This window comes from Corvus kubaryi, unplaced genomic scaffold (assembly GCF_017639235.1).
Source record: "Corvus kubaryi isolate FWS band 111438036 unplaced genomic scaffold, C.kubaryi_AGA036_p1.0 split1-37296, whole genome shotgun sequence".
In the NCBI taxonomy this organism is placed as follows: domain Eukaryota; kingdom Metazoa; phylum Chordata; class Aves; order Passeriformes; family Corvidae; genus Corvus; species Corvus kubaryi.
The window spans coordinates 13,162,102-13,738,817 of NW_024582075.1; the positions used below are offsets into that span (position 1 = coordinate 13,162,102).

General features: G+C 38.7%; 2 protein-coding genes, 2 long non-coding RNA genes and 2 other non-coding genes across 38 annotated transcripts in view; 4 read left to right on the plus strand and 2 right to left on the minus strand.

The window, feature by feature from the left end:
- The first annotated feature begins 16,050 nt into the window (after positions 1–16,050).
- Positions 16,051–280,304, plus strand: NFIB (nuclear factor I B). 13 transcript variants are annotated; one of them, XM_042013069.1, is made up of 12 exons: positions 16,051–16,161; positions 117,552–118,083; positions 208,291–208,344; positions 219,258–219,326; positions 221,420–221,540; positions 223,378–223,496; positions 237,489–237,620; positions 239,955–240,139; positions 250,599–250,764; positions 254,243–254,325; positions 262,975–263,063; positions 273,761–280,304. In XM_042013069.1, exons 1-12 carry the CDS (start codon positions 16,066–16,068, stop codon positions 273,888–273,890), a joined length of 1,776 nt encoding a protein of 591 aa, XP_041869003.1. In that variant the 5' UTR covers positions 16,051–16,065; the 3' UTR covers positions 273,891–280,304. The 13 variants fall into 13 exon arrangements, with proteins under 13 accessions (XP_041869003.1, XP_041869004.1, XP_041869012.1 ...); XM_042013070.1 differs by having other exon boundaries at positions 250,599–250,737; XM_042013071.1 differs by lacking the exon at positions 16,051–16,161 and adding an exon at positions 111,047–111,400.
- TRNAH-GUG lies at positions 59,400–59,471 on the plus strand. The gene has a single exon. It is a non-coding gene; the product is annotated as a tRNA-His (tRNA).
- Positions 65,484–65,555, minus strand: TRNAH-GUG. Its single transcript has one exon. It is a non-coding gene; the product is annotated as a tRNA-His (tRNA).
- A 165,661-nt stretch (positions 280,305–445,965) lies between the features above and the next one.
- On the minus strand, positions 445,966–451,424 carry LOC121657442. The gene is made up of 3 exons (XR_006013634.1): positions 451,214–451,424; positions 448,000–448,050; positions 445,966–446,401 (listed from the first exon to the last, which is right to left on the minus strand). It is a non-coding gene; the product is annotated as an uncharacterized LOC121657442 (long non-coding RNA).
- On the plus strand, positions 448,839–452,958 carry LOC121657441. The gene is made up of 2 exons (XR_006013633.1): positions 448,839–449,031; positions 451,318–452,958. It is a non-coding gene; the product is annotated as an uncharacterized LOC121657441 (long non-coding RNA).
- An 88,812-nt stretch (positions 452,959–541,770) lies between these two features.
- The window catches only part of MPDZ (multiple PDZ domain crumbs cell polarity complex component), a 101,959-nt gene continuing 67,013 nt past the window's right edge, over positions 541,771–576,716 (plus strand). For 10 of the 21 annotated variants that reach the window (XM_042013212.1, XM_042013216.1, XM_042013217.1 and 7 more), the window contains exons 1-13: positions 542,197–542,288; positions 550,252–550,322; positions 550,909–551,075; positions 557,532–557,753; positions 558,689–558,828; positions 560,791–561,004; positions 563,255–563,383; positions 564,601–564,804; positions 567,503–567,617; positions 569,913–570,001; positions 572,406–572,601; positions 573,901–573,999; positions 575,932–576,011. In XM_042013212.1, coding sequence (XP_041869146.1) covers positions 550,307–550,322; positions 550,909–551,075; positions 557,532–557,753; positions 558,689–558,828; positions 560,791–561,004; positions 563,255–563,383; positions 564,601–564,804; positions 567,503–567,617; positions 569,913–570,001; positions 572,406–572,601; positions 573,901–573,999; positions 575,932–576,011 — 1,671 coding nt within the window. In that variant the 5' untranslated portion in view covers positions 542,197–542,288; positions 550,252–550,306. Of the gene's footprint in view, positions 542,106–542,194; positions 542,289–542,891; positions 542,980–550,251; positions 550,323–550,892; positions 551,076–557,531; positions 557,754–558,688; positions 558,829–560,790; positions 561,005–563,254; positions 563,384–564,600; positions 564,805–567,502; positions 567,618–569,912; positions 570,002–572,405; positions 572,602–573,900; positions 574,000–575,931; positions 576,012–576,716 lie in introns of those variants that run through there. The other 11 variants (XM_042013204.1, XM_042013207.1, XM_042013211.1 and 8 more) reach the window with 7 other exon arrangements.

Below are 576,716 nucleotides of genomic sequence, written 5' to 3' on the forward strand. Positions count from 1 at the left end.
CTTTTTTTTAAATCTTTTTTGCTGCATACTGGAGAGTCAGGAACCTTGTTTGATGAATAAAGCATGGATTTTTAACCTAGTGTTGTTTTCAGATAGAGGAAGTAACAGCACTGCAGCCACAGCACACCACGCAGAGATGGGGCTCCAGAGAAATCTGTGGGTAGCTCTGTGACTCTTTTTTCTTCTTGCTTGTTTTTGCATATGAACAGAGAGATCTAACTATTCTCCATGTCTCAGAGCAGCATCTCCCTGTGTGTGGGAGAGGAGGGCCTTATAAAGTCAAGGAAATAAAATTTTTGTTTCCAACACAGAGGAAGCAGTTCAGAATTACTTTCACTTTAGGAAGCTTGGGCACTGGTCTGCTTCCCCAGGTGAGGTATTGTATTGGATTGGCACGGCCTGGTTTTAGGTAGCAGGGGGCCACAGAGATAGCTCTGGTGAGGAAGCTGCTGGAAGCTTCCCACCATGTCCAGCAGAGCCAATGGTTGATGGCTCTGAAGATGGACATGCTGCTGGCCAGAACTGAGCCAATGAGAGAGGTTGGTAGCACCTCTGTGATGACACATTTAAGAAGAAAATCAAAGTGACAAGGTTTTGGTTTTAGTCAGAGAAGAGGAGGAGATGAGAACATGTGAGGGAAAACAGCATGGAGACACCAAGGCCAGTGGAGAAGGAGGGGTGGAGGTGCTCCAGGCACCAGAGCTGAGATGCCTCTGCAGGCCGTGGTGCAGACCATGGTGAAGCAGCTGTGCCCCTGCAGCCCATGGGGATCCATGGGGGATGCAGAGATCCACCCGCAGCCCGTGGGGGAGGTGCCTGTGCCAGAGCAGGTGGATGCCTGGAGGAGGCTGTGTCCAGTGGGAGACCCGGTGGAGAGAGAGGGCCCCTGCTTCCAGGCTGGAGCAGCCTGTCCTTGGGGGACTGCACCCAAGGAAAGAGAGAGCCATGGTGCAGCAGTTTTGGGAGGGCTGTGTGCCCGTGGGAGGGGCTCACGCTGCAGCAGGGGTGGTGGGGCTGCTGCTTGTGAGGGTGGACCCATGCCGGAGAAGTTCACAGAGAACTGTCTCCCGTGGGAAGGACCCACGGCCTCACAGGGGAAGGACTCCTCTCCTGGAGCAGCAGAAGGAAATCTCAGTGATGGACTGACCAAACCCCCATGCCCTGTCTCCCTGCGCTGTCAGAAGGAGGGAGGGGCTGGGGGGCGAAGGTGTTCTAAGGGCTTATTTTACTTCTCATTATCCTCCTTTGATTCTGTTAATAGTAAGTTCACTTTGCAACTTCGGTTGAGCCTGTTTTGCCCTTGAAGTGTTTCTCCTGGTTCTTACCTCATTCATGAAGCATTTGTTAATTTTTTTTTTCCCTTTTCCCTCCTCTGCTCAGCTGTACCAGGGGAGGGTGAGCAAGCCAGCTCTCATGGGTGCTTGGCGTTGGACCAGTGTCAAACCGCAGCAGATATCTGAACAGGAGTTTCTCTTCTCTCTGACAGATTCTGTAAGCTTCTTTCAGGTCAAAGAACTCAAGTATTGTCACTCGAAACAAATGCTTGATGTCAGGTGGAACTCAAGTACACCACTTTTTGTCATCTTCCAGTTAGATTGTGGCTTGGCCCATACCAAAAGACAAACAAACTGAAGGGTTGTACAATCTCTTCTAAAAGAGCTGCTTTGTGGACAGATTTGCTTAAAATCTAAACTAAAAAAATCCTAATGCATATTTGCTGATGTTCTACTGAGCACCTAGATGGAGAATTCCTACAGAGTGAACTCAACAAGATTTATAGCTTCCTAAAAAAAGATAAGGGAAAAGGATTGTGATCATGTGAGCATCTTGCACCTTTTCAGTGAGAACTTAAAACTAATTAGGCATCTCAGCAACATAGTGTCTAGGTACCTGCTCCATAAACACAGCTTTCTTTGCAGCCTTCCAGAGTAAAGGTATGCCTGGACCTCAGTAAGTGAATACAATGAGATGCACACACTGAATTAAATAAATATTTTTTCAAGACCTTATTTATGACTATTCAATGAAATCAGAATGCTTTTAAACATCTAATTTTGTCCTGATTGGCTAAAATTTTGAAGTACATACAATAGATTTTTTCAATAGAAAATGACAGCTTAAATTGGACCTTTCTTGCAACAAAATATTTGGGTCAGAATATTTCAACAGAATGTTTTTCACGTTTTCAAATCAATGCCATTTCTCTCTTTAAGTGACTCTCTGCTCATTATTTTTTGAAATCTCTCTTTAGGCACACAAGCTCTGCTGTTGGCAAAGTGGTGCTAAAAAGACGTTTTTGCAGCTTGTAGACCTCAAATTTCCAAAAGCAGTTATTTTCAAAAGGTGTGCAACCATGCTTGTGTTATTTCAGTAAACCTTTATCTTCAGTATTGCTAATACTCCGTGTCTGTTTATTAGTCTGTTCCTGGTGGTATGGCATGGGGCATGAAGGTCAATTCTTAGTGCTGCAGGGTAGGTTTGTCATGCTAACAGCAGGCCACAATTAAAGACATTGAAATGGTTTATATGTAAAACCTATTTATAGGTCAAAGCAGTGGTGTTTTTATCACTAGGTTTATACTAATTTTCAACTAATAGCAGTTTTAGTGAAAAAAAGTCTTATTTGGTCTCTTTATCCTTTCTGCTGCCATGAGTTCAGCTGCTTTTTTTCTGTTAAGCACAACTCTGGAGCTTTCCTGTGGAATAGCCGAGTTCTGAATGGCTGCATCTGGATGGGACATGCAGTGCACCCTTCCTGAGTCTTCCTGCAAATTCCCTAGAAATCTCACTTTCCAAAAGCTAGACATTTCAACTGTGTCAAAACTGCAGATACTTAGAAGATGTAGCACTGATGGAACTGTTGAACTTCAGCCGCAGTCATGTCCAGGTGATCAGATTTCTCACCTGCATGCCTTTTTCAAAGCAGCAAAATTATTCATTTTCTGAATATACTAGCCAGCCAAATTGATATCCATGTACCTCAGAGAATCTTCTCATTAAAATGTAGGTGCTGCTTTCTGAAAAATTAGTTCAAAGGCAATTGAAAAAGCCAGAGGTTACACCTAAGATGTGTCAGTCTCTACATATCCTATTTTATCTGCTTCGGGAAAAAAAAAGAAAACTCTCGCAGTTGAAATCAGTGTGCTCGTATGGATTCATATAACAATTTTGCAGCTTTGGAGAAGTCTGAATGAAACCATTATTCTTGCAAATAGATCTTGAGTTAATCTGAAAGGCAGATGATAGGGAATAACATTTAGTTGAAACAATTATCTCAATTACATCTCTTTTGCTTGAGAAAGTCAACAATGGCAAATTTTCTGATAGTGATTTGCAGCTGATTCTGATAAAAGATTAAACTGTTTTTTTAGCACATTGTTTCTGTTTATCAAATTTTGGGAAAAAAGATATATGAATGGGTGAAGGAGCAGTTTGTTTTCTCATAAAAGATAGGCAGTAAACAACATTTATGTGTTGCTTAAAAGGGGTTGGAGAAAAAAGTATTATGTCTCCACCTAGGAGAATACTGACGAGACCATTACTAGGTCTAATAAAGGTTTGGGCAAATGTACCTTGAATGCACTTTCAGTTATAATTCCTAAAGTCTTTGAATGTGAAGGTCTGTATTGTATTACAGTGGTAGTTGTGTACAAAACCAATGCTATGGATGGTGAGCTGTATTTATTTATCATGTAAAATGGATGTGGAATACACACTGTGTAATTAGTTTGTGAGGAGGACAGCAACTGTGGGTTTAGTGAGCTCTTTGTAGGATGTGCTCTCTCAATCTATACATTTTGTGCAGTTATTTCACAAAGGCCAAAGGCCATTTGAAGGTAGAAATCTGTATCATTAACTAAATATGTTTTGATTATTATCACCCAGAGAAGCTGGCCAGCTAAAACCCCAACACCAGCTGGTTAGAATGTTGCATTCAATTTGTCTAGTATGTCCTTACAGTTTTAAGTTGCTTAGATGAATTGAGCTACATTATTATATGAAGTCCTTTCAGGAACAAGCTTTAAAAAAATAGACACTTGTGAGACCCTGGGGCAGTTTTCACACAGGTAGTACTTTTCCCAGATGTGAACTGAGTTAAATGTTACTCTTCTTTCTATTTATACACAGTTTGTCCTTCTGTTGCAGCTTGCTGTTCTGTGCTTCCTTGGGGTATGGAAAGATGATGAACTGAAAGAAGTGGGGCTAGCTTCTTTTAGTGCTGCACCTCTGAGCTCCCTGTGGACTTCTAATTCCCCATATTTACTCTTTCCTGCAGCTTTTTGGTATCTAATTTGGCAGCAGAGGATTGGATTTGTCAGTTTATTGAGTTACTTCATGCTCTGCCCACAGTGTGCTAACCTTTATCTGGTAAAACTGGACACAACGAAGATGCGGAAACACATGAATATGAAAACCCTAAACAGCAAGGCGGGCCAAAACTTGTATCAAGTCAGAATAGTAGCAGGCATTGATAATTATCAGTGTGTTTGGATAGGTAGCTAAATCACATGCCTGTAGTCACAGGGATACTGATAACTTCTCAGTCCAGGTGGGAAAACTCAATCCTCCCTTCTGGCATCAGACAGATACCTGTGTGAGGTCCAAGGGTCTGGTACCAAAACTCAAGGCAAAATACATCTGCATTGAACCTTGATGCATCTGGCTTGCCTACCACAGGCTATAACCTGAGGAATAACCTGAAGTGCTGTTTGCTAGAACAGCACCAACCTTCCAGAACTGAGCAGGACAGAATGTTGAGGAGAAGATCATGGCAGATGCAGGCCTTTTAACAACAGGACAAACACTCCAGTAAAAAAAGACTTCCTAAGAAATTGCAGGTCTTACATTAACATCTACAGAGATTGCTTCTATACCCCCTCTGTGGGACACACCGTGATGATCTATTGGAGGACCAAAGAGAAATGGACCTTATGCCAAGGGAGGCATATGCTCAATTGTGGGATAGCATAACCTCTGTGACTGACTGCAGCAGTAAGGACTCTCACAGTGCTGAGCATGCAGCTGAACACTGTTTAAAAACCTCCTGTGCTTCCTGCCTTCCTGCAGATAGGAACTCATACAGATAGTGCATTAGCATTCGTCACAGAATGGTGCTGGGTCTGACCCAGCCTGGTGCTGGGCGAAGTCAGAATTCTTGCCTAGCATCTGGAGGGAATTATGATAACTGTCAACATGAAATAAGGAAGTCTCCTTTTGCTGGCAGATGCTATCAAAAACATAGATTAGTCCAGGGGAGTTAAAAGGAAATAGAGTTCCTAGATATTTCAAGTAGGAACTTTTCTTTTAGTCCTGGCCTATTCTGCCCTTTTTCTCACTTCAGTTGTATAATATAATCAGGTGGAATCAATTGCAGGTATGCCACAATGCCTACATAACTCTGCATAAAGCTTAACTGTAGCTCTGTAGTTTTCTCTTTACAAGCAAAATGGGCTTTCAGACTGTGAACTGTGAGAGGGTGTGAAAGGGCACGAAACTGCTCATCATGGGGAAATTATTAACCATTGCTACCTGGGCAGCCAGGTGGGATGAAGATAACCATAAGCCTTACTCAGAGATAAGCCAGTAGCTACCCTGATACCATAGGATTATTCTTAGCAGATACACAGACACATGATGACCGCAAACCAAGGAGACTTCACTATCTGTGCCTCATGTCTAATAAGAAACCCCTTTTACATCATTCCAGCAAAACCGTTGAAATGAAACACAGAAACTAAATATAAATATTCTTGGAAGAAATGGGCTGGAACAGGGTTTTCCCTTTTCTTTGCTCTTCACTTTCTCAGGAGTTTTGTTTCATCGATGAAAACTGGTGGAGACCATATTTTCTGCCCCAGCTGTGCCAGCTCTGGTTTGGCCAGCACTCAGACCAAGGCACCTGCCATGCCCAGTCCTTCTGCCCTGGGAGAGCAGCTCTTTTGCAGAATCTGATCCACCAATTTTTAGGCATTGTTCAAATAACACACAAGCAAAATTGAGAGAAAATCCCTGTTTTAATTAGAAATCCTGAGACAGGACAAACTGAAGGTCCTTTTTGACTAATAATTTGGGGCAAAGGGTATGCTTGTGTTTCCACAGGTGCAGGACCTAAGTGGGTCCCCACAAGGAACATGAAACCATATTGCACACGAGAGCACTCTGACAACTCTACGAGCAAAGAAGCAGGTACGCAGACGAGAGCCAAACAGAGAGACTGCGAGTCACGCCTGATGTCCCTTGCTCACCTGTGGAATTTGCAAACCTTGATTTCATGACAATATAAATGAGTGAACTGTTGGTTTCATAGAGCTCTTTTGGCAAAAGTGTGGTATCCATTGCGTTCAGTAAAAGTGTGTCCCCCCCATTGGTTATGCAAAGGTGAAATTTCCCCTTTCACCATTACCGTTTGGTTCACCAGCAACTTCAGGAATGAACAAAACCAGAATTTGTGGGTTGAAATATATGGGAAAGTCTTTTGCCAAAAAGTAGCTCTCGAAAAAGAATGGACCAAAATCACATGTTTTATTGGAGCTTGCTAGCTTTGCTTGCTTCTTGCAATGCACATTTCCCTGTGGTACAACCAAAACCAAATGTTCGGGTCACCTTAGCCAAGGCAGCAGGCTCAGATGCCATATGCCTGTCCAATTCGAACCCAGAAATGCCTTTTGCAACCTGTCTAGTTGGTGTGCCAGCAAAAGATTGGCCGATACCCATATATCATGATCCCTTGACCAAAAAAACAACTTAATAGCAAACCAGGAGAAGTTGCTCATGCGAGGAATCCTGTAAGGGATTGAGACCTTTGGACCAAAAAACTCCCCACAGCAACTGCTGAACCCCAAGAACTGGAAATTCTGGGCTCTTTGACAATGGATTTCTGCCTTACCTTTTCAGATAGCAATCAGCAAAAGACAGATCCTCCCAGATAAAATGTCACTCCTAATCACCCTCTCTACAAAAACTCAAGTTTTTGGTGTAATTACTCAAGCAGTTGGGGTGGACGCTCTGGAGTTGACCAATATCCATGACAATTACCAAGAGGATATTGGTTCATTTGTGGAGATAGGGCTTGGCAAGGCATTCCATCACACCTTGAAGGTGGTCCATGCAGCACTGGACAACTTACTGTGCTAGCACCCAGTGCTAAAACAGTCGTCAGGAAAAAACATAGAGGGAAAATATCTGCTCATCCTTATGATGGGAATTGTAACAGTGAGTTTAGACCCTGGAAAACTGTGGGAAGGGTTTCAGCAGATTTGTTAGTACCCCAGCTTGCGTCAGCAATGGCATTGAAACAATTGGATTGGATAGGATGTTGGCTGAGTAAACAAACCAATGCCACATCCACTGCTATCAGTAATATGCTGGCTGACGTCATCGGTCTTAGACATGCTACCCTTCAAAATAGAGCAGCAATTGATTTCCTTTTACTGGCACATGGACATGGTTGTGAAGAATTCGAAGGATTGTGTTGTATGAATTTGATCACTCTGAATCCATGCACAAAAGAATACAAAAGCTGAAAGATCGAACGTCTCAAATCCAAAGAGACAGTGGATCATGGCTAGATGGTTTGTTTGAGGGATGGAGCTCTGCACCTTGGCTGAAGGAGCTTTGCAATGCAGGTTTATATATGTTGATGATTGTGGTGGTCATATTGGTAGTTGTGCCTTGTATACTTCAGTGCGTGCGACGAATGATAGACAAGACTGTTAAGGAAGTTTTTGTTATACAAGAGAATAATGTAGGAAAAAACACAGAAAGTTCTCAGAATCTTACCCAGGCAGCTATGGATGAAGACTTTGAATTAAGGCCTTCGAACAGATGAGACTTATTCGAACGATACAAAACAACTAATGCTAGATTTGACCTATGTTCCTGAAATAGACCCAACCTTTCACAGCATTAAAATTGCTGTGGTGTAAAATAGCACTGCTTAGAGTAAACAGAAGAAGTGCCTTTACATAGAGGAGCTATGAAATGCAAGGTAGTTGATAAGTGACAAAGTTAAGAGAGTTTTTTTATGGCTGTACCAAGAGGGGGAATTGTGGAAAACATAAAAAGATGGAAAAGCTCTTAGGTGTGAGAAAAAAGCAGGTTTTAGAAATAAAAGAATTTAGGAATTAGCTCTAGCTGCGAAAACTTGAAGATAGAAGAGGATACAATTATATAGCAAGCAAGGACATTAAAACAATGGTTAGAGTTTTTAGGTTTGGCTGAGATAGGTTTTGAAGTTGTAGAAAATATGCTTAGCAAGATAGATAAGTTTAAGCTTAATAATAGAATATTGTGCATTATTATATAAGGCATAATAAGCAAGTATTGTGTGCAACAGATGTACGTGCACTATTGAAGATTGGTTAAAACAGTTGTCTGTAAATTTTAGAAGCATGCTATTAGCTAAAAAGCTTTTAAGAATGCTTTGTAACGAAATCTTGGGATGCCTGTGATGGCGTGAGTTTTGTACCATGTTGGGGTTTTAAGAGCTCTCCTGGTTTTTTTGGGGTTTTTTTCTGTTAAAGGAATTCCCCCCCCCCCCCCCATACATGTTGCTAGGGGAACAAATGGCTGGATGCTTAAGAAAAACAAAAGATCTGGCTGCTCCTTTTGTTTCACCTGGGTGTGTGGGCAGTCGGTCTTGGTGTTCGGACAGAGAGGGAAGCTGGTTTTTTTTCTTCAGCTGCTTTTCTCTCTGCTGGAGAAGCCCCGGGATCCCAAGCCCGCCTTCCCTGCCCCGCTTGGAGCCGGGCCGTGACTGCCCTGCCCTGCCGTTGCTCCGAGCCTTCGCTACGTCGTAGCTCTGCTCACCCTGCCTGCCCAGACCTCCGGGTGGCTCTCTGTTTGGATACAACTCATCTGCCATCCGGGATTTGTGCTAATCCATGCCGTTCCAGCCTGCTGTTCCCGAGGGTCCGGCTGGACACCGGGATCGGCTGCCCAGGGGTTTGTGAAGCTCCTTTGTCCCATCCCTTCCCGGGATCCCAGGGCACCGGTGCCGCGTGCTCCCCGAGCTCGCTCCGGAGCGCCCCCTGCAGCCGCGGGGGAACCATCGCACCTGCCCTGCTCACCGGGAGCCGCCAGCGCCCCTGCCGGCTGCGAGCGGAACTGCACCCGAGGGGAAAGGGCCCGACAGCCGAGAAGGCTGGGACTGGGTTTGTGATTGTTTGCTGTTACTGCCAGAGTTGTTGTTGTTTGACTGGTTATACACATATAGATATATAATAGTAAAGAACTGTTATTCCTATTTCCCACATCTTTGTCTAAAAGCCCCCTTGATTTCAAAATTATGATAACTCAGAGGGAAGGAGGGTTGCATCTGCCATTCCAAGGGAGGCTTCTGCCTTCCTTAGCAGACACCTTCACCTTTCAAACCAAGACATACCATCTTTGTATCAACTCTGTATGTGAGACTGATAATGGAATAAAATAATAAAAAGGCTCCTGGAATGCCTGTCCAGGCTCCCCATCCCGTTTGCTCTCCAAAAACGCTGACACTTCCCCAGTGTGGGATCCCCCCGACAAGAGATAGTCCTCCATGAACTTCTTCACTCTCAGTCTTTCCTTTGGGCTGCAGTTCTTCATAAACTGTGCCAGCATGGGTCCCTTTCCACAGGGTGCAGCCCTTCAGGAACAGGCTGCTCCAGCGTGGGTCCTGGTCACAAGTCCTGTCAGCAAACCTGCTCTAGAATGGGCTTCTCTCTCCACAGGGCCACAGATCCTGCACAGAGTGGGCTTTCCATGGGATCACAGCTATCTTTTGGGCATCTGCCTGCTCCTGCCTTCTCCATGGGCTGAAGGTGGATCTCTGCTCCGACATGGTCCTCCATGGGCTGCAGGGGCACAGCTGCTTCACAGCTGCAGGGGAATCTCAGCTCTAGTACCTGGAGCACCTCCTTCCCCTCCTTCTGCACTTACCTTGGTGTCTGCAGGGCTGTTTCTGTCTTCTCTGGCTGCAATTTCTTCTGTGCAATAACTATTTTTTCCTTCTTTATTTATATATTTATATATTCCTATATATTATCACAGAGGTGTTACTGCCCTTGCGGCTCAGCCTTGCTCAGCGGTTGGCCCATCTTGGAGCTAGCTGACATTGGCTCTGCTGGACATGGGGGGAGCTTCCAGCAGCTTCTCACAGAATCCACCCCTGTAGTCCCCCACTACCAGAACCTTGCCCCACAAACGCAGTACAAGCCAACATACAGAACTGCAAAATCAGTAGCAAAGATTTTAAGTCTATCAAATTAGGACAAAATGTTGCCACTTCTGATGGGTTACAAGCAAAGGAAACACCTGACTTAAAAGAGAAAACAAGGCAGCAAAGGTCTTGGAGCTAGCCTTCCCTCACATCAAATTAACATTAATGCTAAACATAGAAAGATATATTGGGAACACAAACCTTTACTGCTTTACTGTTCTAGGAAAGGGGAGCAATCAGCTTTCGGGGTTTTTTTTATACTTCACCCACATCCCTTCAGATTTGCAGTGCAGTCTGGCGTAAGGGCACTGCTTTCCCTAGAGCCCTCTGCTTTTACTCTTGTCCACGCCAGCACACAGTGAGCATGATGTAAGTGTTTTGGTCTTGGCCGATAGAGCTGTTTTGGCAGCCACTGAACTGGAGATGGGCTATAAGCAAAGTGCTTGCTCCACATCCAGTTACAAAAGTGCACTGTATTTGATAAAGCCTATCAGTATGCCCCTCTCTTCAAAGAGAAGGCTAAAAGAATCCATCCTTTCTAAGGAGATTGTGAACAGGCAGCATAATGACCTCCATTTATTACTGGGCTTCTCAACACTGAATCTCAGGGGATACAATTCAGATTTGTATGATTCTCACATTGCTTGTAGGGATGAAATCCAATCCACAAATCAGATGGATGGAGTATTATCCTGCACTGAACATTAAAGGCTATCCTCATGAAACAGGGAACTTACTGAATAAAGAACATTTGTGTGAGACACACAATTCTTAAGTATCAAACTTTTTTTTTTAATGGCAAGTGTAACTTCACCTTCACCTTTGAATAATGTGTTTCCTTCAGGGAAAGTCTTTTTAGACATGAAAAGAGTTACATACTGCATTTTATAAACTTAAAAAAAAAAAGTTAAAGAATTATAGAACTTTAGCATTTGATTTATTGTGCATTGGATTCATTATTGCACATGAATTATTTTGATGGAAATAATGCAAATGAATGATTTTCTTGGGCTGGTTTAGAATGTACAATTGAACCCTCGGGTTCTGGGCATGTCTCCATCATTGGCAATCTGACTGTCTCCTGCCCAATTTGCAAGATATCATAGCCCACAAGCATATATACATATGTACACGAGCTGCAGCTGTTCTTTGACATAATGAAATTATATCATTACTCATTTTTCAAGTTAAACCATCATATTTGCCTCTCAGTTTGACTGATGTGTACTTTTGAATAAAACAGCAGTTTTCACTTGACTTCTTTGCTTTGCTTGTCAGCACTTAGCATCTATTACTTCAAAAAGCTATTTGAAACAAACACTTTAGCATCACTTTTGTTCCTGAATGTCATCAGACTGGGAACTGAGTCTCTAGCCTTTTGGAAGCCAGCTTGTCCAGCCCATGGCAACTGCCACCCTCTGTTTTCTGCCTGTCACAAAAAAGTGCTGTGGTAGTCCTGGAAGACTAGCAGGCACTTGGGACAGGAGACAAAGTAAGAGTGTTGGAAGGACACTCCCTACTTGTCAGCCTGTATGTCAGCCCTCTTTTTCACTTTCAGTGAAACTCCTGGGCCTTCTGCTGCATCCTCTGCCAGGACTCAGGACTAGCTATGGAGCTCTTCACATTCCTGGAAGTATCCTGCCATGGATATCCTGTCTTGGACACCCTAGAGCTCCACAAGACAGGAAGTATTTCTACCTGCAAGAAAAAGAGTGCTTAGGTGGAAGTGTCTGCTTGTAAGATGCCCAGTAAAGGGCTTCATAGGAATGACAGCTTTCATCACTCTGGCAGTCAGCAAAGAAGTTTCTTGGGCAAATACTGACATGGTTTTATAATTTTTAATTTTTTAAAACCTTTATTTGTCTTTTCAGTAATGTCAAATGAGGAAAAATAGAAAGGCTAAGCAAAGTTAATTTAAGTTATTCCCCACCCCCATAACTGCCACATTATAAAGGAATAACTCAATGTATATTTTCCAGGGGAAGTAACTCAGTTAAAGGCAGCCGATCAAAGTCAGGCTTCTGTAGCCATGTACTGCTCTGTTAATAGAAATGGAAAGGCCTGGTGACATTGAGGATGTTTATGTGTGAGTTTATTTCAACAGGTTTTGCAGCTGCCAATGATGATAAATTAAAATATTTACCAGAAAACAGCAGGAGAAACAGGAAATGTACATGCTGAGGAGCAATGTGAGGAAGTCTCCCGAGAACCGCTAGCTTCTGGAGATAAGCAGTCCTTCTGGATTCCCATGAAAGGCTGAGGCAGGGCTGTATGTGCACCTGGGAAAGAAGGGAACACCAAAGGGGCTTTCCAAACACCTACCTAAAACCTGTAAAATCTGTCACTGTAAATTGCTGGGACTGGTCTCCCAGCTTCAGCCCAGCACCAACAAATGTGTGCAAGTGTGGGTAGGTGTGTTCTCTACAGTTACTTAAATCTACAATACTAGTTTGGGTCTCTCTGTTCCGGCACTGCCTATCCTCCAGAGGAGCATACTGTGAATTCCTTCTTTGAGCCTATTAGTAGGTGTTGGGACCTTGTAGAAATAAATTAAAGCATTCCTGAAGGCTACTTCTGGATACGAAATGGAACTGTTCCCTTGAGTAGAATCAAAACCTGAGTCAGCCTAAAGAAAACAAACCTTACAAAAATCTAAACCTGTGGGGAAAGGCCAGATTGGCAATTATTTCTTAATGTGTTAGGAAGACAGGTATTAAAAGTGGGTGAACTTGCTTGCATTTTATTTATTTTAAATATCAAATAGAATTTAGTTCTGCCAAGTTTTATATTTTCATACATGTCTTTTGTTCCTTTGAAAGTGTTTTAAAAATTGTTTGGCCAAAAGAAATTTGGGTCAAATTCGCTTGAAAAATTAATTTGAATGACCCAGTTCATTTGAAAATTCAAATAATTCCATTTAAAAAACCCCAAGCTTCTATGAATATGGAAGCCAGAATAAACTTGAAATTCACTGCTATTATGTAACAAGCATATTGCACCATATGCTTTCTTCATAAATCTGTCTTTTTGTGAAAGGAAAAAGAGGTCATCTGAAAAATTTTGTCCAATAACATATATATGTCTGTGTTGGGTATGACTGTTTCTTCAAGCCGCATAGGAAATCTGGTATCTCCACATATTACAGCATTAAAAAAAGTCCTGTCTGCAAAACAGACATAGCTGGGAGAAAGACAGACCTCCCAGCAGGCAGGAGAAGGCATGGGAGCAGCATGTGTACGGGAAACACACACTGACCAGTGCTGCAGGCTTTGTTTCCCTGGGTGCCAGAAATCCCCATGCTGCCCTCAGCTAATGCCAGAAGGCAACATGCAGCAACAGAAGGGAGGCTCATCGTTAACTCTGTCTTTCCTGGATGCTGGATGTACAAAAGCAAATATCCATGTGGTGCTTGTGGCAGATGTGTAGTCTTCCTGAAACTTCGGGAGCTCTGGGGTGGAGCAGCTCCGCTGTTCACTGAAGACTTAGTAGAAGAGGTTTCTGCAAGATTGGATCTGCTGTAGGCTGGGCATCTGACAGCAGCTTGAGGCCTCTCAGCTAGCTACAGTGTGATAAAACTTTTATCCTCTTTTAAGCACAGTGAACTGGCTCATGATTACCTAAAGTGTGGGCTCACACTCCCAGCCATCACAGTGCTGCTGGGGATTTGTGCATTGCCCTAGTAAGGCAGATTAGTGGCTGAAGCAACTGGTCTCTTCACCTGTGATCAGACTTCAGTGGGAGGGAAGCTACAGAGAACCCCCCTCTTTACATCAGTCTCATTTTCTCTTGTGCTGGCAAATATGCTTGTTGGCATATATGAAGTTAGGGGTTATGTGTGAAAGCACATGTCCAGGGTTTATCTCACACCCACAGTTGACTGCTACCTGCAGTCCCACCATGATGAGCCTGTTAGTGAAGGCCACATGAAAGATTCAGCCTGAGGACATCTGCCTGTGCACTGCTTGCCAAAAACTGGATATAACTCTGCTGCTGGTGCTCTCCATACCTTATAATGTTTATCACAAAACCAGGTTGTTTGAGCAGGATGTAGGGTATGAAGCCAGAGTTAATCCCTCTTGTGCACTCTAAATGTGCTGAGCCATCCCACAGCACCTGATCACAGGCAGATTTTCCAGTATTCAAAAATTTTCTCGTGTCCTTATTGATTACTGTGACCTCAATGAAATTTAAAAGGAAACATCCTCATCTATTGTACAGAAACTCTTCTAGAAAAAGAGTTATGTAAATTTAGGGGACTGGGATGTCCAAAGTCCCCACTAATTTTTTGTCTGACTTTTTTGATGCTGGCCTCATCAGTGTATTTAAAACAATGGAGAAACTGAGGCAGCAAGCCAATCTCAATAGTGCACATGGGGAAGGGAAAATGGCTCTAATCTTTTGAAGTACCGGCTATTGCTACAGAGCTGGTCTGTTGCCAGCATTTTGGACTGGCTCAGGGAGTCATTTCATTAGGTGCTGTCAGTGTTTCAGGACTTAAATAAATGGGCCCTTAACTCAGGAGCTGACCTTTGTGGAAGGGGAAAACAAAAACAAGAAAAAAAAGAGAAAGTAATAAATAAAAATAATATAATTTTAAAAGTTGTTGCTGTTGCTGCTTTGTTGTTATTACTGTTATTATTATTGTTATTATTTTAACATGTTAATTTTCAAGATAAAATTTTGGAAATGTGGAGAGGGGGATTGTTTTGTTTTGGATTTTGCTAAAGAGGGACTTATCGTTAAGGCAAATACAGAATCTGCAATACATAAATAAAACTGATGTTTATCGCTTCAGCAGGACTAGCAAATCCTTGTCTTTCTTTATATCCTTTTTAAATGTAAGCCAGGGTTTATTGATTTCCTCTGTGTGCTTATATATATATACTTTTTCTTTTCTGCACCTTAAAACAAAGTCAGAATTATTTGTCCTTCTAAGCTAGACCTTCCTTCAGGGAATTATAAATTTCCATTAGGGGAAAAGCCCTGCAAGGAAAACTTCGCAGGAAGAATGCCTTCTCACGCTGGTGGCAGTATGTAGACGAGGCAAATGACCTGAAGCTGTGGGGCCGAGGGGAGCCGTGATTAAAATAGTTCCCTGCCTACTCACCTCCCCCTTCCCAGTTAGATCATCCAGAGCAGAGGAGATCAAGAGCATCCATGGGAAGGGAGGAGGAAAAGTCTGTGTCACTGAAATCCTAACTGCACCCCCTCCCGTCTCCTCCTGAGGACTTACAGCCTTCCTATTTATTGTTAAAGGCTGATTGCAAAGAGTTAAACTGTTTCCCTATGTCCAGTTCCAGAGTCTGTAGCCTTTGGCAGCCCCTGCTGCATCCAGCTGCAGCTGCTACCTGTGTGTTCCCCGGGGCTCCCGTGCACGCGTGTGCGGCGCCCAGATCCGCGTGTGCGCACACGTGTGCTCTGACCTCTGGGCCAGGCCCCCACCATGGTGCCGAACCCATCTGTCCTTCCTGGGGAAGATACTAATTCAGAATAGTTTCTTCCCCCTCCTTTCCAACACTCAGAGCTGACCATGGACCATGTCAAACAATATACAACTGAGAAGAATGCAAATAAACGTAAGTCTGTGTAGCCCAGTAATGCAGCTAGCCGCCCACTTGTGAGATACTGAACTGGTGTACACATGATACACAAAGAATGCTGGCTGGTTTCACCAATCCCTTCAGACAAAAAGAAAAAAAAAAGAAGAAAAGACCTGATCCTTGTCTTTATATCAGTGAGGTTGGAGTTCTTGCTAATAAAGGAGCTTTTCCCATGATGCAGTGTGATAAGGATTGGCCTACATGTAGCCCAGCAAGCCACTGCTGATGTTTTCTTGATTAGGTGTCTTATCTTCCATTGAGCTGCATCTGATGAAGGTTGCTGACAGCGTAATGGCAGGGAAAGCATCGGACAGCTCCATAAAATGGCAGCTTTGCTATGACATGTCAGCCAGGACCTGGTGGATGGTAAGTTGGTGTGATAACTTTTTTTTCCTCTCCCTGGACGTTTTTTTTCTTTTCTGAACTCCTCCTTCACTGTTGCAATGCACGTGCTGCAAAGTTCAGAGCGCGCAGTTTCCAGCTCCAGCTCAGTAACTCTTCAGAGCTCTAACACCAGTGACATAGGGTTTCTCTGCTGCTGTAGGTGCATGGGCCTTCTCATTAAAACAGCAGCATGTAGAGCACAGGATTTTTCTTTTTCTTTCTCCATTTTATTTCTTCTCCTCAGCTCTCTCTCCTCTGGTTTTTTTTCTTTTTGTTTTTTTTTTAATTCTCCCCCCCCCCCCCCAACCCCCAATGAAATGCAAATTTTTCAGTGTTTGCCAAGCTAGTTGGTATGAGAATGTGGAGGTGGAAGCAGTCACGGAAAAAAAGAAAGCAGCCTTGTCATCATGCTCTTGGCTAATTGTTCTTGAGTTGGTCTTAAAAATAGAGCAATCTGCCTCTTTATTCTGTTTCCTCTGAATAATTATTTAGAAAGTGTATTGTATCATGTTATGAGCAGCCTCCTAATCACTATGCAATTGTCCCCCACGCTTCTCTTTAATTTGGAGTCCTCCTCCCTACCAATGAATGCAGTAACTGGAGCAACTACTGATTAATATGCTGCTTGTCATAATTAAATTTAGTTAATGAGGATATGCATATTCAGTCCATTTTTTCTTTGTTTGGATGAGCATGGCTTTTTTGTTCATATTTATACAGCTGCAAATGAAAGCAGAGAGCTGGAAAAAAAGCAAACCTTACAGAGCTCAGGGAAGGGTGGACCCTGAGAGACAACTTTTTTTAATGTTACCAGGCAAAGGAGCCCAAAACTTTACTTAATGAAAACAGTGGGACCAGGAGAAAGTATTTTGGGAATGAAAAGCTTTTCTCCTCAGCAGAACTACATGAAATTTTCTCCATATACTGATTTTCTCACGTGTGGACAATGGTCTCTTGTATGCAATAGCCATGCTATGAAAGGGACATTCGGCTGGCTTGCATTCCATTATGAATATTAATTTCATTCTTGGGTTGCTTTGTCTGGTGGAGTATTTTTATCCTTTTCATTCCTTCATTAATTGCCTTTGCTTGTTTGCCTGGATAATTATTATGCTTACTGCATGCGCTGCGTTTTAACAATTAGTACAGTGCTGAGACAATAGGCACTTTATTCTTGGGCAGTGGGTCTGGGGAGCACCAGTGGAGAGCACATCCCAGTGCCTGGACAGAAGGCACGTTTTTGATTATAACTGCCTTCCTACACTGCTTTGCAAGGACTTCGTTATCTTTCCAAAGGTGGATGTTGATACGTGCCTTCAGTGAGGGCATCAAACCTGAAGGGAGTATTTAATTTAAATTACATTTATTACTTGTGATTGCTTCTGTACTTTCTGAATACAGGGAAGAAGAGTTTTTCTGTCTTTGCTACTTGTTGAATGCTGGGGTAACTTTAAAAAGAGCAGTAGAATGTAGATTATAAAAAGCTGTTTTGTTAACCTACTATTTTGGTGGGGGTTATACTGTTTAGTATCATGTTTAGATTCATGTTTAGATCTTTAATCAGACTTTCTTCTTGTAAGTTTGTACAATATTGAGAAGAGCTGTTAAAGTGGCTGACAGAAGTTTAGACACACTATGAAATGTTTGCATAGTGTATTTCCTTAATATTGCATGTACAAAGGCTTGCTTTCATTAAGGGGCACATTTTAAGTTTAATATAGTGTTCACTAAGGATAGCTTTCAGTGAGATGGCATTGCTTCCGAAGGGAAAAGAAAATCAATACTTTCACTGCAGCATTTTATCCTGAATGGTAATCTGTAAAATACATGTAATATAAATGTTCATTTTCATGAGTGTGTATTTCATGTACACTTTGGAAAGGGAGTTTAAGAATGCTCGACTGTTAAGTATGGGTAAAAATCCAATGATATTTTAGCTCTGCATTCTATTTTGCATCATATTTCTAACTTACAAATTCGCAGCTGTAAAATCTTAGGCAAATCCATGTACGTATCGTACATTTTTTCACTCAGGAAAGAAAAACCTTATGCTTCAATTCCATGGTGTGCAAAATATTATCACAAAGTTTATTTTATAGCTATTTACAGTAAATTCCTATCCAAAATATGCAGTGTAAGTAAAACATTAAGACTTTTGAGTGAAAAAATAAAAGGAAGACAGCATTCTCCATCTTTCTGCTTCTGCTTTTCTTGAATGATTGTAAACGCAGAATTGTAAATACCTTGTGGGGAACAGGAAATATTTCATAAGATGGTTCCTCATAATTATAGAAAGTTAATTAACAAATGCTATTATGACAGGCATCATTATAAACTTGGTGGGTTTTTATTATACATAAGCTGTCTATTAACTGTTTAGCAGCATGTAAATATTAGTATCAAATTTCATTTGAATAAACCTAAAATATTGCCTTTTGATATTTTTAAAGCAATTACATTGGACTATTCTAATCAAAAAAGACAACATTCTGTCTTTCTCTTTAAATTAAGTGGAATGACTGTTAAGCTTTAGACTGCTTATTGTTTCCTATCTTACTGTTTATTTCCTTCATATTATTTTATTTGGCTACAATAACATGTGGTTTGTCAGGGAAAAACCAAACAAATATAAATTACACACTCTCCGTCTGTGTTCTCCTGAACACAGGCATATTTACTAAAACACAGTTGGGCAAAAGCTTTACTGAGATGCAATAAACAACCAAATACAAGCAAAAGTAAACTTTTAATATGTTAAATAATTGAATATATAGAAAACTGTTAACTGATTCTCTCTTTCTTCTTCTTGGTGTAAATATGACCATCTTAGTTGTGCATCATGTTATTTTTGTATTAAGTTTTCTGTTGAGGGAAAGAACAGGAAGTCAAGAGACAGAACCTATTTATCAAGTACTGTTCAGTACAGCTGGGAAATAATCTAGAAAATTTTTTGGTGTAAAATCTCCATTTACAAAGTGAGAAGTAATGCTGATGAGGGTGACTGAGAGAATGATACCCATAGAAACACTAGATATTTTTCATTGTTTCTTCATTAATGACAAATGGCTATTTTGGGATTACAGTCATAATTATGTATGTGATTAACTTCACAAATTTAGTAATTCATCACTTTACAGATCTCAAAATTAAAATCTAAGTAGCTATTTACACAACTTTCTGGTATTGCTAATAGGCTGTTGGATTTTTCTTGTGAGAAAAGATTCCAAATATTTCCATCTAAGACACCTATTGAAAACTATTTTGTTAAGCCTGTGCCTAAGTCTGAATCGATGTCTCTGGTTTGCAGATCATTTTAATGCATTTCTATAGAGGGAAAATACATATTCTAAAGAAAATCTCTTCTTCCTAATCTCAAAATCCTATCTTTGTACACAAATTTACATGCATCTGCAGCAGAGATAGTGAAAAAGTGTCTATTCAAACTCTTGGGAAAAAAGTATTGAAATCACAGGTTTTACTAAGAACAATCCAGAGACAGTGAAAAACTTCTGATCTTTTTTAAGTACTGGACATTTTGTTATTCTTAATGGCTTGATCTGATGATCAAAAACATCATAACGAAATCTTGGAATAAAAAGTCTGTCATTACAAAGTTTATCACATCGTATTAAGGCTGTATTAATAGGGCATATAATCCAAAGTGGAGGTTAGAATAATAACAATTTAGATGCTATATTTCAGCATTAGAAAGAATTATTCCAAGCCTAAATTTGTTAGTAAATCCAGGTTTTAATGTACTTTTTGGTTTAACACAAATGTTAATCACATTCCAGGGGAGTTGCAGTATGTCAATATTTTGCAGCAGCACATCTGTGCAGTTTTCTAATTTGGATTAAAATGATATTCATAACACAACAACTCCATCAGTTGTTCAGATGTATAGCTTGTAAATGAATCCTTTGTTCTCAATAATGACTTTTAATTAAATGATTTAGAAACAAATGTCAGTATAACTGTGGACATATTGAACATGCTGTTCTTATTCATGGACCTAGAACACCATATCTTAATTCTATAAATTTCAGGGGGATGAGTGGGTAAAAGGATATAAGGTTATATCCATAAGCTGCTGTTCAGTTTTCCTTACACGAACGTGCCAACAGCGTACGTAACGTACTGCAAGATCCTTTACTGACTATGTAATGCTTATTCTGAATGATGAGCCACAAGACATCTTTTTGAAGATATGTTTGTAAGCTTATGAGACACTTACAAGTATGTAATTTTTAGTTCTGGTTCAGAACCATTGCATTTCTGTCTATAAAAAATATTTGGCTCAGGTACTCCGTATAACTGGACAACTCAGAATAAGTCTGTTTAAAATCAGAAAGGTCTGTATGGAGAACTGTAAATACAGAAAGCATGTTCATTTCTAATGTTTTTTATTATGGAATGGGGCAATAATCTTCCTTCGTCAAGCGAAAACGCATTAGCAGTGCACATACTAACATTATGCACATACTCACAGTATGCACTGGTGTAGAATTAAGGTGTTGTTGATCACTTTTAATACTCCTTCATTGCTGATTAAAAAAAATGTGTCCTTTTAACAAGAAAAACACATTTGTACTTATTGACAAGCACATATTTCTTTAACTCCTCTCTGTCTTTAGACACAAGTGATCTATGTCTTTCCAGTTAGATTTGCTCCTGTGCGGCTCTTAGGAGTTGCAGCACCTTCTCAGCAAAGTAACTTTTTCTGCTTGTGCTTCATACTTGTATCCAGAAGGCACTCTACTCTTGGAGTCTGATAGTGCCTCTGGTTTGTCTGCTCACTCTGGCAATGTTAATAGTTTTCTTATGGTGAAAACTGTACACCAGCAGTACTATGAATGTTAGTTTGTGTGAAGGTGTGCTTGTGACTGTGTATCTAAATGTCTGTGCATTGTGTTGGCGTAAGGCATGATCCAAAGTTCACTGAAATCAGGAGAAAGCAACTATGTAATTCTAAAACATCTCTCTACAGCATGAAAAGTGCAATTGTAGTTTTGATAATGTAATTGTGATTTACACAACTGTAGTATTCAAGATGTAATTAACATTGGTGTTTTGTGTACCTGTTCAATTATAGTTTTCCTTTGTAACTGCTCTGAACACATATTATGACTGAGGAAATGTATGTTCCAAATAGGCTATGGCACCTTGCTGTACCTGAATCTTCTGTAGGACCTACAGAAATTCTGTGCAGCTCATAATAAAGTTGCTTTTTCTGTTCTGAAGTTATCACTTGATTCTTTCACTTTCTTTCTCCCCCTTCCCCCATATTTGATTTCTTTGCTCCTTTTTTAAAAAAACTTATTATGTGAAAAAAATTCTAGCTGGAATTTATGGTCTCCAATGTTACTTGATGATGACTGAATCAAAATCATGAAGAAATAAAGCTGATTTTTTTACACTCTGATACTAATAGACTGAAAATTCTGTCAAAACAGGAAACACATTTACTCTTTAAGATATATTTTCAGGGTCCTAGTGTAAGACAATAGAATTACAATCTTGAATGAAGCAAAATCAGGACAGAAATGGAAGAGCTAAGTTAAAGAAAGACAGGTGAAACTTTCTGCAATTTCTTTTTGCAATTTAATTTAGAAAAATAACTTGCTCATAGAAAAAAAGTGAGTAGGTCATTCCTTCAGTAATTGAAGAAAAGAGTGGCTAGGTGTTAGCTACAACTGGCACTCAGATTGTAGCATCAAGGCAAAGATAGTTTGAAGAAGAAAGAGCTTCACTGAGAAAAATTAAATCAGTTCTTTCAAATCTGTAAGCCCAATAGGGTTAGAAAGTAGCTTTGATTTTCTTTATGAACTGCTACTAGCAACTTTAACACTTCGTGCTATTATGCAGTGATGCAATTAACTGTCTTAAAAATTTTACTACTGCTGTTCAGAATTCAAAACAAACCCACACAATCAATACTTTAACAGATCCCATGCCTTATAATGTCATCTAAATGTTCCTCTGAATGTTCAATGTAATCTAAAAGTTTTTCTGTCCTTGCAGTAGTATGCAGTGATAGGTCAATGTTGTTAAACAAAGGTTCAGTGTCAAATATCACATCTCAGATTGTCATGGTGGAATGTCAGTTTCTCAAAGGTATTCAGCACTGATGGGGAGATTTTCTATTTAGCATCATTTCAAATGGTGACTCACTTCTTAGGGAATATTGAATAATACTACCTTCCAGTGGAAGTGAACTTAATTCTTTGTAAGTCAAGGAAAGATTGTGCTTAGGTAGGTTAGACTAGATGTAAATTTTCCCTGTGCTCAAGAAAATGAGACAGTAGGGCTTTCATTTCTTCCATATAATGAAGACTTTTTATTTATTCCATGTAATAAATTTGAACCAATAAAGTTATGGGGTCTTTCCTTTAGGGCAAGCAGTCTGTAAAATAAAGCTGTTACCAAAACCTATTATCTTGAGAATCATGGTTAAAATATAGGAGCTAAATTTCACTTAAAAACAAATAGAGGATCAAACTGAATTCTTTAATACAGTGTCTTTAAATTAAACTAGTTAAATACTTAAAATTCTTCATCTTCCTATTGTGGCACTGCCAAGTTGTCCCATTTAACCAGTCATATTCCATTTGCTCTGGCACACTCATGTTTGTTTGCTCTAACTACCTTTCTCATGTTTTGAGAAACTCTCTTTTTATAACGCCTTTTAAAATTACCTTCTAAAGGATATTAAACAAGACTCTGTCATCAGAAAAAACTGACTGTGCTCATTCCATGCATTAAGGTGTCATTATGCTACCTGACAGTAAAAGTTCATATAGTTTCAGAAACCATTGAGATTTGCTGTGCCACCCTGGAAGTCTGATGGGGATTTTATCTCTCAGAACATGTCTGCAGACACACTGACATTTTTTAAGCAGAGTTTACTGCCTCAGCATCCCAGCCACAGCACTGTTCCTTCATGAGTGTAAATGAAGGCTTTCTCAGTGAAATCCTTGAGAATGTTGGGGGGAAATGGTGGTTGGTTGCCTGCTGGCCACAGTATTGCTGTGGTGTGTTCTTATATCAGCCATTGGTTTCCCAGAACAGTCATCTCCCTGGATAGAGCAGCAATGTAGAGCCTGTCATGCTAAGAAAGGAGAATACAGTCCACATAAGTCTGTATAAATATTTTGTCAGGTTTTTTAGCCTCCCAGTCAAATTTATTTTTGAGTGCTCTTTCACAAGCCCAGCATTAGGAGAAGGTATTAAACAGATCTGACCCAAAGGCTGCCATTTATTCACTCAAAAACTATGGCAGAGGCACCAGCAGCAGCACTGGCTTTCACTTTATATGTGGGCTTGAATCTCAGTTCTACAAGGGTATAATGCAGTCCTAAAGCCCAAGAGTTTCCTATCCTTGGTGCTGATAATTATCAAGTTGGACAGACAGGTTAGGACTCTTGGGGCAGGATCTGAACTCAGCCATTTTCTTGATTTGAATTATTGTTTAAGTCTTCAGTAGTGATTTCAGCTCATTCCCACCAATATGCTTTCCAATTTAATCCTATTAATGATGTGTCTTGCTCCAACTTCATGCTGTGACTTGTCATAAAAATCTATCCTTTTCACTGAAATTAGTTATGAACCTGGGAATTATTCCAGAGGGGAAAACATGATGAGTTTCTTTTGAGCCTGAGACTACCTTAGATGAGGAGTATTTGCCAGTGAGAGAAGGGAGAAGTTCTTTTATTCTTTCTCAGGTAAAATTACATTATGTAATGTTAATGCTGCTGCCCAAATAATTGGTGTAAAATCTCACTTTAGTGCAATGTGAATGTGTTAATACCAATGACAGGTAAGTTCTGAATAACTAAAAAGTCTTACCCAAAGTTAATATAGTACAGTGATCTTCAGACCACTTCATCCAGATCTGTTTTTCCATAGTGCTACTAGAATTATCTCAAGTTATCTCACTGAAAAGTGATAGAGGAGAATATAACTAATTGTTATTGTTCTTTCACAAATCAATAAGCAAACCAATGTAGCATTAGCTGACAGAATGTCTACACTGAGTAGCATATTAATTATTCAGGTGTTCAGTCCATCTGATTGCCTTATCAATGCCTTTTACCACAGAAGAAATTGTAGAGGCCTTTAACTCTGAAAGATGTTTTTAGTTCTTGGAGTGAATGATTTTTTTTACATGCTATACTCCCTGGTATTTTTGATACAGTGTCTCTACATCCCAAATGATGCTGATGTGTAATTAGAAGTTTGCTGGTATCTGATGTGAAGGTTGTCTCCTCCTTGACTAATTTTAGTGAAAATTTTAATTTTATGTATACATTGTCAACAGCAAAATAATATCCATACAGAAGTACAATATGTGACAAGGATGGAGGGGAAAACACTCAAATTGTCTCTTAGGCAATTTTTCAAGTGAAAGGCCTGATTTCATCTTGCTCCAATTTAAACTGCTGAATCTAATAAGACCCAGTAAAGACAGAATTGCAGCTCACCTGTTTCAGACTAGGTATCCTAAAAAAAAAATTTTCCGAAGTGTTTTGGAAGTTGCTTAGATTTTTCCGTAAGTTCTCCAATGAGTTTTATAACACTATACTCTTAATAACATTTGTTGTAGAGTTTATATGCAGATGTTTTTAGATTTTTTTCCTTTTGACAACATATAACACCAGATTTAGAGTGGTATTATTCTGCAGTAGTTTGCAATAAAAAACTTGAAGAAGTACAGAATAAAATCTGAAATGTGCATTTTTTACTACAAATAGAAAAGATAATTGTCAGTTTAATTTACTTTTTTACTTCACATGTTGTTGCTACACTTAATTAAAACTGCCTAAATTGACCATTTGAAAGAATTGAAAAGAAGGTTGTGTTCTGGAGGATATTCATGTGAGGTTTCTTTGTAAATTCCACAACAGTGGCCGTGCCCTTTGGTACACATTTTTATACATCTGATGCTCTGTATATAGGCCAAGAGTGAGCTGTAATATTAAAATAGGTTTTGACACGAGGAAAGAAATTGTGCAGAATTATTTTGCTGCTACTTTCTGTCATCCAAGATGTGGATGGTGATTTACCCACCCTTTACTGCTCTGCATTCTACAGATTGATCCACCATTAACTTGTTACTTGTATCTTGTAATCAGGTGGTCTTGATACACAATGATGAACGTATCAGAGCCTTTTATTTCCTATCAGTGTCCTACATTTTTGCCAAAAATAATGAGCTGTCACAGTGTGAGTTCTGGAGACCAGATTAGTGCATGGAAGAATGAGTAAACCTGTACACTAGGAGCATAATTGAATCAAGTGGAGCATAACAACGAGCATGTTACAGGAGTTTGACATGGAACAGGGACAAACTTGAACAGGCTGCTAAATTGTGTATGTACACCGATCTGTGCTTTGTTGTTATGCTATGAAGATTAGCAGTCTTGGTGTACCATGTTCGTTATCACCCAACTTTCCTGGCTCAGTTTCCCTTTGTGCACTGTTAGCTCAGACTGAGGTGTGAGCTCGATGCTCTGTTTTCCACACATGATGCTTTTTGGCGGCACATTGTTTATATATCAGAGCAGCAGGGATTGCAGTAGCATGGTTTGAGAAACAGGCTTGAAGTGTAACAGCAAGCAGGTATGAGTATAAAGTACATAATCTGCTTCTATAGGAAGAGAGGAGAAACTGGGTGACTGATGGCTTTCTAAAAAAAAAAGCTGCTCAGGTTTCTCCTGCATTCCAGGCTGGAGTGGAAGAGAGAAGTCAAGGTTAGCACTGAGCCCCAGAGTGCTGATGGCTTTGTAATGGAAAAAATTCAATTATGTGAAATATTAGACTTGTCTCTCTGTCTTAGCTCTCCTCAATCTATTTAGTCAGGAAAAAAAATGAAACTTCTCAACAGATGCCTGGCTGCCTGGGTACAGAGAGGAAAATCATAATTTGTCTGTAATCCCTAATGCAAACAGTTGTTCATTAAGAAACAAAACTAATGTAATCTTGATGATTTGCTTGGATTTCTACTCTATCATGATGTTTTGTACAGCTGGCAGGCTAATGTAATTTTACTTAGGAACGCAAAGCAATCTGGTACTCAGACAACACCATGTAGATTTAGGGAAATTTGGGGCTCAGATTAGCATAATACTAACTAATCATGAATATCATTTGCATTAATTAGAGTATTGGGGAAAGATGTTTTTTAAATGGAAGAAAATTGAAAGAAAGATTAGGGGCAAGGGCTTACAAACCTAGTTTTGCTTTATGCAAGAATATAACAGATGATTTCTCCTATAATGCCTAATATTTTAATGTGTAAGTATTAATTAGAGTATCAGCAAAAGATTGTTTCTAATTAGAAGAAAACTGAAAGAGAGATTAAGGGCAGAGTTTATGAATCTGCTTTTGCTTGATGCCAGTATGCAGCAGATGATTTCTCCTATAATGCCAAAGACCTTAATCTGTAAAAGATAGGGTGAATAATACACTACACAGTAGAGATACTTCAAGGATTTTTTTTTAATTAGGCTCATTTCAAGCTAAAAGAGAACTCGATGGTGTGTGCTTGCATCCATAATATTGCTAACAAACACAAACTAGGTAGGTAGGAAAAAAATATTTGAAGGCATATGCTGTAAGTTAAAATGTAATTGACCCTCAGCGTTTTAGCATTTGGTATAGCTGTTTTCTTCATAATTAAAGTATGCCTAGGTTATACAAGTGCTTTCTTTGAAATGAAAAAAAAGGGTTCAATGTTTTAGACTATGTTAAAAATATACTCTAAGATGCTTTCTATTTTAAGGCTATGATCTAGATATGCAACACCTCTCTTCCCTACATCAGGGTGGTCACTCAAAGCTTTGAGAGAAGATTTTATGGCTATTTAAATACAAGATTAGGAAAACTATTACTAGGTATGCCTTTGCCTACAGTTTTTTTTTTCAAGAATTTTCTGTATGCTTATAATTATGATTATTTATTGTTGCAATACAGTACAGAATTGCTATAGTATACAATTTCTTCAGTAGCACCGAAGAGTTCTTGGTTAGACAGTGCAATTTCAAAGTAATGCCTATTTAGTCACCAAAATTAAAGCACAATAGATATTACAGTGTCTAGTAGCAGATCTAATTTGGAAGAGCACAGGGGTATTACACAATGGGGCAGTGTTTTGTGTATACCTCACATACATTGCCTGTTCTTACAGAACCTATAGTTATGACGTCTGTTTGTTTGGAGACCTAATCCTAATAAAATTTAAATCAGTTTTGCCTCTGGCAAACTTCTGAACATTTTTTCAGAATGTAGCCTGAGCCCTTTCTAGCAACATGAAGCCTGTTCAGGCTACATTCTCAAAACATTCTCATTTTGTCAAGGGTGCTGCTTCTCAAGCTAAAATAGCATGCAGTGCTGTAGGTTAATTTTGCCTTCCAAGCAATGTCTTGTGAGAAGTTCAACCACACACCAGCCTACTTAATAATTTGTAGATGTGTTTATGAGCACTGCAGAGTGCTCAGACAATTAGTAGCTGGATGTATTTTCATTCTGTTTTCACACAAAGCCTATCTTGATAGTGCTAGCATTTAACTTTAAATGAATCTTCTTTTGCATGATGATCCACCAAACTAGAGAAACTGGATGATGTCTGCTAGAATTCAATATATAAATATTTCCCAAAAGCATAACTGAGCAAAGAAAGGAAACCTGTGTTTAATAATGTCGTACAGCAGTAGTGGTTGTATTTGACAATCTCCCTTTTCCTGCAGACAGCCCAAACTGGTTTTCAAAATACTATAGTGATGAGGACAAATGTTCAAGGAAAGACCCTTTTCAACAGAAAGAAGGGTAAGAGACTTTTATTTAAGGGAAGGTACGATTGAGTGCATCTCCTTAGGTCTCTGACTAAAAAGAGAAAATATAATTCTGTCATCAGAGCAAGCAGAACAGTTTTAAGTACACCTTCAGAATATTGGCCTAAGTAGTCATTATAGGGATATCCACAATATGCATTGCAACATAATGTAAAAGGCTTTAAACATAATCAAACTCTCTCTGAAAAAGAAGCATGTTAATTCATCATGTTGATGACTAAGCTTTTTATATATTTTCATGTATTTGTAGCTTTGTAGATTTCTAATACACAGCTGTAGCTCGCAATACTTTTCCTACCCCTTCTCCCCTACATTTTAGAACAATAAGATAACCTTCTAACACATATTATGCTACATTTTTGAAATATTATTTAGTCTTGCCTCTTTAGCCAAGAACGTCTTATTTCCTTTTACCATATATCCTAGAAATAATAAATATGGGGCTAGAAACTTGGGGAGGACTCCAAATGGGGAAGAACCAAAAGGGGGAATTACTTAACTAACTGCTCTTCTAATTGGACACTATTGTTAAATATATTAATTTTTAAAAACTTACAAAATTGTAGAAGTCCTTTATCCCATGTGCATTTTGCCATATTTGCACTTGGAGGCCTCCAGTTAAAGGCCTGACTTTGTATTACCTCCTATATTAATATTGTCTTGGAAATGTGTTGTTTTGTTTCTATTTTTGAAGGCATCAGTGTGATGACCTCTGTCTCTCATACTAATATTTCTTAAACTAACTTATGTGGAGCGTATCCCTGTGACCAGTGTTGCAGTGTGTGGTACAGATGAACTCTGTGGCTGAAGCACAAGAGCATGCCCTTTAGCCAAGAAATCTGGGCACTATTGCTGAATCTAAGTTCATTAGCAGTTCTGCTTTGTGCTGAATCCTCCTGCCAGGCAGGAAAAGTGTCATAAAACATCTTTCCTTAATTGTTAATAAATGCATACAGAACAGCGATTATGAAAGTCTCTCTTCCTAATGAAATTATATATATATTTATGTATATAGAAATATATATAAATAAAGCAGCTAAGGAAGGAGAGGCATAGGAACTCCAAGTTCCTGAATTATCCCAAAAAGTACAGGATAGAAATTTTGATTTAAATAAAATGTAATGTCAATGTTCTGTGGATGAATCTGCAAGAAAGAAGTGCCAGACCCCTTACGCCAAGCCTTACACTGAATAGAAAGGTCATTTTTTCTGAAAAAGGGAAAGCTCCAAAGGCATTCCAATATGGTGATTTTATCATATCTATAACACTACCTTTGGTTTTATCTGAGATGAGTAGGTAGGAGACACAGGAAAATACAGTGGCTAAAAATTATGAAATGCTTACTTTACAAAAAGTAGTATTATGTAGATTTTGCAAGTATTTTTACAAATGTTGTGGATTGTAATTTGGTTTTCCTCTCTAAATTTCCCAAGCTTCAAGTACTTTCTACTTCAGATCAGTGAAAAATATTTCTGGTTTTATTTATTTACTCCTTTGGACTGAAAAGGTGGGCAGTGGGAAGATGGGAGGCAGAGAGACAGAGAAGATGGCTCACAGATGGGCAGACAGTAACTTAAGTTATGCAACAGCATGTTACACTCACATCCAGGAAAATAGAAGACAAGATTGAATTCCCTGCTCTGACACATAGTCAGTGAATGCAGTGTTATTCTTTTATTGCAAACATACAAAGTAGAATCAGAGACTCACTCCAAGATATTTAACAACTGGAACAAGAAGTGAAATTTAGGGGATATATCTTTCATCTAAAGGAGAATAAAGGTGGTAAAATTGAGTTTCCCACACTGATGATATACCCTAGACTGAGCTGTTGCTTTTCTTGCTCACTCTTTCCCCCTTTTTCTTATTTAACAACAAAAAAAAATATATTTGGCCTCTATTTCTGGTTAAGGTTTTATTTAAACCTTTGATTTTCTATTGAAAGTTTTGATTGGGATTATTTGGCCTTTTTGAGAAAAATGCAGTTTCAACAAGAATACCCAGACAGCTCAAATCCATGCTTGGATGAAAAGTATGTGAAGTCTTTAATCACTGATTTAATGTTTAAAATAAAAGTATTTATGGTATTAGGTTGCACAGCATTCTTACCTTTAAAAGTGTCTCAGCAGGTCATAGTCAGATCTAAAAATTTATTTGAAGACATAGAACATCTTTCAAGAAGTTGAATTCTTCCTATTCTACGAATAATGGGTACACAGCACTAGGAAATGTGGTCAGACAACCACAAGCAACTTTTAAAAAGCATTTTAGGAAATTACAGCTCCTTACCTGGAAGCAGAATCCTCACTTTTGGGGCAGTACTGGTTTTGATATATGTGCTTTTTGGCAGTACAGTACATTTTGTTGCTTTGCTCCAAGCTACTGTTGGAATTAAACAATAATATATAACATTTTGAACTTGGACTTTGTTCACTGCACTTAACACACTGGTCTTCTTTGGAATGGTAATGGACCTGGCTGTCTCAAAGCGTAAGTTTAATACAACCACAGCTTGAAACAGAGATACTAAATCTTGCTTGAAACAGCTGAGGTGAAGGAATGTTTTGGCAAAGGGATAGTATTTATGACTTTACTTTCCAGCAGCTCTCAGGTTTGCTCATTTTATTCTTGAGATAGAATTGAGAATAATCCATGTCCATAAATCAACATGCCATGGTGAATCCCAAGGTGATAGCCTAATAACAGCAATCACCACAGCTCCTACAACTTCACCTGATGATTTTTCTTGGAGAAAGACCAGACGCAAAGTTGCACAAAAACATTGCTCTGGCTCATTCACAGCAGTGCACAGGGAGGGATTCATCTGGTGGAGACAGTTTGCTATGGTGTAGACATCTACATCGGAACAAGTGTCCACAGCCTCCCTGTACAGTTAAAAGCTACTCAAACAGTGGAGTTTTGGGAAGGATTTCTGTCTCTAGCAGACATCTGAATTAGGATATCTAAATAGGCACCTTATCTCATATGTAGGTTAACTGATTAGAGGGTTGTCCTTTTGTTCTGTTGAGTTACCATCATTTTAGGTGTTAATTCATAGAATTTTTGTTGCTATCTACAAAGAAATTGCATGGTAACTTCAGTGACATTACCTCAGAAATCTCTGAATCTCTTTAGATTAATATCACTTTCCTCTGATTATGAATATATTCTTGAGAAACTGACTTACTGATCTCTCTGCTGTAATTTATATGGGCACTGCACTGAGGAACATTTCTATATGAACTAAATGATTTTGACTTCAGAATGTTTTGGTAAGGGAACAAGGGAGGTTTTGTCTGCCTTTCTTTTATTAAAGGTTCATGAATATTCCACACATTTCTATATATCTACATATATTTCTACATATCTTTGAATGATGCTCTTCAGTTACTTCAGTTACTGCAATGTTTGACTGCAGCTGTTTCACTGCCTGGCTGTGTTGTACATGGTCCCATGTTAAGCTGAGGTATATGTGAGAAAGAGTACTTTGAAACCATAGTGTATGACACAACAGACTTCAGGAATTCAGTTTTGCAAGAAACTTGAGACCTGAATGTAATACAAGATTTTGAACTGCCTACAAGCCTGTTCACCCTCACCAAAAAGGGACTGAAAGAATTCCTGTAGGGAAGACTGTTTTTCAGAAGAACTCCAGGAACTTATTTCTCTAATTAATCTGATACTTGAACTAACAACCAGGTGAGTAGCAGCGTATGTTTCAAAGGCACAGTCAGTTTGCTGACCATTTCCACCAAGTTACTAATCATAATGGCCAAGTTTATCCCTGCTTTAAAAACTTGGTAATGAAGACTATGTACTAATCTGTGCTTAGAAAAAGATTAGAAGCTCTCCTTCTTTCAACTACTTATGAGTGAGGATGGGCAGTTGAACACATGCAATCACATGCCCTGTTCCAGAGAAGTGATTGTTTTCTGAAAGACACTGTTGTGTTCCAAGTTGGCAACTTTTTGTGTGTCCTCTTAATTTGTTTTGGAGTGAAAACTGGTTCTCTGGTGTTCTGTGCACCCAGAGTCCCTATCAGTCCTGTTGTATTATCTGTTTTTATTTTTAGCATGCACTCACAGCCAGAACTGCTCATAATCACCTCATGACTGGCACTAAGAAGGATTCTTCCCCCCACCCCCTCTTTTTATTTTTTTCTCCCAGCCTTCTAAGTCTGTTGGGAGAAAATCAAGAGCTGCCCTGGTCAGAAAAGCACTGGCTGCTTCTCTCCCTCTGATCCCATGGCACAAATTACACAGCCACAGGAGACTATGCCCATTTAGAGAAGAGATTAAATGGAGTAGGATTACTTAGGCTGGCAGGCAGGTGAGTGAGAGGATATGTAACAGAAATATAAATGTTCCGAGTTGTAAGGAAGGCGACTGACTGATGCCCCTGGCAGATGGATTAGATGATCAGGTGTTAGGTCCCTTCCAGCTGAACTTTTCTACTCTATTATATTATACATAACTAAAGTGGCACGCAGTGAGATGGGATACATTCATCGAGAGACACACAAATAATGTTTGCTATGCCAAGTGATTAACTAATAGAACTCATTGTTAAAGGATATTATTTGACAAACATTCACTACTTACTAATCTTGCTGGGCTTAGTAGCGAAATTAGCAGTAGGATCAAGAATGAGCAGACTGTCTTCAGTTCAGAGAAGTTTGTTATTTTATTATCACACATATATGTTTAGTGACATAATAATGCTGTGAAACTATGTTTATAAGCAGAGAAAGGTTCACCTTGCAAATGGGTGTTTTTACTTCTATTTGTCTGATCTGCTCCTACAATTATTTTCTAAATTTTGCTTTGTAGTTAACAAGTGACCATGTCCCACTTTTTTTACTGCCTCTATTGTTAGCTAGATTTATACTCACTTTTTTTTCATCTTCCAAGCGATTAATGAAACAAACCTTTCTCTGAAGTCTAAATACATAAAGCAAAAAGCAAACAAAAATAATTAAAAACTTGAAAAATAGAATAATCTTTAAGGTCTTACATTAAAGGCTATAAAAACCTGAGGTGGCTAATTAAATCTAAACTATATCCGAAGTCAAAACTGGTGACATGCTGATGTTTTAGTGACATAATTCAGAAGTAAATTCTGATTGAAGTGGAACAGTTATATTGGAGCCAATGTCTTAAAGACAATTCAGCCTTTTGCCTACTATGATATGAAGCATTCTGCACCAATTTGTACATCAAAAATGCAGAGTTTCCAGATGCTGTGTCCTCAAGATAAATGGTCCTGTAACTCTGAGGAAGCAGGATGGAACTCAGAAGCCCAAAGCGTCGAGTTCTTTTTTGCTGCAAACCTTCTCTGCAACAACATTTTAGGTTGTCCATGTCTTTTTTCCTACAAGTATGAAATTTGTTTTTTTGGAGGTGTGGATGCTGTGGCTGGGCAAAGCAGAGGCTAGAAGAGCGGAAGAAGTAAACTACTGAAACTATGAAAAACAGGGTCCTCATTATGCTATATTCATGTGATATGAACAAACTCACAGTCTTCTAATGTATGTTTTTATCTGCAAGCCTAGTACAATGTATATAAATGAAATTACTTCTGGACCTTTCTGCCATTCTCAAACATGCTGATGACACCGTTCCTTTGGCAAGGAGAGAAGAGCAGGCCAAGCACTCTGTCAGTGGCACCACACAGTTTCTTCTCATTTCATGAAGAGCAGAGGCTTGGACTCTGTTTCTTTGCTCTGTGTACAGCCTGTGGGACTTCAGATGGAATGATAGCTATTCCCAGCAAAGTTTGCTACAGGTGAGGTGTTTTAGTCTTAGTACCGCAAGAGGTGTATGCGAGTTGCTATTTCAGATCACTGCCCTGAGGCTGGCACCAAAATTAGGCTGGGCTGTGTTACCAGCTGCTTAGTGTATGCTGCCCAGCACCAGATATACTCTGACCATTTAGCAGCAGGACTGGTCACATTTGCTGTCAGAGTACTTCTGCATTTCATTTGTATTACCCTTATTTGTCTAGAGTTCTCCTGTCTGAGAAATTTCTCCCTCCTTAATAAAAAGTTCATGAAGAAATTTACTAAAACTGAGTTTTGGGATGGGTTGTGAAATTTCACAGTCCCAGCTCCTTATGCATGGAAAGAGAAGTGAATTTTGCCTTAAATCTTGCTTATTATTTCTCCTGCTTTATACGTGCACGGTGTAACTTTTTGTCTAATATTTTAGGCAGATAATTAATAAGGGCCCTATTATTCTGATTGCCTGTGAAAAGGGGGAGTATAATTACTCTCATCTTTAAGGAGAGGCTTGATATTCACAGAGAAATTCCAGTTTTGCGACTTCTGCTCTGTCCTCAAAAGTGAAAATTATAAAGGAATTCCTTTATTAAATACAAAGAAAGAGATCTCAGAGAATTCAACTACTACTGCCATTGCTACCCCTCTGTAGAAAAGGCTTCTATTCATATGGATAGCAAAATGAAAGTTAAAAGCAACAAAGACAGTATTGACTCAGTTGTATCAAGTGTCCTCAGTTCAGGTCTCTGATGGCTGGTTCCGGGACCCTTCTGATTTTATCACACGTTACTGGGTTTTTTTTCCCTTGACTAATGTATTTTTATCAGCATGCTAGACAGGATGTAATTATCTTGTCCTTTTAATCTCCACAACAGCACAAGCAGATTGCTATTGTATACATACATGTGAATGAACTGCATATTGTTTTCTTAAATACTTGTATTGGCTCCACATGAGTCTTTTTGCTTAGGAAATAGTAAAGGGACAACTTAAGGCATTCACAGATAAGAAAAACTCTTGCTTTTTTTTCAGATGTTCCTTTCATTTAAAAATGTAGAGCTCGTAGCAGAGTTTTAGGAACACAACAGACTGTGACAGGAAAGAAGCTCTTAAATACTACTGGTACAACTCCTTTGATTAAGGAAAAATGTATTTTTGTGCATTGCTGATATCACATGCAGATTTTTCATCTGTAGAAGAGATAGAAGATATGCTAGATAACTGTAAAAGGAGCTTGAATATAGCTGTTTGTCTAAACTTTCTCAACTCTGATTTCCCAGAACATCTGCTAAATCAGAAAGCATAATTGTACTGGTTCAGCTGTCCTTTACAGTAGAGCTGCCAAACAATTTCTGATATAAAAATGTTATGCTAAGACTCATAGTGATGCTGCAGAGTCTACTCGAAACAAGCAACAGCCATAGGTGATGGCAGCTTACAATTGCTTCCCACTCACTCATTTTGAACATCTTCGTGCATCTGGGCACTGAGGTGTTTGGTCTCAACTTCGCTGTGACTCTGAAAGCCATCATAACTTAGAGCATCAAGAGTCAGAAAAGGTGTGTAAAAGTCAGTTGCCTCTGCTGCACATCTAGAAAACTCCCAGGACTACAGAGAGAGAAAGTCCTGGCAAAGTCTCCAAGGCAAAGACAAATAAAAACCTGCTCCAATGCCTATGGTGATACAAGAGGAACATGTATAGCTTGAGGATGAAAGAGGATCCATAGCAGGAAAAGGTCAGTAGAAGGTCAAGTTCAATAACCCAGGAAATTTCTTTCAGCCATGCTTTCCTAATAATTTTCCTGCATTTGTCCACCTTTATAACCCAATTGCCCAGAGTTTCAGGGAAACAGCCTTTTTTTCCTCACTCATCTTCTTGTTTGCTTCTCTGCTGATTAGATTATAGCCAGTAATCTACCTGGGTCCAAGGAGGGGATAAATGTACCCTGTTTAACACCAAGCTTGTTTGTTTGTTCCAAGTGAAATGCAGTGAAGTCCTCATCTAGTAGTAAGAACTAAGTGATATAAAGCCACTAGCTCAAAAGTGGGGCTGAGACTATACATAACAAGCACAAAACTTTATGTTTAGAGGTATAAAGCTGAAATGCAGAAGGAATATTTAGCATCTTTTTGCAGTCACAGAATCACATAAACACAGAATCACCAGGTTGGAAGAGACCTTCAAGATCACCAAGTCCAGCCTATGCCCTAACACCATCTCAACTGAACCACGTCCAGGGATGGTGATTCCACCACCTCCCCGGGCAGGTGACTCCAGTACTTTATCGCTCTTTCAGTTAAAAACTTTTTCCTAACATGCAACCTAAATTTCCCTTGCCACAGCTTAAGTCTGTGTCCTCTTGTTCTGTCAGTTGTTGCCTGAAAAAAGAGATCAACCCCCACCTGACTGCAACTGCATTTCAGGAAGTTGTAGAGAGTGATAAGGTTCACCTCTGAGTCTCCTTTTCTCCAGGCTAAACAACCCCAGCTCCCTCAGTCTTTCCTCATAGGGCTTGTGTTCCAAGCCCTTCACCAGCCTTGTTGCCCTCCTCCCATTCAAGCATCTCAACATAATTCCTGAACTGAGGGGCCCAGAAATGGACACAGTACTCAAGGTATGGCCTCACCAGTGCTGAGTACAGGAAAAGAATGACTTCCCTTGTCCTGCTGGCCACACTATTCCCGGCATCCTCCAGGATGCCATTGGTGTTCTTGGCCACCAGGGCACACTGCTGGCTCACGTTCTGTTGGCTGTGGACCAGTACCCCCAGGTCCATTTCTGCCTGGGCACTGTCTAGCCACACTGTCCTCAGCCTATAACATTGCAGGGGGTTATTGTGGCCAAAATGCAGGACTTGGCACTTGGACTTATTAAACTTCATGTTACTGGACTCTGCCCATCCATCCAACCATTCCAGGTCTCTCTGCAGAGCTCTCCCACCTTCCAACAGATGGACACGTGCTCCCAGCTTAGTGTCATCTGCATATTTACTAATGGTAGGCTCAATATCTTCATCCATGTTGTCAATAAAAATATTAAGCAGGACTTGCCCCAGCACGGACCTCCAGGAGAGTGCTGTGGGAGACAGTGTCAATGGCCTTGCTGAAGTCCAAAAAGACAACATCCACAGGGTTTCCCACATCCACCAGGCAGGTCACCTGATCATAAAAGGAGATCAGGTTGGTCAAACATGACCTACCCCTCCTAAACCCGTGCTGGCTGGGTCTGATCCCCCGGCCATCCTGTAGGTGCTGCATGATGGCACTCAAAATAAACTGCTCAATTACCAGGTCAAACTAATTGGCCTATAATTTCCAGGGTCCTCCTTCTGCCCTTCCTTGTGAATGGGTGTCACATTGGCCAGCTTCCAGTCATCTGAACCTCACCAGTGAGCCAGGACTGTTGGTAAATGATGGAGAGCGGCTTCGCAAGCTCATCTGCCAGTTCCCTCATCACCCTGGGATGGATCCCATCTGGTCCCACAGATTTATGAACATCCAAGCAGCTAAGCAGTTCTCTGACTGCCTCCTCCTGGATAACAGGGGGACCATTCTGCTCCCTAACACCATCTGCCAACCCAGGAGGACAGTTGTCCTGAGGACAAGCCGTCTTTCCGCTAAAGACTGAGGCAAAGAAGACATTAAAGACCTCCGCCTTCTCCACATCTGCAGTCACTAAATTCCCTCCCTCACCCAGTAGAGAACCGAGGTTGTTCTTACCCTTCCTTTTGCCTTTAATATATTTGTAAAAACCTTTTTTTATTATAATTCACAGAAGTTGCCAAATTAAGTTCTAACTGAGCTTTTGCCTTTCTAGTTTTTTTTTACATACCCGAGCAACCGCCTTAAACATTTCCTGAGATATATGATCCTCCTTCTCAAGATGATACATCCTCTTTTTTATTCCTTAGCTCCTTCAAAAGCTCCTTGCCCATACAGGCTGGACACTTGCTTCGTTGACTCATCCTTTGGTACACAGGGACAGTCTGTTCCTGTGCCCTCAAGATCTCCGTTTTGAAGCAAGTCCACCTTTCCTGGACTCCCTTGTTTTTAACAAGGAACTCTCCGAATAAGTCTCCTGAGTAGGCCAAAATCTGCCCTCTGGAAGTCCAGTGTGAAAGTTTCATTGATGTTCCTCCTCATTTCACCAAATATTGAGAACTCTATAATTTCATCATCACTATGCCCCAGACGGCCTCCAACCACCACATCTCCCACCAGCCCATCTCTGTTTGCAAACAGCAGGTCCAGCGTAGTCCCTCCGCTGGTGGGCTCACTCACCAGCTGTGACAAGAAGTTGTCCTCCACACACTCTAAGAACCTGCTGGACTGCCTCTTCTCGCTGTGTTGAGTTCCCAGCAGATGTCTGGTAGGTTAAAGTCACCTACAAGAACAAGGGCTGGTGATCCTGAAACATCCTCCAGCTGCTTGTAGAATAAGTTATTCTCCTCTTCTTCCTGGTTGGGTGGTCGACAACAGACTCCCAACAGGACCAGCCTTGCTGGCCTTCCTGTTAATTCTTACCCATAGGCATTCAACTTCATCATCATTGGTTTTAAATTGGTTTTATCAAAAAATTGGCTTTATCAAAAGCCTCCCTAATATAAAGGGCCACCCCTCCACCTCTTCTCCCTTTCCTGTCTCTTCTGAAGAGCTTGTAGCCATCCAGTGCAGTGCTCCAGCTGTGTGAGTCGTCCCACCACATTTCTGGGATGGTGACTACGTCATAGCTTTGCTGCTGTACCATGGCTTCCAGCTCTTCTTGCTTGCCACCCATGCACACAGCATGGGTATATGCACTTCAGCTGGACTGCTGATTTCACCCCTGACTCTGGCTTACCACCCTTGGGCTTGCTTCTGGAGAGCCCAGCTGCATCCCCTTCCCCCTTCAAACCTAGTTTAAAGCCTTCTCAATGAGTTCTGCCAGTTCATGGGTTAACCCTTAACAGACAGATAGGGCCTGTCTGACTCCAGCAGCTGAGGTGCCATGAAAATTGTCCCATGACAATTTTCAAAGATCAAAGAACCCAAAATTCTGCTGATGACACCAACCCTTGAGCCACTTGTTGATAATGTGGGCTCTCCTGTTCCTTTCATCATTTGTCTCTGCCACCAAAGGGACTGAGAAAAATACTGTCTGTGCTCCTGCCCTATCAACCACTCGACTCAGTGCCCTAAAGTCCCTTTTAATTGTCCTGGTGCTCTTCTTTTCAGTTCCATCACTGCCAGCCTGGAGTGTCGACAATGGGTAATAAACAGAGGACTGCATCAGCCCAGGGAGTTTCTCGGTAATATCCCGTACCCGGGCCCCAGGGAGGCAGCAGGTCTCCCTGTGGGATGGGTCCAGTTGACACACAGGCCCTCTATTCCCCTCAGAAGGGAGTCACCTACCATGACTACTCTTCTTTTCTTTATAATGCTGGAGGTAGTGATCTGTCTGACAGACAAAGTAGAATTGGGAGGCTCACTGGGCAGATTACTTTCTTCTATGTCATCTGGCTGACCCTCCTCATCCAGGGCCTCATACCTATTCTGAAGTGGCAACTGGGTAGGTGATGAGGGTCAGGAGGAATTTTTATTACCTCCCCAAGCAGGAACCTGTTTCCGCTCCCCTTCATCCACCAGGTGTCCTCCTATTGCCTGATGGTAGGAGGCATGGGAGTCCTCTGACTCCTGGTGGGCTTCTCCCAAGGATGGAAGGGTGAAACTCCACCAGTCTATTTCCCTTTCACTTTCTCTAATGCTCCTTAATCTTTCTACTTCCTCCTTAAGCTCAGCCACCAGAGAGAGGAGATCATTCACCTGTTCACACCTCAGGCAGGCGTCTTTTAAAGCGTCCGCTGGTACTTCTGACAGGCCCAAACACTCCTCACAGAAAGCGGTCTGGACAGATGCGTCCTTCTTGGAGGTTTCTTCTTGGCTAGGTACATTTTACTAGCTATAGCTTTTGATCGCATGAAGACCATTGCTGAAAAAAACCCAACCAACCAAATCTCAACACAAAACAAACTAAAAACCCCACTAGCAGGAGGATACTTGAAACCCTGCCTGCTTGCCCTGCCTGTGCACACTGCCCTGCAAACTGCCATGCCATGCCCTCAGAGATGTGCCACACCCCTGTTTGCCCGCTCTGGGTCGCCATGCTCCCAAGAGCCCTTTTTTAGTCACACCACCACTGGCCAGAGGAAACCCTGCCCTACACCTACTCCCAAGTGGCTAGCGAGAGCAAGGAACCCACCTGCCAGTCAAAATAAAAGTGTTTTTCACATATGTGTATTTGTGTGTGTGTGTGTGTGTGTATTAAACAGTGAGGTATCGGCATAGTTTTCTTGGTGGGCTCCTTTGGACTGATTCAAGACAGGGTTAAGGCATTAAGGAATGCTCAGTGTCCAAAAGCCTTTAGAAAAGCTGGGAAGAATTTTGGTCAGGAAGTTAGAGGAAACATTAGTGAAGGGTGAATTAAATAAGCTTGAGAGAGAAGGAGAATAGGACAAATAGGTCTCAGCTATTTTACTGTGAAAGCTCATTGAGGTTACAAACATACTTTTGGTTTTTGCTCATAGCCTTTGTTCAATAGATGTGGTAGCTGAATTGCTAAATTATTTTTCCACTGAGAGGGAATCAGAAGTAAAAGTTTCATTTTTCCATATGTAAGAACAAATGTTTTTTGTTTTGGCTGACACAGAGAGCAAGATACTAAACTAAGCTCCTGCCAACTTAATCAGACATGGAAAGAACATTGTTTGCCTGCTGTAAAACAAAAGACATTAAATAACACTATAGATTCTGAACGGAGATGTCCTCTTGCTAAAGCCCTCTGCTGTTTGCTTTGGTTTCCCATTATCCTGTTTCTCAGAGAAATGCTTTGCTGCAATGGTGGTATGCAGCCTTCCTGTGCTAGTTATAGAATGGTCCCCATTTCCAACCACAATTACCAGGCATTTATAATAGAGCTTCAAAAACTCTGTTATGGTTGGACTGCAGGAAAGTAGGTAACTGAGGAAACCAAAAGTATTTCCATTTTAAACACAAAAGCCTCTTCTTGTGGTTTAGTCAGTTCTGGCTAGATGTTAAAAATATTCTCTTCCCCAAAAGTGAAAGGATTTTTAAAAAATATATCTCACATGACTTCTCTTCAAGTCACCATTTTAGGCCATTTTAGTAGCTCTGTGTGTATAAAGTCTTCCATAACATTCAAAGATGGCTGCAAAATATGGGCTGTAAATTGCATTTAACTCCCAATTTGTAAATTATCTAATTTGTGAATTGTGTTTATGTGAATAGTTATACTTTTGTGTCTCATCTGAAAGGCCAGAGGATTAGCAACAGTAGAATGCTATGGGATTGGTCTGAGTAAAAACCCTCAACATGACTTTGTCATCAGTAGGCTGCATCCTTCATAGTGCATTTGAACAAAATCACCATTGAAAAATACAGACAAGCAGGTTTTTACAAGTAGTGGGTTTAGTAGTTTAGTTTTAAACTAGTAGTTTAGTATTGTCTATATATATATATATTGTCTATATATATATTGTCTATATATATAAACTAGTAGTTTAGTATTGTATAAAACTAAACAAGTAGTTTAGTTTTAAACTAGTGGTTTAGTATTGTCATGGTTGTCTTCTTCTTAAAAATTTACTCCTATAAACTGATCTGAATGTAGGAATGCAAAGAAATAATGCTATTCAAAAGATGGCTCTGTGTGTTTTTTATCAAAAAAACCCCAAACAACCCGATTCCCCAACTAGTAAGTAAATCAGTAAGCACTAACAGATGAAAAGAATCCCTGTGAATAGTAAGTGAATGAGGTACTGAGTCATCTTGATACAGTTCTTTGAAGTAAATGGCATATCTGTGATGTAAGATGATGGCATCTCTAAAAACTAAAACGACTTGATGTTTATGATAGTACAGTATTTATGTTTTATCAAACCTTTTTTTCCTAGTAGTAATAAAGCCTTTCACAGAAGGTATTTTTTACCTCCCTAAAAATATGCAATTCTGAAGGTTCAGGCATTTGAACACAACTGTGTGCTGAGCTGGTAACAAGTAATGCTTTGAACCTCATCTGTTTGTTATTTTTTGCCCTCTCTCCAGTGGCCAGTCATTTTTGCCTGGAAATCTCTTTGCTATTCCAGGTTCCTAGGAACTGTTCTGGACCTTTCTGAAATCACTCTGCCGGCAATTCTTTTTGATTGGCTCGTTGGTATAATCTCGGCATGTCAGCAGATTATGCTAACAATCCCTGTCTTTCTTACAACCAATGTGACAAACTAGATGAAAATACTGCCATGGCTCAGACATTTCTGTGTTTGTGGCTGCAACAGATTGTTGTTCCCAGAGCTGGTGCACAGCCGAGGCCTCTGCAGGCATTGGGCAGGCTGTCAGGAGGAGAAGAGGCGCACACCCCACCCTCTTCTTCATTCCACAACACGATGCTCAACTGGACATTGATCTCTGCAGGCTGTGGGCTCACCCATCCTTCTAAATGCAGCAAAGACTGTTCTGGGCTGTCTGAAGGCACATGTGTGCATACAAACACACGGCAGTGAGCACACACATATGAGCAGGGCAAAAACCATATGATCTGGCTAAAAACCAGGACTATGGAAAAACAAATTAAAAAGAGAATGATGTAAAATATGCCTGCGCGTAGCTGTCTATAAAATAATATATACAGCTACAGGTTCTTCTCCATCCTTTTGGGGTAGGAGTGCTGAGCATAATTAACATCTCTGTACAGCAAGATATTTGCTAGTGTTAAGACTTAGCGCAGGTTTCAGTCTGCCTGTTTTATTTATAATGAAATGCTAACAAAATTCAAAGGGAACTGTTGCTTCTCTTATGAGGTTTTATAGCACCTTAATGTCTTAGACTGTATTAAAATATGCATCAGTCAGCCTGGAAGAGAAGGATGCAGAATGGATTTAAGAAAATTCAGTTAAATGGTAATCCAACTAATTGGTGGTTATTCCTGTAATTTCTTATGTCGCAGGCTTAAGACTGCTCTACTCAATATCAGTTTTTCTTGTCCTGCTTGATGGGGTAGTGGCATAAGATAGACTCAACTATACCCTCTTTGTGCATATAGTGAATGCGCACGTGCAGTGAAATGAGGGGGAGAAAGGGATGTTAGCAGTTAATGTCTCATCTGTATCACATGGTAATACCTTTAGAATGAGACTATCTGCAGGAAATCAATATTCTCTAAGTAATTAAATGCATACCTTGTCAACACATTGAGTTAGAAAGTGCACAGCAATTGTACTACTGTCTTAACTCTGTAGTGGAGGATTCAGCAAAATCTCACTGTGATTCAGGGCAGGTGTGCTGATATCTATACCATGATTTTATCCTGATCCCCAGCCATTATGAGTTTTCTGAATCATCTAAGAGCTGTCTTTAAGGAGATATCTTATATACATCTGCCTGGAAAGACTAGTATGTGTGTATATGTGTATAAAAATACATATATGTACATAAATATGTAAACACATGTATGTATAGATACGTGTTTATGTCTGTGTCTATGTATGTGTGTCTACTTGTGAGACAGAGGAAGGTTTTCTAAAGTGACATATTTATTATTAAATGTACAATGCCCGTGCTGATCCGTGAAGTTCTCTTCATAAAGATGTACCATCACCCATAATGAAGAAACAGAGTTTGCCTTTGTGCATTATGCTTTGTTTGGAGAAACATTTCTCTGTCCATTGGTTTTTATTCTCAACTGCTCAGACTCTCCATATGCCATAAAATGGAGACTTCTGATTTTTGCCACACAACTTGTGAAAGTTTTGTTTACTAAATTAGTTATTTCAGAGGAGGATAATTAAATATTCTTGCAAGTTTGCTGCCTAGTTTAATTACCGTGCTTTGCTTAAATGAGTCCAGCTGATTTGTTTCTTGCCATCCAGATCTCATTAAGAAAGGACAACTACTTGGAACCTCCTGTTTTTTTCATTCAGTTCTTGTTTTCAGAACCTGTGTAAAGGGATGAGGGGGAGGGAAGTAACCTAGGGTTGAGAGACATTCAAGTACAACACCTGTGTTTTCTAGCAATAAGTCACAATGACAAACTGGGGGATGAAGGGTCCCTCCAGGCAGGCTCAGCCATGGGCTCAGACTAGGCTGCCCAGGGCTTCTCCCAGACAGGATGTGAACCCCTTTATTGACAGCTTGTGCCTCTCACCCTTCCGCCATGCACCACTGTGAAGAGCCCGGCTGCATCTTCTCCCTACACTCGTCCCAAAGCTAGGAATGCTGCTGGGTGCCTCCTGTCCCAGCTGAACCAGCCCTGGGCCTGCACCCTCTCCTTCCAGGTCGAAGGTTCCAGCCCCACTGTGTCAGTGGTCTCCCTATACCTTCAGCCAATTTGTGGGGTCCTTCCTGTACTGGTGCAGCCAAAACTAGACTCAGACCAGTACTGAAACCATGACCTTGCCTTCACTCCATTTTGTTCCTCCTACATGTTTTAAACAGAAGATTTGGCATGTGAAAGTGTATTTTGTTGTTTCCCTTTCTCTGTTATCTATGTGTATAAGTTAATGTTTCTTCCAATCTTGTCTATCTATAAATATCAAAGAATTCATGTGGAGCAATCAGTTAGGCAGAAGCCTTTCAGGACTTACTGCACAAACTTTGGTTCTGTAGTTTCATAAATCTGGAAACTTTAGGCAGATTCAGAGGTCTATGAAGAAATACATTTCTTTTTTCCCTCTTTCAAGTCTGACTGCTGTTTCCTAAATAGTTTCCTCCTTTATCTTTTTGTTTAAATAATGTTTCTTTAAACTCTTTTTCCCAAGTACTCATTCTCTCTGTGTTTGTGCTGGGAGCAATTTTCCTGTACTGTAAGTCTCATGCTCTAAGCAAGGTCTTATGATCAAAGTGTAGTCTTGAGGGCAAAGGCTGAACTGAAAAAAGAAAGAAATATGAATCAGCCACTAACCAAAGGCAAACAGAGGGTTTTTTCATAATGTCTTTGCATACATGTGTGCACAAATATTATGTGTTCATTTTTTGGGGAAAAAAAATGCCATACCCTCAAAACAATGATAGGTAGTTCAGATTCTAGTATGACCAAGACGTGTTTGATCATATAATTATAGTTACAACTGAATGATGTTTTATGCCAGAGGAGCGGGAAACAAGAAGTCATGCATTAGCATTCTGCAAGTAGAAGGAACAGAACAGATTGTGTTTTAGGAATAATGTTAAATATTCCTAAAATGTTAATAATCGCAATACAAATAGAAAACGGGTTTTATACTGATCTTTCAAGAGAAAAAGCAAAAAAGTCTTTCCTACTCTGGATAAAATTGTCATCTTTTTGACACAGCTCCCTCATATTGTACTTCCGATGTCTGGCAGTTGAGTTAATGGGAACTGTAAAGATGCTTATCCGGTAACCTATGTGGGAGCTGAGAAGGGTGAAAGGAAACCAAACCAAACCCCCTCTGTGAAGTGGCTTTGACACCCCATGTTTTTATGGTCTTCATTTAGAGTTCTATGTAACTGTGGCATCAGTGAAAATTTATGGGAACAGGTAAACTGATGGAGGCAAACGGTAAGAAATGTTAGGAGGCATCTTCTAGGAATAATGTCCTTCAGAACTTTCCGATAGGTAAAATGAAGTAATTTAAAGAGGCATTGCAAAATTCAGTAATCCTAAAGTTAAAGATTTGCAAGGACAAACAAAACTAGCATTTTGCAGTTGCTAAGCGTAAAGTTTTTGGCAGAAGAAACCAAGATTTTTAAACTAAACTCTACGTGAACATTAATAGAATTCTCTGAATCACATAGTTTTCAAGCAAGGAGAAAGCATTTGGTCCTGTGGATATTAAAGTTATTTCCCTGAATGTTGGTCATTGCTTGAGATTGCTATAAATATAATCTCTATTAATGAGGCAGGCTACAAAGAGTATTTCTTAAGGTGAAAGACTTTGTGGAAAAACCACTTAAAATAGAAGCAAATGTTTGCTTTATAAACATCATAATGTCAATGTAAACACAATATCTTTAATTTATTTGAATGCACAATATTACTCCGTGGATACAATCCATAGGAACCTCAGAGAAACACTTGACCTAGCATGAAGGGAGTTGTCTATCTGGAAAGAAAATAAAAATGGAAATCATGATGTTTCCTGTCTTACAGAGGAGATAATGAAGTGAAATGAGATTCCTCAAGGAGTGAATGTGGGACCAAGTTTTTGTTCTTACCACAGAACAAAGGAATGGCCCAATCCTGTGAAAGGGTGACTGTGAGGCCCTCAGCATTCCTTATCGAGCCACAAAATAATCAGTAAAAGAAATAACACTAGCAAGGGCAAGTTCCTAAATAGTCTGATGACAGGGTTAAAATGGTGCTAATGACAGTTACAGGGTAAGAACATTCACATGGACGGTGCAAACATTGCCAAATCTTTGCTGGCTGAACAAGGAAAAGCAGATGGGACAAAACAAGTAAATAATTAAAAACTAATGTCACAAACACATCTGATTTTGCTTCTCCTGTACTTTAACATTCTGTTACAACTACAGGTCTGCCACTACTTGAAGAAGTGTGTGCCCACAGAGCAACTGCAGTGCTGTATTTATAATGTTCATTAGATAACTGCCCTAGGTAAACACCCCAAGAGAATACATGACAAATATTTTCTTACTGTCAAATTTTAGCTTTTTTTTTATGAATCTCCTCATTAAAATACCTGTCACGTATGCACATGCATGTATTCATTAGGGAGATGGCACTTCCTTTTCCCAGCGGATGAATACCAGCTTTGTTTAAACAGATCTGCCCTGACAGATAATTTTCAGCAATTACTAATTTCTAGTATAATTTTCTGGTCTTAATGGCACTATCTTCTCCATTTTAGTACCTGAAAGCATAAAAGAGCACTCACCACAGCATGATACACTAACCTGTTGGCAGGTCCTGGCTACACTTCACTGGTTTTCCAAACACCTCTCTGCATTTGGGTTTACAGACAATAGGTATGACACATATGTTCTACAAATCTTTTTTCATTATGAGAAGGAAGTTTAGATTTCCTGGGATTGGGAAATACACCAATCATTCCATCTTTTTGGTCCTTGTTTTTACAGACAACATTCAGTGCTACTAATACAGAAGTGTTTAATATTATGTAGCATACACGTGTCAGCTGAGCACAGTCTCCATGTGCATGGTGCTGTATTTGAGCAGCAGTTTCTGCATTCCAAAGACTGTAAGCAATGTAGGCAACAGACTGTGGACAACAGAAACGGCAGGAACTGTACGCTGTGTGTTTTTCTGGATTTTTTACTCATTTATCTATGAGAAAGCAAAGGGTTCCGGTCTCTGTGCCTGCGTTAGCTCTCTGCTAGCATGCTATAAAGTGAGGGAACAACTTAGTAGAAAAAAATTTAAACCTCCCAGTTTTTATGAAGTGTCATGAGGGCCTTTCTATTCATGATTGTGGAGAAGGATTGTGAGACTTGCAAGTCCTTCTGTTTTTTTCATAACTTATGTGTATATATATATATATATAAAATCATACTTCAGTTAGATAATTATGATAATTATGTGTGATTGTTCTTTTCAATTTTTTTCCAGTTGGCTTGGCTTATTATTCAATTTAATTCCAGTTTCAAGTCCTTTGGCTGTATTTTACTATCCAACCAAATGATTTCAACTTAAAAGTGTTTTTACTTTAGTCAGTATTTGGAAGAAACTTTGCATTTGTCTTCATGAGAAAACAGTATGTTCTTTTCCTGAAGTCAGTTAATCTAGCTTAAATGCTAGAAAAAGTAAGACACCTTTTTTGTTTGTTTTTTTGTTTGTAGTCCAAACTAGCAAGTCAGATTAAAAGTCACAAATATCTGTCAGCCAGCTGATTAAGGGCAAAAACTATGTATTGGCTTTTCTTGCTCATACCTGACTTCCATTTAGAAAATTCATATTAAGAACCTGCCTTTTTAAAGAAAAATCAGTTGTTTGAACTTGAAATCAAAGACCATTTCCTTGCCATATATTTCACTATAGTAGCAATTCCTCAATTATTCTGAACTGTGAAGAAGAGTTACTTCATCAGTATGGCATTGTGCCTGGCTGACATGGCTACTCTGCTTCTGGAACAATAGATATTGTTTCCACATGATCTTGACTTGTTATTACACATCTATTGTCTATAATTGTACTCTGAAAAAGGGTTCATCTGCTTACAGCTTGCCTGTGTCAAAATTTCTTAGTTTGATTTGCAGGGATACCATGTAGGAAAATCTTAACTTTTACAAAGCTGTGTCTGAACCTTCAGCAAGCAGTAGGGTTTAAGCACCTCCAAGTATAGTCATATTTGATTTTAAAACAGCACAAAAGCTCTGGGTAAAATTTTCCCCTGTCACTGGTGATGCAGGCATTTCCTGTTCATATTGTCCTTTGTTCATGTCAGTTCTGTGCTTAGAACAAATGAAATCTATGCTTTCATTTGCTAGAGGCATATTGGGCATATATTAATTTAGCAGAATGAAAGTTTCCTCTGCCTAAACAAAGAAGAAAAATGGTGGGGTTTATTGCTGTTAATATTTTTATTAAAAAAAAGAAAAATTCCATTTTGTGAATTTTTGCTCTGTAAGTTACCATCTACTTACATCACCTCTCAATATAAACAGATAAATTTAATTTGCTGCAGTAAAATCTTCTGCATGTGTTATCAACATTAGTGACGGCAAGTGCAGAGATATTTTCCCAGAAGTTTTCATTTTAACATAAGCAATAGGTTTAACGTGGGTATAAATCTGGTTTGCAAACGTAAGTCCCTCATGTGGTGGCTAATGAGAATGGCAGCAAAATATGAAACATTGTTTTGCAGTTTGGAAAGGAGTACAGGCTTTTGCAAGGAGCAAAATGTTTTATATGTGAGGACTGGCCAGAAAACCAGATAGTTTAGAATCCTAGCTGTTAGCTATGGAAATGATTGTGTACTTATTTTAAATACTGTCATAGTTAGACTTTTACTGTGTGAAGTTATTCATTCTTTCTTCAGAGGAATGGATAACTTTATTCTGGCCTCAGAAGTAAGGGTCTGCTTTTATTTTATTACTAGTAGCACATTATGATCTAATCTTTTAAGTGGGTGTACCTTTGTTTGTCTTCACAATTAACGTGTGTTTCAGAATAAATTGAAAAGTGGACACATGCTTTAACACATGTTAAAAGTAACAAACTGTGCATTTTCACATGAAGTTTAAATTTACAGCAGTTAATTTTATCAGACTTTATGCCATTTCTCTCAGCAAATCACCAACAAAGAATGTTTTTTAAAATTAATCTGCACACAGAAAAGATGTCCTGTTCTAGGTTTACCGTTGCCGGGTATCTCTTAAGGTTTGTACAACGTATTATATTCCTACATAAAAGCAGGTGGATCTTGGCAGGAAACTAGTCCAAGAGGTGGTACATTTTTGTTAGGTTGTGCTTTCAATTTGTCAGTGTTGGCTTAGTACCACCATGTGCCATTACCTTCCTCAGAGCTGAAAGCTGCTGCCCTGTCTGTGAGCTCCTGAGCAAGTCAAGCTCTGTGTAAGTGAACAAAAGACTTCCTGGTGATGCTGAAACGATGCCTTTCTGTCTGTCACATGCCTTTCTACACCAGAGAAGGTTTCAGATTAAGTTCAGGGTATTTAAGGACTTGTGCAATTACCGTCTGGTAGATTTCTTCACCACAGCTGCTATTCATCCCCTCAAGTCTGTTCTTTTCCTCCTCTTTATTTTAGCATTAATGTCTGCCATGACCCCTCAAATAATTAGTACAAAAAATTAGACTGTGAAGAAATACTAGTTGCTCTTCAAAGAGAATCGGAAACACGGATTTCTCCTGTATCCTTACAAATGCCTTTCCTTCGCATGTTATGTAAGCTTCTGTGAATGAATCCAGTTGGATCAATATTGATACAATGATGTTGTTCGTATTGCTTTTATTCACTAAAAATTTTGTTTCTGGTCCTTGGAAGAAAAGCTTCCAAATCTGACTGATACAGTTTTTGCCACTTGGGAAGAAATTACTCACGATGTGAGTGTCTCCGTGGTCCACTTTAAAATTTCAGGCATGCTAGGCACAGTACTCCTCAGTGTTCTAATCTACCTGTACAAGAGATCAAAACAGAAAAAAGGAGCTCTTCAGGCTGAAGATGCTCAAAATTCCCCAAGTTCTTTGTCGGGATTAGCTTCAGGAATAAAAGCTCCCCAGTTTCTCGCTGTTTGCAATGTGGCTTGCCTCTCTCCTGACTAAAGAATTGGCACTGCGAAATTGGCACATGCCAAAGGCCGCATTTCTCTCTGGGGTGTGTGTCTGTGTGTTACTTGCACTGACTACAAACTGAGAACACGACCTGGCTTTATGGTCTGACTTGTAGCCTAATTGCAGCCAGGCCCCTGCTGAGATCTCAGTGAGACTTAGCTGATGGCTCATGATCCACCTTAAATATAAGCTTTGGAAATGATAAAAAGTAAGCTGAAGCAAACCAGCCAAAACAAAACCAGAACTGTGTGTTGACACGGAGAAATGCAATGAGAGTTCTTCAGGTGGGTTTTACTAATCTGTACTGTACTACAGTGCAGATGGTTCTTGAAGTCCCTTTCATAATGGTTGCATTTAGACAATGGCAATAACCTTTCTGCTTTCTAAAGTTTTTAATAGGAAAGTCTGCTTTGCAGAGCTTTTTGGAAATTAATGTTAATTTTAAACTGCTTTTTCTGTTTCTGAGATAGTTAATAACATAGATCCCAAAATCAGAAATGAAGCTCTCAAGCTATTAGCAAACCTGTATACTTTAATGTAATATTTAACAAATGTAAAGAAAATTTTAAGCAATTTTTTCCATGTCAACAAGCTTTTATAGGAAGGTCTCTATATTAAAAAAGATAGGAGATCTCTTAAATTTGCAAAGCTGAAAATCTTCGGATAAAACCAATCTGATGCATGACCCTAGTTCTTTTGTACAGTCTCTTGGCAGAAAGGAAAACTATGTCCAACCTTTCACATTATAGAAGTGGCTGATGTTCCTGTTAGAGCTGCACTGCATCTTTTTACTTCTGCAGTCATATTTGCCAGGTGTTTATTGTGTTGACACAGAGGAGGCAGTTCTGCCTTTTGGATGGTATTTGCCTTTAAAGGGGGGAAGCATGTGGACTGTAGTGACAGCCTATGTGTCAGTTTTGCTGAGCCAAGAGTAGGAATAATTGCATTGCTATTATTGCATATGCAATAATAGCAATGCAGAGAGATGACTACTGTCTGCTGGGGCCCTTGGTAACATATGGTTTAAATAGACAATGCAACTTTATTGTCTAACCATATCTTCCTTACAAATGTAGACAGAAACTCTTGATCATGTTATAACAAAACTTTAACTTTTTTCTCAGCCACAAAATGGTATTTAAACACAACATCTTGGCAGCAATTTTCTTATATGGTCATGAACATTTAAAAGCTCCTGGGTTCTACATAAAAGGCCTATCCCAGAAAAATACACTTTCAGTTTCAGCTTGTATTGCTTTGTTTGTTTGTTTGCTCTTTTTGTTCCATAAACAAAAAATGTGGAGGGGTGTCCATTTTTTTCCTACTGATGCTACAGGAGATTATCCTGGCATATTTTTCCCAGCACCATGTTGAGACTAGAGAGAGTAGAATAGCTTGAGAACAAAAGGAAGCCTCTGTTTTTAACTTTGTATTTGATGGAGGGTGTTATTTATTGCCATAAATTTTGTCATGAACAACTTCTTAAAGAAATATTAGTCAGATAATAAGACTTGAACAATTCAGGGCAAGAAAACGTCTAGAGTTCCTAGTAAATGTTAGAGGACTTGACATTACTGCTGTTAACTTAAAATTTTTATCACTGGGCTAGAATTGTTTCAAGGCATATTCTTTTTTGTTTCTTTCAGTTTCAGAAGGAGATTTTACAAGAGAGCATAGTGCCATAAAGTATGGATGGGGGAGATTTAATCAATGTACACGGGAATGTACTGTACCACCAGACTGCAATTATTAGACCATTTCCACTTTCTTAAGAAGATCTTACTCTCAATTATTTGTTAGCAAATAAATGAGTAAACTAATAATAATGCTGGGGTCTTAGTCTTGCTTTCGTAATAGATGGCTCAGAAGAGATCCTTTGTAATTCAGTCTCAATACCATATGTCTCTGTTGACATTAAAGTGCTTAGTTCCAAGTGAGTTGGCTTCATTCAAGCATCTTAATTCAAGAGTGGATGATTAGATCTTAAGCTAAAAACCTATTAGGATGTAAGCACTTATGTTGCTGAAAGGTATTAAAGGAACAGCATAGTGTGGTTGCAGATAAATCCTCTATATCTACTACTGATGGGTTAAACCTTGTTTGATCTTCAAACAACATTAAAAAGTAGCTGAAATGTGCAAAGCTGAATGTTGCATAACTAAACCTTGAGGGTATGTTATGGGAAAATAAATTTTGATGGCTTTTTGGGAGATGGAGAAGTTCAGATATGGGAATCTGGCAGTCTGAGAAGAAATAACATAAGATGTTTTAAAAAGCACACAGACACTTTATCTTTCAGAACTGAAAATTGTGGGTTTTGCTTTAGTGAGTAAAGCATGGCAAATGACAAGAAATTTCAACAAATTTTATTGACTCATTCTTTGGCATGGTAACTAACACTTTTGATAATCCTGCAAGTTATGTACTATATTTTACTTTATTTTTCATCTGCAGAGCAGTGAGAAAAAAAACCCAAACAAAAAAATCTATCTTTGTGTTAAGTGAAAATAACTATGATCTGATTCCTTACTGAATAAAACTAAAATTCTGAAAGTAAAAGTTGCTATTTCAGGGAACAGATTTGTGACATAATTTAATTCTCTATGTGACCCTGTCCACTGCAAATCTATTTTCCAATTGATATATTTTTTTCTTCAGGCCTACAAAGGATATAAGAAAATAAAATAAATATATATGGGTAACTTTGAAATCTTACTTAAATGTTATTTTAAAACATATTTAACAAAATTATCGCAAACTGAATTTCAGAGCCAGTCGCATGACTTGTGGGATATAATTTGATGGCTTTTTTGATTGCCTGGCTTTGATGTTTCCAAAAAGGCCTGCAGGGCAAGATTTTCAAAAAGTAGCTCTTCTATAATGGTCTGAGTATCATGTGAATGCTCCTACTTTGCTAGTAGTCATATTCCCTACATTAATGCAGAATAAGTTTTAAAAACTGATGAATGTAAGTTGCAGCCATATAAAAAGAAATTAAGCTCCTTATGATGACCTTTGTGGACATACAGGATTTTTTAGGTTAGTATAACTTAGGGTGGACTATATATATAAAATAGGTATGAAAAATCTGATTAAAAGTGCAGTGACTTTCTTTGTCTTGGTTGTGCTCAATTACTGATGGTTCTTTAGTAGTTTCCATGATGCTGTCCTGTCCTCATTCCTTGCTGCAAAAATGGCATTCAGAATGCAGAAGATGATGAATTCACTGCTATTATACACACCACTATCATAGGGAAGGGAAAACAGGAAATAGTATATGCCCATTGTGAAATGATACTTCTGCTTAGAAAAGACTTTTAGAAATCAGCTCTGTCAGAGAGGTACAGTCTTTCTGGTGAATGAACAGTGCTTTCTTCTCTTTGAAGTTCTCATTTGTTAAGAAGAAATCAGTAAGGGATTTTGGCTATAGTTGAAAACCACACATTTCATATATAAGTAAGTCAAAGGAAGGAAGGAATTTGGAAGGAAGGAAGGAAGGAAGGAAGGAAGGAAGGAAGGAAGGAAGGAAGGAAGGAGATCTGTCTCTTCTATTTTCAGCACCCTTTTCTTCATGTATTTGCTAGGGCCTGGTACAGGACTGCAGGTAGCATTATGCTCCTCAGCTGTGTCACAACAAATCCCTGCATAAATCCTACATCCATCTGTCCCATTTGGATACATATACACAAGTAAATGAAATCCTAAAAAAATCTGCTGCAATGAGGTAAAATGATACAGTAATGTGAACATATTTCAGTACAGACTCCCTTGTTTTGAGTAATCCTCTGAATAGGTACTGGTTTACAGGATGAAATAAGTACATGAAATAATTAGACTAATGGGGAAAGAGAGAGTAATAGGAAGAGGGAAGACTATAAAGTGAGTAGTAGTGCATGAATTCCTCAAGACCTGGAAAAGACAGGAACCTGTCTAGGGTCAACTATTCCATATTTCTTGACAGCAAGAGGAGCTGATTTACATCAACAAAACTGATTCTTAGGAATCAGCTTGTTTCATAACTTCAGAAAATGTGTATTTTCTGTAGGTTTAAGATGATTGCACTTTCAGAAATGATAGAGAAGTTGCAATCTAAAGGATAGATATTATCTAACCAAACGAAAGGATCTGAAAACTGGGGATATCTTCTCCCTGTTTCAGCTAAAAAAGCATCCCGCTACATTCCAGCTTCTTGGCTGGAAATTCTGCTTGACTTAGGCTTTCATTTCTAACAACTTATTTACTTGAATTCAGTCTTGAGGACTCTACTGTTTCTCTTTAGCCAGCCCTTAGGTTTGATGCTTTCTCTCTTTTGCTGTAACATTATCACTTTCACAGTGACTAAGAGCAGAACCATAAGCTACGATTTTTTGATGATGCGACTGGAGCTCCCAACTCTGCTTCACCTTGCAGGCAGTACCTGTTCTCACACAGTCAATGTTACTTTTAGTCCAGGGTATCTAGGTTGTGAGGCACTGCAAGCTACAATCCAACTGATCCTGTAAATTTAGGCTGGAAATACTCCCTCACAAGATAATTTACTTTAGTGCTTTCCTGTGCTCCTCTGCATCCTACCCCTACATAGAAGGTGCAAACAAATTTCCCCATGACTCATGGTGAAAGAAATATAAAGCAGTTCTGCTTATAATAAGAAAAAGATTAATGAGATGGATATATACCCTCAAGTCTTGGAGGAGCCATGTGCTCCTCATCAGCACTGACAGTGCCCTGAAAATCTGACCAGCTAAGGTTTTCAACTGCTTATAGCTGAAGAAGCTGTGGCTCTGCCCCTTGCAGTTGTGGAAACATGGGGCAATTTGCTCTGCCAGGATGGTGTATGGAAGATAATGCTCACCTTCATTTTATGAGGAGGCTGGAGATAAGAGCCATTAATGATCAACATATCTCAGAGCTTGTGTAGCTTGTCCCTGGAATACCTCCTGGGATATGAAAGCCAAAGGCATTATGTTCCAAACTGACAGGAGGGTATGGGCTGTGTCAGTTCTGATCTCACAAAAGGGCTAATGTTTTATCTCCTTCATACTTTTTTGAGTGCTTCTAGAAAGAGCTCACAATAAACACAGAGTGATCAAATACCTGCTTTTTTTCTGAATGTTTAGTTGAATACTCTTATCAAGACATATTCAGTCTAAGAACCATTGTCATATATAGATCATATAACTTATGAGGTCTTAGCTCAGTTTTGTTGGTTTGACTGCCTTGCTTATTACTATCTCCTTGTAAGAAATTTCACTTGTCCTTCGATGTTTGCAAGTGTCTGAGCTGAATGCAGACGTGATTTATGTCCTAACTTTTCTCTGGGAGCTTTCTCCAGACTTACCTATCATGCAAGAGTATGTGTGCAGAACGTGCTCCTATGTAGAAAGCTGAAACCACTGAAAAGTTAAAATGCAGCATTGTGAAAAGGACTGGAAAATCCTGGCTTAACAAGGCATATCCTCTTTTTCTTCATCAGAAGAGAGAGCATGGTGCTGAACAAACTATAAACCTGCCTAACAGTCATCCTCCCTCTTGTGTGGTTTGCAACTGTTGGGATACACATGAGAGTCTCCTGGCTATAAATGAAAGTGCTTTGTTGTGTTACAAAAAAAAAAAAATTAAAATTTTGGGAACAGTATATATACAAAAACTTTCCCTTGGATATACCTCAACTAATTTGCTAACAACAGATGTTCGATGGGAAGTTGTGTTTACGTTCTGCTAGAGTTTAAAAGAACATGACAATAACAGAACATCCTGAGACCTTTCCTATTCTCAGTCCCTGTTTGGAGGTACAGGGAAATTTTGCTCCACCTCAGGCAAGCCACTGTGCACATTCTGATAATCCAATTTTATTTACATGTTTTCCTTGAATAGTATGAAAAAATTTTAAAGAGCAAGAATCACTTAGGAAAAAAATTCCCACCCATAAGGATCTTCAATTGTAGGAATACAATCTGCATGAATATACAGTAAGATGGAGGATTTTGCAAGAGGATAAAAGCTACAAAATGAAGGAACAACAGATGACACATTCACTTGTACCAGAAACAGGCAGAACGAAATACCAGTGCAGGCTTGGACTGCATACCAGGAGCATTGGGCAACAGGGTAGGAAATTTCACTTGCTATATAGACTTCGGAAGTTTGCTGTTCATGAACAGGAGTGCACTTAGTTTTTAGAATGCTGATCTGAGCACTCTGCTGGCTGTAGCTTGTTCAAAGTGGGGTGATTGGCAGCTGACAATTTTCTCATCATTGACACAGGAGTTGTGCTGTAAGGCTTATTACACAACTGTGGTTGGAACTAAGTAATGCTGATGGTATGGAATTTTGTGGCTTTGAAGACTTAAGCCATGTCTGTCACTTGCTCCCTTTGTGCCATAAATGTCTATATTTAAATATACATAGTTGTAGAAGTAGACAGACTGGCTTTGAGAATATTCTGTTTCTGTAAGCAGATAGAGTTCTGGTGGAAGAATGCTTGAATAATTTTATTCACTCTAGGCCTCTGGCTACCAAAAAGAAAACTGAAAGCTGCAGGAACAGAAAAGAACAACAGAAAAGAAAAACAAAATCATTAGAAGGGGGACCAATTAGTTAAAAAAAGTTACATGATGGTGGCTAAGGGAAAATAATAGACACTTCCATAGTGTTTTTTGACTTTTTTGACTGATTATGGGAGTGCACAGAGCAAAAGAAAAGCATCGTACTAGGAATGTATTGGAATTCTAAGAAAAATATGAATCCCAAGGTAACTCTTCTGTATTAGGACTCTTAGTGTAAGAGATCACACAGAAAAAAAGAGTGGTTGCCCTACTAATAGAAATAATATTAGTAGAAGAAAAGAAAATACTACCTGCTCCTGGCAGAGCTGTCTAATGAATTGCCAAAGAGTCTTTTCAGCCCAGGCTTTACTTCTAATGGGCATTAATGGTATTTTCCATCTATACACAAACTAAAGTGAAGTTCTGTGCAGAATCTGCCTAAGAAAGGTACTGTAGCCAAATGGCAAACACATACACAACATAGGAAACTCTTCTATATTTCTGTATAATCCTGTTACAGTAAATCTAAGCTGCCTGCATGTACTCAGTCTCTCTGTCCTAGGCTCAGCAAAATGACAGCCCTTGAAGCAGAAAGAGCAGTAGGTTCATCCTGTCCTGGAGATATGGATGGCATTCTCTCACCCTCCTGGTACACCCTTTGATGGCTTTATTGCCCATGCTTTATTCTCAGGTGAAAGCTGCCTCTGCAAGGCAGGAAATGCAGCATTGTTGTGGGGGGTTTTGTAGTTGTTGTTTCTCTGATCCGGATTTTTAAAATCACATGACATTTTTTGAGGGGAACCTAGCAAAGCTGTTTTGCTGCTGCAAAAATAAAAGCACCCCTATGACTGAGATGGGAGGTGACACTATAGTGGAACAATGCATGTTCCAGAGTTTGCAAGAAGCTTGTCTCATCACAGCCACAAGTATTTAAATCACGTTTAAAATCTCCATCATCTCCTGATTATCATGCTATAAAGCACCTCCTGGTATTCTGCAGTAATTTTTACTTAATGCCCTTGTTTTGAAGGGGGATGCCATGGACAAAAACCTATACCTATAATGTTTACTTGACTTCTGTCTTTAGGAGAAATCTGTATGTTCTGAGAAGCTGACCCAAAACCTAAGTTGTTCATTACTTTGAGACAGGTAACCAGTAATAACAAGATCTGAAATTAGAAAATCTAAAGTTATTTAAAGCCATACATATTGAAATGCAGTAAATATTCTGAGAGCTCTACTTTCCGGTCTATAACAACAAGAAACTTCAGAGAAGATGCTACTGAACAATTTTTTTTCTAGGTTGTTTACCTCCATGATGTTGAGCAATGCCATTTTCCTGTCCTGTGGAAGGGTATGCTGACGCCTGAGTTAAAAATGCTATTCTAGTCACACTAAGATATCGGGGAAGGCTGTAGGGTGAAGTACAGCAGTCCAACCTACCATTAAAGCACCCTTTTGCTCCAAGTGCCCCCACCAACCACCAGAATTTCTCCTTCTCTCCTGCAGCTCCACTGGCAGGGTGGGCCTCCATGTGAGTGCTAGAGGTACCAGTGTTTGACGAGGCAGTGGGAGCCTCTGCTCCTCAGGCAGAGCAGAGCAGACCAGAGAGGAGCAGAGTCTGTTTGTTTAGTAAGTTTGCATTTTAAAGTCCCAGACTGATGTTTCTTTTGCACAGTCTACTCATGAATTATCCCACCCTGCAGACCTTCATCCAGAGTAAATCCACATCTCAACATGCTGAAGACATGCTGAAGACATGTCAGTGGTCTCGTATATTACAGTCTAGTTAAGTTTTTTTGTATGTCTTTCTCCTTCTTCAGAGATTCAGTGGGACATGTACCACTGCAGTGGTGGTGCTGCTGTGCTCTCCAAGGCTGTTAAGCAGACAATATTTTGTATTAAAATAATGAATATAACTGGAGAGGGTGAGCACAAAAAACCAGCCTGCATTTTCTGAACAGGACTTGAGTGCCCTGGAGTTTGCCCATTATTCTTTTTCCTCATTTTAATCTTTCTTTATGTTATATAACTTGGTTTCTGCTGCAGCTTTCATTTGAAAGAGCTAGTAATTTTTTTTGCTGTTCTGCCTGCTTGAATGTTGTTTGCAGTCTTCTTTTCTCTGAATATCTGTAAAAGGGCAAGTGCTACTCAGAACTTCAGCTTCAGTGTTACACTAGGTGATGGTCTTCATTCATAGAAGCAAAAGACTTACTCCCCTCAGACTTCATCTGTAGTGTTTGAGCATATTCTTTCACAGAGGTAACATAAATTCTGGAAAAGATATGTTTTATGTTCTGTGCTTATGGCAGAAGTAAGGAAGATGATGTCCATCAATAAAAACATTTACACCAGAATCAATCATACCTGGTTCAGCTAATCAAATGTAATTTTCAGTTCAATAGATTTTGATCATTTGCTTAAATCTGTATCTACTCTGTGGGACTTTTCTCTTGTCATGACTTTGCCTTCCCCACTACTGACAAAATATGAAAAAAACCATCTCTGAAAAGACTTTTAAGGGAAGGAGAAAGTATATTATAACAATCCTGAGCCTTTGTTTAGGTAATTCTGATAAGCATGGATTATTACGAATAAGGAAAAATAAGTCTGGAAGCAATTTCGAGATGACAGCAGTTAATTTTAAGGTTTAGAACAAGCTGCTGCTAACACTCAGTGTAAACTGCAGGTGGCACCATTTATATAACATTTAAAAGAGCACCAGGGGAAAAAATTCTCGCTTTTAATTTGAGTTTTCTGATGGCTTGCCGTGATCGTATAGTGGTTAGTACTCTGCGTTGTGGCCGCAGCAACCTCGGTTCAAATCCGAGTCATGGCAGGGGGTGGTTTATCTTTTGAAGAGATGTAATTACAGATTGCATACCAAAAGTAATCTATTAGTGATGTCTAAGACTAAGATGAGAAAGCAATTAGAAGCTCTGTAACTTTTATAAGAATGTTTTTCTAAAAGAGTATGTAGCATAAGTATTAATTCAGAAACCCTGTTGCCAAGTGGGATTTTTTAAATTTAATCTTTATGGATATTTTGATAAATGCAGCCTCATAGTGACCATGGAACTTTTACTCATTACAGCTACTTAATGTCTGGACCGAGCTATGAAGCCTCTGTGGTTCTGATCTTTCCTAGTTTCCCATTCTAATAAAGCAATCAACCTGAACTGCTTGGAAATATGACAGTTGTAGATGTGGAAATCCTGCTTACCTAGGCCTGAACTGCTGCTAGCAGAGGGTCTTTGCTGGTGACAGAGAAGAGGAACCATCACTTTTCTATTGATTCTCTTTGTTTTTGTAGTAGGAACAGTGTGTAATTTTACTGTCCTGTTTCACTGAGCAGTATGACCTCAGATTCTCAGCATGAAGATTTCTAAAATTACCATTTTGATTTAGTGAATTGGTTATGGTAACTAAAAGCCGTTTGTGCAATAACCAAACAAAAAAATTACATAACTGGTAGTAACTACATCTATAAAACATCATTATTATGAGTTAATCAAATAATTTGAAAGCTACTGAATAGAGTTTCTGGTAGTTGGTCCTTTTATTTGATATGGAGCCAATTCAAGAGCAAGCACCGCTTTTCTCTCACTGCTGCATCTGATGGGACATCAGCACCTTTATAATGGATAACATCTCCAAGAAGCCCAGACGGATTCAAGCTTCACACAACACGCCAGCTGCTTCAGAGTGTGAATGACAGGTGCCTTTCTCTCTCTCCAAGGGAGCAGGAAAATTCTTTACCATCCTAAAGGTATGAGTGAGGAAGCGAAACAAATCTTTTTTAGCACCACTGTCAGGAAAAACGAAAGCCCTGCATGCCTGGGAGGGCACTTCACCTCTGGAGGCTGTGGGCTTAGGTGTCCCAGTTTTAGTGTAGTAGACTAGTGATCACTGGCATGTTATGACCTTCCTCAGGTTCACATGAGCTCTTTGTGTTGTGTTTTTAAAGTATCTATGATTATTCCTCTGATTGGCCTTCAATTTCCTGTCTAAATATCATTCAGCCTTTTAGGAGCATGTCAGAGCAATTAGCTTGTGAATTCTTGGTCTAATTGATGAGACAGATGTGACTGATTTCCCAAAAGAAAGCAATTTAGAAATATCCACTAGCATGAAAGAGACCAGGATGATCTTTCATACTCTATCCCTGCTGTAGTCTTTCAGAAATGTCATCTGCTGAGTTAGATTTTATGAAATCCAGAAATACCAAATTAACTCATCACAGGTGCACATACTCTTTAAACAGTCCTAGTGAATTAAGTCCTAAAAAAGAAATTCAAATTTTGCTCTACTCATGCATCATCCTGAGGCTGCTAAAGCACTCAAAGTTCACCCCTGCTTGACGTCAACCTCCCTGGAACTGACTTCTCTCTATCCAGTGTTCATCTGTAGCTAAATATTACCTTATTTCTAATTATAGTAATATTGATGATTTTGAAGCATTTCAATAGGACAGTAGAAAAATTCCAAGATCACTTTTCAAAAAATTTAGTCTTGTTTTATGATGACTTACTGGGAAACAGTAGTTATTCTCTTTGATTTATTTTATTTCGGATACCAATATTTGTTTTGCTAGCTCAATGGTCATGCTATAAACTGAGATCAAGAATGGTGTAGGCAGGTATCAGACCTTTCTTACAACTTCCCCCTGCAGTTATTTATTCTTCTCACAAGAAAGTGACAATTAAAAACCAGCTTCATTTTGGAATATAAGCATGCAAGTGCAGATGGCTCCCAACATTCCACTTCCTGAGAAAATATTTATCAATTTTCCCTTCTCATTAGAAAAAAGAAAACAAAAACTTCAGTGCAAAAGAGTTTCCAAGGATAACAGGATTGCAGACTAGGAAACACAAAGAGGTTATCCTGGAACTGATTTTGAACCTTGAATTACACAAAGAATTGCCTGCATGTTTCTGGAATATGCAGGTCATCATGTCTAGCACACACATACACAAAACACTTATCCAGATGGAAGCAGTGGTCTAAATAATAATAATACATTAAAAATATTAACAGGTTTACATAATTTGTTTCTGAAGTTCTAATTTTTTAATGTCTAAGGACGATTTGGAGGCCAGAGAGAAAGGTTCACTTCAGCAGCCTTCTCTACCTTTAGGCAGCAAGCTGAAAGCAAGCGTGAAATTAATAGTTATTTAAAAACAAGGCAGGAGAAGAGAGTACATGTCTTTCTTTGCAGCTCTCCCATGTCATTTTGTGCTTGCTATTGTTCTCATGCATGGCTCATTCTGCATAAGATCTAAAATCTTTAGGACATGGAGATGTCTATCTCCACATCTCCAGCACAAGTACTTTGCTTCTTGGCACTGAAACTAAAAACTGTGATGTACTCACCAAGTTCTTGGGGAGAGATTTGTTTCTTGTTATTGTATTTTAACATTAGCTGTTGATTAGGGCTAAAACTGCTAGACTTTTTAAGTTACAGAGAAAGACACCTAATTTTTAAAAAGGCAGCACTGAAGGGAAAGTCTTGAAAAACTTCTGAAACATTAATAGAAGCTATTGTAGGTTACTGTTATTCTTCCTTTGTTTTTCAGGAGTGCAGCGAAGTTGTATCCTGTCTGATGTCCACATTGGGGGTTGAGCAGGATAGAAGGCAGTGACTGTTTTGAATCTACAGTCATCAAATCAAATTAATTCTGTTTTTTCATTCTCTTAACAGGAGTGCAGCTCATATTAAAAATTTATAGGTCCCCTCTGAAATCCTTTCAAAAGGCTGTGTTCAAGTAGACTCTTTGAAAGGAAATATGTGGTAAAAAGAACTTCTGAAACCTTAAATACCTGGTTGTGCTTTAACAAAGAATGCCAGGAATTCACTTCACAGGTGGGATGATTTTACCTCTGGAAATTCAGCTCTGAGTTTACAGGCTATTATTGCAGAATGGGTAGTAATTGGGAAAAATTTGGCAGACAGAGAGATTCCTGAGCCTGATGTGTAAACAGAACTACATGAACAATGTCTGATGTTGCAGTTCTGTTCTCATAATCTGTCTTTGGTGTTTCTTGAGAAAGCATGTCCTCATCCCTAAATGAGACTGCTTCTTATTCATAATGCTTCAGCAGCTGCAGCACTGGAGAGAGCTGGACCAGAACACGTAAAGACCATTGTTCAATTTTTTAAGCTTTTGACTTGTACTGCTTTGGGTTAAGCTTTGACTCATATTTGAATCTTACAACCTTTTGCACTACAATTCAAGCTACTGAGTAGGGCCTCATTTTACTTTTTCATCAAAAATCTCAGCACAAATACAAACACACCAAATGTCTCCAAACCTAACTAATGGTTTATGTTTCACTTTGTTGTTGTTGTTGTTTTTATTTCTCTATGTGTTTTCATCTTAAAATTCCAAGTTCTCATTTCACAGAAACATAATCAGCTCTTTCATTCAGATTCAAAACAATTGAAAGATAAATATCACTTTCACAAAGCTTCATGAAATTAATTCTTGTGCTTAATGTTTTACAACTTTTTCCTCCACTGTTTTATGCAGAAATGCTGTGTGTGGTTTCTCTGCACCAAATACAACTCAGGATACAACGCTGTGATACTGCTTCCAAAAGAATTCCTTCTGTACCACAAAAAAGCCTCCATCCAAAAGGATCTCAAAACACAGTGCTTTAAAAATCTTTAAGAAGAGAGTATAGTTTTGATGTTTTGTGCTAATTAGCAAAAATCATCTTTCATAACACAGTCTGTAATGTTAACATAATCAGTGTCTCTGTGCTGCAAAACCAGCACCTATGTGCCTTTTGCACCTGAAAACTGTGCATGGAGCCAGCAACAGACTTCCCTCAATTTTTCTGGTAACTTCTTTCTTGTGGATTCCTGAATTCCAAGTTTAGATCTCGTGCTTCCAGTCTCCTCAAATAATGATTTTTTTTTCTGTTGTTGTTCCCTAATATGAGTAGCAAACCTCTTATTTTACCCTCCATACTTGTGTCTAAACTCTAGGAAAATCTGGCATACTAGGATGTGCTTGTTCTTGGACCTGCACTTTTTTTTTATTTACCATGCAGCTGAAGGTGAGGAGGTGTACCGACCTTTGTATTGGCACAGAGAAGTAAAATTCCTTATGATACAGCCATGAAGATATCTGTATTCAAACCACATGGGATAAATTGGTATTTTACTGTTACACTTGAGAAAGCAAAGTCTGAATAATTTTGGTAAAGCAACAGTAAGAAAGCTAGCATATAATAGAAAATTCTCTTAGGAAATATGTTTTGAAGGCTGTGTTGTTGGGGTTCTTTGCATAAGAACTGAGCTTGACTTAAAAATAAATTGCAAAAGAACTCTAGAAGGCCTGATACAAGAAACATGAAGTCTTCCAGAAAGACAAAAATGTAATTTCTAGAGAGAGATTTGTGGTTGATTCACCAGCTTTGTTTTACCATAAGGTCATTCTTATTTTTGTTTGCTGATAGATGGGTTTAATGGAATTAAATATTCCCTGCTGGTCTTCATGGTTATGTGAACCCTGCTTTAAAACCCTTTTCATCTTAATAGTTTCAAGACAGTCTCGCTTCCTTACTTAGCTCTGGACAGACAGCTGGAGGAAGTTTGCCAAGAGTTGTGAAGACTCTCTCTTGTTGCCTAAATAGTGTTTGACCTCAGAAGGACATACACTATCTTCAGTAAGAAAAGCTTTTGAGAATCTGGCCTCAGCTGTTAGAAACTGTGAAATAAATCAATTTGCCATAAATTAATACTTGTTCTTCCTCCTTTTTCAGCCTGTTTCTTCTTTTTACCTGTAGTCAGGCCATGTGCTTCAGTATGAAGAAATAATTTGGTCAAAATGAGCAGTTTTTACTTCAGTCATCAACATGTGTAGCTATTTACAGATAAAATTACAATTGGTTACATAATCTAAGTTTGTTGATAAATTTTTGAGCATATTCTATTAATAACAAATTAGAACTGTGTTACCACATGGTTCAGACAGTATACAAAGTGCCAACAATAGGCCCTTGTCAGTGTTTCTTCAAAATTTCTTCCCTTGTGCCTTTCAGCCAGCTTCCTTACCTTGCCATTTTCACACTGGAAAATCACTGGTCCCTAGCACCCCTGCCTTAATAGACAGAAATGACCACCAGGCAGTATAGGCAGGAGGAATGAATGTTGCTTTGAAAAACTGAGAATCTTATTAGACCATTTTTCTGCCTTGTGGCAGAATCCTCTCAGTTGCATCATCCTTCCCCCCCAAAAGGACACTGCACTTCCAGCAGTGTCTTGCTTCTCTTTTATCAAATTTATACCTATACACGATGTCTTCCATTTGCTACTATTGGTTACTCGTCTCATAAGTGCATAATTATTGGAGTAAAGATACTATATGGCCTCACAGTAAAGAAATAATTTGCATGTAATTTCATGCCTCTTTTGCTGCTCTTTCTGGAAAAATTCTTCTGGAATTTTCCTTTGTGGTGGGTAATCCCTGGGCACAGATCATAGAAAGAAATCAATGTTTGCTGGGAGAGGGCAGGGACATTTGTTAAAAAACTGACAGTGTGAAATCAGAGAAAATGTTGTCCCAGACAACATTAGTACAGCAACATCTGTGTGATCCACACAGGAGGAGACAAAAAACTCATGGTGCAAAGAGTGCCAACCGCCTTATCGGGTAGCAATGAGCTGTATGAACCTTTCTTTTGTGCGCCTACTGCTTTCTCTCGCCTGTTTTTCTGTGCATCAGACACTGAAGTCGTTTCTGCAGTTACTGCCGAGGGAGGGTTTGCGTGGGTGCCACCTCCCCGGTGCTGTCTCCAGCACCAGGGCCCAAACGTGAGGACTAAAACAACTCCGTTTCCACCGTGCCGTGACTCGGATTTGAACCGAGGTTGCTGCGGCCACAACGCAGAGTACTAACCACTATACGATCACGGCAGGCTGCGAAGGGCACGTCCGATGCAGTGTTTCCTGTCCCCCTTTGTAGAGCCGCGCAAGCATTGCCACCTAGTGTGGGCCGGCTATAACATGCCACCTGCGGCCACCCTCCCCGGCGTGGCCACTGCTATCGCGGCACCCCCGGGCATCCCTCAGCTGAAAACGGCGCTGCCTTCAGAATACATGCCAGAGACAGGCACAAATGTTATGGTGGCAGAAAAATATTCCTGCTCCTTTTGGCAACTGCAGTCTGTTGATGAAATCTTCCATTGCCTTCTGTTTGGCCAACATCTGTCTTCAAACGTGCAGTAATTTTGGGCTGTGATTTTTCTTTCTGTTTCCAGAAAGCAATGGGGGAAAACCTGGTGAAAGTACATTCGAAGTTACATAATTATTTTAAAAGCTGTTGAAAAGGAAGCACGAAAACACATGTTCCCCTCCTGCTGTAAGCCAGATTTGAACCAAAGTTGCCACAGACATAACGCATAGAACCAGCCACTGGACTGTCACAGCAAGCTGGCAGATTGTGACAGGTTTTGAACAGACATGGCAGAAAAATATCAAATCTAGTAAAATAACAAATGTTGACAGAAGTGTGTCATTAAAGAAGGATTTCTGTTCAGGTTTGAGAGTTAATGTTTCAAAACACAAGTGTTCTTAGTAGAGTTATTCTAATAATTGTCTTATTAAAGATGTAATATCTGCCATTTTGTCTCACTTTTTAATTCTGTGTCTGACAGTGATAGCAAGCAAAGATTGGTAATACCAAGTATCTTCACAATTTTGTTAATTAGTTAAAAAAGTGGAAGGAATTGGTGGATACACCAGATGGTTGTCTGCCATCACAAGGGACTTCATCAGGATGGAGAAATGGCTGACAGAGACTCCATGAAACTCAACAAGTGAGAGTTCCAAACCCGGCACCCAGAGATGAACAACCCCATGCACCTGCACATGCTGGGGGCTAACCAACAGGAGAGCAGCTTGACAGGAAATGGCCTAGGAATCCTGATGGACACCAAGCTGACTATGAGCCTGCAGTGTGCCCTAGTAGCAAAGAGACTGAAAGCCAGCCTGGTTGTATCAGGCAGAACATAACAACAGGTCAAGAGAGGTGACCCTCTCTCTGTCCTCAGCACCAGTGGGACACATCTGGGTGGTGTGGCCAGTGCTGGGCTCTTGGGTGCAATAGAATCGTGAACATGATGGGGTGAGTTCACAGAAGAACCACTAAGATGATGAAGGGCTTGCAGCTTCAACAGAGAATCTGGGACTTTTTACACCCAAGAAGAGCAGGCTTAGGGGGGGGAATTTATCAATGTGCATAAATATCTGATGGGAGGGTAAAGATGTTGGAGCCAGGCTCCTATATTTTGTATGCAGTGATAGGACAGCAGGTCATGGGCAGAAATTGAAATAAAGGAAATTCCTTTTAAATATAAGAAAAACTTATTTACTGTGAGAGTAGTTAAACAGCAATTGCCCAGAGAGGTTGTGGAGTTTCCCTCCTTGAGGTATGCAAACCTGACTCAATATGGTCTTGAGCAACTCGCTGTGGCTGGCCCTGCTCAAGTCATTGTGGTACTTGAGATTTCCAGGGGGACCAGGCAGCCTCAATGATTTGGATCCTCAGGAAAGGGAAAAAACCCCAACAATAAGAGCAACCCAAACCTGTTAACCAAAAATAAAATGTCAGTGCTTGAAAATATTTTTTTAACATTTCTGAAATGTATATATGTGCTTAACAGCACAGGCAGTTGAGCAGAGGGAGTCCATGAGTGCCAAGAAATGGGATACTGAAAACTTGACAATCTTCCCTGTCAAAACCCACAAAGTCTGTGTGAACCAGAGAAGTAAGCAATAGCTAGAGATTGAGCATCTTAGTTGGTACAAAGACTTCTTCTATGTTTTCAGAATTGAAAAAGGCTTTATAACATGCATCTTGCCCAGCACACGTGTGTGCCGTATTTTTCCTGGGAGTTAAAAGTACCCAGTCACGGATATGAATGTTTAAATGGGATTAGCAAGATTTCCTGGAATTTTCCAGCTTCTCATTTTGCCAAGGTGAATGAATATAGATTACATTGTTTCAGGCAAATTCCAAGTGATTATGAAAAAAGGAATTGGCTATCTAGCAGCCAGAAATAAATTTAAATATGTCAGTTTACCACTGTATTCAAACCACAATATTTTTCTTTTTTTTCTTTCTTTTATTTTTATTTTTTTTTTAAATATCTTCGTCCAATGTACCTGGTTGTATGTGTTGGAATAATAATGGGAATATTCACAATTGTGTTGCAAATTAATTCCATTTATTGGATTTTATTCTCTCCCAGTATTTGCAGTTCTGGATTTGATCCAAAGGTCTAAATAATTTTATCAGTGCACAGGGCCACATTTCTGCACCTAAACATGTGTGCATAGCTTTAATTGCAATTCTCTGTAAAACTTTGTGTTAAATGAAAGACTTTTATATCTGTAATACTTGTGCATAGTCTAATGCAGATAAAATCCCTATCCACTTCATATTTAAGGCCTACTTGCAGCCCAGTAATCTGTCTCTCTTGCTTCCATCCTCCATTAGTCTCTTTTGTTGAAAATAAACCATATTCTTGTCAGAAAACCCAGTGCAAAGCTACTAATTGCATGGTACTGTGTGTCATTCAAGAAAAGGAGTGATTTTTATAATGTTTTAAACTGAAAAGCATGTTTGCAACATTACTAGGTAAGAATCAAAGCTTCTGTCTTTGACTCATTTTGTGCATTTGTAACTGTAAAACATGACTAGTTGCTGTTGGCATCAAGGGAAAACCTGTCACATTAGACTTGTCAGCATGTCTGAATACAAAGCATATGCCTCCGGGAATTATTTGGTTTGATAGCATGTTAGTTTCTTTAATTGCCTGCACTTGCTGAAATTTAGGTAAGACCTTGATCCATTTGGAAATTCAGAATCTTGACCTAATGGTACTGAACACCAGCAGGTCTCTTTGAAATAATCTTGACACACTGTTTTTCCAGTGCTTCAATTCAAAAATGATCCAGTGGTTGGGCCTAACTTGGCAGCAGAAGCAGAAGAAACTTAGCTGTGCTCATAGGGTTGTAAGGCTGCTTTACATTAGAACAAGCAATGGCAACATCAAAGAAAGGAGGGCTCCAGAATAAGGTAAAACTCAGAGGCAAGTAGATTTGAGCAAAAGTCATCTTTTCTGTGTTCGGTGTGTGGCTATTAGGGCACAGCAAGACCCACATTTGGGTATATGGGTCTTCTAACTCACAATGGTGGAGCAGACCTCTGCCCCAAGGCATCTGTGGAGTCATCTGTGGTACAGTTCTCAACATTGCAGGAAATGTTACTGCTACAGCTCAGATTCTGCTGTTGTTGCTAGTAAAATCCCCTCACTGTGTCACCCACCTTATGTTACTGCCTTTCTTTCCTTGTGTATCATGACTTAAATTTTCACTGAACTTCTGTTCCCGTGTAATTATAGCAATGTAAAGGAGAGCATGGATACATGCTATGGGTTATTGCACACTTAAATAGTAACACAACTTCCATCAAAACAGCCCCAGAGTAAGAGACTTATTCCCGGGCTATGCTATGGATGCAGAAGAGCTAACTCAGCTGCTAAGGCCTGCGCACTTTTCTGAGAAAAGTAAGTGGACCTCCCTAAGGGGTGTGCATTCCAAAGCAAACTCTTTGATAAACCAAGTTTCATTGCAATCATCCTAAAGACAAGGAATCACTAAATTAGCCTGAAAAGTTCTTGTGGTTAAACTAAATGCTTGCAACACAGTATTATCTCTGCAACTATTCAAAATGTAGAAATTGAGCCTCTAATTATACTTATTTTTTAGTTGTCTGAGTTGTTATGTGTGGTAGATTTTATGAGAATCTTATTAGACTGCAGAATGCTTAGGGTATGTATGCAATGTAGCATTAGACAGAAAAAAGATTCGGTTTTGAAGTGTGTTAGTGTCTTTTCCAATAAAGTTTTTTTAAAAATCCTTTATCAAAACCTGAGTTTGATGATGAATATCTCACAATTTAAAATCACTTTTAAAATTAATTTCTCATCTCATGTCAGTACTGGCTTAATGTAAAAGCTAGTGAATGTTTTTTTACTTAGATATGAATTTTATAGTGTCTAAACAATACACTGGATAATAAACCTACCTTTAAGTAAACCTGTCTGGCAAATTAGACATATGTGATCCTGAGGAAATCCATAAAATGTCCTATTACTCTGTTGAGTTGGAGTTCTGGTGCAGAAACATGACTCACATAATGTTGAAAAGAAACCAGAGGAGAAAAAGAGCAGATACTGAAAGCCAGCACCAATCACATCCAGCTGTTTCAGTCTGTCTGGCACACATATGACAAAATCTGTCTTAATTCATGACTGGTATTAATTTTATTTTTTTTTATTTTTGAAGGTTGTTCTAGCTCTAAAGCAGTTTAGAGGTGATATGTCCCTCTGTCATGAGCATGTCAGACCGGAACAGACTGTTAGGAGACTTCTGGTTTGAAATCCTATCTTTTGTACTCATAGTTGATGTAGATACAGAGATAGGTACAGTCAAGGCCACCATTTTAAACAAACAAAAAAGACCCACTTGCAAAATTCTGACTTTTGGGTGTTAGAGTGCAGAGCAGCCAAACAAATGTAGATGGCTTGGCTGTTCAGACAGTACTGTACTGCATCTGTTCAGAAGAAACTTTTCCACCAGAGCACCTCTCCTATGAGGAAAGGCTGGGAGAATTGGGTTTGTTCAGCCAGGAAAGAGAAAGCTTCATTGTGACCTAATTGTGGCCATCCAGTGCCTGAAGGGAGCCTACAAAAGAGGTGGAGAGAGGCTATTTACAAAAGCATGTAGGTGTGGTGAGGCTCCAGAACAGGTTGCCCAGAGAAGTTGTGGATGCCCCATTCAAATGCTCAAGGCCAGGTTGATAGGATTTGGGGCAACCTGGTCTAGTGGAAGGTGGCCCTGCCCATAGCAGGGGCGCTGGATCTAGATGATCTCTAAGGTCCTTTCCGACCCAGACTATTCTTTGATTCTATGATAACTATGGCAGTAGTGAGAGAAATTTTCCAGAAGCCACATTTAACTTGATTTACAGCTTGTTCTTGGAAAGAATAAGCATGAGGCAAAAAGACAAAAGAAATGTTTACACACCTCTCTTATACAGAGGACTGGCAAAAATTTCAGACCAGCTGTTACAAGGGAATACTTATCTGATAATTTCAATCCTATAACCAGATTGAATCTGATCATGGATGGTACCTGATCATCTTTCAAAATAGGAAAAGGATTACAAAGCCATTTTTTTTAATTAAGAGATTGCTTATAAAAAGAAAAATTGTTTGAAAATGCATTAGACTCTTGGAAGCTTAGCTTTTGTAAAACAAGGTGCATATGAAACCTCAACATTTTTTAATAAGGTTGACGTTTTCTTCTTGGAAATAAACAGGTTTTTCTCAAATATTCCAATATAAAGATTTCCATCGAGAGACTTATGTAACAAAGCATGAAATGACCTTTTTGTTGCAATTCTACAGCCAAACACCTTGTAATTTCACCTGGGTCTAGGCAGCATTGTCCTGCTTAGCATCAACCAGCAAATATGAACGCCTTGGTTTTTCATTCTGTGCATCTCAAGTCCTGTGCTTCTTCACTTCAAAACACTTTGTTGGCTTCCTGAAATCTTTATCATAATGGCTAGTCGCTTAATTCCTCTAATACACGAATAGTCATTAGCAGCATAGTATATATGCTTCTAGCAATATATTGCCATTCCTAGGAAACATCAGAAGTGTGTGGATCAGAAGAAATATTAATCTCTTCCAGGGGGTCTTGCCTTGAGGTCCTGAAGGTATAGATATATGATGACAGCCACATTTGCCTACTGTTGTCAGCTCATAGCACCTGTGGCTGAAGCAACTTTACAAATTTTGCTGCTATATCTAAGCATTTACCTTCAGCTATCAGACTGCACCCATTGCAGTTGCAGGAAACAAAAAACATCTACCAGTTCCTAAAGGAACTCACACAGATTCCTTTTGTCTTTCAGGTGCTCCTGTAGGTCATGATTTCCAGTGTAAAATCATGTCACAACACAAGTAATAAGAAATTAATAAAAGACAAGATAGTCCATAAGCAGATCCATAAGCAGATATGAACTGTTGTGCAAATTGGTCAAATCTTAGTACAATTTTGCTTGAAACGGTGCTTCACCTTCTGTACAGATGCTTTCAGGTTTCTTCTCTGATATCTAATATCCTTTTTAGGGATATTGCCCCTCCTGTTACAAATGTTTTTTTTCAAGGAAAGGTAACCTTGGTATCACCAGAACATTGCTCAGAACATCCCATGTTCAAGTCCTTGTACATAATCTATGTAGGACTATTCTTGCTGTTGTTCGGCTATCAAAAATCTTTCCTCATCTGTTTTCCTCGTAAGTTTTCTTCAGACTTAAAGATTTTTTAAACAACCTCACAGGCATAGTGGATGGTATAAGTATATCACAAGTTCATTCTGTATAATGCTGACAACACAATCTAAAGCACCAGGCTGGTAAAATACTACTAGTCAATGAGATAACAGCAGTGTACCAGGGTGCCCATGAGAACTCAAATTCATTTCCCTGTTGACATCATCCCATTGGCAACTGTCAAATGTCGACCACAAACATGCTAGCACTTTTCCTGCTTCTGTGAGACTTCTTGGATTGCAATGAAAATATACTGTAATTTTTGTTTTCTTTTATTTATTGTACGCCTTTATCTTTCCAGGGAAAGCTTTTGTTAATTCAGTTGTGACCCTTATATTGCGTGCGGTGAAATCTACCTAAAGGACCAGCTCAACAACCTGCACTATAAATCCTGCATAAATTCATTTTCTATTCCTGGTAACAAACCAGAAAACTTTAAAAAATATTACGTTGGTTAGCATTAAAACAAGGGTCTTCATATTATTATAATCAGATTTTGTTGTGCTAATTACTTCTTGAATATGCTATTTGGAATAAGAAAAATGCTGCTCAGAGGATGAAAAAATGAGAGCCACTTCTAATAGAGGCCTTTGAAACTCTGGAGGTGGCAGAACTTTGTAGTGTTTTCAGTCCTAAATTTACAAAGACATTACACTCCGTGATATGGTCTTTTATTGTATCTGCTGAATGCAAACAAGTGAATAAACCAAAAAAATTCTACCAAACCCCACACATACATTGTTAAAAAAATCCCCAATTGCCTTTTTTAAGGCTCTACATTCAGCTAAAATTTGTTAAGATCTCATATTCATGATGTTTTGTTATGTTCCAAAGCTGCAGAATATAAAAATTATTTGGCTTATATTTGTCTGGTAATTATGTTTTAGCTAGCAGGAGCTCATAAGAAACAGGCATAATAATGTCAAACTTCTGACTTCCTTCAGAAATTTAATTCATGATGCTTTTCTCTGCATTTGAATGGTCTGAGAGAGCTGTTTGAACATTTTTAGAGAATACCTACTTTTATAAAAGCTCAAACAATTGGTCAAATTATATCTGTGAAATAACAAAATGTTATTACCAGGTTGAAAATCAGTCTAGGAATTGGATAATATTATAAACTGAATCTCAGAACTGAACTTAAAACTATTAAAATCTGTTCAGTGGCTATTAAATTGATCCTCTAAACAGAGGATTGTTATTTCATAGTGATTTAACCAGTTATGTCTACATTTTGAATATTTGAAGAATTCAGATTTTCATTAATATTATCTGATTTGTTTCATTGAAAATCTCCCTTTAATAGATAGTGGGTTTGGGAAAAAAGTAGTTGTATGTGTTGCCAAAAGGAAAGTGACACCAGGTTTTCTCTGTAAGCAGTAGTGTTGTTTGCCACATAATTCTCACCATGTTCCTATCTTTCTCTTTTTGATGTACATCAGAATCATCTTAAACATGTGATGAGGAAAGAGCTTTCATAAGGTTTGGGGCTGCAAAGTGATTGCAGCTTCACATCCTGTTCTGTTTGTAATTGAACTGGGTTTACTGCTGCCTCCCTCCTCTGTTAATCACCGCTACCTTCACCAGAGATTATAACCAGTTCACAACCACTGGCATAACCAGCCTTGTGCTCATCCTCTCCTTGGGCCCTCAGGATGACACGTGCTCTCTAAACATCTTTCATGGTGGGAAAGACTAGTTATGAGTGAGACATAAACACTTCTGATTTTGGAGAATGTTGACAGGGAACAGCAATACTAACCTAGCTCCTCTGTGCTAGGATGGTTGATACCTCACCTGTCAGCAATATGAAAAGAAGGTTGGCCATAGGCTTGCATCAGCTGACTGCAGCAGGCATATCATTCAATCTGCAGATTGTTTTTTCACCTTGTCATGGTTTAGGACTGGTACTTCCCAATTCAGTGCCCCTACTGAGACTCTTCTAAATCAGATGCTTCTGGTTCACTCCCCATTTCCCTTCCCCTAGCCACTTCGGCAGGATGGAGTTGAGATTTGGAGGTACAAAAGGTGAAGATAATGGGTTGAGATAAGAACAGTTTACTGTAAACAACGAGATAAAACAAATGGTAACAGCAACAATATTAACAACAAAAGTATGGAAAAGAGGGTGATCCAAATGCAAAAATGCTGACCATGGACCTAGAGACCATGAACAGTGGCAGGTAATGCCACTGGTTTTTCACCCTTCTTCTTGGAAGACCGTGACTACCTTGCCCCCTCCACTGGCAATGGTGTAAAGTGGTATGGAATAAACCTCTGGGTCCTGGCCAAAACTAGAACACACCTGTAAATTGACCCTCAAAGGCACTGTGAGGATGTATTTTCTTAATGTTAGCAAATCTCTGTTTCTCAGAAGAGATAGTATATTGCCTATGATATTGAGATATTAATAATATAAATGATATGTCAGTGTCATTTCAAAATCAGATATACTCCTAAGCATAATTAAAGAACTCTGTTTAGGATGCATTAGTAGCAATTACAGTTATACAATCCTAATACTTATGCAATCAAGTAATTACCAAAAAATAATTATGTGAGCTGTCTTAAATGGATATAACCTGAAAAGGTTAATATAAGTCAGAGGCAATTAATCACTTCTTCTGTAATAGCCAACACTAAGAAATGTTTATCAAACATGACCTTATCTTCCCCATTTTGCAGCATGCTATCAGTGTCCTCAGTCTGCAGTGCATTCATTACTGTGGTATTTTGTGGAGAGAGCAAACCAAATAGAGACCAGGTATTTGAATTCTCTTCTCTGTTCTCACCCAGTCCTCAGCAAGATGTCTAACTACAAATCCTTTTTTTTTCATATCTGTAAAATCCAGACAACATTATTTTTGATATCTGTAAGATCAAGACAATAAAGTAAATTATCATGGCTAATGGAAAGATGCTTTTCAAATCTTAGATGGAAAAAATGTAAGAAGGTCAACCACAATAGGTGTATAATTTTAACAGCAGCAAGTATAGTGATCTCCTAAATGTGTCTCAAACCCAAACACCTAACCACAGTCTGAACAACGATAATAGGTTGGAAGTATTTAAAGCCTTCCTCTGTATTAACCAATACAGTTCCATAGTTTTACTTAGATGCTATTGCCCTATACTAAGAATAAGTTTAAGCAGAAAGAGGTAACTGCCATGCCTGTCATGACATACATTTTTATGGTGACTGAAATGACAGAATTGATCCTGATTTTAGACTTCATTTTGACTGAAAATGTAGCACAATGAAAATATTATTGCAGTCAAACACAGATCATGGGGTTTGCTGGTTGGTTATTTGTTTTGTTTTGGTTTGGTTTGGGGTTTTTTGTGTTGTGTTACTAGATTACACAATTGTGCATGAAAATCATTCCAAATGATTTGTCTGTTAAGACTTAATAACTTGTTTCATATAATTTTGACTTTTTTCATGTGGTTAGGCAATGTGTTCTTTCCCCAAAATTTAAACAACTTGTTATTTCAATTGAGCACTTTTTTCTGGATGCTCCCTCTGCTGGATCTGCAGAAAAGAATATGAATCTGCCTAGGTCCCGTGGATGAGGGCTGGACAGTGATTGGGGCTCTGCCATTCATTTCAGGAAAGTAGATTTTCTTATTCATCTAGCTTGTTAAAAGCACCACTTAAAGGAAAAGATGTGAAAGTATTATCTGCAAGGAGTGTTGGAGCACTGATGAATACTACTGGGTTCAAACGGACAAAGATGCCTTTCTCAAGACCAGTGTTTTTCACTAGTCATTAGAAAGTCAGTCCTTACTGTGAAAAGAAACTAAGATTTTTAATAGTAAAGGAAATTTGGTTATGTCTCTTTCAGCACTGAAGAGTTTAATTTGCTGCTTGGTATACCTCACATCTCTTTTCCGTCACAGCAGAAAAATTGCTCAGTCCTGTCTTTCAAAATCCTGAGACCTGTTCAGACATTGTGAGATTTTATGTGAAACCATTAAGACAGCAAGAGAGCACATTTTTTGAAGGGCTGCTCAAAAGGGGAGAAAAAACCATGCAACTACATTTTGGGATGCTCTTTTCTTAACGAAAGATGAGATTATTGTTTTACTGACTTTATACTAAAATAGAGTAGGGTTAGATATGGTATCAGGAAGAAATTCTTTACTGCGAGGGTAGTGAGAGACTGGAACAGTTTGTCTAGAGTAGTTGTGGAGGTGCCATTCCTGGAGCTGTTCAAAGACCATGTTGGATGGGGCTTGGAGCAACTTGGTCTAGTGGAAGATGTCCCTGACCATGGCCACAGTGTTGGAACTAGGTGATCTTTAATGTCCCTTCCCACCCAGACCATTCTATGATTCTATGATCATATCATCATAGTTTTACTGTATAATATTTATTAATTATAATTATATGGTTATAAATATTACTAGATGGTTATAACTATGTGGTTATAATTATTATATAATCCTCAGTCTCCAGCAGTTGCTTAAGGAAAAAAACCAAATGACATGAAAATCAGAATAATTACATTCGATGACACTGCAATTCACACAATCTAAAAAAAAGCCCTCATTTTTCAAAGTTTGGTACAAAACAAAAGCCAGTTATGACAAAATGTGCCCAGTTTAAATAATGTTTCTCCTTTGGATCATTGCTGTCCCTGGACTCAGCATATGCTAACTGATGTGTACAAACTGAGAAGCTTCTAATAAGTGTGACATGTTTCTGCTCCAAATCGCAAAGTTGCATAGATGATTGTGACATTCTGTCCTTACCAGGAACTGTGACCAATAATGCCTAGAAAGCTTTCTTGGAAAGATTAGCTTTTCTCCAAAACAGACGAACAGCATGTTCACTATTAAATTGTATTATGTTGCACATCTAAAGTTATACCCTCTGGGAGCTGGTTTTCATAAATCCCACTGCATCTAACTCCTATGATTTTTGTAGCAATCTAATAACTGATTGTTACATAACTAGACCCTTTTGGGTTTTATTCAAGTGATTTAAATTTTGACCCATAATATGCATACAATGAAGAAACAACAAAAATGAAAGTGAGGAAGGACCAAAACTGTCTTTAAGGTAACTGCAGGAACCCTTTGCTTGGTTACATGGTTAGAGGAGGATAGTGTGTTTAAGCATAGCTACATGTTTCCATTTGCATATTGCCTTCCACTTCTTCCTATCTAACCATAACGCTGCTAACTACTGGAAAAGTAGAAAAGTGCTGTTGTTAAACAAGATGGGATTAGTAGATTATGCCACCATTTCCTATGGGGAAAACCTGCTCGGAATCACAGAACAGTGGAGCTTGGAAGGGATCTTTGAAGGTCACCTGGTTCAACCCCATGCTCAAGCAGAAACACCTAGAAGTGGTTGTCCAGGACAGCGTCTAGTTGGCTTTTGACTATCTCCACGAATGGAGACTCCATCACCACTCTGGGCAACCTGTCAGTCTCATAGTGGGAAGGTGTTTTCTGACATTCAAATGGAACCTCCTGTGTTTCCATTTGTGTGCATTGCTTCTTCTCTTGTCACTGGATGCCACAGGAAAGAGCCTGACTGAATCTTCTTCACATACTCCTCTCGGGTATTCATATACACTGGTAAGAGTCCCACCGAGCCTTCTCCTGCACAGAGAAGACTGTTTTGGCCACAGCTTCATTCTTCATGCCATACCTCTGCTCTGACCATGGACAAAATATCACCATGAGTGTTTGCTCATGGAGATAAAAACCACAACTCATCTATGAACAGGACATTTAATGCCATTTAATGCCTTTTAATGCCTCCTTGCCACAGAAGAGCAACATTATGAATATGCTGAAGCCAGATACCTCCACTGTGGGTTTTTATGAAATGTTTTCACTGATAGCATTAGATGGGGGAATTCCTAGTAAAAACATTGCCATATCTTCTACTTGATTTTTTTTTTTTGTTGTGTCCACCAGACAACCTATCACCAGAATTAGGAAAATTAGAGCTAGGTTTTTTTTAACTCTAAAGCAATTTTTACTGTCACCACTGAAAAGGCACTAGAGCTAATGCAGGACACCTTCCAGAAGAGTTTCGGATTGGGAAAGCCACAGTAAAGGATGGTAAAATGATAATCTATTGGCAATAGGCATTTCTTCTCATGTGTAGTAAGATGCTTCCTTTATTGCATCTAGCAATAGCTTGATATGACCAGTCTTCTCTCAACAGACTGACAACTATAGACTGACAATTCTAGCCCAAGAACCAGTATCAAACAAAGGAAAAACAATTTAGGAAGTCCAAGAAAGTAGAAAATCACAGCATATGCTTGGATTCAGTTTCTTAAAGAGTCTGAAAGCCAGAAAATTTTGCTTTTTATTCAATCAAAAGATTCATAATTACAAAATACACAAGCAAAATATTGCTTTAAACACTTCCTAGTCCCTGACTGATTCCTGAACAATATCACAAGTACCCAACAGCAGATTTCATAATGCTGATCATTACTTTATGAGCCTGGCCATCCAGAAACTTTTCCACCTGCTGTATAGTTTTTCTGTAGTATCTGTATCTCACCAATGCATCTGTAAACAGGAGATTGCTCTGAAGGCCTCATTGAGCTGAGGAAAACACTATCCACATTTCTCCTCTTGTCTAAATGGGTTGTTACAGAAGGCAATACAGCTGGCCAGGTGTTATTTGTCCTTCCTAAGGATATTGTCTATGCACTTTATTCTCCTTCAGTCATCTAGACATGGCTGCCCAGAGGATCCGCTTCATAATCTTACCATGGACCTAAGGTCAGGCTGCCCAGCCTGATATCCCTAAACCCACCTCCTCAACCCTTTTGAACATGGCTCTACATTATTTACCTTTCTTAAGCCATCAGGAGCCTCTCTCTGAAACACCATGACAATCTGAAGATTGTACAGAGTGTGTCACAGGGGCATCAGCCAGCTCCCACAACATCCTGAGGGGCATTCCATCTGGTCTCATGGAGTTGTTTGGAACACAAACTGCTTAAGTAGCCTTTAACTCCACCCTCCCCTACCCTGGGCAATGTTTCATTCCCCAAGGCCTTGATAGTAGGCTTAGGGACCCAGGAGACCTGAAGACAAGCACAACCAGTAAAAAATCAAGGCAAAGATGCCACTGGGAGTCTTAGACTTTTCCACAGAATCCTTTATTGCTGCTCTTCATGTCCCCTGATCATATCAACTCCAGCTAAGTATGGGCTTTCCTAACTCCATCCATTTTGTGTCTCAAAAAGTTCTTGGTGCTTTGGCCTGTTTTGCATAACCTCTTAATGAAGAGACCTGTATGCTATTTCTGAAACTACTTTTGGCTAACGCACAATGGTGAAACAAGCTATCCAGCACAGAGTTCCAGGATCCAGGGCTACTGTTCTATGTTTCTCAATCTATCCTAGACTGCACCTCACAGAACTGCACTTGTCTGCTGGATCAGAACTTTTATCACAAAAGTTCACTTTCCTGTACCTCGAATAAGTGTATTTTGAAACAATAACCATGACTAATATTTCTTCCATTTTATGTCTGTGTTATACAGCTGATCAAGAGCCATTCTACATCAGTGCTCCATCAGCAGCAACACCAAGCCTCCGCAGCCTTACTGAAACATCACTTACAATTCACAGCTTCAGGTGCAGGTGGCACTGCATGACACTAGCCATGGGTTTTGCTCTTTCTGTGTTTACATTCCTTCCATTCTAGACATTATGGAATGCCTCCAGCTTTTTCACAACCTTCACCTGTGACAGGCAGCTGAGACTGTTTCTCTGAGAATGTAGTAAAAGAACACAGGAGCAGAGGATTTCTCAATGTTATGGGAAGTTCTGTTTGAAACATGTTAGGCTTTGTTAGGGAAATAGATTTTACTCTTTCATCAAAATCTGATGTAGAAAATTCAGTGGGTTCTTTTCAGTGAGCAAATATGGGACATGAGAAAAAAAGTTCAGTATGCCAGTTAAGGTACACACAGCAGGAATTCAGAAATCCTATAATTGTTTGAAATCCACCTCCTGCTCCAGCATCACATAGAGGAGAAAAGCACATTGCCTTCACTTCTGGTGCTTCAGAGATAATTTCCTCTTTGAGACTTTCAACCAATTTTTAATTCAGTTTCTGCTGTACATAAAGTAAAAGACAAAAAGTAGTTTTGCTCTTGTCAGCTCAGAACAGAAGCACTCTGTAACAGATAGTAACTCTGTAACAGATTTATGTCCTCAGTTAAGATACTCTTGCCTGATCTTGATGTATCCCTTATGGATTTTTCATTAAAGGGTGCACGCATGTATGTGTGTCTGTGCTTTTAACTTTTAATAGGAGAAGTAAAATATTTAGCAATCTGCTATGCAAGGCACTATCACTTTCCTGGGTCCAAAAAAAAAAAAAAAAAAAAAAAAAAAAAGCATAGACAAAGAACACTTAGAACAAGCTTTTTGATTCAGCCTATATTCTCTCAACATACTGAATACCATAAATGCTGGTTCTGGAAACTATTACAACATTTTTAGAAGCTGAAAAGTAATCATAATGAGATCTTGCAAACAATGAACTCTATTCTCCTTCTGACATACAGAAGGATTTATGAACTCATTATTGCCTGTGCATTCAAAGAAAAGTCCCTTGTGCATCAGCAAAATAGGACACAAATAACCACAAAGTTCTTCCACAATTACAGTGCTAGTTTCACCCATTTATGTTTTATTTAGTATTATCATTATTATTATACTAACAGTAGATGGCAACATTTAGTTGAAACTTGGAAAACCTTTGTGGGCTTTACAGAGTCATTTGAGTTCTGGTTTTACTCACAAGACTTAGACATACAGGAAAAATAACATATAGCATATAATTAGAAATTATAAATTAACTAAATTGTTTAATTATCTATATAAATTAATACTGCAATTATCTTATTACCTTCAAAACTCCAGCTTGCCCAGGAGACTTTATGACCGAAAGCCAACTGTGCTCTGACTGTTTGTTTGGAGATTTGGTAAAATGTCAATGTCCTTAGGGTTAAGCTTTCCTTACACAAAACCATAACCAGAGAAAAGCAGCAGGTTAATTTCTTAAGGGGTTATCAATAAAGCATTTCCTGAACTGCTAGCATCTCAGTATGTTTGGATCAAGGTTTTCAGAATAGGTATTTAAAACTCTCCAATTTTTACCATATCTTTTTCCCCTGACAGATGGTCATTGAATATTCCCAACTAATGCTGAAATTAATGAGAATTCTGCTGTTGACTTGATGGGAACAGGAACATCCCCTGTAATGTTAAAGGATAGAACTCAGCTACTCTGCTACTAAGATCACTGTAAAACTGAAATCTCTTAACCCTTTAGAACTTGTCTTGTAATAGATGTCTGCATACCTCAGGTGCAGGCTCAGTCATAAGATGAAGCACAATGTCTCTACTTACCCAAGCTGGGCAAGTATCAACATCCTGGGCTGTATTCTAGTCTTTGGATATACACTGAAGATACTCGTGTAATGTCAGGCCAAATCTTTCAGAAAGCAGAGGTGAGCTGCTTGGAGCTCCCTAGATATACTAGTCAAAGTAAGGTTATTTGTGTGTTTGATTAGACTAGGCAGAACTGCCTGAACTAAAGACTTGCCTCATAGATCTGTTCAAGCAAAAAATTTTCTTCTGGTTTTGTTTTAAATATTAAATACAGACCTTTTTGTGACATATATGTCTCTGTGTTTGATTCCTTTTCTGGATCTGACTCGAAATCTTGGGCTACAGCTTCACAACAACAAAGAAGACCATATAGTCATGGAACACTCACCACATTTTTCTGTTTAAGTTACAGTGAAAGTAAAAGACAGATCAGCAGGTATCTTAATGGCACATAGCTTTGTGAACCTCTCTGACCATGGCACAGTATTCTTCATGGATTGTGCATCAATCACTGCAAAAGACTAAGGCATTATTTCTGGCTTTCAGAAGCACAGCCTGGGCCTTGTGCTGTTTGTGCAGACAAGTACAGAAAGAATGTCATTTGAGAGGGAGAGTGGGAGCTGAGTGAAGAGAGGGGGCCCTTGTATGGGGAAGAGAGAAGGAAAGAGAAAGGAAGAAGGCTCAGACTCTGGAAAGCAAGATGACTTTTAAGCTGCCAAGGGTTTAACAAAAGCAATCCTGACGCTATCCAAGAGGAAGTGAGTTTCTTATCATAAATAAACAGATGATTTCATGGGCATGCTCTGGATCTCACCACACTTCTATGTGTATCCTATTAAGCTGTGTTTGTCTCTGACTTTTTCTTGTAGAAGGATCTCTTCTGCAGAACTTCACTGAAGGCTGCACATTCCACAGGGCATTTTTGTGGATGTGGAAGAGTTCTGCAAATGTCCCGTATATTTATAGCAGCAGCATTTTTTTTTCCTGATAATGGAATGAAAGATAGATAGATAGATAGAGTATTAAGAAGTGGAATACTCTGTAATTGTAAAATTTAGTACATTTACAGCAGCCTCTGTATTCTTCAGATACACTGAGATTAAGTTATCTCTAAAGAGGTGTTTTACCAGACGAAAGCAGAAGCATCCAGAGATAGAGGTAAATAGACTAGGATTAAGTAACTGAGGCTGCATTCTGTACTTTGATTGTGACTGCAGAATTCTTTTGAATATATCTTTCTACAAAAAATTCAGTGCAGCTACTTGAGAAACCTCTGGCCATGGCGTGAGTGAGAATAGGAAGCTGTTGAAACTTTGGCTGGCTGCTAGTACTGGTTTTGAATGAAGTGCAGGAGAATGTCCTACCACAAAAGACAGAAAGGTTCAAAAGCTGAAAAGCAAAACAAATCAGGAGATTCGGGGTCTCTCATGTTAAGAAACAAAGTGCATTACACTTACAAGATGCGATGCCAAAGTACATTTCTGTTTGCAAAATTAAGAAGTCTGAAAGCAACTGAATGATCCTGGAAAGAATTAGTCAGGAAAGAAAGGCACACATTATCAGTATTCTCTCCTAAAACAACAATGCATTTGGCCAGCAATTGCCTACTAGCATTGTGTACCATTTTATGAAGCTGGAGGACACAAACATAGCCAGCCAAAATGGTTAAATGGAGAGGCTGGAGCATAACGTTTTATACACTTCAGCTTGAAAATAACATGGGTAAAAGAGGGCCTCTGATTTGATGCTGCCTTTTCTGGAATGTACAGTGCAACTGGATCTAAATTTTGGGAGAGTGCCCAGTTTCAGATGTCTAAAGCCTCTGTTGAAAGCAGTGGAGACTATACACTGCCAAAGTTTTATGTATGCAACTGCAGATTGATTGCCTAATGGCAGTGGTGGGCTTTGATCATAAATGTCTGGAGAGAGAAGTCTCATTAGGCACTCTTCTCCCCATTTTTCCCTTTACCCGTCTAACTCCTAACTCTACTCTTTTTCTGTGTTTCTCCCCTGCATTTACTACAATCCTTTCACTGATATCTGAGATATAAAAGTTCTTCTCCCCACATATTTCTTTTCTTTAACAGCTTGCTAGTTGGGGATTGTGCAAGAGGAGTTAACCAGAGAAGGTGCAAGGGTATGCAATTGCTCTAACACGTTGTCTATTTTGGGCTTTCTGGGTGAGAGAAACAGATGAAGATAATTTCCTCTCATTTTCTGTTTCTTATTAGTAAATTGTGAGGAATTCTTAGGTACAGAACATCCAAGTGGGATCATCATCTCTATGCAAAGCAAAACTATTTCCTTACAGTTTGGTCGATATGTGAGTCAGAGTCACATAAAAGATGTAATAAGCTGCTTCTGCTTGCAATTAGAGGTTTTGTTCTGATGGCAAATTAAAATTTAAGTTCAGTAGAATTAGGAGTGAAATCTTGCAGATTCCCAGCTACCTGTATATTGTGATTCCATTTGGAAGCTAATAGGACTCAAAAAATTACTTGTGTTGGCCTATACTTTCCATTTTACATACACTTCCGGAATTGTGCAAAATGACAGCAAACTGCCATGAATATATCTTTATATTCACTTCTCACATCCCTCCCTTAATGAAAAGAAGGGAGACACATCAATTTTTATTCATTTTCACTGCAAGAAAAGAGAGTAGCAGCCTTAATACTTACATGCCTAACAGATGGAATGAAATTACAAAGAAATGACTGAGACTATCGGTTCTGTTTTCTAGTGAAAAATCTGCAGAGTCAAAGAATTCAAACTTTTTTCTTTTTTTTTTGTTTTTAAATCATGCTTTCCCTAAAATCAGACTGTTCATTCTTCTTTATATCTGCAGTTTGGGGAATAATCTCAGAAGCTTCCAACTCTGCCACAAAGACAGATGTTTGAACATATCCCTCCTGCTCAGTATCAGCTGTTCCACAGAGCTTGCCTCGGAAAAAAAGTACCAGTTACCTCTAATTCTGGCTGCCTTTTCAGGAATGATACAGGGAATTTTTTAATAAGAAAGCTACCTTCTTTGTTCTGAGGATTAACTAGAAAACCTCTGGCAAACACAGATTCAGCTCATCAACAGTAGAACTTGCTTGGGATCCTTGCTCTTAAACTTCACTTGCAGACCAACTAGTATCATTTTTATGAAGCTGTGGTGGGGGTCATCACACTAAGTCCCCCATGAATTCTGCCTCTCTCCCTTTCAGGCATGATGGATTCATTTATTTGGTGAATGAAAGCAGTGGCAGATCAGGTCACCCGACAAAGAATATAGGTAGCCTTATGGTGTGGTCTGCTGTGGCTGCCAAGTGAGGTAGTGAATCTGATGTTCCAGTCAAAGATAAACAGTCTTGAAGGTCTAGTTGAAGGTATTCCTTCTCATTGCAGGGGGGTGGACTAGAGAACTTTTAAAAGGTCCCTTCCAGTTCAAACTATTCTGTGATTCTGTGAAGGCTACACCACCACATTGTCTTACTCTTAAGTTAGTATCCTTAGGTGTGGATGTGAAGAGGATCTAAAGAAATGAAATGAAAAATACTCAAACCAAGTGAGGATATAGTGTCAGTATGCTTTTCAGAGTTGCCATGTGATTTGCTCTAAATAAGCATCACAAAGAGTGGCCTAAATGTAAAAAAAGCTACACTTCTGTTTTCCTTTCCTTTGCTCCCTGCTGCAGTATTATAGGAGAGATTCTTTTCCCTCAAAATCCAAAAGCCTTCTGAGAAGTGAATCACAAAACAAAGAAATGAAAATGAAAGTGACTTTGCATGCTAGGGTCTTGACCAGGGCAGGGAGCAGAATAAAATGCCCCAGAAATTAACTCCTGTGAAAAAAACCCATAAAACCCCATAAAAAATTAAGTATAGAAAATAATGGCAATCCAAAAATACAGTAACAAAACATGGCAAATAATTTTTGGAGGGAACCCAGTTCATATTTATGAATTAGGATGACCTCTGCCTACTTTACAAAGTTCTTATTTTACCACTCCTGAGCTCATAAAAGAGGGTATATTTCATCCCAGGGGTAATGTTAAGATACTGTGAGTTAAGCCCAGAAATATGTGCTGAACATCCCCCATTACCAGACAGGGTGGAGCCTTGTGCATAGGACTAAGACTTGAGTAACCCTTTCAAAACCTTCCTTCTCTCATGTCCCTCTCTGCTGCTATGCTCTGGTCTGAGGAAACTTTTATGTGGAGGGACATGACAGCCTGTGTGGTGACTGGACTTGCTGGAGTCTCTCTGAGAGGTCTTCATTGACACTTGATATTGGCTTTCAGGTATTCAGTAATTATTGGTGGACTAGAAACACCATTATTCATTTCTTTCCCTTTGTGGGCCACAAAGGGAAGGAAATTAGCATAAAAAAGTATGGCATACTGTTACTATAAGTATCACTAGGATGACTACTGCAACATGGGGTGGCCTCCAGCTCTGATAAATTACACCAAAATCTAATCTGGCTTCTAGAACAGCAGGCATAGTAAGAGCCATCTTTGCCCCACCTGTCATCTCTAAATAGGCCATATGTGCTTCAGTTCCCAAAGGTGCAGGACAAATTTCCAGATAGCTACTCTGTCTGGAAATGTTCATATTCAACATATTCAAATAGCAAGGAAAAAATATCATCTTCTTCTCTTGTCCCCATTGCCATTAAAGCTGTGATAGGCCATCACCATAGCTTTCCTCAGCCTTCAAGATGGAAGAAATCTGGGTGCTTCATCCTTTCTTTTTAGGTCCAATTTCCTCTTATTCTTGAAGATGCCTCTTTACTTTGGTCACATATATGTTAATCAAAGAATTTGTTTAGATTTTAGTCTAAATTTCTGCTAGTAAAATTCTGTAGTAAGGGGAGAAGTGGAATTCATTTCATAGCTATGGTAAGAGATTATGATCTCCATTTTGGTGGGTTGCGCTACTCTGCCAAGCTTTTCTGCCTAAAGCAAAATAGAGACCAGGTGTGGCACACTGCCCCTCGTGGAGGCAACGCCATACCGGTGAAACACCTCAGTTTCATGAAATGGGACAAGACGGGCCACCTGGCTGACCTTGAAGATCTGATTGCATGACTAAGTTAGCAATGACTTACAAGCAGCCAACTGATGCTAGATTTGATCTGATTAAGAAGTCGGGGAAGGGGGGGTGTAGGTCCTCAGCAAACGATATCTCTCCATGATGAGATGGCATCCTGGAGCACATGGCGCAAAGCTTAGACTGCAGGAAACTGACAGCTCTGTGGAAAAGCTCTGCATAAGCATCTCTGCAGGCATCAAACTCTCTGGGAAAACCTGCCAGAATTATTCCATAGGACGTTATTTTTCAGTTTAATGAAGAAGCAGCATGCAGTGATACCAGTAAACAGTTTTAAGCACTCACCATGCCTCAGTTAATTAAAAACTAAGGTGTATTCTGGAGCCTTAATACAAACTTGTGTCCGTAGTCATTATTGTGCAGTACTCAGGAGACCACAGTAGAACAACATTTTAATTATTTCAAGCAGAGCCTATAAACTTAGTAATTTTTCCATTGCTTCCCTTCTACAAAGTGAGGCTTATGGTCTGGTGTCCGGCGAGCCAGCGTTTGAGGGACGGCACAGGGAGACCCCACGGCGCTGCCTTGGGGAGCTGCTGTGGCCCGGGGGAGACGCGTGCGGACTCTGGGCCCCAGGCCCGTGCTGCAAGGGAGGTGGGCAGAGCGGCACGGCAGCCCCACGGCGGCGGGCGCGGACCCTCCCAGCCCGGAGCCGAGAGCCGCGGGCGGACGGCGCAAGGGGGCGCGCGGGGGCCGCGCCCGGGGCTTGCGGGGGCGACTTTGCCCCGCGTGGCAGCTCGGGGGTGTCGCCGGCGGCCGCGGGGCACCGAGGGCCGCTGGCCAGGTCGGGGGCTGTTTTCCCGAGGGGAGTGGAAATCTGGGGCATCCTTAAAATAGTGCCGGCCGAGGCCGCGCCGGCGGTCACAGCGCTGCGGGGGAAGGCGGCAGGTGGTTTTTGGGGTGGGGGCGAGGCGGGGTGCAGCGCAGACCCCGGGGGCGGCCGGCGCTCCCGCCCCGGCGGAGGGACCGTCTGCCGCTGGCCCCCGCCGGGAAACTGCTACCGCTCGCCCGCCGGCTTCGGCAGCGGGGTCTGCGTCCGTCTGCGTGCAAGAATAAATGCGGGAAAGCCTCGAGACGGTCCGTGGATGAAAAAGAGGGCTGCGCTGCTGCCCCGCGACAGCCCGGTGCCCGCCGTGCCCGGGGGCGGACGTACCCGCTGGCGGGTCGGCCGCGGCGACCGCAGGAATCCCGCCGGCCTGAATCAGCGGGAAGTGGTCTGTGAGGTCTGGGGAGGATTCCCCCATGCTCCGGGAGGCAGAGGTAGTGCGTGCGCGAAAAGGTGTTCGCAGAGGCATGCGGGCGGCGAGGGCGAAGAGGTGCGCGGGGTCCGTCGCCCTGGCCAAACCCGGGCGCCTGCACCTGGGTCATCGGCAGCGAATACGACGCGGAGCTGAAATCAAGCTTCCTCAGGACTCCCGTTGCAAGCTCGGGATGCACGTCCTCCCGCTACCCATCATCCCCAAACTATGTTTGTGGGCTCCTTGCTTTGTATTTAGCCTCTTTATGGGGGCTTTATGTTCGTGTGAGGAGCGCTGTGCTGCCGGGTGCCTACACTGGCGCTGCCCTCGCTGGCAAGCGCCGGTTCCGGCTGCAGCCCGCGGTCTGTGCCGGAGCTGCCGCTACTGCTCGGGCGGTGCCGCGGTGGGACCCCCGCTGCCCCTGAGCTTTCAGTGCCCTCCGTGGCTCCCTGGGCGTGTGCCCGTCCTCTTGTTTTAAATACACCGGCCCCGCGGAATGTTGTAACAGCGAGGTAGATAGAGATACAAATGAAAAGCGCCTAACTTAAAAGAACAAGGTCAGTGTTGCGCTGTAAAAATAGAATTGATTACTGTTCTTCAAAAGACCACCAAAAAGCAACTGAGATGAATTAAAAATAGAGAGGAATTAGAGTCTCTTATATTTGTGGGCTCTACAGAATCACACGAAATGTTACTGCACAGCAAATAACAGGTATCGAATTTATCCATGTGCACAAGCAGGAAAAAATAGCCTTCCTTTTACTTCTCTGTGCAATTTCGGGGCGTTAGTGCTGAAATTAGAGTAAGTGGGAAACAACGTGCATAATTACAAGAAAAAACCCACAACGGTTGAAAAGGACGGGCGGTTAGCAGCACACAAAACATCACGAAGGCAGTAGGCTTGTTAGGCACAGGGAATGTTTATCTGGATGGCTGCTCACCTAATTTCTTCATAACAAACACTACTTTTATAACAAAGACGTTATTGGTCCTTGTCATAACAATAATCACTATATGAACAGGATTTTGCCCCTTTCGCTTGTAATGATGGTGTTTTGTTGCCGAGAATGTAATGATTTGGAGCTGCTAAACTCGGATTTTCATCTCTTCTAGGTGCTCCCTGTACGCGCATTTCACCCTCTTTTTGCAAAGACTACCTTGCACTTATCTTATTCACTTGACTTCGTTCAGCCACTGGCCCCTGGCCAAGGAGGGCATCTACCCGATCGCACTGTTCAGGCACTTGATTCAATGCAGTGATTTTGCTAATGCATGCGGGTTTCCAGACGCAACTGATATAAGAACTTCCAAAATCTACAGCCATGAAGTTCAAAACTCCTGTTATAACTTCTACACCTCAGGCTGTACTTATGCGTGCATACAAATGCGTACAGCAGTATGACTTCAAGGATACTAGCTTTTTAAGTCCGGTTTAATGTAATTCTCTCTTTAGGAAGCATCACTTGACAGAAGCGCATTTCTCCCTTTCCCTTCCCCTCCCTTTCCTTTCCTTTCCTTCTGCTTTGTTATGTCCCTTTATAACACTATTTGCGTTTATGTTGGACGGTTTGTGGCTAAATAGGGAGACATGTTTTTAAAATGAACACAGAAGTAATGTCGTCTGGAACTCCTCGGAGGGCGCGGGAGGGAGGGGGCAGGGGTGAAGAACATTTAAACGCATTTTAAAATACTCTGTTACCGAAACAGTGGCTGCAGAACTGCAACTGGGAAGGAAGGGGGGTGGGGGGGAGGGGGTATAGGGGGGAGGAGAGGAGGGAGCAGGACTATTTAAATGGTATTTGAATCGGACTCGCATTTTTAGTGCTGTTTATGAAATGCATATGGAACTCCCCAAAACTGTTCAGCAAGTACCGACAAAATATACCTGTCAAGGAGAAGAAGACATAGGAATGTTTTATTCATTTCTTGATTATTTTGATGGCTGGGCACACCATTAAATACATCGTAAGGGTAGCACCTACAGTAGATCTACCATTTTTAATGGGTTTTAATATTTAAATTTTCAATATTTCCATTATTTCCTTGCAGTACTATAAACGTTTCTTTAGTTAGGAAAATGCTGCTGTCTACTTAGTTCAGAGAGATTTGCCAAGCTAAGAAAGCCATTTCCTATTACAGGTACTTTGACAAGGATAACTGACAGTCTTATATATCAAAGAGTGGTCAAACCGCAATGAGATTCAAAGCAAAGAATGTTGGAACATTTTGTTCCAGCGAACGAGCTAAAAATAAAAGCCCCTCCCCGTGTTGGAAGGGGGTTGATTCTCCCATTTGGAAGGGCAAATAGAAATCAGATTATTAATGTAATCGAACAGAAAAATCTGCCCGGAGAGGTGAAGGGTGAAAGTTCTGAAGTGTCAATGCTTTAAAAAAAACAGAGTCCAGAGCCGGGGCTCTGAACAGCATTTGATGGGTTGTTGGGAGATTCAATAATTTTATACCTTCCTCATGGCACATCAGAATATGGCGTTTGAACAAGGTCATAGTAATGCCAAACTGCACAGCCAAGTATAATACTGCTCGAGCCTTCCTGCCACTCCAAGCCAAACCTGAAAGACTCATTTTCAGCCCAAAAGCAAGCTCCTTTCACAGCCTCACGTTTTACTTACCTGCAGGACAGGCTCTCTAAATAGGTCAGAAACTGAGAAACTGCTTTGACATACATTTCGGAGATTAGAGGCTGAATGTGGTGCACATTCAATAAGGTCAATAAGGAAATGCTTAACAACGTGAAAATTACACCATCCACGTTACCGAGATATTTGGTTAGAGACTTTAATCATCCATCCTGTGGGAAAAGTGCAATACTGCACTGCTTTACTTGCAGACCGTAGGAGAAAATTAAAGCAAAACAACACTATCAAAACCCCAAACACCCACGTTTTTAATCCCCCAATCACTTTTTCTGCAGGCAAGAAAAGCTTTCCTCTTTTCCAATAAGCGTGTTTCCAGATAGCTGTTACTTTCCTATTCTTGTGAGCGGCTTGGGGTTTGTTTTTGGATTTGAATATTTAAAGCACTATAGAGACGTCGTTTGAAAAGAGCCGGCGGCAGCCCAGCGGAGCGGCGTTGTTCCCCAGCAGCTCCGCACAGCGCCCGTCGCCGCCAAGCGCTGCGCTGCCCCGGGGCGCTCTGCTGGGATGCCCCGCGGCTCCCGCCGCAGCCCTCGAGCATCCCGGCTCAGCTACGCCGTCCCGCCAGCCCGGGCACCCCCGGCAGCAGCCGGCCTCCAGGGCGGGTCGAAGCTCCGGCTTTCCAGTCTCCCCGGCAGTGGACGGCAGCCTCGCTGCCCTCGTACCCACTTTATTTTCATCTGGTCCTGCGACACAAACTTTGTGTCATGTGTGCCACGCTCTCCCCCTCCCTCCGCCCCCCGCCTCCGGACACAAACACAAGCTCTTCTTGATTCGGCTCCTCTGAGGTCCTCTCATTGGGATGGGACGGCAGTCCCAGCCTCCCCCTTTCCCGGGGGCAAGAGGCTTTCCTTTCCCCACCCAGGGAGCCGGGGCTGGACTTTCACCGTTACCTCTCTCTCATCCACCAAGAGCAAGGGGAGTCCCGCACCTCCGGCCGCCTTCCCCAGCCTCCCTTCGCGTCCTGCCTGCGGCACTTTCAGCTTTTCCCCCTTGTGTCCTCCCATTTGTCTGCCTGCCTGACTGCCTGCCTCTTATATTTCCCCCGCCAGTGACTTAAGCCCAAGCCAAAGAAGGCACAAGGAAAAATACAGCCGTGAGCTCCAGGTCTATAAATACAGCTCGGAGCGAGCGTCCAAAAGTTTGGAAGGAAAGGCAGAAAGCGTATGGAGACAAAAGCCAAGCACCGCTCCGCTGCTGCCGATGCTCTGGCTGCGCTCGGGCTTCGCGGCGGCGGAGCGAGCCCGTTCGATGTTTGTTTGGGTGGGATTTTTTCGGGAGCAGGGCAGTGACGGTAGAAGGATCGGCTCATTCATTTTTTCAGCTTTAAATACGTGAATTTTTAGCCCCAAATACAAGTCGATCCATCAACCAACTTTGCAGCTGCTGTTGTGAGTGGAAACTTTCCTAACGCGGCTGAAGCCGCTAGTGGAGGGTGGGTTTTTGGTTTGGGTTTTTCTGGTTTGTTTTTGTTTTTTGGTGTGGCTGTTTTTTTTTTTTTTTTTCCATCTAGTGAAGCCTAAGAGTCTGAACATTTCCTTGTTCCCTCCTTGTCTTGTGTATCCATTGGCGAGAGAGAGAAAAAGAAGCAGTCGGGTCTTTAAAAGAGGGGTAGGGGCGCCCCTACCTGCTCTGTGTCGTTACCTTAGACGATACTCCCTTAGAAAGAGTACCCTGTCTTTGGAACACGCCTAAGTGGTGCTGCCGTCCGCCGTAGAAGTAACACTGGGATGTCAGAGAGGAAATGACCAACGTATGTCTGCTGTATCCTAAGTATTTATTTACGTTAACTGCTGTCTTCTTTATTCTACATTAGAAATTGGTATTGGACTGAAAATACTGTTCTTTCTCGGGACGGAGCAATACCCGGTCAGAATAACAACTACAAAAAAGAGTCAAGGAAATGTGCATATAGAGGGGGAAACAAGGAGAAACCGACCCATTTTTGGAGTTCGTCTATTTGGGAGATTGAGGTTGTGAGGAGGCAGCAGGTCCGAAGTTAAGGAATGAAACTAGCAAGTGGAGAAAATGACTTTCGTTGGCGCAGGCAGCCTTTGAAAGCTCAAGGAAGGACATGCCAAGCTGCCCTGCAGCGAGAGTGTGAAGCGGAAGCAGCGAGAGGCCGCAAAAGAGTGCGGAAAGATGCTGCCCGGAGCGGCCGCCCGGCTCCCCCTCAAGCCCCCCAGCACGGGCGGCCCCAGCCCCAGCGCCCCCCGGAGGGCAGGGATCGAGGGGAGGCGGAGGGAGCCTCTCCCCTCGGAAGAGAGAAGTCATCGGCGGCTGCTGTGAGACAGAAATACAGGGTGGTGACGAAATAAGGGCTGCGAGGCAGGAGAAAATTCAAAGGAGCAAAGAGACGCTTCAGCCTTCAGCACTGCAGCTTTGCAGGGGTTCGTGGTTTATTTGCACGACAAGTGCCAGGCAAAGGGTAATATTCCCAACACCGAAGAACTCTGCAGGCTTCAGAGGAGCTCTTTTCCGGGCCCTCCTACGTCTTCGACAGTGGCAGTGCACTGCTACAAAACGGAGCTCATCGCCCTGCCCCCACGGCACTGTCATCCAAGGGGGAGAGTTGACCGGGTTTGCCAGGCTTTGAGGTTTTTGTTTAAATAGCTGTGGTGAGGCTTGTTCGCAGGCATTACTTTTGGTTCACGGAAAGGATGATGAAATAGAAATCGTGTTATCTGCTTTATCTTGAAAAATTCACCAGTGGTCAATGTCTATTGAAACAGCAATACTGCGCAGCTTTTGTGGCAGCAGGGTTGTGAAGCCATCCAATACCTCCTCTCTGGGCTAGCTCTCACCACATTTGGCATTTCACACGCGTAACACTTGGAACGGAGGCTTCCCCACCATGCACATGTGCTGCCACCAGACCACTACAGCTTTACTGATGACAGATTTCTAGTAACTGTAGAGTTATTTCCAGGGGATGGATTGCACTGCCAGCCTTTGCAGCCCACCAGTCTGCCCTGGGGTGAGCAGGGAGCTGGGGGTGGTGAAGGTGCTGAACATAGATGGGGGTAAAACACCCCACAGGCAGAGGGACACAGAGGTGCAGGTCATCCTGCACCCTCAGTTGGTGTCTCTGCTCACTGGGGTGAGACTGCCAGCTCTCCAGGAGCAGCTTGTAGCCAGAGCTCAGTCTATTTAAAGCCTCTGCTCTTGCTGCAGACTCCAAGCAATGTGTGCCAATCCCCTTGGCTTGGCAGCATTATTTTTGGCTGCAGCTCCCTTCCACATTGTAGGAAATACAATAAAATTAAAACAAACATTAAAAAAAAAAAGAAAATAAATAAAGAAAAAAGAGATGCTGAGTGAGTGCTCCTGGCAGGGGAAGGAAAGGAGCCCACAAATGTTATGTCTTCCCTGTCACACTGTTCTGTAATTGCCTCCCCTCCAGCTGTGGCACCTCTGCCTGCCTGTTGTGGGGTGGAGAGAGGAGGCAGCATAGCAGTGTAGCCCCACACTGGCTGCCACGGGGCCTTTCCCACTGCAGTTGCTTGCCCTGCTTCCCCTGGGCTAAAGGAGAGTGGGCACCATGTAGCCTGCCCATGCCGTACGGGCACTGTCCATACCATAGGGAAAATAGCCTGCCCTAGGCCCTGGGGCAGCTGCTGAGCATGGGGTTGGGATCACCCTGGTGTGAACTGCAATTTAGGTAGGACAGACCTCTCTGTGTGGGCACTGCTGGATTAAGGATGGTGCTGGGTCTTGTTGGTGTGGTCTGGGTTTAATCTTCATCCTGCCTTCAAGGAGAGGTGTTAGGACACGCTGCAGCTTTTCTGGTGCTGGAGAAGCCTTATTTCTAATATTTTCATTCCACTATCACAGCTCAGTCTTGAAAAGAGAGTAGCAATGAAAAAAGACATTTAAACAAATCCTATTCCTGAATTGAGGCCACGAGAGTTATAGGCACAATGCACTCCAGAAACAAAGGAGCCCATGTTTTTGCAGAGACATTTGTCAAAATTTCACAGAAAACAAGAGAGGATGTGATTCAGTGAGGGAAAGTAAAACCATAATGAGAAAAGAAACTCCTCTCATTGGTGCAGAAGAAAGCACTACATAACATTATCATGGAAAAGCACTGCTTGCTTTTTTTCCTCTAATATACATCTATACAGAAAGCATGAATATATGCAAAATACATTCTTTAGCACAAAATGGATCGTATTTCTACTTATGGACTGTAAGTTAATTTTGCCTCTTTGGAGAGGCGCAAGTATTACTTTCCTTCACATACTTTGAAGTCTGATAGACCTTTCTTCATGCCCTCTACACACCTTTCTGCTGCTTCAGCTCCTCCTACTTCCAAACATATTTTCCTTTCTCCAGCTTAGCAAAAAGCAGAAGGAAGACAGGGAGGGGTTATGATAAAAATGGTGATGTTGGGGGCTAGAAGGATAATGAAAGAGATAAAACTTGCCTTGATTTGGTTTTGCCTTATCAATCAGCACCACTCTTGTGACAAGACTTGCTTTTCCTCATCCTAGTCAAATCGAGCTGCTCTTGGCCTAGACAGACCTCCAGCTGCTGGCAGTCACACCTTCTTCTGACTTTCTCTATTTCCTCTACTCAAGAGCTCAGTTGTGTCCTACTTTGCCACTTGCTTGCATTAATATATATTGTGCTGCAAAATATATTACTTCATTAATCAGTTAAGCCAATTAACAGAAAGATTAATAGTCTTACCTTATTGAGTGCATGCATCTCTGTATTCAGAGTATTCACAGAACTACTGGGTACAATTAAGCTACAGAGAAGTTCCGTTATAACCTTGTTTTCCATATGTTCAAAGTGTACCGAAAATGTCACCTTTGGAATTCAAATTTCCTGTGTCTAATAAAAAATATTAGCATGCCAGGAATTCTTCCTCTGAACACAAAACCAAGTCTTTCAGAAAAGTCACTGTATGTTTAAAGTATGAAGCAGGGTTTATATTTTAGCTTAAATACTTCTAAATAATTTTGTTTTCACTCTGAACTTGCATGTATTTGAGAGACAGGATTGCTTGTCCAGCTGTTGGTTACAGAAAGGATATGGGCTTCATTTTAAAGCTGGGTCTGAGAGGCTCACTATAGTGAGTGGCTCCTAGCAAAGTTCGAAACTGTTATGCCACACTTTGGTAGCTCTTCAGGGCTGCACTGCTGTTCCCTGGGCCTGTATTGTTCCACTCCCTTACTGTGGCTAACCTCTATGCAACACAAATTACCTGTGGTCACTTGTGGCTTATGCACATGTAATCTCCTGTCATGTAGCTCATTCTATTTTTACATGCTTGTCTCACCTTGGACATGCTGCTGAGGTTAACCAGATCTTGACAACACCACGCTCATCAGGGGGTTTGGTTACTCCCTGATGTGATCATGGTTTATAGTTTCATTTTGGTACCTACATGGAAAATCAACACTGTTAGTGGGGCATGTTCAGGGATGAAGACAAGAAAGCTTTGTATGATTTCAGGGTGTGTCATTATAAATCTAGTACAGCAAAACACAGCAAAAACACACTTTGCTGTGCACCTGCACAGCTGTGACTATGGTGATCTTGAATAGCCCATGTGACTGCCTAAAATACCTGATTTTGAACTAAATATCTTATTTTTTAAAGAAAACAATGAGTTTTCATTTAGCCACTCCAGCTTCTTTTTTCTCCAGAGAGCACTCTCTGTCTACAACAGTACAGAGTTATGCTGAGACACTGTCTCCAAACCCAGATTATAGATCATCAGTGATTGTTTGTAGTAAAAATCTCCACCCCAGGCTTCCTTGAGGTTGTCCATTCATAACCTTTCATCCTAGGAGAGGAGAGAATAAATTTGACAGTCTGGGCTAATCTTCACCTTAGTCTTGTGTCAATGCCTGCTTAAATAGTCCAGGATGCCAGTATTTGCCTTTAGCATTTAAAGATTAATATATCAACATTACATAGGCTTCTTGGCCAGAATAAACTTCCTGTAGCTCACCAGCCCTGTCTCTACCATGGTATGCTCTTCACTAATTGACTCATGTGGTGTCAGGCGGAGATTTTTACACATGAGAAACTTGTCTTCTTACCAGTAATCTCTCCTTACAAACATTCCGGAATGACTGTCTAGTCCATTTTCCCTGACTTGTCTTTCCAGTCAATTAAGAAACTAACCTGAAGTCCCCCCCATAATGCACTAATGAACTGGGAACCTGGTTGCTAGCAGACGATATATGGGCCAAAATGCAGGCATAAAGGAGGAGGTCTGTGGTCTTGCCGGGTCATAGAATGTAAAGGAGATAGTCTTCTTTTCTTTGAATTGAGGACAAGAGATATGCTCATAATTTTTTCTGAAGAAATCTTCCTCCTCTTGGAGTGCGTCAATAAGCAAAGCAGAATCAACAGAGTATAGAAGGAGCTCATATGGGCATGAAGTATGCATCAACTCTGGACATTAGGTGGATGAACACTTAAGCCATGAAGTGAGGAAGAGCAATGCCTAACAAAAGAAAAAAGAAGCTAAGGGAAAGGAAGAGGGTAAAGTGACCCCTCTGACCAGAACTAGAAGAGCCCACAGCAAGACAGAAGAGAAAAAGTAGCAGTGACTCGTCCCATGGTTTCCAAGGCAAGGGTTCCCACTCCTGGAACATAATCAGCCCAAATATTTCACTGGTGCCTGCTCCTGTACACTGTCTTCTCACACAACTAGTGCTGTCACCACAGAGTACAAGATTTTCAGTTTTTCCAGGACTGGAAGTAGGTACTGCTCACCATTCACTCGGTTCCCACAGAGTGCATTGGTGTGTGGTCAAAGGGAAATAGTATCCTTCAGAAATCATTCTCAACCAACAGCGTGACTGTACTGCCAGTACTTACTGGCACTGCAAATCTGCATCTTTAAAAATCATTATTATAAGCAGCTGAAATGCCTGTGATGATTCTAAAAGTGCTTATATAACAGATTATTTGTAATATATTTTTGAATGTTTTAAAAATTATTTAATATATACATTAGATAATCTTCATAGGTATTCCCAGTCTTGTGAATGTGCCGCAGGGAAGAATGGATTAGGAAGACTCTAACATATTCAGTTGCCTGATAGTCAAAAAAACCATGGAAAACATATCCATGGGTGCTGGAGGAGAGTGCCATGTCCCATTTTGTTGCCATAGCATGAAATTTTGTCTTGCATATTACGAAACACCAAAGAGAATGCTTTCATTTTGTTCTTTTGCTGCTTACTGGACCCTTCCCCACTGATGGGAAGCACACTAGCTAGCCACCTGTCTCAGGTCTGCAGTGCCTTGAAAACTGTTGGAGAGCCTTGGAGGGCCTCTTCCTTAGAGATATTGTGCAGGACACTGTAGAAGGCAGGAGTAGAAATGGCACTGGCCATGCTTTTATTCAGAAATTAATCAGTAAGAAGGACATACTGATTTTCTTTAGCCTGCTGAGTTCACACTTTACCACTCTCAACCAGCTGAGAATCTTCTGCTGGATACATGAAGAGAGCAAGAGGTATTTCTTAAAATGACATACACATTTTTTCAGTATATATATTCTCATGAGGGAGTAAGATCCCTGCTATTCAAAATGGTGAATGTAATCTCTGGGACAGCAGCATTCTGGTCATCTTTCTGCTCCGTGGATGACAGAAACCTGTGTTGTCTTTCAGGCTGAGATGGTTGGGTGTTCTATGGGATTGGTAAAGTGCCGTATGTCCACAGTATTAACCCTGTCTGCAGAGAAGTTTGTGAAGTCCGTTCTTTTAGACCTTAGCTATTAACTTAAGCACACCAGCAAGAGAAACAAAATCATCAATCGTGTAAAAATCTTCTCTACCCCAGGATCTTCAGCTGCCTTGATGACACCAAAATGACACAGACCTGTGGAAGTCAGGATGAAAAAGCCACCAGCTGTCAAAATCATTCAGCTTGGACAAAAACATCTGCCCTGCTGGGTGGTCCTGGAGATGGGGGCAGGAAAAGTTTATGATTGATCCTCATGCATATTTCTTTTCCATGCGGAAGTGTTGAATATCCCGACTATATGCTGAAAGAATAGATTTCTTTTGCACAAATTGTCATGCTGGTGTGCCAACAGGACAACCCACAATGACTGTGGCATGCACTAAGTGTCAGTGTCTGCTGGACGTCACATGAGGATCCATCAGTAGAAATAAGCTCTCCTTCCATCGTCCTGGAGATGCCAGCGTAAAAGTGCAAAGTCAGGTTTGCATGAAAATAACCTTTACTACCTTCCCTAATCTCTCCTGCTATGATAACAGTAAAGCCATATTTGGGAGTTGTTGATCCACGTTCAGTCTGATGTAACAGAAAAGGAGAGAAATGGAAGTGAGAAGCTGGGTTAGCAGGCTAAAAGAACTTTTTTACAGGAGTTCTTCCTCTGACTCTTTTGAATCATGCTCTCAAGCTGATAAGTGCTAAAAGACTTGGAAGACATGGTCAGAAATCCTAGAATTATATAATGGTTTAAGTTGGAAGGGACCTTAAAGATCATGTCATTCCAATCCCCCTGCCATGGGCAGGGAACTTCCCACTTGACCAGGCTGCTCAGAGCCCCATTCAGCCTGCTCTAGGAATGGGGAGCCCACAGCCTCTCTGGGCAACATATGCTCGTGCCTCACCACCTTTACAGTAAAGAATGTCTTCCTATTATCTAACCTAAACCTACTCTCCTTCAGCTTAAGGCCATTCACTCCTGTCTTATCACTACACGCCCTCGTGAAAAGTCTCTCTCCAGCTTTCTTGTGGCACTGTTTATGTACTGGAAGGTGCTCTTAAGTCTCCCTGAAACTCTCTCTTCACCAGGCTGAACAGCTCCAACTCTCAGCCTGTCCTCACAGGACAGATGCTCCAGTCCAGTGATCAACTTAGTGACTCTGTACTCATTCCAACAGGTCCATGTCCTTGCTATGTTGATCCCAGAGCCGAATGCAGCACTCTGGGTGGGGTCTGACATGAACAGTAGAGAGGCAGATTCACCTCCCTTGACCTGTTGGCCACACTGCTTTGGATGCAGCTGAGGATGTGGTTGGCTCTCTGGACTGCAAGCGCACATTGCTGGGTCATGTTGACCTTCTTGTCCATGAACACCCCCGAGTCTTTCTCCCCAGGGCTGCTTTCAATCCATTGTCTGCCCAGACTGTATTTGCACTTGGGATTGCTCCAACTCCAGATGCAGGACCTTGTACTTGGCCTTGCTGAGCTTCATGATGTTTGCACATACCGGCCTCTCAAGCTTGTCAAGGTCCCTCTGGATGGCATCCCTGCCTTTCAGCGTGTCGACCTTACCACACAGCTTGCTGTTGTCAGCAAATTTGCTGAGAGATCCCAGTGCCAAACCTATTCTAGGGCCAAATCTGATCACCTATGCAACTGCAACGTACAGCCTGTTACAGGAGTATGTAACAGACAACTTACAAATGTACCTGTGTTTGGCCATCTCAGATAAGCATGCTTGTGCCCAGGGCAAGAAATATTGTGCCAAGTCACTTTTGATGCTATGGAACACATCTCAGAATGTGAAGGGCATGTGAAGTTTAGTCCAAAGAAACCCCTCAACTGGATAAGGAAGGAGAATTGGATCTGGTAGATTGGCTTGCAAAAAATAGGAAGCCAAAATAATTATCCTTCAAGGGCCTGCCCTGGCTCCATTTCACAATGTTCTGAAATTTTTAAACTTAAAAAAAAACCCCAAACCCAAACAAAACAAACCTGCTACAAAAGTACAGCTGCTACAAAATTAGTTAATATGTTGCTGGTCTGTTCACATAGCTTGGCTGAAAATGCTGCAAGGCAAAAGTAACAACAAAGATGTGCACCCCTTCTCTTCCTGTTCACCTTAATGAGGTGTGAACTCAAAGGGCTCTGCATGCCATTTAAATGCTACCATTAAGCCTCAGCTTTTCTTTTTTTTTCCCTATTAAAAACCTACAATGTTACAGTTCCTTAGCAATCCCGTGGATTGAGAGAAACAAGGGTGTGGGGAAAGAAATTACACTTTCCTCTATTATTAAGTAAAGTTGAAGAGCTGAAGGCTCTTTTATGGAACATACACAAGATTTTCTACCTTTCACTGTTTCACTTATTTCCTAATCTTTTAATTTGTTTTGATGATGACATGATGATACGGTTGAGTGGTGATGTTGTGATAACGTTTCTGCCATATTTTAATAGAAGAAGAGGTCTAAAAAAATGCAAATACACAGTATGAGACTATTAACTGGGCAAGAAGAGATGTTGTGTATCAGGATTCTACAGTTGCTTTCCTGGACAAGGAAAGGGAGACCTGCTGCTGACTAAAACTGTATATGCCATAGTTCCTTTCCTGTCTTGATTTATTATCCAAAATGAAAAATCTGGTTTACTGTAACAACTTTGATACTGCTTGCTGAAGTCACAGAATTTTGGAAATAATTTGATGAAATCTGCTTGAATTCTCCCCTACCTAATATGCCAGAGCAGGGCTGGAAACAACTGGAAATTGACCCTGCTGCAGCGGGTGGGAACTCCAGGCTTTGCTTGGCAACACAGAGAATTACTGACATCAGCCTCTGCAAGCCTTCTGACCAGTACTCCCCATCTTTCTGCCCAGTGCATTTCACCCTGGACTGCAGAGTGCTTGCCTGGGGGAAGCAGCAGAAGGAATGATTTCGCCAGTGTCAAAGTGAGAGTTGTAATTCTCCTAGTTGCTAAGAGACTGTGCGGGAGGCTCGGCGGGGCTGGGGTCCTGTAAAGAGCAGCATGGCAAAAGTATGAACTTCCAGAAGTAATGAGCAAGTGTTGCGCACATGTGCAAATCGTGGAGTTTTCATAGTGTCCTGCTCAGACAAACCTGAATGGAATAGGCTTCAGGAATAGGAAGCAGCAACTTTTTACTACAGTGGCCTTTCTGCAAAAAGTGGGAAGCTCCTACTTGAAAGCTGGTGGGGTAAGAGTATTTTTTCACACGCGCAAAATGATGTATTTATCCAAAGCTATGTGGTTTTCTCAGTTGCCCTGTTATGAATAGGAATGGCTGTGCCCCTCATGCACACAGTCAAACTGTACTGAGACCCTGCCAACCGCATTGTTGCTTAATGTGATCCTTGTCTGCTCGGTCTATCCCATGACTGCATTACTTCACAGACTTGACTCTTGAACCACTGATGTATGAGGTCCCCTTTCACTTATTTAATTTTCCTGTCCTGTCAGTTAGTAAGCAAACCTTGGAAATACAGAGATTTTAATAAAGTAAATTTACATCAGCATCTTCAAAAATAACATGTCTTGAAACATTTGATATTTCTCACAAATTCTGTTATAAATATGTCAAATAATTCTTTGTTATTTGTTTTAGTGGAAATTCTGCAAGTGAGTCTATCTTTCTTCAGATTGCTATCCACTCATACATGGATGAGTAACTGACTTGGTAACAATTATCCATGGAAGAAAACTATTTACAGTCTTCCGGTTTTATCCATTCTGAATGTTAAAAAGTATCAAGCATATTGATATTACAACCTCAGAAAAAAAATCCAGAATCAACAGGAATTAAGGTCAGCCTATTACAAAATATATGAGCCTTTGATTACATTTATGGAAAAGAAAGCCAAAATCAACACATGTTAGTGCTATAGAACTCAGAAATCGAAAGCTATGGAAATGACACATAACACAGTTTTTGGACTTAAAAATATGTTCACGAAATTTGCTTATGACCATCTAGGTTTAAACTAAACCTAGATTAAGTATGACAGCTTTGTGCAACACAATTTTTCTTTCTAAAGGACTGAAATACTTATTTCTTTCCTGACACCATTATTGCTGTCATTTGATATAATATAAATCAATTTAGCAATTGTTTGCTAAAGCACATGCAAAGTTAGGCTTAGTAAATATACAGACTCAATAAAAACAGCCAACCAACCAACAAAACAGAGAAAGCTGCAGTGAGTAGTGGGACTGTCTACCAGAAATTGAATCTTTGTCAGCAATCACAACAGCAAGACCAAAGTCAAAACTAAGGAGCAAAAAAAAGGCCTCAAAATCTAAATGAAATATTGCCAAAGTTCTTGCAAAAATTCTGTTGAGAATTGTTGACTAGCGCAAATTGTTAATAGTGTGCAACTTTCAAAAATAAAACTTTCATTCTATAGAAAAGGGGAAAACATTTAAAATTAAAAAATCAACACCTGCAGGTTCCTTTTGGCACAGAGAAGGGTCTGCTCTCCACTTGATTGGCTGGCTGGTGTAAAGTTTTCAAAATCTGCCACACATAGCACGAACAATCATTTCCCGTTCTCAGTGAATAGTCAAATTCATAATTCAATTTTTTTAGGTTTTACTTCTTTATAAAAGGATCATAAAAGTAAAGAAAACTCTAAAAAATAAAGCAAAACTCTAGAGTGATTTGTCTGAAGTCTGAAACTTATATTTCATTTTTTTTTCCTATTTCATGGCAATTTCTGCTTCATTATAAGAGTAGACTGCATTTTTAGAAGCTTAAGCTGTTTTTCTCAAATCAGACAAAAGAAAATTAACTTCCTGAGAATCTCCCATACTCCTAGCAATGGTCTCCAAGTAATTATGAAGATTCTTTACAGTTTGTACTTGCCAATTTTTAACAGGAAGGAATGTATTTGTTATCTGATTGATTAAAACTCTTCACACACTTTTACCTCATGCAGTTTTATTTATTTCATTGTAAGTGCCTTAATTGTGTAGGAAGTTTTAGATGCGAAATCCTTCCTCTGCGAGGTTGCCTTACGGCCTTCGGGTTTGGACCGGCTAACAATTCCTCTGGAGCGGAGTTAATCCTGCAGGCAGCGAGCAGTATGATGCGACAGCTTATAAAAGGTGGCATCTGAAACCATGAAATTACATAACCTGTGTGCAAAAGCCTTTCAGAAAAAACAAGTGCGAAGAACCATACTCGCCTAGCGTGGCCTGAGAGGGCTAAACTGAGGAATTGCTCGTCCTTAATGCGCAGAAGCCCGCGGCGGCCCCGCTGCGTGCGGCAGCCGCCAGGCGGAAGCGGAGAGCCGCGCTTCCCGCGGGCCGGCGGCGGAGCAGCGGGAGAGATGGAGGGAGAGATGGAGGAGGAGGAGCAGCCCGTGGCCGAGCAGCCCGTGGCCGAAGCTGGAAGGAGGCTGGGGCGGCCCGGCGCCCGCAGGCGGAGGCAGAGGAGGAAGGCGGGCAGGGACGTCCCTGCCGTAAACATACACATCTATACGTGTGTGGATATATAAGAGTTTAAAATTTGCGGGGCGGGGGGAGGGGGTGGAAAAGGAATTCTTGGCCCAAGTTCAAGTCAGACGCCACTGAAACGTGTTCTCCAGCCTGGCAGCTCAAAAGAGGAAAGGAGACTGGGAAAGAGAGGAAGAGGAGGAGGAGGAGCGCTCTGCCCACAGGCTGTGACTTCAACGCCTTTTCCCTCGCCCACTCCAAGAATTTTCATCCCGTTCGGTGTCAGGCAAAAAGCTGGCAACAAAATAAATTCAAATTTACCTGAGTAAATAATAATAATAATAATAAAAATAGCAACAGCAACTATAATAATAACACCCCCCCCTGCTCCCCCCAAAAAAGTCGCCCCAAACCAGCCCAAACCAGCAACAGCAAACAAAACAAAAGCCCCCCAGACATCCCAAACCAATATAAAAGGTAGAAGGCCATTTCAGGAGATTAAAAATATACTCAAAAAACCAAGAACAACAAAAAGACCCCAACACACTGAGCCCTTGAGAAAATTGATATGCATCCTGGGAAATGTGAAGCGAAAGGCCCAGTGGTGTGTTGCAGATTTCAAGATCTCGTTCATTTAATGAAGTACACCATAATGGTACATGGTGCTTAAGTGATTTATATTTTTACATATATATTTTTTTTTAAACTCAATTGACTCTTGTTTTGTAATTCCTCCAGGCTGAGATTGTGTCTCTGTGGTTTCAAAGTGAATGTTATACCCTGTTGTTAAATGCTGATACTACTTCTTCTTTACAGGATAAGATTTAAGTGGTGGATTGTTTGTATTTGGCTTTTTTTTTTTTTTTTTGGCAGATTTTGTATATGGATCATACTTTTATGCCAGAAATCAGTTGATGGGAGTTTGCATCCAAAAGTGCTGAACTTGGCACATCTCCTGCTTCAAGTGTTCCCCTCTCCCCCTTTTTCTCTGGCAGACAACTATCAGTTAAATGCTGGAAAGGATTAATGCAAATGCTACTTTATTGATACCTAACAGACAGAACTTTCCCCCTCTTTCTTGTTGCTGTAGAAATTGCTTCCTTACTCACATTTTAATATAATATTTTCTCTCTGGCTGTTTTAGTGGTTTTTGTAGTTAATGGACTGCAATTTGAATGTATCGTGTGGAGGAAATGGCATTGGTGCTGTGTATCGTCTGCTCCATAAATTGTCTGGAGACTTGTGCTGGTCTCTTTCATGCTATATAGCAGGATGCAGTGTTAGGGTGGCATTTCTGGCTTGTTTTTTAAAGTTACTCTAGACGGTTTCTTTTTGTTTCTTCCCCCCCCCCGCTTTTTCACTGCTGTTTTATTGTAGGACCTGTGTGTGTATTTTAATTCATTCCTTTCTTTTGCGTGTCTGTTTGTATGTGTGTGTGCGTGTGTGTCTGTCTGCTTTCCCTCTTGTCCTCTCTTCCCCTGTGTGTCTGGGCCACATTTTAATGCGCAATATCCCATCCATTAAGTTGTGGTTGAATGCGGAGTGTGTGAGGACTTGGCAGCTCTCAGGTTGAAGGGGGCGGGGAAGCCAGTTTCGACTCTGACACAAGATGCCGATGTGGCGTGATCTGAATTATTATTAGTTCTGCGAACATAGCCATCTTCTCCTCCCGCTGCTGGAAAGTGCTGCCATTGAACTTGTGATGGGACAGACAAGATTTCCAGCTTTTTTTTTTTTTTTTTCTCTAAAGTACAGTAGCTGGCAGGGAAAAGGCGCCAAAACACACAGGATTAACTCATAACATTCTCTGAAGCGGTTTTGAGCTGCAATGCTTACAATTTTAATGTTGAATCACAAGAAAAAGATCAAGCACTTTTATAATTCTAATTTAGGCAGACATTTAAATCCAGCTTCTAGACGCTGCCCCCACCCCCACCTCTATCCCAATATTCTCAAAATCTGGCAAGTGATATAAACTGCCAGAAAAGAAATGTGTTGGAATTTTATTTGTGGTGTTGTCATTGCTGGTAATGTCCAGGGCATTTGAAATTAGCATGTGTGAATTTTTAAGGAATTTACCGTATTGGTGAAAAAGGGTTTCGTGCCTCTGTAAGGCTGAGGATGTGACGGATGCAGTGAGGACAAAAACGGCACAGTTGTGTAACCCAAAATGCTGTGGTTTACAGCTTTTCACTTGAAGTTTGATGTTTTTATTTGCTGGTCTGGGAGCTGTGGAAAGCTCAAGTATTATAGTCCACATCAAACCATACGTGGACAGGGGTCAAGCGCACACACCCGTCATATGTATGTGTGTCTCTGTTTAGAGTAAGTAGTGTGTTTCTTTTCTTTTGATTGTACATGTGCACACTTTCTATTGATCATACATGTAAACAGTTTCTATACAGTGTGTGCTTCTTCCTATCACCCAAAACCCAGCAAAAAGTGCTAGTAATTATTATGACGTGATTTTATTGTTCTACTGACTTAGAAGTTGTACTGATTGCTGTTTACATTTTAAGTCATAAATAACTTAAAATTCAATCTCATGTGAAACATATCAAGGCCCCAGAAACCAATATATTATCAGTTTGCTTATTTAACTAGTTGTTTTTTTCCTGAATGTCTGTGCATATACATGTGTTTATATATACATATATGTCTCCATGCACAGACAGTATTCTTGCACATAAGAAAACTGTCCAAGGCTCTGGTTATGCCAAAGACGCAAAGCTTTGCTTTGTAGGCTAATATGCTTGTACAAGAAGTCTTGCACGGCACCGTGACGACTCCTACAGATAGAATCACCATTAGGTAACAGTATAATATAATATATATAATATAAAATAATATAATATAATATAATATATAATATGGTGTAGACTAATTGTTGCTCATAAGTGACATAAACCATACTCTATTTGTGCTACTCAATATTTATATATGTACTTAAGTAATTGTTTATCGAATGGACATGTGTGTTAATTTTCTAACAAAGTGTAAAAAAAGGAGCTAATGGTAGTACTAAACTAGATGTAAAACTTCCATGTTGGATCACAGAGAACCCTCTTATATGTAAGAACCCTCTTACATAAGAGTTTTGGTGCTAGTTCTCAACTATTTTGTACTTTAGATGAAATGCCATATGCCAGAATCTGTTTTCTGACTTTTATAAAGAGAAAACTGGAATATTCATGAAAACTTGATTTCTTACAAGTTCAGTTTGTGTATGTTTAGACATTTGACCAAACTGCTCACTTGTATTCTGAGATAATCTTAGGCTTCACACTTCAACATTAGTAATTCCTTTCCTTTTGCTCCATTAATAATAGTCTTGTTCTCCAAAACTTGAAAAAGTTGAGCAGTTGTCCAGCCAAAGGGCACCAGAAATTCTGCTCTAGGTGGGATATATGGTCTAAATGGCCTTTCCACTTTTAAATGTTGTTATCTCTGAAACCTGAGGGCAGTGCCACTTTGCAGCATCTGGTGAAATTTGTGGGCATGGTTTGTGAGGGAGAGGGGGAAAATACATGCTTTCTGTGCAAGTCTGGCATATGAGGGTCTGCACTGCTGGCAGAAAACTGCCCTGGGGAGCTAGGATGGGTGGAGGAGAGTGAGCCCAACTGCCGATGGTGTCTAAAAGCCTTTGTGGTTCTTTCCTGTGACATGAGCATCTCAGATCATGCAGTAGATGTCCTCCCATCCTGACCACCCTGCCAGAGTTAAATGGGAGGCAGGAGGAGCATGGGAGCAGCTCCCCAGTCTGGAGAGTGCAGGCTCAGGATGAGGATCACTCACACGCAGCTTTGGTATCTGCCACTTACTGATGTGAAAACTGCCTTTTCTTTCTAAATGTACATTTTTGTCACATGGAGGTTTCTAGCACCCGTGTGCCTTTGCCCAGCTGTGTGTGTGGCCAAGCGGTGTTATCAGCGCTCATACTGAATCCCACCTGAGAGCAGGATCCCTCAGGGCCAGCCTGGCTCTGTGAAGTCAATGGGTTAGGATTTAGTGTTAGAGAACAGCTCTCAGTGCGTCTCACGGGGAAGGTCAGACAGTGACTTTTATTTTCTTAATAGCCCACATTGAAATGCTAGTTGAACTTCCACATACAGCATGCGGTTGGCATAGCTCTGGCAGTGAGGACAAAAAACAATTGTCCTCCAGCCTGGAGCTTCAAGGGTAGAGAACTTGCAGCATTAACAGGGTTTTTAGTATGTGAGGAAGGAGAGAAGGGTCTTTGGGGCCATGAGGAATTAATGCAAGCAAAAACTGGAAAGCAGTCGAACCACTGTCTCTCAAGGTCTCCCTGCATGCGAAGGCCCAGCCACTGTGGCTGCTGTCCTTGTTGCATTAATGCTGTATTTCTCCAGGCTAACCCAGTTACTAAATACCCTTTTTAAAACACCTCTGCAGCAAGTGTAAGTGATAGACTTGCATTTTGTTATGGTTTTAATGTAGGTTTTTACCCATTTTGGAAAGAATCTTTAGCTCGCTTTTCTGTGAAAGGAGCCGAGGGGTTGGAGTGGGATGGAGGAAGATGGGGGCATAGGCATGCACGCACACGTGTTTCTGAGGAGAGTTTTCCCAGGACAAAGCCCTCGTCCTTTATGGGTTCCCGTTGGGATTAACTAGGAGCAACAGAGCTGAAATATGTGTTTGGGTGCCCAGTTCAGCCTGCTTTCTGTCACGTACTGGGGGCCTTTGGGTCAAACCCATGGGTAAACCCATGGCAACCTGTACCATTCCTGCCATTCTTGATCATTCAGAAGACAAAATGCTGCTTGAGCCATGCTGGCTGGGCAGTTCCATTTTCCCGAAGATGCTTCCATATGAGAGGCCTGTTCAATCCTGGCCAGCAGACTGGCTCTGGGGTGGGGGTATCTGGCTTTGCCTGGTCCGCAGCAGTGCTATTCTGGGGGATACTGGCGCATGCTGCAGGGCTGTCTGTGCTTGTCTCCCACCTTCTGCACTCTGGCTAGGGATGCAAACCCACCCTCAGCCAGCTCTTGTGGGAATGCAAACACAATCTCATACTGACTCCACATCCCTCGCAGCAGCAAAGGCTACAGAAAGTGACTGGTTTCTCTCTGTCCTTACCTCGCTCCATTTGTTTTTTCGTGCTTGCCAGACTTTGCCAGGCAGTTCTTGCTTTTAGTGCACAGGACTCTAGTGCAAAGCAATCCTTTGGCCAGATCATGGGAGGGAGTGGGGCCTTCTGCAAGTCCTGCCTGGGAAATGGGAGACTTCTCACATCTATGCAGCTCCCAGGGGCAGCCTTGCTGATGTGGTGTTAGGGGTTTGGTTAGATTGTCCTGCTCGTTATGGAGGGATGAGAGTGATAAAGGGGATAGAGGATAGTTCCTGTCGTTTTAAATCAGGTCCACAATAATGGCTTGCTGTGTAAGAGTTCAAGCACTCAAAGAGGTGTGTTCAAGGACATCAGTGCATTTGTGCCGAGAGGAATGTCTTTTATGGTAAATTAACTCCAGTTAAATAGAATACTTATTTGAAGGGATACTCCACAATTTAAATCTGGCATTATCAGCTTTTTGTACTGTCTGGGTAGGGGAAAAACCGCTAGGATTTGGGGGTATTTTACACCAGATATAAAAATAATTGTTGCTAATTACGGTTAACCCCGAGTTTGCGTAATCCCTTCTAGCCTAAATGTATATCTTTAACTTGTCACTTATCAGGATAGTCTGTAGAAGAGAGGATGAATGTCTGTTGTTTGAACCCTGTAAATCTGAGGGAAAGGGGCAAGAGTAGCCAGAAACTGAGCTGTGGGGATGTGGCGTGGACTCTGCAAGGGTTACTGCATTGGGCTGTTGCTGTTTCCTTTGACATTACCTGTCTTGTATGGGGTCTTTCCCCCCCCCGCACCGATCACTCTGCTTCTTTTGGTTTGTAAATTTATGGGAATTGCAGCTGGTAGCCTTGGCAAGCTCCCCTCATTAAGAACTTTCTTTGAAAATGGGCTGTGTTTGAGCATTTCCCTAATGAGGACAGGACGGGGTTAAAAAGTGACCATTTCATGGTTGACTTGAACCTGCTTACTTTCCTTGATGTGTCGTTGTGAAATGCCTGACGTGAATAAACTCTCACTTTGGGCACGGAGGAAGTCAGCGGTCCCTCCGGGACGCCGCCGGGGGCTGCGCAAGGGCAGCGGGAGGGAGCGCCGGTGGCGCTCGGCCGCCCCTGCCCGCAGCGGCGGTGCTGGGGCTGGGGGCCGCACACACCGGACGCCTCCGTGAGCTGGGCACGGAGTCGCAGCGCGCCTCACAGCAGCAGAAATAAGTTTCGCTGTTTCCCCCCAAACCCCGCCCTTTCCCGGCTCCCCTGGTTAAAGCTGCCCCGGGAGAATTAAACCAGACCCCGCGCCCTGTTACCTCCCGGGAGCCGGGACCCCTTCGCCGCCCCCGGCCGCAGCCTGCGAGGGCGGGGATATCAGTCACCGGCGGTGCGGGACAGGCTTCCTCCGTTTGGGAGGGCGGCGGAGCGGGGTGCCCTCCCCCGTGTCCCCCGCGGAGGGAGGGGGAAAGCGGGGGCGCCTGAGCCCCGCCGCAGCTGGCAAAGTCGTACCCCGAAAGAAGAAAAAGAAGCCTCTCGCAGATGGCAGTCTCACCCCCCCCCCCGCCCCCCCCCCCTTCGCCCCCGCAACTTTCTCCCACCAGAAGAACGGGAAAATGAGGGAGGGTTGTTTGCGAAACGTGCTCGTTCCTTCTGCAGCGTTCGGTGGTAATGAATGCAGAGGGAGGGCAGAGGAAAGGGATCTGGTGGAGAAGGAATGTGTTTGCTGGAGGAGGAGGAGTGTAAGCGGTGATGGTGTAATTAAATAATTAAAAAAAAAATACTTAAATCTCATTTGGGGAGAGAGCTGGAATAGGGTCCACAGGGTGTAACCGGTGAATTTTTCAACTTCCAAGTTTTGCAGAGTCAGGGGAGGGGTGGGGGGGGGGGAGGGGACGCTCACGGACACGTTGAGAGCAAATCGGGTGGGAGCGCCAGGGAGAGATTTATCGTTTGAATTTTCAGGAGATCATTTTTATTACGGTGGCCGTTTGGAAAGCAGTCTCTCACCATTGCCCGCAGAGCGAGGGAGGGCGGGCGAGCAAAAGCTGCCAGAGGAGCCCGCAGGCCGCGCCGCCCGCTCTGCCCGCCGGAGCGCGCCCCCGTCTCGGCGCGCCCCCGCGGCACGGTCCCGACCGCCCGGCGAAGTTTCGCCTGCCATCGCTGCCCGGGAGCCTCTTGCTCCGCTCCGGGCTGTAACCTTGAACTTTCGAAAGCGTGGTGACAGTGTCGTGTTATCACGGCAGCACCACCAACTTCTGAAAAAAGAAAAAACAAATCCCCCCCCCCCCCCGAAGAAAAAGAAAAGAAAAAGAAAGAAAAAAGAAAGAAGGATAAAAAAAAAAGCCCAAAAAAAAAAATCCTCCCGCCCACCCCCCACCCCCCCGAGTCCTTCCCCCCTCATCTGCAAAACAACCAGCAGCAGCAGCAGCAGCAAAAGCAAGACTCCTGCGCCGCCGACTACAAGAGGGTTAAAAGTGTAGATTGGATTTCACCCCGGGAAATCTAGCACACGGAGTGAACTTGAATCTTTGGCTATTTAAGGAGGACTGGGGTTTGTTGTGAAGTTGTGGTGATCCAGAGCAGAGCCCCGTCCTGATTGATTTCATCTTCCTTGAGTCTCAGATGACTGTAAAATGAATAGATGAAATTATTCCTTTTTGAGGCTTTTCTTAGGGGCTCTCCGGGCAGCGTGTTCTCAAAGCGAAGTCATGATGTATTCTCCAATCTGTCTCACTCAGGTATAGACGTTTTTTATTTAATTTATTTGTTAATTTATTTATTTTCACGTGTTGGAATTTTTTTTTTTTTTAAATATTTATATGTATGTGAGTTGTTAATGAGTCATTGCTGGTAGTTGTAACGGGTTAAAGCACAGTTGTAACTGCTTGTCAGATCCAAACTCCTCTCTCAGGAGGCAATATTAGAGAATAAACTGTACCAGGCCATTGTTTTGGGGAGATCCATTCAAAGTGTCACCCGTAGACAAATACTGTTAATTGTTGGTGCATAAGAAGTCAAAGGTTAACAAACTGGAAATGAGCATAATTAAGCTAAAAAAACAGGTTTGAGAAGTATTGATTTGATTGGAATCAAACGACTTGCACTCTTTTCAGCTCGCCTGTTTACATACAGCCTAATGAAAGGGTTTGAAAGGAAAAGTGCTTTTTTTGACAAAACACGACCGCTCGCCGGTGCGAAGTAATCCCGTCTTATGCTTAATTAATAATATGCAGGCTGCCAACAATGAGGGAGATGTGAGCGGGGATGACCAAGCTGTGCAGTGTTTTCTCGTTCTGTTATACTAGGGCACGGCGTTTTCCCCCTCCCCACTAAATTGTGGTGCTGGCGGAGGAGCATGCACTCTCCCCAGCACGGGGAAAGACCGAGCCTTTTTTTACAACCGCACTCGCGGCCGCTTTTCGATCCCGAGCGGCGGCTGTCACCGGGACGGCGGGAGGGGAGCGGCGGTCGGCGCGGAGCGATGCGGGGCCGCGGAGCGGGGAGCGGAGGGCGGGGGACGAGGACGGCGTGGCGCAGAGCGCGGGGGCAGTCCGAGCGGGGGTTCCCGCTGCGGCAAAACGCACATTTTGAACCCTGAAGGGTTTCGGGAGCAGCTTTGGGAAGTTCTCCGGGTGCCCCTGAAGCGTCCTCGCCCGGCGTACGGTATCGGCGAGCGAGCGTCGGGGCACCGGAGCTTGTTTCGGACGGTAAACCCGGTCTGCAAAGCCCGGGGACAGTTTTCAGCTTTCGTGAAAGTCTGTTTTAGGAGGATGTGATGTAAACTGATTAAGCGATAACTGCATGCTTCCACATTGGTGCAACAAATAGCTAAAGAAGCAGAAAATGTGCGAAAGTAACGTCTGCTGCAAGGCTGCTATAGAGAGGCCAGCGATGCACTTACAGTTGCACCGTGAATAAATAAATATGATTTAAGTTATTCCCCAGTTACAAACCATTGTAATTCAAAAGGAGTAAAGTATTCATAAATTGTGATTGAAGATGGAAACAATGATAAGGCTTATTCAGTGATTGGACGCAGTCCTGTAGTTTTTTGGCTGACACATTTTTTATTGTTTATATTTTGTTTGGCATCTAAGTGTGATTGACTTAGATATGGATATTTTCAGTAAGTAAACGTGAGCTGCAGTGGAAGAAAGCTGGAAAAAAGTGTTATTGAGATATTTCTTCTGCAAAAGAGAAACATACGAGGTGTTTTGCGTAACAGATACACACATGCTTGCAGGTACACACATAGAAATAATTACTTACTGTGGAATCTGTGGTTAGAAAAATTAATTCTGTGTAGGCTGTCCAGTGTGTGAAATTATTGACAGGCAATAAGACCTCTGCATCAGAATATAAATGTGAGAGTACAACTTAAGAAAGCAGTTTTTGCATTTGAGACAAAGATTTTCACAACCACCTCTTTTAGAGTGGTAATTTATTATCTTGTTTCCTGCTCAAATGATTTTCTTTCATATATTTGCTGTTTGGACTCACTGATGTAATAGATTTCCTCATTCTTTAAAATACTGCACTCAGGTGTATACGAACCCACTACAATGTACTTCTCCTGCCATTAATTCAAGAAAGCAGTTCCTGGCTTTTGTGCATTGATACCTTCTCCATAATATTTTACAATCATGCTCTACCATGTGCTGTGCAGAGACGGTTCCCATTTAGTGATAAATGCATGGAACGTAGTTGCAGCGGATTGATTTTAGTTTGACATCTTTTACTACCTACCTACTTGGAATGATACGAATGGTTTATAAATAATTTTTTCTCTACATAAATTAAAAATTAAAATTACACCAGCAATGAGATCCTATACCTTGCATTCTTTATTTGTTTAAGGCAAAAGATTGATTCATCTCACTTAGAGTAGCAATTGCATTAAAGTATTACTGACAAAATTGTTCTCTCTATTGTGTTCTCTGTCTCTGGGACTCTTGCAATGCACATTGACTGTGGTAATATATATTCAGAAGAAAATATTTTGGTAAAAGTAAACACAGAACACCTGTTTGGATGGAGCTACTTAAGAAAGTGGTAGTTCAGTTTGTGCCGAGAGAGCGCTGAAGCACGTTTTAGAAACAAGTCTAAAATCCAAAGTACAGCTTTAAGACAATCCTTAGCAATTTGAGTATTACCCATCACACTTACAATAAAAGTTTTGTGGGTGAAAATTAATCCAAGGACAAAGAAAGCTTACCAAATGCAATTTAATTTTGGGGGCTCCCTTTCTATCTTTCCCATATACATCTTTCTCTGTGTTTTGGAATGAGTGGAGACTGCATTTATCTGTCTTGCTGAGGCATGAATAGGATGTAGTTACTGCATGCCTTTTAGTGCCTCCTCTCTTGTGATATTTTTTCCATCGTTTATTTTTATGTTACAGTAGTCCAAAAACCCACAATATGTTGTATTTTCTTTTGCTCTTATATGTTGTTTCACTAGGCATGAGAAAATTTATGCAGGGAAATTGAGTAGATGAAGTTTTCTGTATAAAATTTCTATACTTCTGCCTGGTGTATTTCTTATACAGTCCCCAGTTTGAACTTTCATGGGCTGATACAAAGTTTAAAAGTGGAAGATAGAAGAAGGGCACTGCATATTCTCTTTATCTTTTCCATATAGAAAACCTGGCCTATCTATCGTCATTAGATGACTGTTATTTTTCCTTTATTTACAAGCTACATAGATGTTATTTAGTAACTTCCATTTTATTTAAATTTCCTGTACACAAGGTTCACCTGACCTATTTGATATGACATTTGAAAATCTTACCTTCATAAATCACTTCATTGCAAGAGCAACTGTGACACATGGATAAGTGCCACATAAAACCAAAAAATAATGCACTATTGTCTATGTGAATATTAAGGGGGAAAAGTAAAATTCTGTAGACACCTTTCTAGGAGATTTGGTGGAGAATGTGTGTGATTAATTGCAAATGTCCATTTAGGATCATTTTTATGGGCACTTCTCCATGTCCAGTAGTATTTTCATTTGAAAATACTCCAGGTGCACAATGAATAGCTCAAAAAATCTGATAAAATTGCTTTCAAACAGGATGTTCTTTGCTGTGTTTATCCTTCACACTTTTCAGCTGTATTTATATCTTTAGGACTTAATAATGCTGTGAAAGAAAAACCTTAATACAGTTTTTTAAAGGTTGGAGTTTTTGGTGTGTATGTTTCTGGGTTTTTTTTCCCCTCTTTTTGAAAAGGAAACATTCAACTGCTACAGAATGGAATTTAAACAGTGAAATTCTCTATAAAATTTTCATAGATATAAAATACTATAGGTTATTATTGCTAATACTATATGCATTACCTCGAGACATAGTCATTCTGAAATAGTTTATGATGCTCTTCTTCAAAATTAAAACTAGATGTGCAGTATTCTTCTAGTGTAAAATATGTCCATGTTTATTTTAATGCCATTTTAAGTTATAAATGCCAAAGTCTGTTTAGATGTAGGGAAAATCATTGTATTGAGGCAAAAATTAATTTCTCCTAAAGCTCTTCAGCCACCTGCCATCACCCCACCTTTAGCCCCAGATGTTAGAATTTTCAGAATCTGTAGTAAATGTTTTATTCAACCTAAAATGAATTGTGAGGATTTAACCGTGTACAGCCTTTATCCTCCCATTAATTAAAAAAAAATATATTTATTTGAATACTTCAATTAAAATGATTTCTGTAGGAGAAAGAATAAACTTTCTTTAGTAGTTATAATTGAGAGGGAAAAAAGCATGGCATCAGAAAGCGTATGAAGATAGGGAAGTCTTATCATGGGCTGTGGTTGCTCAGAGCAGTACTGCCTTCCCACACAAAGAACAGATTGTGGTTTAACTCTTTCCACGGCCTAGTTTTATGTGCCAGTATAGTATCAGAATTGTTCAAATCTGTGCTGGAAACTACTGATCAGTTTAATTGTTGCCTTTGTAGGTCTTTTTTCAGCATCATACTGTAGCGAAATCGTTTATGTCCTCAAGTATCTTCCTATATTGCCACTCTGCTTTTTTTTCCCTTTTTTCCCCCCTTTGCTTATTTTTTTTTTCCTGTGAAGACAATGTGATAGGCAAACTCTTTGTAACTTTTCTGTTGCTTTCAGTTTGATTTAAGGATGGTTAGGGAAGAGAGGTAACTAGATCTAGTGGGATTTTTAACATTCAGGAAATGTTGAAGTTTGTTTGAAATTCAAAGATTTAAACATGGAATTCTTTGCCTGAAGCTTCTGCAATGGCAGTCTGCACTCTATAATTGAGACCATTAGTTCTACTTTCATCATTTTTACCTAATGGAGTTAATCAGCCTATTGATTAAACATAATTCATTCCTTGTCTAGCAGTGTAACTAAAATAGTAGTTTGTTAATTGTATTCTTGAATATAATTGCATAATAAAGGTTCAGTTTTAGTTTGGCACTGTGCCACTAAGTATGATGAGCAATCTGGTATTTAAAATGAAATATGCCTGCACACAGGAGGAAAGATACCTCACCTAAGGTCTCCCTTTCAACCCAAAATATAGTAATGCTTGATAAGCAGATTGCAGTGTTTTAAACAGCAGATTTTTTCACTGAAAATAAGTTTTTGGGGAAGGTCTATTTAGATATTAACAGTTATGTGTAGGATGGTACTTTAAGCAGACAAATGAAATTAATTTAATTGCTATAGGATGTGCTTGTAGACAACAACTAAGCATTACCCCCTCAATGCAATCCATATGGCTGCTAGGCAGAAGATAAGAACTTGCAGGTGAAGCCAAATGACAGAAAGGGATATTTTGAAACTGTAAATAAATTGCATGGATTTCACAAAAGCAGCATTGGACCAGTGGTGGACTCATAATGTCTCTTTGCCACAGCATGCAGAAACACAAAGAATGCAAAGTTTGTGCCAAGTTGCCATTTTTCATTGTACACCTCAGATTGATTTTTAAGGGGTTTAGAATAATTGCCACACTCATGTGATCAGTTAACAAATTAACTGACTCTGTGGGGCTTCAAAACCCTCAGTGGAGCTGCTGGAAGGACATAAATGAAATTTTTGTTCTCACCTTCATAAACTCTTAATTTTACAGAGTTTGGGGGGTGGTGGGAGGGAAGCCAGAAGAGCTGAAAGTACAGAAGCTTCTGTTCAGGATTTGTATATGACATGTCGTGTCTTTCGCCTGCTTTTCCGTACTGTATACTGGTTTCTCTAGTTACCACCACTGGAATGGTGCTGTTTCAGTGCTGGAATGTTGGACGTTTGATAAGAAAATGGATCAAGTTTAATGGCGCATGCTCTTTGTGCCACCAGCAGTCTCTTGCTGAGAGCATGCTCCAAAAGCGGGAACTGTGTGGCATTACACTGAGCATGTATATGCTTTGTGTTTCTGTGCCACAGAGAAGAGAAATGAACTGTGGCATTTGCCTCAGCCTTCCGAACATTTCTGCTCAGATTTTTTAAAACCGTATAGTGTCCTCTTTGTGCAATGGTACTTTTCTTGATGTTATCTGTTCACTCAAATATTTAAATGTTAGGAAGAAAACATCTTGGTAGCAGCTCTTAAATTATGTTTTCTCTGCAGCGTTGTGGGATGAAGTGAGGGGAGGAGTACAAAATAAAATCTTCACACAGTTCTTTCAAAGAATGAAACACGGGAAAAATGTGATTCTCTATGCACTTTTTGTCTACTGCCTGACAACAGTAATAATTTCATAAAAGGTGTTATGCAGAAATTTGCGTAAATTTAAAGTGTTTATTCTCTTCGTCTTGTATTTCACTTAAAGATTTTCAGAAACGTTTCTTGATACTGCTTTGGTTATGAGAACTTGCTGACTTTGAGTATTCTTGTTCTCTTCTTCTTTTTTTTTCCTTCACTTCTTTCCACAGGATGAATTTCACCCATTCATTGAGGCACTTCTTCCACATGTCCGTGCAATTGCCTATACTTGGTTCAATCTTCAGGCTCGAAAACGCAAGTACTTTAAAAAACATGAGAAACGAATGTCAAAGGATGAGGAAAGAGCAGTCAAGGATGAGCTACTTAGTGAAAAGCCTGAAATTAAACAGAAGTGGGCATCCAGGCTCCTGGCCAAGCTGCGCAAAGATATTCGCCAAGAGTTCCGGGAGGATTTTGTGCTCACGGTTACTGGGAAGAAGCACCCATGCTGTGTGTTGTCCAATCCTGACCAGAAGGGCAAGATTAGGAGAATCGATTGCCTGCGACAGGCTGACAAAGTCTGGCGTCTGGATCTAGTCATGGTGATCCTGTTCAAAGGCATCCCCTTGGAAAGTACGGATGGAGAACGTCTCATGAAATCCCCACATTGCACAAATCCAGCACTTTGCGTCCAGCCACATCACATAACAGTATCAGTCAAGGAGCTTGATTTGTTTTTGGCATACTACGTGCAGGAGCAAGGTAGGAAGCAGATTGTCATGTTTCTATGTTAGTGTGTCAAACTCTGATTCCAAATAGCCCTGTTTCCCCTGTTGGCTGGCTTCCACTGAAACACTGTTCTGTGGTCTATAGATGTAATGTGGCTACATACCCATTTGTAAATCAGCATGTATACCTATATACTTAAATACACACATATTCCTGCAGACCTGTGTAAATGACACGCATATTTGACATACGTGCCTCTTTCAAGAGAGAGAGACACATACCACGGCAGTACTTTTGTTCCACTGAAGTTGCCTTCCATTTTTTATGAAAAAGTGGCAATACTTAGTTGTGACTTCAGAAAACATTCTTGTTTTCAAGTTGTGTTTTTAAAAAAAATAAAACAACCCCCCACCCCAGTACTATTAATAACAGATGGAGGTATGTGCAATTGCACAGTCACAATAAATACAACAAATATTTATTATTGCCTTTGTAGTCACAAATAATCAAGAAGTCATCCTTAAATTGATGAATCTGCTATTACACTGAAGAGCAATTGTAGACTTTCTCATACCTATAAAGTAGAAGCTTCGAAATACATGGCTATGTTTCTTGTAAAGCCAAATAGAATCAGAATTGCATTATCTAATGTTTTATTCATATTTTACATCAATAGCTCATCTTACCTGAGCTTTAAAGCAAAGATCCAGCTCAAAATATTTTGAGAAATTTTTATGAAGAGCATATTTTCATAATCATACTCATATACTTTTATTTGGCAGGTAATTGAAATGTGGAAAATTGTAGGAGCTCTATGGAAAAAGAGCTAAACTTCCTAAACTTAGTTTTACAGAATGCAAATAAAAACAGGGCTTCTGATAATCATGTATCAGGGAAAAAACCTACTAGCCCTGTTGCATATATTGCATATTCAATAACAATACCCATTGGCAGGTTCCCTAAAATTGTAAATGGCTGTAAGTAGAAAAAAGAGGTGTTTTGTTTTGTTTTTTTTTTTCTCCAATACTAGGTCTTCTGAAATACTTTTTCTCTGTTAGAGTAATTTTGGTTCTTTCTGGTAATGATACCATCTTCTAAATGTCTTTGTAATGCTGACTGATCAGCAGTAATAATACATTTCATTTTAGCCGCACATCTCAACTAGGGAAAGTTTGACCATCTGCAGATGGTGGGCCATTTCACAACTTGGCCTGGTGGTAGGTAGAAATGGCCTGCAGAAGGGCAGATGGCAGGCAGTTATCTGATGCTTGATAAATAACTATGGGATTTAACAAGAGAACAAATTGAATTGATTTTGTTAATAACAAAAAAGTAAAATTGCATGTCTTCATTTGGTGTATACTCATTCTTTAAGAGAAGACATACACAATGCAATATTTTTGTTTTAAGTGAATTTCCCTTTTAGCATTTGCTCATGCAAGTGAAGAACTGTTTTTATGAATGTATATATCAGGTTCTTCTTTGTTGATTATTTGTCATGAAAAAAAAAAAGTGTTTTTTTTCCCCCCCCCCACTAGTATTTTTTGTGTTTTTTGTCTCTCCACAGCATTAGACACATTTGGATATTTTACAGCGACTTTAAGTAGCTGCAGAGTCTGGTAAATCTGATCCCAAATAATATAGGAAGAAAGATTTCTTTGACAACATTAAACAAAATAGCTTAACTACAAATAATTCTCACCTTTAAACTCCTTTTGTGGAAAAAAATTCAAATTATATTTTGAATTCATGTAGCGTAAGTCATAGCTTACTGATTAATTCTGTGGATTTACCTGTCTCTAGAAGTCAAAACTACAAAGGGAGGCAAAACAGTTTAAGTAGCACTTGAGCCAAAGAAACTGGGGTCAGAGTACTGTTAACACACTGTTGACTTATAAGTTGTTGAAAGCCAGTAACTTGAAGTGGGAGAAGGAATTGCAGGGCATAGCTGATTTTGTTGATTTAAATGTATTGAGAATATAAGTTTATTTAAAACACTATTGTCTAACTGGAAATTAGTAAGTTAAGCATGCTGTAATATTATAACTTTCAAAGTTACACAATGCTACTTTGAGAATATACTGAATATGAAGCTGGATAATTTCTGTATACCAAGTAACTCATAGAAGACCCTTTTGTTTATTGCAAACTGCACGTATTTTGTATCTGTCTTGCTGCTTTACAGTAAGTCTTCCATTAACATCTGTTGTCTCTCTTCTCAAAGAAGTCATATTAAGTTGTCTATGTATTTTTTTTCCATTTTATCAAACTTTGATTCTCCATACTCATTGAAAGCAGGTTGATTGTGGCACTTTGTAGTGCACTTGATTAAGAGTGCCAGGCTTTGTGAAAGATACGCACGAAGTCAACCAAAATGCTGCATTATACATATGGTGTTTTGCTTTTTATTTATCTTTCCAAACATATAAACACGCCTAATAGCATCGTGTAAAAACTAACTGGAAGCATAGAGACAATTCAATCCCTGGACTAAATATGAGCAAGGAATTAGCACATAAAATGAATACGGGGGCCAAGTAGTTTGCTTTTTTTGTTGCTTTAAAATAGAAGATTAGGGGGAAAAAAGAGGAGGAAGGATAGTTTGAGTGCCAGTGATGGTTGCCAGTGGCACCAGGATTGGCATCAGACCTTCTTTGTTTAGCCTAGGATGTCTGTGATTTGTTGGTTGGCATCCGCATTGCAGTGCAGAGTAATCTTACAATATATTGACAATTTCCAGATCTAGAAGTGTCAATAATCTTTTCAGTTCTTAACAAAAAGAGCTTCTACTTCCATGTCTGCCTTGAAAGAAGAAATAAGGACTGATCTATGAAGTTCTATCATTGATGAACTTCCTCAGATTCTACTTTTTGCTCATCTCAAAATTCAGCATCCTTTTCCCCCTCTATTCTCTTCCTGCTATCCTCTTAAATAAAAGAAAAAAAAGAAAAGAGGATTGACATAGGTTGCAATGCTGCTCCTTTGACTGAAATGGAAGAAGAAACTGTGAAGTATACACTGTGATCAATGTTTAACTTCAAAATAATTCTTAATCATAACAGGCTTCCAAGGGGCTCTGCTTGTTGTGGGTATCAGGGGCGTGTGTGTGTCCCACACAGATCTTTTATAAAACCCAAACTTGAAAATGGTATGAACATTGTTTCTATTGACAGAATTGCCCCCTTTTTTTTTTCCTGTCAGCATCAGAGAGCATCAATCTTTTGGTATGAAATGCATTTCAGTCCATAAAATCATTTGATGGTATTTGATTCAGCGCAGCACTTATGCTGTGTTCCCGTTGCTACAAGAACCGCCATTTTGTTTGTCGAGTGCCAGGAGAGGGGAAAAAAAAGGCAGACAATGTGCTTGATGCCAATAATGGTTGCCAGTGGCACCGAGGTTGGCATCAGACCCTCTTTGTCTAGTTGCTGAATGCCTTTGATTCGTTGGTTGGCATCCGCATTGCAGTGGGCACATTGGAAAGTTTTTGACAATCAGTGAATGAAAGCTGCAGTACTTGTTTGCTGCAACAGAACCAAGATAATATAAATCCTTCCTTCAGATAGATGTTTTACTTACTCTTACAGTGACTAATTAAAAAAAAAAAGCTAAAAATTGCCTTATTTTTTTTTCTAAAACACAAAATATCTATAGCAATGTGCCTTGTCTGCAGAATTCGTAATTCCCTCATCATCTCTGCTACTTTTTTTTGCAGCATAAATAAAATGCAAACTTGATGTTAGGTAATTCAGCATATACTGAATGAATGAAGCATAGTAGACCTTGAGAAATGCTTTGAGAGTTTAAAGAACTGAAGCAGTAGTACATGTAAATGTTAACATTTTTAAGTGTTTTTAGTCCATGTGCCTCTCAGAGTGCATTTCTCTGATCAGTCATGTTACTGTTTACACTCTCCTTTGTCCTTATGTAGGGGTGATATAATTGGGGGAGCCCACGTTCCCAGCTGTTAATAAACTCTGGAGTCAAAGGAGGAGAGGATCTTTTAAACTATCTAGGGAGCAGGGCAGAAAATAGATGCAGATGCCCTTAGTCCTATAGTGTTCAGGCACTCTTCGTTTCTTAACTTCTTATACCATCAAGATGCTACCACGGCTCCAGCTGTGTGACTTTATTACCAGGAAATTGGCAAAAAGAATAAATCATTTCTGTTGGAAGTTTCCTAGATAGTTAACATTAATACTGCTTTCTGGTTAACTGCTATTATCTCGTTAATTAATAAGAAGGATTAGCAGCTCTACCCAAAGGGCTGCACAGAAGGAAGCCTGGCCTGTGTGAGTCCCTGAGTTGCTAGACTGTGTCCTGTCTCTTGAGCATTGAAGGGGGGATGCTGAGCCAGGAAAAAAAAGAAAAAAGCAAGAGAAAGATGAGAGAAGAGCGAGGGCACTGGCCGGCCAAGGGCAGAATTTTTTGTGCAGGACTCTCTTGCCTAGGTGCCCCTGTGCTGGGGAGGTTGGCAGTGCCCTGCCCTGGCCCGGGTGGCATGCCCCGCTGGGGGGTGTGGGAGGGGGCATGGGCACACCCTGGTGTGGTGCCCACACTCCTAAATAGCGCGCTTGCAGATAACCTCAGCTGGGGTGCAAGGTGCTGCCGCCGCATCAGGCAGAAACTCCTTTGCCCTTAGCTTAATGCCAGCAAAGTGGCAATCTCTAGCCACGTGGGGATATCACTTTCCCAGTTCAGACAGTCCTGGCAACGTGTGTGTCTTGTCTTTCTTGAAAAATGTGCACTCTTCCAGAAGGAATTATAATTCTTTTTTAATGTGACGTTTCTGAATTGCATGAGTGGGTGGGCTTATCAATGGCTTGATCTTTTTTAAAGCTTTTTGAATTTTTTGAATTTATGTCTATAGGGAGCTCAGATTTTGAAAGAGGTTTGCATACTAATTTTCATGTTACATTTTAGTTTTCATTCCGTAAGTAGAGAAAATTTATTGTGTAGTCGTTCTTTTCATATTTTAAAATGATAATAAAATTATTTTGGTTAGTTTGCTGTGACTACATGAAATTCCACTTAAAATCACACTCAAAATAATATTTTGAGCAGTTCCTGGTTAAGTAATATTACGGTCATATGCCTAAATGTCACACCACCCAGATAGATTTTGGATGAGGGTTTGCATTTTTTGTGTGGGCTGATGTTCTCACATACAATTAATAAAAAAGCAATGGGCTTAGAACAATCAACCATTTGCTGATTGTTCCTACTTCTTTTAACCTTAAAGGTTTGCCTCCTTTTGAGTACTTTACCTAGGAGCACACACTAGAACATTTTGCCTGTTTTGCAGAAGGATATGTCAAAGTGCAAAGTGATTTGTTGGGAGTTTACACAGCAAATTATGAGTTACAGCAGGAACAACAGGAAATAGAGCTTATTACTGCCTGTACCTACAGGCTTCTATGTGCTCTAGGACCTTGTTTCTTGCATAGTGAAATGGCATGCAGATCCCTTGCTCTAAATTTTCATTTTGAATCAGGAAGCCAGTATAGAACAAGAAGTATGAGTTTATATTTTATCTGCTCCAGTATGAAAAGAGCTTTTGGTAGTTTAAAAATCTCATAGGGAATAATAAAGCCTCTTAAAACTGAATTACTCGGGACAATTCCAGTCTGTTGAGGCGTTCAGAAAATGCAATTTAAAAAAATTTTTTTGTGTCAATGGAAAAAGACACTGTATTATTTTCCAGTTTTCTAATGTAAAATTTTGGACGACTATTTTGTTGATTGTTGTACTGAAAATTGCAGGCAAGAAGGACATTTGCCAGTAGGAAATGGAAGCTAATTCAGTGTATATATGGATGTAATAGTGGTTTTCAATTGATTATTATAGTTACTTTGTTTATGAAGATGTAGGATACTGAAACATTTTGAAAGGTCACTTGGCAATTTTAATTTTTTCAGAACATTTTTTGTGTGAACTTCAGATAGCAGATCTGAAGAATTCAAAATGTTTATTTTTTTTCTTTTTAATTTAAAAAAGTTTCCCTCAGAGCAGGGTTGTGGGTCGTATGACAGGTTCATGGGAAAGAACTTAATATTACTTAATATTACTGTTTTTAACAGGAATTAAATTCATGTGCATTTTAGGAAGGAGCAACTACCTCATTCTGATTTTTCTTACCTGATACACTAAGAGGAGTAATTTTCACAGGGTTAAATAACATCAATTGTTTTTAAGACAAAAGAAGCTTAAGTTTAAATAAACTCTGTGCAACCACTTGAATATGTAGAGGTCAGTGTTATTTATGAATGACATTTAGTTCAACAGCAAGAAGCCACAAAGGAAAGAAAAGAATGGAAAAGGAATCAGAAAATTCTTGCTTCATTGTAGTTTCAGACAGAAATAATACTGTGAATAAAAATAATGCTTCTAAACTATGTATAAGATCACTAATTCATAAGGGAAATACGTCAACTTAAAGCAGAGTTTTATGTTTTAGTTTCTTAAATTGTCATGCATATTGGATTCACAGTAACTGTGAAAACTTCATTAAAACAATTAAATGCTAAATGCTACCGCAGGTTGGATTTTAAAGTTAATTGCATGAGGTTGTTGTCAAGCCTGCTTCTTTTTCTAGCTTTCCTTATTTTTTTCTGCTTTTCCTCCTTCTCCTCTTCCCTGCTGCTAGTGTAGTAACATAATCATGTCAAGGACAGGTGGCCCTCTGAAATGGTGGTCTACAATACCAAACACTAATTCAAGAGGTTTCCTGAAGTGCTACTTTCCAGTTTCAACAGCAAGGTGAAATGTTTCTTTGATGTAATTGCTTGGATTAGGATGATCTTAAGATCAAGTTAAATGGCTATCTTAACTGAATAGGGTTGCTCCTTCCATTGTGGGGCGAAGAAGAAGGCTTGTTATGTGGAGCTACTTCTCAGATGCTAAGTGAATGTGAAAAGGGAAGAAAGTCTCTGTTACTACTCAGTTTGTTTGACAGATGTCAAACAAGATGTCATTAATTATAGGGAGGTTTCATGATTTTACTCTGTATCTCTTTTTAATTTTTTGAATTTTAAACTGTTGGAATTTTTAGAAGTTTTTGCTGAAAACCAGGCTCAGGGCAGTGAAGCCTGGATTAGAAGAGGTTTGAAAGTCTCATAAGCTAGTAAAGGGGAAGTAAATCTTAGATTATTAGCTTTGTCTAAGAGAAAGCAGAGTTAATTTTGGTGAGTCTATCGTACTGTCTGGTACCAGTGAGTTGTGTGTGAAGCTGGAAGGATTCTTCTAGCACAGCTGTTTATCTTTTCCCCCACCATGTTTTTATTTACAAAAAGATTACTTACACTCTCCCCCCCAGTTTTCCTCGGGGGGGGGGGGTGGTTCTTTCATTTTCAGAAGTATATTGTGCTTTTTTAATTTAAAATACATTTCTTTAGCTGTTTCTTAGGAATATCAACATTGGCATGTGACTTTTGTCCTAGTTTCCCCCCTCCCCCCAAAGAGAGTGGGGGGAGATGGGCACTTCAGACTTGGTGTTTGCAGGGAATTTTGAGGAAGGGCTGATAGTCTAAAGTGTGTTTATCAATAGTAGTATTTTGAAAGTTGTTAGCTAGCCTGAGGACAAGAGCTTTTGCCTTCATGACCTATGGCTCCTGCGTGTTACATCCCACTTTATCCCAGATTCCTCTTCAAGTCAGAAAAGTGACTTAAAATTATAGGGGCCTTGGTGTAATTTTAACCTTAATTTTCTCCTAACTGCCTGTGGGGTTTGGAATTTTTAAACTACATATATATTTGTTTGTTTTTATTCCAAGCAACAGAATTGAAACAAGAAGTTATTGTGATGTAGCGTGGTGTGAAAGCTTAGCTGAAGCCCCATCAGTCATTGTGTTCATTTCTCTCAGTGAAACCTTGCACTTTTTACATAAGTAACTGCTTATCTTCAGAGCAGAAGGGACATGTTAAGTTTTCCAGTGTCCTTCTGTAAAGGCACATTCACTAAAGGCATCTCTCTGGCTTTAAGTGGGCCTTTTCTTATTTTCCCCCTGAAAAAAATGCATATGGAAATTGATCAAAACAGTTCCCATTTTCTTCCTTAGAAAGTGAACAGGAAAGCCAAATGCAAAAACGAACAGTTAGTGAACTCTGAGAAACTTGGTGTGGCTGTTGAGGAATTAGGAAAAAAAAATCTGTGATTGTTTGTTGGAGGCAAATGCTGTGCACAGGTAAGTATATTCCATGTTATTTGGAATTATTTGACAATTGATAATTTTAAGTATGTATGTTTTGAACATATTGTTTATGTATTTGACTTTCTGGTCTCCAAGATATATTAACCTGAGCTACCATACATCGTTCATAAAGGATCAATTTAAACAACTGAAGGATAATTATCTATTTATCTTAAACCTAGCATGGTATTTTAATTTCCAGTCAATTACCTTGCCATATCCTTCATAAGCTGTGTTCTGAGATATCATAAGATTTATACATTTTTCTTTAAAATAGAAACAAAACATTGTGCATGCTTTAGAGAACAGTAATTACAAACTCCATGCCTTTAGAAATTAAATGAAATTAAAATATTCACAGAGTACATATTTTTTGCTTGTGAATTGCATTGGGCTAAAACGCCAAACCATTTTCAGCCTTTTTTATGAAGTGGTTAACAGGGAAATGCTTGGAAGATTATTACGGATGTGCATTGTCTGAGAGATAACAAATATACTTACTGCAGCATCAGCTTTCCATTGCCTGAGTAACGCCATTGAGAATGATGCCAGATTTTTTGAAGGGATGACTCCAGTGTCCTTGATTTTAAAGTGCGAAAAATTCTCCTAATCAAAAGACAACTTACTCTGACATCTGCAGTTTCTAGACAGATTGCTTTAAGTTTGTTATGCCACGTTAAAAGATGTGTTTTATGAAGCTGGCCTCAGCTCCTGGCCTTAGTGTCAAGATCCCTGCTATGTGATGCAACGCATCTTGTTAGGTTTAATTGACCAAAGCTGATTTGTTAAAACAATTCATTTGTGCTGTAACTCATGCCCAGGCCAAGTTGCTACCTGAATCTCTTGACCTTGGTTTGTCTGGGTCATGAAATGGCTGTGAACTGCTTGACCTCTCCATTGTTCAATGGCCATGCCACATCCTCCACTTCTTTGTGGTAGTTGCTGACAAGAAGACCTCGGCCCCGAATTTACACCCCAGTGTGCCTCCAGAGCATCTGTATCCTCCTTTGGAAGTGCTCCTGATGTCACCACCTATTGTCTGCTGACAGTGAGGGGGACAAATTGACAGCCCTTCACAGTAGAAGAGCTGGTGCAGGAATCTGGGAGCTGGAGGAAAACTCTATCCTCTCTCAGGCTGCTGTGCATTTCTGTTATATTGGTGTGCACGGGGTCACTACTTTTTTCAAGGGCAAACACCATCAGTCTTAGTCAATCTCATTTCACTGTGAGCTTTGTCTGAGTGGGATGTGCTGGGAAGAAGGTTCTGCTTTGAAAATATTTTGTGATGAAAATCTAATGAATATGCAAACCACTTCAATTTTTAGGCCGCAGGAGTGATTGAAATAATTTCTTGGCGTGAAATGGGGGAGTGTTTCCTGTCAGTGTCATAAGTGGCTCTTGATTTCTTTAGTACCAAAACATAGATTTCTAAAGACCTAGATTGTATTCAAGAGTAGTCATGGTTTCTAAGCAAAGGGCTTTAAACACTATGCTTGATGCAGTATCTAAACTTAGTGAAAGGGAGAAAGAGCAATGTTTATATTACTTCTTTCAAAAAAACAGGTGAAATGCATTATTTCTAGGGAAAGCCACTTGTCCTTAGGAATTATTCTTGGTGGGGGGTAGTCACTGGCCCCTTACCCTGACAGACTTCCTGCTGTCAGTATCTCAGATGCTAATGTCAGCTTCTTGATGTGGACTTTGTGCTTCCCATAACTACCAAAAATTGACTGTTGGCACAGTTTATTTTATTGAAATGGGTATTACATCTAATCATATGCTGCATTGTTACATGGTTTTAGGACATAGAGCCTTTCAAAATCAGTGACTGGTCTGTCAAAAAACTTTGGCTAGGTTATGATGGCTTATAGGCTGGTACTGGCAACATTACAAAACAAGTAAATTTGTATTCCCGTGATCATCAGATAATTGGTATGCTCTTAAGTCCTTAGCCATAGACTTTGCTCACATGAATGGATTTATTCAATTGAACTGACATAGTTTAAACCCCATATTCTTTCACAGCACTATGCACTGACTTTTGCAGCATCTGAGCAGGTTTGTATTTCTGCAATACACCTTATTTCTTCGTAAACTTATTCTTTTTTGTTTCTTGAAACAGAAAAAATAAGTCAGATGGTATGTTTACATACAGCATTCCTGTGGACTTGTATATGATGAAATCTTTTCCTTCTGTGTGAAACTCTGCAAGCTAGGTGTGATTTCTAATTGCAGTTACCTAGTTCCTCTGAAGGAAGAGGGTGGGAATGCTGGTGCAAGGAACTTGAATGCTATCATTGTGATGACAATATAAAGTATGACTCAATGTTTAGTTGTAAGGACTTCAAAATCCTTGTCCCTGGTCCCCAGCCCTGCCATGTGTGACTGCAGGCAAGTTAATTAATATCTCTGTGTCTCTGGTCCCAGGGAGAGACAACACCACTTGCTTCAGTGCTGGCCCAGCAAGGGTTGTGATAAATACTGAGATAATGTACTAGCTGAAAAGTTCCTGTATTCCGCTACAGCAAGCAAAACCCATGCGCTTGTGCCCAGCCCCCAAGAGAGCTCTGTATCATAAAGAAGTGTTGTACACAGTTTTCTCATGCCCAGACACAAGAAACTTGCCCAAGCAGGGAGGGCCAGCACAAAGCATTCCTTGCCTGTAAGCCCTGAGGTGGTACTGCTCCGTGGGAGATGGTGTCAGAGCGAAACCGCGCAGCAGGGCTGGCCCGGCACAGGGGACCGGGGCTGTGCACAGACCGCTCCTCATTTCACCCCTGCTTCATGCAGCAGGAGCTCTGGGTACTGCTGGCCCTTGGGGATGGGACATGGCACTGGGAGGTCTCTGAGTTTCCCTGCCCTGTGACAGTGAGGCGAAAATACACTCCAGACGGAAAGACGAAAGAAACACCCATTATGGGGCAATTGTATGGATGTTCATCAACATTCAACCACAAAGGAGGCATCTGCAATGCCTGCTGGGGTGGCCTGTGAGCTCAGTCTGGTTCCCCATCCTTCTCTCAGCTATTATCACAGGTTTTTGGTCAAGTGGGTCAGTAGCTCAGAACACACTTAAGTTCCTTCACTGTTGTCCCATGCACAGGATGGATTGTCAGGAATTTGGTGAGATGAAACCCAAGCTAATGTAACAGTGTACCCGTGCCTGGAATATGCTGGCCATCCTGTTTCATCTCCCAGACTTGGACAAATTTGGTTTGTGAGGCAGCTGATGGGGAGATCATTGGTTTGTAGGGGCTTAGTCCAGGACTGTGTCTTAGAGGGCCTAGCTTTGCCTGAAGCCCCAACTGATTGCGGTGAAATGCTCCTAAATATTTAGTAACCTGTGCCTTTTGGACCCAGTATGCCATATAGCTCTACTCCTTTAGTCATGGCTTTCCTCATTCCTTCCTCTACGATGATATTTCAGGGCTGGTAATGAACTAGCCATACCAACAGCTACAAAATTACTATGTCTGCTTCTCAGAGAGGGAAGGTCAAAATAATTTACAAAAATGAAATCTGTCCATGCATTTTTTTCCAGCTGGTACTGACACAGTGCAGTTTACAGCAAAACAAGGGTTAACATCAAAACTTATTCTATTGTTTAACTTCCAGTTAAAGAATAACTGGCTTGTGCAGAAAAGAGAATTGAAGAATTCATTGGACTTTTGGATTCAGACATATAATTTAAATTATATCAGGTTTTGATTTTACCATATATGCATTCATAGGTGAGTTTACTCTCAGCAGTTCAGTCATTTGTAGAGGCTTATGTTGTAGGAGTCACAGACTTAGTTGGTTTTGTTAAACCCAAGGGAATTTGTTTTAAATCTATGTGTAATTACTTTAACTGGCTCAATTGCTGCCCTTTATTTTTCTTTTTAGTGAAGAAAACATATCAAATTGTTACTTAGAGCATAAGAATTGTTTTTTGCACTTTATAGTGAGGAGTTATGGTATATTTTAAAATGTGTGCTGATCTTGCATTGTCATACACAAATGCAGTGTGTCTATGTAGTCTTTCTTGGCCTATCATGTATTCTTTCACTATACTGTGGATATAACTTGAATATTCTGGGGCAAGAATTATAGTTGTCCTGTAATGATTTCTGTTCTATTTACAACCTCCAAATAAAGGAAAAGCTGCTTACAGTAAAATGAGGATCACTGGTCTTTCAGTAATTAAATTGACTAGTTATACTGCATTAATCCTTTTTGGAACATTTGGAATGGCTTCTTAGCACTCACAAACACAGCATTAGGGCCAGAAATTAATCTGTTGTTTGTCCTTCAATATTTGTGTGATGTAAAGAGTGTGTGTTCAAAGATGTAATTCACATTCAGGACTAGGATCATCATAGAGTCAAACAGTTATATTGATCATTCAGTAGCATGAACCAAGTCCTAGAATGAAGTTGCAACAGTTGTTGGAAGGAGTCACACACTACTAATTGCATCCAACTGACAGAACTAATAGTGGCTTTCAATGCTGGCTAGTTTTGGTTGCTCTGTGTACATGAGGAAAAAAGTGTGAATTATTTGGAGATAGCCAGAAACTTTCTAACTTTCTGATTAGCCTTCTTCATAGGTAGGTCAAGAAGTAAAGACTCAACATTTCATCAGTTAAGAATATGTGCATGGAAAAAAATCAATATCTTTCTAATGATGAGGACAGTGTTATTTTTATCAAGGACAGATTTACGGAACATTTACCAAGATGTCACACCTAAGCTTTATCAAGTTGTCTAGCAGAGAAGTGTTTCAGGTGATCACTTGATATTCCTTCTAATTTCGGAGTTCAGTGGCGCTAATGCAGTAGTCAAATTTCTTCCTTTTTTGAGCTTTGACTTCACAAACAATGAGCAACTAAAATCAGACAAAATTTTTCTCAGATTTTTGCAGTTTCTTAATTGCTTTTCTGGACATAGTCTGCTTAGTCTTTGATCAGAAGGCCACACTAATTCACTTGGTGCTGTATTAGAGTCCTGTGCTGTTCTTCTGCATTGTTCAGCTGTAATTAACGTGAAGCATGGCACAGAGCATAAGCTTCTGAGCCTAGGTTAAATCAGCAGAAGAGTCTTATGTTCCTGCAGTATATAGTCTTAGAACACATTATCCTATTGCAGTAAGATAAAAGTGTTTTAAATATAGTCCAGCCACTCTGACCTTGTCAGAATTCAAGTCATATTACTGGTAACTTGGGCTTGCTGACGTGTTTCACAGTAGGATGAGCATTAACACAGAACTCCCTATTCCATCTGGTGAGGAACCTACAGAGAGAGCTAAACATATACTTCTCCTTAAATTCCATGTTGTGGTATAATGAGATTCTGCCTTCTCTGTGCTCATGACACTTCTCTTGCCATTGATAGGCACCTGTGTCAGAGACCAAAAAGTGCATTTGAGACACTATAAAGCAGCAATATTAGATCATGTAGATGTGACTGCTGAATAGTAATAATTATGGGTTGTATTTTTGGAAAAAGTGATTAGTGACAGCTTTAGAAAATGTTTTATGAAGTCTTTGGCTTTCATGGTAAATGGCCTGGATACAGGTGTCAAAATGAACAGAAGAAAATTTAGTGATTAATCTACACATGACAAAAAAGTTTCAAAAAGGCTCTACAATTTTTAAATTTGATTCTGCCAAAATTTGCCTACGTGTTATAACAACACGGTGAAAACCAGAGACATCATGGTGAGGTCTGAGGAAGCTCATGTGGGTCCTGAAAGCAGCAAAATCACATTCATATGGCATCTTCATGTGCTTTCATGTACACTGCTCCTTTGGGCTCCCCACAGGATGATGTCAATCTACTCTGGAAAAATATGCCCATTGGAGTAACCATAACAGATTAATTTGAACTTGTGTCTGTTATATGTGTGTTTTATTTTCCAGTAATAATATATGCATATGGGTCTGACTGTGTCTGTCATGAGGTGTTTGATATGTATCTTTCAGTCTGAGTGCATGGTGTTTGGTACTCATCCTAGGTATTACATATCTTATTGAAAAGTTGCCTTTGGTTTTTGTTGCTGCTTTCTCTATCACTGGTAATGCATGACCTCTTTGAAAGCCGCACATCGAATCCTAGTCACTTAAGTTGGAAAAGAACTCTAAAATCATCAAATCCAACCAGTAACCTAGCACCGCCAAGTTCACCACTAATCCCTGAGCACCACATCTACACCTCTTTTAAATGCCTCCAGGGATAGCAGCTCAACCGCTTCTCTGGGCAGCCTGTTCCAATGCTTGACACCTCTCTTGATAATCAATTTATTTCCAAACAACCAATATAAGCCTCCCCAGGTGCAACTTGAGGCCATTTCCTCTTGCCTTGTGTCCTGTTACTTGGGAGAGGAGGCTGACAACCACCTGGCAACCATCTGCTTTCAGATAGTTACAGTGAGCACGAAGATCTCCTCTCAGCCTTCTTCTTACCTCCAGGCTAAAGAATGTCAACTTTCACAATTGCTCCTCCTAGAGAAGCTTTTCTCTAGACCTTTCAACGTCTCTTGTGCCCTTTCCCTGGACGTACTTCAGCGCCTCAAAGTATTTGCTGTAGTAGCTCAAAACTGAGCACAGGATTCAAAGTGAGGCCCCCCCAGTGCCACACTGACATATTTCTTGTTGTCTGAGGGACAGACAGCTGAGTGGCAGAGTAACTGCTTCTTTGGACATTGCCAGTGATGAATAAATATGCCGGCATTTCTTACCTTCACAGACTGTTTTCACAGAGACAGTTCAAACTCATCAGCTTTTTTGGATTCTGCCACAATTTGAGTGCTAGGTGGCTCTGGGCTGTTTGTGCCTCCTTGCCAATGACAACTGCAGCAGTAACCCAGCTCCTGCCACAACTTGTGCAGGTGTGGGGAATGGGTGAGGTGAGGAAAGAGAGAGGATATGGGGCTGGGGAGGAATGGGCAGGGGCTGTGTGAGGAGAACCCAAGAGTGGGTGTGAGTAGGGGGTGGTGGAGGATGCCATCTCTATTGCCAATAGCACCAGTTGTGAAGCTCCTTCACTAGACAGGTCTGTTGTTTTCTGAATAGTAATCTCACTTCTTCTGTCTCCATAGTAACCCAAAGTTACTTTATACAGAATGTTTGTAGCTCTGAGTTTTGGTGCTGGAAGAAGAAAATATGCATGTAGAATGTTGTGTTCCATTTAGGAACAATGAGAAAGACAAAGGAGAAAAGAATCTCTAACTTATTTTCCTCCCCTTCCGCAGGTTTGTAAATGTGAGGGACATTCTTCTTGTATTTTGTACGTTAATATGGATCTCATCTGATCTCTTTGAATCTCATTTGGCTCAGGAGGGGTGGTTTTACAGTAATTCAAAGTCCTAAAGCTGAATTCATGTTGCAAGGACTGTGTTTAGATTCATATTGCTTCTGTAAAGGATGTTCTGTAAAGGCCTGTTCAGAAGCTATTCTGGTGTATTGAGTTCCCAGGCAACAAAACTAGAACACGTATGACTGAAGTACTGCAGACTCCCTAGACTGTAAACCTAATCCTGCAAATCCCTATTTACATAAATCCCACTGATTTCAAAGGGCCTGCACATGAGAAAGCAGGTTTTACAGGATCAGGCCATTCTTCCTAGGGACCAACATCTGTTGCACCAACTGTGATAATCTCATGACTGTTAAAGAAAACTCTGAGGAAACATTTTATCTGGGCTAAAAGAAAACAGCAAAATAGTAAACTGTTATCTGTTGCTATAAGGTGCATTATTACCAAAAGCAACTCTCTTTATATGCTGCATCCCTCTTCCCTTCCTGCATATTTTTATTTACTCTAGGGAAAATGCTTTATGTAGCTATGTATGGTCACTGCTGCTCTACACCCGTGTTGTGCAAAGTTCAAGAACTGCCGATGTTGAGATACGCTTAGCTACTGAAATAAGCTTTTGGCCTATAGGTTAAAGACTATCATTGTCTTTTGGAGCTTTTGGAAGTAGAGAAAGAAATGTCTTCAGTAAAATTTTAGGGTGTTTTGAGTCCTGCAGTTCAAGTCTATGCTGCTTTGGCTGAATTAACTGAAGTTCTACAGTCAGAGTCCACTTGGCATTCACTGTGGAAGCATGGATAGTCAATTGGTAATACTGCAAGCAACTAAAAAGGAGCAGCAAAAGCAGGTGGTGGTTATGTTGGGAAGAGTAAAGTTCAGTTCCTTTACTTTCCTTTAGGAACAGAGAACACTTGCACAGCCATGGTAGCACTTGCTGCAGCTGGAGCTTAGCAGCTTTTGTGACGTGTACATAGAGATTTGGAAAGGGACAATAGACTGCTGCATTACCTTGGTTGACTACCAGTTTCTGTAGGCCTGGTTTCATAACACACAGGTGTGGATTCATAGTGGTGGGGTCATTTGGTGTGTAGTCCTGTATGTTTGTTGCATTCCTTGGGCTGTGCGACTGAAGATAGAGATGAAGTGTCAATTCATTGTGCCTTGTAGCACAGAAGTTATAGTAAAACAGGTGTAGAAAAGAAAAGCAAAAGAGCCAGGCAGCTCAGCTAGGCCGCAAATGTGTTGGGGGTAAAGATCTCTAAAGTCCAAAAGCAAAGGGAGTCTGTATCAATAATGAAGTGCATGCACAGTAGTTCTAGCACTTCATCCATGCTTTGGATTTCCAGCACTTAAAATTTACAGTCAGTCTGCGCATGACAAGGACAATGGCCTGGGATTTCCATGAGCCATGTGATGGACAATAAGTTACTGTACTCATGTCATCAGATCAGTGGGAAAAAAGGAGTAAGAATTCAAATATGCCTACAGTGGTAGCTTGCTGTCAGCAACTGCGGGATTGGTGGACCAGAGGCATGTTATTCCTCAAGATGGTTGTATATTCTTGTAAAATTTCCTGCTAATTTTGAATAATTCTAATGATTACCCTTTCACATCTGTGAAATGAATAAAATAATCTTCAAAGGCATAGGCTTGAGGGACTTGTATTTAACAGATATGCAAAATCTAGAATATAAATAAAGCTTCTGTGCAGTTACTTGAGAAAGTAATATGTTCAAAGGCAGTGCTTTTATTCACAAGCTGTAACTTTACAGTATCGTTTTGTCTCCCTATCTTTTCTGATTATTATGAGTCAAGTTTCTGTAAATGTACAAGAATCATGATTAAGCATACAGTTCATTAGGGAAAAAAATGTTTGCTATAGGTTTTTCTACTATGTAGCCTGTATCTCTGCTCTGAGATTACCACAATTCCTCCTTCCCTGTCATAGGCCCACATTTTCCCTCATGTTTTTAGGAAATAATTAGGAATTATACTCTTAATGATTTTTTAATGAGAGTTTAAATGTACCAGTTTACTTAGAAGTAATTGCTTTTGAGAAGCAAACAATATGCTTTAGGGAATATTTTCTAGATTTTATATTGAGCTCTGTGCAAGATCACACCTATGCTAAATATGCAAAAAAAAATCTATTATACTATGCTTAAAAAAAGCAGAATGGAGATGAACATCAGCTGAAATTACAAAAGGTACACTGCCAGGGAACAGGTCTTGAGACTGAGAGCAAAATAATTTACACATTTGTTTTCATATATGCTAATATGAAAGGTTTTAGAAAAAAAAGTCATGCAAAATCTCAAGAAAGTTTATAATAAGAAAATACCAAGTGAGCACTTGTACTAATTTTCTATATTGAGATATTTTCATCTTCATTTGCTAGCAGTAATTAGTGCAGTCAGCATATTTTTTTTTTTTTTTTAAATTTTTTCTTTTTTGGAACTGCACAGAATTAGTATTTTCAAAATAGGAAGTGTATACGATCAAGCTTGCTGAAATTGTGCACACTATTTCATTTGCCTCCCCTGTCTCAAATCCCAAGAAATATTGTAAGTTCTTTAAGGTCTGAATTTGTCTTTTGTTTATGTTAGGTTAAATCCAAATAATGTAACAAACATCTGTGGTCCTTTTAAATTTTACTGGACATTGTTCTGGTTTGAGATTTTTCCTGATATTTTAAATCAATCCTTGTCAGAATTTGGAAATACATTACAGAATTGTGACAGCATGGGAAGAAAGTAGAACTGATTCTGAACAAGAAGGAAACCAATCGGTTAGTTTTGAAAAATAATTCATTGTTTGTTTCCAGAAGACTTCTTGTAACAAGGGATTCCTTGTGTCATTCTCCACAGTTTTCTATATTGCTCTCTTGTATCTCAGGAGAAGTAACATTCTTCTTCATCAGACCCAATGTACCTTGTTAAATCATCAAGACAACAGGATCTCCTGTCGTTCTGCTATGTTATGGGGCTCTTGCAGAAGGTGAACACCTTTGGAATGCAAAAGGAGTTTTGCATTATTTCCACTTTTGAAATGCCATCTCCTGACTACCTAAGTGAAATGACAATTGTTCATGTAAACACGCTATATTTTCTTGCTGCTTCTATAAATGCTTTACACAGATTTGCAGCTGAGTGTCTGAATGGAGAAGGAATGCAGGTGTTTGAGATCCACATCCTTCTGTGCCTCAGTTCAGCACCAAGCACAGCATGGCCTTCAGTCCTGTTGAGATTGTGGTGCACTGTGGTATTTGAAATCCTTAGTGTGGAATCTCATGCTAAAGCAGTACTCAGCATGGTATAGCTGCATTCCAACCCAGGCTGTGCTTCTTAGCACTTTCTTATTGCTAGATAAAGCAAATCATTAAACTGATTTGGTTTGTTCATTTCTGATACTGTTCATTGCAATACAGTATTCTGAAATGAAATTCTCTGAATATGAAAATAGTTTTTCACAAGCATAAAGAGATAAGTATGTTCTACATCAGGTTCTTTACAACAACTGTTGTGTTTGCATATCTTATCTCTGACAATAAAACTAAAGTTGGTGGAGAAATAGTGCTCTCATTCTTATAAATGCTTAGATTTTTAACTTTTTATTTCCTATGATAGTTGTTGAAATGCTTGTCAGTGGAAGAAACTCTTGAAAGAAGCTAAAATTTTATTTTAGAAAAACAGATTTCAATTAATCAAAGTGAAAACATATTTTCTAATCTTTATAGCTGTTACAAAAGCTCAGTATACCAAACCTAATAGAACACATTGTAGATAAACACAGTTACGCTTTAAACTTTTCTAAGAAATAAATGAAATAGCTTTTGATGCAATTTTACTACTTCAAAAGAAAATAAACAAACTAAAACATACATATAAACTTAAAGAATGAGTTCATCTTACTGGATTATTCTGGGGTTGCATTGTACTCTTTGAGAGTTCTGTAGCTGATGCTTCTTGTGATGCTGTCACCGTTATTGATGCAAATAGGACAATTTATAAAAGTCTCTAACCCTAAGAAAGATTAGGACCATGACATATGCTGCTATGACTTCTCTTTGGATCAAGCATTCATTTTAATTTTATGCATAAATCCATAGTGTTTTTAAAAATGACAACATTTCTTTCTCCATTTTTGATTTTCAGAACTCTTCATACGCAGCTAAGAGTTTTTGGTTTTTGACAGTCAGCATTCATAAATGCATAGGCTTCAGAAGGAGTGTGTTTCAATCTGTAGTGTACAGATTACTCATTTAAGTAATCTGCTCCCTGTCCACAGAATCATACTGAAAAATAACCTTTTAAATTAAATGTTTAATGTCAAAAGTTTATGGTAGTTTGTAAGAAATAGTGAAGATTATAAGTGTAGTCTTCACTGATAAAAAGGGTTTGGGTAGCATGGGCAGTTCTTTTGCAGACAGATCAAACTCTCTGTAGAAGAAGTCAAAAGAAATTACACAATACAATAGCATATTTCTATCAGAATATTTAAAATGGTCATCTTGGAAACCACAAAATTGTGACTCTGGCATAGCATTTATCCAGAAAACAGTATCAAAATAATAAGTGCCTTATGGACTTTATGAGTTGAAGAAATTTTTTTCCTACACAAAGTAAATATTTGAAAGTGTGTGGCAGGTGTGTTCTCACACATTTGTTGAAAAGTGAGAAATCTGAGGCATCTAAGCAAGTCCAGATTATTGAGAAGCCTCTACTTTAAAATATGAATGCATTTGTTCATGTGAATGGAATGAACCTTTGGCCTGCAGCAACTTAGTCTGCGGCATAAGTGACCTTGACATGCTTTCTGCCATGGTCTTTATTATTGCTGTCATTGGCTTTCCTTCTGGTGTTTCTCAGGTTTTTTTATCCTTTACCTATATTGTCAAAACATGATTATTTGTAGTGTGTATGTTCAGTAACAGCAGTTTTTCTCTCCATGGTTTACAGAGAGAGTTAGAAGCCAACAACTGTAATTACTTCCATGTTCATAGCTTAGCAGTAAACTAGGAAAGTGAAGTTAAGGTATGCCATTGATGCAGTACGTCAAGAAAGAGTTACAGGGTAAAATCATTGCCATACATTCTTTTGGTTTAATGATGACTGTTACTTAAATTTGGTTTTGGGGGAGTTTACCACTGTATGTTGTGTTTATGTGACCACATAAAGAGAGTTTAAGTTACATGTTTTGTGAATATCTTCTTGTTGTAATTATGTGCCACTTCTTCCTTTTGAGTCAGCAGAACTGTAAATTCTGGATAATGACTTTCTACTGTAACCTGGCATTGTGCTGTGTGGAACCCATGCAGTTTTTACCCTTAGTGCTGGAAATATATAAGCAAGGTTAGAACACGTACATCATACACAACTGTGAAGTGTCATAGCCACTATTCTCTACTGGCTTGCTCATGTTTGTTAAACATATTTAAATGAGGCGGCTGCCTCTAAGGTTGAAACGAGTGCAATTGAGACTAATATGCAACAGGTATTCTGTAATAATGGAAGTCTTAGCATCTAAGGATACAACTCATTTGCACAGATGTATTTACATGTATAATTATTTTTGATACTTGGCAGTTAAACTTGAATACTCTGTATGTAGAATACAGTTTATTTGTTGTGGTTCATGTTTTTATTTTTTCTTCCTACCATAATCATGCATATAATTAAATATTATTTTCTTACTGAGGCAAACTTGAATTCATCACAAGAAATATTTAATTTCCTGAACATCACCAGCATCACAATGTGAAAAGATGCAAATCTTTCATAATCTATATGATGCAAAATGTTTAGCAAAATATGGAACACAAGAGATAGACATAAGTGACCTGAAGTTACTGAAGGGTCTAACTGAATATGACAGGTAGCAGGAGGTCTGTAGTTAATATAAAGTTTTTTCATTTTGTGCATTAAGCAACTTTGGATAGGCCAAACAAAAAGTACATGCTAAATTGAAGAGGAAATTCTAATCTCCAGTGTCTGGTTCCTGCATCCATTGAAATGGTCCATGCTACCTGGTTCTCAACTGTTGAAAATTAGGGCTGGTTTCCTACCCACATTTATCAGTGTTTCCTCTTGGTGCCCTGAGACTCCACTAAACTTCCTCTTGCATTAGTCTTGTGTGGTACTGTCATATTGGCATCCAGTTTTATAAGGGAGAGTGCATTATATTCTTAAGTATATTGGTGGGCACTGCTGTGAAGCATGTGATAGCAGGACGTTTTTGTCACAACCTAACTTTTGCACAGAGAAGTCTGAGCTCACCATCTAGGGAAGTGCTTTGTGCTAAAGTCGTTTAGCCAGTAGTTAAGAAAACTGAAGCAAGATTAGGACATACTTATACGGCATTTTGTGAGCAGACCTAACAAACTTTCTCTACACTGTTGAGCCAGCCAGTCACATTGCAGCAGCTACATGGCACTCAGTTCTGGCCAGCTGGCTCATGGCACAGTCAAGGCTTGCATACCACTACCTACAAATATACTCCTATACTTGTAATAGCAATGTGAACAGGGGAGTGGTCACACTGACCTCACAAACAGCTCCCTTGTAGCTCAAGTGACAGGCATGAGGGAGGCCATGTGTCCGCAGAGGGGGATGGTGAGGCCAGTTGCTTTTCAGATGCAGGTACTGTCTTCTAGAGGTTCCCTTTGAAGTACCCAGCTGCCACTTAGCAATGTAGCCCACCCTTGTAACATGACCTAGCACAGCAGCAGCAGCAGGAGTGGCTCTAGCTAAATGTCTTCCCTCTTTGGAAGGCCAGGTTGCCTATTTGCAGTTTGCACAGAAGGACGGAGGGATAGGCTTGCTGTAGGCCTTGTTCTCTCTGATTCCTAGTCGAAGAGCTTCCTCACTTATTTCAATCTCCAGTCCCCCTGGGTTTTTTTGGAGTTTGTAGAAAAGCAAAATAAATCTTAAGTTCACATTAGTGAACACTATTTTTACTGAGTTATGAACACTTTGGATTTAAAAGGTCCTTGTTTCTGCTGGCAATGACCGCAACGTTACTTTTTGGTTTTGTTTCAAAACAGTCCTTGAAAACTTAGATTTGGAGACCCAGAGGAGAAATTACTAGGATTTAACCTTCCCTTTCCTTCTGTTCCTACCTCTGTGCTCTCCACTTAGTTTTCATTTGATGGAAGATTGCCTAAAAATGCTTATTATCATAATAAAATAAGAACAGTCTGAAATAGTTGAATTCCCCAGGAAATAACAATGATTTTTTCTAAATTTATATTTGTCATAGGATTTAGCGTGGTCATTCTTTTTTAGGGACTGAAAGGAGATGCACAGATTTAACATGTGTACCTTGTTAGCAATGTTTTGACAAAGAGCAGCAGCTGTATAAACTAATCTTCCTGTAGCTTTCACACATGAGACTCAATTAACAATGAGCCACTTTCAGTATCTAATCCTTTCTATCATTTAAAAAAAAGTTTCCTGGTTTCTGTACATTTTTCCATGTCTAACTCTTACCTATAAACTGAGGCAAGTGGCTGACTGTAAACGGACTGACCTTGCACGACATTTTATATGTGATTTATAGAAGACAATGGCACTTGTGTTTATATTCCTGGTAAACTCAGATTAAAGTGAAGATTAAAGTCTGTTATTTGCAGAACGTTGTAATGATTGCAGGATCTAGAAGAAAGCTTTGTTTGAAATTCCGGTGTTTCAAGCTCTGAAGAGTAGAGAATCAAGAAGTATTGCCCCAGGTATGTCATTCAACCTCATTGTGGTAAGTGCTCTGGAGGAAGGAGGAAGGAAGAGCTCTGTAGTTATTAAGCCTGTGAACCCATGGTATGTATTGTAACAAAGTCTGTATTTACCTATGGCACGGTCAGGTCACAAGACTGGATAATTGGGCCTTTAACTAATTTCCAGGTGGATCTGTGGTCAGGAATTGAAGTATTAGGTACTTCCACAGAGACACTTCTGGAAATTTTGAGCAGTTTTAGAATAACAGCAAATTAATACAAGCTTCATTTTAATTGTACTTAATATTTCAGCCTTTAATTTGAAATTCCTGCACTAGAATGATCTAAAGAGGATATTCTGGAATTGCAGAGGCTTCTTGTCTTTTGCAAGTGAGCAGGAAGATGGCAAAGGGATATATAAAAGCAGAGCCTAAACAATATATCATTAATTTTTTTATTTCACCTAGTAAAACTTCAGTAAAGCTTGAATTGCTAAATTCAGAGTAGGCTATTGTCACTACTTGCCAAATAGTACATGCTTGTGCATCTGTCTAATCCATATATGAAAGCCACAAACAGAAGCACATAATTTGGCACAGCACCAGAAGCATGCCTCGGCACACTTCTGGAGATTCTTCCAAATGACTTACTGATTCAAAAATTCTATAATATTTGCCTGTGTGCACGCACTGAGTGTCTGAACTTCACCAGAAAGCTAAGTGTTATGTTTGAATTTGGGATATGAAGATTATGTATCCCTACTAATGTACCAGATGGCACTAGATAGCTTTTTTTGGTTGTTGTTGGTTTTTTTTTTGTTTGTTAGTTTGTTTGTCTGTTGTCTGTGCGTGTGGAATGGTGGATAAAATTCACAGAGGCAATGTACATAAAATGGACACGTATTAAAGAGTATTTCTTAGTCAGAATTGCTTTTTTTTCCTCGTTACTATGTTGTCTGCTACTTCTTCCTTCTCTTTCTGTAGAATATTTTAAAATACAGTATGACTACTGCTTAGAGACTTCAAAACTAGAGTAGAAACCTGTTGGAACCCTGGGTTCCAACAGAAAAAATTAACAGAAACCCCGTCCATAAAATAAGTCAGGAAATCAGTCTTTCTTCCTATAGTAACCATTGTTCCTTATATGAATCCCTTTAAGCTTTTCTTAGGCACATCTTTTACTTTGTGGTAAAGTGTTTTAAGTATGCAGATAAATTTAAGGGTACAACTCCATGGAACAGCTGTGATGACTTTATGGATAACTTCTGCAAAAAAGACACTATTGCCCTCTGACCATCTCCATACAGCTTCCCACAGAAGGCTTCTGTTGCCCTGAAATGCTGGTTGTTCATCTCATCTCTTTGCTGATTTCTATTTCATGCTGGCAGGAAGTCTTTAGGTGATCACAGGATGAACTTAGTCTGGAAAGTCATCTGTTTAAAATACTATATTTACAAAAAGCAGATGTAATGATTTGATGCTTTGAAATATAATGCAATGAAACAGCATAAGAGTAAGCAGCCATTCCATTTTTTGAAGGGGTATGAGTTTTCCCCTTATCTTTAAAGCAGTAATCTCATTTCTGTCATGCTTTTTTGCCACTCTAGATGTAAAACCACAACATTTTAAGTAATGTATTCTGTCGGAGCTATTCCACTATAAATTACTGTTTTAGCAGCAGGTGTTTAGAAATGAAAAAAGATGCTTTAGAAGAGGAAAAGATACTTTAATTCCAAGGCAAGTTTTCCAAAGTGGTATTGTATTATACCAGAATATCTGTGCTTGTAAATCTGCTGTTTTGGACAAATCTTTTGTGGCCAAATTTTTTTTTGATTGCACAGTGTATGTGCAAAAAGTGAGGTAGATCCATCTGTATTCTGGTTCATACTTACGTCCATCTTTCAGCAGAACAATGACTGACATTGTATAAAAACAAGAGAAATCTGAATTTTCTTAGGTTTTAAAAACTTAGATACCATTGGTTTTAAAGTTTAAAGTTTAAGTTTAAAAACTTAAAAATACCTTTTTTTTTTTTTTTTTAATGAGGAATATAGAGTATCCTGAAAGGTAAGAGTGGTGAAAGACAACTTATATCATAAACTGAGATTCTTTTAGTCTGGACACTACTTCTAGGAGAGAGAGGCAAGCACAGCATATTCTGTCTCAACAAGAAAAAGACAAAGCCTGTTTTGTCTTTTTTTTTACTGTGGTAGGTTGACCTTGGCTGGCTGCCAGATGCCCACCCAGCTGCTGTCTCACTCTGCCTGCTCAGCAGAACAGGGGAGAAAATGAGGACAGAAAGCTGGTGGGTTGAGATAAAGACAGGCAGGTCACTTACAGATTCCCCTCACTGGTAAACATATTCAATTTGGGGAAAATTGATCTAATCTATTGTCAACTAAAATAGTTAGATGGTGAGAAACATAGAAAAAACTAAGCCACCTTCCTCCCACCTCCTGCCTTTTTACAGGCTCAACTTCACACCTTCATTCCTGCCTCTTCTACCACTCTGTCCTGGGCCTTAGTGGTGCAAGAGGATGAGGAGCTGGGGTACTGGTCAGTTCAGAACAGCTCCTTTCTTTATGTCCTTCCTCCTTTTTCTTTGTTCTATCATGCATCTTCTCCATGGAGAATAGTCCTTTAGGAAGTATTAACCTACTCCAATGTGGAGTCCTCCACCAGCTGCAGTGTGGACATCTGAATATGAATAGAAACTTTACTGTGCGGGTGAACAGGTTTCCCAAAAATGTTGTGGAGTCTTCATCACCCAGAGATATCCAAAAGCTGACTGGACACAGGCCTGAGTTACATACTCTAGGGGACCCTACTTGAGCAGGGAGGTTGGGCCACATTACCTCCAGTGGTCCCTTCCAAACTTACCCATTCTGTGATTCTGTCATGGTCCTGTCCACAGGCTGCAGGGAAATACCTGCTCCACCATGGTGCTGGAGCCTCTCCTCCATATCCTTCTGTGAGCTCAATGCTTGTAGGGCTGTTTATGACACTTTTTCTCCCTCAGCCCTCATTGTTTTGCCCTTTCTTACATACATTTTCCTAGAGGCACCTCCATCTTTGCTGAGGGTCCCAGCTCTGCCCTGTGATGGCTCTGTTGGAGCTGGCTGGGGCCAGGGCAGGTTCTGCCTCTTCCACAGAGGCCACCCCTGCAGCCCCCCAGTGCCAACACCTGGATACCTATACCCAGTACACTCAGCATTAAAGGATGTTTCCTCCTGGAAGAAGACTCCATTCATTGCCTATGCCATGGGGCTTTAAGCCTCTCCTTAATAGGCAACAAAGAAGGAATTGAGAGTCCTGCTCTTCCTTCATACTTCAAACTTACTGCATTAAGCTAGGCAGGTACCAGATATGCAAAGCATCAGAGAAGTATTCTGCATTACATTTTTCAAGGACTCGGTATGGAACAAAAAGACTCTAACAATTGTACTCACTGCTTTGAAGGCAGTTTTCAAACACATCTTTACTTGTAAGAAGGATGAGACCTGTCAGCAGTTGTTTTGGCTGAGGTTTTGGGTGAGTTTAAATCAGGAGGTGTGAGGAAAATTTGAGTTAGTGTAGGTAAACAGTTTTTTGGCTTCTATGAAGGAAGCTGTGGTTTAGTATTACAGGACCAATTTATTAATTTCAAAACTTTTGACAAAAAACTTTGCATTTATCTACTTTCTTATTGTGGTTGGAGGTTCCAACCTAAATGCCACTATTATTCATTCTTCTCTTCCACTCCTTTGCCTCCTCCAAGCAATAGAGAAATTTTAGGACAGTAATGTGGTATATTAAATATTCTTCAAATGGGTTTAGGGTTTTCTCTCAGTATGGAAAGCCATTTTAAAGTAAGCTAAATAAGCACAGCTGCAAACTCAGCTACTCTCTTCTGCACTCCAGTGAAAGCTTTGTACCAGCTCTTGCTGTGAACATTCTCAGCCTGTGGTAAGCGCCTTTGTGCAGGAAAATTTATTGCATTGGCAGAGTTCAGAAATAAGATGGCATTGCTAACTCTGGACAATGCTGCAGTGATTGCCCAGTGTAGACAGACTGTTAAATGAAATACAACTTGGAAGCTACCCTATTTTCCTGTGCAACTGGTGTGGATGGGCTGCTGAAGAGAGAATTCATCATATAAAGTTCATATTTAGAACTTTTTAGAAGAATCATGAAAACTGATTTACTTGCGCTAAAAGCCCATTGATAACGCCAAGAATAACATTTAGCAATTTCTTTTTCTTGTAACTTTTAATAGAAAAAAAAGTTCCTGTAATTACTTTTGTGAGGCTAACAATTAGTCATCAGTAGAATTGAGATTAAAAGTTTGGGAGAAAAAGTGCATGAAAAATAACATGAACATCACAAGTAATGTGAACTATTATGAAGTTGTAGGACCACAAAAATGCAACTAGTATAATGATTACCATTTCTATATGTATCCCTAGCATTTAACCAGGGAAATTAATTCCCTGTAAAGTTTCTATTAAAATGATAGAGAAGATTACATCTTGGTTTAACTAAAGTTTTCCAGTTCACAGTCATGTGTTTGGACCTGCTTATAAACTTGTCAAAAATTTCAAAGATCCATTTTCATTTGTATGCACCCATTCAGATTGTAAACTGTCTTAGCCCCTGTCAGTCAATGGCCAGGAACGTAGATTCTCTGGGAATTTAGATCAAGTTCTTCAGTTTCATTAGTGAGCTTCTCATAGATTCCTGCCTGAATGGAGCTCAAAGGCAAAACTCCTCTGCACATTTCTAGGTGCATCAGCTTCTCAACTCTTAGGCTGAAACTCTTAACATGTTTTCTTATCTCCCAGTCATGGTAAGTCTTAATCATATTTGTAAGACACTTCGAAGCACTCAGATAAAAAGCAGTGCAGTGGTTATCAGTATAAAATCAGCAATTCTCCATGGTTATTGCATTGTGCTGTTTTGGAGACTGCTGTGTTACCTTGTTTCTAAAATAGGAAATGACTGCGGTATTTCAGAGGTTGTGGTTTTGGAACTGTCGATAAATTCTGATAAGGAGCATATATAAGAATCCAAAATCTCTGGACCAGGTTTTTGAGTGTTCTGTGTTCTATTTTGGCTGGGTGACTGGGGGCAAGCTTTTAAAATTTTAGCCTTACAATATAAATTTTATGCTGACAGAAAAAAATACATTTTTCCTGGTGTCTATAAAATTAAAATGAGAACTTGGGCACCCTGGTAGATCCACAAATGCGACGAAGTTGTGTTCTCATATAAAATAATAAAATCTTTATTTTTAGGAGCTTTATTGTCAAGATATAAGTCTTGTTTTATAATTGTAGTTTTGTGTCCTCAATTATGTCTAAAATCTTGTTAGTATATTGTCAGCTGGGGGAAATTAGGGGGAAAAAAGGCTTCTCTTGTGTCCAAAAATGAGTTTTCATTTCTGAGTAAAGCACTGATGTGTTACTCCAGGAGAACAGAGTCCAGCAACTTTATTTCACAGATAGAGAGGAAAAATGATCCCACAATGGGTGGTATAGTCTAACAGTAGACAACTGTTGGCAGTAGTGCCACATCTGGCACTGATGAGAGTTTTGGTTTGGCTTAATCACAGTGAGCTACACTGCTTTTTAAAATAATTTTGGCAGCCAGTACCAGAAACATACACCCTGTTGGTATAATCTGTAATGCAGTGTGATTTAGAACAGAAACACAAAGTGTAGAGCAAGGCAGGACAACACATTTGGGCACTCCTTATCTAGCAGTGGTGGAATGGGGTTACAGTGTCTCCTCGTCTTTGGTAGTGAAGGATGCTGTATCAAAGGAAAAAGATATGAAAACATGAACAGAACCCTCCCAATAAACAAAAGTTCCAACAATCAAACACCCCAAACCTATTTTTTTCCCCACTTTTTAGTCTGTGCTGGTACTGGATGTCCTCTTGTCTGCTGTTCTGCAGTTAGAGGCCTGTGTTAGGGTTGTCTGCTGCAGTGTCCTTTCCAAGCACTGCTGTTGTTGGAGCACACACTAACTGATGATGTCCAACATGGACAAATTTCAGTCTGAAAATGGTAAAAACTGCTCAAGAGACTTGGAGCTGCTACTGTGATTAACCAGTAAAAGCTGGGAATAAAAGTGTCAGAAGTACCTGCTGAAGAATGTGGTCTTACTTGCATAAAAGACTGAGGATTTAGTCTGGTTTCTGGTGAAATGGTGTCTGCTTTATAGAAAAGCATCATTGAAATGGTTGGTGATCTCAGCAGAGAAACCCGAGAATGAAGAGGCATGGTTTACTGAGCAATTGTTGCTCTCTTTGATGTGGCTGCTCTAGAAAATCATTAAGGCACACTGATAGATCAGTGAGAGGAAACTGCTGTCCCTGTTCATATGTGGTTTGCTCTGTAGTGGGGGGATTTAAGCCATTAGCAGGCCAGTTTTATGTGCTACTTCTACTTGTGCTTTACACCCCTCCTCCCCCTCCAAACCTGAACAAGTGAAGCACATAGTGCATTTTGTCCTTGCTTACAAAATCAAAACTGTTGTAGGAGCCTTAAAGTGTTGGAATGTCTGTGTACAAGTTCCATGATTATTAGCTTCAAAGAACTAAAAGCTTGCAGTACCATCTCTGGTTCTTCACTTTCAACGTTACTTACAGTACAGGAGTGGAAGATGGATGGAAAAACAAAATAAAATCATTTGGTATTATTCACACAAGTAGTGTCAATTATAAAAGGTTGGAGAATTAATCCTTTCTGGCTAAAAGGTTTTGCATACCCAAAGTGGCACACTCAGAAAAAATATATCCACATGAAGGAGGAGGAGAGCATTTATAAAATTAGGAGAAATAATTCAGAACAACTTTATAAAGAAAAATTTGATGAGGAAGAAATAATCTGAGGACTCTTCTCTTAGTTGTGTGGTTTTTTTTCCTTCCCCTGGTTGCATGTTAATAACTGCTGCTGCTAACAATATCTGCAGCTACATACACCTGGTTTTGATCAGATTTGTGCTGCTGTGATTAGTTTTCTAATTTTCTTTTTTTTCCCGCTTTTTTTTGTTTTGATTTTTGTTGTTTTTGTTTTGTTTTTGTATCTTGCTTGTTGCACAAAATGTCACTCCTTGTCCATATAAGTACTTTCTTGATCAGACATCTTTGTGCCTTCAGATATGATCTGGAATTCATTGTCTTATCTCGTTAATGCCATTGGAGGTGAAAAAAAGGCTGTTTCCCTCTTACTAATTATGGTGAAGTGACACATTATGTTGTATTGTAGTTAACAACTTCAGGGGCGCCGAGAACCTTTAGTTTTGCCCCTGGGGAGTGTGACTTTTCCTCTTTCACTCAGTTCCAGGAAACTTGAACATTTGTATTTTCAAGACCACGTACCATTGGGAAGGAAGCAGGGGTGGAGATGTGTGCAGAGATTAAGTGGATATGACAAGCAGTGTGCTTTGTAAAGGTCTAGGAACTGCAGAATTTAGAGAAATATGCACTCTAACTGCCATGTCCTTTGGCACTTTTAAGAGTTCAATGACAATGTTGTTAAATCTAGCAACCTGTCAGAAAATTCTGTGTAGAACTGTTTTTCATATGTGGTTATCACAGGTCACACTTTTTTGCATAATGTTCCCTTCATGCACTTTAGCATACATAACGCGTATGCAGTACATGTGTCTGTGTGTGGGTACACAAGCTTTCGTGCTCTAGCTGCATTTTTCTGGAATACATATTTATCATTCATCATGGTAAAGGAATTCCGTAACTGTGGGAACTAGTTATGAAAAAATAACTTTAATAAAAAAATAACTCAAAATATTTAGACCAGTTTAGCATAAACTCTTTCCACTTGGATATTGCATTTGCAAACAGTGGTCTGGATTTAAATTTAGACTCATGAAATCTATGTCTCTACTTACTTTAATTTCTGATGACATGATATTTTGGGAAGAATATATAGAGCCTTCAGATGAAATTTGGATTTCCTAGGTATTTTGTAAATTGATGGTACCACTCAAACTTTGGTCATGTGCATTTTTGTAAATTCAGTTAACAGTGTACCAGCTGAGAAAAAAATTTCCTTTTCTTTCCTGTTAGAACTCCCTAAACATATTAGCTCAAGGCCAGATTCAGTGTGGTTTATAGCTACGCTTAAGTGCTTCTGCAGGGCAACATGTCCTAGAGCAATATACGATTTGTGTGTTCTTACGGTAAGAACAGAAGCAGTACATTCCTGCAAATTGAATTACCCATGCTTTTATCAGTGAATAAAAACTGTATATCCTTTTTATCAAATAATCCATTAAAATTAAGTCAGTGAGAATCCTGAATGCGCTGTGTTCTTCCTTGCTTTATTTCTTCACTGTTTTCCTGGTTTTTTTTTGGTGATGTGAAGGAGTAATATGTGCCTATGGATCAGACAAGGCTGGATCAGGTTGCAGGGAGGGCTCTGCAAACAGTTCTGTGGCAGGGAGTATGAGTGTAGCAGGGAGCAGCATAGCAATTTTTCTGCCTACAGACCTAATCATACTGTGGAGGAAGCCATAGGCTTCAATAGCAACGTATCAAGTCCCCTTTGAAGAGAATTTCTCCAAAGTGGAGCTTTTGAGAAAACAGAATGTGAAGCTCATCCTAGCAGGCACAAAAATCTGTGCAGAACAGCCTGTCTATGTGATTAATATGTTTCCTGTTTCTTCTTTATTCTGGTTCTACAGCACTGACACATTCAAGTGATAGTAATTTATTTTCTAGGATACGTAGCAGTCTTATTTGGCCAAAGCAAAGCTGGGACTTCCTTTTTAGTATTTACATTCTTTTATGCCTCTCAACTTTGGGCTAAATGAAATAGTTGAATAAATCAACCAAAATTTTCCTTCAAGTAGGAAAAATAATTGAAGTAAAACCAAATAAAAATGAGTAGTTAAAATGAGGTTTTGACATGGTTTCCCCAGCAATTTGCATACATCTTACTTGAGAAATATGAAGAGGCCAGACAACCAGTATCATCTTGTCTGAAAGCTAATTCTACAACATTTTTTCACCAGAAGTAATGCTAGAGGTCTTTACTTGCAAAGGGTGGAATTTGCTACTAACACAGTGAAAAATATGCTGTAATGGGAGAAATGGTGTAGATGAAGATGATCTGTACCAAGTAATTTCCTATCTACTCTTCAGGTTGTGTTTTGTGACTGACTCAGAAAATCTTTTTTATTTCTGTAACTGATTAAAAGATCCTGCCTGTGATACAGACGTTTCTTGAAGGCGAGTTCTTTGTAATAGAGAAGTTACTCAGCAACCTTGTGTCCTGCTCTGGAGGAAACACTGTTGACAATGATTCAATTGGGACTGATGGAAGACAAAACACTTTTCCAACATTTATGTATTTAGTGCCCAACATATTTTTATTCACTGAACTTAAACACAATATATATGCATGTATTAATGGTTTGTTTTACCTATCACATGATTTTGGTAACAGTTATTTAAAATGAATTAGCCATCAGTTGCACTTTGCATTTAAGAACCACTTTTGAGAGTGAAGTACAGGGTGATGTGCAGGACTGTATCTTTTACAGTGAAAAATTGTTATGATTTCCAGAAAAGTGTTGCAAAGTACAGGAAATGCATACCTTTTCTATGAATGCCAGAGACATTTACAAGTATAACAAGTGAATTTAACAATTTTAGAGATAAGAATTACCAGGTTACTATGAAATCTTATGGAAACAAGATTTCTCACAAAACATGCAGATTTACAATCCTTCGGTGAAGATCAATCTGTTAATATGTTTTTCTTTTTTTCTTGATAAAGCCCACGCAGAGTGGTAGAGCGTTCTGGAGGAAAGTTCTAGACACTCCTATCCTCTCTCCTTTAGTTACTGCCTTTTTAGTTACTGCCTTTGGGCAGTTAGTAAGGCACATTTTTAATAACTGAATTGTGGAAGGTTAAATTTTTTCCTCCTGGACTATTTCCACACCCCACACCCTCCCCCCCCCGCCCCCCCCCCCCCAATATTTCCCTCCTCTAGTGCGGAGTGTTTTTATTTCTACGTGTGACAAGTCTGCAGTTATGTGTTCTTTCTGAGTTATAATGACTCAGATGTCATAATTAATTTGATGAGCAGGTGGGGGTTATTAGCCTTGTGCTTCACTTGCTAATAGCTGCACAGCTTTTCTAAAGTACTCTTTCAACTAAGGAGGCATTTCTTCACATAGAATAAACAGTGCAGCACAAAAGCCTCAGTTAGATAACTATCCATGGGTTTGAAAAGCTGCCAAGCAGATGTTGTTATTGGAGCGGGCCCAGACAAGATTGGGCAAGGCAGATGCGAGATGAGGGAGGAGGTTACACACAACCCAGGCACTTTCGCTGCGGTGGCTGCAGAATGGGAGGCTGGGAGGTGTCTTCCCATAAACCAAATCCATTCTTCACTAGCCTCATGCTCATTGCTCAAGACCCACCCTTTAACTGTAAATAAATGAGGAGGAAGCCCCCTCCCCCTGCTTTGTCTTAATATCCATGTGGGAATGAAACCGAATGTTCATCCAGAAGTCAGCGACTTCTGGTTTGCATTAAATCGGCTGTGTGCAATTTTTGAAGGGCCTACAGAGACTTTGCTTCATACCTATCAACATATGTAATGAACATGACTGCACTGACATTTACCAGAACTCATAGGTTCTCCTTTATTACTATAAATTAGGTTGTGCAAATTTAAGACAAAATGCTGTTTTGTTTCCTGTCACCTCTTGGTTATTTTTTTCCAAGTGAGTTTTTTTTCTTCTTTATTAAAAAATAACAAATATCAAATATCAGTCCATTTTTATTCTTTTAAAAGAAAAAAAAAATCGCTTAGAAAATCCAGAGGATTTGCATGTGAGAGACAAGTAGGTTGGGTTGAAAACAGAGCTGATCTGTCTTTTACCCTCTCTGGATTTTTTTCCTCCCTCTGTGATTTTAGGCTTTTTAGAACATATTTCTCTGTCCCTCTCTCTCAATAAAATTGTATAATCCCATTTTTCATTTACTTGATCTCAAGCCAGTGGTCTGGGCTTTTATTGCCAAGGGATAATTTTTGATAATGGGCTATTAAAACACTTGGACCTTCCATCCTATCTTTCAAATCTGTATAAGCATAGATTGTATTTCTGTGGAGAAAGAAAATCCCTTTGTTGGAAGAAATCAATAGATTTTATGTTTGTGTAGTATAAATGACTTAAAAGAAATAGATGCTTGTTAAACTAAATACAACATGAAAATATCACAAGATCCAGGTGACTATGCTTTATGAAAGATGATGTTCTGAGCCATTTGCCTCTATGTTTTATTTGTTATCTGCAATGATAGTTTGCTGGCTCTTTTGCAGACTGATATGGTACGTACAGGGAAGTTGTCCTACAGTCTCTTTGACCAAGGAAATTTACTGGTACATGACAAGATGTACAAGACATTTGATCTTTCATTGCCATTTAAACTGTGGTTAATACTGCTTTTAAAAGGATAGAGAGCTTAAAGCAGATCCATATATTCTATACAAATATGTACAATTAAGTAGTTGGTACGTTTGACTTGTAAACTTTGTTAGTCTTTTTCAGTAAGTATTGTAAGAGTCATAAAAGCTCAAACTAAGATTTTATTTACCACAATGTTCTTTTTACTAGCTCAGTTTCGATTTTTCCAGTCTGAACACAGTATATTAACTTGCTTCACAAGACATCAAAATGGTAATGACTTCCCGAATTCAAAGATTCATTTTTTCTCTAATGAATGAATGAAACTCCTTGATACATTGGTCTAAGATTTTATTTTCCTTAATCTTACCAGTGTTATTTTTCATGGTAGTCCTTCAGCAAGTCCATGGACTCTTGCTGACCTGCTGACCTTATCCTTTTAGGATTTCTAAAGCTAGAGTCTGGTATAATAGAATTAAAAAAGAAGAGAACATAATGCAGCAACATTTCAAAACCCAAGCAATTAAATTGTCTTAGGGAGAACAGCAAAGCACAGGTTCTATACATCTTCATATGGTGGACAGACTGACGTGAAAACCTTCGTTTTTCTACTTTTTCATGTTGCACCAGGAAGCTGATATTGTAGGACTCTCCATATATTATTCCTTACCTTCAGGCATTAGTTCCATTTTGTCCCTAGTTTTTCTCACTTGATTGACCAGTATTAGATTGATTGACCAGACCAGTAAATATTACTATGTTGGTCCTTAACTCTTCTCCAAAATGGCATTATTTTAATACCTTATTCGGATGCATGGATAGCATTAAGATTTGTCTTCTTAAACAAAAGCAGAAAACACAAACCACCCTCAAAATCATATATCTAGCATTAGGAGAAAAAAAAGGAAAAAAAAATTCCTGGATCTGCTAGGACATAAAGTACATCAGCATGCTAAGGACATATACTAAAAACCTTGCTGCTAAGAGTCTCATACAATTTCATTCTGACCTTTTATCCATATTACCTGTTTTGAAGCTGGTGATAATTTTGTCTGAAGAGAAACCAAGTGATAATTAAAATAATAAAATACATATTTGCTTATTTTGGTTTAATCTTTCTAAAACACTGAATGTAAGCAGAACGGCTTATTGTTTTCCTGATGGTCTTTCATTTTCTCAACTTCACCATATATCATATTCATGGAAAACAAAAAAATTAAAAGAGGTTTAAATACATCAAAATAAGTTTAACAGTCTCTAGGGCACCAATCTAATGTCTCAGCATGCTTGTAAGGAAAAATAAACCTGAGACGTTAAAGTGAATGTGAAATAAAAAGTCCCTTCACATGTAAAAGAACTTCTTTTCATTAAATTTTATTATAATTATTCAAGATGGCTGTGGTCATCCCAGTAAGAGACATGAACAATGAAAATAATAGCATATGGAGTTGGTAATCAATGAAGACACTTCTCTGATGTTATTATCTTTTTTTCTATGGTAAGAGTTTCTGACATATTTCACACAAGGCCTAAAAGTTTCTTCAGTGACAAAAATTGCAGATACAATGGGAAAGATGAAATGCCATAGCAAAAAATCACTGTCATTGCAGTCACTACCATTTAGTTCAGGACTGTCCAAAAATAAAGTTCCATGGAGCAAAGAATAATAATCATAAAAACATGAGAAACAGTCACCTTGAAGAGTAACTGATAATATATAATAGAAAATAAGTTAAATGTGGCAACAAGTGTAGATCACTTATATGTAAACAGGAAAATCCTAAGCAACTGACTGGCATAATTTTTGTCAGAAGTAGTTACTGATACTAGGCGTTGCTCTAACATACGAGCTTCAAGAAGAACAGTTTTTAATGAATGTTTTCATTAATAATGCTTGAAGTACTGTTTGGCAGCTAGTTAAAGCCAACCTTGAATCAGATGTATTTTCAAGGCAGCAAAATAGTTAACTAGATTTTCACTAACTTTTTTCTGGAATTATTCTCCAGTTCATCTGGGATCAGAAATGCTGAAATACCGCAAGTCCTTCAATTTTTACACTATTTCTGCTCCAGCTGGAGAAAGACATTATTGGCTTGATCTCATAAGACTCTTAGTTCAACATTTTGTGAAATATCTTCTTATGAGGCAAGGGCCAGATATAAAACCAAAGCTTCTACCACTTGAACAATGCTGGCTAGAGGCTGTGAGATTTTTCAGTAAAACTGTAGCCTGTGCTCAATTCAGCTGCAGTAACGTTTGTGTTGGAGTCGTCAGTTGTTCTGTGGCATTTCCCTAGGTTAGTAAGGCAGTAAGTTCAGAGAATCAAGTACTTTGTTCCATGATTTTATTTTATTTAGCAAAGAAAAGTTGATATGCAATCAACTGAATTAGTTGTTGCAAAAGAATACAGAATATAATGACCGAAACACTGGCAATTTGTGATAGCCACAAAATTTTGTATCATAGGAATCATGTATCAGTTTTATTTCAAATGAGCAAAGAGTTAACTTGTGTGTATGTGTGTATTATTGGTTTCTGTAATTTAGCAAGTTTTTACTGTACATTGTTCCTTACACCTATTTTATATCATGTTAATACTATGTAGTTTTCTCCTTACCAGCGTTTTCAAAAGCATATTTACTGAGGCAAATCACCTAAGGAAGAGTCAGGTGTGCTCCCTGTTTCTGAAGACTTGATGGGCAATATGAGAACAAAATTTCTGTGTGGTCTTCATACTTGGAGTGACACTGGGTAGAGTTTATTGGAGGAAGGTGATTTCCTAATCACAACAGTGGAAGGAGTCAAAAAGGAACCTGCCTTCTAAAAGGGCAGAGGGCATTATGCGTTTCTCTACTGCAGGGCTTTTTATAGTGTATCTAAGCTGGGAAGCAAAGCCTCCATTCATCATGGAAATCTTAAAAATCTGACCTAGTCCTTTCCATATTGCTGTGGAGAGGGTAGACAGAGAGACAGATGCAACCATATGTCAGCTGAGCACTGTTCTGAACCCCAAATGTTCCTTAAAACCAGTGAATATGCAGTGTCTTGTGGGCTAAGACGGGTGGCTTAGACTTCTGCTTAAAGCAGCTGGATAGAAAATGAGACTGGTCAACACCTTTTGGGCACAGAATTTTGTCATCCAGAATATTTTCAAAGACAAATCCCTGATGAGGCTAAATGCTGTCACTGTACCCCATGAAGACCCATATTTTATGTCAAGCTCATTGCCTGTTTGGCAGCAATCTGGAAAGATATTTTCAGCTCTTGTCCCAGACAGAGGCTTTTCCTATATTCATGTATTACAATTCTAGAATGTCTGCATTAGAGGTGCAATTTTTTTATTTTTCTTTTTTTCTTAAAATGTTCATTATTTCTTTTTATTCTAAATGGGACTGGCAACACTGTTGAGAGTTGAGGTAGCCAGGATCTTCCCATTACAGGTGTGCTTCCCTTTGCTTAAAAATCAGTCAAGCTTCACTTCTTTAAACTTTGACATGTAGGATGTCACCTGGAGCTGAACTTTATTATAAAGTTTCAGCAAAATTGGGATAGACATTTTTTAAAATGACATTAACAAAAAATATATTTGATTATAATAAATGTGTCTTGCAGCTGTTTTGTTGACAAACTTTGAATTCTCCATGCTGTTGAGCAAAGCCTTGAAATTTGGCATAGTGGTCATTGTGGTGTGAGGGTATTCCTCTTGCTGTTCTTCTGGAAAGAAGACCTGGATGTGGCCAAGTTACAAGCCTTTGCAAAGATTCAGTTTGCATGTTATCTTACAGTCACATCAGAATATGGCAGACAAATTCATCTGAGGGTGCTGAGTGCTTTGAGCATTTCCAGTCTGGGAATAGTGCTGGACTTCCTGCAGCTTTTGCTACCAGCTCTTGAGGTCCTCTCTGGAGTTAAGTAGAGGAATGCATTCCCTATTCTTGTCTCAGTTGTTCATCAAACAGGCAAATGAGGAGAAAAGCTGTTGGTTTTTAATATAGTGGGAACAAACAAGGAGTTTCTTCAGAGAAGAATGGTAAAAATCTAGGATAAAGAAGAACACATTACTTGTAAATATTATACTGTTAAAAAATATAATGTAATGATATTTGATTTATTAATGGAAATGATACAGCTTTAGAAAATGTTCTTTTTAGGATCATTTCAAGTAAGGAACAAGAATTAATTTTTGGCTTGCTGAAGTGGCAGTAGTGAATGGAGGGAATGAACACACCTCAGCTATTTCTCCTTGCGTCTTTGGCATTATTTATTTCTTCTTGGAAATACAAATGGTTTTGAAACCATGAAGCCACAGAGCTATGAAGCATTTTTCAGATCCGATACTGGTGTGGTCAGCAACTATTAGTCATTAGACAGTCAGAAGTTGGTGGTTCTTTTCTGTGGCAAGGGCCTTTCAATGGCAAAGAAATGAAGAAAAATAAGCTACCTAGTAGCAAAAAATCAGGCCCTAATTTCTTCAAAGTGTTTTGATCACATCATAGAAGTTGAGTTAGTTTCGGTTTCCTTAGAGGCTTGCTGTGAATGGTGGTATTAATTGGTGTACAGAGGTTGGTACGACAGTGTGCTGGAACGCTAAGCATTAGTTAGTCTTAGAAAGGAGAGTTCTCTGTTTGTGTCTGAGCAACACAGTGTAAACTATCTTTGTCTGTTTTCTACCCTATCAACTTGCAAACTTGCGCAGAGTTTGTTATAGCTGCATGGGGCTTGCTCCTTCTCACGTGAAAAATATTCTACAGGCCAAACTATATCCTCAATTGCACTTTTCCCTTGAGTCAATCTGTACAGATGTGCAACTTTAATAAACAAATATAGCTCTAATAGAAGGCTAGAATTTATTTCTCATTCTCTCTTAACTGTATAAGCTCTTCAAAGTCAATCAAAGCAAAAGTCTTTAGTTTGCAAAACAAGTAGGTTGGCCCTGGATAAACACGATGCTGGTGTTTTAATAATGAAACTACCCTTTGTTTTTACAGATTTTCATATTAGTCTTTTCCAACTTTTTTTTTAATAACTTACTTTTTGTGCCCTTTTGAAGGTGAAGTCCCCACTCCAGTGTCCATCACTCTCCAATTAATTTAATAAAACCTTTTTTAACAGACAAAGAAAATATTTGTTTATATTACTAAATATGTATTTTCATAATTTTTTGAAGTTATTAATATTTCTTCAGATTATCATGCAGAATTTTATATTTGGATTACACAAGAAAACCCTTCTGGTCAATTCTTGCATCTATAGAAGAAAGTGCTTTTATCAACACTTTACATGAAGAAGAATGACAGATTTGAGCCTTTGCCCTTCTTGCAGTTAATCATTATGTAGCATGGATAAACCTACAATAATTTATCCCCACAGATCCAGTACATCCTCAAAAGTTATTTTACGTAGCTCACTGAGATCTTAATTATTGGTTGAACTACAGTCTGATTGACTAATTGAGTATTGTTAGTCAGTATGCAATTAGCATCTAAAGAAGATACTTAACAAAAATAAATAAGATTTTTCTCCTACATTTTCTTCTTCTAACACTAAAAAAAATCATTTTCAAATAAGCTTGCCAGAGGTTTAAATAATATAGCCAAATTCCTATGTACAGTAGTCCTGAAGGAACATGTCAAAAAACTTCACTTTAATCCCTACTGTGTTACAGTTTGAGATTCTTTTCCTAGAGACATCTTTAATGGATATTTTGTCTGAGATTTCCGCGTTGACATTGTAGTATCTTCAAAATGACTATGAGCAAAATTTTTTTGAAAATGTTGGACAGCTGTCTTAGGAAGTTTTTCTTTTATACTTTCCTACACAGTGACCAGTTAAAGGCTGTAAGGGTGAAATTACAGCTTCAGACATGCTTTTAACTATGCTTGAGGAAATTCAGTGCTGCCTGTTTGCACATAATATGTGAGGGGCTTGCCTTTGCTAACTCTCAGTTGTAGATAGCTGTCTTGGTTTTTCTTGCATGGCAGCATGAGCCTGTTTGCACAGGTTCTGCAGCAGAGTACACAGAGAGTGTGTGCTTGCACCAAACAGGCATTTACCCTTTGAGTGTTTGAGGTCATTTTACACTGTGCTATTCTGAGCCCTGATCTTCCCCCAGCCCTGTCCTGGCCCCTGTCCTCCACTCTCTCCTTACCATCTTTGATTCTGGCAACAAAAGTTCATTCCATAGCTCAGGTCAGACAGAAATGATGCATTGCATCACAGCTGCTTTTTTGAAAGTGTTTATTTCATATCTGAAATGTTTTTATATACATTTGCTCTGCTATGACTTGCAGGAGGAGAAAGAAAGCAGTTTTACTGGAGGCAAAACAGCCACCTGTGAAAACTAATTGCGTAGGTTGTGTTGTGCTGATATCTCTGGGAATGATCCATCAGGAAGAAAGTAAATATCCTTAATCTGTTAGGAGATCACCTATATGCCAAAATGATCTCCTTTATCAAAGTGGTGATTGAAATATCCCTTCAGATTTGCAGTGGTATGTGTTAGGGGGGGAAGGAAGGGAAGGAAGCATAACTCCTGTAGAGGCAGGTGCCTCATCCCAGAAAAGCGTATAGACAAATGAAAAATTATGAACTTGAGAGGCTCAGACTAAATTGTCTCATTAAAGACTGTAATTCAATATGCTTGGAATCCAGTTACTTTCAAAGAAGAATTTCAAGAGACCAGGCTGCTCTTTAGCTTTGTCTTTTTTTTCCCCCTCAGTAAGATGAGAATTGCAGTGTCTAATTATGCCCCTCTCCTCACTCCTGCCCCAAAGTTCTGCTCTCCATCAGCTTTCCAGAAAACTCACAGTAGACTTAAAAGAAAAATGGGTTAAAAAATGCAGAGCTCTAAGGCAGTTCAGCTGCCTGCCACCTCTGGGCATGTTGTTCATGCAATCGTGTGAAAGCCTGCCATGGAAAACTTAAAAAAATTATTGGGGCATTTCTTCAAGGCATGGGCAGGAACAACTGCTTTGTTTCTACTACGTGCTGTGCTCCTCAGTGGCAGCTGAGAACTTGCTGGGAACTTCTGGGTCTACCCCTCTCCTGACTGCAGTGGCTTAGGAACTGTGCCCAAGTGCTTCGTGCTTGGTTCTGTGTCCCAGTGTCACAGGACAAGGCAGTGACGGACTTGTGTCAGCCTTGTGAGGGTGTGAAGACTTGGACCCAGGATGCTGCTCGACTTACTGAAACACCAAAGGCCAGGGTGTTCACTGGATAAGGTTATTTCAGTCCAGTCTGGCTGTCTGTCTCTTCATTATATGATAAGATGACATTTCCCCTTATTTTTAAACTTTCAGTTTCACTGTACCTTTGAGACAGACCAGTTCAAGAAATGACTTCTCTGTAAAAGCACAAAAACTGGCTACTAACACCATTCCTGTGATTTGCGACCTGTGGGTAGAACTTTCAGACAGCTTTTTCATCTCTAGTTTTGGATTTTTGGTTTGTGGGGCCTCCATGGTGAAAATGATTATTAACTGCTTTTTTGGCCTGCTTGTATGAAAGAGGTATTTGACTGATACTTCACTACAGCTTAATACTTGTCATATGTACTCAGTGACAGTAAAATACATTACAGCAAGTTGTAAGGGTAAAATAATTTTGTAGCTGTGTTTTAAACAAAATTTGAAATCATGTTTCTCCCACCATTTCCTTAATCTTAAGTTCAATTTAGCAAAGTTGAGGTTGGAATATGGGAGAAAAAATTCACCAGCCAATAAAGAAAAAAATGGAATCAAGGGACTGGGCTTGTCATGTGGCATGTCTCTGGCACTTAAGGGTTGAGAATAACAGAGTATTTAGTAACAGAAGTCAGTCTGTGTATGAAATGCAAATCTTGAATACAATGCTGTTAGGAATGAGTAACTAGAGGAACCAAAACTAGAGTGACCTTGAAATCTGAAATTGACTCTTAGTACTATACCTCTAATTAAATAAATTTTACCTTTGGGATTGACAGAAGTGGATATAAGTAGTAAGAGGGGCACACCAAAATTACAGGTTGTATAATATATTGAGAGATTTTTTTACTTATGGGACCAAATGAAGTCATAGAACTAGCTGTTAGTGGCAGTGAAGATCAGGTTTCATTAAAAATGTACACTTTTCGGAGATTAATTTGACTGCTTTGTATATTTACCAGGCTCAAAGGAGGTAAACTAAGGCACAACACTTGGCTTAAATAGATTTTGAGAGAATGCTGAAATACTAATGCCATCTCCTTGCTTTGCATCCTGGATATTTAGATTTCCAGAAGATTTGCCTGAAGTGCTCGGATTTAATTTGTGAGCCATGAGTCATGGTTTTGCTTAGTTTGCATATAGTCTAGCTATTGTACTGTGCTTTTCCCAAGAATAAGTGACATTACTCTGAAAAACATACACAGTAATTTGATCTCTGATACTGTGTTATAGGCATATCTTTATTCTAGGATTTAGAATAATATACACTACCTGCCTAATTGCCACCAGGTGGAAGGGTACCAAACCTGAATGACAAAAAAGATGCCTCTCCTCCAAATCAAACAAACCATGTGTTACTTTTGTTATTCTGTCTTGAAAATTAAATGAGTGGCAGTTTTAACCTCTCTTGGTTGTTATTGGATCACTGCTTTTCTAAATTCTGTAATTCGACAGATTATTTTTCATTTTATGGTCATAGCTGCTTCTTCAAGTTAACAGAAATGGCTGTCATAGTTGCGACCTTATATCCTTCCTGGTTAGAGTAGGGACAAGACAGAAGGGCCACTTGTCAAAGTCTCAGATGCTGGAGGGGAGCAGGATGTTGCTGATGCCAAAGAAATCTGAGAAACACACACCTGTTGTTATTTCAGAGTGCCATGCTTCTGCTGATAATTGGCTGAGGTTTAAAGTTATGTGTGGTTTAACTCTAATTCACAATTCCACAAGAGATAGATGCTGGGGTGAACAAGGACATGTCAAAAGCTGAGATGTTATTGGCTGTTGGATTGACTTTGGAAATTGGCAGTGGTCCTCCAAATTAAAAGGAGTCCCTGCATTTTTTCAGGCAGATACTGGCACACATCTACAGAGACAGGCATTTGAGCCAAAGAGGTTTGGGACTGCATTTCAACCCCATCTGCTTTTGTCACCAGGCCATCCTGACATGCTTACTTTGTCAGCCAGAGATTTTTTTTGTTCCCAAGTCTGTGTCTGTGTTGTGAGAATTCCTGGCTTCCTCAAGTATTCTGGGCAGCTGTGTTGGGCCTGAGGCTCTAGCTCAGTGTTTAAAGCCAATTTTTCTACAATACTCATGTTAGTTTGTATCTTGCATCATTGTTTCTTTTGGTTTAGATACAAAGATGCTACTTAAAAGTGATCAAAATCAGTAGAATTTGGTTTTGTGAAAATTATTGTTAACTCCATCACTTTTTTTTTCTCTTGTAAGCATGCCAGAGATACCCTTCAGCATCTCCTCCTTTCCTCATAGTTTGCATTCTTCTCACTTTTAATTCTCCATGAAGTCCAGAGGACTTTTCTAAAAATAGAATCATAGAATGGTTTGGTTTGAAGGGGATCCTGAAGATCATTTCATTCCAAGTCCCCTGCCATGACCAGGGATATCTTCAACTAGACCAGGTTGCTCAGAGTGCTATCCAACCAGCCTTGAACACATCCAGGGATGGGGCATCCACAGACTCCTTGGGCAATCAGTGTCTCACCATCCTCAGAGCAAAACAATTTGTTTCTAATACCTAAGTTAAACATAATATCTTTCAACTTGAACCCATTACCCCTTGTCCTGTCACTACATTCTCTTGTAAATAGTCTTTCCCCATCTTTCCTGTAAGTTCACTTCAGGTACTATGTGGCCACCACTAGGTCACCCCAAAATCTTCTCTTCTCCAGACTGAACAATCAAAATTCTCTCAGCCTTTCCCCATACAAGAGGTGCTCCATTCCTCTGATCAAGTTGGTGGCCTCCTCTGGACTCTCTCCAACAGGTCCATGTCCCTCCTGTGCTGGAGACCCTGGAGCTGGATGCAGCACTGCAGGTGGGGTCTCACCAGAGCAGAGCAGAGGGGCAGAATCCCCTCCCTGGCCCTGCTGCCCACCCTGCTTTGGATGCAGCCCAGGACACGTTTGGCTTTCTGGGCTGCAAATGCAAATTGCTGGGTCACATCCAGCCCCTCATCCATCAGCATCCGCAAGTCCTTCTCCCCAGGACTGCTCTCCATCTGTTCATCCCCCAGTCTGTGTTGACCCAGGTGCAGCACCACTTAACACCTTTGGGATATTTGTCTGGGCTTCATACACTGATACAGGGAACAGAACCTGCAAAAGAAACCCCAAAACCCCAAAAAAACTTGGTGGGAAAGAGCTGCCTGTTTTTTCTTCACTTACCCAGACCCAGAGTTCAGAACCCTAACTGCACCAGTGCAGCTCCCTTGTGAGCTTGACAAACCTGCAAACTTTTGAAGTGGAAAAGAAATTTTGTTCTTTTTTTTTCTACCACCACTGCATTTCACTTTACAAATGATTTGCACATTTACAGTATTATATATGCTGTTGAGTATATCAGATGAAAGTGGACAAGTCTGTGTATTGGGTTGGGTGAAATTTGCAGGGAGAGAAATCTTTTATGAGAAACATAGTGCTTAGAAATCAGCTTCATTTCTTCTTCCGTTTTAAATTTCCTTAGATATTAAATGAATACACATTTTCTTCTAAGACATTTTAGGAGTTTCATTTCCATTCCATACATTTAGCTGTAAATACCTAGCTGGTTTCTATGCAGCTCTACCGACCCAACTCTCTGTTATCCCTTTAAAAAAAAAATATTTAGAAACATAGTTTCCAGAGGAGGATTTGGTCAGTGCAATTACTGTAGCAGTTTTTTTATATAGTTACTACAGGAGGCCTGAACGGACAACACTCTGTGGCCCTCTGGATCTCAGAAACACTCTGCAGAGGTAAGGATCCGATCTGTGCCTGTAACCCCGGGAACTTAATGCAGTCGAAAGCCTTACTGAGCTGATGACATTTGTTTGCATACCATCTGCAGCAACCTGAATGACTGGTTATTCTGGTCTGGAGAAAACAGCACTGACATCATGTGATTCTGGCAAAGTGAGCCACACTGGATCCTGGCCTTTGAATACCCAAGGGGCTGGCAGCAGTCTCAGGGGTTGGCCGGCAGCCCCATTGAGCTCCCTAGTAATCAGTTGACTGCTGGGCTGGACAAGCTGCCCTACTTTCTCTGACAGGCTCTGTCTAAGAGAATGACGGGCAGCCTGCCACTACTGCTATTTAGTGGAGTTACTGAAGATTAACTGTTTAGCAGCCCAGTGCTGACAGTGCTTCCCTTTGAAGAATGGGTGCCAGAGAGGACTTTATTGAGGAGGGATGCCACTTCTTTTTCTCACTTGTTATATATTTTAGTCTTAAGGAGCAGGAGTTTCCTTTTCTTGTTTGTTTTTTTTTTTTTCTTCCCCACTGCCTTTCTTGCCAATTTTCAGAGAAATGCTGTTGGATTTGTTTTTCTTTGAAGTTTCTAAGGTTTGTTTTATTTTTAGTGAAATGTGACATTCTAGTAGATATTCAGCACTTCTAAGTTCCTACACTGCTGAAATCCCTGGAGGAAAGATAGACAAAAGAAAAGTCAACCCTTTGAAAGGCCAAGAACATTTAGTATTTATTGTGACAGGCATACCCATATATATTTCTTTCAATAAAAATTTTGATGTATCCAAGTGGGATATTGAGCATAGAGGGAGAGTTATATTTGTGAATAGTTTTGAAAATCTGATTGTCATAAACAGAAGACTGTTTGCTGTCAGAATTGTAATGAATAAGTCATAATTATAAGCAAGAAAGATTTTATTAACAAGCTGACTGTTATCAGGTGAGTTGGTGGAAATACAGTTACAGTACTGTCCCACATAAAAGAAAGTGCTAAAACTACTTCTGTAGAATAGATATTTTTTCAGTGTGTATTTTGTGTAGTATTTTGCTTGATAGTCATATTTTTTTCCAAGACACATTTGTCTTGGAGTCAATAATAATAAAAAATAAGCCACTGACAATTTTTAGATAAATTTCTAAAATAGGGAGTTTTCTGTGTTACTATCATGATTCAGAGGAACTAATCCAAATTCTTCTGAAGTTAGTGGAAATTTTTATGACACTTCCCTCTCTGACAATTATGAGAAACATAAAAGCTTATTATTTTGTGTCTTTCTATTTCATCTGTTACACGTGTAGACACAGTGTCAAATCTGTATGTAGTGTAAGATGGCATATCTTTGCATTCCTTATGATGCAAGTTAGCTGGTTCTTTAGACTGGTTGCATTTGAAAATTATTTTCCTATCTCTTAAGAAAATGGCAGGCAGAGAAATTCAAAGATAAAATGACATTCTGAGGACATCTTTGGAAGGTTTCCATTAAAGTATTTTGGAAGATCCCATCTTTTTGCATGTTGCGCTTTCCTGTCCTTTGCTATGACCATAAAATTTGGACTCCACTGACTTATAAGACATTTCTCTGAACAGTCCAGTCAGTGAGGGGCAATTTGGGAAGAGACTCCCTACTTTAAGACCACTTAAAATGAGTGTATTTTGGTATTTCTTTTGGAAGTCTTTCTCCTCTTATTCTCTAAAACTTTTAGTAACCTTATTGTTAAGCATCTTTGGCTTAGGTCATAATTAGTTCAAATGTCTGCCAGACAGACAATGGCTGATCAGTGGACTGACCAGTCATTGTGAATAACTTCTATCAACTGTCTGCTAAGAGATAACATGTTCTGAAACCCAGTCATAAATGGGACCCATTGCTGTTAGGAGATGCCTTAACTCTTGGCAATATATATTTTTATTTCACACAGCATACAAATGAGACACAGTTTCCTTGTTCATGAGTGAAAATACACCAAGAACACAAACAGCAATCTCCTCTAAAGATGCCTATATTTGTTTCTCTGGCTCTTGTGATCTTTAATTGCTTTTCTATCATGACCACCTCTTCACTTTGAAGGGTCCGGGCATGGCAAAAAATTTTTAGTGACAGCATTTTTAATTAAAAGGAAGAGTACAATGCTGTTTAAATCCCATAAATATAGTAGTCAGTGTTTGTGAGTGTCATTCACTATGAATGAAAAAGCAGACTGTTCATACAGAGGTAAGATGTACATGTGCACTAAAGCTTTTAATTTGCTTGAATCTTAATCATATTACAGGTTGCCAAGATACTTTTGATGGATATTAATAGCCAGATTTGAAAAGAGGATTTCTTGCATACTCAGATAAACTTTCCCGTGTGGTGTATCTTTGTGGGGAGTGATAGTAATCTGGAAACTCATGAAGACTTATCATCCTCTAATTGATATGGTCCTATAGTGTATTTCTGTGTAATTCAAAAAGGTGAAATTGATTCCATATTGCAGCATAAGTGCTGATTTACGAAACCTATTTTAGTTACACATTTCTGATTCTCAAGACATGAATTTACTCAATTAAAGAAAGTGCCTACAAATTAATTTCTCTGCCAGTATAATTTTGAGGAATTGTCACTTGAATTCTCTCAGAACAATTTTTTGTGATTATGATGAAGGTGCCTGTATATCATGGCAGAAGCACGCTGTTTATGTCTGCATTATTCAAAATCTGGTCTTAGACAAACTACAATAGATCACTGCAGGAAGGTTTCTTCAGCCATTTAGATTATTATATCCTTTTCTCTCTTTTCTTTTAGATTATTAAACCAGAAAAATACAGTGTTTCAGTGCATTGTTACTCAGTGAATGTTCATGGGGGGATGGGGAAGAAAAGTGGAAGAAAATGAAGAAAATATAATGTGGAAATTATATTTAATTTTGTTTATGAAAGAATAATTTTTATCAAATATATATGTTCATAGTCATGATAATGCTAAGACTTGCTACCATGGATTTAAGCTGTGCAGATACTCTACATTTTGCAGGGAGGGAAGAGTCTGTTGGACTTGTCTGAGTAGAAATCACCTGCATTAGCTAATTTTATTAAAAAATCCCTAGTTTCAGATATTTGTAGATATTAGAGGTATTCCTCAGTGATTTACCAAGCCTCAGTGCACTTCTAAACATGACGGTTTATAAACCTTTCAATTGCTCCATTTCAGCACTTCAGCAGGAAAGAGTGTTTCAGATATAATTTAAACATTTTCTTGAAAGTTTTTTTCCTCCATTTTTATTGAACAATGAAATGTATAAAATAAATTTCCATCGAGTAAAAGTATGTTGTAAGGTCTTTGACTGATAGAGAATAATTGCTTTGTTGATTGTATATCCATGCATGATAAGATATGCATAAGAAGAAATCTGGTACAGAAGTATAAATAATACTTATCTTTAAGCCAGCATCTGTCATCTGCTTCAGCAGACAGTGTTTTCTTTCATTCCTGCATAAAAAGAGCGGAGAGATTTATGGAGCAGCTTTGTTTGTGCTCTGTGATGCTTAATCAATTTTTATTAAATTCTAAATTAAAACTTGGCTTTCTTCATAGTCTTTTTTTATTTTTTCTACAAGTAGACATATCTGATGTATAGAACAGGAGAAAGGCTCATGACAGCCACAGAATTTATGTGAAGGTGGGAGGACTTGAGTCCTGAACTCCTGAACACTTTGTTTTCAGAGGGGCTACTCTCAGTCATTTTTCAGAAGTTATGTTGATATTTCTGTGACATTCATGAATATGACAGAACAACCTATAAGCTATTAATATCTGGACTCCCTTGTTGGTATAATTATTATTGATCTTTGCAAGAAATCTGTGAAGGAATTTTATTTTTATTAATTTGCAGATGGTATGTATGGCTCTGTTAATCAAACTATGTTTAAAGTTGGCTTTCATCTTTATGGCAGTTTAAAACGTTAGCTAATTCATATTATGCACTGTGATATGTAAATAAGTAGTGTTATCTCCATTTTTCAGATGAAGAAATTAAGGTAAAAGTGCAAAGTTACTTAGTCAGGGTCACATCTCTTGAAAGAGGCAGAATATAGGCTGCAGGGGTGCTTTGGTCTTTGGCTAAAATCATATCACAAATTACTTTAATAAAGAGTAGACACATCATATATGCAAATTTTATTTTCAAAGTTCAGATACATGAAATAAATGAGTCATCTGAGACAAAAAACTTGTCTTAAAATTTGATAGTTTGGTAGTTTGTTCCAATGCATTTTGTTCTTGCTGATGCTAAATTGATGTTGTTTACCTTCACTGTATAGTTCTTGCTGTGCCATTCATGTAAAATTGGCGACCTCTTTATGACCTGTTATTTTCTCTCTATGAAGGTACTTACACGTGCTACTTAAAACACCTTTTTCCTTCTTTTTGAAGAAGTCTAGGACTTATTCTCTATCTTCCAAGTAAGGTTTATGTCTCAATCCTTCTAAAATAAGAAGACAAAATGGTGTTTCTTCTGCTTTCCTCTTTATCATAGAGCTACATCATAATTTGTCCTAGATCATAGCTGGGAGCTTGTATTTCAGTTTCATGATTGAAGCCTTTCAGTCACAGGTTTTAGGAATATAGTCCTCCATTCTTGTTTTTCCCATCTAAAAAACTTGTGGGAAAGAACTGTAGAGGAACTGTCTGCTCAGTGTATTCAAAGGATTCTTAATTGATAATAAAAAAATTGCCTCTTTGGTGTGTTCAAGGGAACTTGGAAAATAGAAATGTAAAAAGAAATATTTTTGTTTACCTTAACACCTCTGCTTTCAGAAAGGTTGGCTTGTGTCTTCTACATAGTCTCTAGTATGCACCAGTCTGTCTTTGAGATTGTTTGTTCTCCTCACTCTTCTGAGCAGTGACACATTAATGACAAAGTGTGCTGAAAAGCAAATCTCTCAATCCCCAAAGCTGCTTTAAAAGACCTCTTTCAGTTTATTCGTGTTCATTTCAAGAAATACAGCAGGTGGTAATGTGAATTCCGTGTGGCTGAATGCATTAATTTCCTTTGGTGAGCTTTTTAGAGAATCTGAGAAGATAATTTTGGTGAAAACTCCTAGGAAAGCAGAATACAGCCTTCAGGGTTTTTGTAGCTCAGCTCATAATCAAAGAGATGTCAATTCATTTTTTGGTGTCCTTTTTCCTTTTTATCCACTCGAAACACTGCTCGTTATCTGTTCTGAACACATTGGTTCTGTGTCCAGTGCAGCAGCAGCAGCATGGAAAAAAAAAACGTGGAGCTGAGAAACTGGAAGAACTTAGAAAGGAAGAAAAATAAAGAGAAGTCTCACCGAAAATTTAAAATGGAAACAGGATGTGAACATGATGCAGAAGAGGGCTTTCATGATACAATGCAACTGTCTTTGTAGCTGCCCAGCTATATTCTGTATTGCTGTTTGCCAGTGTTCGTGGTTTTTTATTTTGCATGAACATAACACAGATCTAGTAAGTTTGTGTCTATTTCACGTGGAGTAAATTTAGACTAGATGAAAAGAGTTTTTGGAGCCACTGCCAAATGAGGTGGTGATGATGGCTAGAGAGGTTTGGAGTTTGGGAATGCTTCTGACTGGAGCACAGCAAATACTGCATCATGCCTTTGACCATGATGCTTTAGACATGCTGCCAAGTGTTTCTAACAAGATAGTGCTGTTACTGCATTTTAATTTTCCTGTTGCATACAGTACGTTTCCTTTTTTGTTTTATAAACTGTGCTCTCCATGGTTTTTGTACCTTTGTAAACAGTTCTGACTATTTGATATATTGGCAAAGTATGAGGGAATTTGTTGCATATTACTCCTTGTTATATGACGTTATACACTCCATACAGTTTTGATAGTGTGGTCAGCTTGAGTCCCTAAAACATGCTGAAGACATAAATAGAATTTGATTGTTAGGTGTTGGCCAAAAAATAAAACAAAACAAAGGGGGCATTATTTATATCTTTTTAATGATCAAGAAGACAATCATCAATATGAGAGTCATAGGATATGTAATGATGTACCTTAACAGCAGTTGGATCAAGATTTTCTAAGAAAAACAAGAGTTTAGTCTTCTGCTTTGGATAGGGAGAACTGGAGTCTTCTTTTTCATAAAATGCAAAACCTCTAAAATTTAGTGAATGTCATTGAAATCTCTAAAAGTATACTATATCAGTCTACAAACTATTTATCCATTTATAGGCTGAAATTTTATCTGTTCAAAAGAAGAACAGTTACATCATTTTTACATTTGGAAATGGTCATACAAAACATCATTGAGCCTATGCTATAAGTTCTCAGGTTATAAAATCTACAATAATACATTTCAGTAATGTTAAAAAGGGTATACTGCGTTTTAGCCCAACTAAAATGCATTGTTTTCTTCCTTTAGTTTTTTCCTTTTTCAGTTTTTAATGCTGCTCTTATAACTGAGGTCTCCATTTGAAGAATAAAGTTCTCTCTGCCTGAATGAGGTCTCTGTCCTGTATCTGATGGTGGTACCTAATGATTGTGCAGGATCTGGCAGTCACCATAGGTACCTTCGAGAAGATAAGATTATATTAACTGTGAATGTTTGTAACTGCAGAGGTTTGTCATACTCGGCTTGAGGCATTTCTGGGATACTGAGCTTCTGAAATACTGAATATTTTGATTTTTGGGGCCAGGCTTTTGTCACTGTTCACCTTAGAGGCAGCCGCATAACATAATTTCTAGTGACATAAAACAACAGCAAACTTTTCAATACTTTTTTCTGTAGGACTTTTTTAAATGCTGTGATGTGCACCCAGTATCAGACCATGTCAGCATGCAGCCACAGCTCTTGTAATGTTAATCTGGTCATCCACATCATAAATAGTTTTGTAGGCTAGTAGGAATAGCAGGGTCAATGCTGTGTGATGTGGTTTTGGCAACACTTCCATTGTTTCTTCATGCTTATGCATTGTGTAAAAGGTATCTGTTACCCCTGAAAAAAATATGCTAACTGGTACGTGAAAATTTACTTCTTGTGGCTTGGCTACCTTAGTTACTATTGTGAATAACCTTCCTATGTTTGTATTTGCAAGAGTGGTTTTCCACTCAGAAGGGTTACTGAGTCACCATCTCAACCTGTACACCTTCTGTCTTTCTCCTCGACAACATGGCTTTGACAGGTCAGTTCAGTGCTGGGCCATCATAGCAGTAGAAAAACTGCTCACCACAAGTGATTTCCTGCTGGTGGGTAAATGTTATTACAGAGCTGGAGATTAGGAATTGAAAAGAAAAGTTAAGGACCAGGAGCTCTCTCTTGAGTAAAGCATTTATCTGAACGCCCTTGCTGTTTCTGTTTCTCTGCTGCTTTTCTGGGGGAGCTTTTTTCTGTTGGGTTTTTTTTTTGTTTTGTTTTTTGTTTTTTTCCGTCTTCTGGTAAAAGAGTGAAGAATAGGTACAGAGTTCCAAAGCACTGACTCATGGGACCACAATGAAGAATTAGGATACAGCCATTTCCTACCTTTGTTTGAAATCAACCGAATGACTCTGGCGGATGCGGCCCTCGGCTGCAGGGCTTGGTGGAAGGAAATGCTTTTCATCTTTATGGAGTATGGAAAGTTGCTCAGTGATTACTTTGTGCATCACATATGGCAAGCATGTAAAAGGCTTTGCTGTGTGTTGCTATATACCTCATGGCCACCTGTGGCTCCAAGGTTATTGACTTCAGGTAAAATACTTGCCAAGTAGTTAGAAAAGGGTGGCAAGGGAGGTGAGATAATGAATTCTAAGACCACTGTCCACTTGCACTCTTTCTGAGGCTGTTTTACAGGTGTAAGTAAAACGACACCAATTCTTCTTTGAATCTGAGAAGCACTGTAACAACAAGATGAAACTAAGCACAGAAAAATGTATTTTCTTGCCTGAAGTGATGCTAGGGGTTCAATGGTTGCTCTGAAAATAGTCTGTACGACTTTGTGCTCCTATTTTTCTGCTCTGAGCACTTAACTCCACTTAAACGGGTATGTCTTAATCTCAGAAAAGAAAGCACATTTGCATGTAGTAAGAGTACGTGCCTTAAAACCTTCCAGCTTTCAGAGTAGGTAACTCAAAGAAGGACTAAAAGGAACAATGGAAGTACTAAAAAAAAAACTATGACAGTTGAAAACTTACGTGGTTGTGTATTTATCTTTAGCCTTGAAATTCATTGAGACTCTTTCCATTATATTTTTTCTGGTGTCTTTTATAAATGACTCTTGTGACCTTTCATTTAACGACATGACACAATTTTTCAAATTTTTTTTTTTTGTTTTTAAACTGTGTATAATTTTTGGTTTAGTGATTTCAATTATATCTCAGAGGCACAGTGTTTATTGGTGACCTATCATTCTTTTCTTAACTAGCGCCTTATTGGCATGTGCAGTCGGTGTTAGTGAACACATTTAAAGGAAAAGAAAAAAGTATAATCTTGGAAATTCTCCAAAGAAGGGTTAGGAAACGACGTACGGACAAATGCTCCTGCTTGGAACAAAATAGAAAAGGGTCCCTGGTTCATGTATTTGTCTGTATGTGTTTCTAGTTTTTGTTAAGCCAAAATTAAACACAGTAGAGTTCACTGTTTGCTAATCACCATGTGTTTACTTTCTCTTCCAAAACCAAAGTTGCCAACCAATACATTTCCTACCCAGTGCTATGAATCTGTCCAAATAAACATGGGAAGCAGTAAAACAATGACACTGTATGAAAATACATCCTCATTCACTAAACAGAGTCCAAAAATTTTTGTGAGGTTTAGCAGGAACAGAGAAATGTGCATCATATGGGCTTTCTAGCACATGAAAAAATAATAACGTAACATGAATTATGTTCTCAAGAAAAACATCCTGTGATTTACAGAGATGAACATTGATTATTTTATATCATGCTCCCTCTGTAATTCCTCTGGGCCTGTGCATTTTGTGTTTCTTGTGCTTTTATGTTAATGAGGAGGGTAAATGTCTTGCAGAGAGCAAATGATCAATTCTATCTACTGCCTCAATCACTAAAGGTTACCAGCGTGTCCTTCAAAATGAATTTTAAAAGGACTTCCATCACAGATCACAGATCACAGAGGCAACAGCAGAATCATTAGGTGCAAAATCAGAACCATAGAATCATCATGGAATATCCTGAGTTGGCAGCGACCCACAGCAATCTTTGAGTTCTGTCTGTACACAGGAAAACTCCAAGAGTCACACCATGTGCCTGACAGTATTGTCCAAACATTTCTTGAACTCTGTCAGGATGATGCTGTGACCACTTCCCTGGGAGCCTGTTCCAGTGCCCAACCACTCTTTGGTTGAGGAGCTTTTTCTAATATTCAACCTGAACCACTCTTCACACACCTTCATTTTTTCCTTCAGTCCTGTCACCATTCACAAGAGAGAAGAGATCAGTGCCTGCCCCTCCTCTTCCCCTCACAAGGAAGCTATCAACTGCAATGAGGTCTCCTCTCAGTCTCCTGTTCTCCAGGCTGACAAACCAAGTGACGTCACATGGCTTACGCTCCTGACTCTTCACCATCTTTGTGGCCCTTCTTTGGATGCTCTCTAATAGTTTAATGTCTTTCTTTTATTGTGGCACCCAAAACTCCTCCCAGCTCTCAAGGTGAGGCCGCCCCAGTGCCAAGTACAGGGCAACAATCACAGCCCTGGTCCTGCTGGCCATAGTATTGCTGATCCAGGCCAGGATGCCATTGGCCTTCTTGGCCACCTGGGCACAGCTGGCTCATGTTCAGCTGCTGTCAATCACTACCCCCAGGTGTAGTGATTTCCACAGTGCTGTTTTCTAGCCTCTCCTTTCCCAGTCTATATACACAATCAGAGTTGCCCCGTCCCAGGTGCAGAATCTGATACTTACCTTCTTTAAGCTTCATACAGTTGGTGATTGCACAGCCCTCTAATCTGTCAAGGTCTCTCTGCAGGCCCTTCTACCCTTGAGGGAGTCAATAGTTCCTCCATTGGCAAACTAACTTAGTACACCTTTGAGTCCTTAGGCAATGTTTTTTGCTTGTATAACCAGCTAACATTGAGTAAAACAGTCTTCTATGAGTGGCAGAAAAGAATCTGTACCATACAGCTGTCCATCTTTTTCCACCAGTCAAATTCAATTAATTCACAACATATTTGGTCTGTGGTAAAATTTATGATGATGTCAGCAGGTAGTTCACAAATGAACCAAAAGTAGCTTTTAACCACCAATATTGTCTGTCACTGAGCTGGAGAATGGGAGATGACTTTTTTCAATACCTCATGCTGTATTACACATATTGGGTGGAAAATAAAAAACTATGCAAAATGCAAGGAAGCAGACCATGATGTGAAGTTTAACGAATCCAATTCCTCAGGAGCATACTGATACATTTTAGATCTCATCCAAAGGAAGAGACTTTCAGGAGTTCATCCCAGTGTGTGCAAAACTTAATGGGGACCTATACTTTGAAGGCCCTCTGTTCTTTATATGCAGTCCTGAAATGGCATTCTGCCCTGGGGATACTCCTTGGTTGTCCTTGGCAGCAAGTCAAGCAACTGCCTCTTTCCACCAGCAAACCACCTACTTGTTCTCTGTAGATCCAATTTTTGAACCCCATCCAATGTGTGATACATTTAAAAGTTCATGCTTAAATCTTGTGACTTGCCAAGCAAGGTGACAACCTGGAAATGTCTGATGTTGCACTGTAACAACCACATAATTCCCCTACTTCATCTGTGGATTTTCTTTTGAAGTGCCATGGCAGCTGCAATTACTAGTTCTGTTGATATTTCCTTTGTTTTGAAAAAAAATTTTGTTGGTGTTTATGAACTTGAATGCTAAGAAAAAGTGTTTCTGTCACAGTTGGAAACATCCTTTACAGTGAGGCCCAACTGTTGTGTTAGTCTGCAGCCATGCAACCTGGAATAAAAACAACAAGAGATACGAACTTCTTATAGTACTCTGTGAGTGGGAGACTCAGGCTTTAAAGCTGAGCAATTATCCCTGGCATGCCTAGGAGTCAGCCAGTTCACTGTTAGTCACAAAGGGCAGCAAAAATGCTTGCCCAAGCCACGCTTAGGGCTTCTATTCCTTCCTCTAGCTGATACATTCCTCAGAAAGTGGTTTATGGGGGACTGAGATTGAATAATTCAATGTATACACAAAATCAAGCTTGCTGAATATTATTTTGATTACATGGATAATTTAGAAAATAATGTAAATGTAGTACTGTCATCTGGAAAGCACTAGACTTTTTCACATGGTCAAGGATAATTCACTACTTGTAAGACAATTTTAAGTTATTTTAAATATTTTTTGTTATTGTTTGTTTTTCCCACATAAAGGAACACTTACATTAGTGGAAAATTTAGGAATGTGCTATTTTCATCTCTGCTGAAGAACCTGTATGAATAGAAAATAGAAAATGCTTTTGCTGCCCTCAATGCACCTGTGATTCTTCTTGAATATTTAATAAGGATTTCAAAATATTTTTATTCTTACTTTAAATCACAGTTTTCTATTACATGATGTGAAATTCTGGGGCCAAGAAATATGTGAACAAAATCTTGATGACATTTGATAAAAACAATGCTCAAAGCTCCTCCTTAGCTACTCTACTTCCTCTATATTTGAAAAATCTCTAGAAATGACAGCTGGGACCAAAATTTAATCACACTGGGCACTGTGCAAAGCCAACACAGACATAATATCTGCCCTAAGGAGTTTATGGACTATTTCAGGGCTTGATGCCAGGAGAGGGTGTAGCAAGTAGTGAGAACAAGGAAGAGGTAGTAGTTCTAGGAACTTGTGACTATCCTGTCTTGCAAGATAAACACTCTGCTCAGTGTCAGCCTCATTCAGTGAGGTTAAGATGCAAACAAAAACACTGGTGCATTTGCTAATCATGGCTAGTCATCTGTCTTGTGACAGGCCTGGTGAATTTATGAGCTAGAGCTACTGTCAGCTCTATTTCTCAGATTTTATTATACTCACTTTTGGGCAGGAGGCTCTGGGCCTCAGCTTATTAACCCCTTGTTTATAGTCTGGTTTTTGATATATCTACTCCTACAGAGGAGCAGTGCTGACATACATTTTTAGAACTTTTATTTCCAAAAGAAGAATATTTTTGTAAACGTAACAGTTGGGGGTTTTCTTTTTCCCTTGCATTTCTGATAAGATGAGAAATACTTTCCCCATGTGAACATTTCAGTCAGTGGGAGTCAACTAATAAGCAAGCATACAGTGTATCTAAAACAGATAAACCAATTTTCTGGGTACAGGATGCTGTGTTCTTTAGCTGCTTTCACTCCCCCTTTCTTTGGCTCATTTGGGGAAGGAGGCAGACTGCTGACAGATCATGAACCACTTCAGGAAGGCATTCTCTTTATAGGGCATCCTGAAGTATGTTCTCAGAGCTCATAGAAACTCAATGCCTGCTTTATTGCCCTGGGCAGGTAGGAATGGCTTGTTATCAGAGGATCCCTTAAAGAGAGGTCACAAATTCTGTGTGCAAGTGTATAAGATGCTACAGTAGAGCTGTGCTATGACCACAGGGATTTTTCCATATCAGATAGGATTCAGTGGTCCAGGTCCACGTACTCAGCTCTTGGTGCAGCACTCCATGTTTGATAGCAGCTGGTGGAATGTGCGAGAAACACATTAATTGACAGTTAGAGAATAACCTGCCCATAGGGGAAGTTGCTTTCGCAGCTCGGGCAATTAGTGGTTTTCTTTTGCCTTTTAGCAGGAGTTGGCATACTTTGTCTTTAGTGAGCAAGCAGTTTAGTTTGCTGAATAAGAGCTTTCACATGGCTGTGCGAAACTTTGTAACTGTGTTGTGCTCCTACTTTCAGAGCTGCCCTGTGCCACTCATAGGTGCAGTTGAAATGGAAAAGCGTAAGTTGAGAAAGGTCAAAGCAGAAAGGCAAGATGCATTTTAGTGAGACATAAACAGTAAAATCTATATGATTTACCCTTTTTTTTGGACTGCGTTTTAAGCATTTAGGCCTTTATTGATGTAGTGTTCTAATCTAGTTCTAATCCTTGGGACTGTGATACTAATCAGTAAATGAGACCAACATCTTCCATACCTAACTCTCTTCTCATCGGATGTCTCACTGAAACATGCATTTCAAATGCTCCTACTTCCACAAACCCAGTATAGATTGGCAAAGGGGGTGTTATGTCACTTCTTTGGGAAAACATAAAAGGGCTAAATATCTCATGAATATGAGAATTTTCCTGAAACTTAGACTAAATATTCAATTTTTAATTTTTTTTTAGACTCCCAGCTTGTTTACACTATATTTTATGATGTACCTTGTACTTTCACTATTTGAATGCTTCAAAACTCATTTGACAATCATCAACTGACCTTTGAATTCCACAGCTGCAGTCTAATGACTGGACCTAAAATTTTCAGATTGATTGTAATTTACATTAAAATTTATAGCTACCTCACTATTATTGCAAGGTCATGTGGAAAATACATTTTCACGGTATCCATGTAATTAAAGAGGTAATATTTGTTGAGTAGTTTTGGGGGACAGTGGCAAATGCAGAGTTAAACAAATGACCAGTTTATGTTGAACTGAACATTCAGTGTTGATGGATCCTTAATCTCTAAACAGATGGTTTACCACAGTCCCATTGTAGTTCAGAAGTACCTCTTGCATGAGAAAATGCAGTCATGCAGAAACAGTACAAACACCATTTGCTGCTGCTCCTTTTCTCTCTCTTCCTCCTCCTCTTTTTTTTTAAACAGAATGGAATGTTAGTTTAACTTTCATGCCCATAATGCCTTTTGGCCTTTTTACCTAGGACTTCTGTTTTGCTTCTAAATTAAGTTAATATGATGGATATGATGGACCCAAAGACCTTCAGTATGAACCGATTATGAACTCATTTTCAAGTTTGACTGTTTTGTTATTATCAGAAGACACTTCTTTTGCTTCACGTAACTTCTCAAATCATGGCATTTCAAATTTCTTAAGTCCTGCAATACTATAATTTATGAATAAGAGAGAGAAGAAAATAGAGATATTTTAGCTCCTGCTTTTGTTAACCCATTTTTGTTCTATGCATAAAGAGAAACAGGTCTCATTACTCAAAGTTGAAGATCTGCCAACTTGTAAGGTATTCCTTTTCATATGAGGAAGATTAAGTTCACATTTTATGCAAGTTCCCTAGTATGCACCTTTGTCTCTTGTCATACGGCACATAATTACTGCATTTCACTGCCAGCAATCATTCTTAAGTTAAAACCATCTATAAACCTCTCATTAGTAAAAATAAGATAATGAAAGTAGGATGTACACCTTCAAAAAGAGAACCTACTGTTAAGGGAGTTAATCTCCTCATTGCACAATAAATAAAGAATAAATAATTTTCACTTAGGGCTTTTCTTTCACATGCAATCAAAATAGTTTATGATAACAGATCTGCTGCCAAAGGCTTCATGAACACAGAGTTTTTTGCAGATGGTGTTGATCTTCCTTCTATACTGCGTTCAAATAAGGTAGTTTTTTTTAAGTCACAACAGTTGACCAGATTTTGGTGCTGCTTGTATTGCAGAGGGTGGAGAGCTCCTCCATACAGACAGTGTATTACAGAGGGCTCCCCGCCACCTATTTACAACCTCAGCCAGGATATAGACTGTTTTCTGGACAAGGAGAAGCCTGTGGTCAGACCAAATTATCTCTAAAAAGTTTTGTCCTGAACTGTAACTAAAGCATGGAGGCTGACATTGGCCCTGAGAATGGTTGTTGGCAAGTGTGACATTATTCTGTGCCAGGCAGAGACTTGGTGTGTATTCTGGTATTACCTCCCATATAAAAACCATATTCTCTTCCAATCCAGCTCCATCAAGCCAAAAGACAAAGAACTGGGAAACTAGATGTTTTTTCTTGTTGTCAAAGCTTTTCACAGTTAAGAGGGAAGCCTGAAAAAGTTTCAGTGTTCCATGTTCCAGTGGGAATTTCATTCAAAATGAAAATACAGCTAAGATATCCTCCATGTCATATCAACCTTTTAAATGGCCTTTTCCTGTAGAAGGCCTACTGTGGGATCACTGGCACCTATGTTTGGTACTAGCATGTAGTGGGCTGCTATACCCCTTGATGAATTTGCACTTTTAAAAGGGACAGCAGAGAAGAAGGCAAAAAAGGGATAGAGGAAGGGAGGGAGGCTGGGAGGGAGGAAAGACGTTGCAGATCCAATACAATAAGGAATGATATGAGGACTGAACTGTGTTCAAAAGTAGTGCACCATTGCGTATTGTGAAGTCTATGACATCCGTATTGTGCTTATAGGATCACTGCACAAGATAAATCTCCAGGAAGTATTTTATCTTGGCTTTGGAATTCACTTGATATTTGTGTTTAGTGTATGCAAAGTGAAGGAAGGTCAGCTAAGTGTCTTGGTGTCCTGTCACAGTAGTGTCACCAGGAGAAAAAAGTGAAGAATAGAGTAGAAATAAGTTCAGGTGAGACTTTCAAAATTGACTATTGATTTTAACAGTAGAACTATGGGAATGCAGCCAGGTCATGAGAATGCTTTTACAGCCCTGCTCTTGTACCAGAAGACGGGTAGGCTAAATATACCTGAAAATTCAGGAAATAGGTTTTCTGAGTGAGGCGACCCAACATTGTGCGGCTGCTTTGCAGGACTTTCGTACGGGATTTACAACGGAAGCACACAACCAAACAATTTTCAGGTAATTTTTCAAAACTTTTTAGCACCAGGGATAGCTTTTTATGTATAAAAGCTCTGCGTTTCAAAATCAAAATTAGCAGACAAATAACATACTGAAGCAGCATACTGAAAGTTAGCCATGCCAAATTCCTCCCCTGCCTCCCCCAAAAACAGTTAAAAAATCTATTGAACAAAATTTTTTCCACATAGTGTCAAATAGGATGGAACTACAGCAAAAAAAATTTCTAAGAAACCTGAAATTGTAAAATATTAATTATAGTAATGATGAAAGATTCTAAATAAATTAGTTCTTCCAGAAGCCATCCATGAGAAATTATAGTGGGAGCCAAACCACAAGCAATTTTTTGCCTCTTTGAAAGATTTAGATGGAATGCTTTCCAAAACAGGGATGTGCTTGAGGGAAAAAGAAGAAAAGTAATCTTGTTAACCAAAATAAGTAGAATTCAAAATTACTTTTGGAGCTTTCCCTTTCCCATTGAGAGAAAACAATAGGAGGGGAAATGTTCCTAAACTAAAATTTGGTTCATATGTAAAGTACACTTGCCATTGCAGGGTCGTCTTGCAGTTACAGAGTGGGAATATTCTCTAAGCTCCCTAATTTAATTCTTCCAAGTAACGTGACTTGCTAATTCTATCAGAACTCTTTGTGGATAAGAGAGCACATGAAGTTGGTTCTTTCAGGTGTGTGTGGTATGTATCCTAGAGTTATGAAGCGCTTTACAGTGAGAAATATCAAATAAAACCAGCTACATTGCACTAATGACTTTTCTCCAGGCTCTTTGAGTTTAATTACTGTAACCAGTAGCAAGTGCAAATATCACTTCACTGTAATAGGTCACCTCAGGTCCAATTAGCCTACAACATGTGCAGAAATCTCATAGTCAAATTGCTTGGTCACTGGTTAAGAGGCTCTCTGCATTTCCAGGAAGTTTAAATCCCCACCTGTTACATAAGCCAGCATCAACTTGCCTGCTAAATGTGGGCACTTATATTTGGGATTCATCAAAATCTGGGAACCAGTTATTTCTTACACCATATTTATGAATAATGACAAGACGCTGCCAGCTGGTGTGTGTAAAGTTGTCTAGACCAATCTAAGAGCAGTATGTTTTTGCATCTTTTCTTATGGCAGCTTTGAAGGCCAAGGAGGCAGACTGGATAATTTTCCAGTGACTGCTAAACGACCTCAAATTCTAGTAGAAATAATGCCTGCGAACACTACAGCTTTGGCGGCTGTGACAAAAATACAAAAAAAAAAAAAGAAATTGGTAGGGTCCTAAAGCACTTACTCTTTAGGACAAATGTTGTCTTAGAGAAAAAGGAAGTTTTCTACCTAGGTCTAATATTTCATACTTTTGTAATGTGGAAATTTTGAGTTATCATCACAATTACACAGTGCCGATCACTCTTTGAAATATGATCATGAGCTAAGATTTGGAGGTGTGACCTAGTGGGGTAGGCAGTTGTATCTGCAGTGCATTCTACAGGGTTCCCTAGTGAAAGACTGCACGATGGAATTTCTTAAGTTTGTTTTCCTTTTTAAACCACATTTACTGACATCTTTTCAAATGCATTTCTATCTTGTGTACATGTTGAATTCTAGATAGCTGTACAGTTGTGTGATATAACTTGGGTTTTTTTTTCTCCCTGTACTTTTTTTTTTTTACTAGAAGGGAGCAGTCCTAAAATCAACATCCAAAATTCAAGCTGTCTGTAGTACGGGTGAAAATCCTAAACAAAAATACTGGATTCTGAGAGGGACAATGCGTGGGGATTTAGAAAAGAAAGGAAAAAGATGATGTGAGGAAGATATGGGATGAAGCAGACTTTTATGAAAGAGAAAATTTTTTGTAAGAGAAAGGAAGTAGAGAAAGGCAGAAGAACTGTAAAGGAAAGTTATATTATGAGGGACCTAATTTATTCCATGAGGCATCAATGCTTTGACATAGACTTCAATTCCATCTCTAGATCAGAGGACACCAGCTGATACCATGATTACCACAAATTGAATTCTTTAGTTCTTCCTAATAAAAATTACCTATAGATTTATTGGGAATATCCTTGTCTTTATGCATAATAAATATTCAAGTCATGCTGAAAAATAACTTAGAGCGTAGCTTTGTAGGCAGAAATATTTGATAATGATTATAAATGCCTCTCATAAATCTCTAAATAACATACAGCCAGTTCCCCTGGGTGATCCCTTGAGCAGGCATATATACTACTATTTTTAAAAAGATTATGTGGGTAAAACCACTAAAAGTAGCACGGACACAGTTCATGCTAATATTTTGTCACTTTGAGGACTTACTTCTCTTTTAATTTTTTATTTTACTGTGTGCTCATATCTAACAAGTGCGCATTTAAAGAAAATTGAGTTTAGCCACGTGTAGTAAAAAGATATAATTCTACTGATCTGCTGAAAAAGAGAGGTAAATTTGTAATTCCACAGATCTCTCGAAAGAGAAGTCAATTTCAAAACATGTTAAAGTTTCCACCTCTTGCCCCACTGTGCCACCATATTGTAGAAAAGGAAGATCAGTGAGTGAGTTTATTTATTATTTTGTTTTACACCTGGATACGAGTGTCTGTGGGGAGGATCATGACTCTCAGAGGCATCTAGGCAAACTGTGACTCATTAGACATTCCTGAAGTGTGGTGAAATGGAAAAGTCAACGGAGCGCTGTAATATCTGGGTATAAGTTACTCAAGGACAGTTAAGAGTATAGTGTTGAAGGATTAGCATTATGTGGTACATTTTCCATTTAATTAACTAGATGATGCCACTCCAACTACAGTGGTATCTGTAGAGAAATAAATCTCCTATCAATATGCATGTTTAGAGCTCCCAAGCCAAAAGCACAGCTTACTCAGCAAAGAGAAATTGCATTTCTCTTTGGAAATGAATGGACCTATCTGTGGCACTGCATAAATAACCTTGTATTTTTTGCAGTGAAAACTTGCTCACATCTCCAGAAGATGCACTCATCCATGTTTAGGGAAAGTATGTTAAGATTCTGCATTTCTTGTTGAACCATAAGTAGGCATCAGGATAATTCTATCACTGAATAGACAGAGGGAGCAGATTCTCTTCTGTGCTGGCTGCTGTCTGTTCTTGTATCCCTGCCATGCCTCCTTAGCCTTGCAAAATCTCTGGTTTTTCATTGGGAACCTCAGTTTCATGACATTTTCCCCCTTATGGAGATTCCAGCTTTGTTGTCTGAGCACCAGAGTGAATGGGTCTCACTGCATCTTCTTCCTGTGCTAATCAACAAAATGTCATTTGCATTTTTTGCACTCTCTTCTCCCAGAAACAAAAGAGAGAACACCAAGTAGCTCCAAAATGAGAGAGGGATGGGATGAAAATAACTTCCATCAGTTTCTGCTCTCCTTTTCCTTCACCACCCACTGGAGCTGATAACAGGCATAAAAGAATAGGAGGCCCAGAAAAAAGGTTGATTAATTCAGCTGATAAGCGAAGGATTGGTTTGCACAGGTGTTCACCTACATATTTCAGTTTATTGTGGTTTTTACTGGTGATGGTGCGAACTTGAGTTTGCAGGGCTGGCAGTTAAGGATAAGTACAACCATGTCCCATTTTGCTCCTCTGATGAGCTGCAGTCTAATGGCAGTCACGTAATAGCTCTGCACATTGCTCTATCCTGTGCTTTTAAAGAGCATCCTTAGATAAGCTGCTCTTGTGGAAGGCCTCTTCCATTGTTGGTAAATGGTACTTGAGGCTGTCAGCCAGTGCTGAAGACTCTGGTTGCCCTCCTGACTGACATCAGATATGTTTTGGGCATTCAGTGTTATCAGGTACATGCCAGGAATGGCTAACAAAACTGGCAGGGACTAAGAAGATCAAGTTTCTGTGGTTTGTGCCCAGGATGCACCTCAAGAAGTCTCATTCGTAAAAGACATTATATTCATTATATTTAACCAGCGAGGATTGTTGTCAAGTCATCTGAGGATTTCTTTCCACGCAGCTCATCTAAGAGTGATAAACCAAGAGCTGACATAATCTTTTCACAATACAAACATCATGATAGAAAAAAATATGCATTTTTTTCCTTTGTTAAGGAAACAAGTCTATACTGTTTAACACCGGATCTTTTCCTACTACTATTTTGCATAGACTGGTTGTTATCAATGTTATGACAAGAGTACCTGACCTACGAATCATTCTCTTTTGCAACCATTCCAGCATTCCAGACTTCTGACAGCAATCATTAAATGTACAGTAATAATTTTAAAGAACCCCAAGTAAACAAACAAACAAACAAACAAACAAAAAAAAAATTGAGAAGGATCTCCTCCTTTATTTTCAGCACAGATCAAGTGCCTTCACTCTTTTTTGCCTCACACTGAAAAAGAAATCCAGGCAAATAAAAATCGAATAGCAAAACCCCCACTGGACTGATCTACATCCTTAGAGTGGTGTGAATGATCACTTGGAACTCTGTCATTCTGGGAGACATGACTGCTCATATGTGTCCCTTATATTATTGTGAAGGTGAGAGTACTCAGGATGTACAACTTCTATGTTCCATTTTGGAAAACAAATTGCTTATTTAGAGTATGAAAAACTACCCAGGATAATTAATTTTTTTGAGATTTCTATCCTCTCTTACAGGTTTCTATGCCTGCACATTGTGGGGCTGGGTATGCTAAAGGAATATGATATGTTTGGGAAGATGAACATGTCCTGTGGTTGCACATAAGCTTTTCCAGAAGCTAATTGGAGGGAATTTTTAAAAACACCTTTCACAGACAATCTTCTGCTCCCCTTCAAGGTGGATGCTGGTAGAAAAAATAAAGAAATTCGACTGTTTTTTCCTAAGAGCCCAAAGACTGGAAGCACTTCAATCATGCCCAGCCTAAATTCTGATTCGGTTTCTCTAATAGATGGTGTCTTTTTTTACAGTGGCAAGGTTGACAGATATGTTGATACAATTTGCAGATTGTTTTCTGTTTGAAAGTTAATTTTTTGAAAGGCACAGGTGGAATATCTTACTTCCTGCTTAAATTATTCCATTGAACTCCAATATGACTACTCGCAGGTTAGATAAGTATGCAACAATACAGATTTATTACTTAGGCTTATAAACTGTGGCGTCTGTGAGTTGTGTGCAGCTCAAAAGGCATATCTCAGAGATGGCTGACATTCAGTTGTGTGTGAAATGCAGTTTGTGGGCCAAACTTTGCGCTTGTCTGCATAAATCTGCTTCAGTTCAAATGAAGTCTGTAGAACTATTCCTGGTTTACCCTGGAGTCATTGAGGGATGCCATTCATTTCAAAGGCAAAGTACATTAACAAATATTAAGTTCTAAAAATCTTTGGAGCCACAGAATTTATTAGCCATTTTAACATCACTGTGTCGTGTCTTATTTTCCATCCCCAGCCAGTGGAAAATCTTTAGATAACCAGGTTGCTGGATGTAGTTTGTGTCTAAAAGGTGTGATTCTGAGCAAATATATTTCATACTGTTAAAATGGCTTAGGTATATCTCCAGGTGGCAAAATGGGATTTTGAAAACTACCTTATATATTGAAATTAAGTGTTAGGCTGTCTTTGATGCAGAATCATCATTGCTGCTTATGGATGAAATGGTTGGTGCCCAGTGGAAGCTAAATCAAAAAGAATTTCACATAGTTGTGTCACAGTTATTTTGTAAGCTTTTGTAACTTTTTGTAGTGAGGTCTGTTGGGTTTCCCCCTTGGCCTCAAGGACCCATCTATTTCACTACTTGGCGTCCTCTGAAGATACTGCTAATTTTCACATATTTTGTGGTTTTGTAGTGCGGCAAAGTCCCACTAGGTGCTAGACAAACAACTTCTGTATTTGTGATTTAAACCGCATTTGCACTGGGCTGTCAGAGGTACAGGATTAGTATATCATTCCAGCTGATTGGTTGTCCCTCCCAAATCCTTCAGGGAGATTTGTACACTGGAAGTTTCAGGCAACTTTCAAGTTTTTAATTTGAAATAATCATCAAAATACCCAAAACTATTATTACAACATCAGTGAACAGTCTGTGGCACTTTAGTTGTTTTTCTAAGGAGTGCACAGTCTTTTGTTCCACAAGTTGTTTTCCGTTTGCTGTTCCTTACAAAAACCTCTTCAATATGCTGTTTTTTCAGAATATGTTTTTAATCAAAAAGTACATGTTGATGTTTTACGATAAGGCAGGAGGAAAGACTGGCCACACCCTAAGGAAAATGCTCTAATCCTACAGCCTACTTGTTCCCTTGCTTGGAAAATCTTGTTGGCTCTCTGAATATTCAACACCATTCAAATTTGCCTTTTGCTCTAAAAAGGATGCAAAACACTAAATCCCTTCTCCAAAACCGAATGCTTGTAATGTTATGAAAAGGGAGAACAGATGGTAGCATAAAGCTTAAGGGGAAAGTATAGCACTTTAATTCAAATTGTTTGACAGAGCTAAAGACAGCCACTTAGTTACCAATTGCTTAAGTTATTTATGCCCCTTTGTGTAAAAGAAGAAAACAAGGAAATTAAAATGTTTTGTACATTCAGAGAGAAAAGGGTAAGATAAGGCAAAACAGTAGTTTATTTGATTATGCTGCTTGCTAATAGTAATGCCCAAAATGTGATGGATCTTACTAAGCAGCCTTACAGAATCATTAGAATAATTGAAAACTAATTGTATAATAAGTTATCGTATAATTTTGGTTTCACAGTGGACAAGTTTACCCTGTTACAATGTGATAGCCTACTAGGAAAATATTCAGAGCTTCATAACTTGGAACCTTTTGGAATTTTCCTTCCACTTTTAACTAAATTAGTTTTGCAGTTCCTCAGGATTTAGATTGTGATTCAGTGCATTAACTTGTCCCCATGCTGCTTTGATTGAACAGCAAAGCATCCATTACCAATGCCATATCCAAAGTGACGTTTCCATACAGACTGCCTGCTGTTTCATTCATAACCACAAGGCAGCCCAAAATGACTTTACCTCTTTTTACAACTTGCAAGGAGTTAATGGACTGTGCTGGCCCCCTGCCAAAACCTTTAAGAAACTTTATTAATGTGTTATGAGGCTGGGACACCATAGTGCGGGATTTTATTGGTTGCTCATTTTAATGAATAAAAATATGTATGCACAATTAAAACCAGGTTTTCAAGCTATTGCCTTCTAGTAAATGTTAAGTCTTTGACAATGATATTCCTAATGTTTTCTAATGACAGTTCTGTATATTTCTTTCCATAATGCAAAACTTTGCTCTGCAAGGATAAATTTATGTTGTGAATGTTCCTTTCCATGCTAGCACCACCTTTGGCCCTGAGAGTCCTCCTTTCTGATGGAGAAAAAGAAGTATTGAAAGCTTCTGGTTGGACTTTACCATAAAAGACTGTGAAGGCTGCATGACTGTGGAGACATAGTCAGTCTGTACACACTATATTAAGAGCTAACACAATGTAAATAGCTTCAAAATGAATGCCAGAAGTCAGTTACTGGTAGACTGGTTGTCTGATGTGATTTAAGAGTTATTTTGCAAACATTTCTCAACAGGCGATGGTTCCTCTTACCCATCTTTAAAATTTAGAATTCACTCAAACAGTGAAGTAAGTAAGACTAGGTGATACACTCAACAAGTTCTAATGCCTGGGAACAAGAATAAAGAAGGTTCATTGCAGAAATATATGTGAACACTTTATTAAAAGCAGGCTGTTTCATCATTCTTCCTTCCATCATTAAAAAATAAAAGTGATCACTTAAGAGTCCTTGTTCACTAAAAAGTATCCCAATTTCCAGTCCCTGGATACTTTTCTCTGAAACCTATGAATACTATCAGGGAAAAAAGTAATCATAGATTTAATGGGGATAACAATAGGAAATATAGAAAGAAATGTGGAAGTGAAATTCAGTAGTGGATGGAATGAAGAGTTGGTAGCAAAGCAGAAAGTTTAAATAAAAATGCCTCAGTCTGTTTAAATAGTTTATTATATTAGCACATGTTGACAACTGTTGATTTCTCATAAAAGTTTCCATTCTGCTTTCAGGCCTCTCATTTGGACTTGAAAATTTCAAATCTTGATCTCTTAGAAAACAGTCATGCTTTGCATATAATTTGAGCAAAGAAGATGACAATGGTTTGCATGTATAAGGAGACTCAAAAAGGACAGTCCTTGGTATCAAAACAGCATGATCTTTTGACTTTTGTTTACACTATTTGCCTGTGAAAAATACCTTGAGATAGAAAAACTGTATGCTGGGGACCCTGAAGAGCGTTGCACTGATTATTTTATGTTTGAGGGACGTGCACAGCATTTTTGCAGGAATAGTGCTTCGGAATCCCAGGTGTAGCTCAGCCTAGATTCCTCCTCCCCTTTAACCTCTAATACAGCAGCTGTCTATTGTGGACATGTCTGACACAGCTGAAGTTGGCCATGGGCATATGTACTTCGTGAACAAAGCTCTCAAGGAGATGCTTCATGTGGTAGGTCATCTTCAGCTGAAGATTGGAACTCAGGAATATGTTTTCCATGTAAAATGGAGGCACCCTTCTGCTAATAGAGATTCTATTAGAAAAATTAAAATTTTTGGTTTAATTTTACATGTACATATGTGCACAGGTGCTGCATGAGTATCAGTACAGAATGAATTTGACTTCTTTCTAAGTTTATATAAAGCCTTAAATGCATGAATATTTAAGACATTACATTCACTTGATGCACAACTTTAAAAATGGATTACAAAAACTACAGTGCATTTGGCTCAGAGAGCTAAGAAATAAAAGGTATTGCCAACACCGATTGTGACACCTTGACTTTCAAGCATCTATCTCTGCAACTTTGTTTTTTGCATACAGCTTTTTTATACTTCAGGCAAGATAGATTAGAAATCTCTGCATGTGTAGAGTAAAAAAATAATAAATTGATGTAAAACCCAGAATTATCTTGTGATAACTTTTATCTCCTTTTTTAGAGTAAAGTACACAATTCAGCATTCTCTTCCAACAGATTTTTATGGAATTCAGCCATAAATTCCAGCCACCAGCTAAGGAATTCAAGGAAAGTGAAGGTCTTATTCATAACACTTATGTAAAACTGAAACATCTTTAGTAATGCTCCTGATAGAAGAAATATTTTAAGTTTTCCTGCCTTGGAAATTTTCAACAAAAGGAAGACAATGTAGGAGTAAGTGTAAATAAAAATAAAATACATCTTTATCCTTCTTTCCTTTGAACACTTCAGCAACCCATGTACCAGTGAAAATGTGAACCAATTGGTAGAGCTTTTCTAAATACACCGGTGGAACTGCTAAAATACTGCTAAGATACAAGGATGTTTCCTACAGCATTAAAATTAGAACATGAGTATAATGGAATATTTTTTAATACTGTAAATGGAATTTCACCATCATTTGAAAGCTGGAATAGGTAAAATTTGTCCACTTTGGATTTAGTAAACCTGTTTGTGGTAGCATGCAGAACCCAGGGACTGGGGATGCGAACTCATTTTCTTACTGCTTATAGCATGAATGTGCTGAGTTACATGCAAGTATATAGTAGTCTTTTATCCCTAGTCACTGGCCTGGTATCAGGATGGCCAGAAAAAGTGAGCTGGACAAAGCTGTTCTTGTATATCTGGTTTTGGTGTCTCATAAATGAACAGAATTGTATTCTTGAGCACTTTCAATATTTCTTTCAGTCCAGGGGAAGTTTTGGGATTCCCAGTAAACTAAGTACTTGGTGCTTCCATGGAGGAAAACGGCCCGTGTTTGTTCAGTGTTTAAAAGACTCAGTGAGGGTGAGAAATGGGGAACAGATAGACATTTATTTTTAAAATACGTATGTGCATTTGAAAGGAAGAAGAGTGGCACAATAATTACAGAATGAAACTTCATCTGTAGAGACTGTAAGCAGCAGATAAGATAGAGAAAATGACATGATTTTTTGAAGATGTCCCTTTGCATACTTGCCTGGTAAACCTAGTCCCTTTCTAGTTTTGTCCCCTTTTTTTTTTGGTAGAGAGCAGTTTAGAGGTACACTTATTAAATATTAATAGAAGAGATGCTCTTTGGAACCTTAACCCCAGCTCACTGGAACCTTACAAGGACATCAGTATTACACAGCTGTGTGACTTTGACCCTGATTACTAATTAAACAGAGGTGAAAGTCACTTAATTCAGAAGCATGTTGAGCGGAGAAAACTATCACAGTGCATGTCGTCTCTATTTAATGGGACAAAAATTTGCTCAATAGAGTCGAAAGGATTAGAAATGAAATACAGTTATATAAATAATTGACTGGGGTTGATATGAAGTCTTCTGATACAATGTAGCCATGGACAATAAGCAGTTCATGGATCAGTTGACTAGCATTTTCACAAAAAGCTCGTATTCAAATGTTATTATATAATGATAGTTGATAGGGAGGCTTAAGAGCGTAAAATAGATAGGGGCAGCACCCACAAGACAAGCTTTGTATTCACTTAGTGTCTGTAAGGTTGTAATTCTTCTACTAATGGAATATTTTTTTCTGGTGAGGACACTTTCTATTTTCTTTTTTGTTCCAAGTGATGCTAAAATGCCTGTAGAGTTTCATTTTATAAAGGAAATTCAATGAAAATGTCATGATGCACTTTTCAGCTGTCACTACCCAAGCCACCAGAATCTTGTGAAACTGCCCAGCAAGCGATAGGAAAGCAGTGAAATGCCTTTGCTCGGGTTGTGTACAGTTATGGTTGAAGCAGAGTACAAGGTCTAAGGAATCTCTCAATTTGTTTGTTTTGACGTTGGACACAAGGAAAGAAGAGTCTTCCGTCTATTATACAAACAGAACAGGTAAGGTTTTCTAATTCTGGCCAAGGGTGGCATACCTTGGTGAGGAGGTCCACCTCAGATAAAATAGGGACTGTCATCACAGCAAAGGCTTGAGATGTTTGGAAGGGTTTTGTACATTTTGCAGGTTGCTTGGAAAAGAGAGTGATTTTCTTTTAAAGTCAGCAAATGCAATCAGTGGGAAGGAGGAATTAAGTGTCTGAGGCTTTGCTGGTGCCTTGTGCCTGAGCACAGAGTAGGTGTGCTTTGCAAAGGTCCCAACGTGTGTGCTCCTGGCACAGGGGAAGCATATGACAATTTCTGCATAACTTAAAACGATAAAGTAAGCTTCTCTTCAGGAAATTCCTCCTCCCCCCTTTTTTCCCCGGTGATGGGATATGTGGAGCAGTCAGCATGTCGTCTAACTCACTGCCATGTACAGTGTACTGGTGAGCCTGCTGTGACCGACCTGCAGTGCCAGCTCCCACTCTTGTCTGGAAAACCAGCTCCTTGCCTCAGTTAAAAGAGTCTGATGGTTTTAGAACCAGTTTTGGCTTTTGCCCTTCACACAGGAAGACACTAGATCGACGACATTTCAGGATAACTGTTTGGCAGCCATTTTAGATACTGCCTGTGCTGAGAGCTCTCTGGCTGCCAAAAATTGCAGACACTCTGTGCCAAAACACTCTTGGCAGTAGAGATAAACTTTGCAGAGATACACAGTCCAGAAATATCTTATAATTACAAAGCACAGGGGGCAGAATGTTTTTACAATACAGCTGTGCTAATGTAAACATTTAATTTGGCAGCCATCTCCACCCACTTTTCAATTAACCGGGTTTATGCAGATACTTTAGGTCTGCAATAAACTTTATTGCTGCTTCTCCTAGAGTACAGTTTATGAAACACAGATTTGAAGTATTTTGGGGGGTTTCTATCCATTTAGCTAGGCACATTGAAAATGTTAGGCTGTTGTAAAGGGAAGTGTCAATTCCTGTTTTAAAATGCCTTAGCTCTGGCTTCACTAAAAGCCTTTGCTTTAAAAGTATATATTAATTGGGGCCTGTCTCCTTTGCTTTTTCCCAAAGCAAGTAACAGGATATTAATAGAAAGAAATGAAATCACTTAAAGGGCTACAAAAGGACATTTGTGCTGGTGGTGATCATTAAAAAAGACAAATGTTCCTGGTGATGCAAAGTGGTGCTAGAGAGAATAGCTCTGAACAGCAGTCCTTACAAGTATAATTGCAATAATTGTGTGATAGCTGCAGTAATTGTTCTTGTAGAGTAAAAGAAAAATAATTTCCAATCACAAGGATTATTCAGTCTTAGATGGTAAAAGCAGCCAAAGAGCCTTTCCTGAAAACTCCAGAATACTGGAGGTTACAGTATTTTAAAATGAGATGAGTTAATTGGCTTTGTGAAACTGGTTAATGTTTTATAATATAAGAAGACCTATTAGATAAAACCTTTTCACTGACTATCAAATAAAATAACTATCTCTAATAACTTCTGCATTTTGTGGGAATGAAAATCTTCAGTGTGACTTTGAAAGGCCAAAAGGTGGAGTCCTTCCTCACAGTCTCCCCCCAATCCTGTGAGGGATCAGACCATGTCAGAGGGGCTGTCCCCGGTCTGGACAGCTCTGTATTTAGGAGCTAGGCAGCACAGAGTAAGCACAGGCACAGAATAAGATTAGCATGTCCTCTAGGGATGCCAGACTTCAGGATTCAAAGGATCACTTCAGTTTGGACAAGCTGAGGAGTAGGACAGATGGTTGGTTGGTTTTTTTTGAAAGTACGTTGAGACTTTAGTTATGAAACTTGGATGGGCAACCAAGAAGAAGCTATTTTTTCTACTTTAATTCTGACATTTGTGTTTCCAGGCCAAGCCACTCATTGTTGATAATTATGCAGTAGCAGCAGCAGAATGAAGGCTTTTGATTGTCCCACAGCAGTCTGGATGATGGTCTCTGCCCCACAGAGCATTCAGCTTTGGTTTGCATGTGTGTGGGGCCAAGATGTGGTGGCGTGAGGCAGGGGATGACTAGTTAAGGACATTGAAGTGCCTTTACGGCTGACATGCAGAAACTTGTTGGGGACTGGTTGAAGTATTTTTGCTTTAAACTTCAAATGAGAGAAGAATAGGTATGGAAGTAGATACAAAAGTGATAAGACTGAGGGCATAGTTTACCAGAAAGTTTCTGAATGGGTGTGTTATCGCCCAAAAGCAATTCAGTGGAAATAACTACCTCATTTTTTTAATGGATTCCAGAAAGCTTGTTTGAAATTGTGAAATTGTGAGTGAACAAGGGCTTCTTTCTATTGATTTGCCCTTTCCCAATTTTCATTGAAGTGAGTTAATCTTAAATACATTTTTTAAAAAAGTGAATTTACTTTTTTATTGTAGATACCATATAAATGTGATTAAATTAGTAAGTACTAAAGCATAACAACATATATATCTTAAAAAACTAATTGAAGGAGGTCAGCAAAAACAGGTGTTAAACACTAATGACGTAAGCATCCTAGATGTAAGGATAATTCTGTCTCTGAAATCTTTTGAGCTATAAACTTTAGCTGTGAGGAAGGGCATATAGTTTACGCATGGGATCCCACACGGTTGTTTACTGCAGGAATCCAGAATGACTTCTTGTCCTGCATGATCACAAGACATTTTCTTACATTCCTGTTGAAGGAAGTGTTCATTACTTTAAATTTATAGTCTTCTTACTTTTAATCAATCAATCAATCAATCAATCAGTTTTTCTCATAAATTGGAGTTACCTGTTTTTCTTACCTGCTGTCTCCTTTATAAGGAATACAGCATTGTTGCTGTGATTAGAGTGTAAGTACAGTACAGAAAACAGTGCTTTTCAGAGTAGTATGAAACTTTTTAACAGGCTTTGGCCTTTTCATGGACTAAAAAAATTCAGTTTGGTGGAGAAGGACCATGATGAGTAGGATCCTTATTATCGCCTTTATTAGGTCATGGGAGTCTGTGAGAATGATGGTCATGGCCCAAAGGCAGAGTCAGCATTTTAAAAACTTATGCTTTGTAATTCACTGGTGTTAAAATAACATGTGTTGTCAAGATAGTAAAAGCCTGGCCACAGGAATGAAAGATCTGAAAGGCAGTGAGAAATGCATTCCATACCTGAAAAAAGATTGTTTATCAGTCATCTTTGACAACAGTACTTTAATGGATTATTGGTAAATAAAGAACTGTATAAAATGCAATCCCCCCCTATCGCCTCTCTTCCCAAGGCTTTACTGAACCATGGATGTTATCTGGGGACAAAATAGCCCTTGTATTTTTTCTCTATGAATAAGTCTCCTAAACAGCTGGGGTTGGCCCGAGGTGATTTTGCTCCGCTCTGGGAGAGCAGAGTCTCTGTACAGCTGCTGAGGGCCTCCTATGTGAAAGACAATCTCCAGGTCTAGCAGGGAGCCAGACCTTCCTGGGTAGCAGAGAAATATGTGCCATACTCTGCCATGTCCCCTTTGAAATTTGTGGTACACTGTAAGGGCAGGAGACCTTGACTAACTAATGGAGGAAACATCTATAGTGTTCCTCCCTCTGCACATGTTGGCAATGTACCCACCTCTTCCTTTGTGGCACTGAGCACCACTGCTGTGCTGCCCTAGGTAGCAGTAGCCTGCAGCAATCTGCAGAGCACAGGGCTGGAAGTGACCTACCCAATTCTGCACCCAGGGTGGGAGCTGTAGACACAGAAAAGCCTAAAATAACCTCCCTTTGTTCCGCTATCTGGGAGGATGCAAAACCAAAGCCAATTTCTCATCCTAGGTTTGAAGCTGAATGTTTGCATAATGTTTGGGCAAATGCTGGAAGTGAAGCAGTACTGCTCAGCCAATGTGGCAAGAATTAAAAAACTGTTTTCAAAGTGGTAAATGCAGTTTGTCACAATGCATCCTGGGGGTGCTTGAAATCTTGGATCCTCAGGAGTGGGAGTTGGGGGCAAAAAATGAATGTGTGTGGAGGGAATTCCATGCTCTAGCAATGTCTTAATGGATTCTTTAGAAAGATGCTGAAAGCTCATGCTCATACAGTGGCAGCAAGATTTTAACCTGCCATAGATGACAGTAAAAATGCTGTGTCAGTTCCTTAGAAAACACACAAACAAGGGTAAACGAAGTATTCCCCTGTAGAGCAGAAGACAGTTTAAATAGATTAGGCTCTGGCATAGCACTTAAGTTTATCAAGCATTTAGTGTTTGGGATGTACAGCCGTATGTGACTTGCCAACTATCTGGGCTTCCCCCACTGTTTCTGGTTTGGCAACAACATGGTTTTTCACCCTGTTGCAATGCTGACTGCCAAGGAGACATGGCCAGCTTTCTGCTTCCTGTCTTCCTCTTTGTTCTGGCTTGGCCTGCGTTCTGCCTGCCAAGTCACAGATGCCAAAAGCTTATACAGAAAGGTCAAACAACTAAGGCTTGAAATCACCTATGCCAACATTTGTATTTCCCTTCTATTCTTCTGTATTCGGCTAACTGGAAAGTACACACACATAGCTGAGACAGGCATACAGAGAAATTTTTGCAAAAGAGTGTATAGATAATAGCTCTACAAACTGCTCATGGAGGCAGGGAGCAGTGAACATTTCTTAAAATTCCCCTTATGGAATTCCAAATGCTAAAGATATATAATAACCTTTTGGTTTTCTGAATTTATTTCTCTCTCCTCCCTCACCCAGCTTGGTTTTGCTTACTCTAGCTATTTTACTATATTTAGGAATCAAGTTACTTTGGAATTTAGTACTACAGATCTTTGCACTTGGATCTGCAGCTACATTGACATCTGTGACCCTGTTGTAACCACTAAGAAAATTAAGCTTTCTTTAATATTTATAATTGGAAAATTCTAATAATAAGTATATAGCTGTCTAGAACCTAAACTTCACCAACATAAATCTGTAAACTCCTGAACTATATGGTTTTATATATTTTCTTCAGAAAAAAGTTTATTTTCCTGATTGTGGTTCAGCATCTTCTTACCTGGTGAAACTGAAGCAGAAAAACATATCTACCGCTGCTATTTCTATAATGATTCTTATCATGATAATAATTTTCGTTTATTGCTTTAATCTCCAAGTTTTAAACTAAACACTAAGACTGATAATAATGACCTTAAATGCTGAATGACTGTTGGCCATGAGTTTTAAAATTGCAGAGTTGTAGGGTAAGGCTTCTGTTCAGATGATTCATCAAAGCTCAGGTTGCAAAGCACAGCTTACTATTTCAGCCAGTCTTCAAAAGAAACTACTCACTTTACTCCTCATGCTCTCAGCCTCTCCCCTACCCTACACACCCTTAAAGAGAAACTTTACTTTCTTTAAAGTAATGGTGAGAAGCAAAATAAAACAAAACACAGGGGTGCCTTCAGCAACAGGCCTTTCATAATAAGCAGCATTTGATTGTCTCTTACTTAGATGAACAAGAAAACTGTACAGCTCTTAGTGCTTTTACTTTGTTTAACTAAAAATGTTTTCCTGGACACTGCAAAAAATTGCAGGGTTGAAGAATATTCCTAGGCATAGAGTGGTGGCACAAGGAAGGTAGAGAGAGAATGAAAAGAGAAGATAAGGAAAAGAATGTGTTGTTGGTAGTTTTGTTCATTCATACAGGTGGTTGCAAGTTATCTTAGAGTAAATCTTTAACAATTTAACAATACAGTAAATCTTTAACAATACAGTATGCCTAAAGTTAATTGTAGACCTAGATCTTGGGTGAAGGGGGCTGCCAACATCTTTAGTGGGATAAGTGTGCCCTTTTCAGAGTCAAATATTGGTTGTGGACAGCCACACATGTAGAAAGATATGTCTATATTCTGTCGCTCCCCCCAGCTAAATGCATGGAAAGACATGGTCCAGAGAATTCACCTTGTTCTGCCCTATAATCAGGGGCATAATTTTTTTTCATGCTTTATAACTTAATAACTGTTATTATTTGACATGTGAATATTTTCATATGTGTTTAGTCTTTTTTTTTTTAACGCTGAAACATACTGATTACATTTTTTTCCATCTGCTGCTTATTAAAATAGACTTATGCTAATACATTTGGGAAGGCAGCTATCATTTTGGTGTTGACATATGCCTTTGCTGAGAGATCCTCATGCAATTGCCTGTATTCTACATGAACTTAATGCTAGGTTGTGGTGTGTTGTTTGAAATAGTATAGGTGGGAAACATGCGAAGATACCCGCACTTGCTGTGACTGAGCCAAGTGGTATATGAAAAACACTGTAGGTTTGCAAGCTTAACAGTCTTCCTAGATTGATGTTTTCTGGGCTGTCTCTTATATACAGTCACATACTGTCTAACAAACTGTGGTAACCTCTAGACTAAACTTGGTTTAAAACTTTAGTTTTATTCTCATTGTCATGGCAATCTGTCTTCATGTGCTGTTTCCATCTCCTGAACACTTACATCATGCTGTTATCAATTGCTATGCGTATGGAAGTGATTTCATTGTTCATTTGATTAAAATAGAAGAAAGGGTCCATACAATATGGCTAGTGTTTCCTGGGGGGACGGAGGGCTTTAGACTTAGAGCAGACAAACTGACTTGATATGGAACGTGTTTTAATGTTGTTACACAGATTTAATTTTAGCAGTTGTGTATGTAGAAAGACTAATGCCAGAATCACTTTAGAAAAATTGGCCAAACAATGTGCTGCTGGTCTATGCTTAGTTTCTGGAGGTTGTTTTGCTGCTGGTGGAGTGCTTCTCTTATCAGCCCTGATGCTGCCTTGCTCTACTGCAGGCAGGTCACACACCATTGTTCTCCTTCCACATGTGGAAGTGAATGTGGGCCATTGAACAAAAGAGCATCAAATGAAAAGTGTTTACTTCTATGTGGCAAGTTCAGACCTTTGAGAGGGGGGACCAGTTTGGGAGGACTCCTAACCAGCAGACTTAACTGTGCTGAGTCCTGGGATCAGTGCTGTTTTGTTTTGTTTTGTTTTGTTTTGTTTTTCTTTGGTTTTTTTTCACAAGTCTGTGTGACTTAGTTGTGGGCCCTCTTCAATGCTTGCCTGTCAGTCACACCCACTGGGCAGAGAAACACAGCTCTAGGCCAAGGTGAATTTTATGAGAGAATTGCATTTTCTCATGTTCTTGCCGTTACTGATATCATACCACTGTTCTGAAAAGGCTCCATTGTTGTTCAGGTTTCACTTTTAAGTTGGCATTAAAGGGATACAGTTGTTATTCAGAGGTACAACACCTCCTGGAAAACTGCTTGAAAGCATTTTGGGGCTTTGGAGATTTGCTTGATATAACTGTTCATAAGTATAAAAGTTAATGTCAAACTAGCCAACTGGTCTCATCTGCATAGCAATGCAAATTCTAGCAACTGCATGGAAACTTGAACTGCTCAAAATTAGGCTGATGTGAATGAAGTCTAGTGTTGGCATTGCACACTTTTCTGAAGTCACTTTAAGTTGCTGAAGCAGCACAGATAGATTGACTTTATACTGCTCTGGAGTGTTTGCAACAACCACATAGAAAGAAGGCTGGGCCAAAAGGGAGCTGTAATAAGGTTTTCTTTTCAGAATCACACAAGATGTGTTGTGTATTTGTGTAGAGCAGAAGGGAGGAAGGTAAAGCAAAGTTTGAATTTGCAGGTTTGCATTAGAGTATTGTCACATGCTTGAAATCAGTCATAAAAATGTCTGCCATAATTTCAGTGCATACAACTCAACTATTACGCAGTTCACTGTGCCTCATCTAACTCCTTCCGGTCATGTGTTTTTAACGCATTTGTTCAGAAAAACAGGCTTGTCAAGGGCCTTGAATACACATAAGGCATTAAACTGAATCTTGAACCTGTTATGTGGATGCACAATAGGGGAAATGATTAGTATTGTTCACAGAAGAAGGGCAGTGCAAGTATGAAGTTGCTATTTTTTGCTCTGTAGTTTTTTGAAAAATCTGAAATATTTCTGTAATGAATACTATTTTAAGGTGCTGTTGCTCGCATTTATTCTTGTTCTTTCAATAATGCACAAGAGAGTTAACCCGTCAGACTTTCCCCTTCTCAAAGCCCAAAACATTGGCTATAAGATAACCCTGAAGCTATATGAATTTATAATTTCTGCACACATGCACACATATGCATAGATACATGGATATAAAGGGTTATTAAAATGAAAGGAGCTGTTTGGATTGAATTTTACCATATATATTTAGCTAGCAGAAAGTTATTTTTTAGGTATTAAGGGGCCTTTAATAAAAATCTAAATCTGCAGTTACAGTAGGCATACTGAATATCTAAGGTTACACTGGCTTCATGTCTTGGAGCTGTTGGGTGGTACAACTCCTTTTGCTTTATACACAGACTGAAACTTGAGTTTCTGATACATTTTTAGTGAACTTGTACAAGGTTTTTTAACTCCAAAGACTTTTTTTTTATAGCTGCAGAACAAATCAGTCTTGATAGCTTTCTCAAGGTCCTGCTGTGATGTAGTAATGGTAAGAAAATAAGCCTTAGAAACAGTGGATGGTTAAATAGTATTCAAGGCACTGGAAAATTACCAGGTGCAGTAAGAATTTTGAGTCAGGGTTTTTGTTCTCCCTCATTCTGCCTTGCCTCCCCCTCCTTAATTAGCACTCAATTTTTACTCATTAAAAAAAAAAAAAAAAAAGTAGTAAGCAATAAAAATGAAAGCCTTGGAATTTGAACCCATACATCTGTTTTTTTAGATAAAAAGTAGTATCCTTTTTTCAAGTATATAATACCCTTATGTACTGCAAGAACATGTGCCAACTTTTGTAAATAAAACAAACTGGAAAGAGCAAAAGCAGCCTTTGCTGTACACTGAATGAGCAAGCATATTTTAAAATGTTGCAGACCTGCAGCTGGTATTGTACCTATCAGGTACAATAGTCCCTGTCAGAGAACTTCACCTACATAGATGATTAGAAAGTTAGGGAAATTAGAAATTGGGAACTTAAAGAAGTGAGGGATATGCTAATGTGAAATATACAGTGAAAATTACAGAACTTCAAAACAGATGCTGCCATGTGATATTAACCACAAAATGACAGAGTTATGTTGGGAAGGCACAAATGAATATGATCATATAGGATTTAATACTTTTTTAGTAGCTTTTGACCAATATGACTGCAACAGCAGTACTATTGCTAGTAGGGAGATGAGGAGCCTGTGGGAAAAGTGTTCTTTAAAATTCCTTTGTTTTAAACTTGAAAGTCACAGTTTAAACCAAGATAACTTTTTTTTTCTTTTTAAATTTTATGCTTTAAAAATAATTCCTTGCATTTATTTGCAGAACATCCCAACTCAAAACTGAGTTGGTCATATATTTGTATGTGTTAGTCAGTTCTACATTCTTCTGGGGCACATCATATGACTAGGTACTTCTAATTTTTATCTACTGTAAAAAGTCAAATTAGACAGAAAGTTAATTCATAGATCATAATTTTTTTATCACTTTTGCTTCAGTACTTTCTCATTATTTGTTAGGAACTTGTGTATAAACATGGTGCCTGTGAGCACACATGCAATTACTATCAAGTTATGAGCCACTGGCATGAAAAGGTAGGGTGATTTTTCTCAGCCAGTTCTTGTATATTACCTACTTAGTGCCCATTGATAGATTTAATCTTTCTTTTGTCATGGCTAGTTTTTTTTAATTGTGTGTGTGTTTGTGAATATGGGTAGGAAAAGTGGTGCATATTTTGTCTATTAACTTTTAGATTACAGCAGATGAAATTAAATCCACCTTATAAAGAACACATGTATATACTTCCATTTGAGACATTGTTTTCGAAAAGATCTCTGATAAAAAAATGTGTTACTTGAGGATCCACAGAACCATGGCATTCCTTATGCCCCATGTCTCTTAGAAGTAAGTTAAGTAGCATACGATTGTAAATTTCTGAACTGCTCAGGAATCTGTCTTTTATTACTCTATGATTTAGTGGAGAGTGCAATGCATGTGGAAGAAAAAAATGCAGATCTCTCCTACAGTATTTGTTGAACTATGCTATTTTTTTGTACTTTTAAACTATAATTTACCATAAAGTGCCTCATCCAAAACTCACTGGAGCAACTTTCCATTGATTTTAACAACCTTTGTCATGTTAAAAAACCTGATTTTTTTCTTCATCCTGTCATTATCCCTGGCGTAAGAATGTTGTCTTATGTAGTGGAAATGTGAATTTTATCTCCCTGAACTCTTTTTGCTTTACTGCTCTACAGTTCAACAGAAAATGAAATCCTGATTGCATGGGACTCAGTGGTAAAATCTGCACTGACTTCTCTGAAACCAGAATCAGTGCAGCAGGTCCAGGTTGGATGTTGGGAAGAATTTCTTCACAGAAAGGGTGATTAGAAATTGGAATGGGCTGCTCAGGGAAGTGATGGAGTCACTGTCCCCGGAGATGTTTAAGAAAAAACTGGATCTGTATCTTACTGCCATGGTCTGATTGACAGGGTGCTGTTCTGTCATAGGCTGGACTCAATGACCTCAGAGGTCTTTTCCAACCTAATTGATTCTGTGATTCTGTGAAGATCTCAGCAATATACATTGTATAAATATCAGGGTCAACTCTGTCTTACAGAACAGAATAAAATGGACAGTTTATTATTTAGCTGAAGGTATATTCAAGGAAATTCCTATTATTTGCTTGCAAATATGAACTTTTAATTAATATAGTCATCATATAATTTCTTCCTTCTCTAAACATCACAATAAGTCTTCCACTGTGTTCTGCATTTTGCTTTTGATTTTCTGAAGTATCAGTAATAAAAGCCCTTTATGAAACATACCTTAACAAAAAAGGTCTTCTTGGTTTCCAAAAACTACTTCTGAATATTTCTGACTATAGCTAGTATCCTCCAGATGGAGAAAATTAAATATTCGTATCTCATCTTTTCCTACTGAATCCAACAAGTTTTGGAAAGAAATGTCATTCTTTCACATTCATCCACATGTGGCTTGATACCTATGTAAATCTCTTCTTAATGTACATGTCAAAAAAGAGCTCAACTAATATTATGAGGTATGGGAAATATTTGTTTCAGGCCATGAAAAAATGTAACTCTTTTCTTAACTTAAAAATACGTGTGTGTGTGTGCGTGTGTGTGCGGGCATACATAAATATGTACATATTCCATGCACAACTTATAACACAACTGGGGAAATTTTTTCCGTGTTCAGTATGAGCAACATATGGTCTTTATAAATTGTATAAGGAATATTTTGAATAAATAAGTGTTGTGACTTATTTCACATAAACAAATAAAGGAATTTAGATTAAAAAGATAAATCTATGCATGGGATATAAAGCTGAAAATCTTACTATGGTTATTGCTATTTTTGTTTGCTAAGTGCTCCTAGGTCCTTGAATTTCTTTCAACTATATAAAAACTGGATTTACTCCCAGAGCTCCACTTCTTAACTAGGGCAGTTTAAAAACTAAACAAGGACTGAGTCAGTTAATTAATTTAAATGAGATTACAAATCAGAAACACATTACGTAATGTTGATTTAATTACCATTTTTTATTTACCTAATTAAAATACTCTGAAGGAAAGTTAACAGTCTTGACAATGCCCGGTTGGGTGACTTGGCAGAGGCAGATCTGCTGATAAAAGGGGAGGTGAAGCAGGGAGCCTGCCATGACCTGTTGTGCTCTGACGCCCCAGCCCGTCACATGGCACCTTGCTGTCAGCCCACGTGGCACTGGCATTGCCCCGACAAGCCCAGGCATGGGGATGCTCCTCCAGTGGCCAAGACATGGGGTTTCAGCCAGCCCTGCTGGCCACAGGCGACCTTGTCTGTGGTGGGAGGGCATGGGGGCATGTGGGGAGATGGGTCAGCTGATGGCTTCGTAGCTCTTGCTGTGTCCCCACTCCAAAGCAGTTTTAAACTGAAATGAAAACAGACCCCAGCTTCTGCTGACTGGCCTCACCAGCTCCCAGCGGAAAGCACCTCCATGGCCTGAGCCCTGAAATCTTTGTGAAGTGACATGCCTGCTTGGGCTAAAGCCTAGGTGCCACCTTAGCTTTTTGGGCAAGCAGTCAGCTCTGTTCTTTGCTGCCTTTTTCAGTTAGGTGATGGTTAGATGGCAGCAAACTTTTGAGGTAAAGATTCTTAGTCACTGTTACAGCTCCTGGTGCAGTACATGGGTGCTGATAAAGCCTGCCTGAGTGGGTTCACCACATCCAGCCTTCAGGGAAGCTTCTGCTGTTGCACTGGTCTCCTGAGAGGTCCCTACCATGTCTCCTGGGTCACTTCTTTATGCTGTTTGTTTACCACCAGTTGTATGAACAAGAAGTACAGTAAAAACGTATAGGACTAGCCCTTCATGTAGTTACCCAGTGCAATAGCAGAGCTGTCTTGTGAACCCAGAAGTTCTTGCAGAATAAGGGTAGCAGAACAGCGTTATTAAAAGAAGTCACTGATTCAGTGCTGTGGATGTTTTTGGTCTGGGTGTCATGAGCACATATTGCTAACAAGTATATAATGTTGGGAAAAGATACAAGGGGAAACATGTCTTTCTCACAGTGAAACCCTATTTGTTTTTTAAGGTGCTGCTTCCTCCTTGTGTGAACTGTGCTTCATACCATATATATCTTCAGGGATATATAATCATGGAATCCTTGAGGTTGAAAAAGACCTTTAAAATCATGAAGTCCAGCTGTAAACATAACATTGCCAAGTCCACCACTAAACTATGTTCCTAACTGTCACATCTATAGGTCTGTGAAATACCTCCACGGAAGGTGGCTTCCTGACTTCCCTGGGCAGCCCATTCCAATGGCTAGCCACCCTTTTGGAGAAGAATGTTTTTCCTAATGTCAAGTCTAAACCTCCCTTGATGCAACTTGAGGCTGTTTCCTCTTGTTTTATCACTTGGTACTTGGGAGAAGAGACTGACCCCACCTGCCCAAAACATCCTGTCAGGTAGTTGTAGAGGGCAGTAGTGTCCAGCCTTCTTTTCTCCAGGCTAAACAATGCCAGCTCCCTTGGAACTCCTCACAGGACTTGTGCTCTACCAAACAAATTGGTGGTGGTGAACATTTTATCAGAGGAAATTGGACAGCCAAAATTTTATGGAGAAGTATTTGAATTAAATGTAGTGATCTATGAAAATGTGAAAAATAAATCCCCCCTCAAGTTGACATACTTATGAAAACAAGATTGACACTAACATTTCTATGTTTATAGCAGATTTTCAGCAGATACTTAATGCAATAAACCACTTTTAGCTTGTTTATACCATAAATTAGCTGTCCTATCGCAAGAGTTGGTGTGAATAATGGTCATAAAATTGTACAATAATTCTCAATTATCAGAGAAATACTACACAAAGAAAGACACTGCTTTTGCAAAATGAAATTGTTACAAGTGTTTGTGAAGTTTGTCAAACCAATCAGTTGCTTTGTCAAGGTAAAATAGTGTTGGCAGTAGAAGGTATTTACGTAGTAAAAGTAGGGTAATAATAAGTAAGGTAATGATTTAAAGTACAGTGATGAAATCATTTATTTGTTTGTTTTATGGATTTTTGCTGCTCAGGTTATTTGCTTTGGAGGAGAGGAAGATGTCTTACTTTTCTTTGCTATGGATGTTCTGAGAGTCTTTGAGAGATCAAGAACTGATTAGGCAGGAGAGATCAAGAACTGATTAGGCAGGAGACATCCCCAGGTCTCTACCACACTATGGTAACCTGTGAGCCTGTGATTTTCAGGGGTACAACCATATGCCTCAAGCTTTTGATGTCAGACGGCAAAGTAATCCTGACAGTCTAGAAGGTAGTTGTGATTCTTGTTCGTGATAGTGACTCTATCAGCTGTCAGGTCAAGTTCTGTATATGAATGTGAAAGTTTGAACAACATCAGACTGACACATGATATGGTGATGGGTACATCTCTATGATCCCTTATCCCCCATACCAAAATCACAGACTATCAAAGAGCAAGGATGTATTTACCTGTTGGTGAATGATTAAATCAGTGTCTGTCACCTGAAATCAACTGAGACTGATCAAAGGCTGTCTCCTAGCCTGTGGCAAATAGAAATGTGTTCACCAAAACCACTGAGAAAGTTTATTTCATTAGTGTGATGCCTACTTATTTCTACTTATTTCCCTAAAACATAGCTCTAGAAAGTATTTTCAGATTTGAACAGATTCTTCTGCTACTTGTTTTCAATGCCTTTGATATTATGCTCTTACAGAAAGCCTTAAAAACAAAATTTTTTGTACAGGATGGGGCATAAGGAAGGTACAGCATAGCTTACTTTTTAAAGAGAGTATCTTATCAGCTGAAAAGTGAAAGATTAGATTACTAAAGTGAGCAATACTAAAAATCCTTCAGGAAGCTGGGGAACGACAATGTGACTTGTTTGGCTTTGCTGGCGTGGGCATCTTTCCTGCTTGTCAAAGACAACGTGGTTCAAAGGGAGAGAGCATCTCGTCCTTGGCTGTATGGAAAACCACCAGATTTTTTTTTTTCTGTGCCTTATGAAGCCAAGACATTTCTTACTGTACCACAGGGAAAATGGAAACTTATTTTCTCACTTGAAGCAGGCCTCAGCAGTCAGTTTGTCTCAGCTCTGGCTGCATTGAGAGTTACCTGCACTCACAGATGCTCATTGCGATCGACCCCTAGAAATGAAAACATAGGAAAACAATTAATTACAAAATACATCAGCTTCTTGACTCAATCTTTCATACAATTTCCTAGAAACAAGAGTAATTTGAGATAGAGTTTGGATGTCTTGGTGATAGCCATGCTAAATCATGGTAAGTTATACATAAAGTGTATCAGGGTTATATGACCTGTTAAAAGTAAAGGCTGGCTTGAACCTGTTTTGTATAAACTGTTCATCCATGAGGCAATAACTTACCAAGGGTAAATTGGATAAGTCAGCACCAAGAAGAGCAGAGCAGAAGATATGCTACTGTAGCTGTGAGCTGTATATGAAAACCATTTTGTGGAAATGGTACGTGTAGGTGACCTTTTGCTCCATATCAACAACAACAACAACAGCAACCAACAAGCAACAACCAAGTTCCTAAGGGAACTTATAGCTGGGTGCTACCTAAATGAAAATTATGAAAATTTCAGTTTCATTGCATAAATATGATGGAATTTTATTTGTTTTTTGTTGTTTATCTTTTCATCCAGCTTCTAGTTTAGGAAGTTGCTTGGCATTTGGGTTTCCTTTTCATGGTTTGGTTTCTTTTGCTTTTGGTTGTTGGATGGTTTTTGGATTTTTTTTTTTTTTTTAATATGCAAAAGTTATTTGCTGGGACAATTGAATGCAAATCAGCTAGACAATGAGTTTGGTTTATGTCTTTCTCAATCACTCTGGAAGAAAGGGCTCATGTTGTTAATTAGTGATCTTGTACAGATGAGGACAAAGAAAGATTTAAACTGTCTTAACATGTCTTTTTTCTTCCTTAGCTTCTGTGGCTTCCAAAAAAATGCTTCTTACTCCCTCTTTTTAGCATTGCTCCAATGTATCTGTTTATTCAGTGTTCTCCTTATATGAAGTTATTCCGATAATTTAATCCTGTAATGAACATGTTTCTTTTGTACTTTGTAAAGCTATTTGCATCCAATCGAAACAGAAGTGTGCTTTATAATTACTGACACTGGTAAGAGAATTGGATCATCACAGGCGGTCTCAAGTCTTTCATCTTGAGGATCAGATGCTTCTCTGTCTTTTAAGTGCAGAGTTCCATAGGTGGATGCTCTCATACAGAATAAAATTCTTTGCTTTTTCAACTGCATTTAGTAAAGGGTTAGATAAGTTGCTTTTCATATTCATCTTTGGTAATTCTTTCATTTCTCAAAATCTCATTGAGGTCTCTGAAAACACAGACTGAGAATCAATATGTAAAAACCATGATTTTTCAGTAGTTAACAAAACCCAAAGCTAAGTCTGACTGGAAAATTATAATAAATGGCCAACTGCTTATCCCTATAATTAGAAAATTCTTTGCTAGGTTTCTAATTATAACAACAGGTGTTTAAACTGCCATTGATCTTTAAATCCTGAATCCAGAAACTAGGAGTAAAAGCAAATTGCTGCGCAAGGTCTAAAAAATTGCTTCACTTCGTGCTTCTTTTTAGTGAACTTTAACAGGAGAAAACTTCAAAGGTTATTTTCTGGTAGGCCTCATTAATTCAGTTTCAAATCTCTGTGATCCTGAAGCTATGTTGTTCAAGCTTTATTGGGTTTATCTACTACCAAATTGACACTTCATTTAGCCACACATCTACAGTAGTTTTACACTTGGACCATTGCTGTGTAAAATTAATCCCCTCTGATAATCTGAATTTAAATATCTGTATGTACGGTTTGCAAAATCAAAAATGTCTGTCAGAAGAACATTAAATTCACCCCCTGCAGGGGGTTGAATTTCAACACACAGAAAAAAGGACGATTCTCCACAGATTGGTCCATATGTGGAGAAATGTTATATTTCTAACATTTCTTGTAGCTGATTAAGTTTTCAACTTAACTTGATTGAATTCTTTTAAGGGAAGTGCTGTATCATATCATGCAAAGAACCAGACATACTGAATGTTAACACACTATGCTGCACAATGGGATTCCTAAGAGTACCCGACTGCCAAAACCATGGTAAGGGCAGAATCCAACCTGTGTGCTTGCCCTTCATGTTTCCTGCCCAAGGCTGAAGAAGATAGATGAAATTTCATGGGAAATTCCCTATTCAATGTGTATTTTATTGTGTACAAGAGTGATTTAATTCAGTATTGGAAAATTTAGTTGTGTTTCTTAATACCACTGGAACTGGGTTTCACATGCGCCTTGGAATTCCAGTACTCAGGTAGCTACTCAGATGTATATGTTTTGTGACAACTGCCATTCAGATCAACTTAGTAGAACTTGAGCTGTGAAAAGGATTTCCATCTCAGTTAATATCTTCTGTAGAGTCAAGCTTGTGTTAACTTAAAGTGCTTGAGAGACATGTGAGTTTATGTTTATGAAGCTGCATAGGTGGCAACGGACTGAAGTTCTTGTAGCAGGTAGAGGGAATCTCTCATTCTAGGCTGAGGTCTACCTCAGCTATAAGAAGAAGTAATGATAATTGAAGGACAAATATTTGTTGATATATATTTTTTTTCTATCTTTTTTTATTCTTTAATTTGGGCACTCTAAGAAGCAATGCATTCAACAACTCTACATCCATCTACCATTTGGTGGTAGCAGTTTCTGGGGTGCTATGATGCAATCTTTTGGTGGTCTTATGCTATTAATAATGCCACTGCATTTAAGAAAATCGGTATTTTTTATTCAGACTCTACAACAGCTCAATTTTAGATGCCTGTATATGGGACAAATAACTGTGCTTCATTTATTTTCTTCCTCTCTGCATTTTTTGTTTCTTACATCTTTGATAATTTTTTGCAGTAGAGCAAGTTTTTGTTATATTATTGATATGGGAATACAGTGAAAAGTAGATGGTTTTAAAGACAACTGATTTTATGAATAAGGTTATAATTTATTATTTAGTGTATTAATATGAAATTACGTTCTCTTCTTGATTCGTTAGGTGCATGTATTATGAAAAGAACGCAACTTGAAGTCTACAGTTTTTGCGTTTTGTTAGTTTTTATGTTACATAATCTTAATTTCACAACAGCAGCTCTCACAGGCTAGGAACACAAAGACCATATTGTATTTAAACAGACTGTCATATCCTCGTTGCAATCATGAGTCTGTGGAAGCAAGTGGGCCTTTGTGCTTTAAGGAAAGGCTAAAGCAACAGGACTTATCACTGCAAGCACCACTAGTTGCCTGATCCAGTGTGTCTTTCTGGTCATTGCCTGAGAAGAAGTTACTTCTGCTTTTCTATTATGCAATATTATATTTGGGGGATGGAGGGAAAGGGAATGAAAAGGTACCCTTGTAAATGTGTTTACAACTTGAGTATTTGCCTGAATGACTCTCTTGTCCTTATTCAGTGATCTACAAGTTCCTCTTATTAGGATCATTGCATCTTTCACAATGTTTCTACATCTGCATAAAATAGGTTACATATAGTGTGTTTGTTCAATAATGCTTCACATAGAAAGTCAGGGAAGTGACCTTTAAAGAATAAAGTAAAGTATTAGTTTAATAGTTAATAGAGGGTATTTAAAGGTTGTGAGATACTTGCAAAACAAATTATTAAAATATTTCTTTCGTTTCTTTATAGATTCTGGACAACCAGGAAGTCCAAGCCACAATGATCCTGCCAAGAATCCACCAGGTAAATATAAGTTCCAGAACATGTGCATCTAACATTGTTCGAGAACAAAGATACTACTGTTAATAGCTAAAGAAAGTGTAATTGGGCAGCAACCTATCTTGCACTGGTAAGTATATATAATCAGGACAAGTGGTGATATTTTAGTTCCTTTAAACTGGCAGTGCCTCAATTGCAGTTTCATCAGTATTCATTTAATCTAAGGAGCTTTTCTTTTGTTTCATGGTTTTTAGAATTTTCTAAGTGGGGCTGGTTAGAGGAGTAACAAAGCAAGATCCCAGATTATTTTTATAAAAGTCTTCAAATGCTACCAGTTTTCTTTCATCCCAGACAAAAGACAATTGACCTATGTCTAAACTCTGTGACTGAGCTAACAGATTTTTTACTTTTTATAAGTGCTTTATAAAATACAAATGTGTTAATATAAAATTATTTTTTTGGTATCAGCTCAGAGCAGTTTTCTAACATGTTAATGGGTCATGGCTAGTGACGCTTGAAATTTCTTTGAGAGATGTTAGTGTAAGTGGTCCTTCAAAGGACTTTTTAAAAATGAAAATAAAAGAGAAAGTCAAACCCAGACTTTGCCATTCCAGTCTGTTTGGACAAAAGGTTCCTTGTATTTTCATGAGGTTATCCTTCTAATCAATTGGGCTGTGCTAGTAAATCTTGTAAACCTTTGCCATGTTATGAATTTTATCAGAGTAAGACAAACAATTGTCACAGACACACTATCACTTCTTAATGAGCAAGAGTGACTCCAGCCACCACCAGCATGTTGTATCTTCTCATTTTTGCTCTCAGAAGATGTGTGTATCTAAAATAAGCTGCAACTAACTCAGTTTGACCTTCTAAATCCAAAATGAACCATATTCTTACCAGGAAGTAATTTTTTGTCGCTGAGCTCTTAACATATACATGGATATTTTCTGGACCTGTTGAAACATTAGGAAAAACAGCCTGCTTTGTGATTGTACAATTTTGTAGTATGCATATGATCAAAGTATTCTCTATTTGTGAAATATGTCATGTGTGTTGTGTGTGAATACCCCAAAGGGGGAGAACCATCAAAGATCATTATACAAAAAGCCATATTGCTGTAATATAAACCCCAGATACATATACTTGAAGATAGCAGATGTATTTTAAAGGTAAGAGGGCAGAGCAAGTCAATAAGACCATTCTAAGCTCTAATGCAAGTGATTTTTTTTTCTTCAAGGGCTGATGCAGGCTTGTTACCAGTTTCAGTTGGAGACTTTGATCCTGTTTCTTTCCAAACTGTGTGGGATGTTAAGAGTGAAATTTTATTTTTCTATCTAATACATGCCATACATTATATTATGTAGAATAGTGGTTTAAAAACCCAAACCAACAAATTTACACATAAAATAAATATGAAAAGTTTCCTTACAGATAATTACAGTTTTTGAAACTTGGAGCATTTAGCTGTAGAATATTTATTTTGATTTTAGAAAATCTCTGTGAGTGCAAGAACAGACAAATGCATTACCTTACCCCTTGTCATTTTGAAGGATCCTTGGTATCTGCTGGGTTTGGGAAGCTGATGGCAGGGTCAGCTCACCTTCAACAGGTCTTAAAATTCTGATTTTGAAGTACCATTTAGTATTTGGAATAGAAAGGTAGAAGTACATATTTTACTAGTGAGGCTCACACCCTATAGTGAGTCCAGTCTCTCTAGCCCCCAGTCTTAACTCCAGTAAGGAGTACTCTTGCTGTCAGTAAGAGAGCCTTGGGGAGGCAGCAGACAAGCTGTATAGGCTTTCTTGTGGCAGACTTGTGGGTCAAGATGTAATGTTTGACAAACTCAGCTGTCTCCAGAAAGGTGGAGGGACATAGAAAGCAGATAAATCTGTTGCTGATTTCATCATGAAACTTCCTGCTTAAAATAAGAGCATAACACTTTCTCATGATTTGGAGTCACTGCAGCCAGTATTATTCCTTTATATGCTGCCAAGTAGGGACAGAAAATAGAAGTTGTGTCTTACTTCCCTTGAAACCCTTCATTTAAGCAGAGGCAGAAAGATAATTGAATGTCATCTACTGGAAGATACAAGAGCTTCTAGCTTTGTTCAGCTTCCCTGTGTAATACTGTTTTAGACTTAAACTGGCAAGGTGCAAGTGCTGTGGTTTGTGGGACAGCAGAATACAGGACTTCTAGGGTTGTGCAGGAGAATGAGAGGGAATTGCATGGCATTCAGCTTGTCCGGGAAGAGGACTGCTGTCCTATTCTTTCTTACTAAACTTCACACAATTCTTCTTCTTATTATTAGAGCCAGACAGTAACTTCTGTCAGAACGCCAGAGGATATCCACTCTGAGATTTCTTTTGAGTCCCAGGCCAGGAGCATGTGGACTGGTAGTGCCAGGAGGGTTGTTCTATCATGTTTTGTTCTAATGCCTGTATGTCAAGGAGCCAGGATGCTGGCAAGGGATTTGGATGCCACCACCTTCACAAAGATACTGCCAGGGAAGAGAATGCTGGAAACTGAGTGGTAGTTGGCAAAGCTTTTGGTGTTAAGAGTGGGTTTTTCCTAGGTTTGGCGAGACTGTTGCATTCTTTAGGGTGTCTGGTAATTTGCTGTCCTCACAACAAACTGGAGAGAGGGTAGCGTCACTTGCCAAACAAAAGAACACTAAGAGCACTTGTTGGAATTCTTTACAATATGTTCCTAAAAATATACGGAATATTTTGATGGCCCAATGCAGTATTAAGATGGTGTAGCTTGTGGTGAAAGTGGTATGTACCTTTTGTAGCTAAATCCAGGGGTATCCTCCTCTAAGTTTTATTTTTCAATAACTTTGAATTATACTTTTATAATACGTATTTGAAAATATATATTTATATTAACATATATTTTTATATTTTTCAAGATTGAATCTTGCTTTGCAGAGAGCTGGGTTGTAAATGTCTCTTCTCTGCAGGGACTATTAAGTAAGTTCCAGACAGATAAATGTGCTGAATTGAACTGAGAGAAGAGAAAAATCAGAACACTACTATTGTCTGCATCAGCCATTAAGTTTCTGGTTATCTAAAAGTTTGTGCTGTGCTAGCACAGTCCTAACTAGTAAGTTTACATGCTTTAAAAGAGACAATGGACATGATAATGGCTCCAGTGAGGGTGTCTGAACAGATAGAGGCACACCTGATTAATAAGTTTGAAAATACTCGTATTTTTGCACACTAAAAACAAACACCAGTAAGCCACAAAAACCAAATGCAACCCAAGTACTTTAGGCCTTTCTTGTTTCTTACTTTGTGCTCAGAATGCTCTGAGCTACTACTGAAGCAATCTGTTAAAGATAATGTAGTGCAGCAGTTCCAGTGTAATGCTGCATTATTATTTGCTCCCTGCAAGTCCCATGGGTCTTTTATATAGCTTAAAAAAATCTGAAAAATGAGCCTTCACAAGTGTATCTTGAAATAGCTGCAGTGCTGTGGCAGGATAGGTACTGAAGACAGAAGATGTCGTCTTTCAATAAGTTCATCTGTTAGGCATAAGAAAATTATGAGGGCGAGTAAAAAAGAGAAAAGTGTCTAGAACTGTAAGTAAGCTAATGACATTGACACCAACCATAACAATATGATCTTCAGAGATACAGTTCTTACTAGCCACTTCTTCTAGGTAAGGATTTTCTGGGTTTTGCTTTGCTTTGTTATTCTTTCCCTTTCTGCCTGCTGGCCACAACTGCTTGATGTTATTAAGGCTACCTCCTATTTGCCATTGGTCTGAGGTTGCTGCTTGGCAGATTTGATTTACTTACAAGCTGGCATTAACACATGTGTGTCCAGTTTTGCTGTGTTGCTCAAATCTTTGAACACAGCCTTTTTAAGCTACTAAAATAGGGGTAAGAAACAGCAATATTGATGGAGTTAAACACTGTCTGGATGGGACAGTAAGCAGACTCAATTTGCCGTAAAGCTTGCAACCAGTCTCTTTTTGTATGGGTGCCTTCTAGATTTGGAGCCATTTTTGTCCAGCACTGGGCAATACAAAAGACAGCTTTTCAGAAAGTGCAAAGGAAACCTAGCTGTCCTGACACAGACAGGTACAAGCCTTTTTGGTGAGGGAAGACGACTGTGTTCAGATTTTTCCTTTTGTCCAAGCAGTTGGGTTCAGAGGTTACTAGAGCTATTTCCTAGCAAACAGCAAGATTTTTTTTTTTTTGGCAAGGTGCTAGATTTTTTGATTGATTGGGGGTTTGTTTTGTTTTGTTTTGTGATAGAATTTATTCCATTTTAGCTGGTTAAAGAAATAGTTTCATATAAATTTTTCTAACTCTATAAATCAGTCAGAATGCAGAGATCTCAAGTTTGAGCCTGTGTGCTGATGAATATTAAATTTTTTATATGGGGTAACAGTTTTAGATGAAGAGATGGACAAACTGTCCCTTCCTCTTTGCCTTTCATTACTCCCCATTGGTTCCTTTCTTTCCTCCATGATACGCCATGATATGTTTTCAGGGAATTTCCCTAGAGATAAAATCCTTAATCTGAATGAGACATAGGTAGTTGAATCCCCAGCCTCACTGCTCTGGAATGGTTTTTCTTCTATTTTCCCCAGAAATTTTATCCTAGGAACCACTTCCAAAGCAGACCTGAGTGAAATCACCAACTCTGAAGTTCATATTGTTTTGGTTTTTTTTAATTAAAGAAGGTGTTGCCAAAAAGCTTGCAATGAGCCTTACCTATCTCTCAATATGCAAATATATCTTGCAGCTGTAGAGCTCCAAAGGCTTTCCTTGCACTTTCATATGGGCTAGCAGCCATAGAGAGAACATTTTTTGGGATCAAGCCCTAAGAAATGTCAAATAAATTTGCCTATATATGTCTTTTTCAGATAGGAGTATTTTCAGTTTTAATTTTTAGTGTGTGTAGTTTCAGAAATAACTTCTGAAGAGGAACATGGTATCAACCTTTGCACACTTTTGGAAATGCAATAAACAAATGCCTTTAGGTTTTGAATGTCTCAGACTACAGATGGTTTCATTATTTTACTCTATTGCAATCTACCCTCTTGTGGATGGAGAATTAGCCCCAAAATTAATAGGAATAGAAGAGATATTCCCAGGCCTCGTCACTGTCAGCAGCTTTCCTTGTGGGAGCAATGGTGCCATGGTAGCCGTTTAGGGAATTCAAACAGAATTGTATTTAAATAAACACATATTCCCCTCTTTTTCAGCATGGAAGTGGATATCCTGAGATGCTTGTTTTTTCTCATATGCTTGCAGCCGTGCCATCTCAGATAGTGATCTTCAAACAAAACAGGGTTGGGTTTGGTCAGGGCTTGATTTTCTGTGAAATTCTCCATTTCCCAAATGCTCTATGAATTGGTAATGTCAGTGATTGAGAGATGATACTTTTCTTTATCAGCTTCCCAGCACTGAGCTGGAGGGGGGTGAGGCATTCTGGGGTCAGTGCCCAGCTGTACTGTCTCGGCAGTCATAGATCTGCACAGGTCGTACAGTCCCTTTTTCCAAAAGTAAGAGTTTTTGGCCTTTCAGGATGGTTTGGAATTTGGTGTGGGTAGTTAATACCGTCTACTGGTTTAGGATTACTTTTACATTCTTGTTTGCATTGGCTGTCCTTCTTTACGAATCTGCTGTGTGAATAAATGATGCTGTGATCAATTCTCATGCTGATTCAGATGCCATTGTCCAATGGTGGATGCGATGGTTTTTACTTCAAAGCATGCACAGAGAAAAAATTTACTAAAAATTCTTATGTTATGTTAGAACTCCAGAAACCTTCTTTGGCATCAGAAAATTCCCTTTTGGCACCTGCTAGTCCTATAGCTGTTAGAAAGTGGTTCCCCCGACTTTTTCTTGAATCTCAGCTGTAGTTTTGGTATAACCTGAGACCCTCTGGAACAGAAAGCAACAGGCATTTGTGTTACTTACCCTTTCTGTTTCTTTCTAGGTTTCAGGGCAACTTACTTGAATTCTAGTAATGGATTTCAGAGTCCATTAAAGCTGGTTTTTACTTCAAATTACTGCTACACAGAAGACTGTTGTGGTTCTGGCTATAATTTTGAGAGTATCAAAAATCTCATTTGTTTTTGAAAGTGTCACATTTGGCTTTCTAGTTCCTCATCATGCTAAAAGGTTCTATGAAGTCAGGAGATCTTTTTACAAGTTTGTTTCCTGTCCCAGTTACAACATTATTGCAACTTTCAGGATAAAAGAACCCCAAAAAAGCTGTGGGTATGCCACATGACTGGGGAATGTTGTGTGATAACCAAAATAGCCTCAATCTCTGAACAGTCCTTAGTTCAACTGTTTCAAATGATATAAACACTGAAATTTTCCACTTCTTGGCAAATATTATCCACCCATAACTGCCATTAAGATATTCTATTTTGGTAGTAACCTGCTTCTGGTACTATTTTTTGGATACTGGTTTCAAAACGCATGCAGTAAGACAACAAACTGCATGTCTGCTGACTGTATTTTGACTTATGAACAGTGTGAGACTAATTTTTCTCTACCACTTCTGACTGTAAATAGTAGCTGTACAAAGCTGTAGCCAGCAGCATCCCGAACATTACTCTGCATAACTTAAATTTTATGTAGAACTGTCTGCTATACACCAGGCTAAAGTCTTCAGCCTTTCTTCTCACAGTAGCTTCTTTTACAAGTTGCTCAAAACCAAGGCAGTATCAATGAGAAAACGATATTTATAATAGTACCAGGAAAAAGTTTTATGGTTAGGCTCTAGTCAATATCCAGCAGAACATAAACAGGCATTCTATTCATAAAAGTACAATTAAATCAGAAGACATAAAAAGACTGGTTAAAAATTTGCAAAGCTAAACGTCACTAGTAAGATTTTAAGTAATGTGAGAACAAGCTTGTTAGAGTAATTGTTTGTGCAAACTGATATTGTTTTTCAGTCAGTTGAAACTACTTTATTTTCTCTCCCCTTCCCCCCTTTTAAGTTTTTTGCATGGTTGAAACAATTAAAAGCTACACTTGTAACTCATCTCTTCAAGGCATAATACAAGGCATAGTGAGAAATAGACTGGAATATATATAATGACTAGAGCAGTGACTTCTGTAGCAGTTGGAGGCATTGCTGAAGGTTTCTCCCTTTACTGACTGTACACGGGAGCTTGATTAGAACTGCTGCTTCGCTTAACCTGTTTATCTTTCATCCTTGATACCACTGCCCTGGCCATTGTGGAATTGTATGGAAACTGTATTGTTCATGGGTGAGTTTTCTTTAAAAAAGGCAAGAAGAGAAAGATTTTATACTCACTATGTAAAAAAGCTACAACAAAATAAAAAAGACCCACTTTTTATATGGGTTTTGGAAGTTACTGACTCTTTATACAACATTGCGCTACAGTGTTTTTTTCAGAAATGCTCCTTTTGTAGAAATCAGATTTTTAAGAATAATAAAATGCATTTCAGAGAGTGCTGTCTCTCGGGCAGGATGAGTTTTATTACATAATACTCAATGCTTTTGTTAGGCTTGAATGATAGAGACAGCAAAGTGCTATCATGACCATCAAGAGATAAAGTAAATTGTCTGTGAGGAATACAAGAGACTTATCAACTGCATAAATGTCTGTACTGAACAGATCAGAAACACACACCAGGAGTGCTAATTTAAGGCTCTTTAACATATTAATGTAAACAGTGCATTAGGGAATGGCAATCAACAAAACTAGTAAGACCTATACTGTATGAAGTATCACCACATATTCTTGTCTTGCATGAAGTGTAGTAATGTGAATATGAATGTTAACTCTTACTCAGTAGTGTGATCAGCTTCACCAGGTAAAAGGCAGTATCTCACACCATACACAGAGAATGTACTATACTGCTTACCTTTTGCATACAGTCTTGCTGTTTAACCTTTATCTTACATAGAATGCATGTTTCCACAACAAATTACAGCAATTTATTGGCACTGAATATTTTCCTCTTGCACAGCTGGGAGCCAAGAACAGTTCTGTAGCATACCCACCATAGATTATCTTCATAACTAGGTGAAACTGTTGAAGTTCACTGGTGTTGGACCTTAACATATACCCAGAGGCACCATTGGAGTCCACCTGCCCTGTTCGAATGTAAAGCTCAGGATGAAGTTGCTCAGTGCTATGAAATAGATTGTTTATTGTTGCATTAATTGTTTGATAACAATTTGTCACATTACATAGAGGAAAAAGTCAAGTTGTTTTTCAGGTTGATTGAGATTGACAAGAGCTGCAGCTTCCCTTTCTTTCCCTATGCCAGCCAAAGCATTTGCATGTATCTGTGGGTGTCATTATTTTTGACCCGTTCCAAGGCAGGATGCAACCTGGGTGAAAGACATGACCCATCAGTCAACAATGCATCCTTTTGTGAGGGGATGATAGATGGTGGTTCCACTTGGTGGCAAAATACTTTCCCTGCTCCCATTTCATTATCACAAGGAGAGAAACACTGTATTGCTCTTTATATTATTTTACATATAAAATCAAACATGGGCTTTTTCTTCTTTTAATATGAGCCTTGGGCCTCGTTCTCACTGTAACGATAGCTTGATTAATCTACTCTTGGCTAAAGCTCCTCTCAAGTTAGTCTGGCTTGAATTAGAGACGTTGTGCTTCAAAGTAGTCATGCTTGGATAAACAGCAGAGAAGTTCAGTCATGTCTCATTACCAGCTTCAGAGCTGGCTGCATGGTTGTACACTGGCTTTTAGCCACACTTTGCTTATGAGCCAACTAAAATCAAGAAACCATTTTCTCTGGAAATCTCCCTTCTGTGTAGTACTTTAGATTGTTCCTGCTGGAGGAAATAAGCAGAGAAGGGAAATATTGTGATTGCTTGAGGAATTATTAGCATCCATCCAGCTTGCCTGTTCTTAGATTAAAAAACAGTAACTGAGGAGGAAAGTAAAAGTGAAAATTTACTGTTTGCCTTTTTTTATTTTATGGGTATACCAAGTTCTGTCAAATAAAGAAGTAAGTATTTCAGAAGCCATGTCATGTTTACATCCACACAAAAACCACAGAGAAATGGTACAAGAGAATGCAGAAAATAAAAGAGAAAGGCTCTTATTTCTTAGACACTGCAGAAGGGCTGGCAATATCCAGGTGAAGGACGGTAAGAGAGGAATAAGTAATGGATATGGAGAAAATCTGTTGAAAATGAGAGAGAAATATGAAAGGAAGTGAATTAAAAAGGGAGGGAGACCCGAAGAGCTACTGGTGGAAATAAAGATGTGCAGGAGTAGTGTATGAAGTGACATTGACTGGAAGATGGGAAGATGAGAGCATCGGCAGAACACTGTTCAGGATGATCCCACAGGCCTACAGTGCTCTGTATACCCATGGCACTTGGTCATGGGATTGTTCTCAGCTGGGAAAGGCTGCAACTCTCCTATAGGTCTGACAGAGTAACAGAGATGTTGGGAAACGTGCTTGGTTGGATGTGTTCCCAACAGTTTATACCTGCACTGGTAAATAATATCAGAGGTGCTAGGTGAGGCAGATCTGTGGGACTAGTAAGCAGGAAAAACCACTCTTTTTGCTTATGCCCTCCGTCTGACCCTGGAAAGTAAGCAGAGGCTTCTCCAGATATACCAAGGACAGACCTCTCAGATGAAGTATAGTGCTTTTACAGTCATTTTTCTGATTATAGTGGCCATGTTTTTGCTAAATTTGCTACTTGAAGATAAAAGCAGTAATTTCCAAAAGAAATCCAAAGAGAAGAGTACCAAACCACCTTTTTCTAAATCAGTAGATATTCCAGTAGGTGTACTTTTTGTTTGTTTGTTTTGTTAGTTAAGACATCTAGAATACTTTTACTCTTTCAAACATTTTGAACAAAAAAGTGACAGTTTATTTCCAAAAGAAAAAAAAAACTGTGTTAATTCAGAAAAGAGACCAGAAAAACCACAGTAAGAAATTCTTAGTGCACTGTCTCACATGAAAGAAACCAAAAAAGTAACACTGTTGGAGCATCAATGTACACCAAGTGTAGTTACTATATTACTACCTATAGTACTATGTTCTAGTTACTTATATTATTACCTATAAAAGGCTGTAATGCCGTGTAATCTCAAATGCAGTAGTACAGCTTTTGCAGTGATTACTGATGTGAGGCTTCCACAGAAACATGGGTTTCTTAGCTCTCTTTGCATAAGGTTACTAGTTACACTACTGAGATAAGTCTTGATTATCAGCTGCTGTTTCATAGCAGTACTCCAACTTATGCCTAAAACTCACAGCAGGGAGGGTATATCATATACATTTATCTTAGAATAAGTAAATATAAGCCAAACCAATAATATGTGTTTTCTTAAACAGGTTTCTAGATATAGAATTCAGCATGTATATAAAACACCCCACTGAACAGCTCAGCTGCTTTGTTCAGTTCCTGTTTTTCCTGGAAATAATAGCAAACCCCTCATCTGCCTCAGAAATGTTGATTTGGTAGTGGAGGTCATACTGTAAAGTGACAATTAACAAGGTGAGAGTTAAGTAAAAATCTCTTTAGCAGAAACATACACAAGGAGAGGACTGCTCTGTGATGAAATTGCTTATCCGGCTGATATGGGTCATAGTTCAATACTATGAAGATACTTTGAAGATACTAATAAAAGAAACAAGTTTTCAGACTTTTTTTTGATGGTTAGCTAGGCACTCAGTATTGCTTGATAGTTTTTATATACTTTTAAAAAATTGCTTTATCACAGATCGTTAAGACTTATTTTGCACCTTTGCCTGAATTTCAGTTCACATTAGATCCTGTGATCAGCTTTCAGTGTACTTTGATCTGTGTATTATAGTTCTGGGACTCTGTTAGTACCATTGTTAACTGTGTATAAACCTACTTATTAATTCTATTTATAAAAATCCTATTTATTAATCTTCTCATTATACTGACTATGGTTCTGTGGTCCTTTTCAGTGTACCTTGAGGACAGTTTTGTGAAATCCGGAGTATTCAACGTGTCAGAACTTGTGAGGGTGTCAAGAAGTAAGTTAACATTTGTGTCTAGCCATTTCCAAAGCCTGCTATAAACAAGTGAAGGTTTTTCCCTTGAAGCTTTTTCTCCACAAGATGTAAGATGCATAGGAAATGCCTATAACCATGCACAATTTTGATATATTTGACTACAGTATTACAGGCCATCTTGCACATGTTTGCAATAAAACAAATAGATCTTCTTCTGTCTCTTTGATATTTAAAGATGGAATCAGTTTGTTATATCTCCTTCAGTGCACCTTAGTGGAGTGACACATCAACAAAATTACCATATGGAGCAAAACCTTCTATTGTTAGACTTATCATTGTTTAAGGGTGCCCTACATATCCTTGGATATTGCTACAAGGGCTGGTTATTCTTTTTGTTTGTTTTTTAATTTGTAACTCTTAAAATAAAAATCACAGTATGGATGTAAAGTATGATAAACAATTTATTAAATCTTTGTGTTTGTTTTAGTCATAGCACTGGCTGTAACTGAATTTCTAATTACATTGTCTTGGCATCAGAAATATTACACACATGAATATGTAAAAACTCTCATAAAATATAAATATAAAATTATAGGTAAAGCTTGAACTGCAGAAAGAAAAACCAAGAGGAATATAAGATCTCTTTTGTTGAAATCTAACAATTAGTTATGATAGTATAACATAAAACCTGTCCACATTTTCATTTTACATTTCTTCCTGACCCTTTCTTTTCTCCGTTTACTATCAACATTATTAAGGTATTTTTCTTAAGACTTCTTTAGGAAATGAAAAAGAATAGTTGAAAGTTATAGTTAAAAGTGTCCACAGTGATGATACCACCATTCAGTAAAAACTGAATGGTGCAGAAAAATCACTTTTCTGGTGAGTGAGGACAGAGCCAAAGAGGTACAAGTTTCCAAAATGTCTGTCCATATTCCGCACAGGTGTTAATTCAAGCAGGGTCAGGATGCTTGAGGAATCTAATTAACTTACTGAGGCTTCAGATGCATGGGTTATTTAATTTACTGTGATCAGAAATTAATATTCAACAACTAAAACTATGTTAAATCCTTCAGCAAAACAGTGAGCATTGCCATCTTGCAGAGTTAAGGCATATCCTTTTTTGTGCTTGCTTAAGATATGGTTTTGCTGTTTTAGGAGGCTGAGGATGTGTGAATTATAGCTTTCTTTTAGTTGTCAGGTGGTCAAGTACATTTTAAAGTATCAGGACATTCAGGTTAAAAAAGAAACAATATTGTAATTATGCTATGAAACTGTGCATTATGCAGCTGTTATACATGATATACTTCTAATAATAAGCATTAAAGCATGTGGTTTCTGTGGGATTTCTTACCATGCATTTGTTTAACCTCAAGCCGCAACAGAGTGTACTTAAACTGTCAAGAAAAATACAAACCTTCAAATACATTACACAACATGCAATTATTCTTTTAAATGCCAAAGGTAGTTAAAATGCATGATGCACAGACAACGAACAAAGGTAAATACACCACAGTACATAACACATCTTTTATTCTTGAATTGCCAGAGTCCGTATGGTACACAGACCCTATAAGGAGGTGAAGGTAACACTCAGTGTATGTACTTGTGTGTAGGTGTGCATATGCAGAGCAGAACCTGTGGCACTGGGCGAAAGAAAAAGGAAGAAAACCAGCCTGTCAACATAGAAGGCTTTTATTAATACAAAAGAGTTAACATTAAGGGAAAGGGAATTTGTGTGTCTCTGAGTTTCATATTTCCTTTATTTCTGTTCTTTAATAAATAATGTTAGCTCTCTTCATAAGCCTAGGCTCATTCATTATAGTGCTTGAGGTTTGTATTATCTTTTTCATATTGGTGATTCCATTTTATCTCTTATAAAACAAATGTATTATATCTGCATAAGTGCTAAAGGTTTTGTAAGCGCTAGGGAAGATAATTCACTTTTTAGATACATAATCATTGATACAACTTGTCTGTACTTGGTTTCCAAAAGAAGCAGAAAATAAGATACATGTATTCACATCTTGATATTTTTCCAAGTGTTAGAAATAAAAAGATGGCTAAAAAGATAGAAGATTATCTGGGAGTTCTTATGGTGATGTGTTTTTCAGCACCCATAACCCAGGGAACTGGAGTGAACTTCCCAATTGGAGAGCTTCCGAGCCAGCCATATTACCATGATATGAATTCGGGTGTAAACCTACAGAGGTCCTTGTCCTCTCCACCAAGCAGGTAAAAACTTGAAATAAGTGCTAATGTGAACCATGTTTAATAGTGTAGGACAAGCAATTCACAAATCGGGTCAGCAGCCAACTGTTTTTTTAATTTCCTCTGATTTTGTGAGGCTAGCTTCTTATGTATTTTACCGTTATCTCTGTACGGGTTTGTAAGTTATAAATCTTGTCATTTGAAATGGTGTCATTATTGCCTGTCACCCTGCACGATATTGAAGATGGTTATAAGTTTTTTCAGGGTTTGAAGTGCCCACTAAATCATCTGCCAAGAGAATAGCTACACATCCCAAAACTGTTGCTGAGCTGCAGGAAGGTCTAGTGGTTGGGAACACGCTGGCAGGGCTCAGAGTGGTTGCAGGCACAAAGGCTGTCTTTTCAGGGCTCCCTCTTGGACCTCTGTCTTGAAAGATATGTTTGGACAGATACTGTTTCCTCTAGAAAAGGTGTTAGGCCAGGTGTATAAAGACAAGGTATTCTCATCCATAACAGCTCATGAAAGTGTTTTCTGCCACCCTCTTTCAGGGTCTTTTCCCAACAGAGTGGAAAGGAGGAGGAGCATGTGACATAGCTACAGGTTAATTTTTGTCAAGGGTCTCCCTTCACCTGCTACAGGCGAGTTAGTCTGAGGGACTCACTTCCTCCTTGCTCAACTGCTCCCTTCTCCCATCTCTGAGAGAGACTCCCATTTCCTCCCTTGGGAGCTGCTGGTGGGCCCACGGATGTAGAGAACCTGCTGTGCCCTCCTCCTGACTCCCAGAGAATGTACTGTCTGTCAGACCCCTAGAGCCCCTTGGTTTTCTGAAACTGTCTGATATACCATGAAATCACAAGCACTATAGGAGCTGTCATTGTCCCACGTTTGTGGACCTCAGTGAGTCAGGAAGCTGTCTGCACAGTGGGACAGGATTTAACAGGACATTCAAGGCGCTGACATATTCTTCCACCAGCATCTGGTGCTTCTGAGTTATTTTGCTCAGGTTTCCCTCTTTAATTTCATCATATTTTCAGCTTGGCAGTGTACCAAATGCACTTTAGAAATGGATGGATTAATTAGAATAGATGGATTAATTATCACAGGGTAACAGTAGCAGTTATAGTTGCAGTAGTAGTAGTAGTAATAACAACAATAATAATAATAGTAATAATAATAATAGTAATCATACTACACTATTAAAACCTTCATCCTGGTTTTCTTTGGCAGTCAGTATAACAGCTTCAGTATATATTGCTATGAAGAAACTTGACTTTCCTCCACTGTATTGAAGTTCTGCCTCATTTTATATAGTGTGACTTGAAATATGGGCCTTTTGTTGTTTTTAATTAAACTAGTCAAAAATGAAAAGTGTTTGTTTCAGACTAGCCGTCTTTGAAAAGCTTAGGAGTTTGACCTGATGAAATACAGTAAACTACATTTTTCCTCATTAACACATTCACAAAATTTCCTTTTCTACCTTTATTAGTAACACTTTCCAGTGACTTGCTACACTTCATGGTTTCTGCGTAGTGTTTGGTACCTTCACGACCCAATCTTTCCTTGGTAGGCTACAGGAACTGGCTTCTTGGTTGTTCAGTGAAATGCTGGTGGACTTTCATATTACCCATTCATGCCGTCTTTGAAATATTAAGTCATGTGAAAAATGCAAATGTATACCTGCATTACATATTATTAATATCACCTGTGCAAGTTAATGTAGGCAGTAATATTCTTTTTTTTTTTTTTCACTTAGTAAGCCTAAATTACTCTCTATTAAAATATCTGTAAAGATTCAGGAAGTTTATATACCACTACTACATTTGTACTTTATTCACTGCCAAATTTCACAATTCTTCAACAGCAAAAGACCCAAAACTATCTCCATAGATGAAAATATGGAGCCAAGCCCAACAGGAGACTTCTACCCTTCTCCAAATTCACCAGCTGCAGGAAGTAGGACATGGCATGAAAGAGATCAAGGTGAGTAACATGGGATTATTTTACCTTGAAGTATACTTAAATATACAACAAATCACTGCATCTGCCATTCAATTTCTGCAATAAAATGATGACTTTTTAGAAGAATCTTTTTTTTTTCCGTGTGGTGTATGTACTTGCTGGTTCTGTAAATGTAGTTAAAGCCAACAGCCAACAGGATATTGTATAAACAACCACTAATAATAATAATAATAATAATTTCTATATGGTGACAGCCTTATTGTGTGAAAAGATGAAAAATGAGTACTTGATATTGTGTATGCTGTGATCATGCCAGCAGAGTTTGGACTCCAGTGTTTCAAATAAAAATCAAAACATCTGCTTACTGTGGTTTAGTCAATGTAAGAATACTCTATTTTTGTATTACCATGACATGGACATTTAGTCTGTAGCTTGTGACCTGGAATAGATTCAATAGGCTCTTTCTGAAGAATCCACATGTAGCTCTCTGGACTCTTATCCGTAGGTTGAAGGGTTTGGTAAGTGGTGGTATCTTCTGGGTTATCCAAAGCAATAAACATGCTTACCTAGAGAAAGAAAGTTGTGGCTATCAAAACAGTGAGATTAATTGTCATAACTTTCCCTCATGTTGTCTTGATGCTTTATAAACCTAGGTGCCAGTGTAGTCTTTTCCCTCCCCTTTGTTATGTGAGAATGTGCTTAAACTCATATATTTGTACAGTGTTGGTTAATGGATCCTGTGGCTGAGGTGCCGTAGCTGTCTGGAGAGACTGTGAAATGTAAAAGGGAAATAGAGAAAAAGATGTGCAGTTGCTTCCTTTGGGGATCTTTCAGTGTTTGCCCTCAGTTTCTGCTGATCATTGCTCTCAGTTCTTCAGTAACCGAGTGACCCTTTGGTCTTACCTCATTTTTATATTGTTTTAAAGCTTCTTTAAAAAAAATATATTCTCTCTTTTATTTCTTCCTTCTGTTTTCTCTTTCATCTCCATGTGCAAGGAAGCATGTGGCTGGTATTTTTTTTAGCTGCCTTTTACTTTCACATTTCCATTATAGTGGGTCCTTTTAATCTGCTTTTGCCTACCCTCTTATCTGTGTTCTTAACCATTACGCTGTTCTTCTCACTCAGTGTTAACTAGTCTTTTTCTTCATAATTTTTTTTGTACTCTGTTTCTCATGGAGGCTCTGATACTGTCTTATTTTTGACAGTTTGAAGCATTCACTTTTGAATTTTTTTTAAGATGTCTTGCCTGTGGTTTTGCATAACCAAACTTAAGAACAGTAAATAGGACTTCTGCTAGCCAGAATCTTCCTCCTTATGCACAATATTTTCCTCTGTGAATGCTACCTGTTTCGTCATGAAACTTTATTACAATTTTTCATGAAAGATTGGATCATACCTCAAATAAATTTTTTGCTTTCTAGATAAATTATTTCTGTAGTGGTAGGGAAAACAGCTCATTCTTCCTCTCTCACATATACCCATTTGTGAAATGATGTGGTTTTGTGCTGCTGAGTGAGCTTCTGAGAAGTGCACTGCCATATAGACTCCTGAGCGCAAGCCCTGCTGACAGAGCCTTTCACAGACTAACTCTATAGTTCTCAAGTATCTCAACTACAATTTAGGTTTTGAATCATTCTGCTTGCAAAGAATCACATTCCATGAACATTGGATTTGTTCATGTTTGCATGAACTTCATATTACAGTTATCAGTAACGAACAATGTTATGATTTAAATTTCTTCAGTGTATTTACAATGAACCTTTACTTAGTTTCTGTGCCATTGGGTAGCTAGACTTCTGAGCTAAAACAGCCTTTAATATGTTCCATAAATCAGGGAACTCCAATATGAGGAAGAGAGAATAAAGAAGATAGACTTAAATCAGTGTGTTTTACTTTTGCTTCCTGGAGTTTACATCTCTCCCTGAATATCCTGTCCTCCAGCACTACTGGCCTTAGTGAAATTTTACCAGATCCCTGTCAGAGATGTTGCCTTTAAGTCACTATTAGGTACTTAGTTTTTTCCATCCTTAAGATATTCTTCCATTCCTGCAGAGGCACAGATACAGGACTGTCCAGTGTGCAAAACCATTGTACTGGGGGAAATAGAAGCCTTTTGCCCCTAAAAAAGTTATGTTCGTCTCCGCTCAGTTTCTGAGGTTATTGTGCTGCTGCAGAATCATTATAAGGTAGCAACTGCAATGCCTGCCCTTGGTGCCTGGGCTCAGTGGGAAAGGGTGTGGGAGGCAGCTCCAGGCATATTTGTTCTGCTGCTGGTTTGTTAGGTGCTTGTTATCATCTTCATGGCACTGATTTTATCTCTCTGGTGACCAGTGGCACAACCCAAATGAATGGCATGAAGCTCTGTCAGGAGAGATTTAGGTTAGATATTAGAAAAAGGCTCTTCTCCCATAGAGTGGTTGGGCATTGGAAGAGGCTCCTCAGGGAAGTGATCACAACTCCAATCTCAAAGAGTTCAAAAAGTGTTTGGGCAATGCTGTCAGACACATGGTTCTTGGGGCTGCCCTGTGCAGGGCCAGGAGTAGGACTTTGGTGATCCTTTGTGGGTCCTTTCCAGCTCTGGATATTCTATGATGATTCTATGGCTTATATGTATCTGTGTAAAAGCTCCTTTTGGACACAGATGTTGTACCATGATATCGCATTTATGGACACCTACTTTCTGTTTCCATATGCCTAAACAAAGATAACATAAATAAATTTTGGAGGTGGTTTCTATGCCAGAGATCTAACTTGTGCTGCTTCCCTCTCACCTATGGTTATCTGTGTACTGTATGAGGTTAGGGATAAATGAAAAAGGAATAAGCCTTTTGAGGTCACATTTGTGTTTTTCCATTGTCAACAGGGAATGCTCATGTAGTCACAACAGTCACTGCTTCTTCAGACAGTATCCACAGGTCATCAGCATCAAAAATGTAAATCATTTCACAGTACCCACAAATAAATATGTCTCTGGATATCATGTTTGTGGGTAAATAGCTTCTCTCCCACTCTAGTGCAATTTTAACTTTTCTAAGAGAGACAACATCAGGAATAGGGTTGATACTAACATATACTGTTGCTCATTTCAGGTTCACTGTCTCAGTTTTTGAACGTGACAGAGAGAGGTCTCTAACTTCTGAGCTGAAATAGATTTGGTTTCTTCATCACTGTATCTAAATGTAATGTATTTTCATACGAATTGAAATTACATAGTTTTGAAAGGCTCTCATAATTTAGGCTTTTTGTATCTTTATTTAACTATTCCTAAAGTAACAGAAATGTCATGAGTGTGGTAGTTTGGAACTGAATGGTTACAATAAGACAATGACATCTGAAATACATTTGAATAAAATATTTAGGAGTTTCCTAGGTGTCTGACAGGTCTGTAACAGTTTTGATTGAGAGAATGAGACAGAAATTAATGGGCAACAGAGAAATGTACTGACATTAAAAATAAGACAGAGGAAAGTTTGCAGCAGGGTTAGATCAGCCTTCCACTGTTTTGAAAAACAAATATCATGAAGTTTAGTAGGTAAGAAGACTTTAAGGGAGAAGTGATTTTGTTGTATTCCCAATAGATTTTACAGCTTCTCTATGCAAGCGTGCATCATGAGGGTCAGGGACATGATTGCAGGAGTACTTGTGCTGTAGCTGGGATGTAGCATTTGTGAAACTAAGACAAGGAGGTCTAGCCCAGTTACAGTAAAATCTTGCTCATACCAGACTCTGCTTTCAGTTGTAAAACTGTCCTTTTGCTGTTAGCTGTCTTCCTGTCATAGTACTTCCAAAAATGTTTTGATAAGATTTCCAGATGTTGTGCTTTATAGTCTGTTTTGGGGGAGCTGTGTCTTTGAAGATGTAATTCTGGCCAGAAATAAGTAAGCATATCTTAAAAATAGTAACTTTATAGCTGGCATACTCTTGGTAAAAAACAATCCGCAAAGAGTTATGTTACCAATCTCATATAAAAATATAACCCCCCCTCTAATTAACCAAAATTAACATTAAAAATAAGTTTTTATTATTTTACTCATTTAATTCAGATTATTAATCCCTATAGAAGAGAAGAAAGTCTTATGAAGCTGTGATACTGTCCTGGAGGTTTACTTCATCGGTTTGCAAAAAAGTTTGTGACTATTTTAAAAACATATGTAATCACAAGAGTATGCATAACTGTTTCAAAAATAGATTTAAAAAAATACTGTATAATGACAGTGTTTTTTACTTTGGAGACATCAAGTCAATGTGAGAAGATTCTGTAGCTTGTGTCATTATTTTTGCTATGTTGAAATACTTAAAATATGCCTCTATTTGCATGATTTTTTGCAACAGGTTTGAGGTTTTCTGATAGAGCAAATAGGCAAGTTTATAACTGCAAAGATTTCTCCCAAGACTTTTGCCATTAGCCTTTCAAGTAACCAACTGTCCTCCAAAAATCCCCCAGTCTCAGAAAAGGAAAAGTAATCTCTGAGAATGGTATTTACTTAGAAGTAGAGGGCTAACACGACAATTAGGATTTCAATGGCTGTGTCTTCTGTCAGATATTGTGCAAGTTATTTTTTCTCTCTTGTGCCTTGTTTCTTCCAACTTGATGTCTTAATAACTTTGATGATGTCTGAATCATGTCTTACAATTCCATCAAGAAATATATCTACATCTAAAAAGCAATTTGCTGTAGATCTCTTCCAGTCTTCCTTTCTCCAGGTTGCTGTTACTGAATTCTTTACTATGTTTCTATGTTAAACAAAATTTTGAGTTCCTGCGCTAGTAAGATTTTGTGAGATAGATGTAAGTTTCTGCCTGAGTAAAATTGATGAGTGTTTTAAAAATTTAGAAATTTTATGCAGTAAAAAAATAAAATTCCCCTCACAATTTGGAAGAGGAAGTTATTAAAAATCTAAAAACCTCTAGTGACTAGTGCAGTGGCTAAAGAGTATTTAGGGTTTAATAGGCTGCTAACTGTTGGTGAACGTCTTGATTTACTAACTGGTAAGTAAATCAGACACCTTTTTCTTAACTTGTAAGGAAACAGGAATATCAGAAAAGAGAAGGACAGTGTGTGCATCTATGGCTTCCTTTCTGAAAACTGGCTTAGCAAAGTTCATTAACATAATTGCAGACAATTTCCGTATTTCTCCTTGAGACCTGTTCTACTGTTACAGTGTTACAATGCTATGTACATTGGAAATAAGTTAAACAGTTGTCATCAATGCATACTGTTCATGATAATGAGAGATTCATGTGGATTTCCATAGTAGTCAGGTGTCTGGAAATACTGAATGTCCATATACAATGAAATGAATTTTAATTTTACATTTTCTTCATCATGTTCATTCTCTTACACCTCACCTCTACCAATGGTCAAGAGTCAAGATGCCATCATTCCATTAAAACTGAAACAGCTGGACCATCTTCACCTGTTTGGCCAGCATCTGTTGGACCCTCCACTTCTCAGGTCCCAACACCCTTTGTTGGATACCCTTCTTCTGGACACTTGTCCCCTTTTGCTTTCTCCCCATTCACTGGACACTCCTTCCCCATTGGGGTCCTTCCTGACAGCTCTTTCTTTCTTGGGTCTTCTTCTAATCAACTGTCAAGGATGGATATTCTCATTTCTGAAGTGAGGGAACTAAAAATAGAAGTGGTTAATGTAGTCCAGGAGTTGAAAACGGTAACAGAACACCTTGGCATTTTGTGTCCTGTGTTGGACAGGATTTTTTTCCAACTTCTTCTGAAGGTTAATGCTTTAGAAACACACTCTCCATCTAACTCATCAATTCAGCTTGCAAAAGTTTACCTTGATGAATACCTGTTAAATAGCATTCTGTGTTTTTATTTAGTCTGGGTTCTAAAAATCCTTGTATGTCAAAGTATATTTGAAAGCTATTTGTGTCTTTTTAGTAACTCGTTACTTCTACCTTTGTATATTTTATTATTTTAAAATACTTTTTAAACAATGTATACACACATATACTCATACCTCTCCTATCTATGTATCTCTATATAATACATAAAATTTTCTGGGTTTTTAACTAGCAAAATATGACTATTTTAATCACTGCAGTCAAATACTACTGCTTGATAAATTTTCATAACTTCAGATTTGTAAAGTGAGAGATACCTTTCACCAAGACTAACTTCTGAAAGTGTATTTCCACATTAAATTCTTAGCCATGGCTTCTGTGAGCCTGTTGGCTGCTATGATGCTGAAAACTTGCATTATGGTAACGAACAACAGCCTTAGCAAGGAAGACTTACCTGGAGGCCCAATTTGAGGTCTCCTTGTTCTTCCTCATTAAAGAACAAGATGCTGGTAGAGTTCAATGAGTGAACTTTGTCTCCCTGTTAAAAATAATGTTAAATGCTGTGATGGTTGAATCTAAGATCAATAGGTACTTGGTTTACTTTTGTTTTCTGTAGTGGGAATTTTACAAGAAAAGCTGCTGGTGCCTGAAATAGATCAAACATTGTTTTCATAAATATGAAAGATGTTTAAAGCTTGAAAGGCACTAAGCATAGAAAAATAGCTGAAGGATTTCCCAAATGCTTACTTAATGAAAATACAGAGAAAGAAAAAAAAATCCATGAACAGAATAGCAAAAACATTACCTTATAATAAGTTGCTTTACCTCAAGAAAATTTACATCCTCCATTATTGAGAATGATGTCAAGTTTATGCTCTCTTCAAAAAATAAAGCAACAAAGACTTTATCTGTTCTTCAGTGTTTAGAATAGGTTTAGACAAATTAACGACTTGTTTGTAAGTACCTTCAAGTATCCAGAACAGCAGGTGAGGAAGTTTTTATTCTGGACAGAGCAGCGACCTGACTTTTCCTTCAGACCATGAGCACTTAAGTTTCTGACTGAATGAAGAGTAACAAAATGTTTAGAAATATAAACAGAAAGACAAGTAGCGTTGGAGATGCAACAGGAAGCATACAAAAAGGGTTTGCTATTTTTGTGTTCCTGGAAATGACTGTTGTTTGCTCAATAAAGTTACTGTAAAAAATCTAATGACAAGTTCTTTGTCTTTTGTTTTGAAAAATATTTTGTGGGAAGACCTATCACTTGATATTTCCTCAGTGTGATTAGTGAGTTGAATACACTCAAGGTCTCCCATATAGATCAATGAATGACATTAGTGCAAAATAATATTTTTCTTGAATTCATGGCACTTATCCTGTGATGAATTTTATATCATGGCAACATCCTGTTATCTGGATGGTTTGATTTGATTGAAATTAGTGATAAAATGAATGTCTTAATTCAAGATTTGTCCCAGGAGCTACTGTGGGTAATTTTCCTCTTCCAATTTTGATGAATAAGAGATTTAGTATTTTGAAACTGATCATCTCTTATTAGAATTTGTAGGGTATGTGTAAGTCTGCATAATTTAACCTGTGTGGTACAGAATATCTTCATCTACAGAAAGAAGAGGTGTTAGTACCTCCTGAACCATAGATGTCTGCAGTAACTTTTTTTTTCCCAGTAATGGTACTTCCTTCAGATGAAAAATATTAATTTAACTCAGGTATTGTAATTTTGGGGGTATCTTTCTCTTTTATCTTTATTCATAGATTCTTTGTTTCTGTGCTGTGTACATAGATATGTTTGAAAAGGTTCTCTTTTTTACTGCTTTCATACAATCTGTATCAAACTTGAGCAAAGTAGTAAATGTCAGTGTGACTGAAGGATTTACCTCCATTCAAAACCATTTCCCAGATGGATCAACAATTAATGTAGCACACCTGTTAAACTATCCTTAACTGTAGCCTGTGTAGACTATAATAGTAATAAAAAGGAGATTTCATAATCTGAATGCTTCCAAATCAACAAATTCCTTCACATTAATTTATCTCAAATAGCCCTTTAATCTTGCATTAGAAACTGGAAATACTGTTGTGACTTTTGCAGTTATGGTTACAGTATTGATTTTATTTTCTGGCCAAGGTCCTGGAAGTCTCAGCATTAAGGGGATGTTACAGCTGTACATTTTTCCTTGAAGTCTGGATGACTTTCTGTAGGATAACTTAATAAATGACTAAAATGTACTCTAAAGTCTTTATAACTTGTTTGGTTTTTTAGGAAGATTTTCTCAGTCTTCCACAATGCTCTTCTATCACAGCTATATACAGGAATCACACCTCTTAAAAATGATTCATAGACGATAAAATGGCCCAGTCTATTTCTGAAGTGTAAAGATGTACAAAAATGCACCTGAAGTACACTGGAGATGCTTAAGGGTTTTTATGGCAGGGCAGAGTTCTTGGAGCCTAATGTGGCTTTTTTAATGATGGTATATATATTTGTTATAGCAACCCAGTATTTTTGGTCTGATGCCTTTTATCTCTATTTCCAAAGTCAGCCTCATTACTTGCAGTGCCTTCAGACCATGAGCACTTAAGATTCTGACTGAATGAAGAGTTACAAAATGTTTAGAAATATAAACTGAAAGACAAATACAGTTGGAGATGCAATAGGAAGCATAAAAAAAGGATTTGCTTTTTTTTTTGGTGTTCCTGGAAACGTTGTTTGCTCAATAAGGTCCTGTAAAATATTACCTGTAATAAGCTGTCACCCCACTGAGCTCTGTGTTAGTCACAAGTAATTCCCATATGACATCTGATCAGCTGTGTTGGTACAGAAGTGGTTGGATAAACTGAGTGCAGCCGTAGGAAGATGTGAGACAAGAGAGGCTGCAGAGGTGCAGCTGGTCCCTGTCGGTTGCTGTGAAGGTGATGGAGACCTTCTCATCTCCTTCCAAGAGCAGCACACCATATCCCAATGATCTGCATGATGGCACTTGCATCTTGGGGCTCTCACAGCAGGACAGTGTTTCTGGTATGAGATGAGGATGAGGAAAGGTGAGGAAGGTTGGCCAGCTTTATGTCAGAAGATCAATGCATGGGAAAAAAAGGTATGTTTTCTCCTCACAGGAAACAGTACAGATATGGTAACATAGTCATGCTGATTACAAACCTTTCCTGGGAGTTGTACTGGTCCTTCGTGATGAGGAGTGGTGAGGTGTGTTTAAAGGATGAGAATGAAGAACTGCTGCTCACAGTTTTTGCAGGACAGCATGCCATAGTTTCAGCCTAATCTTGGTGGGAATAGATGTAAATTTTCATAGACTTAGTCTCCTCAGTATGGCAGTTGATTACTTACATGTCATATGATACTGTCAAACAACAGTTATGGGATTAGGTCTATATGTCCTGTCCTACAGCTGGACATTTTTTGAAATTACTTTGGAATGTGGATGGTTTTGGTGCCCACATATTCAATATTAATGCTTTAATCTGACCATCACAGCTTTTGTCATCCCCTCTTTATAAATGGCCTTGAAAATTGAAAATTTTTTTAAAAAATTAATTTTAGGAAATGTGTGTGCAGATTTCCCAGTTACCTTAGTTTAAATGTCCATGCACTAGATTATACTTTTCAAAAGCTAATGCATATAATTTTAACAGGAACTGTACTGAGTTGTTTTGCTTTCTGTCCATAAACAGCAGGATAATCAGTAATGCAATGGAGAATTCCAGTAGTCCAGCTTTATAGAGCTAGTCACAAACATCAGCAAAGAGTGTCCTACATTCATTTGTAAAGGGACTTATCTGGGTTTTCCACCCTGCCTCCCTGTATTCCCCCTCCCCCAGTATGCTGGGAGGTATAAGGGCAGGTAGGTAAAACCCTTCTGTCTCTTGTCAAAACCCCTTTCTGCTGAAGTAAAAGAAATCATCAAGGTAAACACAGCCCACAGAATGTGACTGTTGGCATTGGAGGACAGTATTCTGCAAGTTCATGTGGGTAAGGAAGAGAAGAATGACATGTCTGCTCCAACTAAAGGGTTTTTGGCTTTTGTGTTTCAGTTGCATGGAAGTTCTTGTATCACTTTCTTCTCTTATGTATATTAATACTTATAGAACAATGCAAAATAAAAAGTGTAATTCATTGTAAGACTAACGAAAAAAGAAATAATTCAGTTGCTCTTGCAAGTAATTTACTCATTTTGCTGTAGCTTTTCTGAATTTCAGTATTGTTTTTGTGTTTTTCTTGACAGCTTACAATACTGAAAATGACATTGGTAGAAATTCTAGTCTGGTTTCTCTTCCTAGGTTTTTCAATACAAATCTCAAATGATGATACGTTGAAATGGCTTATCTGTTGTGAAATGGCATAATAGCACAACAGAGTGTTTGATTAGCCTTGGGCATGGTTCCTGATGGGAAAACAGGTGTCACAGTCTGGTAGACTGGATTGTGTAATATCGGAGGTGTGCCTGTGAAAATAACATTGGCGCTAAGCAGGCTGATTTGAAAATGGGAGGTTATCAAAGCTTCATACACTGAAATATTCTAATGTAGTACAAAATTTTCATATGTAAAAAATCAAGTTTTCCACACTTGATGTAGAAGTAAAACTGAAATGAGCTTTTAAAATGTGAAGTAAAACAGATCAGTCTTTTAAACATGAAATGAGCACCTCTTTCCAAACCTTGACACTGGTCCTAGAGTTCAGAACACTCTCAGTTGCTAAGCAGTATGCATGCAGCTGCATGACCCCGTTGTTTCTCTCAAAAGTGAGTACAAAGGCCTTCACCTTGAGAATTGCTAAGCGTCTCTGAAATTCATAGCACAAAATTGACCACGACTTGTTTGTTTCATTTTATTTTGTTGATTTTCATTCTGGAGAAGTTCGATTACCAGAATTAAATTTTTCATGGAAGTAAATACATTTTTAGGAGGCCTTGTCTCCTGTCCAAGATAAAACTTACAGTGAAGTGGAATCAGACACCAACACGTCAAGGATTAGGGCAGAGATTTGTAAAAGGGAAGCGCTAGTTGCAAAGACTCATCTCTGTCTGATACAGAACAGGGACTCTTAGCCAGTCTTTCTCTGTTACAAACATCAAGTATCTCAGACACCCAGCTGTTCAGGCACATCTCTCTTTCTCTCCTATTTATCCACATATCCATATAAAAATGTGTCTCCATTCCTTTTCTTCTTTTTGTGGAGAAGATAAATGTATTAAAATGTTTTGATTTTCAGGATTCTCAGTTTCCATCCAGCCCTGGTGCCAAGTCTTTAGGGCAGATATAACTAAGCCTTTTTTCAATAAGTGAGAGGTGGTTGTGGTTTAAAGTCACTCACTTGTCAGTATTCAGTGTTAGGTGCCTTATTTAAATGCACAATTGAGAAATACATAATCCTCGTAATGTTAAAGGAAATATGATGGAGCTCATCATAAAATTGGTGGTACTGGCTCTGCCTGTGCAAAGTGGCTCTACTCCTTCTTCACATGTACAGGTGTAAAGCAAAACAAATTCTCCTGAGCACAGTGGGATTTGTCATGATTTTTTGTCATTATAAAGCTATCCAATATGAATTCAAAATTTTACCTAAGTTTTCACATGTGCTTCACACAAGCACATGTGAAAGTGTACCTGCCAGAGGAGGTGGAAGCAGTGAAGAGTAAGCCTAAACTGGATATGATGTATGTAGTGTTTCCTGCTGCCAGAAATAATCCCAAGTACCACCTCTGAGAAAGAACAGTTCATTTAAAAGTGTAGCATGGAAGGAAGGATGACTTATAGCTTAACAGGGGTGCTATGGACTCCATAGTTTTTGTCCTTCACTGTGGTGATATATACCGTAAGTTGAATATGGGTTTATCTTACTTTCTCTGGAGGCAATTCTACACTAGTGAGTTGTAAATAAATATTTACAGATTATTGTTTTCGAGAGTGTACCTCGTAAACAAAGACTTGTGAAACCAAGCAGTACAAAATATATTAACAAGAACAGCTCAAGAATTAAAAGATTAAAAGATATTTAATATTTGTTTATGGATTCTTCTAGCTCTGCTCATAAGCATCTCTCATGAGCAAGAAAGGAAAGATGCTATGCTGCGGTGGTGACCAAGAAAGCAGGTCAGGTGTGCAGAAACAGGCAGGTGGATGTTTAAACTTGCCCTGGGTCACTGTTGGATTCCAGCTGAGTTCTCCTAACAGGGGGCTTGCCAAGTGCTGTGCCAAGATGACATTCATCCAGGAACTGCCTGGATGGCAAGCTGCTTCAGACTGAGGAAGAGGGTCTTTGCTTTCATGATGAATTTGCCAAAACTCATGTCTCATTAGTGTTTCCTAAGATTCTTTGGAAGTGAACAACAGTTTAATTAAAGGCTGATGTAAACATGTTTCTGCACTTTCCCTGCAGCATTTTATCACATTAGAATTGATCAAAATTGTTGCCTTGGGCTGTCTTGAACAGCTATACATCTGGAGCACCATTTGTGCAAGCTGCTGATGAACAGGCTACATATGCTATCCTTCACAGCAGCTCTTCTGACTTCCTATGTAGGCAGATTTACCTTGTTGGAAGATGAGATGTTCTAACTATTTTTATCTGCATAAGCCCTTTTTACTTTGATGTGATGCTTTAAAATGTATAACATGCCACTCATTTGGGCACTGTGTCCTGTATCTCCAAAGTTATGAGAATACAGGCAATAGCGATTTGGAACAGCACTGAGAATTTCACATATGAAGAACATTCTCGGCAGGACAGGACACTGTGTCTGATTAATTTTGACGTTTCAATGACTTTGTCCGAGTGCTTTTGGCATCTTTCTGCTTTTCATCTGTATTTAGGATTTTTTTGCAAAAGTCTGTTTTATTTTCATTCTCAAAGTAATAAGGATTGGAATCCCTTCCCGAAACTTTAAATCAAATAAATCCTTTTTCAGCAGCATTGTTGAAGATGTGAAATTTTCAGGGTATTCAGGCACTCATCAGCCTCAGTACTCAGGATCAAAATGGAGGGTGAGAATTGCAGGGGAATGGAGGAGTGTCACAGGCAGAGTTTGCTCTGGGTCTGGTGCCAGTGCCTGTGCAGGGCTGGACAGCAGGATGGGGCAGAGTAAACAAGTGGACTCTCAGTTTCATGTGTCATGCTCTAAGTATGCTTTTCATGGTGAAAACACACTCAGACTATAGCCAGTTCAGAAAGCATTAGTCCAATTTTGTCCCAATAAGACATTCACATTTTGCAGGCCTGTCTTAGCAGAATAGAGTGTGCCAATATTAAAAGGGTCAAAAATCCCTTTAAAAATAACATGGTCCATGTAAGAAAGTCAGCTGCAATGACGGCCTTGTCCAGTAAAGTGCTTAAGAAATGACCTTTGCTTTGAACATGAGTTAGTATCATTGACTTGAAATGGAACTTGAAATGGTTGCAATATTGATGTCTGTCCTATAAAACAATTGTAATTACATTTGAAATACTTTTGTGTGAAGTCCAAAAAATGCTGGTCAATTAATTTAAACTTTCAGAAAAAATCTAGTGTTTTTGCTCTGTGAAATATCAGTAAGCTTGGTAGAAATTGTACATTTGTCCCTACTTCACTTAGTGAGCTCTAAAGAGAAGTTTTATTGGTAGGGAAACTTGAAGGAAGAAGTGACAAGACCCTTCCTGAGACATAGAAAATATGAGATAGACAAGTTGAAGTGTCCTTTGTTCTTACGGAGGTTATGTTTTTTCACTACGGTTTTGGGAAGAGCAAGGGATAGGTTTTGAAGTAATAAAATAATAAATACCATAAACCAGCATATGTATGGCAGTTACCCTACACACCTGAGTGTAGGTGTTCCATTAAAAAAATGCAATAAAAATTAAGTGGCTGTTGAAGGAGCAGATGATTTGGTAACGTTCTGTGGAGGTGAGAAGAATCTAAGGAAGTTCTAAAGACAAATTTCTCCACTGTTTGACTTTTCTGGTATGAAAGGAATGTAGTTTCTGTTTTGCAGGACAAGGACCTGTTAGGACATTCTTTTTAATTGTCAAGTTTGAAAGAAGTGATTAAAAATTAGCTTATTCATCATAGGCGAGCTGGATCATCATACATCAATATTTGTGCAAGAGCAGTAAAAAGAAATATCTTCAGTCCATAAAATGATGTGTCCTGAGACAGGCTTCTCAGCTAATGTCACTGTTACATTGTTTTTCTATTGTAGATATGTCTTCTCCTACAATGAAGAAACCTGAAAAGCCTTTGTTTAGTCCTACTTCTCCCCAGGATTCTTCATCAAGACTGAGCACTTTTCCCCAACATCACCACCCAGGAATCCCAGGAGTTGCACACAGTGGTGAGGGTTATGGAGGAGGAAATAAAAACCTCCCTGTTCATTTGTTCTGTTCTCCTTTCCTGTAATCAGATTGTGATGCATTTTTTCAGACTTTCTTAGAGACCTAATCCAATTTATAATACTGGTGAGAATAAAAATGGAAAAGGTCGGGATATCCTTGCAGAAGTGTTCATTTAACTGTTCAGGTAATCTGACTGCTGGAAGTCACCAAACCGGATTTAGGATTAACCAGGGAATAAAATAAACTGAACAACGAATGAAGAAGCTGACAGAAGAAAAATCCTCCCTGTATTTTGTCCTTTCACCTCAATCCCTTTTTTAATTATTGTTGCTATTACTATATTTTATTTGGATACCAGAATCAGCAGGATTATACACAAGAGAAGTCCCCACCATGTTCACCATGAGACACAATGAAATAAGTAGCAGTGCTTCTTTTGAGTGCTGAATCTAAAGATGTAGACTGCTCATTAAGTATTTTTCAACACCTGTTTTCTGAAATCATTAGTAAATCCATAGTAAAAGTTCACTTGAAGTGAGGAGGAGATACTGGAATATGACAGAATGCATGTTGTTTTGAGGGTTTATCAGTAATGACAGGGAAATTCCAGCACCAGGGCCTGTTTGGTTTTAGAGGTGAGACTTACCCTGGTCTTTCAGATGAGGACAGAGTCCTCAGAAGCATCCCCTCAGCATCTCATCAGATCTCCTTATAAACTGCATGCAAAAGTTTTAATTTCTTGAGCGGAACTGACTGTCTAGATGAGTAAAACAGATTTGAAAACTTCTTTTTCACATGCAGTTTTGCTTTGAGGAGTTTCTGTTTTATTTTTCCTCCATGATTTCAAGTGCCTCCCTTTAAATTAATGGTAAAGACTATTTTCCCCTTAAAGTCCACATATTTTGTATTAAAAAATGGTCTTGGATTCATTCTGGTCTCTATGAGGTTTCCACTAGCAACAGATACTCAAGCACATCGGAGATGATGAATGAAATGGAAGGGATAGGTTTTTCTTCATTTGTGTTTGTTTTGCAAACGTCTGACATGCCAGAGCAGTAGCTACTATTTTAGGTTTAAACTGAGCTTGGTGGGGGCGTTATTAAAATGAACCTGCCACCAAAAAAAGAAAAAAAAGATCCTATACTTATGTGTATATCTTTAATTTAGAGTATAGTTTTTAAATACTCATACTAGAGTGACAATCATAACCTAACCTGTGGCTGAACTGTTTACTTGCTGGGAAACCCCATTTTTATCTTTGTAGCCTGATCTATTATGCCAATGAGCAATGCCCAAAAAAGGACTTGTCCTTTAAAAATTAAGCTGAGGAAACCCAGAGATGTGAAATTTGGTCCATAAGAGCAGTGCTGGTGCACTCATGCTGATTCTGTAGACAACTGTTGGAAGAGTTCATAAAAGACCTTGCTTTACAGACCTGATTTTGTAATTTTCCACTAATGAAAATGGAAACTCCTTGTCTCCTCTCCATTTACATTGAACTAAGTACCTCTTTTTTTAATACACCAAGAATGTGCTCTCTAGCTGTGTAGTAAGGATAGAAAGTGTCTTCTTGTGCAGTGTGATAGAAGAAAGCTCTACACTTCCAGACTGACAGCTGCTGGGCAGCAGAAAGACAAGCTGTACCTTCCTTGCACTGTGAAAACAATGTCAGTTGTTTAGATATTGCACACAGTCTTTAGATAGAGAAGTGTATGTTTGCAGGGAAATAAAAGAGAGTGAAAAGAATAAAAATGGGTAGGGTAGATATTTTTATTGGATGGATTGGTTTCTCAGGCCCTGAAGTTGAATGTTCATTATCATTTTCATAAAGGTCAGCAAATATTTGCAGCAATATTGGTGAGCAGATATTGCCCTGTCCCCAGATGAGGCAGGAAGAGTGCAATGCAGTGAGGAATCCCTGTTTCTTGGGGCTTAGTGATTTTCCTCAGTCTTTGAGTGCTGTAAATAAAAGTGGGGGCTTTATTAGATTTGTTTTTTTTGGGCTTCAGATGGGAAAATTGTATAATTGGAATATATTTTATGCTGGAGAATGACTCCTGTTAAAAAAAAAAAAAAGAAAAAAACTATAATGGCATTACCCACAAAACCAAAACAAGATAAAATATTTATGATTTTGAAAAAGTTGCTCTTTCTATTTGCTGGGATAATCTGAGGGCAGGACCTGTAAATTTTTCTGTTAAAATGCCATAGCGCAGGAGTGCAATCCATTGACTTATAACTGACTTTTTACTTTTCTTGCTGTAACACAGAGGTGAAGAATTTTAGAAGAAACAAGATGCGAAGTAATTTTAATTTTATTTTATCTTCTCCAGTCATCTCAACTAGAACTCCACCTCCACCTTCACCATTGCCATTTCCAGCACAAGCTATTCTCCCTCCTGCCCCATCTAGCTACTTCTCTCATCCAACGATCAGATATCCTCCCCACCTGAATCCTCAGGATACTCTGAAGAATTATGTACCTTCTTACGACCCGTCCAGCCCGCAGACTAGCCAGGTACTGTAAAATTATGTGACCCCTCCAAAACAAGTCCTGTGAGGAATGTGTGTCTTCTAGAGCATCTAGCCTGGTACCTTGCCAGTTCTGGTCTTAGAGAAATGTGGGAGCTGCAATATATGTGATACAACTTATCCTGTTCATCATGGTTGAATAAAGGGTACAGGTTAATCATATTTACTTACTTTTCCTCTGTCAAGCATAAGAAAAATACTTTACTGAATGACCTGGCAGCAGCAAGAGGGCAGGTCCTGGTCCTGCACTCCTCCTGCAGGTTGGGCCACCAGAGGCAAAGCTCCCACTGCAGGATGCAGGAAGGAGTGTGTACATACGTACATATGTCCATACACGGACATACAGGTATATTTATAGACTGGCAATGAAAATAAACTCTGGCAAGTTAGTACTTGCCCTGTTCCATAGGCACTGATATTTCTTTGCATAGTGAGCACAGCACAGCCATACAAATTCTTTTTTTCTTCCTTTTGTAGAGAACATCCTGTAGCAGATGCGTTCCTGGCAACTGCACCAGTTCAAAGTTGTGTCTGATATTGGAAATTAGCATGTTTTTCATTAGTGAAATAATTTGTGAAGGACTGTGTGCAGAACTGCTTTCCATGATAGCATCAGCACACAGCATTACAGTGTGATCTGCACTACAGGATAAACTGCAGTTGAGACTTGGTCTGTCAATATCTGGAATATGTCCAGTGTCAGTGTAATGTAATCTTTGCTGCTCAGGCTGTTATTTTTTTGATGCCTTGTCTGAAAGGCTCTTGTGGAGCCCTGGTGCTTCTGTTTTAGCATGTTTTTTTGTAAGAGCCTTGGGTATGTAAACTGAAGAGGCAGTGGTCAGGTTTTTCTTCTCCTAAGAGTTAGGTTCCTTTGGAAGGACTTCCTTAACAGGGATGAAGGGGTTGCTATGACAGCATTTTGTTTTGGGCTTCGTTTGTTTTCTTTTTTTTCACTCATAATGACAGACCTTGCAGCATTCATTTTGGACACAGCAGCAAAGGAACTTGAGACTGAATCAAACTTTCTCTGTTGAATAACAGATACGTTACCCTTTGGACTGTGCAGAAGGTCATCATGGCTATTGTCCCCATGGGCTAAATCCCTGGTCCAACTTCATGACTTCTCTGTATTTAATTAAGAAAAAAAAGGAAAAAAAGTGGTTCCATAAAATAAAAATTTTCTTTGAAGAGACAAATCCTAGCTATGTGGGTTTTGTTCGTTACAGTATTACTGAAAATTAAACCAAAAAGTGAACATGGAGTGTGTTGACTTTAGAATACAAATTGCTATCTGCACATGGATTAAAAGTCTTTCAATCCTGTATAGCATTTTTTCTGAGACTCAGCTGGGAATGTTGCATGCAGGACCTGATTTTAATTTGTGTAAAATTTCCATGAATAACAAAGTCTAATTAAGACACCCATTAAAAGTCCTTAGCGTTAATTCAGAGCGGAAAATCTCAGAGTTCTGTTGGATTTTTTTTTTAAACTGATGTCTTAATTAGGCACTATTAAGGGAAAAATTATGCAAATTAAATCAGGCCCTTACTGTTATGCATTTCTTTAATTATTCAGTGCTTGTTTTACGTACATTTTGATTTCTTATATATGTTAAAGAGCAGATTAGGTGATAATCTCTCTGGATTGTTCCACGTTCTGCTTTGGATCATTACTGAAAAAAACTACAGCATCTAAATGAAGTATCTGACTTTCTTTCAGTTGAAAAATGTGCTGTCTTACGATTTTAACATTGGGGAGTATATTCACTGAGCAGGAGCTATGATTTCAACTTTTTGCCCAACTCTTTTCCCTTACCTCTGGTTGAAGAAATAATCTTTTGACCTTAAAAGATAAAATTTTACTCTGCTGATTTTTTTTCAGCATAGTAGCAAACTGAGAACACTTCATATTCTTGTATATTTAATAGGGAATAACAGACTTAACTAGCCTAAATTTACTACTTTCATCACTTTTCATAACCTTTTTATTAGGGTAATTTTTTAAAATTTCATTTGACATTTGATTTAGCTCCTGACAAGAAGGGATGGGGTAAATAACACCAACTATGCAATTTCAGTCATCTGCATCAGCTATTCACCATAATTTATTATCATTAATCACTATTATTAGTGGAATCTTTTAAAAATATAATTCTTTAATGTTCTTCCCTGAGATTTGCTGTAAGTTGGAGTAGTTTCATGCCTAGTCAAAATATCTCTGAATAGAATAGTTAAAAGTTTGGCTGTGTAAAGTAAAACAGCAGGATTAATTTTTTGCTTAGGAAAAGAAGAAGCAACTGTCTGTGAAGTTTCAGTGACAAAAGGGAATTGTTCTGATACAATGGCATGCTTTGAGCCAAACCAGTTTTTCTTTCCTAAATAAAACATGAATTTTTATTCAAACAAATTTAATTATTATAAAATGCAAAACTGCATCTGTAGGAATAGCACATCAAATTTAATTATACTTTCCCACCTCAAAACATACTCATTTGGATTTCTAAAGGAGAACTATGATGATAGTTTTAATTTAGCTGTAGAAAGGATGTATACCCTGACAGCATTTACCTAAAATGAACTGTTCCTCCTGAACATCTTTCAGTAATACGCTAATTTAGATTGTTACGACAAGCAACTGAGATGCCTTGTACTCCCCACAGCAATTTTGAGATTAATTACATTACTGCTGCACTGATTATAGTGAGACAGTCATGCTATTCAATGGAATACTTCAAGTAAAATTAGTTCAAGGATATAGAGCTCTCATAGGTTTCCATGATGGGAAGCACTGGGCAATTTTCTTGACGTAATGTTAAATAGTCCAAATTATGTGTGATGAACAGTCAGGAAGTTCAAGCAGGCCCTTTGGCTGCAGTGAAAAATGGTTCAACAATGGATGATCCTAAACAAAAGAGAGCTTTTCATGAATATCTGCTTTTTATCCCCTGCTCAATATGGAGAATAAACAAACAAATGTACTGAACAGAAATGGACCTTGTTAGATATAAAGCTGGACTTGCCTCAAGCTAGTAGTCTGATGAGTTCCCAGGGTTTTGAGAACGGCTGCACTTTCCACTGATTTAGAATTTCAGTTGAGCCCTTTTCACTATACTTATTTCAGTGCTTTTCCTCTTAGCTATGTACTCACGTTACTGGTTGAGATTGTGTGTGTGAGTATGTATCTGTATTATGATGGGGTGCAGACATCTCCAATTGATACTGATTATTCAATGCAAGTTTCAGCAAAAAGTAATTGATTGTTATGTGTCTAACCCACCTATGGTGTTCATCCACCTAGAGTGTGTCAAGGTTTTCAAAGCTACCACAAATTTCCAGCATGTATTTCCTTTTTGAATTATTCCAGATGGGTGCATCCTTTAATCCTAGAAAATATTACCTCCTTTGTGTCTGTGTACACAAGTACACACACACACGCACGTGCACACATATGAAATGCATTATTACTCAGAACTGTATGAATCATATACAGTATCAAAATAAGACTTTCAATGAGCCTGAACAAATCATCAAGCACAACATCACTGGTGTGGCTGAAATCAAAACCAAAATCTCCAAACTTAATTCACCTTTGAGTTAAATGGAATAATTTCCTGGTCAAGGTGTGGTGAATCACAGAAAAAGTATCAGCAAGTGTGATGAAGGAAATGGTAGTAAGGCAAACAAAACAGTTGAGGTGAATCCTGCTGATGAACATCCTGGTATCAGTGAGATTTTTTTTTTCTGACTGAACCAAGCAAACAGAAGTAGACAATCTTCCAAGCTCTTTGACTATACTGTTTACCTATAACCTTAGCTCAAATGTTGTGATATTTTTGATGATATATGAAGTTTTCATAATATGGTAAAGCTAGCTAAACCTGATGGGAGTTAAGTATTGGACTGTTTTCTTCTTGCAAGCAATGGCTCACATGTGTTATATACTACAGGCTGAGTGAACTACTCCATATTTGCAGCATATTTGACTGCATATTTGACTAAAATTCCTGGATCTGATAAAACATAATTTATTGCAGTGTGGGCTAGTTTGCAGCTTTATCTTTTTGTTGGTTTTATCTTTGCCTGAAGACAGAAATATCTGAGGTGCTTGAGAATAGCTGTTTCTGGAAGCTGATGAGGCCACTTATTTTCTTCCTGTAATTGATTGGGATATTGATCCTTTTGTTCAATGAAAGGCACATTCTTCAGGAATACCAGGAAGACTCTTTGTCTTACATTCTTCAATACCATAACTACAGTCATTTAGTGTTGAGGAGGGAATCTTGTGAGGCTCCCTTTGGGCCTGTCAAAGTGTTTCCTGTTGGTTCTTGGGAAAGTACTAGCAGAATAAGCCAAAAAAAGCAAAATTGTGTGCATGTGGTTTCTTTGGTATAGCTAGCACCTCTTTTTATTTGTTGACATTTAATAGTTTTCAGTTTCTTGGGCAAGTCCTTCCTTGTAATTTTTAAGAAATTACTGAAGATTAAATAAGGCAATGTGCAGTTTTTGGTTGTGATTGGGAGGCAAAGAATGAGAGAGTCCTAGCTTAAAACTATCTACTGACAAGGTGTTTTAAGATTTAACTGCAGTTGTAAATTATTATTTTCTATCTAGTCTGCTCTAAATGCATAGGTCTCCAGAGTGCATGAAATGCTATGTAACATGAAGATATTTTTGAACATTTACCTACAAAGAGAATTCCTTTCCCATGCTTCTGTCACACAAACTTACACTGTAGTTAAGGCAAATATACAAGAAAAGCTGTGTTTTTCCTTTTGCTCGACCTGTTGACAAATAACTGGTATTGTGAGCTCACAGGTGAAGTTGTGATTCAGGCTGTAGGATTCTTGACTCTCTTATTATATCCATGTCTGAACGTGTATTGCTGAAATTGCAGTTGCCTCAATTTCAGCAGCATTAGATCAAGAGAAAAATTCATACATCAGTTCATCAAATGAATGAAGGCCTTTCTAGATTGAAGCCAACACCTTGATTTCTCATAGAGAATAGTACAGAAGAGATGTTGTCAGTCAAGAGCAGGAAACAGCACGTATTTTTCTAAAACTAATGTTTCAAACAGACAGGTAGCTGTGTGCCATACCACATGAAGCTTTGGTCTGGCATTTCAGAGTGAGGTCTGTATAAGCTGTGCTGTCACAATGAGTTACTCTGATTCTTAATATGGAAACTAGGGAGATTCGTTGCTGTGAAAAGTGGTAAGGGACACTAAAAGAGGCTGAAGTGCATTTCTGTTGCTGCCATAATGTTCAATAGCAGAAAGGGAACCTGTGTAGCCTTGCTTTGTGTGAAGCAAATGCTTTATGGCACCCACCAGGTTCAAACTGCCCTACAGTATTTTCTACAGTCTCACTGGTGGTCCTCTAGTAATGCCATTCCCTTATGTTTAGCAAAATCCCAAAAACATCATTATTAGTCAGACATATCCTCAATAAATTAAATATGTGTTAAAATAAATAAATATGTGTTTCACACATTTCATGAAACTGCCTGCTGTACCATTGAGCTGTGTCTGGTGGGAGAATAATATAGCCATTCTATTTTTACAGATGATGGAGCAATAGGGTGCTCTAGATAAAAAGGAGAGGGGGAAAGTTAGAAAAATGAAAGATATTTCTGATATCTTTCAGTTTTAGTTTTTCTAAAATATTCATCACTCTCTGTGGGCACCACAAGCACAATGACGTGGGCTCAAAGACAGAACCTATCAGCTATGATCTCCAGGTTCACAGACGTGTCTAATAGACAATTTTTAATGTAAGGTATTTGTTATGGGAGCAGGGGACCAAAATACCCAGAACTGGATCTCCTATAATTTCGTCAACAAAATTAATTCAATCAGCCTTCTCAAAACTACATTGCTGTAGGGTTTTACAGTGATATTGTTCACCACAGTATTGGAACGTCACCATTTCAAGCAACTGGAATTGTTGAGAGGATGGGTAACAGTATTTCCAAATGCATGGTATCCAGTTTGACTAAACTGCATTCATTGCTTGATCACCTGGCTATGATATGGTAATACTGTGAAACACAGAACTTCTATTAAAAACCTGTGTTTGAAGATGTAAATATATTATTCTCCAAGTGTAGTGGTTAGCTGCAGTAACATGACTTTTTGCTAATCCATGAAACTTCTTTCTGAAACACCTAACAGAGTATCATATGCCACTATATCTAGGACATGCACAGATTAATATGATTTCTGGCCTTTTAAAATTATTTGTTTGAAGATGATTTATACTTAAGATTCCAAAGGAAACTGGATTTATTTTATTTGGAATTCAGAAGTACAATTACTATTATTTTGTAAGGAAAAAATAAAGTTCATATGTGAACGTCAAATATATTTGATAATTTAAGCAATAAATAATTGACGTGAATTTTTTAATAGATGTGTCAAATTTCTGTTATGTTTGGATAGCTCATCTATAGATGTTAGTAGTTTCTATTTCATTATAGCATTGGGAATATTTTTGTAACACTAAAGTAGTGAACTATATGACAAAACTCTGTCCTGAATTGTAATTGACTAACTAAGGTTAAATATGCCGATATTTGGGCAGAAGTCTGAAAGGAGGTTGTTTAATAACTGATTATAAATATGTTAGAAAATCCTATCAGGGAAAAGAGGTGCAGTGAATCCTGACTTTAAGAAAGTCCATATTCCTATCTGTTACAGGTTTCTGTTCAGACTTCAGACCTGAGGATTAAGATAAACTGTGCACAGTGCACACCGTCAGATAACAACAGCTTGACATTCTGAGTTATGTTACAGCTGTGACAGCAAATACAACTTGTCTTTGGCTTTGGGCACATAAATGAATTAAACTGTGGCAGTTCAAGATGGTGTGGAATTAAAAAAGCTGAAAATTGTAACATCTGAAAATCAAATTAGCGTCCAATCCAACAGTAGAAAAATGTATACCTGCATAAATAAGGGCTAAATTTCCTAGACCTTTGTTGTGTTTGCTTCTTTTCCTCACAATTTTTCCAATGCACAGCTTGTTTATCTAACACAGCTACCTCTATGGCATTTGCTTGAGGTTTGTGCCTCAGGCATGACCTTTGTGAACCCATCACACAGACATATTGATGCCCTATTTGGTGGTAACAGTTGATTCTTCGCCTGCAATGCACTTGTCCGTAAGAATCTCTTCTGGGAAGCTGGAATTAGAATGTAGAACTTGTTTTGTATAAGGACAAAATTAATTTGTGTTAAAGATGTACTGTAAGAATTTGCACTTGTAATTCAAGTGGATACTGTCCAAATAAATACGCAGTTTCCATGCTAAAACATTGTTTGATAGAACTGTAAAAAGGAGAATGGGTCACAGAAGTTCTTTCTAGCTGCCAGTTTTCAATAAGGCTATGAAGGGTGTGTTTCTGATCAGAAGGTTTCCCTTTTAGAACCGAAAACTTAAAGCATCTCAGAGGATTTGGGACATTCAAGAGAGCCAATGTTCATGAGCTTGTACTGCTATCAATTGTTGCTGTCTAGACTTTTATTTCAGAAGCTTTTAGTTTTGTGCTTCCAAAGATAACCATAAAAGTGTGAATTGAATATAAACTGGTGCAGCACTATCTGCGTCAATCTGAAGATATTCTGAAGCAATAACTCTGAGACAATGATGATGTGTTTTTTAGGATTATTATTATCTTAAGCTGCAAACTAACTGTGATAACTTAAATACCAGTTTGGTTAACTGCTTCACTGTTGTTCACTGCATGGAAGAAAAACAAATATGGATGTTTTGTGAAGGCTTCTTATAACAGACATTCCTCCAATAGAATTTTGGAGAGTATGAGAGTGCTATTCATAAACTCTGTTTTCAAAAGTAACACACTTAATGAAAAATGCTGAAGTTTAAAGAAAAATTCAAGTGTACCATTTCCCATGACAACCCTTGTCAAAAGGAGGACCTTGATTTACACTTCAAAGACAGCTAGGATTGTTGAAGAAGAATTGTATTTGTAAACATCACACCAGGTATGTGCTTACCTACAAATGGATTGCAATTGCATTTGAAATCTAATGTGCAGCATGTGAAATCTTGAAACCATAAGAATTAGACTTACTGAAGTAACAAGTTTACATTGTTTTCACTTCAGAGGTTTCTTTTCTGTGTCTAGCAGACCTCAGTGTCATTGTAGTGTGTCTGCACCCAGTTTTACATGTGAGACAGATACAGAACCTCCATTGAGGAGGAAATTTGGGGCATAAAATAAAAGAAATGCAGGCACTTGGTGTGGGGCGTCACAAACTGCATCTACTGAAATCACTGGTAAATTCCCTATGGGTGTCAACAAGGACAGGATTTCACCCTCTACTTGGATGGAGTGGGGTGATGTACTGCTATGCTGTTATGTGTCTCACAGGGAAGAACTTGGTTTACAACAGAACGGGGTATAAGTATAATCTTTGTCTTATAACTGAACAAGGAGTGGGTTTGCTCATTTGGATCATATTTACAAGGGCAAAACTGGGGTCCACATGAGCCACTGGATTCCTGTTGGCTGGGATCACTACAGTACACAATATAAGGTGATACATTGCTGTAAATCATCATGGTCTCCTGTGACATTCTAATTTATTTTAATTTATTCTAATTTATTCTAGTCTGTCTTTGGAGACAACTGCTTTTGTAAGGTGATTATACTGTCTGTTTAAATCCGTATCTTCTGTCTTAGTTTAAATAGAAGTTTATCATTTTGGTAAGAGACTCTCAGTTACTCTTGTGATGTTAGCACACCACATAAGATAAGGCTCCTAAGGTAGCCTTGTGGTTGCAGGTCAGCAATTCCACCTACAAGCTACCAGATGCAACTGAGAGGTGGTATTCCCTCCAGCAGGCTGTGTGGACAGCTGGGCTGCCAGGACAGGAGAAGGGTCTTGCCTCTGCAGCAGTCTCCCTAGAAGCATAGTGAAGATCCAGTCCAACTTAGTGAGCGCGTCTTACTGACAAGAGTTGTGTCTAGGGAGTGACTTTTTCTCATTAAGAGGGGTTTGCCACTCATAATTAGTGTACATTTTTACGGTTATTTTTCATTGTAAGGCTTTTAGAAAGGGGAAATAGTCAGCTAACTGCTCAATGTTCCTAAGGACACCAGACTGGTTTCCATTTGCACGTACATCTTCTAGTGTTTTCTGCTAGATTAGTTTTAGATGTCCTAAACAAGACTCTCCCCTGGGTGCATTTGCGAAGTCTAGTAGATCCTACAGCCAGGAAGTTTCTTGTGCTATTAATTTTAAGTTTCCTCCTTCTCAATTTCATTCCATTACCCGAAGTATGTATTTCCTGTATTTTCCAAATAATTCCTTCCTCTTCTTTGTATTTATACTTCTCACATACTTGCAGTAATTGTCTCAGTCCAGTTATTATTTTATTACCATAGTCATGCTTGCCTCTTTTAACCTTTCATTGAATCAGTTGAATTGCATCCTTTATCAGTCCATGTCTTTATCTTAACTTGACAAGATCCTTCTGATTACAAGATTCCCAGTATTTCATGTTTGTATGGCTCTTTTAAAATACTTGTGACTCATAGAGCACACAATCTGTTTAAGACAGAAGTTATCAGCCACTGTTGTAAAAACTATTTACTACATGCTAGTTTTTATTGCAAGTTATTTACTGTTGGAGTATTTGCAGTCATGGAGAATGTCTAAGGTATGTTTAAGCACTGGATAAACATATATTTACCAGTCAGCTTTGCCATATTCAGATGTGCCTATATGTAGGAATATTATATTACCTTGATGACCTGTACCTGGCATAAGATCATTTGCAGACTGCCTCTTGCATCTATGAAAGAGGTGTCATTACTTATTACACTCTTGACTTGCGAAGTTCCCGTTATTAAACACTTCTGTGTTTTTAGTAGGTGGCTTTTAGCCAGATGTTATGATGCATATGTTATAGTGCATCGTATCCAAGCCTTCTACCCTACTCCCAAGCACGTAAGTCATTAGTTAGCCTTCCAGTGTGAGTAATCTCTGTGGACAACTGTGGTCAAGACTTGGTTACCCTCCAAGCCAGAGTGGTACGGCATGTGAAAACAGAGGTTTTACATCAGTCATTTGCTCTTAATACTTCATACATTAGGGCCTATGCCTGGTCAGTTTACTTCTGCTGTCATGGGATTTTGGTTCAGAGACACAACATGAACAGCAAATATATTTTGAAACAATCTGATGCATGTGCTCCCAGGGAGGAAGAATGCTTACCAAAATGTACTACTACCTAAGCATGTACTACCTATCTGAGAAGGGACCTGCCTTCACATGGAAATTCATAGCCTATTTAGAACAGCACATTCCAAAACGCAGGTGCTGTGATGATGGGTAATTCTGGAAAACTCTAAGATAGGTAGGTTCCTTAAACACAATGTGTATGTTTCACAAGGCATTCTTTTGGTTTTGTTTTGTAGCCTAACAGCAGTGGTCAAGTAGTAGGGAAAGTGCCTGGCCATTTTACTCCAGTTTTGGCACCCTCTCCCCATCACAGTGCGGTGCGACCTGTGACCCTGACCATGACAGATACTAAACCCATCACTACATCCACTGAAGGTGAGGCATCTTCACCTACAGCAACCAGTAAGTATTTCTTTAGGAAACAAAAAATGTCCATCAAAGATTTGGTATGATTTCAAATTGAGGCCAGAAAAAGGCGCCTTTTCCTACTATTTGACCAAGTGGGTGCTCATCATTTTACATGGAGAGCAAACATGATCTGACTGCAAAGCTTTTCCTCCCAGAATTTGCACCAATGGATCATGTTACATGAACCAAAGTCTGTGACATGACAACCAAAACAAAAGGGAAAAGCCTGCATATTTGACCACTATTCAAGGAAAAGAAAATATGTTTTTTCATCTGAGGTGGACATTGTTAAGACATTGAGAAGCACACCCAGGCAGTAAGGTTTTACAATGACCCACAGATGAATTCCAAACAGGGACTGGATAATTTGCTCCTCAATGAACTTTCCTACAGAAATCAAACCTTGTTACAATGCATACTGAATCCGAGCTATGATAATTGCATGTTAATTTAGGTTGTGTCATTTTTAGCAAAAACAACTGTTGTGGCAGAAGAAAATTTTAATTCCTTGTAATTGCTACCAGGGATGGTAGATCCACTGTTTGTGTTTGTCTGGTTTTTTAAAAGAGAAAATAACAAACTCGAAATTCAATGTTTTAAGTTCTTTACTACATATAGGATCATGTTATTTATCCTATTTTCTTCAATGGAATTGCAGTTTTAGAAATAAGGAAAAATATCTAGACTAATTTCTTCCCTTCCAGGTATTCATGATCAGTGGTGCAGAATGTTGCTTTTTAGTTGTGTTCTGCATTTCTGTTGTCCTTGAACTTTTATTTGGACTTGAGATGGCCAGTGTTACCAATATTTATCAGAGTGGTGAAGATTTTTAGGAGGCACTTCCAGATTTTTGGAAAAACCGTTATCAGTCTTTACAAGTAGTAGTCTCTTTAGGGTCTGTTACATTAAAATTACTTGTTCTAGACCTATTTAATATTTGAACTGCAAATACAGTCCCTAACTGTTGGTCTGTCATTAATGGAGACTGTATGCTTTTCAGGTGTTATACTATTTTAAACCTTTCCATTAGAATCTGAAGCAGAGATGAGACTCAAATGCGTTAAGATGTAAAGGAGGAAAACTCTTTAAGCATTTATTATAAAAGGGTAGTAGTAACTTTTGGAGAAACTACTGCTCAAGTATATTAAAAAAAAAATTGTACAGGTAGATTTATGGAAGTATTTTATCTGCCCTTTCAGTATATTATTTTTATTAAGAGGTAGTAGAGTCTATCTGTAGTCCCACTGGTGATTTGTGGTACAGTTTTTGCACCTTTTGAGATGAGTTAGTTTTAGCAGCAAAGAAGAAGCTGTTGCTCTAAACATTTGCACCAAAACAGAAAACTGAGGAAACTAAGTATACACTTGTATAGTTTCAAGTATTCATGGTTTTATTCTGCTTTGACATGATTGTGCTTGGCCTACATATCTCTCTTAGATGAGGTCAGGGTTTCTGGTAAAAATGCCAAAAAGGACACAGTAACTGCCAGAACGGTTTTGGGATAATTTCTGGCAATCTGACCTTTATCATTATAGGAAAGCATACCTAATCTGTCCATTTTTCTACTACCAAGGGAATTATTTGGACTATATTTTCCAATTAAATCATCGCCCAGTTTCTTGTGCAATTTATGGGAACTTGAATACCTGATTCCTGCTGACCCTTTAAAACATACCGGCTTAGATACTAAAATAAGGCCTCCTCATTCTTCCATAGTAGTTTCCAAGTAAATTCTTTCCTCTACAGCCTATAACTTATAATAGAAATAATCCTTATATGCAAATTTTATTCGAATGTGCCCGTATGCCTACAAGATAGTTTGCAACCCCTCTCCTTCTCAGGGTGTTATGATTTTCAGAGAACTGCATTAGTCTATCTCCTTGGTAAAGCCTTTTGACGCTGGATTGGTAACTGTAAGAGCAGAAAAAAATGAAAAATATAGATTGTTCATGAAGAAAATAGCGATAAAATGAGGGATCATGTCCTTCTGATATATAAATGATATATGAATAAATATAAACTGTATTATCAGTCATAATAGGTCCACCACACAGATTGCTAATAACCTAATGGGAAAATCAACACTGAATACATTTTATGGCATGGTTTTACTTTTATTTTCAGTGACTGACTGGGTCAAAACAGATATAGTTATATATTTATATAACTTGGACAACAAATTATTGTTCAGCCATTTATATAACTTGGACAACCATTATTATTCAGTGTGATGAGAATAAATTGGCAAATGATTAGCACTGCTTTTCATTCTGAAGTGCAATAACAGAATTGTTTTTAATGAGAAAGAACAGCAGGCTTTAATAATATTTGGGGATCCCTGTGGCCTCCATCATAATTTCCTTCTAGTACTGGTTAATTTTTATGACATTTTTTCAGTACAGCCTGTTTACTGTATTTAGCATTTAAAAAAAAAAATTTAATGCATGCATTTCATTTTCTTGTTTTTTTCCATGTGACTTTAATATTAGCAGGTCACTTTAGTAAGTACTCTCCTGTAGCTTCTCACTGGCAGGCTTGTATGTATCTGTCCTGTTTTAGTGGTTTTGCTACTAAGTCTTTGCCAATTTTCCAGCAAGTTTCCAGGTTGTGGTGCTACAGGTTGCAGTGTGGACATCTCCACACTGGGAATTTGAGTAAGACCACCTAACTAATTCAATAAGTTCCACAAAAAGCCATGATAAGGTAATGGCTTTTAGGAATTACTGGCAGAGACCAGACAGGAATTTGTCCTACAGATGAAGGAGCCATACTCTATAACAAATCCCAGCATCAATTTCCCCTCAGAAATGGATTTCTTCAACCTTTTGTATCAGGCAGAGAGACAATTCTTTAAATAGCTCCCCTCAGAAAATATTGTTTTCTGATGTATGTGGGAATTGAATATTTACTATTCTATTGCACAGTAAGAATTAGCTCCCTTCTTAGGAAAATATTAATCAGATAGCATCCCATTACTGCAAAGAATCATTTCATGCAACATAAGTTTTTCTAATGAACGTTGTTCTTTTACAGTTGTTTGGGGTTTTCTTGGTAAAAACAGGGCCTTTACAGAAATAAAAATAATATGATCACAAATGTTTTTTCTCAGCATTGTAATTTTGGTGATTTCACAGTTGCTTTAGATTTGTATATTGGAAATTAAAATTGGGATTCTGTAAAAGAAATACATTAATAAATAATTTGAAAAAATTTAATCAAAGGAACTCTTATTGTCAAGAGACATCATTATGATTTACACATGCAGCTTCCATTGAAGTTTATAGGAATTTACACATGCCTTTCCAAATTTGGTCCAGTATTTCTTTTGCTTTCTCTTAAAGGAAAACCAAAGACACATCCTATATATTGCAAAATCATAACTCTGGATCTCATATTTGTACTGTACCTGTACAAGGTAATAGATATCATAGATTGGTATTTTTATCAATATGTTTTGTTCTTCCTTAATCAGCCTACACAGCCTCAGGCACATCCCAAGCCAATCGATATGTGGGACTAAGCCCAAGAGACCCATCCTTCCTACACCAGCAACAGGTGGGCAAGTTTCACGTAGGTGTAATGATATAGAGAAGCTTTTGCAATATTACCTTCCTACATGATGCCACTGTTATCTTGGATTAGACTGAAATCTTGAGGGTTTCAGTATTTGCTATGTGAAGATGAAGTTTATTCAAAACAAACTGAAACCTTTAAAAAATATCAATTTAGCCTATGCTTTGTTTCTTAGATTTCTACCATCTTAAGGAACTCCTAATCATGTTTCTTTCAGTATTTTATTTTTCAAGAGTTTGTACATGTAATCTTTAATAGGATTTTAGGAAGCAGAATGAGGTGTTTAAAAAACAAATACAAATTTCAAAATCAGTTTAAAAAATAAACAAAATATTCAAAGCAAAACATCCAGTTTATTATTTCCAAGTTATTTTTTTTCGTTTTCCCTCAGATTTTTAGTACTTTTCTTCATTTTAGCTTTAGAAAATCAGTTATAAAACTGAATTCTCAAGGCAACACATCGTCACTTCTAGTGTAATAGGTTTAAATTGGCCTGCTGATTTCAAATGTGATAAAACCACGTTTTTGTTCTAGTTTCTTACATCATTTATATTTCAAGTAGCATTTTAAATTTCACATCTCATTAATGCTGTAAATTTAATGCAAATGAAGTGTTTACCCAAACTGTGAACATATACAGACGAGATTAATGATGGCATACAAATAAATTAGCTGCAGTCAGTAGCAAGGCCATGCACATACAGAAATGGCACATTACTAGTAACAAAAATAAATTCAGACCCTTTTGAATTTTAATGTACTTTATGATATGTGTTTGTGTTCCTCTTAGCAGTAGAGGACTTGAAATTCACAGCATGTAGAATGTTACAAGGAAAAGAGCTGAATGTGGCAATAAGAAAGAGGGTGTTAAACAGGCCTTGGTATTTGTTGTACTGTATTTTTTTTCTCAGACTTGGGTTCCTGTCAGCAGTTTATACACATTCTTGTTTCATTTTTCAGTAAAACCTACCTGTTCTGTATTTGCTGAGGTATAGATGACATGCTTCTGCTGAAACTCCCTATCCATACCCACTCCCAGGGCAAGGTGGCAGTATGTCCATTTTAAAGGTCACCACATGCAGAGTTCAGAGAAAATCATAAAGTTGATAATTTATCCAAAATAGTTGATGCTTTGCCAACTTTTTATTTAACTAGTAAGACCTAAATTCAAACATCTGAACACTTTAATGGAAGTATGTAATGACTATTAATGGTTTTCCAGCCATTAGTTTCTCAATAACTTTTCTGACATATTGTTTTGTTAGTTTTTTTAACCTCTCAAAGATTTTTGTATTATGAAATATGTTATAATTACTATAATATTTTTTTTTGCAAAGATACACAGTATATGCTTATTGTTTTTTAAAGCACACACAACACCTCTCTTTTTTACGCACAGTGAATAAAATTTGTGGAGTTCTTGTGAAGTTTTATATAGTATTCTTTGAAATGTCTCTGACATCCTGTTAACTGGGGGATGTGCCATAATTTTTTTCCCCTCTGTATTTTTGGACACACTTTTTTCTGCAAATTTCTACTGCTTAGGCCCACTCCACCTTCTTCCAAGCTCATTGAAAGACTTTTAAACTTCTCATCACACGCCAGAAAGTAGTAGAAGCATATTTAATTTTATCCTGGCTGAATTTTGACATATATATTGCTAATGTTCTGCATCTCTATTTATTTTTGTCTTTGTGTAGATCAAAACAGATTTCAAAATTTCAGCAGTGTCTTTGGAACATCAAAGTGAGAGAGATCTCAAAGGTCTTTGATGTTTATATGTACTGTGCCTGATATTCCCTTTTGTGGTAAAACATGTGGCCAAATGGCATAGAGGGAAGGGAAAACTAAGTTAGATCTCACATACACTTCAGAAGCAGAAAAATTATTTAATGCCACTCTGTTAAACCAGTGTTCTCCTTTCTAGAGTATATTGCTTCATAGTCTCACTATAATAATCCAAGAGCATCACTTGGTGACCAGTGAGCTATATAGTATATTTTAAAAAAATCAGTGTTTTATTGTCTTTGCTCTTAACTCACTATTCTCTTCCAACATATAGAATGGACATATCTATGTTTGCCTGAGAGTGTTTGTGTGTGTATGTGTGTATGAACGCCTACACATATGTAGAAAATTAAGGAGTAGTATGTGCAGCTGAAACCATTTGAAAGAACAGAATTCTCTAAGTAGAGAGGTTTTCAGATGGATAAATATGAACATATAAATATGTATATGTATCTTTCTAATGAATTAGTTGCCTTCACTCAATTCTAAAGGTATCTCAGAGACGATAGTGCCATATAGATATAGATATAGATATAAGCACATACATATAAATTACCCAGAAAGTAAGGTAGAGCATTGAGATTGTTTAAACAACTTTAATAGAGCAAAAGTTATCCTTTGGCAAAGCAGAAACGGGATTGATTTACTATGTCCTTTCATTACTTGACAACAATTTAAAAGAGACCACTCTTCTTGTGGCAGATTTTTAATGCATTTGCTTTTAAGCAACCCATGATGAATGAGAAGAAAAATCAAGGGGTACATGAAATAAGGCAATTAATCATTTTGTATTAGTGGAGAGAAATTTTAAATTAGAAAGCCAGTGGTTTTAGTTCCAGAAAGGTCTTTTAAACATTCCCCATACCCTGTAATGCACAGTGACCCCTCAAGAATAAATATTGTCACTGGTACATTTTTTACTTATTGGAAGAGTCTTTATGAAGATTTATTCTCTCTGCGTATGAGAAAAATTGGCATGTACCCTTGAGTACCTTCTGTTGCTGTTAAAAAGAGCCATTATATAGCCCATTTAAGTTACAGTAACCACAATAAATTTAAAAGTTACACATCTATTTTGCAACACACACTCACATGGAGTCCTGGCAAAGGGATAGCTTGCTAGAACTTCCTGTAAACAATTTATAGCACAGCGCACCTGAAATACCCACCTTTAGACGGGAAGCACTGAATGAAACTTTGAAAGGCAGTGCATAATAGGGCCAGTGGGAGAATTCGTTGTCCTTTATTGGTCTGGATACTGTGAAAATATGATCTTATGTGCAGTACTTAGTCTGTAACATTAATAGTTAGAAGGACCAGATTCTAATGGGGAATTATAACTGTGCAGTCCACTTTCTGATGCACTAACTGGCAGATCTTCCCATTGCTTGCTTTGAAATGCCAGGTGTTTCTATACTGTGGCATGAATAGTTACAAAAAATACATCTTGCTTCAGTGGCATCTGGAGAGTCATAATTTTCTTGTAAAAAATTCATGTCAGACCTCCTCTGTCTATTAAAAATTATTAGTGACCACTTGTTTTTCTGTTTTTAATTCAGCATCAGCTTCTGAGAGTTGTTAAGTGTTGATAATGTAACTGCAGGGAGAACACCATGGGACAGGGCAAGGGAAGTGATAAGAGTTAGCACCTGAGTGAGAGAGTTTTTCTTAGTTTTATTATTGGTGATTGAAACCAAATCAACTGCTCACTGTTCTGTATCTGTGCTGAGAAACATCCTCAGTAAATTAAATAAGCGAAAGGCTGGCTAATCTTCACAATTATATGGGTGCACCTTCTGCAACCCCCCCCCCCCCCCCCAAGCTCTTAATCTGCATTTATTGAAGATTTGTGGATTCTAAGCCTAGACTAAAGGAAAAAGCAACAAACCAACCAACAGAGGAAAGTCGGTCAAATTCAACCTTCTACAAGTGGACAGAATTCCTTGCCAGATTCTAGTTGTCTGTATTCTTTTCGCTGATGGCAAGATCATTAGTTCAGTAACAAAGTCTTAGTGCTCAGAATTCTCATGGTTACGTGACAGCATTTCTTTAGCCTCCTTGTGTCACTGTTCTCCACTTCATGGATTTATTATGGTATTGAAATGACAAACACTGAGAGTCAGGTTATGTTGGTTCTGGCAATAATGCTAGAAAGTTGCCAGAAACACTAGTCATACACTTTGCCTGTGTAAACAGTATAAAAAGGTGGATGGATGGATGGATGGATGGATGGATGGATGGATGGATGGACGGATGGACGGATGGATGGATGGATGGATGAATACACAGACGCTTGTATTTATTGCAAGTACAGAATAATGGTTTCACAAAAAAAAAAGATTTCTTTTGGAATGAATGAAATAATGGAAATGTTTTTGCTCTTGACCATTTAAATTTAGTGCACCTTGGGGCCTTGTATGTATGATTCTATTTTTAATTAGAAAACCACAGCTGTTAAGGTCTGTGAAGACAATAACCTCTAGAACTTTCCAGTCACTGTAAATGGTGCTAACTAATGCTGGCCTAATTGCTGAAAAGTTAATGAGCTCTTCCAATCTTTGCACTGATAAACTCAGTGGCGTGGTTTTCACTAAAGCGTACACTTTCTGGGTATGGTATGTTGTATTAATGATTTTCGTAAAGATTTTACAATTCTGAGTGAGACCATTTCAATGTACATATTAATAAGGTCTCTACAATGATCAGAAAACTGTGGATAGCTTTTTATTTCCTACAGATGCCTTCCCTGATTCATCAGTAGAAAGTTGTTCTTACCAGATGCATCCTTTAGTTATTAAGTTGTATTTCTCTTCATACTATTAATCACGGAAATTGTGAACTTAAATGTCCACTAACCACAGAGTATTTGTTTACAAAATGTTTTGGGTGGATGTTGCTTTTGCTTTCAGCAGCAGACTGAAAGAAGAACACAGGCAGACTCCTAAAGAGAATTGTCAGTAAAGTCAGGAAACAGGTTATCAACACTTAGGCTGTTCTTATTGTGTCCCTTATCATAATTGACAGTTTGACGTAAAACTCGGTCACATGATCACCAGGGAGGTATGTAAATGGCTAAGAGGTCACCTTTCACATACGCTTGCTGGAAAGGAAACACATTTAAAGGAAGTTTCAGTCAGAACAATGACAATATGCAAATGTTAAGTTTTATGGGCTCTTCTCAACTAACAGAAGTTATAGCAATAGCCCATTACACTTTCCAAAACACAATTCTACTTTTACTAGCTATCACAGAAACTTGAAATGAGTGTTAGTCTTAGACAGCCGTTCTTTAAATACAAAACTACAAAATCTCCTTAACTACTAACCTCTAAACATTATTCATACTATGATTAAAGATTAAGCTGTTGACTGTGGGTTTTTAATGTATGTGTGATTTGCATACTTAAGACACCACAGGATGGTTGTGCTTGCAAGGTGCTGTTTAAACTGTGAAGACAGCTATAGTAAAATCTAGCACTTGGGCAGAACTTCACATCAGTATGTCTCACAGCTCTGGAAAGTGCAAAACAAAATCCATTTCCTGGCACTGTACAGAACAGAAGCACTTGGTCTACTGCTCTGCTTTTCTCCAGGCCTTCCAGGCCTATGTCCCCTTCCTGTAAAGTGTCTGATGTAAATGAGGGAGTTGCACTGCCTCCCAGGAAAAACACATGCAGTGGGCTTTGTGCTCTCTGCTGCTTCATGAATGCAGCAGTGGGGATGTATCACAGGCATCATCCTCTGTTCTTTTGTGGTTAGATGAGAGATAACTAAGAAAATCGTTGATAATGTTTTGAGGATGGAAGGTATTATGGTAGTGAGGTTCCTGTGACTTGCCTTGATAAAAAACCACAGAACTGTGGACTAAAGGTCAAGTCTGTTCAACAGCCTTCTAGGAAAGACTTTTCACCATGTCTTATGCCAAGTCACATCATTCATTTTCATTCGTAACATACATTTGAGAAAATTGGTAATGCTTTTCAGCATTTATTAAATGTAACAATTTCTTACGTCACTCTACTGAGGAATGTAAGTTTTCTCAAGTAGCCTTCAAGTAGTTTCCTGCCTCTCCTCTTCACATATCCTGCAGAGAAACTCTTTTAGATGGCTTAGAGTGTGTGAGAGTGACTGTGCCTTCTCATCTCCAGCTAACACTGTGGCATTGCTTTACAGAAAGCTTTCAGTATGAACTCAGACAACATATAGCACTGGAAATACTGTAATGAAGAGCCTTACAGCCTTCCAAAGCTTGGTACTCACGTTAGGTCTGTGTGCCCAGGCTTCTCCTGCTGGGCTGTCTGGACATCCTCCAAGGGCAGCCTCCCACTGCCTCCCACTTCTTCCAAATGGAGCCCAGGCTTACAGAGTGCTATTAAATTCTACAGTATTTTTACCCAGAAAGCACTCAACACATGCAGAGGATGCAGATACAGTCTTTGGAAGTGATATTCCAAAATCTTAGACATGCAGATCTTTCAGTAAGGGTGACTTGGGAGGGGAAGTTTTTGTGAGGGAGATTAAAAAAGAAAAATTCCAGGCAGGTTAGTTTTTAGAGACTGCTGTGTGAGCCTACTGAGAAGTGTGGAGCAGCAGTTTTTGATGTTGGGAAGGTGTATTTCAGTACAACTAATACAGCCCTGGGCTTGTCATAGAACCAGTTGTCATGCAAACCTGCACTTCTCCAAGGTGTTGTCAGTAGTGCAAGCATGGCACAGCTGGTGCAGTGAATAGCACTACAGTACTAACTGTGAGTCTCATGTAGCATGAACCTTCATATAACTGTGCATGTACATGCCTACAGCTTACCTATAAAATGCACATGTTGCACTATTACCTTTGCAGTATTTGGATGTAGATGAATTGAGGTACATACGACCAAATTAATAAGAAGCATGTCATTTCTAACATTTATGAAATAGGTTTCAAAAGCTTTGTGGAGCTTCCTTAATGATAAGTTTAACACATTAACTGTATGTGAGGAAGGTTTTCATACAGACTAGGAAGAATATAGTGATTTAGTGCAGAAGCTAATTTACTAAAATGTAATGTATCAGTCTCTTACTGTTTTCCCCAAATGGCAAATGAAATTAGGTTCTATATAGCAAGCTAAGTGCTTGCCAGATTTCTGAATTAGACCTAAGTGAACTTAATAATTTGGTAACACTAATTTTGTGATTTTACTATATTTTTAATGGTTTTAATCAGCCAAATGGCTTTTATTCATAGATTTTATATTTTGTGAAAGAAGCAAAAAAGCGGGATGGGTGGGAGGGTTTAACCTTTCAGTCTTTTGTTTCAGCTGCAAGTGAGGTTTTATAGCTAAGTTATGAAGCTTTAAAATATGCATATGTAGTGAAAATTATTACATCCTTAAGGATAATAGCTGAAATACATCTACTGTACATTGAATAACTGGGCTGACTATTTTATTATGTTTTCATTATTAAAATCAGACTTAGAATCCTGTTTTGTGTAGTGACTAAATCAAATGTTTACTTACCCATTTCTTAAAACATGTTTAATGTATTATTCACAGTTACCTCTAGCAAACTTTTGGACTGCATGTTTCCTTTTCTGGTTAATTTTATGTGGTTTAGTCATGCTTTTAATGGTCTTTAGAAGGTCCCGTGGAGTTCTTTAGATAACAAACAAGAAACAATCCCTATGAAAACATCAAAGACTAACATTTCCATTTCTCAGACCTTAACAGCAGGAAGCTTATGAGTCTAACAGCCAGACAGGGTCGTGTTTGCAATATTGTCTTGTCCTCAGCATTTGTATTTTTCAGGAAAGGACTGCAATTAATCGTGCTCTTGTGAAAACAGTTTATTGTAGTTTGCTTGCTGTAGCCTGTGCTATCTCAAGAACATGAATATGGATAGAGAAAACTAAAATTCATTGAATGCAATTAAACTCAGCAACATTATCTTCAAATAAGAGAGTTTAACCATATATAATAGCACAGCAATTTATATAAACACGATTATACAGAGGATAAAATGTATATTTTCTTCAGAAGCCAGATAAGCTCACTTTCTTAAACTTAAAAATAAGCAGCATATATTTTCAATAAATCTGCTAACACTATCGGGCAGCTGTTAAATAAAGAGAACTGCAGAGGGCTGCTTGAACAATCTGTGAAGGCAGAACTGATGATTTGAGGAAGAATTTGTTCCAGCTAACATTTAGTACATTCCTCATTATATTAAAATGCAGTAAAGTATTTTAAATTCTACTTTTCTGAGTCTGAAGAAGATTAGGTTATTTTGTCGCCTCTAGCTAAGTAATACCACTTTCAGTAACACTAGATTAATAATCTTCAGTTGCAAAATACATTTACTATTCTAAAATAGCAAGATAATGACATACAGTTTGTTTAATTTGGGCAAATTTTCTGTAAGTTGCATGTCTTCTATGTTTCACAAAAAGCATGCTAGAAGATATTGATTAAATTTTACCTTTACTCAATACACATTATATAGAGCACTGCTTAAAAGCCAGCTTAATTATTTCCTTTCTTAAAGTATCTCACTATTGATTATTAACATTTCCTTTTATTCCAGCTCATTTTGTAATCTAATAATGGCTAATTGTTATGTGCTACACACTAGTTACTCTTTTATGCTTTATTAATAGAGGATCATATTAAAGTAGCATTATATTAAACAAGTCTATAGGCATTTATTTCTCAAAATAAGTTTTTTCTTTGTTTTATTTTTTAAAGTTACTTCTTGGGAAAGTAAGACTTTTGCCATGTACAGTACTAGTTTGCATGTGTTCATTTAAATACTAAAAACTGTAGTATGCTCGATCCATATCTGACTGCTAGGTTTCAATTGACAGCTGAGAATTTGTGACTGGACCATGAATCAAAACGGCAGGCATTTATACCCCAGTGCCAGTGAGGATACATTGGGAATTACTTGGCAAAGGTAACATTTTAATTATTTCCACCCCTACACCATCTCTAAAAAAATTGCATAGAGCTACAGTATCTGTTTTAGTGGGCCTCCAGAGGTATACGTGACAGCATTATGATCAAAATATGTGTGTAACATTCCTCCTATACACATTCAGGTTATCTTTCATGTAAGCTGACTTTAGACGGTCCCTAAATGTAACACTTGAAACAACGTTATGCTGTCCTATGCAAAGGGTTTGCGAGTTGAAGGAAATACTGATCTTAGACTTTAAAAATGTCATTTGCAGTCATATTTTTGGGACCTTAGTGGTTAACAGAAAGAAAATGGTGCTGTTAGAGGTATAGATGAGTATAATAATAAATGGCTGAGGTGGTGGCTGTTTTTGGGCAAAGAATTACTATTATTACAATATTATTCATAGAAACATTTCTTACCAATTGGCTGGTGTAGATGTAGGTCACTAACTTATACATGAAGGTAAGATATAAACCATCTTATTTTTCAAATAAATAACAGAATAATTAGGAATGATTTACAAAAAAGGAGTTTCTTTTTGTATGAAAAAAAAGGGCCAAAATAAACCAAAGAATAAATCCCATTAACCTTTGGTATATTGTTAATTTATTAGATTTTACGTCTCTTGGTATATAGTGGGTTATGGTAACAGTAGAAGGTGTGTGTCTATCTAAATAGGGCATATAAACGAATCCGTGTAATTTTGATACATCAGTTTTCACCTATTTCATGTACATGATTATCTGCAGCACTCAACACTTAACAAGAGCTGTACATGTAAAGCTTGTAGGTTGGGAGCCTATCAGATGAAGTATTAGCCAGTCACTCATGAAACAATTTTAAATATTTTTTTGAAATTTATGTGCACATGAAAATACATGTGCTTCTGAATAGTTAGTGTAAGTATGTGTGTGAGTGTAATTTATACGTACGTACAAAATGCCTTTTGATGCTTGTACTGACGGTACTATGGATTGCTAGAAGTTTTGGGGCTTTTGAAAATCAATTTGGAAGGGAAATTACTGAATTTGAAAATTGGTGCTGTTTATAAATCTGAAGTTTAATTTTTTTGTGTTTTTTTTTTTTTTAATTTTTCTTAAATAATGTTTTGAATCTGGAACAATTGTGGTGGCAAAATGAGGTCTTGTCATTTCTTTCCTTATTTATTAAATAGTACAGTGGAAAATTATCTAATGGAGTAATCTCATCTCCTCAAGGGCTGTGATTCACGTTACAAATGCCCATTATACAGTAATTGCAGAGTTTTCAATGTACTGCCAGTAGTGAAACCAAACTGAGCTTGCATAGCGCAGAAAGGGTGATTTATTCTCCCACTATGAAGTGGCATTTTTCAGGGCATTGACAGGCCTTAGAAAATTACATCACAACTACATATCTAGGAACATCCTCACTTGGTTTTAATCAGTTCCCACTCAAGCCCTCTTTAAAGCAATGCCACTCAAAGTGGTTGAAGCACTGTCCTAGCATTTGCTGAATTCTGTTTTTCAGTACCATCATAAACCCTGGGCATAAACTGTGTAAAGAAAGGAAAAGTGGGGGAAAATATTTCTGGGTGATGACCAAGAAAATTTTGGTGGTGAATGCTCCATGATCCATTCACTGTTACAGACCAAACTGCTTTGCAGGTCATTCCCAGAGTGCTGCCTTCCACTGTGGCCCTGCCAACATGCACAGGCACTACCAGAAGAGCCTAGGCACAAATTCTGCCATGGGCATTTCATTAGGGGCCTAGGTTATGCCACTTGCTCTTGGACCACGCACAGCCTGGAAGGACAAAGAAACAAGCTGTTCTGCCGAAATAGATGGCTTTTAGGTGCTAGGTTTTGAAATATGGCATTCTTCAAATCCCACTGAAATGAGGACCTAAGAAGAGAAATTATACCTGCACAGGCTAATGAGCAGTGAGCCTTTCTAGCACTAAAACTAACATTGAAAAATGAGAATATATTGCAAAAAGAATTGTCACACATTGACAAGGAAACATATCCCAGTCCAGACAAGTTTCTGCAACCCCAAATGGTTTGATAAATTCTTGATTATGTGATTTCCTTAAATCATTTTGATTGTGCTCAATCTCACCTTTTACATCAGGCTTTTGTGGTTAAGTATACTGATTTTTCAGAAGTATTATTGACCTCAGGCAGGTGAAAAAGTTGGCAGTCCATCAGCATTAGCTGCCCTGTCTCTACAGATACCAGCTAGCAGAGCTGGTCAGGTTGAAAGCTTTGTCATCAAGAATTGTTAGTGAACCACACCTTGGAAACCTTGGCAAATTGGATGATGAAACCTTCTGTTATTTCTGTGTTCTTTGTCTCAGTAATAGTTTCCTATCATACCTCTCTGTTGGTATTCAAAGATTCAGGTATAAGTCAGTAGTGATCTGTATGCAAAGGCTGAACTTTGCAGAAAAGAAGAGAATATGAATAATAAAAAACATAAAAAGGAACAACAAGCCATGAAACTTTGGGTCACTGATACCATTTTCTACAAAACCAGAAGACTTGCAGGGAATAGTGATAACAAAAAATAGATTAATACTGAATAAAACATTCTACTATCTTTAAAGGAAATACTTACATTAAATATTCTGCGAGCATCCTAAAAAACACAAAAGAAAATGGAAAAAACCCCACCCCAGTTATTTGGTAATGTATTTAGAAGTAGTAATTTTTAATTTCCTCCTCATACCCAAACCATCTACAGTTTTTGTTTGGATTGGTTTGGTTTCTTCATTGCTTACTTAGAGCATTTATGGTGCATATTATGTCTTTATATGCTTTTTTACATTTATTTCTTTATGTATTTAATTGTGTCTGCTGAGCTTTGAGCACAATTTAAACACATCAATAGAAATAAATTCTCAAGCACTCTTATGGCCATTTAGGTAATTTTTTTGGTGTACATGTGAAGAAGATACTCAGAACCATTAAAAAACACCAATCCTTATATTTTTGGTAACAACAGTTCTGTTTACCTGGAGACAGAAGGCAAGGGAAAGCTGTGAAAATCTGTAAGGCTCATTTAGGAAAATACAGCCTTGGTCACCACATGAGGGCAAGTTTACGCAAAAAGTACATTTAAGAAATGAGTGAGAGTGTCAAAAAGTGGGGTGGGTGTGTATGTGAGGCTGATAGCGTGAGTTTGATCCTAAATCTAAGCCAGTCATTACACCACTGATGGTATTTCCAGTATGAATACTTATAAAAGCTGGCATGATGGGTCTCTCCTAGACCATATGGAGTATTTGCAAATCCTCCACAGACTGTTAGCAACTTTTCATTGCCAAAGAGTACATTTCAACTCAGCTATTGACAAATGTACTTTTATTAATGTTGATTCTTTTAACAATCATTCTGTGATAGTTTTATGCATTAACTGTTTAACATTACCTTTACAGTATCCAAGGAAATAGACTAGGCTAGAATTTCATGCTTTCATTCTGTTATCTTGACACATCAGTATAGTACAACAGCTGTCTCCTTCCTGGAGATGCTGAGAGGAGCTCTGTTCTCAGAGTGCTGAATTTCTTTCTCAGCTGTAGCTGTAGGGGTGTTCAGCATTCCGAACATCATTCCGGCCACCCCCTCCCCAGCCCCCCTCAGCACCACTGTGTGTTTATGATAACAGTGATAATAAGGCAATCAAATGGGATAATCTGATTTGTGAAAGAAGTTAAAGGGAAATTGAAAATGGGTGCATATTGCTTTTGTAGCACAATACCTTGTGCATGTTTAGTATCAAGAAAATATATAGCTAAAGTTACACAGGCAACAGCTTATCTGTGGAAACACATTTTGGCAAACACAGACACCTGTTAGAGAGGTGGTTCATACACTCTGACCTGTGCCCCTCCCTCATTCCTCTCCCCCGAAATGGTTTGGAATAGAAGTACCATTTCATTATGATTTAAGAACAAAAAGGCTGAAGTATCCTGATAAAATATTCACAGAGAGAAAATCTAATGATTTCTTATCTTTATAAATTTAAATTACTAGTTCTAATAGCTTTGCCCAACTCTGTAGTGCAGAGAGATGTGCAGAACACTGTTTCCTCTCCATCTAGGCAAACATCTTCTGAACACTTCCTAAGAAATTAGTTGTATTCAAGCCAGACTTGCATGCTGCCATCCCACAGGAAATGGGTCAGCAATCCATTAAGATGCCATTAGATAATCTAATTTGGAACTTAATCTCTAAATTAACCATGCTCCATACTTGAAGCATACTTGAGAGAAAGAAAAAAAGTTTATGTTTGAATCGATAGGGGAGCCGAAGCGTGAAGAAGGCTGTTTGTTTTTTCTGTAGCTGTGGTCACGTCTCAAGCCGTCTGGTAACCAGGAGAAACCAGACATGATGTAATTCCAGATTGAACTTGAACTTCAGGGATTTAGAATGGGGGAACAATGGACCATAGGAATCAATAATGTCCATTTTCCACATGATTATGTTTGGAGCTTTAAGTTAACCTTTATGGGAGAAGCAACAAGAACTGCAGTGTGACCAAAATGAATGAGTTGCTCTAGAAGCAAGATGTTAAAATCAAGAAAACAACTTCAGTAATAATTTGTGAGTAGGACTGTAGCTTCCAGCAGGATTAGAAAAGTTCTTGCTCTGTAGTGAACTGGTTGCCTGTTCTGAGCTCTCTTTGTTCACTTAGGTGGGACAAACTTAATCTTATGTTTCCTGTCAGATGATTTTTGGCAGCTGCTAGGGAAGGAGGAGCATATTATAGAAAATTCCCAAGTGTAAACTGTATCTTTAACCCCTTGGTTACTCCAGCTTTCTACTTTATCATCTTACCTCCAAATGTTTCTTTTGAAGCAGTAGAACTGCTTTGTTTGGTTTTTTTGTTTGTTTGTTTGTTTGGTACAGTTGGGATTGTCTCCATTATTATTTAGTCATGCTAATTTGATAAACTTGTAGTTATATTTTTTATAAGTGTTAAGGTAAAAATTCTAATGGTTTGAAATGCAAATAATAATATTTGGAAAAAGAAAAAGGTAGTGCAGGTGTGTAAAGTGAAGAGTCAGTTTTTCATAGGCAACCCAGTGGGCTCTAGTAACTGAGCACATGTTCTCCATGGTTTGGCTTGACTTAGTCATAGTCTCCTGTGTACAAGTGCGTATTTGAAACCCTCTGTTAGGCCTGTTCCTGCACCAAATTCTCATACCTGGATGGTCCAAAGCATGCCAGGGACATGCAGCACTTCTCTGGACCCTCCCTCTGTTGTGGGTATTTATTAGTAATGGGCTCTGTAGCCTCTTCCTGATCTTTACATACTTTTTTGTGTTACACTGTCAAAAAAAAGGAGTCTGCAGGGAATAGATTAAATAGTATTCTTATAGGAGATTTCCCTTTTCCCTCCCCTGGAAAGAAATCAGTAGGTTTTCAACTCCTCCATCTGCTAGACGGGTAGTATGTGCCTGCTAAACTGTAGAATTCATCCTAAACTAACCTGAGACACACTTAATACATCTCTTGAAACAAGTGCTCATCTTGGAGGTAAAACTTGACAGCTGTTTACCTATGGATACCAGCTCAGAATGGTAACAGAAGTACCCCATTAAGTAGATGTTGGAAGGGTGGTAGGCAGAAGTGGGAATTTAGCCAAGGCATTGAGGTTAGGAAATTTGCATTTCCAAAGTTCTTATGATCCTAGTAATTTTAAATGGTAAAAGTCCCTGTACGTGTGTGGGCAAGCACTTACTACAGAGACAGATGTGCCTTGCTTGGTGACTTACTATCATCCCTTCTCTCAACATTGAAGGTATTTCTACCTTTTCTGTCCAAAGTCTGACTTGGCAGAATCTGATCTACCTTCTGTTAGCTAGTGGGTTCATGTAGGTGATAATAAAGCCACAAGAAGGAAGTACTCTTTAGGTGTACTTCTGAATGGTAAAATTCTCTTACAGACTAATGAAACTGTAAAAGAAAGAAGGTAATAACTGGTGGAAAATAAGAATTTCAAAGACCTCCACATTTACTCAGGTCAGATTAAATTTATTTTTTGTTGCATTTAGTTAATTTTTTAACATTATTATGCTCTTTATGTTATTACAACCTCCAAAATGGACTGTATATACATATAATGTAAGCACTACTTGTGGTTCATTCCAGTAATATTTTAATCAGAGGTTCTTGAAACAGCAATTATTATCTTTAAGAGGAAATCATGGCAGAAATCTTGATTGAATTAACATCTGGAAACTGTAATGGAAAGTGTAATGGAGAATGTTAACCCTGTAGGATGCTTGCACAATTTTCCTTTACTGTTTTATTACATTTGAACAGATAAATACATTATACCTCCTGTGGATAGAGAGGAGCTGATGACTGTATAATGTATCTGATAGTCTAGCTATGGTGAAAACCACTACCAGTAGTGAAATTACTGAAAGGCAAAATGCTTCACAAAGGTGGTCCTGCAACAAAGGTGGATCTGAATCTCAAAACAGAATCTCATGGTGCTTCTCATGAAATTTTCTTCAAAACTTAGCCTTGAGCAGCTTTTTTAAGTCTCACTTCATGTTTCAAGGGAAAGGCATTTATATTATACCTTCTGTCAGCAGACAGATAGCAGATTTCCTCAGGAGTAGTAAGCTGGAATGTGTGACAGACCTGTTTTATTCCACTCATATATACAAAGATTTCTTATCTAAAGGAGAAGCTGTGTGGGCAGAGAGACATTCTATTAGTTTCTGCAAGGACAACAACCTTGTCTGTGTCCCAGCAATGGAAAGAGTTTTGGCTTCCCTGGTTAAGGTACTTAGTGCACAGAGGCAGAGTATTGCCTCTGGTTTTGTGAAACCAAGTGCTGAACTTTAACTGGGACTAACACAGACTGCTGGATGGTATGGTGGAGGGAAAGTTGTTTCTCCATTTCCTGTATTTCCACTCATAGGCACCCAGGTGAAGTTTGCTTTTGCAGCCAGAGTAACTGTCATTCCTGTTAGGATGTTCTGCCTAAAAACAGTGGATGGTTTCCATGGCAGAAGCTAAGCTCTGCAGTACTCAAGAGGTCCCTTCCCAGTAGGCTGGAAAAGGCTAACAGGGGAACCTTACTTTTTGGGGTAGTTGGTCTGGCTTGGCATCATGCTGGAGTTCTGGGGAACTACAGAGCAGAGTGTGGCTCACAGGGTAGCTGAAAGTCCAGCTAAATTTGCTGTAAATATAAAGGGAGGTCATGGGAATGTTGGATAGACAGCCATACTCATTCAGGTTAGCAGAGCCTGTGTTGTGTGTTTGGTTATTCACAGTTGTGTCACAGCTTTTCTGTAACTAGGGCTGTTCTCCTCAATAGCTTTCATTCAGGTTTCTTCCTTTGTCTGCAGTAAGCATCTGGTGGTGGTACCAGGCCTGGGGTGGCCTAAGACAGAGTTACATCCACCTGTAGTATGATAAGGTTGTTTTCTAAACTACAACCAGAACTCATCAAGCCTTGAAATAACAGCTTAGGAAATGCCAGCAAACACAAGGAATGGGCTGTTCTTCCCAGCTGCCAGCACAGCTAGACTCTGCCCAGTGTGTGTATTTAGACCAGGACTTCAGCCACCTCCAGTGGTGTGGAAGTGGTGGCAGTTCCAGCCCTGCAGGCAGACACTGTGTGGCTGCCCTGGTCCCACAGGTGCTCCACTGTCTGCACCACCATCTCTGGCAGAAGGCTTGATGTGAGCAGTAAAAGGGACTTTGAAACTCCTGTGGGATATACACAGTGTCAACACTGGAGATTTATTACTCCCTCAGGATCCATAAGTAGTACTGATGAATTTCTTGCAGTCTACATTTTTGTCATGGTCACAATATAAGGTGGGACATTTGAAAGGTTTAAATAAACACCTGTATTAACCTGGTAGGTCATATGGCAACAACAGTCATATTAAGAACTTGTTACAACTTATTTTTATTGAGCACTTTTCATAGAAATCAAGAGCTCTGTCTGGAATTTCAAGTAATAAATAAAAATTCAGCTGCAAATAGTAATTTGCTTTTAGTTAGCACTGACTTGTTTCCTTCACCCACTGTAGTCAGTAGAAGGTTGGTAACTTTAAAACAAAGCAAAAAGTCACGACAGTATATATCCAATCATTGAAGTGCACTGTAAATCTTCAGAAAGATAACCTGGAGCCTGTGTGTTTAGCCTTAGCCACAGAAATTTTTTAAATAGAGTCTTGACCTCAAACAAAATTTATGTTCTTTGAGTTAGTGTTGTATTTTTTTGAAGTCACTAAACACAGTAAATCCCATGTAACAAGATAGCAAAGAATTGTGCATTGTAAAACATGTATACAGACAGATCCCAAGCAAACAAATCTGCTTGGCTCTATATTATTACTAGTTCTTATTTTTACAATTCCACGTGCTTGGAAGCAATTTGCTTTGTGTCTGTTATTTTTAGAATTTGCTTATTAACCTCATTGAAATCCAAGGAGGAAGAAACAAAAAATGCATTTTAAAACAAATTGTGAAAGAAGAAGAAGAAGAAGGAGAAGTTGAAACAATTAAGCCTCTTAAATGAAATTCTAGTATTGAAATTTTTTTTTTTCTTTTTGGAACATAATGTTTTCATTAGATCATCTTGGAAAAATCTTTCATGCATAACTAGGTTTAAATCTTTGTGAGTGCTTCAAGATTAGTGGTAATTGTGATTTTTAAATTTCAGAAGGTTTTTTTTTTCCTCCAATAGATTTTTTTGTGTAATAGTCAATGGAATCAAAAACAATGACAAAGAAGTTAAACATATTACCTGACCTAATGTTTTGAAAACAGCAATTTTTAAAAAAAATTCTGAAAAGGTTAAAATCCTCTAGATTTTTAGGTGTCCTTTGAGAATATACCCAATTGAAGAAAAAAGCCCCAACAGCCTGATTGAATAATATTTGTTCTTCAGGCATTGAAAACATTAAGATATTAATATTTAGTGTGCTTTCTTCATGAAATTAAATTTGTCCTTCTCCTTTGGGAATATGACCATCATTGAGACAAACAGGTCAGGAACTATTTCCATTTTTAGCATGTGTAAGGCATAGCACCTGAAATTAATTGCTAGGAGGTAAAATACTAAATTAACAGGTTTAGAGAGGTAAGTAGTTTCAAGCAGGAATAAACGATGGAATCTCTTTGTATTATTTTTAATATGAAAAGCCTGAGAAACATGTACCCTTGTCGCAGTTTTGGAGACAGACGAGCGACAAGACTCACTGGGCTCATGCACAGCAGCCCACTTTCATTGACTTTTCTTCCTCAATATAAGTTGACCACTTTTCAGGAACTGAAGTGGTCACAAAAATCTGCCAAATGAAATGTAGTTATTTTGTGCACATTTAAAATAGATAAAAAGAGTCTATTTTCCTCTTTATACACGGTGCCACAAAAGTGCATCTTCGTGCCCAGGGAGAGAGCACGGCAGAAATGGGACAAAAGACAGAGAGGAAAGAAAACTTTTAGCCTCCACAATGCACCTGTTGAAGGGTTTAGTCTGCAGATGTGTTATCATGAAACTCATTAGTCTAATCCCAAAATGTATTTTCAAGTAAGAACTTATGTTTGTGAAAAGACTAATTCACAGAAAAGCTCAATACAGTGGAATGCAGAGGGAAGATGTGTTTGCAAGCTCTATGTCCAGTTTTGGTACTAGTTCTTTGGCAATGATGCTGACTTAATGATGTTGTTTTTTCTTCTGAATAAATGTAACAAAACTTTCTTTGGAGTCATAGAATCCTATAACTTAGGAAAGTTTGGTTTGAGCTTCTGGGTTGCCAGAACCATATCTAAGGAAAGGGCTGCTCAGGCTGCAGGGTACTGAATACCAGTAGCTGAAGCTGTCTTTGAGTATCCATCTTGCAATTATGACTGATTGGTGCCCAGTGAACCTGTGAATGCCATTGGGACTTCAGCTCCTCAGTGACAGAGCGCTTTTGAAATGATGACTTAAGTTCCTAAGTCATTGAATTGGCTTTGAAAACTTTTTTTTCTCAGAGGCTTGTTGAAAAAACTATGGAATACACTGTTACCCTTGACTCACAGCTACCCTTGGCTGTAAGTGTAGATGCACAAGGTCCTGTGCTGTCTGGTGTTTCTTAGACACTGAAATTTTTTAAAGAAGCAGGTTTTATGAACATTACAAGACCTCTATTCTTATGGGCATCTGTGCATCTCAGAGGTCCATCTTGGGATGGTGACAAGATAAACTGCTGTGTTGTAAGAGAGGAGGAAATCTCACAGGATGCTGAACCACTGAATCTTTATATTGTATTCTTGAAAAAAGAACACATGTACCCTGTGGTATATTTCACTAGTTCTTAAATGACACTATGCTATATAGTGTCACTTGTATGGTTTACTTGTGCCTGCTCCATATATTTGCATCCGACATTTTGGGAGGCTTTCATAAACAAACAGACCACTTACTGTAACTCAGGAGTAATACAACTTGCTACTGAGTTCAACACAATTATTTTTATTTCAAACAACTCATACTTTCACAAATAAAACTGTGAAGTAGAACCTCAAGTTACATTCACAAATTTTGTTTCCAGTTTTATCATAAGTAGTACTATTATTAATGAATATTGGCTGAACCTTGATTCAAATTCATTGTATACATGTTTAATTTATATTTTGTTTTTTTCTCTCTCTTTCTCTCCCTCCTTGTCTCTTTCACCTTTTCAACAGTCCTGGTACCTGGGCTAGCTTGGTTCCTTTCCAAGTATCAAATAGGACACCGATCCTGCCGACAAATGTCCCAAATTATGGTTTGAACATAATTGGAGAGCCTTTCCTTCAAGCAGAAACAAGCAACTGAGGGAAACAAAATTAAAAGCAAAATTTAAAAAAAAAGGAAAAAAGAAAAGAAGACAGTATGAGGAAAGAAACTGAAGAAAGAAGAAAACAATAGACCAGCAATTGCAGCTCTTACAATCACTAATTCCCTTATGGTTGAAACTGAAATGGTATACAAAGGGTCGATGATATTTCACTGATGAGTAGAATGCAGCTCCTGCTAAGTAGCCTTTGTTATATGAAGTCCGCTGGGAAATAGATGTTCTGTCTCCGACAATATATTTTAACTGACTTTCTAGATGCCTTAATATTTGCATGATAAGCTAGTTCTATTGGTTTAGTATTCTTGTTGTTTACGCATGAGATCACTATTCCTGGTTATCTCACAAAACAAAGGCTAGGCAGCAGCAGCAGAGCTGCAGGAGGACAAGGGCCGTGAGCCAGCCATTTTCTCAGCAGTCTGATTTCTAAATGTTTTAAAAATAAGCTCTGTAGCCTTTAGTTATCAGTATGGATTTATTAAACTTTGGCCCTTAATTCAGCCTTTTTCTAGTGTGTTATGCAGTTTGAAATTTTCAATCAGTATGGACACACAGGCTCTATGGAAGAAATGCCTCTACGCAGGTAAAAGTGTTATCTTCTCATGCAACAGTAAAAAAAGAAAAGGAAAAAACTGACATTTTCCCCACTAAAGAAACACTTACAGAGGCAAGTGCAATTTAAAAATCATATCTAAGAGGTCATCACTATAAGTCCTTCAGCCCTTGGACTCTAAATTGAGGGGATTAAAAATAAAAATAAAAATTGCTTTGAACAAACTTATTTTTCCCCTCAGTTTTTGAGGGCATTAAAAGGCATTAAGTCAAGACAAATCATGTCCTTGAGAATAAGAAATCAATGGAAATACAGCACTTATGTTGGTTTAGCTGCTGCCTCCTCGGAGGGGTAGGATTTATTTATTTAAAGTTACTTGTTGCATCAAGAACCCATAGGGTTTACATGTTTCTGTAAAATCTACATCATAGAGACAAAGACATAGGCAAATCCATGTCACAAGGGCAAAGCTTACCGTTTACAAACTGGTAATACCAGGATGGGGATATGTTGTATTTAAATAATGCACTCTTAATGTAAGTCTATTTACAGGGTGCTGTAAACTTGCATGGTGCTTTCAGAAGTTAGCCTTGTTCAACAATTTTCACATATTGACAGGAATATAATGTGCATGGGCAGACATTTTGCCTCTATGTCTCTTTAAAAATTTAAAATACTCTTTCCAGTAATCCTAATTTGCACGAAGATATAATGTCCACATTACGTGCCTTGCCTTGAAATCTAAAAAAAATGGAAAAAAACAAAAAAAGAAAAAAACTACAAAAAAATTGACATCACTACACTTGTTTTGCTGCATTTATTATAATTTTAAATCTTTACCATTTTTATGACAAAATATTTTGTACTCCAGATGCGAAAAATGTGTGACATCATGGATTTTTTAGACAGTTATACCTTTATCTCACATTTATAAAGCATATCATGGCTGTGTATAGTTGCCGCTTAAGAATTGTAATCGACCAGCAATATTTTCAGTATTTTGGTGTTTTTTCTATTAACCTTTCATGTTTTTCATCTTCCAATTAATATTGGGGGGAGGGGATACAAATTTATATGAATTATGCAATACCAAGTTTTGCCTATGTAGGTAGTGCTTTTAGCTGTATTGGTTACTATAGGTAAGTACACAGATTTAAAAAAAAAAAAAAAAAAGAATAATGTATGCTTTTTTTGTTTGTTTTAATTGACCAAAGTGGGTACTGCTATTTTTGCAGTGTGATGAGGTCCTTTTCTGTACTGAGAGGTGGACAGGGGATTTTTTTTTATACATACATATATATATATTCTGGGGTGGGGGGGGAGGATTTTTAACACTTTACAGTGTAGCTGTGAAGCAGTGCACCCTTAGCCAGGCAAGGGCTGCAAAGCAACTGTTCTGCCTACTGTGACAAACTTTCAAATCGGTTCCCTCTTTTTAACTTCCCACCTGGGGTGCAAGCTGAAATCATTTCTGGATTTAAAAAATAAATAATGAATTCTGTTGGAGGCAGACTTGACTTGAGGAAATTGTTTTACTTCAAGGTTTTTTTTCATGAGAAAGAGAGACAGATGGAGAAAGAGGTCAAGACCCACAGTGAGATGAAGCCTTTTCCATTCTGGCAAAGATAGTGCATCCTAAAGTGTTCATGTTAGAAAATGTTTTTAGCTCAGAATGACAAAGACACTCACTTTGTCTAGGAAATGCAAGTACAGGGCATCTTTGCTGGCATAATTCCACTGACTCCAGTGTACTCTGGAATTGCTCATGCAGAAAATTTGCCCCCCCTTATCCTTCTTGATTTTTTCCTGTACATAATTTTTTTTTTATATTCCACTCCCTTCTCACCCTGCCAAGTTTGTTAATTCAGCATTTGAATTACAACTTTCAGCCTGCTTGGGCTATGTCAGAGATTTGCAGTCTTCTCTTCTGATAGAGCAGATCAGATGGAGAGCCCTGGGGTGTAGTAGAGAAGGAGTTTCTTTTTGTAAGGAATTAGATCATGGTGGAAATTAAAGTGTGTTTCCAGTAAAATCCCATTTGCAGACCAGTAGTGGGCCTATTGCTGGTGACCTCTTACACACAAGGGATCTTTGCAATGCATGGCTCAACACAGGCTAAATTTTTCTCTAAAACACATTCTCCAACTAGGGTAAAAGCAGAGGAGCGTATAACCATGTGGATGGGAAAATTCATCCCTCGCAGTTGTCTCTGTGTTTTGGAGGTTTTCCTGCCCTGGAGCAGTCCCAGAGGCGCAGCTCCAGCAGCAGTCACCCCAAGGAGCACTGGTTGGGGGCGTGCCACCATCAGTCCCTTCTGGTTCCAAGTGTGGTTAAGAGCAGTAGTGGTGGCATGTCCCCATGGCTCCAGGGAGAGAGAGTGTGTAGGCAGGGCTTGAATGGCTACAAAGACAGGAGCCTTTGAGATTTGCTAAACTGGAAAAAAAAAAAAAGAGAAAGATAAGACACAGACACAAAAAGAAATGTGGGGTTCTTTTTTGGAGCCCGTCAGTAATTTGTTTGCTAAGCACATGGCAAAGTGTGCTAGACCCAAACAGAGTGCACCTCAGTCTCTAGCCTGGTATGTGTTGTCCTTTACACGTCATGATACAGAGCAGTTTGGGAGCAGAGGTGTGCTGGGGGCATGTCCTTGATTAGTACCATTAGCAAGGTGTTCTCTGAAAGCTTTTTATAGCACATTGGGACAAAACTGGAACAAGTTCAGGCTTCAACATGAAATATCCAGAATGATGATTGCCCTTTGTAGGAAGATAGATGCTCTTATTTTATTTTTTTATCTCTAGCCTCCTGTATGAAAAGATGCTGAGCTTAAAGATGCAATTTTTTAGAGACATAATCTCCTTCCTTACACTGGGTTATTCAACAACTGTGGGTTTTTGTCACCTACCTCTCTAATAGAGAAGCCTGCTTGGAAGATAACGAACTTTTCATTTTTTTTAATGTTTGGTTTTAGGTTGGCTTTGTTGGTTGGTTGTATTTTAAGCTCAGCATTCAAAAGATTAAGATAAGACTGAGAACTCAAATCCAGTCTCTGGCCTCCTCCTTCACCAGGAAGTGTATTCTGACTAAATTGAGCCACCCCGTTCTATGTGCACTGTTCTGCCTTTATTAAGTTGCTTTGCAGCCCTGGCCTCATGGCTGTGCCACTGAAGTGTGTTTCCCCTGGAGTGACATGAACGCTTGAGGCTTGACTAAGAAAAAAAAAAAGGCAGTGAAGGAGACTGTACATAAAGACATGGCAAAAATATTAATTATAGCAATATAGTTGTGGGGTGATGTTCAGGTGGGCATCTCCATTGAAAATATGTGAATGAGTTTGTGAAGCTGCAAGTAGCAAGAAGAAAGGATGATCTTCTGAATAAACCGCCTACCTTGTAGACAGTAATTTGTACACTGTATAGTTTTGTTAAGAATTTTTTTTTTTTAATTAAAATACCCTTGTTTGTAAAGCTAACTTTTTAACAATTATAATGGAAATGCCTTTCCATTTTTAAACAAGAATATTCTTTGTTTAGAAACTGGACTTGGGTTAAAACTCTCCAGTTTCTTAATTTATGTATTAAGAAAAATCTGTCCATGTTAGGAGTTATTTCGCAGATTCCTATGCTTGAAAAGCATAGGTTACTAATCCTTTAAAAATGTAAATGGAGAAAAGTTATATTTTATGAAGGTTATTTTGTTGTATTTAGTATTGGAAAAGTTGGTTTTCAGAGCATTTCAAAATGTTGGAAGTACCACTGTCTTTTTTATTAGTATATATGGCCTTTAGCAAAAGTTTTTGTGATTGTTACATGATGGTATTTAAGATTAGGTTCACAGAGCTATTCAGGATAGGCAGAGAGCTAAAACAGTACTTAAGTCTCACACAGCTGTGTCCTCAGGGAGCAGAATTTTGGATTTGCAACTTGTAGCTTCATAAGGACTTAATGAAAGAGATTGCACAAAGACATCTGTGACACCGGAGTGTGTTCTGTACCTAAACCTAAATTATATATACTGTGTGAGATTATGAAGGCTGCAGAAAGTTATCCCATATTCAGTGTACAGTTTTCACTTTTAATGAGAAAACTCTCTAATGTTGCTGGCAGTAAGGCCCCAAGCATGACATCCTCTATGGTTTACATAATCCTGTCAAGGTCTTTTGTTAACGTTAACCAGCTGTATGCTCCTGGATTTTTTAATTTGGTTTCTATAGAAAAGAAAAAAAAAGAGAGTAAAATCACATGCCAGCTAATCAAGTTAAACAGGAAAGGCTCAAAGCTGAATGTTCTACTCCATGCTGAAGGAGCTGAAAACTGTCTCCTTCTTATTTGCACTTTCTGCTAGTTCCCCAGTTTTAATAATTCCTCAAAATTGTGTGGGTGTGGTGGAGCACTGCAGTTGGAGGATAACATGGACCACTGATTTTGCCCTTTAACCCTGCACAATGACCTTTGCATCAGCCAAACTTATTGCCATGACAACTCTTTGTACTGTTTCCATGCCACAGCTCTGTTGGTCACGTTGTCAATAGTAAAGGGGACAAGTTGGAGACGGTCAATTTTTACATTTTTTTGTTGCAAATTTTTCTTCAATGGTTGTAAGTAGTTGTTTGGTTTTTTTTTTGATAAAAGGGTTCACTAGTTAGTACTCTTTAGAAATATCTGTGTGTTGCAATTCAGATGTATGTTGAATTTGTGAAAAGGGCTTCAGTGTCACTGGCATCATGATATCCTGGAATAAGCCTTTGATACTTTCATTGCATGATACCATAACAGTAAAACAGAAGGTGGCCTGAATAAAGGGAGAGCAGTGTGAGCTAGTGACACTAAAGCCAGTCTTTGTATTACTGTATTTTTGACAGAATGGTTTTGAAAACTGTGCTACAGGGACTGATGTGGCAAATGTATCTCTATATGCAGAAGGAAGTTTTTTAAGAAGTATGGCTTATTATGCATTCTTCATTGAGGGCATTGAAGTTGCATGGACTGATAGAAGTTGATGCAAAATGAGAAAGAAACAAAAACCAGCAAAATGTTTACCAAAAAACTCAAACAAATGAGCAGTGCCTGTTCAATTTCACAGTCTCTGTTGAGTTCAGTTGTAAATATGTTTCAGATAACATTTTCTTCAAAAATAATCTCTACAACATTGTAGAATGTGAGGGGTTCCTCAATCCCAGGCATAGGCTTCTCAAGAGCTGCATTAGATTATGTCTTCATCAAGCTGTTAATTTGTGCTTATATCATATAGAACTTTTAGTAATCTGGGAAGAGGCACCCCATCTCAATGATATTTCTCTGAGAAAAACTTTTGTAGGGCTGTGTGTTTCTTTAGATACATTTAGTACAACTATAGGTGACAAGTAGTCAGTTATTGCTTGCTAGCTACATACCAGGGTTGATCCATTTTAAAACTTTTGGCATTTTTCCCCATACTGTAGGCCATAAATCCTGAAGGTCCCATTTTAATTAAAAAAAAGGTGCATGCAGAGTCTTGGTGTAATGAACCTTCACTAGGAGGATGCATTACAGTACAGCTACTTAATTCTGGAATTAGGGCCCTCTGGCATCAGACCTGATTTTAGCCTGAGTGTTAACAAAGGTTTTTATTGTGCCTAGTTGGAGGATAATAATGTTCTTTTTGGTACTTTTTTTTTTAGGTTACAAATGAACTCAACTGCCACAAGTTTTAAACTGGTGTAAATCAAGCTTGACTTAATGTGATTGTTACTGTTATATCCAGCCTATACTGCTAGCAGCTGCTCATACTGCAGTCAATTACTGGAAGCGGATATATTTCCTATGCAAAAACTGTTTAAACAATAAAAATGAGCTATGCTACAGACCTGGTCTTACGTTTTCTTTTCTAAGAGTCATAACTGGCAGTATCTCAGAAACAAACCTTAAACCTTGTAGCCTGACAGTGTGGCACAACTTACGGAGTTCTCTGTATACCTAGTTTAGATTTAATGTATTTGTTTGCACACATTTAGGCTTAGCTTACACAGAAAAAGAAGGAGAGCAAGAACAGAAGGAAATACAATCAGGTAATCCATTCAGTTTAATTTTTCTGTTTAGTTTTCATCATCGTGTTTAACCAACCCTGCAAATTATACAGGTGATCTTGGTGCCAGACTGATTTTTGCTTTTATATATTCTTCACAAATATTTGTAGCTCTGCAGCCTATTATTTTATAACTATATAGATTCATAGCCAGTAGTTTTCCACCTGTTAGACAGGAAGACAAACCACATTCCTAGGCCCCTATCCTATCTTGCTTCTTCTGAGAACCAAGGTTGAGATACTCTCCCATAAACAACTAGCGAGGAAGGGGGGCTTCAGAAGAGGGTCGAACCAAGAGGGAGAATTACCTGATCACCACATCTAATTGGGGATTCTTGTCAATGATGCTAATTTGCTAAATTTATAAAACTGTACTTGCTCTGTGTCACATGTGCATCTTCAGCACATTTTCAGTGTGTATTTCAGCTTGCTGTGAGCCTGAGGGGACCCTTCATAAAATGTAGCTGCATTTTATCACCTAATTGTGTCTGGCTCACGATTTTAGGGACCAGAAAAAGGCATCAATCTGCACTGCATCTCCTGTGATATAAGATTAGGCATGATAGCAAAAGGGCAGGAGACCTCTGTTTTCTTTTAACCTTCTTGGTTTTTGACAGACTTTTGATTTCCTAACTGCTGTCATGATTACATTTTCATTAAATAAAGACAGTAAGATCCAAGCTTCCCAAAATTCTTCCTGAAACCAGAAACACTTATCTTGGGTCAAGACCTTTCAACTCTACAAAAGAATTATTTCTCATAAGTGTGAATTAGATGTATATATGGGATGTTTCATTCAGCTCTTGTTCCAGGAAACAGACCGTTTTCTTCTTAGACCATTAGGACTCCATAAACCAGTAGTAGCAGTTAGCAAGAAACATGAATATGGTCAAAAGACTGGTGGGATAATAGTGTAAAGACTTAAACTGGATTATGTATAAATCATCAAATTTTGTCCCACAGTGAAACTAAACAGCTCTCCATCTACTAAGATAAAAGTATTCTGCAGTTTCTAAAACATAAGTTTTATCCAGTTCCAACTAGTAGTGTGAAAAAGGTAAAGTGATTTGTTATTTTTCCCTACTGTTTTTTTTACGCAAAGACCATTTGTTTATGAAATGTACTAATTTTTCTGGGAGAGGCCCTTTGTTGTGCGTGTGTCTTTCCAAAACAAATTGTCAGGCATGAAAATTTAGGAAATTCAAATGATTTTTCCTGCTGGGGTTTCATTAAATGATGTCATTTGGCCATGATTTGAAGACTATATTAAGGACTTCAGGTTCCATGTTAAAAGATCCAAACCAGAAAACTTTCCTGCATAATCCAGAGATAATTAAGTTCACTCCTACCTCCCCATTCTGTTAAGAAAATGCCCTACTTCTCCAGCCACTCTTAAGCCCTGTGCAAAGCACACCACTGATGAAGCCTGCAGCAATCCTGCATGACTTTGAAGCCCCATTCTATGCAAGCCAGCTGTAGGGTGGCATGACGAAAATAGCTCAGGAAAGAGAATGGCAGCTGCCTGACACTGCCAGTGCCACAGCCAGGGCTGCAATGCCATGCTCAAGATACACAATACAGTGTCTAAGAAGACCAAAATGAAAGTAGCAGGAAGGGGAGAATGCAAAGACCGTGACTTGCAACTTTGTGGTGAGTACAAAAAGGGGAACGCACCTGGTTCAGGCCTTTCTGTTTTCCCATTTGCAAGATTTTTGAGAAGAAATGGACAAACAATTATTTTTTTTTCCAAGTCCAGTGTTGTTTTTGTGTATTTTCTCACAAGATTAAAAATTGTTATTGAAAAATAACATAAATCTTGACACCAGATCTAAACGCATATGCAAGCAGCAAAGTAGAATTGTGCAGTGCCACCTCACAGATTTTTGCTGCTTAAGTCATTAAATGAAATTCTTAAATCTTTGCTATATCCTGGATTCTTTTTGAGTCTTATCTTAATTTCTATGCTGGTTACTGATCTAAATTTGCACATTATAACTGTTGGTCAATCAACTTCTGGTTTCTTGGGTAAAGGTTAAAGCAAACATAGTCTTAGCATCTTGCTTGTGAGCCTCAGCCCATGGGCATCCGTTTCTTTGGGGATGCTCCCCTGATGTTCTGTTTCTTTGGATCTGTTCCCCTGAATGCTAGGGGACCCTTGGGAGTGTTTAGCTGCCTGTATCTGAGTCACAGTCAGGAGTGTCTGTGAACACAAGAAGGTTACTGAATGCAAGGACGGAACCAAATTTTGCCTGCAATTTGCTGGAGGGATGAAAAGTTCATCGCTGCTATCCAGGTGATTCTCATGCACTTTGTCGTATCTCCACTCAAAAGAGCTGCAGCCTGAAATCTTTCTGGTAAGGTAACTACAGGATTGTTTCACAGGATTGTTTCATAGATAGGTTATATAAGTCACCCTTAGAAATGGTAGAACTATGTCCACCAAGATTTTAAAACAGAGACCACTGTAAAACAAATTGTTGGCATTGTCAGACTTTGACAGACATATGCAGAACCTAAACAAGATCTTCATGAGAAGAGGTATCCTCTTCTGGCCTGGCAAATACATCTTTGGAGTGTCCCCTAATAGCTTATTTAAGGTCCTTGACATGAGATGAGCCACTCTTACCAAGGCCATTACCCACAAATGTTGATGGACTGAGCCGCTGAGAGCTGTAAACATTTATCCAAAGCTGAGCAAGGATTCAAGTGTGTCTTGAACTTAATTAACCTTTTGTGGCATTCACCATTACGTTGTACCCTGGTCCACTTTTCTTAATCTGTTATATCAGTATGTTTTCCAGAGAAAGAACGGAGTGAACCAAGTTACAGGACATTGTAAAATATAAAGCTTAAAAAACCTGAACATATGGCAGCTAGGAGAACACCACCAGTCTTTCATATCAACATTCTCTTACAGCTGGCTTCTGCACATGCTGTTATGAGTATCTAAGCAGAACCTGCTGCATAAAAAAAAAGGGAGTGAGGGGTAGGTGGGACCTGCTCCTCTGGAAAGTTGACTGATGCCACTGGAGTCATTAGAAATCTGTCAACTGATTTTTAACAAGTCTTATTAAAATCTGCCCATATTGCTGGCAAGGCACCCTAATTAAGGTGAAGATGTATTTTTTTCCAGGCCTTAATATGCATACTCTTTTCTTTTTTCCCCTGAGGTGGACACCTTAGGGTGAAAGGAGATGCTCAAAGCAGAAAATGTTAGTTTCTGCTGCTAAGATGATGCTCACTACTAAGAAAATGGTCTCCATTGACTATATTTAGATGCACTGCAGCTGCCACAACCAGCACATATTGCAGTGGGCAGACTGGCAAGAAAGTCTGATACACCACAGGACTGGGGCAGGGGTAAGAGATATATCTCTACATAACTGACAAGTCAAGCTCTGCAGCACTGTGAAGCTGGAACCATATCAGTTGTAAGCAGCTGTCTATTCAATTTTCAGAAACTCTCTGATCAGATAATTGCTGATGTTTCAAGAAACAAATGTTGCCCCCAGTAAGAGCACTGAAATGCCACACAATGCAATGAGGTCACCAAAGGGTAAGTGGGGGCTTTAATACTTAAACACTTTTCAGACATTATTCTGGTTTTAAAACACCTCTCCCTCAAATTATTTGAGATTGAAATATTTCCCTCAGTATTTTTCTGCTGAAGTACATTGAAAAAATGTCACAGTTACTTACAGTGGATTTGTTTCACAGACCAGAAAAGATGGATCTGTGAAAACCATTAGAAGATGAGTGTATTTTCTATTTCATGGAGACAAGAATACAAAGATAAGGTTGGGGTTTTTTGGGTGGTGGTTTGGTTTTGTTCCTTTTATTGCCTTTTTTTTCTTCTTCTTTATAGGTGGCATCCTCAGTCCCTCCTTTTGAAAGAATGTGATACAGGAATTCACTTTGTATCCAATACCTGAAATGTCTAATGTATGCTAGTTTGTTTTGACTTTGAACAGGAGAGGAGGAGACACACCACAATACTCATAAAATGCACTCAGTAATAAGGAAATTAACAAAATATAACACAATGCCTCTAAGACTCAGAGCTTGCACAAGTTGGATATATCAATATGTGGACTGTAAATGAGTTAAGGCACTTTGGAGGATGTGAAAGTGAGGTAAGCAGATAATGCAAACATGTTCACCTGTTAATCTTAGTGCCTTCTGGGCATGCTATGCAAGCATCACACAAGCATGACTGTCACTTTACAGGTGCTGGCATCACTCTGCTCAGGACAGACAGCAGCAAGAGCTGTGGGGTCCTGGCAAGCCCGGACTGGTGTATCAGTAGGAGGCTCCCACAGTACGTGCTGTGGATGGTGCGTTCCTTTAGGATAGTGGCTTTTGATCTTTGGTCCTAAGAAACCTTGGGGATCTTTGGAACACTTCTGTAAAGGAGTGGAATAGGGAAGATAAAATGAGTGGTGGCCTTCTAGTAGCTAGTTTTCCTGTCACACCATTATGTTTTGAAGGAGATATGCAAGACACCTTCACAGCAGTTTTTAGATTTATAATCCTTCTGTTCAGAACTGTGATGTTTCATGCAAAGAGCAAGGTGAGGAACAGAAACCTCTGCTATCTTATACATTTATAAATTAATTATTTAACATTTTGATAGTTGTTCAGAGGGTCCCAGGAGGATGATATTAGGGTAAGACAGGAAAAGAAGGAGTCTTGTCCTGTGCTCAAGGATGAAATTTGACTGGGCACAGCATCTCACTATGAAACATCAAATCTCTCTGTTCGCTGTGTTCTAGGGACAGACAGAGAGCTGACATATCCAGGTTCACAGTGGGATTCATAAACAACTCCGGTGAACATCTACAACAGAAAAACAGATCATCTGGGAGGAAGAAATACTTTATAAACTTGGAATACAGAAAAAAGTATTGTGGGAAATTTAGAGTGCTTGACCTGGTTTCTTTATCAAATATACATGACAAACAATGGTAGGAATATGCCTTTAAGCTGAAGCCAGGCAATTTAAATTAAAAAAAAAAAAAGATTTTATTTTTTAAACATTGATGTTACTAATAAGCAACCAAAAGAGATGGTAGAGCCTTCAGCTCTTGTATTCAAGTAAACGATGCATCTTAAGCTGTTTTTCCATCCAATGCAAAAATTATATTCATAATAAAAACAAAGAATATCTGGATAAAATAAACTAGACTGTCATGATTGGACTTCAAACCAGACTGGTGCCATACTGTGTTACTTAACGCCTTTTGTGGATGTCTGTTTATGAACATGCAATGATTTAATTCCTTCTGCTATCTTTCATTGTTACTGCTGAGGACTGACTTACTGATAAGAAAGTACAAAACGATAGGTTAAAATGGTTGTTGTATGAGTGGTGGAAGCAGGAATTATTCAGAGGTTTTCTTTCTTGACCATTTCATTCTACGTACAAATAAAAAATTCTCAGTTCTGAAACAAAATGGATTGATGGATATTGAACTGTACCTTATACTTTCAAAATAAAATCTGTACATTATCCAAGCTTGGATTTAAAAGTTTTATTTCTGTTTGAGAGGCTCCATCAGTTTTTATTTTAAACTTTGACTTGCTATTTACAGTTTAATTCTTTTTCAGTAATCTACTGAAATATTTCCTGAATTCTACCTGGGTTTAATTTTCTCAAAAAGAAAGTGGTTTTACTCTTTTCTTTTCTTTCCTTATCAGACTATTCACACTTTAGGTGAAGTTTGCGCAGGTGAACTATTTGTATGCTAGAGATTCAACTTTCTTCAGATCAGAATTTCTCCTTTTGTGTCTGTGGTGGGTTGGCCTTGTCTGGCTGCAAGATCCCCACCCATCTGCTTTCCCACTCCTCACTCTCAAAAGGATTGAAGGGAGAAAATAAGATGAAAAAGCTGCTGGATTTAGATAAAGACAGATAGGTCATTTAAAAATTACCCTCACAAGCAAAACATACTTGGCATATGGAAAATTAATTTGATTTATAGCCATTTAAAAATAGAGTGGATAAGAAACAAAGAGAAAAACTAAAACCTCTTCCCCCCACCTCCCCCTTTTTACAAGGTACAACTTCACTCTTTCATTCTGTTTTAATCCTCTCAAGCCATAGGAGCAGGTTTGTACATGATTACAAAGAGGTGGAGATGGGATACAAAACAAACTCATAAGAATAAAAGTACACTACAGGAATAGGATGATGCCAGAGGCCAGGTATTTTTCCTGTCCTGCACAATAATTTTGGAGTGAAGGATGACACACAGAAGTGGGCTGCAGCCCTATTGGAGGAGCTCCGGGTGAAGGCACAGCCAGGAGAAAAGTGGTGCATGAAACACCAGCTGGTTGTTCTCAGCCATTTTTTGGGTATGCCCAGTTGTTTGATATCGGCTGGAGTATTGACAGGTATTTCAGGATCTGGGACTTCAAAATCAGGCTGTAGATCACTCAGACATTTCCACAGATACCATTCCCACACCTACCTGCTCATTGTGGTAATTCTCATGTCACAAGATACTCAGGTCTTGTGATATTGCATGCTTGAAGACAACAACAACAGCAACAAAATTTTTTTGATGCATATTTTTTAAAAAATATTAAACCATTTCTTCCTATCAAGAAAGTAAAAAAAAATATTTCTTGGGTGGGATTTAGGATATTCTGCATAATGACTGAGATACAGTCTGAAGATTGCATATTAGAACAACTAAAATATTCTTCTTCTTGCTGGGCCTTACAGGATTACACTATCTTATATTACAATTCAGTGACACATGGGTTCAAACACAGTATTTTGAGAGCTCTTTTTTAGAGCAGAAGCAAATTCAGATTCAGAGTGGAACCACACTAAAGGAACCCAGCATCAGAGAGAGGTAAAGTAAGAATAACAGTATTGCTGGTCTCAGTGTTGGAACATCATTAGAGAATTGACAGTTATTTTGGGATTAACCTATTTCCAAAAAGCCAATTTAGCAAAACACTACAATGAACTGGGCAGATACAACCTGTATGATAACAACAATAATTATACTTTTCTGTATTCTTTTACTGCAAATATTCCTGATGTGTCCTGAAGATTTCTAAAATATTGTTACTTATGAAAACAGAGCAATTTTGAACACAAAATAAAGACTTGCTGTTTATTATATTAAACCAAAGCATTATATTCACTCAAACTTGAGTTGCAATGGTTCTTGTTCAATCAAAGTTCATATTTGTGTATTAATAATTCAGGAATCAGAATGCTTTTCGTGTCAGACAAAACTTGCCATAGCAAATGTGGCATAAACAGATGCATCAAAACACAGGATCACAGAGCAGCCAGCAAATAAGAGCACACTTACAGAAATATTTATGTTTTTGTAAAGCACATATATTGTGCCCTTGTGAACAATGACACAGGAAAAAATTGTGAATGAGTCTGTGAGACAAAATTACTGTTAGACAGTGGTCATTATTATTGTAACACTTATCAAATCTGAGCAGCCAGCAAAACGTCTGGCTTTAACAAACATGTAGTGGTTTGAGTCTTCCTTTGTTCTAGATACATTTCATCCTTTTTGTCCATGTCCATTGTCAGAGATTTCATGAAGCTAAATAAACTATACTTTCTTCTATCAGTGCATGGGGAAATCAAGGAATGTGTTGTTTTTCATTGAGGGTTTTGTTAGTTTATTAATCTGTTTTCTTTCCTGCACATGCAGTTTGGTTCTAAGTAGAAATAGCTGGGGTCATCATGCTAGTGTCTACAGAACGCATAATGAGAAAAGTGAACTATGCTTGAGGCCCTTTTTGTTTTTGAGTAGGCTTTTACAAGCTTCTCTCAACCACACACTTTCCTCATGCTGCAAAAACAAAATCATGTGCTCTGCCTGTCTAATCTGAATGATCTCATCTGAGGTTGAAATAAGTTCTACACTTGAGATAAGTTTGCAGGGGCCTTTTGGGGTGACCTGTAAACTGACAGATTCATCACTAGTCCAACTGATGTGGCTTGGAACAGCTGACAAGGTAAGCTCAGTAAATGACAGAAACTCAGTGAAGATGGAGGTTGAATTTACGCCCCGTGTATCAAATAAAGGGCATTTTTTCAAGGGGAATATTTAAGTGAACAAGTAGAAGAATATTTGGCAATAGGCCAAGTGCTCACCAGTTTTTGCACCCTGCATTCAGCTTCTGCCCTGGGAGCATGGAGGGGTGAGGAAACATTCATCTTCCTAGAGATACAGGAACGAAGAAGGTAATAGGTACTACCCTCCTCCATTCTCCACACTACTTCTCAAAGTCATGCTGGTTTTTCTCAGATGCAACAAAAAAGCACATTAAAACAGAGATGACAACAAAGAAACTAAGAAAAGGTATAGATCTTCTTATCAAGGTTACCCATCACAAAAATGTTTTGCAATCAAAAATGCCCAGAGATCAGTTTGAGGAGCAAGGGAAAAATTCTCTGTAAAAGCCAGCTAAACTCTGCAATTGCAATTGCATAGTGCCATTTGTAAGTTTTTTCCTTCTGGACCTCACGACCTAACCGAAGAAATTATTGTGTCACATTATAAAAAACCCAAACAAAACTGAACAGTTCTTGCTCTTTCTTTTGCTCTCATCTAGTCTGTGGAGTTCATAGGCAATGAGGATCACCTATTTCTTTGTGATGCATCTTTCTCTTCAGGGGATGGCTACTAACTAATTTCAGTTCACATGAAAATAGCTCATAAAATAACTCCTTTTCTGGCCCATGATCACTATGAGTTTCCTACACTGCATTAAGGGAATGGCTAGAGTGTAAGCCACATGGTTTGCACAGGAGCATGAAGGAAACAGCCCATCTTCAAAAGAAGCAGTTAATTTCCTATAGCTGAAAGACAAACTTTTTTTTCTACAGGGAAACCTCTCCTGCCTTACAAAATGCAGTAAGGCAATAGATCACTGATGTGATGGTAAAAAAATGGACATTTCTCTGGTTAAAGAAAAGCTGGAAAATTAACTTCTTCTGTTAACTTTAGAGAGGCTATCTTTGGCATTTGTGAGAGGAAACCTATGGAGTAACAGGAAATTTTTCACTATGTAGGATTTAGCTAAGATGAGGCTTAATAATAACAAACTGTGGTTGGTTTGGGATTTGGGAGAGGTTTATTAAAATGCCCTTCAGGCTCCTAATAAAAAATACCTCCAAGTTCTCCCTACCCTGAGCATAAATTCTGGCTAATGTCAACATTCACAGAATATTTTGGATTTTATTTTGGTAGTTCATGAAATGGGAAATGCAGCTGATCATGCACACAATATTTGTAACACATGCTAAAAGTTAATGGAGAAAATTAGGAAGCATTGCTACCACTAAAAGATTGGCAGTTTATTTTAGGACTAAGTTGTGGTGGTATAAAGCAGGTATAAAGCACTCTAGCTTCTGCTTCTCGTGAATATCATCTGATAATGCAGACTTTAAATCACACCTTTTTCCTTGTGCATGTGTTAAATTCTGAGGTAGCCAAAGACAAGATTGTATACTGAAATGTAATATGGGTTACTGTGCCACAGATCCTAATTAGGACCAGCCAGAAAGGCAGTGGTTTTAACCACATAGGCCATGTATTTAAAGCTATAGCCCCTCCTTTCAATTAACTGCTTTATTCCTGCTTTTTCACAAAATTTTCTAATCAAGATTCTGACTACTGTGCTGTTAAAATTTCCTTTTATTTTGCTGGTCATCCCTGTCCCTTGCTGGACTAATTCAGCATTCCCTGACAGAGTGATTGCTTGCTGGCACTACTAATTTTGTGCAAGTTAGCTTTATTAGGGGTGAAATACAAGTGCTGGAAGCATAGTATTATCAGAAAGATGCTCCTCTTTATCTCCCCTTCTATTCTCAAGTATCCTGTTTCTTTCCACCTTAAACCAGCTGGCAAATTTATACTGAGATTTCCCCCTAGTCTGGCCATCAGTTTAGTTACTGCAGCCTCCTCCTTGGTGAAAATGGCTAAGCTGTGTTGCACCGCTGTTATGGCAGCAGAATGACCTGGAGATCTGAAGCAAAAAACAGATGTCTCAATAAATTTTTGTCAAAATGTAATTATCTTGGGAGCAGGGAAACAAATGGAGGGAGACGCAGAACCAGATGCGTGACTTTAAAATATGCAATCATAATTACAAGGAAATTTTGAGTAACTAAGTGGAGGAGCCAATGACTGCAGTAGAGAAGAGCCCTTCTTCACTTCTCGTGATTGTGATTTCAAATGAATCCTGAAACTCAGCTTCTGATAATGGTGCTCGAAGCAGAAACAAGGAGGGCTGCACAAAAGAAATCATCCTGAGTGCTTTTTCACAAATAAATCTTTGCAAATATGACAGGCTATCTTTCCCCAAGGAATCTAGCCAAGCTGCTTCTTCCTTTTCAGTGAATAAAAAACGATGAACTGTAGATTTTGTATGGTAAGTAATGGTGGGAGTTCATTTCTCTAAGACATCAGGTTAAATAAGACAAGTAGGGAAAACTAATTTACTCAATTGGTGTGGGGCTATAAGGTCCAAAAAGAAATATTTTTAGTGGTGGTTTAACATTAGATAATTTGATTAAGTTTCAAAGAGATTTTTTTTTTTTAATCAGAAAAGACCGTTCTACAGCTGGATTTAAACAAAATGTTGTGAAGAGTCAGACCAGAGTTTGTTAAGCTGCCTTTTAGGTAAATATAAAATGGCACATTAAGCTGCTGTGAGTAATGTTGCAGAAATTCTAGACCAGAGGGCTTCCTAGGAGCGCTCAGGTTCTCCTCGCCCTGTGCAAAACTCATTGCCGTTCCCTGAGGCACTGCATGCTGTAGCTTGGTACGTCCACTGATTGATCACCTCACCAGAAATGCTTGCATATACCTGAAACTCCTTGTGCACCCAGCCTCCCTTCCACATGTTCTTCTCTCCAGGGCACTTGCTGGAACTTTTACAATTAGGAAAAGTTTAATAAATTACACCTCTACTAAGGCAAGTTTTAGCTCACTCATTGGAGAGGTTACTCCTTCATTTCCCCTTTTTTGTCTCATGTTCTTATCTTTCCAGTGAGTACAAAGGATTCTGCTGTTGTTTATCTTCCCATGGAAGTAACAGTTTATGGGAAGTATTCTCACAGCTTGGAAGGTAGCTGGCTGGGATCCATTCTGTGAAGAAGAGTAAAGATTATTCAGGAGATAGTAAAACTTTACTCCTGTAGCTGACACCTTGTTTAAACACTTTAGGGTTTGGGCACATCCATGGCCAATTATGACATCAAAGAGAGAAAACATGCAAACCAGTTTTCTTGAAAAGGGAGGTTGGTTCCTCCAAGATACCTTGTTTTAGATGTGCTGCCAGACACAAAGTCAAAAAGTTGTTCTGTCCATAACTTAAGAAGTGTCTGGGACCCCTTATTTAACCCCACTGGTGAAAGTGGTATTTCTGGTTGTTTAATAAATATGATGACTGAATTATAGAAGATAAGAGCTTAGAAACTTTACTAGCCTGACAGTTTTTCCCCTTTATATGGCCCATTTTATAATTGGTATTGAATAATGTTCTCCTGGTCCCCAAATATCCAGTGTTCTTTAGTCTTCAAGGCTGTTCTTTTAAAGGCAAGGAAGAATAACACTGAATGACTCTAATAATGAACATCGATTTCTCTTCTCCCCTACTGATATATTTTCAGTTCTTTATAAATAATCGTTGGATAGAAAAGAAGTGGAGAGGAATCATAATGAGGTGTGAATCAAATTCTAGAGTTCAATGTAACAAGTCTACTGAATTTTATTTCCCTCTTAATAGTCCCAGCCCTAAAAGGTTTGCATGAGTGGGTGCTGTTCAAAGATAACTTAGGAAGAGAAATTTTTCCTTTCCTCTGTTTCAGACTGAAGTTGAAGACTAAAATGAAAAGCTTGATTATAAGTTAATAATTTATTCAGTAGAAAAAGCCTAACATTTTCAAAGATACCTTATAGATTAGTTACCCAGGTTACTGATTTTCAGTGTCAGTAGACACCTAATTTTAGCTTTATAGGTAGACTTAAAAAAGTCTTTTGAAGATTTAGGCATGAACATAAAATATCCTCAGGTGTTAGAAGTAACCTGAGATCTAAGATACAGGTGAAAAGAACAAAGTGTTATCTTTAATATAGAATAGGCTAGAATAGGCTGCCAGGGAAGTGATGGAATCACTTGCCCTGGAAGTGTTAAAAAAAAGATGTAGATATGGCACTTGGGGACATGGGTTAACTGTAAATATGGCAGTGCTCAGTTAAGAGTTGAACACAATGATATTAGAGGTGTTTTGCAATCTTAACAATTCTATGATTTTATGAAAGAAAACATATATATGAAGCATTTAGGAGAACATTATCTCCTTATCTGTTGAAAAGGTAGAACTTTTTGTTATATATTCAAATTGTTCTGCAAACTACAGGATTAGTTATGTTTATTTGCATGGTGATTCAGTCCAGATTATCAGGCTTTAATACTGCATGCAATACCTCTGTCTATTAGGTTATACTTTTTTTTATTTTATTGCAGCTATGGTATTAATGAATAATTAATGTTAAATTGCTATTTTTTTAAAATACATATATTTACAAACTCTTAGAAGGAAATTGGAAACTTGGTTGTAAAGCACAGACACATCTGTGCTCTGTACCTTTTTTTTTTACCCTTATCAAAGTTCTCAGAGTAGAACATCATTTATAAACATGCACATATGTATTTATACAACAAGAAATCCTGGGTAGGAAATCCTGAGTTCTGCAGGGGCTAAGCACGACCTGCTTGAACTGCAAAGCAATAAATAAATAGCCTCCTCCAGGTATAAACCAAGAATGCAAAGTTCTGCAGTCTTTTTCAAGACTGAAAAGTGATAAATTGAAATTCAGAGGTACAGGAAAAGAAGGTTAGAATAGAAACCACTATATGACCTCTGTAATGTGTTATTGTAGGATGTCTGAGTAGGCATATGCATCTATATAAACAGGATGTTAATCATTTAGACTGTGAATTGAAGGAGCAGCAAGGACAGAAATTTGTAAATATTTCATTTCTTGATGTTTTAAATAGCCTGCTACCTAGTCAGAAAACTGTCTTTTTATAGAATAGAAAAGTATATTTTCACTAATGCATTATATCAGCTAGAAACCAGATGAAGAGTGAAACTATCAAACTTGTAAATAACAAGGAAGATCATCTGTGTTCCACTTCATTGTACCGACCATTTTGGACATGTGCAAATTTTATTGCTAATTAAATTTTATATGCTAAGCTTTAGAAAACTTTAGAGAGAGAGGTTAATATGCAAAATATCTAAATTTTAAGTGTTTTATGATTGGAAGGCCCGGGGTTCCTTGTCCTGGATTCCTTGTCCTTGATTTAAGTTAGACAATCAAGTAGTAATTGGATTTAAGCATAAATGGTGTGGTTTTTCAGCATAGAATCTCAGGTTGTCACAGTCACAGCCAAAGTAGTGACTGAGTTATAATTTTTCATATTCTCATTTTATACAAAACAAAACATTGAAAAACGTTGCATAATTTTAACAAAAGTGGCATAATTCAGTTTGAACAAAATTATTTTTAAGTGCAATTGTTTCACTGTCCCACATGTTAATAAGATTGGAGCCTAAATCTTAAAACATATTTAGAACTCAATATTTTGTTCTTCAAAAAACTCAGTAAATACCTAATTTTAATATAACTTGCTTTGGACTTTGTGCAGCAGCTTTCTTTTTTCCTCATGTGTCTCTGTTTCTTCCAATCCAACCCCCATACCACATGCTTTGCAATTCCTCCTGTTTCCATTTCACCCTTCTAAGAACTGCTCAGTCTGAGTACATTGAGAACACCGTGACACGTTCCAAAAACATAAAGTTAACCCATAAGTGTCCCGTGACACACTGCACAAACCCAGGCAAACTGTTCTTCCATAACCTTGTCAGTCAGTGCACACTTCCTAGTAGCTGCCACTGCCCTGAAATGATGATAAAGCATGCCTTCCTGAACTGACCGGTGATGCACTTTGATGAAGGGGTTAATTACCATCAGTTATGTACTCAACACCATATTTCTCATCAGTTCTCTCTCCACCTCGTGCACACATGGCATTCCATTAATGAGAAGATAAAAACCTTTGGATGAAATCTTATCAAAACCACCAGAATCTGGACTACATGTGCTTGGGTGTCCTAAAACCTCTTGCTTTCCAAGGCAATGATATAGTTAAGACCTTTAACCAATGAAAAACAGATTCCAGTACTTTCCTATTTCACAGGCATAAGGGTTAGCTGTAATCATGCTCCTTAATTTATTTTTCATTTTCATTCATTTGAATAAGCCCTCCAGGTTTACAGTTCCATGACTCATTGTAAGTACATATGTATGTATGTACATGTGCATGCATTATTCAGAACCTAAAACCATATGGAGAATTCTGCTTTCCTAGGGTTTTTTTGTTTGTTTTTTTTTTTTTTTTGTACCAGAAAGTAGTACAACATTTTGAGATATTATTAAGTCTTTAAGTTACAAAATCTAGATTCCACCTTAAAAATGTTCCATACTGTATGTTGAATAGCCTGGGGTTCTGACTGGCTGCCAAATATCTATCAGAGAGTGATTTATGATATATGATATGTTCCTCAGCCCAAGTGGAGACTGTTTAGTTGAAACATGAGAAAGGAGAGGCCTTGTGCTCTCCAAACCATGATGACAAGTTTCTGTTTGGCTTTCTGAGTGAACCAACATTACAAAATGTGCCATATTTTACAACACCAAAACTTATATAAGGAACAAAACTAAATTCACTTAACCCCTGGTTTCATTATTTTTTTCCTTTTTTTCCCTTCTGGTTTTTTTTTGTGAAGTCTGCTTCCTATTGTAAGAAGCCCATTTTTCTTTTGTTGTTTGCAGGGTTTGTAAAATGGAATGGCTACAGCTTAGTTTTGAAACTTTAAATATTTTCAATAGCTGTGTGACCCTATTTTTAAATGAGATTTCAGTCATACCATTTAAATTTTGCTTTTACTTTTCTTTGAACTGTAACTAAAGTTGGTGCTAGGATTTCTGGTGCATTTTTTCCTGAAAATAATTTTTCCCTGAAGTTGTAAGGAAGTACCCCTCCCATTCTCATTCTGTTTTTGGGGTCCCCACTTTAAAACGCCTGGGTAGAACAATATGGTCAGTGACCTCTATGGTCTTGAAAAAGAAAATTCCTCTAAGTCGTGTTACAGTAGTAACAGATATTTGCAGCCATGGGAAATAAGAAGAAAAGGAAAAAAAAAGAAAAAGAGAATGCTGCCAGTTTAATCTAGCTGATGTATCTGTTTTAGTTAGACATTCATTCACTACAGTACCTAAATACTAAAGTACAGCATGGAACAGAAAAAAAACCAAACTCTTGTTACTTAAAGGGGGCTGGATTTTTTCCTTCATATTATTATATTCTCTTTGCATGTTCTCTCTCTGCATTTGTTATTATTCATGTTTTGCTGTGGGAGAACAGCTGATATGGAAGGCTGTTTTTTCACAGGGCAATGAAATGGTCGGCCTAGAGCATGCTCTGATCTCAAGCAGAGCTTTTCACAGCTGCACAAAAAATGCATGTCATTATCAGCATTTTGTGTGTATGATACACTGAAATCCTCTGCCTACTCAGAAGATGCAGTAAGTACATATTATAAAGACACATAACTTCTGTTTACAAAACCTTGCTGCTCAGTACCTGAAACAAACCTTTAAATCTAAGGAGTCGAAATGCAGAAGGTAACAAATATTTTTTCTGTCTGTCTACAAATGAACAATTATGACAAAGGCCATATCTGGTCCTAGGAGTGCTTCCCAAATCTACTACTACATTGTTCCAGTGCTCTGTTAAAGGGAAGACCAAGAACAAGAATGGCACTATGCTGTGCCTATATTTTTGCCAAAGGGTATGGGCCCAGTAGAGCAAGGGAATACTTTAACCACAGTCCAGTCCTGACAACTGTGAGCATAGGATCATGGCATGTGTAGTGACATCTATCCTCTACTCAGTCCAGATACAGACGGGAAGTCAAAGTAATATACCCTACAACATAACATGAAACTGCTGGCAGCAAAAGAAACCCACTTTTCCTGTTCTGAGTCCTTGTAAGGTCCTTAAACAAAAGACTTTGTTTCTATAAGATTCACTGAAGACATAGATAATTTCCACATACGGGATTTGCAGTTATTTGGAGAAGCTGCAAATCATGTGGACTTGAGAGGTCACTATGGCCTCAGACCATTGAGGCTGACAGGATGAAAGATCAGGCTTTTATACTGGACATACAGAAAGGGGAGCCAGTAGATAATCAACTTATGCTCGTATCAGACCATTAAGACAGAGGAGAGACTGCTGAAGAGGCAGGCTAAATGAACTATGACACAAGTATGTTTCTGTTTACGTAGAATATTATTCTTGCTCAGTTAGAATTATATCTCCACAAAGTCAATTTGACTAGCCAGTCAATAGCAGAAAAAACCCAATCAGCACTGTCTATTGAAGCTGATTATTCTTTCTGTTCCTGGGTCAGTACTCTATTACAGATGTCTTCAGGTTCAGTTATTGGCCCCTTCCAAATATGTGCAAATCTACAATTTGGGAAAGCCTCACTCTGAGGGCTTCTCTACTACTGTTTTTTCTTTTTTTACCAACAAGTCCAGTCATCGAAAGACATTTTGGGGTAATGCAGCTGATTGCTTTAAAGCTGGAAACCTAGGAAATACATACATGCCTAGAAGGTAAGCATTTGTTACTTTGGGAATAGAGACACTCCATGACATCATTAAGAGTTGTGCAGTGATTTCATTGCATACATCTCACAAACATACATCTGGTAATTAGTGAGTCATATTCTTACCTGAAATTGAATCTTGGGATATTCTGAAATATGTCTTTAGGAACCTGTGGCCTTTTAGAGTCCTTTACCAAATGGTAATGTAGTTGTAGTCACATATTGCCTTTTTGAGGAAAAAAATAAGACTCTGAGTCTGAGCACACTCGCTACACTTGAGATATATATGAAGGCATACAATATTGAGGGAACCTTTCCAACACTTAAGAATGGATTGGCAGAGAGGGACATAAGCCTGCAAATAGAATAATTCTGTAACAAGTGACAAGGGTGAACATTTATGTTCTGAATTAATCCTTCTTGCTGTGTGGCTTTTTAGTTAATGCAGAGTAGTAATACTACACTTATTACTGTTTAACCAGTTATGGGGATCTCATTCATCCTGAAGTCTTTACTTTCTTCTGTCCAAACAGGCACAATTTTCACTATTTTGTATAAAGTAACCCAGCCTCTTCTGTCATAGGGATGCAAACATGACCCAGTTGCATTTCATGTGGAAGATTCACAAGAAGGCTAGCAACAGAGAATGGAGCAGAAAACACATAGAAAACACATAGTAAATTAGTTAGTTCCCTGGAAAGCTCATTTGATTGTCTTTCCACTGTATCTCACACTGTTACACCAATATTTGATGTCCTGAAATTATAATGCCTTGTAATCAGAGTAGAAGCTTGCCTGTGGAATGCTACATAGTGACTATTTTAGATTAATTAGGAGAAAAAAAAAAAAAAAAGAAATAGTTTTCAGACCTCTCAGCCTGTGGAATACTAGTATTATCTATTACTTTAATAACAATACGGCAAAGGCCTAGTTGTGTTTAAAAGTACATTTTATGTTTGGTATCTGTTCTACAGAACTATCAGAATATGAAAACTGTAGAAGATTATGGGTTCACCAGCAAGTTTTCCTCACTTGGGAATAATCTATTGCTCATTTAAAGTATAAACAACCCTACTAATGTTAAAATAATTGTTTGAGACATTTTCTTACGCTTGGATTTTCAATATAAGTGCTGAGACTTGCAACTTGGCTAACGTCAGCAGCAAACAAACATCCTGTCAAAGTGCCTGGCACTCTGTGTTCCCGTATGATTGGCAGGAAACAGAGTGTTTGGGGAAGGGAAGATGGACATTACAAAAACTATAAACTTGTTTTCCCAAAACAATGGCATGATACAAACCCAAAGGGACCTTTTATTAAAATATTTGCTGTTAGATTAATGAGTTGCAGGGGTAAGTCAGGGGAGGGATTTGTAGAGGGTGCGATTGCTCAATATATAACTGAGGCTTAATATAGCTGACACATTATACACAGATTTATTTTCTCGTACGCTGTGCTTCAGCCACATTTTAGCATGCATGGAGCTGAAACCATCCATCTGTATTCATTCATCCCACTGGGGTTCATTTCTAGTACACTGTATCGGCAGTAGTTGCTACATTAACTTGGTCTGTCTTCATGATCATTGTACAGTGCAGATGCCCTTCTTCTTGGGCCTATCACAGCTCAAATTGTAAATCAGACCAGGTTTTTTTGTTGTACTAGTGCCATCCTGGCATTATGCAGAAGTTTAGGTTTTATCTCTGTAGGGCATTGTGCACAAGTCCAGCTGGCCATAGCTGCAGTATGTGTGCTGAACAAGCACATTTCCCACCCACCTGGGCAATGTCTCCTGCTCACTCACTCTCCAAAACTCTTAGAGCTGTGCTGCAACCTGGGAGCTCCTACAATGAAGGAAAGTGAGAGAGCTCTTCATTAGACTTCAATCCTTCAATCTCAAAACCTTCTGGCTCTCTCTGATGTTTTTCTCCTGAAAAGCAGTCTGGAGCAATTTATGAGTTTTTTACATCTATATGGGCAACCAGATAACTAGTTCAGCCATCTATACAGCACATGAGCAGGTAAGGCTTGTCAGGAGGGGATTGCTGAATCAGGCTGCATTTGCCGACAGTCAAAACTGGGAAGTGGAATATGCGTTTTTTTCCTACTCTTTCCAGTAGGCATATCTAGAAATATACTGTCATGTCAGTGAGGCCCAATAGCATCTTCTGAAACTACTGAAGTAAATTGAAGGTAGTTCATAAAAAAAGGGGTTCAAAACATGCAAGACCAAGAGTGTGATGGTAAAGGTATGAATCAGTTCTCTTTTCTCTGAAGGAACTGTGCACAGGACATGGGAAAATCTGTGATATTTGGTTTTTGTTTGATTTCATCCTGAGCTCATTGACTGTCTGGGGAACAAAAGAAATTGTAATGTTGTGACCTCTACATCTGATTGTTATAAACATATACATTAAGAAATTAAAAGAGGCTTCCAAACATCTTGGGATGGAAGAGAAGATATCAGTAAATTTTCTGTAATTTTTTCAACTGTGAAAGATTTTTTGCTATCATGAAAAGCTCTTGAACTAAAAGATGTCAGTTTTGCGTTGGTGTGCAATACCATCTGGCACATTTGCAGCCGCAATTGCTTAATGTCAATGGTGGTTCAAGCAAGGAGCATAATGAATTTTGGCAGCAAGTTTGAATAACAATGAGAAAGTTGAGTGTCTGTTCTTTGGTCATAAATAAGGACATTTGTGTTGCCTTACAGTGATAGACCCAATGAAAAACAGAACTTCTGCTGGTGTACATTTGTACTGGTCTTAGCCAGTAGAATTAACTTTCTTCATAGTAGCTGCTGGTATGGGGCTGTGTTTTGGATGTGTGCCAGAGACAGTGTTGATAACGTGCGGATGTCCTTATTACTGCTAAGCAGCACTGACACGTCATCAAGGCCCTTTCCACTCCTCACCACCCCACTGAGTGCACTGGGGGTGTACAAGTTGGGTGGCAGCAAGCCAGGACAGCTGACCCCAACTGACCAAAGGAATATAATGTACCATGTAGTGTCATGCTCACCATATTGAGCTGGGGGGAGAATGAAGAAGTGGGACATTCAGAGTTGTGGCATTTTCTTCCCAAGACACTGTTACATGTGATGAAGCCCTGATTTCCTGGGGATGGCTGAACACTGTCCATGGGAATCAGTGAATTAATTCCTTGTTTTGCTTTGCTTGTATGTGTGACTTCTGCTATACCTCTTGATCTGTCTCTATCTCAACCCATGAGTCTTTTTGATTTCACTCTTTCAATTCTCTTCCCCATTCCACTGTGCCGTACTGTGTAAGCAGCTGTGTGGTGCTTATTTGTTGGCTGGGTTAAACCATAACAAAATTGGGTGTTCCTCTGGAGTTGTATGCTTTCCACCTACTCAGGATCTGTCAGCCATACAAGGGCTATTATGCTGCAAAAATGACAAGGTAAGTTGAAATGTGGAGAAGATACTGCTGAGGAAAGACAAGAGCTACAAATTTATGGAAATCACTGAACACATCAACCCTCTGGACATTAGTATATTGCCACAATACTGTTAAACTTTAAAAGAATTATCTGATGTGCTGTGTCTACAGCTCCTTTCTTTCCTGTGCAGATGAGACATCTACATGTCCATGGATCACTGTAGAGACATTTACACCCTTAATTATGCGCAGATACACTAGGTGTCCTAGGTGTGTTGGAACAGATAAGGAGAATCCAGTCTAACTCCAGTATGGCTATTTATCCTCCAAATGTGTCTTAACCTACAAACATTGCATGCAAAGCATAAAACAAAGAAATCAACCAGCTTTAACCAAACGGAATCCTACAGATTCTTTAGTGCCAGATCACAGTCATGAAAAAGACAGTAAATAATACAGAGGAGGAAAGGACGGTGTAATTTTTATTATGTAAATTTAATATGCTTGTCCTTCCGCTAGCATTGTTATGCCTTTATACTGCAAGTGGCTAGTGGATGTTTGATCAAGGATGTCATATTGTAGACATGGCAGTAAATCTACCTCTGTCTACATGCTCTGCAGCCCAGCACAAAGGTATGGGCAGGTGAGGCAACATGCTACTCTCTCAGTCCACACAGGTGGGTCTACAACAGCTTGGGAGATGCCCATCAAGCTTGCTGTCTAAAGGACTAACTTGCACTAGTGGAGCTGTGTGACTCAGTTTGGTTAGGGTTGGCTGAAGCTTCTTTTTTACTCCAGATTCAAGCTTATGAGTGTTTGCAATTAGTTTATTTTAAAGACTTGGTCTTTGATTCTACAGCCTTTTTGTAAAATGTTGAACAAACATGAGTTTCCTACAATGCTCTCCAGCCTTAATTAAAAGCCTTCTCTGAGTAAAAAGATTCTCCTTATGGTGAACTGATTAGCTGGTGTATAAGCTGAGTGAACACAGAATAGTGAAAGAAAAACCAGCAGCAAATTCTATTTGGAATTGGAGCAAATATCATTGGGGAAATTGCATGTAGACATCATCAGTCATAGTAAGAGATTTCCCTGTGAGTGGCATCTAATTTAATGATTTCACAAATGGGTGGGGGTGGCTCCATCAATTTTTTGTGAGATGACAGGCTCATTACATTTATATTAGCCAGGACTTGATCTTGCAAACCTTACTCACCAGAGTGAAAAATAGTTTAAGGCAATGCCATTGTTGTGTGCAAAATAAAGGAGGAATAAAGATCAAAATAAACATATTTTTCCTCCATTTTTACCATCAGCAGAATATTTCTGAAGCTGAAAAAAGGATATTCTTTCTTGTCTGTTCTGAGATATAAATCAGTCTTCCATTTTTTTTGATCCATACTTGAGGTAAAAAGCATTATAGCAATAACAATAATAAAACCAATAATGCACAACTCACTGGATAACTAAATTATTAATTATGCAGTATGTTATGAAAAAGCAGTAAAGTGAATATATTCAAATATTTATTCCTTACAACAGTAGAACTACAACACGCCAATATCTTGCAATGGTATCTTTTTGCTAGATTTCACTCCTCCATTCAGTGGTTTAACAAAAGGAGAAAGTAAAATTCAAAATATCATCAGGCTGCCTGTGCATCAAGTGTCTTGCTGAATGCCCTTCTCTAGTGCAGTGCTAACACGAGAGCTGGCAGCTGGGCAGCATATGATGATTCCAAGGTTTAAGTCAGTGATTCTGAGGAAACAACCTCACCTCGACTGAGAAGTAATGTTTGATGATGTATGTAAAATACAGATCACATTTATTATACCTTCTTTTGAGCCTAAAAGTGTTTTTAAAGCATTTTCATCTCAAAGGACACTAAAATTGTTTGTGGCTGAGAACAGCCCTCTCCAAAAATGAAAGTTGTTCTATGCCAGCTATGATATTTAATTTTGAGAAAAAAGATAATTGGAAAGAAAAAGGGAAGAGGAAGAGAAGAAAAGGGGAATGAACATGAGACATAGGTGCAGAGGAATACAGCTGAATTTGTGGGGACATCCAGACTAGTAATCTTGGTTAAAAGTCCCTGAAAGTCTTATATAGGAAATAGACAGTTTTGCATTTCATACTCCAGAGGGGAAAGTGATTAATTCTGAGAATCAATATATGATGTCATGAGGCATAACTGTGGGGTATGCACTACCCTATAAAGCACTTTCTTGTGTACGATCAGTACAGTAAAGATGCATGTTAACTGAGGCGGCATTATGCTAGCTTTACTTTATGGCAAATCCTTCCTTTATAAATTGATAAAAAGGCTGATTTACTTGTAAAGTTTAATTCTATCCTGACTAGTGATCACTTCATCACTTGAAATACTAGAGCAGGGGGGAATTAGAAGGGAGGGAACCAGTTTCTTATTTGTACTTAAAATAATAGGCATTGGACACCTGGCACCCTATAAATACTGTGACACTGTACGATGGCAAACATAGGCACAATGCACTGCTTATTCTCAGCTGGAATCCATCTGTACACTACAGTAGTAAGACAAAAGAGGATTGTTAGCACTTAAAGGCACCTTGACGCAGTCATACCACTTGACTGTTTTATTAATTGCCCCATCTGTTAAGTGAGAACTTTCTGACATAGGTTGGTACATGCTCTTAAACCTCTTGGTCTGCTTCCTATTGGTTCCACATGTGTTTGTATTTGTTCTCAGTAGGCAGAGATTCCAGAGAGAAAATGAACCGCTGCAGATCGATTGCAGTATCAGTCATGCAGAAGACATGGTAATACATGCCACTTCAGTCTGATTTGCTGTTAACCCTTTGAATACAGAAAATTAGCGGGTGTGGGATGGAGAGAAAGTGAGAAACCAGTAAGCTGCCAAAGCATCTACTGGGAGAAATAGGATTGGTATCATGACTTCTAAATTACTCATCTCGTTAGGGCCTCTCTGCCTTCCAATAATTCTTTGCAAATTACATTTCCACTGCTGCCTGTCTTAGAGCTACATACTTCAATACAGCCAAGCCAGACGGTATTAGGATAATGTGAAAGATTACACTGCTGTGCTGAGTATTCCTGCCCATTCTGCACTGCCTGGATAATTCTCTGACAAAATTATAGTGACAATAGCAGTGACTGAGGTCTAGAGTGACAAAAGCCAGAACACTGAAAGGTAAGGCCATGATTCACACAAGCAGGGATAAAGCAAAGACATAGTGTTGCTAAGTATTTGCAGAAGGTGTAGGTCTGCTTCCCAGAATTTTTGGTTGGCATTTATGGTATTGCTTAGAATTATATATTAAACTTGATTTTCAAAGGCATTGAGGGAAAATTTGTAGTTTGAAGATATATACTATGGACAGATGGGCAATAATTCAAAGCATTTCAATTTATTGAGCAAGTGGGATTAAAAACAAAAGACCATCCTTATGTGAACTCACAAATAGAAAAGCAGGACTCTTATTAGTTAAAAAGGATTGGCAGTGTGGTACTTGCAAGGGTTCAAGAAACGTAGTGAAAAATTTTTTTCAATGTGACTTCTGTGAATTGTACACATGTATTCCTACTAGGAGGTTTGAGGGAGGCAAGTAGGACCTGTTTTCTCAAAAGTTCAAGGCAGCATAAAAATCTTCTTTTGTTATAGTGCTACAGTTGTGTTGACTGCAAAACCTGTTGGTGTCTATGCTAAGTACAAAGGTCCATACAATCCAACCATTGTTCATAGAACCATTTAGGTTGGAAAAGTCTTGTGAGATCAAGTCCAACCATAAACCTGACAATGGCAAGTCCACCACTAAACCATATCCCTTAGCATCACTTCTACCTCTCTTTTAAATACTTCCAGGGAGAATGAAACAACCACTTTCCTGGATAGCCCTTTTCAGTGCCTGACTGCTTTCTGTGAAGAATTATTTTCTAATATCCAATCTAAACTTTTCCTGGTACAAATTGAGGTCATTCAGTCTTTTTCTATCTCTTGTGACTTGGGAGAAGAGACTGATCCCCATCTTGTCACAACCTTCTTTCAAGTAGTTGTAGAGAGCAGTAAGTTCTCTCCTGACCCTCCTTTTCTCGAGGCCAAACAACCCCAGCTCTCTCAGCTGCTTCTCATGAAACTCCAGACATTTCACCAGCTTTGCTGACCTCTGGACACAATCCAGAACTTCTATGACTTTCTGGTAGTGAGAGACACTGAACAGCCCTTGATGTCTGACTCACCAGTGCTGACTACAGGGGGACAGTCCCTGCCATGGTCCTGCTGGCCACGCTATTGCTGATACAGGCCAGGATGCCACTGGCCTTGCCCACCCGGGCACACACTGGCTCTTGTTCAGCCACTGCTGACCAGCACTCCCAAGTTCTTTTCTGCTGAGCAGCTTTCCAGCCACAGTGTCCCAAGCCTGTAGCATTTTCACATGGGGTTGCTGTGACCCAAGTGCCCAGCAAATATGCCCAAGTATGACCCAAGGACCCAGAACGTGGCCTTGTTGAACCTCTTAGCATTGTCCTCAGCCTCCTGATCCAGCCTCCAGATCCCTCTGGAGAGCCTTCCTACCCTCCAGCAGATCAAAAATCCCACTCAACTTGGTGAACTGATTGAGGTTGCACTTGATCCACTTGTCGAGATAATTGGTAAAGATATAAATCAATAAAGATACTGGCCCTAGTACTGAGCACTGGAGAAGACCACTCATGACTGGTTGCCATATGGATGTAACTTCATTCATTGCCACTCTTTTGCCTTGAACATCAAGCCAGTTTCTTACCCACTGAAGAGGACACCTGTCCACACCATGGGAAGTCAGTTTCTCCAGAAGAATACTTTGGGAAATGGTATCAAAGGCTTTACTAAAGTTCAGGCAAATAGTACAATTTTCAGTAAAATTAGATGAGAAAATGACATTATGGTTGAAAAGCAAGCACAAAGGATAATTACACAAGTCCTTTCAGCCTGTAGTAATTACCAGGGCTGTGAAAGTAAAAAGGTGGGAGGTTGTGTTACATGTGATCCTGCTCTATGCAGTGCCTTATCTTTCTCAAGTCAAAAATAGGGAATGGGCTACTCTGGCCAGTCAAATTCTCTTCAATGTGCCTTCCTCGAACAGCTATAACTCAAACTGCCAATAATTATACAACATTAGATATATGCTTAGTTGTATATTTTTTTCCAGGAGCAAATTTCTGCCTTGGAATCAGCTCATTGCCCATTAGGGCCTCTCCTGCCCAGGTGCCGGACATCGCGCTTCTCTGTTCAATGGCATAAATTCTCTGTCTGCCTTTTTCTCCAGCCTGCCCATGTTGCCCTAGTTTGTAGCAGGGCCTTCTGATGAATTAACATCTTCTCATCAGAAAATTTGCTGAAAGTGTAGTCTGTTCCCTTTTGCAGGTATTTAATGAGGGTGTCAAATAGTACTGGTCCCAGTACACAGCTAATAATAGTCTCCCATCTGGACTTGGTGTCTCACATCCCAATCCTCTGGGAGTGGCCATTCAGTTGATTTTTAATCTACCTCAGTATCCACTTATCTAGTCTATATCTCATCAACATGTCTATGAGGATATTAGGAGAAACGCAACAGTGTTAAAAGCCTTATTGAAGTGGAGGCAAATTACTTTTACTGCTCTCTACTCAACCACCATGCCAGTCACAGAAGGCTACTGGGAATTTGCTTTCATGAATCTGTGCTTACTACGCCAGTTGACCTCCTTCATAAGTTTATCACGGTTTTCAGGATTATTCACTCCATCTCATTCCTAGGGACTGATGTGAGACTACCAACATGTTCTTCTCTAGATCTTCCTAGTCACCTTTCATGAGGAAAAGAGGGACATTTGCTGTCTGCCAGTCTTCAGTAGTCTCCCCTGGTCATCACAATATTTCCTAGATAACTGAAAGCAGCCTTGCAATGACATAGGCCAGCTCTCTCAATGCCTGTAGCTACATTTCACCCAAATTTGTAAACATGCATAAGTCCAGTTTGTTTTAGTTCTCCCTATCCTGATCCTCCTACACCAAGGGTACAATAAATTTCCACTGGGCTTACTGTAGTTTGAGGGACCTGGGGTTCCTAAAGACAAGTGCCACCAGGAAATACTGGGGTGAAGAAGGTGTTAAGTACTCCTGTCTTTTCTATGTCTTTTGTCATCAACTCCCCTACCACACTTACCTGTTGGCCCACATTTTTCTCACACTACCTTTCACTGCTGATGTAGTTTTTGAAACCATTCTTGCTGTCCTCCAAATTCAGACATTTAGACTATTCTTGAAACTTTGTGATGGACTATCATTGCTATCTTTTCTTAAAACCCTCTAATTAGATATAAAGTAAATGTGTAGTAGTTACACTAGAGAGCTAGAGGATACATTAGAGCTGCCTCATACAAATTTTAATGTGGTTTTTACATGAGATTTTAGCTTTGTCAGTCATAGAATCATTGAACGGTTTGGGTTGGAATGGACTTAAAAGATTATCAATTTCCAACGCCATGGGCAGGGACACCTTCCCCTAGAACAGGTTGCTCAGGGCCTCATCCAGCCTGGTCTTGAACAATTCCAGGGATGGGGCATCCACAGCTTCTCTGGGCATCTTGTTCCAGTGCCTCACCACTCTCACAGTAAAGAATTTTTTTCTAGTATTTGATCTAAACTACTCTTTCAGTTTGAAGCCATTCCCCCTTGCCCTGTCTCTATATGCTCTTGTAAAAAGTCTCTCTCTCTCTCCATCTCTTATAGATTCCTTCAGGTGCTGGAAGGCTGCAACTAGGTCACCCTGAAGCCTTCTCTTTTCCAGGGTGAAAAACCCCAATTGTCCCAGCCTTTCCTCATAGGAGAGGTGCTCTATCTTTCTAATAAACTTGCCAGTACTTCTCTGGACTTGCTCCAACAGGTTAATGTCCTTTCTGTGCTCAGAATCATCCTAAAAAATACATCAAAGATTTAATCTCTGAGTTTATGTGAGATGGACAGTTTATGTACTTGGGAAGGTAATAGACACTCTACATGAGCAGAATTAAAAGATGACTGATGTTTTAGTCATCTACTTCTCTTTAAAGATACACATTTTCTGAAAAATCTCAGGGTTAGCCAAGCATAGAAATTTTCAGGTATGCATGAAGGATACATGAGTTGACCCACTCTTTCAGGGTCTCCTGGCAGAAGAACATGTATACATCTTTCTCACAGAAGACTGCAGTAAGGAGATGTGGCAATTTCCTAGTTTTGGAGCTCTGATTTTTGATTCTAATGTGATTATTTTGTTGAATTTGTTTGTCTTGTTAACACATCTTGGTGACTCAAGGGAGTTTCCACTAAAATTGGTTCTTGCTCAACGTTCCTTTTTATAGATGCTCAGTTGTAACCACCAACCATCTTAGTGTATGGTGCTTATTGAGAGGTATCCAGAGGCTGTGCTCTTTGAGTTCTGCTTTTTTTTTTTAAACTGAGAGATGGCATGGAAAAAATTTTGTGAGCATTGGATCATATTTAGAAATATAAGTGCTATTAACACTCTACTTTTATTTTTTAAGGCCAGAAAGAAACTTGACCAATAAAATGTCAATATTTCATTTACTGGTATTAGCTAATTATTCCTCTTTTCCAAGCTATTACTGTAAAATTGAGGTTGTTGTTATCGAAAATGTACATAGAAGTATTTGCTGTGTTCTGCTGCTGAGGGAGTGAAATAAAAACAGGAAACAGTTACCACCACAAACCTACAAAGCAATCTTGAGTCCAACTCAGTTAAGAACAGCACACTAGTCCCAAAAAAATGGTCCTTTGTAAAAATAGGGTTAGTAAGTAGATTTCCATATATAATAGTTTCTAAGGTGATAAGACTTAATGTCATGATAAATTCTGGGAAGTCACAAAAAGTAGCTGTTGGAGAGAAAAGTGATATCTTCCATGTTCTGTTGTCCCTAACTCATGTAATTTTGCCTCTATAGCCTCATTATATGAAAAGAGAATATTACAGACATGCTGTAGGGGTGTGCTAATCATAAAATTCCTTAATAAACCTTTTATTTCTAGCAAAATATTTTTTTATAAACATTCATTTCACAGAACATTTTAAAATGATTTATAATTAAGAGTCAATGCCTATGGAGTAGAATAGGTCAATGATCTCCTGCTGGTTCATGAATGCAGAAGCATTTACTTTCCAAGCAGCTGATCTTCAGACACTGTTCTATTAGGACAACATTTTTTTCTGTTATATAAAGTGACTAGGTCAGGTTTAAACATTTTATCTGATGGATATGGTTGCGCAGGTGTAACAGATACCGCACTGTGACCCAGGGCACTTTTACGGATTTGAATGGGGGTTTCTCTAGGTCCTAGATAAATTACTGATTTTGAAAAGACCTTGTTATTTCATTGGGATACTTGAAGACTTCTTGTTTTGATGTTTCCATTATCTTCTTCTATTCCATTTCTCAGAAAAACCCAGCAAAATTTAAACTTCTAGCAATTTATAATCATTTCCACAAATCAGTTCCAAAAAACAGGCTCTTTTTAGGAAAGTGTTGGGAAAAAGGAAAGAAAATTAAGAAGTATATCCTCTATAAAGCAAACAAGGATTAATAAAACTGTATGTTACTGGAATTGCTCAAGGGAAAACATGGTTCCAACAGTCTGTGTGCAGCTTGAGTTTTAGTTTAAATCTTGCCTTTGTTACGATTCTCAAAAGTGACCAGTGCCATGTTCATAGGAGTAAAGACAGAGAAGTTCCCTCCTAGAAGAGGTCTGTCTGTACTCTTTTTTTTTTCATGTGTACACGCCTGTGATTCAAACATCAAGAAGAGTGGTGAAAGAGAAATGTGGTTTGATGCAACGATCAGTCTCATAGTCACTGATCTATGTCACTGGCTCCTTCTATCACCCTGAGCACCTACCTGCCCTCTCTCCCTGCTGGGACTGTGACTATTAATAATTAGATAAGTAGCACTTGTACAAAACATCAAGAGTCAATTAAAAATATCATTAGCAATAGTTTTTTGGGATATAGTAGGAAAAAAGAACTGGGCAGGAGTTATAGAAGAAGGAAGTTCTCCTAGAGACTGAGTGCTGAACACAAAACCAGATCATGTCAGAATGTACCTTTGAAGAAAAAATGACATGAATATTTTTTTAAATCTCACAGAACAGGAATTATAAGTAAATGATAATGCTGTGAAATATTTACCTGACAAGGCAAGTGATGATTATGAAATTTCAGAGTTAATCAGCTCTTCTTATAACTTTTTGATACGAATACTGTTGAAGATGTTGCAAAAACCCTTGCAGTGATAAAGAGCTAACCATCACAATGACTGGGTATCCTGTTGGTTATGAAATATGTTTCTTCTTTGTCACACTTCCTCACTCCTTTGGAAGACTTTATGAGTCAGGTTAGCTTCTAGCAGTTTCCTTTGAAGGATATTTTTGAGTAGAACTATAAATTCTTTACAAAAATGTAGGTAATACACTATTTCCGATGTTGAACACTATCGGCCTGCACTAAATTAATTAAAGAAAGATTTGTTTTCTTTACTAGGAGAGGGAGAGAGTGGATAAGAAAGCAGGAAATGATCTCTACACATCAGTCTCTCTTAGGGAATAATTCAATGCTGAGACTGCTGACCAGGCTGCAGCTGTAATGAGCTTTTGTTAACTTTTTTATTAGTGCTCCAATTATTTGTCTACTAAGATCCCCTCCTTTCATATGGCAGTAATCCCAGGTGGATGATCATGCAGTAAAGAGTGGAATTTGCTCAGCTAATAAATGTGGAAATAAGAAAATGCTTTCCCTGAAGCTTAGTAGCACTGTCTGGAAATATATTCTTCACACTGAGTGTGTCCAAATGTCTGGGAACAATGTGAAGTTTGGGTTCCCATCACTCAAAGTTTAAGTGCCTGTTGAAGAGCAGGAAAGAGTTGGGCCATTACTGTGGGATCATAGTTCACTATAAGAGGTGCTGTAACACTGTTGGTGTTTGTTAACAGCATCTTTTTGAAAGCCTTATGAGCTTAATGTGTTGGTAAGGTCTTACGCCATTATTATTCGGGTGCATTACTATTGCTAAAGAGATACTCCAGATCGAGACTAGCAGAAGCATGACTGAACCTAGCTTTCTGCTTGGACAAAAAACTTTGTCTTCCTTCTTTTCCAAGGAAAGTAACTTTATGGCTTTTTATGTCCAGCAAGTTCAAAGGGAGGAGATGAATTCTGTGGAGGGTTGAGGAAAGAGCTCACAACACAACGAAGCTTATGGAAGAGTTATTCCTGTTTAAAATGTCTTATGTTTTATGCTGTGGATTGTAGGGAAAAAAAACTTTGAACTTAAATACCCTGGATACTAGCCAGAATGTTCTCCCAAGAATACCTCTTCAATAGGGGTGAGTGAGGAGGTAAGATGAGCCACAGGGAGTGTGCGAAGTACACAGGAAGAAGGGTAAGAAGCAAAAGGAGGTGCCAGTATAATTGACTAAAGAAAATTTGGACTTCAGATCTAAGTGCATATCTGCTAAGTCTTCATCTGAAGATCTCACCCACGTCTCTGGCACTTCCACAGCAGATAACCTAAGCTGACATTCACCTTGGCTACATTACAGAAGTAATATTTTCAGCCAGACAAACTGTTGTTGAACAGCAGCTCCATTGAATTACTCATGCTTTCCTTTATGAGCATACATGTTTTTGTTTCCATAGCAGGGGTTTTTAGTTTGGGGTTTTTTGTGCATGCTAAGATACTCTCAGTCCCCCTTTCTACTGTTCAGTCTTGCTAGGTTTACTTCCCCTGTGTAGTCGTGTATCTTTCAGTTACAGTACTTTCACGAGAAGCAAACCATGGTTTAGATTAATTTTGTAAAGCAATTTTGTTAGTGTGTGAGATGTAATGGTGGGGAAAAGTTATTGCTCTTGCCATTTTACCTTCTAGTTTTTTAAATGAAAAAAAAATGAGGCCTTCATGGCTACTGATACAATTCCAACAGGACCACCCTTTTTTCATCCTAGCCTAAAACAGACAAGATCCTAGATATGAACAAGAGGAATTGCAAAATATTTGCACAATGAGAACTTTATTTAGAATAGCATCAAAATTATTAAATTGGATAAGGATTCATGCAGTTACTCAGCTGCCTCTGAAAAAAATGTTTAGCAAAAAGGGTGGGATGATTTGCACCAATATTTATCCTCCCAAAAAGCTGTCAGTCAACAATGTTTTTCTCTCTACTTCTGAGAAACAGGATTTGTCAGGCTTCCTGAGCCAGTGGTATTTAAAATATAAACAAATTAAGACAAAAAACAATAGGTGTTTTTTCACAAAGGGGCTATTCATTTATGCTCAGCTTTTCATTAAAAAAAAAAAAAAGAGATATTGCAAAATGTCTAACTACAAGCCTATTTAAAAACATTCATGTGTAGGGCAACATCTAATTTTTTTCCCATCAACTTTCAGCTTTTGATTGGTCTACTTCTCAACAAACTTGGTCAGTAAGAAATCATAAATCTGGCTACTTTATTCTGCTCTGCTTTTTGTGACACTTCCTTCTTTTGATAATCGTCTTAGTCAATGAGTAGTCTAAAATTAGCGGACTTATGTGTGTAGTAAGGTGATAATGTGCTAGGCAGATGATAGGATTTGTCCTCTCGTCTGTGTGTCAGCTGCAGACAGACGCTGGTAGAAGAGTGCAGAATTGCAGCTCTGAAATATGTTTCCCAGATGTAACCATTTTATAATCACCACAGTAAAACAAATATAACACCCTAGACTGAAAACAGCTAAAAATAGTCCCACTCCCATGCTGTACTTACATGCTCTCTTTCATCCAAACACCCTCAGTCTCACAAAAATTGATGAACAATGGAATATGTTTTTATTCTCATGTGTTAGAAACAGCATGACATGACTTGCCTGGGGCTTGTCTATTTCTTGTTTAGGGCATTATGCCTCTAACATTAAATGAAAATTGCCCACCATTATCTGCTCATCCACCAGATCATAAAAGTAGATAGGGGGACAAATCCAAACCATATCTACCCATATTTACAAGAAAAGCTAATGATGCATTTTTCAGTTCTCCTCTATCTAGCAAGGAATTTGAACCCTTAGACCTTGTTGTAAATCCTCAGCTCATGACAAAAGAGGTGATTAGAAACCCTTATTGTGGCAGGAAGACAAATACATCTCGGTATCCAGTCAAACCAAAAGCAGCAACCTTGCTCTAGATAGTGTGGCCCCTGTCTCCCATGTTTTTCCTATAGGTCCACGTTGGGTTTTAGGAGTTCTCCTGTTTTCTTTTTCTCTTAAAGAATTTTCCCCATACATGTTGACAGGGGGACAAATTACTGACTGCTTAAGAAAAACAAAAGACCTGGCCATAGAGGGAGGGGTCCAACTGTACTTCTCTTTCACCTGGGCTTGTGGGCTGTGAGTTCTCAGGATTTTGGACAGGGAGAGAGGCTGGAAGGAATTCATCAGCACTTCAGGCTTCTGCTTTTTCAGCTGCCTTCCTTCTACTGGAGAAACCCCAGGATTCCCAAGCCCGCCTTTCCCTGCCCTGATGGAAGCTGGGCTGAGGCCTCCCTGCCCCTGCTGTTGCTTTGAGCCTTCACTACTCTGTAGCCTCGCATGTCGTGCCTACTGAGACCTCCGGGGGTTCCTGCTGCAGCTCCAGAGTCTGATACATCTTGTCTGCCACCCGGGATTTGTGCTCATCCCTGCTGTTCCAGTCTGCTGTTCCCGAGGGTCCGGCCGGACACTGGGATCGGCTGCCCAGGGGTTTGTGAAGCCTTTGTTCCATCCCTTCCCGGGATCCCAGGCCACCAGTGCCGCGTGCTCCCCGAGCTCGCTCCGGAGCAGCCCCTGCAGCCGCGGGGGAACCATCGCACCTGCCCTGCTCACCGGGAGCCGCCAGCGCCCCTGCCGGCTGCGAGCGGAACTGCACCCGAGGGGAAAGGGCCCGACAGCCGAGAAGGCTGGCACTGGGTTTGTGATTGTTTGCTGTTACTGCCAGAGTTGTTGGTGTTTGTCTGCCTTGTTATACATACATACACATATATATATATATATATATATATAGTAGTAAAGAACTGTTATTCCTATTCCTCATATCTTTGCCTGAAAGCCCCTTAACTTCAAAATGATGATAATTTGGAGGGAAGGGGGTTACAATTTTTTTTTTTTCATTTCAAGGGAGACTCCTGCCTTCCTTGGCAGACACCTGTCTTTCAAACCAAGACAGTCCAGTATTTTACTCAAGGGGAAGTGTATGAGCAGGTGATGTTCAGCACTGTCTGTTCTACTTACTGATCACTGATTTCTGTTCACTGGTGTAGTGGTTTGATCTAAAATACTCATTACTGTTTATCTTCTGTGAGATAAAAATTAGGAGAAATGCAAAGCAAGCACCAAACTTGAAAGAATATAAAGAAGTTTATTACAGACCTAAAAGAAGAAAAAAATAAGTCATACCACACCTTCAGAATTCTTCTCCTCCCTCCACCTTCCTCCCTTCTCCCACTGACAATGTAAAAAGACAACCCTTGAGATGTTCAGTCTGTTTATCACTTCCATAATAACCTTGTTCAGTCCATTTAGGAAGAGGAGTCCCTCTTGTTCATGCTATGAAAACATTATCACAACGAGCCAGCCGCCCAGGTTGGTTCTCTGCTCACATATGAGTCCCTTCCCCCGACTTGCAGCTTTCCCACAACTGTTTTCGAGGGTCCACTCTAGAAATTACTGGGGTACAATTTTAAGGTTGAGCCGTTCAGAAATAAAAGTTCTCTTCACCCATCTCTGGGAGCATTTCATCTCTAAGAACAGAGGCCCTTCTCCTTCCCTGGGAGCAAAGGGTCCTCCTCATCTTCATCTTTAGGACTATCTCTGGGAGCATCTCAAGGAACTGAGGTTTTCTCCTTTCCCATTTGCAGCAAAAGTCCTCATCGCTTCCATCTGTCCCTGTCCAAACTTCTCATGACATTACAGCTGCATCAGCATCTGCCTATCTCAGTGCAGGTGCTTTTGCTCACAAGTTGAACACTCCACCCCCCCATGCCTTCATGAAATTACAACAGGTACTCTGATATATCATAGCTTTACAACAGAGTTTCAGCTTTAAGCATCTCCTCTTTCTCTTCCCTCAGGTTTTCAGCTCTTTACAGCACTAAAAGGGTTAATCTCACCCAGGCTTTGCAGCTGGAATGAAGCTTATCACTGTTGGTCACATGACCTCTGCCAGACAGCAAGGCAGCTTTAGCTGAATCTTGCCAGCACTGGAGAGGGGGAGCCGGCCGTCTGTCCACAGCAGGGCTGGAGAGGGGGGGCGTTCGTGGGTGGAACAGGGCCCATCGGCTCCAGGATGGCCATGGCCTGGCCCAGCGTGACCTGAGCAGGGCCTGGGCCGGGCCCACTGGCCCCCCCATGGGGCCCGCAGCCACCTGTCCCAGCACCAGAAACAAGACAGAGAGAGTCTGCCTTGGGGTTTCCTATTCTTAAGTGTGGATCACAGAGGTGGTCACAACTTTAAGTGGCTTAAAGAATTGTCCATATTCAAACTGGCCATCTGATAGTTTCTGTGAGGTCACAGAGGAAGCTGTAAGCACCCCTTTGCAAGAACATCACTTCCGGGACTATGCTTGCTAACCCATGACAACTGGTTGGATGGGGTATGTCTGTGAGCATTCTCGTGTGGAGGCTCAGTGTCAGTTATGGGGTGTGTACCAGCTGCCAGCAACTGAAGACACTAGTGGTAAATAGGGTAAGAGGTTTGGGAGCCACAAACTGGGGTGGCCTGCGCTGGGTAAGGTTGAGAACAGAAGGTCTGAGGGTTGTCTACTGGACTGGCAACATGTTCAAGTCATCTGCATCAGAGACCCACGATCTGAGCTGGGTAATAGGAAATTCCACCAGTCTGAACCAGGTCACAGAGAGAGTTATTTGTGTGTGTTTGAGAATGCATGAAGCAGCTGGGAGACATTCAGGTCCAAAGCAGCTGCAGATGTATGTCTAAGGCCAGTTACTGTAATGATACATATTAACTCAGACCTGTGGACCTTGAAGTAACGTCCTTGCCATCTTACACTTGGGAAAGCTGAGGCAGAAAAAGGAGATAGAAACCAATTTACCTAACAGGCCAAAGGCAGATAACCTGTGGTTTTAATTTCTGGAAGAGTGAGATCACTGCTCAAAGGCAGTGAATAACACAGAACATCTCTAAGGTGCCATAGGTGCCATAGGTGAGGACGAGTGGAGAGGAACAAAAGCCTTCCAGCTCAACTAGCAATGTGTCTGTGCAAGGAAGGAGATTGTAAAAGTTTGCCCCACCTCACCTCAGCTGGCAGACGTTAATATTTTGAGAAATATTCAAAGCGAAGGCATCATAAATTTTATGTTACATGTCCCAAATCAAATCAAAGAAACATACAGAACCAGGACACTTGTAAGAAAGCATCATATTTTAGGCTGGTAAGCTATAACACATAAGGTGCAATAACTACTATAGTAACACATGCTTTGTCATGTCTTGTTCTTTAATTGTCTTTCACACTGTACAGCTTTCCATTCTATCTTCTGCCTTGCTCCAAACCACATCCTGAAGAAAATATTTCTAGCATTTAGCATTAAAATCTTTAAGACAGACCACAGTGCAATTAGACTATTGTCTTGCTGGAGGTGCATAACAGCTTGGCATGTGTTTTTTCTTATATTTCATACTTGGCTTGTGTCAAGAAAAAATGCCAAATGGCAACATGTGAAGTCTGTAGATGGTGGCTAAATATATCTTACTGTGACTAGTCTACAGATCCTGTTTCCTTGCTTCAAGCACCACAAAGCAAGCCAGAAGCTGTGCAAAAGGCAGGACGCTTGGCTTGACTTCCTCTGTGGCTGAGAAATTCGAGAGAGATTTTCATCCTGAGTTCCATAGTAGAAGAGAAACTTGTCAGGACACCAAGAACTTTTAACTGGCACACATGGGGTCTGTGGAAGAGACAGGAGATAAATTCTGACATGAACTCTCGTAGTGCTGGAGAAAAATACTGCCCTGGCTGAGCATCTCTGGATAGTTTTATTTCATGTGAAAGCCACATGGAAAATCTTCCTGACAGCTGGAGTGTGAAAAGACTTGCCAAAACATCAGCCCAAGCTCAGCTAATCTTGATGCTAGTTATTAAGTCAGTATTCGAACCATGGAGGAGTGAAGTGAATGTGCCAGGAAGTATAAGATTGGGGGGATGGATGTTGTCTTCCTTTTGCTACAAAGCAACAGTACCACAACTCATAGCTTCAGAGCTCCACATCTATGCATTGGTGTCTTTGTATCCGTGATACAATTAAAAAAAAGATATATATATGTAGCTGCATGCAAAATAAAAATACATATGCTTGAATATACATATTCATATATATGCTCTTCTGCATATATATCTGCATAATAGCAAGATCTAGTGAACAGCTTGAAGTCTTCTTTGTAAGTGCTTGCATTACAACAGCAATTGTTATGACAGTATAATTCTATCACAACAGAATTGAATTTGGATTTTTTACTGTCGTCCAAGTCTGACTTAATGTGACAGGGTCCACTGGAAACAGGCATTCTCTTTGAAGGGAAATATCATCCCTGCTAACTTCTGTATCAAAACCCTGTGAATTGAAGAAGGGGTGCTAAGATGACAGTAGCACAGCAAGTTACTGCTTGATATTTTTGAGAGTTTAAATGGAACTAGGGTTTTATTGCCCTTGGTGTCATTCTATACGTTAGTGTTGACAAAGATGAGTTACCACTGTATGGAGAAAGTAAGAGACAGGGTGGACAAGGTACATGGCTGGGAGAATTCTGCATACAGCCTCAGTCTTTTTTTTTTGGCATTGGTTAGCTCTATCTTTGACAAACATTCAAATTAATTCCCATGCCTGTTTTGGAGCAAATGAATTCCTGTATCAGAGTAAGTGAGTTGTTGCAGTTTCTGGGATACATGAAAATATACTGTACCTATATAGTGCATTCAAATAAAAGGCTGGGGAATAATGCTGCTCAATTAGCAGCAAACAGGAACTGAATGAAGATGATTAAATTTCTGTTGCTTTCTAGGAAGGCAGAACCTCCTGTGCTTCAAATGAATGGTTAAAGGGACTAAGAACACTTCAATGGTTCTCCAAAGCTATCATGATCTTTCAAACCAATAGCTATCTTAGGAATAATGAGCTGGAATCTTTAATCAAGAAGGAACTGGTATAATTTCCTGATAAATGGGAACAGAATGCTGTGTAGAACTAAATGATAGCAGTGCTCCAGACTGGTAAACAACTCTAGTTGTTTTAAGGGCAGAGCCTGGGAAAAAAAAAAGTGTATTATGAGTTCATGAGTGCCTGTTCCCTGTTGAACTGCCATATTTGACCAATTAGTGTTCAGAATAGGTCACAAGGCACTGTTTTAGGATAGCTTTTCAGACTGAAAGTTTTAAGGTCCATTTAAGCAATGCATTCACTTCTACTCTATGTAAATTAATAAGACCTCCAAAAACTTCACACTTAATAAAAGAAGATAATTTTATTATTTGAAAATGTTACAAGTATATTTCAGTGTCCATAATTTATTCAGACATAAATATTTGGGGGATTTTTTTTCTTCCCCCCCCCCAAAAAAAATTCCCAAAGTCTTTCATTACCTTCTTGCTGGTCTGTTGTTATTACATTTTTTCAATTTTAATGACATAAATACACACTTAAAAGTGAATTAACTCAGAAATAATGTTTATTTTATTGTAGTTGAAATTACCTGTTTTGATATCACTTAAACTTGTTTTTGCCCAAGTTTACTGTAAACTGCAACATTATGGCATTTTCAGAGAATTTGGGAGAAGTTCAATCATGATTAAATTAGGATCATTAAAGAATGCTGGTAAGAATGGAGTGTGAATTATAAAGAACAGTAATTAAGGTATGCAAGTGAAAAAAATTAATGATGCCTGGTTTTCAGTGAATTTGAGTCTATTTTCAACTTACATGACCACGCTGTCATAATCTCAGTTTTCACCCTTTAGCCTATTTGTACCTCAAACTCCTTTTGAATCCCCAGTACCTTGGAGGAATGTAATTGTCTTCATCTCTACCTGACTGGATGGGAAAGAGCAGACAGAAGCACTGGTTGGGACTGGCAATTCTGTTAGGCTTCTAGGACAGCTATGACCTCTTAAAGCAGACATCTGAGCTACCAGCCATTCCCATTCCCCTGAAACAGGCACTAAACTTGGGTGTGGGGTATGCCCAGCCCCTGCCCTGGAGGGATCTCTGCTGAGATAAGAGATTTTGCAATCGCCCAGCAGGACTCCCTGAAAAGGCAACCACTTCTTTTGTCACGGCAAGAAAAGACAGACCCACAATCCTTTAGGAGACACTATGCAGATCCTTTGTAACCCATTGGTTCTCACCCATCCCAGATCCTCTGTAACCCATTGGTCCTCACCCATCCCCTGTATCCCTATAAAAGCAAGCCCTCTGGGCCTGTGGGGCTCAGAGAGGGTTCTCGTCCCTGGCTTTCCCCTTCGCCGGAGGGGACCCACAATAAAGCTACCTTCGTGCGGAACCAGCCACATGAACCTCTCGTCTCTCTCTCTGGTCTGGCTTGGCCTGGAGGCTGCCCCGCAGAGCTGAGCTGGAATCACGAGCTGACAATCACTGAAGAGCTGACAGCCTCTGCAAGGGCCCTCCTGCCAGCAGCTGAGGGAAGACACTGAGCCTCGGGAAGGTGATTCCTTTTGGGACCATCTCCCCGGGCCAGTCACCTCTTCCTGGGTCAGAGCTGCTGACCCCTTCACCAGCTGTAATACTTAGGCTCTCTTCCACTCAGATTTTACATGTACTTGTATTTAACAGATATTTGTTCTCTAGTTTCATTTTTGAGTGAAAAAGATATCTGGTGCTTTTAAAGGTGTATTACTTTCAGCAATTTAAAATAATTGTGGTAAAAGGGGAAAACTAAAATTACTTCATTACCTTTTCACTAAAGGAAAATAAATTTAAATGACCAAGAATATCAGAGTCAGAAGCAGCTGGAATGATCAGAAAGGATGTTGCAGATGTATAAGTTTACTGGGGAGAAGCCATGTATGTTAAAAAAATGAATTGCTTCATTGCTTCAACACAAACTTGTTAAAGATTGCTATACAGTTCTTGGTCATTCTTCTAGGGCTTTCTTCAGGGGGTGTGTATTAGATATGTGCAGAGGGGCTGAAATGTGCTGCTGGGAAATAAGTCAGAGTATATGGTATTTTGGGCTTTTGGTTTGGTAGGCTGGACTAGTGGGAAAGAGTTCTTATGATTTGGCTTTAGAGCAGAGATTTGTGAGAAGGAAGCAAATGGAATTGAACAACAGCTGGTCCATCCACAACTGCAGGTCAGTGGGAAAAGGTACTAATGGCTTGCCTATTAGTGAGTCTTGGCATGCAAGCATCCAGAGTGAAACTTTCCATGAAAGGAGCAAAAATTGCTATATGATAGCTGTGCCCAGAACAATAATGATGTAATGAACCCTTTACAACACTCCTGTCCCACAGAGTCTTTCCTCTATACACCATACTGTCTCTAATAACAACCTTGAATGAGCGGTTTCTCTGCTGAAAGGTTCAATATGTAGTAGGAAAGGGGTCACTGAGCCTGAACTACATCTAACAAACTCTAACTGGTTAACAAAGGCCTTTTGTTGAAAGATGTTTTGTATATGCAACTGGATCCCTTTTCACTGCCTCTCTTCTACCACCTGCTCAAAGAAACGGGACTCATGCACACTCTGGAAATAAAGACTACCAAAATGCTGCAGATCAGCATGCTACAAGCTTTGTAGCTCTGTTGCTGCATAATGAAGAAATTTTTATTTTTTTAGTAAGGAAGCTGAAAATTTAATTAGAAATGATGAGGGAAATCTTTTCTTAATGGCATGCACATATAAAGTTTGTCATACAAGTGTACTGAGATGTACAAAATTATTATTTGTCTTAAAGCTGGACAGTCATTGCACAATGAGGTTACATTTTAAAAATATATTTGAATTGGTAATAAACTGATGAAAACATTTAGGGAGCAGGTAGGTTGTGATTATAGTAGTTTAGGAGTCTGTATGTTTGAATTCAGCAATCACACATTCCTGTTACACAGAAGAGAATATGATCCTGCATGGGAAGTATTAAATGAGAAAGGAATGTTTTCATTAAAGAAATTCAAAACTGATTTATGGCCCACCGGTTGCATCTCATACTGGAAAAAGGAAACCCTATAAATAGTTGCTTAGAGGGAGTCCAGTATACTTTCCAAAGGGCTATCTAAGAAGTTTTCTTTTAAACTTTGAATTAAACTTTAAAATTTTAAAATAAATTATGAACAATAATGTTAATTTTAGTCCTAGCTGTATTTCCATGGTTTAACTGCTTTGTGACTGTATTCCTCTAAGTTTCTGATAGAATTTTCTGAAGAGAAAAAGTCCTGATGAAAAGACTAATCCAAAACTGATAAACTGATATACTAAATGGGTAAGGAAATGCTTGGATGTATCAGTATTCATTATCTCAGTAATGTCTGAAGCTACACTCATTGAGATCCAGTTTTAACATAAGAAAGTTTCCCATAACTTTCTTTAGGAAAAAAAAAAAAAAGGGGCAGGATAGAGAGAAAGAAAGAGAAAAAAAAGTTACTGGATACATTAGGTTTCTCTTCATTACAGAATAAATCTGCCTGGAGGAAGAAAGCTGCTACTGTGTATAAATTCCTTAAAGGTCAGCTTCACCATTGCTGATATTTGGATGGTTGCTACTGGGGACTTAGATTTAAATTAATTAGTGATCTTACTAGAAAATGGGTTTAAAATTTTCTTCTAGATGACACAGAGATACAAAGAAGAGGGCAAAGCAAAAAAAAAAAAAGAATTATTATATCCTTATTTCAGAAAGAAATCTATCATGTCCTAAGACAACCTGTGTCGCAGAAATTAATTTTGTGTCTGACAAAATTTGTTTCTCATGAGTAAGTTTTCTGGGTGTAGCTATATAGTAAAATAGTTGGCATTTCCCTTTTCCGTATTAAGGTCTGCTTCTGAACAGTTCATCTTCTTAGCATAAATAACGGACACATTGTCTGAATTTGATAATATTAATAATGAAAAAAAGGGAAATTTGTATATGTGGACAAGCCTGCATCTTATCCAGCCAGAAGTTAGTTAAGCAAGGTCTTCAAATGTTTTTTTCCTCCCTCAGGTGTTAAATTGAGATAAAACTCAAGGTCTTGCTCCAAATGCTCACCGTATTTGGAGAAATTCAAACGCAACCAATCTCCTCTGCTCTTTCTGTTCTGTATAAGAGACTAAACTAATATCTCATATAAAAAACACTTCTGCCTTGAGTGGAAGGGAAAAAATTAGTGATGACAGGGAATGAACTAAATAATTTTCGATGCAGCAATCCAGAAAGCATAATCTATGGAACATGTCCAGTTCCATATTTACCAAGCAGAGAACTAACTGTAGCTGTTTATTATGTCTGGTTGTGCCACTTTGATAGTGTGGAATCATATTTGCATAAAGATAAAAGGGAACGTGATAGAAAATGGAGTTTAACCATGCTTTCACCATCAATTAAGGCAATTTCAGAGAAATTAGGTATAATTTGTTAAAGAATTCTTCCCAGTAAATGATAACTCTTTCACAATTACAGGACACTGCTTGCTAAGGTTTTCAAGGCAGAATAAAAGATACCTGAGGTGGTAGTGTCCCTCACTAGACAGATATAACGTTGTTGTGAAAGGTGTTTTGTCAGATTTTAGCTATACACTTTCACACCTGCAATTCCTTAACCAGAGAATTGATGCTAATGAAGACCAGGTGCTTTTTCCATCCTCCAGACAAGAAACAGGCGTAAATGCTACTGTATGATATCTGGGAGCCTCTTTGCCTCTCCAGATGGGCTTTGATGCCTGCCATAATGGGCCTTTTCAAAATTCTAGAGTGGAAAGAAGTTCAGACCTTCAAGAAAGTCCAATGGAACAATCAGATAAGATGAGACAGGGAAAACAAACAAATATGGTGGCTATGTGTGGAGCAAGGAAACATCTTGTACTAAAAAAAGTAATTCATTAAGGCTGTGTACCCATTACCCATTCTTTTCATACTGGGATCTGGGTCAGGGACCTGAATATTCAGGAAAGAGGAAGAAAAAAGGAAAGGAAAAGGAAAAGGAAAAGGAAAAGGAAAAGGAAAAGGAAAAGGAAAAGGAAAAGGAAAAAGAAAAGGAAAAAGAAAAGGAAAAGGAAAAGGAAAAGGAAAAGGAAAAGGAAAAGGAAAAGGAGGAAGAAAAAAGAAAAGGAAAAGGAAAAGGAAAAGGAAAAGGAAAAGGAAAAGGAAAAGGAAAAGGAAAAGGAAAAGGAGAAAGAAAAGGAAAAGGAAAAGATACTGCAAGACAGATATCAAAGAGATGTCATGTTATTGGCAACTGCCAGATAGTCCAATTGAAAGGCCCTTATCCCCTTACATTTTAAAAGTTTGCTATTTAATCTGGAATGAGTAGTGGATGTCTTAAGCAAGATTTATTTTTAATAAAACACAAGGTTTTAATTGTGATTGCACTTACATTGTTATAATATTCCATTATGGAACATGAAAATTTTTTGAAAGGAATTCCTTACAGAGCACTTTTTCCACTTTTCTTTACATATCTGTGTATTAATTTTGAGGTTGTCCACTCTCCACAATTTACAACAGTTAAGGAGAAGTTAATAACGGCTCTAAGAAGAGGGAAAAAAGAAACTCGTTGAAGGGGAAAAGAAAGGAGTAAAGGTCTACGTTTCCGGCAGGACCTTACTTAATTATCTGACTCCTTCACAGCCACCTCTGCCCATGACACTAACTCAATGAAAAAATTAGCATTTCTACATTGAGGGGAAAAACCAGGAATGGGCAAATACTGAAATATATGACACAGTGCTTAACTTTAAAGTTCTAGTTTAGTTAGAGTGGACTTGAAGCACTGCAGATTTAGGGTTTGTTGTTTTCTCTTTCCTTTTAAATACAACACTCTTGAATTGAAAGTACGGAGTGGGAGTTGACAGGAAAGTTTTGTGTAAGGTAGAGTTTTGAAAGGTTAAGGTGTGGTGCAGTGAATGTAATGAATCCTCTTGAGTTTTCTCATTTATGAATCCTCCTATAGTGACCTCTGATGCAGCAAAAAGTGGAATGACCCAAAGTGCTTTCTTTCCCTGCTCATTTGTTAGTGACTTTACTCTGTGTTTGGGATGCCTATGGAGTTTTTGGCCAAAAACTTCTTGAGCCATTATACATGTAAACCATTTGAAACCAACAAAATGGTCTGTATATATAATCTGAGCATTGTGGATTGACTTTTTCCCGGTAAGTCAGTCAGCCTCACCTTGATCCTTGATCCCTGTGAAGGTGGTGGAGCACCTAGTCCTGGAAAATATTTCTAAGCAAATAAAGGATTGGAAAAGGATGAGATAATCATCAGAAGCATGGCTTCGCCATAGGGAAGTAATGGCTGACCAACTTTATAAGCTTCTGCAATAAATGACTGGCTTAGCAGGTGATAAGAGAGCAGAGGACATTGCCTACATGCCTTTGGTAAGGTCTTTGACACTGTCACCCATAAGATCCCTGTAGACAAACTGTTAGTGTTGGGCTGGATGAGTAGTCAGCGATGTGGGTTGAAAACTGACTGAATGTCCAGACCCAGCGAGTGAAACCAAGTCTAGTGGGAAGCCAATAATGACAGTAAAATATTGGGTCAATACTGGATCAAGTTCTGTTAAACATCTTCATTAATAATCTGGCTGATGAGGCAGAATTTGCCTTCAGTAAATTTTGCTGCTGACGCAAAACTGGAAGATGTTAGGGACTGAGTCTGGAGAGCTGGCCAGAGTAACGACACGTACACTGATACGATTAAGCATTGTTCTCCCTTTATTGTTTACCCATTCAAGCTTATATCTACTTTTTGCAAAGATTCATGCCCAGTCCCTCTAGGCGGCCTCTAATCAGCAGGGGAGCCGACCAGTGCATAACTTGCCAAGGACTCTCAGGGCTGCCTGCAGCCAGGTGCTTTCCAGGCCTGCCTGCAGCCAGGGACCTGTTCAGGAGCTTTTCCTCAGCAACCCTGGGTTGTCCAATCTTTCCAGGGGTATCATATGCCCCTGTTCCATTAGGAATCCCTCTACACATCCCCCATTTTCTTTTTGGGCAACCCAGGCCTGTTTGACAATCTTTCGCAGCTCTGCTTTGACACAGGAAAAAATGCACCCAAATACTATTAACCCTAATATAACTACAAATAGCAGTTGGCAGCTTTCTACTACTGAGGTACGCAGCCATCCGGTGATACCCAGACCCTTAAGCCAATCTCTAATAGGGTTGTCTGTCTCCCGAAGGTTATGTAGGCCTCTCTTCACCGCACTAGAAACAGGCTACTCCGCCTGTCCGGGGACCCGGATGTGGGCCAGCGGCCCTCGCCCCCTTTTTACTTTGTGCCCCTCCCGTCAGCGCTGCAGCAATGACTCATCCCTGCTTTTGCAGGACATTCTGCAGCATTGCAGTAAATGCAGCTATTTGAGATGACTGCTCCACACGGCTAGTGCACACAAGCATCTCGTCTCCTTCTGCTCCTTGGGGCAGCATGGCAAGGATTGTCTTAGTTTGCCTATTAGCATTTTCAAAGGCAAGGGTTTGGAATATTTGCTCTTGGAGCTCTTCAGAGAACTCAGTTGTGTCCTTCAAGGTGCTGAGAGACGGTCAATGAACTGACCATATGGCTCTGACAGCCCCTGTCAGACTGCTGCATATGGAGGAGACTTTTCAGGTACTGACAACAAGGCTTTATGGGCAAGAGTCTGTGACAACTGATGAATGATTGTGGGCATGGTCAGTTGTGTCACCGTCTCTCCATAAGCCCCATTCCCAGTTAGCATATCAGCTTGGATCGCATACAGTGGGTCTTGCGTATCACCTCGGTGTTTGCTGGCTTCTTCTTGTGCTAGCCGCTTCCACGTTCGCTCTTAGAGCAGGAACTGTGAAGGGGTCAACAGCAACTGTGCGATGCTGATGCAGTCATTAGGACACAGGACATCTGCTGTAAAGATAAAACTGCAGGATGCTCCGTGTAGCTTCGGACCGGAGGCTGTGCATGGTGACCGTTTGCTTCACTTGCTGCAAGATCTTCCAGTCATGGGGCTCCCACCTTGTGATGTCCCCCTGTATCAGTACAGGGCAGGCTAAGGCATCTATGGCTTGCCAATCTCCTTCAATGGTTGCGTCATGGACAACTCCATTGCATCTGCTTCGCAATGGATCAGTCTTCACCGTCGGGGCTGACGGAGGCAGTAGCTACACGTCCTCTTGGTGGGAGGGAAGGGCTGTAGGCCCTGTGCCCGGTTCTCCCAATGGGAACGGAGGAATTCTGATGGCTGTTTTGACCGGTGGGTCCACAGGACCCCATGGTGCTGATGGTGTGGTTTCACAAGCCTTAGACTCCAGCGCGTCCTGGCGCGTAGACAATTCAGCAAGCTTCTTTATTACTTCATGCATTATCTCTCGGTGCTTCTCCTCTTCTTGGGGCTGACCCCCGGCAGCCCTGGCTGGCTCTGGCTCTGCGGGCGACAAAGCCGTAGAGGCTGCTTCACAGTCAGACAATGATCCGCTGTCTGGCAGAAGGGGGTAGCGCACTGCCGTTTTCGGACGGCCACTAGGACCGCTTGCTTCTCCTCTGCTCGCCTGCGCCCCGCCCCCAGAATCAGGAGGATCTACTTCCGCTTTTGTTTGCAGTTCTCCCTCAGGATTCTGCAGGGTAACTTCCTTCCCCATCGGGTCCAGCAGCTCCCGCAGCAAGTGTACAGGTGCTGATGTCCCCTTGATCTGTCGACGCACAGTCAGCCCGAAGAATCGCGCAACCCTGGACTCCGCCCTGGTCTCCGTCCACCGCTCCGTGAGACCCCCTTCTCTTTCTTTTCCAGGGCTGCCACCCCCAGCGCCTCCATGGCTGCCATGGCCACCTTCCTCTCTACTTTCATTTATGCGAGGGTATTAGTCACAGCTCTCCATGTTAATCCAAGAGCTTTTGCTTCTTTACCTTCTTTTCCACCCTCAATTGCAAACTCTCATAGTCTGTTTCCAACTTCCGACCACTCTTTGGTCGAAAACAAAAGCGAAGTGCATTTCAAACACCCTTGTTCCTGGGCCCATGTAATTAGGGCATAGAGATCTCGATCCTACAGTATCGCCTCTCTTAGAGAGGATACTGGCTAGGAGACGAGTTGCAGCCTCGTATTCCATAGCTGTGAGGGCTTGCTCGGCTGTGCGAGCTCTGGTCTCTGGCACCACTCAACTTTTTTGCTGGGACACTCTCGCTCCAGCTCTCCAGGCTCCTCACCGCCGGTGTGATGATTCGGAGTCTTGCTGTGCTTAGGAGAACCGCATTTAAGCGAAACAAGATGTGTTTAAGTGGGTAAGATCACTTGAGCCTCACACTGGGCGCCAAGTGTTAGGGGCTGAGTCTGGAGAGCTGGCCGGATAAATGACACATACACCGATACGATTAAGCATCGTTCTCCCTTTATTGTTTACCTATGCAAGCTTATATCTACTTTTTGCAAAGATTCATGCCCAGTCCCTCTAGGCGGCCTTTAATCAGCAGGGGAGCCGACCAGTGCATAACTTGCCAAGGACTCTCAGGGCTGCCTGCAGCCAGGTGCTTTCCAGGCCTGCCTGCAGCCAGGGACCTGTTCAGGAGCTTTTCCTCCAGCAACCCTGGGTTGTCCAATCTTTCCAGGGGTATCATATGCCCCTATTCCATTAGGAATCTCTATACAGGAAGGAGTGGCTGATACACCAGATGATCCTGTTGCCAGCCAGAGGGATCTTAACAGCCCAGAGAAATGGGCCAACAAGAACTTGGTGAGGTTGAGCAAGGAAAAGTGCCAGTCTTGCCCTTGGGGATAAACAAGCTGATGCTCCACTGTGTGCTGAGGGCCACTCAGTTGGAGAGCAGCTGGGAAAAAAGGTCCTGGGGATCCTGATGGATCCCAAACTGAACATGAGCCACCAATGTGTTATTGCAGCAAAGACAGCAGATGGAGCAGACGGGATCCTGTGCTGCATTAAAACACTGCCAGCAGGTCACAGGAGGCGATCCTTTACTGTACATCCCTCTCGCTGTCCTTGGCACTCACCTTAAATCCTGTGTTCAGTTTTGATCCCCTCACTACAAGAAAAACTTTGACGTGCTGGAGCATGTCCAGACAAGGGCAAAAAAGCTGGTGAAAGGTGTCAAGCACAAGCCTTGTGAGCAACAGCCAAGGGAACTGGGATAGTACAGACTGGAGAAAAGGAGGCTAAGGGGAGATCTTTTCTCTCTCTACAACTACTTGAAAGGTGATTGTGCTGAGGCGGGGTTCTTGTTACTGCTCCCAAGTACCAAGTGACAGGACAAGAGCAAATGGCCTCAAGTTGTGCCAGATAAGGTTTAGAACGGAAATTAGAAATTTTTTTTCACTTGAAGGATGATCAGGCATTGGAACAGACCACCCAGGGAACTGGTAGAATCACCATGCCTGGAAGTGTTCAAAATGTGTGTGGGTGTGGTGCTTGGGGATATGATTTAGTGGGGAACATGGTGGTGCCAAGTTGATGGCTGGACCTAGAGGTCTTTTGCAACTGTAATGATTCTATGATTCATCTCTCCTCAGCACTGGTGAGGCCACATCTGGCGTTCTGTGTTGAGTTTTGGGCTCCCCAGTCCAAGAGAGACATGGACATACTGAAGGTTGTCCAGCAAAGAGCCATTAAGACCACGAAGGAACTGCAGCATCTCTCCTTTGAGTAAAGGCTGAGAGGACTGGGGACAGTTCAGTCTGGAAAGAGAAGAATCTTCAGGAAAATTATTAATGTATATAAATACTTAAAGGAAGAATGTAAAGAGGAAAGAAACAGGCTCTTTAAAGTGACAGGACCAGAGGAGATCAGCACAAAATGAAATACCGGAAGATTCTTGTGAACTTCAGGAAGTAGTTCACTGTGAGGGTGACCAAGCACTGTTTCGAGTTGCCCAGAGAATCTCCATCTTTGGTGATGGTCCTGGATCAGCTGTTTCAAGTGGTCCTGCTTGATTAGGGCAGTTGGATCTGCTTGAACAGGGCAGATTACACCCAGAGGTTCCTTCCAACATAAACCATTCTTGTTCTTTTCTTCAATGACCTCTGGATCAAACATTTTTGCATAGGTATTGTTATATCCTTAAACTCCAGCCAGCATACCTCCTAGGAAAAGAAAATCCTCTTACTGAAATTGTTAGAACTATTACTAGTATTTTTTATGTTAGTGAAACAATATATTTATATATTAGTATAAAAAATTCTGCTGGGCTTTATATTCTGTTCCTCTTTTTACTCAAAGTTATAGTGTAACTGCTGTCTTTTATAAGAAGGATTTACCATCCCCTATGACAGCTGGTTAGGGGTCAGTAGCTCTGACCGAGGAAGAGGTGACCAGTCCAGAGAGATGGTCCCAAAAGGAATCGCCTTCCCGAGGCCCGGTGTCTTCCCTCAGCTGCTGGCAGGAGGGCCCTTGCAGAGATGTCAGCTCTTTAGTGATTATCAGCTCATGATTTCAGCTCAGCTCTGCAGGGCAGCCTCTGGGCCAGACCAGAGAGAGACGAGAGGCTCGTGTGGCTGGTTCTGCACGAGGGAGCTTCATTGGTCTGTACTCCAGCGAAGGGGAAAACCAGGGATGAGCGACTCTCCCTCGCAGGGACAGAGGGCTAGCTCTTATAGGGATAGAGGGGATAGGTGTCAGAGGGTAAAGGCCAATGGGTTACAAAGGATCTGCATAGGGTCTCCCAGAGGATTCTGGGTTTGTCTTTTTCTCGCCGTAACTGAAAAGTTAGCTGCCTTCCCAGGGTGGGGGGGTCTTGCTGGGAGATTGCTCAATCTCCTTATCTCAGCAGACGTCCCTTCAGGGCAGTGGCTGGGCATACCCTACAATCCCCACTCTCTGAGGAAAATCTATGTTTTTAGAAGAGATTCAAGAATACATATTTAACACAGTTTTGAAGTCTAATCAATATTAAGAATATTTTCAACAAATCTGAATTTCAGTGAATGTGTCTTTCCAGGCCCACTGACAGAAAAAGAAGCAAAATATAGAAAATTAGAAGTTTATATGTTCTATGAATAACCCACACAAGGATGATTGTACTTGGAATGAAACAAAGCAGACAATGACAGCAGGTGCTGTCAATGGGATTTTATTCTGCAATATATAGTAATTGTTCTAGGAATGCAGCATGAATATCTACAAATGAGAGAGCAATCATATATAACTGATTAATTAATCTTTTGCTTAGCTTTCAAGTAATTTTATTATAACAATCTGAGATGGTGTTTTACTATTTTGTGGGTGACTGGACACAATTATGAAGTATTAAAATACTTTAGTTAGCAGAAAATGGAGACACAAAAAATCAAATTTTATGTTATATCTAGATTTTACAGGATTAAAATAATGATCTGCGTAGTTGGACAAATAATTGCACATTTCTGAAATATTTGTGATTTTCCTAATGTGTTTTTGTCAATTGAGAATTGACTCATAGTTCCTGCCCAAAAACCTCTGTGACAAAGCAACTCCTGAACTGGGATGAAGAATCCTGACCACCAAAAGTGCTAATTATTTATGGCCAGCTTGTTTGAACCTCTGGTACAACAAAATTATTTCACAAGTCTTTACAGAACCTTTATAAACTTTATATACTAATTATGGAAGTGGAACAAATTTATGAACACCCTAGGCCAATCTATTGTCTATAAGAATTTCCAGGTGTCTTCATGGACAGCATAAATTACTTGCAAGGCACAAAATCATGGAACTGTTTAACCATGGGAGAAGTCTGTTTGTAATGCCAACTGATAATCAGCTTTGTACCAAGGCATGAGTCCTTTTGTCTCAGATACATAAGTAAACTGAATGAATGAGAGTGCCCTGCCTCCCCTTCACAGTTCAGGGATTACAGTTTGTGGTTCCTGTCAAGCAACAGCTTTGGTCTTCAAAAGAGTGACTGAATAACTCTGTATGACAGCAACACCCCTATGCCTAGGTGTTCTGCCATGGAGAGACACAGTCTATATTGTCATATGGTATACCCCAGAAAAAATTAACTCCCCAATTCTTTACAGCCTGAAACACAATTACATATATTCACAGTGCACCTTATTGCTGACCTCCTTAAGAATGCCTGAGGTATCTTGCACCTGGAGCTCCACGTGTTTTCTTCTAAAACAAAGACTGCAGCTGTTAAAATGCAGTCTGGTCATTGTTTCCTGACTCTCTCTTTCTTCTATCTGTCCTGTTCTCTTTTTTTTAACTGCCTGTAATCTGTTTGAACAAAAAGACAGATGTGAAGCAGCTTATTACCATCTTTCAGGGTCTTTGCATAGGTAAAATGGAAGAAATGGCATTGCATGCCTATGTGTCTGAGATTTAACCGATCCTGACAGTGAGAATATTGCAGTGTGCAATTCTTCTTGGTCATAAAAGAGATAAACAGATCTTTCTCAAGAGGGAGTGCTGGATTCAAAATAATTATTTTTTGCTCTGGCTTTTTTTTCTTTGTATGCTACTGCGTTCTCTGTATGTGCTCTGCATGCTCTGTCCCTTGTGTCTAACTGCAAGTTTGGTAACTGACATCACCCTCTAACAATGTACTTAGTTTTCCTTGTTCTCACATTCTGTTCTCTAATGCGTGTATTTTCGCTTCTTTTATAATAAAACATTTTTGTACTGCTCATTACATACTCATGTCCAGCTGAAAACTAATGCACAGAACAATGACTTCTTTTACAACATCCAGTTTTCCTTTAAAATATTTAACTAGTGATGTTTTCATTATCTTTGCTAACTTTGTTGATGTTTGAAAAATGTTAAAAGTTTTGCATGTCTTTTTATGAGTAGGATGCAGTGTCAATTTTTGCTGATTGCAAAACATGTGAACCTGTATCTGGTTAGTATTTTCCCTGGAATGTGGAGCTTTTAAATCCCTTCTTTTCAGTAATATGTTGCAGTTCTTTAAAGAGTAATCAGTGCCAAAACACTGTTGACCTTCCATAAGCTTTGGCCTCAGACAGATGATTATCTTATATTGGTTAACTCTAGTTATTCCAGGAGTTACTTCAGACCTGGTCCCTCTGCACTGCATTCTTTAACCTTTCGCCTACATCTGCTACTGCCATATATTTTCTTCTATTTATATCCTCTGTTTGACAGAATCTCACTCATAAGTCATATAGCTTCCTATAAACCCGTTTGTTAATGTTGTCTTCTTACTCCTCTCTACAGGAGTTAAATGAAAAAGCAGGCAGAACTTGAAGTTAAAAACATGAAATACATCATTCAAGGCTATCTCTGAATAGATAGTCATTTTTCCACTATTCTTTTTTTTTGCTGGAACTTTTTTTTTTTGCAAATATAAATGGGACTGCAGGTCCTTTCTTGGTTTGTGTGGTCCTTTGTAGTGTGATCACTCACTGCTTAAGATACTTGCAGGATTTATGCTTTATTCTGTGAAGGACTTCAAATCTCTCCGAATAATTAAATTGCTTTGCCATTGCTTGACCATGCTTTGTCTAGAATTTTAACTGTTAAGGTACAGATCCAGTAAGAGGAAATGCTGGTCCCTGGTCTGTAAAAGTTCTTGCAAGAGTTTAGTGAGGAAGATCACAATCCTTGATCTAGTACAGGAACTAAACTGAACAGAGGTTTGATATGAACATGCTGAGATCATCTCCCAGTGTGAGAAAATTAGTAGTAATAATAATAATAATAATCACTACCATCATCATCATCTAGGCTTTATTAAAAGAACTAGTGGGTCATTCAGCTTTTGAAAGAGAATCAAAAAATGTCAGGGAGACAAAATAGGCTTATTTTTGAAAATATTGTTTACACAAAGCTTTTCCATTTCCCACCGTGATCTAAAGGGTAGGTTCCATACTTGTTTTGAATTGTTTTTTGTAATTTTCAGAGTTTTGGCGACACTGCAGCCTCCTCTGGTCACCAACATATTCTTTCTACCATATCTGGCTTGTACAGCTGCTCACTCAGCCTTTCCCAGGGCATGAGCCCTTCCCCGACAGCCCCCGAAGTCCTCCCACACCCCTTTTTCTGGGAGAGCTGACCTGAATTCTTCCCCTAAAGGGAGCACAGTGCAAACTGAGAAATAAACCAAACAAACCTACTGTACACTACAGGCCTTCTGTCTATAATTGAAAGAAGAGAGGCCTGAAGTCCACAGACACAGTCAATTGCAGCAGTGTTTCAGCATTCATTTTGGGGTCTTCTCTTCGCCCCAAGCTGTTTATTTTTGTTTGTTTTGGAGTTGTTTAGTGTTGTTTTGTTCTGGGGGGAGGTTGGCTTTTTTTTTTTTTTAAGTGAAAGATTCATGAAATGTGCATTATCCAGTGTAAATTCAGTCTGGCCTTCAATCCACCTGCTGGATTACGAGTGTTACCTTTCCAAGTGTACAGTTGTTTTTAATTACCTCTTCAATGAAGCTGAACAAATGGCAGTCAGGTCACACCATCCAGCATGGTTCATAAGTTTTATGAGCTATGTTGCACATCACAACAATGTGTGCAACCAGCTTTCACAAAACAGCACACTAGCTCTCAGCCAGATACTACTTTTTCTCTGGACAGACCCAACTGCAGTTCTTCTTGCAAAGCTGTTGTATAAATTCAACATTTACATTGTTGGAAATGAACACAGTCTCCCACTACCAGGATTTTGTCCCAAATTTCAAACAGCGGTTAACACATTTCACTTGTAGCATATGTGTTCACTGTCTCATGGGAAACTTAACACTGCCCATGAAAATGGTTATCTATTGAGAGGCTATAGTGGAAATAGCCCCCTACGCCTTTCACATGGGTTTTTTATGAAGGTAACAGAGGCACAGGTTGCTCATACTATGTTCCCAGCTCTGTGACATGCCTTCCATTAAGATATGTCAGAGACTCTTGAGTTTCTCTTTTCCATTCAAAATACTTTCTCTGTTTCTGTTTTCTTCAGTAAAATTCTTAGTTATTTTTTCAGCACCAACAGCATAGGGGCATAATTAGTGCTTGAGCTGTTCATAGAAGAGTGTTTAGGAACAACAGGTGGGCAGTGTTGCTAGCAGTTATCTTCTAATGCAGCTTTCCAACAGAAAAGAGGTTTTCAAAGTTTCTTTCTGGTTTTCATGTAAGAGCTGCTAATGGTGAATCTACTTCTCAACAGTAAACATCATGCCAATTGGAGGTAAGGGAAAGAAATCTTCAGGTTTTCTGTCATGGAAAATAAAGGGGCAAGGAGCAGGAAGGGAGAGGAGAGAGATAAAGTAAGAGAAATGAAGGGGATTTAATTTCCTACTATCTCTCACTGTATGGCTCAATGTTTCTTAGCAGTCTGGCAATAATGTTGGGACTGCAGTGAGGATCAGGCCATACTGCTAGGCAAGGCATATACAGGCAGAATATTGCCTGTGTTGAAACAGTGCCACAGGCATCTCTAAGGTCTTCTCTGGGGTTTGGTGATATTGTTCAGAAATCAGGCTTTTGCTTGCTTCTGATCTAGATGTCCTGGTTTCTATCTCAAGATATTGGGACCTGACTAGGGTGTGCACACAGTCAAGGAGGTGAACAATATCCTGTCAGCCCTGATCCCAGAGCTGTGATAAAAGTAAAAATGGCATGGGAAGGTGACAAGGGAGAGGGATGGGAAATAGAGAGGGAGAAGAAGTACACTGAATTAATTTGCCATTGGGAGTTTTGCCCATGGTTTATAGAGACGGTAAGTCAGTTAAAGGAAAGAATGCTGCAAACCTAAGGGAGAGTGAGTACTTGGAATCAGGAAAAGCAGTCTGAAACAATCTTCCTAATGAGTTAATTGCAGAGGGCAGTAGAATGCTGAGCTTTTAGCATACCCAGTGTCATCTGCAAATTGTACCTGCATGTTGTTGTGACTTCATGTTATTAGTTACAATAGAGCATACTTCTGGAGTGTTACTGCTGTGTTTCTTCTGTTGGCAGAAAATTTCCTCTTTTCCTTTTCCTCTTACTCCACGCCACCCCCATCTCATGAAACAGGATCAAGTTTCAAACTGCAGTCTGAGATGAAAAAAAAGAAATAATAAGGAAGGGCCCTGGAAGGGAAAAAGTAGCTTGTGGTTTAAGGGCCTCCTAAGGAATTCCCAGTGTGGGCCACCTCCAACTGCAAATGCTTTATCTATGAATGCAAACTTTATAGTATCAGCTCTAATGTTATGTCTTTGCAGAAAGGATTTAATCACTATTCAGTGGACAAATTGCCAGACAATTACTGCTTGAGTAATTTGTACCTCAGACAAGTAATGAGCCAAATAATTTGGAGAGAATCAGAAGGAACCTATAGTTTTAACACTTTGAATCAAAACCAAAGTTCAGTTTGAGGTTTGGGTTAGAGATGTACCCAAACCACCACCCTTGCTATAAATAACTCCACATTTTAGAGAGGTTTGATGTAGGTTTGGATCTGATTTTGGGGTTTGGGCTCATTCCAAGTTTGTTTTTCTGTCATTTGATTTGCAGGAAAAGTAGGGCATATTACTCCTATAAGCAGGCAAATTTAATGACGCTTATAAGTACACAAATTAGCAGCAGTATATCTCTTTTTCTCTGATTCATTCTCAGACTTAGTACCACTGCTGTGAATCTAGGAGAGGAGGAGAAAAAAGTCTAATTGTATCAATGGAAAAACTTTATAATAAATAACATTTACACAGCAATAGAACCGCTACATGTTTCATGTTCCAATTAAGCATTTACATGCACTAGTTTCTTTGCAGGACCAGGATGTATGTCAGTCTGTTCTACATCCTACTGAGAGGTAAAAGACTTCTGATTTTAATAGATATGAGGACTACCTATCTGTTAAGAAACTTTTGCAAGAAATATGAGAATGAAAATTTGCAATAATGCAGACCTAAATAATGGGGAACATATGCCTTACCATTTTAATATTCAGGTATGATAAGATCCCAGGGTAGGTAGATCTTTGTCATGTCATATTTTCACCTTGAAACCTGTTAGGTTTGACTGCTGCCTCTTGCTGTTTCTGGTATTCACCCTGACTTAAAACATCAAGTTTTCTTCTTATTTTGCACTTTAGATGCAGAAAACAAAGGTCAGTTTGACCACTTTGAGACACTGGAGGTCAGCGTCTTTTCAAGTGTCCAGAGCTTCATTCTTTAGCTGGTCTTGCAGATATTAAGCACATTTAAAAAATATTTCTTTAGCTATTCCAAGCTGGGTGCTGTCAGAACATGCCATTCTCACTAATCCTTTACCTAGAAGAAATGCACTTTGTTGAGGCATTTCAGTAATATTATATAGATGCACTTTTTATAAGGTAAAGAATGCTTCCCTCAGAGAGCTTGCTTTTTACTGCTGGATAAGTACACCTTGTGCCTAAAATTAACCATGTGGGTTTTTTATCTCTTTTTCTTCTAGCCATAGTTTTATACTGTAACAGACATTAAGTAGAAAAATGACAAAACCAGCGTGCGTTTTCTTTGGTCTTTATCTGTGTTAACGCACCTGGGGAGCTGTTTACACAAACTGAACAACAAGAGTAATTAAGTAAATAGAATATCCATTTAAAATATGTACTTCAACTCTGTTTGTTGGGGTTCTGGTTTTGTTTCATTTTTTTAACACAGAAAAATCACTTTCTTATTGCACATAAAGTATCTGTATGTGGAGAAGATATTGAAAAAAAAAACCAACAAGACTAGAGGGATCTGCTGGGAAACCTGAATGATTGAAGGGGCAAAAAACTCGCCAGTCTCTTGGGAATAGCTTTTGAGCTGGCACACCTGCTAGCAGTGCCTCAAAGCTGGACAGGCAAGATGTATATATTCCCCATTTTCAGTTACTTTCCTGCTTGGCTGACTTAATATGCAGGTTTTCTGGAGGGATGTTTTTAATGGCAAGATTTCACATGGTAAGGATGTAATTCGGGAAACAAAATTTGGCATGTTGGCATCTGCTAGAGCCATTCAGACATCTAGATGAATGAAAGTCTGACATGACCACGATGATGCTGTCTCTTACAATTTTATCTTAAAAACTTAAACCAGTCTGCTGTTGTGAATGTTTCTAGGGATACAAATCTCTTTTCCATGGTCTAAATGAAAGCTGAAAGTGACAAATGACAATGATGTAAGTGTGATTTTAGGTAGATTAGAGTCCTTCCTGACCACTTCAAATAGTTTACTGTACTAAATATTTAGAAAATCAAAGAAATCCCAAACTGAACTCTCTAACTTTCTGCCTATGTTTGACATACTGTCTGTGGAAAACACTTGCTTACAAAACATCACACCTGCTGTTTGGATTTCATAACCCAGTTTGTACCTACTGTGTAAATGTCATCGATGTATTGGTTCATTCTGATTATCATCTTAGGGAAGTGATTTCACACTTGACTATTTTATATGCTAATAAAAAGTTGGTTTTACACTTTTTCTGCAATGTTACATTGCAGTCTTCAAATTCCAAAATGGGTCTTTTGACATGTCTCAAGATAATAACAAATAATGAGCTTTAAATCCTCTTTTGTTGAGCATGATGCCATGTTCTTTCTAGAAAGGAGCATGTTGTCAGCTTGCATTTCACAACAGTCCTTCAGGAAACCATGAAAGGTATTTTATTTTTCTTCATTTCTTAGGAGTGGAATTGGGAAGGCTGAGGATGTTTAAACTTCTTTTGGTGCTTATCTGTTTGCTACTGCCTTGGAGGCTTTTTTTCTTACCTGTTTGGTTACAGTTCTGGTAAAGCATGGAAAAGAACAGTTTCTGGACAGGCTTATGAATACACTGGCACATTCCATTTTGTCAACAAGCCATTCTAGAGAGAGATTATTACATAGTTTATATAGTTCCTCTATTACCCTCAGCTACGAAGAGGCACTACACAGCCGTATAGATGTTTAACAGGGAATTAGATTGCCTTAAAATTGGAAAACTTAACAGAAGAAAGGAAGGATTATTTAGGATCAAATGTGTAAGTCAATATATCATATTTTCATTTTTCTATGCCGAGCTTATAAACTATGAACCTATTTTTCTTAAAAGGTTTTTTCTAGATTATGAACAATTTCCCTTTAAAATAAGCATGTGTATGTGTTTTTACAGGAGGTTGTTAGCTAAATATGTAGTTAAGCCTCAGTTTGTAGCCAGAAAGTATTACTTAAAGCTCATTGTACTTAATTCAGTTAGCTAAATCAATCAGCATTCAAACAGCTGAAGCCAGATTTGATCAATTTCTAAAGAAATGCCTTGAATCCTGCATGAGACAAAGTCCTGCATTCTGTTTGTGTTTAATAAACTATAATGCAAGGTCTGTTGCTTAGAATTATTTTTGGCAAGAATTCTATACTTGAAAATGAAATAAACCTCTGAACCCCTGTTTCCTTAACACCAGAACTTTTTCTTGTGACAGAAATTGTTGAAAAGACTTGTCTAGATTCTCAACCAGATTTGGCTTTTATACATATACCCCCACCATATCAGGGTTATTTATAATGGAAGACAAATGCCTGAAATTTTTTACCTTCCATTGCATTTAAAGTGATTAACTTTGTTCTGATTTGGAAGATGAAAAAATTTGGAGGTACTGGAATTCTGAGAAGTATGAAACCCTTTTTGTTAGTTTCCCTTATAACACAGATCCTAAACCTGGCCAGCTGGCATGCTTTCATGTTGAAAGATGTCAGCACATCTCTTGGAATGCTTGAATGATGTACATGTACAAATAAACACTTGGATCTATCACACACTGGTATCAGCTCTGTCTCATCTTGTGGTCTGGCAGCTGTAATATTCCCCTCATCCTGTCTCCGCACCCTGGTTTGTTGAAATGCCTTAAGGATATCAAACTGCAGTAAGCCAGGTGCATCCATTGACTTGTACTTGGTGGATAGCAATGTGTGTTTTCCGTTGCTGCTGGTTTTTGTGATATGCTGTAGGCTAACTAGATGGAAATGACTAATTATTTAATGATGGTTCCTGTCAGGTGTCTACAGACATCCGCAGCAACTTTCACACTTTGAAGTGACTCTGCTTCCCAGTTAAAAAATGGCTTTTTCAGTGTACCTCGACTGTTCTCTGTTCCTCAAGAGGTGAGAATATTATGACAGGCTCAATCTACGCATGCACTGTAATGTGTGTGGGAACTTCAAAGACTCTGCTGCAGCCCCTTTCCAGGGGTCTCAGTGCTATCCAATCAATCAATTTATTGTCCATCTGCCATTAATAAGGTGTCATTAGTGGATCAGTAAGAAAACCCCTAAACCAAACAACTTAGGAATCAATTGTGAGTGTAGACATTTACTACACAGTTAACTGACTTTTTGGCATGCACATCTAACCTGAATTAACAGCCAGGACTGCAAAATTTCCCACAGCAAACCTCCACTTCTGATATCACAGCACCGTGGCTTCTGCTGTTGATCTGTTAGGTTTTGAGGATATGGCCTCCACACTAAGATATCCCAGTGTTTCTCTGTGATCTTTACAGCAATTCCATCTGGAGGAATTGTAAAAAGTGAACTAGATGACTATCACCAGTTGAGTCACGGTAACTATTTAATCCTTCCTAACAAAGAAGTGCTCAAAATTTAACCACCATACTTACTATATAGCATAGAATACTTTCAAACCTCCAGATGTGATTCTGAGAGTTTTCTGGATGCATGACACAGAAAGAGGTAGGAGTCAAATAGACTTTCTTGTTGTCTCTCACAACAGAAACTAGTTGCCACAAATGTAAGTGAACTGTTAAAATTCCTTCTATTTTCAGGAGCTATGGGTTATAATTTCACCATGCTTTTTAACTTCTTAAATATATTTCAGTGGCTTCTGGATCACCTGAAGCAGTCAGAAACAGAAGATATTCTCTTAACAAAGAGTTTGGTCTTATAGTAATTCCTGTGGAAAGCCACTATTTCAGTTTAGATTTGAGATTTAATCCCACTGCTAAAATCTTAGATTGTAAGAAAGTTTCTCTCTACCTACACCAGGAAGTTGGAGAAGAGCTGTAGGAAGTGGTGAGGTGTAGAATACTGTTCTGAGAGGAAATACCACTTCAGAAATGGGAAGCAGGAAACGGGAATGCAATGCAGAGATTGATGCTCTTGAACGACATTGATGGGTTACCTTTATGCAGCGCTAGCAAGGCAAGGAAGACTTACCAATGCACTGTGGAAAGCCATGTTTGCATGGCGTTACTCTGAGTCAATAAAATTTCTATGTTTCCAAGGTGATTAAATCAACCAGTTGTCTGTTTATGGCACAGTGAAAATAAGCAAGCCTGTGAGAATATTTTGAGAGAGAAGCTAATCACTTCTTCCAAGAGTTTTCTACCTCTTGGATGAATATTAATCAACTTCAGTAACTTAGTATTGGGGAGCATCAAACAGCTGATTGCAGACACAAAGTTGTATAAGCTCACCTGATATCTTTTGGTTTTTTTAATTGTTAGAATTTTCTAAGTCCTACAGTAATTGCTTTTGCAAGGAAGGAATAAAATTCAAATATTCACCTATGGGATTTCATGCTGATAGTTTGTTTAGTACAAAGAGGGAAAAAGAGTTAATGCTTTACTAACTAATTGCCTAGAAAATTATTCATTAAGCTTTCATTTATTTCACTAATCTCAAGCTGCTAGTTCAAGCTTTGACTCTTGGGATTCACACTTGCAGACTAGGTCCTCAGAATATGAAAATGTATAGGGTATTTCTTGTTGGCCACAGATTCTCTTCCTTTCTCTTCTCTAGCAGTCATCAGTGCATCATAAGCCTCACACCTAGTTATGCTACAATCTATGAAACTACAATCTATGAATGGATAATAGAACTTCTGTTTATTCTTTCAATTTATTCTTTTTTGTTACAATCTTGTTTATTGCATCTGTTTTTCTTAACTGAGAGAATCTGTAACTTTGGGGGTAGTTGTCATCTGAGTGGTTTGTTTTATTAATTGTTGTCAATTAAATGACAATGAGATACACTAGTTCATATTCTACTTTTTTTTTTTCCCCTTAGAACTGAGTTCAACTCAAATCCAGTATAAAGGCAAAATAAGCACAACCTGCTTTACACATTCCCAGTTTTCACAGTTAGGTTCTGAGCAGCAGTATTGTTGTGTGGGATCATCATAACAAATGACCTTAAAAAATGTCTCTCTTCTTGTCTAAAAAGACCAGACCTACCTGTCTGCTGTTTCTTCTTCTTCATGGATGAAATTCTTGGGCAGTTATAAAGCTTTTCAGAAAACAGTCTTGGTTTCCTCTGTCCTTGTCACAGGACTTTCTGTTCTGTGTTGCATTCTGTAGACCCCCTAGATTCAATTCACCTTTGATTTGAGGGATAATGTTTCCTAATGTTTTCTAGCACTAAAACTGGAAATAGCAGACACGCTTTCCACACAGCGCCTCATTATCTCAACTTTCTTTGTATAATGACTTTTTTTTCAGAGGAAATAAAACAGGCTTGTCAAATCCTAGTCCTGCTTTAAGAGATAAACTGGTTCCCTACAGTCATCACTAAAATGCAAACACCATCAGGATGGAATTTCATTGTGAAGAGGGTATTGCAGTGATCATTGAGGAAAAGATGATTTTGAATTCACAGTTTAGCCTTTATGCTTCCATAGTGATGCAAGATTTTAAATTAATTTAGAAGAAAACATGTCTCTTAATTTTTATAGTTGACCATGGAAGAAGAATTAGAAACTTTCAAGAATTCATATTATTTAGTGTGAATTGAAGAAGTAACAAGACACCACACCAATATACTAATAGCAATAAATATTGAAGAAATAAGGATTGATTGAAGAAATTGAAGATGATGGAACTTCATGAAGTTCAACAAGGAGAAGTGCAGGATCCTGCATTTGGGGAATAATGATCCCATGTACCACCATATGCTGAGGAGCACTCAACTGGAGAGCAGCTTTGCTGAAAAGAATCTGGCAGTCCTGGTGGAGCCAGAAATGTGCCCTTGCAGGAAAGGCAGCAGATGGGATCTTGTGCTGTAGTAATGTGCTTTCAGTGAGCTGAAGGATGTAATAATTCTCCTCTCCTCAGCACTGGTGATGCCACACATGGTGTGCTGGGTTCAGTTCTCAGCTCCTCAATGCAGGACCGACATGTACATACTGAAGATTGTTCAGCAAAGGGACACAAAAATTATGAAAAAAGTGCAGAATTTCTCCTATGAGGAAAGGCTAATATTAGATGATAGTGTTTAGGAACGTTTTTCTGTTTAATTCTGATCAGGGTTGAAGGGCTGAATGCCCTTGGTAATGCGGTTTGGCTGAAGACAATACTTCTTATATTTTTTTTTTCAACAGTTGCACTCTCAATCAGTTTCCATATTCTTTATTTGTTTTGATGCCTATTGTACAAGCAACAATTTTCTAATTCATACAAAACCAAAGTTCCTTTGAGTAAAGGAGCATCTTTGGTCAAGATTCTTTCTTTGCAACATTTCAGGGTATCCTGGTACTGGATGATATTTTGCCACCACAAAAATGAAGGTAGCTTTAACTCTCAGTTTTTCCTTGATGACCACTGTACAATTCTTGTCTCTACCACTCAGTACATATCCTATGCTGATGACACACAGTTAGATGATCTTCCCTTTCTGCAGCTCAAGAAATTTGACATGATTGCAATTTGTGCTGAGTTAATTTATAAATTAGGCTGGATGCACTCTCAACAAGACATGCTTATTAGGAGCCACCTTGGACTTCTTGAACAAAAGACCTGATGTACAAATATATTTTGATGATTTGCACTTATCACTTATTTAGCAAAGGGGACATAACTTGAGGTTTTGGGTTTGGTTTTTTTGTTGCCTCATGAGTTGTTAAATTACAACTGCTAATACTCAACTATATTACCTCATCTATCTGAAATCCTCATAATTTGTGTGAATGTGATTAAAGAAATCCCTTATCCCTGAGGCTTTTGAATGAGTTTGTTTCATTTTGCTGACTGATAAGGGTTGTCATATTTAATCTAACATCAAAAGTGAGGAGAGGAAAAGCAGAAGCAAAACAAACTGTAATTTTTTTTGAGGTTGAGTAGAAAATTTGTAAGTTATGTGAGTACAAATAATTATGCCTCTTCACACTTGTTGAGATATAGAGGCATTTTATTCTTGGGGGATTTTGAACAAACAGATGCCACACTGGGGTGGATTGTTTCAATGGGTGGCCTGGTTCCATGGGAAGTACATAGCCTATAGGTAAAACTGAAGGGAACAGAACAGAAACATTAATTGATTTATTTTAATTACAAGCTCCATCTGTTTTCCCATCTTGGCTGTGTTTAACAGTTATTTTAAAGCACTTAAAATCACGCGGCTAGACATATCTTTATAAGACTGCAAACAGAAATTAGGAATTTTCCCTTTATATTCACAAAATTTTGTTCCTTTCATTTCTTGAAGTTATTATTTTTAATTGTGGTTACTGGGGGATGATAGGACGATAATAACTATTTAAATTATATGGGTTAGATTCTCATGTGGTGTCACTTTGCATTATTTTGTCATGATAGAGCACTTGAGTTTTATGCTGTTGAACCAACTGAAGGTAGTGGAATTATCTAACCTTGTCAGCAATTCCTCTTCAGACTATGTATGGTAGTGTTTCTGAAAACAAAGCAAAATGCACAATCATAGGTAGCCAAGAGGTTTTTAGTGCAGATGGACTGAGGTAGATGGTCCAGCTACCTGTTTATACCACAGCAGCAAAACAGCATCATTTCAACAGAAGGCTGGGAGTAGAGATTTCTTATCTTGAATGCTGGCTCCTTGCTTTAATGTAATTAATTATGATTATAATGCTAGGACCTAGAGGCTTTAAAAAAAAAGTATCTCAAAATTGCTCTGAATTACTTGTTGAATAGAATAGAGACAAACAAGACAGAGAATAGGCTCAACTGCAATAAACAGCATGAACAGTGCAACAACAGCAGATGCCAGTGATGTGTTGATTGCGGGGGGAATATTTGGTGAGGTGATGAAGATTACTAAAGGAAATGGGATGACAGGAAGGTAAAAAAAGTGAAAGAAAAGACAAAAAAGGAAGACGATAGAGCAGCAGATGTAATTAAGGAGCAGATGAAAGGAGAGCTTTGCCAAACTCGTCACTTTCTTAACTGTTTCTAAGGGATCTTATTTGCACTTTTGCAGCCATTCCCCACAGATCTTTCCCCAAAGTGAGTTCACCAAATCCAATGATCACCAAAATGTTAAGGGTTCTGAGGGAGGAAGCTGAACTTTGTCTTGACTGCTTCTCATTCATTCCTTTTTTTCACCCTAATTTTGCTGCTGCTTCTTTTAACTTGTCAGCTTATCTAATCACGAAGTCTCAGTTTCTCCAGGTGTGGAAACAACATTAACATCTGAAGATGAAAAGGCTATAAAAATTCTCAATCATTCTTGTTCATGTCAGGCTTTGCAATGAAACTGTTTTCTCCCTTGTCACCTGTCTGTGCTTGTTCTTCATAATCTTTTTAATGAATCTGTTATCATCAAACTAAGCTCTGAGATGAGCTCAGTAACATACATTATTGGTTTTAAAGAACTGAAGGTGAGGATGACTCTATCAATGGAATGCTTTTAACATTTATTTTTTTGGAAGGGCTTCTATGGCTACCAGTGTTGTAAGCTTTAGGCTAGAGTAATCAATATGCAGCTGCTGTTCTCCCATCTAACCTTATCTGAAACTGCAACACAATTCAGAACAAAAAGAGACCTGGTAATTTCAGAATGGATGAACAATCTCTCAAGTTCTTTAAATTTTCCAGTCCATATTCGTAGTTAAAATCTTTAGTCTCCTGGCACAAACATAAAATAGTAAAAGTTTTCTAGGTAAAGACTTATGGCAAAACCTTTCTGTCTACAGGAAGTAAACATGCAATCTCCATACTAAGCATGCTACGATAAGTTTCTTAATTGCCACTTGAAAATTGATGAAATATATCATTAATTACACATCTTTTAAGAAACCCACCTTTAAAGGGTTTTACCTGGAAATACTTCGTAAATCCTCTTTTCCCACTGTAGATGGGCTCACAGGTTTTTTTGAGCATAATGTTTCCCAATACTACGATTAAATTATAAAAATAAAGGAAAAAGACAGGGACAGCAATAGAGGAGTTATTTTTATTGCTATGATTGCTGGAATTTTTCAGCTTCTTATTCTTTGAGTTTGATATTTTTCCTTTGCTAGCCTCTGAATATCCCCAGACTGCATCTAATTGTATCTTTTTTCACTTTTCAACCCAAATCATAGTAGTTATGAGACGAAAATTTTATATGTGAAAAACTGAAACTCCCATTAAATTTTATAAAGTATGTCCTTTTAGTCATCATAAACCACACTCTTAGTGAACTAATCTTTAAATTCTGCATGTTTTATTATATAGGCTCTGAATTATAAACTTAGTGAATACTTTAATAAAAAAAAGTTTAGTAACTTAAAAAAGAGGTAGACTTAAGCTATGTGAATTCTATAGTTTATTTGAAATCGTGCCAATAATCTTTAATTTTCTGGCTCCTGCTCTGCACCATAAAATCAGTAATTCAGAAATACAGCAGGTTTTAGCATACAAAAATTAGAAAGTGATGTCTAGCCAGATTTATGGTCACCTGATCTGGGTCAGCAGCAATAGTTTTCTGACACTGTAGCTTGTATGACCAATATTAACTTCATTGTTTCAAGGCTGAATAACTGTTTGAAAAAGAGGAGCTGCTAAACAACAGCAATTCCCTCCTTCCACTTTCTGTGCCACCCATCTTACCTGGATGGCTAACTTATGCTTTTCAGCAAGACATTTTCTCTTTCATAGCACACCTATTATTGCTGGACTCAGATGACCAGTGCAGTGTTTCACTCATATTTGGTATTATTTGCATGATGACCATGTATTAGAGGTCATTCTCTGCACATACAAAAGCAAGGAAAATAATAATGAATTTTCTGCTAGAAGATGATGGTCATCACTATGTATTTCATTTTCTTTGCTTTCATTGAACACAGAAACATGACAGAACACGAGCCACTGACAGTTCTGTGAAACACTGGAAGTGGAGGCAAGACCAGCCTAAGTTCTAAGCACTGTCCCAGCATCCAGATATGACTTACAGTGATTAAAACCCTCCTGTGATTTATTGCTGATAAAGGAGGAGCACTATATTTAATTCTCTCTCTATAAATTCTCTTCTGTCTTCAGAAATGTTTGGGAGCTGAATCAATTTTTTGTTTTTTTTCATATTTTTTATGCTGCATTTTTTATTGCTGTCATTACCATAGTTGCCATATGAAGAAACATGTCCACTGCTTAATGTGCAAACATATATGAGGACACAGTTCTTGATACAAGGTATGGCCATGCAAGAAATACAGCATCAGGCAAAACATTTCATTCTTTTCATAATGTTAGTTTTCTGCAGGGTTCTGAAAGTGTGGTGGAAATTTAAAATATGCAGATAGCGAAAACTGCTGTTTGTGTGCTGCTCATACCTCTTCTAATACCCCAAAAGATTTACCTTGCTCTTGACTCTGAATAGCCAGCTTCACTGCTCTTATGTTGAAAGTCTTTCATGGTACAAATGGAGAGCCAGTCTTGACCTGAAGACTGTTTTTCTTTGTGTATATATTTAAAAATACTTATTAGGATCAGTACTTAATAGACAGGTTTTCTTCCTTTAAAGCAGATTTAACTTGTATTGTTCTTGAGTAATAGGCCACTGTGTGATGCTTCAAAACCTAACTAACTAGCAAAACTATTTTAGGCTAGAGAACCAGAAAGACACAATCTGAAGGTTTTGGTTTTTTATAATAGCTTTGTGTCCCTTTCTGTTCATAAAACTGACAACATCTCAAAGACCATAACTAAACTGTCCCCACACATCTAGAAACATGAAGGCATTGGCAGGGATGTCAAAACGCTAAACCAATAGATTGCCGTTTCTGGGGCTCTCTGAGGATCTATGCATGTGTAGCTTGTGTGGAAGAGGCTGTGAAACTGGGGTCTTGGTCATCACATCCTCCTGGGGACATAGTAGATACCCTATAAATCTGCTACATATACTAACATAACTCCAGGACACCCATACAGTAACGCAGTTTTAAAAAAAAAAATATTTTACCTTGTACTCAAGGTCATCGCCTATCAAATAAAAAGGTATAGAACTGAACTGTAGTAAATGTGATATTTTGCATTTTCCTGACTATGATACTCAGAATAACTTTAATGAAAGCTTGAAGAAATAAATTGTACCTATAATGGATGTTTAGCATCAGAATTCAAACAAACAAACCAACCAAAAAAAATGCTTCTTTGTCCATTTAAAATATCTTCTGAGATGATTAATGCGTGTCCTCACCTCTGAAGGGTTGTTCTCTCCTGTTCCCTGTCTTCCTTTTTTAACAGTGCTTGACAGTTAGACTAAATTTTCACCACACTGAGTCTTTTGCAATTTATAGACCAAAGATGCTGACTGTATTGTTCAATCAGTGTTTTTGAGCTGCCATGCGCCAAAATACCTTTAATTTAAGCACAGATGTAATACCTCCCTCAAACAGAACTTGAGCACAGCTTTTGGAAGCTGAGTGCTTCCACATATGTAAAAACTAAATGACTATGATTCAATTCACTGAAAGTTATTTATACCTCAGAACTTACTGTCCTAAAAGTGCCTGTCCCATTGGAAATATGATTCAGATGCCCTGAACTGAAGAACTATTTTCCTTTTTCCTGTGTAAAATATGAAACAAAAGACAACTGAAAACAACCTCATTAAAACAATTCCTTTGTCCTTCTCTGACGAAGTAAATTTAAAGGCACATGGCAGTTTCTCTACATAGGAGGTCTATTTTATGTGTTAACCTCACAATGACCTCTGAGATACACTGTGAGTTATTGATGACTTCTGAGGATTTTTAATCTGTTGAAAATCAACACATTGTGCAATGAGAGATATCAGGTTTTCAGTTTATTAGAGACTAAATTTCCAAGTGCGAGAGATTTCTTTCAAAAACATTTCTTGTCTTTGGCCAATTCCACTTGTGCTCAGTCTAGGTGAACATGTTAACCAAGATGACCCTTCCCCGTTGGGCCATGTTCCCTTAACAGTTCAGGAAGACACAAATAGATTTTCGTGATCAGTTGCAGGGAGTCGACGTCATCATTGTGTGCATGTGTGATGTTTAGGTATGTTCCCAGGATGACTACTGGAAGTGTTTCTTTTCTTATTTAGTAGTCCTAATGCTTTTTACCACACTTTTATTACAGGCTGAATATCTTTGCATGTATGAAGGCAGGCAAAAGAGGCTTCTTTTGGAAAGGAAAATGGATACCATGGGGCAGACCCTCAGCTAGCATAAACCACGCCTGCTCTTGAAGCAGTGGAGCTCTTGAAGCACTGGAGACATACCAGCTACTTCACAGAGGAAGCAGCCATGTGTTCTTTGTGACTTTTTTTTTAGAAGCATCTTTATAGAGTTACAAATGTGTTTCATATCCTTGGTCCTGGGAGGAGAACAAGCCAACACTTGAGTATATTACAGCTTTCTAAATACAGTAATTTAACGATGCCCGTTAATCAGTCAGCTAACTTGCATGGAAAGTCTTTACAAATGAGAAAATAGAACTTTTGGTTGTTACTGTTAGACAAAATTCTTCTTTTTTTTTTTAATATAATTGGTGTCAGTTTTTCAGTGCCAAGTAAAAGCAGAGGCATTTTCCACCCTCTAAATCTTCCAAACTGTCACTACCCATAGTCTGAGACAGTTGTGAGAGAGGAGTTGAACTGCTTCAGGGTTTAATGCGGTCTCTGTGAGGGCTGGGGCTGTCATTGCCCAGTGATGTAATTTCATTAGTTTGTACAAAATGGTTGGGCTGGTACAAGTTGCTTGCAGACACTTACATTCCTACTACCTACACAGGAAAATAATTTTTAATAGCAGATAGCAGAAACAGGATGGAAATGTTCTTTCTTGAACTGGTGCCACATGGCTGCATCAGCCCTTTTAGGGGTAAGCCAGGGGCAGTCTTTCATCAGTTTGACATACCTACAGTTGACTGGAACACAGAAATGCTGCCAAATTAGCAAGAAAAGGGAAGAAAAATATCCCTGAAGGTATACTTCTGAAATTTGTTTTCCTGAGACTTATTAAATAGGCCAGGGAGAACCATTATAGCACCCCATGTCACCTTTTATACATCACAGGCCATTAAAACTTCACTTAGCTATCTCTACCCACAGTCCCAAAGTTGTCAGAGGTTTTAAACATTTCTGCAGTGTGAAAGCAGAAAGGGCATCCAGAAAAGGAACTGGAAGGACCATGGCACTGCTGACACCTGAAGCTCTAGACTTTGCAGTGCACTGTGTATGTGGAAGGTTAGTCCAGAAAATCTCAGGAGATGAACCAAGTTCCACATTGCAAAATAAGGTTTAAATACCCCTGAAAAAAATGGATCTGGTAGTCCTTGTTAATCTAGTATCACAAGAAATTCTCTCTTGATCTCTATGGATATGAAGATGTTCTAGGTGAGTGCCTGGGGAGAAGGCTGTAAGATAGCAGATTTATAGGGTATCTACTAGGAACAATTGGACTTTACCATATGGTGAAGCATGCCTGTACCATCAAGCTGTCTTTGCCAAGGATTAATAACATCTCTATAGTATGAGAGGAATAGATCTGGAATAGCCCATTTGCACTCAACTGATGTTCCAGCTCCTCCCCAGGACAACTGTTACTGTGATTGTACTTTGAAGAATCCCTGTTTTATAGATGTATGCATGTACCATGTCAAGGACAGAAACATGATTAGGATCTGAAAGCCCCATCAGAGAAGTCTCCTATGCTCCGATTTAAACTCAGGAAGAGTGACTTTATGAGCCTCTGTGCTGTCTCAGACAGTGACGTGTTATGTGTGCTCTTGCCTGCTTTCTTTCCTTCCCCTTCACCTCAATGGTTTTGCAGCCAGATCTGAATGTTCCCATCAAGCTGTCAGCCAAGCTGAAAATACTGATATTATATGGGACAGCATAGTTACGTACATGTAGATGTAAAAAACAGAAAGGAAATAGAAAAAAACCCAGTGACTTCAAGCAACAAGACCTTTAACCATACATCTTGATTGCAAAGTTTTAAATGCTCATGACCAACACAAATCTAGAACAAATCCTCTGTGGGAGCAATAGTGTGAAACAATGACCACTACATATTGGGAAATTACCGCCAAGCCTTAGGCTGCTAAAAGAAAATAGAGAAAAATTTATATGGCACAGCTAGGTAGCAAGCTGATCTGGATGAGGTGGAGCTCATGGGAGATGATCAGCTGGTGAAGTAAATTTAGTGACCCTTGTTTGACCACTGCTGCTTTTTTCAGACAGCAGCAGTCAGTGACTACAGTACAGATTCACAATTACAGGATCAGATTGTCTTTTTTCCTGCTCTACTCATCGCATTTTATACTGCACTTACACTGACACTTATAGCACCCTACACATGTGCTCTTCAGAATCAAGTACGCAACATTAAATTCTGAAACACCAGATACTGTGATCAATATTGCCTGCTTCAGTATTTTACACTGCTAAATGTGAGCTTCTGTTTATAAAGCATTTTTTCCACATGAGGAAAAAAACTAATACAGGCCCAATATGCCCCTTGTTTTTTGACTTCACACTGTAATACGCCAATTAGGTGAAATATTGAATTTTAGTTCTCAAAAGTATGTAAAATGCTAATTAAGGTGGCTATTTCTCAAAATACAGTTAACTAAAGGCTATTAAAATATCTGTAATAGGATAAAACAGTGGCATAACGTTCAAAGCTATGACAGCTCTCTATAACACTAATGAGTAAATGCCAACTGATTACAAAAGACACAATTATAGAGGGTTAACAGCTATGAAATTAATAATGTTTGTTAATCTCTAGGTAAGGTTTAATAATCACTTGATAGTTATTTAATTCACAATAACTCTCCATGTTAAATCTAAATGAGGGGTTATGTTCCCAATTTGATATTTGTATCTTTAACCATGCCACTGGGAGTTGGGTAGCTAAAGCCTTGTTCTTAGCATTGAGACTGTATAATCTGAATAGGGGCCTTAATTAAATATTACCAAATGTACTTTACTTGGCAATAGAAGCGGAAAGACAAAGTCTTGGATCTGAACAGAAGCCTCAGATCTACTGGCAATGCTCAGGGGGAGGAAGGGCTGTGATTCATTCTTGATTTGTTTTGTTGGAATGAGGTAGAGCAGCTAAGTTTATATACCTGCAACTTGGGCCAAACTTTAAAAAAAGTTGGGGAGTGGAGTAGAGCAAGACAGAAAGAGAGAAAAATCAGTCAGCAGCTTGCTTTGGTGTCCTTCTGTTGCCTGAGTCCTATTACTTAACCATTCATTGTGCCTGTGAGTAGTTTCTGGTTGCAGATTGGGTTTCCTTTTCCCATCCATTGACATGCTAAATGGTCAGTAGTAATATTAACTGGGTGAGCATTATTTCTTTTCAATTAAAGAGTGGATTGAGTTTAAAAATTGAATGTAAAGCCTAGCATCTTAATCTAAACATCTTTGTGTTTGGAAATCTGTTTCCCCTTCTTTGATTACCAATTCAAGCTTCAATTTTGGTAGAAACAGTAAAACAAAGGGATAATGATTGAATACAATATTTATGCCAACACTGATGTACCACTTGGCAAAGCCAAAATACTTAAGTACTGCTGTTTTTAGTCCAGCATTTCAAGTCCTACTGCAATCAAGAAACAGAGTGTGGAAATGGATTCTGCACTGCTTCTTGCATTATCAGTTTACCAGTTCAGCTTGATCTGATAATACCTATTAAAGGTAGAAGAAGTGCAGAAGGCAAAGTCTGACTTTCCGACCTCACAAAGCCTGTGGTGATGGAAATTAAATTTGTCATTTTGTTGAGTTGCCAAACAATACAACTGCAAACAAGGTATCCTAAAAACCCTAACACTCCTCAATATTTTAAAGAATTTTCTCATTTTGTATGTGTTGAAAAAATCTAGCATGGACTCATTTCAATTATTATATTACTCTTAGTGTAGTACACCAAAAATGTATGAATCAAAAGTAAACAAGTATGTCACAAGAATGTGAGTACTACTAGCAAATCAAATTATCTCTGTGTAGTTCTTTATCAGGTAAAGGATAACTTTATATGTTTTCTTATGTCTTATTGATCTTTTATAATATGAACAACAACAAAAAGCTGAATCATTTAAATGACACAGTGATTAATTTCTGAAACATGTTGTGTTTTAAGCCCAGCTGGAAATTGAGCTTCTTGCTCAACCCTCTTCTCTCCCTACTTCAACCTGGTGGAATGGGGAGGAAAATCAAAGCAAAACTTGTAGATTGAGATAAGAACAGTTTAATAATTGAAAATAAAATAAAAGTACAGTAATAATGGTAAATTATAATAATAGTGACAATAATAAGGGAAAAAGCAAGTGATGCACAATGCAATTGCTCACCACCCACTGACAGATGCCAAACTCCCCAGACCCAGATTGACCCCTTCTGGGTAACTCCTTCCAGTTATATACTGGACATGACGTTTTGTGTTGTGGAATATCCTTTTGGACTGTTAAGGTAACCTGTCCTGGCTGTGCTCTCTCCCAGTTTCTTTTGCTCACCCCCTCACTGGCATAGCATGAGACAAGGAAATGTCCTTCATTTAGAATAAACACAGCTTAGCTAAAAATCAAAACATCAGTGCATTACCATCACCATTCTCATTCTGAATCCAAAACACAGCACTGTAACAGCTACTGAGAAGAAATTAACTCTCTCGTAGCTGAAACCAGAATATTTTGTCACAGTGAGTCTTGTAAGAATACATGAAAATACAGCAAAGAGTTGTTATTGTTATGCAAGGTAAACCAGTCATCATGCTGAGAAATTACAGAACAGAATAAAGAATTGGTGTGATGGGACTTTCTTGCCAACACGAGAAAAAAGCTTTTGGTAGAAAAAGAAAAACTGTATTATCCAGGCAGACACTATACCCATCTCTCTTTTCCACTGCCAAAATTCCACTCAAAACGATTTCCAACTACTTTGTTTTGGCTTTCTGTTAAATGATAAAAACCAAAACCCAATAAAACTTCTCTTTTATATAATAAAATCTCTGCCAGAAGCAAAAATGTGAAAAGCAGATGAAATTAGCAAGTACTCTTAGTAATTAAGAAAGAGTAATGAAAATACCCTAGAGAAAATTGTTAAATTATTCCAGGTTAATAAGAAAGGCACACCCTTTTATTTCTTAAACTTTGGAATGAATGCTGCTAGAGCTCTTTCTGAAATAAATGTGAAAATTCAGTAAACTAATGGCAGAGTATTTGAGAAATGCAGGTGAAAATTTCTTTTAAATAGCTTTCAAAAATAATAGCAGATAATTTTTCATAGACAGCTAAGTGTCTAAGTAAATATTTTGTGATATTATGATTTTTTCATTGGCCTTTGAAGAAGTCATTTTTTGTAATGTTCCTTCAGAAATTTTGGTCTGAAAATTGTGAAACATTTTGCCCAGTAATAGAGATAATCTTCATAGTACTGTAACAGATAACATTAATTTATTTTATAGCTGGAGAAAGTAATTTAGTTGGGAGGGTCATCCAATAATCCTGTGTTAAAACAAGGTCTAAATATTTTTTCATAATATCATTAATTCTAGACTCTGATGTCTTGACCAGTTCATTAACATTCCATTCCTATATTGTTATTGACTGATTATGAAGGATGAAAATATAAGTAGGGCTTGACAATTTTCCATGTGAACTTTGTAGTAAAAAATATGCTAGAAGGAAATGAAAAGGTGTATTAAGAAGCATAATTTAAGAACATCGAAAACAACAGAGAAAAAAACCCAATCTGCAAAATTCTTTTAAATAATGTTACTCCACTGCAAATATTCTAGTGTTTACTGTCCCAGTAATCATCCCCTGTTACTGAGTTTGACAGTGTTCCAGGGAATATATTTTTCACAGAGAAGAACTTCTGAACAATTTCAACAATAAAGCAGCTTCAAGAGGCTTCTCTGGCATAATTTTACCTTCTTCGGGTTTTGGTTTGGTTTTGTTTTTTTAACTTACAGTCATACTGATTAAGGAAACTACAGAAAAAAAATCTGGCCTTTTGTTGTATTTGACTTATTCTGACCATTTGATAATATCCCAGACCAACAAGCAAGATATGGCAAAATCTGAAGAAAAAACCAGACAGTTTAGAAATACGTTAGCACTACCTTTCTTCCTTTTGCTTATTGAAAGAGAATTTATGTGCAGATTATCTATTTTATTGCACCCTATATCTAGAGGCGAATTTAGTAAGAGCCTCTCAGAAACACACAAATACAGGTTTTGAGGATATATTTTTGAATACTAAAATTTTAATAAGATACAATTTGGCTCTTTTTATCACCAGTGTACCAGGCAAAATATTTATTTACTGGGGCACCAGACACAACATATATGTAAGAGACATAAATTGTGCCCTAAGGGTTGGTTAAGATGAAATCCTACAGCTTTTTGGTGATTTCTGGCATTTAATTTCTGTATTAATTCTTATTTGGAAATGATTGTGTCTGCCTAAATTATTTTTGATTTTAAGTGTATATGCCTGGACATCATGCACTATGTGCTTACATCATAAATGGTAAAGAATGCAAGCTGCTGGCTTTGAAATCAGAACTTCCACAGAGCTTGGGATACTTATATTTTTCTTGCTATGAGGAATAGGTGAGGCTGGGTTTAGCAGAGGGTTTGAAATTTCTCAGTGCTTGTGATGTTTCCGATAGGTAGCTTAATATTCCCGTCTGCCTTGTTATAAAAATAGATTAACATAAATAATTTATTCATGTTTTTGCCATGGTCTCTTAGTCAAAAGACAAACTGAACTGCCTTTCATGCCTTTTTATGAGCATTTTCTGCTCCAGCTGGGCATCTTATTCTGAAGAAGCTTAAAATAAAAGTTTTGAGATGCTGGCATTAACACTTTCTGTTTCCTGTTATTTAGGATCATGCAATCATATAATTGTTGTAAGGGACCTTCAAAGATCTTCTAGTCTAAACCACAATGCCCTGGGCAGGGACACCTTCTGCTAGACCAGGTTTCTCCAAGCCCCAGCCAGCCAGGCCTTGAATATTTCCAGAACTGGGCATGCACAATTTCTCTGGGCAACCTGAGTCAGTGCCTCACCACACTCACAATAAAAAATTTCTTCCTAGTCTAATTTAAACTTCTCTTCTAGTTTAAAACTGTTTCCCCTTCTCCTATAACTATCTACATGTATAAAAAGGATCCCTCCCTCTTTTTAATAGACAGCATTTAAAGGACCTGATAGCCTAAGTGAGGCCTCTTCTCCAGGCTGAACACCCCAAGCTTTCTCAGCCTTTCATGACAGAAGTGTTCCAGCCCTCTGATAATATTTTGGCCCTCCTCTGGACAGATCCATGTTTTGGGACCACAGAACTAGATGCAGTAGTCCAGCTGTGGTCTTACAAGAGCAGACTATAGAGGCAGAATCACCTCCCCTGACCTGCCGGCTTCTTTTGATGCGGCCCAGGATAGGGTTGGTTTCCTGGGCTGAAAGTGCATATTGCCAGGTGATGTCTAAATTTTCACCTGCCAGTATTGCCACAAGTGCCTCTTCACAAGGCTGTTCCCAATCCATTCACCTCCCAGTATCTAGTGATACTGGTGATTGCCCTAACCCAGGTGTAGGGCCTCGTTGAATTTCATGAGGTTCACATGTAATGTGGTTTCACATTGATGGTTACAAATGATAATCAGGGTCAGGGATGGGAGTGCACTGGAAAATGTAATAACAACATCATTCAGGTTTAGCCTATTGGAATTGCTGTGCTTAAGAAGATTTGGTTTTCAGACAATTTTTCCTTGACCAAACCAGAAAACTGAAACACCAACCATGGGAAAAAAAACCCATTTCTATTCCCAGGTCTGGTACAATCATGTTCCTCTATACCCAAAGACTGATCTAAATGTCATAAGAGCTGTTAGAAGCTAGTCCCTCCTAACAGTGTAAATTTATGATCCAATACTTCTGGTAACTCGGCAGGGGACACAATTTACCATAGTTTTCAGTAATATACCTTCAGTTTGGTCTTGTACTAGTTGGTGTAAGAAGATTTTGTCAGGTATCTTCTGTCAGTTTGAAACAAACTGCGGTCTAAGACTAGCCAGTGAATGAAACTCAGCCAATAGGGATTCTTCTGGATGTTTTTTTCTCTTTTATTTGTGTGGTCATTTTTCTCTTCTTTTTTATTTTTTCTGTCTTTGTTGTTGTTTTTCTCTCTTATTTGGTATTAAGGGATGTCCATTTTCATATCAGTTTTTTGGGGTTTTTTTGGAAAACACTGCCTCCTCATCCCTTCCCAGCCCTAGCTTTTTTTCACTTTCTTGAAGGTAGCTTGCCTGCAGTTTGTGGATGCACTCTGAATAAGAGCCTAAGGCTGCCATGGGAGAAGATCTGAAGATGTTACGTCAGACACGTACCACCTGGGACAGAGGGAAGACTGGGAAGCAATCCTTCCTCCAAAGTTAGGGTGTGCTTCATGGAGAAACACTGCTTGCCTTCAGGGTCCTGTCTTGTGCCACAAGAGCAGAGAACATCTACATCAGACCAGGGCCATACCCTTACACCAGGGCTCTAGTTCTGCACAGCAACATAAGCTCAGTAACACTGATTTCTGAAATATAACTTGAAAACAAGGTGATCAACTTGTCAACCCTCTAGTCTTTCTCCTTTAATCTTGCATTGTCTTCCTTCTGCAAGCAAGCCTCAGAAGTTCTTGTTTTCTTGGTTTCGTGATAACTCTGGGAGCTTGTGTGCTAGAGCTGTCTTTCGTGTCCTGGCATGCTACTGGGGTGGTATTAATAATAATAATAGTACAAGAAACATAAGGGTGATATTATTTTGATGGTTAAATTAATCTAATTTGAAAAGGAAAGTTTGTCAGCTTGCACTTGACAAAGAATACAGGAAGTAAAAGCATGCAGAACAATTTGAGGGCATGTCAGAACCTTCCTAGGCAGCACTGTCATCCCACTCATTGAGTGGGAAGCAAAAGAAATTAAAGTATGTTCTTTGTTTCCAAATTCCAGATTGGCAACTTTGCTTTTAGAAATGCTTCAATCTCCAGTTGTGTCTGGAAGGTGATTGTTTTCCATTTTAATATAAAATTTTCCATAATCACATAAGTAAAAGTTTTCTATGTTCAGTGTATATTTCAAATTTTCACTCTAGTAAGGTATTAAAAAAATCAAAAAATTCCTGGCTGCAGGAATAGAAAAAGTTCAAAGTTCATATCATAATCATAAGCAGACATCTGCCTCCCTCTCCTTCCTCCTCATTTTCTCCTCCTCCTTCATTTTCTCCCCCTCCTTCTCTCCACTTTTGTTTCATTTTGGTTTTTTCCCCTAAAGCGGTCAAAATTAAATACTCACTTTTTCTCTCTTCCTCTGGATGAGCTGTAATTTCATAATATGATATTTTTATCAAGAACTAACAACTCTGGTTTGGCATAGAACTATATAATTTTCTTAAATATAAAGTAATAGTTTCAAAGTTTGGGCTAAGGAAGGAAGGAATACTGAAGCTTAGTGAAAGCATATGTTGCTTATGGGGACCTCACAACCACATTCAAATTCAGCTCTTGCCAAATCACGTTACTTTGCTAGAACTCCTTCTTTAAATTTCCCCAGTGAGGCTCATATGGCAGGGTCTATGTTCCTGCTACACAGTACTAAAGAGGCTCATGGGTTTCTCTTTACCTTTTATATTTCTTTATAAAATGCTTATGCAGTTTAGACATTCACAAATCAAGAACTCATTTACCTTTTGTGTTTTTTACAGCGTGATTCCCAAACCCAGACTTTCTAAAAGGCGTAGTAACATGGAAAAAAACTTAATCACACATACACACAATTTTCTGTTGGGCTCTCTGCTGGAAGCTGATTGCTTTGTTTTATAGTGAAGCACATGTTGTATGTATAAAGTATATCTGACTGCATCAGAGCTTGAAGTTTGAGTGCTGAGCAGTGATGAATGATGTAGAGCTGTGCAAAACTATCTAGGTTTAGTTCAAAAAGCACCTATAACTTTTGCAGAAGGCCTACTTACAAACTTACAGGGAGAATTTTTCCACCCTTTTTGTAGATACAGGCTATTTTAAAAATTAAAGACAAAAAAAGTATGAATACTGTTATTACGGTGTTCTTCGACAAAACCTGTAAAACTACTAGAAGTACTTTTTTAGTTGAAGAACCCACAAAATGCTCTGAAGAATTTTATTTTCTGGGATCAATTTTTACACATTTTCTTCCCCTGCCTTGATGGTAGGGGACATTTAAAACTCAAATCTAACCGAAAGCTCAGAGGCAACATTCTCAACAATGTAATGTCAAAGTGGAGACACATTTGACTGCAGGTATGCTATGTGTATGCATACACTGGCATTACACAAAAATAAACAGTGCAAAAAAAATGTCACTCTGATGAAATGGATGCAATTTTAGGTGGAAAGTCTTTAAAGCTTCAAATGCACCATGAACACTTCATAGCCATTCTTTTGTTCAAGGACTCAAAATAAAGGAAGTCACATGTACCAAAACTTTATTCCAGATTGAGAATCCCTAGAAGACTTCTCTTTTGGTCTTTTATAAAGCTTGGAAAGACACTGACAGAAGATCTACCTTAATCCATAAGTTTTGTATTCTTATTTCATCAAATGCTATTTAGTGTGCTACTGAATTGCAGATCTGTGTTGAACTTTTTACCCTATCACTGGCAGACAGAATAGAAATATTAAATATGGAAAAACTAAATGTTTTCTGTAAACGAATAGTGCAAAATTCTGTTTCTTTAATGAAAAAGAGAGAGAAAAGAAAGGAATAAAAGGACAAAATAATTTTGCAGACTTTCTGGACTCATTCTGTCCTTAAGAAAGGGGTTGTGTTGTTCAAGCTATGAAAAGACAAAAGTCTTCCAGTTGCATATAGGTGACAACTTTCAATTCTCATGACTTTGCTGATACAAAAGCTAATTTTCAGTGAAAATTTTCAATTAGTCCTATCTTTGGCTCAGCTTTTATTTGGAAGGGCAGATGACGAAAGTGTCCCAGTCCATGAAAGGGGGGGTTGGGACTGTATGATATTTATGGCTGGCCCCTTCCAGCCCAAGCTATTTTATGGTTGTATGACTCTATGGTTCTATAAGCATGCAAATTTGTCATTATTTATGTGTCAAATTAAAACTTTTTTTATGGTTAGATGTACCCATAGTTGTCACATTTTTTGTCCCATAATCTTGGTAAAATCCAGTCTTTCTGAGCTTCTTGGGGAGAAATAAAACACAGGCCATGTTCTAAACAGGTGTTTCACTGGGTCATGTGGACCAATGCTGATAGAGAAAATTTTTTTAAATTCACTTGACTCTAACTGCTACTAAGTGTAAATATTACTGTGGGACTTTGACATCAGGTCAGGCATCAGGAAACCTCTCACTTATCATAATAAAGTCAACGGCAACACACACTAAATGTTTACCTGTTTTTTCTATCTAGTACTTGTATATTTTTGGTATATCTAAAGGTGAATTTATCCTGTTAAGGTGAAACACAACTTGCTATTAGAATTAAAATTATAGCCTATATAAGTTCAGGTTAGTAACAGTGCACATTTTTATCTTTTAAAGTGGCATTTTATTGATGTTATATAAAAAGCCATCCAACTCCATTCAGAAAATCAGTATATAAAGTTACACTCAAAGCTGGTTATTCTTCTGAAGTTTCTCCTGCTTCTTGCAGTATTTGGTCTCTTACATAAAGTTTTAAAGTCCCTACATTTCTCACATGGGTCGAAGTTTAAGGTTGCTTTTTATATGCAGCTTTCTTATTCATAAGCAAAAGTTTTACGGTATCTTTTACACATTAGGAAACAGAAATAAGTATAGGGTCAAGAATTACAAGGATGGTTAACTCTTTCAGTAATTTACAATATATCAGAAAGCTTTATCCGAGACATCTCAGATTTTCACCAATGGTGACTCAGTAGAAGAGCAAGTGCCTACGCCATATCAGTTCTGACTAGCTGAGACTTACACGCAATGTTCTCTATCTTCAGCTGGAAGACAAAGTATCAAGAATGCTGAAAATAGATATATACTATATGTATATATGCACTATATACTGTACAAAATTTGATCAAAAAAATTTTTTCTAGCAAGTCTCAGATCAAATATACCAATCAAAAAAAAAAAAAAAGTATGAAATTACAGAATCCCAAAGTATGAAATTACAGAAATTCTAAATCCTGAATTCTACAACATTCATGCTCTGGAAAATCAGCCAGTTCTCTAAAAGCCAGCCTTCATCTTTTCTAGCATAGTTCAATAGCCCAGATACTAAGCAGTCTTCAGCTAGAGCAAAAGTGTGAACATTTTATCAGTTATTTCTTAGCTAGAATATACTTTACTCTCTCATAGTAAGATTAGGGTTGCAGAGCTAACAGAAATACAAAAAAGAAAAGGCAGTATCAGTTCATAGGGATAAGAAAATAAGTCAGTTTTAGGTCAGAATGCTTTCTATGCATAGACCTATAAGTTTTACGACACCATTCTGTATAGTTATTTTTCTGATCATAGCTAAATTTTCAACACATATTATATGTAGTTAAAAGAAAAAAACGTGTCCCTTTTGAGAATGTAATTAACATCAAAGGAGGGTGCAATACGGGAGCTGAATCTTGCATGGCTGCTCATTCAGTGTTGGTGATGTGGGTTACTGAGTCCACAGAGACTTCTGCATTGAGAGAAATTATGCAGACTCCATGACAGTGCTTATTCCTCTACACTGAAAAAATCAAATAGATAGGAAAAACTCCAAATCACTTTGGATTAATACAACCATGTAAACACAGTAACCATTAAAAGCTCTGCTATAGTACTATAGTGGAGGTTTTTAACAAATGGTGAAATATAGCGTAGAAATATTTCAGCTTTGGAAGTTTTCAATTGACTTCCAAGTGATAGCAGAAATACTTCAAGTATAAATTGATATGAGATGAGGTGCATTCTTGAGATGTTTGCAGCTGCAGGGATAGCCTTTTCTGTTTATGAACACATACACCTCTCACAAACATTAAGACAGTCAGACTGTTTAAAGCTGTGACAGCCTTATCATTTGCTAACAGAATTGCTTGTAATATGTATCTGCAGCTAAAATTATAAAAGACAGAATTTGAGAAATAAGAATGGATTTCAAAGCCGATTCAAACTCCACTCGCAATGCCCAGTATGACTACTCTTGTCTGTGGCTTACTAGAAATGGAGACTTTGTTGACCTTAGAAACCTTTGAGAGGCTAAGCAGGATGCAGTTTTGAATAAATGCTGCCTCATAAGTGCCCTGGGAATATCAGAACAGTCTGGGGAAGGTTACCTCCTTAAGAGTATTCAGACTGGTTTCAAATATTAAAGAACAGTCTAAATGAGATGCATAATGACTGTCCTGATAAGTGACTTTCTTCTCTGGGTAGCAAAGCTGATAGGATGGTGTGATTCACAGCAAATGTCCAAATAATGTCCTTTGTGGTTCTACTTTCTTAATGGATCTACTTCCAAGAAAAATTAATTGTTCTCCAGTGAACTTGAAAAGTTACTGACCACACTGGACTTGGCCCAGGAAAAGTTCATAAGCACCTGCTTAACTTTGAAAATAGTTCCAAACCACTATTGTTTCAATTTACATCCTATTTAAAGCAATTGCTTGCAGATCATCTGCAATCTTTGTAAAAGAGTCTGAAGAAATAAGAACTGGAACAAAGACAAAGTGACTCTGAATGTTACCACAGATAAGCATCCTTCCAGCTGGCAATCTGTTTTAGTGCAGAACAGCTACTTTACCACTAGTAACAGTCAGTTGCTGCTTGTTGAACTCTGTACTTTGATGTAGAAAAATATAAATGACTCTGTGGATGCTTTAGCATATGGTTATGGGAGCAATTTACAAAGAGCAGAGGCATGTGGACTGTAAGTTCCAAAGTGATAGGAAAGCTTGCTGTGCCTTCTTGTATTTTAGCCAGACACAACAAAACCTCAAGCACATTGTGACCTTTTTCTTTCTGATGAAGGTGTCTGTTTTTTCTTCCCTGGGATCTGTTAGACATTCTGCCACAGATTTCTACACTAAAGTAGGACAGGATTAGTGAAACTTGTACAAACACATCCAAACAAGCCATTTTGTTTGGTTTATTGTAGCCATTTCTACCACAAAGTGACTCATTTTTCACTTTGTCTATAATCATCAGAGTAAGATTTTTATTCTTTAATCCTATAAATGCTGAAGTGTGAAAATATGATAAAAAGCTATGGAGTGTCATTAAGGGCAGTTTTACTTGGCTTTAAGGAATTCAATGAACTCTAGTGATTCAAATGATTAGTATTTCAATATATAAGCAATTTCATTATCTTTTCTAAAATTGACACTATTTCCTATACAGCACAACAGCTGTTAGCACCCTGATGAATATAGCTTAATCACCCTTCCAGTGTTTTTTGTGTTGTCTTTCTAGGAAGATAAAAAAGGTTTTAGTCTTCAATATTGTTAAAATCTGTTGAATGCAATACTGTTAATATGCTGTAAATTAGCATTTTACTGTTAGTAGAATTTTTAAAAAGTTGGATATTCACTATTTTTTGGTTTAATAAAAAACCCAATTCTTATTTTTCAGGAATTGTCAGATAGTTCTATCTCAGCTATAAGTGAGAGATTATGTTTATAAGCGAAGCTAATGAAGGCATCTCAGAGAAAAAGTTAATACCTTGGAAACTGGGCAATAATTGAAGGCAAAGACTTCAACCATATGCAACAACAGCTATGTATTTAGTGACAATAATTTAGTGGCTGAAGAGCACAACATTTTTGATGGGATTTATATATGAAGGTTGGTGGAATGCTTTGGAAGACTGCAGCTAATATTCATGCCCACAACCAGGAATGTATTGAAATATCTTCACGGGAAAGGGTGGCTTGTAGCTCTTCCAGAACAACTCTCAGTGAAATTAGCCTTGTTAAGGTGAGGATTTCAGAATGTGCCCAATGGTACTCTGTATCATACTTAAGTGGATTGGAAGTTAATTTGCTTTTATGTACATATGAAAATATTTCTGGGTGTAGAAGCAAGATTTGGTTCTTCTGCTATGATGTTGTATAACTTTTAGACAAGATAATACTCAGTCTGTGCTTAATATTTTTTTTTAATTGTCTATGATAACATTAAGTATTGGCATTCTTTTGCTTAAATACCTTTTATCACAGAGAATGCTTTGAACAGAAATTGAAGACCATACCGTAGATTGCATGTGAGTCTTCATAGGGGAACTCTATGTGCAGTTAGCCTGTGTTCACTATGTTTGCTGTAGATTGCAGAAGGTAAGAATGTGCAGCTGGAAAAATTTACTGGTCTCTGAGCTGCATATTCTTAGTTTGTGAAGATTTACATAGAGGTGCAATGGTTGCTTGCCAGCAGCTGATATAATCTGCCAGCTCTTCATAGATTTCCAGTCTGTTTTGTGCTATGAGTCACAGATGCTCTATGAGTCACACCTGCAGTACTTGAAACAGATCTTTGAAGAAAAGTAGATGTGTTCAAACTTGAGCATGTAAAGGAGAAGGCATAATGGCTGGTCTTTTATTTTCTTTTCGATTTTACAAAACTTTTCTTTGACTTCTGACATGACAAAAATATATCCAGTTGTCTTTTGCATTGTATTAGTTTGTTAAGGATTTTCAGCTCTGTTCCTACATGTATCTGTATAATGTCCTTGCATGACTGCACTGTAGACACTACACTTGTGTATATGTTTTTGTCTATGTGCGTAACATACCCTGAATATATCTGGCCTGTGATTTCAGTAGTGCCTTACTTCCAAAAGGGGGACAGTATTAGGAGTGAAAAGAAAAGCTATATCCTTCACAACACCTTGTATAAAATTAAATGCTGCCAAACAACATCACTTACCCTCTATTTGTCTTCAAGGACATATAAATATCTAATGCATTTTTGAACTTAAATAAATTTTCTGCTCTCCTCTGACTTAAATGAGCCTTCTAAGTAAATATTACCAAACATAAAGTCATTCTTTCAGTTAAAAATCTTTGGCTAAACTGTAGCCATGGCTACAATAAGGTACCAGGATTTTGAGGGCCAGATGTAGTTGCTATCAATTAGGGGACAGAAAGAAGTGGTTTAAGGATGTCACAAGTTGAGTTTTTCACAGAGTTGTTCAGGCAATGCACAAAGGAATTTTTGTTAATGTCTCTCATACTGTATATTGCCCAGTGGGATGGCACCTACCACTTGCATTGTGCATCTACCTGTTATATACTTGCTGCACATCTTTGGATACAAGAAGCTGTCAATAAGATAGGAACCTAAAAAAGGAAAATATTTTACTGAAAAATTCTCCCATTCTTTGCCATCTTCATCATGAAGATATCATAAAGTGGTATCTGTGGATCAGGGCTTGAAGACCAAGAGAGGGGAAATACCTCTGAAATTATGGCATGTCAGAATTTATTTGAGTAGACATGCTCTGCATGCATATTAGGAACAACAAATTGGTTAACAAATTCCTGTACTTTACTAATAAAGACAGCATGATTGACTCTCACTTTGGCTTTACTTAATTCAAAGATATATAGACTTTCTCAAGGATGTTTTTTTATGTAAAATAGATAGAAAACTGAATTTTTCATGTAAAGAAAAGCAGCCTAGTCATGAAAACAAGGTGAAGAAATAAATCTGAAGTGAATGTGAAGGTATGAACACTTCTGTAGACTGTGCAAAATTAATATCTCTGGATTTACTTTCTGTCTTTGAAAATAATCTCAGACAGTTAAGCCGAGGAAGTACCAGTAGTCAAGAGTGAGAAGCACTCATTACAACAATGCTAAAGTTCTGAGATTTAATTAAGTACTTGAAAATTAAATTCTAAAAATTTGAGTTGCTGTATCACTAGTGCAGCCAAGTTATACCTATCTATTTTTATTTTTTACCCTAGGCAACAGTGATAAATAAATGACATTATTTTACCATCGTACTCTGCCTGTAATAAGAATGACTGTGATTCATTTTATCCTATGGAGGTAATATTTACTGATAAAAAAAATATTACCACAATCTGCAAGTTAATGCCGCAACACAACACAAATTATGAAGCAATAATTCTTGGGGGTTTGCTCAACATCAAGCTCAAACCTAACATGATCATAGTATCTGTTCACTAATTTACTGCACAATAATTCTAGCCTCTAACCATTTTGGAACTGGAGTGTATACAGAGTACACATGAAATGTTTAAAACATAATGTACATCATTTTGTTATGAAAAGCATCTTAAAATAAAATCTGATCATCAGCAATAAATAGTGCAGGTTTTTTAAAAATTTATTCATATCATTCATCTTTATTCAGTTTAATGAAATTTGGGAGTCAAGACCAGAAGCCCACTTCACTGAAAACCATTTTGGGTGCTTGCTGCTATAACAAGAGGCTGAATATATGCAGAGTGTTTATTCGTTCAAAGTACTAATTTTATTTTGTTCTTGGATTTCTAGGGTTCCAAGGAAGAAAATGAACCTCATCAGTTATATGAAAGGAAATCAACTCGTACTCTTTGATAAGAAACAGAAAGGCTTACAGAATTTCTGAGCTAAGTACTGACTTCTTTGATTTAAAGAATACAGTAACTTGCTAACTGCACCTTCTTTTTAAAATTAGATTTACTAATATATTTGAAAGGCATTTTAAAGATAAATAACATTTGGATGAATAGTTTCATAGTGATATATTACTAGGGACATACAAAGATGTAAGAGACTAGTTAAATCTGGAGAGAGTAATAGCTTGCATATTAAAAAGTTTGGTCAGAATTTTTTAAACTTTCCAGAAAAATGATGCTTGTCTTTCAAATTACACCTAGTAACTTCTTTATCAAGCCAACTTTTTCAGTCACTGTAATAAACCAGTTAACAACAGAGTTTATAATGGAATCTGATAGTGAGCTTGTGGGGGGGAACTTTTACTTCTGCTCTTGATTTCTTACTCTTTTTTTGACCTGCGCTCATTCTAAAAGCACGTAAGTAATTCAGAAAATCTGAGAGACATCAAACCCTGAAATAAAGTTTATCCATGCCTCCTTCAATATGGCTAACATATGTTCTTAACAAATTTCAGTAATCCTATATAAAGAGATGAGCTCCAGAAAATGTTTCTGATACTCTTTCAGTTATTCCATTGGCTCAAAGTGTGGAAGTGACTGTTTTTAGGATTTGGTTCCTTCTGAATTACTAGTATAAAGTTAGCAATTATTATTTCTACAAAAGGAGATACTTTTATGTTCACACTTTACTGGTAAATTTGCAGTGCTACAGATTTGCAGTTTCCCAAGCACCTTTATAGTGATCATAGGAAGTAAAATTTTCTTTATGTGATAGGGAGGTACAATGCATTATTGGCTTTATATGAATTTAAAAATATTTTCCAGCCATAAAACTCCGTATCAACATCCCCTGAAGCTCACTACAACTCTATTTAATACTGAACTCCGCACAGTACCAAAAAGCTTTAATATACTGTGGCTAATCCACTTCTGTTTAGAGTTACAGTGCTCATGGAAAATGAGTCAGAAACGTTGTTACACAATTGCTAGATTAAGTTGTTAAATATAGTGGGATCTATTCTCTTGCACTGTCTTAAATAAACAGAATTACATCTGACTATACATTACATACCAGTAGTTTTTAGAACCACTTTTGTTCATTAAATTCTAGCAGATATACTCTGGTTTAAAAAGCCAGAGCCTGATAAGACTGTTGGCTGATAAGAAATGTAAAATCTAATTTCCTTTCCTAAGGCCAGTGGATCACAGCCAAATGGAGGTTGAAAGCTCAAAAAATGCCACCATCTCAGTTTTAATCTTGTCTTCCAAGGAGTCGCTGAATCTGACATTAACAATGCACTGAGATTTTGGGTCTGGTGTGTGGGAAAAGACCTTACAGCAGAGATGGCCAATCATGTTCTCTATGGAACCTTTATCCTCTGCTTCTGTTCAGGAAGACATAACTTAAAAGCAGTTGAAAATATTGCCATTTACTATACTGCTGGATAAAAACTAATTATACCCTCAGATAGAGTGCAAAGTTTGAAAGCAGCACATGGGAATTAAGCTATCCAGTTGCCACAAGTATGTTTTAGTGAAAAATGAATACAGTTACACATTCTTCAGTAAAATTCTATTATGATATGTGTTTTGATATGAAAATTCATTTATATCCTAATTATATTCATAGAACCACAGGCTTTTTTATGTTGGAAGGGTCCTTTAAATGTTACCTAGTTCCAACCCTCCTCCAATCAGTGGGAATATCGTCCACCAGTGAGATTGCTTGGAGCCCCATCCAACCTAGTCTTGATTATGTCAAATGATGGGGCATCTATTGGCTCACCTGAGGCAACCTGTTCCAGTGTTTTACTCTCTTCATAACAAAATTTTTTTCCTTCTATCTAGTCTGAATCTACCCTCCTATGATTTAAAAACATTACTGCTTTTTCTGTCTCAACAAGTCCTGTTAAAAGTTCTGTCCTTGTTTTCTTGTTAAACCTGGTAATCGAGAGCTCTTGTGCTCTTTGGAAAACATCCTAAACAATATACCAGATCTGTTCTGCTACCCTGTCCCTGAGGGCAGCTCCCAGAGAGTGCTGCCAATTAACATCTTGAAGAGGTGAAAGTTTTCTTTCCTGAAGTCCAGGGTCCTGATTTTAGTCTTCGCCTGACCCATATCTCCTAGAAGAGGTGAAAGTTTTCTTTCCTGAAGTCCAGGGTCCTGATTTTACTCTTTGCCCGACCCATATCTCCTAGGACTGTGAACACCACCAGTGTGTGATCATTGCAGCACAAGCTGCCTCCAGTCTTGATTATCTGATGTCACTGGTGACCATCAGGTCCAGTGTGGCACTCCTTCTAGAAGGGCTATCTATTGCCTGGCTTACAAAGTTATCCTTCATGTATTCCAGCTGTCTCCTGGATTGTCTACAGCTCACTGTGCTACTTTCCAGTAGTGTTGGGGTGGTTGAAGTCCCCCAGCAGGACAAGAGCCTGCAAGCATGATCCTTCTTGTAGCTGGAGCAAGAAGGCTTCACCAATAGGCTCCCGTTGATCAGGGACCTGTAGAAGACACCACCCACAAGGATCCCTTTGTTGCCTCAGTCTTGAGGTCTTACCCATAAATTTTCAACCTACTCATGGCTATTCTTCAGAAACAGCTCTTCACACTCAATCCACTTCTTGATGTCAAGGGCAACCCCTCCCTCTCTCCTTCCTTTCCTGTAACTTCTGAATGGCCTGTAGCCATTGATAACTGCACTACTGTCAGGGGATTCATCCCACCAAGTTTCAGTAATGGCAACTATTTCATAGCTTTCTAGCAGCATGGTGGCTTTCAGCTCCTCCTGGTTGCTGCCCATACTGCATGCATCGGTGTAGAGGCAGTTGAGCTGGCCTGTTGCTTGTGTTGCCTTTTTAGATGAGCATCCCTTAATTTCTTTGAGATATTTCCCTGGAGTTTCCTTGTTTCCTCAGCAACAGGCTGAGGCCCCTCACTAGTATCCTTCCCTCTAACCTTGGTGTATACCAAGGGTAACCATGGCTTGTCATGACCAAGCTTGATGTTATACCCTTCCCCTTCAAGTCTTCGTTAAAGCTCTGTCAGTAAGGGTGTGAGCAAAGTCCTCTTTGTAACTCTGTGCTCTGTTACATGCAGTCCCATTTCTAATCAAATTGAATCCAGTTGGTATTTCACATGTAAAAGCTAAATGATACAGCTTTTCAGTCTGGTGCTCTTCAGTTCAACTCACATACCCAAGGTAGTACATCTATAGTGCAGGAGTACAGGCTCTAGCCTTTGTTTCTTACAGGAGACTGTGGTAACCAGACCCAACACTTAAATTCTGCATGCAGCAGCCCTTCCTCCTCCAAACAGGTCTAGTCAGACACACTGTAGATGCAAATGCAGCTTAACAGGAGTGCTCCTTGCACCAATTTCTTTGATCTGTTGAGTAATCATTTACTACTTTCCCTTACTCTTTCCCAGAAAATTCAATTTCAAGGATAACACAAATGGTTGGGGACTAAGAGCAGAAGTGAGTTCTTTTTTAGGACCTAGACATCACCATATTGAATATAACTTTATCTACATTTATGTTCTAGATTCTTGAAACCTGCATCTCTGGGTTCAGAGGAATCCAAATTTTAATGATTAGAGAAAGACTGGAACTAAATCTCTTGATTAGCATTTGGCTTTCTGTGTAAACTTGGATCATAGGATGAATCACCCTGTTTTCCTCTGCTTCCATTCCTTGAAATATGATAACTGTGCACAGAAATCACAGGACAAAAGATTCTGGAAGAAGAGAAGGTCTCCAGAAGCAGGCCCTGCCCAGAGTAGGCTCAGCTGTGGGCTGCGCAGGGGTTCTCCCAGTCAAGGTGTGAAATATTACCAGTGATGGAGACAGTTCAATTACCCTGGGCATCTGTCCCACTGCTGGGCTGAACTCAGCGGGAAAGGGTTTCTTTTATCTCCAGTCTGACCTCTGCATGTTTCAGCTTGTGCTGTCGCCTCTCATCCTCCTGCCAAGCAACACTGGAGCATGACTGCATCTTCTCCATCTGCTCCTGCCAATGCCAGGAATGATGAAATGACAGCCCTGAAGCTGTCCCTTCTCCCAGATGAACCAGCCCTGGTTCTACAGATGCTCCTTGCAGAACAAGGACTCCAGTTGTACTGGCTTGGTGGCATTCCCTCACCTCTCATCAGCTCTGTCTACATTGAGAAAGTAGCATGGCAGTTGTAATGAAAGCAGGGGCTGGTTAGATACTGCAGTGATAAGAGAGATGATGGCTAAGGTGGGAAGAATTTGCCATGCATTAAAGTAGCAATAATGACACACTTATCACAGCCATTATAGTTTCATGCTCCACAAAAGTAACCTGAATACCACCAGCTTGTTTAATTTTACTATTTAGTAAAAAGAAAAAGAGTGTAGGTTTCTCCTAAAACCTATTCAAACAGATTTTATCTGTGGTTTTCAGTAAGGATTTCTTCCTTACTGTATCAAAGTTTTTCTTCAAGGTGACACAAGAATATATGAAACTTTTATTAAAAAATTTTAAAAAAAGAAGAAGTAGGAATTGCAAAGCTGGAGATGAGATTTTTTCCCTTTTAACCCATACTGTGCTTACCAAGTAGCCTTGCTCAACAGCTAATTTCTTATGGTTAGTCACGTGATATTTCTCACTGATGTATCAGCACTCAGAAAAAGGATGAAGGCCAGAGTATTTGTGCAGCACTCAAGTACAACACAAACATTATTTCAAGATCTTAACTGGAACTAAATGAACTTGCACACATAGTGTTTACCCTCTGCATTTAGGTTATTCTGGGACCCAGTGTGTAGAAAGTTTCAGAGACTCTGAGGGATTTCTGCTTCCTCTTTCAGACTGAATCTTCTAACAGCCTTCAAAGGATGAGAACCCTTCCCTTCCTCTCCCATTTCAAAAAATTCCCCCAACCAAACAGTCTCCAGGCCTTTCCTTCTCTCCTACTCTCAGATACCAAAATTGTTTTATGACATGTTTGAGGAGACATTTGTTTGCAGCGACTGAGTGCTGCTTGTTAAGAAGGAACCCAGCGCCCATGTGAGTCTGGTCTTTCCCATTGAGGTCTGGAGCTTTTCAGTGTTGAAGGTGAATAGTGAAGTATAATATGTGTTGGATATGGTGACTACAATGTAAATATTTTTCAGTTACATTTTGAGGAATTTGAGTCCAACCACAGTCCCAGGACACAACCGTGGGTAAAATGTTTCCAGTAGCACTGTATGCAGTAACCTAACCAAACAGTTCTGTGACAGTCCTGGAAATTACATTCTCAATCTCATGTTGGCACTGGACACTTGCCACTGTAATTAAAAATGCAACTTCATCCCTTAACTCCAAGAAAATTCTCCCCTGAGCCATATATACATATATAAATATACAGAACCAACTGGAGATGACCCTGTTCTGAAGCAAAAGAATACCTTGATATAACACAAGACAGTAGGGGAACAGGAGTTGTGAGAAAAAGAGCATGAAAGGAAAAGGTAACAGATTCATTTCTAATGACGGGGGTAGAATGCAAAAGAAAACAAATCAATGGTCTTTCTGAAATGGCCAGATATAAAACATTTCACACCACTTTGTACAAAGATTCCAGTTCCAGATACAGAAAAGAATTTTATCAGAAATGGCAGATGCTCTGCAGCTCACCTGGACTATATTCTTGGACAGAGGGGGCTCTTTTTTCTCAAATGTTCCTTTTATTTCAAACAGAAATTAAGGTGAATTATCAATTTGATGCACTAAGCCGATTTCTCTTGTCCTTTCTGAAAGCAGAACAAAGGTGGTGGGGGAAGACTTTGCTACCTCTGAGTAAATCTGGAGAGTCTGCAGGTGAAAGAGCATGATTCCAGCTCATGTGACTACTTACCAGATTCATTGGTGGGTCCTGGGAGATGTTCACAGATAACTTTGTTTTGGGTCTCCATTTCTGGCAATAACAGAGGAACAGCACTATAAAGCTTCAACAAAGTTGTACAAAAATCAAGGAGCAGGAAGATATAGGAGGTCTGGAGTACAGTAGAGTTTATTCTCTTTATTAGTACCTGATTTCTGTAAAGTTATACAGACTGTGCTCATGCTAATCTTTTAGATGTCTTTCTCTTCACACCCTATTTTAAATCATCTTCAAAGATTTTGTCCTCTTCTTCAAGCCTCTTGCCAGCTGTTTGCATCATCTGCCTCTTATCAGGCTTCATGTAAGGAAGTGGATGATTGCTTTTCTGTAGGGATCTTCAGTTAATCCTGGCCAAGATGAATATGAAAATAGAGGGAGCTGGGTGCCATTTCTTTGAAGTGTAATCTTATTGTCATTTATAAAGATGCAATGGAGGAAAACACCTTAAACTTGTCTTGATTAACAGAAATAAACAGTGAATGACATTTTAAATAAAGGAAAATCAGGACATTGAAAGTTAGGAATTATAGTATCATATGAAACTTCAATTAAAAACACATAACAAAACCGTAGGAGCTGGCAAGACTGGTGGCATTTGTGGTTATTGCAGTTTATATCCCTCACAGTCAAGTAGTTGGCATCAAACTGAGAAGAATCACACAGCAGGGCTTCCAAAATGCAAAACTCAGGAGCTTCAGCCTGTGGCTCTGGATACCAAGTTGCAGAGAAAGGGTCAGGACTGAAAGCTTGTTTGTAGGCAGGTGGAGGAAGGGGAAACATATTCTGAGATTGAGAGTTTAGCTGTTCATCATAGGTGTTACATGGAAATAACTCTAGTTAGGCTTGAGAACCATCTCAGTCTTCAGTCTTGAAGTCTTTTTCCCCAGCTCACAATTGTTAGGTTGTAAACACGGAATGGCATGAGGTTATTTTACAAATATAACTTATCAGGTAATGCATTTGGTGTAATCTTTGTGACTCATCACTTGAAAGCTTACCTCTACTTCTGCTCTGATAGATATCATCAAATGCTATACCGTGGAACAGTTTCTTTCTAAGCTGTCCAAGAATGAAAAGTAAGCTTTTCAATGTAAAGTCAACAAAATGTCTGTGTTTACTTTGTTACAACTGTGTTTCAGGTTATATGTAGGATATATAACAGGCAAACTTAAAGAAAACAGATTCTGAATTCACATAAGAGATAACGGATGAATGATGTGTAGGTGTGTTAATTCAGTCAAAGAACAGGATCAGCACTTTGTGGTGCATCCTAAGAAATACAGCTGAGTAACTTGTGTTGCACTGCATAAATAAAATACTTCTCTCCTGTCCCCTCACACGTCTTAAAGAATCTAAATATCTATATTTTACTGTTCAGCCCAGGATTTTTAAAAACTACTTAGTCAGACTATAGAGATGGACCTGATTTGTCTAATTCAGCCTTTATTTTGATGTTATCCATTTCATTTATAAGAAATACCCCTGTTTTAGACTGGCCTCAAGTAAGAGCACGAAAGTGAAAACCTTAGGTTAGCTACTTTCTGGAAAGCAATTCTGCCATCTGAATGCCAATTTCTATAGCATTCATTTTTTTTAGTTTCTTTAGACTCAATGCAGAAGATTATTTTCAGCAGGTCTGAAGAGTTACACACATAAACCATAGAAAAAAATTTTGTGCATTTGCATTTGTCCTGATTTCAGCTGGGATAGAGTTCATTTTCTTAACAGCTGGTACATTGCTTTGGATTTGGATGACAATAATGTTGATAACACACTGATGTTTTGACTGTTGTTAAGTACTGTTTTCCCGAAGTCAAGGACTTTTCAGTGTGTCATGAGCTGCTGGTGAGGAGCTGCATAAAAAGCTGTAAAGGAGAAAGGTCAGGTGAGCTGGAATCTTCCGTACAATAGAACATCCTGCTCAGTATATAAACTGGGGGAGCGATGTGGAAGGGGGGTGCCTGCTGTAAACTGTGGGGAGTTACACAGAAAGATGCGGACTACTTTTGGGGGATGGGCTGGGCAGCAGCCAGGAGGTGGTGGGCAATTTTATTGCACATCACTTGTTCCTCTTGGGTTGAATTGCTCTCTCTCCCTTCCCATATAATTATAACTATTATTACTATTGTTGTTGTATATTTTTTTTCCAGTTATCAAATTTTTCTTATCTCAACCCACAAGGTTTACTTTTACTTTGCCATTCTCCTCCCCACCTCAGGGGGTGAGGGGGGAGTGAGAAAGGACTTGTATAGTATTTAATTGCCATCAGGAGTTAAACAATATTAACAAAGTTAAAGCATTGCTGGCCATATGTCTTGGGGTGACTTTATGATGTGTATCCCCTATCGCTGATCCATGCCCAGAAATTACCTTTGTGCCTTTATGTGCCTTTAAACTGAGCCTGAGAGGGGGAAGAAAAAAAACCGAGCAAAATTTTTCAAAGCAGTTTGTTCAAGGACACAAAGATACATACACTCCTCTGCATTCTGCGGCAGCAAGAGAGCAGAGAAGCACCCTGCTTGCTTTTGTTCAGCCAGTTTTTTTGGTTTTTTTCCCTCCGGAGAGTTGAACATTGTTTTCCTGGGACTTCGATTTTTCCCTTCCTCTCTGCTGGACGGTTTGAACATCAGAATACATCAGGAGGACTTTCCACCGAGGCTCTGGCCCTGGAGGCAGGCCTGCAACCCAGCTCCAAGGAGAAAGAGAGAGAGAGATCTATGGAAGGACTCTAAAATTTTCCCAGGTTTTCTCTCCACAGTGAGAGGTTTTATCATGTAGCATTATTATCCTTTTCCTGTGTGTTTGTTAAACAAATAGTTTTTATCTCTTTCACTTTCCTCCGAGGAAAATTTATTTTTCCTGAACCTGGTGGGGGAGGGCTGGTTGTAACCTGCCTTCTCTCAGAGGATATTTTCCTCCAAATTTGTCCAAACCGGCACACCATATCTATATATTTTCATCTTTTAGTATGTAAGAATATTGTCTCTCATATATATATATATAAATGGGAGATTATTTCTAATACAACATTTTTGGAATTCACATTAACCATTAAAAAATCAGCTTGCTTAAAGGAAGTTTGGGAGGAGAAGTGAATATGGAAGAAAACTAAAAGACTGTATTGAACAACAGTGAATTATAGGCCTACTTAGGCATACGCACATGAGCTAGAGGATGAAACTTTTGTAATTTTTCAGCTCATTTAATCTGAAAGGCCCACATGCTGAGTTACATAGCCAGAGTTCACATCTGCAGTTTGGTTGGTACATGCCTCTCGTGCTGGCATTAGCCCTGTGACCACAGTGGATTCTAATGCTCAGTTCTTTTAGTGGTTTGGCATCTTTCATAGTCCCTCAGGCTCTACAGTAGAGCAAGCGGACACCCACACTGGACGCCAAGAGAGTCATCTTAATGAATGACATATTACAAGCCTTGTGAAAGTAATTTGCTTTGCTCCATGGTGTAGTTGGCTAACTTCCTGTTTCTGAAGGTTGAGGGCTAAATGCATCTATATTAAAGCTATGCAAATTCTTGCCTTTTGGGCAACATAATACAGAAGCAAGTCTTATTAAAAGTAACTTTTGCCTTTGTTTTCTAAAACAAAACTTAAGTGCTACACTGGCTTGGAAGTTATCTACTATCCCATGTTAGGGGTAATGAATTCACATCTGAAGACTTGTCATTTTTACAGCAAGGTATGTCTTTTATAAAATGTAGAACAAAGATTCTGCTAAATCTTATTTTCTGATCTGTGATCTGATGACAAGTGATATTAGCTGTTGGACAGTGACCAATAAAGAGCTGAGAGCACAGGGCAGGCAGCTCATTCTTCCCTCAGTCTATGCCTTATTTTCTTTCCTATTCTCTTTTTACAGAGCATTATCTGAATACAGCAATTTTGTGACATGTGCAAATATGTAGGTACTCATTACTTCCACAGCTAAGATTTTGCAGTATTTTCTGCTTCTAGCTCCTGTTTCAGTTACTACTTTGGTGAAACAGTCTTCTTTGCCTGAACAGTCTGTCTTCTGCCTTTGCTTACTGGCCCCTGATTCTTCCAAAAAGCATCAGAGGGGAAAGATTTATTTATACAGAAGAAACTACTTTTTTCTCTCATGAACATTAGGCCTGGAAACAGTCTTTGTAGAAGGGCCAATCGGGGCTTGAACTAAAAATTGGCTTTGATTTTACTGAACTTTGATGCTCTGAAAAGAGCTGCTTGTTGTCTGTATGGTTCCCAGTCAGCTCACACTGTGTGAATCTGAGGAGTGGTGAGCTGTGCCAACATGTGAAGCCAATTTAGTTGGGTAGTGAAAGTGTGAAGGAGCTCTGTCAGGCCAAGCCAGGACCATTATCATCTTCTTTCCTGAGGGCATGGTAGAAAAGATGGCAGCAATTTTCAGGCTGTTACACCCAGGCTATGACTTGAAGACACCACGAGGCAGAAAACAATTATTTTTTACTTTATTTCAGAGTAAAAATTTCTCCTTTTTTAAACTCTGTAATTAAAACTGACCTTAAAACTGAAGTCCAAATGTCACAGAATTGCTTTCCTATTGATACTGTCATAGTGATTGTTGTAAGATATGCTGAAGTTCATGCATGGTTAAAATATCATTATTCTCTTAGTTGTGGAGGTTTTCCTAATTCCATGCTTTCCTCCCGCCCTACCCTATTGGTAGTGCTGAAACCACTTTGTCTAGGAACTGCCTGTAGTTTAGCTTTATCACTAATATACAAGGATTTGACTGGAGACATATGGTCACCATCAGCTTACATATTTAATTTTGAGATGACATTCTATTAATCCATCTGAAAAGGGAGAAGCCACCATATAACTGGTTGCAATTAGCCAAACCACAATTTTCTCTAACCAATTCAGTATAAACCAAAAGCCAAAATAGTATTTTAGAATTACAACATCACTCACAGATTTGTATCTCATGAAGAATTCCCAGGGTTAAGATTCAAGCCATACTGTAAAACCAACCCTCAATTACAACTTTTTAGAGAGGAAGATCAGTGGCAGGTGGTGTCTGCTATAAAAGCCTCATTAAAACACCTTCTGTTTGAATATCACAAAAGGGAGTCACCAGATGGAGGCACAGCTCCACATGGTAGCCTTACCTCAAATGAGAGCTTCACCTGACACTTTGGGGACGGCAGGTTTTTTCTCCAGCTAACAAGCCACTGAGGTTCAAGAGAGGATATATTAGGATTAATTGCACTTGATCACTAATCCATTGTAATGCCATATGCTAAAGGCATTGTTCATTGTCAAGCCAAGAGACAGGTAGGGCCCCTCTGGTAATGTAAACTGTCCCCATTTCCACAGATCTAATCTAATTTCACCTCCTTACAGACCTCAGATTCCAGTAAAGATATTTAACTCTTCCTGCTTTGTCTCCTGATGCATTTTTGAATGGTAGCAAATCTGATATAGAAACTAATGATGCTGAAATGCGCTGACGTATTGAAAAATGATTTTTCCTGCTGCTGCTTGCTGAAATGAGCAAAATACTGAAAGGATATTTACTCAATTGTGTGCTCAGCCTCTTGGTCCAAAGGGCCAGTTCTTCCCCCATCAGCTGCACAGTTTAACTTCTCACACCTCCCCTCTCTGCTAGTCCCAAAACACATTTGAAGAATATATTATTTACCAGATGAGAATAATTGGCAAGCTAAATCATGTGTGTAAAGTTTATATTTCTTAAAGGATATGTTGTCACCTTGCACAGCCCTTGGAGTGGGAGTATTTTTTCAGTGGCTTGGCTTTGGCACTGGTCCAAATCATTAAGTGCCAAACAGTGTAACCAGAGAATTTTTCATAGTTCTGTTGCGTGTTTTGTGTTAAGCTACTTTAAAAACTGCCACCCACCAAGACTGTTTCTTAAATCGAGGTGGTCAGTTGGATTAAATATGTAGTGTGTGAATTAGAAGGTAGGCAGATAGGTGTATTGAATTCATATATTTTTTACCAAGTGATATGTAGCGTCCTATGTCACAGAAGGAAAAAGATAAACAAGCCAAAACTTGTAACTTTTGTAGACATTGTGCTAACTGTTCAGGGCAAAAATATGTTTTCGTACTAATCTGGTTTGAGGGCTGATCTACTCAAACTGAGGGAGCAAGAAATGAGTCAGAGGTTTGGTATATAACATCTCATCTTGTGCTACTTTCTTAAGACAACTCTATACTTATAAAATGCCTTCTGTTCCAGAAAGGACTCCAAGTGTGTTGCCAGCTGTACACACTTAAAGATCAATTCAACCACCACTGAAATGTAACCATCTCTGGGGTGGAACACAGCAGCTCCTCCATTCCATTAAAAGCAAAATACTCTTCTTAGGAAGAGGAAGCAAAAAATGTCTGCTTCAACTGCAGTTCCAAGGGAAATTGTGTTGGCAGAATATAATTACTGCTGTTGAAAATTGCCCAAGACACTGGAGCTAACATTGTCCACTCCCGGAAAAGGAGCCAGTGGGTCTTTAGCAATAACAGGTGCTCAAGGCCTCAAGTTTGCTTTGAGTTCAGAAGACATTGGCTGACACACAGGACAAAACATTTCCTCTCCATTAAGTAGAATGCCAAGTATCTCTAGCATTTCCAACCCCACCTGTTTCCCTCTCTTCCCAATATCTGTATTACATGTATTGCAAGGCCAGCTGACTTAGTCCATCTAGTCTGCTCCAAACGTCTTCATCCTTAATGTAAATTTGGCTTCCTTTTAGAACAAGATTCTGACGGTATTTCCAAACCAGTACAAGCTTGTCAAAGCGTTTTTCCACTGTCTCTTCTAAGGAAATCCCTTTCAGTTATTTTGGAGTGGTTATTCCTATTTAATTGGGAAAATTAAATATGTTGGCTGAAAACAGGGGTTACCTAAGGTATAGGAATCCCATATTCTTATTTGCTTTCTGACCTGCCTGGGCTTGGACTCATCAGTTGTATGTTGTGAATTAAGGGTAAGGTAGTCCGCAATCTCCACTGTGTATACTTCATGCATATGGGTCTTCATATATACCATCATCTTGTTCCATCCAGACAGGTGCCTTGTCTTGATTATAGATGAATGGATCTGGCAGACTCATAACAAACAAATGATCTCCAAAGCCAGACCAAAGACTGTGTCCGTGAACAAGTGCTGAGTTCAGTGTAAGCCTAATTTAACTAACACATAATATTCAAGGAAGTATAGACTAACCTTGGGTACTCAGGAATAGGTTTGAGATTCATAAAATCTTGAAAATATTTAACAAACATTATGTGTAAAAACTGTAAGTGCACATTGATTTTCATTAGCATTCATTTATTTAAAAATTAGACAATTTAGTACAGAAACAGAAAACTGGTATTTGGAATCAGTTATGAGAATCAGCTATGAGAAAGAAGCTTCCATAGGTATGTAGGGTTTTGCCTCCTGTAGAATAGATGGGACATGACATTCCTTGGGTATTTTTATAACTTTCTTGTAAACTGCTTTGAAAAACTGTCACATAATCCTTGTTGTAAGCAGCACCCTTTTTGGCTGTATCTTTTATTCCTAGAAAGCAAAGAGAGTTTCAGAGAAGTCACAGGTGACTATTTTTCCATTTGTTGAAGGAATGTGACTCGTGAGAAAATTGTCTCAAAGCAACAATTCTGCCTTTATGATACTTCTGACAATTCTGTTGAGATCAAAGAAACAAATGTTGTAGATGAAACAGTAACTCCAGTTTTTAACTTGGATAGATTAGAAGGGTAGAAGGTCATTTTCTGCCAAGCTATTCTTTTTATCGTAGATGACCCTTAGGACATATGGGTGTATTTGATTGTTCTTTCCCCAGTGCAATACTTTGGTCTTCTCCTTGCTGAACTTCATGAAATATCTGTTGGTTCATTCCTCCACCCTGTCAAGATCCCTCTGGCGATGAACAGGGAGGCAGGGCGAGCAGCTGGTGTATCAACCACTCCGTCTGGATTTGCATAACCTGCAAAATTGCAGAGGATATGCTTTTTCCCCATCATCCAAAACATTAATGAAGATGTTAAAAGGGATCAGCACTGACTCCTAGGGTTCGCTTCTAGTTACTGGCTATCAACTTTGTTCCCACTGATCACCACTCAGAGCCCAGCCATTCAGAAGTTTTCAATCCACATCACTGCCTACTCATCCAGCCTATACATCAAGAGTTTGTCTGCAAAGATCTAATGAGAAAGTGTCAAAAACATGAGTGAAATCCATGTAGATAATATCTCTCTCCTTGTCTATCAAATGGTTGTTTCATCATAGAAGGTTATCGAGTTGGCCAGGAGTCCTGGTTTCATCTGGGATAGAGTTAATTCCTTCTCAGTGGGTGGGGCAGCCCTGCATTTTGGATTCAGTGTGAGAATGATGTTGATAACACACTGGTGTTTTGGTTGTTGCTAAGTTGTGTTTCTCCTAAGTCAAGGGCTGTTTTGTGTTTTATGCTCTGCCATTGAGGAGATATAAAAAGGAAAGCTGTGAGGAAGCATAGACAGGACAGGTCATTTGAACTGACAAAAGGAATATTCCACACTCTAGAACATCATGCCCAGTATATAAATTCTGCGAGTTACCCAGAAGAGAGGTTGATTAGAGTTTGGAGATGAGGCCCAACATTGGCCAATGGATGTAGAACAATTGTTTTGTGAATCACTTCTTTTTCCTTTATTTTTTATTTTTCTATTGTTGCTCTATTTTATTTTGTTTTAATTATTAAACTGTCTTGATCTCAACCTACAGGTTTTACTTTTGATTTTCCTTCCTTTTCCAGGAAAGGTGTGAGTGAGCAGCTTTGTGGTGAGTAGTTGCAGCTGAGCTTAAACCATGACACCAAGCATCATCAGAGATCTTTTCACACTGGGGTGGTGAAGAGGTGAAAAAAAGCATATGGATTTGGTTGGTATATGTAGAACTGTACTGGTATGAAACAACCCTAAAAAAATCTAATGAGAGTGAAATGAATGGTATTTAAAAGGTAGACTGCTTTGAAAGGTCTTAAGCTTCAAAAGTCAGATGAGACCTATGTAAATATTTTAATTTGTAGTTAAGGTTTGGACTATTGACCCATTAAATGATTTCAATTTTTTTTTTTCAACAGACTGACCTGAGGGTCTTGAGGGATGAGAAGACCCTATTGGGTAAACCAATTACAGGATTAATATCCTTTTAAATTGTTAATAATACTAATAATACTAATACTACTAATAATAACAACAATAATAAAAACAACCTTCTAATAATACCTTTTTAATAATTAACCTTTTAATAATAATAGTAACAAAAATAACAATAACATACTTTTAAAGCATTAATAACCCTTTGGTGGGTTAATTTGAAGCAAGAGCAAGAGGGATGTCTGACACCTCATTATTTACACAACAATAGCAAAAAATGATATCACCCATATCAATTTCTTCTGTATTAAAAGTAATGTGCATCTAGATGGTACATTTAATCTGTGCTTAAGAGTCTGTAGAACTATAGTCTATAGCCTAGAGTGTACAACTACTCCTTAACTCGAAACGGGGGAATCCAAAAACCCACCTGTGTTAAGCAAATTTTGCAGGACATAGAGGACCTGGAGAAAAACATTGTTGCCTATATGTTTTTTTTCTCTCAGTGTTACTGGTAATTTCTTTTTCTTCCATTAGAAAGAATTTCTAGACTTCCTCCTTTCTGAACTTCATTTGTGTGCTGTATGGTTCTCCATGTTCAGCCATTTCCACAGTTTCTATATGCCTGTTTCTAGACTCCAGACAAAAGACTGGGCTAAGAACCTGTTGAATTTGGGATTGGGAGAATGGAGATAAACAGGTTTTTGCTGATCCTACTTGACAGTATTTTCGTGTTAGTAGGCATATATCTTTAGGATTATTAAATGTAATTAAAATAAAAACAGTGTCCTTTGTAGTTGCTATTTAATCAATGGTATTTATATTCTGCAACAGATTTCACTGCTGTCATTTTTATATTCCTCTTTCTGGCATTTTTTGTTTCTCAGTTCAGCCTTTACCCTAATATTTTACCTTACCCACCCAAGGAAGGAACAAAGGCATTAGAGTCCCAAACACTATTTTAATCCAATTACAAACAACCTAATATTCCTGAAAGAGACAGAATTTCAAACACAGTGCTGCCTTCAGATACAACTTTTTGCGTCACCTGAATGTAACATGAATAATCTTAATTTTTGTAAATGCAGAGAACCTAAATCCCCCTTTACTTTTTTTGGCATTTCAAATCCTGAAGGATTTACATTAATGGAACATTGGTGAATACTCAAGTAGATAGGCTACTTTATGCATTTAACAAAAGAAGTAATCTTGTGATCTTATGCAAAACTGTCCTTCTGCCAATACAAATAAACAGACTTCTGTGTTACTATTACTTATGATTTGCCAGGAGGCTGAAATAAATAAATATCCATAAATGATATGTTGATAGCCAGTTAATTTGGATAATGCTTTTGTGCTGTGCTTAAGAAACAAAGCTGACAAACTGAAGCCATTGTATGAAAGGTTTAGAGCCAACGAGGAGAACTTACCTTTTTTTGGTCTCCTGATGCATGTGTCCAATGCAGCAAAGATGCAGCAAACTAAATCACTGGAAAGAATGACTCTGCAGCTGATTAATGCATCACTACCTTACCTGTATTACTCTTCATCTCCCAAAGCAGAACATGTGACTTTGCAGTGACTTGTATGCTCCATGTTTTTTCACCATGGCCTGGTGAAAGCAAAGGATTCCATTCTTGCTACAAAAATTTTTGCTCCTGAAGTTATTAGTCATCCTATTATATTCTTATAAATGGTAATAGTCACTTTTTTTTTTTCCTAATACTGAGGTGGAATACTTGTATATGTGTGTCTGGCAGAGGTATTCACATACTTGTACCATTATGCAAATAATAAGAGAAATAAGTTACTGTGTTTTCTCATGTATCTTTGCTTTTTTTTCCCCTTCCTTTTCCTACTCTCCCCCTTCCCCCCACGCCTTTCCCATGCTCTTTTCATGTTTCTTTTAAGTCTCAGATGAAACTTATATTACACTGGTCATTCATTTTTTTTTCCCTGTAGTCTTATGGCCCTTCATGGCTTCCTGAATTATCTGTCTTTCTGTTTGTTTTCTGCATTCTTATTAGAGTTGTTGTTAGCTCCATTCTGATGTTTGTAATTTTTGGAAATCTGAATCTTTGATATTTACGTTATCAGCGATCTGACCTGGCTTGCCCACAGCAATGTTCCAACTGTTCTCAGGTCTTTAATTACTAATTATGCAGATGAACAGATTGTGCAAACTCTTTCCTTATGGCCACATTCTGGAGGAGTTTTTAATGAAATGGTGCTGCATTTGAATTTTAAGGAGGTGCCGCCATTTCTTAGTAGGTTTTTTCATGTGTCCTGTACATGTTTGTTGTAGTAATTTATTAACAAGTGATATTTACACATACATATAAAAAAATTCAAACAGATAACATTCAAAAGTGAAGAGGTTGTAAGTGGAAGTACAGGACACAGATTAAAGGCAGGTATCCAGAGGAACCTGAAGACCACCAGGACAGTGGACAGCCTGCCAGTAGAGTACTTGGAGCTGTTAACATTAATGAAACAAATTAATCACTAGTGAGAATTGATTAATGTCATTACACTAGGGATGTCCAGAAAAAGTTAACTTCTGAGGGGAAAGAATTTTGCTATGTTTTACCAACTTTTTTAATGCTTTTTTTTATGCTTTACCAACTTTTGCCCTAGTTTCTGAGAAGCGAGTAACATTGTGACATTCTGTTCAAGGAAATAATATCTTCATGGAAACCTACTTCAATGTCTAGTATCACTGGAAGAAAACAGAACTGATGCTAGTTTGTGTGACAACACTGGGCATAGGATTATGGTTGTATGAAATCTTTCTTTTTTTAGTATGATACAGCAGCGCCCAGAAGACATACTCTTTCTGTTTGAACAAAATACATGTTCATGATAATATTGTGCACCCTACTTGGTCATTTGAAGTAATTTAGAGACTTTGGTGAGTGCAGAAACCTCGATTATCTCTTGCCAGTGTGACCATGGATTTGTAAGACCCCTAAGGATCCATCCTTACCTCAAAAGACAGGCAAGACTTTTCAGTTACCATACCAGAATACCTTTTCATCACAGAAAAGCCTTTTGGAGATTAGAAAACAAAGAGTTTGTTCTTTTCATTGCTTCCCTCCTCAGAGTACTGCAGGGTAGAAAAAGGTAGGCTGCAGCAGGTACAAAAATGGAAAAAGTAAAAACCAGAAACCAGAAGGAAATTTTTATGTCTGTGAAATCTAAATATGCAAGATTTTTAGAAAAAATATCACTGTGAGATTCATATTGCCAATGGAATCATCAGAAATCTCCTACTGACTTCAGTATGCACAGACTCCAGTCTTAAATGTTGTTGCCAACCTAAATGCCCACTTAAGTTTTACACATAATTAGAGAGATTACCTGAAAAAAAAAAACAAAAAATGGAAGAAAGTTTCAGTTTAACAAACTTACTTCCAAGTCTCGTGTCAGTCAATGCAGTGTTTCAGTCAATTCTTTAAAAAGAAAACACTAATTTTTCTTTTCCATGTGAAAAGAAAGTTTCATACAAAGAATGGGTCAAGTTGACTGAAAGTAGTAATATCTGATACTTACTAGAAGCAGCAAAAGTATAAAGGTGCTGTCTGTAGCAACAGGAGGTAAAAGGTTCAGGAAAAGGGGAATCCGTAAAAATAAAATACTTTTAAGCAGCAAATATTAGGACATATTACTGAAAATACTTCTACCATAGGCAAAACACTTAACTACTTTTTGTAAGCAATTTTTATCTGTAGCACTCACAGTATTTTACTAAGTATCATCAGTCTCAAGTTGCAGAGAAACAGACATTTGTAGGGCAAACTGATTAGAGTTAACCCATCAGACCTCTGATAAAGGTGGGGGGAGAATCCTAAATTCCAGATTCTCTAGTATTTACTAGAGCACAGAGACTTGATGGAGGAGTGTTCCTGAGCCTAAAATGAAAAATATCTGCGCAGCAAGTCTCTGACATAACCACCAGCAGACTCCAATCAGAAGGCAATGGGAGAATGAGTCAGATCACTCAGTACTAGGGGAAACACTCAAATTAACCTTGAAGCTGACTATTAATACAAATGTCTTTCAAACAGCTTTCTCAGTAGAATCCTATCAGAAATCTTTTTCCATTGAAAAGGTATATATTCTCATTTATACTTAGAAACCCTAAAAGTCTATACTTCAGGGTTCCATTAACAGAATATCTTAAAAAGCAGGCTTGTAGGCTTCACTGTTGAACAGAAAAAAAAGGCAGAAATGGAGTTTTGTGTCTTATCTTTGTAAGGCCACACCTGACCAATAAGCATCTGTTTGGCTTGGTATCTGTCTGCATAGGTTTTTTTGGCAAAACTGATGGATGGGGACTACAAAAGATATTTGCAGACTGAAAAGATTGCAGGAAATAAAGACTTCTTGGAGAGGAGCAGCAGCAAGTTGTTCTGCCCTTTCCCTCTGAAAGCAAGTTTTTTCTGAATTGTGACATCACATTATGTAATTATGAACTGGAGTTACTGGTGGAATTCATGTGAGGAAGATAGAATTATCTTTTATTCTGCCCTATATTCTTTTTGTTCCAATGAAGCAAATCCAGAGCCATATAATGCTTTTATGTAGAAAAAAGAACATATATATGACTGCCTGCAGAACAGTTGCATATCAGCAAAAAAATCTATTGTAAAAAACCAGAAATTTTTAAATCCCAGTTTTCATAGGTGGTAAGTGGTAGAATTCTTAAGTGGTAGTATAATGAATTAATTAATTTTTAGAGAAGAAAGTGAGAGCTACAGATAAGTGTTGGGGTTCGTCCCCCCCCTGCCATGTAGCCCTGGGAGAGGGGCCCTGGGGGGAGGCACGGGGTTTCCCTGCCCCTGCTCAGCCTCGTTCCCCATTGGTTGTTTTGTGTTCCCCTGCGCGGGCAAGGACCCTCGGGTCCCGTGACTGAGCAGTTCCTGGGCAGATCCCGGCCATGTGGCTGGAGAAATAAACATCTCTGAAACATCTATCAAGAATTGGTCCATATATATTTCTTTTCTACGGCCCTGCTTGTTTGATACATCGTGTTATAGAATCCCCACTGTAACAGATAAGTTACTCATGCTCTTAGAGAAGATGATGTGATGTTCCAGTGCCACCCATTTCTGGATTCTTGGAATAGTCAGAGAAGGAAAGCAGCTCTGGCTTATTCTCCATTCTTTCAACACTCGTCCACTCAGCAGACACCCATAAAGTCTTCTGGTGTGGTGTCATGATGGAATACCATAACACAGACATCAGATTGATAGGACAGGATAATCTGCTTTCAGTTTTAGTTGGCATAAAATCAAACCCACTCTTACTTCCTTCTCTTGTTTTTCTTCTAAAATATTCAACACTCCTACTGTCTAACAGGAAAACTAAGAAAAAGATAAGAAGTATCCTGCTGATGACTGGGGAGGAAGAAGGGTGGGGAAGTATATCTGTCAAGGCATAGGGTTGATATGCATAAAAGAGTGATCTTGATGAAAGGTAAGTTCAAAACTCTTTCAAACATTGCCCAGATTATCACAGTTCATTTATATACATCCTTACATTATCACAAAATGTTGGGATTGTATAGCATCAAGCTGAATGGGAAGATGTACTTTTCTTCAGTTTTTCTTTCCTTCTGTAGATACCTGGACCTTTTAAAAACTACCAGAGTTTATGTTGTAAAAAAGGGCAAAGTAACAACTCTTTTATTATCACTTAGAAGCAAAGAAGAACAGACCTCATGGTTAAATCTAGGAAGACTCAGATTAGACTTTAAAAAACCCACATTGTAATGATTAGAAGAGGAAGTGGCATGGTTCTATGCTCTACTGCCTGGAGTCTGTAAGAGCTGATTTCCCTTTTTTAGAAGTGTCACTCTGACAAATGCTATTTATTTATATGTTTGTTTGTTTTGGTTGGAAATAGACCTAAGAGAATGAATTATGGTGGTACAGTGGGATTTGTCTGAGGAACACAAGTTCTAGGTTGTCCTTATAGAGTCAAACATAAATATACACTGTTCAGATTTTCATTTTTAGAGAATGATGTTCTAGGAAGTTCACTGATGCTGAAAGTTTGATATTTTTTTGTCTGGAGACAGACATTATAAGAAGTCCTAGTCATAAAATAGCTTTATTACATTCTTACTGTAGACTGCCAATTTTGAACTGGTAAATGCTGGTTTTCCCTTTTAGCATCTGAGCCCAGGTGCCTTCCAGTTGTTATTTGTCCCTGGATACGGACAGCGTTTCTGATAAGCTCAAGGGGAGCTTAACTGCCCAGGAGCCATTAAGCAAGTGTGAGGACTAACAAGAATTCCTGAGGAGATTTTAGAGCTGCCCAGGGAGAGAGGCGTAGGTGGATGCAAGAACACAGGTCTCCAATAAAAGCTCTGACTTTAGTGCAGGTCTGCAGGAGTTTTTTTCCCTTGTGTCACAGAATCACAGAATCAACTAGGTTGGAAAAGGCCTGTGAGCTCATCGAGTCCAACCTATGACAAAATACCACTTTGTCAGTTAGACCACGGCACTGACACATTCAATTTTAACACCTCCAGGGACAGTGACTCCACCACCTCCCTAAGCAGCCCATTCCAATGCCCAGTCACTCTTTTCTGTGAAGAATTTCTTCCCAATCTCCAGCCTAAACCTCTCCTGGTGCAGCTTACAGCTATGTCCTCTTGTCCTATTGCTGTTTGTCTGGGAGAAGAGACCAATCCCCACCTGGCTACACCCTCCTTTCAGGCAGTTGTAGAGAGTGATAAGGTCTCCCGTGAGCCTCCTCTTCTCCTGGCTAAACAGCCCCTGCTCCATCAACCACTCCTCATAGGACTTGTGCTCCAGACCCTTCACCACCATTGTTGTCCTTCTCTTTACACACTCCAGCATCTCAACATCCTTCCTAAATTAGGGGGCCCAACACTGGACACAGCACTCAAGGTGCAGCCTGACCTGTGCTGGGTACAGGGGGACAATCCCTGCCCTGGTCCTGCTGGCCACACTGTTGCTGATCCAGGCCAGGATGCCACTGGCCTTCTTGGCCACCTGGGCACAGCTGGCCCATGTTCAGCTGCTGTCAGTCACTACCCCCAGGTGCATTTCTGCCTGGCCACTGTCCAGTCACTCTGTCCCAGCCTGTAGCACTGCCTGGGGCTGTTGTGGCCAAAGTGCAGGACCTGTCACTTGACCTTGTTACACCTCACATCACTGAATTCAAATCACCCATCCAGCTTTTCCCTCTGCAGAGCCCTCCTACCCTCCAGCAGATCGACACTTCCCCCCAGTTTGGTGTCATATGCAAATTTGTTAATGGTAGACTCAATCCCCTCATCTAGATCATCAATACAGGTACCTGTCAGGTTGAAAAGTCCTGGGTTTTGAATTAGAATTTTGGGCTAACATGAAAATGGAGTAAGATTTTGCTGGCTGTACTCATCTCAGTTGTCCTTGTCTTGAGGTAGTACCAAGCAAATTTTACCTTGTCAATTCTTTCCAGACACAACTGATAATATTATTACTACTGAAGTGAATGCTGTAACATAATTTTATTATAAAGCAGAAGGTTCTGTAAGATAAAGAGCAAGGAATTAGCTAGGGGCAAAAATCTGTCTTGATGGTAAAGAGAAAGTTTCATAGAAGGCTGTTGTGTACCGCTTAAATATACTTTACAGAACTGGAAAAGTACAAAGTTTACTTAAACAGAGACCAAAGCCATGAAGAATTAGACAGATTTATCTTTAATATTCTGTGCTTTTTATTCTGCCATTTACTTTGGATACGAACTAAAAGTGCCAAAATACTTGGAGGCAAGCTTGGTTCTCTTTTTATTGTGAGACTATTCAGCTGTAGAAAGTAGCAAAAATCTCAAACAACTTTCTGTATTCAAACTTTTCAGTTCATTTTTTTCTGGCCTAGAAGCCTAGCTTGTACAGACGCATTGAGATAAACATCAAAACTATACAATTTTTCTTTAAAACAGATTACAATTATTCTGTATGTAGATAGAGAATAATGAAATCACAGTGTTCCCAACTATTGTTTAATAAAGGAAAAATGCAGTCATGTTTCTTATTCGCTGTTTTGCAGTACCTTGGACTTTGACATGATGTTTCATAGTTTCAGACATACTCCCTTAAATTACCAAATAGCATTATAACTGCCAGTAAGGATGCTTGTTAAATATAACTTCACATTTTTGTATCAAAACCAACAGACACAATTATCTTCAATCCAGAAATCTTACATAATGACTTTTAACTAAAACTCCCACTCAAAACCCTTAATGAAAATTTGGATTTCACAGTACTCGCGGCATTCCTTTTATAATACACCACATTCTTGAACAGCTTATTTAGGGAGAAAGTTTTGTGGTACATACAGTCATGTCAGAAGTTTCCTCTCTCATCACAGTCTTGCAGCTGATCTGCATTCCTGAAGCATCCTGGAATAGAATGTTTCAAGCAACTCTAGGACCACAGCAAGCTTCCAAAATATTTTTATTAGAACTTGATAAACAACTTGATAGTAATATATTAATCTTGATGAGAAAATATGTTTTTCATTTAAAACAGCAGTTTGGTTTGGAATGAAATTTTGTCTCTGAGTGGTGACATGGAGAGAGATTCCCAGTTCTTATTCCTGTGAACTCTGCTGCCTGACCAATTGAAGCTGTATTGAGATCCACATTGGTTGCCTTTTTCTCTCATAACATTTTTCCCTCTATCTAATTTAGTTCTTTGACTCCCAATTGTCCTTATATGACCTTAAAACCCTTTAGCATATGCTGAATTCTGTATCCCAGTTTTACCCTGACTTTACCTAGTAGAACTTACTTTGAGAGGAGCACATAGATATACGGGTGTTGTCATTTTAAGCCCAGATAGAGATGAAGTACTATGCAGCCACTTGCTCCACCTCATCTCTCTCTTCTCTTCATCCAATCTGTTGGAATGGGGAGAAAAATAAAAGTAAAACTTGTAGGTTGGGATAAGAACAGTTTAATAATTGAAAATAAAGTAAAATATAATAATAATGTTAAAAATATTAATAATGAGAATAACAATGGAAAAAACCAAGTCATGCACAAAGCAATCGCTCACCACCCACTGACCAATGCCACACCCCCCTTCCTGAACCCAGATCTGCCCCTTCTGGGTAACTTCCCAATTTTTCTTATACTGGTCATGATGTTCTATGATGTGGAATATCCTTTTGGACAGTCTGGGTGACCTATCCCAGCTGTGCTCCTTCACAGTTTCTTTTGCTTACCTTCTCACTGGCAGAGCATGAGACAAGGAAAAGTCCTTAAGATAAACATGACTTAGCAAAAAACCAAAACATCAGTGTGTTATCCATTCTCATTCCAAATCCAAAACACAGTACTGTAACAGTTAAGTGAGAAGAAATTAACTCTATCCTAGCTGAAAGCAGGACAATGGGTTAATGGGGAGGAGGTGATGCGCAAAAAAGAAAAAAGGGGGATGGGAACTGTGTTTTGAGTGAAACATATTGTACCATAAATATAGATACATACATATATATACACACACCACACATTTCTGACATTTTCCTGTGTGTATCTTTACTCCTTGAAGGACATGATTCAAGGCCTTACTCCTTGAAGGCTAGCAAAATGTCTTGGGGTGACATTATGATGCTGCATCCCCTATCACCTGCTCTATGCCCAACATGAATCTTGTGCCTTTCTGTGTCTTTAAGCTGGGTCCGAGAGAAAGGGAAAAAAAACAACCCAAGCGATTTTGTGTTCAAGGACACAGATATAGATTCCCCTGAGTTCCTGCTGCTACAGAGCCCAGGAAAGCACCTTTCTGCTTTTAGCCAGCTTTTGGCTCTGTTTCTCAGGAGAGAGACAGAGAGTTAAACTTCTTTGCTCTTTAGTAGCCTGCTAGCTGAGGCAAGAAAGTTGCTTTTTTTTTCCCCTGGGACTTTGGGTTCTTATTCTTCTCTTCTGGACTGTTCAGCAACACCAGAACATCACCAGGAGGCCCACACCGCAGCCTGGAGGGGCCCATGCCAAACCCCAGCTCCAGAGTGGGCAGAGCCACGCCTACAAAGGACTCTTTACCAGGTTCTCTCCACAGTGAGAGGTTTTATTATTTAACATGATTCTTCTTCCGTGCCTGTGTGCATTTTGCTTGTTAAATAAACAGCATTTATTTTCACTTTCCTCTGAGTAAATTTCTTTCTGAACCTGTGGGGGAGGGGCTGCTGAAATCTGCCTTCCAACAGAGGGACATTCATTTTGGATGTTTTTCCTCCAAATTTGTCTCACACCAAGACACAAAACAAGCAAATTAAATCAGAATATACTTGCAGGTAACTTTATCAGACTTTCAAATCCAAATCAAAATGCAGACTATAACTAACACTTCAATAAGAAGCACTTAAATTTACAACATAATGTCTCCTTTTAAAAGAGAACACTAACAGAAACCAGAATTCTATGAGTGTGTATATGAAAACCAGAAAGATTGTCTTATTTTAATACATGTGAAGACTTCCTGTGGGCTGCATGGCTCCCAGTGGCTAGCAGAAGAAAAGAGTAATACACTCACATGTGTTATTTCTAACCCACTTACAATTAAAAGTTCTCCCAACCAGTTTGTACATGCATTTTTCTCAATTCCCTTTTGGCTTTCAATGTGATTCAGTGGACCATTCTAGAGAGAACACATTGGAGAGCCTGAGATGTGGAAACTGGCACTCCTCTGAGCTTCAGAGTTTTCTTGAGGTCCAGCTGGCTGAGTAATGTTACTTTAGCCCTTATGGAGAGGAACTTTTAAAGTTATTGCTAGTAGTAGTAATAGTAGTATTTAATTTTTTATTTCTTTTTTAGTCTTTTGTCTCCACTAGAGCAAATACCTTCTGCAGTTAACAATTGTAAAAAAAAAGCAAGGCCTTTTTGAGGGTAAGTTGGGAAGAAAAGAGGACACTGCTAATTTGGAGCATATAATGTCATGCACCTTGCAGGCTCTACAATGGTAAGACATATATCTTAAGGTATAATTTCTCCCCAGAAATAACAGGGAAATTTGCTTTATTCTTCCTTCTCTTCAGTTGCTCACCCTGTAGGTTTCTTTGCTGTGTCACTATCAGTAACTTTAGCTTTTATTTTTTGCCTACAGTCACATATCTTTGAGTGGTGTGACAATCCAACTTCCATGAGAAAATGAATCCCTAGTAACTGTAATGAAAAAATTCAGATGGTACTACCATGAGTAATATAAGGTCAAAATCCAGGAAAGAGATACCCTTGTAAATGTATTGTTCCTAAAATTCTCATGGCTTCTCTGCAAAAGGTCTACAAATTTTGAAAGTTTTGAAGTATCTGCCTACAAAATATTAAGAAAAGTTCCCTTTATTCTTGTGGCAACAATGCAAGAGGTTATTTTCACAGACATTCAGGCAGTCTGACCACCATTGCTTTACAAATATCTTAGAGCAATGGTACTGTTTTCTAAGTAATTCAGATATTAATATGTTTCAGGCATTAGTAATTTATTAATAGCTCAAAATTTAGGTGTTTTAATGGGCAAGAAAGAGATTACTGTCTAACTTCCTGTAATTTCAAAGTGTCTTTCACTAATTTTCCTTTTCAAAGTTATTTTTTCAACATCATGATAACTCCTAGCCCTTCAGATATTTTTCTTGTGAGGATGAATAAAAAATGACTTTTCAATAAATAAAAATGAATAAAACATTTAACATGTAATAAAACTATTGAATTATATCAGGTTGCCTGTTTGTCCATTTTCACTTGACTCAAGCAATGAAAACACTTTAAGCTGATTCTGATACTGTCACTGCTACTAGTGCTACCACTTCAGCAAAAAATTTTATCATTAGTATTCCCACCCCAAGAATGGCTTGTCATAACATTGACATCCCCATATGCTGCCACTCAAATTGTAGTTTTCAAGTTATCAATGACATGGGTATTTCACAAAGTATATGCTTCTTTTAGCACATACTCTCCCAATCACACAGATTTCACAGTGATCACTGTAAGGCAAAGGTAGAAACGGTTGGGAATCCTAGATCTTACACAAGATTCACCTATTCAACTATCCTTCCTCCTTCCTCCTCCAAAAGTTGTATTAGAGATGATTTTTATTTGCTAAATGATAGCCTACAGCAGGACTTAGAAAACATGAGGAAAATAGATTCCTTGCAGCTACAACTGTTAGTTTATCCGTTAACGCCCCTGGCAAAAAACTGTTGGAGCTGACATGCATGACTGATGGGCTCCCTCAACTAGTAGCTCATCTTTCAAAAAGTAGCTGAGTATCTCTAGCTCTGTTTTCACTGCTGTCTGTGTCTGAGTCCCTGCAGATGGTAATATAAGTGGTTTTGCACCAACATGATTCTGGATATTGTATTGTGTCTAATGTGCAGCCCACATGAGCACTAGGGCTGGCCAAGATACGGGTGATCACTGCCTGACTACTCCTTTTTCTGCTTTTGTTATGGGATTAGAACAGCCAGCCTGATTCCTGCCTGTGTTGCAATTTTGCTACATTCCTGTCCTCTTTGCACCACTAGAACAATATCAAGGACTCCTCTGCAACGGTTTGGAATGTGTAAGTGTTGGAGGGATCAGGCAAAAATGTTCTTGTCTCTTCAGCCTCTTATAGCTGAACAAAGTCCTGTGACAAGATTGGCATTTAACATTGTAAATTTTCAGCATAGTATTGTCTTCTATTTATCAATATAGTCCCATAAATTTTGTTGCATAAATAAATAAGAATTGTAACCACAGGTGGTCTAAAATGGTAATTTGACCTCAAACATGTTTCATGTATAGAATTTTATCTGGGTTTTTAAACTAGGATTCCTATTGCTTTTGACATTTTTACTGTAACTAATACATGATTTTCCCCATAATTTACCATATCAGAGTCCTACCCTAATAACATTATATATTGTAAAACCACTATGCCTGCAACTAGGCAGGGTGAGACACAATTATTGTATGGCAGCGTTCTCCATCATCCCTTAGACAGGGGAGTCCACCCAGGAAATAATCTTTTTCAAAGTTTCTTAGTATATAATTTCTGCTTCTACTCCATTTCTTAGCAGACTGACAAAGGCTTTATAAAACTGCCTTAATATCCCACAACAAAGCTGACTCAATTAGTGTCTCCTAGTCCCCTGGAGAATGGTGTGGCCGTGTGGCAATGATCTACTGCCAGCTTAGACTCACTGACAAGGCCAAGTGACAAATAGTACATTATGGCTGTTGACACCATACCTGAAGCTGTGGACACAAAGCAGGAGATGCAATTTTCTGATGCTGCAAAAGCTTTTTTTACATACTTGGAAACCCAAGCTCAAGCAATTTTTCCTGTATGTTTTATGCTTAAAATTGATGAGAAATGCAAAAAGTGTTCAAATATAAATACATGCATATGTGCATATTCTATCTAAAACTAAGCTGAAACTTTGTTTCATAATACTTATACAGTGAAAGCAAAAAAGAGTTACTTGCACCATATTTTACATGAAGCTAAGCAGTCACATTTTAAAAGTTGCATGTATGTGAAATGAAGTATTTTACTGCTTGTATTACAGCACTGAAAATACTTAGCTGTTTTTAATTTATACATCACATTCTATGAAATTATTTTCATTTCAGCATCTTGTACTCCATTTCTTGTAGAAAGTTGCTTAGATAATAAAGCTGTGTGAAATAGAACACAGAAGTTCATTTTTGAGGGGTAAGTTAATTGAACCTACCTGGCTTTTTCTAGCCTAGAAAGAGGGTGTAAAAGAGGGTTTCGATTCTCCTACGAGTGTTCCAGAACTTTCTTGTCTGATCAGGTCACTGAAGAATGAGCGTTCTTGCAGAGCTCTGGCCCCAGCTCAGAAGAGCAGGGACACCTAAACTCTTAAAACATATGAAAGTCTGTCCCAGTTGGCCCTTTATGGCTTGGCAGAGACAGCCAACGTAATGATGCTGTTCATGGGTAAAGGGATTAAAAGGGAAAAAACACTATCACGGCCTGCTCTTTGAGCTGAGTGCTTCTTACTACATTGACTGTATACAATATCGAGCATACTGATTGCACCCTTGGCTCTAAGGCAGAAACTTCTGGTTATGTCTCCACAAAGTACAAGTCCTAAAATGCTTTCAGATTAGATTTCCATTCCTTGTTTCTAAACCCTGACTGAACTCTTGAACCCTCAAGTTGAGAGATATGTATGCTTGGGATGGTTTCAGTTTTATTTTATATTTATTCAGTTTCACCATTTCAAGCTTAGAGCTCACACACCTGAATTCAAATGAGTCAGAAATCTGTGGATTTGCCCCTCAGTTTTTAGCAGTTGGCTATGAGCAGGTCTCTCAGGAGCGACAGACTTTAAATAGAATCACACACAAAGCCTGTGAAAAAAAGGCCACAGGAACCCATAGGAAACCAAGGGCCGTGCAGTAAATTATCAAGCCTCTCCTCGTATGACAGATGCTCCACCTCATTTATCATCTTTCTGGCCCTGTGCTGGACTTTCTCCATAGTGCTCATGTCTCTTGTACTGGGAAGCCCAGCACTGAAAAGACCACTCTAAATACAGCCTCACTAGTTGTGAGTAGAAAGGAAGGATTAGGATAGAAAGGATATTAGGAGAATTAGGGGTGGGGGGAAATTTACAGACAGGTTAAGCTGAGAGCAAAAACATGCCAGAAAAAGAGAAAAAGGTGTAATAGAGCAGTTCTAAGACAAGAAGTACAAAACCTCACAAAGTAAAGGTATGACATGGCAAGGAAAAGAAAGAACAAACGTAACAGAGAAATTTCAGCTTGAAATATTTTGTGGTTTCTTCTGTAAAAATTGATTGAAAACATTACAATGGAAGCATGCCTCCTGATATGTCCAAGAATGTACATAGGTTACAAAAACTTCCATAACCTCAGCTAATGAGTTGAGTCACATGGTCAAAAAATGTTGGAGTTATGGTTCCCAGAGTAACATTAATTACATTTTCTCACTTTTATTTATGACATAGTCTAGAGTTCACATCGTATTAAGCATACTAAGAAAAAAGCATGCATGCATACAAATGTCTTTGGGGAAGAGGTGCAGTTTAGGGAGTCTTAGATCTTAGTTTTAAACTCCACCTGGCTTTTGAAGACAGATCTAAGACAGTTTTGTGTATAGCATAAAATTAATTACAGCATTGGCTTATCTCTGAAATGAAAAAATAATATTCTAAGCAATTACGAGACTAGGATAAATTAAGAAACTATATTGCTTTTGAGTACAATCTCAGAAAATAAGAAAAAATAAGGATTTATGTGGGAGTGAAAGTTCTCATTACTTTGCAGAAACAGGTACAATAATAAACTTAGTGAGCATTTTATACAAAAAGATCTTCAGAATGTCTTAGCTTTACTGACACATTTCTGATGTAAAGCCTGTTCCAAGAAGAGACTGACAAAGTGGAAGTTTATATGATACCAGTCTTAGCTCTGTAAAACTGATTTATAATTCCTGTGCCCTAATAAACTGAGTACCCTGTATATACACATGCTGTATATTTAAACACACACGCTGTATATTTAAACAAAAGGGTAAGTGATTTTAATCTCTAACTTTTCCTCCCTCCCCCCTTCCTGTTTTCTCCCTCCTCCTTCTTCTTCCCCTCTGCCACCAACTCCAAAAAAATAGAATTCGGGGAGGAGTTGAATGTTCAGCCGCATTTGAAAATCATGAGAGATTTATATTCCCCACTAAAATTCTGTTCTCCAGATTAGCATAGCTGACAGGATTACCAGAGCACAATTCTTTTTAGTTCGTATCTCCTTAAGGTTTCTGTAAATAGATTGAAATTATGGTGCTGAGAGAGGTCAGAATAACAATATTTGCTAGCTTAATAGTCTCTCTTTTTCTTTTCAGTTGGCTGAAATTCACATTGCTGTTAACCACTTTTTAATAAATTCCAAGTTTTGAAGACTGTGCATTTCTATACAGTTTGCAACTGAAAATAAACAGACTCACAATGGCTGAAGATAATTCCACAATTTTTACTGGTTTTTATGAGGATAATGAAGTGAGAGTTCCTGGAAAAAATATCTCTGCACCACGTTTTTTTCCAGAATTTTTTCTTGTTTGGAAAATAATGTTCTCTCCTTACAAGCTATGATTTTCAGTAGACTGCTTGATTATTTTTTCTGTTAAAAACCCCTACCATATTTAAAACCTCTCTTTTTTTTCCCTACTCCCATTTCTTCAGTGTTGATTATAAGGATGGATCACATGGCAGCATAAATTATACTGGAAGTTACTCAGTCAGCACAGACTCTGGTCTGTGTACAACAGCCTGCTTTTACTTTCTTCTGCACTTCTGTATCCTATTATTCTTTTTATTCTTACGTTTTGTCGAGCTCTGCTTTTCTGATCAGGTAGAGGATGATTTAGCCTACAAATTTCCCTTTTACCTTCTTGAGAAAAAAAGATTCCAGAGTTCTGTTTCTAAGACTGCAAAAAAATGAGTGAATTGCTCTACTTTGTGGCTACTGGGATACTGGAGGTACAGCTGAGAACCATAAAAAATAACCCTTGTGCGGAATTCTCTGACAATGTCTAACAAAGGAAAACAAGAAATTTAAGTGGATTTGTTTGCATATTTCTCTCTTGCCTCTGAGCTTGTGCTTTATGTCTCATTAACTCTATAACTGTAGAAGAGACAGGTCATTTACTAGCAAAATAGGTACAATGGCATGGAGGCATTTAGGATGTTTAAGATGTTATCTTCATGGACACCAAACTAGTTTAGAAAGTACACCCAGACTCTAGACTTTTACAAATTGGGAAGGACCTGAGGGAATAACCAAGGGAATTAAAAAAAAAAAAAAAGCTGATTCTCACCGTACTTTATAAATTTTGGGTTGATCTTTTATGCCCAGCAATTATGAGCTATCTCAGGAACCTATCTGAATTATTTGTAATTTTCTGCTCTGGAAGGAAGACCTCTAAAAGTTTTTTCTCACTCTCCCTAACAGAAAAACTAAGGTATAGTGTAGGACCCTCTTCATAGCATCTGGTTTACTCTATATTCTCAAATTTTTTATTAACACTAGCAAAAATACTCCTAAGTTTTATGTAAATTATTCCTATTTTACTGATATTAAAACTTTGGTAAAAACACACCTTGTTGAAGTTCAGTAAATAGCTTTGGACAGGGACTAGAATCTAAATACCCAAATCTATTAATCTCAGGGTTTGTGAATGCTTGTTTGTTATGATAAATGTTGCATTAAGAAGAACCAGAGACACTTGAATAGCTGCAAAAGTCAATTTATTTTTCCTGATTATTTTTGTAGTTCCTCCTGAAAATCTTCCTTCTTCTTCAGAGTTTTCATTAGAAAAGAAGGTTTACAGAAGTGTTTACATTTGGGAAATATTCTGGTGGAGAAGCTATTGGGACTATCCTTTAGAGATTATTTTAACTACATTCTGTCACAAATCCTTCATTGCATGGTTAGGCCCATCCCTAGAAATTGCATGGTGGCACTTGTGAATGCGGCTGTTGAACCATCACAGCAGGACCAGCCCCACTTTCACGGGGACTGTCTACCAGGACATTTTACCTGTGTCCTGGTAAAGAGAGCAGGGTTCAAGAGCCACTTGTGTTAGTGCTGCCTGACACCAGCCAAAACCCTGCTCATTGGGCAGCTGCATCAGCCTGCACCATACTTCAGATAACCAGCATCCCTGACAATTGTGACAGCATGCTCAGAGCTGACTTGATGTCTCTGACATGTTGCCAAATTGTCTTGTAAAGAAGTATTTCTAGCCCTTCCCCTTAGCCATAAGACAAGACTGATCCAGAAGGTGTGTACAGGTGTGTTTGACTTGGTATGGGCTTAGGAGCTTAGAACTCATTGCTTCTTTCACTGAGCTCTTTACTTACAACACTTACTGAAATTGCAGAAGATGATGTAACTTGCAGTACTGTGTCTTGGTTTGAAAGACTGGTGTCTGCTAAGGAAGGCAGGAGCCTCCCTTGGAATGGCAGATGTGACCTCCCCCTTCCCTCCAAGTTATTATAGTTTTGAAATCAGGGGGCTTTCAGGCAAAAATATGGGAAATAGGAATAACAGCTCTTTACTAATATATATATATATAAAAATATATATATAAACAAGGCAGGAAAAAAAAAAGAACAAAACTGATTTAAACTGACAGAGTCAGATACGACCTGACCCTGTTAGTCAGGGTAGCAGTAGCAGTCCAATAAGGTGGTGGCTGCAGTCCTCCTGAAGTGAAGGGATGTGGTTCTGTTGAAGCAGTGATCCAGTGTAGAAAGATCTGGTCTTCCTCAGAAGGTCCAGTGGTAGGTATGTAACTCTTGTCCTCTGGAAAATCCAGTGGGAAAAAGGCTGCTTGTGGTCTTCAAAAATCCCAGTTTATATCCAGGATGGGATGCTTGGTTTCTCCCTCTGGGTGGAGCATCTCACAGTGTAATGATGAGTCATGAGATAAGGCGCTGATGGGCCATTAACAGGACATAGTCTTGAGGGAGGAGGCAGGGAGCACTGCCCCACCTGGTTTTAACAGCTCATGAAGATGGTGATAGAATACATGCTTGTGGGCACATCTTACATTGTAACCTAGGACATACTGTCAACATAAAATTAAAAACCCCAGATGGGAGACTCCCCTGACTTCACCAAAAAAACATATGATAAAGGTATCTTGAGGCTTTAAAATTTGTTTTGGTGTCTTTGAGGAGTTGAAGTATACCGGTGTCATGGGTTAGCAAGCACAGTCCCGGAAGGGATGTCCTTGCTAAGGGGTGCTTACAGCTTCCTCTGGGACCTGACAGAACCTATCAGCTGGCCAGTTTGAATACGGACAATTCTCTAAGCCACTTAAAGTTGTGACCACCTCTGTGATCCACACTTAAGAACAGACAAACTCCCCCTCCAAGCTCTCTCTCGTTTCCGGCGCTGGCACAGGTGGCTGCGGGCCCCATGTGGGGGCCAGCCGGCCCAGCCAGGCCCTGCTCGGGCCAGGCCGGGCCGGGCCACGGCCATCCTGGAGCCGATGGGCCTGTTCCAGCCGTGGAACCCCCCCCACTGCCTTGCCGTGGGCAGCCGGAGCGGCTCGGCTCTCCCCCCTCTCCACTGCGATAAGAAACATTCAACATTCCAGCTGCAAAGCTGCAAGGCCGAGGTGAGATTAACCCTTTTATTGCTGTGAAGAGCTGAAAACCTGAGGGAAGAGAGAGAGAGGAGATGCTTAAAGGGGAAATTCTGTTGTGAAGCTATGATATATCAGAGTATCCCGTTGTAATTCCATGAAGATCTGGGGTTGGAGTGTTCAACTCGTAAGCAAAAGCACCTGCGCCGAGACAGGTAGATGCTGACACAGCTGTAATTTCATGAGAAGTTTGGACAGGGAGAGATGGACCAGATGAGGACTTTTGCTCCAAATGGGAAAGGAGAAAACCTCAGTTCCTAGAGATGCTCCCAGAGATAGTCCTAACGATGAAGATGAGGAAGACCCTTTGCTCCCAGGGAAGGAGAAGGGCCTCTGTTTTTGTTTCTGAACGGCTCAACCTTAAAATTGTACCCCAAAAAACTTCAAGAGTGGACCCTCGAACGCGGGAAAACCAATTGCTATCTGTGTGTGACCTTGAACAAGCTGCAAGTCGGGGGAAGGGACTCACATGCAGGCAGAGAGACTCCTCTTCCTAAATGGACTGAACAATATTTGGAAGTGGGCGGCTGTCTCGTTGTGATAGTGTTTTCATAGCATGAGCAAGAAGAGACTTCTCTTTCTAAATGGACTAAACAAGGTTATTATGGAAGTGGTAAACAGACTGAACATCTTAAGGGTTGTCTTTTCACATTGACAGTGGGAGAAGGGAGGAAGGTGGGGGGAGGAGGAGAGTTCTGAAGGTGGTATAATTTTTATTTCTTTCTTCTTTTAGGTCTGTTAATAAACTTCTTTATATTCTTTCAAGTTTGGTGCCTGTTTTGCATTTCTCCTAATTCTTATCTCACAGAAGATAAACAGTAATGAGTATTTTAGACCAAACCACTACAACTGGTCATATATTTCCAGCTTTCTTTAGTTATAAAGGTTAGAGGCTCACTTTTATATATGCTTGATTCTGGTAGCTGAAGACTTTATAAAAAAAATGAAAGGTTTGTTATTACAAATTATAGGAACTGGTGATCTGCACTTAGGTTTATTCTCAGTTCAGTATTTTTTCATAAAATGTTGCTGCTGCATGACTGGGATAAGAAAAGTTGCAAACAAAACTTCTTAAGAAGCTGAGAATCGAAAATAAACTAGAGGTCAGTGCAAAATGAAGCAATTTTACAACATGTATGTAGATACACATACTGCACTTTCCCCAGATATCCTGATTCTTTGGGCCTCATTTAGACAGGCAGCTATGTTTATAGTTGATTCTGTCCTGAAAATTACAAGTTATGTTAGGTTTAACTGTCTCTGAAGAAATTAAAGGAATACCATAACAAAATTGCGAGACTGTGGAAGTCCATGACTGAGCAGGAAAACGAAGTCATTATGTCAGCAGAAGTGCATTTTGAAACTCAATGCTTACCATCAAATGTAATGCTTAAATTATGTTCACTTGGTCTTATTTAACACCATTGGATTTCCCATAGGGGACCAGGAATTGGGTCTTCCTGTTTGAATGGTTGCAAGTATGTCTGTTTTCCTCCCCTTTCACCACTCTCTGAACTTTTGATACAGCTTAAATGTGCTTTGCTTGGAAGAATCCCCCTATTATGGACCCCTTTCCTTGTGCAGATTCACTTAGTCTACAAGATGAACAATGGTAGTGATGGTACAAAAATTTATTCTGGATTCATCTATAAAGTTGATTTACAAAGGAGGAAAAACAAGTGAGAGTCAGTTATTTTAAGAATAACTGCAGTGTGCTAACTTCACAAGCTTCCCTCTCTTATTAATTGTACAATATCTTTTAGCACAGAAAAGGAGGTTTTGAGGCGGGTACCTTAAGTTCTGTAGACCACATTTTATTCTGTTCTCCTGAAATTTATCCAAACCCTTCAATTCCTCAAACTGTTCTCACGGTATTGGTATTGCAGGCGCTTCTTGCTAGGTTGTTTTTGCATTTTTTTCTTCCATTTAAGGTGGAAGCCTAGTCTTCTACACAGCATTTGCTCACATCTGCTCATGATTCTAGAGTAGAAAAAAAAGTAAGCTGTGAAAGCTTGCCAGAATTGTAAGATGTTTTGTCCTCAATAGTTCCACCCAAATATTTTTTTAAACTCTTCTCCCTTTCCTCCATAACATTCTGGGTATGCCTTTACGCTCTGGTGTTTTGCAGCTGGAGGTATTACAGTACAATAACATAAAAAACTAGATGATTTTAACTACTTTGGTGACTGTGAGAGCTCCTTCTTCACCTTTTTCTTCTCTGGTATACCATATTCCTCTGAGGAAAACACTGCTCTGAGATGTTACTAAGCAGGATGAGATGTCAGAAAGCTGCTGCTGGTCTCCAGGCTGATGGTCCCACATAGCCATGATGATATTTTCTGTATATTGAATTATGCTTCATACTGTGATTAAGAACATTTATGCAATAAATTGGAATAAGATAGCAAAATGATGGACAAAAACTTTCTTTTTATGTCTTTTTTTCCTGATTCATACTGTATTGTACAACAATAGATGTTACATTAATATCAGCATCCATAAAATCTTTTGTCAGATGAATGCAATGGAAGAGGCTCACATGTGCAGGCTGTATCTGGTGTCAGATGGAGATAACTCATTTTTCTTTAAACTAGAAGTCACTTCTCAGTAAAGGTGCAAGAGCTTTTTCTACAAAACAAAAAGGATTGGAAGTGCCCTCTTTTTTAACCCTTTTCTTCCTCCTAATATTCTTAGCTTTTCAGTTTACAAAATATGAGCCAGTCAGTCTGTTGGAGTCAGTCTTCATTGACTATGAATGGATGGGATAAAGGGAACTCTCAAGATTGCTATAGTTCCCCAAAACCTCAGCTGATGTCAGCTTGGCTGGGACCTGCTTGTTTTGAAACGATTTTTTTTGTGAGTGTTGCATAAATGGACCAGTGATCCTTCACAGGTATGACAGCGCTGATGTGATAGAGGAAGGGCAGCCTAGATACTGTTATTTTAGAATTTGGACAGAATTCTGATTTCAGCTTCTTTTGAAAATAGTTGAAAATCATAGATATGACTTTGATGAGAAATTGTCCTGGTTTCGGCAAGGACAGAGTTAATTGTTTGCAGTAGTGGTGAGCTTTGGAGCCTTGACCCATGTAGGCATGTCTGGGTTGTTATTATCTATCATCACCATTACCACCCAGGGCAGGAGTGAGTGACTTTGGCTTCTGGGAACAGGGGCATGGTTTTGGGTGGAACAGAGTGGCAGGGCAGAAACCCCTCCACTGCTGTTCATTGCTGAGCAGCTGTCAGGCCAGACGTGGTGGGTATTTGTGCATGTGAACCACCATCTCTCTGTACACTGTTACTAATAGTGCTGCTGCTTCGTTTTCTTGTATCTTAGTTTCCTTAGATCTTCATTTTCCAGTCTTCTTTTTCTTATATCATTGCTGTTTCCAGTAAATTGTTCCTTATCGCAACCCTTGATCTTTGCCTTTTGCCCCTCTCACAAGAGGGGAGGTTGGGAGGTAGGAGCGCAGGGAGAAGTTTGTGGTTTTCTTTTTAGTGGGAGTACTTTTTTGGGGAATACCATTCCTAAACCATGACAAAAATATAGCTGAGTACCATTTCAGAATTGTCATCAGAGGAAGTTCTCTGTATTAATTAACTACACAAGTTTCACAATGCTTCTTGTACATAACACAGGAGTGATAGAGAGCTGAAAGCATTTATGTGGCAACAAATGAGGAAGTGGAAGGGAGAAACATTTTTAAAGTTCACCTTTGAAAACTGAATTTTCCTTACAGCAGAGTAATATCCACATCTTTCCTCTATATTAAATATATGAAACATACATGAAACCTGCTTGGAATTTCTATAGACCTCTGAATCCATAATATCTGATCTTTAGAATAAGAATTGTGGTATTTTCTGTTCTCTTCAAGCTTTACCTATACTGACATAAAAGTCTCAGTTTTCAGACTACTTTGTTCTCAGAGTCAATGCAAAAAGCTTGAAATGGGAACTTAAAAAAATGTAAATAAACCTGCTACCTTGTCTAAAGTTCAATCTGTTGGGTTTTGGGTTTTTTTTAAGAAATCATACAATTGAAAATTTACAAAGGACACAGAAAAAAGCAAGACAATGAAAACTAAGAGAAAGATAAGCAGCTAGGCTGCTGCTGCTGTTCTGCAGAGTTACATCATTTTATGTTCAATCCTGATTGCATCAACATCTAGGTATAATCTCATCCAGGTTGCACTTTGAATAAGATGGGTGTATTTATGCATATCTTGTGCCTGACAATGGAACTCATGCCTATGATCTTATTTATGATTTCTTGTGATAGCTGAGGTTCTTGTGGAGCTAAGGAGCTATCAGACTTTCTAATGAACAGTTTTCGAATAGTCTCTTGATTTAACTCTAAACCAGAAAATCTCCATCTAAAGCCAAAGCTTGTTTGAAATAAACCAAAGTGTACGTGCTCATACCAGTATTGCATTTTTGGTCAGATGGGAAAGACCTGCAGCAATAGAGCACCTTCCTTCCAGTTCTAATTACTATTTCAACAACCAGCCAGGGAATATGCTACTGGATGGATTTGTTTACTCATTCCTTAAGATTAACCATAGACTCCATGTTTACCTAAAAGCATGATCTACAAGGCCTTTAGTCAAGCAAACAGAGTATATACAATAATCCAAGAAGATGATGTGGAGGACAGAGAAACCCTCAGAGGTTTTGTTTTCCAGGCAGAATGTGAGTTCCCATGTCTGTTGATCTCAATAACACTTCTGTGCACACAGGAACAATTGTACCTGCCCTTTAGCTGATGCTTTCCCGCAATGGCTGCGGACATAAACAAGTAGGTGAAGTTTTTGAACAGTTCTTACCATCATTACATTTAAAAAAGAATGCCGGTTACAACTTGCATGAATGTTACGTGATGCTGCATCAATACACTTTACCGATCTGAGTGGATAATTACTGAAACCCTTGAAGGACACATGCAAATCCTTTTGGAAATTACCATCGCTACTGCCTTGTGCTTATTACTTGTACTCCCAGGATGAACTCTGGGGTTTTGATTTCAGGATTGATTCTCTTCAGGACAGAGTCCAGTCATAGTGCTTGCTAAAACAGATGTACAAATTTGGGAATAAAGATACCTATTTGGCTGTTGGTTCTGGCTTATCACTGAGTGTTAAAGCTATTTTTGAAACTCTCTGCTAGCCATGTTAAGCAAATGCCCTCTCCTGAACACCAGTGCAGTACTGATTCTACAGCCTTATTCTACCTGTCAGTAAGCTTTAACCAAATGACAGCTTAAGGGAGTACTGTTCGTAAATCAAGGAAAATTCCAGTTTTATTGCTGCAGTCTAGATTCTGTCTTTCACCTGTCCCATGTGTTTGCCATTCCTCTTTCTATTATGTTGGGTTCCAACTTTCTCTCCACTGTATTAGTTTTGGGCAGATTTTAACATTAGGAGAGCTGCTTGTGAAGAAAAGCTCATCCTCCCGTCAAACAGAAGCAGAATCTGGGCTTTTGGCTAAAAATCCTTCTGTGCTTTTATTTCTCTATAGTGAACCTCACAATATCTATGCAGCCGAAAAAACTAAACTATCCAGAATTAATGATACCAAGGTCAGTTTTCAGCAAGATGGTTTTCAGAAGCACTGTATTTGGAAATGCTAATCCATTTCTATATATAATTACACAATATATTTCAGAAGTGAGATGTTTAAAAAAATGGATGCAGCCTTTTCCTTGGACATGTATGTCAGTGTCTGAGATGGTTACCCAAAACAGAAGAAATATGTTCTTTAGCACGCTAGAAAATAAACTTATTTCTTCTGAGGAACACAGACGGTGTATGTGTTCTGAGAGACAGCATGTCATACTGCCTCTCCTGTAATTTTGTTCTGGTGATTTGGTCATGGAAGTAAATTGCTCTATAATTCCAATTTGTTCCTCACTTCTTGTGTATGAAAAGCTTGCACATGTAAGTAATCTGCTCCTAAAAGACATTGTGTTTTATATATTGAAGTGTACGTGTCAGGCTTGATGTCTCATTTTGTCTTCCAAACTTGAGAATGAAGGCCTGGGACTTCAGCTCCGTAAAAATAACCATGAATTAATTTTTGTGCCTAGTTTAGAAGCTTGTTGAAATCTGCTGCTTACACTGAAGCTGGGGCAGGAGGGGCAGCTAGGAGTCCCATATGAACATACTTGAATTTGCTGCTTGTAGCAGTTGGCTGCTTGACTGACATCCACACGGACAAAGCAGTACTGAAAGCTGTTCTTGCTCTGGTCTTGTATCCTTGCTAGTTTGCATGTAGAATACCATGCCTTGAGCATTAATCAAAATTTAAAAGGTGTATAGATATTTTTACATGAAGGAAAGGCTACTGAAGACATTTTGTGTCTAAGAGCAGAACAAGCTTGTTTGTATACAGATCCTTCTACTTTAATCAGAGCATAGATAAGGATGATCCTGTCAGTTATTTTTCTGCAGTTTGCAAGAGCTGGGTTCCATTCCTAATGCTACTGCAAACATCCTTTTTGAGCTTGGAAGGTAGCTTAGACTGCGCAGCTATAATGTCCGCATTTATAAATTAGCAAGAGCACACTTAGGCAGGTCCTTAACCTTAAAGATCATGAAGAGTATGAGACAGAAAACTTCAGATACATGGTACTGGGCACCATACTGATTTCTAATCTACTTAGAATCCACTCGGATATCTTAGATAGCTCAAATTTTTTACCTTTATGTAATGGCCAATTTTCAGATTGGGGAGTGTAAAAAAAGCTTAAAAATGGCTACAATAGCTATGGGTGATAGCTGTGACCATCTTGTGGAAAAATAATTATCTGGATGATGGCAAGAAAACTATCTATGAAAGTATCACAGAAAAATTGACCTTCATGTATTCTCAAATGTAAATAGAGAGAGAGGTTGAGTTCTCCTCACCTTCTCTCTCTTTGGAAGAGAGTTTGTTAATGAATGGTTGAGTTAAACCAGTTTTACCCAAGCACAAGAGAGTAGGAAAATACAGAATCCCTTTTTTTAGTTTATACACTAAGATTTTCAGTGTTCTCTTTCAACAACTTCGGTGACTCTAGTGTGTAATTAAAAATAAAAAGACAAAAAAGAAGAAAATTGAGAAGGGGATTTGCTCTAATAGATTAATGTTTTTTGAGTTCTGCTGGAAAAACTTTTATTTGGATGAATTCTGATCCAAGAAAAAAACATGCTTTTTGCATGTGCAATGAATTCATAACAAAAGCACTACACACTTGATAATAAAGGCCATTCAGTGCATATAGCCAACTTAGCGTCACATTCTAACAAAACATCTCCAAATCATGCATTTATTATTTCTCTACAACCAATGTAGTGTTTATTCTAGAAACAAGGTTTGTTATATCCTCACATTAATTCTTGAAACATTAATGTCCTTATAACATGCATCTATTTGAAGAAATCCTATAAAGTTTTTCAAACAGCTGGGGAGTTAAGCTTTGCATTTTGACTGTACTTAGGAATTTAAAGGAGAAATATTGTTGGAATTGGGGGAAACACAAATTGCAAGGATGAGTAGATTCGTAAGGTAGAAGAAGCAGATTTTATCAATGAGACTGTAGAAGATGAAATGAATAGCTTGTTGGAACAATGAAATGATGTTTATGCTGTTTAGCACTATTTTTCATGTTGTAAATGCTCACTGTATGTCCTTGAATCCTTTAGTAAACTCTGGAAGGAATTTGAGCTGAGAACTTGTATAATAAAAAAAACCTAGAAAAGAATAAAAAGACTAAGAGCTGTCTGAAAGACTAGTCAGTCAATACTTATGCCTTAACTTACTGCGATAAATTATCCCTTAGCTGCCATTTTCTTATCTTCCATAGGGAAATTAATATACATTTCATCTAGGAGAGTGCCAACTTTTTGTCATATGATCAAGAGCAGAAAGAAGGGCATTGATAATAGTAATGACAGAAAGCTTTCAGGCAGAGAAAACTACTTATGGAACAATGTCTGATGCAGCCTGCAAGTACATTCAGTCATACACACTATACAGGAATGAGCAAGCAAGAGACTGACCTCTCCCGAAACTCAGTACGGTATGAGTGAAGTATGGTTTACGTAACTTGAGTGACTTTAGTGGAAATACTCTTGATCCATAGTTGAATAAAATGGAAGAAGAGCCAGTCTCATGGCTTATCACCTTCCGTGCTCCTGTTTCTCCCCACCTGTACACACCGTTCCAGTAGACTTCTGGGCTCCATACTGGATTCTGTGATAAACTCCTTGTGCAAGTATTAGCAGTAGAGGGATCTGAAATCCCTCTAAGAGAGTAAAAGGAGAAGTAGCTGGTAGAGAAGAGCAGGAGTCACAACTCTGGAAGGAAGCCCTCTCTAAATATGCCAGGAGCGGGGCTATAGCCTACTGGGAGCTGAGTGTGGAGTGCGGAAATAGCACCTGTGTGGCTGAAAGAAAGACTTTGATCCAAGCTGGGGGGGCAGTGTGTGGGGGGTAACAATAGAATACAAGATTGGATGGCCCTTGAACAGGATGCTTTATGATGTGGTTAAATGAAGCAGAGAAAAAGATTGGGGTAGAACAATCGCTAATGTGATGAGTAACTGCCACAGAAGAAGCTGGGATGTGGAATGCTTGAATCTATCGTATACCAGCTGGAACCAAGTTTCATCATTTCGAGTGATGCACCTTGCATACCCAGAAAACTGGAGGCTGCTGCATTCATGATTTTGTTAGAAGTGCTACTTATTTGTGGCACTTGAAATATAAGATAGAATTGCTGTTATTCAACACAGACATTCAGTACTTCCACAGGCTTAGTAAATGGTAGTGCTGCAGTGAGCAGCCAGTATAATGTTTATAACTGCAGACTCTGGGGGAAGGATATACCTACTGATTTTACAGAGGTGTGTGAAAAATAATGCCATCATGTACTGTAAAGGAAACCATCAAAAGAACTAGATTTTGTCAGTTTGTTTCTACACAGTAAGAAGTGCTATCTGAGAACTCTCACCATTACTGCAGGAGTTGCATTTGTGTTCGCACTCTTGCCATTCATCCTTGACTGAGTTATGTTGTCAGAGATGTCTACATTTGTGAAACAAGTACACATGTTTAACTAATGTCAACTTTCATGTTTCTGCAGTTAAGATGCTTTGCAAAGTTACGTCTTGCAATTTTTTCTTTTCTTTGTCATTTCAAGGATATTTTTCCAAAACCTTTCTGACAGCATATTTAAAAAATATTAACAGAAACCATAGCAAATATAGTGTGAGAGAGAAGTATTTTTAGCTTTCTGTGAGGATAAGTTATCTTTTGTTTTATAGATGAGATGAATATACTATATATAGATGGTGAGGATGTAAGATCTTATGAAGGACCATATCTCAGCAGAAGTGAGTGCATCTGAACTACTCCTGAAAACTTTGATCTGGTGTGCATTTATGTTGAGACTTTACTTACTGTGTGTGCAATAAAGAGTTGAAAGCCACTGAGAACTTTTGCTCTTGAAATATGTAGATGCACATGTTATTGTCCCTTCCAGCTGGAGCACAGTGTAACACTGACTTAGATAGCAGTTATGTGGACTCTAAAAGGCTCCTCTGTCCTGTTTATATCTCTGTATTTGGGCTTCACAGAATAATGGACACTAAAGCATTTTATTTTGCTTACATGGATTTTTTAGTTGTTTGCTACAATGTGAGCTATATGTGAATGTGAACTATAAAGTGAATACTAAAATGTATCCATTCCTTTCTGTTTCACAACATTAATAGTTCTGCTTATGAGCCCTAGGCTTGAGCCCTAGGCTGAAGCCAGAAAATCAAAACTAAGGTTCATACTTTGTGCCATTGTGCTTTTATTTATCCACCATCATAGCTTCAATTGACATAGCGCTAGCCTTAACTTTTTGATGTCTTAGACTTTTGCAGTTCAAGCCGGTTCTTGACACTTCACCTTTTTAAAAAATATTGGATTCCACACCCCCACTCTTTGTATTTAAGGCTATTTTTAGCTGAACTGTCTTGCTAACCTTGGTGGACATCAATGGAGCTGAAAACTATTCAAATAATAATAGCTAAACAACTTGCTCCCCTGTGGATAACCCCTGAGAGTCTGTCTGGAAAAGATCATTTTCAGCTGGGATAGAGTTAATGTTCTTAGTAGCTGGTACAGTGTTTTGGATTTAGTATGGAAATAATGTTGATAACACATTGATTTTTTAGTTGTTGTCAAGTAGAACTTACTGTAAATTAAGGACTTTTCAATTTCCCATGCACTGCCAGCGAGTAGATGCACAAGAAGAATAAAAATTCCCATTTCCTTTTTTTTTTTTTGAGTCCATTTGGATTTGGTTTCTGGGTTTTTTTTTCCAGGCGCAGTTCTAGCACAGGAAGTTGCCAACAGCTGAAAAACCAGAATCAAAACAGGGGCTACTGCCACACTAATTAAACAGAACTCATTCTTAGAAACTGGGTCTTCTGCAAAAAGGGAAGAACTAATTCAGGGCCTCATTTTCCACAGCACCCTTTAGTTTTCAGGGCTTTTAAACATTTTTAAACATTTTAAAATTTGATCAAAAATAATGCCACTTTTTTTTACTATACTCTGCTTGCCAAACATGAGTCCTGTAGAACCTTCCAAATGTTAACTTTAAGTTTAGAAAGCTTAACTTCTTTCCAAAGGTTGTCATACTCTCAGAAACAAGGATGGGCTGTCAATTGTCCAGCATGGGAAGTGTTACCACTCTGCTACTACAATTTTTTTAAAAAAGAACAATTCTAAGGAACACATGATGAAGCTGGAGTATTACGTTACTACCTTTTGGGAAGAAAACATGCTCCAATTTCACATGTAAATTGTTTTAAAGGTACAATAAGATCACAGAAATATTTTCTTTTTCTGTCTCTTACATTGTTACTTACATGAGAGGAAAAGACCCATAGCACAGTAATAATTCAAGAAAGTCTATAAAACAAATCAGAAATGTATAAACTTGCCTATGGAACATCTCCTTCTATTTTTAATAGAATATCATATTAAAAAGCGTAGGTGAGACTATTTAATTTTTCTCTCCATCTTTCTCTGCTGTGATTTACTACTGTCCACATTTACATCTAAATAATGAACACTCCTGCTGGCGTAGGTTATTTTAGCACAGAACGTTTTATTATTTTACTTGATTTCTTTTTAAAGATTTATTATTTTAGCACTGCTTCTGGTCACTGATGAGAAGCATAACTCAGCAAAAAGAAAACAAAGAGAGCTAGGAGCAAGAAAAGTAATGAAGAGAAAACTTAGCACAAGTTTTTTTTCTTGGCTATGAACAGAAACTCCATTTGCATAATAGTAAAAAGACCATGCTTATAACAAATTCAAGGAAAACATTTTCCAATTAAATGTTTCATGTCGTAATGCTTGGTTTAGTTTAGCAAGCTGCAGCTTTCCCTGAGAGGTCAGTGGGGCTGCTTAGGGCAGTGTGACCATTGTAGCTCTCCTGCAGTCCATCTCGGATGTCTCCGCACTCTTGCTCCGGTAGCTCTCAGCTCTACAACACAGTGATGGCAAAGGAGGTGAGAAGGGTCCCTCCATGAGGGCTTCAGAGGACCTTTAATAGTTACCTCAGGTCCCGGTGACCCCCAGAGGCAGAGAGACCTCGTAATCCAGGCGCAGGGAGGTTTTGTCAGATCACAGGGGCGGTACGTGGGCGGAGTTGGGGTACAGGAACCAATAGGGAGAGCCCAAGGGAGTGGCCAGGGCTAGGGGCAGGGGACAGTGGGGGGAACAATGTGAAAGGCATTTAATAAATGAATCAGTGGGAAATACAACACCACAGTTTCACACCAAGCCTGGACAAGAGAGAATGTTATATTTGGCATTTGCATTCAGAAATTGCATCTGCTTTTGGTGCTTTTTGGTCATCTCCAGATAATGTTTTGAATATTCTGTTATGGATGGGGCTCATATATTTGAAAAACTGTGAAACTTTAATGCCCTTATCTATTAGCCTGAATTCAAGCATTCACTTGGTCTCCCTCATTTGGTTTGATCCTCTGATCAGTACAACTCAGCAGTGTTTTCACCTCCCATTTCTAAGAAATAGTACAAATCAGCTTACCCTGGTCAAGACACAAAGACTTTCTCTCTAAGAACCCAACTTTGAAACGTATATTCAGTTCACGATAGAGAAAAGTGTACTTGATTCCACAGTGCCTAAGGAAACTGCTATGAACACAGGATCAAATGTTGTTGCTAATAAAATTTTATTGATACAGGAGAACTTACGGACTTACACATTTTGGATCTTTTGTACTTTTGCTCAAATGATTGAAATTGCTAGCTAAATGAGGGTTTATATGTGTATGTATCCTTGTTTGTTTTTAATGAAGACTAGTTGAACATGCACTTTGGGAATTGGAGACAAGTGACAGATTTAATGTCTTAGCTTGTTTTGCTGATTCAAAAGACATTTCTCTGGAGTGGAGAAGACAATGTGTGAATAGAAGTAAATGACTTTTCATGTCTACTCCTATTAGTGGACAAAATGTTACAAGGATTCCAGGATGCAGCTGTTGAAAGCAAGGTAAGATGTGCTGCCTAAATTCGGCTGATGTTTTGGAGTGACATTTACATTGCAAAGGAGTTCTGACCAGAGATACAGCTACAGTACCCCTCATATTTCTTACCATGCTGCTAGTTACAGAAAGAGTAGATAACTCTTTGCTGCTGTTCAAGTACAACAGGAACTACAATCAAAGACCAATCCCTTTTGTTAGACTACTCTGTTGTAGGATATTTGGAATGACAGTGAATGTTAGGCCAGCACATGTGCCACTAACTCCACATGGTTAGATGTAGCAAAAACCAAGAGAGCATACTGCATTACAGTAGGTATGAGGAAGCATATGTATTTTTTTTTCCTGAAAGGCTCAGCAGCTCAGTCCTTTGGTGTGACAGGAGTACCCATTGGTACTTTCAGGGACCAGTCTGGCCATAGGCTTTGTCAACAAAGCCTGCGGCCCCACATACTGGCCTTATTAGCACACAATAGCATGTTAAGGTGAAGCACAGGAGAAGCTTTGAGACATCCTGATTTCATATTTAGTTTTAAATAAAGCATTCCTTTATCCAAGATCAGTCTTTTGTGACACTCAGTCCAAATGCATAGGCAGGTATATGTAGTCCACTCAGCAAGAAATTATCACTTGCTCTAAAAATTATAATAAAAAACCCACGGAAATTAAGGTTTCTCCACTCCCCAGTGATCCACAAAGGCCGTTCAGCTTCTCGGTACAACATTTCTGTGCCTACCTCATATTTTCTGCACACTGGTGGTAGGAGGAAATGCTTGTTTTTGCAGATATCTCAGTAGATAGGCAATGGATGACACTAGTCTACAGCAATTGTGACTTGCTTAAACTAGAGCTACTCATTACTTTTGCAGTCATCCCAGCCTCTCTTTCAAATTACTGCATGCAATAAGGGAATTAAGAAGAATGATTTCGCCCTTTTAGATGTTTTGCACTTATTCATTGATGAAAAGATATGCAGAATATTGATCAGTCAGTGATGCAATTGCACTGGATTGTTTAATTTTGGAAAAAAAATACATTTTGTGTATGTCAGCTTTTTTCAAATAATTGCTACATGGGATGGTGATCAGAAAAGACTGAAAATAACAGTCTTTAAGGATATGGCTTGACATAATGCTTTAGAGGTATTGTTCAATATTGTGTAGTTGTACTCTAATGCTGAAGAAAATATCTGCACAGTGCCTTTTCCTGACTTCTTTTGGCAAAGAGTTACACTTTGAAAACAACAGATTTAGAGCACCTTAGCAAGAGTTTTTGGTGACAGAGGATAAACAATAGAGAACTGTAATGTCTTTAACATTTCATGAGAAAAGCTTTCCTTTCTTTTTTTTTTTTGTGGTAAAGCTCATACTCTTGACTTTATCTTTCAGCCCTATGCGGTGGCTAATCTTGGGACTATGGCAGTTTCTAACACCGGTAGTGATTACTGATTTCTACTGATTACATTTAAAAGCCATGCAAAGTTTTGTTTAAGAAAGATTTCCTTTTGCATTGATAAAGTAAGATTTCAGTATCCTTCTCCCAGCTTTTCTCTGCTGTCTCCTGAGATGGATAGCAGGGTTGTTCAGACCTAAATCCAGTTACGACTATGCTCTCTACTTTTCAAATCCTTTGAGAGACAGGTCCAAAGTCCAACTTTTCTCTTGACTTCATAGAGTTAGACCTCAGGGCTAGTACATGGTGTACCTTATGTTGTCCATTATCCATACAGATATCTCCTCTACACCAATTTTCACACAGGAGGTTGAATGGAATGCTAACTTTGCACCATCTTGTTAGCCTAGCATGTTTTTTTACTAATGTTGATGGAAAATCCACACTGATTCTCATGGATCAGGTGCAAAAGCACAACTTTCAAGCTCTACAATCCATTTAATCTCATTTGGTGTGACTGGCAGGAAAAAGAAGTGGTAAAATGTAGGGTAACATATTTAATGCAGCTTTCCAGAGGAAGTGTAGCTCAAGATATACCTGTATTGTCTGTTAAAAGGCCGAGGAAGCTTTTTAGGAATTGCCTACGATGCTTTTTACTGTCTTTATTGGTGAATGTCAAACAAGCTTCACAGATTTGCCAGCCTTTGATTCATAATGATCTTTGATATCTCATTGATATGGAAAGGGTCATATGAGCTTAAAACCTGTTCTAATAAATTCAGAGAGATTGTTATGGGGAGAACAAGTACTTGTCTCCACAGGCAAAGTAATGGTTCAGTGGTGTCCGGTAACCAATGATGCAGTCATACCAGTAACAGCAATGCTGTTGATAATACCAATTACTCTCTCGTCTTGAAGTCCTGATTAAGATCAGGACCCTCTTTTATCACACATCCAAAATTAACTTCCGGATGGCTTTATATTCTACCTAAGAAAGACAGAGTCAGGGTGGGAGACCAAGTCTGTTACCCACCTTGGTGCAAAGAGACAAGTGGTATTCAAAGAGATCAAGAAAAATATCCAAGACTGCCCAGGAATTCTTTTGCATTGGAGTAAAAACTTTGTATTATTCCCCTTAAGTCTGAATCATTCCTTAACTACAAACATACTCTGTATCCCACAGCAAAAGGTAACTGAGAAATGTAGTGCAGGTACATCTTAACCGATGATTGCTGTGGGACAGATGTTAGGGAGCTCTTCTATATCGCTTAGATACAAGCTAAAGGGTTTTATCTCTGCAATTGCACCATCCCATCTCTGTAGACTTAATAGTACAAAATAAATGGAAAAGAAAGCTCAGCATTGGGTTCTTTATTTATTCTATTTATTTGACATGAGAAAGAAATCTCTACTCTTTCCTTAGCAAATTGAATAAATGCTATTCGTACTTTGCATACTGCAGAAGGATTTTCTGTTGGGAAACTACCTATGTCAGTATTTGGTCATTTTTATAATTAATAGCCATGCGTTAATAAGCATTTTCTATCCTGACTTTTCTGCTTAGGTATATAATTTTACTTTGGTAAGAAATTACTTGAGAGTTTGTATATATAAAGTAGTAGTGTTTGGGGGATTTTTTGTTTAATTCTGCTCATATTTTTTATTTTGCCAGTCTCTCTAAATGCTTCTTTAGCATCTGTACGTATGTTTTTGCTGAATAAGCATTTAAGGATAGAAATACACCACTGTCTGCCTGTGATTGATGGAAAACAAAGGTTCCAGGCAATGCAGACATTTCATTGACCTCCAATAATTGCAGGTGCAGAATCATAGTTCTCCTTTGAGTACACTGTCAGTGTTTATTTAGGTGCAAAACTTATTTAGGTGCAGTGGTTCAATGATTGCTGGTTTTAGTACACCTAGATCTAAAACATATTTCTTCCTAGCATAATGTATGAAGAGAAGGACCAGAAAAGTTTAATGCACTACTATTTCATTTTTGTCACTTAAGGTCTGCTGACCAGGGATATTGTAAATATTTCTCCAAGTGCAGGGAATTACCTCCAAAGTTCACCATAAAGCAGTTTTCTTCTGGTCTGATAAAGCCCAAGAAGATACAGGAAGTTTTACGGGGTTTAGTTGGGCCTCTGATGTATCACTGAACTTGGACTTTAAGCCTCTCTTGATTAGATCCCATACTTACTCACAAAATACTATGTCCAGATTCTCAACTAAATCTACAGTCAAAACATTAAGACAAAATGTCTAGAGGACTGTCTTCCAGCAGAAGAGAGCAATAAACAGGAAAACAAAACATTCATAAAACTGAAGGTCCACTTCCAAAGAAATTTTGAAAGGCAGATGTGTTTTATGAGAGTTATTGTAGCTATATTCAGTGCCAGTGCACTGCAAGATTCTTTCCTTCCCTTCAATGAATAAACATATCTGTTTGATGTGAGTTAGAGTTGGTATTCCAGTTAAATAATGATTGTGAAGATGGGTCTTTTAGGGAGAAGTTACTGTTTTGTATAATCCTCTATACTCAGCTCAAGCACACGACCTGCTGCTGCAACTAATCAAGGACTTCTAGGGGAGTCTAATGGTGTGTGTTTGAGCTGGAGGTCAGCCTGGATGAACACATTGATCCCTCCTGACTTTACAGCCTAGCAACTTTTTGCTTAATGAGGGTATGGCTGTTAAATAGGTTTATTTCCTGTCTCCACTGTAATCTAAACAGAAGTCTAACAGAATGTAATTGAAAACAAGTGAATGCAGGATGAAAGAAAAATATAACATTTTCTGCTTTTCTGGATGAAGTATTGTCAGTGTTACAGAAAACATAATTTTCTTTACCTCATAAAAAGCAAACAGGATTTCAAATCTGTGTTCTTTCATGTCATGAATCATGAAGGAGTATACAGGTAGAACCAAGTCTCTCCTTTGTCAAAGTGGTGTAAGCTTGCTATACCCAGAAAAATAGAGCTATAAATTGACACTTAAACAACAGAGACAGATACTGAATATAAGAGACCTGATTTTTTTTCAGATATAGGGACATCTGCAGTGGTCAACAAATACGCTGTCATTTACACAGTACCATACATGTTAAAGAGAACTTGGGATTAGCTTTTGCCCCAATTCTTTTACCAGAACATTCTCTATCATTAGACCACTGTGCTGCTTGTCTGCAGTGGCTGTACTCGCCAGAGTAAAAAACCTCTCCTTTGGAGAACATGCAGTTTCAAGCATCTAAGAAGTGTAGTGGCATGCTGGTCATCCTGTACACGGCTCATTTCTAGAGATGAGCACACATCTTTCTATTGCTTTGATTATTAAAACATCAGTATTTTTCCTTTGCTTCAAAGAATAAAAACCTCTGATTTACCTCCAGGAAGCTGAATCTCAAAGACAGACGAAATGTTGAGTGAAACTGAAACAGACAAAAGAAAGTAAGTTCAAGAACTTTAAGAAAAAGCTTAGTTAAGCAGTAATTCTAAATAATTTACTATGGATTTGTTTCAGATTTTTGGAATTCTGCTTTTGTGGTAACTTAATCCATACTTTTGCTCCAATTTTCCAGATTCCTGGAAACCACACAAGCTGTTAAGATTTTAACTGTACCATATGGAAGAAAGCTGTCTTTCTCAACATACTGTATTTTTAATTACAGGACAGTACCTATTTTCTGCACAGATTTCCTAATTTTAAATTTTGAAATATCTGTCTATGTAAATATCCCATAGAAAATTAGAATTCCAATCTGTAAGGCACTGTTGCAGACACTTAAGCATGAATCATTGGCCTGAAATTTAAATAAACAGAAGATTAAATTTATGGTCAAAAATAAAGAAAAAATAAATAACGTCCGACAAAGAATTGTTCCTACTTTGCAGATGGAAAATGGAGTCAATGCAAGATTAAGTGATTTGTTGTGACCAGGGTCATGCACACAATCTATGGCAGCACTGGCATTGAATTGCTGCCTCCTGACTGCCAAGCTTAACAGGAGAAACTTCTTTCTTTTCATCATACCTTCTCTCTTCTTAATTCTTTCATGTTTTCCTCTGATAAGTGGATGTCACTGGGTGGCAGAATGCCTGGTTTATCAAACATTTTTCATTAAGAGCATATGTCAGAGCTAGACTACTTCCAGTACTTTCCCCTTCAGTGAAACCTCATCTACATACCCCCCCCAGCTTTCTGGAAGACACAGTTGAGCACCAAGTGCACCCTCATTTCTTCTCGCCATCATTGTGCTAGACACATATGTTCTCCTTTCTGTGGCAGCAGCACTAATGTTCAGGCTTCGCTCATTGCTAGGCAGCTGTTTGCACTGTAAGGAAGAGTTCCTCTGTGCAACAGTGGGTCTCTTGGTTTGTCTTTATAAAGCACAGAGAACAGGCCACTTGACTGCCAGTTCTCAAATAGCACATAAAGTAACCTTAGTTATTTTTTCTGAGAAGAAGGAGGAAGTAGTAAACCCTCCTGCAGAGCAAAAAAGCCAGGCTGTTTGATGCATTTCATGTAGTTACTTTCTTATGAAATGAAATAAACTCCTTGTCTTACAATAGCACATTCCTGATGGAGTTCTGCACTCTAGACTACCAAATTCTGGACTGTACAATGCGTTTTCAAAGAATCATGCCTGCAAGTTAATAAAAATTCTCTTTGTGGTAAACACAATTTTTCAACATTGTCCTCCCTGAGCTGCAATGTGGAAAGATTTTACAGGGAAGAGTGTCAAAGGGTTAGAGAGCAGAGCCCTGTCACTGATGGAAATATTATACGTCAGATCTGTAAGGATGTTACAGTGATCAGAAAGAGGAATGCCATGTTAAACAATGTTATCATCAGCACACTGGAGGAATGCTTTTACTTCCTATAATATTACAGAGAGTACTGACCTCAGCCTGTATGCAGTAAAGCGCAGCACAGATTTGCATTAGCTAAACATTTTTGACCTTTCGTCTGCAGCAAAATGGTGCCCCTCACTGCAGCTGAGAAAGTTGGAAATTCTCTTCCAGTGTCTCTAGTTCTGGCAGAGTTGATGCTATTATGCTCTGCAGACTGTTTATACTGTTATACTATTTAGTTTACTAGAAGTGTCCAAATTAATCCAACAAGCAAGAGGGAAGAAGATAACTTCTGTTTTTATGCACACTCCTTTCTAGCACTGTACTCCTAGCTGTCCTGTATATTACATTATCAAAGACCAGCTCAAGTGAGGATGAAACAGACCCCCACTGTACTTGCTAGATTTCAGGTTCCCAGGGAACACTGGTATCAGTCTGGACAGTTTGATGTAATCCTACTAATGTAGCTGAAGCTATCTGGGCTCAAGGATTTATTAGTTGTGAACGTTCATTTTTGTTTTTACTGGGTTAGTGCCAGTAAATAAGTCACCAAAACCACTAGCTGAGTGTCATATGATAGGAAAAGGCTGGGATCACAAGTAAGCCTTCTGTCTTTTAACAAAAAAAAAAGTGCTGAGGTAAGCAGCGTCAAACCCAGCTGCATCAACATGATGGTGGGAAGACAAACGAGAGCTTTCACTGCTGGATACAGGGGATAGAGAGCCCACAGTCTGAAAAACCTCTTCATATCCCAGAAACAGCTGTCATAACTGAAACTGCGAGGGATTGCTCTTTAAACCACGAGCTTTGATAAGGAGTATTCTCTCACCAAACCTTTCTCTAGACAATAAACACACTGCTAGCAGAACAGCCCATCTGAAAGGTGACTAGAGATTTAAATACCTTCAAAGGTTTCCAACCCAGTCTTTTTATAACCTCTCCCAAATGCTTATGTTGAGTTCCCAGCTGGCATTTCTGAAGTATCTATCACTACAGTATCTGGCTGCTGAGCCATATGATCTCAACAATACTGTGTAATGTAAAACTTCTTAGACTTTTTCCTATGGGAGGCTGAACTTTACAAAGTTAGATCTAACATTTACCTTGTTATTGGTAACACTGAATCATTAAAAGAGACACAATAGAAGGGACATGGGGTCATTTTAGAATAAATATTCGGGCAATGACAGCTTTGAAATATTCTGTTGGCTTCTCCCTGTGGGTATTCTGGGAACAGGAGATCACGTGAAGTCAAGGGTGATGAAATGCATGTGCTCCTGATCTGACCTGCTGCGAAGGGGGGAAGGTAGGAGCGACATGCAAGGGTCTAAGCTCTGCATGTGAAAGTCTGTGTGTGCATGCACGTGCATGCAACATTTGTGCAGGGCAAAGAACATAGAATCATGAGGTGGGGGAGGGAGGTGTTTGGTGCTGGTGGTGGAATGAATTCCAGACAGGGACTGCTTTCTCTCCACAGGGCCTGCCAACTCCTTGTGGCTGTTGCCTGGGCAATGGCTGGGGAATTATGAGGAATGCTTGGAAACTATATCCTTCTGTTGGGCTCATGGATGGAGTAAAAGGGAGTGGATGGCTTTTCTCTGTGTATTTCTTTTTTATATTCAGCAGATTAGACAGGCAGGTTGCTGTGGCGACGACATGGAGGAGGTCTCCTGCACACCTGCACCACAAACAAGGAGTCCTGCCAACATAGACTTAAGGAATCCCAAAGGCATCTTTTCCTTTTTTTTTTTCTGTTGCTTTTTTTTTCCTTTCTTTTTCTTTCTTTCCTGTGGCAAGTGCAAAAGAGAAGGGAAATGGGAAAGAAGAGGAGGATATGGCAGAAGAGGGAGGAGGGAGAGATGAAGAGAAAAGCCAATCAACATTCAAACACCTTAGCTGAGCAGCAGTGCTTGCTTACTGTGAAATAGGGTATGCATAAACAAGATTGCCAACCTGAGCAAGGTGCCCTTAGGAGAGAAAAAAGACAAGTGTAATTTTGGTTTTAAGTACTGAGTGTCCTGAAGTTCATGATGTCTCTGGTAGAAACCTAAATAAAGTAACTATGGAAATCGCAGAAATCAGGCACAAGACACAGAGATGTTGCTGTGGTGTGTAAAGCTAGAAATTGAAATTACTCCTTTCTATCTGGAAAGGATAGACATATTTGTGTTTGTGCCTGCACATAAGATTCCATTTCCTAGAGATTCCTGCTTTTTGAAAAAGCTGAAGAATGGTGTGAAAATTGACATTATATGCCTGCTCCTTTGCTAAAAGAAAGTATCCAAAGGAGATAGATGTGGGTAAGGATAGTAAACCTTTATAACCAAGAAGTCCTCAAGACAAATGTGTTGCTCTGGGATGCCATGGCATTCCTCCAGCTTCTCCTATTGAAGTAGTCAGCTAATGAAGAGGTACTGTCCTTTTCTCATATCTCCTGGACATCCCCCCATCTTCTTCAAGGCTTTCCCTTTTCTCTTCTCCTTGTCCTTTTTCTCCTCATTATTTCTTTACAATCCCTTTCAGCAACTTTTCACATCATCTTTTCTTGACGTCTAAAATGACTGCTTGCATGCCTACAGCACTATCCAATGTACATACAAACAGATTAACTAAAATTAAAAGTACATGTATATTAACAGATAGAGCATGCACTTTTAAGTCTTTGTTTCTGCATATACCAGAGTCTGGTTGTGATTTCTCCACCTTGTATATGTGTCTTGTCATTGGTAGGATGAAGGCTTCCACCGACTAGGATGTTTGATAAACAAAAAAAAAAAAAAAAAAGGTTGAAGTCTTCAAACTAATAAAGTTAGCAAGTACCTGGAACCCACACTGTAAGTGGTAAAACAGGAGGGAGAAGTGGAGACTGGAAGGGATTCAGCGACTTTGACCACCTTCTTATTCTTGGATACAGCAGATGTCAGGAGTGTTTGCCAGCCTCCCAGGGAAAAGAGCATTTTGCTGTTCTCCTTACTGCTCTTCATCCAGTTGCTTTTTTCCATGCACAGAGTTTCACATAAGTAGAGAAGTATGCAAGAAAGCTTTCTGTGGGTACCAGTGATAATGAGCTTACAATTAGAGAGTGGATTACTCAAATATAAAGAAATTCAGTTGTTCTCATGACCAGTTGCATCTTTGTAAATAGTTGTCCAATCTATTTGTAAGGTGAGGCTAAAAAACCAAGTTTCTGCTGGTTGGATATCAGTAATTTTCATAGAAGTTTATCCACATTTATAGAAGGTAACAGCTTGTTCAGATCCCATATATTCCGTTTCCTTTTCCTTGCCTTTGTTTCATTTTCAGGTTAACTCTAGCTTTTCTCCTGGATAAACTGCATTGCTGTGTCTATGACAATGTTTATAGAACAAGCACTCTATATATAATCTAAAACCACTATAAATGTAAAATGCAGCTAGTGCTCCTCAGGTTATTCAGAATCTGAGCTTAGAGTTCATGTTAGTAACATTTGGAAGGACAGCTCTGAAAGAGATTGCATGTGCTCCATTCCAGATAAACTGATTGCATAACACCTTTGTTCTTCAGTCAGGAACCTGGGGGGGGCCTCACACAGGCACATTTCTTTACTAGAGGACAACTGTGGGTACTTTAATGCCCTCTATTGTGCTCTGTTGCAGTGACATCCTACGCTGAACTCTATTCTGCACAGAAAATTCTAACAAAGTTGTGAGTGAGTATATGATCCTGGGTGTGATGGCAAACATGAACTGACTGTTCAAAACAACATACTTTGTCCTGTCCAAAGGTGGCTGAAGACAGTGGGAATTCTCTTGCTGTCAGTGGATTTTTAATGTCTTTGTACATTCAGGAAATAAAATCAACTGCTTTACTTTTCTCTCTCTAAAACCAAAACTTCACCAGTAAGGAGTGTATGCAAGAGATAAACCAATATTCACACTTTGATTATATGCAATGAAGGGAAAAAAAATCTAATTGAGATAACAAAGCAAGGGAAATAAAGGAGAATTCATGGAGAAAATACCCTTCTTGCTTCCTATGGCTGGCTTGCATCTACTGTGTTTACTTTTCTCATTTACAAGTTTCTGAGACCCATCTTACCTGACAAATCTACCCTAAGCAAAACACTCAAAGAAGAGTGGCACTCGTCTTGCTGAGGGACAGCTGGGACTATCTCTAACTGGCAGGCCTCCTGAGCACGCAGAATTCTGTAGCGTGATCCAGCCAGTGCTGGGAATATGAGCTGAAAGATATTAGAGTTTTATGAGGTGATAGTAATTTATCAGGTAAAAGAAAGGAAAAGAAAACCAAGATTTGTAGAATTGGAAGCAGTATCTGGGGTAAACACAGTAGATATTATTTCTAGAATCATATTGAAAAGAGCTGAAAATACCAGCTTCTAAGCCACATTCCAGTTTGATGCTTTGTAAGCCTCTACTCATGGTAAGGTAGTCACTCTAAATTTACAGGAGTTTTATAGGTGGTAATTAGTTTTTGCTTATTTTCCAGCAATACCTCTTGTTTGCTTTCCTTTCAAACTATTCCATTTATTATTGTAATAAACACAGAAAAGACAACTGACTTTCAGACAGATAAAGAGATTTTGATTGAAGAAGCATTTGGTCAATGACCACTAGTTTGTTTTTGTTACATGAAAAATGATGCATTGTTTGCTGAATTGAAGATGAGTTTTTTCAACTGTCCTTGAAAGTTAAATTAAAAGAGTAAGATACGGAGTGGTCCATGCCTGACACAGAAATGCAACAATTCGGAAATCTGCGTGAAACGCCTAATAAAGAGAGATTATCCTGGTACCCCAGAAAAAAATGGTGATATATTTTTCTTTTAAAATACTGCATGAACATGTATGATGTTATCATTTTGCATCCTCAGGTACTTCCCAGAAGAGTGAAAAACAAAGGGAATGCAAAATGGCTTGAGAACCCAGCCATGTACAAAGAAAGGTCTTACAAAGGCCATTTAAAAATGCCAGATATAAGACCCCATTTTTTTAAGGGTTAGGGTTGTTGATCTGGAAAACTAAAAACATCCAGCATGAACAGGTATGCAAGCAGGGCATCTTGGAAGGAGCTACCGAAAGCTGTTTGACCTGCTTTTGATATCCCTAGGTTTCCTCCCAAGAAAAATTAGAGGCTGGAAGTGGCCTGGTCTCTTAGGTGGCCCCACCTCTCTGACTAGAGAGAAGTATAGTTGGTGGATGTGCTGCGCCACACTAGCAGCATTTTGGAGAAGACCCAGTGGTCTGGCCTGCCCTTCAGGTTGGCAGCCCAAGTGTAAAAGTAGGTCTGAGTGGAAGGGGAAAAAGGACACACAGTAAAAATCAGGGCAGGGCTGCAATCTGGGGCCCCAGCCAGACTGAACTGCTGTGAATTCCCCTCTGATATTGTAGGAATGGAATGTGGGTTCTCATTATGCTCTTCCTATGCATGGCCATCACATCTAGCGTACAGGGTTCTTCAGAGTCTCAGGGCCGAAATCCAATGCTCTACAGCTGGCTGACACCCTTCCCCCTCCTCAACTGCATGTGGAAAAGGGGAGATCTGTTTGTGTGGCTCGCCTTAGACCGACTTGTTCTGGAGCTGTAAATTGCTTCAAGGCTCTTCAAGATGAAGGACTATGTAAATATGGAGCAGTTATCAATATAGACGGAAAGCACATGCAAATTAAATACTATAAATGTGTTTGTAATTAAATCAATGTGTTTTTGCTTGAAAATTTGGCATGTGATTAATCAACGTGCTCTGAATGAGTGCAAATACTGTTGGTGTATATTGCCAAAGTATCTGAGCAATTTAGTACCCATGGAAGGTACCCACCTAGGTCCCTGGAAAGGAAACCCACCATTATATGAATATTCTCATGAGCCTTCTTAAAAGCACCACTTTAAAAATAAACATTGCAGAAACCATCATGTTCTACTTTTAAGCCTGTTCTGAAGTGTAACCACCTCTGGGCTGAAATGTGCCAGCTGTTTAGTAATGCCTGGTTAACCCTGCTTTCCATTTTAGGAGAAGTGAATAACAAAACATATTAATTCAAACCATAATGTTTTTTAGATGAAATATTGCAATTTATGTTGGAATTTGATTAAAAAATTAGAAAAAAACTGATTCATTTGGTTTTCACTGAAATGTACGTAATGCTTAAAGGTTAGATAACTTCACTGAGCATCTAAAAACTGATAAACATTCCACCTTGATTAAAACTTTCTTTCCTTGTTTGAAAAATTTTGTTTTCCAAACAGTACTTAATTTTACAAAATATGGTAGTGTTACATATTTGGTTTTAAGCTTTAGTAATATCTAAACTTGATACTGCTTTTCCAAGAGCTCATTTGAGCCTTCATTGCCCTTCCACATATTTTTAGTTTTTACCTGCATGAAGGCATGTGGTTTTGAGCAGTGAAAAATTAAGATTAATTTTATATGTTATGATTCTTTTAAATTCCACTCTTCTTGAACTCTGCTTTTCAGATATAAAGTGTTATTATCTAGTAATGCTAGCTGTTATTACAGATTCTCTCTCTTCCAAAGCATTTTAGGAACCCAGTGTTACTCTGGAAGGTACTCTTGCACAAGCTCTTCTGTCTTTTTCTTCCACCAAATGTAAAACTTGAGGGTTAAACATTCAACATATCTTGCAAAGTTCTCATTACATCCAAACCCATGCCAATCAATTTGATTTAAAATTTCTAGATGTTAACTGAAATGAATAAATGGGAAGCCCTGGATAACTGTCTCACTCAATGCAGTAATACCTTCAGTAACAAAAGAGATAAGATTGGTTTTTTGAGAGTCTTTTAAAAGCCTTTCAAAACTTTTGCCAATAATTTGTACATATACATACATATTAATATGCGTTTGCCTGATTTTTGTTTTCCTGTTAAATAATTCTACATCCCATACAGAGAGTATGAGACACAAATCAGAAGAACAGATGATAATATTCCATTGCGTCTGCATTTTTCTGTGGATCATTCCTGGTCTCTAAAATTTATCAATAATTTGGTATTTCTTCGGGGATTTTTTCATTCTTTAGCCTACAAAAGCCAGTGAAGCCTTAACTGACTGCTCTCTCCTTTTTGACTTTTCAAGTCTAGGGAATTTTACCAGGAAAATTTTCATTAGTTTCATTAATGTTAGCTGACATTAACAAAAGTTATGTATTCTATCTACCCAAGGTGATTTTACCTTCACGTGTATTCTGCTTTGCTACTATAAAAACATCTAGATTACTTATTAGTTAGAAAACATCTTTTCAGGCATACACCTACTACAGCTATTTTAGACTGAGATTTAGGTATGATTGATTGTAGAGCCAGCAATTATAAGGGGAAAATTTCAGAATGTGTTGCTTTATTTTTAATTAAATAAGAAAAAAAGAAGAGGTGTCGCCAAAGTGGTGTATACATTATTCTGATTGTGTAAAGAGGTAAGGCATGCAAGAATGTCCTGTACTGCTATTGAAAGGTATATTACCATTAAAATTGTTATTGGAAAGCTTGATTTCTTGACCTCACCAGAGGTATTGCAGATAGATGTGAATTCAGCTGTAGGTTATGGGCCAATGGACCATTCTTGCACTGTGATCAGAAATAGTCAGGAATGTAAACCCTACTATAGACCTGGGCTGAAGAGATCAAAATAGCGTGAATTTGGGGAATGTAGTCCATATGGGGCTTGCAGAAGGTCTTTTCTGGTCATCTGTTCATGGAGGTTCAGAGGCCTGTCGTTTCCATTCAATATTTGAAGCTGTACTGAGATGGAATAGAGATAATATTTTGCAATAATTCAGTCAAATCTTTAGATTTTCTGTGATGCCTCTCAGTTTCCAAAGGTACTCATGGTTCAGGAAACTCTATTGGGGTTTATCTAGGACACTAAATACGTGAACAAGCTCTTCTGGTACAAAGACAAACTTGAGCCAAGCCCACCTTTTGTTATGAAATCTACTCCTATTTTTCCAAGTCAGCAAGAGACTTATCTGCTTCATCTACCTTACAAAATAAACATTCCAAAACCAGGAGTATGTCATACTTACTAGTGCACTCTTTTGGAGCAGCTACATCCCTGAAGCATATGTAAATGAAAACAGCACCAGAGCTATTCTCCATCTTGTTTAGCTAAAGAATCATATAATGTTTGCCAATATTTGTTTTCTGCACCCTTTGTCTCAGTCATCTTGTAATCTTAGGGTAAATGGATTGTGGATTTGGGTTTGAATTCAAAGCTGCAAGAAGAAATGTACTTACTGATCTCATTCTACCTCTCTGTTCTTATGGCCCAAACGCTTGGCCAAAAATCAGGTTATTGGAGATTGTTCAGTGGTAAGGAGCCAGATATCTTTCTTGTTCACAAAAAAGATAGGTTCTTTTCTTTTCGCTCTGAATATGGAGAAATCAAGCAGAAGGTAACTGTCTACTCACAACTTCAAACCTTTTTCACCTCATAATAAAAGCTGTTTAAATTTGCTCTTTTTTCCATTCTGTGTTGGTCAGGCTTCATTTAAAAGCCCTTTTTTTCAAGCTGTTCTATTTTCTATTTTTTTTCTACTATGAGGCAATTGATCATTCAGAGAATGAATTCACATCAAATCATTCTGTGCTACTGCTCTGGGCAGCAGAGAGCACTTACATTGATTCAAGGACCATGTTTGTTTCCGCTGTGCATATACTTACCAAAGCTCAATGGCTTATTTGCCTGCAAGCTGGCTATTGTGTTCATGGACCTTCATCCTGATAGTATAACCCAAACCCTGTCATTACCTTCAAGCTAAATTACTGATTTTTACATAAAATAGGGAGAAAATATCTTAAATTATTGCAGTGGGCACATGAATATCAGCAACCAGAGTTAAAACACAAAAAGACACATGTCAAGTTTTTCCAGTACAAGTGGTTTCTAGGCTGCTAGGTTTCTCAATCTAAGAAACTCACAGTTTCTCAAACACAAATGTAGATAAATCGGTGTTAGGTTGCATTTGCTTTATTATTCCTTTGACTATTAATGTGTCTTTTTTTTACCCACATGGTATTTTTTAAAGCTTTTTCATAGCTTGATAAAGAAACATTAATCTGGCTGAGTGGAACAGCTGCTGCTCATACTGGCACTAACTATCTGAGCTGTTTATTTCTTCCCCAACCTCCCTCTTAACAACCCTTTTATTCCTTGTGGCTTCATTGTAATTCTTCTACAACACCCCTTTTATTTACTCAAAAAAAGTTAGGGTGTACTGCTCTTGCTAACTCCTTTGCAGAAGGACTTGGCCCAGTCTAGGTGAAAGTCAATATAAATCTTTTGACAAATGGGAATAGGTTCAGGTCTTATTGAAAGAGAACATGAGATCAAAAGGTCCATAAAACTTCTGGTTTCTGTCCCATGCCAAAATGTTGCTGCAGTGAAATTTTATTTTTTAGTCTAACCATGCTAAGAGCACTGAGACAACTCCATCCCACCCAGAATTACATGTAGAAAGCTCTTGAAATACAGTGAAAAGCTTCGGTAGTTCAAACTATGAAAATCACATTCCTTATCTCCCCAGATGGCCTAGAAAGAACATTCAGACAACAGAGATTAAAGATAAACTTAAAATTTCCGAAGAAAATATACTGTGGAATTTTTGCACATCTGTGGCACTTTCTCACTCTCTGCTAAAGTGATGCAGTTAACTGAAAAATGTCCTGTTGGGGAGAATTTTTTATCTTACCACACCTAGAATTCTGGAGTCAGTCTAATGAATATCATGTTGTTAACAGCTCTGAATTTAAACTGGGACACAGGACATCAGAGTGAACTGTGATCTCTAAGGCAGCACAGAAACAGTTGGCTTGTGTTGAATACTCAAGCTGCTCGCCACTTTCTTTGTCTCCATTTTTTTCTGTATTTCTTTTTTCAGCAGCATTATGTACTTGTAAAAGCAGAAGAGGAAAGATACAAAGTCAAAAAAATAAATCCAGGGTCTAGCAGCTTAGCTATCCCCACCATCTGTTCAAAAGGACAAAACATTAAAATAAAACAAAACTTGTGGTCCAACAGCTATGTCTGCAAAGAAGAAACAGTGCTACACTTTAAATTCTAGGCAACACCCTTTCGATCAAAATATTACGACAACAGATAGCAGTGACCACATTTAATGGATACTCACACAGCTAGGCCATGACTCAGACTCCTTACTGTTGTTTGGAATTGAAACCTGAGAGCAGAGAATTGAGAGGAAAAGAAACCTTGTGTTAAGCTGGCATGCACCAGTGAATAAATGGCTGGCATTTGCAAAGCTGCATTGCAGGGGAGCTTTTAACAGTTTGCCACTGCCAGCTGATGTCTCTTTAAGCATCACTGCCAAGAAGCCAAAACTGGAAGCAGGTGCAGGGGCAGAGGAACTGAATGTGGAAAGGGAGCGAAAGAGAGAAAGCACAGTGCTTCTGTTGTTAAAGTTCTCTTGCTTTCATTAAAACATAAACAAAGCTTTACTTTAAATTTGAATAATAAATTTTGGTGTGATAGACTCCTGCCTATCCAGTTTGACAATCCTCTTACTTTTATACACTGAGGTAAAAGAATTTTGTTGAGCTTTTTGCACCCCCCCCCCCACCCCCACCCCGTAAAGCCTTGGATTGACTGAGAGAATGCTGTATACTGATTATAGCAGCTTTCTTTTGGAGATTGAGAGCATCTGCTTTGTAATGCCTCTTGTTCCTTCCCCTAAGCAAAGTGCTTTTTACAGACTCCCACCCCCCCTAGTCCAGGGTCTGGGAACAGAGCAATTTCCCCAGATCAAGTCTCTGTCTTTGCTGCGCCATGTCACTGGTTCAGGACCTTAGTACAGTGCTGTCTGATAAGATGCATAGCAGGAAATATTAGGTGCTAAAAATTTACATTTGTCAATACATTAATGCAATGGGCTACTGATTATTTTGTGAAATGTCTTCTGTTCTTTTTCTTAAGATCAGTTAAAAAAAGCATCGAGACAGGTATAGGCTGCACAGTAGGGTTTTAGTAAGCTCTGCAAGAAACTTTGTGAGAGGTCTTGGCTGCCTTTGGGATACCTCAAAGAGGAAATATATTCCCTAATTATAAGGAACAGAAGGCCAAAAGAAAAAAAAGAGAAATCATCTTTTTATGAAGACAAAACTAAAACCTTGAAATGCACATGGCTGAAGGTGGGAAGCTTTTCTTAAATTCTTTGCTAAAAGCCTTGATTTTTAATCATTTTATAGTTACTGTTCCCACAGATTAGAGAAAAGGTGTGTCACTTTGTAGTCAGAGCTGTGAATTTGGGCATCTTTATTTTTTTCTACCCTTTAAGGAATTCCTATTATTCTTAGCTAAAATATTTTCCTTTCTGGTTTGCTTTTCCTGTAGAGTAAAAACAGTAGGTAAAGCCATACTGGGCAGAGTTAAAACAACAAAAAAAACCAAAATAAAATAAATCAACATACATGAGTGCTTCTGTGTGGCGTGTGTTTTAAAATCATTCCTTCCCAGGTTCTAAATAATATGATTTTGAATCAGAAGCTGTATTTTTATTTTGGTTTTTTTTCTGTCTCAGGACAGATTGTGTAAACGAATTTGATTACTGTCTTACTGTTTAGAAGCAGCACAGTCTTGAAATGACTTGCTTTTCCAATTATACAGACTGTGTATTATAAAGGAAAATATTCTCCTTTTTAAGTTTATATTGCATATTAAAACACTTTGTATTTTTAGTGACAGTGAATTTTCTTCCCTTAAACTTTTACTTAATATCCAACTGCTTCTTACTTTCCTTTTCAAAAATGTCCAGGAAATTAAGAGCTGAGATACAGACATGTCTGTATCTCCATCTGTCACTCATCTTTATAATGGCACCTCGTTGGAGAGTGATAAGGAGCTGCTTCAGAGTGGTAATATTCCTCTGGCTCAACAGGAAACATACAGTCTGTCTCAGGATAAAAAGAGTACAGAACACAGTGTGGTGCAAAAGAGAATTTACAAATCAACAATGAACTCAGGCTGAACATCCAATGCTCAGTAAAAGTGAGCAGTCCTTCAAATATTGATGTAGACATTGTAGGATTTTCAAAATACCTACCGTAAGCTTTCAAGCTGATACCTCCAAATTTTGCAACATGGGGAGAAATAGTCTTATTCTGATAAAAACTGAGATTCTCAAAAGAATAATTCCAACAGCTAGATCTTTTTAAAAAGTACCAAAATGTTTGGTTGAGAATAGAAGTAAATCTGTGGTCTTTTCAAAAGGGAGAATAAACATAAGTAAATAAGTTTTCTGTGAAACACAATTGCATATGAGACTGGCCACACATGGTAAAACATTGAGGCTTTCTTAACACATAGGACTGGCTTGGACAACTAGGCAACCGCTCATCAAACTAAAGGGAAAGAAGCAAACATATAGGTAGTGGAAACCAGGACAGGTGACCTGGGAAGGGTATAGAGATGAAGTTTGGTTGGGAAGGGATGGGGTAAGGAAGGCCAAGGTGAAGCTGGTACTGAACTTGGTAAGTGATTCAAAGAATAATGGGAAGGTCTTTTACATTTTTATTTATTATTTAACATATTTTTATGTTAAATAAAAAAAGGTCAAAGAAAGTGACCCTCCTGATAATCAATGCTGGAAACTGGAAAGAACAGATGAGGAGAAGGCTGAGTTACTCAACAATATTTTTGCCTCAGTCTTCAGTGACAACCTCTCTTTCCACACCTCTTGAGTGTATGGATGGCAGGATAGGGACTCAGGAAGCAAAAACCTTCAATGCATTTTTTGGAACAGTTATGAGCATTGAAAGGATATCGACCTGTTGGAGCAAGTCCAGAGGAGGTACACTAAGCAGCTTAGAGGGATGGAGCAACTCTGCTGTGAGTAACAGCTAGGAGAATTGGGATTGCTCAGCCTGGAAAAGAGAAGGTGACCTAATTGTGGCCTTCCAGTACCTAATGGGAGTCTACAAGAAAGATGGAGAGGAGTTTTTTACAAGAGCATGGAGTGACAAGACAAGGGGGAATGGCATTAAACTGAAAGAGAATAGGTTTAGATTAGCTATTAGGAAAAAAATATTTACCGTGTGGGTAATGAGGCACTGAAAGAGGTTGCCCAGAGAAGTTATGTCTGTCTTATCCCAGAAGGTGTTCAAGGCCACATTAGATGGAGCTCTGAACAACCTGGTCTAGTGCTAGTGGAAGGTGTCCCTGCCCATAGCAGGGTGGTTGGAACTAGATATCTTTGAGGTCCGTTCCAACCCAAACCTTTCTATGATCCTATGACTTTCCCAAGTTCTGTAGATCTAGTTTTGAATCTGCATGTGCAGTTTCCATAGGTCAACAATTCTCATTAGAAACCAAACTGCAGTCAGTTCCAAATGCAATGTTTCTCACGTGGAACATAAGCCAGACTGTAACATGAGAAGAGAATTCTTTGAGCAAGCTTCCAGGAAGTGCCCTGGATGAAGTTTCCAGAGTGTGTGAGATTTGGAAGGAGTACCAAAAACAGTGATATGCATTCATGGTCTGTTCCAAAATATGGTGGGAAGTAAATGCTAAAGGTGTAGTATCTGTGTAAATGACGGATATGAAGCTCAGAGGAATCAGACAGAGTAACCTCTTTCTGCTCTTCGTTTTTATCCTTGAACTAATCTCCTAGTTTTTTTTCTTTTTTAGGAGCATTTTAACTGATTTGAAGGTAGGACATATTTCAAAGGATTATCACAGCAAAATGAAACACTGTACCTTTAAGCACTCGATCTCTGCTAAACCTTGCTATAACTTCTCTGGTTTTATTTCTGCAGCACTCAAGAAAACATTTGAAACTCTAAGCACTTTGCAGTTATTGTTCATGATTAAAATTTAAAACAATGAGTGTTCTAAGATAAATATATATATATCTGTGTATAGTTAGATAGGTACACACAAAAAGACATACACTCTAACAAAAGTACAATAGCTCATTTATAAAATCAAGAAACTGCAAATGGAGTACATTTTCTATAAACTGAACTGGCTTATAGTTATATATATAAAAAAATATACAGCCAGGACCTATTAAATGAAACCATAGACGAAGTGAACTTATGTCATCAGTCTTTGAATTTTATACTTTTTGAACACTGTCCAAAAATTATAATCCACTGTTTGAAATACTATATCAGTGAAGAAGGAGAAATGATCTCCCCATTACAAACCTATAGCCTCAAACATTCACATCCTGCTGTAAATATATCACATATTGTATCATGTTGCTTATGGAAAAATTACTTTTTTCTCCTTTAGTTTGCTGACCCTTTTGCTGTAGATTAATATTTGGCAAAGCAACAGCTCTAATTATTCCTTTCCATTTTACTCTACAGGAAAACGGTCTCTCTATTTTATATTTCCATATTCATGATGATCTCTACTGGTCAAATAATGAAATTCAATGCACCCTGTGGAGGATGTGGCTGTATATATGCTTGCAGTTGCTTAGTGTCTGAACTACAGTGTTTTTGTTTCGTGCGCTGGTGTACTTAATGATCTTTACATGTAGAATGCACTTCTTGGATGGGTCCTAAGTATTATATATCTAAAAGCATAATAATAACAAAATATATACCAGAAGGTCAGACTATCTTAAATATGATAATAACAACACTAAGTAACTCAGCATAAGAAAAAAATCTCTCATGATATAAACAAGCATGGTTGTTTCTGGGTATGTTGTGTTGGTAGACTGTAAGCAGAGAAATACTAAGGACCTTCAGGATGGGATCCTCAAGCATCTGGGGCCCAATTTCCGAAGTAAAACACAATATTAGGTCATTATTAGCTTCTGGCACATATTTAAATTGTGAAATCAAAGCCTTTAGGCTTTTCTTGCTTTATATTCTAGTAAATTGCAACAGGACTGTCCCTCCATAGCATAAAAATTATTCCACTTTCATTAACAAAGCATTTGTTTCACTTTCCATTTCAGCACTTATTTCAACAACTATCTTTTCTTATTGGGATTTTTTCAATGTAGAAACAAACAGCTTACAAAGAATTTTCTCACTATTGAACATGGCATGAGATAAAAGGTTCATAATGGCTGTTCTCATTAGGAGACTTCTACATTATAGTGCATTCCTTTACACTTGTAACTGGTCAAAAATGTAGTTCTGATTCTGTACATTTTGGGCAGCATCATCTCTCTGATTTAATAGTTGTATATTCTCTTATTGTTATTTGTGTTGCTTTTACAATATTAAGACTTAGTGTTTCTTTCTCAGTGCCTGTGGCATTACATCAGCACCTAGTAATTGTCACATCATTACAATCATCAATTGTCATATCATTACAAGAAGTGGAATGGAGGAGGGTGTTCCACATAAGCAAATAGGTAGTCTGGCAGCAAAACAAGAGAACACAAACAGGACATAAAAATTTCAAAGCCAGAATCTCTGCAAGCCAAGATATATAGAATGGTAGTTGTGGTTTCAACTGGGGCCAAGCCAAAATGAAGAAAACAGTGCTACTCCAGATTTGTACATTAATTGAAGTGACAACTGAAATTAAAAGGTTTTTTATAACTGTTCACTGTACATAAATAAAAACTTGAAAGGTAATGTGCATTAGTACTGCATACATTTATTTTCCCTGACATTTGGCGGTGATTCTGTTCTCAGATTTGTGTGGCGTTTTGGCGTTTTTTCCCTACAGGTGTTGCAGTCAAGAGGAATGAAAAGTAGATACCTGTAGGAAAAAGTCTGCCCATGTTCAAACACACACTTTCTCTGCTATAAACTTTTGAAGAAGTTCTCAAGCAGGCCACAATTCTACCAAGTTGGCTGCTGGACCTCTATCCCAAAGTAAATTTTATCATTTGGAGCACATTTTTTTGGCCCCAGATACTGTACTCTCTTCATGTTCTGTTTCCCTTTACGCCTACCTTTTTTCTTCGCTAGCTACATGTACCGAAATTTGCTCTTTTCTTGACAACACAGCAGCATGTTTCAGCTTACTGTACAGCTTCTTCTTACAAAACTTTGAACTCAATATAAGCAAAGCACATAGACACAGTAAAGAACTATTCTCAGATATGATATTGAAGGCATTTTTTCTGTCTGCTCTCTCAGTAGATAAAAACCCCAAACTTACATATGGAAAACACAGTATCAGGATCAATTAAAAAAATAACAGTACAGTTATTGGTAGGTGATACACTATAGTAGAGGACAGTCTGCTGGCCTCTGCAAAGAGCTCTTAAAAGTGAAGGGTACTACTTAGCTCCCACTAGCTGCTAAAAGAGACCTAAAACAATAGTAGGTTTTGCAAGCAGCCATTTTACAGATGGAAGTCCTTTTTTCCTGGCTGTACTGGGAAAAAAAATAGCTGAAATATCTTATTGCCTTACATATTAATGCTAAGGTTATAGATTTATTATTTTCATGGATTTTCACAGTAAAAAGAGGCCTAGGCCCTAATTCTAGCACACTTTTCTCTTTTTCCCCATAACAGTCAGTGAGCTGACTGCCTAGATCCTTCTTGTTATTCACGAGAGAGATCCTGCTTAATTCTTGTGCTCACTAGTTGTATTTTGAACCATTGTTTCTCAGGGTTTTCAAATTATTTTGAAATTTCAAGAGGCCATTGGCCCACAAAGAGAACATACATGACTGCTAAGTCTGTTGTTTCCACAGTTCAACATCTTTTTGTTTATCTAAGTAGAACAAAAAGCTATCTAAACCCACTCTTTTTTTTCTATTTTTGGGGAAGTGTTGTCTACCTCAAAGGAAAGAAAAACATTTATTCTTTGAATTTGGATGGAAAGTGGAATGTATCACTGTACTCAATACTTCTTTTGCTCATTTTTGATTATAATTATAATTTATAAGTTACAGCACCATTTCAGGTAAGGTTCAAGTCTTCCCCCAGAATCTGGGTGTTCAGTTTTTGTTCTTCCAATGTATTCTACAAAGCATATTTGATCAGTAAATCAGATGTTTTTACAAAGGAGTAATGATCCTAATTTTATGAATGAGAAAATAAGAAATAGTGTCAGTGTCAGTACTCTGATCACCTGGATATCAGAAGGAACCACCTCTCATTACTGATAAGTGAAACTCCACAAATTTAGGTGTTTGGTTTGGATAAAATCCTCAAACTCTGAAAACTAATCTCAATGAACCTAATCTATAACACTGAAAAAATTGCTTGTTATCTGAGGGAAAGTGGAACACTGAATTGTGAGAAAAAGCAGATGCATTGTGAAATTATGAATTTAATCAGGTTTTAATGAATACATATTCCACATACTGAATTTTTTTCTAAAAAAAATATTCTCAAGGCAAGTATTTTGTGCAGTTCTACCAGCATATTTCTAAAAATAATATTTTAAATTTTTCTTCAACAGTTCTCCAATTTTCCCTGCCTGTTCTAACTTCACCATCTCAATGAAGGCAATATCATGCGTTCTTGCACTACAATGAATGTCTCTCTTTCCTTTGGAAGACCCAGGAATACAACAATATTATTCTATGTATTGCCCAGTTTTCTAAGAAATGCTGCCTTGTAAATGAACTTGCACAGCATTTCAACTGCCTTTGGGTTCTAAGGTAGATGTATATTAATTCAAAATTATAATGGTTTAAAATCAACAACCACGTTAAACATTTTGGATTTGCAAAGACATTGTCCTTAAATGAAAAGGAATCACTTTTCTGTAGATTCAGTAATTTCTAAATATAACCAGGAACAGATACAGACACTTTTCTGTACATGGAATTCCTGCAGGACCACAGACTTGTGTTAGTAGCAAGTAGTCAGGATAAAGGTAATGCTTTTAATCTTAATTAATGACTCCATGCCAAACATACATTTTTCATTCCAATGTATCTAAAATTGCTGTTCAGATAGGACTCTTGATAGGCGATGAAAATGAGAGACAGGCCTCTACTAAGGATGCTAATATGAGCTACAAAGAATGATTACAGAAAAACCCAAAACCAAAAAAACCAAAACCAACCAACCAACCAACCAAACAAGAAGCCCCAACAACCTTTTTCTTAGGGACTTTTACAACATTGGTTTTCTTAAAACATTCAGTGTCATAAACCACTGGAACTCCTTTATCTTCAGAAATATAAACCTTATGCATGGGTGAAATTATGGCTATAAAAAGCTATTTTAGCAGGACCTACTGGTTCATTTTAGAAAAAAAAAAAACAACTGGTGGTCATTTGCAAATATTTAATAACAGAATGAGAAAAAAAACAGGTTAAAAAGCACTCCTACTCACTCCACATGCTTATTCTCTGTGTCAAAGGTTTGTGTTTGTTGGCAAAAGTAAGGAGTTTCAAAACTGTGACAGCTAGATTCAATTTGTCTTGTAAATACTTACTTATGTCTGGCTTTTTTCAATGAATTCCTACTTTCCGATGAAAGTATCAAATTCAAACTGCCCAAGAAATGTGAAATTTCAAAGTTTTTCTGCTTGTATATCTTGTCCAGAGTATAAAATTTTAAGCCATCCATGCACTAAATATTTTGTGGGAAGAAAGATAAAGATTTGTACAAGTAAAGGTAGATCATTGATATCATTAATTCAAACTCAGAGCAATTAAGAAATTATCATACTCAGAAAACTAATCAGAATTGGCAAGGTGGGTACTTATGTCTTTAGTGCCAGTTGAGTTCTCAAGAAAAAAACTGAATAGCAATAGTAACTGTCTTCCTAAGTTTAACCAGTTATCTTAGAAATAGTAGGATAAACAATAAAATAAAATTTGAATGAAACATTCACTGATGTCAAAACATATCAATAGGCTTCCTAAAATAAGTTGCCAATTAAAATCGCGCAGTATTTTCTTTGGCATAATAACAGCTCCTTGTAGTCATTATTAGCCTAATTTTCTTTGCTAAAGTTTTGCATAGTTAGGGTACACACTGCAGTCTAAGATAAAACCAAGACATTACTTTGTAGTTTAACTGCAGATGGATTTGAGTCAAAAATTTGGAAAAAGTTCCAAACTTTTGCAAAGCTTGGGAATGTTTGGATCTGGTTTTGTGGCAGTTTTGTACTCCAGTTCGGCCTGTTGAAGCATTCTTGTAGGGTTACACAGGAGTTGGATCAGACCCTCAGAATATAATGTAAACAGACAGTGCCATAAATTTCTGTATTACAAGAGCATGAACTGTAGGATTTTGTAAGGAAAAAAAATTAGCATTTATACTGTTCCTAAAGTGTAATCAGATTTCCAGCTGAAGAGTTCTGTTTATATCTGTTGCTATGAAGGCAACCAGAAAATTGCCATCATCAAAAAATGGAAGGGTTTAGACTTTCTCTACTTGATACACCAGCTGAGGATATAAAATTAAAATGTGAAAAAAAAAAGAAATTAATTTGCATGGTCATTAGATTAATTTATTCTTTGCAATCACAGAAACTTCAGCTTTGTTAAGATCCTGTAACCATTCTTATTTCTTAATGAGGCTCTTTTCTAGCCAGAGGGGAAAAAATAATAGTACCATATCCAAAATCTGTCCAGAATAAAATGGTTTTGGTTTTTCTGTAGCTAAGATAATTGTTCAAAGCAATTTCAATCATTTTTTATTCAACAGAAACCAGACAGCACACTAAATTCTGAGGATAAATTCTATTTGACCAAAATTTAAATAGCAGTGAGACTAGATACTAATTAATAAATTCACTCACCCAGAATTTTATGGTAGAAAAAATGGAATCATTTGTGTGTGTGTGTATAGTGTAGGAATATTAACCAGCTGCGCGTAATTAGATGCCTAGTAATTACATAATCTGCATCAGATTTTCACCTTGAGTTTCCATAGACATACCTGTCAGCTAGCGATCTGTGGTCTTATTTTCCTGTCTATTCTGTATGTCACAGTTGGCCATCTTTTTTTGTCTGAGTCTAGTGTTTATGCAGCAAACAATGCCAGCTATGAGTATATCATAAGTTTACCTCTCAGTATTTGTAATACAACATTTGTGGTTCTAGGTATGCCACTAAGGGACCATCATATAGAATTGGCTCTAGTAGTTTTGAAAAGAAAATTACTTCCAGAGGGGAAAGGTTATTTAAAGAAATGGAGGATGTGCTGAAAAAAACATACCACTTCATGGAAATGAGTGAAAAATCTGTCTCCTACCATTTAGAGTCATAGAAATTATGAGATTCAAAGAAGCCAGCCATTAGGTTCTCATTTGATTGAATACTAGTGCTACCTGGAAAAAACACTGAAAAATGCTAGATGCAACTATTGGGTTATGAACACATGCAGGTTCATATTAATATTCAACGCAAATATTCCATATTTTTATCCTTTTGCAAATTATCTAAGAATTTTCCATTTCTTCCTTTTGAATTTTGAAAATTTCAGAGAGAGCTGTTCTGTAAACGTCCCCTATCGTGGGTTCATAAAGCTTTGTGCAGATGCGATGTGCCAAGGCAACCAAGTGCTAAATTCAGGGAGTACACACATACTGGTCAAAGGCTAGGCTGTGCTGTGGTCCCCATGCAACACTAAAACCAGATGAAAACTGTCCATTAGCTTTGGATGGAGAGGGAGAAAGGGTGCATAAGCTCTGACCTTAATAATTGCCCGCAAAGTTACTGGGCACAGAGAAAGATAAATTTGCACCACTGCAACTTTAAAAATACCTCTCATTCTTTAAAGAAGTTAGAAACTTCAGCACTCAGAGACTGCCAGTCTGCCATATATCCATAGACTGAGTATAGCATGGGTACAACAATGTCAGAAAACCGTCATGTCTTTTGTGGAGCTTAGTTTTTATGGAGCATTTACAGAGAAATGGCACTTCACTCTCCAAGATCTTTCAGCTCTGTCTTACTCAATGAGAAGACTGACATCTGAAGGTGTGATTTTGTGACAAGTAAATTATCCTTTGGGAAGATGACAAAACCCAAGAGCCTATTTAATGAGTGATAGTGAGAGGACAATCATCTAATTTTGGTTGCAGTTTTCACTGAATGGGTTTTAAATCCAAAGCTTGGAAGGCAAAGGAACTCTTTGGAGTCAGAAAGCAGAAAGACTGGAATTGCACCATAAGGGAAGATTAACTGGGAGCTGGGGATAATGAGCACAAGGATCCCACCCAGCAGTTAGTGCTAGAGTTCTGTTCCTCCAGCCAATGCAGCCTGAGGATAAGAGTTTAGAGGCAGATATACAGGAGTCTCTGCCAGGCCAGGTCCCATAGGTCACCTTAAGGAGAACATCACAGCTCCCACTCATAGCAATTAACTTGGCTGAGGCGTGTTGCAGCCAAGTAAACATCTGGATATTCATCCAAATTTGGAGGCCACAAAACCATGGGCACAGTGGACTGGACAGTGCTTCTGCCCCAAAAGGATAAGATAAAGAGTATTGTGTGGCAGAGTGCTCGTGCTGATGCTTCCCAACGGTACTGCCTTTGCAGTGGTCTGGGCATGAATGTTGTTCTAGTGGCATTTCTCAACACAGCAGAAGCATGATCCTCCCTACCATCTGCATCCCTACTCTTGGGGTGTGGGATGAGGTTGGGTGGTGCCCACCTCCACAAGCTTTTCCTCTGTGAGTGTCAAGCAGAAGAAATTGTGGCTGGACTTCCTCAAGGCCTCTGGTGCTCTCTCTTGCATTCCATCAGGTACCTCTCCAAAGTGACAGCCAGGTTCAGGAGTTCTCACAGCTCCATGCGGCTCTTCCCTGGCCATCTGGAGTATGACAGTATGGAGTGGGCTACAAGGACTTACTCCCTCCTAGCCAGTTCTCATAACCAGCTCCATGAACCAGACAGTGCCATTGGTGACTAACTGGGCACTCTACTGGAGCTCTAGCAAGGGCATCTCAGCAATGGTTGTGAGATTGCCATTTCCACAGTGCTGTTCCAGAGCAATGAACAGTAAACCTGAGTCCTGGGACAGGGGGCTTTGCTGTCTGCCTGAGGGGACACCCAGCTGGCCATAATGGAGGGGCAGGAAATCACTGCTGAGGAAGGGCTAGTATCTGTCATGCAGGTAAGGCATCACACAGTGTTAAAGGTTAGGCTTGCCTGACTGATTAAACCTTATTCCCTTTGCTGGATCCTCATTAAAACCTTTGCTGAACTGAGGGGCAGGGGTTGCTCTGGGCGCAATGGGTTAAGGCCAGCCCATGGGGCTGTGACCTGCTGCTGTGTCTGGACCCTTTTTGGACTAAAGTCCCTGACAAATGAGCTCCATGGGACACAATGGTGGATGAAGCCATACTGGTTGTGGGGCCAGGACCCATAGTGTCTGACTGTGAGGGAAGCCCTTGGCAAAGCCGTGAGGTCTATCCCCTAACCACAGCTAAGGTCCCATAAGGGTTAGTCCCAGGACCATCAGCAGGAGGTGGGGGTAGCCCTGAATGGACCTCATGACTATGGGCCTGGAGTGGTTATTCTGACTCGTATGTTGGCAGACACTGAGGGAAGGAGACAAACAGATACATTTCTCTTTATTTATGTGAATGGATTATTCCATCAAGGTTTCCATGTTTCCACACTGTCCTCAGGCAATGAGAAATTTTTTTGATTGGATATTACTATAGCATGTGTAGTGGATGTGAAATCACTTTTTTCTTACATTAAAAAAAAAGTTTCCCAGAAGTCATTGAAGTGTTGGTAGATTGTTCCAGGATTGTGTTGCCAGATTTCAGTCAATTGAAAAAAACATGAAACACAGAGAACAGAGCCACCATTCATATTTACATATCCAACTGTTAATAGATAATTAGAAATTCAGGTGCAAGGAAAAGTGAGATGTTAGTAATAAAAGGTCTGCTGCCAGTGAGGACTCACATACCCAGTAAACTCCTCCATAACTTTTGGAAGCAAATTATTGTTTATTTCCACAGGTGGGTTATCCTAGTCATCATTATCTTTAATGTCTTTAATCACACTTATATTTTAGGGACACAGGATACCTGAAAGGATGTATGCTGGTCTTACAGTGCACTGAGTTCTCATTTGGGAAAGTGTCATCAATGGGGACACAACTCACAGAAAGCCCATATTGACCCTTTAATCTTTGTTAGCATCATTTTGAGACCCTAAATACTGAGAAGTTTCTGGCCTCTGCAACAGGGAAATTCTGTAGCTTCTTTAATAAATATGCATCAGAGCACTGATAGTCCACTTGCAAATCCATGCACAAATACTGTATATGTCTGAATTATTTCTGATCTTTCCATTAGGTATTTAAAGGTGTTTTTATCACACTAGTTGTAAATATCTCTGCACTATTGTCTCAGGCTGAAGAACGAAAAATGGAAATAATTTTTACTATAGCTCTGTTACCTTCACCCTCAACCTTGACACTTCAGTATCCTGTCTGCATTATGTTAAAAGCAAGTCACTGACTTGAGTATAAAAACCTTAAATTGATGTGTCTTGCAATTTCTTAAATTTCATACACTGGACAACTTAAAACTTGTAAGAAACAGATTTTATATAGCAACGCTCAACATAAGGGGATGGTTCTCTGATTTATAACTAGAAATAAAGGCTAAAGTTTCAGGATTGCCAAACTGCTCTCTTGAAAACAGTAACTACAATAGGGAAAGAAATGGAAAAAGTTCTTAGTGTTTACAGTCATTCCCCAATGGAACAATTCTTTACTGATTACTGTTAACCCCTTCCATAGGCTACTCTGCTTACAGAAAAGGAGGAACTATTTATTCTTAAGGACATATTGACTGTGAATTACTCAGTGTCAAGATCTATCCTCACTGAAGAAAAATTATGTAAAAAAAAAATACCTTAGGAGATGCCAGTTGTTAAATACCTTGTGTCCTCTGTGATAGCTTCTGTAATTGTGTAGCACTCCTTATGTCTTGAGGGGACTGTGAAGCTATTGCTTTTGAAGTTAGCTAATAACTCATGCAAAATATGAACTCCATCCAAATTGAAATTATTGCTAAAAGGTAAATTACATGTTGATGTTATATAGGCTGTAGACAGCTCCATCTGAGAGGGCTGGGATGGGTGAAGACTTATCTCCTACTCACCTTCCCAGCAGAGGAAAGATAGACAAACAGAGCATTTGACAAGAAGCTCCTCTTTATCCAGTAAACTTAGTCCTCTAGGGAAACAGTTATCTAGGTGCTTGGATGAGAGATAGTCAATACATGAATCCAGGAAAAAGCTTTGGTGGAAAAAAAGTCTTCATAATAGAGTGGCAGCAAAGGTATAGAGTTATTTAATAGCAATAAATACAACATAGCTGGCAAAATACAAGTAATTTCCAGCCAAAACACAAAGGAATAATTGTTCCAAAACTACAACTGGAATAGAAAAGAAATCACAGATGCTAGACTGGAACAGGAATTTTTCATTACACCAGAGTGAAATGTGGTCTGTTGAAAAAGAATAAGGACAACTTCTCTTAATTTCAGGATGGCCAAAGATTTTGCATTTAGCTAGGCTGTGGTCTTCATGAAGCTACACCATAGTTCTTGTTACCCAAATAACAACAATTTCAGAAACAAAAATACTTGTCTTTTTCAGTTGGCATCACCCTAACTCAAACTCCTTAGTACGTTATCCCTCAACATACTCCTCAGTGGGATCTGTTCTGTCGCCTTCTGCCTGCTTTGTGCTTCCTATACTTCAATCACATTTTCTGATTGCATGTCTGTAAGGACGTTCTCTGTCTCTAGCTGATCATGCTCCTTTTTCATGTTGTTGGACTCCATAAGACTTTGATGATGTGATTAGTGCTGCAAATCCCCCAGTCGTTAATGACAAACATAGTGTTCTTTTGAGACAAATTCTGCTTAGAAGTATATGCCAGTTCCGTGTATGTTTGCTGAAAACATAAAAACATCTTGTGGCAATTTTTCCCCTGGCCCCACCTTGTCTTTCCATGCCCTCAACAATATGATGCCCTAATTGAAAGTGTAGATTTATTTACCTATGAAAATTGAGTTTTCCTTTGGGGAAATAGGAGCTGGATGCAAGTTGAGCTTCATAGAACATCACAAATATTTTGCTTTTTTTTCAAAATAATAAAATGCAGGGTGGAAGAGTTGGGGGGTGGAAATGAAGCTATGCAAAGATGTGTCCTTCACAGAGATGCCAAGTTTTCTGAGGTATGTGGTAAAGGATCAGACATAGAGCTACCAGGAACTCGTGGAGTAAGGTTTAAAATGACCCACTACTTCTGTGTTTATTTTCAGAGTGTTCATAGGTGTTACAGTGGGGATACTGTAACACGATGTATCAAACAACAAAGCCCATGGAAAAGAAATATATATGGACCGATTCTGGATAGATGTTTCAGAGATGTTTATTTCTCCAGCCACGTGGCCGGGATCTGCCCAGGAACTGCTCAATCACGGGACCCGAGGGTCCTTGCCCGTGCAGGGGAACACAAAACAACCAATGGGGAACGAGGCTGAGCAGGGGCAGGGAAACCCCATCTCTGTCCCCTCAGGGCCCCTCTCCCAGGGCTACATGGCAGGGGGGGAGACCCCAACACTTCACCCGTTTATTTTTAACAAAAGAGATTTAAAACTTAACACTGAAAACAACTGGATAAACATAACAAGAACAGTTTTAAAACAAAATAAGCCACCCTCCCGAGTCTTTAAATGTCCAAACAGATTCTCTGGAACATCTTAAGGCTGACAGAAGGGAGACAGGACTCTCCGGGCATGTTTTGTGGGGAAACTGAGGCAGGAGAGGGTTTAATTTCTTCCCTCCCCCTTTTCATCCCCCCCTCGGCATCGGAGAGGAGTTGTAGGGAAAGAGAATTGTATAGGGAAGCCATGGGGTGAAAAACAGATTAGGAATAAACAGAGGATGGGGTAAATTTAGGAAAGGGTTCATATTGGGTATAGGGTAAAAGGGGAAAGTAGGCTGTGGGTAGGGAAGTTGCTGGGATGGATATTGTTTATAATTTTGTGCATAACGGCTGCCTTTGACTGGAATACCTCCAGGCCCAGTAACATTTGCTGCTTGTAAACCCTTGCTTTCCTTGCACTATATCAAATTGTACAACTTCCCCATCTCCTACACTTTGCATGTAATTTTTAGGGTTATTCCTTTTAGTGGCAGTTCTATGGATGAATAAATCTTCCCCTGTATCATCTCGTGTTATAAATCCATAGTTGTTTTTTACATTGTACCATTTCACAGTTCCTGTGATTTTCGTTGCTACAACTTCTCCTATCACATGCTTGCATGTTTGTCGTGGCTGCTTGTACCGCATGGCTGCTGCCTCGCCAACTCCGATGTCTCTGTCGGGCCCTTGCGTTGCGGCTGCTCCGCGCCCTCCAAGCGGCGCTGCTCCGGCACGTCTGGGCTCTGGCCCCGCGGCCTCCGAGCAGTTCCGCTCCGCCATCTCCACACTGCTTTGAGAGCGGCCCCGTTTCAGCTTGGCGCTGCGCAGCTTCTCATGTCGCTATGGAAACCGCCGCTTCTCCCTCCACAGGGCTCTCCGAGCCGTATGCTCAGAGCAGGCTTCCACGCCGACCCCCGGTTCCTGGCTGCTCGTGGGGGCCGCCTCTCTGCTGCATGTGGCCCACGGCACCCGCGGCGCCTGTGGCATCGCTCCCTCGCTCATGGTTGAGCGGCCGGGGACCCCGAGACAGGGATGGGGTCTGTGATAAGGCGTGGGCTCCCAAGGGGGCCGGGCGCATCCAGCACAGGCACCTCCGCTGGCACGGCTGCAGTCACGCGCTCCTGGGATGGCGGCCACACGGCCTCGGCCACGGATTACGGCCACCCTCTGCTATAGGGGTAATGGGACCATACAAATGCTCCTCAAGAGCTTCACTGATTACAATTGATCCATGGAGAGGTTCTATCACTAATGCATGTTTTGTTTGATCCCTTATCTCATCCCAGATCTTGTACCAAAAACACTCGAGACTAGTTCCAGGAGGATCAATATCAAAAAGTAAGTCTCGAGAAATATAAAAGAAATTTTTGAAAAGCCAGTTAAAAAAATGTTCTAGATCGCCTAGAAAAAATACTTTCTTGTTTTGTTGTTCAAGGATTCCTTTAACTTCTAGATACATTTCTTTCTGTGACTCAGAGAGCCACATTTTCCATGATTCTTCCATAGTCCAGGGAGAATATCCAAACCAAGGCGAGAAGAGAGAGATCTAGAGTGGTTTTTTCTCACAAATTTTCTGTCCTTGAGGATCGGGGATCGTTCTGCTCGCAATTCTCCACCATTTGTTACAGTGGGGATACTGCAACATGCTGTATCAAACAACAAGGCCCATGGAAAAGAAATATATATGGACCGATTCTGGATAGATGTTTCAGAGAGATGTTTATTTCCCCAGCTGCATGGCCGGGGCTCTGCCAAGGAACTCTGGCAATCACGGGACCTGAGGGTCCTTGCCCTTGCCTTGCAGGGGAACACAAAACAACCAATGGGAACGAGGCTGAGCAGGGGCAGGGAAACCCCGTGCCTCCCCTCAGGGCCCCTCTCCCGGGACCCCACGGCAGGGGTGAAGAGCCCCAACATATAGGCAACATGTAGATGACTCTTCTCCAAGGTACATATTGTATCTGTAGTGTTGGGCAAGCAAGATAGCTAATGCACAGATAGAAAAGGACAAATAAAAGGACAAAAAACCAATAATAAAACCAATAGTTGTGAATTTTGCTAATTTGGCTGTTTGGTTGCCAGGCATATCTAATATATCTAATTTTTCATGTCAATTTCCTTTCATTATAAAAATAATAAGCCAGAAATCGTAATGAATCTTTACAGGTTTAAGGTAGGCATGGCCCATGTGTCATTTTAAGACCAGTGAGTAAAGTCCTTAGATATACAGCGACTGATCTGCTATTGTTTCACATTTTCTGCATGCAGACTCTGCAGTCAAAAAAAAAAAAAAAATTGAATGCTGAAGTTATAGTAATACACTTTTTAATAAAGGCCGTAAAATCCAGCTGTGGACATCCTCCAGGTACCAGACTAATCCTAATACAGCTCTTGACAGATCAGTCAGTCAAGTGGCGCATAGCAGTTCCAATTCCTATTCTTCCACTACTACAGCAAGTGAACTCCAGAAGCTAACTTCTCTACAACAGAGAAAATCTAGTATTCTGTCTCAGCTTCACATCTAAAATCCTTCTTATCTGTCCGTCTGGTCTCAAACTTAGTGACGGTTCTGTATCTAACAAACTCATATCCGAATCACACCTGTTTCTTGGCGCCTCTCTCTTAGCTGTAGCCTGGCATCCTCTGTCTGATCCAGTTCCTGCTGTGGCTTACCAGTCTATTCCAAGCCTCGTGTTCTAGCCCGGTTCCATTCTCATTTCAGATCACTAGCTAAAACTTTATGCTCAGCTAAAACTTTCTGGGCCCAAATCATCATATTTGGCTGAAGACCTTTTCTAATGTTAGTCCTTCAAATGTAAGTTGTAAATTTAGGCTTTGACATCTTTTTATTTTTTTAAAACTACAGACCAACTTTCATGTTCCCATCTGGTTATATCCCTCCTCTGTAACACAATTTAAAGAAAACTTAGTGTGCAGTGCTTACAGATATAATCTGCTGGCAGATATAATCTTCTCTTGGAGATCTAGTTTTAAAACCTTCTCAGCTAAGGAAGGACTCTCTAGGAAATCAGTTCCATAATATGGAGCAGACTGGAATATCTACATTGTATTCCACTGGTTTATGACTGACCTTACATAGACAATTATATTGGACTAACTATTTTACTGCTAAAGAAGGACATGAAATGCCTATTTTGAAATGATAGTTCATTATGCTTCATGTTTGGTCTCATTTAATAAATCAGAACAACACTTGTAAGTATAAATATCCATCTTATGACTCCATGTAGTGTGGCTGCGATGCTGTCTGTTCTTCTGTTTAGATCCAAACTTGATTTCTTTACAAAAGTGCATTGAGATGCAGTTTATAAGTATTCAGGATTCCTGTTTGTGCCTTTTTGTTGTTGTTGCAGTGATGAAGTTGGTGTTGGAATAGATGGGTGGAAATCAAATCCCCTTGCACTAGAAGGAGTTTAAAGTAATGTATAGTATTTCTTGAAACAGGAATTTTAGGTGAACTTGTCTGAGCACTTATTTGCCACACACTCTTGCACTGATGGATTTTTGCTGTTATCTAACTGTTCAATAACATCAGTAAAAGTAGTTTCACATTTTTCTTTTTAAAGTCTTAGCAGTTATAACTTGCAAGTCCCCACTGGGGAATAATTTCAGGAATTAAGTCTACAAGTGTTAATTATTCTTTTACTAGGGTCCTAAGTTTTCTGCTCCCTATTTGGCCAACTATTGTAAAGCTCAAAGATTTTCGCTTTTGTGTATGAGAAATAGCATATAAATAATGTGACTCCTCATTGCAACCCCTGATGAAGTAGAGAAAAAGCAATCAGAGATGATTTCACAACTGTTTACTGGGAATTCTTACAAGAATGACTTAACAGTGTGGCTCTTACCTGCAGCAGACTGTAACCTGCCATTCTTTGCAGTTCCAGGAGTGGCTATTGCTGTGGAATAATAAGGTAAAAAACAAGAAGCTGTAGGATATTTTCCGAAGTACAAGCTGTACTCCTCCCTCCGTGCGCCTGTTGTGTGTGTGCACATACACCTGTGTATGGATTTAGCTATGTAGATACAGAGATATAGATATGTACCTTCTACGTGTATCTTCAAAAGTTTGCTTGATTCTTTCTTGGCAGCTTATTTTAAGGTTGTCTTGGATGGGAAACGTGAAGTCCTGGGAGAAGAAAAGCCACGGAAGAATGCAATAGGCCTTTGACTCTGGACATAAAGGACTTGAAGGATTACAGTTTTTAGGAAGGCCTGTCCTTCTCCTCAGCTGAAGAGTCTGAAAATATTTTACTACACTGTAAACCCTTAGAATGGTGCTGACTGTTGTAATGCAAAGAATGATTTAGCCAGGGTTTGGAAATCATTTTCAAAATGATTGCAAGCTTACAAGATTGGGTGATGTCTGTAATGTTAATGAAATATCCCATATAGATAAATCTGTTAGAATATGGCCTTCAGTAAGTATCAGCACTTCCAATTTGTGGTTACAGTTTATGCCAATGCAACAGAATGTGATTTTCATATTAATTTCTATAAAGAATTTCTTGGCAAAATGTTAGAATAAAGTTTGTGCATATTGGAAGTGCATCAGTTATTTCAACATGAACAAATATTGGAGTTTTGGTAATTGTTAACTTTTCCATATTAATTTATGTATATTTTTAGACTTTTCAAATTACACATTATTTTAATAACTCAGCCAGCAGTATCTTTGAGATATTATCACAGAAAAGAATAAGCCAACTCCCTCACCTATTTCGCAGCAACTAAGTTTATCTGCTGCTTCCCTCAACTTTTTCTGGTTTTGCATCCCAGTAGAACTGGTTTGGAAATTGTCCACTGCTTGTGATCCAGACGTGCAACTGAGCTGTTTATGAGGTGGACATGACTTGAATTCCCACATCTCCCTTTATCAGGTAAATATCTCCTTTTATCAGGTAAGTGACCAGCCCATCTAACTCTTGTTTTTCATTGGGGGTATTTGAGTTAGCCTTCCCTTTCATTTCAAGAACAAACACCATCCTGTATTTGTAATTTCACTGAGACAGGCACATTCTTGTGGAAAAGTTTTTTGTTTAGTTTTGTTGAATTGTGCCTGCCTATAACAGACGGGTTTGTCAAAAATTAGAAAACTTATTCCTGCATCAGCAACACCTGCATTTGCACAGTGAAAATTTCTATTTTCAAACTATAATGTAACCAGACTCAAGTGTTTGTTTTAGTAGCACTTAATTATAACCAGAATACCTCTGCCTAAATACTTCATAGTGTAGGACATTGGGTTTTTATTTACTGTGCCCTAAACCACTTTACCAGGAGTTTTACATTATAAATCTCCTTAAGGAATGATCAGGACAAAATTTTTGATTTCCACATATAGCAAATAGCTTCTAGTCTTAAAAGAAGCAATAACTGATTATTCAAGAGAAAATGCCCCAGTCACTGTGAGATAAAGCAGTAAAGGGGCCAAGGAAGAAAGGAAAATCAAGCAAAGCCAGCATCAGTGAGCTCCAAATTGCCAGTAAAACTTCTGCAACATCTGAGGGCAGAAGGGATGCGGAAAAATGCTGATCATAAGAAATAATTTTTAGACAAAAATGGAATAGTTAGTCATATGCTGAATGGAACAAGACCTGTTCCTGGAGCCAAATTACATGAAGGTATAGTACCCAGATTTCCTGGAGCACCGAATCAGGCACAAAATAGAGAGCAGACAGGCCACATTATTGTCCTTGAAGATCTTTGGTGGTGTGTTGCTTAATCTTTATCAGGACTTCTTTGCTGCCTCACCATGTGACAAAGAACTCAAGTTCTGTTTTGTCAAGTCATATTAATTTCCTGAACAGTTTTGTTGATTAAGCAAAATTGCTTACTCTACAAAAATATTGAAATATTTATTTACTTGCTATACAGCTGCCAGAATAATCTGCTATTGCTGCTTATCAGCAATTTAAAACCTTGTGGAATGCTTGGGATATCTCTTCATCCCAGTCATATCAGAGAATTTCTCTTTACACAACATATTATATAGCTTCAAAGCAATTTCTCACCAATTGTGTTATATACATTTTATGAACAGATCTTTCTACTTCATTTTGGGCTTAGAAAGTCCTAAAATCAATAATAAAATATTTTCTTTTCCTTCTTAGTCTGAACAAAGAATTTTACCAAAATAAAAGCTATTTAATTTCTAAACCCTGTCTCTGTATAATCACCATTGTCACCTCCTGTTTTGTTCCTTGCTGCTTTTTAGACACTAACACACAATTCCTTGCATTTTTCCTTCTTCATCTCTTTTTGTCTTTCACTATATTTTAAGCCACATTTGCTATTTAAAACACTCATTGTCATGTGCTAATACCATAAAATCATGTTTAAAATATCAATAACTTCATTAAAGGGGTTAATTTGCATCAGAAAGGCAATGGGATGAGTAGTACTGCTAGTAGAATCACATAGAAATTTTATTTTCTCCCAGGCCTGGGTGGGGCACCAGGCATTGACTTCACCTGCAAGAAAAAGAGATGAAAAACAGAGGCAGTATGTGCTTTCTAGTGTTACCTGGCAGCCTTACTGTTGGTGTTTTATGGTGGAGCAAAGTGAAATCACTTTATCTTGTCTAATGGGACACAGCACAGGAATCAAATGTGTTAGTAGGAATGCTTGTTCACAGGCACAGCGGTTGGCAGCTAGCTAAATTTGGGGAAAAGAACAGAAACTGCCTACTTGCTGTGGAAAAAAATAATACTGGTCCATCTGCTCCCACTTTCCAACACTTCTCCACTTAAGAGGGAGAGACCTGTGACAGTTGTTCTGCCTTGTGGGAAGAAAACTGTGATACAGTCTCTCATGTGTTGGTGGAGCAGTGAACCCAGTGTTGTATGTAAGGAAGCCTTCCTTCTCTGCTGCAGTAGCAGGCAACAAATCCTTCCCTTAGAAGAAAAGCACATACCTTTGCCTAGGTTTGTTCCAAACACAAGGGAGAGCTAGTTAAACTTTGGAGCAGAGGTTGGAAGAAGAGTGATCGTTCCTGATGCTTAGACAAGGAAAAGGACATCCAAAGTTCTCCTTTCTTCAGGTCCTATCTAGCCTCCTTACCTAATTGGAAGAATAACAAGCTTCAGTCTTCTGGGATGTCCTCCGTACAGGATCATATGAGGTTCCTTGCAAGTCTGCTGATTTTAGGGTTTTCTTTTTTCCAGGAGTCAAGGGAGTGACATCTGCTGTTGGACACATTTTTGTGGTTCTACTAAGAAGCTTATTCTCTGATGGTTATTGGCTCAATAGCTCTAGAGAAGCTAGAGCTGGAAATTCATGCACTGGAATGCAAGAGAAATATCCTTCTGCCAGCTGGAGGAGGAGAGGTGGGGACAGGAAATCAAGAAGGACTGGTTTATCAAAGAAAATCCAGGGTTCAATTAAAAGGGAGGGGAGAGAGGAAGGTGAAGGGACTGGCAATTGTGGTTTTCTGGTTAGAAAGGGATACAGTAGAATGAACAGGAAAACAGGAAGAGAGGAGAGGCTGTGAAAAAAAAAAACAACTGAAGGCAGCAGTAGAAGTGATAGGAGAGATATATTGTGTATGAGGGATAGGCCAGGATTAGAAAAAGTGGAGAGCCAAGGGAACAACAGGTGATGTCAGATTTTTAAGAAGGAAGGAGAGGAAGAGCATTAAAATAGGGGAATTTGAAAAGAGGAAATTTGTGTTGGTGGTGGAAGTGGGAGTGGGGAGAAATATTAGAAAATATACATAAAAAGAGAAAGGAAGAAAACCCCATCTTTTACCCTGGCTTTAATATGTCAGTAATTACAGTTGTGTGGTACTAATCTGGAGCTCTTTTCATTTAGAATGGAGTATGTCAATGAAGGACAAATTGAAGATCTGATATCTGGAAATCTTGCAAGTGGTGAATTAGAAAGTTAAATACATCTTGTGCAACCTCCATGGGTTTTCACTTATAATACCACACCAATTACACAGATCTTTCTATTCATAAAACACACTTGTGTAAGCATTACCATCATAAATGACCCATTCTTGGAAGATGACAAAGAATACATTGTAAGGGCTTTATAAAACAATTATAACAGGTGAAAAACTTCTGCATTCCTTTCTTGTTATGTCTTAGGCACTTCTGGGAACAAGAAAGGTACTGAGTTGCTTATATACTTAACCAGTGCCATGCAATTTTGAGCCTGACAAGTTAGCTAGAACTCAGCTAAGCTAAGGGAAAATAAAGTCCTCATTGTTAAGCCATAAGAAAAAACTTGCAGCTGCTATATGTGTAGGTAAATACATGGAAAATGGAGATGATTATATGCACCATGAAAACCACTAGTTTATGCATCCTACCATTTCTAGGTCACATCAAACTATGCATGGTGTGAAGAAGTGCAGATTTCAATTTAGGTAATGTATATGCAATTGGAGTAGAGCAGGGGACCATGACCATGACAATCTATCTCCTGCAGATTAATGTCTGGTGCAGGCAGGTATGTCATAAACTATAGCTTAATATGGAGAACCTCTCAGTTTTCTCCCCATTTTCACTAATGCATTGTGTGTGCTTGTAAGAGATTCACAGTAGATGTAGGGCTATTGCTTTTAAATGTTGCCTCTGACCCAGATAATGTCAAAATGTCTGAATATGCTATGCTCTTTTTAGAAAGAGCATCTCTAATGTAATGCAAATGCACATTGTGGGGAAATTCCAGCTGAGAAAATGAGGCCTTATATTTCTAAAACTATATACATGTCAATAGCCCATTATTCTCAACTTTTAAATGTAATTGCAACCCAGCTTGGAACGAATTCCTGAAATAATAAAATACACTGAGTAGCAGTTACTGTGTCTTCCAGTTATTTTATGCTTCCCCCCTGCCCTGCAAAATGAAAAAAAAAAAAAAGAAAAGAGAAAAGTGAAGTGAAAAAAGTGGAGGAGAATGGAGTGAAGAAGGGAGACAGAAGAAAAAAGTGAAAGTCATATCCTTTCTGTAATGTGTTATTGGAACACTCTGTGCAAAAATATGCTGAGCTTCTAAAAGGCATTACAACATCAATGCATCTGAAGCTTTTGTATAAACGTATATCAGTCCAATTTTGTATGACAAATTATTTCCAGGCAATTAAGAATATTTATAATTGTTTTCTTTGGTTGGAACTTTCTTCTATTTCCAAATTTCTTTTAAGCTAGTATTTCCTATAAAGCCTGAACAGCCGTCATTTTGAAAGAATTCTCTCTTAGTCATGTGAACTGCTCCTTGCAACAATCTTTTTCTGATAAATTTAACATGTGCATAGTACAACCTTTATCTTCAATATTGGTAGATTTTAAGGTATCACTATTTCATTGTGGAGTTTCCCCCTGGTCTCGTTCTCTGGAAGTACTCCAAGAAACAGTTTCTATGATTAAAAACAATATAGATTAATATTAAGGTTGTGCTGAGCTGCAGTATTTCTTTCCTGTTCTCTTTACTTTCCTCACAGATTTCCCTTCTTAGCATGAAACCCCATACTTAGTAAATGAAATGTAAATGGTTCAATTGCCTAGTCACATTTCTAGAGTGGAGAACATACACATAGCGTTCCTGAAAACAACCAGTATTTTAGCAACTGCTTAAGAAGCTAAAGGACTACTATGCAGTGAATCCATGACAAATAGTCCTTTGGAATACTAAATTTGAGATACAAATGTGTGTTTACTGTAAATGCCTTCTGAAGACTTAAAAATGCAAATTTAGTTTGTCAGAGGAGGTGGTTTTGTGGAAATGAACAATCACACTAGGAACCATCTTTCCCTCTCAGTTTCACACAAAGCAAGAGATAGTGCTCAGCATGCCTTATTCCCCTTTCAGTCCTTTCTTTTTTCCTTTATGTAAGGGAATCTGGGGTCTTTCTTTCTGACTTAGAGAGGTGCTGTTAATTATTTAAACCTTTCATCTCTCTTTAATTTATGTCATACTGTAAGCATAAATTCTTCTTTTTATCTGTTTCTCATCAAGCTGAATTTCTGTCATTGTTTGTAAGCCTGAGGACAGACAAAACTGTAAAATTAACTGTGTTTCAGTCTTTGAAAGAGAAAAAAACCAGATAAAAACAGTCTCCTCAGGACTTAGTGCCTCTGGTAGTTGATTAGTCCCCGCAGTAGGGAAAATTAAATTTTGTGGTTGAGACCCAGCATGCTTGGATGGTTTAATAATGCCGTGGCCATCATCCAATGGCCGACAACCAAGAACTGAGGTACTTTCTGTTCTTTACTCCCTCATGCAACACCTGAAAATCCCGGGGCAAATCAAACAGCAAATTAAAGCTCAAAAAAACCCCTCACCTGCAAAGCATGTATAAGGAACTCATTTTAATACTTTCAAGCTGAAGTCATTGGGACAGGAGCCCAAAAACCAGCGACAAAGGTATCTTGGTAAGTTCTGAAAGCAATTTCAAGTTTTTGTAGCTCCAACTGTGCTTGCTGTTTTAATGTATTTCTGCTTCCAGTGCAGTTAAAGCCAAGTAGCTACTAAAAGCAATCAAGTCACACGAAGCATTTCAAAATTAAAATCAGTGATTATGACTGTAGATAAAATTGAAGACCACGGCTTCTCAAAAGTTGTTTGTGTAAGGAATTCCCTCGCAACACCTAAGCCCCATCTAGCACCCAGTGTGCACTCAAGTGCTGCCTCTGGATTCACAGTCCAGGATGGGGGTTTGCATGACACATACATTTCCTGCACATTGGGGCTGTCCCTGAAGATGACTCTGCTGTGACCATGTCTGCCAAGCAAAAATGGCTTTGTTAGCTAGCAATGAAAAAGCTGTAATGATAGTTCTGTTATTCCGCGGAGAAAAAGCAAAAGTGTGACACTGGATCTGGATCATGCTATGTACAAAATATCCTCAAAAGAGAAATAATACGAAATGTGTTTTTTTAGTGTCTAAGATTTTTGCTACTTCATTTTTAGTAAAGCAAAACAAAAACCACAGGAAATTCAGATGGAAGAAAAACAGCCATTTTATGCTTCAGTGCTGAGAACATGGTGGATATTTTTCTTCCTAAGGCAAATACCTTTACACTCACAGTTTTGGCAAGTTCAGTTGGAATTTTTTTACATTTCCCCTTTAATGCAACATTGCTGATGAGAAAAGTGGCATTTTATTTTGGATCAGATATATTGTTAGAATAATCTCGAAGAAACAGCTGTCAATTTTATTCTGATTTAAACAGAGGCTTCAGTCAGAAACACAGCAATTCTTTCCCTAATCATTCACTGCAGTAGCACCAGAAAGCTATATTACAAGTGCTCAGAACTATATCCTGCAGTTTTTCTGGTGTTTTTCTTGAGCAGGACTGGGTGGAAGAGAGAAATGAGACCAGGCACTTTAGTGGTAATTATTTTCGTCAGATCACAGTCATGACAATTATGGCCATTGAAATTCTTTCCCTGCCTTTACATTCTGTTTATCAAGAATTCTTGGAAAAGAATGCTTCACAACCACATTGTTCTGTTTCTCAGTCTTTCTTAGCCATCACATCTACCAGCTTTGCAGCTAGTGGTCAACTTCAAAAAATTTGATAAAGACAGAAGATACTATATTTTTATCAGCTTTTCTCTATGGAGCATAAACTATTGCAGCTCATTTCCCTTTCTATACTGAGAGGCTGCCCCATCAAAAAGTTTGCTCAGACAAGTCAGAGACTACCCTGAGTGTGCTAAGTCTATCTAACCAACCCCAACCAACCTGCAGACACAAAGCAGAGCTGAGAAAACCATGCATGTGGAACATTAGATAAAGATACATAGAAGTTTGTATTCATGAATTTAAAACACAGACTTAGAGAAGGAGCTGGGGTTTTGTAATATTGTTTTGAAGGCACTTCTACACCATACAATTAGACAGCCATGCGTTAGAATGTAACTGAAACCTGAACTGAATACACAGGTTGTTGCTCAACCTAGGTCCTATGTTTAAAATGCCAAATATCCCAGTATGGAGATGAACTTTGTAATTTAATTCTATTTATTATTTGCTTACATAGGTATTTATCTTATGCTTTCCTTGTGGAAAGTCCTTTGCTCCAGCAAATATCCTCACATTTGTTGGTTTAGATATAGATGTAAGGCCTTTTTTTTTGGCAGTGGTGACTCAAGAATGGGACACTATAAGTGATGTTCTCAGGGTTGTAAGAGTTATACATGACACAGGTTTAAATGTCTGCCCTGAATAAAAGTCAAAAAAATCTCATTTGCCAGTCTTCTGGTCCAGTCAGACTACCTTGTGTGACGACTTCTGCACCCATGAGTCTGGCAGAGTGATTAGAAAAAAAGAACTCCCAAAGCAGAAGATATAATTTCCTGGGGAATTCAGTGTGTAAAGCCGTGTTTCCTCCACATTACATCTGGATGAAAGTACACGATTTGAAAACCACATGGTTTTCCCCCCACCCTCTTTTTCATAATGTTAAACTGGTAGGGGGGTTTAGTTCAATTCCTTTGTTGGTTTCACTGCTAGTTTCTATAAGCAAGCAGTAAGATTTCAATATGGTGTTCTGACATGTTTTGCCCAGTTTAGACAATGTTCTTAAATCTTTACTCAGCCTTCTTTTCTTTGTTTAGTTTCTACCCTAATGGCAGGAATCAGAATCCTGATTTCTCTGCCACTCAGAATGGTTGATATTACATTCTCAAGGGCATTTGCGAGTGCAGTCATTCCTCGAACTCTCAGACCTGTTGGTAACACTGTTTTCACAAGGGTGATTTGCATTCAGTCTAGATTGAAGTCCAGAACGTGCCCACAACATAAAATATGCTTGTTATGAATGAAGTATATGCAGAGCCTCTTAAGAATTCACCCAACATAATTAGATACACCCTGGTTCATCTAAATGTTATCCAAAGGCTAAATATCTGAAGCTTTAATTGGAAAAGCTCATTAACTTTAAATACAGCTATAGTTGTTGAAAAAATCTCAGTGGAAATAGTAGATTCTCCATGAAGACCAGAAATAAAAGCATTTGAGTCTGAAGCTTTTAATCATAAAGTTGACTTGCATATTTGTGCTACTTTTGAAGTAGGTCTGAGTGCTTAATTAAAAAAAAAAAAAAAAAAAAAAGGAAACTTGTGCATGCATGCTAACTAAATTTTGCTATTTTTCTGTGTGTTTAGTGGATTTCAAGTACTTAAAGAGTGAAAAATAAAAATAACTACTTGATGCGGGAGCACAGTAGACAGGTCTACAGTCAGTTTGAAACAAGCTGATGATTATGTGTGATACTTGCCCACAATGTGTTAAACTAATAACTGTGTCTATGGAATGTCACATCAGCAAACAAGCCACCTTCAGAAGAACATTCAAAATGAGTATATATGAAATTTGCTATCACACCCTACAGAACTGTGTACCCAAAGGTACTTAGTAAAGTAAAGACTTAGTAAACTAAGTAGTCTAGTGTGCAATGATGCAACCAGAGCAAGCTCTTATGGATTGCATTGACAGTAAGCTTCCACCTGATGCGTCCCTTCCAACAGGTGGGAGGGGAGAGTACCAGTCCAATGTGAGATGCTAGTAGTGATGACAAACTTGCATAATATTTACATGTGCTACAGAATGACCAGGATCAGCTGACACTATCATTTGAATTTCAGAAATATTGCTAAGTGAAAAACCAGCCTGATTACTTCAGAAGAGTTTGGATGCAAATTTGATGTCGATGCAACTGACATGGAACAGAGGGTGTTACTTGTGAATTATGAGCAGAAACGTTTACAGTTTTCAGAGCTTCTTTGATACTCTTTTTTTCCTTCTCTTGGGAACTAAAGTAGATAATATATTGCTGCTGTTACAGAAGTGAATGTGAACATGGCATCAAGCCAGATTCAACACCACAGCTCTTTTTATTTGCTATTCAGGTGCACACTATTTAATCTGAAGCACATACCAGAAGAAGTAAAGAATTAATGTCAGCAATATTGGTAAAGTGTAAATCTGCATTACAGTGTCTGACAAATCTGGATGGGAATTTTACAGGATTTTAAAAGACTTTCTTAATATCTGAGAAGTATTAGTCTACCAGCTTTTATTTGCCAAACTCTTGAAATATGACAGTTCTCATAATTCATCTGAAAATTACTCTCTCTTAACCTAAATGATCAAGAGTCATTACTTTCAAACGATTTCTGTGGGAAAAGAGATAATATAGGAGCAGACTTCAAACCACAATTGTCCTTCCTAAAATAACCATTGACATTAAAATGAAAAGAATAAAATCTGAACCCAACCCCCCTTCTCTCTTACTTTCCCATAGAATTATCTATTAGAAGTACCTTTTGGAGATGTATAGATAGAGTAGGTCATTGTAATGCACTATTATATCATTAATTAATAAAAATGCAAATCAAAATTATTTTCAGGAGTTTCAGCTTTAAAACCATAAAGAGGCAGTGAAATAATAAAAACTTATAGTACTAGAAGAGTCTTTCATTTGCTGATTTTTACATAGTATTAATACCACAGAAGAAAAATTAATAGACATGTTTTGACTATTGCTAAACTTCATTTCAGACTTCATAAATAGAAAGAGAAATCATGACTTTAAAAAAGTTCTAATATAAAGTAATAAAATTAGAGACATATACAAAATATTATTTAAATGAATACGAATATGGCATTTGTTCTTCAAGCAATTAAGCCAGTCTCACAATTTTTATAGGTACAGGAGCTGAACTTATTTGTTCTAAAGGTCAAAATTCTGCTATTTCCTTTCATGTTACTAATTTTCACACATTGAAATTCACACGATACTGTACCTATGTAAAGACAGTTATACATAATTCATGGTTTCTAAACAGTGCTTTTTTTTCCCCTGACAGTAATGGTATAAAAGTTCACAAGTTTTAAGACTGCTAAAAAATCTACTAAATAGATTCACTGGCTGTTGTTTAGTAGATATTTAGTAGACATTTAGTAGATACTTAGTAATTAATAGATATTTTAAGAACCTTTAGCTGACACTGTATTTACACCTGCCACATAGAAACCGAGGTCAACATTTCTGACTGTGGAAGCATACAGTTAACCTTTAAGAATTGTTATGAACATGTGGAGAAATACTGTATTTCACCGCAAATTTTAGATGCTTGTAACAACTTTAATCAGGCTGTTACTTTACTGCCCAAACCACTAAATCATTGCCTAATTAGAAGTCTCCAAATTAAAAACAAAGCAAAGTGAGCTGTTACTTTCTGTAATGCTGAGGGAAGAATGAACAGATTTATAAATGCGGTTGCTAAACCTAATCTATGATTCAGAGAGCTGTCTTTTAGCTTCCTTCCAGCAGATTTTTGTTTAGTACTCATTAAACCAATTCCATTCATGAAAATATGTGACAAAAAATCAAATGCAGGTACTTTCTGTAGGTTTTGATGAACTCCCTAGTTATAGCTAATGATCATACAGCTGATTACTTGGCTGGAATGTAACAAGAAAAGAGAATATAAAGTCTATTTAGTATTTTAATAAATATTGCTTATATCTTTCTCTTGTTGGGAAGGAAATCAAGTATTTTTCAGTCTGCCGTTGTTGTATATAGGTAAGTCTAAATCTCCTGTTTAAAATGCAGAAAAAAAGTTCGGATATCACAAATTTGCTTTAATGGCCCTTTTCACTCTAAAGTGGGGTTTCATCTCTTGTCTTCGGAAAAGCTTTTCTTTAGATGTTTGGGGTTTTTTTTTCCTTTTTACTCTCCACTGTTTTTGCTTGTAAAATGCAAGCTCCTCAATTGGCAAACAGAACTACACCTACAAGCATTCAGCCGAACCAAATACTGGGTTCAAGACCAGACTCAAATGCTTGCAGAGGTGCTAGCCTTAAACTGGTTCCATACCATGGAAACTGGTTTGACAAAACCCTCCATGAATACATTAACAAAAGTTACAATTAAGGAGGACACTTCTACCATTATGTTTAGCTTGCAATCAAATGAGGAAACCCCCGAAACTTAATGACTACTTTGATTCATTATCCACATGTATTTAAAGTGAGACAGTATTCGACTTATACATAATTTTCCCTGAAGATATTACTTTCAAGTAAACACCCAGCCCTCTTCCCACTTGAAGAATGGTTTATTTTTCAGTTAATGCTCAGATTGCAAAGGAAATAGGTGTGATATTTACATGCCTCAAGGTAAATGTATTAATACATACCCAACCAGTTTTTTTGAAAGGTAAAGTCTTAACTAATCAAACCAGAAATCATACCCCCTGCAACATGTGCTTTTAAAACACAGAAAATGTCCAGAAAACTCTCACTTTAGACAAGAAAAAAGGTTTTTCCTGGAGACTTCATAATTAGCAATAAAAAGATAATTGGGGGTTTTTTTTGGAGAAATGTTAGCACAACAAATGTTTGAAACACTTCATGTGAAAGATTTTTCTGTACAATCCTCAAGTTACCATGAGTTGGGTTTTCTTGCTTGCTTGGACTTTTTAAATGTTTTATGAAATTTAATGCCCGCTCTTAATCAACAAATACCCTCCTAAACCCTAAAACTGTCTTTGGAAACCATGCTGGCTGGTCAGCCTACGATAACAAAGGACAAAAACAGTTCTCTGGTGAGACAGTCCCTAGTATCAGAGAACTTCCCCAGGTCAGGGTGAGAAAAGAAGCATCTCCCATGATGCTCGGTTCTGTTATGCTAATGTACCCCAGTTCTGCTTTCCTGGTTGGCTGTTGGCCTCTCCACCCCTTTGTTATTTTATATGCTCCATGCCATAGAAAGTTCTCCACTCCAGGTTCCCCCCATTGGCTCTGGCCCCTCACCACTCCCGCAGAGCTTTCCCATTGGCTCCCTCACCCCAGTCCCGCCTTTGTACCACCCCTGTGCCCTCAGATCATTGGTCTCTGATGCTCACCCTGCTCCCGTACTTGAACCTGGACCCTCCATTTTTCCTTGTCTTCATCCTTGGGTCCCTTCACGGTGTGGCTGCAATAAACCTCCATCTGTGGAGCTCCATACAGACACCCTTCCTGCCTCTTTGCCATCGACCCATGTTCTGGAGCTATCTGTGTGTGTGTGCATGCACGAGTGTGTGAGTGTTGATCCTGCTGAGCGGCTTTGCTAACGAGACGCTCTTGGAAGATCGCAACACCTCACGCTCCAGCAAAGAAGCTGTGGTGCTGCGGATAGCGATAGGAAACAGGATTGGGATAATACAAATCCAACAGGAATAAATTTCCTGCTTTTGAAGTGGGTTTTGAGAACATGCAAACCAACAAACAAAGTAATGGTTGCTGAAGGTCTAAAATATGTTTGATACTCTGAATGTTTTGCAAGCTTTGTGCCATCAAGACTATCACTTGCTACAGCTGGCATTGATAATAAGTTTAAACTATAGCCCTGGTTGATCAGCTATACCTGTGTTCCAAGAAACAAACCTTGCTAAAGGGAATAATGATGGAAAGTAACTAGGAGAAGAATAAATATGAAAGCAGGTTGATGAACTAATAAGTAGTCAAGCAGTATTTGATTTTTTCATGTGAACTCATTCCATGAGTGTTGAACAGCAAGGAAATCTGTTTCAGATCAGACATCCTTGTCAGCCAGTCTGAAATCCCACCCTTTCCAAAGAAATAGGATGTGAATTTTGCACTGTAAATTGTATTGTTACAACAGAGCCACGAATTTTCCATTCCATGTTTTTGGTTTAGTGCTCCTGTCTGGAGACATTGATGGGTAACAAGAATAAAATTAGTCTCTAGAACTGGATTAAGTTAATACACCAGGAACACTATTGTTAGTCCAAGAGACTTAAAAGAGTAATAAAAACATCCTAAAAAGTCCTCACCAAATTCTTCTAAAAACCAGAGTTTGCTCTGAAAAGCAGTATGGTGAAAACTGTCCTTCTCCCATTTATAAATTAGACCTATTTTCTTTCTTGAGTCTTTTTCTTTTACATTTTTATCCCTAACCATAAGTTAAGGTTTTACTGTTTAATATGTATGTGATTTCTAGCCAAACATAGAAGACACAACTGAAAAATACTCTCTGGATATGAAAGAGAAATTGGAATGTAAGCTGGATTTTTTTTATGCCTAATTTCATCCTTTTTCTGTATTAAATATCTGATCTGCAACTGTAAACACTTAACAATTGTGTTGATAATGAATGAATCATGAAAGAAACAAGCTTATTGTCTCCTTGATGGATCAGTTTCTGTGAAACAAAAAGAAAAAAGTCTATTTATGTTCAAAACACAAAGCATATGTAACTCAGTGCAAACATGATGAATTTCTGTTGCTTACACACCATTTCTACAGTTATTCTTCTGACCGTAAACAAAATTTAAGATGTAATTCATGGGCAAAGTGGTAAACTCCACTGTGTAATCAATGAAACAAACAAAACGACAAAATAAAACCTTCTTGTTGAATTCACTGAGTCAAATTCTGTTTTAGAGACGTACAATGGGAGCTGTTCCACCATCTGTGAAGACCAGACATGGCCTTTATATATAGCTGATGGTAACCAAAATCAGGGGATGATTTCTTCTTTGGTGACCACATTTTCAGAATAATCTCTATTTTTCTGATTTTTCTGAAGCAACAGGGAGGCACTGACACTAATAACTATCAGAAGGAAACAATAGAAGGAAAGAGCATAACATTGATACAGGGAAGAAGTGCTGTTAATCAGATGCATCAAGCAGGTGGCCTTTGAAGCAGATAGAGGTCATGGAGGCTAGCTAGCTACATTTTGCTTCATATTGTGTTTTTGGGAAAGGTAGCTGAGAATATTTGGTGTCAGGGTAGAGCAGCTAATGCAATTTTGATCATGACTGCCTTTGACTCTATAAGTTTCTGTCTCTATTCATTTCATACTGTGACTGCTTGCTCAGACGATGTCTTTTATTGCTTTGAAAAAACTTCTGGAGGTCCTAAATACTGACTTCTTCTGGTCCTTTAACTTTTGATAGGGTCATATCTTTTACACAGGAAAAAATAGATGTCTGGTAGGAGATAAAGAAACCAAACAGCTTTGGCATGATTAGTAAAATGGCTCTGGCTTACAGTATGAATGCAGAGAATTGACAAGTGATACCCCTGGGGCAATACTGGTCTGTTCTTTAAGGATACTTGGTCACAGAATTAAAGATGTTGCTTTACGAGAACTCATGGTTTAGAAATAAGCGAGGGTCCTTCAACTATTGGTTTCACAGTCCTGACTGCTTGAGGGTCTTTGATCAGTCAAAAAGTCACCCCCAGCCATGGGCAAAGGCATTGGCCCACATAATCTGCTGTGTACATTGCACTTATGGAATATCCCAGTCCTAGCAGCTATGCCTAGAGTAGCTTGTATAACTTGCTCCTTCATGACTTTAGCTGCCATAGTTGATGTCATGTTTAGACTTCTCAATCCAATGCCCAAGCAATCCAGCACCAAACAGTACCCACTTTTGTGTAGTACTTCATGGTGCTTCTACACTGTTTTCTGATAACACAGTTTTTGAAATGCTCATTCATTCTAAGTCCTTCTCCAGTTAAACTGGAGGAAATATTGGCAGTGTACATCCCAGGATTTACATGAGATTTTAAAAGAGAAATATTAGAAAACTCTTTAGACAGACAAGGCAGAAGTTTTCATTCTTTCCATCAATTCTTCATAAAGCTATGAATTAATATCCTGACTGTGGTTAAATTTAGCAACCAAGCAAAACTCTCTGAAATATTAAAATATGGTCTTCCAGTCTAGCCAAATTGTTGAACTAAGATTTTGAACATGTCATAAAAATCCCATCTTGTACAGCATATGCAGGTTGGTCTGAGGCAATTCACTTAGTTTATACATTGTCTTTAAATCAGGATAATGCTTCCCTACCTCAAGTGCATGTTGTCAAGATAAAAGTGATTAATCATCCTTTCGAATATTGGAAATGAGACAGTCCACTGAAATGAAATGAACTGAGCAAACTCCACAAGTAGATAAAATAGCCTGAAAATATTTCTAAATTTCTACTTGCATAACCAGCTAAATTTCCTTAAATTCTCTGTCTATACCTAGTACTATTTTTGTAGTTTTGACAGTGATTCACCACAGAGCACATTTTAAGTCAGGGAAGTGGTCACAGCACCAGCCTGTCCGAGTTCATGAAGCATTTGGACAACGCTCCCAGGTACATGGTGTGCCTGAGATTCTTGGGGCTGTCCTGTGCAGGGCCAGGATTTGGACTCGATGATCCTTGTGGGTCCCTTCAACTCAGCATATTCTATGATTCTATGATTCTAATACATTACACTGCTTCCAATTTAATGTCACCATACGAAGATTTACTTATGTTTTTGTGTGCTTGCCACTAAACACAGTTTGTAAATGATACTCAAAAATGCTCGATTTATCCAGCACATATGTAAGGGCATGGTAGACATAATAATATAAAGTAGGAGCATGGCAAAGATTACAAGGACATTTAAATGGAACAGCTGGAATCCTTAGAGTAGGATCTTGCAGTTGCACCATCACAGAGAAATATTAAACCACTCAAATGAAGTCTGGGAATTACTGATAGCTGGATATGTTCAGAGATAGAATTACCTTTATCCACCTCACAATACTTGTGTGTTTTCCTGTTGATTCTTAGACAAGAGTTCTGACTGTTCAAGGTACTGAAAGATGTATCCCCAATTCAAAACATACATATAACTTTCAGACTCTTAAAATTCACTGGTATGAGTGTGTTTTAGTCACAATGAGAACACTCATGTGTTTCTTATCCAGTTGGGAAAAAAACCCCAATATATCAGAGCACATATTTAAATTGCAGAAATACATACTCTTTATTAAAAATATGCTTATTGTCACCAGATATGATTAATGTATATTTTGAGGCAACTATACTGATGTAGAAAAGAAAGAAAAACCTAAAAAAATCTCATATATAACATCTCTAACTGCTCTGAAATAGTAGCATAAGTGTACAGTGGAAAAAGACGCAAAATCATTCTGACGGTCTGATTCAGATTTCATTGCATTAAAAATCAGAAGTTACTCTGAGTATAGTAAAAATTGAATAGTTTTCAAAATTTTCTATTTCTATTGCTTTAGTTTTGATTACATGGAACTTTGGGAAAATGGGGAAAAAAAACCCTTTTACTAATATTTTTTTATTGTAAATTTTACTTATATGTGAAGCAACTGCTTCTGTTTAAAAATGCTGATTTCTAATTGGAAATATGTGAGGGTTTATAGAGGTTTTTTTAGGACACAAGAAATGAGCATAAGGAGAGGGAAAGAGAGAGGGAACATGTTCAGACCAGCTCTAACAATGGAGTTATGCCAGTCAGAAAATGAGGACTCATGTTTTCTTAGAACCAGAAAGCATGATCATATGTAATGTTGCTGTATGTTATTTTAGAGAAGGGGCACTTAAAAAACATCCTTCACCATTCTCAGTTCTAGAAGTTTAGATACTCATGTGAGTAGACGTCTTATGAATGTGGAGAAAACAAATGGAATAGCTCTTTACTGATGAGTAATAGCTACTATATCTTTTCTGATTGTACTGGGATGGTGCTGCTTCTGTTACTTAACCTCTGATTACTCCAGGATTGGAAGCAATCAGTCAGTATGAGTTTGGCAGCTGTGGGATCCAGATGTGCAGCTCTTGGAATGAATCTCTCTGGCAGTGGCAGCTGGCTGCCACTTTCTCTTTTCTGTTTTTCTCAGCAGATGTGATGTGATTGTGCTGTGCATCACACCAACATTATTCATTTTCACACCATTTTTTTGTAATGATGGGGAACTGACTCACTGTGGCATGTTTTTGATGTTGAAGAGGAAAAAATTGTATACAGAGGTCCTGTTTCTCTTGCCTGTGTTTCTTTATGTTTTTTGACCTGAGTCAATTTAGCTTTGAATTAGAAAGAATGAGGAGAATAAGGCTTATAATACACAGTAGTCCTTCACCAGCACAGACAAAATTCAGCCCTCCACTGTCTTTGAACTAGTGCAAAAGGCTCCATTCAACTTTCAGGAAAACTAAACTGGACAGTAACTAGGACTGAGAAGGAGATTCTTCTAACTGCTTAAACAGTTTGACACCAGACTTAAAACCAGAGTGAAACTAATGAAAGTAACACTGGAAAGGAAACAGCTGATTCAGTCATCCTGGGCAATATGGATGGGTATAAAATGAAACAGCCTGTGTAAAAATAAAGACATAGAAAATACAGAGCAATTTAAAATTTCTGTCCAGAACAATGAATGAGTAAGAAGTAACACAAAGAAAAGAGCTCAGGAGAATAGTGAACCCTGCTTATTACTCATGTGGCACTAGGCACTGACTAGTTCAGATGAGATAACCATGGATAATCCAGCGCTGACTGCACATATATTTATTGTGCCATCCTTTGTTCAAGCTTATTCCCTTCTTGGATTTTGATCAGTTCAGCCACATGCAAGACAGGAATGAATTCTCCTGGGTTGTCGAATTAACTATCAAGCCTTAACTGAAATTTATTAGGGAAAGATAAAATCTCACCAGTCATTTTCTTTTAATGGCAGGGGATGCTGTGAATTTCTAGGCTTTTCACTAACTGTTTCTATGGCACATGCAATTAAATTAACAGGATTGTTTTCTGCAGTTTAAATTGGAGCATGCATTAGTCACCTCTATCCCAACTGCTTCATCTAAAAAGTAGATGGAAAGGGGGAAAATAAATGCATGGATTTTGTTTGTAAATACATTGTCTTAGATATAACTGGAATACTTGCCATTCATTTTTCTGGTCACCAGTTTTGTTTCATATAGAAATAGTTATTCAATGCATCTTTTTGATTAGTCTAGGGAAGCAATATTGTCCTTTACCCTCTGTATGTAGAAAGAGCATCTCACATTGGTGGCTGACAGTGGTACAAATCTGAAGACACAAATATATGGGGATATATGATCAGGGCATGTCTGCCTGCATATAACTGACCCAAATTCATCTTTTTTTCCTGGCTAAGAAATTGGTCTTGAAATACAGACTCTGTTTTTCTTCACATCCTGTAACATAGCATGTTAAGAAAAGGAAAGAGCATACATCACTATCTTTGATCCAGAAGCATGAAATACCACTCTCCTGTCTCTCAGGGTTTCTTGGGAAGTAGTTTTCACTCTGTGTGGTATGTGTAGCACTGCGGTCTTCATTTCCTGACTTCCTTTTACTTTATTCATCCTATGCCTTTTGCTGGAGTCAAGTCTGTGGATTCCCAACTGCAAAGTGTTGCATCCCTATCTTAATAAAGATTCTAAGAGCATCCAGCTGCTCCTACACTTTGCAGGAGAGTCTGTTTGCAATGACTGCAGACCAAAAGCTTGAGAGAAGTTGTTTATAAAATGTTTTAGCATGTAGCTCTCTTCAATACATGGAGTTACATCCCCACAGGAAAATTTGAGCCATAAAATCAAATGGATAGTCAAAAAACTTGATTTTTCCCCCCAAATTCTAGTTGTAAATTTAATTTGGGAGTGTTCTCATTTTTCAGTCCTGGACTAGTACATATGAGGTAGATTTCTGCTATTCAAAATTCTGGGCAATGTGGAGATTTCTGCTATTTAAAGTTCTGGACTGTTGAATTTTCCCTTTATGAAAATGAGGTGCGGAGAAAAAATCTAACCAGGCTTTTCAACTGGAATTGCTTCCAGAAGAACACAGGTAGAAGTTAAGTGGTTCTGGCAACATTACACATTTTGGATGTACAGGGTGTCAAATGCAGAGAAGAAAAAAAAAAAAGGGGATAGAAAGTACAAGTATTCATTTTTATGCAACATAAATCCTTTTCTATCTTTAGACATTTTAAAAGAGAGGAGAAGGAAGGAATGGAAGACTCATTTACTTTGCTCTTGTTCAAATCTTTATTGCTCCAATATAAATTACCAGTTATCTTTGTTTTCTCTTGCATTTAATTTTGTCTTATTTGAAGCACCACAAAATCACTTCACCACTTTGGCAGACTTTAAAAGATGGAATATAAAAATTCATTAAGAGGTCTACTTTTGTCAGATTAGTATTAAACATACATTATCTGAGCCAGTCTAAGGCAGTGAATTCTGCTAAGGAAAGACAGCTCTCTTTATAGAGAATATCTTTCCCTTCCATTCACCAGTTCCCAGCTCAGGTTTGATGCTCTAGAAGACTTGGAGTTGATTAGGGTAGGAAAACAGAATTACAGTTTGATGCCTTCATATGCTTATTCTCAAATACCCAAAAAATAGCAAATTAGGCTTTTCTTTCTATTCCGAGCTCTATGAGATCAATTTTCCTTGTCTTTTATTACTTTTTTTTTTTTTTAAATTTTGCCTGTAAACCTTTTTCATCTGGAGCAAAAGAGAACCTCTTAATTCTGTTCTTTCACCCTGAACAGGATCATATTCTGAACACATATGGAGAGAGGCATGTTAGTAATAAGACAGGGAAATAGGGTCACCTGAGACTGTGAGAGATAGTCCAGAGGAGATTCAAACTGAGAACTGTAGCGATGACTTTGGAGAAGATTGGGTGATGAGAATTGTGCAATGCAGAGTCTGATACGGGCTGGAGTGAAAAATACCAAAATGCTTAGATCAGAGTTGCAAGGTACAGTGCTTTTAAACATATATGAAGAGAAGGCTGCTGCCTTGTCTTTTCTCCCTGATCAACACATTCTTTGAGCCATATTGTATGAGAACATACAAACTTTCCTAAAGGCTACCTGTATTTTTCATATATTTTATTCGTTGATTCAGGAAAATGTATATTTTTAATGCATATGGTTGTAATTGTCTAGCAAAATGGTTTCAATCTAGAAGCAAGCAGCAGAGAATGCAGGAAAAAAGTGGGAACAGAGAAGGCTCCAACAGAATTCCCAGAGGACACTATATTCCATCATAGAAAGAAAAACGTGGGAGAATTAAAGGCACAAACTACAGTCAGAGCCTTTTTAAGTTCTGTTATCAGTTCTAGGATCGAAATTATTTTGGAAATTCATTTTATGTATGTATAAACATGAGAACAATTGACAGTTTTAAATGACGGGTAGGTGTACATCAGATTCTTGGCAAACAGAACTTGAGCTCTTGGGTGGTGTCAGGGAGGGAGGGAGGAACGCTGTCCTGAAAAGACCTCAGCACTACAAAAGTTCCAATTGCAGCCCATTTCCCTAAGCATTTTTTAATGTCTCTGTACTGTCTTTTTCTAAACATGTGAGTTTCAAAGGCTGTATTATATAGACTGGCTAGGTCAATGTGCTTTGCTCAGAAGGGTTTGTATGCTCTATTGTCTGCCACAAATTGTGGTAATTTTCTGTATTGTGTTACGAGCCTTTTTCTTTATTTTTAATAGGATAACAGCTCTCTTTCCTTCTCTTTTTGTATGATTGTGTTACAGTTAACCCAATTCCACAAATAAAAGTAGTCAAACAGAAATGACACTGTGTGCTTATCCAAATACTTGTGGATTGGACTGTCTCTCATTATTGACTAAATTTTCATTACAAGAGGAATCCAGTTATGTTTTATTGTAAGAGACAGACTGGGAGAGGGCAGTGTTAGATAGTCTCTGCTTGTTTTCCAAATGCAGTTTGGCTTAGGACATCACATGCACAGACAGTAAGCATCAAAACCAGACACACAGAAAGAGCCCAATCTCTGCACAGATAAGTTTAAAATAATAATATAATAAAAAGAGCAAATAGAATTTTGTAGACATCTAACACAGAGTAGTTTACCCTGGCATGAACCTTGGTCAAATGATGAAATGATATTTGGCACTGTACTCAACGACAATGACTGTACGTAGCCTGTGTGGTTTATACATTCACCTAGTGCTTTCCTTGGGAAAAGAATTCAGAGACAGACAATGAAAAAAAAAAAGAGTGGGTTTAAGTTTACTGTAATGTAAATACACATACATATTGCTGCAGATGTTATTCATTGGCAAGTGCTTCTGCCCAATTGTGCTCTGAGCTTCATAATATTTTAATGAGCTTTTACCCTGAATAGCAATGAAATGGAACAAAAAAAATGTCTCAAAAAGTAAAACAGCTTTTGAAGAAGGGAAGATTTGTAGGCATTTTCTTTTGGGGAGGACTATCTTTGGGAAAAAACCACATAACATACAGTGGAAACTATCAGGATTGAAATAATGTCTAAGTTTGATAAAGCCAGATCAACTCTAATACATTAGAAGACTGTAAAATTAAAGATTTGGGTTATTTACTTGTTTATTTATTTACTTGTTTATTTATTTATTTATTTAAGTACATTTATGCTAAAGGAAAGTAAGGAAAGTAAGAAAAGCTGCTTAGTGTAATTCAAGCTGGATTTGTTCTTTAATGGTGGTGAACTCATAATTGGCACCTCAACAACAGTGTTGTTAATAATCTGTACTGATTAAAGATTTTTAAAAAATAAGCCATTTAATATTTATTGTAAATGCCATGGTGATTTAAGCATTGTTATACAGAGATTAAAAATATTTGGGGACGCATGGTGAGGCAGCCAGTTTGAGTTATTTTCTCCCAAAAAACACACTACAAAACACAAATCCAACTTGATTGGGAAAAATTCCAGCAAAAAATGGTAAAATCTAACCACTGTATTAATGCAAATTGTTTTAATTCTAAGGATCTGTAAGGAATATCTGCATTCTCCCCTGGATTTGGCATGCCACCACCTACTTTGGCAAATAAAAAAAAAAATAATGTCCACTCCTCCCGCCCAAAGCAATCCAAGTCCACTTAGATTCTATTTCAGCATATCCCCCACTATGAACTGTTTTCACAGACTCCTCTGTAACTCTGTACTCCATAAATGTTGAGCACAGGAGATCTGCTTTCTGTTTGAGCCTGCTCCCAGTGGATTCATGGGATTCTTGCTGTTGATTGCACTGAAAGCCCTTCAAGCCCTTTCTTCTGCCAAGGGATGGGATGAGCAGGCAGACAGCAGCAGGGTGGGCACAGCATCTGTTTGAAACTGGAGTTTGCCAGCAACCCTCCCCCCCTGGCTTTCTGCTGGCTACAGGAGAAGGGACCTGAGCAATCCTCCCCCGGTGTCTGTGAGAGGAAGCTGACAGGCCGATGGCCTTTGTCTGCTGCAGCTGCTGGAAATGCTTATGGTGGTTGAACACAGGAATGAAATCCAAGCGGATTATTGTGGTGCAAGACTGTGTTCGAGACTGTTTTGGTTGAGCTGGTTGAATCCTCAGTTTAACTTGGGATAACCCATGTCTGTCCTCTCAGTTTTCTCTACTCTGACTCTGCACCCAGTCAGAGAACAGCAGCACCGGCCGTACAGAGATCATCTGGCAATGTCCTCCCTACCTTTTATTTTCTGAAATTATGACTGACTTGAATGATGAGCAGGATTGTACTAATTTTGATTTATACACTTTCAAACTTCCCAGTTTGGAAGTGAAATTCACAGGTTGTGCATGGAATGCAGAACTGGTGTAATTTGACTCCTGAAGTCTGTCCTACAGGGAAAAATTTATTATCTGGAGTTTCTTCCCTTCTATAGGCCACTTGCAAATACACTTAGATGCATAACAAAAAGGGAGAGATTTCCTGCACTGGAAGGTCTCTGACAGACCTCATGTGCCATCAGGGAATCTAGATATTCCAACACCTTTGGGTAATACTCATTCCAAAGCTGGAGTATGGAACAATGCCCCGTCCTCTGCATCCCACAGGGAAGCACCTGAAAGAAAGATCTGACCTACCATGATGAAAGGACACTAGGAAAGGGGGAGGAAAAGGCCCTAGGATGTTTACCATTTCTACAGCCATAATTTGTACATCCCAAACACCGAATTTGGCAAACTGGCTTTATTTGTTCATAAATCCCAACGCAAAGGCACAGGAGCATATATTTCCTGAACAACAGGGTCAGAATTTAGTTAGCATGGAAGCCAAAGCTTGCCTGTGCATTTCATCCTGCTAATTAGTAGAAGAAGAGGAGGTGGGTAAAGTGACTTGTAATAGAAGGTGTAGCAAAGCAGGAGTAGAGATATGGGAGAGAATAAAGATTGCTAGATTAAGATGGTTTTCAAAAGCTGTTTCTGTTCATTACTAGGTTTTTTTTTATTCATTCACATCTTGAATAAATGTTTGATTTTTTCCTGCTGAAATTCTGAGCTTGAAATTGTGAAATGCATTTTGAGGTGAAAAGCAAAGTTAGATGAAATTCATCCAGCATATATTTCTATAAATCAGTATAGAAAAGTACATGACCTTGAAAAGCTGGTAGAAATTAATCTTGGGATCCACCTCTTGGAACACTTTCATCCTGCCCATTAAAGTGCTAAGTCATTTAAAATACAAGTGTTTTAAATACTTTGTGAGGAAGCTGAATTGAATGTGCAGTCTTTTTACAATATTCTCTGATGCTGAATTTTGATCAAAGAATTCAAAGACAATCTGTCCAGGAAGAACAATGTGGGCAGTAGAGATAGCTGTTCTTTTACTGAGCAGTTACTTTTGGTGATGCATTTGAGAAAATCATATCTTACCATGCTTCTACTCTGAAGGCCTTTACCACAAACACAATATCAATGACCTGCAAGGACAAATGTGTAGCAAAAGAGCAAGAGTCAGCAGGGGAAAGTATAAAAGCTGTGGAGGGGGGGAATGACATGTTTCTTGTGAAGATGTGGTCTTCACTGATCCCTGTTAGCCCAGCTCAGGGAATTGTTGATGTATGACAGGTATAGGTGCAGTTCTTCACTAGGCAATGGAAATAATGGAAAATGTTCTGCCATGTCTGTGATGTTGTCATGGGTTTTAAGTATTTTAGGCTCTGGTTTTCCTCTTTATCTTCTGTTTCTTGTTTTCACTGAATGCAATATAGTGAATTCTGTTCACAACCGTCAGGGGATGAAGCTGCTGTATGTGCTATATGGATGTTTTTAATTTGGTTTTGGTTTACTTTTTTCCATTTTGATACATTTTAAAACTGCCAACTTTGGAAAGCTACAGGGTGTTTATAGTAATAATGGAGAGTATATCAAGATGATGGCAATGAAATCTGCATGCTTCCTCCACACCATTTTCAACTAGAAAAGTTTGGAAACAAATGGAAAATGGGGAGTGGGTTGTCATAAATGAAACAGAGAAAAAACCTGAAATTAGCATCAATATCCACCTTTGAACTGTACTCAGTGACAAAAGAGACTAGATAATCACTGCTTATTTTAAAGTTTAACATTATTTCAAAGCATAGTTTGTGAAATTTTTCAGAAAGACGAAAGACTTATAAAGCTTCCTTTAATGGAAACTTTTACAAAAACTGGTTTGAATCTTCTAAGTCGACCTTAATAGAAGTGGCTTTAGGTTTATCTACATTAGGACTGAATTTATGGTACTTATGGTTTGTATTTATATTAAGGCTCTTATACACTTTTTAGAATTATGCAAGTTTTAAAACTTTGGTAGAATAATGCATGCTCTCTCTTTCTGTCTCAGAAAGTATGTGTAGTACGATTCATAGTAGAAGCTTGAGGAGGCTGCACTGCGTGACAGAATCAATTATCTTAACACAGCTGCAAAAAGCACCTACTTACTGAACTCACCTTCAGCTTGCCACAGTGCCATAAGTCCAAAGTCATGGATGGGCAGGGAAGAATTTTTGGCTTTTTTATAAGGCACAGGAGAATAGTTGGACTATCACTCTGATCATGCTTTATCAGAGGATAAATTGCCATGGATATTTATTAATGTTTCCAAGGTTCCTACAAAGGATAGAAAGCTCTGTTGAGGATATAGAAAATATATATTGCTCTTTTTTTAGAATGTTCTCCTTTGAAGATTGGTGGATCAGACCCTACTGAACATTAAGCTTGTTGCCATTGTGGATGACTAAGTACAAATTTATGACATCATAAAAATTATGGTGGACTCACCCTTCTCCTTACTGCTTTTTTTCCTCTGAAATGCAAAATGCCTAGATTTATTGTAATTGTTATTATTTTTATTACTATTTTTATTGCTGAATTAATGAAACCTGAAGAGATATAACCAACTTAAATGTATAAGCCAGTATGCACTGCCCTGATGATCCCAGTGTACAATGGTATGACATCAACTTCTCTATAGCACAGAGCATTACAGTGATACATTAGTCATGAGGGAATCATTGACTTCCAGAACAAAACAGCCATTCCCAGATCTTGGCTTGAATTTAGACATCACAGTCCACTGGGAAAAATGCAGTTCTTTTCAATTTGTCCTCTTTAGATCATATTGTGCCAGTTGTAATCACTTTGAAATAGTGATAACTTCTCTGTGGCTCTACAGTAAAATCATAGCATTTAGAGGAGAAAGCAATGCTTTTCACGGTAGAGATCATGTTTATGTTTACAGGGAGTCCAATATCTGTTACACCTTCTTAATATGAGTGGAGTATACATATTAAGTGATCACAGAAATAGAATGGCTTGGGTTAGAAGGGACCTTAAAGATCATATAGTTCCAACCTCCCCAACATGAGTAGGGATGCCACCCCCCAGATCAGGTTCCTGAGGGCTCCATCCAGCCTGGCCTGGAGCACTTCCAGGCATGGAAAATCCACAACTTCTCTAGATGATCAGTTTCTATGCCTCACTATACTCCGAGTAAAAAAATCCTTCCTGATATCTAATTTCTCCCCTTTAATTTATATTGTTCCTCCTTGTCCTATCACTATCACCTCATGTAAGAAGTTGTCCTCCATCTTTTTTATAACCTCCCTTTAGCTACTGGCCACAATGAGGTCTGCCCAGAGCCTTCTCCATGCTGAACAATCCCAGTTCTCTCAGCCTGTCTCCATATGAGAGCTGCTCCAACCCTCTGACCATCTTCATGGCCCTTCTCTGGACCTGCTCTAACATGTGCAGAGCGCTCCAGGCCTACATACAGAACTAAAGGTGAGGTCTTATGAGGGCTGAGTGGAGGGGGAGAATCTTGACCTACTGACCACATATGAAGAGTAAGATGCGATGGAAATTTGAATTCATGGTTAAGGAAGGAAGGAGCATTCCCCTTCCTTCATCTGCTCCATGGCATACAAATCAATTTGCATCTAATACCAAAAGATGGATATCCCTCAATCACATTTTTCTTCATCCTACTCTTGGGTGAAAAAGAATTTACAGTAGCCTTATCAAAGAAATTAAAACTCCACCTGCCCATTTTATAAAAGTAATTAAGGGAAAGTTGGAGACTCAGGTTCCATCCAATCAACAATCAATTTTTGGTTTGGAAATAAGTGAGGAGATATATAATTTCCCAAGAGTCACCATTCTCCATTGGGTAGCATTTTCTGATTCAGTAGTAATTATTTTCTTGAGACAGCACAGATTTAAAAAATGCAATTAAAAAATTCAACACCAGAAAAGGAATTCTGTACTGTGGATTGCTCAGTGACAGAGGTATAAAAAAACATTTCATCCATAGCTTATGAAGGGAAAATTGTGCAGAATTCTTTTTTACACTTGCTAGACAGAGTGCTCTAAACCTAATTATACCATTTTAATTCTTAGGGTGACTTTTTTTCAGCTTTACTATGTTTTATAAAGATTCGTACTGTTTTTAAATATATGTGTCTATATTGTGGTAGATATCTAAAGGACAAAATCTTCCTTTACATGAATGTTGTTTCTATTGAGATTTTAAGAAAGCTGTCTTTTTGTGGCAGACTTATCCACAAAAACTGTAGTTGTATTGTGCTTGCAAACTAGCATAAACAAAATAGTGGCTTTTAGGGCAAGTACTTAATTTCAAGTTTTCAGAGTGAAGGGTTTGTCAGAGGTATTAGACCAGGAGTTATTTATGCTATTAATATGTATGTGTTCATCTGAAACAGAATGTATTACATGTTTATGGTCTTGTGGGGCACACATCTACTGCAGACAGGAAGACAAGAATGGTGAAGAAAGTATCTTTATCTGTACTTTGTATCCATATAGAATATCTCAGAGGCATGAATCTGCAGGAGATAACTGTATATCAGCTGTATCGACATCTATTTATAACTGCAAACAACTCACTCTAAATTGAACTTTATTCAGTGAGTGATATTTTCTCTTCTATGTACAAATTCAGTAGTTTAAGAAATCAGTCAGATAATGTTCCAATGTAAACAACATGAAAAGCAGCAATTATAAGAAAAGCACTGAAGTAATTTTCCGTTAACAGGGTGTGGGTGCGAAGAAGTAAACTTACTATCTCATGGCTGTTGCAAAACTTGCTTCCATGCCAGTAAAGGTTTATTGTTGTTTATTATTAAATGCTTTTACAATGGCAGTTTAAAATGGCACACACACATGAATGGCAGTGTTGTGCTTGTGTTCTACAAAGACACAGATTTTCTTTATCACAAAGAAAGTTGCCAAAAGATGCAGTGGCCTGTTAACCCTGTGACTTTGTATGTTCCCCTGTTCCCACCCTAGCCTTGGCCACTCCCTCGGTTTCTCCCTATTTGTTCTGTACCCCAACCCCACCCAGGGACCGCCCCTGGGCCCCTGACAAAACCATCCTGCACCCGGACCACGCTGTCTCTCTACCTCTGAAGGCTGCGGGGACGAGGTGTGATTAAAGCCATCTCAAACCCTCAAGAGAGACCCTTCTCTACCTTCTTTACCACCACTGCATTGTAACACTGCTGGCTGCTGGAGCCAGGTCGCAGGGCTGTCCGAAATGGACTCCGGGATGCGATCAATCGCATGGCCCTAGGAAACCCTCACTGAGCTCTCAGGGAGCAGCAGCCTGCTAGGCAGAGTCCAGGAGTTACAGCAGAATGGGGGCAAGAAGCATCTGTCTTTTCAAGATCTCTATAGACACACTCCATCCTTAAAATGAAGTCATTGCTTGGATGTGGCAGTATGAATTAGGAATGACTACAAAAGGAAAATATATCTGGAAATTAGGAGAACTTCCTTTAAAAAAAGGTGTAAATGAGAGGATAAACTGTATTCTATGTTTCTACTTTCTATATTTGATACAGGATGTGTGCATCCATTGCCATTTGACCTATGATTGTTCAATAATGTCACTGAGCTGACACTTCAGGTGCTGCAAAAATATGATTAATTTGGTCATGAGAAACACTATAGCAATACAGTTTCAGTAGATATTCCAGGAGGCATAGCACCACAAATGCACCCGCATCTGTGGACTACAACAAAATAACACATATGCCTTTTTTCGGGAATCATATTTTTATAAGGCTTCATGACAGAACATAAGTGCAGCCTCTTATCAGGAACTTTTCTCCTGAATAAATTCTGGGGAGTCTGAAATGGGAAGCTGAACTAAGCAAAGGCAGATTAGGTCATCCACACTTGGCAAGAGGAGCTGGAGCACAAACATGGCTCAGTTATGACAGCCTTTGGCTGAACATTTTCACTGCAGTTATTGTGAAGTGTTAATACATCTTGTAAGTTATAACATGGTCCTTCTGATTGTGACAGACTTGTGACAAAGAATCATGCTAGCATTTGGATAAACAAACATAAAGCACTCTTGGAAGGAGAAAATTGGTAGCTGAACCTCATTCAATCCTCTCTTCTCTGGAGTAACATTCTCAAAAATATTTCTTGCCTCTAGGAAATGGAGTTTGAGATTCATTTCAAAGTACTGGTGTTCAGGTGTTACTTTACTAAAATTCTACTGTTGCAGGTGTCTAAATTGTCTCCAATAACCAATATTTTTCCTAACAGTCCATTGTAAATTTAAGATTAGATTTGTTTGATTGTTGCCATATGAAAATCTCTGGCAAATATTTTAAAATCCCTTACATGTCTATATGTTCTGCTCTTAATCTGAATACTGGGCTGCGCATGCTGATGCCAAGAGATAAACCAACCCAAACAATATTTTGGTTGTATCTGTTATTATCAGAGGTCATGATGAAATAACTTATCTTTTTTGATTCCAGTATGTAATTGTTTTATAAAATAAGCATAATCAAGTTAATAAAAGCAGCGGTTACGTGAAGCTAGAATTTGTTGAACAGGAAAAAAGAAGATATGATCATTGTCCAAAGAAAGATGACTGGAACGAAATTCAAGGAAAAGAGTTGAATAAATGTATTTAATGTAGGTTGGAAACCTGAGAAGAAGCTGACACACAATGACAATATTTTTAGTACATAAATGGTTTTACAAAAAAGGCTGCCATCAGCTGCTTTCTGTTTTCTGGCTACCAGGGTATTTTTCTGGAGGGGGGGAGGGTCGGGAGTTGAGAGAAAGTGGGATGAAAATTAGCATGGATTATCAGTAAAAGCTTTCTTAAATATGAAGAGATGAACAAAACAGGGTATATATAATAGTTGTAAAATATACTGTATTTTAAGAATTAGTTGAATAAACATCTGTTGATAATGTCCTCGAAGTAGATATTCTGCCTGTGAAAGGAGCTGGTCCTAAAGGTTTTGTGGTGATTTTATAACCACGGCTGTCCCAATTTCTACAGCTATTCAAACTTCTGATTTTGATCTCCTTGTCCATGCTTGTGGTGTTATTCAAAACTGCAGAAACTGTTTGGATGAAAAAGGAATTTTGTGAGTCTCCTGTAATTCATTGTTCTTGGACTCACAGACGGATTTCCACATATCTTAAAGAAGAAAAAACACACACAAAAAAAAAAAGTAAAACTAGTTTTCTGGTTAGGAATTAAGAAAAATATTGCTACCTACACATTAAAAATTGCACCTGACTTCAGCCTGGGGAAAGGTCAAGGCATGACTATCTGACTAGAGAAAACAAGAGGAAGACAGATAAGAAAGCATAAAAGGAGAGCACTTGAGATGCAATAATTAATAACAGTTATTTTCTCTCTTCACCCATCACTCTGTCTCTCTGTGTTTGAGAATTCGCAGGGTTCTAGAACCCAAAGGAATGGCATTATACTGTGTCAGGGGAGGTTTAGGTTGGATATCAGGAATAGGTTCTTTACCCAAAGGGTGGTTGGGCACTGGAACTCCTCCCCAGGGCAGTGGTCACAGCACCAAGCCTGACAGAGTTCAAGAAGAGTTTGAACAATGCTCTCAGGTGCATGGAGTGACTCTTGGGCGTGTCCTGTGTAAGGCCAGGAGTTGGGCTTTGATGATCCTTGTGGGTCTCTTCCAGCTCAGGACCTTCTATGATTCTGTGATTCTTTCTGAATATCAAGAAGTATCTATAAATATTTTATAGCATAAGGGGTAAGTCCTCGTCACTGATGCCCATAATTCATTTTTTATGTCATCACAGACATTGATTCCCTTCTTTTATGGGGATCTTGGCAAAAATGGGACCACTGCCTCTGGCTGTAGAATATAACAATGTAGTGCATTTTTCTGCTCCCAGTACTGACTGCAGTGGGCAACAGCCCAGCCTCTGGAGAAGGTAGAATAATCATATTGTAGCCAGAGATATTGAAGACATGCCTTTTGGCTCCGTAGAGCATCAAGATCTATGTTCCTTTATGCAAATGGGTCAGTGAGACATTTGAATAAGCAAGGAACTTAAAATTCACATTGCAGTACAATGCCAAGTATGGATTGTTTCCTTTAAGAGTATTTACCTTTCCTCTGGAATACTTTCAGCCACTTTGAAAACTCAAGGTGTGTTTCAATATTAAGGTTCACAGCTATATATTGACTCAGATGTTAGAATTTCCATTAAATGCTTCACTGACTGATTGTCAGGGATAGGCATAGAAGAGAGTTCTTGTACCTCCCCTCTTATCCACTGAATGCCACCTCCATCCTTAAGATTAGGTGATTGTGGTTAACCTGCAAGTCAGACTGTAAAGAAAGCAATTATATAAGAGCACACTCCTTTGGCAAATTGCACAGGAATGTACATAACTACAAGGTGGTAAAGAGGCACTGTTTATATCTTGGTACAGCAGAGAAGGAATTGGAAATGGTTAACCACAAAGACTTCTTGCTTCAAAGTTGTTGCAGGAATAACATTTTCCCCTCCAGTCTTTGTACTAGGGAAATAACTACGTGACGTTAAAGTAGTACTAGTAATTAAAAAAACTTGGCTAGACTGCCTCATAGTATACTCAAAAAAAATAAGCTGTGCACATTCACTATCAATTTCATCCCAGTGGCATTACTTAGCATAGTTAGTATTAAGATTTGAAGCTATTTTGCATAAACAGGATGACAGCTCAACACAGTTGGGGGTGTTTTTATTGCCAATTTAAGTGGTGTTAAATTAGTGAGTATTTAAGTGATACTAAAACAATTTAGGGTCCAATCCACAAAAGTCTTGGCTCCAGAATATTGTAATATGAATGAAAACCTCAGTTTTAGGCTTCTGTTCAACAGATTGCTTTGCAACAGGCAATCACTTTCAGTTTAAGCATGTTATTGCTTTTCTGAGAGCTATCCCATCTCACTGGGAATGCAGTCTCGCATATGTGGTCTCTTCAATGGGACTAGGCATCCACAGTCCGGTTGAAAAGCATGCTGCAAGATTAACAGCACTAACTTATAATTGTATTGATAATAATTAATGAAAAGGATTCATTCAGGGCTTCCAACACACAAAATATAACTACTGAAGCTGTCAATGATTAGCACATGGAAACAAAAAGCTTTAACTCTAAATTTGCTTCCCTCCTTAAAAAGAATTCCTGTGCACTTACCTATTAGTAAATGTATTATTTCCTTGGTGTTTTTTTTTCCCCAACCTAAGGGAAGAATCATTCAGAAGGCCTGGTTTCATATACCTATTGTGTCTGCTGTTGAGGAGACAGCATGCTGCAGCACCAGGAGAGCTGGGCACTTTACTTGTAGAGCTGTGTGTTGTGCCTTCCAGGGGCTCATGCAGTTCTTGGTTAGTGAAGCAAGCACAGGGAGTTAATGGTGCTATCAACTGTGAAGGCAGCTGTTTTGCCCACCCTCTGTGCTAGAGGAAATGTGCTGCATGATTTTTTTTCTTTTTTTCTTTTTCTTTTTTCTTACAATAGGTTGTGAGTGAGAAGGAGTAAAGGAAAGATTCGGAGGATCAGAGAGAGATGAAAGTTTTACAGTTGGCCTTGCTGTTTTTTTCCTTTTTTTTATTTCCCCCTCCGTGTTTGAACATATACTGTAGCCACCAAATTGTTCATGAGTCATTTCATTCTGGTAAAATATATATTTGAAGAATTTATTGGTGTATTTTAGAAGCTATTTATTCTTCAGTTATTGCTTTATTTACATACCTAATGGCTTGATTGATGTGCCAGCATCCCCCAGGCAGAAGCCTCATTTCTGTTTTTTCAAAAGAAGAGAATTGCTAACAGACAGGAGTTTCACAAACATACTAAGTCAGATATTCCTTATTGTTCCATGTTTTTAATAAGTTCCTGTTGGCCCACATACAGTACTTGCCACTGCCTATCTGTTGGTACAGAATCCCACACCAGGCAGTTGTGAATTATGGCAGTCTCTGTACAAATAAAACAATTCCAAAACACTGTGGAATGCAAGCAGTGTTTTTCACTGGCCTGGATGCTCAGAGGATGCTGCTCTTTCAGGCAGCACTTTCCCAAAAGTAGCAGCGCTGTTACATAAGAATGGGAATTATTACAATCCCATCTGGTATTGCTCATTTAAAATGAGAAATGTGTAGGCACAGTGGACTAAAGTGTGACTTACTAAAATGGAGACTCCACATTGCCTGCTGCTTCTATGTATCTAGCTCATTTTAATTTTGAGATGCATATTCCCTTCTAAAAGAGGCAGCAATCACTGGGAGCAGGGAGCATCAGGCAGATAGGAGCAGATGCTTGCATTCACTATCACATGGTCTTTCTTTGCTCCTTCGCCCTTCACTGCTATTACTTCTTTTTACCTTTTTATTTTAACATTATCTTATTTCTTCTCCTGTCACCTTCTGGGATCATGTATTTCAAAGCAGAAAGGCTTTGTAAAACCTTTGTAAAACCTTGTACATGAGCAAATATTGAAGGTGAAGATTCGATTGGCCCCATTTCTTCCTTTTGTTTCCCAGGCAGGCTGTTCCAGCTGGCTGCCCACCTCTGGAGGTTTGCTTCTGACAACGGGAAGAACTAAAGCCAAATAAAAGTTGAAAGGTTGCGGTGGAATATCAGAGCAAATCGGCTGGAGCATGGGACTTGGATCAGAACCTTTTGCTTTCCCTCAGAGAAGCCTGGGACTGTTTTGCTTTTATTGCTGGGTTTTGATCTTTTAGGTGCTTTACAAATGTAAGAAAGTATCACAGTCCTCCACAAAAAAAACAGGTCATAAGCCATTTCACAGGAGGGATATAATTGGGAAGTTAAATTACAGCAACAGAAAAGGGTAATGTGAAGCAAGGAAGAGATCCCAGATCTATATTGAGACTGCTTGACTGTGCTCTCCTGATTAGACATAATGGAAGAACAAACAGCAGCACAGCTGATGGTGTGCACCAAAGTGCACATTATTTGGTTCAGTTCAGATTCTAACCAGCTGGTCCCCTGCAAATCAGGGAATGCATTTCAGTGCTCACAAATCAACAACTGCTGCTTCTCGTCAAACTGTAGCTGGTTTGGCACCTTGCTATACAGACAGGTATCATATTATTAGTATGGGACTGAATATACTAATGATGAGGTAATGTTCCTATGGAAGTATCTATGCTAGCAGATGTGTTCATACAAAACCTATAATATCATTATGCAGCTGCTCAAATGGATGTTTTCTTTTTTTAACTTTTGGAATAATTGTACTTGAGAATCTCAGTTTTCATCAGAAATATTAAACACTTGCCTTATGGCTGTGGAGGATAATAATTGGAATGTGAGTAGAGCAGGGGCCTGAGCCTGCAGTCTGCCTGACACATAGATCTGAGACTGAACTGCTTTTGTTGCTGTCACTATTATTTTTATTTCAGAACATAACTGGTGGCTCTTTAATTGTTGATATTATTCGGAGACTTACTGATAGTTTAATAGAGCTACAAAGTATGTAAGTAACTGTACTAGAAAGGCATGCTTGCTGGCTGATGCAGAATTCAATTTTTTTCCTCTGACATGAAAATCACACAAAAAAGATATCAACACCTTGAACTGAATCACTGGTAATGAATTCCTTTGCTGATATCTAGAAATTGAGCGTGGTTCCAAAGCCTTCCTGAAGACGAAGAGCCCTGAAATTGCTCTGTGACTTCTTCTACTATACCAGGACATGGCATATTTAAAACCAACTGTACATCCCAGAGTCATCAACAAATAGAAATACATTAATAGAAATTAGCATTAAAAAATAATAATGTGAGACAGCAGCTGTTTCACTGATAATACAGCACTTGCAAGAAAGGCTCTAAGGATGAAATAGAAACAGAAGGTACATTCTCAGGGTTCTTGAAAAATAATTCACATTAGTATACAAATACATGGCAAAAGGCCTCTGAGTATGCCCATATTCATACAAAAGAGCTCTGAAGCCTTAACAATGCACAGCCAAACAGTGCAAGGTAGTTACTAGAGAGTTTTCCCTCCAAATTGCCTGCCTCACCAGCATTTAGTAAGCATGACATTTTCTCAGAAATGGTATCAAAACAAAGGTCTAAACATGATTCAATGAAAAACTTGGGAAGCAAAAGTTTTTATGTCATAAATAGCCATATTTGTAATTTTGTATGTAAGGCTTGCCTTTTGGCAGGTCAAATAAAATAATCTAGAAGACATCAAATACAGAATTTGAAGGTTTGAAGACCCATAAATTGCAACTTGATATTAGTTTTGTACCTGGAGCATTTAATAGAGTAATTTAACGGATTTTTGAAGGATTACATGGTAATTATATTGCAATGAATGGTGACTTAGTCTAGATTGTGAATGACGCAGAATAAGAAAACTTATTTCTTTATAAAGATAATGGAAATCTCTGAATTTTAAAAAGTCTAAAAATTGTTCTAGCAGCCATTACACCTATTAAGCATACAAGAAAAACAGACAGCGTAATTGCTAATTCAAATTGTATAAAGGCTCCATTCACAGTAAAGAGTGCATCTACACAACTTTTGAGTTCAGATTAAATTCTTTTCACACATGTTGAAAGTCAACAGGCCCTCACGGGACCTGATGGAAAACTACTTCACCTGGAGTTTGACAGACATTTACAGTAGCCATTTTAAAATTATTAAGACTTAACTAATCAGTTGCCTGGTCAGTATGTCATCAGAAAAAAAAAAAAAAAATATGCAGGACAGCCTTGGTTACCACAAACAAATCCTGCTGCAGCTTACAGCTCCATTGAAAGAGACCCTGAAGTCCTCCACCTTGCTGCACTGACTACTGCACCATCCCTCACCCACCTGCTCTGTCCAAGGCTATCACCCATACCAAGGGCTGCTTCTTCAGGAATTTCCCAAGGCACTTACACCTTTCTTCTTGAGTGTTTATGACAGCTGTGTGAGGCAGTACACAATTAGGCCCCAGAAGAGCTTTTCCTGCAGCAGAGACAGCTGTATTTGCATGCGGATCAGCAAACAAGGTAATAAAATCTGTGCTCAGACTGAAAGAAGGAAGAACAACAACAGAAATAAAGAGCCTACTTGTAACTTCATCAGCTTTTCTCTAAATACAATAGCATTACACACAAGTACTGTAATTATATAAACTATTGTTATTTCATAAACTTCACTCCCCTACAAAGCCATATGAAAATATATTAATGTTCCACTATGGTACACAGTGTGCTGAAACTACAGAAATGTGTGGCTGAACTTACAGCTTTCAGTAAGAACACCTTTTAAATGCCAGCTTGGCAAACAGCATGCGCATGGTGGGACTCAAAATATTTGGGAATCTGGACCAGTTTCCAGTGTCCTGAGAGACTGGTTTCAGAGGAAGCATTGAGTCACCGCTGTTTCCAGCATCACCACTGCCACAGAGTCCAGCTAGTACCAGCAGAATTTAACAAATTGCACTGGACTGAGTCATGTTAGTCCTGTGCCGTGACAGCCAGCCACATACAACAGGGACGGGCTGCAGAGAGCATAGACTGAGTAAATGAGCAAGCAGTGTATCAGATGCTACACTCACCTGTCACATCCTGTTTCAAAGATGAATATTGTCAAACATGAATTTAAGTAACAAAAAGGCATGTGTGTGTGTGTCGAGCAACGGTTGGGATTTTTGTCTGAATATCAGCTTGCTGGTATGGGAATATATATTTTTCCATTGCTTTGGATGGGAAGCAAGGCCATTAATTGGCATGTTGAGCCTCTAAGTATGTCCAATATGAAACAGACATTTCCAGATTCTAGAACAGACCCAGGTGTGCTAGTTGTTCATTGTTAATAAAAAGTTGTTTCTTTTTTCCAACCACCTGAGTACTTATTAAACATTGCAATCACTGCTAAACTTGTTTATGGGCAATAGTTCTATCAAAGTGATGAAATGGTTAGAGAAAAGATACAGGAGTAGAAAAGGGGCATTCTGGTGAATGACAAGTAGAGACTGTTCCAGTAGCTTGCAAATTTGGCAAAGCAGTAGTGGGTCCTTCTCTTGTGAAGGTCAATTAAAAATTCTTGCTGTACTGTAAACATAATTTTCCATATAACGGTGCCACACAATGTCCAAAGCAGTCCCTTAATACAAAATATCAATTTGATTTTTCTCAGGAGATTAGCTCTTCCTTTGCAATGCAAATATTTTCAAGTGTACTAAACACATTCTAGCACCTCAGTATAGGGACTAAACTATTTGCATGCAAAATTACCCAAAGTAGGCAGACTGGCACAAGCTTATGCTTCTGCCGTATGTGCTGAAGAATTTGAGCCAGGAAACTAGTAGTATCTGGATACTATTTACAATTTAAATTTGACTTTATATTATTATTCAAAAGAGGAAAAATAAAAAGCCATCATTAAAATTAATGCTATATGTAATGCTAAATTTACCCCAATGTCTTCTGATTACAATTTTCCAGTTAAAAACTTGATCCAGGAAGTGCAGAGAATTTTATCATTACAACAGTGTCTTTTTTTTTTTCTCTTGGTGCTTCTACATTTTAGATACTTTTTTTAAAATCTGCAGGCTGTATCCCTCACATTTCTCTTAGACATTAGTTTATGTGTCACTTCACATTTTCTCCCACACACTTGTGTGTAGGAGGCTGCTACTGAACTTTGTAGTATGTCAGAATAAAAATCAATTTCTTTTTTGCCTGGTAGAGATTCAGGGCCTACCATAGCTTTTGCTTGCATCACAATCAAGTTTGGAGAAGCTCTGTGGGTTTTGGATGAGCTGCTGTGGTTTTGCATTGACAAAATGGAAAAAAAATTAGACTGGCTGTAGTTAGCAGTGAAATACCAGAATATGGAAAAAGCACAGCTCTTGTGCTTCAAAAGTTTATACAAACACCATTTTCTGAAAACAACTATTAGCACAACATGGGACAGGGGATGGAGGGAGGTGATTTTGCCTGCCATTCCAGCTGTGCTTATACTCTTGCTAGACCTTTGCCTGCAGTGCCCATTGACACTCTGACTGAAATGGAGCTGCCCTCAATGGTGTGAGTATCGCCTGCTGAGGGTGCCTGGGCTGTGTGACTGCACTGTGCTGCCTGCCCTACCCACTTGAAGTGGCAGGGATAATTTGAATGAAGCCAGCTTTGTGCTGAATGTAGGTGCCTAAATTGTAAGTCTTGGTTATAATTTATTTGGCTTGAAGTACTATCTCCCCAAGGAGCTGGGTGTTCAACATGTTCCCCTTGCATCAGTGCAAGGTGATAGCTCTGGAAGTATCTTTAGGTAATTCTATCCTTTTCCTTTGAAAAAAAATTGTAGTAGGAAGAAATATCTCACCTTTTTCTCTCTTTTACACTCTTACACTTTTACACACCAAGGAGATAAAAGTGATTCGTAAGGTCAACCCAAAAATTAAGGAATGTGACTTCAAAATCAGTTTCAACTCTACAAGCAAAACAATTCAGACAAAACTGTCAAATTTCTTTCTTCCCAGTTTTTGTCCATGTTTTTCAGCAATTGAGTTGAACAGAGTGGTTAGCAAATCTGCAGAGTGACTGGGAAAGCAGAGCTATCAACACAAGGCACTTCTTCTCCTTTGGAGCAGCAGAGAAGCCCCTCACCCTTTTCACACTTACCTTCACTACCAATTCAGTGGAGCACTCCCTCCTGAAAGCTGTCTTCAGCCAAAACAGAATCAATTCTGTGTATCTCCTTCTACCTGATGTCTAAACCCAAATCTAACATTCACTGGACTCTTTAAAGAAGTACAAGAGTAAATGCTTGCTTTAGTTCTAATATCCCAAGTTAGCAGATATTCTTTCCAAACAGAAAAGTAAGTGAGAATACTGGTGTGGTATCCTCCAAATGGGATCTGGACATAGTGACAAAATTCTTGCTTGACACAAATTTGACATACCTTCTGTGGCCCCTTGAGTATGTTGAACTGAATAAAGATTTTTTTTTTTATTGTTATTATTATTATTGCTGGTTTCCAAGATAAAACTGATCAAGTTTGATCTCACCGCAGTCATGGCATCAAAGTATGCCGGTATGTTTATCGAGCGTGTACTAATATTACTCACAAATTCTTATCCCCATGCCTATTTTCCTTTAAAATGGTTACAATGTGTCACATATCCACACAAACGGACAAAACCACATATTTAGGTTTGATTCTGTCTTCCTACAAATCGTCACGTTTGATGTGTTTTCAGTCTCAGAAAAGCTGAACAAAGGCCTCGGTGCATGAACTCTTTCCTGAGAATATTTCACTGTAAGAGTTTATCTGTTGTACTGACTTTCCATAAACATCCCACAAAAGTACTCAAAATTTGTGGTTATTTAGAAAGTTCATTGGAAATTCTCCACGTTACTTGTCCACCCTTGTCTATTAATACCAGTGTAGTTTAAACGCTGGTTTAATTTCAAACACTGAACTAATGAAGTGGCAAAACCCAGCCGAGACAAATCTCCACTGAAAGGCATGCCGACATCTCCCTCTGCTGCCGGCATGAGGGTGCAGCGGCTGGGCGATCCTGGAGGGGTAATTTGGGAGCTCGTCCCGGTGACCCCTGAGTACAACTGGCACTTAGGCTGTGCGCTCTCACTGCAGAAGCAAACCCATTAAATGCAAGAGCTTCCCTTTTGCATCTTTCATATGAGTTTTTTTTCTAGAACCGTGCGTTGCTGAACACTCCATGCACGTGGTAATCAACTCTTTGACGTGTTTTTCCCTCTGCTAGAACAAAATCAACATGCAGGCACTTCCTTATTGCAGATCTGGAAGATCTCTTGTACCAGATTTCCTCTCCTCAATTGCACAGAAAATCAAATCTCCATTGAAAAGCCTCTAAGAAACTTTTAGAAGACTGGCAACTTCAAAATAGAGATATGGGAATATAAAGTCAACTTTTGCATGCATAATCAGAGGAAAAGTATTCCTGAAAATTAGGAACAGGGTCCAGTTTGTGGCTGGCTTTTGAACAAATGTGCAAGCAAGATGTGCAAAGTGTCTCTGACACACAGACATTTTCTCATTAGGAGAATCTGTGACAGCAGTTAATGCACTGGGAAGGGGATGGCTATGGAGTCACAGTTCCCCCCTCCAGCCAAAAGGAACGACCTGCAGAGCAAGTGATGCTGGCTTTCTCCTACAAAGAGTTCTGTGTCATTGCAGGAGTGCAACCTCCAGAAGGGCACCTTCAGAAGGGGTCTCAGCTCTGACATTTTACCTCTTTTGAGTATGGGGTGAGACTCAGTTTTCAAAGAGTATAACTCTTCTATTGGAGTCATTGCTTTTTGTTTCTGTCTCTGCGATTAAGTTTCCCTTCTTTATCTAAATCCATGCAAACCTGTCAACCCCATCACCCATCTCTGCTTAGAATTGCTATCCTTTGAGCACCTGAAATAACATATGACAGACCTATCCAGTCTCACTCATTTGAAGTGAGCTGTCTCCTTTTACTTTTGGCTTCATTTTCATGCAGTCATAAAGATTCACAGCATATATCAATGGAAAATGTAATATAACACTCATAAGTTTTCAAATCTCACTCATTCAAATGAGTGTGACTTGACAAGTCTGATGTGATAAAATAATGCAAAGAGGTTTAAAGATTTCACTTAAATGCACAATGAAATTAAAGCTTTTTTCTTTCTTTTTTCCCCTGTTTTTTAAATCTTTAGAAATGAATTCTAAAAGGCTGCATCAAGCTGATAGAAAAGAGGAAGACTCTTAATGTAAAGTCTGTCATTTTTCACCTCCTAACGAGTGTTTTGCAGTCACCCTCACTTACACTGGCAAGGTTTTACAAGGGGAGGTGGAAAATGGAATTGATGTAAGCAATTGCAGATATGAAAGAATAAGGAATTGTATACAATGGAGTAATGTGTTTACCAGAATAAAGTTGCAAAGAAAGAACTATAAATTAACAAAGAATTTTGCTGTACCACACCTTAGCTACCACACTGTAAACAGAGGCAAGAAGAGCAAGGAGAGAACAAAAACAGGATGAAAGCTGGTAAAAACAGATCACCCATCTACATCCAAATGGGTGCTCCAGTTGGTATTCAACAGTTGGCTGATTAGATGCTAGGGTAGGGAGTAACATTTTAAAATGGAAGAATATCTACACATATTGAAAAAGCAGATGTTTTACAGGTTCTGGTGAGTACAAGTCATCATAGGTATTGAAGACATAAAAAAAATATCAAATTTGTGTAGCTAAGTATAGGCTTCTCTATTTCTCTTTAATACATAAATAGATGTGGAGGAGTCTTTAGAAGAGCTGAAATCACACACATTCTGCTGAGGCTGGCAGGACCAGAAAGCTTACATCTTATTTGAAAGTTTTCTTATTTCTTTAGACATGGGAATCTAGCTTCTTAATTTTATGAACCCCATTTTAAAGACCAACCTGAAATGTTCTAAATGTAGTGAGATCTAATAAAGAGCACTGCACTTCTTATGGCCTCTAACTCTCTAGTGAAGTGAGACTTGATTGGAAAGACATATATGTACACATCCTGTTTACTTTAGTGGGAGCTCCAGCTATAGCAGATGGAAAAAAATCTCTCCTAGGTTACTCTTTTTTCAGCTTCCTCTAAAGCATATATTACTTCCTGCTCTCAAAAGGAAGGCATTAGTCTAAACAGGCTACTGTTTGAACCCATCATGTGTCAATCCTTGTCTTCCTATAATTCTTCTCAGTACTAGAATTGAAGTGCTTGTCTTATTTTTGAACCACTTGTGCATGAAGAACTTTAAATTCTAGGTCATTTAAAGCAACTCTGAGTCTCTCTGTCAAAAATCAAGCATGCAATTGCACTGTGAAGAATTTGGCACTGCTCAACATCTTGTGACTGACATGTAATACATTGGATCTCCTTTAGACAGACAAAATATAAGGAGAAGGTGGAAGACAGCCCTACAAAGTGGTGACAGACAAAGCAAAGGAGGCATAGACACAGACCCTTCCACCAAAGAGTGCAACTAGAGATGTGTTTCATTCCTACTTCAGAAATCAGTAAGGCCAGACTTCATCTCCACTCTAAGTTTCCACAGGCTTCTACAGTACTTCCAGCTGGAAGGGACTTTGAGAGTCTCCATTCCAAACTCCTGCTCCAAGAGAGATCAACACTGAATTCAGGGCAGGTTGCTTAGGACATTGTCCAGTTGGGTCTTGAAAACCTCCGGTGGTCGAGATGGCACAACCTCTCCAGGGAATCTTTTCTATTGCTTAGTTATACTTACAGGGAAATTTTGTTTCCCAATACCCATTGAGAATTGACAATGTTTATGAATATTGTGTCTCATCAGCCATCTGAATGCCTCAGAAAATAGTACAGTTGCATCTCCTCAGTCCCCTCCTCTTGGTGTCTGGACTGTTGCTGGGTTCTTCTGAAGCCATCCCTCCTCCCAGATGAACTAGCCCCAGCCCTACAGCCTCTCCTTGCAGAGCAAGGAATCCAGCCCAACCATCTTGACTGGCACCTCTGACCTTGTTTGAAGTTCTTTGGATCTAGTTTCTTGCCCATTTTGAGGATGACTGCAAGATTTTACCTTGTCCTATCATCAGGAGATTTTTACAGAATCTTTTGAAGATGAAGCATCTTTAGATACTTCCTACTGGGGACTTAAAGGGGTCAAGATTACTCAAGAGTCATAGAGCTATTTATGTTGGAAAACACTCTTAAAAATATTGTGTCCAACCATAAACCTAGCACTGCCAAGTCCGCCACTAAACCAGGTCAATAAACACCACATCTACATAGTTTTTGAACACTTTCAGGGATGGTGGTTCCACCACTTCCCTTGGCAGTCTGTTCCAGCACCTGACCACCCTTTTCATGATTAAATTTTTCCTAATTTCCGATGTAAACCTCCTGTGGTGCAACTTGAGGCCATTTACTCTTTTCACTTGCCGCATGGGAGAAGAGACCAACCCCCACCTGGCTACAGTCTGCTTTCAGATAGTTGTAGAGGGAAATGAGGTCCCCCTTGAGCTGTCTCCTTCTCTACAGGCTAAACAGCCCCAGTTCCTGCAGCTGCTCCTCACTTGTGCTCCTGACCCTTCACCATGTTCATTTCCCCTTTCTGGACTCACTCCAGCACTTTAATGTCCTTTCTTGTCATGAAGGGTCCAAAACTGAAAACAAGATTGAGCCTCACCAGTGTTGAGTACAGGGCAGTGATCGCTTTCCTAGCCCTGCTGGCCACACTGTTGCTCATACAGGTCAGGATGGCATTGGCCTTCTTGTCTCCCTGGGGACACCCTGGCTCATGTTCAGCTGCTCTCACCAGCACCCCCAGGTCCTTTTCCAGGCAACCTTCCAGTCTCTCTGCCTCCAGCCTGTGGCGCTGCCTGGGATTGCTGTGACCCAAGGACAGGACCCAGTACTTTGCATCATTCACCTCAGCCCACTTATCCAGCCTGTCCAGATCCCTCTGCAGAGCCTTCCTAACCTGCAGCACATCAACACTCTGACCCAACGTGGTGTTGTCTGTGAACTGACTGAGGGTGCACTCAGTTCCCTCATCCAATCATTGATAAAGGTGTTAAACTGATCTGGCCCCGGTGCTGAGCCCTGACACCCCTGGCGACCAGCTGCCTGCTGGATGTAACTTCATTCACCACCATTCTTCAGGCCCAACTATCCAGATTTCTTTTCCCAACACAAAGTACAATTGGCTAAGCCATCAGTAACCAGTTCCTCGATAAGAACGCTGGGAGACAATGTCAAAGTTTTTACTATAGTCCAGGTAGACGACATCCACAGCCCTTCCCTCATCTAACAAGTGGGTTGTTCTGTCATAGAAGGAGATTGGGTTGGTCAAGCAAGACCTGCTTTTCACAAAGTCATGCTGGCTGGACCTGATTGCCTGGTTGTTCTACATCTACCACTTGACACTCCAGATGATCAGTTCCATGACCTTCTGCAGCACCGAGGACAGGCCTGCTGAACTTTGGCTTTTCCAACAATATTCTGCATGAGTATAAAATGTTTCTGTAGTCTTCCCGTGCTACTTGTCCCCACATTTCCACCTACAAAGATCATTTGCACTGGGGCCAGCCATGTGTTCCCATTTATTCAAGATGGTCTTGTGATAGGTTGACTACCTTCCTGAAAATCTAGATGACTTGGAGTTTAGAGAAGATTGCCTCTGTAGACTTTCCAGTTTTCTTTATTTCAGTTGCAGTCGTTCCCCAATGGTTTCATCATTCAGAAAAAGCCTTGCCTTGAATCAACAGCAGTTGTCACAGCCATCTAGCATTTGAGTTGTTCTTCATATTCTGCTATGTTATTTATTGCTGCAAAACAAATGCATAATACTTGCAATACTAAAATATATCAGACTTTCCTGTCTGTGTGACTAGCCCTTGAATTGCTTATCTTTCTTTGTATATCCTTCAAGGTTTGGTTGGGTGTTGCTCTGATGTTGCTATAGAGGTCTGGGCTATGTTCCAGTTTTAAAGCTGTGCTCCTCAAGGGAGATCCCTGAGCAGTGGTATTTCTCCCTTGGTAGTGGTGTGTTTCTAGTAGATATAAAACATGTCATGAATCTGTTGTATATGGGAGTAACTGTTAACCTGGGAGACTAATCTGAAAGGAACTCTTGAAGGCCCTTGCACAAATGGGAACTTGTGGACTTGTCACAGCTGCAATGGATAAGAGGAGGAGGACTTTTCCCTGTGTGATAATCATAAACACTGATGGGAGAATAAAAACCCTTAAAAACTAGTTCTGAGCCCATCAAAGCACACTTGTGTGAGTAAAGGTAAATCTGGAAGGAGAGGAGGTAATACAGCCCCATGTGAGTAATTTACAAGGTGTTGTACCTTTTAGTCTTTGGAAAATGCTCAAAGCACAGCCTCAGGTTGCACAGAAAATGAGATTGTTAATCTAATTCTGAACCAACCTCCATGTGAAGAATAGCCAACTCACCAGCTATCACACTTGATCAGCAGACTGTACTGGAAGGCCCCAAGAGACATACACAGTTTGCAGAGTTGATGTACATAGTGAAGAATGATTTTTCATGTGTGTGTGTATTTGTAGGTGTGTTTCAAGGAATTTCTACTCATAAGATACTTTTTGCAACATTAGGTTTCATTCTTTAAGACTTTTCTTTAATTTAAACTAAAAATTGAAGAGAACAGGTATGATTTGTTTTGTTTTGTTCCAGCCCTGCCGTTTGTACAATTTCCACACTTACATTTATGCATATGTCTTCTTATGTTGTTTGTGAATTGAAAGAGGGCACACTCATATGCCTGCTAGATATTTTTCTTGTTTAGTATAACATATCTTTTCATGGCATATGTTCTCAATTTCTTTTTTTCCTTTAGTACCATTAAGTGACATTTTTTTACCATGAGGAATAAACAGCCTAACAGCTCCTGTTCCTCACCTGTCTACATCGAGTGAATTTTTATTGCTCCTTTGTATTGATTACATTACTGCTGTTTTCCATTAAGCCAAAATTTCATCATATTTCTACAAGTTCTTTCCTCAAGGTTACTGCTACAAAATCTTTAACTAATTCCTCCTAGATCTTTTTTTTCTAGGCTCTTTTCAGATGTACGTCTTTTCTGAAGGTCTATGAGCAGCTCGTAAGCACAAGTACAGGGTACCTTTGATAAGAAAGCCAGTTCCTCTCACGTACTCTTCTACTGACCCTACAAATTATTATTTTCTGACTTCCTTCCAGAAGCTTTACTGCTTCTGAGCATAGCTCTTTCTTCACTGGTAAGCCCTTTCTTCTAATACTTTAAAAGCCTTTGCATGTTATGTATGATCTCTCATTTAGTAGACCCTATTCCTGACTTTTAAGGGAATGGAGAAAGAATGCTATTTTTTTCTGGTTTAGTACAGTTCCTCAAGCACCGCCCACCTTGGAGTCTTACAGTACATTCAATTTGTAGTGGGTATAAACAATGTGTACTAAGGTTTGCAGCTTGCCTACAAAGTGAGATGAACAAATATTATTACACCAATGAGGGAAGGACAAACTGAGGGATGGAGAGATGCTGCAACTGAGTGTAGCTATATATGGAATAAACTCAATATAATATGAAGCGCAGAACAGTGATCATAATTATTAATTACATAATTATTATTGGTTTAGTTGCTGTTAAGTATATTTCCAGCTACTGAAATCATAAGGTGTGGATCTTGATTTTCACTATTGCACAAAGAATACACTCAGTCAATATATGGCTCTGGCTGGAGATCTATTGTTATTAAATAAAAGCAGAACAACCTAATGGCTAGAGGTGGATAAACAACAGGGATGCCATTGCAAAGGCAGACTGAGCCTTAACTTAGTAGCTTTCTGCTGTTCTGGCGAGCACAAGCTGTAGGATTTTCTGCTGAGCAGAATGGCAGTCTAAGACTACCTGTTTAGGACATTAAATCAACTTTGTATCAATTTGCGCTAAGCTTTACTTGTTCTGTTCTTAATGCTTGCCCTGCAGTGGTAGGTAGGTGTAGCTCAAAAGCTAAGCAGCAATATTTTACAATGTTAAGTAACCTGTCAAAACTTCCCAAAGTTGCTTTTTCTTTGAACGTTCCTGTTTGTCGCAACTACTGGCTGCATCATTGCCTGTGTTTCACTAGCTCTTTTCTCCTTTTATTCTAAATTGAACTTTTAAATTTTAATATTGCAAGCAAAATATTCTATCTGTCCTCTCAGCTTACAAAATGTGATTTAAATAAAATTAAAGCTTTGTTAAAGTCAGGTGAATGGGTAACTACATGGTATGTCTCTTGGTTTTAAGTTTTAGGCTTTGAGACATTCGGTCAGATGCAGTAGATGGAATCTGGAGAAAAAAAACTGTTACAGCCAGGTTTTCTAAAAAAAGTAGAAACAGAATTTATTGTTAGAGTAAATTAGTACCAATAAGCATATGAATGAAGGAAAATAAATACTAATAAACAAAGAAAAGAGATAGAATAAAGAATCTGCTTGGTCTTTGAAAGCATAAGAAAAGGCTTGGATCATATTTACTTGGGTTACGAGTTTTCTCTTGAGCCATGTGTAGGAAAGATGGCATCAGAAGGACTACTTGTGGTGAAAAGTTTTTCTGCTGGAATTTTTCTTCCTCATTTTGGGATTGATATATAAAACTACCAGGGAAACAATCAGATTGCAGTCCCTTTTTCAATTGCTCCACAAACTGAATTTGCCTACTCAGGAGCAGGAGCCTACATGCCTTCTCTTAAGACCTTCCCAAAGCCTCACATCATGGAAGGGTGTAAGGCTGGGTTAGACAAGAGTTGTACCCACCACTTCAAACTATTTATAGAGGGGTAGGGTGTAGATCTGCTCATAGAGGATACCATGCTCCTGTCTGGCTGGATTCCCAAAATGGCTCCCAGAAATTCATCTCCCAACTACCAGAAGTGGCTCTGCTCAGCTATTCACCTCATGAGAGACTTCTCTTGTGGGCAGAGCACCCAAAGCACCTCCTGCAGTCAGCAGTAGCAATTAGGAGAGAGAGAGACAGGTCCCACCCTCTGGCAAAGCTTGAATATTGGGATGGTTTAATGGCATCATGGTGGGGAGTCCCTTCCCATTCTGCCCCAAATGTGAGACACTTCCAAACCAGGTGTGTGATATGTCTTCGCTGGACCCTGCATTGCAAGGGTGCCTGGGGTTAGGATGTGGCTTCTAACATGAAAATAAACTAATTAAATGCTGCCATTCTTTTGCTCCAGAAAACTGGTACCCAACCTAACATAGGTGGCAAGTGTGTTTCTCTAGAATTAGTGAAGTTAATTTTTGGCTAGGAGATAGTGTGAAGAAATTGATTCTTCCACTGTGTCCTGTGGATATAGGAGGAAGCTGCTATCTTTTGTCCCTTTCCCAGGCTTAGGCACTTTAAAAACAGCACAGGTGTTAAGAAACTTGTTTGTTGTTAGGATGGTGCTGCCAACACTGTTGCTCTTGCTATTTGAAGAGTCTCACTTGCCAGTGCAAATCTGGTCACTTTGCTCCTCCTCAGAGTCCCCCTTTCTCTGCCTCCACCCATCCCATCTTCTCCTCCATGTCTTCCTCCATTTTTTTGGTGATGACACTGGGCTGGACTGGCCAATCACTCCTTATCACCCCTACGGAAACCTTGCTCAAAGTGAGACTCTGCTGCAGTAATTTAATCTGGAATTTCATAGCAGATTTCAGCAGCTCAGTTGGATCATCTGCCTGCAGATGCCTACACACTCTCCTGCCAGCTTGGCAGACCAAAGCTTAACCTCTTCACTTCACATCCTGGTCTAGTTAACATGAGATGTAGTTTCACCATGAATCAACTCAGAGCTGAAGGAAATGGCAGAAACCCATGGGAAATAGAATAGAATTTTGTAGGGTTATCCTAAATGTGAACTATTAACATCATCATTTCTTTTATATTTCATTCTTCAAACTGAAGATTTTTAACAGTGGGAAAAAAGAGCAAATTACTTTTTGTCCCCCAACAGCAGGAAAGAGGTCACCTCCAGGCTGTGTTCCAAGGTCTCTCACTACTCTCTTCCTTCAGCCTGCAGTTACAATTCTCCTCTTTCTGCTTGAACACATATTAACTACAGCATTCAGGAGAGACCATTTCTGTAATCATTCTGTAACTACCACACAGAATTATTTGGGAAAGGGCATAATTATCCAATAGATTGAAAAGACTGGTTTAGAAGTACCCACCCAAAGCTCACACATTCATTTGACAGGACTTCTTCCCAAGAAGATTCTATATGCTTGCAGGGTGCTCCAATGCTCACAGTGCTTGCTCAGTCTAGGCATTCATACCTCAAGCTAAAATAGATTAAAGAAAGCTTTTAAAATCAGTGTACAATTCATAAAATATAGCACTTTCTCCTCATGCCATGGCAACCCTCTTGGTTGCATTTATGATTTACTTCAGCAGCTGAACTCATGGACAGCTCTGCTTTTTAATTGTATTAGGTGCAGCACATAGGTTGTCAACTGCCCTGGGAGGTAGTGGGCTGTTAGTATTTGATGTTTGCTCCTATATTTTCCCTTTTATTTTTTTTTTTTTTCCTTAGAAAATAAGTTTCTTACTCTTTCTTTCCTGGCTTCTTCACTAAGACACAGTCCTCAGAGTCTGACAATCTGTTGAGAGCTTCCCGAAGTATTTATGGTGAAGGTGGGAGTAGAAAACTTGTTCAAGTTCATGACCACTTTTTCTTGGAACTAATTTTCTGGGTTCTTCTCACCCACTTCAAAGCTAGATTCAATTTTAAAACTTACTGGCTAAAACACTGTGTACAATACTACTGCTAAAATAATTCTTCCAAAAAGTATCTTGGCAAAATGTGCACCCCATTTTCAGCAGATGCTTTGTTTAACACAGTTTATTTTGCATTAAAATTCTTGCCTCATACTACCCTTGTTTTTATCTTACAGGTTTGCATATGTACATGTTCTCTCTGTGATGTAGGTGAACATCTTCTTTAAAGGTTGGGCTGTTTCTTTTTCTTTTCTTTTTCTTATCAATAAACTATGAAATCCTGACTTTAGTGTCCAACTTTGAAATTGATGATGTCAGGCCAAGTTCAAACTGAGCAATATGTGTGAGCATGTGATACTTTTAAGGATGATTTGCCAAGTCATGACCATCAAAGCTATGTTTTAGACACTTGACATTGAAATCTTGCCAAGGAAAACAACTTCATGACCTTTTATTATTGTCTATGCCTAAAGGAGGAATGATGATTCCGTGGATCTTACCTCTAAGCTCTTCTAATCATCTTTACTTTGTTCAGTGCTGCCACAGGTTTTACACTGTGAAAATAGATGAAGCAGAGGTGGCATCTGCTTTTTAGATATACAGCAGATCAGACTAAGAAGGATTCTCTCAAAAATGCAAAAGTTTGGTACATGGAACAGCGCTGGTGATTCATTAGCTATTTTTTTTTTTACACTATAATACACAATATTTTTTCTGAACAGCATGTAGAAAACAGGCATATTCCTGACTCACTCCTGAGTAGCAACAGAGTTCCACATTATATATGAACCTCATTCTCACCCTGCCTACATTACTCTTATACTTTTCAAAATTCCCAGAAGTGTATAGAATTCAGTTATTTAAACATGCAGTGGTTACATGAAAATGAGCAAAATCTGATCACAAGAGAAGACACAAATTTATATGCCCTCTTCCCACCAATATCTAAACAGATCTCAACATAATACATGCAATTTTTGTGAAAATTAGCATCTGTCAAAATGTCTGAAATGCAAGGAGCGTGTGAGAAAAGGCAATGAGGTGAAGAATCTGGGCTTTTAATCCTGTGGCAGTCTTGTTGCAAGGTGGAAGCCTGGGCACTGGCACTCCTGTATGGCCTACCTGTTGTGAAGTGAATACCTCTATCAGTCACTGAGGGACTCCTTGGTGCCTCTGATGGCTCCTGGGTGTGTAGTTCTTCTCTCAGGGTGAAAGAGTAGAGGATGCCATGGCTGAACATCATTGTGTCCTTCCAGATCAAAACTTGCATTTTTTCAAAACTGGTCTTCTGCCTAGATGTTTGCCTTCACAGAACATTTCAAATTTTCTACTCTGTGCTCCAAAGCTTAGTGCTTCTCCAGGGTGTTGAAGTTTTAGAATGGAAAAGAAGACTTTTGAATAGCAATGCACTAACTAGTGCCCTTTGTAATGGTGTTGGCAGGAAAGCCAGGGAGTGAAGATACTTAGATGAAGTCTGAGGGGCAAAGAAAAAACAAGGAAGATTTCTTAATGGTATAGGTGCTGTGCAAGCCTATGAATACATGCAGTGTTTATTCTTTTGGTCTATCAAATAAACACCATCCTTGCATATTTAGTCCCACTCAACTTCATCCCCACCTGTCTTCTTCCGATAATATATAGGAATTACACAAAATGTTAAAGTTCAGTGCTACTCAGAGAATAAAACAGTTCAAAGCCAACCACATGGGGATGACAAATACAAAAGGAATTACAGCTATGTTCCTTGGTGTAGTTTTTAGGTAGATATGTGGTCACTCTCCCCTGTTTGAGTGGCCTAGATTCAAGCTGCCTCCCACCTGGGAGACACATTGCTGAGCCCTGACACCGAGCCTCATCCCTCACCCCTCCTCTCTGGTTTTACAAGACTGATATTGGTCCCCAGATTTCCAGTCACATAGTGCAGCTTGAGCATCCCTGCCTGTCTCCGCATCCTCCCCTTTCTCATGAGCGTATTCTGCAAAAGAACCTGTTGTTCTCCCTGCTGAAGAGACAGTCATTGCTCTGCGCTTTTTTTCTCCTTCTAGAAACCTCCATTATCTGCAATGCAGCCCATTCTGCTGGAACCAGCTGCTCCTTGCAAATGGATGAAGCAAAGATTTATTATCATCAGAACATGTGGAAATTAGAAAATGCACTAATGGAAACCATTAATGTCCTCCTCTCAACAATCAGATGAATGGTAGATCAATGTAATATATTAATATATTGGAAATGATTTAAGATTATATAAACATTAAGTCTCAGATATTAGATGTGAAGAAAGCAAGCAAGACAGGGACAACACTCTAATACTCTACTGTACCTATGAAAAAAAACCCACCATATTTTAAGACTTATTTCCTGTCCAGTATTTTGATCACTTTAAAGAGATAATATTGAAAAAGTGCTCTGTATCTTTCCATAATACCACCTAAATTTGATATGAAACAGTCTGTCTCCTTAAGGAGCAAATCTATTTAACAATGTAACAATGAAAGAATTCTTTGTAGTTTACAGGTAAAATAATAATACTCAGATTTTGCAGACAATAATTGTTACTTTTTTAATATCAATGACTCTTTTGTTTGCAGCTTGTGTATAACATTGTAAAAAGAAATTACTAAATATGACTGATACAAGAGTTTCAGTACCCACATGCATTCTACATAAATCTCAAAGGAAATCCTCAAAGGAGGAAAGAAAAAAACTATAAAGGAAAATAACTGCACAAGTACTTTATATTAACCTGGCATCATGCATAAACATAATACAAAGTTTGTAAGTGAATTATTCTTAAGCTTTAGGGATTAACTGAATTTTTTATGTGGTCACATTTTTTGGAAAATCTTAGAAGCCTTAGGATTCAAGAAATTTTCCTTCTCAGCTAAAACTTTGTGAAGGTCAGTCCATTCTCATTTTCGGGACTTAATCAAAATTCCTCAATAAATTCCTGTTGAATTGGTTTGTGTTGTTACTTGTGGGAGCATTTATGAGGGCCTGATGATGATTTGAACTACCACAAATCCCATAAATGAGAGGTCACTAAGGTTACATCATGGCACTTCAGTGAAGAAATGAAAACAAACCATAAATTATCTCCACCAGAAGGACAGCATGTTCAGCCAGATTTCCCAGGCTTTGTCTTTCAATTACTCACAGCTCACAGACACTCTCTCATGTTGCTTGGTTTTAATAATGTGTAATAGGTCACTGAGATCAGGAGAATTCAGGACTCACATGTAAATACTTAACATGCCAAGCTATAGCTGGGTAACGGGGGGAATTCTAACAGGATGGATGCAGTAAAATATGTTGCTGAATTTATTTTTTTCAAGGAGAGAAAAATGTGGAAAAAAATCTATGGTTCACTTAATTTGGAATGAGGTTGTTGACAAAGAGTGGCCAAAATAATCTTGTCTGCTAGTGTTCTTAGTGCATCCAGAAAAAAAATGTAGTTAGCGAATTTTAGAAGCTGTTTCTTATTACTTCTGGAGTTTAGAAAAAAACACAACGGGGAGGACTCTGTCTAAAGGATTCAGTGTCACACCATTATGATGGATACTAATTTATTTCATAATAAGGCTGGATGCTATAAGTGCCTTCATTGCTGTTAAATCATACTTCAGGATAGCTAAGTGTGCCATTAAAATCACATATTACTGACAGAGGCAATATTTATTTCATTTAATTTTATGGCACATATTTCAAGCAGGACAAGAAGAAATACAGTCTGACCTTCCCTATGGCCAGGAAGTTTATTAGCATTGTCAAAGAGAGTCAGAATCAAACTGTATCCATTAACACCAAACCCACTGGTATTATGGGATGTTTTATACTAAGAGATGTTAGACAAAGAACAGAAAAGACTTGGAACTCTTCTGGTCCATGGAAAGCATGGCCATGCCTAGAAGAGAGAGAACTCAAAAGGTGCAGTAGAGATTCTGGAATATGTGGGTCATGGTCTATTAAGGACCCTAACTCTGGTTCAAGGAAGATGAATAAAAAGCTTAGAAGAGGAATTTAAAAAACCCAAAGATTTAAGAAAATATGTAGTGGAAAGAAGACATGATAAGGTATACTGAATGTCTCAAGAGACTAAAATATTGCCTTTCATGTCCAGGTCTTTGGTTCAAATTCAAATTAAGGCAGTTGTGACAAAAAATGTATATTGCCATCAGATGTTGGCTTCTACAAATTGGGAACATGGTCCATGTCACGGTGCTGTCACAGAGGTACTGCAGCATCCACCATTAACCAGTCCATGCTGGCATGCTGCCTTACAAAAGAATGCAAGACCCAAATGCTTTGAGCAAAGAAAAAGCTATTAGACGTGAGAGTGGTTTCTTTTGTGGAGTTGAGGTATCCTATCTGAACAGGATTGGGAAAATTTGCAGTCCTGCCTGTACTTGTTATTCCCTGAACAGATGATTTTCAGGGCTGTCAAAATGCCAACTTCTGAAGTGGTTAAAAAAAGACAAATCAAAGTGAATCACTGAATATAATCGCAAAGGAATGGCGAGCTGAAGTTACATTGGAAATTAAATGAGCACAGCAGGACCAAACGAGGTAATCGCCTGGGTGTTGCTCTGACAGCAAGGATATAAAGGCACTGGACTACTTGTACATGCTGGAGAACATGTAGAATGTGAAGATATGTGCTGTAAGATGGATCTGTGACAATTACATGTGATCGTAAGAAAACAGACTTCTTGCCGTCAGATCCAGATATCTGAGCGTTTTGCATATATTTGCTGCCTTCTTAAAAATGTCACTACTGGCTAATTTCAAAAAGTAAAGCAAGATTATCCAGTCCTGACCTGAATATTGTAGGCAAAAATTGGAGATGAAGGATTATTACTGGGGGGAATGAGATCCAGAAGGAAAAACCATGGACCAGTGCCAGTAACTCCCATAGCAGAACCAATTTAAAATCTGAAGGTTAAAAAGGACCAGCTTACTATCAATTCAGTCAGGATTTAAGTTACAGTCATGCAATTTCTGAGCTTAAATTGTCTAAAAAAGACCTGTTGATGCAGGTTAGAGGAAGTGAAATAACAGTCTTGATTGTGTTTCACATCTTTACTTAGACATGTGAAGACAGATCTGTAAAGGTATGTAGGTACCTGAGGAATCTGATAAGGGCCTCCTCTCTGAATACTTACAAGGGCCAAACCCACAGAAATTAATTAGATGTTGACACTCAATTAAGATTCTTTAATTTTACTAGAGATAGGTGCCTAAATATTTCCGAGGATCTGGGACTACGTGTCTATCAGCATCTGTGGCCATCTAAATATCTTGCAAAACCTGGTCTCCACTGGATAATTTCTGCATGCACATACCAATTTGCAGACCCAGCTCCTACTCACATCTCTGGAATTTGCTTTCTGGGAGCAAAGAACTCCACATCATTGTTTCTTCCATTTGTGTAGTACTGGAGTTAATTTCCCTCTCCGAATTACTTCTCTATCTGCTTTCCCTCCTCTCTCTGTACACCTCTGTACATGCCATGGGGATGTGAGAGGGAGCAGAGTACAGTGCTGGTGGCTGGCAGTGCCTTGCCCACAAAAGAGAACACGAGCTGTTCCTATATGCCAAGCTGCATCATGTTCTCCGGAGCATCATGGTGCTGCTGAAGAAAAATGTCTTGGGAGAAGGGGCAGGCAGGGTCTTGGTAGAGCTTTCCTGGGCTGGCCCCCAGAAACGTTGTGCCAGAGGGAGACAGAAGAGTTGAGTTTCTCTCCACTTCTTCATGTGCTTCCTTGGTAAAGGGGAACCTGCATCCTAGCATTAAATACCTGGGCAATTTCTCCCTAAAATTTTGAGCTAGAGATCACAAAACAAGACAAAGCAACATGGGGCACTTAATCCAAATGAGTAGCAAAGTCTCACCAGCTACAGCTTCAGATGACTTAGCACAAAAAAGGAGGCTTTTATGTTAATAGAATAATGGATCCTTTCTGTCATTTTTCTGTGGTTTACACCATCAAAATACCAACAAAATTCCTCCTCTTGTTCCTTTGATGTATACTGTGTTTCTGAGGTTTACCATGCACATTAAAAATAAGAAAAAGGCAGACAAACTCATTATTAGCTCCACATTTTTTCTTATATGTTTGTCTGTGTGTTTAGACCTATATAATTGCATGCTTATACCATATGTACATGTCTGTGCTTTTCACATACTAGCAGAAGGAACTGTAATTCACTAAGTGCTACTGAGGTGTGTAAGTTATTTACCTTCTGGAAATGACCTGCTGGGCAAAAACCTGTCAAGAGTTACTAGCTATGAAGTCAGGCTTTCTGAAAATGCTGTAGATGGAGGACCATAATTTTTCGTGCTTATGCTCAGTCTTTATATCAAGGGCTGCTGTCAGCTCCCTCTGGCTTCTGCAAGCTGAACACCTTTGGGTAAACTGAATGATCCATTTGCCCATAGTTCCATCAGACACTGTAGAAGGCCAGTCCAACACATTCTGAACATTTCATGTCCCTCTCTTTGTATCTTACACTTTAAAAGCTGATGCTAAGCCTTCTGATGCTCCAGGCAAATCATCAAATATCTGTTCTCCCCACAGGCACCCTGATGAAAATAGTCATAGATTGCTTTGTTATCATGCTGTTTGGCTGCCTTGGAGATAAAACAGTTCCTGCAGATTTAGAAGTGATTTTGTTCTAAACTGTGTTTAAATATAGGAGATTTTCTTTGTTTGAGCAGAACAATCAAAAGAGGAGTTAGAATAAAAATCAAGAGAGTTTGAAGACCATTATGTCAACCCATATAGAGACACAATGCCTTAGGGAGTGGGACACAAGCACCTTGAGGAACCAGACTCACTCTGCCGTAAGTCAAGGACACTTCTGCTTTTCGCATTACCTTGAAAGTCCCTAGCAAGTTTCTTCCATGCAAAAATTCAGCCTGCCTCACTGAATACAGCTACAGCTTTATTTTTCAGTTTGCCTCTGCCACTGGACAGGCCCTGTAAAGTGCTGGGTGCTCATTCACTGAGGTAGGGTATTTCTGCTCTGCTGTTATTAGACCACTTACTAGGCCAGGTGGCTTACGATGCTTACAAACTGCAGAGTTTACAACTAACTGCTGAAAACAGTATTGGAACACAAAATTGAGACCTGCTTTCTTGCCCTACCCTTTCATCATACATCCCACCAGCCGTTAAAAACACCCTAAAATCAAGCAGTTCCTAATGAAGCTGAGGCCCTTGAGTACAAAACCAAACATTTTTAAAACTCTTGTCTATATCAGCTATAATTTACTAAGGCTGCAAGGAAAGTAGGTAGACAGTGATTTACACTGATAATTTCTTCCAATATCTGAAAGACATGCTGGCTGAGATATCATCTGGCTAATTTCTTACCTGCCAAATATAATATACTAATATATTTTTAAGTACAGCATGGGTGCAGAACTTGAGATTTATTAAGCTGAGCAACTGAGCTCACTTTGTGGATCTGTGGAAATCCCTATTCCTCTAATTATGAATCTGCTCACCAGGAGGCAGTTGTCAGCTTTGTCTTACCTGCAACTCTTAAAAAGTGTGAGGTTTTTTGGTGTATGCTGGTTCAGTACAGCTGGCACACAACAGATGGTATGAGGGAGTCCCTAGTCAGAGGATGCATATGTGCTCATCCCCAAAGTCAAATCCGTGTTGTTATAAGCCAGGGAGTTGCCAGGCAGAGCCTATGAACATGTCCACAAGGTGCCAAGAGAAACTAGAGTACAGCTACTGACTAACTTTGCCTTTTTTGCTGTGGCCTAAGGGATGCTGTAGTTTAATCGGCTGTGCTGATTCATTAGAGGTTTGCTTTCAATTCTGCCATTGTTCACTGTAGCTAAAGGTATCAAAAGAACTAAACACTATGGGACAGCACAGTGGGCAGCTTTTAGCTCTTGGCTATTTTACAACATCTAGGAGCAAACCTCTGCAGGAAGCTGAAGGGTGAAAATTAAATTTGGAACATACCTTTCAGAAAAGGTAATTTGACTTGCTTGCAAAGAATTACCTAAATAGAGGCATTTCCCACTCAAAAAGAACCAAAGACATTCAAAACTTAAAATTTACACAGAAACCCAGGTGACTGCATGTATCCAGGAAGCAGGTGCTAGTTTTAAGCAAACCTCAGGGCTTGTTTAATTGAACCACATCTGGTCTTTAAAAGTCAGCCCAGGTGTTTGCATTTTAATTGCACAAATCTATCCTGCTGCCCCATGTTATACCCCGGAAAAGTCAGAAGTCAACTCTGAGATAGCTGTGCTATTAATACAGGTGCTGCTAATTGATCACATGTTCGTCATGAAATAACAAGTTCAGAACTATGGCATTGCGTCTGTTTACTCTTGTGGTCCTTTGTCATATTTAATTTTAGAAAGATACCCTTGTTAACTGATTTTTACAGTTTTATGAGTTCCTTTGACTTTATAGTGTAGCAATACAGGCTGTGATCATCATCTCATTCTATGGCTTGGCAAAATGGGTGTCATTGATTTTTAGAGGTTGTGAAAATTCTTTGTCTATGTTTTGATCACTTTGTGAACTAAGCTGGAAAATATGAGAGAAGGTAAAAAACATCTTTAAATGCAAAATTTATTTATAGCATGTTGGGAAATCACAGAAGGGAAGAGTAGTGATTTATTTGCTGAAGATTATTAAACAGTCCTAAAAATAATGAAAGATAGATACGTTAAATAAAATTCAGTGTTGAGCAGTGATGCTGATAATGAAACTAAAATGGCTTGGATTAAGATAGAAATACTCACTAAACCTGTCTGAACCATTACTAGGTACTTGGGAAGGAAAAGTGTCTGTCTAGAGAATCATTTGGACAAGAACAAAGCAGATATTAGTGGGGAATACAGGAACGCAAAAAATTGAAGACTAGAAATAAAAGGAAAATTTGGTAGCTGTTTTCGTCAGAAGGATACCTGCATATTGCCAAAGACTCTAACATAAGAATCTAGGGTAGTATTAAAAAACCCTAACTAGTTTATGGATCAAAAAAATCCACAACGGTGAGGTATTGATTTTCTGTGGATGTTTTAGTAAGGTGACTAGGGAGTGTGGAGTTTTAAATGATCTAAAAAGTTAGGATATCAATGTTAGGCTGCATTTTGTGAGCTTGAAATGGCTTTTTTTTTTTTTTTTTGCTTTCAAGATGTTGTTTGTCAGGGGGCAGGGGAATTGTAGGATATCTTTTTCTTTAAGTTTAAGCTCCTGAGCTGGCATTCTGATTGCAGCATATTTAGCGTAGTATCCTGTGCAGGTGGCATACTTGGAATCAAGCCGATTTAATAACTGAGGGATTTAAATCAGATTTAGTTGAGATAAAAATAAGGATAAATTAAGTTAGGTATATTTCCTTCCTGCCTTTATCTGTGTAACACTTCACTACAGCAAAAATTATGGAGGAATGAGACATTTTCAGAAGAGAGTAAAGCATCCAAGAGATATAACCATAAGTGAGGAGGGAATAAATGTTTTTAAAAATATACGTTTTAAAAATGTATTCTCTTTTCAAACCTATCCTCTCTGTTGAGAAGGAAGGCCTGGTGAAGGAAAGGTTTTCTGTTTAATTTAGAGATGGCAGAATCATCCTGGTATAGTAAAAAATGCTTCTCACAGGAGCGTAAATCACTAAATGCATGAAACTAAGAGAGAGTCTGACAAAATCAGATGATGTTTGAAGACAAATAAATACATTTTATGGCTGGGAGAAGACAGGGGTAGGAAGGATGAGGAGCTATGCTTGTATGAGAAGTTTCATGCATCTGGAGAAAGCCTGACAGGCATAGAGCAAAAAAAGGACTGTTTTAACCATGGGGATCTCATTGTGAGGCTTTGAAAGCATGGCAGGCTTTTTGAAAAGGATAGAAGCTGAAGTCAGAACCAAATTTAGAACCAAATTTAGGTTATTCAGCACAGTTATCATCCCAGTGACAAATGTGAGAACCAAGCAAGCATAAATACAATGGAAGGTATTTAAATTTGGATGGGTCTGAAACAAAAGCTTGATGAGGTTCATAAATGTCAAATGAACAGATGGAGCTGAGAATGAAACCAGCAGGGAGATAAGGCAGAGATTGCTGTGTGCAGGGGTGGAAAACAGGAAACTCCAGTCGGTGGGTTACAGGGTGAGGATGAGGGACGAGGGGCTGCCAAGATAAGAGCTGAGACAAAAGCAGTCCTCAGGCTGCAAGGAAGAGCAGAGGTCAGCATAATCAATTATGGGAAGAAAGACCCCTGCTTGCAAATGCTGGGACCAGACAGAGGGGTCGGGAGTGGGGTATGCATGGGATCCAATTCAGAAACAGGGTGCAGGTGGGTTTCCCTGCACATCCCTTTGGTGGTTTGCATGTGGGACCATGGCCTTGCATCCCAGGTTTCATCAGCAGCCTGGGGAGGTCCATATGTCCCTGACAGGATGCTCCTGCCTTACACATAACTGTTGCTGTGGGGTAGATTTATATATGGCTGTGCTGCTGGAGCTCCTGGAAAGTAAGACCATTTGCTGGGCTGTGCTTGCATTCAGGGTTTTGTGCAACACAGCTGTGTCCTGCTCCCCAGGGCCACATTGTGCCAGAAGATGGATAATAAACAAACCTACATATTTTTGTCCCGGTGAAAGGAGTTTATTTCTTTTTTTTTCCTTTTTTTTTTCCAAAAAACCCCCCAAAACTAAAAAAAGGAAAAAAGATAAAAAGAGGAAGCAACTTCATTTACTTTCAGGCCATGTGCTCCCGAACACCATGCCCTTTATGAGGATCTCTTGATCTCTTGAGATTCAGCTTTAGCTTTGTGCTACCATAAAAATTTAGGCTAATAAGTGCATATGCAGTGCAACGAGCTGCTGGTATAGAATCCTCCCAAGCAAATGACATCTTCACTGTAAGGCTGAGCTACCTCATAATCCTAATGAGCAGTCTGATCTACCTCGATGATGCTTTCCAGTAACTGCTGTACAACAGAAGCATGTTACAGGCACAGATAACTACTGACACCTGTAATTTTCCTTCATGTATATTGCTGCAGGTTTCAATGGGATGTTCACTGGCTCTCAAAACTAGGCTGAGTGCACAAGTATATGTTGACTTCTTTCACAGCATCAAACATCAAGGTTTTGTCTATGTTTGTATTTACTTTACAAGCAGACATACAATTTGTAGGTCATATTTATTGGTTGGTTGGTTGGTTGATTTACTTTTACAGTCTGATTGACCACAGCACAAAAAGAAGAAATGAGACTACTGTTCCAAACCTTCACCTTTAGAAGAGCCCTGCAAAATTTAAATTAATTCTTCATCTTCATATTAATTTTTTACTTTATTCTTGTTTATTGAATATATAATCACATTGCTTGAAAATCGCATTGGTTGAAAATAATGTGGCCAAAGAATAAGATGGTCCTTTATGTCTTTAGATTGTTTAACCAAGTTAAAGTATGCTGAGTATAAACATAGTTGTTTGCTGTCTTTGGACACTGTTTAGGAAAGAATACCTAATTCTCAGGCTGCTTGTAAACTTTGCTGTTAAGCTTTCTGTGTCTTGGAGAATGGTATATGATTTTATGTGCCTCAAAACTCAGCAGGTAAGAAATTAGATACCATGCTGACTAATGCTGTTCCTTCATAGAGTTACAATACTAAGGCATGGTACTAAAAGCCATTTATTTTTCTCTCTTTTCTCTTTTTTTTAACATGAAATTGCAATTCTGACAAAGTGCCTCTCTTTTAAACCACACAAACAAAGTACAAGAAAATAAGACAGAAATGTCAATTGTGCTTAGTAACTCCAAACACTTTTGTGTTTGACTACTTCTGACACAGGCATGCTTCTTTTAAGAAGTAGTGTATTAAGGCTTCTGTGACATTCTAGAATAATCACTGAAAAGAAAGAAGAAAAATGAAGTAAAAAAATGTTTTATAAAGAGTAAATGTTTTTTTGCAGCCAGATAAAAGCATGTGTAGATGAAGGCTGCTCCAGAGTTTCTCTTTCACTATAAATGGTTCTAGTCCAATATTTCACACTCCTTACACTCATTTAAAACTGAATTAAAATTCAAATTAGGATTAACCACCCATTGAGTCAGGCATGACAATAGAAGTAGTCACTAACTTTTTTCCTACATGTTATTAGCAGAGGGAATTTATGTTAAAGAGTTTCATTATGAAAATATATTTTTTAATTCTTGACTGCCTGCCTTTTTTTCTTTCCTTCCTTCTCAATGACTGAAGTTTTCACTCACTGCTGTGACCCAGGGTGATCTTTATTCAATAAATATTTTAAATAGTGAATAACAGACATACTGATGAGCAAATGGAGAAGTGACACAGCAGGAAAAATAAATTAGTTTGGTTTGCTGAACTGGAGTCTAGTACCAGGGGAGAAAAAGAAGCAGTTTCTTGTCTATCAATCTTTCACCTTTAATCATTCATTCAAAACAGTTAAAATTGGACAAAGGCAACAAATGTTCGTAGATATTTACAGTGTTTTTCTTCCCATTTAAGAAGACCTTTTCCTTCATTTTTTTTTGAATGGTATTTTGAATTGTTGTAGCAAAGGAATAAAGAAAATAATAAAGTTTGAATTATCAAACACAAAATTTAATGGACTGAAATAATAGTGGTTTTTATTCCAGAGAAAGTTTCAGATTTTAATGTATTAATGGATGGCTGAATCTTGGATGCTTCAGTCAACATTAAATACAGCTACATAAAATTACTGTTATTAAGCTTCAGAAGGCATATCCGAAAGCGGAATTTAGCCAGGTTAATCAGTCTTCATACACGGGTATCTGCACATACAATATTAATAATGAGATCACAGAGATAGTTGCTCATACATGTAAATATCTTCAGTAGAGTTTGGTTCTGTAGCTGCAAAATACTGTGACACAGCCTGAAAATGTTATGAGATGGTCTGAAAAACTGTTTTATTTAAGCAATATTCAATTTATATTTATATTCAATAAAATCCCTGTTGTTTTTAAATAAAGCAAGAATTTTACCCTTGAGACAGGTGCAGTATATTTTTTCCCCCAAACTACAGGGAAAACATGGCAGTACTCTGTGTTAGTGAACAAACTGTTTATCTTAATTAGGGAGGTTAAGAAGAAAGCACTGATGAGGGCACTGGCCTCCTGAAGTGTGATTTAAGACCTCATTGAAGACTGCATGTATGTGTAAGTATAGGCCAAGCAGTAATTCAGTACTAAGACAAGATGGAGATAATGGGATGATTAAAATGGAAGTTTGGCAGAGGTTTACAGTTCTGGTTTATATTACCTATGACTTTCAACAGAATTGTGTTTTCATACTACATAATTTCTTACCTAGGTGTAAAAAAGTGAACTTCTTATGAATTTTAAGCACAACTGAAACCCCTAACCAGAGGCTTGGCCAATTAACAAGGAGTTTCCTTCCTTTGCAGTAACAGAGCTGCATTTCTAAACCTGTCTCCTCCTTTCTACTACCTAGGCTTCTGCATTCATTTTTAATTCCTTAACAGCTAATTCCCAGTGTGGGCACATATAATGTAGCTACAGAGGATACCAGTATGAATTGTATGAACTGTGACTGGCATCACTGAAGCTGTGCAGATGGAGTGAGACTAAGTTTTTGCAGAAGTGGAGCTGTAAGATTTTGTGACCACATCCTTCTTCCCACCTTTTTTTCCTACTGGGTAGCATGGTACAAGAAAAATAAAATCCTATCTCAGCAGGAAAACCAGTTTTGGAAAATAATTCTTTCAATAGCTGACATCCTTTTAATTATGAACATCTCATCTTTCAAGTTACTTATTTTCCCAGCTTTGAATTTCTTGTCTGAATGCTTCATTTGCAAAGACATAATGATCTCAGAATCCTAGAATCATAAACTGTTCTCTGATTTAAAACTAAACAAAAAAAATACCCTACCAAAGCTAATTTCCTTAATTTTCTCTTGGCCAGACTGCTACATTTCTATAGAATTACATCTAGTCCAGAGAAAATCTATGCAGCAGCACTTTTTTCCAAGCATTCATAGCTTCTATTGTCTTTGAATAAAATTTTCTCTTGTGCAATTAGCCTGTTTGGGACCTTACATTACCTTACATTGCATGTAATATTTCTGGGGTGAGTGATCAAATAGCACAACAGTCTTCAGCAGCATTCTGCTAATTTTCAAGTTATCCTAAAGGGATCTTGCTCACACAAGGAAAAGAAGCTTCAATATTTGTCATTTGAGAAGTGAGAGCTTTAACTCCTGTTTCAAGAATGAGTGCTGTGTCATCACGAGGGATAGGGCCAACATTCCTCTCCAGTATTCATAAGCATTTCACATAAATTTGTTTTCAGCTTTACCTTGCTTTCAGTTTTCGCTCCTTGCTCATGTTTTGCCTCAGATTATTGCTGGAAGCTACACATTTTAAGTGAATATCTCCAGGTAACCAAGAAGACTGAATGTAAATGTGAAATCTTTTCTGTGATGGCGGAATATAGAAGGACTTAGCATACTCAGCAGTGATCATGTGGCATAACATGTAGGTGCAAGAATGAACAGTAGATATGATTATTAAAATATGTCGCTGGTCCTTCATCAAAGTGTGAGAATTTCGTTGAGCAGGATCACAATATCATAGAATAGTTAGTGTTGGAAGGGACCTCTGGAGATCGTGTAATCCAACCCCAGAGCCACAGAAGATTCACCTAAAGCAGTGTTGTTTGATGGCCACTGGCAGGGGTACTGACTGCCAGGTGAGATGCTCCTTTCTGTTATCCATCCAAGGCCAAGCTAGACATTTACACATTAGCACACTTACAGCATGACTTGCAAGGCAGCTGAAAGTGGGTCATGACCATTGCACTGTGAATAGGATCTGTGGTCTTGCTAAAAACCGTTCAGACACATAGGCTCAAGACTGTGATACCTGGCAAGCCCTAGTCTTCCATCATCCAGTACTAAGTTTAAATGGAGAATTTGAAGGATGAGTTGACCTAGCTGTAATATTTTTGTACATCTGACAAAAGCTGAACAAGACAATCTGATCTTCACATTGCTAAAGTTAGAGGTCCAACTACTTCTTGCCATGTGAAGTGCAAAGCAAGAATTACACACAGCAACAATTTGGGAAAAACTTTCCCAGAAAGTATATGATTGCAGGAATTTTGTGAATGGCTAAAGTAAGAAATATGCCAAGTGAATGTTCTTCTGTAAAGCATTTGCTTGTTTCTATTTAGTGTTATAAAGTTGGTTAGTCCACTTGCCTTCCAAGCTCACATTGTATTGTGGACCTACAAACAGACTGAAAATGGCTAGTTAGTTAGAGAGACAGATGGAACACAGGGCTTTATTGTTCTTTTTTTTTTTATTAAGGAAACGGGTATCCAAATTAAGTGTTCAAATTACCATGACCAACTCATGTATGCTATTTGCATGACTTGCTAAGGCTTTTGCAGATTTCAGGAAATTCATTTGCCTTTCGAAATGGAGGCTTCAATGTTCAAATAGAGCACTTACCCTTCAACTCAGTAGGTGCTTGATGGAGCTGAACAGCTGCACCAGCTTGAAAAGAGTTACTATTGTGCATTGCACATTATGGTCCTGAAAGCAAGAACTGACTGCTGCCAACCCACATGGCTCTTCACATTCACTGCTGGTAAGTACCCTCCAGTTGAGAAAGTGATGCTACTGAGCATTTTCCTCTGGCTTGCTTTCCCCCATGGTGATACACCTCTATGGACAAACCTTTTCTTCTGCAGTTACCATGCTGAAGCTAGAAGCACTGTAAAGGATGCTCTTATGGGTGATACAGGCAGAAGACAAAGAGCTGATCTCTGATACATTGTCATTAACTCTGTGCTTTTTCGCTGGCTGTAATCCCTTGATGACACCCCTGTTTAGGTAGCATTAAATACTCACTATTTAGTCCACACAGTCCATCGAGGAAGAGGAGGACATTGTATTGCAATGGCTGACTCATTTTGAGTGCCAAGTGCAATAGTGCTCGCCACAAAAAAATAATGCTATATTCAAATGCACTCCATGCAGTCTTCCCGACATGCTCTTTAAAGCATTGTATTCTAACTAGGCAGGAGGCTCATATCTGATGATGACCAGTGCTGGCTTCTTGCTCTGTCGGCTGGCAGGTGCGGGTAGTCCTGTGGAGGCAGCACAATCAACCCCTGTGGAGGAAAGAGTCCTTCACACCACTCAATGGCAATCTCTCCTGCCAATTAAGGGGATTTGTGGATGAAATCCAAGGGGAATTGCAACCCATTTGCCTTGGCTGGGAGAATGAAGGCTCTGGTCGGTGCAGGCGGGGCTGTAGGCAGGGAGAAAAGGAAAGAGCTTTTTGCAAACAGCTCCCTTTTGGGAGACATACATGAACTGGAGGCTATTTTAAGCTTAAAACCAAAGTGAAACTTTTGAAAGGACAAGGAGAAATTTTTAACCCTTCATATCTTGCTAAACTAGCAGGCACTTGGAGCAGACTACAGCACAGTATTCTTAAATGCTCATGTCTCTGTTACAGTATGTAAGTGAAACATCACTGAGAATTTGTGCGCTGTTTATTCACTTTTGGTCGTAATGACATGATTTTGACATTCACATCATGAACACAAGTCTGGAACAAAATACAGCATCAAGGCAGATGGATATACAGCAAAAAGGATGTCTTCTGTGGGCCTAGGAAGTAGAGGGGAACCCCAAAAGACTTAAGTCACCCACTATATTTTACACTGTCAGTCAGAGCCAAGAGAGAGATATAATTAGTGAATTTAAGTGTGTGTGTGGAATATCATCTGGAAAAGGCACCAATATTTGACAGTCTTACACCCCAAAAGGTAGGATTTTAACTTTTTTGAAGGTAATATCTTCACACTAGTTCTGTTGCTCAGTGGCAGAGGTGCTGGGCTATGCTTCTTCTCAGGTAACATCGGGGGTTAAGTGAAAACCCAGTAGACAGAGAATAAAGGCTATCTCTGCCTAAAATCAGAACTCTTGTTCCTCCTTCTCCTTTTCAGAGGTTGTCTTAGACAAACCAGTGAGGCTGTTTTGTATTGCTGCTCTCTGATAGATCAATAATCTTTACTACTATATGTTTTACAGAATGTGAGTTTTGAGATGGTGAATTCAAAACAGCCTTGCAAAAACAGGCATGAGTATGACAATTTTTGCATGAGCTGATTTTTTCACTTTAAAATACTGCAGGTAAGGTTCAGTTGTCATGAATCATTGGACCCATGTCTTCCCTTATGCAGTCCTGCCATCAAACCACTCTCTCTCATAGCTAGCAAAAATCAGTGAAAGTAATTTGTCCATGGTCAAATGGTCTTTAATAAACACCAAGATGTTCTGTTGCTCAGTGGCAACATTTCTGTCTGTGAATGAAGCAGTAAATGATTTTATTATTTATTATTTATATTAACATGTAACCTGTTAGTAGTTCTGCAGGTTTAATCCTGAAATAACACTTTAGCTTGTGCTCTAAACAGCCTTATCTCATTATATTGAATTTTAAAGTTGAAGAAAATATACTTCTTAGAAACTTGGATGCATAGAGTATCCATTGAACACTTAAAAAAAATCGAAATAATTTTGAGTTTTGTGTCTTCCAGAGAGGAATTCTGCCTTTGCCATTCCTACAAAGGGGTCTCCCCTTACAACGACCTCCATCCATTCAGCTATTGAGACCTCAGAAATCCTTTTCTTTTCATGGTGAGAGGTGTTAGGATAAAAATAAAATTTTAAAGGGTTAATCATAGTTGTATATCTCTATCATACATGTATATCTCTGTTGGCACCAGGCACTGGTAGAATTATGTCTAGTATTACATTTCTACAGTAGCATCTCTTGGCTTCTAAGAAAAATAAAACTTGTATATCTGCTGTAAAGAAACAGGATGTCCTGACACAAGACCTCTAGAAGCTCTCTGGACTGCTCAAGGATGTACTTGTGCACAGGAAAACTGCATTGTGAACACGGCATGGAATCAGCTCCTCAAAAATTCTTAACAGTGGTCTTTAAATGCTCCTTGCTGCCCTCTTCCTCCACACTGCCATCATCAAGTATGGGATGACTAGAGGATATCTTTTCCTTTTTTTTTTTTTGCCATTGAGGTGCAATGTTAATTACAGGATTATCCTGAACACTCCAGGACATGTAGGCAGCTGGTCTCACTACTGTCTGTGGGTAATAAACACCATGCACATTTCCTGTTTCCTGATCTCACACTGAGTATATTTATAAGTATGTAGATTTGATGGTTGATTTCAACATTTACCATTGTTTCCGTCTTTCCTTCTCCCCAAAGAACATTCCTTCCTGAACTGTATCAAAGTAAAGTACATTTCTGGGTGGTGAGCATTTGTTTCCAGACAGGTAACACCCAGCAGAAACAGATAACTCCATAGAGTTGATGTTTCAGTGTGCAGATATTTTTGCAGCGCCACAAAATCCCAACACAGCTCCTGCACGTCCTACTAGTGTTGGCATAAAACCAACTCTTTGCCAGCTGGTATAGATCAAACTTTTTTACTGTTCATTTTACTTTGAGCTACATATCATATGGCAGCTGGTGGTGTGCTTAAATATAAAGAAAGAACAGAGATGAATCCAGACAGTGAAGTTACATCTAAGCCTTCATCTTTGCCTATGTACTGTATTTCCAGAGATTCATCTAGTCTTGTTTCATGTCTGGCATAATGGTTCTTCATTGCACATGGGATAATGTCTATGGCACTAACAGGTGCACAGAAGTTTTGGTTTATTGTAAGCTTTATTTTTATAAGGTCTGCATATTGTGTTTTGTTCTTTTTTTGGGATAGGTTTTTTCATACTCTTCAAGCTTGGGGTACTCATTTTTTACCTTGTCTTAGGCAATTCCTTACATTAAAAAGAGGGGCTTTTCAAAATAAGCCCCTATTTCTGTATAAAAATCTTAGTATTGGCAGAAGATGATATTTTGATGACAGTATTCACTGTCTTCTTTTTCCCCAGTAAGCTCTTCTAGCATGGATTGCAGCCAGATCTACACACATTCATGACTCTCTATTGACCTACTCCTGGATATTAGGAGCTTTCAAAAAGAATTCTGTACTTGCACAGTCTTGTTTTGGATCCAGCTTGGATATTTAATATTTTTTTTGTTTATCTTGAAGATCTGAGAAAAGTCCATTTCATAAAGGTCACTGATGCAAATTTGTTCAATACTGCATTCTGATTTCAGTGATTTAAACTGTTTAACTTCACATGAAGGACTTCTTACGCTTTTATTTTTTCTCAAAACTTTCCTTAACATTCAGCCAACCTGTCTCTTCCTACTCTTCCCACAAAAATAGTTTTCTTAACTCTTCTGTCTAAAAATTTCAGAAGAAGTTATAGTGTCAATTTTTCAAGCAGCGATGCAGGGGTGTTGTGTCATGGTGATTACTAAATTTCATGAGGTATTTGACCAAATCCTTTCTGAAAATTATTTTGAAGTTTAAGAAACAGTCAATTAAAACCAACAAACATGCATCTAGAGCAAAGTAAACTTACTCTTGCTGGAGGGGGATCGGGCTCAGGTATATTTAAGTGAACAGGACATACACAGGTTCTGCAAGACCTCACAAGATGCACCTGTGAGTGCTGAGAGAGCTGGCCCAGGTCTCTGTGAAGTGACTCTTGGTTGTCTCTGTGAAGTGACTCTTGGTTGTCTCTGCAAGGTCATGGTGATCAGGAAAGATCCCTCATGACTGCAAGAAAGTAAATATCACTCCTGTCTTCAAGAAGGGCAAGAAGAAATATCTGGGGAAGCACTGCTCAGCCTCATCTCAATCCTCAGGAAGACGGTGGACTAAAAAATTCTGAAAAATTATTTCAAAACATATTAAGGACAAGCAGGGTATTTGAAGAAGTCAATATGGATATATAAAGTCAGATCATGTCTAACTATTCTCATAGTCTTCTACAGTGATAAAAAAGGGCTTTATGGATGGGAGGGGCAGGGCTATTAAGCTTGATTTAACAAGGTGTTTGCCACTATCATAGAAAATGCTGACAAAGCTGATGAGGTATAGACTAAATACCTTCACAGTGAGGTGGATTGAAAGCTGTCAAAATCTCTTTACTAGGTAAAGAGTTGTGAAAGCAGCACAAATTCCAGCTGGAGGAATTCCACTTCTGGTTTACTCCAGGAGTCAGTAGTAGGTCCAAAGGTGTTTAACATGTTTTAATGATCTTAATGATGGGACATTAAGTAAATTTGCTGAAGATACAAACCAGGAGGAGTGGCTAGTTACATCAGCTGTCCTTGCTGCCATTCAGAGTGACCTGAACACACTGGAGAAGTGGGATGCCAGGAACTCCATGAATTTAAATTAATGGAAAGAAAAGTCTGTATCTGGAAAGGAATAATTCCATTCACCAACAAAGACTGAGAACCAACCAGCTGGAAAGTAGCTTTGCAGAAGAGGTACAGGGGGTCCTGGTAGACAGCAGTCTGACCATGAATCAGCAATGTGCTCTTCCCATGAAGAAATCCAACAGTATCTCAAACTGCGTTAGAAGATGTCTTACGAACAGATCAAGTGATGTGATCCTTTCTTTCCACTCAGCAGGGGTGAGACCCTCCCTGGAATGCTGGGTCCAGTGCTGGGCTTTCCAGTACAAGAAAGACATAGACACACTGTGGAAGATACAGTGAAAGGTCATTAAAATGTTGAAAGTACTGATGCATCTGCCATATGAAGACAGGTTGAGACATCTGCAACTGTTTACCCTAAGGAAGGCTCAGGAGACTCTAATCCATAATACCTGATGGGGTGCTAAAGAAGATGGAGACAATCTTCTCAGCTGCGTTCAGTGACAGAATGAGAAGTGGTGGGTACAAACTGAACTGAAATGCAATAAATACTGCTTAAAAATAAGTTTTAAGAAACCCTTTTTTTTGTTTTTTTGTAATGGCAATGACAGTCAAACACTCATGAAAAGTCCACAAAGGCTGTGGAGTCTTCATCTTTGGAGATAATCAAACCCAACTGGACATATCCCAGAGCAACCTGTTGTAGCTGTTTCTGCTGTAGGCTCTCTGCTCTGTCTCTCATAAGCAGAAGTAGGACTGGCAAATCACTAGAGGTGCTGGCTAGCCTCAGCCATAAAGTGGTTCTATGATTCTTCTACTGGAAGGTGCCCCTGACCACAGCACAGGGGTTGGAACTACATGATATTTAAGGTCCCTTCTAACACAAAGAATTCTGTGATCCTATGATTCTGCAACTGAGACAATTAAATCCAATAAAAAATAAATTTTCTTTAAGTTTCTAATTAATAAATGAAAATGGAACTTAAGAGCCAAAGTAACTGTATGAAAAAAAAGAATTACACAAGAGATGGCATTCTTTTCAGAAGTTGTTTCTGACCAGGTTGATTTCAGTGAGAGAAATTAACAGTGCAGAGCAGTGAATAAATTGTAAGACCAACTCCAAATGCTGTTATCTCTGTATTACATTTCCTTGCTTGGAAAGTCCTTCTTAAGACTTGGAAGTTCTGTATTTGAGACTAAAGATAAGATACCACATGCAAAACAGAAGAGATACTATATGTCCTTTTAGTGACTCTTCCCAAAATGCTCATTGAATGTGTTTAAGACCTAGATTACATAATTCTGGTAGATTACTTCTGAGTTAATGCCAACAAATTGCACAATCCAAGAAGGTGAAATTCTCCCAAACTACAGCAAAATTATTGCTGCCAAAGCTGGGTTGAATACTTTCCAAGAGTATTTCCAAATAAAACTCCTCCATTACTCACTTGGATGCCAATAAGCCGGTCAAATTTAAACTTTGGAACTTTAAATGCAGTGAAATACAAGAGCTCATTTGCTACATTTTCATGACTAGCAGGATTTTCTTTCTATTTTTGTTTTAGCTATTAGAGGATATTTTCTATATTAAGAAATAAGTTGCCTGTCCTGGCTTTACTGAAGTTATCAAACTTTTTGTGATCTTACATAGAACAAAAGAAATGGAAAAAAAATTACTAAGATTAATTGCCTTCTCAGTTAAATTGGTAAAAAAAAAAAGGGTCATAATTTTTATCTATACTATTGTAACTGAAGAAATAATGCATTTTTCATTCGGAAGTTTATTATAAGTGCTTAGAAATCTAATTACCCTTTCATGTTTTTGGGTTTTTTTAATAGTGAAAGTTGGTCTAATGATTAAATATTTAGTAAATTAACTCATAATGCTGCCTGTATCAAATACAACTTGTCAGTTTGTGTATATAACTTTGTGAGTGGAACATCCTACTAAGTAAAAGTAACAATAAAAGATAATAGTATAAATTCAAACAACATAATTAGGAAAAAAATAGTAACCAGTTATTCATGCAATTATTTTTCATTTTTAACACTCTTTGTACTTCATAAATTTAGGTCTCTTATGGGTCCTTGATGTCTACCAGAACCCTGTCTGCCAGATTTCGCTTTTGTGTTACTTCAGTGACTGTTATGAAACTACTCAGGGATACATTTGGTCCCCTCTGAGACACCTTTGGAGGTGGAGAGGACAGTTGACTTTTTACAGTTATGCCCATTTAGCTGTGAAATTTTCAAATATACAACACTAAATCACATTATACATGTCACGCATTTATGTATATGGTATGTATGGGTGTTTATGGATCTGCTGAAGACCAAATGGTTTCTTCATGAGAGCTCCGTAGACAGAGAATGGTTGTAACTTCCAGTCTGTATAGACACATTGTTTTCAATAAGTAATCTCTAGAAAGGCATTTTAATTCTAAATACTATGAGACTTTGAGGACAAAAAAAGTGGAAGCTAGAAGGAGAGAGATTGAACTGATCTGCTCCCAAAAATGGGATTGAAATGGGAAAAGGTCCTCACAGAAAAGAATTCTGAAAAATCTCAAAACACTTCAAAGAAAAGGCTAATGAAAAGCTCAGAAAAATGATTCACCGTTATTTAAGAGGGGGAAAAAACCATATAGAATAAAAACCCCCCCAGATGTTTGCAACAGAAAAGCAGGATGAAGCAGAATGTCCTTAATAAAACTAACTGTAAACACAAATTGAATTAAAAAAAAAAATCAAAGAAATAACTACAGGAAAGACGGGGGGGGGGAAACCAGGGATTAAGCTTTTTACAACATACGTACAGTCTGCTCTTGATTTACAAAATGACCACACTAAAAAACTTCTGTTCTTTGGATTCCACCAGTGCAGTGAACCTGTTAGAGAGATCTGAGATCCACATCTGTTCCGTGATATTAAACATAGAAAGTTTTTATCAAATTTTCCATCTACCCATCATATTGTTCTTATATGCTGTGGATGAATTGGGATTTTAGCTACACCTGGACAAGTGCAAAAAAATCCTGATCTATCTCTGGTCTTTCTTGACCCTTATCCTTAGAAAGTGCTAGCACAGCTTTTTGAAGGACTGACATGAATTCTTACAAGGAAGTTTGCTGACTCACTTTAACTTTGTTATGAAAGAAAACTCTCTCTGTTTTGTATAAGGAAGGGGAAAAAAAGGGTTAGGAGGCAAAAGTGTGAAGAAACATACTTCATGTGTGTATGGAGCATGTGGGAGAAGCTTTTGGGGTCTCAAGCAGAGTCAGAAGAGAGCATTCCTCAATAGTATCAATCCCACTGTATGGAGTTAACCATGCACTCTGCTTCTGCCACATCTCTGCACCCATGCCTGCTTTAGTGTGTTTCCACTCTCCTTTCTGCTAGCCAGGCTCTGATCCAGAAGTCCTTATCCTGATAATGCAAAAGGATCAATCCTTTCTGTTCCTGGCGTAGCTCCCACCACTTGCTTTCTCCGAAACTCACATGGAAGCCTGCCCCTTGCTGCCCAGCTAGGCATTTTCAAAAGGACATCAAGTTCCCAGAATCCTGGGTAAGAATCCTGATGCCAGCAACACTATAAAGTATTAATGAAATCATCTGGAGGGCAAAGGAGCATGGCTGTAGGAGGAGGAAATGGGAGAGAGGTCAGGAGGAGAGTGCATGCAGAGCAGGCAGGGTATGGGAGATATGGTTAGCTGTGGGAGGAAGGCCAGGGAGAGGAGTTTTTTATGCTCACAGTGCCTTGCTTTGCTAAGTTCAGTGCTGTCATTTGTCACAAGTATTTTCTTATCTGTTTGTTGGGAAAATTTTTTGCTGCTTTATATGCATGTTTTGATTATAGCTGATGGGACACACACCAGTGTGCTAGGATCCCTGTGGGCTAATTCATTTATTGTTTACAGATGGCTATGGATTCACAGGTAAATACAAAGCAGTTTTTGAAATAAAACTTCTTTTTTTTTTTAACACCTTATAGCTCTTCTCCAAATAACTGAATCTGATATTTCAAAATATACCAGTGGACTGATTTAGTTTTCACATAAAGATTGTTCTGACTTTCCTACCAGTGATATTTTCCCTGTTGGCTGTGTCTAAATGCTTGCCTCTGTCAATGCTTATGGCATTGTATATAACTTGTGCCTATGGAATTGTGGGATATGGAAGTAGCTTCTTAGTCCTTTCTTTATCATCTGTCTGATTTGTGAATTTCTCTTCACAGCCCTAGGCCAAGAGAGTTAAAAACAAACCCAAAAAAGTCTGCTCCCTGCACTGCTCATGTAAAAAACTGAAGTGATTAATCTGAAATAAAATTATTTTTATTATTATTGCTGTCAAAGAGAAGTTCTAACTATAGTACAGCTTTTTGGAAAGATAATTCAGCTACGCCATAAATTTCCACATACAGACAAGCATTGAAAATGGAAAGCCAAGGTATAAAAAGAGCTATCCTTGCAAACCCTTTGTGTAGCTCTAGCATCTGCTCTAGGCATGCCAGCCAGCAGGGACCTCTAGAGGCTACTCATGGCTTCATCCTCCTGTGCGTTGGCATCCATCATACAGGAGATGCATCTAAATACTCCACCATCTGTGGGACAGCCATTTGCTCCCATGGTGCATACATGAAAGTCCCACAGCTTTCCCATTCAGGACCATATGCTGCTCTCATTTATATCCCATGGATTTGGAACTGAGGCATAATGTAAATGGGAAAGCCTAGTTATCAGGATCTGCTGTTTAATTTATGCAAAACTGAGGCATTGTTATTCTGCAAATCATATGGTATATATTTTAGGAATCCATCATTTCCATAAAGATGGGGGTGCCCTCAAAAGTAGTATGTGTATGAAGGCACACATCTGAATCACAGAATTCACACCCACATTTCTATTACTACCTCACCTCCAGGCTCCGTGATGCTCGTTTCTCACTTTTAAGTTAGATCTTTACAGACACAAAGACAAAAATTTGCATCTGGGCTAGGTTTCCAAATGCCTTCAATATTTAGTTGCATCTGTAGTTTTCAGTCAGTCACTCTCTATTTAAAAAAAGTCCTTTTCTGCAAAATTATATGAAGACTCTACTTTCTGTCTTTTAAAACTATGTTTTATTCATGTTTTTGTGAATTGAAATAGTGAATTGGCTCCACCATGGACACAAACTATGTTATTTGTGTTTCAAGTCAGATGATGTGGATTTTTTTTTAATGTATCTGTGTAATGGGTCCAGCCAACATGAGCAGTAAAACTCCTCTTATTGCTCCCATCAATGTACACTTATATGCAGTTCTATTCCTTTCATGATGCTTACCTTCAGTATGTTTGATTCCAACTATTTTAAAGTGTTGCGAGCCTTTTGTTGATGTCAAGCTGTTGGAACTATAGCACTGCAGTCCTGAGGGCACCACCATGTAGTGTGAGAGGAAACTGAACTTTGACTAAGCTAACGTTGCTCACTCTTGTATGTGCCAGTCTTTATTAGTTAGGCACCTGGTACTGGCTAGAAAAAGAAACAAAGCCCGGAGGCTGCAACACGGCAAGTTCCTCATTGAATTTACTGCCAATTTGCATGTCCTTATGTTTTTCTCAGATGACGTGGCTTTTCTTCTGTTGCCATGAATGAAGGCTAGTGCATAATTCACCAAACTGTTAGAATAATAGAATCATAAATTATCCTGAGTTGGAAGGGACTTACAAAGATCATCAAAGTTCAACTCCTGGCCCTGCACAAGGCAACCCCAAGAATCTCACTGTGTGTCAGAAAATGATGTCCAAACTCTTCTTGAACTCTCTCTGCCACAGCCCTGGGGAACCTGTTCCAGTATTCAACTACCCCCTGGATGAAGAACCTTTTCCTGATATCCAACCAAAACCTCCCTTGACACAACTTCAGGCCATTCTATCGGGTCCTGTCACTCGTCACCAGAGAGAAGAGATCAGTGCCTGCCCCTCCTCTTCACCTCACAAGGAAGTTTTAGACTGCAGAAAGGTTGCCCTCACATCGAGTGACTTCAGCCACTCCTCCTACGGCTTCCCCTCAAGGCCCTTCACCATCCTCACTGGCCTCCTTTGGACACTCTCTAACAGTTTAATGTCTTTCTCATATTGCAGTGCCCCAAACTGCCCCAGCACTCGAGGTGAGGCTGCCCCAGTGCAGAGCAGAGCGGGACAATCCCCTCCCTTGCCAGGCTGGCAATGCTGTGCCTGATGTCCCCCAGGACAGGGCTGGCCCTCCTGGCTGCCAGGGCACTGCTGACTCCTGTTCAACTTGCCTCTGACCAGGACCCACTGGTCCCTTTCCATGGCACTGCTCTCCAGCATCTTATTTCCCAGTCTGTCCATACATCCAGGGTTGCTCCATCCCTGGTGCAGAATCCAGAATCTCCCTTGTAAACAGTATGTGGGTGGTGTTTGCCCAGCCCTCGAATTTATCAAGGTCTCTCTGCAGGACCTCCCTGCCTTCCAGAGAGTCAAACAACTCCTCCCAATTTAGGGTCATTGGCAAACTCACTCAGTATCCTTTCAAGTCCTGCATCCAAATAATTTTTGGAGATGTTGAAGAGCACAGGGCTGAGGATGGAGCCCTGTGGAACCCCACTAGTGACAGGGCCCCAGTCTGATGTCACCCCATTCACTGTAACCCCTGGTGCCCGACCTGTGAGCCAGCTGCTCACCCATTTCACAAGGAATTTATTGCATTGTGCACAGGACATTTTCTTCCAGGAGGATACTGTGAAAGACAGTATTGGAAGCTTTACTGAAATCCAAAAAGATTACATCTTCTGGCTCCCCTTGATTAACTAGGTTGGTTACCTTGTGATAAACGGAAATTAGGTTTAACAAGCAGGACTTTCCCCTTATGAAGCTGTGCTGGCTCTGATCGATACCTGCCCGTCCTTCAGGTGTTTTTCAATAACTCCCAGAAGAATACTCTTCTCCATAATTTTACCAGGCACTGAAGTGAGACTGACAAGACATTAGTTTCCAGAATCATCCTTCTTGCCCTTCTTGAAAATTGGGACAACATTAGCCAGCTTCCAGATCCCAACTGGGATCTCTCCAGAGTCCAAGACTGTTCAAATATCATTGGGAGAGACCTTGCAATGACACCAGCCAGAACTTTCAGTATTCTCAGATGAATTCCATGAGGGCCCATGGACTTAGACGGATCCATCTGGAGCAACAGATCCTGCACAAATTCAGGGCCTACTGTGCGTTTATCATTATCACAGTCATGGCACTCAGGGCACTGGCACCCGTTTAGTTCGTCTTCAGTGTTGAAGACCTAAGCAAAGAAAGCTTGTGGGCTAGGAATTTGGTACCTAGATGCTTTATGGATTTGAACTCCAGTGCCTTCTTCCTAATACCAAGCAGGTATTGCCTCTACCACTGTATCACTGAGGAAAATCATTGGAAAACCACTTGTGACACCTGAGGGTGCACTTATGTCTGTTGCTATGAAGAGCTTTATTAGGACAGGCAGTCCCATTTGTGGGTTTCTCTGATAACTCTCACTTAAAGATCCTCCTCAGTAAATGAAGTGGTCTAGCAGTCTTCAAACAGAAAAAAAAAAAAAAAACCTGAAGAGCTGCTACCTTTCTTATGCTATTACTCAGTTCACATTTCCTTTACTTTTTCAACACCAACAAGTAATATGGAGGCTAAGGAAACACAGAGCCACCCACTCCAGCCTTTGAGGAAGCTAGCAGTGATGCTTATCTCATCAAGTTTTGTCAAGTATTCATTACAAAGCTATAGAAATTGGAGACTCTTGCTGTCTTATGGCAGTGAAGAATTACTATGATGGGTTGCAATTGGTACTTGCTGAGTTCCTGGAAAGAAGTAAATGGGATGAAACAGGATTTAGCCAAGTTGCATATGTCATTAAAGTGATGCCACCATCTGGTGAGCTGTCATTTTTCACAGCATAGTGTGTTGATACCCTTCAGCAACCGAACAGGCACTTCAAAGGCTGTGGTTTGAGCTCAGCTCACCTGTGTGGGGAAAGATGCCCCTCTAAGGACCATGCTCAGGAGGGGAGCTGTCTTTGGGTCAGATGGGGTGCGTCAAGGAAAGCAGCCATTTCATCAGTGAGCAAGGGAGGTGTGGCAGTGAGATCCTAGATGGGTGTGGTTTCCTCATGGATTTTATGATTTCCCTACTGGGGTGAATTTCCATGCCTAGTGGTGAAGCCAAACCACCAGAAGGTTATTAAAGCCACCAAAGGTTATGAAAGGTCTTGCACATATAATAGCATGAAGATCTTACTCTTATGGTGCAGGAAATGCAAAATGAACATTAATCTGGGAAATATTATCAAAGTCTGAATGGCTATGCAGCCTGGCAGCTCAAGACAGGCAGGATTCTATCAATTTTTAAAGGTATTTTTAAGTATTACAAAAAAAGTTAGTGCTTAATTAAATACAGCCTTCCCTCCCAGAAAATCTGTACTTGTCATAATATACTGTGTGAAATTTATCTTCTGCCTGTGGTTATAAACCTGCATCTTTCTTTTCAACTTTAGTACTGAGGGGAGCAAATTTTTTCCTCAATCTTGTCAAAATATCACTGACTAATTTTAAATGTTTAGCTCCTCAGAGAGCAACAAATGGAAAGTTTTTTTTCTCTTTCACAGGGACAAGCCCTTCTCATGTAGTATTGCTGTGTGATTGATAGAAGTACTGAAAAAAATGGGTGCAAGGCTTTGCAGTGTTATGTGTTACATTCCATTTGCTTTCACAGGTCTGTTGATTTTAAGAGGCTAGTCCCTTCATATAGAGTATTCTTTATCTTTGATCCTAACTTCATTTTCCAGGCTTTGTATTAACTACAGTCTGCTGGGTGCCTGATTTCATCTCTCTTCTTTCTTGCTCACATATCTGATCAGTGAATTTAGTGTCACTGAGGCTTATTCATCCCAAGCTTTGTAACCATTCTTCTGTTCTGCATATTATGTACTTTATACATCTTAATGTCAGCTGTCTGGTAATGATCAGCAATGTGGGACTGATTACTGGCTTTCAGGAGAACTGTGGAGATTGTAAATAATACGTCTGTTGAGTTTGATGAAGAAATGTCAAACTTTCTATGATTCATGAAGCCAAGAAGGATGTTAGTCAAGAAGAGACCTGGTCCCAATTATCTTGGCATCTTTATAGAACTTTGTGCATTTCTCAAATCATTCACAAAATATTCCACCTCTTTACAGGAAACTGATATTTGTATATAGACAAGATACAGATAACGGGGGTCAGAGGGAGGAGACAGGAACATATAGCTTGATGAAATGTCTACATTTCAACTTACTCTGCTTACTATTCCATCCTGGGGGCCCTCACATGAGTTTCTGAAAACTCAAAGAGGTAGAACAATTTGCCCATAATGATTTTATTTAACTTGATAGTAGTTTGTACTAATTACTTTAACAGTTTAACTATCATTTAACAGTTTTTCTTCTCTCTGCTTCTTCTTTGGTTTCAGGTAAACATCTTAACAGATCTCATTCTGCCATGGACTTCGGGTTTTGGAGCGAGTTTTGTGTTTCTCTGTCAACAGTTAATGACACCACTAGCACCTAAATCATCATGGAGAATCTAATTTTCTGCAATAAGTGTCATGACTAGTATCAGTTATCACAGGAAAAAATAAAGAATCACGGTCTTGGCATACAAAAACTTAAAATAAGGAAGAACAGCACAGTAAGCTATTTTACTTTCTAATGAGATTCTAAACATAGCAATTCATTATATATGGCTCCACCAACTTAACCGCCTATATAAGCCACCATGCAGTTCACTCAGCTCTGAACTCTACCTAGAAAGATCAGAGAAAGCTACAGTTACCTTTGGTACATTATAGCTGTGCCTTTGGAAGGATAATCCTAGGTTTCTGGTTGGAAAAAGTCAAGTTCCAATACCTATTTCTGTTAATGCTACATATTTATGTACATTCAATAGGTTTTGGGGCAAAAAAAGAGGAAATTTAGAGTTACTGTTCAGAAAGTAAAGAAGATGCCTAGAAAATACCTCTTACACTTTTTGAACAGAAGCTCCCTTCAAGCTTCTGAAGCTATAAATGAAAGACTATAAGAAAAACAGACTCAATATTTCCCAAACCGATCACACTAACTGTTTCATGATATAACTTTCATTAGTACACTTTCATTTGTCTGCAGTAGTGAATACGAAGAATATACTCTTATATTGTAGTTGAGTTCAATGGTTGCACTGACATCTACTGGCAAAATAATATTTTTAACTACTATGTGTGACATTTAAGGTAAAAAACTACAAGCCATGTAAAAAAATTACATACCACAAGTTGTGGTATAAGAAAATATTACTTTGTGCAAGTACTTATTTTCCTTTGCCTTTTTTTTTTCCTCTAATACAACTAGCTATGCTATTTTCCTCAGATCTTGCTAATAATGGAATATATTTTAAGAATCTACATTTCAATTTATATATTTAAGATGTATATATTTGTAAGGAAGTGTACCACACAATTTGACTACTTGGAATGGTGTTTTGCTTGGTTGGCATACCAGCCAATTTGGCTGGGGTTTTTTAGCACTCCCTAGAGATGCACTGAAAGGGAATGGGGATGCTACAGGATAATTTGGTACTAAACGAATGTCATTACAATGACATAACAAGTATACAACCCAAATTTAACAGGAGACATGTTTATCTGGGTCATGTTTAAATAGCCCAAGTATGGCATCAGAACTGCTGTGGTATGACTCTGACAGTAGAGACATCCTGCACCACAGTGTCTGCATGAGCACAGAAAAACAACCAACTCTCTCCTGCCATCACCTCTGACTGAAGTTGTTTTGACACTTCTTGGATGAATTTTTAATTTATATCTGCCCAGGCACATCATGAAATGGAATGGAATTCCATTAAAAATGAGCATGCTAAAAAGCTGATAGGCAGGGAGCAGTACACATGAATGTTCACAAATCATGTCCTTAAAGCATAGAAAGACAAACAAAACAAAACTTAAAATGTAATATAATTTCAAGGGAAAGGGTCCTCAGCTATTTAAGACACAAAAGAGAGTATGTCAGTCTATTTTTTAAACATCAGTCTGCAACTTTAAAATAGATAACTTTTGCTATATTTTAGTTGTTTTCTTCCTCAAAATCTGGAAAGAAAAAGATATGTTAGGGAACCACCTTTTAAATAAAGTTTCACTGCTAGATTTCCAGTTGCATTTTTAAAAAGTCCAGGGTAGGGGATGTTCTCTCTGATTTTGGTTGAGCCCTCTGATTGCATATCAGAATTTTATATCTTGACTAGAGGAGGAAGATACATTGGTTACTCTGCCAGTTCAGGATGGAGAAAAAAGACTAAGAAATAAGTTCCTCTGATATTTAATAAGAAATTTGTATGCTTTGTCTTTCTAACATCCTTTGGAACAATTAGTGGAATAGCTCATTTATTTAATAATGAAGTTGCAGGGTTTGTATAGCAGCTGTTGATTAATTTCTATCTATGCTTATCATTAAATCTACATGCACAAAATACCAAAATAACAGATTACAAGACTCTGCTAAGCTGGACAGAGCAACACTTGAAAGTGTTGAGTTATGGTTTACCTGCAGTCACACAGGAACTACAGTTTCACACACTCCTTAAACATGCTTATATTTTTTATCTCATGTTTTGGATTTTATCTAAAGTGTAAGAAATTATGAAGTTGGAGATAGAGGTACAGTAGTCTCGATAAGTGATTAAATGCTTATTTTGGGAGGTTAAAATGCTGAGCGATATCATAGAATCACAGAATCAGAGCATTAACTAGGTTGCAAAAGACCTCTGAAATCATTGAATCCAACCTATGACCTAACACCACTTTATCAACTAAACCATGGCACTGAGTGCAGCATCAAGTCTTTAACACCTCCGGGGACAGTGACTCCACCACCTCCCTGGGCAGCTCATTTCAATGGCCAGTCACCTTTCTGTGAAAATTTTTTTCATAAAGTCCAGTCTAAACTTTCCCTGGTGCAGCTTAAGGCTGTGTCCTCTCATTCTGTCAGTAGGTGCCTGGGAGAAGAGGCCAACCCCCACCTGGCTACAGCCTCCCATCAGGCAGTTGTAGAGGGATAAGGTCTTCCCTGAGCCTCCTCTTCTCCAGGCTAAACAACCTCGGCTCCATCAGCCTCTTCTTACAGGGCTTGTGTTCTACACCCTTCATCAGCCTTTTTGCCCTTCTTTGGATGCATTCGAGTTATCTCAACATCCTTCCTAAGTTGGGAAGTTGATTATCAGTAGCTTTAAGTGTGAGGATATTTTGAATGTGTGAAGATCTTATATTATTTTAATTTAAACAGCATAACCCCATTCGATAAATCCTTGTATGCTTCAGTCTTTATAAGGATACACAACTCAGTGAGTTTGCCCAGAGAAACTGCTGACCAATAGCCATGTTAAATGCTTTCCCTGTATGATGTGCAGGTTTCTAAAACTACAATGAATTACAAGCAAGCTGGCACAATCTAAACATCTTGACATGACATCGTCTCGTAGCATTAGAGCAAGGCATTAGGAATATAAGCTAATTTATATTAAATGGTTATTATTTTTAAAATGTTTAAAAGAGTATTTGAAAAGCTATTTAAAAGACTGATTTGTTCTTCCTATAGATAGTAACACTATGAAAACCAGCTTTTAGTTGGAGCCATCCAACTAAGTACTTCACAAATATTAGTTAAAAACATAGTTCTTGTGCAGTGTTAATTTGTGAGAATTACATTCTTTTTATAATTTTCAATACAAAATAATCCTTACATATAATTTCATAATGCCTAAGGCTGTGGTAACGTAAAAACAAAACTGATATTCAGGGTGAAAATAGTGAATTTATTTAAGGTATTATGGAAATGCTGCTGTAACTAGAAAGCCTAAATATTTGAAAATGAGACTTTAGTACTCCTAAACAGACCCAGAGCTTACCTTTTATTTTCCAGCTATAATCATATTGAGACAGAGCTTGCTCTCTTTACAAGGAGACAAAAGTGAGAATAGTGGTAAGTTGTTACAGATGCTTTTAGAAACTTTTCATGCAAGTAGATATAGCATTTAAATATTTAAAGTAATAATTTTTCCATCACATGCCTTATGTATTGGAAAATTTTGCCACCTGTGGCCAAACCTACCACGTACTTTATGACAGTAGACTTGAAAACCATTTTTAAAGGACTTTCAGTAGTGAAAACAAGGGTTCCAGCATGAATTTGTCAAATCACTGATGCTGGGAAGGTCATCTTAGGCAAGACAGCCCAACTTTTTCTGTAATCTGGGGTGTCAGATTTTAGATCTGTAATAGTGGGTCCAGAGGAGGGCCACAAAATTGATCAAAGGGCTGGAACTCCTTCCCTCTGAAGAAAGCCTGAGTGAATGGTGATTGTTCATTGTGGAGAAGAGAAGGCTCCTAGTGCAGCCTTCCAGTACTAAAAGTAGAGTTGATAGGAAAGATAGAAAGAGACTTTTTAACAGGGCCTGTAGTGAAATTTTGGTTGGGCATAAGGAATAAATTATTTATGAGGATGATAAGACACTACAACAAGCTGCCTAGAGAAGTCATGACTTTAAGTTTCATTTCATGAAACTAGTACTTGCAGTGGAAGAGGCCATGAACTTTTGTTTTCCACTTTCCCTTTTTATCCCATTTTCTGCTCTATAGTGTCCCTCAAGCCAGTCAATGCTGGCTCCCTGTATGCAAAGAATGAAGTAACTATTACTGCATCTATTGTGAAAAAATGTTGCCCCAGTCAACTAACTTGTGCATCTACAATTTCAACAATTTTCACTACAAACATTGTCTGTAATTTACAGTACTGTAAAACATTGATGTGAACTTTTCATTCCTTGCAGTGTATATTTCATAGTTGTGTTTACATTATGCAACCACATGGGTGTCAGGAGCAGGATGATTACATTTGCACAATGTGTACCTCAGCCAAAATGCTCCATTGCCCAGAGCAAATTAGCGGAGTCATAGAATTATATAATCATAGAATATCTTGAGTTGGGAGGTACCCACAAGGATCATCAAGTCCAACTTTTAGCGCTGCAGAGGACGTCCCCAAGAGCCACAACATATCCCTGAGAGCATTGTCCAAATGATTCTTGAACTCTGGCAGGCTTGAAGATGCACTAATGTGTATCTAATGTTTCCGGTACCTCAGCCATCTCTGAATACCTGAAGCTAGGCTCTGACCCTGCAAAGCAGTGTATTGTGACATGCTGGCATATCTGAAGTGCTAAGTAGCAACAAGGAGTCAGGACTGATCCCAGTGGCAGCGTGAACCACCATGGAGACGAACTCTGCAGAGAAACTACTAGGGACCTGAATTCTTTCCTGCTCTATGGACTTTTAATAACTGCAGCAAGTTTCAGTGATGGATACTTAATAACATTATGTGCCCCACTTCATCTGATACTTGATAAACGTATTCCTTGAATATTCCTTTAGTTTATCTTGGGTGTCCATCTGATTTTTTTAAAAATTTTGACTAGAAATTAAGAAACCTTTCTTGGACCCATCTGCCAAATTAATTTGAAGTATAAATCTATTTTTTTTTAAATCTTTCAAGCATCTATGCCAAAAATCTATCAGATTTATTATTTCACTCACTGGGGAAATGCTCACAGAGTTTTAAGAGATGTTCACATTACTTAGAGTTTGCATTTCGCCCCATGCCCCAGTTTTAGCAAGTGTCTTCAGTACCTCTGAATTAGAAGGCACTTTTGTTCCCACAGGAAACTGGATTTCTCAAATATCTCATCAAGGTCAAAAAATCACTTTTGCTTTGCCACTCTTGTAAGAAAAGTACACTTACAAGCAAGGCATGCCTGTCACTGCTGTACTTGGTACGCAAGCCACAATCAGACTGTTGATGCTTATGGCTTAATGAAAGCCTGAGACAGCTGAGAGTCAGAAGGCAAAACTGGTATTTTTTATCAAAACTGTTTATAACTGGGGATAAAAATACAATTTTTGAATAGAATTGGAGAGGCAAAATAAGTCTTATTACACTATTCAGCATACGAATTTTCCTGTTAAATAATTTCAAGGATTTTCTAAAGAAAATTCATACAAAAATCAAATAAATATGCTAAAGATTATTTTGTAACTAATAACAGAATACTCTGAGTTGGATGGGACTCACAAGGATCATCAAGTCCAACTCATAAGTGAATGGCCCAAACTGGGATCAAACCCACAACCTTGTTATTAGCACCATACTCTACCCAACCGAGCTAAGCTCATGTTCCCAGACTTGAAAGCATAGCATGAAATAAGAGACCATTTGGATTTTCCTGAGACAAAAACCAAGGTAATGAATGTAAAGCTGGATCCAAAGAAAATATGATTGATCCAGTTTCTTAAAAGTTTGCAAGTAAGTTAGACACCTATGACCTTGCTGTGGCTTTCAAGGCCTTCATGGAAGCACTGAGGTATAGGCAGACACCATTTTTCTTAGAAAATGATACTGGCCCTAAAACTGCCTTAGCAAGGAAGAACATAGACAAGGATATTCAAATCTTTCTCACTTGCTGGGCTGAGGGATTTCCTATTACTTCATATTTATAGATTGCAAAATTTTTTGGTTATTTCATCCCTGAAACAAAGGCTTGTTCCTTTTTGTGTGGAGTAGAGACATCTACATATATACAGAGTAGTTTCATGGGCAGACTCTCCAGCTGGATTGTAGCAGACTCTACCAATTTTATTTCCTCCCCTTACTAGGACTGAAGGCTCTCTTGATCAAGGACTTTACTATGACATTCCTGGAGGGATTTAGGTGAAAGACTTTTGGGTTTAGATGTCAATAATGCCATGTATGAGGAGGATGAGATGAAACAGTCTTGGTGTCAAAGGCATAGACTGTGCCCAACTCAGCATATTAATAGTGAGGATAACACAGGTTATTTTTGCAAGAAATGTAAATTTAAATCCCTTCCAAGAGGGATCTCAATTCATATGCCTTGTATGCCAAATTCTTTCTCAAAAATGGAGACACAGGTTTCCCTTTGGTCCTTGTGGTATCTCCACAGGAAAGTATTTTCTATAAGAGAAGTCTGGGTACAGTCTCCAAAATCAGATAGAAAAACACCTAATTTATGAATTCTAGCAGGACTTACCTGAGGGTACACCAAAAATACATTAGGAAACAAAAATGGACTCACCTAGGTAAATTAGATTTCCCAAATACAATGTTGGTGGCTCTCAGGCAGCAGACCTGGATGGGGCTGGGTACTGGGTGTAGCAATACTGGCAGCCTTCTCTAGCCACTCACACAGATCTGAAGAAAGACTCTTGAATCTCTCCAGCTTGAACTAATTCTGTAAGAACTGTTTCTCTCTAACTTTTCTAAGGATAGTTTCTACTCCCAGGTCCACAATTTATTTCACTACAGTGGAATGGACAGTGGCGTTATAACAAAAAGCACCTGCAGAAGGCATCTGCAGCAAGGGTGACCTTGCAAGCATGGATGTCTGAAAGCCCCAGAAATGTTCTTGCAATTAAGTCCATGTGAGTTGTCATGCATTAGATTCTAGAAAAGGAGAACACATTTAATGACTGCAGGAAGGAGGGAGAAAGGCTGACTTTGAGCCTCATGAGTGTGATAATGCACTCTGTGTTGCTGGGCAGGGGGTTATATAGAAACTAGTGGGTCTAACTTCGTATACAGATAGTTTATGCAGACAGCAGTCCTAAAAACTACAAGCATTTTTCTCCTGATGCTGGCTTCACTTCTGTTTCTCTTGTCAAGTCTTTCCTATTGAAAAACATACAAAAGGGATCAGGAGGTGTAGAAACATTTCTCTTGCTCTGTGAAGCAGCTCCTCTCTGCTGTTTGAGTAGCATTTACAAACAAGTGTGCATTGTGCAATTTTCATTCTTCATGTTCAAGAAGGTCTGGGTATGCTAAGGCAATACTGGATTATGAGACAGACTAGGTTCAATATTTCTGTTTTCCTTACCTTCATGTTTCTGTAGTTGCCTGGGCATTTATAGTTCTGTTTTTCAAAGCTCAAGTACCCAAATAATAGGGACATGAAAGAGAAGAGCATGAGAGGGAAAGAGTGATTTTTGCTTAGTTGTTTAATTTTATTTTTGGAAATGACGTTACTATTATTCATTCCTACTACGTATAAATTAGATTCAGAGTTCAAATATTATTAACAGGAGCTTTAAAATTCATCACTTTGCAGTTGTTAAATCCATTTCCTCTAGGTTTATCCCCTTGGCAACAAAAAATAAAGGACACCCATGTAATGAAAAAAACAAATGGCAGCTCATCTGAGCCAGTCTTTGCATAAGATTCTGACTGGGTGGGGACTAAATGTTGTCTCAAGTCATAAAACTGGAGGAAACTTATTACGGCCTTGAGACCTTGTCCCGTGCTCTGCACACTGTATGAATCCTTAAAAGGCTGGAGAAAACAAAAAAATATTGTACTTAGCTAATGACAGTGGCTACACCATCTAGCTAGAGAACAAACTATTTTTTGCATACAAGGTTGTGATACTGATAGGTAACCACTTAACTCCTGAAAATGAGGGATTCCACTTACTACTGTGAGTTTAGATGGAGTATTGATTCTTATTTTTATATATAATGGAAGTTTCTGGCACTTACTGACCAGCTGAGGGCAAATTTGCTTGTTTCATATCAAAGTTTTTAAGAGCTCCTTATGACAATACCACTATGAGAAGAACCCTTCTCTATAAGACAAGCAGCTGCCCTAAATCAAAGTGGACTTTAACAGAAAAAAGGCATTTACTGAATTAGTTTCCTGCTCTAACAGAGCTTTTTAATGTTGCAGTTGGACTAAATTTAAATTTTCTCCATTTGCTAAAATGACTTTCACTTAGTGTTAAATTCCTATTTAAGAACAAACTAAAATGAAACTTTCATTTGTCAGATACTTGTATAAATGAGCTTATTCCAGAAATGCCAACTTTTTTACATCTTCTGGTCTGCTGAAATCTCTTTTCTCTCTGTGTTTTTTCATCGTTTTCTTAGTACTTTCTTGTGGCTTGTAGGAATGGTGAACTTTACAGCACTTGAGTACGAACAGAGGAAGAAAAGACCTTCAAAGTATCAAACAAATCGTAAGGAATTTACATCAGTGAACCTGACTGAGACTCCAAAAACGCAGCCAATTACCAACATGCCCACTCATATCTGGGCCAATAGTCTGTAGCACAATGCATCAAAAGTTTCCTCCTTACATCCAGCTGGCTGAATAGGAGATATTTTCAATAACAGAAAAGTTTCCTCCACTCTTCTTGTTTTTACAGGTGCTAATCCTGCTAAATAAAATACCTTTGGTATGGAAGGACAGGTATAATAGCTATTAAAGCCTTTTTCCTGGGTAGCTTCTTCAAAATAGTGGAGTAGCCTTCTTTGGGGATGTCACTGGCCATCCATAAATGACTGGGCTGATGTGAATGAGCAATATGTAGTTTTCAAGTTCACAGGCAGATGGATATATTCTTTGCATGTTTGGATTTTGGACTCTCCGTACTGTACCAACACCATGCTGTAACTCCTAGTCTGTAATAATCACATTTTCAATGCAACTATGGTCTAATGGTATTAAAGGCGGTTAATAATAGCAGTAATACTAATAGCTTTAGTCCCAACCCAAAGTTCACCTACATCATAAACAAGATAAAAGGACACAGACGTGCATTTCTGCCTCTTCTCTATATATAAGTTAAAACTAAGAACATACAGCGTCATGTGGAATCAGATCCCTTGGAAAAGCAATGGAACAAGGTTGGTTGCATGGTCTCTGTGTACACACAGTGCCTTGGCGAAGCTATCTGTAAAGCTTCATTGTCCTCTCAAACAGGCTACAGCTCTAATCTGTCCATGGCTGGGACAGTGTAGTGAGTTGATACCATTTTGATGGTTTGGTAGGTAGGGAACTATTCATCCAAAATGGGTAATATCATGAACGTTTTTGTGAACAAAAGTCCTAAGACTGCCAATTCAGAGATGTACTTTTTCCTAAGATTTTAACTCTGAAAATCACTGAAAGCAAAATACTTCTCCAATTTCACATTTGGATGAGAAGCAGAGACTTGAAGACAACGTGTACTCTTACATGTAATCTGCATCATACACTGCACAGGGCAAGATATCAGATACATTGATTAGCTAAATTGTGCATATGGAGGCAATTACTATTTGGACAGTGATAAATTGCAGAGCCATACAACAAATCATTCTACACATATTGCTGTGCTTTCCTTTAGTTTTGTCAATTCATCTGTACATAAACTCCTGAACTAGTCAGGTCAGGTTCCTTTCATTCTGAATTTTTTAGAACTAAAGGAAGTGTCATGCAGGAGCTCCTGTTTTTCCTAACACAAGAATTGCTAATGAGATACTGCCTTGTCTTTTCAAATACTGGAACAACTGTTGCATTGACAAGCATACCCAGATCACATGTTGCTCTGACTACGTCCCTTGAGGGACTTCTGAAAAAAGCTTTTAAAATTAGGTTGTCTGAGAGTAGAGTCTGTCGAATATGTGGAAATCTCTAGCAAAATACAACGTTTGAAAAAAAAAAAAAAGCCATAATCTGATGAAACCAGACACTCCTTGTAGGTATTATGTGTCTGGAGAATTTATGATAAGGTTAATTTTCTTTGTCACTTATTTGGCTTCACTTCTCTGCTGTGAGCAAGGCCTGTGGCTTTAAACAATCCTGTTTGTGTGTAAATAAATGCTCTTTTAATTTGTCATAATTTCAAGTATTTTGTTTTGTATTTATAAATAATTAACATACCTTTTATGACTTTTTTACTCTGTTTTACCTTACAGAGCATACATTCCCTTCTGCGCATATGTGTAGGCTCCAATAGCAATCATAACAGTTACGAAGTATGTCCCCAGGGAAGACAATTTCCCAAAGAACCTTTAAAATGTAAATCTATGCACCATTCTTGCCAACATGCAGGCTTCAGTAAGTGAAACTAATATTTGCTACTTGCCAGCATAATAATCCAAAAACTGTGTAAATTTCAAACATGAAGAGAAAGTGACCGATTTTTAACTCTGTGTAACAACATACATGGTGTTACCTCCAGTAATAGAAGTAACTGCATAGTTACACCATCTGAATTTTGAAGTGTAACTTTTACATTGAGATGATGAGAAGAGTTTTATATTTAATACTGTATGCTTCTGCTAGTATAACTTATTCTACTCTAAAGAGCTCCATGAAAAAGATGATGATCCATCCTTATTTGGATAAGGACAAAATGCATAACCACATACTTAAAATATTTAGATTAGCAGCTATAGCAATTAGGATCATAGTTACCTTTGATTTCAGATTGGTTTTATACAGCTTAATTCCACTTAATGCAATGGATTACTTTTGCTTTACATAGCTGGGAATAAAATTTATGTAATAAGTTATTACCATTCTCTAAAAGGGAAGATGGTAATTAATGGGTTTTTTAACTTAAAATTTGAGCAAATGCTATAATGAAAAGTATAATATTGTGTCTATGCATGCATATATACATATGAATATACATTAAGAAAAATATGCTGTCATATTGAAGAGTAAGGCTATAAAAGCAGAAATGTATCCAATTTTTAATCAAGGTAGTACTTATGAAAAGTGTTTATTGGTCTCTTTTCATGTTTTATTCCAAGTTCAGGGATGGAATATTTCAAGCATAAATATAAAACATATAAATATTCTTGAGTCCTTCCTGACAGGATTCTTCTTGGTCCCTAAAATATATATTCTACCCATTCTGCAGTGGGGCATGCAATAACAATGCCCATACCAAATATGATACCCAGAGTGATGGAACTAAACAATTACTGTTATGAATACTTTTTTTTTGTTAGGGAATAAATAGATGTGTGCCATAAATGTCGTCAAATGTGTTTCATAGGCAATATCTTCTCACAGCGAAGTCAGTACTTGTGACTCAGATAGAGCAGAATCAGTCTCATTTCATTGCACAGATCCTGTTCCCATTACTATTTTAAAAGGCTGCATCCCCAACAGCAGCCTGATGAATGATTTAATGGACACACAGCCTTGTTTCTGGTGCCCTGTTATTTCTGTACACACTTTTTTTCTGAGTTTACTTCTCCTTCATGTCTTCCAATAAATCTAAGCAGCAGATCATTAATATCAATATTTTATTTATTTAAGTAAATCAGCAAGGCAGACATCTCATCCAATATTGATACTTTGACCATGAGTATATTATAAATTGACCTGAGAAATGAAATATATCAGGATGTTAATACTAGAGAAGATAAAATGAGGGTTTCTTTAGACCCTCTTCACCTTTTCCTTAAGAGACCTTTCTGACAGAATATTTTGTTATGGATTTTGTAGTCATAGCAGTCTTTTGATAAAAGCATAGGATTTAAAAACTGCATGCAATTTTTATTTAAAATCACTGGAATAAATATGTGTAGATATAACAAGTATTTGTAGTTAGTTAAGACATTTAGCCTTGAAATACAAAGTAGTTTCTCTTTTTCATATTTTAAGGATCTCTCAAGATTGCACAACAACAGTGGCCACACTCCTTACAGGAACAAAGCCATGACATAACTTAAAACATGGTGTGTCACTGTACATAATGTAACCCACACTAAGGAAATTATTAATACTTTGTGACCCTCTTTTTCTAGGAAGGGGCTGGAGAGATCTTACTTTATAACAAAAGGAAGAAATAAGTAAATACAAATTGCTGATGTCTTTCAAGTTAACTTTCTAAAGCTAATACCAGTTATATCCACAAGACCAGGTGTGTACTCCAAACCCTAACAATTTGTTTTGCTGTTTGCTAGAACTGTGCCTGCATGGCTCTTCACCAGAGGCATCAGCTACTGCGGACAAGAGCTCACTAGGTTACTGTGTTACAAATTCCCATTACAGTTTTATGTTTATTGTATGCAGAGTTGTATGTTCACTGAGAGGGCTCAGTTTGTGTGTACAGCTATGTTGGCATAATTATGCAAATATTTTTAATACAGGCAAGGCCTAAGGTAGCCCAATGGTCTGAACTTCAGTAACTATCGTCTACTTAATATATACTCCAAGGACTTGACAAAATCTGAATATAATTTAAAATGTATTTCTACTTGAGAATAGCAGCCTGTATGTTAAAAAACTTCTGAAAGGTATATCCCATACAAAGCCAAATTGCACCAGGAAGAAGTATTATGCAAGTAATGCTGTTGTACATCAGGAGTCCTGTTGCACCTAATTTTGCCCAGTTTTTTGTCCAAATAGACTTAATAGAATCACTGTATTTTGTTTCAGTTGTATGCCATGGTTAAAGCCTGAGCAACAGGAAAAAATTACAATAGCTGTCTCATTTTGTACTTATCTAATCAACTGTGGCTTATTCATTGAACAATGATACATGGAAACAAACTGTAACTTATTTTTAAGACTTTATTCTGGATTTAATAAAGGTTCATGTAACACACAAAGTTGGTAGGACAGTTACAGAGCATTCAATGTCCTAGCTATAGCAGAGCCTCTGTTTGGTTAAAAAGCAATATGCTTACCAGCACATGCCAGACTGAACAAGGGAACAAGGGAAAAGAATTACTTTTCTTAGTTAAAAAGCAGAAGAACTATTGTTAAAAAGGCGTAATTACATGCATATTTCAGTATTTAGCAGAGGAAAAGGCAGCTAATCATTTGGAGTTTTTCAATCCACCAGCTATAACAAGAGCAAGCAAGAGAAATATTGTTTAGTGATTCAAATTTTTTTCAGAATTCAATTTTCTAAATAAAATTAAAAATGTACAAAGGGCTGGGTTTCTTAAAGTTTACATGTTAAGTGTCCTGCTAATTAAAGTTTTTGTAGTGGGATTGCATTTATTGATACTCTTGAAAATAGATAGGGCAGTATTCCATTCTATCTTCATAACATTAGGTTTCCTTAAAAAGTTTGTGTGACCAAAAAAACCCCAAAAAAACAAGCCAACAACCAAACACTTCCACCCCCTTCCCCCTGAATATGACGACACTTAAGGTTAAAATCTGTTTGGAAAAAGAACCGAACCAAGCCAGAAGGCAACGAGACAAACAGCTCACGGAGCTTCTGCAGAGCCAGAGTCAACATGCCTGGTGGACAGCCGGGGTCCATCTCCCTCTGCAGGGGGTTTACCTCAGCTGAGCCGCCTGAGAGCATCTACATCAAAAAATTATCTTCTGTAAAGGAAAAGGTGAAACCGTGACCCTGATGACATTTGCTAGAAGTGAAGTTAACAAACAGCAAAACAATTACACTTTTAGCTGAACTTATGTTTTGGGGGGTTTTTGTGGTCACTGCAAACACCTCTGCATTACGTGCTTTATTCTTAGACATATATATATATGAAAGACACAGCACATTTCTTACAAAATTTTAGTTAACACACTAACCAGCCGCTGCATCGAGGGAAGAGCCATCCCTTCATTAACTCTGTGACCTTATAAATAATTTTGTCTAACTTCATCATGTGTTGTTTGTTGATCTTGGCATTTTAATTTTTTTTAACAGTTCCAAACATTTCCTATTTTCCTCCCTTCCAGGCCAGGCTCATCTTGTTCCACCAGAAGGGGTATGGCTGATGGCCGGGCTGGCAGCAAGCGGGGCCAGGCCCGGCCGCAGGCAGCACCGCACCACCGGAGAGAGGCAAGGGCCAGCCTGCCGCCGCCTTCACTTCACGGGCGAACCGGGGAGGTAAACCGGGACAGCCCGGCTCCCCCGTCTCATCTCGGCAAGGCGTGCACTCCGGCATCTGCGGGGAGACAAACTTTGAGGGCAGGGCCGCGACGCGACAGGCCGGGAGAGACGGGGCCGAGACCCCCAAGCGTGCCCCGCAATCCCCTGGACACCCCCGCCCACCGTCGCTGCGGGCGGCCGCCCCAGCCCGCCCCGGTGAGACCCGCGGGAGGGGGGTGCTGCGGCGGCCCGGGGGGGCGGCGGGGCAGGATTAGGTTTCAGGCCGCCGGGGCGTGCCCGAGCGCGCTGCCCCCGCGGCGCGGCTCGCTCAGCGCCGCTACTCGGGCGCGGGAAGGGCGGAGAGCGGGGCCGGGCGGCGGGGCCCGCCGAGCCGCTGGGGTAAGCAGGGTGCTGGGCCGGGCGGCGGGGAGCGGGGGGAGCTGGCCCGCGTCGTTCTGTGGGGATGCGGACCGGGGAGGGTGGGGAGGGCCCGCCGCGTCGCTGGAGTTTGAACGGCCTTTTAAAACGCGTTTGTCTCTCCAAGTTTTATTTATTATTGTTCATTTGATCCGACGGGTTTTGCCGGGGGGGCTGGAGGAGGAGAGAGGCCGTGGAGCCGCGGGCGGGAGGGCTGAGCCTGTTGCTGTGTCCCGGCACATCCCCCTTTTCTCGCCCCCAGCCGGCCGCGGGCGGTGAGAGCGGCTGTGGGGGTCGGGCTGGGTCGGGGTTCCGGCCTGCGGCGGGCGGCCCGCGCCTCGGGCGGCCTGGCGGGGCGTTGTCCTCACGCAAACAAAAGCCGAACCTCCCCTGATATCCTCAGGGAGCCTTGCTGCCCGTTCGCGCATTCCGTTTTCACCCCCTGCGAGTGTTTCGTGACGGGAGGAGGTGTCCTCATCTGCCGCCGTTGCCGCAGACCTTGCGGCCGGCACTTGCGGGCGGCGGCGGCTGCGGCGTTGACACTCGCTGGGAGCCAGAGCCGGACCGGAGGCCCCGGCGACGCTGGCGGTGTCCTCCGGCTCCAGACGGGGCGGCGGCCGCGGCTTCTCGGGACTGGTACCTGCTACCGTGCTGGTGTCGGCGCTCCCCGCAGGTCCGACCCCGCTGTAGCGCTCCAGCCGCTTCCCCGTGCGCGTTTAAACGTAACGGGGTTGGCTGGGGGGAAGCGGAGGGCGAGGGGCGCCCGCGGTTGTACCCTTTGATGAGTTCGGGTGCGCAAAGAAAAGGCATGGTTCGTTTCTCGTGTCCCCCCTTGCTCCCAGCACCTCCCTAAGTTACTGGAAAGAGTAGTAGGAGGAAAGAAAAAGAAAACTCACAAAGCCGACCTTTTGAACTCCGTGTACAGCACTTAACAAATTTGGTTTGCCACTTGGCTGAGAAATGTTGTGGTTTTATTTTTGTTTCCTTTTCCTTGTCGTTTGCTTTTGTAAACACTGCCTCGTCCAGGTGTATTTTTGTGCATGTAGAAGATTTTTCAGGCGTATTTTAATACATGTAGAAGATTTTTCTTACTATAAACTGTTGGATAGAAAACGTCCTTACTGGCTTTGGTGCCAGAGGGGGTGTCAGGAGTCTGTCACTGTAGGAGAGCAGTGATTTACTGAAATCAAGCGGAAGGGTCTGAATTCTGCAGTAGCGGAAGTTCTATTGTGTGATGTCTTGTGGTTTCCATATCACCACTGCGTTTTCCAAGATAACAGCGACTGGTTGGTAGGGAAGAATCTAAACTGGAAAAGGGGAAAGTGGTAAAATAGTTTTTGGGCGTGTTACTTGATGCTTCTGTGGAAATTGAAAGTAATTGGAACACTAGGAGAAAAGAATGCAAGTGGAAAATATCTAAGGACATACTCACCTTAACAAGCAGGATTTTTTAGACAGAGAACATAAATTTTCTTTATTGTTACGCATTTTTAGCTTGCTTATTTTTATCTCTCCCATCTTGTTAACAGTAACATGCATGTAACATTTAGTGATTAGACTGGTGTTCCTAATGGCATTCTTAGTGCTTTGAAGAAGCTTTTCGCTAGGAACTGGATACATTCTCCCCTCTTCTCACTAGGAAAGTTGAATGAGTATCAGCACTAGGGAAAGAGAACTGCGCTACTTACATACTAATGGATGATCTTTTTGTTCCACCTGGTCCTGGTCTGTGAATTCTTCAGAGGGGAATGTCTTACAGCTTCTCAGTCATGCAGATAGCTGTAGATGGTTTTAACAAGTAGTACTTTACTCAGTATATTGAGAACCATTTTAAAGACCTTTTAAATCTCTGCTCCGTGTTTCACATTAAAAAAATTCTAAAATTCTGTGTAGTGCGCCCAGTACATTTTCTAATTGGCTTTATATTTGAGCATTCTGGTGAAGCAGTTTTGGCCAATACAATGCCATGCTGGCAGGATACTGTATCATCATTGATGAGGATAGTTTTGTTTCACTGCTGGTGTTCCCAACAAGTCAATACAAAAATATGCTGGTTTTGCCTAGGCAATATTAAAGTATTTCTTTTGTAGGCTTTTCAGACCCTGTCCTTGCATCTGAGATCCCTTGCACAGTGGTCTTGTTACACAGTGTTATGATTTTCTGTATAAGTCACTTGTTACTGTCACAATACACAAAGAGAAATTTACGTTTTCAGTTTGTAGGGAACTTGGTGACTCTTTGTTGATGCTTACTGGCAGCTGTTCAGAGAGGCTTTGTATTTATTCATTTATGTATGCTGTTTTCACCTCTGTGAAGAATCCAGTATACATTGAGGTGCAACTGCTGTTACATCTATGCTTCATCAGGTTTAATTGAATTTAATGAATATGGTAATCAATTGCCTATGCTTGAAAACATAAAGAGGCAATATTAACCATACCTGTATTTCATTAATTCAGTATATTTAGTGTCCCATAGATTCTGCATATGCTAAAAAGTTGCTTTTCAGTTTCTGAAGCTGATGTAGAAGGATTCCAATTGATCTTAATTTAAGATATTTACTGAAAAAATACTTTTTTTGTAAAAGATGATCTGTTTGTTTCATTAACAAAAAAACCCCAAACAAATCCCCCCCGAAACACCCTATTTTGTTGTTTTTGGATTGCTCTTTACAAATCGCTTTTGAATACACTGTATCATACACATTTATCAGTAGGTGAAATCATTATGGATAATTCAGGCCCATTTCCCAGTTGCAATTATTAGTTGAATGTCAGTTAACATGGATGTTATATCTTATGCTGATGTAGGTCTTCTTACAGTGTTACAGAACATTATTAATTATACACAGTGAACAGATTGCCAGTTCATGGCATTTTTAAGTTTCTTTAATATATTAGTGTGATGTGTACAGAAGGTTAAAAGTAGTTGAATGTTCAAAATCCTGTTTTCATAGTTTATTCAAAGTACATGATGCTGTTCAGCTCTATCACAGAACTTCTCTTCAACTGAGCCTCTACATCTCTCTATTTTTGATGCATTTAACATTTTGCTAAATTTCAAGAGGCTAGTAATGTCCTTTCAAAGTGCTTAGTCTTAATATAAGCTGTGCAGTACTGCCTTTTTATTTCTGCTTTGAATGTTTCAGAACAATTTTCATTAGCATAGCTTTTAAATGTAAATGTCAGGCATCTCTTGCTTGCTTGTTACATTCCAGGTAGTTGGTGGAAATCTGCTTTGTTCCTTGTGGAACAGTGCACATTAATTTTGCTTGTATTAAATCCTTAATTTGGATCAGTTCTGTCTTTTGTCATCCAGAAGTCCTCAGTTTAGAGTCTCTTGGCTGATGTAAACAAGTGGTTGATGTTAATTTGGCAAGCTTGCATCCTGTCAATAAAATGGTAGGCTAGCCTTTTTTCCCCTTCTTTCTTCCTGTCCACTTTTTGTTTATTCTCTTTTCCCTGTTGGTCATTGCTCTCTGGCATTTATTTTCACACCTTTTGTGTGCTTAAGAAAGTGCTGTATGCAACAGCAAAATTGCATTTGTGACAGTGGAAAAATACCTAGAAAAAAATATGTAGTAAAGCATGAGATCTTTCCACTTACTGTGAATAGTTTCCCCTGCCTGAATTTTGACCACCTTAGTTCTCCTCCTGGTAGTAGCCAGCATTCAAGAGGTAACTGGGAAAAATGGAAGAACTCTTAGAATCTGCAGGCAAAGCAGAAACTTTAGCAGTAATTAGTATCTCCCACTTCCTGCGTGGTTTTGTTTCCATTCCTGCACCACACAGTGCTAATGCAATATGCCTATTTGAGTGATAGCCAGAGAACTGGGGAGGAAGATGACATGGGATAAAAATCAAGTACTAAAGGATATCTCTAGCACAGACAAATCCAGGCCAAAGTGTTGGATTAGCAGTTTCAAAATACTCTTTTTAGCAGCTATAAAATGCATGTTGTGGTTACCTTGCTGCTTAATTGAAATAGATTTAATTTTAATCTCATGCAACTCCAAGCCAAAGTTTGGGCCTAGAGATCACTCTTAAGATAGGCATTTCCTCTGTATCCTCAGAGCGCTTCAAGTAATGCAGGAGCTACAGGGCAAAGCCTATTACTGTGTTTTCTATCTTTGTCATTTCATGTTTCCTAATCCAGGGCTATGAGCATTAGCTTCCAAGGTATTATCTGAAATGGCTTTTCGAAATAGTAGGTGGAGTATCTGTCAGTGAAACAGAGTAGGTTTCCTTGTAGAAACTAATCAGGTGTGAAAGAATGATCAATGGAAAAGGGTCATCTTTCTATTTTTGTGAATCTTTTGTCTGTTTAGCTAAATGCCTTCTGTGATTGCAGTGGAAAGGTGGTGATCAAATAAATTTTGGACTTTTTAAAAAATTTTGCCACCTGTGAATTTATTGTTTCAGAAGTGGACAGAAAGAAACCAGAGCTGCAACATGGCAGCTGTTTTCTGGCAACCAATGTTGTCAAAGAAGGGTAGCATAAAGAGTGGCGAAATGTGTATATAACATATTTTTGTTCATTAGCATGAGAAGTATCAAATTTCAGAAGTACAAACTTGAAAGGGATCATCTTTAACTGTCATTTATTCTTGGAGACAATATGGCACGTTTGTCACCACATACCTGTCTAAAATTACCTGTGTTGTCTATTCTAATGTTCTAACGCAGAAGGAAAAAGAGAAGATGATGAGGCTTGAGATTTTGTCCTTTTTTTTTTTTTTTTTTTGGTTTGTTTGGCTGTTTGTTTTTGTTTAGTCACAGCTTCCAGCTACCTGTGTCTTTAGAACTTGAAAGTAAATTTAACTTGCTGTTTGCTTAACAGTATTTCTTCAATTTACCAATAAAGTCTTAACTCATACAGCCTGTTTTCTTATTACTGTGAAGAGATTAATGAACTTTAGCATTGAAATACAAAAATAGTTAAATCTACTTTGTGCTAAGCTAGTAAGCTCTTTGAGGTATGAATATTGTTGTATCATGTATAGAAGGGCTGGTTTTGGCTTCAGGTTCCTGTGATACAGACTGCCAGGAAACTGCAAAATGAGAAGATCAGAACAAAACTTCCCACTGTACATCTAGAAATCTGTGATGCCATTATAAAAATATTCACTATTAGCCCTTTCAACTTGTAATCATGCATGCCACTCTGCTTCTCACTGGCGTATTATTGCTAAAATACCTAGAAGCAAGCTGGTTTAAAGGCCAGGGTGTCCTGTAGTGGGTGGTGGTGTTTATGGATATGTCTCTGCAGTGCATTTTGGACAGATGTGTGGTTGCTTCTCCAGTACTTCCACTATGTTAATGTGCCACTAAGCTGGTGCTGACAGATCCCACTTGTTAGCGTGGATGTGGCACAGCAGGAGCAGTCACGTGGCTTTTTGCTATTTCAGAGTGCAGGCAGAGCAAACAGGGGTCATCTTGGCCTGCAATGCTGGTGCCTCAATGCATTGTGTCTGCCTCAGAGGAGATATCTGAGGGAAAATATTCTGATGACAGTTTTGGTCTTGCTCATGCTTATTGCTGCAGTCCACAGAAGCATTAAGCTGGCCAGCTGGGGAGGGGTTCCCTGCTAATATAAACACAAATAAGGAGAAATAAACCGAGAGTTCAAAATGGATTTGCTGATGCTGGCATGACACTAGAGCAGTATTCACGCCTCTCTCTGAAGCATGAGGTAAATAGAAAGTATGTAATGAGTGTCTTAGCAGAGCTAAGGACTTCATTTCATTGCAAATTAGACACCATAATCTCAACCTACAGATACGTTTAGAACTTGTGTCTGCTTTTAGAATCTTCTGCTATAAATTGTTAGAATTCATACCTTCAGGATTGCATGAACACACTGGAGACCTTGGGTGATGTCACTTGTAAAACAGCACAAGAAGAATGAGATTTTAGGCAAATTGAGTCGTAAGTTAAAGCAATATCTAGCTACTCCAAAAAACAGAGACATTTTACAGCTGCATCTCTTCTTGAGGTTGTTGCAGAGCTAAAGCAGAACACTGATCCTGTATTTTCCCTCAGTAGTTTCATCTGTTGAGCATATGATGTTACGTGCTTGTGCATATAGTGCTGTGATACATGAAATGACTGAAAAATACTCCTTTTCTAATTTTTTGTGTAGTTCTCTGGTTCCTTCCACTACACAGCCCCAAGAGTAGGTATTGAGAAAGAACTGGAACAGTGAAACAGGAAAGCACTGCTTTGACTGCCATTGCCACTGAGGAAAACATCTACAGAGATGACATAAATGCTTCTATCTTTAAATAGGGGCTCTGAGTATAAGTAATAGTAGTTTTTTACTCTAGAAACAAAAGCTATGGGTGATTAAGGTTTGGGGAAGTCAGCTTCCTTCATGATGTTTGAATAATCTCATCCAGCCCTTCCCATGTAAAATAGACTTCATTTTGTCCTGTTTTGTAGAGTGACAAGGTGAAAATACAAGTTATTTGGATTGTTTTTAAGATCTGGTAATCACATGCTGGGATTTTGCTTGCCAAGTGAGAAAACAGATTCTTCATAAAAGCTTATTTTTATTTAAAGGCATAATTTGGATCACAGAGTAACATTACTTTGACAAAGTCAGGTTTAAGGGGTTTGAATTTTGTATGTTGTCCTAAAAAGGATGATCAGTGATTCTATATCAATGAACTGTTAAATTCAAATTCAGTCTTCAGAGAGGTTGTGGACTCCGCATTCCTGTAGTGAGCTGGATGGGGCTCTGAGTATCCAGATATAGTTGGAACTAGAGGATCTTTAAGGTCTCTTCAAATATAAACTATTCTGTGATTCTATGAATAAAACTGATAGGAAGCTTCAAGCATACTGAAACTAGGGAAGTCATATTAATGGAACTTGAAACCATTTTAAACCCATTTGGTTTGCTTTTTCTGCACAAACTGCAAACAGTATAGACTTGACAAAATGATCGGGTTCTATAAATAATGATCCTGTTAGGCTGTCTTATCCAGCGATCTGCCAACATCAATCCTTTTCCTCTTTTTATCCAAAGTTTCAAGAAAAAAATGACTTTTCCTGAGTGCTTAGAGATCACAGCTCTGTACGTTTTTAAGTTCTCCGGATTCAAGTTTGGATGCTATAATTAACTGTTTTCTTCTATAAAGAACACAAAAGCACGATTGTGAAAGATAAGATCAACAGTTCATATACCTGCAATGATACTTGAACTCCTCACTTCTCCTCAGCTATCCATCTCCATCAAGCATGTTGTATCACTGCAAATTTCTGAGCAATTGCAGGTGTACGTTTTTAAAAAGCCCCAAAAACAACAAAAAAGAAAAGGCAAAGCAATTTCAGAGTTTCTTCCTCTTAGTGTAGAATTTCCTTCCTGGAAACCCACGCTGATGAATACTCAGCTATCGTCCATACCTGAATCTCAATTCCAGTGTTAATAGTAGAGCCTCTAGTGTGAGAGTTCTGCAAGCCTGTGGCCTTGTGATTTATATGACTTTTCTTTCAAAAGTAACTGTAAAAAATGTGCTGTGGCTCATGAACCTGAAATTGTCAACACAGAGCTTGAAAACTGATCCCACAGGGAATGTCTTTTTGTGAATCACTGAAAAGGAAAGCAATGAAACAGTGTAAAATATCAGTGTCAGCTATGATTCATAGCGTCTGATTAAAGCAGTGTGGGTCATGTTGTGCAACAATATGCAGACAACAGCTTTGATATGGAAATGCAAAAATATTACAAAGATATTCCTAAAGCAGTTTTCAGGAAGGTTTGGAGCACCAAAGTGAGTCAGAATATGGTCACCTTTGAGGTTATTTCAATTATCTGTGGAGATAGGTTTTTTGTGGATTGTTATTTTGATGTTTATTGCTTTCAAAAGTCAAGCTTTTTTCTTTCCCTTCAGAGCTTAGTGTTTTTATTATTGTGACCTTTTTTCCTTTCTGTTATTTTTCAGGGAAATATTTACTGTCTCTTTCCAATGTTGAAATAGAAGCTGAGAAGCAGAAAACATGTTGGAAACAATTGGTAATCTTTTTTTCATTTATTTCACAGTATTTTTGTGGCCAAATCAAGTGTGTATGAGAGATTTGGGACATTGGTATATACTACTGAGAGGGGTTTTGAAAAAAATTATCTACTGTGCTTAGAAATGCATGTTTTCTTTGGGTTTTTGTATTTGAAAACAAAAGTTGTACAATCGCATGCTTAGTGTATTTAATTTCTAGCCTGTTGTCTTGATTTAATTGTTTTAATCTTTTCTTGAATTAAAAGTTTGCATGGAAAAGACAAATGTTTTCTATTATGACTATTTATTCCACTATTTATTTACAGTGGACTGTAGCCACAGTTCCTGTAACTGAATTTTAATGGAGGCTCTTTCATTTTTGTAACCCACTTCTTGATGGACAAAAATACAGTTTTCGTTGGCTTCTGTTTTGTGCTCTGCCTCTGACTTCCTGCTTCATTAGACATGTTTGGGCTGGGATTTTTGTTCAAAACAGAGCCATTCAAGTTCTCTGTAGTTTGAACAGTAAAGAGGGTTACATATAAACCTGTTACCTTGTGTGGCTGTTTCTAGACTGCTACTGACTAGGAATGATTATTGCTACAGATACACATCGGGCCCTCCAGGCCATGGAGCGGTTACAGGCAAAACTTCGGGATCGAGGTGATGTTGCAAATGAGGAGAAACTGAGCTTATTAAAATCAGTGCTGCAGAGTCCTCTCTTTAACCAAATTCTGAACCTTCAGACTTCTGTTCAACAACTGAGAGATCAGGTAGGAAAAGCAGTCTTTCAAGTGAAAGGGAAAATTTGCTAAGGTAATGTAAAGATGTGTGTGTTTCTGCTTGTTGAACAGTGAAATAGCTTACACTAAACATCCGATCCGAAGGTTTGGGGACATACACTATTGACTTTTTGGGTCTTTGTTGAGGCCATATTTTGTGTATGTGATTTTTATGTATATGCTCATTACTTAAAATGTGCAGGGTAGGGAAATGGTGATATGGGGTGGGGGGTTAACATAAAGCTTTCTTTCTCTGCCCTTCAAAAGGAGCATGTTTTCCAAGAGTCTAGGACTTTTTTCTATGAGCCTTTTATTGCTCTTTTGTGTCTTACGCTGCTAAAATGAGGTTGTAGATGGAAACTATGGAATGGTTGACTTCAGAAGGACATGAACATCTATTTTGTACTTTGTACGGGAATAAAAGATCAAAGAGAAGCCAGAACTCCTGCCTCCTTTTTGCTTCCTCAGGGTATTAAGTATTAATTTTCTGCATGTTTTCAATGAGCTTGAGAAAAGGGTCAGCAGCTTGGCTATATTGACTTTATTTGTTGCTATAATTTTCTTGTCAACAGAATAAGAATTTGAAGAATATAGAGAGTAGTTCAGTAACTGAATTAGGACTAAACTGTGTATCTGGCTTTGCAAATAGTTGTTCCTGTTGACTCCTGCAAGATGGGCAGCTCTGTGTGGTATGCAGAATTGCTGAAGTGGGAGGGAGAAGACTCTGCGCATGGACCTTATCATCAGTGTGGAGCCACATCTGGTCTCTGACCAGACTGTGATGAGGAGGATTCTTCACAGTCCTCATAGTCCTTAAGCTGTGCGGCAGACGAGTGCACTGTGGCCCTTTCTTGCTTCTCATGGATCATCATGATGCTATTTTGCACAGACAAGAAATGCCCGTGCTGTATTATCACTATGTTTTTCAGATTTTGCCTGTTTAGTATCTAAAGACTTGATGATATTGGAGTCATTTTAAAAAATCCTGGGGAAAAAACTGTCCTGAGGATTTGTTTGCACTTTGAAAATGTGTTTGTTTTGCTCTTTGAAAATGAGAATTTAACAGTGACATCTAGAAATTGTGTGAATTATGTGGTGAAGACCCTGGGAGCATTTAGTGAGAAATAAAAGTATGCCTGAAACATTAATAGAAGTTTGGTGAAATGACAAATTAAATTTTCACTTCTGGACATTTGCTGTGAAATTAAAGGATGGTTATCTTTTTCAATACACTTGCCTAAATTAGAAAATGAAGCAGCTGATACTAGGGTGGGTAATTTAAGGCATGTATTTTTTAAAAAGCAAATAATAACTTCACCTTCTGTCCTGACTCTGCAGGTTTATCTGCAAAATAACTTCAGTGGTCTGTGAATGTTGCATGGCACATACCCTGTCTAGTTGACAGGGGAGCTGTTTGGATGTGAATTCCCTTTTTTTATGTGTGCTTATATGAAGACTTACACATGTAAATATATGTTTCCAGCATTCTTAGATTTGTGTCAGCTCTTTTCCTGTATTTTCTCTGTAGGATTTCTTCCCTAGAATATAACATGAGATGGTCTGGTTTTTTTTTGTTTCATTTAAATATTTATAAAGCTTACTGAAACAGAACAAAGAATAAAAGCATGAAATAGGCAGTTATGTTAAAAAAAAATTTGTATTTTAAAAGGTTCACTTTTGAGGATACCCTTCAAGGACACCCTTTTTACAACTGGCAGGGTATTGTGCTCTTGAAACTCTTAAGCTACAGGTTGATGAAAACTGCAAGACATGTGAGTAGTGACCAGGTTTTTTGGCCAAGCTGTGCCAGACTGAGGAAGGAGACAAGTTGTGTCCCGAGCAGTTGCAGTCAGAGCTCTGTTTGAGACAGGATGACAAATAGTGCTGAGTTGTGCAATGACGGGATGTTGCAGCCTCTACCCACTCGAGACTAAGATGGCTAGTTTTTTAAAGTTTAATGATGAGCTGCAATGACAGTTGAGTAGGGGTTTGATTCTTCTCAAGGTGAAGTATGACAGTCTGTTTAACTGCTCCTGTGTTTTTAATGAGTTTTTAAAGAGCTACAAGACTACTGCAAAATTCTCAGGGAGGTCATCTTTTAGAAAAGTATAGATTGAAAGAGGGGATGGGACCACAGAAGCCAGAATGGCAGTTTACTTTACAAGTCAAACAGATTCCTTGCAAGTATCCCAGCAGAAGTAGATCAACCAGTGAGACTTCATTATGGGCTTCTAGGGATGTCAATAAATTTGAAGGTAAGGATGTATTCCTGGCTTGAGGCACTGTGTCTGCAAGGCATAGAGATGATAGTAAAAGTCCTACCCTCTGTTTGTGCAGTGTGTGGCCAGAGTGGTATGTTGCTTTATCTTGAGGCATGGTGCTAAAGTCAGCAAATCTGATGCCTTGGTTCTTATTAGTAGGTGCTTTAAAGTTGTGTGGTTTTTTTTCTTAAATGAGCAACCAGTATTTGTTTGCACTGCAAAACTGTCATTGTGAAGTTAACTGAAGTGGAAAAGTCTAGGCACAACAAAGGGATGTTTTTGTTGTGAATTACTGTTCTGACTTCACAAGTCACTTGAGCTGGGGACCACTGAAGGAACCAGGTTTTCCCGTCTCTTTCTGTCCTTGTTCTTCAGTGAATGCTTGTTTTCTCATGCTGAAGAGCAGTCTTGTTGTTTGAAGATAAGGAAGAGACAGAGAAGAAAAGTAGAGATTGTGGTGTATTAAACTTCTCAAAAATATTTTATTTTCTTTATGAAATATTTTAAAGAAAGTGCTCAGACCATACTAGCATTCCTGTGCTGATTCTCTTCTACTCCTGTTTGTCTCTCACATGTTCACCTCCTCCTCCCCACCTCCTCCTGCCTCCTTCCTGCTCAGAGCTCTGCCAGAAAAAAATATCCTGTGGTTGGACTGGATGGCAGGGCTGCATTCCTCAGTTTTGGTTTTTAGTGTGGTGGTTTGGGGTATTTTTGTTTGTTTGGGTTATTTGGTGTTTTTGTTTTGTTTTTGTTGTTGTTGCTTGTTTATTTGTTGTTGTTTTGGTTTATTTCTGTTGTTGTTTTTTGTTTGTTGGGGGTTTTTTTAACTTGTGAGTATGACCATAGTTTTTCCTTCACAGTGTAGTGGTGGGTAGTAGCTGGGTGTCAGTGCTAGAGAGGGTTTAGGGAAGAAGTGAGAAAAGTCTTTTCATATTGTCTGTGAACACTTGCTTAACTCTGTATTTTGCACAAATAGAGATGTTTAGTTCATGTTTTGAACCCCTTTTGGCAACAATATTGTTTGCTCTGTGTTTTTAAATGAAGTGATCATAAAAAAATACTGATTTGGGATCTGGTTCATCTGCTCTGAGGATGGAGTCATAAAGGTGCACCCAGCAGAGTGATGCCGGTGCCAGTTCCTATTCCTGGGAGTCCAGGGCCTTTCCCTCCTGTTGTGCTTGCATGGCCTCTGGCTTGCACTTTCTCAGTTCCAGTGTGATTGCTGTTGCAGCTGGCCTTTTTGCTACTCAGGAATCTTGCAGTCAGTCTTGTGCTTCTTGGGATGTCCAGGACTGCTGCTCAGTAGCTGGAGTGCAGAAATACTGAAAATTTCTTTTTGTCTAAGTTGAGACCTAGTAATGCTGAGGACATTGCTTTAAGTGTTGATACACTGCAAACATGGCTTATGTAGTTGCTTATGTCTTAAAAAAGTATTTTGAGCTACTGCATGGAAGCACAGCTTGATTGTATTTAGTGTCTGTCTGTGTGACTAAAACATAAATTTTGTCATACTCAGTGTTATTTATGAATTTTTCTTTTTATCTTATGCAAATTATGTCCACGTTGAAGATGTTTCATACCATAAGGAGAAAGCCAATTAAGGACAAATGGCATAAGCCAGTTTATAAAACAAAGGAGTAATGTTTCATACAGTAGTTATACAATCACAATGCTATAAAGCTACTTCTGAATGGAATTAGGGTGATTGTAAAGTAGTACAGTTTATAAGTTATGAAAAATACTTCATTTCAAGATTTGCACTTGTGGTTTATTGCTCCCCCTGGAATGACCTATACTTCTGTGGTTAGCAAGAATATATAGCAGGTATTCTCTGCTTTTTCATGCTATAAGCCTGGATTTCAGGAGGCACATGGAAGAGAGTAGTCGTCACATTTTTGGTTAAAATTTTTCTCCAAATTTTGAACTTCTACCTTAAGTACTACTGTAAATGTCATTATAAATGTTTTTATAGTTTTTAAAGTGTAACCACGTCTGTTTCAGAAGAGGAGATGTGAAATGTGAGGTTTTTGCACACACATGCGCACACGCGCACACACACACACATGAAACTTTGTTAACAGTTTAACATTTTTTCTTTGAGTTTATTTTTTTCATAGAGTTTCAGAGGTCAGATGACACTTTATGTGATGTTGGCTTAATGTGCTAAAGCACATCCTCCACTGAACATGTGGCTATGTTTGTTTAAAAAAGGTGTGATGAAAATGAGGTGTTGCTGTCAGTTGCTCTTGATGTGACTGTGTTCAATACTGTGTTGTAGCTGTGCTGTTGTACTGAAATTTTGAGGAGAAGCTTTTAAAGTTCAAGTTAAGCTAGTGTGAATTGCAAGGTTATTTTTTCCTTTTCCTGCAGTATGTGTAGTATGCAACACTTCTTTTCAGTGGTATTTTTACCATCATGCAAATAAATACAATCCAATGTTTTCAGAATAATGGAGTTGCTACTTAGTTATGTGTCTTAGGAAAACATGAACAACTTCCATCTTTTGCTTTGAAAGGCAGAAGGAATGGGAGAAGTTGGTCAGTTCCTGTATGTCTCCACTGATGCTCCAGCTCATACAAGTATGGAAAAAGGATGAAATTTCAAACTGAGAAAGTGGCATTATATTGCCAGTTCAAACAGGATTTGGTCAGTGAAAACATACAATGTAAAACTAAAACAATTAATCGCCCTGTAACTACTTGTATTTCAGCATGAGAATGTGCAAGTTCTCTACCAGTGAGAAAACCATCATTCCCTAAGGACATTGCCTTATCTTTTTTGAAGAACTCCTTCAGTACTGAGTAGAGAAAAACGGTCACAATTTGTTTGAAACATAACCCAAGTGATTCCTCACAAATACAGATAAAAAACATAATCAAAATGATATAAAAATCACTGAGTTCCAAAAATCCGAATTTTCTTCTTTACAGTTTTTTATGTCAGAGCAGACTTAAAAATCCTGTTGAGAACTTTCCTTTCCAGTTGCATTGTGGTATTTTTTTCTTTAGCTTGAGGGCCTTCCCAGGCACATAACTTGTTCAACAAATTATGTTTCTTTTATTGCATTTTCCTAAAACACTCAAATGAGATGGAATTGTATGATGGAGAACAGTATTGACCTTTTAATGATTGAACTGTTGGAGGATTGATATGATGAACCTAATAGAAGTAACATGCTTGAAGAGTTGAGACTGGTAGACATTTTAGAATATGTCTACTGTTTTAAAATTTTTATTGATACTTGAAGTTTAAAATATGACTTAAGGAAGAGGAGCCTTAGGTTTCTGTATTGTGATGCAGAATGCTAGAAAGTGTGCATCATAAAACTATGAAAAGTGTTTGAAATTGCAATATGATGGTTAGTGTGCTAGGCAAGTATGAAGCAAATTTATCTGGAGTAAAGCAGTACCAATTGACAGTCCACAGGCAAGTGGGATGAAGGGCACATGAGGGTTTCTGCTTCACCTGAGCTTTGTATTGCCAGCAGCCATTCATTTGATTGCTTGGCACAGGTCTGCTTGAAAAGAAGTGATTTACTGTGGCTGTGCTAAATGGAGAATTTTCTTATTTTCTTTTCTGTTCTAAGAAAAGTGTGTTGTAAAGTCTGTCTGTGTGAATATATGATTTTGACTTTCAGATCAGCCTAGTGATTTTAGCCTTGTTCAGTAATATTATATTTAATCCTAGCTCATGCAGATAGTCACGTTGGTAGCTATAGTACATAGTGATGCGGAAACTCTGACCAGTGAAATTTGTTTTCTGTGTAGCTGTGAGATTTCCTTATTTTTTCATCAATATACACATACTTTTTCTTTTTCTTGTAAAATAACTGTGGGGGTTTTTTTCCTTAAATACTGATACTTAGAAAAAGTTTGTTCCTACTTGTTTACCTCTAACACTGTGGTGGAATTTTTCAAGATGCTATGTTGATGGGAACTGAAGAATTTTAGACAGTGTGGAAAATAATTTTAGGTTGTTCTCATCAATTACTTTTGTGTTTTATGCTTGTAGTTCACAACTCTACATTGAGTATAAATATTGAAGATAATTTTTCTTCTTAACATGTCTGTTAAAAATTGCAAATTGGAATTTGAAGTACTTCTAATGATCAATTGGCTTATGATCTTACCTAATGAGAAGGTTTCTGCTGTGCCTATAGATCCGTGTTGCCTTCAATCTTTTACAGGTAAACATTACACCTCCCATACATTCCAGTGGTGAATTCCCTCAGCTTCTCCATCATGGTGTGAACGTGGGGTCCTTGCCACTTAATGAGTCATATTTGTTGGCTCAGCAGAATGGCAGTCCAGCTAATGTGCTAGAAGCATCAATGAGATCCATTACGCCTCAGATTAATGGGAAGTTCTCTAGTGATGACTTTGAGCAGCTGATCAGAAACATGTCCCAGGTAACCTTGTCATATAATAACCACAAAATATGGATTACTGATTACCTGAAGATTAAGATACATGATATTTATTTAAAATCAATTGAGTTACTACACAAACCAGTGCTCACTTACTGTATAATATAAAAGTAACCTTTTAGTTTGAGAAACAATTAGTAGATGAGAAGGCAGTTGAAAAACTGGCCCTTATATTGTCACTTGTGAACTACTGTCCTTAGCTGACCAGTGTGTGTGTATTACAGATCAGCATGCCATTATTTTTCCATGCTCATTGTAGAATTGCTGCTCTGTGCATGAGGGAGATATACTATATGAGGGAGAGCATGTTCTTGTATGCATAATTAATGAAAGCTAGTTCTGTGACTTTGTTGGAAATAAAGTGGAAAATTTTGACCTTGTTATGCATTGTTCTGTAATCTTACTACTTTCATGTAGTAGGCAAAAATGGTGCATGAGTCCCTTCAGTGGCTGGAGCTGGGAATGCCCAGGCATATATCCTAGGATTTATCTATTAAATCTGTAATAGAGCAGCATTGGAGACATCTAATGGTGTTCAGGAGAGCCTTTTGAGTAGTCTAACTTTTTTTCATCTTTCTGAAATTCATCCTCTTTTCCTGGTTTTGCTTGAAAATTGTTCTGTACTCTCTAAAATAGATCTATATCCTACTTCAGTCACTACCAAACCAAAACTCTTCATATTTATCTTTTATTTCCTGATTTCCTCTTCTGGGTTGTAATAATATTTATTTCTCAAATATTTTCTGTATGATAGCAAGAAATGGGAAATGAACAACTCTGTTTCAGTTATTAACTTGTGTGGTCTTGCCCAGCTGTAGCTGTAATTAGAAATTAATTTCCGAGTTGTTTACCACATTTATTATTACTGCTTTTCAACATTTTTAACCTTTGTTCATTTTTAACCTTTTGCTGAACAGGGTCGACTTGTTGAGACAATTGACCTTACTAAACCTCTAAGTGGTGGTCTGGGCTTCAGTGTTGTGGGACTCAAGAGTGAAAACAGGGGAGAACTAGGAATATTTGTGCAGGAAATCCAGGAGGGAAGTGTGGCACATAGGTAAGATTACTACTGAATATTTTACTATACCAAGTGTTAATGTGACAATGCAGTTCAGTTGTGTTAGTGCTGTTACTTCTGTGGTACAATGGTGTGTTTCTCTCCATATTCTGAGCATCATTACAGATGTAAAATTACTTGCCACAATTTATGTAGTGTTGTAACAGGCATCGTATGAACTGTTCTCAATTTATGGAAACTACCAATGTCATTTCCCTGGGGTTTTTAAATAGGAAAAAAAGGGAAGCTACTGTTCTATGTCATTTCTTTTAAAGTTGGAATACGTATTTTGCTGTCCTTGAATTCACTGAAGAACAATATGATGCACAAAAGTCAGCTGTATCTGGCACTGTTACTTGTTAGGTAGAGTCCCATTGAGCAGGTGTGAAACCCAGCCTTAAAGTCAAGCAAGTCTTGGCCTAAAGTCAGGGACATTCACAGAGCTATTCAGCTGATATTACAGAAGCTCAGCAATCATGATAGCTTGAACTCAGATTCCACAACTAATGTTGAGAGAAATGCCCAAAGGAGTACACAAACTCAATGGTAAATGGCAGCAGCACTGGTTTTACTGCAAACTGGTGAGGTGTGTCACTGATCAGGATCCTGGCCCAAACTGCTTTGTGGTATACTCCGTATTTTGTGTGGGGAGGCTGAGTCATATTGGTGCTGTTTCTCACCATGCTTTAGGGAGAAATTTTCGGATTATTTGTGATCTGAGCACTGTAAGTCTAATAAGAACATGGGCAAGACAGACAAGAACATGGTCTACAGAGTTAATTGCAGTTAATCAGTTACAAAATGTGACATGCTTTCTATCTCTACAATATTTTTGGCTCTCCCTAAATTCCACTTTCTCTTTTTGTTTGTTTATTTTTGTTTTGGTTTAGGTGGTTTTTTTGTTGTTTTTTTTTTTTTCTGTTCGTTTGTTTCCTTCCCATTTGAGAGATATTTGCTTTTACCTCACTTACTGCTTGGAGGTGAATCAGGCCCTGCCTGATTCACTGTCAAAAAAGGAACATTCAACAGCTGTTACAGGGCTTATAATAAGTTTTTGAGAACACTCTGAAAAACAGTTCAAATTCACAAGTGAAATGCTATGGGTTGAAGCTAAATAGTCTTTTTCCTGGGTGCTCTACCTCAGTTTCTACAGTGTAGGTGCTCACAAAAGCTGGAGTAGTAGAGATCCTTGTTTTCCTTGCTGCCCTTTGTTTTCAAAGCATTGCCACTTTGGGATGCAAAGAAGTAGTGGAGGAAAGAGAGGGTGATTCAACTGTGTAGGCTTCATACACTTCCTTTGGAGTAGATCTGGGGAAGGACTCAGTATGTAATTTTACAGTGATGCTTCCTTTGTCAGAAAGTGAAGGGGATTTTTTTGATTTGTTCAGGGCTTTTTTCCTCTTTTATAAAAGGGCTCTACTTTATCATTTTTGTTCTGTTTCTTTCTTTGTCCTTGCTTTTTTCTTTTTTTCTTTTCTTTTTTTTCCCCTTGTTTTTCAGCAAAACCAAGTTTGTTTCTGTAACATATTGATGAAAGTATGTTCCACTCCATGGTTTGATGAATATTCAGTATGGGCGCACTGAACAAAGTGGGGCACTTGGTCTGTAAAGCAAGAGGCTCAAAGTCAAGGATAAACATAAGTTCCCAGGCTGTGGTTGGGAGCGACTGAGATTAATATGCTTAGTCTCGCATGGGGGTTCAGGGAGAAGAAAGCTGGCTAGGGGGTAGTAGCCAGGGGAAAGTGGCAGTGGGATTAGCTTCAAAGGGAGTGATCACCAGGGTGCCACATCAGCTCCTTTCAGCAAAACTGCAGGGGGGGACTAAAAAAGTGGGGGGAATAGAGACCAGGTTATTAAAAATACTGGAAAATTGTCAAAATATTGCAATTTCTGTGGCAATGCTTCCTTGATTTTTCTTATTTATTTTGTCATCCCCTTTCCCCGTTTACACCTATGTGACAGAGATGGAAAGCTGAAGGAAGCAGATCAAATCCTTGCTATTAACGGACAAGCCCTTGATCAGACAATTACACATCAACAGGCTATCAGCATTTTGCAGAAAGCAAAAGATAATGTCCAGCTAGTTGTGGCTAGAGGCACTTTTCCTCAGCTCATCAGTCCTGTAGTTTCCCGATCTCCATCTGCTGCTAGCACAGTTTCAGCCCATTCCAACCCGGTGAGTATATCCCAAACGTCTGTGTATTCAGTTCTGTGCAGTCATGTACTTACTGCATATAGTCTTTTGAGTTATTTTTTGTAACTTATATGTACATTACTTCACAGTTCTTGAGGTTTTTCTTCTGTTTATCTTTATTGTACCTTTTCCCTACAAAGAGTAGAAAATAGTCAGGCTTTCTGGGGGAAAAATCTTTATCTTGGATGTATTCCTTCTTCCCATCTGTCAAATTATCTGTATCCACTAATGCAAATACAGCATGTTTACCTTAGTTGATTGATGTAATGACTAAGGCATGGACTCAGACAGGCAGGGAATCTGAGATATTTATTCAAAGGAGTGAAGCTGGTTTTTTACACTTCTTCAAGACCCAGTGTTTCCTTATATGGTATTTTTCACTAAGTGACCTATTACATTGCCATGTCAGTAACACACTTTCTTAATGTCCCTATATGGGGGTGATCACTCGCTGTCCACCCTGTTCTGGCAGGCTCCTCTCCACAGGGCTCTCCCGTGTGGCTTCTCCTCCCCCCAAGGTCAAGTGGAGATAAGTTTCTTTGTCCTGTCATGGTGTTCTGCAGGCACCTCCCACAGCCCGCAGTTCAATTCCATCCTGTCTCTTCCTACACTTGATGAAGCTATATTTTGAGGTTTCAGTAAACGGGATCTTTTTTTCTTTGCCTTCTGTTTGAGCAAAGAATTTTTGAGGCATTGTAATCTGATCTGCACTACCAGCTGGATGGGTGCTTTTGTGTTTGTTTCTCTGTTGTCTATTAGCATGGGGGCTCCAGTAAAGTTAAAAAATGCACTTAAGGACTCCCCAAAACACAGCCCTGCTACAATGCCTTTCTTTTGAGAGCTTTTGCACATCTAGGTGTAGACAACACAGTTCAGAAACATGGTGATAGTAACGTACTTTCTCTTCCTCTTATCTTACTCATGTAATGGCTTGTCCTGGGATGTAACAATTCATATTCAGTTTCTGTAGGTTTTGCTGTTCAGTCATCTGTGGCCCTTCTTTAAGGGAGTCAATTATCAGAAGTATAGAGAGCAATCAGTCTGGAAAAAGGAACTGTTCTAGTGTTTTTTAATCATTAGCATAAAACCTTTAGTGAAGGAATGTCAGAATTATTCTTTTTACCTGTGTGCAGGAGTGCAGCTGACTGACCTAACTTTTCCTGCCAGCACATGGGAGAAGCCTGTTCTCCTGCAGTATTGCTGTGGCACACTTCTTTCTCTATGCGATTGCCTCTGTATTCACTGAACAGTTTCCCTTGCTTGAAAAGATGCTCCTTACAAACATGCCACAGCTGCTGCTGCTTTTTTTAGCATGCCTTTCCCAACTCTCGTGTTCTCTTTGCTTTCAAGTGCAGGACACTAGGAGCCATTCTTTTTCCTTCAGGCTTTGCTTGATTTATGTTAAGACTGAATTTCCAAACAGGTACCACAGGGCTTTGAATTTGCAATGCCTTGATTATTCCAAAATAAATGCTTATTTCAAGAGTGTACCTGGTGCAGCACCAGCTGCAGTTTTAAATTTCAGATGAGTTTGCTATGTGAGTTCTTCTTCAGGAGAAATAATACCATGAGCTTCCAGCTGTCTGTTCAAGCAGTGCCCCATGCGAGCAAGTTAGCATCTGTCTTTCTTTCCGAGCAGTTTTGCTCCTGTCAGAACACAAAGTCTGTCATCAGAGCTACTTTATTCTAGTGCTGTTGCCATCAGACAACCCAGAAGTCTTTGTTCATTACATGGGGTAATTCTGCTGATACCTGCCTCACAATACTTGGTGCTGCTTTCATCCTTAAAGATACTGAATTGGGATTTTGCTTTCTCCTGTGCTTTGTTATAATGGCTGATGTGAACATGCACTTATCTGAAGATTTTAATTTCCAGTCCTTTGTGGTTTTCTAGCAGCAGTATTTTCTGACTGCAAAGGGGCATGAAGGTGGGCAGCCCTAGGTTGCTGCTTAAATTCATTCAGCAAGTTCTTAAAAGGTCTTACCCATTACCCAACTCTGGTTTTATGTAATATTACACCTAATACTAATTGTTAAAAAGGTATTATATGTACATCTTCCTCCAACCTTCCATTCTCAGAAACAGGCTCAAGAAGTAAGAGAAAATAGTTCGCAAGTTCTAACATGTGTGTTAGCAGTTTGACTTGATAATCTTAAAGGTCTTTTTACACCTGAACAATTCTATGATTCTATGTTTTTAATCATTTACAAGCTTATATTTATTCCTTGTAGGTTCACTGGCAGCATGTGGAGACCATAGAGTTGGTGAATGATGGCTCAGGTCTGGGATTTGGGATAGTGGGAGGAAAGTCAACTGGAGTGATTGTTAAAACCATCCTCCCAGGAGGGGTGGCTGATCAGGTAAATTCAACCTACCTCTCTGTTACTGTTCAGTAAGGTGTGAAGTTACTCTTTACTTTCATGGTCAGACCAAATAGTGGTAGCTTTTATCCAAATAAATGTAAAAAAAAGAAACAGTAATTACTGAAATTTTTCCTCTGTAAAGGTGTGTTTAGTGCAGGAGTCTCTGCATTTAAATGTTTAAGATGGATTAGGCTCTAAATCACATTTTCAAATCTGTAACATTATATATGTTTTGTGCATATGCATTTAGAGTCTTAATTCTTTCATGAATGTGCTGGTTGTAATCAGGGGTAGAGGGTACACCAAACATTGACTTGCTGTGCCCTAACAGCTAAGAGCATCTGCTTTTCTCCACTGAGCTTACTGAAGCTTGGAGCAGGTATGTGGCTTCATGTGTCTGCTTCAAGACACAGGCTCTGCTCTTGCCTGAAGGGCTCATGTGAATTGAATTTGGTTATCACAGCTTATTTTAAGCTTGTTCATTGGACAGGTACCTAGGACTGCACTAATGATGGTCAAGGGTTGAATAGGCATAGAGACTGGTCAATCTTCCAACAAAAGCAGTAGAGGTCTGATAACACGGCCTGGACATGCATGAACAGGATTTACTGCTGCTCTCTTTTCCCTGAACCAGTAGATAGGTTCCTTTTACAAGCCTGTCTCTGTAATACTCATCATATGACCTAAATTCATGTGAAGTTTTTTATTAATTAAGGGTAAATCAGTAAGACAGTAAACCCGTGTAAAGCAATACAGATAGCTGGATCACAGTAAGAGAGAAATTAATTTTATTTTGAAGTCATGGTTAATCCTGTTACTACTACTACTAGCAGTTTTTTTAGTAGCAGTGCAAAGCTGAATATATGTTTGCATGATGTCTTTTGGAAGTGTGCTTGGAAATGAAACCCAAAGTTCTGCCATCTACATGCAGTTGTTAAACACCAGTAGGAGTAACCATAGCTAAATACAATTTTTCTCTGTGCTTGCGTGACATCTTGAAAAAGGATCTCCTGGATATTTCTGGGGAAATTACAAGTAACATTAGTGAGCCATTAGGCAACCTTTTGTTTTCTGTGTTACCAAGATATTGACTTGGCATCCAAAAAAAGTTGCCTGATTCATATGTCTTAAAAGTGACTAAAGCTATGTGCTCTTTTTCTAATTGTATGGTAAATGGGAGAAATGGCATTTTTTCATCATTATTTTTCCTTCAGCATGGGAGATTGTGTAGTGGAGATCACATCTTGAAAATTGGTGATACAGACCTAGCTGGAATGAGCAGTGAGCAGGTGGCACAAGTTCTAAGGCAGTGTGGAAATAGAGTGAAACTGCTGATTGCAAGAGGTCCTGTTGAGGAGCCACCTCTACCAGCAGTTCCTCCAGGTACACCAGTACCAACCTCTACAGCAGAGAAACAGGTAAGCAACAGTGAACATATACAACCCATTGCAAACTTCCTTTCTTTTTAACTCCTATTTGAATGTCTTTTGTGTTTATGTTCTCAAAATCTTGGATTTTCTTCCCCAGTAGCACTATTCTCATCTGACAATCTAGGAGAATTTAATTGTAATGAGTTTGTAGTGCAAGGAACTGTATTCTTGAAGACTTTTGGGATTATGGCTTAGGACTTCCATAAATACAATCTGATTAACAACTTGTTCTGGGTTGCTTGTAAGGGTATGTTATTATATTGGGACAACTGAAGCAACACAGTCTTTTGTTCAGACAGAACTAGTTGACTATTTAGTATTTCTCTGTCTGCCTGCCTTTTTTCTTTCCATATAGTTTCATCTGTTCATCACAACTTTCCTCTCTATGCCAACCAGCACACAGACGCTAATTCTTCCCTACATCGCCTGGCATTGCTCATTTGCTAGATGTTTACTAAAAAAAGTCAGCCAGCTGCTACCCTTACTCCCCTGATGATAATTGTACTCTGTATTGTTACTCATCTACAACTCTCAGCCACTTAAAAAATGCTGTAAATATTATCATGACTTGTCAGCTCAAAACCTCTACAAAATAGGTAATTTGCATCTTTGTAACAGAGTCTGGTTTCATGGGAGTCAGAAACAGTACTGTTTTGCTACATATGGCTATGATCAGATACATTAAAATGTGAGTATCTGAAGTAAATTTATGACAGAAGAAAAAGTTTGTTGTTTTTGAGCCTACCCCAGACAGAATTTTTTGTTTTACTTTTTCCTGTAGTTTTTCTACACATTTTCTTCCCAGTTACAATGTAGATTTGAGATAAGTCACGTCAGAAGAGAAAACGTCCTTGCAATTTATGCATGATTGTTACCCAACAATTTATGATGGTGATACTATCATTTTGTCTCTGTCCATTATAATGATATCTGTGAAAACCTAACATGTATTCATGCCCTGTTTTGTAGCTGTAAGGCAAAGAAAGTTAATTTTAACATGGAGGCTCCTGAGCATCGAAGAGGAGAGACAAACTGGTACTTTGGTGTGCTTACAGCACTCAGAGGTGTAAAACCTTTCTGCATTTTAGATAAAGGGATTGATAATTAGCCCTGCTATTTCTTGTCTGAAATGCATCTCTCAAAATAAATTGAATTTGGTAATTTAATCTGTGTATATTTCTATAGTATTTGCCTTTTTGAGGTTATGTGATGCAATGTTAAAAGATGTATCTGCAGCTGCAGAAAAAATACGATTTCTAGGACTGACGAAATAGCTCAAAGCAGCAAAGGGGCACAATTTGAGGTTTTTGCCACCTTCCCAGTTTCCATACTTTTCAATACCTCTTTCCTGGTACTTATGTACTGGCAGGAGGCAGGCTATTTTTGAACTGCTTCTGCTTATACAAAGTCACATTCTTGGAAGGAGCACCTTTTTAACTCATGCAAGACTCATTGATTTGGGTCTGGAGTAAAGATGATGATGTGAACAACTTGGTTTTTTAGTTTCTTCCTGTCAAATATGATTTGGGTGGAGTCTTCGTGATGCTCTTAAAACTATTATTGAGACCAGAATGGCTTTGCAAAATGGGCAGTTCTTGTCATATTACCTGCAGATGTCTATCCTGTAAAAATTCATGAAGCTGTAGAAGTTGGATCTTTTTTAGTGGCATTAGCTGTGGCCAAAGTAATCCTGTGTTTTCAAACAGAGGGATGGTTAATGCAGTAGAAATTTATTTTTCTTGTGTTTAATTTGGTTTCTGGTGGAGTTGCTCGGATAAAGTGCTCAAGTCAGATTCTTTTTTAGCAAGTACCATCATAGCTCTCCTGAAGTCTTTTTCAGCGCATACTTATCTAGTCAAACTGGGTTTAGTTACTATCTGCCTGCTTGCCATATTGGCACTTAAAAAAAATGTTAGCTGCTGTTTGGCATGCAGAAAGAACAGAATACAAACTTTCAATACAAACCCCCTATTGTTAAAATAGGATTTTAATATGTATTCCATTTTCATTAACAACAATAATTAATTAACCCCAAAATTAATTGTTATTGAAATTCAGAGAGTTATAGCAGGTATTAATGGAGATTGTAATTACTTAGCTAGCTGAAAGTATTAACTGCTATGTGCTAAAACACAATTTTTAAGTTTTCAAAAGCAAGAGGTGTAATTGCCTCACTAGTGACAGCTTTTAGTATATTTTAAACTTGACAAGTTTTAAGAAGATACATATAGTTAACGAAGAGAAATTTAAACAAATAGAATGCAAAATGCAATTCAGAATTTTTTTCTTCTTTTTGATAACACAGCAGTCTAAAGCTAGTTCTGAGGAGGTCCCAGAAAGGCAGCAAGCTACATATTAATGTACATATATATGTAACTTACTGTAAAAGAAATTAATTGTTCATTTTGTACAAATTTCACCAGTCATTTTAGTAATTGTTTTGATAGATTAGAGGTAATATCCCAGAGCAGTGGGGTGGGGAGGACATGACCTGCCCTACATTGCTTTACCATGAGGAATGTTACCTATTTCTTGCTTCTCTGATGAACAGCAAATAAGGACATATGCAAATTTCATACTTCCTTTTTTATGTTTGTATCTAATTTTGCGTGTTACTGACAATAAAGAATGTGGTGTAACTTTAAAGAAAATTAAGCTTCCTTTCTAATTATGCTTTTCTTATTAGGATGATGCTTCTGTTGATAGCTTTGAAGATGGGGAGAAATTCAATGTTGAACTCACTAAAAACAACCAGGGTTTAGGAATAACTATTGCTGGTTACATTGGAGACAAGACATCAGGTAATTGTTGATTCCTGCACTTTAGTATGCAGTCTATTGCATACTATGGTGTATGTACATCAAAGACTTAATTTTGGAATAGCTTCTATTAAAGGAACACTTACCCATCTAAAATCTATTTGTAGTTTGTAAAGGAAAAAGAATAAAAGCAATCGATATTATAAAATCCCACCTCAGTATTTTTAAATCAGTTTTTATCTTCATGTTCGGCTAAAGCTTGTGCTTACGTGTTTTTGAAAAACTGTCGTAAAATAGGTTGAGGCCTTTTTGTTAGAACTAGCCTTCTTACAAGACAACACAGTAGAATTCTGAGTAGTTTAAAGAGGTATTGTTATTAATTTTTAAACAATGTGTATAATGCACCTGGCACATCAAGAACTCTTTACTGATCTCTTGATATAATAAATGTTTCTTCACCTGTGGGCTGTGGCAGACAATAAATATATTTATTTAAAGAAATAAATATGTAAATGTTCGTGTATGGTTGTTTATTTTTACTTTGTAATTTCCACTACATTTTTCAGAAAAATTATTCAGAACTGTGTTAGGCCTCCCTAGGGGAAATTTGGCAAATTCGGTATTGCTAGGCAGGGATGTTTGTTCAATGTGCCATAAAACTTCTCAAAGAGCTGTTGGTTTGACTTGTATCCACATGTATATTGTTTGAAAAATGTATGGATAGGTACAAGCTATGTTATTGGAAATTTATAGCTATAATTTGTTGGATTAGAAAAACTGGACTTGACAATCACAGTTTGTGTAGGTCCGCTCTTTAGCAGCTTCCAGTTGAATCCTCAAAAGACAAATTAAGATGTAGAGCATGTGATAGATCTGAGAGCATATTTTAATTGATTTAGTGTTTGGGTATGAAATTACTGTGCTGCATGTAACTATGTTAGAGAATATTCTTGTTTTAGGAACTAATTAGGTAACTCAATTTTGTGACTTATCAGTTGCAGAACAACTTTGCTGTCAGAGAAGCAGCAATAAAACTACTGGACAACAAGTACCATGGCTGAATTTTTTGTGAATGACAAGTAACTTGTCATGTTATCATACAGCTGTTGCAGGATATAAAAATGCTTGGAAGTTGGGACGACCAGTGATGTAATTATGCACTAAACCTGGGCAAACAACTGCTTAAAAAAACCCCAACTCCTCCTCCCCCCACCAAAAAAAACCCAGCAAAAAAAAAAAACTTGTCAATGAGGTGACTTAAATATATATGTAATCTTATTTTTCCTAAATTGAATTGAGTCATTAGCCCTCCTTCCTTATAACTTTTGTCATATAGAGGCCCAGCTAAAAGTTAGCTTGAGGTTTGCAAAGGCTCTGACAGCTTTTAAAATGCATTTTGTAGTGGATTATCTTCACATCGAGCATATTCATTTTACAGAGTGGGAACATTTGTTCAGGGAGAGTAGATACTGTTAAGATTTCTGATACCAGTGTTGCAGGCCTGTGACCATCAGAATGATTTCATGCCAGTTTATGCTGTTATTTTTCCTGTTTTCGTGTAAGCTCTGCAAAATGTGCATGTAGGAACTCAATATATTTTCACTTTATTGAGCTGTAGAAGTTCTTTCAAAGGCAAGTGTGCTTTTCCTGAAATGTTTTCCTTTAGTAAATGTCCCTTCTGTAGTTGTTTTCTATATATTGCTTTTCCTTCTGATTCAAAAGTAGTAACTAGTTAGTAGCTAAAATGTTTCTGTTTTGATCGGGGGTTTTTTTGTTTCATTTTGTTGTTCTGGGGTTTTTAAAACTTTGTGTCCTTTTATCAAATACTGATAACTGCAGTTAAAAGCTGATTCAAATGTAGTCCTGTTTGCTTATAATTTTCTCAATTTGGCTCTCCAAACATGCTTTTTCTTAAATGGTTATTAAGTACATAGAAAATTCAGAAATTGCAAGATTAGTGTGTTCAAGCTGAGTTTTCTGTCCAAATCTGGAAAAAGTCAGAGATACGGTTTTTGTCAATGTTGGTTTCAACGTTTAGATTAAATTAAGTTACAATATTTCTTGTTTTGCAGCAACAATTGTGAATTTGAGATTGTAAGATTTTGAATGAAATCTGCTCCAACGCAAGCAGACATTAATCTGGGTCATTCTTTTCAAAAATAATAATAATATGTATGTTTTTCTTAAATCATTACTTTCTTTATGATTCTTTTATTATCTTACTTAGAGCTTGTGTTTTCTTTTTTTTTTTCCCCTTGCTTTGACTGATGCCTTTAGTTGCATTATTTGTTTCTTAATAACTTAGTTAACTTAATTTTTCCTGTTTCTTCATTGCAGAAGCTTCTGGTATCTTTGTGAAAAGCATTACAAAAGGCAGTGCTGTTGAACATGATGGCAGAATCCATGTGGGAGATCAAATTATAGTTGTAAGTAAACACAGGAAGAAGTGAGATCACTTGTCTACAAAACTCTGCTTCTTTAAGTTGTAAAGAAAGGCTCATTTAGTGCTTGCTTAAGATATTTACTGTCAGTGTTGCAATTCTTAGTCCTTTTTTAACAGATTCTCATTGCATGTTTTCTGCACATATGCTACCTGCACATAACTTGTATTTCTTAAAAAAATCTGTTTTGTATGTGAGATTATATCATTGTATATCCTCTTTATCAGTAGGAGGTTAGTAAGTGTGAAATTTCAAAGTTTGATTCAAATCGAGCAACTGCTTTCAAAATGATTTAAAAAAATGTGTCAATAAAGTTTTAGGTGTTCAGAGAAAGAAGAACATATTTTCATCTGTAAGCTGTTGGTTTTGTGGTGGAAATCAGGTCCTGAATGCAGGGAGTGCATTTTTGTGTCTCTCATAGATCTGTCCTTGCATTTGTGTGAAGACAGCACTAAGAACAGGTTACGACCTCTTTCCAAAAGTGTCCACGTTTGTTTGTGGAAGTATGTATCTTTTTTGTAATGATTTATATGCTGAGTACAAATGGCTAAAATGAATTATTCCGAAGTTTGTTTTCTTCTACTGGTAACGCAGAAGGAGAAAATTATTTGAGTGATCTCAGACACCGAAGAATAATAAACATTTTTTAAATATGGTTTGTTTAAGTGCAGAGGAAAAGTTAAATAGTCCCAGCTGATTTTTAGTTACTTTATATTTAGAAGAATTTGAGACATGGATGACAAATGACTAATGGTCCAGGGGATCCATTCCTCATGTAGGAGGAATTAAAATAATGAAGTATATGTGTTGTGTAGATAGGCAGAAACAAATACAGAAGTCAAGGAACATAGTATTGTAAGAAGTATTTAAGAAATTTAAGGCCCTGTGGGGTAGATGTAGAAATAATGGGATATTGTGGAGTTTGCAGGGAGAAGAATAAAATGTGGTGGGTGCTAGGGATAATGGGATAGAATTAAGAAATGCCAAAGTTTTGAATTTCAGAAAAAAACCTCTGAGTTAATAAGATAGTCAAATAGTCTCAAACAGAGGAGGCCAAAATTTTATTCTTTAAAATATTAAAATGATGACCCATCAATAGCATCTGATTTGTTGCAACAGTGTTTTATTTGGAAATTGGACTTCATGGTGTTCATTAGTAGACTTCTCTGTATCTGAGTTTACTTGACCTCAGAATGACTGCTCTCTGTAGGTCTTTCTACCACAGTGGATCGATGTGTCTCTCCTTACTCTTCTCTCTCCAGAACTCCTAGCCATGGCTGTGTTGGTTTATTCACCCAGTATTTTCTCTTTGGAGGTAGGGATGGCTGAAGTGGTTGAGCAGAAAGGCTGCACAATATGCCCTGCACAGCACATGCTGTATCCTCTCCCACCTTGCAGAGCAGATCTTCCTGGCTGCACCATGGTGGGCACTCCTCCCCTCTTTGCTGTGGTGCTGGTTGTCACCTAGCTGTGGGGTACTTCCGTGGGAGTGCTTAGCATATCCAGTTACATAAAGTTGTACAGGTTTTGTTCTTGCTTGTCAGGATTTCCAGGATTGTCCCAGGATTAAAGTGTGCACGAGATGTCACTGAGATGATTTATTGCTGAATCAGTCTCATGTTTATTGTAGGTTGAGACAGCAGAGTCATTATGAACAGCATCTCTAATATCAAAGGCAGTAGTTACAGTAACAATAGCAGAAGTGGTAGGCCTGGCAGCAGCAGCAGGTACAGATGCCAGGTAGCAGCAATTCAGTGAGGTAGCAACAGCTTGCTGAAGAAGCAGCAGCCTGCCTCACTATCTCTCTACAAGGCTTTTTATAACTTTTTTAGCCAATAAGCAAATGCCACAAACCTTGCTACACATTTGTACCAATCAACAGTGTATAATTTGCTGCAATGCATACTTTCTTATCCAATAAACATATTGCTATTATAGCCTATTGCACAAGCTTACACTAATACATCTTAACTTTCTAGGAAACTTTATTATTAAACTCAAGACTCTTTACTCTTTTATTTATCACTATTATTTCTTGTATAAAGTATATTTTTACTACATTTCTATTCTTATAAGGCATATTTATTTCGAAACTACAAAACTGCATTTGCTTTAGTTTTGCGAAAGCTTATTGCTCTAAGTCAGGCAGTTTTCGCCAAGGCTGCAGATCGAAACATGTATCCATTTCTACCTGCTCAAGCACAATGTCGTTTATGTATTCTGTCAGCACCTGCGGGCTCTCTGTGAGAGAGCTCCCTGCAACTTCATTTCCCACACTTGCTCCTCCACTTGCTTTTTGCTTAGGCTAACAGATGCTAAGAGCTCACTGCATTGTTTTGCCCTGAACTTTTTCTTCCTGGGTGAACTGAAAAGCTGCTTAATCCTGCAGGTGGATGGAACAAATCTTCAGGGTTTTACTAACCAGCAAGCAGTTGAAGTTTTGCGGCACACAGGACAAACAGTTCGGCTCACTTTGATCAGAAGAGGTCTTAAGCAGGAAAATCATATTCTATCCCAGGAGGACTTCAGTGCTCCTGTTGAAAAGGACTTACTCTTCCAAACAATGGATAGTACTACAGCCAAAGGTAATTAATACTGGCTTTTCTGTAAAGTTGGCTTGAAACATTTTTCTTCTCAAATGCAAACTGGAAATAAAACGGGCCAGAGTAATTCTGGGTACCTATTACAGATGGCAGAGCTGCTGTGCAAAGCTGCTGCACATGAGGGTGGAATTTTGTCTACTGTGGTTTGATTAATCTTTTAGACACAGTGGTATTATTTGCTACATTTTCAAAGTGAGTGTTGAAAATTCTCTCCTGGATTGCACTTCTGGCTGAATTGCTTCAAGATTTTGATCCTGCAAATTTTTGAATGGTAAGAAGGCAGCAAATGTTTTATTCATGCTCAAGAGTGCATTCAAAAGGAAGCAGAGAAAGACCCTCCTTGATGAGCATAACCAATGTCATCTCCTTTCACTCTTGTTACAAGCCTCAGGTATGAGAGGAGTAGCCTGTATTTAGAAGCTGATAGGGTATTGACAATGATGTGTAAAATGTTCAGAAGCCAAAGACCAGTATTAATTTTGCTGCTGATGACATGAGATTAGTGCAGCTTTAACTTACATATTCTGCACATATTTGAGTATATGTGCCAGATCTTGAAAGTCAGTGTGTTTAAACACAAGATACCCTGCACAAGGGCTGGAAGCACAAAGCAGCTGCTTGTGTTGTAATTTGGTGTCAGTGAAAGTATGTCACAAATAGTCAACGGATGCCTAATCCCCACCTTGCACAAGATTTTCAAAGACCCGCTAGCGTGTTACCTGTATGTCATCCTCTCACTCCTACCTTTAATAAGAAATATAGATGAAATGTTCAGAATGCTGTTTCTCTAGCCAGCAGGTGTTCAAGACATCTGACAGGCAGAAACATACGTAACAGAACTTGATGGTAGGAGGGGTTTTCTACATATGAAAAGTGTGCCAGGTGTGCAGATCTCCAAGTCTGTAGCATTTATGTTTTCAGTGTCAGCTTTCTGAATTGCACGAAGGAAAAGAAGTAAATTGATACAAGATTGCTAAAAGATGTTAGATATATTTTCATTCAGTCATAGAAATGCAGGTACTGATAGTTGTGCTGGGTTTTTTGTTGTTTTTTTTTTCCATTGAAAACTCACTGGAGAAGGCAAAGCATTAATAGAAGACAATGTCTTTGAAATGTGATTTTTCTTGTGGGCCCATCATGCCAGATTTCATTTGCCAAATATGGGTACTCTGAAGTCCAGTGAAGAAGAGAGTTGGTGCCCCAGAGCATACCTGTGAGCTTGATGAGTATTAAACATACAAAATAGCTAAATAGCTGAAAAGATTTCTTCTTTTTTTTCAGATAACAATGAAATAGAACAGGCGTCCCCATCACTGTCATGCAGTGCCAGTGTGGTAAATATTGGAGATGACATGAAACAACAGGAAACAGGTTCTCAAGGTTTAATATTTTATTTTGTGAAAATGCACTTCAGTGGGCTTACACAAAGATCAGGTGTTTTGTGTGTCTTTCCATCTTCTGTGCATTCTGTAGCTGAGGTAGAACTACAAAGTCAAAGTAGTTGTACATTTAATCGTGTACTCTTGATCATGAGTGCTGTAGGAGCAGGACTACCATATGTGCCTGCAAGTAATTACGTGCTGAAGATGTCACATGAAGCAGTCTGCTTTGGCTACTTGCTCAGCCCTCTCCTAGTCTAGGTTTGCATAGCTACTCTTTTTAGTCTAGTCTAGAAAAAAACCCTTTTCCTCCCCATTCCCCATTATCTTTACAATATCTTACTGCCCAGCTACAGTTCCAGGGCTATTACATCTTCTGACAAATTTCCTTTTAACAAATTCTTGGGTTTACATTTATTTCAATCTGTATTGTCTGATAGTGTTTGAAATTCAGTCAGTTCTGGTGCACTGGTATCTTCCAAATTTTCCCATACACTTTGTCAAAATTTTTATTTCCTAATGGGTATTTTTTTCCTGCTTGAGCTCCTAGAACACTGTTCTGCATTTCAGAAGTCCTGTGTGATGATATGTTTTTCAGATTCAGACATAACTTGATGTGTTAACTTGATGTGTAACATTTTTGTGCTTCCAGAGTAAAAAGGGGAACTGAAAAGTTCTGCAAAATGTATCTTTTCATAAATTATGCTTTTTGATTTTCCTGGATAGCTGAAGGCATTTCTTTTTAATGTATTTCCTTCAGATACTATGTCTTGGCTTTGGGGAAAGCAATATCCTATTTGAACACCATGCAAGATCTGATTTTATGCTTAGTAATGTCTCTGAGCAATGACTAGACTTAAAACAGTGTTTGAGATTCTTAGTCGTTTTCTATTCTTACTAAAATCAGTGGGATTCAAGAACTTTGTAATAAAGATCCTTGTCTTTGCCTTTGATGAGCATTCAGATCTGAAGAGTTTATTTTGATATTTACTGTAGACACAGCCAAGACCATGGACCTTGAACATGTAGTATCCTGTTAAACTTGCTGTGCCTGCTGGCTGTTGTATCTAAATACTAATTTTTATTGCTTTCTGCCGTAGAACCTAGACAATGTGAATGAGGGGAAAATGAGCAGGAAGAAAGCATTTTTCTTTTTTTCAGACCTGCAGATAAATGTTCAATAGAATTAAGATTTTCCACAGTTTGCTACCTAGCCTGTTACTGTACTTTTCCCCCTTCCTTTCCAAGTTCGTTGCTGTTCTTTAGCTATTAGAATTTTATGTCATTGTATGTGGGCGTATACATGAGTGGCAAAAAAAAAAAAAAAAGCAAAGAGGTTGGACTTCTTGCATTCTATTATTGACCTCTAGGGCTTACAGTAAAGTCTTCACAGTTGTGCTCATGGTTTTAAAAATAAAAAAAATCTCCAGATTGTGTTTTTGGACATCCTCTGTAAAATTCAGGGTCTGTTCAAAAGGATCAGTACACAGTTTATGTTTTTCATCCCCCTGAATTAGTCTGATCAGCCCACATGTAGTCTGATTTAACACAGGGCATGAATGCAACCTTTTAATTTCCTTTATGCCTATTATCTTGAAAAACGGCAAAGAATTGACTCAACTCTGAGGCTAGTGTAAATACGTATCCTTTCTTCACAGCCACATACACCAAATTATTTGACTGAACTTCATGTCTTTCAAAATACACAGTTAGTTTTGCATGGTTGGAATCTTAATACTATTTTGTGAGTTTTTCCTCTGGTAAACCCAAGCTTAGTGAGACTAAACATACCGAGGTTGTAGTCCTATTTAGGAGAATTCTGACATCATGGGAACGATTGTGTCACTGTGCATGTTCCATATACTTTATCAGTTATAGGAATTGACTAGATTTTTTAATTCTTTGTCACAATAATTTTAAATATAAATTTTAGATTTCCAGCTAACTACTACAGAAGAAGCAACTACAAAGATGAAATGGCAGAGGATTATGGGTTCTAATTACGAAATAGTGGTAGGTAAATTTTGTTTACTATTGTTAAGTGTCCGTCTGTCCATCTATTATGTTGACAACATATGGATAGAAATATGTTTGTATTGTATTTGTTCCTTCATGTATAAAAATTACATATACGTTCCTTAGTATGTTGAGATTATTTCAATTATAGATTTTGAATGCAGATATGTATTTTTCTGTATTTTATCAAAACCATAACAGACTCATTAGATTACTGTGCCCATGACTATTGTTTCACTGATTTTCTAGCTTCAGGAGGATAAATGTGTATTAGAGAAAAAAACAATATTTAATATTAACTTCAAAGCTCCCTTCATTAGCTACAACTTGAGACTTCATACCCATTCTGCATACTGAATAAATGGTGTAATGTAATGATGTAAATAATTCATAGAACATATACTGTAGATACAGATTAAACGTGGTATCTGAGTTTAGGAGATACTGCAAAATCATGTGTCATAGATGTAGTGTCTGCAGAAGTATGTATTATTAGATACATTGTTGTCATAAACAGTTCTCACTTGTATATTGCAAAGTGGCATGTGATCACAGAGTTAGTTTTTATCTGACTGTCCCCATTACATATGACAGTACTTCTGGTTTCTCACTTCTGGAATTTTGACCTCGTTACATGTAAATTGAAATGGAAGGTAACAGATCTGACTGTAAATGTGACAAGTGTAACCATTTCTTCGTCTT

Coding starts and splice junctions, on each gene's coding strand:
- NFIB (XM_042013069.1), top strand. CDS start 16,066: ATGAAGGTTGCTGACAGCGTAATGGCAGGGAAAGCATCGGACAGCTCC. Junction 219,327..221,419: donor ACTTGTGAGGGTGTCAAGAA/GTAAGTTAACAT, acceptor TGTGTTTTTCAG/CACCCATAACCCAGGGAACT. Junction 254,326..262,974: donor CCTTCCTACACCAGCAACAG/GTGGGCAAGTTT, acceptor TTCAATTGACAG/CTGAGAATTTGTGACTGGAC.